Below are 576,716 nucleotides of genomic sequence, written 5' to 3'. Positions count from 1 at the left end.
AGGGAAAATATTTTCGTCTGTATTTATTAACCACTATACTTTTACATACATTGTAGACTGTCAAAACACAACCAGGATCAATGTTAAAACAAACTAACGCATAAGAGAGATAGCTTACCTGCCGGTATACTTTTTTGTCCTCTTATATTCTCAGGCTGTCGGCTTCTCTGGGTGTTGATGTTTGATTTCCCAATCAACAACCAGTTGCTGTGTTTGTGGGAGACAATTTAGAGTTTCTCTGGGCATTAGAGATTCAGATTCTGTCATAATACCCAGAGTAACTCCGAATTTCTCACAGCCTCTGTGGTTGGCAGGGTGGATAGCTGAACAGGATCACAGGCCGCATATGCCACCGAATGGACCACATTATAGACATATTCCTGGGCATGGGGCGCATTACAGACATATCCCTGGGCATGAACCACATTATAGACATATTCCTGGGCATGGACAAGATTACAAACATATTCCTGAGCATGCGCCAGACAATAGACATATTCCTCGGCATTGATCAGATTATAGTCATATTCCTGGGCACAGACCAGTTTACAGACATATTCCTTGGCACAGACCAGACTACAGACATATCCCTGGGCATGGACCAGAGTATAGGCACATTCCTGGGCATGAACCAGACTATAGGCACATTCCTGGGCATGGACCAGAGTATAGGCACATTCCTGGGCGTGGACCAAGGTATACGCACATTTCTGAACACGGACCAGACTATAGACATATTCCTGGACATGGGCCAGGCGACAGACATATCCCTGGGCATGGACCAGACTATACTCACATTCCTGGGCATGGACCAGACTATACTCACATTCCTGGGCATGCACCTGATAATAGACATATTCCTTGGCACGGACCAGACTACAGACATATCCCTGGGCATGGACCAGAGTATAGGCACATTCCTGGGCATGGACCAGACTATAGACATATTCCTGGGCGTGAACTACACCATAGGCACATTCCTGGGCATGGACCAGGCTATGGGCACGTTCCTGGGTATGGACCAGACTATGGGCACATTTCTGGACACGGACCAGACTATAGACATATTCCTGGACATAGGCCAGGCGACAGACATATTCCTGGACATGAACCAGACCATAGGCACATTCCTGGGCATGAACTACACCATAGGCACATTCCTGGGCATGGACCAGAGTATAGGCACATTCCTGGGCATGGACCAGAGTATAGGCACATTCCTGGGCATGGACGAGACTATAGGCACATTCCTGGGCATGAACTACACCATAGGCACATTCCTGGGCATGGACCAGGCTATGGGCACGTTCCTGGGTATGGACCAGACTATAGGCACATTTCTGGACACGGACCAGACTATAGACATATTCCTGGACATAGGCCAGGCGACAGACATATTCCTGGACATGAACCAGACCATAGGCACATTCCTGGGCATGGACCAGACTATAGGCACATTCCTGGGCATGAACTACACCATAGGCACATTCCTGGGCATGAACCAGAGTATAGGCACATTCCTGGGCATGGACCAGAGTATAGGCATATCCCTGGGCATGGACCAGAGTATAGACATATTCCTGGGCATGGACCAGAGTATAGGCACATTCCTGGGCATGGACGAGACTATGGGCACATTCCTGGGCATGAACTACACCATAGGCACATTCCTGGGCATGAACCAGAGTATAGGCACATTCCTGGGCATGGACCAGAGTATAGGCATATCCCTGGGCATGGACCAGAGTATAGGCACATTCCTGGGCATGGACCAGACTATACTCACATTCCTGGGCATGCACCAGACTATGGGCACATTTCTGGACACGGACCAGACTATAGACATATTCCTGGACATGGGCCAGGCGACAGACATATTCCAGGATATGGTCCAGGCCATAGACATATTAGATAGGGCGTAGATTAATCAAAAGGTATATTCCTGAGCATGCACCAGGGCCTGGACATGGGCCAGATTATAAACATATTCCTGGATATGGGCCAGGCGACACACATATTCCTGAACATGAGACAGGCTATAGACATATTAGATAGGGCGTAGATCAATGAAAAGGCATTTTCCTGGGTATAGGCGAGGCTATAGACATATTAGATAGGGCGTAGATCAATGAAAAGGCATCTCCCTGGGTATAGGCGAGGCTATAGAGATTAGATAGGGCGTAGATCAATCAAAAGGCATATTCCTGGGCATAGACCAGATCATACAGGCATGATACGGCTTAACCTGACCAGGTTATATATATACATGGTATATCGGCTAAATACTTATACGTGAACATCATATATCTTTTATAACTACCAGTGCAGTGTGCGGTCCATGCCTAAAAACTTCCTGTGAACATGGTATAGAAAATATAGACCCATGAGGATATGGTTCAGATTATATACCCACCGTGACATGGTTTGGTTTATATACTCATCGCTCCATAGTTTAACTTATATGCTCACCATTGCATGGTTTAATCTACACACCCACCACAGCATGGTTTAGCTTATATACCCACTACAGCATGGTTTACCTTATACACCCACCAGTGCATGTTTTGGCTAATATACCCATTGCGGTATGATTTAAGCTATATACTCACCACGGCGTGGTTTAGCTTATATACTCATCGCGGCATGGTTTGGCTTATATAAGGGTGCCCACCGCGGGCACAGTTTAGCCTAAACACCCACCACTGTATGTTTTAGTTTATATACCCACCACAGCATGGTTTAACCTACATACCCTTCACGGCATGGTTTAGCTTATACACCCACCACGGCATGGTTTAGCTTATATACCAATCGTGTCATGGACTGGCTTATATACCGTTACCCACCGCGGCACAGTTCAGCTTATACACCCACCACTGTATCTTTTAGCACATATATAGTTTGGCTTATATACTCACAAAGGCATGGTTTAGCTTATATACCCATCATAGCACGGATTAGATTATATATCCACCACAGCATGATTTAGCTTATATACTCATCACATCATGGTTTAGCTTTTATACTCATTACGGCATGGTTTAGCTTAGCTAATATTTGTCCCATCACGGGACATATACCCTTCATCACATACCAGACACACCTGACAAAGATACAGCCAAACGGTGGATAACTGGATGTGAGTCTTGGAGTGGACATAGACTTCATCCAGAAAAACGCATTTGTTTAATGAGCCAGCGAGGGCCCATGCAGTTGTTCAAAAGTGTACTAGCAGTGAAATCCGCTATTAATTTCAGTCCTGACAATGATTCAGTTGGTTTTGTATTAGAACAAGGCTGGTGTTAAGAGTTAAGCCTGGCTTAACTTTTAATAGCCTACACTTTTGAACTTCTGGCCCCAGATTCTTGTTACGTTCTTGGCGACGGGCCGGGACTTTCCCCATTTTCGTCGTGAAGAAGTGAAAAGTCAATTGATGTAGACCTGTCATATGTATAGTGCATTTATAGATCTGTAGAAGAGTACAGAACAGAACCTGAGCCACAGACCGCTATGTACCATCTGATCATGGATGATATAGCTGGTAGACCTAACGGCTGATGTCTATATATACCTCATCATGGTATATCTGATGGTATAGTTACATATTAGGTCTCCGAACAGATGATACACTTACCGGGATATGGGACAGCTATCTAGGAATGGTACAGCTGATAAATCTACCTAGATGTGGTACAACTGGTAGACACTAGATGTGGTACAACTGGTAGATACATACCTAGGTACCAATTTACGGTTGGTATCATCCTACTTTGACTTGAACGTTGGCCCTAGGACAAACCGTCAGCTGGGGGAACTACCTGCGTTTTTCTCCCATGGTGATCATCAGACAGCGTCTTTGTTACTTACCTTCGTCCCCGGTACTTGATGCTGCCATGCTAAGGTCGGGTGTGCCATCGTCCATTTAAGCTTAACCCTCAGGAACATGACTGTTGCCTTCCCAGACTGAACCTGCCTTATATCAGCTCGCACGCCGCTGGTCTCTATTTCCCCGAACTGGTCGTGTTGTACTTCCAGGAAGCTAGCCTCACCGGTTGCCGGTAGATTAGGCTGACACAATGTTGTAGAGATCACATATCATTCTTGTCCTACACCGTTACGGAAGTTTGATCTAGTTTCAGTTCTCTCTCTCTCTGAGGATTTCAGCTATTAAGGGGCATTATATACATATTAACTAGTTTGTTGTTCCAAAATGACAAATATATTATACAACGAAGCACTGTACCTACTACATATGAGAAGCGTGTACTCGGCATTTCATCATTTAACATTTTAACATATTTGAAATGTTCACTGCTTTCCAATTCTCTTTCTTCATTTCTTTTCCTTAACGTTGCCATGTCTTTGTAGTTGTTTAACTGTTGAGTGCAATCCCTTCTCCACCCCCCCCCCCCCCACCCCCCAAGTGAAAATACATCGCTAACCCATATAATGTCTTGAATACAACTGCATGTAAAGTGAAAGCATTTGCACACGCAGCTTTTGACCCGGAAACTATGTAGTCCTACATCGATCGTATACATGCAGTCGCTATTCAAGTTCACTGAGAGCGTCGGTTGTACCTGTGTCACATAGAAAATGCTATAATGTTATATGAGACTATCTATTGTTACACGTGGAAATAGAGTTATGCAAGTCGAGACACATTCGCGCAGAAACAAACCCCTGCCTTCAACTGACGAACATCCCCCGTTTTAAGGCCTACATGTGCACAGTACACCAGGATAAAACGTGTCTAACTTTCCAGTCTTGCTTATATGCATTCAAGCAGATTTAAGCATAGTTACTGTCCAGGTATTTGTCTGTTTTGAATTGAATGTGGCGCAAAGCACTTTTTCCATTCTGATACAACAGTGTCCTCAGTCAGCAGAACGGTACTAACAAAATCAGATTACAATAATGTGAAGAATCATATCAAAGAAAACATATATGACACCAAACACAACATTGCGCACCTGCTCTTCCCCTTCAGCGTGGAGTGGCTTATTGCCTTGTTTTAGCGGAGGCTCTGACCCTTGAATACACTTGGTTCAGTTCAGAATATCTAATGCATGATCGAGTATAGAAGTAATGCAGTTCATACTTACATATATTTATAATGTAGCATAAAACAATGTCATTTGACGACGAGGGGTTTTTAGATGTGTGCACGTATACTGTGTCTTCTTGTGGCAGGGCAAGTCCATGCCACTAAAGTGCTGCCACCACTGAAGTATTTCGTTGAAGACACCAGACATGACACTCCACCCAGTCATATTATACTGACACCAGGTCAACCAGCCCCGTTTGCCTGTTCTATCCCCTTAGTGCCGAGCCCCAAGCGAGACAGCAACAAGTACCATTTTTAAAGTCTTTGGTATCACCCGACTCTAGTTTAATCCTAGGGTCTCCCGACTTCGAAGCGGACGCTCTAGCCATTAGGCCACCGAAACGGTCAGGAAGCCCTAGAGTAATACACTTGTGAGTAATACACTTGTGAGTAATAGACTTGTGAGTAATACACTTGTGAGTAATACACTTGTGAGTAATAGACTTGTGAGTAATACACTTGTGAGTAACACACTTGTGAGTAATACACTAGTTGGTGTGAAACAAGCAGAAATATGTGTTGTGCAATACTGTGCCGGTGCTGGTGAATATAAGACAAACAGAAACATGTGTTGTAAAATACTATGCCGGTACTGGTGAATGTAAGACAAGCAGAAACATGTGTTGTGCAATACTGTGTAGGTACTGGTGAGTGTAAAACAAACAGAAGTATATGCTTTGCAGTACACTATACTGGTCAGCTGAAATCAAGCACAAGCATGAAGTGCCAAGTCCTGTACTGGTGATTGTAAAACAAACAGAAGTATATGCTGTGCAGTACTCTGTACTGGTCAGCTGAAATCAAACAGAAGCATAAAGTGCCAAGTCCTGTACTGGTGAGTGTAAAACAAACAGAAGTATATGCTTTGCAGTACACTATACTGGTCAGCTGAAATCAAGCAGAAGCATGAAGTGCCAAGTCCTGTACTGGTGAGTGTAAAACAAACAGAAGTATATGCTGTGCAGTACTCTGTACTGGTCAGCTGAAATCAAACAGAAGCATGAAGTGCCAAGTCGTGTACTGGTGAGGGTAAAACAAACAGAAGTATGTGCTGTGCAGTAAACTATACAGGTCAAGCAGAAGCATAAAGTGCCAAGTCCTGTACTGGTGAGGGTAAAACAAATAGAAGTATGTGCTTTGCAGTACACTATACTGGTCAGCTGAAATCAAACAGAAGCATAATGTGCCAAGTCCTGTACTGGTGAATGTAAAACAAGCAAAAGCATATATGCTGTACAATGTTGTACTTGTGAGTTTGAAGCAAATCGAATCGTGTGCTGTACCATACTGGCAGGGTAAGACATAAATTGTATATTGCACAATACTGGTGAATGTAAATACACATTCTTGTATACTTCTCAGTACTGGTGAATGCAAACACATATAATTGTATATTGCACAGTACTGATGAAAGTAAACACACAAAAATTGTATATTGCACAGCTCTGGATAATGTAAACACGCGTAAATTGTATATTGCGCACTACTGGTGAATGTAAATACACATAGATTGTATACTGCGCAATACTGGTGAATGTAAGCACACAAAAATTATATGGTGCACAGTACTGGTTAATGCAAACACATATAATTGTATATTGCACAGTAATGGTTAATGTAACCACGCACAAATTGTATATTGCGCAAAACTGATGATCTAAACACACATAAATTTAATATTGCACGACACTGGTTAATGTAAACACACGTAAATTGTACACTCTTCACTGCAGGTCATTGTAACAATGCAAAAGTGTAAACAGTGGACAGACGTGTATAGTTAATGCAAAGTGTATGATCATAGTGTATGATGTACAATAGTGGTGAATGTGTACCAGAAGTAGTGTATGATGTACAACAGTGGTGAATGTGAACCACAAGTAGTGTATGATGTACAATAGTGGTGAATGTGTACCAGAAGTAGTGTATGATGTACAACAGTGGTGATTGTGAACCAAAAGTAGTGTATGATGTACAACAGTGGTGATTGTGAACCAAAAGTAGTGTATGATGTACAACAGTGGTGAATGTGAACCACAAGTAGTGTATGATGTACAACAGTGGTGATTGTGAACCACAAGTAGTGTATGATGTACAATAGTGGTGAATGTGTACCAGAAGTAGTGTATGATGTACAACAGTGGTGAATGTGTACCAGAAGTAGTGGATGATGTACAATAGTGGTGAATGTGTACCAGAAGTAGTGTATGATGTACAATAGTGGTGAATGTGTACCAGAAGTAGTGTATGATGTACAACAGTGGTGATTGTGAACCAGAAGTAGTGTATGATGTACAATAGTGGTGAATGTGTACCAGAAGTAGTGTATGATGTACAATAGTGGTGAATGTGTACCAGAAGTAGTGTATGATGTACAGTTGTGGTGAATGTAGACACTGTTTAAAACTGTGTTGATGATTGTAATGCCGAAATACGCTGAGTATATATGGTACAGTATTCATGACTGCAAAAAGGTATAGAACTGTATACTCTAAAATTGTCATGGTTGTGACTAGGCAGGAGTATATACTGTACAGTACCCACGGTGAAATGTGAATAGGTATAGGAGTGTATACTGTTACATAGTCATGACTGTGACTGTGACTAGGCAGGAGAATAAACTGCACAGGTGAAATGTGAATAGGTTTAGGAGGTATAATGTTACATAGCCATAACTGTGGCTGTGACTAGGCAGGAGAACAAACTACACAGGTGAACTGTTATATAGGTATAGGAGTGTATACTGTTAAATAGCCATGACTGTGACTAGGCAGAAAAATAAACTGTACAAATGAACTGTGAATAGGTATAGGAGAGCACACTGTTGAGTAGCCGTGACTGTGACTAGGCAGGAGAGTAATCTGTAAAAATGGTGAAAATGTCAATAGGAGTGTGATACAAAGAAGTAATTGGCATGCGCAGTCAGCAGACGCCTGCTTGGAATTATCGGCTTTGGTGATCTAAATGGCTTTATATGGCTTTTACATACATTTTGGTTGCAAGTGTGGATTTGTCTATTTATGTGAAAATTAAGGTTTTAAGTTATGATTTTTTCTGTTCTCTTTGAGGGCCTGTAAAAGTGTATTTGTATGAAGAAAGGTTTTGAATAGAAGGGTATTTTTTTATTTTTCGGATTGGTATGTTTTTTTCCTGTGTTTTTCTGTTTGCTGTGTCAAATGTTTCTTCCTTGTAAAACTTGTCTAATATCTATGTATCAGGGCAAACGTGAATGATAAAAAATGCCAAATTTTTTGGTAATAAACTAATAACATGGAATTATGGAACAGCTTGTAATTGGCATTAAAATTTCCCGGAAATGCTAGGGGCTATAACCGTAAATATACATGCCCTTAATTAAGGGGTTCAGATAATCATTTCATTTGCTTCCTTATTCTGTACTAAACGATTGTAAATGGATAATCAAGCATCGAAACTAATAAACTGTTTCCACGTTTACCGGAAGACAACACGTGCGTATATGTATAATTCAGGTAACATAACAGTTTCAACGTTTGCATAGCAAAAATAAAGGTTGACGTCATTCGTAAATTTACAAGTTTTGACGCTAACTGCACGTCCATGTCATGTTTTCTTATATAACGTTTTCACTATTTGCAGGAAAAAACATTCTCAGTTAGGAGAAATCGCTATGCTTTTTCCAGGTTCAGTATATGAGGTGCAATAAATTAAAGCATTCAAACATCGCAATTGTGGAAAATTACCAAAGCTTATACAATCGAATCCATACAAGATCTGAAAAACTACACGGTATTTTCTCCGAGTATGATACAATGCATATTAATAAATTGCGTTTTTTTTCTTTTAAGTGATTCTAATTCCATACATGTATATTGATCAATAGTTGTCGAAACAATTTGAGACGCATAAAAACAAATGTATGTATGTGAACTGTTTTAACTATAGTCTATTTCTTTTAGAGACTCGCCTATATTCAGCTGCCTGTAAAATCAGTCACACCCGCTGCCAAAATTGCCTTTAGTCAGTGTCACGTAACACATTGGTACGTTGGACGTCCATATATAGCAAAGAAATTGCAGTTGGAACACTTTTTCTAATTCATAATATTGCCTCGCGTGACGTCATAATTATCCAAAAACCGATTGAATGCTGGATATTGGGCGGAGTTCAACGTGTTTTGAAGGAGGGTAACACCAGTTATCTGAAATACTGTTGACTTCACTGTAAAGCCTGATTCTGACACTGCCATGTTTGAAACTGTTTACATGTTTTAGTATAATATAACCTTAATGAGTGAATTTTACTTTATCTCGTGTAGTATATGATCTCACGGCAATATGGTTTTAGAGACAGATATTAGGAAATTAAAGCGATCTAGTTATTCGCAGGGACAGTAGTGTAGGCTTTTTATTGCAAGGAGTTTGTTTTAACCGCTTGTTGGTGCAGCCATTGTAAAACAAATCATCATCCACGCCCATTGTCCAGCATACAACTTGTTTGGTTTCTTGGTATTGAAACTAAGCTTATGGTTGGCCGGTGTCAGTATAATGTGACTGGGTGAGGTGTCATGTCTGGTGTCTTTGGCATGATACTTCAGTAGCGACAGCAATTTGGCGCGGCATGGACCCGTCCTGCCACAAGAAGACACAGTTTATGTAAGGACATGAAAAATAACGACGTAAAACCTCTAGCATACATACTATTACATACACACAAATGTAAGATCTGAAGGCATCAGCCATCTGTTTCGTGTTTCGTACGACTTAAAGGCTTATGTAACAATACTTAACTTATGGTGAAGTGTCATGGGAGCATGGGACTGAAACGGATAAACGCTAGACTGATTTTTGGGTTTATGGATGTATACAGTGGGTCAAAAGTTTTTGTTCGGTAAACCAGTGTTTAGGGTAATTATGGTGGAGATGCCGTCAATGCATGGCTTTGTCTGGCCGCGTTTATTACATGGTTTGCCAAACCTCCACGCTGGTATACGCTAATTGCTCAAGATCAAATTTGGCTGCAAGGAAGCAGTGGTTTCGTCGGGATAACCGAAACGTGCACAAAAAAAGCGCTTGGCGGGTGCCCATTTACTGACTGAAATGTCTGAATAAATGATTACTTTCATCACAGCCCTTCACCAGGACAAAATTCCAGACTTAAGTAGCAGCCGAAGCAGAGACAGGTGTACATTATGACCTCGTTAGTTAATGGTCCGACATTTGCAGGCAGCCAGCGTTTCAGCCGTCTGAGCCAGCGAGGGACTCGAATATTATGCTAAATATATGCTATATTATATCACACATTTCTAAATATATCGTCTAAATATACATTATATATTTCTTTATTGTAATATACACGATGTTCATACACGATGCTAGCTTTTAAATACTTCTCTATGCATGATGAATCTTGAAATTCTTACAGTATCGGTGTAATGTTGATTTCAGATAGTTGGGTCATTAATTATAGTATTTTCACTGCTTTTCAAAGCCCCCGCATGACTGTATTTGAACCGAGTATCAAACCTTGGAAAGTTCCTTAATTCAACCCTTATTGCCTCCCTCATGTTGCCTCCAGTCAATCTCACAGCTTGGGTTTAATTTCAGTTATAGGGAAAATATACATGACCTCCATGAGGTATTTGCATAACCGCACCCGGAAGTTTGGTGACCATTATCTGAAGCAGGGTAGTATAATTAGGGAAGTTTGTAATTTGAGATTCCACACAGCAAATACTATGCCCAATATAAAACTAAAATGATGTTGTTTATTCCAGCAAGAGCTTTTTTTTTTGTTCTTTTTTTTTTCAGCGAAATACATCGTATTTGGATTTGTTTATATCAGCCAGTCTGTGATATAGAGGATTAGACGGCTTAGTATTAGCCAATCGGTGAAACAGCTGATATATTATATTTTGAAAATATCCAACTAGTAATATGACTATATTAGTGCATTTGTAAATCACAATTTATTTACAGTGAAAAAAGCAACCCTGCTCAAAGAAAAATTCTAAAAGTCTGGCATCGTCAACAGAACTGCTATAACATCACAATCAACATCATTAACATACATAGGTATAAAGGACTATATTTCACCGACCATGCCAAATCTTTTGACTCATCGCTTGAACAGTTAATGAATGCTGATCCAGATTTCTAACTTGCATTCCCTACCACATTAAGGTGTGCAAATACTATAGTATGTCAGCTTAATACATTGCCTTAACAACGGCCGATTTCCACCAAAGTGCACGGAAACGGCACTACATAAGTAACGCTATATTTTCTCAACGTTGTAGTTTGCAGTTGTGGTAGTAGCGTCTAGAGGAAATGGGCTTTAAAATACTTTGGTAAGTTGATTATTGATTGTTCTCTGCTTCGGGAGCGGTAGATCCAGGGTCAACCCTGGATCGAGTCACACCTAAGACCTTAAAAGATGAAGTTTTAACTTCCTCGCTTGGCGTTCAACATAAAGGAGATTGTGCAACAACTGGTTCAGTTGTATCAGTATAACGACTCCAAGGGTTCCTTCGTCGCCATGTGACTGAAAAATTGTTAATAACGACGTTTAATACCAAGCATTATCCCCTTCATGCTGAAGGCCAAGCGAGAAAGTTACAATTTCCTCTTTTAAAGTCTTAGGTGTGACTCGACCCAGGATTGACCCTGAATCCACCGCCTCCCGAAGCTGGGTCGGGATTGAAGCTGCACCGCGTGAAGTTTGGGGCTTGGTATACTCTACCACGTCCATGATGTAATTACTACACGCTTTCAGATAAAAATGTACTATCTTCAAAAAACACTCTGATTTATCTTTACATACTTTTTTCACTGCTTCGTTTTTTTACAACATAAGCATAATATGCATTATACAGCCAGCATAAGCTGGACTTGAACTCACAGCGACCGCATTGCTGAGAGGCTCCTAGGTCGTTGCGCCGCGCTGGTGTACTAAGCATCTCTGCCTCACTTCGGGCTATATAATTTGATATATAAATATGAAGGTAATTGGTCCGACCTGCTACAAGAAGACACAGTGGGGATATCATTGAAATATTGTTGAAAGTGACGTTAAAGCTCAGGCGAACAAACATATATATTGTTATATTTAAAAGTGAATTAGTAAAAGTGTACAGAGGGATTTTCACAGGATATTTAGCATTAGGAGTTTGAATCTATCTGTGACTGAGATGGACAGTTAAATCAGAAAGTTTGGTATAGATAATAAATATAAAAGTTAAATAGGCTTACATGAGGTTATTTTGCGATAATTTGCGGTTATTTGTTTTTACGCTGCGTGTTATTCCTTTTCTGCTGCACCCGTGCACAAACAAGGAGTCAGAAACAAATGTTGTTCGAATCAGGGCCCGTAAACATTTGTCAAATAATCTGCGTTAATAAGCGATGTATTCCTCATGAGATAAGTTTTTAGCCTTTCGTTCTTTTGATGCCGCACCAATGCACAAGCAAGGTGTCAATAACGGAAGTAGTTCGATTTGTAAACATTTGTCTTCGTAATTGTATGAAAATGGTGTAAGGACCTCTTACACGTTGTCTTTTTCCCCAGTATTGGCAAATACATCGGCAAATGCAAGAGCAAGAGTTGAATGGTTACAAGAATGCGGCGTGGAATGACTACATGCACGCATACATGGGAGATAACCGCTCTGAATTGAAAACGTCACCAATATGAAATGAGTTGAGCGCCCTTAAAAACTGTGGCGACATGTCCAAACCTAAAAATTAAATAGGAATGGAAACATGTGCTTGGGAACAAAAATTGTGTTTTTCCATTCCAACACGTATATCGGGTGATCTAGACGTCATTTAATGTTAACGACCTTCTGTGTAACAGACATTATTACAAAGGTCATAATTCAGCTGATGGTATATAGAGGATATGTAATGGGTGACCCGAAGAATCAAATTTAGTAAACGAGAATAGTAATTTTCATTTGTTCCTCGCCGGAGGCTCGGAACAAATGAAAGCTACTACTCGAGTTTAATACATTTGATATCGAGGGTCACGAATTACATATCCTATTTATTCTATAAATCTGGCGTGTCCTTTTTTGTCAATTTTTGCAATATCTCCTGGTCGAAAGTCGCCCATGTGGACATCTGCAGACAACAAAATGTTGTAAAAAAAAAAGTAGTCTCTGTACAGCCGAGTTGTAACATTTGATTGGTCGAGTTGATGAATGAAAAGATACACGGAACAATCAAAATGTTGTAATTTATATCACACGTGGGGCATATCAAAACGGTATGTCATGCCTTTATTACCCGGAAAAATGAACATTTATGGGATAAACTTGTGTATGCAGAAGACCATACGTGTATACATTTAGGCTACACATACACAACCGACCTGCTTCCAATAAACAGCTAATATTCATGTAGATTCCCCTACTCTTGGCTCTTCGCGGGACCTTATAGTGATAATGATGTTCACGACTCTTGCGTGGTTATTTGCGCACTTGTTCGTTGAAGCCCATTTCTCTTCCACCATTATGGAGGGCATGTCCTTATACGTGGGAATGTTCGTCATTTGCTTGCCAGGTGGCGTATCACGGACATTCCAGTTTCCTTCACTTGTCACATTGACTGCCATCGTACGTAAAGGTTCATCCGGGCTCTGTCCAGTTTTCCCTACAATAACGATCGTCGTCGTCGAACAAGTGAAATATTCTTGAATACGGCGTGCAACACCACTATGGCTTTAAAATAAGTATCAAATAAATAAATAAGTAAATAAATAAAGAGGTATAAAATGACAGTCAGGGATTCTCACCGCCAAATGAATGCTATACCCAAGATCCTCACGTGCATGCAATACTTTTGGGTGTGATCTACATACTTATTCAGTTTTGCGCCGCAATCAAGAGAATTTTAATTGTGAGAGCGGTTATAAGTTTAAAATACCTGACAAAGCAATGGCAGGTCCTCCGGACTGAAAGCCAAAGGCCACCAAGGGAAAGCAGGAATCGAACCGGTGACCTAATACTGTCTAGTACACTAAAGCTCATTATATACCGTTCAGCCTTATGGGTCAATCCGCAAAGCCAGTTTTAACTTCAACGCTTATTTTAAATGACTGAAGATAAATTAGGAAAATTAACAGTCATTATTTTGAGACAAATCTGCATGGGGATAAAACCTGTGTATTATTGAGGTGTTACATTTTTACATAAGGTTCTAAAAATGACTATATAGAATCTGTTCATGGTGTTCAAGTATGAAGGGTGAACTAAGTTAACCGCATACTTCAGTAACGTGTACATTTGCATGGATGCAACCTGACAGAGCCTAAAACCGCACTTCGCCGTAGACACTGACAAACTTCCCTACACAAAGCCGCAGCTATATATCTGTTATAATGGAAACTGGAATCTAATAGATTAACTCCATTATGCTATCAGTAAATAATCGCATAACTGCGCTGCATTTCGGCTAATGTGAACCATGTACAAATATAAGACTTGAATTCTTACCACGCTGATGCGTTGTAAAAAGGTCAGAGACCTTTTACATGGGAAGAACGAGACAAAAAAGTACGACATGGCCCACTTCATTTGAAAACACAGATGGGTATGGGATTTCAGTTTCAAACTGGCAATTAAGCTTCGCTTTTGCTTTTGTCTTGGGAAGTTTTGGATCCGCCTTTGCTGTTTCCAACTTTCGATTTCGAAGAAAGATTATACCGTCGAAGAATTGACAAAACCTATTTTCCCCACTGTCTAAAAATGGGACATATATATATAATTTAAGATATCCAAAGATTCAACCTTATTTAAATCGTACAGCACAAGATAAAACCGTGACGATGTATAAAGTTTTCCTTTGGACTTCAAAATGTAATTGCTCTGCACCTCATGCACTCAAATGTCGTAAACGAATGGGTTGAATTCTATTGAGACCAAAGAACACAAAGTCACTCAAGGATTTCCGGATGATATTTGACCATGACAGACTCGCTGACAGTACAATGCATAATTATCACTTTCAGTTTGTTCTCATGATACCCGGACATATCTGTTTTTGAAATTGTAAGCTAATTATAGGTGTTATCGTTGCAGTTTCGTGAAGAGAAATCAAGGAAAGTTCGATACATAACGTATTCTATTAATACCATGTCATGATTTAATGCCGGACTTGGGCGTGTATATATAACTAGAACCATTCATTCAGTCAGTCATCCTTTCATTCATATGGACGTGAGAGCACAGTTTTGCTTTACACTTTTCATTCACTTTGTCTTAGTACATACGAACTGTTGTCATTTCGTGATTCGCAAAAGCGACAATAGCAGAATAAATAAATGAATGAACGAGTGGTGGAATTTGGTTTCCATAAATTAGTGGCCCTCAGAAATCATGGGTGTATAAAAAGATTTATCCACGCAAACAAGCTAATTGAGCAGAACTGTATTTATATGTACACTACATCTTCAATTATCAATCACTGCAATATATGAAATGTAATCATGCCATCTGAATGACATGCTTATTTTATACAGAGGTATATATATATTCATGTAAATAGATGTTATTTCTGTCTGTGTTGGTATTTGACACGTTTGATTGGCCCGTTGCCTTGGCCACGTACGGGTTCAGATCGCGGCCAGCCATTCTGGTCAAAAACGATGACGTCATTAGAAAGGGAAAAACTGCTTATGTCATGTTCTAATCCTGTCCCTCCTGTTGAACTCTGGGAGCGTGAAGCGGATAAACCTATGGGAAACTGAATGCAGTTTGGCAAGGCGTACGGCAATAGGCGTGCAGAACATCTGTTTGATCCAATCACATCTCTTGATGGAGAAGGTATGCCATCTTGAGCTGCGCCGGCCGTGAGCAAATTTCCCACTGACGTCATTCTATGCAGCATGTGCGTGAAAGAGAGGCCACCGCTGACTGAGAAATCGGGCCTAAAGCGAGTTTGTAGATAAGTCAGAAGCCTCGTAAATCGACTGTCGTTAGCATTGACACCCTCCACATCAGTCATAAAGCGAGCCACTTCTCTCATACACTCACTATATCCGCACTGATAATGCTGCATGAAGTCGCTCCAAATATCAGGGCTGTACCAGTCACCTGTTGCAACAAATGATTCCAATTAATACACACGTATATCACAGGTTATCCTGGAAAGCTCATGTAACACCTCAGTGAGTATATACTTTCCCCACCATTCCTCGGTCACAGAACTTACAGGTATATCATTAGTATAATTTGTATATTATGGCAATTGCATCAGGCAGCATGACAGTAATTTTAATGCAGTAGGCATATATGAACAACCATCGAGCTGTCTTCCGTCTGTGCTTTTGCAGCTGGAAGGCAATGCATGGTGTCGCTATGTATCATATATGTTGTAAGTGCAAGAACCGGTCTTCCCGAAATTTTATCCGCAACGTCCGTTCAACGCAAAACCAACGTAAGTGAGCCTGTTTAAATCAGCTAATTTAAATCGGCAGGTAAAAGTAGCTTTCTAATGAGCAACCAAAGAGGAGAGACAATGTCCTTATGGGGACATATGACTACCTATCAACCTTAGCAGAACAAAACTAGTAAATTTAGATGATATAAGGTCGACATCCAATTTCTGGATAGAGCGATGCTAGCGTTGGGGTACACTGGAATGCGCTTTTATCATTTATGATGAAAATGTAAACCATGACGCTAAATGGAAATTAACTTAATGTATCCAGGAGGCATTTTCTGTAATTTCCACAATATTTGATACAGCATGGTTATTGCAGTCTTCATTTCTTCAACTTCTACCTGACAAGGCCTGGCAGTTTAAGTCGTATAATAGAATATAATTAAGATGCACAACATAGAAAGAAAAACCAGAGCTGCGGCGACAGAGTGATAGTTGGTAAATGGTCACACACTCACCTTTGTCAAAACGAAGCCCTACTTCAGTTGTTTGAATAGTTCGTAGATAATTCACAGTCATTTCCAGAATTTCTGCTTTTTCCAGTTTGCTCGTATTCTGTACAACACAAAAAGAACTTCGTCTATTATGCATATCCCCAGCTCTTGTGAGGAGATGGTTTATTATTTATTTCTTTATTATGTTTAGTATTTATTTATTTATTACGTTTAGTATTTATTTATTTATGGTGTTTTTGGTGTTTTACGCCGCACTCAAGTATATTTCATTCCCACGACGGCGGCCAGCATAATGACGAGAGGAAAATCGGCAAAATTTCGGATGAAACCTACGACTGTAGGACTGTCCCACGTAAGATCCGAGAGGACGCCAGGATGAGCTGGAGACTCTCTGATCACGCCATTGACTTAAATCAGCACGGGTTCTGAGACTGACTGGTTGTAGCTGATGATATAGTAACTGGTTGTAGCTGGTGATACATCGATTTGCCGTGACTGCACAGCTGGTAGTACCACCGTGACTGCCTAACGCCGATGATACAATCATTGACTGTAGGCGATGATACAGTGACTGGCTGCGGCTGATGATACATTGACTGAATCTTGCCTATGATACAAAATAATTAATGACGCACAGCATAGAGACGACTGACTGGTTGCCTGGTTGTATCCGGTGATACAGTGATTGGTTGTATCCGGTGAAATAGTGACTGGTTGTATTCAGTGATACAATGACTGGTTGTAGCTGGTTATTAACCATGATACAGTGGTTGGGTGGTGCCTTTGTTGCATTTTTTGTAAGGTATATGATATGGCACACAGTATGATCAGGACACACAGTTGGTAGTACATTGACTGACTGTAGCTGATGATAAAGTGACTGTAAGTGATGATACCGTGATTGCAACTGATGGCAATGTAATCGATGATATAATTCCTGTAACTGATAAAACATAGACAGGCTGAGCCTGATTATGTAGTGAGTAATTCTAGCGAATGACATGATGACTGGCACTAGCTGCCGATGATATAACAAAATTAGCCTACCTGTTTAGCGAATGCCAAGGGAACTGTCTGACTTAACTCTAACAGACAATTGTTGATCCGATCTCGTCGTCGTTTCTCTATGACCTTGTGGGATGCGTGCTCCTTCATGCAACAGAACACAAATCTAATTACAGTTTGTTATATATGAATTATGCAGAATGTCAGTGCAATGATTTATTTCAATTAATATATGATTATTGAAAAAAAGTACTGTGACAATCTTATGGCTTATTAATTATTATAGTTATTACTATTTAGGTCTGCCCTAAAAGTGGGAATTGCGGAAAAGTTGAACAAACTTAATGCAACCTCAGGAGGCTGATATTAAATAGGCTTAACACAGGTAGTGACTTGAATATAAGCTTTAACCATTCTATGGAACGAAGTTAAACTATACATACAGTTAAGGTGCGCATCATTTTGTCCTTTCTGTGGTCGTTTGAAGAAAACATGTTTCACAGGCAAACAGAAGAACTTTTGTTGAAATTAGAAGTGGTCTGTTGAAGTCACCAATCCGGCTGTGATCGAGGCCTACCGATGATCTGTCGCCCTTATGAAATACTGCTCTGCAGCCAGCATCGCTGTGACTCGACATCGGGTCTCTTCCACCAGACTACAAACTATTAGTCTCGTGACTTGACACTCCAGAAAGAATACATAGTCACGTGCTCAACGATTTTTCCTCGAGCCAGTGGTTGCAGACGATTAAGTTACTTTCGTGTGCTGCCACTCTTCATTTTCAGGCACGTGACTGCAGGTGCGCTGGTTGCTTTGCCTGGCGTTGCACACGTGACCCAGCGTTGACGATCGCGTGGGATACCAGAATCAGCGTGTAATCATCACCGAAAGTGAATTTCCACCAAGCTGACGTTCGTTCCAGACTTGTCCGCTTTTGGAGTAAGACGGGCGCTTTGAAGAATTATTTTTTACCAGCTGTCAATACAACGAAGCAAAATGCTAACTTATGCTCTGGGTAGACCTATACACATGCGGGCTAACTTAAAAGCTTCGAACGTGGAATCGCATCGGCAACAGGACTGACACAAGTTTTTGAATCACAGGTGCATTTTGGGAAACTTTTTCACTTCGTCCCTAAGCCTCACAGACTTCTAAACAAGATAGAAACCATATACACTGTCTATTATGAACCCAACCACGAAAAGTTTGTCGATGTGACAGTTTAAATTTGTAAATGAGATTTCACTGGTATATAGGTCTGGCTATATATTAAGTCAATATTATGCATCAAGACATGACACCGTATACTTAACACCATCTTTACAACAGCCACTAGGCCAAGTTTCGTAAGGGGTAGGAAAAACACAACCGTCATCAATTATGATTTAAGCTGTGTACGTAAGGTTTAATCAAACCGATATTATATACTGAATATATAGTCAGGGGCCAGTTTCACGGAGCGCACTTAATTAAGTACGTTCTTAACTTTCATGACAAAGTATGTTATAGAGATATAAAATGCACTTAGCTTAGATAAGTACGCTTCAAGAGAGAGAGAGAGAGAGAAATACTAATCTCAACCAAACAGCAAAAACAAGTGTTATATTGATTTACATCTACCGAGAAAGGCTTGCATGCACTAAACACCCACAAACATTCATTCAACAGATGACGCTACAATCGATACCCGCTCACGCACTGGACATTTGTCAACTGCGAGCATACACTTCTCACAGAATGGATATCGCTTTCACACTTCGTATTGTATGGTCATATACTCAGTGGAATTTGAATCGATTTGCAAAACAGTGCAATCAACCGTCAGCGCTAACATTAAAATACGGCAACAGGTTTGTCAAATACATTATATCTGAACAAAAAATGATAACTGCCACACGCATGTGTTACATATCACTTCATGCTGCATCGCTAGCCATGTACACTAGCATATAGTTCACACTTTGAAGCTACTGTAGATATCACAATTATACACAGAACAACCAACTACAATGTCAGTCTAAGAATTATTATTTTCAGTCTCCTCTTTAAGGAAATTAACTGCATAAATACATAATTCGTCGTGTATTCACTCTTTTGGTTCTGAAATGTTTTGGCATCATTGGACCCTAACAAAAAATAAAACTACCATGTATTTATTTATTTGTTTGATTGGTGTTTTAACGCCGTACTCAAAAATGTTTCACTTATACGACGGCGGCCAGCATTATGGTGAGAGGAAACCGGGCAGAGCCTGGGGGAAACCCACGATCATCCGCAGGCTGCAGGCTGACCTTCCCACATCAGCCGGAGAGGTAGCCAGCATGAGAAACTACCATGTATAACCCATAAATCCCACACTGTATAGAATGTAAACCTTGGCCTACAGTTGAGTCCTACTGCTCGAAGACAATTTCAACATTACCAAATAAGTTGTATCCTGCTGGCCGTTGGTATTTGATTTCCATGCTGACAAGGCCATTTTTCTTTCATTCTGATGTACATGTAGCCCTAATTGCAAAACTGAATAAAACATGTATAATTATTGTCCTTATTGACAGCAAATATATATTTTTCTTCAGGTGGGTGTCTATATAGTATTATGTGAACATTTCAGGGAGTAATTTCTATGGTCAATGCAGTTTCTAAAACAAACAACATATATAGAATATACATATTTCGCCATGTAGTATTTGCTATATACATCCTGTGTAAAATGTGAAAATCACGCTCATAAGGTATTGATTAAAAAAACTAGTTGTGTCAGACTTATTCTATCAAACGCTTTCACTCTTAAGTTTTTTTTTTAAACTCAACAATATGTATAACATTTTCAATGGCAAATATTTCAGGTCCTCTGGCAATCTGTTTCACAGTGTCATAGCTGTATCAAGTTTCTCTTTATGATATGATGTATAAGCATCCATGTTTAATACATAACTGACATTTTGTGTCAGATTATTCATATAAGACTACGCAAATGACACGCCTAAAATATCGTGCGCACCCCCTGCATCACTGGAAAGTCATGACCGCTTCTCTTTTACATCTTACCGGCTTTATTTATTATTTATAATAATTATGTCTCTCATAATCCTACAGATTTTTAGGTTGTTTTGGAAGGGAATCTTGCAATTATCGGCTGAGGAAGCGCTTTTAGGCTTTACGAGTTACATACTTCAAGCTTATCTTCGGAGCACTGTTTCAGGAGTTTGTTGAACGACTCTGAGAACATAACCATGTGCTATGTATACTCATACGGCTGATGTGCACCGACATGCGGCAATTAATCAACATTTTGTTCCATGCATTGCACGTTGTCTGTAAAGATCCAAGTGGGCGTGGCCATTGCACGTGCCAGTATGGGGACGGGTGCTATGCGACAGGCCGTGCACGTGAGCTAGCACACAACCATGGCTGTCCTTAACCAGTTGTAGGAATGGCTCTTGCATTTCACCCGAGAACAAAGGCATGCCTTACTGCACATACTGCTTCCAGGCTCCACTTTAAATTTGCTGTTGGCAGGAAAACTGTTTGAATCTTGTCCTTCATAGCTTTAGGGGTTCAATATGCACGGTGAAAATCGGTCTCTGCTTGTTTACTCCAGGGTCTTACTGTTCATGTAAATGCTTAAGGAGCAACGTATACGTTACCTAGCACCATGACTTAAGTAGAACAGACCTCCATATACGTAAAATGAAACTGGGCCCTTCATAATAAAATGGCTTATGACAAAGGAGTCTTTCATTATTCGTGTAAGCTTACAGCCCTCAAGTCGGTACAACCATATAAATTTACACCTTTACAGCATACACTTATATTTGCGTCTTTGTAGCAATATGCCCGATGCAACTATATAATAGTTTAGAGCCAGATATAGCTTCTGCATGTAACACGAAGTTATCTATTCTACAAGCTAAGGCCATTCGACACGCAATCAGAACATCAGAAACGCACGGTGTACACGTGCCGGTCGTCTGGCAATCACGTGTCTGTTTCTGCTGGAGTTCGCGCGTTTTGCCGAGGCGCCCGCAGATGTTAGATTAAATCAGGTTCAGCTCTTGTCATGCGGTGATCATTCCTCACGCAGCGGCCTACATATATTAGGAGACATGCATCATGCATTTCTGACCCTTATGTCCAACTTCGCGCCAAATCGTCGAATCGTGAGGACTGTACCGTTTTGGTGGCCATCTTACGTTCTTTGTAAGGGCTCCCAAACCCTTCAAACCGCAAAACTAGTCACGTTTTTTTATATTTGTCGGCCACAGTCATAAAAACTTTATTTGAGTTTTCTAACGAGAGAATGAAAACATAGGGCATTGGGTAATTAAGCTGTCTGTTGGGGTCCGGAGCTGACCAATCAAATGAGGGATCAATGCGATTCTGATGTGAAATCATTGTATATGTGACTTACACCGGAATTCCTTAGAACGGGAAAGATTTATTTGGTAAGTGTTTTACGCCGTAATCAAGAATATTTCACTTATTACGATGGAGGCCAGCACATTATGGCGAGAGAAAATCAAGCAGAGCCCGCAACCATCCGCAGGTTGCTGGCAGACCTTCCAACATAAGAGCGGAGAGAAAGCCAGCATGAGCTGCATCGGGATGAAGGGGAAAAGTAGATGACCATGTTACCTGTTAAGGAGTTTGCAGCGACGGAGGCTGTATTGGGCCGATTCCAATTTACCATGATCATATACACGAATTGTTAGACCATCCAGGTCAAATGGAGAAGGACATACTTAGAGATGATTAAACTACTACAGCTTTGAAGAATTACAAATATTTATGTAGGGATATACTGAGTGTCTGCATGATAGGCGATTGTCAATGTATCATTTGTATGTCAACGTACGAACACTGCTGTATACTTCCCTGGGTCCTCAACAGTACACTGGGCAGGTGCGATGTACATATAGAACTCGCAAGCAGTGTGGACACCATTAAACTAAAATTAAATTTAAGAAATAGAACTCTAAATGCTCCCTACACATGCGCGTAATGGCATACCTAAACCTGGCCGCCATCATGTAGACCTGCAGTTATATAAGGAAAACATGGAAAAACCAACGCCACTCAAATATATGACGTTTATAACATCATGTTCTTGGATTCATGGCGGTTTTATGGTACATGGAGAAAACCGGAGTTCCATGGGTAAAGCGCTAGCCTTTCGCAGGTCGTTTTCGGGCTTTATATACATATATGCACGCTATATTGGATGAAGACAATCTAAAATAACGAACGTTAGACCATATGCAATACGTTTTACAATCTGTCTACTACTATCGTCATTTCCGTTTGTACTCTCCACGCTAGTCTTTCATGCACACCTACAGAAAAGTTCATTCTTTATATTTATTTATTTGATTGGTGTCCTACGTCGAACTCTGGAATATTTCACTTATAAGACGGCGGTCAGCATTATGGGGGTGGTGATGGTGGGAGGTGGGGACCGGTTGCTGGGAGGCCTTCCGAATTACTGCCGGCCAAGCCAGCAGGAGCTGGACTTGAACTCACACCGACCGCATTGTACGTCGTGAACTGTATGATAGTCGGCTTTCACGGTTCAGCCAATGTTGAATTAACTGTTGCATTTCATAAATGGACATGCAAATGAGCCCTACAACTCGTTTTGGGAGCACGGATGGCTTTTCTCAGCAAAATCGAAAAAATAAAGATGTTGAACCGCAACACTACTCAGGCCCGACACTTCATGCGCGGCTTTTGACGGGTGGATGAATGAATGATGGCTTAGCGCAGCTGGAGATGATCATCTCGGCTAAGCCTCATGAATTTTCTGTCCAGGGATAACCATGTGGGTCACAACACTTACGCAAATTAAGCTAAATTTCCCAGGCCAGGAGATAACCGGTTGTGTATGAAAGTTCACACATGCATGTATCCTTGGGGTTTTACGTCGTCCTAAAGGGGTTGTGCAAAATTAAGTTAATTAACATGAAAATTAATATATTTAAGAGTATAGATTTCAGAAGACCAAAGGTCTCATCTCAGCATAGCTCCACAATAGGTTCAGTTATAGATAGCGGTGACAAAAATGCTGGTGGTTATGCAAATGACGCCGGTCAATATGCAAATTAATGCAAGAACAGACTTGTAGAGGACAAAAAGTCATGTTTGTCCCAGTGATGATGTTATTTTGGGCAAAATATTGATAACCTTCTGTGAATTGCGATCGCGAAGACGGGGAATGAGTTATGCACATTAAGTTTACTATGTAAATTAATACACGCATAAACCTATAAATATGAAACCCATTAGGTATATGCATTTGCGAGTCCCAATTATGATCCATGTGAGAGTCTCAATAATCATAATGGAAATAGTTCAGGAATTTTTTGTGAACAGTTGAAACCACCACTGGCTTTTCTCGGCAAGATCGGCAGCATGTATGTAATAACTTTCTTCTGACAGCGAAAAAGTTGGTGAATAGACTGCAACATTACATCATTAAAAATGCAGAAACATACATGTAGTATGTAGGAAAACATTCGTCGAATAGAACTGGAAACGACATATTACAAGCAAAAAATGTGACGCCACTGACTTGTTTACAACACACTATCGCAGAATCTGATGTTTTAAAACCACTTTACTTGGTTGGAAAATTCTAAATTTTTTCCAGGACAGATTTTAAATGGTCTTTGTTTAGACATACTTCATTTTAGTGCATTCTTTGCCTTCGTACAGTATATATTGGCAAAATATTGATAATCTGGATACCAGTACAACAGCCGAAATAGAGAAATGAGTGTTGACGCCCAACACTGTAATCACCAATTCGGTTGCCCTCCGGGCATGGGAGACACCCAAAAACGTAACTTCATCTCAGTACTATTGTACTGAAGTCGTGAATTTTGTAATTCATGGGAATTCATATGCACAATGAGCATCAGTGATGGAACCTCTCTCTCAGGTCATTGTGTTCTACATGCATGTAAACCTTCAGCTACATACATGATGTACTAAGGTGATTTATTTCGCTATTTACGGTTGTTAGTGACACGCACACTGCAAATAAACGATGGAACATACCCCTAGTCTTTGCATGCTTCAGATGAAAACCCTCCGCTGAGCTGCGTCCAGTACTGGAGATACCACCTTTAACATTGAACTTTACGTTGCTTCTACAGACCCAAATCCTGAAGGTGTGTATGTACGTACGCTTGGGGCATTGTTTTAATTAATTTCTCAGACATGACTCCGAGTCAGTACGTGTGCGTACACACACACATTCATCAACTACAAAACATCCCCTGTTCTTACCGTAATCTACACGTATGTGAAACTGAAACAATACATGCATATACTACACCTTAACAGTAATATCTTAGCATTGCTTTCCCGGTTATTGAATGCCCAACGCTCGAGGTACGACGCAACAGTTGCAATGTGATGAGAAATCACCTTATTTATACAGACAACCGACGCTCTAGGCCACTTGGCAAATATGCTACCAAGATGAAGCACTATTTCAGTGAATTAATTTATATTTGTTTTTTAATAACTCTTTGAAAGTTCTTTTGAATCTGAACATTCACCAATAACCATTGCTTTACGAATTTAACGGACTGCTGTTTAATGCCATACGCTGAAATACTTAAACCCACGACTTTCTCCACGTTGCTGGAAAAAGGGAAATATACCACCTGACCTGACCTCACCTGACTTGCAAAATCACAAGCTGTACTAGAGTAACTTCGGAATTACGTAGCATAGTAGTTAGTGGATTTCTGGCGCCAGATACATGTATATTAATAACAGCGCATAGTGACAGTTAATAGTTTATGCATTACTTTGCGTAAAAATAACAGATTTAAATACAAAAAATTTATTTATCCTTAACAGTTAATTACACAATAGCTGCATTCAACACAATCTTGTTGGAGTTCTCCAAAATTTGCTTAACTGGTGTAGGTACAAGTTTCTTGTGACAAATGAGGATTTTATAGGGGTGATATTGTAGACTGAATGTATAAACAGATGGGAGCATTTCATGTACCTAACCTAAAGCACTTGCATGGACAGGGAAGTTCTTATTACTATGCTACTTTATACATGATGGAATATGTTCAGATGATCTGAGTTCATGAATTGTCCTTTAAAGGACAGCTTGCAGGCATAAAATGTCCAGAATGTTCAATCCTCGGCATTAATTTGTCTGCTCATCATCCTCTATCTTGGGTGCGAGGTAATAACGAATATGCCCCAGATCTCCAATCTTGTACTCACACACTGAAAATAAAACAAAACCCATTAAATGGAATAATCAATGGAGAAACAAATTCACACCTAAAATGCTTTACAGGTCTGCAGGCTAAGTGAAATATAACTATCATGACAGCACTAGTTTAGCCGATGAAGCCATGGTAGTCAGCTTAGTTGCCATTACCTTTGTACAATGAACCTTTCAAGGGAAGTAACTCACTGAAATGAACTACAACAGCCAACGCCTTACAATGCCTTGCATTAAGCAAAATGTGGAGAACAAACTTTCTTCATGAGAAACTGCAATACCTTACATCACTTTACCAGCTGCACTGAAAGCTTCACAGAATTATTTCATAAAGCTGTCGGATCTTCAACCATGCACAAATTTCCTACTTTGAAAATCTTTTCCCAGGACACTGTATTTGTGCAACTTTTATCAAGTTACTTGACACAGCCAGAAGACACAAAAGTATGTAAAACAAAATCTCACCTAATGGCATATCTTCTGACAAACTAAGAGTAACTTGAGGGGAGAGGGGAGTAGCCTTTGCAAAATGGTTGAGGTACTGAAGAGCAAATGTCAATGAGCAGGCCTGGTTGAGTTCCACTGTCACATTGTCTTCTTCCTTGTCAGCACTTGAAGTCTGGGCCAACTTGACATTACCTAAACCACCAATGAAAGTTTTCATCAAAAATAGTTTCTTTCATCAGATTAGTATTCCAGATCACCCGTTATCCTTGCCGAGTGTATGACAGGCTAAATGACTTCAAGGTTTAACTAGTAACTTACCTATGTTTACCTTATATAGCACATGAAAATGAACATAAAAACGATTACTGTAACTGGAATGGGCAGTAAATCTGCTTCTGAAGAATAAGTCTTAAGTCTTCACCTGAGCCGATATCTCCTGAAGCACTAAACCTTACTGCACCTTCCTTCGTGCATGTAATGACCACAGAATCCCCTAGTTGACTCATGTCTCTGCAGATTCGCTGCAACTCTCCACTTGGCATTTTTATCACACAGTTGTATTCATGATCCTGAAAAAAGGATAGAAGTGTACATGTAAGTAAAAGTACAGTTATCTGTTTTGTGTAACTGGTGCATACAAGATTCTGAAGCTAGCAGACTGCAACTGTTCCAAACGTAAGCCCGCCAACCGTTTGTACATACTTGTGAATACTGAAAATGCCTTTTTATTCACAGGCATAAACTTCTGCGGACTTGGTATGAAGACACATTCGCGGGAATCAACTCACGTGGATCTTAACAGAATTTTTTGGACAACAGATAAACGAAAATCAAACTTCAATACAGAAACGACAAGTAATAAAACAACTTCAGCATTCAATGTTATCATTTAAACTTGTTTGTACCTGTAAGATGTGACAAATTCTTTACAGTACAGTAACCTGATCAGACAAAGGAAGTTAATCCTTCGAAGCTTTTCATCTTTTGAAGACTTAATCCTTTTAAGACGAGGCCCTTACCTGCTGTGTGCACAAATATTTGTCACTGTTTATTTATGTGTGAGTGAACTGTGGACAGATCTGCGTAAACTTCTCAGAAATCATACTTATGAAAAGGGAGTTTGAAATGCAGAAACCCCCGAGTGATGTAGCGGGCATGTCTGAAAAATGACTTGACTGGAAGGTAAGTACAGCCTTTCTCATCGTATCTATACTGTATAACATACACACGCCCACTACAAATTATACATTTGTATGTCCCTAACCGCAGCAATAAACCAACAATAACGTTGCAATATGGCGTGACTCAGACGGAGTTAAGCCTCCTTAAATGAAAGCAAGATTAACTGACAATCAATTCAGCTGGATTTGAGAAAGCCAGAATATATTCTAATTAGATATGTCTAATTAACATGTTTGAAAAAGTATTAGAACTGTAGAGCTTGTTAATGAATTTATAACTGCAACGCATGCTACATTAATAAATGTATGGGTTTTATATTTGATGGCATTTATATTTGAGGAAATGTGTTTGCCGCGAAATCTGCAAATGTTAGTACCGCACGAATATAAAGGCATTCACAGTATCATGTGTTTGCAATACTTCCCTACATTTTACCCCTATTTTTGTTCATAAATTAAAACAAAAAAACAGGTTTTTTCACAAATACATAGACCAGTTGTTTTCTAAATGTTTTTACCTAATGCATATACACACATGAATATCCTGCTAACATTTTCATACAATATGCACAAGAAAGAAATGGTAAATGTAAATAATACCAAAAATGTTTTGCTATCTAAATTTCGTATTCATACCAAATTACTGAAACCTAATAAAATGTAATTGAACTGGACATTTCATACATTTTGGTCATGCTCATCCAGCTAAAGTGTAGCATAAATGATACATACATGTATCTAGGTCACGCAAAGGGAGACAACTGCTGCTCTTCCACAAATTTAAGAAGCACTTACAGGAATTCCCAAGGTCTCTGCATCTATATCCATTAATTTCACTTCATAGTCTGAAACTTTGTCACCATCTGCAAAAGAAGTCAAATAACAGGAATATTCACAATCTGATTCTCTAGAATTAGCATATTCAAAAGATCTGGGCACATGTGGCAATACTCTCACCAACGCACTTCAAAATTTATGTAAACACGACAGTGAAATGTCGAGTAAACGGACCTCTTTCAATCCAAACCCAGTTTCCGCGATTTCCCAACATGCGCTGGGCAGATTCCCAACTAACATACGCCGGGCAGATTGCTTTATTGTTTAATAAATTACAATTTCCAATTAATATCAGCTGTAGGTCTCGGAACATCGTCTAAAGTTGTTTATTTTCCATTCCATCTTTCACCTCGTCTGCTTGCCACTTTATCGTGAAAGTCAAGTGCCTAGATGGACGCAGTTTCCAATAGAATTTATGAAAACGAGTTATGTGAATCCAGGGAAAAACAGAGGGCAGAGTCTTAAGAAGAGGAAAACAAACCACATAATCTCTTCTGGACCCTGATGTCCATTCACTGTGAATGGCAGTAACTTTCACTGCAGAATTCAGGTATTTCCTCCTTTGTTACAATAGGAGACAATGATCATACAGGAAGTCCCGAAATACTTACTCTGAGATTCAAAAACAAAGGTAATCGTGTCGGATTCATCTGCTTTCTTCAGTGTTACAAAATCATCATTTCCTGCACATCTCATTATTTTAGACATACTGCAAGGAGAAACATGGAAATATTTAGAGCGAACTATGAAAATTATGACGGGCGCACAAAGGAAGCCAACAGATTTTTCAGACTTTTGTAAACAAGATTACTAGGTCAAAATGATGCTTTTAAATAGGCATTCAATTAGTTACTTTGAATATCACAACATCTGATGGTAATAATTTAGTTGTACCTCTGCTATCATAACTTTCACATTGCAGGGCAAGCCATGGCAAAATGACTGCTTGAACAACGGTTTCCTTTGTTAGCAGCTATACGATTTCAGACTTCAGTGTATTTTCTAAGTTTAAATCACTTCTCTACCAAACTGGGAAATTAGGGCCATATCTGTTTCCCTTCTTAATTTACTATTGTTCTTCGTAGATCACCGACTTCATCCAAAACAAAATTAGAACAAGTGAAGGTCACTCAAATCTAAATGTAAGAAATTGTTCACCAGACTTACAGTTAAACTTAAATGAACTTTAGAAATTGATTGGTTCAATATGTACTGAACTGGTGTAGGTAGCACCATGCAAAAAAATAAATTAATACTACTTACAATTAAAACGTAGGCTATCTATAGCGAAAGTGAATGAATGAATAGAATGGCGATCTGCATGTACCAACCTGTTTATGTTGATTCCCATCGTCAAATTTCTGTCACATCGGAAAGTCTCGAAGCCATCACTATTGAGCTGCACGGACACTAAACTAACGTGAGATTTGTCCATGGCTTGCAACATAAGACCACTTCCACTGGCATCCCAATTGCCAGAATCAACCAAGTCTTTGATCGCATCGATCAATTTCTTCAATAAATTTCCCTGGACGAGTTTCGCTTCAAACATGATGGAATTTCTTTCCTTTTCGCTTAAAATAGAAACGCCAACGTAAAGTAAGTCACAGCGAATACCAACACGACAGCGTTAAGCGCAGAAAGTGACTTGGGTGAAGCCGATGGTCTAGATTGTCCTGTCCCCTTCCTCTTTGATTCCCTCTCTCGCCTCAAAATGTCTCTTTCCCGCCACTTACCTTGAAATGGCGGCAAATCCTTGAACAATAATCTGACATTTCATTGGATGATTTTGCCGGGAACTAGTTACCTCGGATTGCAGTTCAGTGATGAAAACTTCCGGTTATCAACACCCTCTGGCGAGTAATGTGAACCTGTATGAAGCTGTCGATAATGATATGAAAACTGTGCAGCTTTGGATGCATACATCTGACTTTATGGTTTTCCAATTACGCTGATTGATGCATTAAGGGTTGGTGCTTACGCAGTATATGATGGAGGTTTTATTTGTATCCCCAATTTGTTAAAAAGAAGTGGTTAATAGCTTTAGTTTTGACAGAATAAGGCGAGACAACTCTTGCCGTTGATGTTGCTTGCAGTGAGAGCTGACGTTCTGTATAACATTTTATTCTCCATACATCTATAGATTCTGTTATATCACGCGAAATAGGACAACCGATATTTACCTTGTAATTTCTGGGACACAAAATGTGTATCATGTAATTACTATTTCAATTTAGTCATGTTTCCAAATCAGACTTGCACTGCCTTGAAGTTGAGCACAATGTGGCAGTCAGAATACCTCACGCCCAGGATAACGTATATTTTGTTTTGGCCAATGACAGCCCCAACACGAAATATAAGTTGTCCTTGGCGTGAGGTATTCAGACTAAATCTGATGCTCTCGCCCTATGAAATTTCAATGGATCATAGAATGGAGATTTAGCCAATATTGTGGTATTGCACCTGCTTTCATTTTTGTTGATTTATAAGTCATACCCCTTTGACATATTATGATCCCAACCCATTCTGTACTCTGCTGTCCTCCGAGATTGCACTGACTTTAGTTCAATTAAATGAAACATTGAGGTCTATTTTCAACAATTTCTGATATTTACCTGCCTCAATGTTTAATCGTTGAATTCAAAAAAACGATGGATCCATTCTGCAAGGCAATTTGTGGAACAAAGTTGGCTGTTAAATGCACTCCAAGATGACGGCACATGCCAATTTCTGGTGTACATGAAATTGTATAAGACCTTCAGTATCACACTTGGAAACTTCTCGCTCGTCAAAATAACTTTGTGCTGTCATGGCAAGTCGGGTGTACTAAAATCTCAGAACCACATGCTTAAAGTTATGGAAATCAACCTAACAAGACAAGACCATGCAACCAGTCTTATATGGCAGCTTTAGTGATGATTTCATCAGTCATAATGGATGTAGAATAGAAAAAACAATCTGCCTGGCCAGTTGATTAAGCAAAACTAGTTAGAAAAGTTCCAGTCAAGGCTTGCGGCTATCAATCGCCCATCTGCATCTTTATCCTAGTCTTCTGCTCATGGCCTCAGATACAATCCGGATTTTGGTTGCACCCAATGCGTTGTGCAGTGCACACTGCGATTTTGAAGAGAGAAAAGCCAACACTTTATCTGATTTTCTGCATTTAACTAGTCTGAAATGGATTTAAACATGTATGAGTCACTGAAGGCATCATTTCCTCTTCAGTCTTCAACAGAAATTGGCATGGTGCTGCTCATTGGATTTTTGGGCCCACTTTGTTCCACAAAGTGCCTTACAGAATGAACCTACCGCATTTTTTTATTCAGTGATTAAATATTGAGGAAGGTAAAGATCAGAAAATGTTGAACATAGATCTCAACGTTTTAATTTAATTGAACTACACTGGGTATATTGCGTTCACCAAGAAAGACTTATTTTGCTCCCTTGATCACTGTTTGCCTTACATTGCAGAAAAGGCTAGAACTGCAACTATGTTCGGCCTGGCCGGAGTAAGAAGGCCCTGGCAGCCTGTTATGAGACGCCTGTTTAAGTCTTGCTTCTGCGGCCACAGAGGGTGTGTGCATGTTACCAGCAAGAGGGCACTTGTCACCAAGTTCAGATCACCTCTCCTGACTACTTCTTCAACTTATAGAGTTCCACATGGTAGATTGCAGCTTGCTCGCAGATTATGGGTACCTTCTCAGAGCTTTCTGCTTCCCAGCTCCTCCACTTGGAATCAGACAGGACTGACAGCTACTGGCATCTATGGCAATACGAATAGGTTAACTGTGTGCAGGAATGCCAGTCAAGACCAGTATTCTAAGTTTGGACATGGAAGACAACAGAAAGTGACTAAATGGGCTTGTGCATACTACGTCTTTTTGGTTGGAGGGATTATATTGTGTTTTGGATTTGATTGGTGAGTGATTTTACTACTACTCATGCAGAAGATATTCTCGAATTGTCATGATATTAGAGTCATATGCACTAATTTTCATATAGACCTCTGTATGATTTGAAGTAATGTGGTAGTAATAATTAGGTAAAATCAATGGTATTGGAATGTTTTGTACCCTGAAAATCATTTAAAAAGTAGAAAACTGATTACTCTTTTCTGAAGTTTAATTTGTATATATTTTGGCTTTTTGAGCAAACTTAAATCTTAACTACTTTAATTCTTTAACCTTTTTACATCTTTACAAGGTGTTTATTCAAGCATATTCTGAAGGCACTATTCTGGTTAGACTGATAAAATTATACTTTTTGAAAGTGGCTCAATCCAGCTTATGTAATTTTGTCTCCCAAATCTAATTGCAAATGTACATGAATTGCTCTGAAAGTTGCTCTTTCATATGAAAAATCATTGAGGAAATAAGGTAGGTCGGTAAACGGTGTCTGTAGAGATTTGATGTTAATGCATTGAACTGGTCTTTATGCCGACAAAAGACATTATTGGTACATGTATTACAGCCCACAGAGATTCCCTTGTATGTTGTAGTTATAGCCAAGGATCTCGGCTGTGATCTTTTAATATAGGGTTAGGCAGAGATCACAGCCAAGGAGTCTTCCACATTAAAATAGTGTTATTTGAAAACAACTTAGCGCGTAGAAATTCCGAGCCACAAAAATCTGTGCAAAATGAACCAATGCACGCATTTACTGGGCAAAACCCCAATAAGTTATGTTCACCAAGACATTCTCTGTTCCTCTGCCAATTTTTGCCACATTCTGCAGCCTTTAAGGTTGGTAAATCCAAGGTAATTCACAGTTGTGACTTACATGCCATGTCGATATCGTGACCGAATAAATCGGGCTGTTGCTCGACATTCACCACGTCACTGTGTTTTGATCAGCTGGCTGTCAGTTTTGACGGACAGAAAACCATGTTACTGCGGCGGCGTGAATTAGCAATTGCTTGAAGGCTATGGAGCAGAATGACAGACCCCACAATTTGTGTGACATGTCAAATTAAGTTTGCAGTAAAGAAAGTGGGGTTGTCTTCGGCAACTGTTCCATTCTAAATTTCACGGAAAGGTCAACTGCTGCTGCACATGCACACCTGACTGACCCAGATTTTAAAAACATGACAATGCGATGCGACGGGCTAAATGCGAGCCTACTTCGACTCCGGTTAAGATTTACAGGAGAATGGTGATGTAAAGGCAAGTAGCAATTGTGACAAAATATGCGTAAATACTTTAGCTTTCAGAATTGCGGTGCTGTATGTGAATTCAGGACTAATCTAATGCGCATGCATTGAAGTTGAACAAGGGGATAGCTCTGTGTAAGCATTCGGGTCTAGGTAACTCTTGGGCTAAGGGTGGCCAGCGGTCCCCACGTTTCAGTATATATAAGCCACCCTTAGACCGAGGTCTCAGGCTAGTTGTTGTGATCAAGGCTCATTTAATAGAGGAGTAGTGCTGAAATGCATTTCAGGTGTACTGTACATGGAATCTTTTGTTTTTTATGTATTCATTTTATTTTATTTGCTTGCAGGTCCGATGCAATTATGAAATGGGCAAAGTTAGATGCAGCCGCCCCTGAAGTACAGAATGAGAGACAGTTATCAGAGGTCGAGTCTGGGGATGAGGAAGAGGATGAGAGTGGGAAGAAGAAGAAACGTAAAGTTGGTTTTCGAGATAAGAGGGTGAGTGTTGTGCTTGATGTTAGTTTATCTTGCTGAAGCTGCCAAATAGTGTTTTAAAGATTTATGTTATTCATTCGATCAGTGTTTTACAATAGCAACAACTATGCCTGAATCAAAAATATATATGCATAAAACAATGATAATGTTTACAATCTCAAAAAGGGCAAGATAAAGGCTATCAAATCCCCCCTCTTGGAAAGTTGTGTGACCAGCAGCTGTGCCAGTGGGTTGGTTATGAAGGGCTTTAATGATCCAGGTAAATCAAATAGGTGTGGCCCAGATAATGAAATGGAGGAAGCATTGTTCAGAAGAAAATTCAGACAATGTGAATGACCAAAAATAGACATCAACTAAGGCATGGCATGCAATGTATCTCATACAGCTCTCTTTTATACATTAGGCATTTCATTTGAAAAGATGATTGTAACTTCGTCAGTGATCAAATAAAGACACTGTTTACAATGAACAACAAAGTACATGTACACATTTTAAATAATACGTAGAAATCCTCGAGTTGTTTCTTCCTTGAAACATGTAATGTTAGCCAGTACCTGCTATGCACATCTCCCAGTCAAACTGTGAAACAAGAATCAGAGATCTGGTGAATAACTAGTTCTTTAACATCAGATCATATATCATCCAGATAGCATCATTTTCACCTTGTTTGCATGAATGATTAGGTAGTTGTGACTGAATGGTTAAAATAGTGACTGTATTTATTTTATGAGCATTGTGGGGTTTGTTTTATCTGTATGCTTTTGTCACCTCGACACTGTGAAGTATCATATAACTGTGTCTGTTACAGATAATTGAGTATGAGAATCGTATCAGAGCATACTCAACCCCTGACAAGATCTTCCGCTACTTTGCCACGCTGGTGGTGAAGAAAGAGAGCGGAGATCAGGAGGTGCTTATGACACCTGAGGATTTCGTACGCTCACTAACACCGGGGATAAAGCAACCAGAAGGTAAGAATTAATGACATATAGCAATTGTTTATGTGCAGAACATGTAAACACAATGTTGTAAACACGACTATTTGTTTTAACCATTGCAGTAAACACCACTTATAAAAGGGGAAATAACTCTTATGGGAATAATGCCAACCCATTCAAGAAGCTTTTGTTAGAATTGAAAACTTCCCAAAAGTGTCCCACAATATAAATATCACCATTCAATAGTTAATTTTAGGAAAAATGAGATCAGGTTACCTAGTGGCATTTGTCTGTAAATGCTGAGAACATTGGTGTTCAGACAGGACCCCTCTCTTCTGCGTCTGTGTTTCATTTCAGTTTTACAAAGACGTCATTTTTCCTCTTCACCAATAAGGTTTTTTGAATCCAGCCTTCGTTGGTTAAGGGCCTGCAAAGCAAGAGGTTTGTCAGATAATGGCAAGAGATTTGTCAGATAGTGGCAAGAGGTTTGTCAGATAATGGCAAGAGATTTGTCAGATAATGGCAAGATATTGGTCAGGTAATGGCAAGAGGGTTGTCAGATAATTGCAAGAGATTAATCAGATAGTGGCAAGAGGTTTGTCAGATAAAAGCAAGAGGTTTGTCAGATAATGGCAAGAGATTTGTTAGATAATGGCCAGAGATTTGTCAGGTAATGGCAAGATGTTGGTCGGGTAATGGCAACGGGCAATGGTTTATTGCAAGCATTCAGGTTTCCTCTGTCCATAAACTTGACCAAGGGCATGTCATGGATGAAGAATGCGTCAGCATGGTATTAATCCTCAATTAAATATATAAGTAAGGAAATTGATACATTAATCTGTGTTCCACAAATGCTTTATTTGTACAGGCTTGGGATTGGATCAGTTTAAGAAGTTTGACCCCAAGGTAGGAGGATGTTGTGTGTGGTGGAGATGGAAGTAATTCTGTTCTTGTTTGTTTTTTGTTTTTTGTTTTTTTTTTTCATGTTCCCTGCACTAGTTTCACAGGATTGGGCCATGTTGCTCATGGTCTGGGTGTGAAGAGAATTTTGAGAAAATTAAATTTATCTTTACATGTGTACGTATTTGATTGACAATATACTGTATTTCTTCTAAAATTTGGGACAAGTGGTCTGCTCATTTTAGCTAATATATATGTAATTCTGGCAGGAATATGGAGTTTCTTTTTTCTCACATGGTTAAACCATTTAATGAACAACATACCCATATCTTTACTTTTCCAGAAGGCTGGTAAAGAAATGTAATATTCTGCTTTCAACACAACTAATATTTATCCCAAATTTTAGGAAAAATAGTTTATGTATATTTATATCGGAATTCTGACATACAGTACATTTACGTGAAAGTACAGATTTTATGCAAGGACATCTTAAGGTTGTGTGCCCTTTGCATTTTGCATCTGCATAGATATTATCATAATCAGTGCTTGACAAGCCCGATTGATTGGTTCAATTTAGGTCTTGTTGTTTAGCAAATTAGCATGGCACTGTGACCAGTGGTGCTGGAGGTTCTAATCCTTCTCAGGCTGGTTTTTAGTGTGGCTTTAAGGCAAAGTTTGTCAGGTACCTGGCAATTGGGTGGCTGTTTCCACAGGAAATCTATCCATTTATAAACTGCCATTTTACATGTAATTCTTGATTATGGCATTGAACATCAAATAAGTAAATAATACACCAATTCTACCTACAATTTTAGCCGCTAAGCTCTATACGCAAAACGCTAAATATTAGCTTTATATGAGAGAGAGGGTATTTGTTTTGGATCATCATTAATTTTCTGCAATATTTTATAATTAGAAAAACAAAAATGCACACGATTTTGCACATGTGTTTTTGGTTTTATTTTTATATCTGCATGTGAGAGTTGCATTGCTTGATAAAGTTTATTCATTATTATTTGGTAATACTTTGTTCATAATACATAATTTCCTATACCTATTTAACGTGTATTATTGCATGCCAAATGTACATCAGGTGCTTATTTTCATGTATTGTTATGTTTTTTTTTTCTAATAATTAATCACTCCTGAACCTAGACAAGTCTGTCAGGTGTTTGTCCAGGTAGCCATCTCATGGGTCATGTACAGGGTACAGGAAAACCATCGTTAGCACTACTCTTACCTGACATCACTGTATTTATGATGTGCCAACTCATGGTAGTTACTGCATTTGAAGGTAGACAGTTTCGTTTGTGGTCACTGCTTTAATAGCACCTAATAAACTGCTGTATGATTTGTTATGTTTTGTGCCATTAGAAGGACACCTTGTCGGTGAGTGTTGGTACCAAATTCACTTTATATGTGTCTGTTCTCGTCTTGGGCTTTTCTAGCTTTTGACTTTTTGTAGTGTGTATAGTGTGTGTTGCCTCATCTATAGTGAGCGTGATGCTTTGATGGTCCCTTATTTTGCTGTGTCTAAGCTTACATTCTTGACTGTGTAAAATCTGTGATTTCCACGCACAGATTGTTGAGTTCTAATTCTTCTAATGGAAAGCGTTAAAAAAAAGTTCGCCAAAAGTAGATTATTGAACTGACACATATATTTTCACTTTGTCTAAAGTGCGCGCTCATATTTTATATTTTGTATTATCTTTACTCATCAAACCTCGTAAATAATTCATGCAGAAAAAATTCCCTTTGTGTAGATTTTGATTAGTATCATTGTTGGCTAAAGGCCCTCAACATTAGGAGAATTAGATCATGTAGACTGTTGGTTGTACTGTGAACCTTTCCTTTGTCTCAAACGTTATTCTTCTGTGTTTCTATTACTCTTTCTGATTGACTGTGTGTAGCATTCATGTTTTTCATTCAGCCTTTGTCCTTCAACTCTTTACCTTTATTACCATTGTTGGTTACATTTTATTTAATAGTTTAAGTTGCATTGTGTTGACATTGTGAGATTTGTTGTATTGATCCAAGTGGGGGTAGTGAATTTAAAATAGGATAACTCTTCTTTTTTCATTTGTGTATACCCTTCGTCAAAAATCTATTGACATTTCACAAGTTTTGTTTAATTCTGCAGGTTGGTAAAACAGATCGCAACAGGTCATGCTTTTATAAACCATGTCCATGTATAAGGATTGATGTTGATGGGAACTATAGATCACACCATTTGTGTTGACATCGGTTTTGAGATATGTTGACAGTGCCAAGAATGCAGTGTTATTTTCAACTGGATTTGTCCAGACAAGGACGTCATCTCCTAACCACACCATGTACATCTTAACCTGTATACTGAACTGAGAGTAATTTGTTTTTCACTTACAATCTATTCCTGTCATTGTGCACTTGTGATTAATTATTACAGTACACTCCAGGTTGTATGTATATTGATTACACAGGTAATTTTCATTAAGTATTGGACCTGTTACCTGTGCAAATGGATCCTCCCACAAGTATGTGGAAGACAGGCAGTTTTAACTATCTTATTGCAGTTGGGTCAGCAATGTTTTCTTGTCGAAATTCATTGAAGACAAAGCACAAAAAACATCCATTTCCTTTCTGCACTACACATTATTCTCACTGTGTCATTTGGTGTGGGGATGAACCAATAATTTAGATGTTTACTTATACAATATGTGTTGTGTTTTATTCTGTTCACACTCTGTCAGATGTAGCTGTAAGATACTATTTGTTTTCCAGTTTGTAGACAGCATATTAAATGCTTTCTCCTATTATTTCTGTTTTAGCACAGCTTTATTCTGTAGAGCTGTTTGATTCACAATTCCAGCAGATTCACAAATCACATTTTGCTTTGGATTATATAGTAACATGATATATATAGTAACATCCTTTACACAGTGAGGATCGCACATTTCATTTTATCCCATACCATGGTTCGGATCTAGGGGGATGTAGCATGAAATATGTATTGTTACGAAATGTTCAAGTTATTACATGTACATATTTCAACGTTTTTTGAGGTTTCGATCCTGATTTTCTGCATAACAGAACATAACGTCATAAAAATGACATCAGATATCTCAAAATTAAATTGCCAAGCCCAAAGGGAAGCTCATTGAACTTTACAATAAGAATTCAGTATAAAAGTACCAGTCTGTGACTATGTACAAGTATTATTAATTGACTCAGTGGGTAACAGCAACATTAGGGTTTGTTGAATGCTGCATGTATGATTGTATGAGCTGGAACTCATATCTTTTTGAAATGAAACTGAAAACATCTTTGTATTCAAGATTAATAGAACTTTCAGAATGAGGCAGAAATGAACAATGAACTTTTTCGAGTGAATGAGTGGTGAGTGCTTGGGGTTTAACGGTGTACTTAACATTTTTTCAGTCATATGACAACAAAGGAGTCCTCAGAGTGCATGTAATGTGCCTCCTTGTTGCAGGATGCATTTCCGCCATTCTTTTATCTAGTGCTGCTTTACTGAGATGCCTTGCTGAAGGCAAGTAAGCCACCCTGCCAGAGCCATTATACTGATACGAGTCAACCAGTTGTTGCACTATCCCCTTCATTGTGAACGTTAAGCGAGAAAGATACAACTTCCGCTTTTAAAATCATAGTTGGGACTGGACCCAAGATTGACCCTGGGTTTAATGCTTGCAAAGCGGACGCTGTACCAACTGTGGTATTGGGGTTGATGAACTTTTTCGAAGTTTTGGGTCAAACACATTGTGTCTGACTTTTTTTACACGTCAGATTGTGTATCATTATCAAGTTTTCTGATGAAGCTCAGTAGTTTGATGACTTCCACCACAATATACTTTTTACTTACTTGATTTGAACATTTAAAGATTATTGCTCAAACTTTTGGGAGATTCTGTTGAATTCTGCTTTGTTGCACAAGCATGATGCAACTGATGTATCCAATTATTATAACTCACTATATACTTAATATCTCAGTTTTCATTGCATGCTGTTTGCTAGTTTAAATTCTAGAGGAGTACAATGTTTGTGTAGCTTGTGTCTGACGCTAAATTGTGGGATGTTATGGGTGATGGAGTTACATCTACATAAATTATATTGATCTGAAATGTGCATGATATAATCACAGTATAACTTTGAGGTGACAGGCAGTCTTGAATAAACAAAGGTCTGATTATCAGTGTGCAGTTTGTGTCTCCTCATACATATGTTATTGTTGTTCTATTCTTATTACAGAAAAGTTCCCTAAAGTTCATGAACCTTGAGCCAGACAGCATCTTTGCCAAACTTGGACAGTCTGGGCTGATCTCATTTTCTGATTACCTATTTCTGCTGACTGTACTCTCTAGTGAGTAGACATTGATGAACATTACTTACTTCTTGAACTTCTGTAAGTGTTATTTTTGTCTAGTAAAAAATCATTGCATTTATTTCAGTGTTTTTACACGTGTCTATTCCTGTATATGGGGCCTCCGTGGTCCAGGGCTTTAGCGAGCCAGCGCGACGTAATTACTCAAGAGCCTCCCACCAATGTGAGTGCTGTGAGTTCAAGTCCAGCTCATGGTGGCTTCCTCTCCAGCTGTACGTGGGAAGGTCTGCCACCAACCTGCAGGTGGCTCTGCCTGGTTTCTTAGCACCATAATGCTGGCCGCCGTGATATAAGTGAAATATTCTTGAGTACGGTGTAAAACACCAATCAAATAAGTAAATTCCTGAATATGAATGCATGTAAATGTTGGCTTAACCCCCAGACTTGATTCCCAAGCAACTTTTCATCTATAGGGACCACAAGTTTAAACCCTTGTGGCTGTTGATTTGTTTTAAATCAGGACTATGTTGACAAGGGTGAAAATGTTGTTGAAAAATCAGTTGTTTTTTCCAGTTTCCAAGTTTGAAGCAGATTTGTCCAGTATATGTACCATGATTGATGTTTTACCATACACTTCAGGAGCTGACAGTAGATGTCAGGTTTAGGTGATTGCCTTTTAGTTGCTAGGACACATGAAATGCTTGTTCAAATGCTGTCTTTGACTGGGGAAAATTGTGGGTTCCCCCATGATCACAGTTGATGAGGCCTTCATGACAATAAGTGGTTGGTGGTGTTTGTGTGGCCATTTGCACAGTTGTTAAAGATTAGTTGTCTTCTACTAAAATGGTCTGCTATGTCACATGTGGGAAAGTTTCTCAGTAATTTACCAAAGCTTGGTGGTTTACCACAGGCCCTTTGGTTTGCTCCGCTCAAAAAACTGACTGGCATTGTATGTGTATCAATGAGTATTTTTGAGTATGACATTAAAAATACCCTTCAGATATAATACTAGTACATCTTTGTCAGTAATTGCTCCTTCTATCTCTGTACACAGCTCCACCCAGAAACTTTGAGATTGCTTTCCGAATGTTTGATTATAATGGAGATGGTGATTTGGAATCAACGGAGTTTGGAATGGTAAATTGTGTTTTTTCTGTTATGGGTCATTCTAATTTTGATTTTTGATGCTGATATGTTGCCGTATCTTTTAAAATTGAAGCACAATCTTTCAGTCATTAAACGTAAGCATGCAAACTTCTGTGCTGGTTGATATGAATAGGACCTAAGCATGATATTTATTACATGTTTATTGCATGTATGTGTCAAAAGATTATGAGTTTTACTGTTCGGGGAGATCTCTTATATCTGTAAGCAATGGTAGGGGCCTTGATGACATTAAGCTGCAGACGCTTGCCTGGCCATGTCTGCACTGGATGTGATCAAAAATAAAAATATGCAATGGCATTAAACAACAATTCCATAAATTAATCAAATGGTGTAAATATGTCTGTGTTAACAGGTGGATGACTTCAAATGGTATATATAGGGGCCTCCGTGGCTCAGTTGGTTAGCGCGCTAGCGCAGCGTAATGATCCAGGGGCCTCTCACCAATGCGGTCGCTGTGAGTTCAAGTCCAGCTCATGCTGGCTTCCTCTCCGGCCGTAAGTGAGATGGTCTTCCAGCAACCTGCGAATGGTCCTGGGTTTCCCCCGGGCTGTGCCCAGTTTCCACCCACCAAAATGCTGGCCGCCATCGTATAAGTGAAATATTCTTGAATACGGCGTAAAACACCAATCAAATAAATAAATAAATAAATCAAATGGTATAAATATGTCTGTGTTAAGAGGTGGATGACTTCAGATGGTATAAATATGTCTGTGTTAACAGGTGGATGACTTACTGAGGAAGCAAACAAGTGTAGGGATGAGACATCGGGATCACTCCACCACTGGCAGCGTAGACAAAGGCATGGACTCCGGCCTATTTACCTACTTCTTTGGTGAAGATGGAAATCAAAAACTGACTGTAAAAGATTTCTTAGACTTTCAGAGGGGACTTCAGAGTGAAATTCTTAAAATAGAGGTACAGTGCCACACATGTTCTGATGGCGACAAAAAAAATCAGCTGTTGAAGAATGAGAAAGTCTAAAAGAGAAGTTAAATAAATTAGGACTGGATGTGGCCATGTTCTTTCAATCGTGCTCCTAAGTATTTAAGTAGTTCCTGTTGTGATTTGGGCTGAGCCACTCAAGTATCCGTATTAATTGCTGTAGCTTATAGCACTGTAGCTTATCATCGTAGCTATTATCGTAAAATTAGACTTGTTATGAAAAAAAAAAAAACATTATGTGAGTCAAAACATTATGTTTTATCTCTTCAATGATTAACAGTACATAGAAAATGGTAAGTGTGTATGCACCTGATTAGTGTAAATGAGGAGTTCACCCTTCTGTTGTCATCGTACAGTTTGAGCGCCATGAACCAGTGGATGGGAAGATCACAGAGAGAGATTTTGCTGGCATTCTGGTGGCCTATGCTGGATTCCCTGACAGCAAGAGGTTAAGGATGTTAAAGAGGGTGAAGAAGGCATATAAGGAAGAGCCACAGGTGGGTACAGTGAGATGTGGTGCATGCACAATGGGTGGGTATTCGCTGGCTCAGGCAGCTAAAGTGCTGACTCGCTTTGACTGATAGGGTCATATGTTTTAATCCACCTTTCGCTTTTTCTACTGTAGTTCTAGATCAGGGGTTGGGTACCTGCCTAAGGCTAATGGTTTACTTAGAACACTGCAGTTTTCACTACTACAAATTTATAGAAACCTGTGCGTCTACCAGAGTAACCTGTGAAAACTATGTCTATGTAAGGCAGTATGTTCTGTATGCCGCAAACATGATAAACAATATATTTTATAGATCATTGCCCAATGGAGTCAAGCGATTTAAGTCAGAAGGTTTGTTAGGTGGGTGACAGCTTCTCCAGGCAGGACCTGGTTTTCTGCACTATTTGAAGCTGACTGCCATCTTATAACTAATACATCTTTTGAATATGGTTTTAAACCCAAATCAAATCAGGTAAATTACCTCAAATTTCACCCCCAAAAAGTGCATTTTTATAGCCATATAAATGTCCAAAAATATTATTTTTGTAGAAATTTACATCTTTTCAGTAGGATATCATCCTATATAACAGACCTCAAATCACCTATCTAAGGTCTATAAAACTCCCAGAAGCAAGCAAAATGTGCAGCTTCGTCATGGGTGCACTTTTTGAGGTGAAATTAAGTCATTCACCATATTTATCCACTAACTTGTAGAAACTTGACTGTATATTTCTTTTAGGGAATAACTTTTGAGGAGTTCATCAACTTCATGACGTTTTTGAAGTGTATCAATGACGTGGACACAGCTTTGAGTTTTTATCATCTAGCAGGCGCTTCAATTGACCAGGGTAAGATCTGATCTCAGTGTCAGCAGTGATCATTTAGCTATAACTCAGGATAAGCAATTTTCCAGATTCCTTTGATATGGCATACACATTGAGCCTGCTGTGTGAATGGAATCTGTGGGTCACATGTCGGAGAGTTTGTCAGTAACTTGCCATAGGTTGATGGTTTACTCCAGTCACTACTGTTTCCTTGACCCATAAACTTGGCTGCCATTGAGTAAGTGAAAACACTTGACTGTTATGTTAAAGAACATTCAGATAGCTATTCAGTTAAGTGACCTAAACTAACATGCCTGTTACACATACAAATATGTACTTGTGAATGAGTGCCTGACAACAAAAAATTGGGCTATTCTTTTGTGCTCTTCTCTGCTGGTCAGAATAAAATAAAGTCCAGTGCATACATGTGTAAGATCTCAAACAAAACTGATACTTCAAACGTGGTTAAATCTGATTATCATGAAATTATAAAAAAAATTATCCTCTGATATACAACAGGAGTCAATGACTATAAGTAGCAGATTGATTTCAGCATGAGTACCAGTGATGGGGCTCTATTTCCATCATGATTGTTCATGTTAGTGTTTTTTTTTTATTTATTTCTAGAAGTTATCACCACAATGTCTATTTTCCATGTACACGTACTTACAGCCACCTGTGTTCGTATTCAAAAACTCCCCTCTTGCTTTGTTTCAGTGACCCTGAAGCATGTGGCTAAGACAGTTGCCCATGTGAACCTGTCAGACCATGTAGTGGGTGTGGTCTTCACACTTTTTGATGAAAACAGTAAGTCTATTTCTTACGAGGCTAAACTTGACAGCAACTTATCTGCTTCTCTTCTACATATAATCAGGTACTGGTAGTGTTAGATCGTGACATGGTCCACAGTCCATATTTGCTTCCATTTGAGAATTGAAAATTGTACACTGAGTAACAATAAATTTTCAGACTGCTATGAATTATGGTTCCCCTTATGGCCACCTTCTGACATTTGTGTAGGAAGGCTGTGCCTGGAGATGAGGATTTTTTTGGTAATATCATGGTTTTTGAAAACGATGGAAAAGTATTATATGTAGGGAACTTTTCGTAATTAATTAAGAATAACCTTTGCAGCAAAGGCTTCAGTGGTCAAGCTGCATGTTGTGAATGATAAGCAGCTGTTGACCTGCTAGGTCTTTCTCTCCAATGCCGCTATATTTCATGACATTTTGTTGTATGCCTGTTTACCTCCATCCATAAACCTAATTTTTATTCATATATAAATACTGTATTTCACCCTATGTTTAGTGTCTAAAAATAGACTTTCAGAATCTCACAAAAGCCTTAAAATACTACTTTTGATGCCATCACTAAAGTTTTTCTGACAAGAGATTAATCAGGCTTCACCATAACCTCTTGATTGTCCCAATAAAATGGATGAATTGATCAGAATCAGGCAAATTGTGTCTCTTGGCAAGTGCTGAACTTTAGGTGAAATACAGTGGCTGTATTTATAACAGCTGTTTGAATTTGTAAATAACACAAAGTGCGGTTATTTTCCAGATGACGGTCACTTGAGTAACAAAGAGTTTGTATCTGTGATGAAGCAGCGACTTATGCGAGGCCTGCAGAAGCCTAAAGACACCGGACTTGTCAAACTCATTGATGCCGTGTGGGCATGTGCCAAGAAGTCTCAGAGCCAAACAACTTTGGAATGACTCATCTCTTCTTATATCTGAACATAAAAGTTGGTTTCTGCGAATGACTTGTATATGGATTTTACTGAATGTTTGAATGCATGTTTCAAAATCTGGGAATGTTATTTGTTGTACATAAATCTGTCCATGTATATTTATATATTCCTGTGGGTAGAGATGAAGTTTTCGTATTGGCAGGGCACAAATTGTTCATATTCAAGTACCTTTGTCTTCACTCTTTTTTACGTCTCAAAGCAATTGATTTTTTTGAAGGGACTTATTTTTGGAATGATGTATTTTGTCATAGTGATACAGAATGGTATGTACAAAGCATTCTTTCAAATTTCGGCATATTCTGATCCAGTGTTTTTATTTCCTTTTTCGTTTATATGTAGGTCTGTTTATGGAAAGAATATTGTTTTGTTATGTATAAAAGGTACCTGTCACCTTGCAGGTTATTTGTGAGCCAGTGAGTCGATAATTTGTTTTTATATGGAGCTTATGTATAAATCTGCATGTCTTGTAGGACATACATGTAGTCATGGGATGTGTCATGTAAAATGTACATGCTTTACTTGTGATTACCCTAGATTAACAATCCGCACAACAGCAGGTACGTTATACCACTCCCCTCACAAGCCAGGACATTTTTGGTCAATGAAAAATTACACAAACACATTACCATTTGTACTGCCTTATTGTTCCTTTGGTGTTGAATAAAACAGAAGGAACTTCAAACACTGGCTTTGTGTTCAGTACATCATTGGCTATTCTTAATATGTTTAAAACTCTGCACGACTGGCTTTTAAGAATGAATATAATACAGGTACTTTCTCCGGCCGTAAGTGGGAAGGTCTGCCAACAACCTGCGGATGGTCGTGGGTTTCCCCCGGGCTGTGCCCGGTTTCCACCCACCATAATGCTGGCTGCCGTCGTATAAGTGAAATATTCTTGAGTACGGGGTAAAACACCAATCAAATAAATAAAATAAAATAAATAAATAAATAATACAGGTACTTAAGTTTACAAGCAGTGTTGCTTGAACTATTTCTGGTCATTGTGGTCCATTATTGACGGTAATTAGTCTGTATTGAGTGTTCCATTTATTCCCTGTTAACTAACTGGAGAAACTTGAGACCACTGACTAATTATTCCATTGACCATCAGTGAGACCGACATCAGTGAAGCATATGTTAGAGCCCCGTGTTTGTGCAACTTTCATAACATTGGGCGTAAAGTTCCCCAACATATCCAAAGAAACTTCCTCCTGTGAAGGTCATATTCCCATATGAGACACACACAAGGTAAGGTCACTTGAGAATCTCTGAAGTATTCATGTGTGTGAATTGAAACCTTTGCAAGTTAGGCCTACCGGACAAATCTCCAGACTTAATGTGGCAAGGGCTTAATCCAAACACACCTCATTGTTCAGGGCATGTTTGTTACAGTGAGCCACCATTTCAACCATCTAATCCATCAAGGCTCCTGTTCAGGTAGAACAGATAACCTCTAAAATGAAATCTGCTTGTACGTTGCAAACCAAATACTTGGTACTTTATTGTACTTATTTCACTCCACATACTAAATTTTTGTTTGAAAAACTTAAACATTCTTTAACCCCGTCTGCAGATGCAGATCTACATCAGGTCACTGCTTGATGATTTGTGCAGTTGGTAACCAAGCAATTATGATAAATGACATGATGAAAATAGAAACAAATCAAACCATTCAACCACCATTATGCTCTGGATTCGCTTGTTTTTAGTGGTGTAAATGTAGCTTTGCAATGACTAAATCACTACAAAAATTAGATATCCTCAGGAACACTAGATACTGTACATATTTCCCCCCATCTCATTCATTACTTGGAATGTCTGCAGCTTTTCAATCTAAATATGTAGCTCTCGGAACATCAACTGCCATCACTGTATCTAATGGGACACCAGATTAACAGTTGTGCACATGTTGCTAACACTAGCGATTAGAATGGTTGGCAACAGTAGGCTGTATAAGCTTAGCCGATCATTGTCTAATGCCATATCCTAAAGAATTTGGCCCTTCTACAATGGTGGTCAATTTTAATGGTAGACCATCTGATTTTGACAATTATGAACTTTCCAATGTGTAATGTGCAGATACAACATTTTGATGAAAGACAAATGGGTCGTTTTGTTTCCTTTGTTACCAATGACCTATGAAGAGTGAGAATGGAGGCCGGGTGTGACCCAGTACTTTGTGTCCTGGTTGAAAGGAAAGCACCTTAACCACTACACCACCGGCCTGCTTTGCCAAGTAAACTTAAGCGCAAGATAATATCATTGCTATAACCTTAAATTCCCAGAGTCACTAGTTACTAGTATTTACATGAGAAGAAACAACCGGTTGGACAACTCCAGCCTGTGCACTCTGGTTTTTGTTTTTTAAAAGTAACTTCAAAGTTAAAGACTGGTCATAAAAATGAGTGATAATAAGGCGTGCTACTATTACAGAGGACAGTAAACAGCTATACTCTGAATAAATCAATAACATACCTACAAATGAACTTTCATATCGATGTCTTTTCGTGAGAACAGATACCATATATTAGTTCTTTACAGTCTTGCATTGCAATGGTTGCGTTCAAATCAGGCCAGCTGACCCCAACACGCCATGGAGATGAGCAACGTTAAACCCAAAGCAAACATACTGTATGTCTTCAACCTTTTCAATGACTAAAGCACTTTTTTCAGTAAAATTTATAGGATCAATTATGAAAATGAAGCTAAAACTAATCTGTTTGTGTCATTAGGATGCAATCTTCATAAAACTGTGCAAATTATTTCTTTGCATCCTACAGTTCTCTCGGAAAGTTTCAAAATATTGGTTTCTGAGGCAGTTGAAAAGGTTTAAGAGTTAGGGTATAAACATGGAGATGAGACTGACTAGTCCAAGATCTGGCTGCTACATGTTCATCCTGTTCTCAAAGCCGTCATAGACCTGGCTTGAAGTTTATGAGTATTACACAGGATTTCATTGTTTCCAGTCAGAATCTTTTGGAAAATTTGTGTTGGAACTATTTTTATTTTTCACTAACATTATTTTATCATATTGTCGCTACTCTGACAATTCCAGGAACAGGAAAGAAATAATGAGTTTAGTTGTGGGGTGTGAAATAATGTACAGGCAGGTCACTGAAAAAAAGAAATCAAGTGTGATTTGTCTTAGCTATGGCCTTATCCATAGTGAAGATCACAGTAAACAGATCAGGAATAATGTTCTGTGCCTCTTTGAAAAATCAACACCTTAATACTTCACAGTTCCACTTTTGTAAATTCTTAACCATCACAGACACTGTATCATTCACTGAACCACATGTACATGTAGTATGATCTACAAACACTAGACATACATTATCCACAATTGAGAAGACACAATATCTTGGATATAAACTCACACTTATGATGTCAGTCAAAATGATATTTATTTGTAAAATGGATGGAAATGAAATTCATACATGTAATACTTTATACACAACATGTCACAAGTCAAGAGCAGTTTTCGACTGGTAAACTTTACACAAATCTGGAACTGCCACTTTAGCAGATCGGAAAAATAAAATTAACAGGCATGATGGTCAACAGATCTTCATATCGAGGGCCACGGTAAAAACTTAGGACATGGTTCCATAAAACATGTAAAAGGTCTCTAAAGTCAATAGTTAATTATTAGAAGGCTGTGTAGTTGGGATTTCCCATAAGGTTGTTGTTCATTCCCTGACCTCCCATGTTGCCCATGTTGCCCATATTTCCCATGTTGCCCATATTGTTGCCAAATCCACCTCCTCCTCCCATGTAGTTGTTCATATTCCCTGAAAAATAAACCATAAGAGAGGAACATACAAAACAAGTTACATGAAAATCTAGCCCTTATCTGGCTAAATGACAGATCAAGAACATGTACCATATTAGTGTCTCTTTCTCAATAATAGTACAGCCATGTCTGCACAGTTGTTTTATTAGTTCTCCCATATCAGCACAGTTGTTTTATTAGTTCTCCTATATCAGCACAGTTGTTTTATTAGTTCTCCCATATCAGCACAGTTGTTTTATTAGTTCTCCTATATCAGCACAGCTGTTTTATTAGTTCTCCCATATCAGCACAGTCGTTTTATCAGTTCTCCCGTATCAGCACAGTTGTTTTACTGTAGCATGGTTCCATAAGCCAGAGGGCTATTTTGGGTGTTGATTAGGTACGTATGCACAGAAAGGGTCCCACATGGAATAAACAAGAGCACAAGGCCATACATTCATTCGCCACAATTTAGGAAACTTTAGTGACAGCCCAGGATAAAGCTCAGTTATAACATTTTATGTGTATAGTTTTGAAGTTTTGACTTCTACTCAAGTGCACATAAAGAAAAAGACTTGAATAAAGTGCATGAAATTTGCTAAATTGTGACTGCCAAGGTGACTATCATGTCTACTTGGACTAGCAATCTTGCTTATTTCCATTACATTTATATTATTGCCTCTCAGAGCCAACATTTTGTAAAACTGGTTTACCTCCACCGCCTCCCATGTTGCCTCCGAAGTTTCCACCACTGTTGTATCCACCTCCTCCCATATTCCCACCTCCCATGTTGCCGCCTCCACTATTGTTGTAGCCTCCGCCTCCCATGTTGCCGCCTCCCATGTTACCACCCATTCCTCCGCCACCCATATTGCCGCCAAATCCTCCGCCAGAGTTACCTCCCCCTCCAGACCCCATGTCTCCACCAAATCCACCACTGTTGCCTCCTAGTCCTCCAGGTGTTGAGTTACAGAAAAGCTCTATATACCGATGTTCTGCAACATATGACAATACCACTGACACACACATTATGAATTTTACAAGTGAAATGCCACATGAACGTGCTAAACCTCTAAAGGAAGTAATTACTAGCTTGACAAATCGTTTTGTTAAAAAACACATTTCAAAAACACTACCTCTAGTTGAGTAAGGGTGACGCATCCTGGGCAGAATTAGGAGTCATATCACATAACTCACATATGTACAAACCATCTCAAAATTTCACGTAAGTTATGAACTGTCAACAAATTTGGTTACTACACTGGCCTACCACATCTTGGTATAAATGGTATTTTCAGCGAAGGATGGATATTTTCTACATGTTCACACGTTGTTTTGAATCAGACTACAAAGCCCTAATGTAACAAAAACAGGTACATACGCATATTTGTCTTGTGTTTTTTCATTGCTTCTAGAGCATCTGGATGTGTAGCAAAGTCAACATTAGCTTCTCCTGTTGGTCGACCGTTAGCATAGAGCTCGAATTCTATTCTGACAGGCTTCAGTGGGGCAAAAAACTGAAAGAAAGAAATATTAATAAGCTATTTTCCAATACCAGCTCTCATAGAGATAGGATGAATAAGTCAAACGGCCCTGGATAAATTTAATATATTGATCAGTCCGACTGTGTGAGTGATTAGAATCAGCTGAGATTTTTGGATGTACTTTAGGTTTGCACATCTATGACAGCTGTGAGCTTTATGGGGGCTATGAATCTGAGCATAACGCAGCACCCTTTGTCACGTACTTGACAACTCAGGTGACTATAGGACGCGCTAAACTAGCGAGAGCTGGACATGTACTTATGGACTCAGGGAAAATATATTTGTTCCAATTCTTCATATATAACGCCAAAATTAAAATATTATTTGTTGAATGCTACAAGCCCTTTATAACATAAGAGGGTAGGTAGGTGTTTTTTTTCTTTGGCAAAAGGGAAGAACAATCGTAGAATCCTGTTCAAATGATTGATCACAAAATTCCTCAACAATGATCAGAACAGTACTAAATTATATCACTCAATATTTGGCAATTCTCAAAATAAATATTCTTTGATCTTTGCAATAAAACTACGAGGTAAACATTTGTTAAACATTTTTATAAGTGCTATGGAAAAATTTAACTCTACAGTTTGTGCTAGCATTTTCAGGTCCTGTACAGAGGGGGAGAACATGTGAAAATATAACCAAAATCTCGTCCAGCTTATACTTTTGACAGAGTGAAGCAGAACCTCATGACATAGTAAAATAAAATCTATCATGAGAAATCTGTTGCCATTTTCCTAAATTTACTAACTTTAATTAAACTTTGTAAGATTCTTCCTTCATGTGAAGGATCAAATATTTCAAATACCTCATTTCATGTACATACTTGTCTAAGAGTACAAGGAGTTTAAGCACCCAAGTGAGCGTCAGCTCAGATTACCAGCTCTGATCTAATTTACAGTCCAAAACATTTATACAGGAGGAAGAGGAGAGCAAAGATCAGAGTGTTCACGAAGATTAAAGGATGGAACATATCAGCTTTGTCTTTGTACGTGAGCTTCCCTGTACCCATTTATAAGTTCAACTGCCCTTTCTAGTGTCACTTCCTATGGAAATACAAGGACACTAGTCCTTGTATTTGGACTAGTTCAGTAAAGTGTACATTGCCCCAAAAATATGGCAACACTATTTTATGGGTAGACCTATCCAGTTGGATACGGATGAAAACACTTCACAGGTATTTCGATCTACGCGTATCAGATACGTCACCCCATAAAAGCGCTATACGGCCAGCAAGAGAGGAAACTGTTAGCCAGAATATCAGCTGTGAACTTTTAATATTCGGTAAGGTCTAGTTCACAGCAGAGAAGCAATTCATGTTAAATATATATTTTGGACAGAGAATTCCACCAACTTTCCCAGCAAACTGAAAATACAAGAAAACACTTGCATGTCATCTGCAAAAGTCAAGAGAATTACATTCGCCAACAACTTCGTGGTCTTCTGGACAATTTTTATCTCATTCCATGGCGTATACAAGTGGTAATTCTGTAGTGCTTTCTGAGCTTTCTACGCTCACAAAAATGCAGTTATTTTTTTCGCGCACGGCTCAGGCGCACGTGGTTGACATTTAGATGGTACCAGTCACAGCATACATTTCATTTTAAAGCATCTGCCCTTCCATACTTCTACTTCACTCAACAATCAGCTTTCAAAACATCATTGTCCACCTTTGCATGGTGAGCTGTTCTTCCGGTTGGAATACTTAAATAACGTTGTGCTGTATTTTTACATGATGTCAGATTCTCAACAAACATCAGCGACATTAACGTACCCATTTAGGTCAATTAAGAAGACGGTATCACATGGTGAGTATTTCAAAGCAGATCTTATTTTCGAATTCAACTGAGAAATTCAGATGAAATATCAAATAAAGGTCAGTGTCAATGGTTGCAAAAGGTGCATAAATGTCTTAGCTTGTGGACAGACCATGCATTAAGCAGATCTGGATATTGGCCTATAGGGTAGCTGTATACAATGTCATTATAATCTGGTGCACACGTCGTCCGGGCTAAGGATGGCAGCAGTCTCGGCACATCAGTAAATATAAGCCAGCCTTTGACCCAATTTTCAAAAACTGTATAACTTGAAGGTGACATTTCATGCAAACGATTGGCAAAAAATGAAATAATATTTAATGAAATAAACAATTTGTTATCTGTAAAAACACAAAAAAAGAATTTCTGTCAGGGCTTTTTGAAGGGTCAGTTGTGTAACATCAAAGATATAATACTTTAATTTTGGCTTAAGACAGGATATGGGGTTCATGACAGCTGTGTCCATACTCGAGATAACTTACCTCACAAATGTCTGCATCAATAGCCTGGAATGGCAGCCCCCTCATGTGCACTGAGTGACCTGTGACACTGGAATGTGTGCTGCCTGGCATCAGGCCACGCGGGCCGCTGCATCATGCTCTGCTGCTGCTGCTGCTGAAATCGTCCACGTTGTGGCGAGTTCATCTTACCACGACGATTACCACCAAATCCTCCAGCATATCCACCACCAAAGTCCTCGTAGTCATCGTCATAGTAACCTGCTAACAATAAATACAACAGTAATAATAACATCTCTCTGCAAAATGTTCTTCCTGTAGGGCAAGTCAACTTTATTTACTTCACCAAGAGCATTGTAAGACATAAACAAATGTAATGCTCAATAATGACTTACAGAATACATGTTTCCCGTTCCCTTTATTTATAATTATGGGGGGGACTGGAATGGTGGCAAGTGCTCCGACATTACCTTTGACATTTCTGCCTCGCCCACGGCCATAGTTGCCCATGCCTCCCATCCCACCAGGACCACCTCCTCCAGCGTTTCCTCCGCCTCCCATCATACCGCCTCCTCCCATGCCTCCGCCGCCTCCCATGTTGCCCATACCCATGCCTCCGAACCTCTCATTACGATCATACGGCCCTGGCCGATTCATTCCTCCCATATTATTTCGGAATCTTGGTTGGCCAACTGCTACATAAGCCTCCTGAGGACTGCTCTTGAAGATCTCTATGTATCTACAAATAAGGTTTATCAGAGATCAGCAAACAATACCTTCATGGATTTGTTCAACAGTTCAAGCTTAAACAGCATGAAAAACTAGGTGACTGAGTTAAGGACTTTTAGATAGGGTGGGATATCTCCGTTAAACTAAATGTGTTCTCTCACTTAATGGTACGTACCTGGCACAGGAACAGATTACACCAAGTACACTTTAAAAAGTGTTTCCGCAATGAACTTGAGACAACAAAACCACAATTTCTTCAGACCTTAGACAAGTCATCCGTACACTATCAGTTTTACCACCACCCACACATACGGTACAGGTTTCTAACACAGCACTTTTTACTCAGTACTAGACTTAACAGTTTATAGTTTGATGGGGTTTTTTATTGAGTTGGCCACCCCTGTAATACTGTGTGTACTGTTGTGTTCCCACCTGATTCACCCGTTCTACCCACCGTTAACCATACAGTAATAAACAATACATGTAGTACTGCAGATAATCCAGCCCCATCAGGCCCAGCCTCCCACCTGTGCCCTATTCTTTCCATGTGCTTATTCAAAGCCTTTTCTGCTATGTCTTGTGATGCAAACTGCACATAGGCCTCCCCCGTGCTCCTCCCCTGTCGGTCCTCTGGTAGCATAATCCCATTCGGAACAATCTCCAATCCTATACACCCAGCCCAACAGAAATAGAGTGATACACTACAAAAACCACATCACATGTTAGGCAAATTGTCATATGCTGGGTAGCGGTTAGCTCAATCAGTCATTTATCTACAAGATCTTCATAGGTCCCTAACTAGGGGCTCAATTCCAAAAACAGGCCTTCATTTTGGAGAAATTTGAGATAAATGATGTGAAAATAATGCTATAATTATAAATGTCCAGGATTATGGTGCCTCTTTATTTCTTTTTCTTAGTTATTTTTTTTTTTGTCTCTATGATGAAGACTGATATTCATCATTTTTCAAACATAGTTTGTAAAAATTAACTATCAGGACCCTTTCCTCAGACAGTACATAAACACTTTTTACACTGTTTTCCACAAATCCATCCAGACTTCCCTTTCTTCTTTACATTGTACAATAGCACCATTTAAGTTTTTTTTTTTTTTTTTCGAAAGGACAATTCCAGTTCATCAGTTTATAAAATCAACCTGGCACACAATGCAAATTACCATTTAAGACAGATTCCATGGAGTACCAAAAATAAGGACAAACATAATACAAAGCTGACCTTCATAAAATTGATTTAAATTATGGTAACATTGAATGCATAGAACTTTTTTTGTCTTTACATAAGCATAGAACTTTTTTGTCTTTAAACAAGCTTGAATAAGAACCACTATGGATCTCAATTTAGCCATTCTTATTTTTGTCAAGAGTAGGACGTGATCAAAGTCGACAGTTACTGAGCAGTGAGCAGTTCTTCATAAGGGTATACACTGCCAAGGAAGCATCATACTTGTTTCATGACTTCTGCCATACGGAATAAGTAGTTCATATTGGAGACTGCACTGATTACCAGGCAACAGTTAATATTGTTATCGAAATGGGTTGAAGCTATGTTGCAACCTTTTAAAGGTGAACTGCAAAGATTTCTGATTGGAAACGGAAAGTTATCATGGTAAATAAATGGTGAGCATTCTGTTACATTTCTCCATTTTAATATTTTGTATAAAAGTATTTATTTTGCAGCATATGTGTGGCCAGAAAAAAATAATACAAATGTGACCAGCTTATAATTTGCTCAAAACACCATGGCTTATTCCCCTTGGATTTTGGAACGTTGTTACTTGAAAGTGGCCTTGGTTCATTCATCTGACAAAGACGTCAAAATAAAAAAAAAATGAATGACAGGAACCACCAATAACATCACAAAGTCCTAAAATTAAAGATAAGTGATGTCCACTTTCCACACAAATTTATATTTGACAATTATAAACAGGAGAAGACTGTTGACAACATTTTTTGCAAAATTTGAAAGCATTGCAAGTGACCATTAAATAGGTCACAAAAAGCCAATCATTCTTCATATCAACTTTTAGGAACATTTATCTCCATGGCGATGTGAGATTGAGTAGTTTTGGTTACTATATTTTATTGAACGTATACCTTTGAATGCAATATCCCATTAAAATCTACTTTTTACCACACCCCCCACAAACCAAGCACACTCTTCAGAGATTTAAAGATCTGACTCCATGGTCAAATTCCAGTTTCCAGCAACGGGTATTTACTAGATTTCATACTGTCAGATACTCATTCAGCACACAACACTCTATAATCCACATAGTCAGACAAATTCACCAGAAAACTGAGAAATGGTGAACACAGTCCACCGCAATAACTCCTTAGTTGGTTGCCATTACGCACCTGTGAAAAACTGAGCTATTTCCTCTTTTGAGCAGCCAAATGGCAGCCCACGCAGCCGCAGTACAGCCTCTGTAGAGTTCTGTGTGTGGGTTGTTCCTGAACGTTTAATTACCCAGTCCATCTCACTTTTCTTGGACTTGAACACTGGAATAATCAGTAAGAAGATTAGTGAGGTTTGGCTCATGATTGGATCTTGTTCCATGATGTACTCACATAAAGCTTTTAATGACATGGACACATGGATTTTAATCAAAAATATTCCAATTCAGATTCCAAAAATTGGGAAATAAGTGGGCAAAGATAGTATACACCACCAGAGTTTTTGGTTTTAGGACTGAATGTAATGAATGTATTGATTTTTTTTTTTTTTTTTTTTTTGATTGGTGTTTTACGCCGTACTCAGGAATATTTCACTTATACGACAGCGGCCAGCATTATGGTGGGTGGAAACCGGGCAGAGCCCGGTGGAAACCCACGACCATCCGCAGGTTGCTGGCAGACCTTCCCACGTTCGGCCGGAGAGGAAGCCAGCATGAGCTGGTCTTGAACTCACAGCGACCGCATTGGTGAGAGGCTTCTGGGTCACTACGCTGCGCTAGCGCGCTAACCGACTGAGCCACGGAGGCCCCTGAATGTATTGAAGATGCCTGATTACAGAACTTCCTTTCTCAGTGAATACAAATGTGATGACAAGTCATCACATCACAGAACAAATGGACCAGTGAATGGGATATACGGCTGCAACAGTATTGGTTAAGTATGGGTTCTTTAGTAACACTTACAGATGTGCAATTTTCACAATAGCTGAGACCTTTTTAAGTAAATGGCATATGCTATAAGGTACCAACCAAGTTACACTGAAAGGTACAGCTGCTATTAGCAACTATAAAGATTTATAAATATTAGGCAATTGAGTCCAAGTACTATATGATATTTATCTGAGGACTGGTTAGGATTCAGTATGTTTATGCAAAGTCTTGGAACAAAAAATGACTTATGAATTTCGTACATCCCATACCTTCAACATATCTTTGTCCCATATGTTCATTGTGTCTTTTTACAGCCATCTGTACATCTGCTTCACTGTTAAACTCCACAAAACCTTCCCCACTGGGTCTTCCTTCTCGGGAAAATAAAAACTTCACTCCACTTTCCCCACCAACAATTTCCAAACCTACAATCAAACAAACGGTCGAGATCTATTTGAAAGCAATGACTGATACAGTACTTCCTCCATAATGAACAGATTAATAAACAGATTAAGAATCAAATTACTCCTAAATATCCACTGTTACCATAAAATCAGTTTTTATACCACACTATTATTTAAACTGTAAATTATGCCTTGTGTCCTACATGTATTTTGTGAGTAAAATTAATACCTTTGAAGAAGGACACAACATCTTCTGCTGTAGCTGTCCATGGAAGTCCTCTCAGTCTCACCACGAACCCTTCATCTTCAGGTGCTGGCCCCGACATCTTGGGTGCTCACCAATGCTCAGGGTTTGAATACTGTGTGCATCAAAGTTCTACAGAAATCCTGAAGAAACAAAATCAAGTTTATTAATAGTACTAATTATTACTGAAATTACTTTGCTTTACTTTCGGAATGGAAGACAAACCACAAACTAAGAAAGTATTGATAAACATAAATATCACAAGATTGGTAATGAGGGATAATGTAATTTTTTTCTACACTCTGAAGTTCTCTCAGAATGTTTCACAATATTGGTCCGAATGATGGCTGAAAAGGTGGAAGAATTAGGGTAATGCAAAGATTTAGCCTGATTAACATCAAATGAACAGGATGACAACACTGTTAAGCACTGACTTTATTGGTACTCTCACAGAAGTTTTCGGACGTTAACTGCTGCAAATGTAGTAGGCCTCAAAATGTACATACTTTGCATAACCTCGAAACGAGTTCAACAAATTTCATCCTGCGTAACATAACAGTTCAGGTGAACCAACATGGATTACACAAATTGATAAATGCAGTTAGGTTTTGGTGGATAGGTTATAGCTTTTGGTTCATTTAGATGTCACTGTGTGGATTTCACCAGCTAGAGGTACAATTTGCTTATTCATAGCTTTCAGCATCCAGGTGCCTTGCAAGGACCAGCGGGTGATAAAAAAACATGCCATTAAATGAGCGAAATGCTGATTTTTACTCATTTCTAAAGTTTAAAGAACTATAGAACAATGAAACAATTGTATTTGAGGGTTAGGCACATTCTGCTTACTTTTCCAGAAAAATGTCCTACCTAAAAGCTATATTTTTCATTCTTCATGCTAAAATCTTATTCAAGGGCTGTATTACCTGGGTTAAATTCTGTTTTGTTTTTACCTCCGAGTCCCCCTCAAGTCACGTGACTAAACAGTGTGCTGATGATTGGCTCAGAGGAGCTGCGCTATGATACCAAATAAGAAAATATTTCTCAAAGTACTAGTACGCGAACAAATATTTGAATTGTTCACAGTCCACTGATGTCATAGAAGCTCTAAGCCTAATCATCAGCAAACTCTTTTTACGTGTGACTCAAGTAGTGGTGGTGAAAACAAAGCAAATTTAACCCAGGTGAGATAGGCATGAAATAAGAATTTACCAGAAACATGGAAAAATATACCTTTTAGGTAACAAATTCTTTCTGCAAACATAATCAGAATATGTTAAGCTTTCACTTATGACAGTTTCTTGGGCCACTTTCAGAACACTCTGAAAGTCAAATTTCTCTTAACTTTTTTGTAAAAGACGTCTAGGTTATTTTGTAAGACGAGTCAAACGTTGGAGGTCACGTGACCACCCTTTCGTTTCTAAAACAAAATGGCCACCCAATGTTCAAGCATCGAGGAAAAGGTCACTTTATGCCTCTTCGCTAGGGACCAGGAAGGCCTATTTGTAGAAAATAACATCACAAAAGCTCTGTAGAAATACTCAGATTATCTGGAAAGCTGAAAATTATACAAATCCAACGAATGCAAGATCGCTGACAGCGATTCAAAAATAGGCATTTTCCTATGCAATAACGTTGCGAGCACCGTTTTCTTCCCCCATGCTGTCTGTTACTAACAAGATCACGTAGTCTCTAGCTTTCGATCGGTCTTAGAGAACAGAGCCCAGAGCCCAAATTCTGGAAACTGTGAACAGTGTGTGTTGACAGTGGAGGTCCTGTGCAGGCCGTGTTATGAGGCTAGCCACAGGTGGCTACTTCAACTCCTCTCTTTGTATCTGGCTGGCAGAGTATCGTTGCCACAGAAGGAACCAATGGTAAACCATACACTGATTCACGCCATGCCCAGTAAGTCATTTCTAAACAATGGCTGCAGTCCAAAAGTGGTGTCAACTTTGGCTCTTACCTCTCAGCTCACCCGCACACGCAACATCCCAGGTATTTTCCATTAGGTAATGGCATACCAGCCCTGTATTAATGACATGGCAGACCATTTCTATACAAGGTGGCCATTAGGCTCTTCTTTTCAAGTTTAGGTTGTATGCGCCATCTTGGAACAACATCTTGGATCCATAACTGTGGCGAAGGCAAAATGGCTGCTACTTTAGCGATGATTGTGTGAGGAATTTGGGTTTCGTGTGACCTTACCAAGCAGAATATATGCGAGATGTTGCATGTGCGGGTCAGCTGAGAGGTGGGAGCCAAAGTTAACTCTACTTTTGGACTGTAGCCATTGTTCAGAAAGCACTTATTGAACAAGGCGTGAATTGGTGTACAGTTTATCACTGGTTCCCCATGTGGCTCTATATAGAGAGGAGATGAAGTTGCCACCTGGGGATATTATCTGACTAAAAAAAAATGGTAACGCTTAGAAGGGAGTTAGGAACAAGATGCATTCCACACATTAGTCTCAACTAAGTCTCAATTATTAACCACAATTCAGGTTTGGCGATTTTGTCAACTGTATACCACACTTTTCTTTATCAATCTGAGATAAACTGCAACACTGATCCGACTGGCATGTTCAGGGCATTAGTTTACGTTACAACAACAACCTATCAACAACAGTATTTGACTTCTTCTGCTAATCTACACGATAATGTAACACATGATATTTACAGGTATATAAAGCATTTCGCAAAAACTCGCCGTACACATAGAAGATGAGGCAAGTTGGGCGATAAAATGTAGCAAATAACGCGAATAATGTCTTAACCTCACCTTTCCTTTCTCACCCTCGACCAAAATGGCGACGAATAACGAAGAGAATGGCCGGAAACATGCGATAATTTTCAGTTAGGTGATCCGCAGAAGTAATATTTAATCAGTCTTTGATATGTTGATAGAATGAGATAAATAAATCGACTATGGGCAATCACTCGGGTACGAAAAACTGCTTATTTTCCGGAATGAATTGATTTCCGGGTAAACAAAATATGACAGACAAGACCGCCATTTTGGGAAGTGACACAGATTTCCCGTTACAAATTTTCAATCTGGTGTCATCCTACGAAACCGAGTGATATAAAGTGTACAGGAGCGGTATCAGCCTCATTATATATACTCTGGACATTAACTACTTGGTATATTACAAAGGTAGAAGAGTGTTTACAACCGAGGATGAGTTTTCTGTTGTAAGTATACGTATATACTATATGGTGGTATTGCACTGTTCTCATTTTTGTAAACAAAAGCGGTTCATTGACATTTAGCGAATTGGTGAGTGTTTAAATTAAGTTGACCCCTTTGTCTGATTGAATACGAGGGAGCATTGAATACCACTGGTTACGGAGTTTGTATAGTGAACCACAAATAGGCATAAATTTGACGCACAGTACAGTGATTCCTAATTCCTATCACTGTCACAAATTTTAGGCATACATCAGTACTTGTACATGTACCGTGCGTTGAATACTGAAGAAGAATTACCAAGCCAGCTCGCTCTGTCATCATACCCGGTGACAGTATTTAAGGCTGTACAGCCTCAGTGATACAATATTATGAGGAACACTAAATAACTGATTGAGACTGTCAGTGTCATGTTTCAAATGATGGTGACATTGTTGAATTTGTTGAACAGAGAGTGCCTGATATGTAAATCAGAGGCTTTTTTTGCAGCAGTGGTAAGTGCTCATTTAATGGCATAGTTTTGAAGTGGGGTATCTATTAATCAAGACAACTAATTGATCGAAAGAGATGGGAGAGGAACAAACACAAATCTCTTGAAGTTGCAGTTAAAAAAATGTACCGCTCACTGGTCACATGCGCATAAAAACTTTCTTATTATTAATTATGGTCAGAGAAATGTTCGTCCAAATTAACTATCTTGTTCTTAGGCAGGACCAATTGACCCTGTTGCAGCTGCCATCTGGATAGGTCGTGATCGATGTGGGCAATGAAAAGCTCATTCAAGGGAGACAGCGAAGCCCCTTGACTCTTTGCTAAATATCTGCATGTATTTACATTTTCCACAGGCTGACAAAGGTTTTGACCTCAAGGTTATTGTCATTTTAACAGTGTAATGGTGACAAGCTCATGAACTTCCTCTTGTAGTTTCAAAAGATGTGATTTTTTTTACATGAACTGGTGTTATTGCCGTGACGTTTTTCATCCGAGGAGATAACCCAAGGTTTGTGCTATAGGGCATCACTCCTTGAACGTGACTTTATGCCAGAGAAGTTTTAATGCATGTGTGAACAGCGGTAAAAGTAAACCTGACACATTTGTGGCCCTTGCTCCCTGTACCATGACTAGTGTGAATGGCACTGTTACATGTTCTACTCTCCACACATCCCATACATAGGAGTGTATCCAGAGATAGGCCCAGCTGACAGTTTCAGAGTAGCTTTTGTTTATCAAAACATTGTAGAGATATGGAAACATGATGACAGAAGACTGGATTGAGGCTAAAGTCAGACCTGGAGCCTGAGAACTGGTTGAAATTAACTGTTGAGTTTTAATAGTACAATCAATAATCCAATCACACTGTTGGTGTGGAAATATGGGTCGCCCAATTAGATGGCATTATAGCCATTGCCACAGGTTATAGTTTGACAGATTTAAAGTACAGCACCAGCCTGCTGCTTTATCGTATTAGTATTTTAATGCATTTTAAAACCACCCCTGTCACAGTGGGTGTGTGAGACATACTTTGTAGATGCTTAGTAGAGCCATGTAATTGCCAACATTTTTTTTTGGCTTATGTGTTGTACATGCTATTTTCGGTTACATTTTCCATACTAAATGATGGGATGTAGACTGGTCAAGACAGTATATAGCTTTTAATGTACATTTGGTACAGAAAGTTTTACTCTAGATTTATAAACCCTCACCAGTTCCAACGCTAAAAAAAAAATGAATTGACAGTTTTTTTATGAATAAAATTCAACAAGCCAGTTCAATATGGTATATTGAATTGTAGTTGCAAAATACTTAGAGATATACAGTACTATTCACTCATCTGTTGTGTATCTCAAAGGTAGGACTACACTTTTCTACAATCACACCCTGATCATTACACATCTAGAGATACAAGAGTTTCATGTGTACAAGCTGTGAACAAATGCATGTGTATGAGTCCTTTTCATACTGTGTGTATGCCAGTGGATAGCCTGCACAAGACACAATTTATAGGTGAGAATTTGTTATTTATTGACGAAGACTTGAATAGGCTTTGTTGATGTCTGCCAGGTTCTATTCAGTCTTGATCTATAATAAACCTGCAATATGAGTCACCTTCTTCATGGGCAAGGTACCAAATGTGAGCAAGGCTTGATTCTCAAGTCAGTTGACTGAACCTCTTTCTCATACTGGTACAGCCTGCTTATGTTAGTGATATATGCTTGTATTGTGTTTGTCCTGATAAAACCATGGATTGGTTCAGGGAATAAGGACTATTGAGATATCAGTGATGTAAAGTTTTACGTGGTTTCTTTTCCCCTTACTAATTATGTACATGTATGTAGTTCCACATGTAAGCTGCACAATACGATTCCTTTGGCAGTGGGCTCATGTGGGCAAATCATGTTCATTTTTTGAAAATGAATTATTTATATTATGTTTGATTACATTTATTCGGATTTGTAGGCCTTGTTTTATTGTCTGCAATGGTGTGGCTTGTGATAATGATATTTACTTGTATGACACATAAATACCAAATGTCCATTTGACTGCATGACTGTATTGATCCAACTGTGTTCACTTCGCTGAAAATAAATATTTTTGTCAGTCAGCTATGAGTATACATACATAAATGAAAGGAATCTGTAAAGGTTTTAGGCAAGAGGTTAATTTTATACAGGGTGCTAGACATAGAAGCCTATGCATTTACATACACATAAATTGCTGTAGCCTACTTTATTACTTGCAATTGAAAGAGTCTCAAAAGTAAAGTTCTTCCACACATTTTCATTATATTTACTTGCATGATCACATATGTATTAAATATTCATAGCTTGATTAGGAAATAAACCTATATGATAAATTACTGGCATAATTATTGCCCCACTTGCTATTTAATATCCTATTTTAAGAAAAAAAAAGTGAAATGTAAACTCAGGCGCAGTTGTATGGAATTGTGGTTTTGAATAGTTTGTATTCTTGCAGTAAGAGGCCTTTGCTTGCCCTCCTGAACTACAAGAATACCACCTGACTAATGAGCTTGTAGTCTAAAATCTAGCTCTTGCTTGTTTGGATTTGGCATTTAGGTCAGTTATAGTAGGTTTAAACTTTGCGAAGCGGGGATTTTGTTTATTGCTAATACCTAATTTTTGCATATGCCATGATCAATTCTTCAAATCCAAAGTCATGGATGCATTGCTGTACCTGATAGCTAAGCTGTTTTATTGTTGATGTATGAATTTTTTTCTTCTTTTGTCTTTCAGTGGGAGTCGAAGCAATAAGACATTCAAACCTAAAAAGAATATTCCAGAAGGAACCCACCAGTATGACTTGATGAAACATGCTGCAGTGACTTTGGGTAGTGGGAACCTACGTTTGGCAGTTATGTTACCAGAGGGAGAGGACCTCAATGAATGGGTTGCAGTTAACAGTATGTCTTCTGTATCTGTAGTGACAGTAGTTAAAGTGCTACTTCAGTGCCAAGAGAAACCAGGCGGAAATGTTAAAATGATGTGACGGTTACCCTATGAAATATAGCTAGGACCACAATTCAAAAAAAAAATTTATGATGAATAACATTATTTAACCTCCATAAGTGAAGAGTCCTCAAAAACAAAATTCTCAGCAGTTTCCATATAATTGGCCTGATGTGATGATATATAAAACGATAGTATTCCTTACGAGACGATGAATCAGACGCTGGAATGAGGTCATGCGTATTTGAAAGTAGGACGTCATTTGTAGCTCTAAATCAGTGATGAGTGGTGTTGAGTGCTCCTTCGTGGCATTACAACAGGCAAATTGGTTTCCAAACTGAAAAGTCCTTGAGCACATTGGTAAACAACAAGTAAATAATTTCTCACACCGTGTGTTGTTGTGTAACATCCAGTTTAGAGTTTCCTGTTTTAATTTACAAATGTTGTGTAGAGCACTTGTTCCGTACAGTTTTGTGTTTTAGCCCTAATTCCATTAAGGATCACAGTTGCAGAAGTCAGTCCATCCATTAAGGTTTTATTAGCCTTAAAAGCCTGGTAGACCTTATCCGTAATTGTGAAATGGTGTGTATGTTTTGATGAGTCTGTTGTGAAGGTGAGACCGATGGGTTAATGGTTGATCATTCATCATCTCGACCCGTTTCATTCTGGTTTGTTTCAGCGGTGGACTTTTTCAACCAGATAAACATGTTGTATGGGACAATAACAGAGTTCTGTACGGAGGAGAGTTGTCCAGTTATGTCTGCTGGTCCCAAGTATGAGTACCACTGGGCAGATGGCCAGACGGTCAAGAAACCCATTAAGTGCTCAGCCCCCAAGTACATAGATTACCTCATGACCTGGGTGCAGGACCAGTTGGATGATGAAACATTATTTCCTTCCAAGATAGGTTAGATGCTTTGATTGCAAAGAAAAAAATGCACATCTATGCCTTAACACATACATGTAGTTTCCAGTGATTAAAGATCTTTTCCTTTATACAACAGAAAAACCGTCTGAGCTAATGCTTTTAAGTAAGCATACTGAGTCAGTGCATATTATATACACATGTTTTGTGATTTTTGAGACTGGAGAACTGGTATGTTGTTGGAATAATAGCAAGCGCAATGTGGATTTGCACAGATATTTTGTACCAATAATTGTCTTGATGTTGTAAAGGAAAAGTAGCTTTGGAAGACCGTCTAGACTTTTGCAAAATTTATCATGTATTGCTACTACTGTAATTATTTTCTTCCAGGTGTCCCTTTTCCAAAGAACTTCCAGTCCATTGCCAAAACTATCCTGAAGCGACTGTTCCGAGTGTATGCACATATTTATCATCAGCATTTTCGAGAAGTGGTGCAGTTGAGTGAAGAGGCCCATCTCAATACATCTTTCAAACATTTCATATTTTTCGTGCAGGAATTTAATCTCATTGACCGACGAGAGTTGGCCCCACTGCAGGAACTCATAGATAAACTGACTAGCAAAGATCGATAGATTCAGTCAGTGTTTTTAATAAGTGACAGGACACAAGGGACCAAGTCCCTGTTGATTTGCTATATTGAAACTGCTGGAGGCAGGTGGGGGCTGAACTATACAGACATCATGTGTCCAGGAAACCATCTGACCAGCCGCCGGGACCAGCAAGGACCCCCGGCTCATTTACATCTCACCTCCCTCTGAAGTTTAGAGTGATTTACTGTGTCATTTGTTGTGTAATCAGATCACAGAGGTATAAACATATTGTGAAATAATTAGTCGTCAAACCCATTTGCTGTGATCATATCAGTGTTATTAGATGTAGACCAGAGAGAAGCTACTTTGCTTTGTTAAACAGAGCAATGTGTGTAGGAATGTTGTTAGGACAACGTGATCCATAGGTCTTAGCTGAGAAAGTTGGGCTAACCAGCATGCCACATGCTCACTGTCACACTCGTCAAGGTAATGTTGGAAGCTTTCTCTGGTTTTCCTAAGTACAGGTTGTATTTTATACTGCATCAAATTCTCCACAATTCTATAACTTGAGAATTTCTAGTCTAAAGAATTGCATTAGAATTTATTTTTACAACAGACATAATTGTTGGTCATCAAATTGTTATTTAAGTTTTTCTGCCCACAATTCACAAGGAACTAAAACATTTTGTTTTGAAACAATTATAATTTCCACATGCAGTTCTGTGTTATGTGTTGGATCTGTGTGTATCAGTTGTCATGGGTACTGGTGTACATGTAGTTAAAGCAGATCAACAGTCAAGATCATGGCTTTGACAAGGAAGCTCACCGCACCCCAACTTTTGTACTCTAATTTGAAAGAAGTCTCGTGCAGTTTTGGTGGTAGGTTCACCCGTTATGTTACTGTCGCACATGCACACAAACTTATAATCTTCATTTTAGTACGTAATTTATTTCTCAGATCTCTCAACCATATATGACACATAACAAAACAAACTTTTGATTTGCACATACCAAAGTTCTTTAAGTTGTCAGAACACACAAGTGTTATGGTATAATATTGTTGATCTTCTACCTCTTTTCTTAGTTTATTATGATATAAAATAAGTTATTGGTATTAACACTGCAGGACTAGTGTTCTTGTAGATCATAATAAGTACAGCCAAACTTTGTTCTGGCAACAGTAAAGCTCACACACTCGACCTGTTGGGGTAATATTAACCACCCGTGATCTCTTTATCTTCAAATGCTCCCATATACACACATTTAGAATATAAATTTATGAACAGTTTTCTTTTACCCAATCTACTGCAGGTTTTCTAAATATGTGTCATTTGTGAAATTGATTTATGTTCTGGTAAATCCCTTTTTTGTATTTTTTCTTGAGGTTTTGAAGTCGCTTCTGGCAGAGCAAGTTAAATTAGAATTTTAGAAGCCATGTTAATTCATGCAGGATTTGTGCAGTCCAGCATGTCTTAATGTGGACTGCTGGAGACGAACATTTTCTCACGACTACATGAACCGCTGTACTTAGTGCTATTTTTGTTGCCTTTTATATATTCATATAGAGTCCAGAGGTTTAAAAGGACTGTAGTATTACAAATGAAACTCAAATACTGAGTGGGAGCCTCCGTGGCTCAGTTGGTTAGCGCGCCAGCCCAGCGTAATGACCTAGGAGCCTCTCATCAATGCGGTCGCTGTGAGTTCAAGTCCAGCTCATGCTGGGGTCCTGTCTGGCTGTACGTGGGTAGGTCTGTCAGCAACCTGGGGATGGTCACGGGTTTCCCCCGGGCTCTGCCCGGTTTCCACCCACCCAAATGTTGGCCGCCGTTGTATAAGTGAAATATTCTTGAGTATGGCGTAAAACACCAATCAAATAAATAAATAAACAAATACTGAGTGATCTGCTTGTCTTTCCAAATCCCAAGGAAATGTCATCATCAGTTTTCCATGTTGTGAAACCTGTATACTTAAGTAATAAACATGCAATTCATATTCCAGTTTTTAAAAAAAATTGCAGGACTATCCATATACTAGTCTGTTAAAACATTTGTATCAAAATTTGATATAATTTGAACTCTGCTTCTTGGTAACTTGCCTGCTACAGTTTTAAGGGCAGATTTTCCAACCAAGTCCCAAATTACCATGCAGTGATTTAGTACATCCTGACTGGATTATTAAAGCCTGGTATAGATTGGATAATCTGTGACTTGTATTGATGAACTAGTCCAGATGTATTTATATACTAAGCTTTTGTATAAGCCATATACATTTATGTGGCCAATAACTCTTGTGCATTTGATAGAGCTTTAATTTTGATATTGTAAAGAAATGTTAGTGTAGAATGATATATTTATGTGCTTTACAACAACTTTCAGAATTTCTACTGCAGTAGAAAGATATTTCAAAGGTTTCCTGGTGAATAAGTGTAATTATTCACTTGTGATAAATATACATGATAATAGATATGTATGACAACATGACGCCTGATATGCTACATCGAATTTATTCCCACATGCTGTGCTAATGTACAGGATTACTGCTGTGATCCTTTCAAACTACTCGATAGAGTTTCATATGTAGTTCATCTAACAGTAATATTACCATCAGTATAAAGCTATGTTTGTTTTTCTTGTGTGTAGATTGTTTTGGTTTTATGATCTGTAATATAGTTTGTACAACTAAGTGATTAATGATGTCTGTGAGTTACTAGTCTAAAACTTTGTCATATTGTTAGGTGTATTTCTGTGGATTCCTTTTTTTTAGTTGCACATCGCTTGTGTAAATGTACTTTAAGTAATATTTTAACATTTCTAATGAATCTATTTTTTTTAATACATGTAAGCAGTGTTAATCAGAAGTACTTTTCTGGTGTACATACGTTTCTGAGAGATTTAAGTGACATAACCTTTTAATTTTCAGATGTCCTTTACTCACTAGGAAGGATGGAGCCGATTTGCTATGTAAAGATGAGCCTACGCATTTCACCCACTCGCACTATGCACACTTGGTCCAAGTTTTCTCCCATCTGGGATGGTATTCACAACTGCTGTAAATAGCTAATGACGTAGTTATGAGTTAGATGTGTGTACTTGAATGAAAATCCTGATTACCATTACTTTATCACTACTGTATTTAGAGGGACAGCTTACTCAGCATGTTGAGGAGGTTATTCCGTATGACCATGTCAAGGCTGCAGTGTGCTGCTCATAAGTGATGCATAGTGTAGTATATCTCTGCTGGAACAGAGGGATAACAGACTCCCGACCATTTCCTCTCTCACCACCCACATATGTAATTCATTGTGAAAACAGCTTGAGAAGCTTTGCCAAGTCATGTACATATATAATAGTCATATGTAGTCATATTTGCTTGATATCTCCATTATCACAAATGGACATCTGTAATATATTAAAAACATCAAAGATTTCATATACCAGGATTATTGTGTGGAAGTTTATATATGGGTGGCTACATTATACTGTTGACAGTGAGAGTATTTTCAGTATTATTGACATAATGTTGCATGCTTGCAATGCTGACGTTTAAAATGTGAGTTGTAATGGCTCTGCTGGCTGGCCTGTCTCTTATTATACCATGTGGATGCTAATTTTAAGTCACAATGCTGGTCAGGTCCTTGTCTGTGATTTACAGGCACTCCAGATCCATCCATCTGCAAACCCGACTGCCCTCCTATATACATAAATGAATGCTTGGGGTTTAACGTCGTTCTAAAGAAATTTTTCACTCATATGAGTCATCATTAGGTATGTGCACATATATTGTCTTGTTGAGGCAGGGCGAATCCATGCCGCCAAAGTGCTTCCGCCACTAAAGCATCATGCCGAAGACACCGGACATGACACCACATCCAGTCACATTATTCTGACACTGGGCCAAACAATCACGTTTCCTTGTTTCAAACTGACAGGACTGGGCAGTTCCAAGTTTTTTTGCCCAGCTGCTAGTGCAGAGAAAAGGAAGGTAGTGCATGGGAATACCTATGTTGGATTGACATCCACAAGCATTTTCCGTAATGACTGGGCCTGGCGTGGTATCAATTACGCAGTCGTCATTAGCATGACCTGTATAGGTCCGCCCTGTCCTAGCTATAAGTGATAACCGTGGAGAAATTAATGTTAAACGCGGAAGTAAACAAACACCCAACCCATTATATCCTGAAGCACTCGTGCAAATATATACACTATATATAAATACACTAAATATGTACACTGTTTCGTAATTAACTTATACAGCAGGTGCGCTACCCTACTCCCGGCATATCCCTATTCAACCATGTGTTCATTATTAACAAAATAAATTCATTCCTCCGTGACCATATCATGCAGTTTTTTATTTGGGACATTCTTCATGACAGCTTTTGTAACGCTTGTACTTTACATAAATCATTTTTATCCGAGGCAGCCGTCTTCCTTAGCTTTTATAACGTTGGTCTTTACATGATGGTATATCATTTTTACTGTGCAGCTTTCTTCGTTATATTATATTTTTTGTAACTCTGGTCCTTACATATGATAGGCCTGTATCATTTTTTTATCTGGAGCATTCTTCTTCATTACAGCCTTTGTAACGCTGGCCTTCACATATATGGTATATTGTTTTAATCTGTGGCAGCCTTCTTCCTGATAACTTTTGTGTAGATCAATACATATGCTTATCTGGAGCAGCGTTTTAGCTTTTGTAACGCTGGTTTTTACACATAATATAGGTCTACGTCATTTTTTATCTGAGACAACCTTCTTCCCTAGCTTTTAAATGATAGTCTTAACATATGATGACCCTATATAATTTTTGTCTTGGGCAGCCTTCTGCCTTAGCCTTTGTAACGCTGATCTTTTTACACACGATAGGTCTGTATCATTTTTATCCCAGGCAGCCTTCTTCCTTGGCTTTTGTAACGCTGGTCTTTTTACATATGATAGGTCTGTGTCATTTTTATCTGGGACTGCCTTCCATAGCGTTAAAGTGGTGAACCATGCGCTCAGAGTCGATGTTGCATGCGTCCGCCAAACGCTGTATAAGTATTTATAAATATACATTTGACAAGCTTATACATGTACATACGGTATACCTTTAGTAACTTTGACGAGTTTGATATCTGGCGCACTGGGCGAACTTCCACATGCAGTTATATACGCACGTGATTCTGGCAAGCTACACATGTAAGCTTATCTGTTAGGATATCCGTGTCCACATCCTGCACGCATGCAGAAACACAACGTCAGTCAACGGCTTTTCTAGCAACCACATTTCACGAAATAGGGGAATAATTAACATAGATAGGAGAGGTGTACATGTAGACATGAAAGCAGAATTTTGGAAAGTCAAAGCCAAAGTTAATAAGAAACGCACTTTATTATCATTCAATAGTGAGTCAAAGTCTTGTCAGTTAACCGTTTAAAACGATCAGCTGCCGATAATCTCGGTTTTCTATGCATTATCCTGTATTACATGCTTGTCAAAGTATATGGTTGCCGAGGGCGATGAATACACACTGTTATATATGGTTCTGAATTAAACCTTAAATGAAATAGCCAGTAAGATCAACAGAGCCATCTTAAATTTGGATTCTGCGTTATGTGATTACCACATTCCAACTGCCTTGTAACGCCGGTCTTTACACATGGTATATGATTTTTAGCTGGAGCAGCCTTCTTCCTTGTTCACAGCATCGTGGTCCTGGCGCATGGGACTTTCTGCATTGGAACTACATGTATCTTCAGAATTTTGGAAACACAAACCAAAGCTGTTAATAAACGGACTATTATCCAATCAGTAGTGAGTCAAAGTCTTGTCAGTGAACGGTTTAAAACGATCAGCTACCGATAATATGAAATAAATGGCCCTATGTTTTCCATGCATTCTCGATATGGCGTTAAGCCATAATCATTCATTCATTCCATGCATTCTCCTATATTACATGCTTGTCGAAGTATAAAAATTTCACCTATATATTCAGATGAGTTACATTGCAGCGGCAAAGATTGTAAGATAATAAGCACTAACTGCATGAGATATATTTGTATATACACACAAATCTCATGCAGCTGGTGCTTATAATCTTACAATCTTTGCCGCTGCAGTGTAACTCATCTGAATATTTAGGTGTATATGCTATCGGGTGACATGGAAATATTAATTAGGAGACCACGCTTGCAGAACGCCCGTAAATCTGTGCTTATATACACATCATATGTATGCTAGTAAAGCCGCGTTAAATTGTATCAGTGTAAAATATAGTGTATCAAAGTCAATGGGAGTAATAAACCCATTGGTCAGAGGGTCGATATTTCACTCATATGAATCATCATTAGGTATGTGCACATATATTGTCTTCTTGTGTCAGGGCGAATCCATGCCTCCAAAGTGCTTCCGCCACTGAAGCATCATGCCTAAGACACCGGACATGACACCCCATCCAGTCGCATTATTCTGACACTGGGCCAAACAGTCACGTTTCCTTGTTTTAACCTGACAGGGCTGAGCAGTTCCAAGTTTTTGCCCTGCACATAACATGTAGAATTCGTTGTGAAACATTTATAAAGTATCACTGACATTTGAATACACCTCTTTGTATAAACCTTATATAAGGTAACGCACACACGCATACAAGTCACATGGGGGTGTATTAAAATATTCATATTTATATGTACAAATTTTAAATAAATTGAGTAACCCCATGTACCACTGCTATATATTGTTCGTCTATCATATTATTGATACTACGTGTAAATCCGCCTGAGTCATGTAGGGTATGCTGTAAATGTCTTACAGTTCATCCTTTACTGTACATACCATCACCAGCTGATTTACTGTATTCCTTTAGTATATATATGAGCCGTCACCATTATTATACATGACGACCGCATGTGATTTATTGTATGCTTGTTATATACGGGTATGACCCGGATGTATCCTTAACACTGCAGACCACTCTTCTGCATGTCGCTAACAGCGACACTTCCCACTCCCTATTTTCCCCAGTACTGTAACAGGTGATGTCACATCGACCATTCTGTGGTGTCAGAGGTCGGTATATGATATTTGCATGTGTAAATATGGCCACTCTGTGACCATTCTGCCTTCCTTTGTCTGATATGTCACAGGGTGAGGACTTTGACTCCCTCGATAGCTGAGGATTCAGTATCCTTACTGTGTATGTATGTGACTATGGCCGTCTCTACCAGCCTTCCCGCCACGGCCTGTGTTCAGCTCCTGGGGATATTCATACTTCTGCCAGTAATTGTGGGTCACAGACTGTTCCATTGGGACGAAAAACCATGGGACCCAGAGGAAAACATGACTGCAGTATGTATCATGAAAAGCCTGCCTTTTGCTTATACACGTTAAGATAAAAACAGAGGCTCCGTTCAGCGGGGTGAAGGGTACTGCACAGATGAGTGAACTTGACCGCAAGCATATAGGCTGGGTTTGTGTATAGGGTACCGCATAGTTACACTGCTCGCCTAAGCTTGCACACGTCATTTAGCTGCGTTATACATCTTCAACATCAGTACTCTCAATCACTGTTATATGCTTGGTTGGACATAATTTATAACATAGAACATTTCAAATGACGCAGTGCTATCTATATATTAGATCTGAAAATATAATTTAAAAAAAAGCAACATTAAAACCATTTTCATTTACCAAAGATTTATTTATATATTAAGATTTTAGGCTCCTATATATACACGACTGAGGAAGATAGCGTGCATATAGACATGGAGAGAAGATACCTAATAAAAACTCGTAATGAAATAATTGAGCGGTAATTTGTTAACTTTTTGGCGTGTCATTTGAAAAATCGCCGTAAGCTGGGTTTCTCTTAGGCCGGCCTCACACCGTCAAGTTTACTAGAGCCAGAATGTTGCGCAAGAAATTTAGCGGACCGTCACACGTGAGGCAATTTTCTTGCCAAGATTATTGCAGAAAGACGTAGACGACTTTCTTGCAGACCTCTTGCGGAAGAAAATTGAAACCCCCCTCACACGACACTTGTTGCAATATTTGCTGCAAGATATCAGCAACTGAGTTGGGCTGTCATTGAATTGTGTTGTCACAGTGAAAGGAAATGGCTCGGTTCCAAACCGTTACAGGAATAAATCGGAAAAGAAGGGCTGCCGCGGTTATTGTTTTGTTGGAGCTGATGAAAAAAAGAAAACGCCGATGGTGGGTACGACCGTGGATCGCCAGACGGACATCACTAGGTGCATATAATGCTCTCATGGCAGAATTGATGATTGAGGACCCACAACAGCTGCGGGAATTTCTGAGGATGAGGCATGGGGACTTTCAAGTTATCCTTGATATGATTGAGGCAGAAATTACCCGCAAAGACACGGTCATGAGGAAAGCTATCCCAGCTAAGGAACGTCTTGCCCTCACACTCCGATTTTTAGCTACAGGTGAGTAATGACCATTGAACAAAACGATGTATTTATGTATTTATTTATTCAACATTCACTGTAGTTGTAAACATACTGGAGACAGTTGCTAAAGAGATGTTGACAAGGATTTATAGCGAAACCAAAAATAACAACTACTATAGTCACTACTTAATAATATTCGATTTTAGTATCGAGTAAGACTGTTCAAAGACAGTTTGGCGTACTTGTTTCGTATTCGTTCAAACACGATCTCTGTCGTTTGCAAAGCCATCTACAAGGCCCTGAAGGATGGCATCAAGGTAATGTATGCACTTGTTGCAGTAACACAATTTACAAAGAGGGATAGGCGTTGTATCCCGCACCAGCACAAGAGTTCGGAGCAATGCCAGAATAGGTGGCATATTGGTTTTGGTCAGTAACAATATTCTGCATGGTCGTGCTTGAGGCATGTGATTGGCTAAATGAAGGCGACGGCGTGTCAGCCCTCCAGGAAAGAGGTGACGAATTACCACTGTACTGCTGTTCATACCAGTTCCTGAGCTCTCAAAATTGTCATAGTAATATCTCGTTTGGCTCTGTTTCGAATATGTTCTCCACGAATAGCTCGAAGCTCCGTCGAAACGTACTGGACCGAAAATATCAAGAGCGTCCCGCTGGCGGCTCTTCAAGCACTTTTTACAGCCTGAGCCAACAGGTCCTTGTTGGGTTCACGCCGGGCTTTCTTTGTTGTCGGAGCGGTGCTGGCCATTTCGATGGTTTCGTCACTTCTGTCAGGGAGAGTTTCGGAAAATCCAATCTTGAAAAAAAAAAAAAAAATAAAACATTGCAAGGTTTTTTTCACCCATGCAGCTTTAAAGAGGACTATACCTCAGATTTGTGGTAAAAAATCGATCAGCGCTAATCACATTGGGGGCTCCCCTAGCTACAAGGCGCTGTTACATGGGGCTATCTACTAACCCTCTACGGCACTAGTTGTGGCACCGTTTTACTCTAAGAGCAATATTCAAAAAAAACAAAAATTAGATAATTCGGGTCGAATTATCTAATTTGGCAAACTCTATTAGCGTTTTTAAACGGGAAATCGTACAACAACAAACGTGGTATTTTCTGAAAGGTAAATGATTTGAGCTATCTTAGAATAGAGCGAAAGCCCGATTTGATTAGCGCTGATCGATTTTTTACCACAAATCTGAGTATAGTCTCTTTAAAAACAGCATAATATATATGAGATTATACAAACAACATCAAACTGTTCATTTAAGCTGGACGTACATATTAATATTAAATGACTGTATCAAACAACGGTGGCTCGATGTACCCCCATTCAAAGAGTATAATAAATTATTTCTGATAAACCCATGTGAGCTAGTCTAGTGAAGTAACAATCTGACAATGATTGACCACCATACGATAATAGAATTTACATCGTAATCTATTTTGTACTTTCAGTTTCCGCGTTCTGCAGTGGAGTGGGAAGTCGTTGCTGAAGCGTACAAAAAATTATGGCATTTCCCCCATTGCATCGGCGCACTTGATGGTAAACACGTGGTCCTGAAAGCTCCGGCCAAAAGCGGCAGTTATTTTTCAACTATAAGGGCACACATAGTATAGTTCTGCTCGCACTTGTTGATGCCAAATACAGATTCATGTTCGTGGATATAGGCTGTAATGGGCGAGTATCAGATGGTGGTGTTTTTTCGGCAACTCAACTTTTCACGGGTCTAAAAGAGAAGGCGCTGTCACTTCCTGATCCTTCACCACTTCCAGGTCGAACAAAACCTGTGCCTTACGTGGTTGTAGCTGACGATGCATTTGCACTTCAAGAAAATATAATGAAGCCTTATCCATTCCGAACAAGGGACATTGTCAGTCGGGTATTTAACTACAGGCTTAGTCGGGCACGACGGATGGTCGAAAGTACATTCGGTATACTGGCAACTCGATTCCGCGTTTTGCTGAAGCCCATCAATTTGAACCCAGACAAGGCTCAATTAGTTGTGCAAGCAGTCGTCGCCCTTCACAACTTCCTAATGAAGGAACCGAACGAAGCGTATACACCCCCTGGTACAATTGACCTTGAAGACCGAGACGGAAATATGATGCCTGGTTCCTGGCGCGCAGATTTCAACCCCCAAGGGACGCTTCTGGGACTTCGCCATCAAGGCAGTAACCACCATGCGACATCCGCGAGAGAGATTCAACGCGAGTTTGGAGAGTATTTCATGACTCCTATTGGTGAAGTGTCCTGGCAGTATCAACATGCGTAAAGTGGACCTACCTCTGAGGAAGATCCTTGCCGTTTTTTCATCCCCGCGCCGACAAACGACAACGCCTCCATGTACTGCCACTTACTCTTCTTTACAACACCCTCGGACCCGGACTTCCTTTTTTCTTCGGCCTTAACCTCAGCGGCATACTGAGTCCTCAGCGTGTGGAACTTCTTTTCCACCTGGAAAGAAAGACATGCATGTGTACAGTCAAGAGTGATTTTAAAGTCAGATTATTTGTTGGCGCTTAGTCTTCAGTGTCAGTGATAGTGTCAGTGACCAGGGATGAATTGCCAGGGAGTATTTTTTACAAAAACGCTGTACAGTTATGTTGATGTAGCATCTCATCCTTGACTACACAAATGTATGTTAATAAAAAAAAATTCAAATGTCTCACCTCGCATTGTTCCTTGTTTAAAGCTTCCGCCACTTGTTTCCACGAGTCAGATTTTTTCACCTGGTCTCTATATTCGTCTACCAATACATTCCACAGTGTCGGTCGTTCCTCCACCTCACAAATCAACTGCTTTATCTCCTCGGTTGACCACTGACCAGGCATAATTCACCTCTTTTATCTGGAATGAAATTGGGATCGACTGAACTTGACATATGCGAACATGTGTTTTTTCATGTACTATAAACTTGCTGGATAATAGGACCATGCTCTATTCCCAGCAACATTGCCTCAAGTCGTCGCAAGATCTCGAAAAGAGCCCTCACACGGCGCAAGAACGGGTAGTGTGCAATATTGCTACACATTGCTGGACATATTGAGCAAGTCTCTTGCGGGGGACATCACACGTACCAGAATATTGCTGCAATAGTTTCATCAATATTCTTGCTCAAGTAAACTTGATCGTGTGAGGCCGGCCTTACACAGTATCCATGCCAAATTGATCTTACACGTCCTCTTTGAGTTATCCCCCTTAGCACTTCAATCTACGTGTAGACGATTTTCCCGCCAGACTTCCTACATATTCCGACACTCAGGAAGACAGTAACGTATAAAGATGTGATTTTCTTAAAGAAAGGACAAAGCACATGCAAAGCAGTCGATTGCGTATATATGAACTGGCATGGTATTTCCAGCATCGCAAACAGCATTCAACTGATTAAAGACTAAATCTTTAATTGTATTCTGTATACGTGTATAGTAAACATGATAGTTTGCGCTTGTTCAAATTTGTAAATCAACAGTTTTTTTAACAAGCTGATGTACATGTTTATGTATTTACCTGTGTCATAATGTTCAGGGAGAACTAATCACCAGTAAAGGCTACCCTTGTGAAGAGCATTACGTGACGACCGATGACGGCTTCATTCTGAACCTACAGAGGATTCCTCATGGACGCCATCAAGGTACCTGTACAAACAACTGCACGCTCAAGATTTGTTTTTTAAAGTTACATTGCACATTAAAGACAAGTAAATATACAGGCCTGTATTTTTTCCAGTTGGTGTTGTAAAACTTTAGGTGCGGGTACATTAATTTTGAGTCTTTGTTATTATCGTAATGATCGACATGGACCAGTTTTGACTGTTTTTGCATTTGCATGTTTCTTGCATGTGCTTTAATACAAATCTCATGTATTTATTCACTGTCTTGACTTAACTGCCATATACATTCAAGAGAACGGATATGACATAAGCTATATACAGGGATGCAGAACGAAAGCACGACAAGACAAAAACTCCACGTACAACAGCCCCATGGACAAAACCCAGTGTGGACAAATACGGTGAATGACATAGGCTGATAGCGTATAGCGGTATACCTTTCGATGACAAACTTAAAGATGGCAAAGGAAATCACACTATAAAAGTTCCAGGCAACAAATATTCAACATTATGTTGTTAGACTATCGGTAATTAAGACGAAGGAGCTTTTGTCCACAGGGCTTTTGTCCGCAGGACTCTTGTCTTGGATTCATATACAGGACACGCTAGAAACCATGACCTATTACCATGTATTTGACAAATATATGACATTACAGCCGAGAACGATCGATCTTTTGGAAACTGCAATGACTGCGCAACAAGATTGTTAAAAGGAACTAAATTATTAGAGCATTAGTGCCTTTTCTGTTTACAGATACGACAGGTCCCGTAATCCTTCTGCAACATGGACTTTTGGGCAGTTCAACGAACTTCCTGACAAATCTGGCCAATGAAAGTTTAGCTTACATCCTTGCTGATCACGGATTGGATGTCTGGTTGTCTAACAGTCGTGGGAACACCTATTCTAGAAATCATACCCACCTCAAACCATGGCAGAGGGAGTTCTGGGAATGGACGTAAGACAGAATCGTACATACATATATACCGCTTCGGTTGCCTAATGGCTAGAGCGTCCGCCTCGAAGTCGGGAGACCACGGGATCAAACCCGTGTCAGGTCACACCAAAGACCTTAAAAATCGCTTGGCGCTCAGTACTGACATGACTGGTTGACCTGGTGTCAGTATAATGTGAGTGCGTGGGGTGTCATGTCTGGTGTCTTCGATACTTTAGTGGCGGCAGCACTCTGGCGGTATGGACTCCCCCTGCCATAAGAAGACATAACATATGTACACACGCCTAATTTCTCCTCGTTGTCATGTGACTGAAAAAATTTTAAGTATCACGTTAAATCCCAATCATACATAAATAGCCTTAAACGGGTTGTTTCAGTCACCACATAAACTATAAACCTGGTCATGTGCACGATCAGTAAAGGACATCCACAAACATAGGAATTTCCATGGTGACAAAATGTCATTTATTTGTTCATTTGATTGGAGTTTTACCCACTATGGCACAACGATATTCATGCATGGGTATGTAAATTAAGGGAAGCCTACATTTTAGTGTGTATATATATATATTCATGACAAATGGATATAACCAAGCGGATGTTCTAACATAGGCTTGGAAACAAACCTAGTAACAAACCTGAATGGACATTTCACCATCTGCACGACCACTTGCATACTTGCATGGAGATTGTCGATAGTGTTGCGCTGAGCTAAACCACACGGATGTTCTGGTCACAGCAGAGCCATCATATAAGACAACAAACCTGCATGTGTTTCCGGCAACCACATCGCAACCCAACCTGTTTTGTACACAGATATGTAGGGTAGGATTTGAACGTGTCCAATCGCAGTTCAACGACAAGCCACCATGTATGTTCCGTTCAAGGTACAAAGATGGGCATCTGTATCTATGACCACATTGTGAACCACGTACCATGGATCCTACAGTGAAGGAAAAACCACATCGTGATCTAAACGATATACGCCATGATTTATTTGAATTATTTATTTAACTGGTATGTTACGTCGTACTCAAGAATATTCCACTCATGCGACGACGGCCAGCATTATGTTTGGGGGAAACCGTGAACATCCACGCATGCAGGTTGCTGGGAGACCTTCCCATGTACGATCGGGGAGAAAGTAAGCATGAACTTTACTTAAACTCTCAGCGTCATCATTGTGCTGCACTAGTACGCTAACCACGAGGCCACAGAGGTCTATACCTCAGCAGACATAGCCACAAAACCGACTGTTCCAGTAAACTGTTATCTCGTGAGATGCAACGGTTACTGAAAGTAGCCGAATAAAGCGATTGTCGTGTCATTATTCCATTCCATTCCGTTCTGTAGGTTTGCATGACGATGTTGATAGTACGCATTGATCCATCTAGCCAACGCTTCATATCAACCCATCACTTCAAGCTGGCGATTGTCCCATCGCTTCGCACCATTGTATTTGATTTACTACGATGAAACAAGGGTACGATGACGGCTTTAACCCCCCCCCCCCCCCCCAATCCCCATAGCTACTAGATAAAATGTTAAACTGCATGTTTGACATGGGGAGGGGGTCCGGTCATCGGTTTATGTTGATCTACAGGGACTTTCAAGAAATCGACCATCGATTGGCCTGATTTCGACATTAATATTGATTGATGGTAAACCGATTTTCTAAATGATACAGTTTTGGTGACAAACCTATAGTAATTGGTTAGCCTTTTAGAGAATCTTATTGCAAATGAAGCATTGCAAATCATTCTCATCGAAAAATGGGAGAACACTTTGATTTCTGGCTAATTATGTAACTTATTTATATCCATCAAGATGTAAGGATAATGTAGGAGTGAATGTATATACTCTCACCAGTTTTACCATTGTTCTTCAGTTCAGCATAGGTTAAGATACTTGTTTTCAAACGCTCGATCGAACATGGTTGTTTCTATCCCAGCCTAGGTCAGATTTTATTTTTTGAGATTTCAGGTTGAAATGCCTGACAGTTTAGATGGTGTTACATTAAGTTTGTTGCAGATCACTTGCCCTCTTGTCCGCTAACATAGCATACAATGTGCTCATTCTGTGCGAAACAATACCAAAGGCAGGTGGTTACCCCGAAAGGCATTAGTTTTTCTACATCCATGAAATTGACAGCTGTCGTAAAAATGAAATCTTTTGTTGTTTAACACCAACTGACCAATCGATTAATCAATCAATCAGTTCAGCGTAAACCATCTTTCTACATTCCAGCTGGGACGAGATGGCCCGCTATGACTTGCCAGCTGTATTGGATCACATCCTGAAGATAACGGGACAGTCTCAGCTGTATTACGTGGGTCATTCCCAGGGGACGACCATCGCCTTCGCGGAGATGAGTCAGAATCTACAGATGCAGAAGAAGATTAAATTATTCTTCGCTCTGGCGCCTGTGGGCAGGGTCGGTCACGTGATCAGTCCGCTTCGATTGCTGGCTCCCTTTGTCCATAAGTTAGAGGTAAACACCTTGATATTTTATAGTGCCAAAAACGATGTAAGCACCTTTTGCTCATAGAAATGTAGTTTCTAACGGACTGACTGTACTTCTTTCTCTTTATTCACAGGTTTTACTGGGACTCTTTGGAGATTATGAATTTCTACCAAACAATAAATTCTTCTTGGAACTGGCTAACGGAACGTGCCGGGAAGACCCAGTCATCTGTCAGAGTGCACTCTTTCTGATGGCCGGATTTGACTTCAAAAATACCAATATGGTAATACATGTATTATACACTTATGTTTACTTGGGCATGTAAAATATAATATGGAAGAAATTTAACTGTACTAAACGTTTGGATAAACCTGTAGATTATAGCGTAGTCTTTACGCTTACACCTCGATTGATGATATATAGAGGATCTCCAACGAGTTATATCCGTCATCTAGTATATAATATATATTATACCACTGTAAAACACATTGGCTTGGTTCCAGCCTCCGATTGGACTGAAAATATGATTTTCACTGGATTGAATTATCTCAATAACTCAATATTGACACTGTCACCATGCATAGTTGTGAAGTGGTTGAGGTTATCTGTTTTGTATATTGTTGAATAATCTACACATGTATGACGATAGATCTGATATCTATTTCGTTCTTCAAAGATAAGCTTTCAGAAATACAGTGTTGAAGCTAATCTGCATGGGAACATCGGAGCAAAGGTGGCGTGTACGACCACTGACTTACATATATGAGAACCTTTTGTAATATATGTAGCTATAAATTGCAAATAAGAAGTTTCTTGCTCTGTTTGGAACAGTTTCAGCAAATTTCCAGTTGTGATAAATCACATAATATAAAACTTCCTTTCCTGTATACCGAGTCAACGCTGTGTGTACATTCAAGGAATTAGTCTGTTAATTTTAACAGAAAGTCTGTCGTCTGAGTGATGCTAGAATGTATTCTGTTATTATAACATAATATTTTGTCATACTCAACTTAATATCATGTTAGTCTAATAGAATTTTTATGTTGAATTAATAGAATATGTGTGTTACATTTAACAGAATAATCTGTTGCAATAGCAGAAAACATTCTATTATCACAACAGACTTTCGAATATTATTACGAACGTATTTTTGTTTTCAGTCAAGAGTTCCTGTTTACTTTGCTCAGAGTTTCTGTGGAACGTCTACATTTAATATGCTCCATTTTGCCCAGGTATGTTCTTTCGTGTTTCGAATATATGTACAACTAATTATTGGCCAGTCAATGTCCTTTCTTGGATTGAGTGATTGATTAACTGGTTAAGGTATATGCTCACTCGTTCCTGAAGTTCTATGCAGATCTTGCATGTCGTGTATTAAATTCTTGTTAATGTAGTATAAATAGTACAGGTACGAATCTGATATTTTATAAAAGGCAATATTTTGAGCTATTTATGACAATTTAATTTGATCAGGGAATATGAATTTTTGGCCGAAAATCACCGGTAATAACCTCTTTAACAGTACATGGCATGGTGATTTTTGCTTGTATACAGTGATTTCGCTTATATAATCAACACGTATACTATGTGTTCACAGGAGATTCACAGTGGAAAATTCCAGAAATTCGACTACGGGAATCCTGCGGCGAACGTGAAGCATTATAACCAGGTCAATATTTTCATCACGTTTATGGTTAATTAAAACTATAAAAAGTAATCATTCAATATTCTGTTCTGGAAACGTGATATGAATATGAAGTTCTCCTTTAATCTAACTGTATAGTACGTTATATGTTTTATGCAGTATCTCCATTTAAAGCACTGAGAATGGCCGAAATGTTTCACGACTAACACCAGTTACGGTTTTATGCATATATTTATATGCATATACTTACTTATAAATATTTTGTTGGCTTTGGATTTCAGGCACTACCTGTACTTCTATATAACTTGTAAACCATACATTGCATCTATAGTTTTCGGCCATGCAGCGGTTGCTCACTTATAGATGGACTGGTGCGCTACTGTTTCGACTGCTTCTTTAAGTCAGGGGGCTTGTCAGCTACAGGTCTGTCGAAGCACGGCGATTCATTTCGGGCAATTTTTTTTCCATCCTATGAACCTGACCGCTTTCATATATTGGTCAACATTTCTTATTAAATTCAGAGTGGCATTAAAACATCAATGAGATCAAAAGTACTTCTCAGGTGTAGATAGAGGTATTAATTTTGGTATAAATGTATAGCCCCATTGTTACACTGTGCAGAATATTGATCAATCTTGTAATCGAACAAACAATCATTGCATTTCAGCGCACCCCACCGGAGTATTACCCGGGAAACGTTAGCCTCCCTGTGGCCATATTCTCCGCGGATCGGGACTGGCTAGCCGACCCTAAGGATGTTGATTGGTTAACACAACTTTTACCAAACGTCGTTCTGAACAAACAACTGAAGGGCTGGAATCACCTGGACTTTGTGACTGGCATGAACGCCCCGAAACTCTGCTACACCGATATTCTACGGTTAATTAAACAACACGAAGTTATGATCTGACAGCAGAATATATACTTTCTACGTGTATATATATGTCAAATAACAAATAACAGGGCTCCTACGGAAAAAGGGCGTGCTTTGTAAAGACGGCTTGTCTCTAACTGGAGAGACACAAACTGATGATCTGACACCGAAAGATACTCTCAAGGAACAGGCCTCCAAGAATTGGACTGGATAAAAATGTTCTCAAATTGCAGGGTTCGCCTTAAAATAGCTGTTTCTTGTATGCATGTACGGGTCGCTTCATAATGTCAGATTTTATTTAACATGTATGAAGCGTGCTTAACCATATATAATATAGGACATGCATAATGTTTGTGATCCAGAAGCTGCGTGTTTTAAATATATCTGCAATCATTGTAACTGTGTTTAGGTGGAAATCCACGTGCCTTTCTTTCCCCTGTGCCTATGATGTATTACAGTCTATCAACATCGCTCTCAATATCCAGGTTTTCAATTGGTTAAGTGTCCAATATACGAGTCATGACTTTCAACACGACTTGCACAGTATAAGATATATTGGTTGATATGCCGTTATTTCATGTTCAAACAAGTCGATCGTATCCTCGAATGGCTTTCCATTAATTGTTAAGCTCTGCAGATATGTGATGTATGGTCACGTACATTTTGTTGTCCAGTTATGATTGGATGGTCTGTTGTAAGGAAACACTAAAGTTTATAGCGAGGCTCTACCAGATGCTAACCTCAGCATGGTGTGTACAATATTTTAATCTGTCTACAATGGCTTCCCGTACTGACGAGACAGCAAGTCGTGGTTGTCCTGTAGAGATTTACGGAACTCACGACAAAGGATACTTGTTCAAAAGTCATGGGGGGTGGGGTGGGGGGGGGGGTGGAGGTTTCACTCGCCTTGCTTAAAAGAAAGCATACCAGTTAACGTGTTTGTTGCTTGTTTTTTTTTTTCGTAGGCGTCACTGCGCAAAAAACAGAGACCTATTATTGATGTAAATTATTGATATAGCTTTAGGGTTGAGTTGCTGTTGACTTTGTTTCGCGGGCATATTGGAAAACTTACTACAATAGCAAATATATTTATGATTGGTTCTGGTATTCATATAGACGTTTCTCCCGAAATAGGCGAAAGACTGAATTGAGTTCAGTCGCCTGAAGCGCCCATTTTTATACATTACAGACGACAGGCCATTGACAAATAAGTTGCGTGTTTGAATCCTCTCGGTGGTGGGACATTGGTTAAACGTTCCACAGATATAAGGCGTTTGTTTGGGCTGCAACGACTCTAGTTTCTCTTGTTCATTAACCTGACCTCCGCCATATAAGAATTTATTAAATTTTCGTCAGTATAGGCATATAAATCCCCAAACTAAAAAGAATGACAATAACCTGCGAAAATCTTTCATATACAAGTGTCATTTGCTATGCTGTGAAAATAAGCTTACAAAACCAAATTATGCGTTTAAGGGATAAGAGTGGTCTCTTGACGGGTAAGTCTATATAGGGAGGCACTTTTCTGTGTACTCCTTACCCTTGCAAAAACAAACATGGAAATTGAGGCTGGCAGACTGCAGATATATATGCCCCTATAATATGCGCCAAGCGTACACGAGTAGTTTAAATTTGTTAACATTTCTAAATTCAACAATATAATATAATAATAATGATATAAAAAAAAGATGAAAATGTTATTGCTGTTTCCCCTTAATACTTTCTATATAGAAAAAAAGACATTTAAAGGTAAGGATACTTATGGTGATGAACTTTCTTTTATAAACAAGCTTTCCCGTATTCATGTAACTGCAAAAAGTGCAAGTCAGCAGGGCATTAGAAATGTTTGAAAATACTGAACAGTAGAGTAAAATTCACATATTTGCTTGAATACTAGTGTAACCTGTTAACACTACATATTAAGATATAGACCTGTGCACAATTAAAAATGTTGTTGTATATGTGCAAAATAAATATATCCAGCCACAAAGTCTGTCAAATGATATTTTGGGAGAGAAAAAAATGGTACAGATGATTATTCAATTATTAAGTCAGTGGACATTAATGGTGATATTTTGTAAAGCCATCCTCGATATTGAAAGGCCTATGTCAACACTGTCTTGGAACTGTCATCTGATGGACAACCGAGATAGTTGTTCTAGACGTAAACAGTTCTAATCACTACCCTGTGTTGTTTTAATTTACTTTAAAGACACTGGTCAGTATTCGTTCGGAGAACTTCACGAAATTGACGGATCTGGTACTGGCTACGCTGTTGTCATTGTTTGTGGGTTCGTTCGGCGAGTTTTTAGCCGCCCGTTTTGCAATTGGTACACATACTTTATTTTTCCGCTGAATTGTACGTTAACAGCGGAGTGAGCCATCGTCTTGTTTATGGTTTCTTTTTCTCGCTGAATTGTTCTACCGGAGAAAGCTACGTCCGGTTGTGTACTTGACAGGAGAACGAGGCACGCTAAGGGAGGTAACTATTCGAATAAACGCACCCGATCGTTGCCCATTGCTCGAAATCCCTGAAATTTGTGAGCGTTAAGTTGCTTTAGCTCATGACCCTTGAACGTTATGTTTTGCGGAATACCAGTATCTCTGTACTGACAAATGGAAACCATATTGATGAAAGACAAGTGGTCTTCAACGAGCGTTAAAACTGCAAAAAAGGTCACAAGCAGTGAAATGCACTACAATTTAACTGTCCAAGGCCGAGTTTGAACTCGCACCTTGTGCCCTGGTGATTGATAGACAAGTTCCTCCAACCACTTCAACACCGTCTGCTTCCCATGCAACAGTTGACGGTTCCAAACTTGGAACAAGAACAAAATCTGCACATCCAATACACTTTTTGTAACAATGAATCTGTTTAGTTGTTAAGTACATTGCATATATCAGGGTATAATAAAACGGCACAGACTTGCACAGGTTGAATATTTTCTTGAAATATCCTTGCCATTTTTAACCTATTTTTCAAGGAACACCGAACTGACGCCAAATGGCTGACAGCGGAGACAGGGTTAAACTGTGCACCCTTGATCAGGCTTGAATTTATCTCCCATACCCAACATTCAGCTTTAGCATATCAAAAACGATTCTGACCCCCTTCAACCTAGGGATTTCTAGTATGGACTATCGAAATGCACTATGCCATTTCTGTTGCAGGTTGGATATGTTACAAACTTTAAAGAATAGAAGATCACATCTGTTTTTCATCAACTAGTGGCAAGACACGGCCATTACTTCAAATCATGGTAAGTCAAAGTAGAAATACAAACAGCCAATTCATACAATGTTACATAAAGGTTCGGTTTATTTGTTACAGTGATGTAATCAACCTGGTATTAAAACTACTTTACCAATGTACATACAATGGAATCAAAAGTTAAAAACAGGCTGTAGTTCACTAGTGCAGGTGGCCTACCACTGATGAAATCTGCACAGCCATCAGACAGATGCACAAGACAAACAAAATGAAATAGAATGGTTAATGTAAGGTGAATGATCAGTCTACTCTTCAAGCAAATGTACAGCAATTATGAGGTCTTCTGTGAACCCTTCTTTCCAATAAGGGATTTGTGGATGTGAGGGATGACACCTGAAAAGAGAAAAAAGACAACACAAATAAGTCATCAGAATATATACGTATGTGATTGGTGTTTTACGCCGTACTCAAGAATATTTCACGTTATCAGAATAAAAAGTATATTTATACTTCTACTGAGCACCCACTTTGTAGAAACTTTCTTGGTGATATTTTTTTCACCCTTGAAAGTACCAACATGAACAAGTTGCGCGTTTGCTAAGTTATAACAGGGGCCATTCAAAAGGGAAAATTCATCATACTAAATTGTCAGCTATTAGGGCTTTTTGGTAAAAATAAGATTTACATCAGGATTTTGTGTCCAAGCATGCTTTGATATCTGCTTCTAGTTTACAGAAATATACATGGCGTGACATTACTTTCCATTCTATTCTCTGTGAAAGAAATGCTTGAACATATTTAACCCATGTGTGGAGCATTCAGTGAATCTACTTCCAATACCAATTTATAATCTGTTGTATCTGTTTTCTAATTAAATTCAGCTTCAAATACACATTCAGGCCCACAAAACTGCTCAAATGATAGACATTCTATGTATAGTCTCCAAAAGGTTGTCTTGCACCAATTGGAAACAATCAAATGTAACAGTTGAATAAACCAATATGGCATGATTGGTAGGAAATTCAGGCAGATAGCATGGACAAAAATATAAAGTGATAATCTCATTAAGAGCTTAGAACAAAAATGATCTAAAACTGAGAGCAGTTATTGCAATGATCACTTCCTATCAAATAAATATTTTTTATTTTAGAAGCATGCCTATGTGCTGTACTTTACCAGCTTTTACAATACCATAATTCATATTTCGTGTATTTAAATCATACGTATGATGTAAGCTTTTGTCAAGATCATCACTCTGAAGGTTTTGAAATACTAAGCATTATGATCCTTTCAGTCTTAGTTTTTTTAAAATTTGAACATCTGCTAATTCCTACAAGCCTATTGTCTACTATTTCTTACAAGTAAGTCAAATACTGGCTAAAAGAGATGTATACTTTCATCCATATCTCAAGTTTTACAACAAAATGTGAAGGCCCTGTTTTGGAAACTAATTTTAGACTGTGCATTTCACAATTTTCTTTTTCAGACAACAGGTAATAAAGAAGATATGAAATGTATTGTTTCTGGCACTCCTTAATTTATGGCCTTTTCATATAAGCATACAAGTGAATTTCCCAGTCTTTGCAAGATGACTGTTTCGTGTTAAGGTTTTATCAGCTCTACAGTTAAAGTTAATAAGCTATACCAGTCAATGTCAGTATGTAGTTAAGCCTGTCAAAACCACCACTAGAAGAACAGTATAGTAGAGTAGGGACTAAGTATGTGCTCTGTATATAGAAAAAAAAAATCAGGTCAGTCGCTTTTATAAATTTTACAGTAACAGAAGATATGGCCCCAAAAACATAATTCTTTTTAAAATATTAGTTCAAGTACTGAAGCTTCTTCATGAATTCGTTTAACACAGTAGGACATGTAAATGAAGTGGCATGTCCACTTGACAGTTGCACTATTGGTGCACTAAACATCCTGTAATAATACTAATTATCTTCGGCAAGACATTTTAGAGGACACTTAGATCTACTTTATGCTCCGTAAAAGAAACATTTAACCAATTAGCAAACATTTAAGGTAGCCAGTGCTACCAGCAAAGCCTTAAAGGTTGGACTACAAACAGGAGATTATGAAATTGTGGAATTAACGTTGTGAGCTTTTTTAGATGTGAATACTGTAACTGGGTGTCCATGGAGACATACAGATGATCTTGTTGAATAGATTGTAATCTTGTTGAATAGAATGTAGTATTACAATGTTCAGATTCTTTTCTGCAGATTTTACTCCTAATCTGTTAGATACACTAGGTAGCAGCATCTGCTTTGAATGCCCAACAGCAACATCACAAAGATACATACCACCACCAGCTATTGTGGCTTTGATCAATGAATCCAATTCTTCATCTCCTCGGATAGCCAACTGTAAATGACGGGGTGTGATACGCTTGACTTTCAAATCTTTACTGGCATTTCCAGCCAACTCCAACACCTGATGGAAGAAATTCAGACATAACACACATTGCTTCTCTGGATGTAACTATGCCAGGAAATTAGCCTCGATCACTTTAAAATGATTAAGAGATATTCTATCCAAATCTGATCAGGCAAGAAAGTACCAAATTCAGATACAATTTATTTTGTATCGCCCAAAGTGTCCCCTTCTTCTGTTAACAAGCTGGCTATTAGGCCATTCCAGATTGCTCTTTAATAGCCCAAGCTTTATTGTTGTACTTTCAAAAATACCCAAACAACTGATCCAATGCAGTCGGTTTTATGGTTAATTTGAATAGAGTATCTGTGAAAAAGCAGATCGGCTAATACCAATATTGCATTATTTCATACTAGCATTACAGGGTACAGTAAAGTCAATGTTTAGGACAGATGCCTTCATTGGGGCAGATCCTTGTCCTCCAGGAGAGCAGGCTTTTTTCAAATTTCAAAACTGAATTTTAGTGCATTAACCATTATAATTTTTTTAACTTATAAAGATTCAGAACTTTGTTTATACTACACGTTAACACAAGAGTAACACTCACTCCACTTTGCTTACATGTAGTATCACTGAGCTGAAGACTGCCGCATAAATCTATCATGTTACCCAGAGATCAATACACACAATGAGAGCAGCTAAATTATGTTAATTAGTCTCAGCATTAACATAAAATATGACGAATACTTCCGTGCTTTTCAAACAATTTCAATAAGAATTCCAACATAAATCCGTTGAATTATTATCAAAATAGCAATAATTCAGTTTATTCAAAAAAACGTCACCACCTGAACTTTTTAAAAACATTTCAACACTTAGAAAAATCGTACCATACGATAAAAATAAGAATCTATAAATCTTTGTCTACCCTAATCAAATTCTTTTCAAACAATGCTTGTCAAATAAACTTGCATTATAGTTCAATCCACGAAAGTATCTACAGTGATGCTATCAATCCTCTTTGTTATTGTCCGCCTACACAAAGATGGCCGCCGACTCTCCCGCCATATTTCTCCAGCAAGCCCGCGAATTTCAACGCGCTAATTAAAGAATTACATTTCTCACACAGAGTTATGAACAAATTAAACATTATGTAAACGAGAGTACAGCCACACAACAATTCAATATATAAAGGCATCAGTTGGAAAGGTCAAAAGCGTTCAGAGTAAGCGATCCAACCAAGACAAATAGTGTTTAGTCAACGGCATCTGCAGACCACTGGCAAATCAAATTACTAGAGCATTCTCAAAAAAAACAAGGTCAAAATCGTGAAGTACAAGAAATAGCATAAACCTGGGATACATTTTACTTACTTCGGCAGTTAAATATTCCAAAATAGCTGCGCTGTAAACTGCTGCGGTAGCTCCCACTCGACCATGACTTGTGGTTCTGTTTTTGAGATGTCTGTGTATACGTCCGACAGGGAACTGGAATAGTTGATACAGATCCATTCATTGTTGATGCTGATATATTGGAAATGCAGAGTCGTACATCCTTATTACATCTATGTGAACAATTCGAAAAAAAAAAATGGAATAACGTACCTGTAATCCGGCCCGAGCTGACCTAGACACTGCCTTCGCCTTTGATTTCCCAGAGTCTTTACCGGCTTTGCCTCCAGCCTGAAAGAGGACATAGAATTATGCAGATAAAACGATTGCAACATACATATTAAAGCAATTCTTACTTTCAAACAAAGTGTAAGACTGATACAATACATGGTTAACCTCCGATGGTGCAATATATTATAGATATTTTGAGATAACGTACCATGATGAACGTTCTCACTCAAATGCTTACAACCGACGCTATGTTCGACCGCCAAACTCGTACATGTTATGGGCAAGCTGTGTGTTTGTATCCAATGAAAACATGGGTACTAAATGTACTTGGCCAATCAGAGCGCCGGTTGCAGACACAGTAGGGCGCCTGCCATCTATCCATGTTAAATAGAGCTGCGGAAATCCAGGAACAAAGGCTGGTTGAGCTCTTTCCAGCGCATCATAGATAAAACAAAACACCACACCGTACATCTATCTGCCAAAAATTTCCACGCGAGCGGAATACGGTGTGAAAGCCTACATCACAATCTACAGAACTGGTACAAACCGCAGTTCTGTGTGTTCTAAGGGACACAACTCGGTGCGTGCGGGGACGGATTTCGTATTACGGATGGCCAAAGCCCCGAATTGCTTGTTATAAACAGACAGGCATCATAGGTTGCATTTTTTCCGGGAGTTGGTTTGGTCATAGCACTGAAATCACCTCCTGCTATCTTCAACATCCTGTAATCGTGAAAGCTAAATAATCTTTTGTGATATTCATTTTATAAATATTTTAGTCCCACATATATTGTCTACATCAGATAGGCCTTCATTGTGCATTTGGCAGAGAACTTGTCCCTGGCATCTGTGACATCACATAACGCGCCCAGCTGCCCCTCAACCCCTGTCCCCACCTAACCAAGGGAGGCCCATGTAGGCCCCTCCCACTCAGCGGGTTGCATTTTATTTAGTTTTACAGGTACAGTGATCGAATGGAGGTGGTAAAACCGGTTTTTTGTGTCTTCAACTTGGTGGCGAAACTACGGTTACATTACATAAGAATTCATGAACAGATTACCGATTACAGGTATCATGACACAGCAAAACACTTTTCTTGGTCGAATCTATCTTTTATTGGTCAGTGTTTAGGTCTATGTATAGGCCTTATAGTACATACCAACTGCATATATGATGCAGCAAGGATGGAATTTTGATTTTGTCTACCATGACCAATATCAATACAAATGACCTTACAGGTAGAACCGACCGACAGTCGAATACACAACGTATTCGTCAACCGAAAAAAGGACAATGTTGGGAATCGACATCCATATCCATTAGTCATTTCCGTTTGCGACAGTATGCATACTTGTAATAAGTATATATTCTCTTCCATATACACAAAGAACAAAACCACAAAATAAGGCTTGTTACTAGCGGAGCGGAAACAGCTACGAGTTTCCAATGCTGTGTATGACTATGGAAGAATGTATAGTTCTGTTGTACCTTCATGGTACGATGTACTTGTCTGCATTGTGCCCTTAATTGTATGATTCTGCTATTTAACGGCACACATTGCTAATACGCTGGTTTGTTCGTTACGTTCCTTTTACAAACGTTAACTTAATTGGTTTAATTATACCTATGGACCTATGAGTAATACAGAGTTATGCGTGCTGAATTTTTGTCCCTTGCCGTCATTTAATTTACTGCTAAGTAATCAACTATATAGATACTATTTTCTTTTGCTGTAAGTGAATTTACTTTTAGTCTAACATCGTTCACTAGAATGGAACCGCAATCGAAACAAATCAGTATATTGGTCTTGATCCCCAATGACGTCGGACTGAAAATATCAAATGTCGCCATATGTATGTACGTAAATTACTTTGTGTCTACGTCATATTTTTGGACATTTTCGTATACTGACAGGAAAATTTACAAATGCTAAACCTTAAAGTCGTCGTCGCATAGCTAATTGTGCTTAATGCGACAACGGGGCACTTCCGATGTAGATATTGTATAACAATAAAATGGTTTAGGCCCATGTTACAACGTACATGGCCTTGCCTAAATGTATTGATTTGTTTAAATGCTGTGTTTCAACGCTGTGTAGTTGATATAATGGCGCGCAAGCTGAGATTGTGTAATTGCTGAGTTGTGTATTCATGACCATGACTATTAATGAGTCTTCATACGAAACATATTTATGATATCAGGTTCGGTGGAAAGCGAAGGTTTTTTGAAAGCGGCCTTACATGTTCAAGTATTGCTGCGGATGTGTATATTGTTGTCACGTGCCATTGTGGAGATTGTGTATTAACCCAACCAATTCTTGAAAATAAATACATTATTATTATTATTATTTATATAGTGCACGTATCTTGTGGGTATATATATATAAAATATATAATGGGCCGGAGTATTTGTTGTATATACAGCGCATGTGTTACCTTTCTGTATTAATTACATTTATGTGATATTAATGGAAATGCAAAAATATTTATTATATACATATTTACGACAGAGCCCAGAACTCTGGTGACAAAAAGTGAACAGTAACAAATTACAATGTGTGAAAGCGAATGTATACTATTTCACTATAAAATTACTGATCACCTTGCACGATTAGACCAACAGTTTGTTCCCTGCACCTGTGACCATCAGTGAAACACTCTTTGAACAACAGCCGACATGTATACATAATGATGTAACTCAACAGTATATTTAATGAATTGACCATTTCTCTGTCAATGTCGAAAGTGGTCTTTTCCTCCGACAACTTGGATATATTTATTAGATTCGCGTTTTACGCCCTATTCAATAATATCTTACATATAACACAGCGGCCAGCATTATTGTTTAAGGAAACTGGACAGAGCCCGTCGGAAACCCACGATCATCCGCAAGTAGTTGCCAGGGTTTTCCACGTACGACCTGAGAGAAAGCCAGCATGATGATTTTGTTGTGTTAGCTCGTTCATCACTATGTCATGGGGTCCCGTGTCCACAGCTCGGAAGAGGAAGTTGCGCAATGTATGTGGTGACCTGAAAAAATGGACTGAAAGAAATTCAGCGAAGGGAAACACCATATTTGGTGAAATCTTTAATTATATAAATGACCTCATGCAAACCTTCCACCATTTGTGCAAGTTGAATCACGCGTAATCTTAGTCCGCAAGTGACTGTCAGTTACCACGCGCGAATAAGGACATTGTTATAATTATACATAGCTAAGCTTATATAGTTGTGTCTGCATTCGCAGAAAAGGCTCAGCGAGATGAAATGCACATTAAATGTTTGTTTGCTTAATAAAAGTGTTTGTTTGATAACCCTTTTAAACTGGCTCTAGCAGAGTTTAAACTTTCAGTGATGGTTGAATGCGATGAAATAGTGTAACGTTTGACAAATTCACAATTGTACATACTCTTTATTGCGAATTGAAATGCATCTTGTGCAGGTGAAAAGGGTGACGGGTTTATATAGTGACCAAAAGGAATAACTCTACAACCCAGTCGGTCTATCCGTTAATCATTAGATTTTATGACTGTTCATCCATATAACTGTTCACCCTTTCTCTTTCATCTGCACATATGTCCATCCGCTCATTTGCATGTTTGTCTATCCATTCCTCGGCATGTCTGTTCATCCGTATGCTTGTCCATTCGTTCATCTACATATCTGTCCATCCTTTCATATATCTGTCTATCCTTTCATCTGCAGGTGTGTCCATCCGGTTCTTCTGTCTTTTCACGCTTCGCCTGTTTATCTATGTGCATGTTCACGTGTGACAACCCGCGACGTATATTGGATGTACACAGTGTAACTTTCCTATGAAATCATTTCTTTCTGACGACATTTATAAATGATATAGATCTGTTAAAAGAATTTAAAATTTGCTGGATTATATTACAATATTTAAAATTCCAAAAAAGGTTTAATTTGGGACCTGTCACGAAATATTCTTACAAATATCGTCTTAAACTAATTTGTATAACACTGTCCAGTGCAAAATTCTTCCAACAATGGTTCCCCGGTGACAATAAGCAAGTTACGTCGTATAAGAGGGAAAATTCATTAGTAACTTACTATGGAGATGTCAATCGTTTATCTCCACAGGCACTCCATAGGCCTATATCTTGGCCCATAAAATTCACCAGCTGCATCTTGCATGAGCATGGCGAGCAAAGCACCAATCCAAGATTCTCAGTTTTCAGTGTTGTGTGAGTGACCTGGCTTTGGATTGAATCGGATCAATTTATAAACGACTGAATGATTGTTGTTATATTATAACAAACCCCAGGTATGACATACGGTCGTATACCATGGCGACCGGCCCCGCTAGTACAGTTGGTAGAGTGTATGGTTCGGAAGCGGTAGATCCAGGGTCAATCCTGGGTCGAGTCACACCTAAGAAGAGGAAGCTACAGCTTGGCGTTCAGCATGAAGGGGATAGTGCAACTACAGGTTATCCCGTATCAGTATAATGGTTCGGGCGGGACGGCTTACTTGCCTTCGGCAAGGTGTCTCAGTGAAGCAGCACAAGATAAAAGAGCGGTGGAAATCCGCCCTGCAACAAGGAGGCACATTAAATGCATTCTAACGATTCCTTCGTCGCCATATCACTGAAAAATTGTTAAGTACGACGTTAAACCCCAAGCACTCACTCTCTCACTCCATATTAGCGGTAGGCAGGTGGCCGTCAACGACCGCAACGCTTTGCTGAAAAGAGATAAAACTCGTAATGACTTGTGCACTTTACTCAGTTAGCTACATGCCGCTCGGTCATCAAGCTAAATAATATACTCATGACTATATATACGTGTGTATTAAATACAATCGTGTGTATTAAATATAATCCCAGAATATACGAAACAGAAGGCCGAACCTCCCAACCACCGCAGTGAGGTTTGCTATATAGCCATTGTGAGAAGGATTTTCCGAATGGTAGTTGTAGGAATTAAGAACAGTTTTCGCAAAAAATACCGGTTATTCCTTCGTACTGGGCCTATGACACATGACCTGTAACTGACATACAATAATATATACCGGTACCGGATGTTGTCAAGTGACAGGTGAGAAATGGAGGAGGGGTATGTTATAAGTACAAAGTATACTCTTATATTGTGCATGACTGACCATCCAGGACCGGCACACGGTGTGTGCAAATGTAAACACGCCTGCGCGCGTGGATGGGTCAGCTGACCGGGAAAATAACGTTATCGTATTTGGGTGACCTAATTTCAGATATATATCACAGACACATCAACATGTTATTGAGGAAGTGTTGCACACACCTGGTATCTGTTCTTACCTGTGACAGGAGATTGCTTACATTGCTCTCATTACAGAATGTGTTCCACCAAATAACCTCTTATTTAGTTCAAGTGCACTTAATAACATTTCGCCAGGACGATAACCGTAGGTGCAAATGAATCTCAAGATATATTTCAATCACATATGGCGGTTCCCTGGTTTTTGTCTGGAGGAAACCGGTGACAGTCCAGAAGGAAACCACCTGGATTTAAACCAGGTATCTGATAAACAATTAGATGTATATCTTTAAATAGATGGAAATAGATACGAACGCATAAGGGCAATTTCGATCATCAAGGCCGATTCTGTAGTTTAAAACTCCATTTTCACAGGCTAGAAAGGACAACGTACACTCGAGAACACTGAGACATTTATGGTGAGCAAAAATTCCATTCTGCGTCCCAAAATTCATAATGGACGTTCTGGACTTCCACTGGACAATGTACGGGGCATATTGGCTACTGTTGATGGACTGCTGGGCTATTTGTGTGTTGTGATATTCCCCTCAAATTCTGCTCGCCTTATCTTATATTTTGCAAAAAAATTAATTTTTTGGAGAAAATCGGGCAGCAAAAAAAAAAAACAAAAACAAAAACTGAAAATCATGGATATTTTTTCGTTACCATATGTGAGGCCAACCCCATGTTGTCCAAGACCTAAGACTGGTGTATTATATACTAAAGTGTCCTTCAAGTGATGAACCAGTATCGTAATAAACCAATTTTCAACCCTACAACAAAGGTACATGTCAGTCCATGAATGTTCAAATCAATACATTATTAACACATCAACAACAGACTAATAACAAAGAAAACAAAGACCAAATTCATGTTTGAAACCGTCAGCTTTACTCCACCTTAAAATGCAACTGTAAAAGATTCAAGATACATATCCCTAACAAAACTAACAACAAAACACATTTCGACATTAAATGCGAACCAAAGTCAGAAAACATTTTAAAAGAAGAAATATCTATTAAAATCAGGATTATGTACTTATAGTTCTTAACATGATGTTCTGGTACAAAGACAAGTGGAATACAGGTGGTTATCTCCCATACAACAAGCAAGACATGGAGACCAGACACCTTTTGTTTTGCAAAAATATATAAGTATATATACACATAAAAACTGTATCACAGATTATTTTCCATTAAATCTCATACATGTGTTTATTTACAGTTACATGGTATAAAACAGTAACTCCTACAAAAATAGTAAAATGACTGTTCAAAATTCATTCAAAACCCGTTCAACTCTTCACATTCGCGGACTACAGTTCATTTACACAAACACGCAATACTGACTAGGCAGCTATGTAACAATTATATGCAAAATAGGTGATAACATGTTAATACTGCTGTATATATACAACCCAGCTGCAGAGGTCCACAGATCAATGAAACAGCCAGTGTTCTGATATGGGAAAACAAGCACTGCAGAACAGTCCACATAAGTTGATGCACAGTGAAAACTATCAGTTTGGGCGGTGCAGTTTTCTTTTGGTCAGCTGATATTCTGGATGTAGCACCTTTGTTGAGTTTGAATTACCATGAACAAGACGGCCTTGTAATGAGATCAGCATACTCTTCACTATTGCTGATGGCCTTCTGTCTACTTTCACAGTCAAATACAGTTCAAATGTGGCCACTGTTGATGGATCACAATCTATCACACCCATCTTCCGGCACGTGGATTTGTCTTGGAGGGTGATAAACAGTTCACATCCCCGAATTCCACACGGCTCATTCTGTGACACACGGAGGACGTCTTGGGCAATTCTAGACGAGAGGTCAGAGGGCACCAACAGATGACTATCAAGATTGTTCTTCCCGTGAGATGTAAAAAGATACTCCAACTGCTCTGTAATAACAGTACACAGCTGATTTTCTGACTGGTCGTTAAAGGAATCATAGTTGTTCAGGTCTGATATTCGATGTTCTGAAGCAGGAGAAAAAGAATAAAATATTTTAAATTTGATACTGAAACTTCCACAGTGCATTATGGTTGCTCAAATGTAATTGCAGACATGGAATATATTAACAGGTTAGTATACCTTCTGAGAAGACAAACACTATCAAAAGATTTCATTTGTATGTATAGGCCTACGTGTATTTGAAATGTTAGCTACCGATAATCAAGCTAATATTAAGTTGTTCTGAACAACCAAAAGTGTTACTGATAATTACTGTAAACTGCCCAATGCTTTACTAGACCTACTACCAGCTTAGTACATGTGTACTGGGGTCATACAAGTACATCATCCAGATCCAAAATTCATATATGGTTATAGCTAAAGCGTCACCTGTGACAATTTTTTCAATACATAATTTAGATTTTCATATTAAATACGCTTTACAGACAGCACTACCTAAACCTGAATGCCCTACAAAAATCCAACGAACACCTGACATTTTGGTCACATAACCTAAATTGACGGCCTTTGTTTATAAAATACCGATAACTGTTTTCAAGAGCCACAGAGAATGTACACGTGATTACTGGTAAATAGGTAAATTATATAGATGTACATTATTTGATAGGTGGGGTTGGAGGATGCTTAGGGCTTTGCTTACCAGCTTGTCTTGGGACGCTGTCCACCTGTTCGCCACCATCAGTTTCATTTTCAATGCCAGTACCAGCACTGGCAGAAGATCGCGCAACGACTTTATCTAACAGTTTCCTAAAACTGTACACGAGCTTTTGCCTCGGCTTTCCCTCGACATGGCGATTGGAGGTAGACCGGCAAGTCTCGTTGATAGTCGGCTTTCCTTTGCCCAGCATCTGACTCATTGCCTCGTAAAAGTAAATAAAGTAGCGGAAGAATATTCTAAAATGATGTGCAAGTTGACAAACACTTAGTTGCGCTGCTACAATGTCCACCGCTATCTTGACCTGCATACCATGCGTCAGCTGATCCTTTTATATACCTGTGGACGATTCCATTCGTTGGTTCACACTGACTGGACTTTTCCATTGCAGCCAATGGGAACGAAGGCAGGTGGTGGGCGGGCGGCTGACATCAGACGTCTTAACTCGGTCATGCGGTCAAGTCATTCCTGTGTTTTAAACATCTTTTGTTGTTCTAAAAGAACCAGTACAAACGTGTCTAGTGACGTGGACAATTAGGTGATGATATCCACAAAGTAGGTGCAGACGAAGCTTTTATCTTACTGACATCTTCAGTATAGCATGACATGGTTCGATCATTTTGCTGTCACAGCAAAGTTTACTGGAACTAGCCATGGATTAGATTCATTTGCCTTAATGCGTTTTTAACGCACGTCATATGTATGTGGTATAATCATACACACACTGTTCGTGATAAATATTAAACATGTTGTCGTCTCAACACCTGAATGAATGATTATGGTTTAACGCCACATCGGCAGTATTTCAGCCATATCGTGGCGATCTCAACACCTGAACATTGACAGCCATACAGGTGTGATAAATTTGGTACAACTGTTTTATTTGTCATGTTATTCTTTCTTTGAAGGTGGGTAGATAAAAGGCAGGTATAATTCAAACCGCTTTATTCAATGCCCATGAATATACAGTCTGGAATATTAATGGACCTGATGATTATTCACAAAACTGTAAACGTTCTGGACATTGATTGATGTTTTTATACAATTTCCAACATTTTTTGTCAGCAAATATATAAATGACATATATACATGATGAAAACATGTGAATGCGATGATGTATAGGGCGCGTGAAGAAAATGAACACCCATGCATGTAGGCCTGCTTAAGGTGATTGACTAAGGGGGGGGGGGAGGGGGGGGGGGGGGGCTGGCAACATATACTAGTATATACTCGACCCTTTCGATTCTGACCTACAATGTAGGTACTTAACATACATAAGCTAGTAAGAGGTTTTCTGTCACAAAACAATGAAAAACCAAAAAAGAAAAAAAAAAACATTTCATTTCCCACTTTGAGGTCTAACTGCATCGACATTTCCGTGAATGTTGCTCTTTAATCGCTGGCTTACATGCATAGTGACGTGGTTGACTTTCGCAATAGAATCTGACCACATACATTGTATATTCAAGCAGTGAATGGTTTGCTAAAAAAACCTGTAAGGCAACTACTTATACCTCCTTACCTTCCTTATTTCAATCGATGACAAAAGATGTAAAGTATATATTATAATTAAACAATGAAATCTTGTGTGGAATTAACTCCGCCCCTCCTATACTCTCCATCTGTACTAGTTTATAAACATACACAATTTCCAAGTGCATACATTCACATTCCATGGGAAATGCCATGCATGTATTGAGGTTAATTTATTGAATAGACATAAACATTACTATTTGTCTTTTTACCCACCCAGCATACCCGTCCGAACACCTTCGGATCTGTTAAATTAAATTATGATGGCCATTTTCTGTTAATGAGCCACAGCTGCTTTGTGCCTATCCCTGGCCGTTCTTTCTTTGATGAGCATCTGTCAACACCTTATATTTCATGATTTCTAAGTGTTTATGAGCAGATCTGATCAAATGGGAAACAAAACTTGTTGATCAACTAAACATTTGTATTTATGACTTGGGTAACACATCGTAATTCTATTGGTGGACAGACTGAGAGTATAAGAAAAACGATATCCTTTCGTTAAAAGCAATAAAGCGCGAACTCGTCTAATATATACACAGAAAATCTCCTTCTGAAAGTTACCCGTTGCCTTGTTGGTGTATATTTTCAGTTGTCAGTTTGGAAGTTGATTGATGGGCGGAGTTTCCGGTATGACTTAAACCTTTATGTCTATCTGTGTATATTAAGGTCATCTATACTATGTATGATGACATGATGTTAGCCATTGTGTACGTAAATAATGAAATTTTAATGTATCAATTGTAACACTGTTTGAACAGGTGCTATTTCTCGTTCATCGTGGCTGGTTAGATACCGACCTGCACTGAACATGCGTTAACTCGTCATGCAGGAGAATAAAAAAAATATGGATCGAATTTGACACGTGTTTTTCTTTTCGAGGATATACTCTTCGTGGATTTATTTGAGATTTGTACACAACTTGCCGATACAAATACAGAGAAATGCCTTTGCATGCTCATGTCAACGGTTTTGCGCGTACGTGCATCAGAAAGAATAAAAAAAGACCCTTAGAAGCTACTTTGTATATAGACAATAGCATCAAGAAGTTTTCGTGAAGTTTGAGGGTCCACTGCGGTAACTTTCAAAATCTATATGTGCTCAAGTAGTATGTCCTTGGAACAAAGCCTGCAAAGTATATGGTATATCAAAGACATTAAGAACCCTTTCAAAGAACGTGCCTAACATGCGCCTCCCCTATATTATTTTCTACTCTACCTCCCACTAAGCACTTACAACACTCACCCTCACCCACCGCCAACCACCCGCTATAAAAAGGCTCAGCTGTCTAAGGCCGGCACCACATTCGAACAGGTGGTCGGCAAAGTGCACATATACGCCCCTTGTTATTTCTTAACCGACCAGCACCTCGGTTCTTTCCAATCAATATTTACCACACTAGAACTTTAGTTTTAGAGATTTTCTTGTTTACTCGTTTTTTACGATTGGACCGAGATGGTTGCACTTGGAGAAGGAACCCAACCCTCAAATGAGAGCAGATCCAACACCAGTACCTTATCAAATGACGGCAAGACAATCCAGAAAGCCGTCAGCAAACTAAGAAGTATCTTGGGCAAGGTGGTAAATGCAGACAAAGTGACTCCCCGACCTGCAGTTATAGAGAAGGATTACAAGAAATGGAGCTGTTCAAATAAAAAAGGTAAGAAAAGAAAAGAAATTAAAAATGTTTAAAAAATACTGAGCTTTATATCTAGCACCACCACAGAAACTAAGACTAATTCTAGAGAGCTCCTAAACAAAATTTTCTGGCGAACATTTTTTACAAGTAAAATAACGTTGTCCACGTTATAACGCATATGATGACATTACCAGAAAAAATGAGTTAAGGCGTTTCGAATAATTGGGTATAAGATTTACATACATATAAAATACTACGACACGAGAGTAAAACTACAGCAGCGGCGACAGTGTGATAGTTAGCAAGTGGTCACAGGTAACCGGTGTCAGATCAGATCTTTGTCACTTTGACGTCAGTCAGGGTTTTATTGTAACTACTCATGTAAATACTTACTAATCATAAACTGAAATTATTTCCAATCATACTCAGAACGTATGCCAAAGGCCTCGCTTGATAGAATTCAGTGCTCATTAAGTCAACATTGTGTGGCATGCTTTTTTACGTAGATCAATACTTTCAGTGTAACAGTTTTCGCGCAGGCCTGGCGAAAAGATGTTTAACCCCTGTCCAATGAGACCACGTGACCGATCTGAGATGTCTCCGCCAGCATAAAGCCGACAGCCGTAAAAATAAAATAATGATCCACGAATTCTAATTTCTTCGTCTATAATTTCTTCCAGAGTACCAGATTCCCTGCCTGAGGCACAGTGATTTGTTTGACCTCTTCGAATACAGATTCTGTGTGAAAATAGGAGAACAACTGGAGCGACTCTTCACAATTCATGAGAAAAAAAGACAGAACTGTGATTTTATGGTACCCTCTGACCTCTCGTCTAGAATTGCCCAAGACGTCCTCCGTATGTCACAGAATGAGCCGTGTGGAATTCGGGGATGTGAACTGTTTATCACCCTCCAAGACAAATCCACGTGCCGGAAGATGGGTGTGATAGATTGTGATCCATCGACAGTGGCCACATTTGAACTGTATTTGACTGTGAAAGTAGACAGGCGACCATCGGCAATAATGAAGAGTATGCTGATATCTATAAAAGACCGCGTTGTTCATGGTAACTCGAACACAACAAAGGTGCTTCGTCCGGACTATCAGCTGACCAAAAGAAAACTTCACCGTCCAAACTAAGTCAAGTTTTGTGTTTTGAACAGCTGTTAAGTTTACAATCAACAGTGCTGTTTTTACCATATGTACACATGGACCCTTTCCCTTCACGGTACTTCGGTCGTGAGTCCAGATGAAGTGCTTCTCCGTACGCATCCATGTGCGTCATATACGCTATTGTTTTAAAATTTGGATTCCGGAGTGGATAGATTTACTGTTTTCAGTTTTGTGAAAAAACGTTATATTTTCATACATACTCTTTAAAAATTATAAAAACTCATCTGTGATAGAAAGTATTCATATGGTTCCTACTTTTATAGTTTTGTTCCCACTTTGCACAGACAACGCACATTCCCTTTTGAACGTGGTTTTCTCACATGTACTGTATATGGTATAAGGGCTTCGTTAAGATGTTCCCAGTTTTATGTCAGTGAAATTGTTTTATAGTTTCTATACGACTGTTTGTAAATATTACAGCCCAGAATTTTTTCTGAGACAGCTTTAATGATGTCATGCGGATCCGTGTCCATGCTTAACCGTTATTACAGCCCAGTAAAGCTGACGTCAACTTAAGTTTGACCTTGTCCTGTTTTCATTTGTATAGTAACTAGTAGGCATTTGTCCTCAGCACTTCAAAGAGAAAGTACTATGCTGGGCATTATAATTTATCTATTTATTTATTTATTTATTTGATTGGAGTTATACGCCGTTACTCGAGAATATTTCACTCATACGACGGCGACCAGCATTAGGCAACCCTTGACCATCAGCAGGTTGCTGGCAGAGCAACCCCATGTACGACGGGAGAGGTGAGCTTGTCTTGAACTCACAGCAGTTGCATGGATGAGAGGCTCCTGGGTTGTTGTGTCGCGCTACAACGTGGAGAATCATTAAACAAATTTCTGGATTCGGATCCAAATCACCACCAAAATGTAAAGGCTTGTTGCTTGGACTGGAATTTTGTCCAAATCTGTGCATAACTTTTGCGAACAAAGAAAGGCCTGTAAAAACTTTCTTGACGAGTTGAGAACAGCACGATAGGACATTAGCCAAAGTCCTTCTGTGATATATGCCTGTGAACCAATTCTCATAGTGACGTCATTTGTAGAAATTTTGTGAACACACGCGGAAAATTCTGGAATTAGGAAGAAGCACCAATGAAACCAATTTGAGATACAAAACTGATATAGAATGTGAAATAACATTATTATCCATGGCCTTCTTGTATATGGAATCATTTGATTTTTTAAATTGTACGATAAAATAACAAAAGAAAATCAAATTACAGCTGCCTACCAATAATAAAAATAAGAAGAAGAAGAATTTTTCCCGTTCAAGTAATGTCTCAACGTGTTTACAGTGAACAAAGACTTCGCCGATCACGAACTGTTATTTAAACATCAACTGAGTCTCCCATCGAATATGAGTGATCTTAGTATATATAGTATATGTGCACCTTATACTGCATGCTTTGATCGCATTGTTGGTGTACTAGGGAGCGGCTGGACAGTTGGTGTTTGATCTTAGGTAACGATTATATATACATATGCCATATGTAAAGTGGATAGATCGTATCACATAGCAAATGCTAAGTCGTGAAAGATCATTACGGTAGTGTTATGAGTAGGCTCCTTATATACAGCTTTATTTGGAAACAATATTAAAATGTAGCTTAAGGGTTAAGCTCCTTTATATATACCTATATCGGTATGTAACAGTTTTCGTGTCTCCTTCTCGGTCAGTGTTTAAAGCCCTCATTCATAGAGGATCTCAAATGAGTGTTCATTTCATATGAAAGCTATGAAACGAGTTGAAAAAATTTTGAATATGTTGTGAGCTTTAGTTATACTTTTATATGTCATAACTTTCTGTCACCACATAATATTGCAGTTATGTAATGAAAGACTTTATTGTCTTGTATCCATTAAAATGCTGTTATTCAGTAAGGCAGTTTGATCATTATACCGTCCCATTGGTTCTTGCTAAGCCAAAGTGTTGTAAGGTGCGTTGAGTGATGTTGTTTCCATGTCGGCAAGACATTTGGCCTACTGAGGTACTGACCATTTCTTAATCCATACCGTGTAAGGATTTGGTAGCTTTGGTAAACATGTATGATTAATATATAGTTCCCAATGCATACCACATTCATTTTTATTAATTTATTGTTTGATTATTTTTTGATTTAGCGGTGTAGTTAGTTTTATTTGACCTAAATCAGCAACGAGAGCTTTTTATGTATTGTACCATTGTTAAAGAATGGAATATGCCCATACTTTGTCATGGTGAGGGCACTGCATATATAATGTGTATATAACTCGTAAAACTGTGATCTTCAAATCCCACACCAAGTCACTTTATGAGTCAGACGCGTGCGTGAGAGATAAGTACATGAATACAGGTGACGCGTCTTCCCAATATGCATGGCCATTTGAACTGGCAAATCCTCCCCTGCGCATGACAATATGGACGTGGCATAACCTATAATGCCATCGGCTTGACTAGCACACGTGACCCGCTTAACGCTTATGTATCAGACGTAGCTCGGCTTGTGTGGGTTCACGTGCTATATTTAGGTACAGACAAAGTGAAGGAATGAATGATTCATAATGGTTTATCGCCACTTCAGTACAGTTGCACACATATCGTGTCAAGAACATGTTTAAACTAGGTGTCAAAGAGTGATAATCCAGACAAAATAAATAAGCTGGCCTCAACTTTTTTGGATCATCTACATGTACTTGTTGTGGTAAATTTAGCTGTCTTGTACTGTTTTCATGAAAATGTCTTTTACGATTGACATTTCAGGTGATAACAAGAGTTTCTCAATCAATCAATAACACTTACCTCAAGTCTTACGACGCTTTGTTATCATCCAGCTAATAAAATCCAGAGAACATAATGATTTTAGCGCCCATTGGGGTAGAGATTCCATACACAGAGAATACCGATTCTACGTTTCATCGCTGTAGTGATTCACACCTACAGATTCTTTGATGCATGAGTGTATTGACTGATAAACGGCACATTCTGACTATGATCCATTGGTGTTGTGATTCATACAGAGAACATACTGATTCCATGGCCCGTTGTTGTAGTGATTCATACAGAGAACGTACTGATACCCATGAGCCATTGTTGTAGTGATTCACACAGAAAACATACTGATTCTATGGCCCGTTGTTGTAGTGATTCATACAGAGAACGTACTGATACCCATGAGCCATTGTTGTAGTGATTCACACAGAAAACATACTGATTCTATGGCCCGTTGGTGTAGTGATTCATACAGAGAACGTACTGATACCCATGAGCCATTGTTGTAGTGATCCACACAGAGAGCATACAGAGAACATATCGATTCTATCATGCTGTTGTGATTCATACCGACAAATTACCGATTCTTCGGCCCATTGGTATATCGATTCACACACAGAACACACTTAGACTATATAACAAATGCACCATTAAGGAAACTACGATCAAGTCGCACATCAAGCTGGGTGACCCACTCTGACCTTGGTGTGTGTAAATGTCATGACTCGATATCTACTTCACCCACACCCCACCTAATCACTCGCCTTGTCTGTATTGCGTTATACATCAATACCTATGTCACAAAAACAGTCTTGTGGTATTTTTGTATGAATAATGAACAGAAGAAAGCAACACCCCCGAGCATCTCAGCAATGTTTGACCCCTCGATGTCAGCTTAGTAGGTGTTAATGTCTTTCTGAAGTTTTGTTATTTACAAACTTTACGCGTCATGTTTAATACATGAACAAGCTAATATTGTCGAAACTAAACGCTTTAAAGTTGACCAAAGAAAACAATTACCCAAGTATTTTGTGATGTAGTTACATTCCAGAAAATCCCTACAAGGTATTACCTACTGAATGAATGAATGAATGAATGAATGATACTGAAGCCGTTTCGTGGCGATCCTGCCGAATGTCTGTCGCGTGGACGCATAATACTAGACTGGAGGGTGATAAACACAGCCCCAATATAGAAGTTAGTACGTTTACTTATAGCTTGCCAGTATTATGCAAAGGAGCTTCTATACTGTTATTCAAGTCCAAATTCATATTAGCGTAACTTAGAGTATATAGCATGAACGAGTGTTAAGTCCGAATCTAAGAGTCAGGTCCGGTAATAATGTTATAGTAGCCTAATTATTCATACACATTCTCTAGACACAATGGTGAGAAAATTCAAAATATATAGAGGCTTATAAGTTTTATATTTCTGATTTACTTCTGTAAAGAAATTAACACTTTGGGAAATACATATCGCAATCTATTTATTGGGTGGGGGCGTCAGTCATACATGCATGGCCTATGGTTTGCACATATGACTCATATTAGGCGATGTAGCTGTCCTGTATCTTCCTGGAGCTAAGTTGTTTTTTGTTGTTTTTTTTTGGTCATGCATAATAATGTTCGTCCTTAGCAAGATTCAATTCAGTTTTTTCACTCCTAATCCTACTTACCCAGAGGACATCTGCACTGCGCTCTGGAGAAGAATGAAAACAATTTATTCTATTGGCATGCCTGTGGTTAATAGTTACAGTTTTAAACAAACTGTGTGACTTACGCCCAGCTGTTGGTGCTTCACGTTCAGTGTTGAAACACGCACTGGCCTCTCGAGTCACATTGTGTTTCTTCATTTAACGAACTTATGCTACCTTTGATCATTCAAACAATATGTACATAAATGTTAATCATTTAGTAGCTTTTTATGTGCTTATAGAATTGGAGTCAAACAGGTGCTTATGCAGTTGAACTTATTATTGGATATCAATCTTGCAGAAAACACCACTGATTACCAAACACCAGCTCGTGACAAAATGACCTATTTTCATTTGTATTAAGAAATGACAGGCCTAAATGTGGTGGTGGTGGTGGTGTAACGCTAACAGAGTTTCTTCCCTTGTGAGAAAAAAAAATTTTTTTGGAACAAAATTATAAATAACAATGCCATTGAATACTTTTACTTTTCATATCCTGATGAACTATTTGGGCGTATTCAAGTGATCCGGATTGCTAATGGGTTGGGCTGGGAGACATAGCGGCTGACTGCACCGTACTACACCGGAAACGGAGTACAGATGCACCATTCGTTTGTTTTTGTATATGGTTTTCCATCATTTGTAGTTCAACCTAAACGGACAGTTATGCCGAAGCAAGCCATCTACTTGAAGGTTTGGTAAGCTGCTCCTAACATGGAAAGCTAATATGGAAAGTCCCGCGTGCGTAAAGAATACATGCAGGGTGCGTGCCCAGCTTTCACAGGGAACCCATGCAGCGTGCGTGTCCAGCTAGGGAACCCAAGCAGTGTGGTGGAAAATCCCCCTTGCCTGGAGAGACCAGAGTGGGTTTAAAATCCAGCGTGCACTGAGAGTCCAGTAATACTTTCTGTCAAATAGCTGATTGTTTTCTCATTGTGTTTTCAGTGAAAGTACAACACCATATACGACGGAGTTTTACTTCATAGTATGGTCACCACGAAATATAACAACTGGTATTTGTAAATGAGTCCCACGTCACTACCGGACGGTATAGTAACTGGTCGAAAGTGGTCTCTGAGACAAACCACGCTGTTTCTCAGAAAAACTGTTACGGAATTCATGGGATGTTTTGATGTTCAACGAGTTTTGAATTTCTCTTCAATAACATTTATGTGAAATTCGGGGGAACCATATATCAACAGTATATAGGTGTTCCGATGGGTACAAATTGTGTCCCTTATTTGGCTAACCCATATCTGTTCTCGCATGAATACGACTATATGCAGAAACTGTTGAGGAGTGGTCCTCGCCGGGCCTGATCTTTCTCATTCACTGAACGGTATATTGATGATCTGCTGGCTTAGATAATCCATACATAGCAAAGGCTGTGAAAGATATTTACCCACCTCCGCTGGATTTAAAGGAAACAACACACTCTCCATATGATATATCTTTTCTGAACCTATATTGTACATAGCCCAAAACTCTTTGCTTTCTTACAGAATTTACGACAAGAGGGGTAGTTTCAATTTTGAGATTGTAAATCATTCTTACTTGGACAGCAACATACCTAAGCTTCCTGCATAGAGCGCGTACACATCTCTCCTAATTGTTGTATTTGTTAGATCCCGTATGTTGTGTGAAGATTTCAATCAACGTCAAGTTATTACTGCAAAAATGAGCGTGTCAAGATTATTCCATCAAACACCTTCACTCCAAGCTTCTTAAGTTTTACAATGAGTTTAATTCTCTCATATGTAAATATAGACAGAGCGTCCAGTATCTCTGATCTTCTGTATCTAACATCTTAACCCGGGAATAGGGGCTGTATATCCATCGTATTGAACTAGATTTCCACATTGGATATATGAACAGTTGAAACCAAAGCGCAATGTACTATTTTCGACGCATTATATACCAGCATGGTACACGGTTTGAATACTGATTTCAAGATTTCGCCCTATTTTCGTACTTCATATACTGTCTTATTTCTTTGAGAGTTCGTTTTAATTTTAAACGTGCATTTTACAACTGACCTTGCCATTACTGACCTTGAACGTCCATAGTGGTTGACGGCTGGTATATGAATGTCTGTTTTGACGCTTAGATTAGCACTCTTTGTTGGAATTGTGCATGTTTTTTCTGTCTTTCTCATCGGACAAAATCCCGACAATTAAAGAGAAACAAATTTCTACATGACAATTTCATTCTTTGGTCATATAAAAGAGGATCTAAATCAACAAGTGTATGCACCAAATATCAACAATCAAAGAAAGCCTTGTTCAGGTTTGTGTATATACAAATTTACTAGAAAGACGTACGTGCATTGCACCAGGGGGCGGGGCTGGACGTGTGGACTTCGGTAATTTCTGTGACATCTGGACAAAGACATATTCAATCAAATTGTTTAAATCATACTGCAGAATGGTTTAAGAGCTTTTGTGTTGGGATTAAGAGTCAGAAAAAAAGACTTTTGTTGTTCAGTGAATGACGGAATTATCTTTTAATAATCCTCACAAGAATAGTACACTGAGAACACAATACGAACACAAAAAACAAGCTGGTGTATGCTTATGGTTGTCTGCTGTATATGTGGTGACAACGCAATGAACGCAAATGAGCGTACATACCCAACACTGATTTAAGTGAGAGACAAGCATGTTTGCAGTTCATTTTGACTGAAGCACAGTTCATTTTGACTTAGGCACAAGTTAAACAGACATGAGCCCAAAGGAATATGCCCAGTTCACAAAAGCGCACAAATGAATGTATACAGCAATCACACATGAACTCAGACTGTTATAGGCCTGTGCCAGATATCATAAAGCATACTTCTCCAGTTCGTTGCTGTGCAACTGCCAATGGCATCAAGGTATCAGAATTGTGCGTTTCACCTGGAACAGATATTGGGCAAAAATACATGTATGTCCTCCACAAAAACGACATGATGAACACAAGAACCAAAAAGCACCGTCATGACGTCATAACTGTCCATGTTTCCATCTTATCGACTTGCAATATATGTCCATGGTGCAAGAAGTTTAAAGAAATGATTATTTTTACAAAGTTTATATACACATAATGTTGCCGTTGCAACATGATTGAAACATTTCGATTATCAGTAACTTGCTAAATGTCGGTGATTTACCTCCACCCCCGACACTCAGATTTTCTCCATCCATAAAACTCACAGAAATCGTATCCAAAGTTCATGAATCTTGCGTTTAACAGGTATTTAAAATACAAGCATATACCAAACATACGTGATATGTACAAATGTGTCTTAATATAACAAACATCATTCTAAACCTTCAAACGCGTACTAGGGCGGGTCTACTACAGTACGTTTATGTTTGCGTTATTCAAGAAACTTTTGTCAGCCGTTTTTAAGTATACAAGGTCACAAACATATGCCAGCAGCTACTTTGTGGCCAGCGCTTTTTGTGAGCCTTAGCTTGCCACTGCGACAACTTTCTGTAGTAGGGTACTATATCCATGGTGGTGGAGGAGAAGTATACAAGTTCAGAAAGCCACAAAAGACACTACTTATAAACTCTTTCATTGAATGAAAGACATAACATGGCCTGGATGGTTTATTTTCTGTAGTTATGGATAATACCAGTATGACATATTTTTGATATGCCATCTCATATATATTACATAATGAAAACCAAAAAAAGTGAAAGAACATAACAAAAAACACACACACATAAGCCACAAAAAGCCAGGTGACTCGGGCTGTCCTCCCCACTTCGCTGTCTGAAGGGGAAACTCCACCCCATCCAGTCCGTGTTACTAAACGCCCATGTCCTTCAATCATGTCAGAATTTTTATGTAAATTAGATGGGTCTTCTGGCATTTTTGAGGACCAGACAACTGATGGTCTAACAGTTTAAAGGTGGTTGCCAATGGAAGTCTCTGTCACAATGTGGTAAATAGAGACAATGTCAAGTCCATGTTTACAGCTGATGAACCCAATAAAAGTATTGGCAGACTATATTTCAGCATTTTTCTACTGTTTCACATAACGTTAACATACATCATTAACTTCTATTTCCATTCTTAACCTTGAACTTAATCTCAGAAAAAATGTTGAATTTACCTTGCTATTGTATGGTGCAATTATAATTCTTCTCTATTTGCATGCGTTAATTTCGTCTCTCTTGACTTTTCAGGAAAACCTCCAGTCCAACATAGCGACTATAATTCCTTGGATTTGTTTTAATACAAACAATGTGTAAGAATTACAGTGGAATTGGTACGCCTTTTCGCCTGTCGTGAATGGTCTGAAATGTAATCTTATGGTGCCCTCTGACCTCTCGTCTCCGTATGTCACAGAATGAGCCATGTGGAATTCGGGGAGGTGAACTGTTTACCACCCTCCAAGACAAATGCACGTGCCGGAAGATGGGTGTCATAGACTGTGATCCATTTGCAGTGATCACATTTGAACTGTATTTGACTGTGAAAGTAGACAAAAAGCCATTAGCAATAGCAGAATATGTCCATATTCATAAAAGGCGGTGTTGTTCATGGCAATATATATATATTCTTCAGTTGGCAACGCAGTCCAGCAACCCGATATAGCCACGCACTGTTTTAGTAGTATAATCTAGTCATCAGCGTCAGTCGTTATGTAGGTTGCTTTATTCTCTGCTTGTGAATTAGACGGCTCAGTCAGCCATTTTATACACTGTTACATCGTGAGAATCATTATCCTATCTTTACACATGCAATTAAACCCAAAAGATCATTTGTCATTAACACGTGTAAAATTTTACGTTTTGTTATTGTCATATGTCATACTTGCATACATATTTGATAAAATGTGGTTACCATAAATAAAACCATTGCAATAACACAGTCTACAAAATATCTGGATTTGTTCTTCCTTTTTGAACCGTATTGTCGTGGTGGTATTTAGTCATAATATCAGTTGACAGATGACATTAACGTGGCTGAGGCGCATGTACCAGCATCTCGGGAGAGGAATACAAAGAAATAAACATCCAAGGGACTGTTACATGTTAAACAAAGATTAAACTTGGATTAATCCAAGGTTAGTAAAAAGGTGATAAATAAACAATTATGTACACAAAGTGTCAAGTGTATGAAATGAATAGGTTTGCAAATACACACAGTGGCTTTATCCGAGTGTGTTTACCGCTCAACAACGGACTCGGGGTGTCTTGTGGCTTTTTAATGAATTATGTGACAGTTGGGTAAAGAAACATTTTAATCATAGTTCAGAATGTTTTCTTTACTATTTTTGTGTTTAGATTAGGAATGAGGAAATATGATTCATCATCCATCTTATGACACAATAATCTATTAATAATCCTTCCCAAGAAAGGTCAACCGAGAACATGCTGGGAATACAAAAAGGCCTGCGGAATCTTCAGTTTATTCACAACACAATATCTCTTCCTCATTTACTTGACGCGAATTAACAAATGCGTCAGTGTTGATTACAACAAACTATATTTATGCAGTTAATTTGGATTCATACAGTAATTACCCACCCTGCTCCCAGTGATCAGAATTATACCTGCATGATGTTGTTGATGAACAATTTATTAACGTCAACCAGATAGAAGATATACAAAATTTAGATCATAAATCAATCCGAGTGGTTCAAAGGCTTGCCTTTCAGTCGTTATGACTGGCTGAGTGTGGTTTAACACCAACCCGCTCTCGTTTATCCTGTGACCGTCGTGACAATAAGCGGTCACTGAAAACCATTTACCTCCCAGAAATCAGAAGTCTTTTATTCGCCATAACATCATCCACGTAGGTGTTTGTCATCTTGTCCGCTTGGTGTATAAATATATATGATATGCGAGTAATGTAAAGAAATGATTATGTTTAATTCATACAGATTTATTAATCTAATATGAACTTTCAAATGGGTGCAGGTCTGGGTCCATTAACGTAGCATTGTGTATGTTTTTTATCAACATTTTTCCTGAAGTATAGTACGGCACAAAACCGATGTCAGCAGCTACTTTGTGACCAGAGTTTTTCATGAACCTTAGCTTGCCATTGGGGTGACTTTCTGTAGTAGCCTACTATATACATGCAAGCGTGGGGTGAAGTTGACATTTTTAGTCACATTAGATATTAAGTATATACTCTTTTATATCGAATGAAAGAACTGGTGTGAACCACGTGATTTTTTTTCAGTTAAAGACAATATGATTGTGGTTACTTGAGTATCCTATATGTTTTTCATGTTGTGTATTGTGAAAAATTATGAAAATTCTATGGCATTCATACAGAAAATTTAGCTATTTAAAATCCTTTCAATCGCTTGTACATAACACCACCAAAACACAACATAGAAACCACGTGAGCCAAAAAGGCCCGGACTGTCCTCCCCAGTTCGATGTCCCTCTAGGGGAATCCCCACCCCATCGAATACGTACTACTTAACGTCCAAGCCCTTGGAAACTGTCAGGGTGTTATGTACATTATGTCTGTTGGTGTATATAAAGACCAACCCACTGTTGGTTTGTATGACAGAGGAATATTTCAGTCTTGCTCAACACAGAACCCCAGGTTATACCACAATCATAATATATTTAAAAGATAATAGGCTGTTCTTTGACTGTGGAAGTTTGAAGATGGTTGGCCAAGGAACACGGACACATCTGTCGAGAGGCATTCGTGGCGATGACGACGACAAGAGAATACAGAAAGTCGTCCATAAACTGAAAAACCTCTTCCACAACGTGATAAATGGAGATATTTCGATAACATTTGCTGAATCCGATAAAAATGACTGCAACCAAATTGGTAAGCAATAATATGGAAAGCCTAATGTGTATATAAAGGCCATTTGTTTCTGCGTTCCCCGACTATATTCATAAGGCGTATATCTAAATAATGAATTTAAATACTGTTCGTCGTTCGTAAAAATTGAACTTAATCTCAAAAGATTTCTAATTTACCATACCGTATCGCATCCCTTGACCTTTCAGAACACCTCCAGACCAACATAAGCGACTACGATTACTTGGATTTGTTTGAATACAGACAATGTGTAAGAATTACAGAGGAATTGGTACGCCTTTTCTCCCGTCGTGCACAAAATGGATGGAACTGTGTTCTTTTGGTGCCCTCTGACCTCTCCTCTAGAATTGCCCAAGACGTCTTCCGTATGTCACAGAATGAGCCGTGTGGAATTCGGGGCTGTGAACTGTTTATTAACCTCCAAGACAAATCCACCTTCCGGAAGATGGGTGTAATAGACTGTAGTCCATGTACAGTGGCCACATTTGAACTGTATTTGACTGTGAAAGTAGACAGGCGACCATCAGCAATAGTGAAGAGTATGTTGGTATCTATAAAACGTCGAGTTGTTGATGGTTACTTGAACTCAACAAAGGTGCTACGTCCGGACTATCAGCTGACCAAAAGAAAACTCCACCGTCCAAACTGAATGGTTCTGTTTGGAATGATGTCATCACTAGTGCTACGCATTTAGCATTTTGACCATTTTAGATCAATAGTCCGTCATCTGTTATGTAAAGAAGACAGTCCATCTAGAAATTCATAGCAATATTATTAAGCTGGCAATTCAACTGAGATGTTACAACCCTACTTAGCCATGCACTGTTTTAGAAGTAGTCTAGTCGTTAGTGCTAACGGTTAGGTAGGCTTTAATATCTGGATTTAAGCTTTCTGTTGTATTAGACGGGTCAGTTTCATTCATGTTATGCTCTGCTGTCAACGAAGAAACATTACAGTATTTTTGCACATGAAAATAAAACATGAGTGATTATTTTCACTTTTAGAACATGCAATCTTCTATTTTCTTTGCATTTCTGTTTTGAGGGAAACCATACTTCATTTGTGTCGTTACCATGAATAAAACCGCTGCGACATTTGAGTCTACTTAAACTTAACTGGAATCCGCTTGACTATACTCTTCTTTATTCGTCTTACCTTGAGTTGATAGTCTTATAACTTCTTTTATATATTGGCTCAGTCTCAGTCTCATTAGTCTCAGGTGATTGAAGTGCATGTTAGATTCATGTACCAAAGAGATGATTAAATTAAATTTAGTCATGCACGTACTGATGTTTGGAATATCTCACTCTACCTTAATCATCTGAAAATGAAAAACGCACAGATGGGAAATACCGTCTGATTTCAAACAAATGATAAAAACCTTCTTGTCACAAATATTTAAAATATTCTATTTCATTTTTTATATTAGCTTAAGCGGTAAGGTCGCATGGTCTATGCATGGGCATGCTGCTCATACGGCACACTTTGCGCTCTCCGATCTCATGAGATGACAGTCTTGTATTAAACTAAAATATACAGTTTACTCGTTGATACCTGGCATCCTAACGTAAAACTCCTTATTCACAGATTTCTTATGCATGTAAGAATACAATTACCGTGCACTGAATCATGACTTGAGGTTTCAAGGAGAAATAAAAAATCTGTCACATTCTAGTGATATTTTAAAAAAAAAAGTCTTCATCTTCCGAATGGAAGTCCTATCTAGTGTGCGTGGAGATTTCAGCGTGCGTATAATAGGAGTCCAATGTGCGTGGATAGTCCAAACAATGTTTCCTGTGAAGTAGCTACTTCTTGTGTTTTATGTAAAAATACAACTCCCTACATATGAGTTCTACAAACATGCAGCTTGTTGACTCACCACAGTGTATTAGTAAAATTACTGTGTACTGAAACATTGACGTGAGAGCCGAAATATGAATCTGGCGTTTTCATTAAGGAAAATGGAAAATTTGCGTGTATGACTTCAATGAGTGTGGCTAGTCCAAGCAACGCTTTCTGTGAAGTAGCTACAGATTGTCTTATTGCGTTTTATGTACGAATACAACGCCCTTCGTATGAGATCCACTTGAAGTACACGCATCCTGTTACTACACCACAATATTGTCACCTCGAAATGCATTTAACACGCAAGTATATGAGCCTGACGCCATTATACACGACGACGTCAGAAATGATTCGAAGCCATGCTAGTTATTCCATTAGGAAAACAATCAAACTTAAGAATATCTTGCCACTTCTTGTTTCATTTATGTATGTCTTTTAGCTTTGCCACTCGGAAAATTCGAAACAGAATACAAAGAATACCTAGATAACTTAAATTCATAGAAAGGTGCTAAATAAACAATTAAGTACACAAAGTGTCCAAGATGAGCAAGTTTGTAATTACATACAGTGGCTTGATATCCTGAGTTAACCCCTTAACCACTGCATGTGGTGTCGTGTGGCTTTTGCGTCAGTTATTGTCACAGTTGGGTAAAGAAACATTTTAATCATAGTTCAAAATGGTTTCTTTAGAACATTTGTTGTAAGATTAAAAATGAGAAGAAAGATTCATCACCCAGCTTAGGAGATAATAATCTTTTTAATCCCTCCCAAAACAAAGTCCGCTGGGAACATGCTGGGAATATAGACAAAGGGTTTCGGAATCTTCAATTTATCCACAACACGTGATCCTACTTCAGTCTAATATTCAGCAAAAACACTCAGCAAACATATCGGTTTGAATTATGCGAAAATTGTGTTTTTGTAGTTAAGTTTGATTCACACAGCATCTTACCCATCCTGCTCCAGTGTTCAAAAAAAAAACAAAAAAAAAACATAATGATGTCTATGATGTGACATCTAGCGATTTGAAGAAATCCTTATTTTCAAAATCCCTACGTGTATAAGATAACCCTTTCCACTGGAGTGTTCAAAACCTATTAAAACCATTTAAAACATTATACAGTCTTGAGAGATGCAAACATGTTTCATATACATATATTTATACAGCACACAGGCTGTCATTCAATTAAACGTATGCAAGTGTGGGCCTATTAAAAACGTCAATTGTGTATGTTTTATTCAAGAAACTTTTGTCAGCCCTTTTCTTGAAGTATAAAAGAACATAAAACCTTTATGCTCGCAGCTACTTTGTGGGGCATGCACGTCGTCACTCTGTGAGCGTTAGCTTCCTAGACGGGAACAATGGAAAGAGCGCACAAAAAATATAAAAAATTTCTTCCCTCTGATATGAATTTAAAAACAAAGGAATAGGAACTTTCAAAAGCATACGGATGTGGGTCCACTCAAGTAGCTTTGTATTTTATTTAAGAAACGTTTATCAATTCTTTTCTCGAAGTATAACAGAGCACAAAACCTAAATACTTCCATTTCCACCGATAAACTTAATAAAGTAGTATACTGAACCATGCATCGCCTCGCATCTTTTGTTGGAGTTACCACAATACTCTACACAAAACCTGTGTCAGCAGCTACTTTGTGGCCAGGAATTTTCAAAACATTTTCAGTCACAAAAGAGTATAAGTATATACTCTTGAATACACCATGAAAAAATAGCATCACTCGCATGAATCTTTTCAGTTATATACCTATTATGAATATTCTATATGTCTTTCGTTTTTCGTATTATGAAGAATTATTAATGTTCTGTATCCTTCACAAAAAAAAACTTTAATTATAAAAGGTGCCTTCAATCACTTGAAATACTCCCTAAACACAACACAAAAACAAACCTGTCACAAAGGCTCGTGTGACCAGGAATGATCCCTACTGTGCTGCCCCTGTTGGAGAATACTCATCCCACCTACTCCATACTGCTTAACTCCAATGACCTTTAAACCTGTCAGGGTTTATGTAAATTACACCCATCTTCTGGACAGTATATAAGGGTCAGTCCACCGTTGATTCTGTACGACAGACGCATGTTCCAGCCTTGCACAAACCACCGGACTCCAGGATATACCACAATCACAAGTTATTTCCAGACTCCTATTGTGACTGTGCACTCACAATTTAAAGATGGTTGGCCACGGAATAGGGACAGAAATGTCGAGCAGCAGACGTGGAGATGACGACGACAAGGGTATACAGAAAATCGTCCATAAACTAAAAAGCCCCCTCCACAATTGGTCACACACATGTCAATACCGTGTTTTTGTATTTAAGTTTGATTCATACAGTATTGTACCCATTCTGCCCCAGTGTTCAAAATTACATACGAAATAATGACGTGAGCGATTTGAAGAAATCCTTATTTTCAAATTTCCTGCATGTATAAGATAACCCTTTCCACCGGAGTGTTCAAAGCCTATTAAAACCCTTTAAAACATTAAATAGTTTTGAGAAAATGCAACCCTGTTTCGTATATAGGTTCCTTCATACATTGCGACGCATGCAAGTGTTGGGCCTATTATAAACTTCCATTGTGTATGTTTTCGTCCAAAAACTTTTGTCAGCCCTTTTCTTGAAGCATAAAAGAACATAAAACGTATATGCTAGCAGCTACTTAGTGGGCATGCACGTCGTGGCCTTGTTAGCTTCCCAGCCCGATAACTTCCTGTAACACTGGAAATAGAGCATATGACATTTTCTGTCACAACATTTATTAAGCATGTACTATGTCACGGAATCAAATAAATATCCACCGTTCAAGGATTTTTTTTCGGCATTTAGTTTAAGCCAAATGGTATCTTTTTAAATAAAACCGAAATACTGAACCATGCATCGCCTCGTATCTTTTGTTAGATTTATGGAAATACTCTGCACAAAACCTGTGTCAGCAGCTACTTTGTGTCCAGGAATTTTCATTATATTTTCAGTCACAGAATATGGTATATGCTCTTGCATACAACATGAAAAAAAACTAGCATCACCCACATGATTTTTTTCAGTTATATACATATTATATATATTATGAATATTCTATAATATGTCTTCCATGTTTCGTATTATGAAGAATTATTAATCATCTCTATCGTTCACAAAAAATTTAGCTATAAAAAGGGCTTTCAATCACTTTAAATAACTGTTTCTTTCTTTCTTTCTTTTTTTTTTGGGGGGGGGGGGGGGCATTTAGTTTAAGCCAAATTGTATCTTTGCATTGTATATTTAGTCACACACATGTCAACCAGACACAAAATCTAAAAATTTCTTCACTCTTATATCAGTGAATTTAAAAACAAAGAATTTTCTACAAAATGATCTATGTTAATACTCCTTCATACTTTTCATCACTTGTCCCTCGCCATATAAATCTAAACGTGGGATATAACCTCCGGAATGCTGACAATATTGCAGCCCCTCATGCAAGAACCACTTTATATATGCACTCTTTTTTCGGCGTTTGTAACTGGCATGTGGAACGCATTAGATCAACATGTTCGTGAGGCTCCTTCGTAAGCAACATTTTGTAGATTTCTCGTTAGTACTATTCTTACAGTTGCTACGTTTTACTTCTATGACACAGATAGAAAATCCCATATTATTCATTCGCAAATGTGCCTTCAGTGTTGCAATTGAAACGGTCACAAGTTTCTAAGACACATTGCTGATAACCCTATACGTGAATATGGACACCCCTAAGAAAATACGGACCATTTTCTCCTTAACTTTGTATGTCGATATTCGGAATCAGTTATTTTATCGTTTATTCCCATTAGATTTATGTACTCTGTTACACGGTGGCTTAGCTCTTCTCTTACACAAATTTCATGTTTTTTTTTCATGTAGTACAGGAATTTATTGCTTATTTCAAAAGGTTCGAATGATATATGTTCGCATGATGTTAAGCTCTTTTCATTTGCCTGTATTTGCTAGTACATGTATATGCGAAAGCATCAATGCAATTTAGACAACTTAGGTAGAAAATTACTGCCATGAGTTGGCTTACTAACATGACACTGCAACACAGATGGATGTATTTATACTCAAGCCCAGCTCATGCTGGCTTCCTATCCGGCCGTACGTGGGAAGGTCCGGCAACCTGTGGATGGTCGTGGGTCTCCTCCGAGCTCTGTCCGGCCGTACGTGGGAAGGTCCGGCAACCTGTGGATGGTCGTGGGTCTCCTCCGAGCTCTGTCCGGTTTCCTGCCACCATAATTCTGGGCGCCATCCTATAAGCAAAATATTCTTGAGTACGGCGAATAGCACCAATCAAATAAATAAAATAAATAGATATTTATGTCTTTATATGCTTGGAGTATCGAGTATTATGACTACATTGCTACAACTTATTACATCTATTACGCCATGTCTGTTGTCAATATATGCACTGTATGAACGAAGAGGTGTTCACCAATCCATTTTCGTTGGTTCGAAATAAATATTGTTTAAATCCAAAAATAGGAGAACGAAATTTCAAACACGTACAGGTCTTGGTCCACTAAAGTGTAACTTTGTGCTTATTTTATTTAAAACTTTTACCAGCTGTTTTCTTAAAATATAACACAGCACACAACCCAAGTAAGCAGCTACTTTGTAACCAGGGTTTTTCACGAAATTTATCCTCCACGTGCGGCAGTAGCCTGCTATACTTACATTCGTGGGGAGAATTTCAGTCACAATAGATGGTAAGTATATACTCTTCTGTACAACGTATTATGAAGAAATATTTAAGTTTTGTGGCCATAAGTAAAAATTTTAGCCATAATGATGTCTTCAGTCATGTTTAGAAAATACCCCCAAAATACAACAGGAAATCACACGAGCCATGAAGATCCATGTAACCAGGACTGCCCTCCTTCCCCACACCACTGCGCTGCACACGTAGGGAAATTCCTACCCCATCCACACGGTACTACTTAATTCCAAGGCCCTTTGAACCTGTCAGTGTTTTTATAAAAAAAAAATACAAGGATCTCCTGGTACTTAGGGTCCAGCTCAGATTGCGTGACAGACGGAGATCCCAGCCTTATATACACCACCGGACTCCAGGACGCACCACGATCGTAATCTACTTAGCAGGCAGTTCTTGTGACTGTCCATTCACAGTTAAAAGATGGGTGGCCAAGGAAGAGGGACACATCTGTCGAACTGCAGGCGTGGAGATGGCTACGACAAGGGCATGCAGAAAGCCAACCATAAACCGAAAAACCTCTTAGACAATGTGATAATTAGAGACAAAGTCACTTCGACAACACATGCTGAATCCGATAAAATGACACCAACAGAACTGGTGAGCAATAATATGAGAACCGTAAAGTGGAAAGGCTAAATCGTTTCTGTGTTTCCGACTATCTTCACATGGCGTGTACGTAAATGATGAATTTAAATGCTGTTCCCCTGTCGTAAGCTAGAAGGATATCGAATTTACCTTGCTACTGTATTTATACATAAGTATAATTATAACCCTATATCGCCACGCACTGTTAGAAGTAATCTAGTTATGAGTGACAATGGTTATAACAACTGCAGTGCGGTACTTGTATGTGCTGTGTACAGGGTATAGGTGAATTACCTATTGGGATACGTAGTTCAAGACTGAAATTGTCTCACCGGAGTTCTTGTATGACATACATGTATACGCAATGTAATGTTTTCACTTTTTATGTCATTCCATACCTCTTTTACTTTATGTGAATGTCCACTCATAGTTATTTGTCAATATATTAAATGTAGTATCTTCTCTATCAATAACAGAATACAGACTATACTGGATTTTACGAGTTGTTTTCTCGCCTGGTAGTATATGGTCTATTTACACTTATTTGACAAAGTTCATACACCGAATACCCAAGAGTATTCCACTTGATATGACAGCGGCTGTCCTTTGCGCAGAAGAGAGGGTATATAATCCGAGTGAACTAGACTGTGCCATGTCAGATTCCTGACGAAAGGCCGCAGCTTAGCTAAGTAGCGAGAACATACATTAAGGGCTGTCTACTTATAGTTTTTGCATACAACCACTGCAAAATGCAAAGCATTGAAATACCCGATGGACCTCTCATCAAAATAATAGTGAATTAGACGCATTGCAAAAGGAGTTAAAGCATGATAAAATGCATATTAAATAGATTTAATACAGTTTTATTTTAGTATATCCGAGTAAAATTTTCTTGGTTGTCTGTTCCTTCAAGTATTTCGTGAAGACAAACATCATGTTTACATTTGTCCGGACTATGCTTCCGAAGACGTCTGAACAGGCAGCTTTTGGTGCTATATATGTTCGCCTACTGTTTGAGTGATAACGTTAGTTAACACAACATGGCTTAAGCGTGTGTTTTAACATTTAACTATAGGTATCCAGCTTGATGAACTATTATATGAACAATGGGTGGTTTAGATTTTATTTGAGACCGGTTTCTTCAGATTACAATTCACCAACCAGTATGTTGTGTGAATTGATCTGTCAATAGTTTCTTAGATCCTCCAGACTACAACGAGCTCGGCAGGTGAACTTTGTTTATTTAAAATAACAATTAACAGTTGTACCTACTGTGTTGTACTAAACAAAGACAGCGGTTTGTGAACAGAAGTCACATACAAACGTACAAAAGAAAGGAATTTAGCTCAATAAGCATGAAATGACAAATGTCTCATCAGACAAAATACTACATCTCAAAAAACCCATGAAGAAAGGCAATGAAGAAATCAATATCAAGGGATCCAAGGACTCGGGTGACTAATGATCTACCATACAGCTCAAACTAGAGACTACAACCACAGGGCGTTTAATGGATGAAGCCTGCCATCCTCTCCCCTCTGACATACTTGTCGCACTTCTTACAGGCACAGGTTTCCAGTTCGGTGTAAGTAACACAAGCACTCGGCCATCACGCCACCTGAGGAGGAACCATTACCTATCTATGAACACTTTTGTTTCTGTACACACTTCTCTACATTCTTCTTCATCTCAGTTGCTATTCACAAATGTCATACGGCAATTAAGTTCTAGAATGCATTCCAATAATTTAAGTACATATCATTGTAAAAAAAAAAACGCAATGTAAACTGAAAATTTTGCATTGTGGAACAAACAAAAAAAAAACAAACCCAGAAACAATTACCAATGTAAATGGTTTAATAAGAGCGCTGATTTTGACGGGCCACGATATCCGAAAGGGACGTAGCTGCAAGACCAGTTTTCAACAACAACATTAAGCATGATCACTACGCGCCGAATGACACTAGTCGATGAGGCAAGCCGGGATCACTGTCATGCACTGTGACAAAACGGTTTGGTATCACATCCCATTTTATTTCATCAATAACACTTATACATGCATCTCATGAAAGAAATGAAATATAAAAATGCAAAAATATAAATGCAAAATAAAATTACAAAGACATGGTTACTAAACCAGAATATGTAATCAGGGCAGCCAATAGTTTTTTTTTTTAACAATGTTCTGGAAAGGCCATAAAGAATAGTTACTACTTAGTGTACTGCTAAATATAATGAATACACCATAGATATGGACAAACGGACTGTATTTGGATACTCTGCATTAAAAACCCATGAAATAAAGAAACAGTTCGAGTTCGAGACAAGGAATGACTACATCACCTACAGGTCTATGTTGTATGCTTTGAACGGTATACATATTTGTAATTTAAGTATGACATTCAAAGTCATACTTAAATTAATGAATTCAGACACTATCTGATTTAATTTATCCACATACAGACACAGAGGAGAAAATTTTTTTTTTGAAAATTTGTGTTTTGATGAAGTATTTGAATGTGGGGCAAAGACGAGTGAGGAATGTTATCTGCCATGCAGTTGTAATCTGTGCCTGCTACATTCGTATATTCGGTTTCGGACAGCGCATAAGTTACATATATCTTCCCAGTTTCGTGTGGGCTTGGTTGACTATATCTGCTGTTGATAAGTCAGCTGTACGAAAATAAAATAAAAAATGTTTTAAACTTGACGTGTTTTCATTGTGTTACGATAATACTGAATACTATATACTCCTAAATACTATTTATTTGATTGTTGTTGAACGCGGTGTCTCCACTAACTCCACTGTTGTGCCATGGTGGTCAATCTTATGTGTGAGGGAAACTTCAGTACCCGCACGGCGTTAATCAATTAGGGCAGCTTTAGAAAGTTAATGGCAAACTTCAAACTACTGTAAAATACGATCATTCGTGGTATCTTGGACCGGAATGGAATATGTTGAAGTTTAAGCGTATTGATCAGGGGGGACTACTCGTGCAAAGTCAAACATTCTCTCAGGATCAGCAGAACGCATAGGCTACCGTTATTTGCCCTAGAGTTGCTCCTCTTTTACCAGGAAGCCATACACAAAACTTCACAACAATTTTTGCATATCTACTGGTAATGCTCCAAGGTCTCATTTTTTAAGTGTTGTTTGAAGTGTCAATAAACTTGCTGATGAATGTATTTTTGAACGTTGCTGAGATGCCTTATATGGCCGCACATTTCATGCACTGCGCAAATGTTAATCAGTTCCCGCTTTAAATGTCATACAGATGATTTATTTCTGAACAAGTGACGTTTGTGCATCGCCAGCGAAGCATTGATGTTTACAAGTAACATTCTGTAATATAAGTGGACACATCTTATCGAAAGCTGCGATATATATGGTACTAAGTTAGATAAAGGCCGTGTGGATTTCTATAGGTGATAGTGGTAATCCACAACAGCCAGCTGGGGCCAAGCTAAGCGGATGGTAAAGCAAGTAAAAAAAATTAATAGCATATGTGAAACCGTCAAGACGAGTATATCTGTCGTAACAGAAGTCTAAGATTTGAAGAAAGGGTTGTTAAGAACTAAAACAGTAAGAGCATAATGTAAGCAAAGCAATGCCATCAAGATTAAGCACGGAGTAAAATTCTTTATATATACGAGGCAAATACGCAAACGAGATACCCGGCTCCCCTATCGGCAAGGAATGGTTAAATTAAACCAGGACATAGATACTTTAAGTACTGCCATTATTTCTATAATATGTGGACACAAGGGCTCGCAAATTCGGAGTTGTACCACACAATGATATACTTACCCCACCCCTCCCCCATCACAGTCAGGAACAATGACAGGCAGCCCATTTGCATGTGATCGTGTTTCAGACTGCCTCCTAACAAAGACTGAATGGTATGATAAGACAAAGCGACAACTACTCAAACGACATATAACATTCGGTATATACTGGGTAAAAATAATGCCAGTTAATTGATGAATCCCAAAACATAAATTAATCCACAGTGTTGCCCGGATGCTCGTGATGGATATGTACACTTTATATCAAGTTCTGACATTTTATTTTGTAAACCTTGAAAATGTTACTTTGATATTACAGGTGTAACTGCGATTCTGTGTAATCATTCATGGCATGTAGTTATGCAGCAAAGCATATATACCAAGTCACGAGGTATGGAAACTGATAGCCTCTTTTTCGCCTGAAACAGTTTAGGGATTTTAACCGACTTTTATTGCGCCTATACAACAATAATATTTCACAGTGATGTTACAGTGATAAGAGGAGGGGCGGGGAGGCGAAGGATTGGGGGGGGGGGGGTATTTTGTCATTTGTCTTCTGAGGATATGCATGACAAAACCGCAGTTGAGCCAGCGCTTTTCATACAGCTGGATTTGAACACGTGGCTTTAGTAATCAGAGGGAGGGCTATGTGTCATCCACTAGGCTATATACACAATCCATGCCTTTAATCGCTGAGCTAACGAGGGGGTCTAAAGGCCAGGTATTCGCTCTGAATTTTTTTAATTAAATCGATTTTACGTACGACCCATTATACATAGCAGCGCAATATAAGTGCTATATGTATCTGCCTGGATATGTACAAAATATACCCACATTTCTATTCATATTCTTTGGTGAGATAGGCCTTTGCATGTAAAGGTGAACACAAATTGCGTACTGAATATAAGATCGGTATTATTAATATATGCATATGAAATATACCAATTTCTTAAGGAAAGAATAAGAAACCCGGCATCTCAATGTCAAGTTTTGGACAGATGACGCAGTGAGCAAGCGAGAGCTGGATTTCAACACCTGATTGCAGTTAAATACACGCATAAACCATAGCGCTGTCTTCATGCTAAACTGATGATGAGCTGATGATGGGCTTTTATTATTGTAATCCTATGTGCCATACAGTGAGACTTACAGCTACATATCACAGTGACCGAAATTGATCGAAATGACCTTGCCATGTTTACATGCCTAAAAAGTTTCTACATTTTTAATGCATGCGTGGATATGTAAATATGTTGAATAGAACGGATAGAGTCAACAGATACACCAACTGTATTACAGACCTGCAGCTTAATGATTACATCCGATTATGACATGTTTGTAATAAAATGAAAACAATGTGTTTTTTTACATGAAATCCCAATATGTTCTTCAACGTCATGCATTAAACCTACGGAGCACGAATTATCTGTGCTGCATATATTAACTGGAAAACGGCATTATCCAAAAGAAAAAAGTGTTTTTTACTCCACAGTTCGGAGAATCTGGCAAAAAAGCGGTTGGTGATAAATAGCCCTGATAACACATATACTTTGCCAAGAGCAGTCAACATCCTGCAGAACTGGGTCACCGAGTTTTTCTGTCGGTCAGCACTTCTTAAGGCGCTGTTAATATTGTTTCTGAGCTAACTCGACCTTAAGGCAATATTCGCTCTATCCCCGTTCCCTGCACGGCGGCTAATCCATCAGTGTACCCAGCCAGAACAAGTAAGTGTCACAACATGGAAGTTGGGCAACATGTCATTTGACACCACCTTATAACAGCCTGGGGAACCTTAGATAATCAGCCGCCGGTAATGTCTGCGGCCTGAGGTGTTTACCAGCCGGCGAGATATCACCTGCACCCACTAAAGCAGGACATAGACTGTGTCCGTGTCCACTGTGGCTGACATGACAGTACTCATAGTCACGTCATTCAAGGACGGTCTCGTTTCGCTAGTACCTTCTACCACACATATCGCCGTACACGTGCACTTAAGACCTGCACTTCCTCACGTTAATATCCGGGCTACGTAATCGGACATAACTAGACTGCATCTGTAGTTAACTAGTTAACTATCCGTACTTTAATAAACTAACAGATATACACATGATTGCAGACGTTGATAAGGTCACTGATATTCATAATGTGAATTTAAAATTTTGATACGAATGCATACGTTTGGCGCAGTACTAGGAAATTCGGACCATGTTAATCGAGGACATTAAACTCTATTATTTATGCATCTACTGATTAAAATGACAGAGATACAATCGTGAAGTTTTTGTACTTGTATATCAGTTTCAGTATTATCTGCCCATAGTATCTTGTAGAGCAGAAGTCTCAAATTCATTAAATACTGAAACACTTTGAAAACAAACCGCCAACCATCCGGTTTAAATGAGAGGTGTTTATCATTAAAGGAAAATAGCTTCATCATCCGACAAACCACAGAAAATTGCTCTCGCAAAAACATGTCTTTACCACTCACAAATGGCTAGTTTATGGTTAGTTATCTATAGTTGACAGACTATATGAACATTTCACCAAGTTCTATTCGTTTATAAGGTGTGTATATACTGTGCCGCCCAACTGTACGAACTTATTAAAGGGAGATGTGCTCCAAGGGATCTGCTTTCTTGCCTTGGAAAATACATTCGTGAATAGTAAATTGTGGCAGGAAATTCATGTATGGCAAAACCCTGCTTTACGAGAGTTGTAGGTTGCGAGATAGGAAAGACATGTAAATGAGTCTACCAGTCTCAACACTTTCACTGTTAAGAAGCAGTTCATGTATCCCATGCAAAATTGCCTTCTCTTTAAAGTCACACCCCAGGTAAAAAGAAAATCTAGAGGAACATTCATTTGTGGACACCGACAGCTTCAGGTTCAGAATGCATACCAATCAATCTCAAATGGGTGGATAAGGTTCTTAACCTTCAGCTATTACTTTAACTGGTATTTTTACAGAATATGCTCAAGAATATTTCTGTATTTCGGCCAGTGATTATCATGGATCCAATGGAGGAAAAAACAGCCACAGCCTTGAAGAAAACAAACTCCTGATGTAAAGCTCAAACAAAACTGGATTCAAACCATTGATTATTTATAACCCATTAAACAACTTGACAAATGAGCTTTAAAAACAAATAACAAACACAAATTATTGATTTGTGATCACTTTACTGGACAGTTGTCAGAAACAATGAACTGACCGGAGGACATACAATATCCTTATAGATTTTACAGAACAGTGAACTAAACTTCCTAAAAAATGATACTCATAATTTCATAGAAATTTAAATATTTTGGAGCATTAACATTATAGCCTCCAAAACCAATGCTATGCTAAAAGTATTCAAAATCTGATGGCAGATTCTTTGCAGTTTATCACATGTGAAGGACAACAAACCAGGATGACTTCAACAAATTTCTTATGGAATTTGACAGCTCATATAGAACAAAATGCATCCCTTAGAGCGAAAAGCTTTTAGTACAGTTGAAAACTGGTGTATCATACAAAACCCTAGTACAAACTCGTAACCTTTTGAAAAGGAATGTGCGTTATTACTTGTGGAAAAATATACCAAAGTACAAACTATTGAAACTACACGTATTTCTATCACAGATGACTTTATACTTTCAGTGTACACATTTACACTTCCAACTGAGAACAGGTATGAAAATAATGACTTTTTTCTACAAAAAAACAGTGAAATGGTTAATGCTGAATGACTTAATCCATTCAAATCTTGCATTCACAGACAGCAATACAACCTGTAAAAGCATATACACTTCTGACTAGGTCACTTATAAAAACAATGCATGGTAAACAATTGATAATGTCTAAATATTGCCTCAGTGTCAATGATGAACTGTCCAATGTATGGCACCCAACTCAAAGCACAGTCTCCAGTCTTTAAAGGGTTGTCCAATACTGATAGAATCTTTGCGCATAACCCTGCATCACTATATACAAGACAAGTCTATATCACAAGGAGACAAACCATTAAGATATTGTCACAGCAGCACTAGTGATGATATATATGTACCACATCGTCATCACAGCAGTTCTTGAGAGGGTGAAACTGGAAACAGTTGCAATGAAAGCCTTCAGTTTGGACGATACAGTTTTCTTTTGGCCAACTGGTAGCCAGGACAAAGCACTTTTGTTGAGTTGGAGCTACCATTCATTCGGCCTCTAACAGAGGCCAACACGTTCTTCGCTATCACCCAGGGCCTTGTGTCTTCCCTCAATGTTAAATAAAGTTCAAAGGTAGCGACCGTAGAGGGATCACATTCAATTCTACCAATCTTTCTGCATACAGATTTCTCTTGCATGTTGATGAACAGCACACAGCCTCGAATTCCACATGGCTCATTCTGTGACATACGAAGGACATCTTGGGCAATTCTAGATGAGAAGTCAGAGGGCACTAAAAGCTGACAGTTGAGATCATTATTTCCATGAGCCACCAAAAGCCTCTCCAGTTGTTCAGTAATACTGTTACAAAGTCTGTCCTCAAAGAGATCATCAAAGGAACCGAAGTTGTTCATGTTTGGTACGAGATGCTCTGAAAAAAGAATAATCATAAGACTCAATTTATGCCAATACAGGCTAAAACTATATATCACAACACATCATGACACTAGTAAAGTATCTGTAGGTCTGATTTATTTGTGAAGTGAAAAATTTTTTTCAAAACAGAAATGAACCATGCAATGCGACAACCTCCCAAAACCATTTCCCTGTTGTTGTTAACAGGTACTCCTATCTATGACCGAGTCGTACCTTCGAGAGCCTCAACCAATGGTGCGGGATACCGTCTCTAACAAAAGACCTGCAATTATCTGCTTGAATACGAGCCAGTTGTTTTGACAAGTAGAACTGGCGACCACAAACTGACAACACATTTCACACGTAGTAAGCTAAGTTATATCATTAATCTCCTTTAGTTCCCACAGTCTAAAAATGAACACAGGCTTAAATCATCTTTCAAGACCACAGATAACACACCACCCTCCTAAAATCGACTCTTCGGATGACTTAATGGAGAACATTTTCTACAGAATCCGACCGACTACCTCACTTACCAGTTTTGTCCGAGCCGCTGCTTTGTTCGTAATCAGTCTCTATAATTGCAGATCTGGGAGTGACTTTATCTCCAATTATCACATTGTCGAACAGTCTTCTCAATTTGTGGACGACTTTCTGAATCGTCTTGTCGTCATCAGCACAGCGATTGGAGTTGGAACTGCTCTGATTCGGCAGACGAACCTTTCCTTGGTCAACAATCTCGGTCATTTCCATCTTAAAAAACGAGTAAATATTATTTTCCTAAAACGAAGCTTCCACACTAGAGGATTTTCACTTGAGATGAGCCAAGAGCTTGATTAGGTGCGATTTAACAGGTCTTTCCTCGAACCTTACACCTCGCCGACGACCAACTCCTCCTGTCGTAACGGCAAGCAGTCAGCTGATCGTTTTATACCGGCGGGCCGCCTCATTTACATAAACCCTGGCGGGAATGTTCCATTACTGACCGGAGGGGTGGGGAGAAGTGCAGTGTCCGCGGCTCACATCAAGCACTTGTTTACTTTAGGCCCACTTTCTTTGTTTGAAAATGGGCTGACTTCGAAATACACCGAGTACCATAACATCAGCCGCTAAATCTTTAGTAAATGCATAATTCGGTAAACTGATGTGACGATATGCCACGAGATGCCGGATGAAGACCAAAATTTGTTATCAAGGTTTATAAGCGCATTCAGCCTGCGTAATTACAAGTTCCTCCAGACACGTAGCCTGGAGTTAGCGCCATATGCGCTCATAACGTTTGGTGTGGTTGTAAAGAATCTGCTAAAGCGCGACTGAAAAACGTATTTCTTGACAAAGATTTCCAGCACGAGGTCTTTTTGTCACTTAAATATAATAGGCCTACAGCAATATTGGCACTTTTGTTTCAATATAAACGAAACTTTCTGTCAGACTTAAATGGCCATTTGATTAGTTACGTTTGGGGAAGTGAGGAAAAAGTTTTAATTTCAAAAAGTCAGTGTTTTAATCTTCCCCTGTAGAGAACATTGCAAAGTGTGTGTGTGGAAAAGAATAAGACACGTTTACAAAAATAGATCTGACGTATAGTTGTGCAATGACACATGGATCATCAGCTGGGGAGCTCAGCGTGCACGGACATGTTGACGGTCGCGTCAGTAAAACTGCAGGCAGGCTTCTGAAGATGGCTATTACTATTATCAGCTCTTCTCAGCTATAATTTAAGACAACGCTGTTCGACTAAAGCAGCTTTTCTTTGCATTGCTCCAGAACAAAATATCTTTATAGGTATGGTATATCATAAATGTATGTGTGTGTTATGAGTTAAACTGTAGGTTGTCTCTATACACCAACCCCGTGTGATAATAATCATGGGTACAGCCCTGGATCAGTCGACACACACGCCGGCCAGAGCGCTGTGTGTGCTGTCAACAACATAGCAGCTGATCAAGATGTTTTGGTAATCTTGTGACACTGCACAAATAACTTCGAAACAAGAACACGTAAACAGGCGCACTGCTAATTATCGTGCCACATGCACAGTTATACCACCCCGAGCATAGTCGCCTCGTGCTACATGCAATTATTACAGGTGGATCTGTGCGATATAGACTTTTGTGTCAAATGATACGTTGAAAACTTTACTATAAACTGTAAGAGAAAATTGTGTGAAGACATGTCCCTATCTTGGTATTACGTGGCAGAACAACACATAATATTCGGCTGTTACATAATATACGAATAATTCAGCTTGAGCAATTAACTGTTTATCAACATCAGCCAATCGCAGTGGACACGATTTCCAGTGTTTGTCTGACTGATTTTGAATCCGTGCAATATGCCATCCACACACTTGACCCAGCAACATCATGGAATATCAGCATAAATATGCACTTCGTTTTCGTTAAAAACATTCTAACCGTTTCAGGCAGGCGTGCTCGGGGACAAATTTTGTGTAGTTCGCATAAAAGTCGATCATATAAAGTTGAGAGCATATTTATTTATTTATGTGTTGTTTGACGTCATCATCAGTGGCCTTCAACGAACTTTAGCGTGTGCAAACGACCACTCGAACGTTGTAGACCACTTGTATTTTCACCCAGGCCCAAACGAACAGCAGGAGCAGTGGGATCTATTAAACTCCCTGTCTTAGACCAGGTTTGAACCAACACCTCGTGAGACCTATAGCGACTGGCGAAAGGCAAGCAGATCGAGTGCGCATATACCACCATGCAGATGAACGTGCCGACATAAATCCCTCCTGTATACCCCTACATGCAGTGTTAGCTCACTACTATGTAGGCCACAGAATTAAGACTGGTTACTCGGCTATATATCTTCGTATAAGCTCAGATGATTAACTATGCAAGGAAGTGTACCTTTTCCTTAGTACACGCAAGACGGAAATAATGGTCCAGCATTTACGATTGTATGCGCATTAGATCAGCATTATATATATATATATATATACTTTCTTTATTGACCTGTTGAATATTTATTCTTCAGTTTCTGGCGCCTTCAGTTCTCCACCACACAGAGGCAATACTCTTCATTTAAAATTCTGAGGAACCTGTGCTGCGCATCTCCGCTGTGTAAGTTTCTACATGCTATATATACACAGACATGTATATGCATTTCTTCATTGTTTTTGAAGGTATAAGTATTTACCGTCAACAGTAATTTCTATAACCAGGCATGAATTAAGTTTCAAATTCTATAGCTTATTGTGCGATCTTGTGTGGTGTTTTCAAATTGTCTGCACCAAAAATACATATAAAAGATATGGGAACAGTTAATCTCAAGGACACTGCCATGTTGCATCCTTTGTTTTCGATCGAGACCTAATGACTCCTCGTCGTCATTTGACTGAAAAAATGTTATGTACGATCTTAAACCCCAAGCATACAGTACATATTGCTTTGTGACGGTGTTGTGCATGTACAGAATGCATAATTACGATAACGCATGCACTGTTGTGCAGAAAGTATGGCGGTGACAGCGTGCGAGCACCCTGGCACGTATACTATATATATATATATATATATATATATATATATATATATATATATATATATATATATATATGTATCCCCTTTCTCTACTTAACATTGGTTTATTTCAGCGTGGTCTCAGACTATTATATATATAGACACAAACTATAGCCCACACTTCATACTTTTGAGGTTTTAATCGACCCGTAACGACATCGACGACATATCGATTAATGATATAGTCATAATTGGCTGCTCTAAATCTGACCCACTGACAAGAACCTATATAAAGTACTAAGTAGCCGGTTTACCTATGGTTGCAGGGGTCACCACCTTGTGTACTATTTTTAACCACAAAAGGCGGAGCTATGAGGCCAGCAGTGCATGGTCAGATTTGTACACTGACCATTCGCTCGCCAATAGGTTGCTGGGATAAGCCATCCTTGACCGCCTGACATGGTTCACTGTGGCGACCTCCGTCTAATTGTCGCTATGACGACTAGTACTCTTTATACGGTAGAAGAGGCCAAAATCACTGACCATTTGACCAGGTCACTCTTTCGCTGTTAAACCCTCAAAGTACAGAACCTGAAAATTTGCACGTATATTGCATATGCTATTTTCCATGAATGCAGAATCATTAACACTAGGACAAAAAATGTTTTGCATGTGCAAAACTTCGAATATTGCATGCATACGTACAGTTATATACCTGAGATATGCAGTGTATAGGATAAAGGATTGCAACGGTATATGTCGACCGCGTGCAACACTTTAACCACATCCATGCAGTTAAGAAGCGCTTTTATCTGACACTTTCTTTAAAGGCGATTATTATTAATATGCATGGGACTGTCTGCCTGTTTGTCTACCAGTGCGACAACTCCTCTAAATATTGTCTTATTTTGATAAAATTTAGTGTGCAGGTTCACATTGTTGAACCTTACTTCTTTAGTGTGCAGGTTCACATAGCTTACCTTATGTTTCTTTAGTATAAAGGCTCACATTGTTGAACCTTACTTCAAATTTGAAAATCCGTCCTGCCATGTCTAAGGTTTACATATATATTTCATCTCCTTCGACATTGGTTCCCGTGCAGTAATTTCTCTAAGTTTTGTCCATTTTTTTTTCCTTGTTCATTTTGTGTCCCCTAGAACAAAGTTAAAAATCCAGGTGGATCCAGGCACTAATAATAACTCATATTCTTTGAATTACCGTGATAAAATGCTTTTTTGGGACAGCAGATTTACACCACGCTGCGCGGTTAGCTTAATTTGTGTATATATATATATATATACTCCCGTGAAAACAAAAGGGGTCATTTTGCTCAGTTTATCAGGACTTAAATATAATTTTTAAGATGTATGTATATATCTAACACGCATGAGGTGTGGGCCATTAATGCACACCCTCATTAAATAATTTACGACAGTATTACATCTATGTGTCAGCAAGAAAAATGCATGTGACCACCTTTGTAGCCAGATATCATTCAGTAACGAATATATATACTTATGATATACGGAAATGTTGGAGGCTACATGTGTTCTGTGTAGCACATGTGATTTAGTTGTCAAGAAATGTATAATATAGGCGTATGTGTATATATACATGTATAATATAAATGCATACAGCAAAGCGATCTGCATATAACCTGGGTTGGTTCTTTTACATCTGCACAATTAAGAATGTGTTATAAATAGTATATCTTGTATCGATGTTAAATTTGATACAAGACATTCTGCTAAATTAAGTATACTAAAAAGTGAAGGCAAGGGTACAAACGCGTCTACGTTCGTATTTTTTTGGACTGAACATATGTACGTATTTTAATGTGTACATAAAACAACGTATACACAGGATCTATGAAGTCATCACGTCCTGTAGTCAAGCAGATCACTGAGGCAAAAATCAAGTTCACATCTTACTAGCCGTTCTGTATATATTTGGCTAAATTTTAAAATAAATCTTAAAAAAAAAAAAACAATATCTGTTGGCCTCTTCCAGATCACATTTTCTGTCAAACACCAGGAGGTTGTATATAAATGGCAATGCGGACATGTACATGAGGTTTAGCTTCCTTCGAAACGTTCCGGCGAACCGAAATCTCTCGTGGTCAAGCAGTGCAGTCTTCATGGACGTCAATTATATGAAGTCCATATCCTGGTGGAAATACACACACACACACATATATATATATATACTACATACTGTGTGTCACCAGTGAGAGCGCATTGCATGTGGTACGAGACTACGCGATTGACAATCCGATGCTGGCAAGTTTATGTTGCTTTTTTGCCGGCATGTGGTTGTAATGTTTTAAAATGAGGAACACCATTCATGTGTTAGCGTGGTAACAATGGTATGAACACAGCTGATAAGCACATTTCTTATGAACACGCAGTCTTCAAGGTCAAAGTGTTTCTAAAAAAGTCTTTTATGTTATAAAATTCTTGCAATACAGTGTACGTATATGTTGGGAGCACTTCATAACCCAGCTAATGTATAGCTGCAACTTTTTTGTCCCGTCGATAAGTCTAAGAATAATTATTGTGTCATCTGGTACATATGCCGTATCGCCTGTCAAATGGTTCAGAGCACATGTAATTATTTTAATATGTACATATCCCGCAATTAAAGGACGCTTATATTACATCATGTCGATAGACCGGAAAGTATTCCCATAGCTTCTTCCCATGCAGTTCCAGACAACTGAACATTTCCTGCGAGATATATAGGATGCAAACGCGAGAACTTCGAGGAAAATGTCTTCATCCGGATGGGATAAATTAGATGTTCCTCAAAAAGTCTTCCCGCAGGCCACTCCTGGCATAAATATATATATACAGGTAGATCCTGACAGTGTGAACTGCCATGCGGTGTGTGATGAGACAGCTGTGGTTCTGGTCTATGTGATCCGACTCACATACGCATTACGGATCGTCCCCCGCCGGGCACGTATACCACAATTTATAAATATATCTACCTCAGCCACTGCTCCATCAACAAACGGCGGAAGACACTGATAAAGTCAACTCAGCAACAATAGACGCTGACTTACGTTTCTGATTTCATTTGAACGCATACCGTATACTTATGTTATCAATGATATAGGTTTCTCATTTTGTCCTGAGTTCTTTTGAATCCTAGAGAGGTGATTGAAAGTTTATTTACTAATTTATGTGCTAAAATACCCTACAGGTTTCGGCATTTGAAAGGAATATTTTATGACATTTATTTGCCACTGAAATGCCCCTGTATGGATGAAATTTAAGGCCATTTATAGTGTAGTTTTAGCTAAACACTACCGAGGCCGATTCTATTTCGAGCTGTTTTCAAGCTGTGAGCAATTTTGAATAAATTCTACACTACATAAGGTATTGTGGCATTGTGGAAACCAAACAGTCTGTAGGAAACACCTGAATCGCCATGACGTCCAGGCGTTTTATATCCATGTATATACATGACTAACATTTGGAGCCAAGTGGCAAAGCGAAAAACCTGCTATATACATGATAAAGGGTTGCTGATCAGAAGAGCTTTTGTCCAAACAGCTCTGTCCAATTTGACCTTGAAAACGGCAATGGATTTTCCAAGTACAGCACTGCAGGCATAACAACCCGTGTGTTCCATTTTCATCACCGTTTTACAGAAAACTACTCCAGTCACACATTTAATTAGCATGGATCGAAGAATTATACTCTTTGAACGGTACTCATGCAGATGTATAGGGAGACGCATATGACAGTTGGCCACATAAGACAGGTTGTGAAGACCAAGCCAAATCACAACTGAATTAAGTTTCAGGAAATCTACACATGTAAATAATAAACTTATAAATAATTGCCGTACGTGGGAAGGTAATCCAGCAACCTGCGGGTGGTCGTGGGTTTCCCCCGGGTTCTGCCCGGTTTCCACCCACCATAATGCTGGACGCCGTCATATAAGTGAAATATTCTTGAGTACGGCGTAAAACACCAATCAAATAAATAAAAATAATTGTTAAAACACTAATCTGTTCTGCTACATACATTTCATAGAAATATAACAACTGTAGTGAAATAATAACTCAATAATTTCAAGTTTTGTCGGTTAGACCTATGGACCTCACGCATTCCACAGGCGCTTACAGAAAGGGTCTCAGGTCAGGGCACGCATGACAGGAGAACTTTCTTCCCATCATTGTCAAACTCTTGAAAGCCATGTGCCAGTTTGGCCTACGCAGGTATAAATGACTATTCTAACAAATTTTTGGACCGTAAATGGTAGACCGCAGAGATGTTTGAAAATAATGTCGATCACATTCGCCATTACCGGTGAAACAACAACAACAAAATGTACGAGTGAAGGAAGGTCAATTTCTCCATGTGTTCGGTACAGGCAATATTTTGGCAACGCCAAATGAATACACAACACCATTTCGCTGCAAAGATGATGGTCAGGCACGCCAGATAATTTGTCAACGAAACCATTCATGGCAAAAACCACAGGAGGTCAGATTATATCTGAGTTTGCCCGCTATTTAGGGCATTCATAGCTCGGACCTCAGCATGGAGCTAATCCACTGCAGCAGTGGATTTCCAGCATGTTCGGACTATAGCCAGCTGGGCCTCATTAAAGAACAATTGACTTCCCCGCCATTCACGAATAATGATCACACTTCACCTGTCATCACAAAGTGGGAGGTTGTAACTTTTAATCACTACAAAAACTTCCGAAGCCTGTGGTCGCCATTTTGCAATTTTTGAATGTCCAACGCGGCAATCATCGTTACTATTGAAAGTCTCGGCCGCTCAGGACAGGTTGATATAAAATTTGGTCACAAAATATATTGGCCGCTGGACGCGTTGGACAGGTGCCCGGATGTTACAGGTCGTTTAACATGGAAAATTGTTTGGTCGCGGCCGTTTACGTCAGGTGGCCGCTGTATACAGGTGGCCGTAGGTACAGGTTTGACTGCATATACATATAAGCTCTATACGAGTGTCCAAATATTGGCCTACATAACACACGCCTATATACATGCATGCACCATATGGATCAGCGGGGCTTATTAGCCGACAAAAAAAACAATCTTCTTTCAGATGACGACAGGCATAAACGTTCGTATAGTTCATAAAGTTCATAAGTTCGGGTCAGATTATGACAAATAACAAAACATGTGATCAAGTGAAAACAAGAACACGGCAATGAAAAAGAAAGTTAGGACAATTTATTTACATAACACAAGATAAAAATATGATGATGAACCAAATACAGAATTATCCTGATCAGATGGTGTTTTCATGTAGTCTAGTTTACCGAACTAAGGTCAAATTCAGTGGGTGGACTGGTCATCATTAAGGCTTTTCTTTCTTGCATAGGCATATACGTACACCTGTCCTGCGCCCAGATCGAGGTTTTAGACAAGATCGAGGGTGTTAATACCTGAAACCCAAGCCTTCTTCCAGTAACGTCATTAGCGACCTCTGATATAGGTTGGGTTCACGGTTGTATTTGTCCACTTTATATGTAATCCACTTTATTCAGCTCAAGATGTTTAAGAAGCATACAGAGTTCGTGCTGAACCCCTAGCCCTGCGGTAAGCCAGGACGATGTCAGCCCGACCTGCGCCCCTGTTCCGTTCGGAACCCGACCAGCCTACATGTGGCACCATCTGCCAAGAAAAGAAACTTAGGTCCACAGGAAAGAAGTGACGGGGGAAAAAAGTGTTCTACATTCTATTTATTCTTCGAGTAACTATAGGGCCTGCACAAAATTCTTTTCTCCAGAACTGTCGTCAGCATGTCGGCCTCTTACAGCCACCGGCGCCAATATTGGACAAAAAGTACGCAAATACAGAATATATTTCTTTTTCACTTGTTGCAAAATCTTTTAGGTTGGATATCTTGCATTTATTCCCAAAACTAGGACAGTGGCATGCACATCACAAAGATAGATACATGTGCAACTGCATGGCGATAAAAGTACGGGCCAACAACCTGACTTGTATGCACGTGTGAAACGTACAGCCTGTCAATCAGGCCCGCTGTCACGACACGGCCATCTTTTACTGAGCGATGATCACGTGTCTCAGCTCCAGCGCGGGCCAGCGATAGGAGGTCGAGCGGCGGAGCTCCATAGACACGTGTATTCCCTGTACGTGGGGGAGTGAGGCTCACTTAGATGCCCTACTAACTAACAATGGCGGGCCAGGACAAAAGTACACAGACATGTTGGCCAGGTCACATGGAGAAATCTATCAACAAAGAAATTATAGCTACAAATTAAAACAACTGCCCAGACATTATTTGATTGTTAAATAGAGTAACAATAGACGATTGAAAGATAGGTATGACATTTAGTAAAAGATATGGATACGTCTATACATAGAACATACGATGTAGGGTTTTTGGGTGACATAGTCTCCCCGCCCACCCACCCCACCACGCACATTTCTGGGACTTGGGTTATAGGTTACCTTACAACAACAACAAAGACAAATCTCAGTATGAACAACACATATATACTCACAAAAATGATATGTACAATCTATATCAGCTACTGTTCCATATTGTATACAAATGAGTCTTCAAACTAAATGCTACCATAGAAAATAAATCGAGGTCAAATTGATAATGTTACTCGTTACCTTTGTATTGTATCAAACTAGGCCATTTAGATGACATGAAACTTTTAACAATAGTGACGACCACAAGAAACATTAATATAATATGATTCTAACAAACAAACCTCATATCAGAATGTTTACTCCACATTCTCATTCTCCTTGGAAGACATGATTACTGGACTAAATTTTCAAATCCAATAAATCTGAAATCTATCCTATAACATATTTTAAAGGAACAGTTTGTTGCATTGTGCATCACCAATGTAGTACACTGTTACCTATAAATTTAAGAGCCATCACAAATTTGTTATGATGTATAAATGACATTGTTATCCAAACGAAATTTGCGTGTAAACTTATATGTTTTCTGTTTTTAAAGTTTTTACTCAACCGTAAATTTTGACGCCTCCTCTTAATAAATACTGGGTTGAAATGAAAAGAAAATTTTAGCTGAACACATCAAAACTACTTTACAATTCATGTAGAAACCTCATTAAACTAACAGAGCACTTGGTGTATGTTCCTCTGAAGACAATTAAAATGATTTAGCATATGTACAAATTCTTCAGGCCAAAAAAAAAAGCCTGGAAGGGTTGTGTATGCAACTCTGGACAATTGGTTATGGGTAAAGCACTGCAGAACATTTGGGTATATCTAGGCTGAGTATATATCACCAGACATCACCACTGATTTATCACTTCATCTTGTATTTTATCAGCTGCACAAGTTCACATAATGGGCTGCATCCGCTCACTTGAGGCTCTGAACCCTCTGAAGTGATGTGAACCATGAGGCTCCACAGGATGGGGTGACAATTTAGAACAGCCTCAGGCTTGGACTGAAAGCACAGTAATTAATTATATGCATGCCCTGAGACGAAAAAAAAATTAATGTGGTGTTCCAATATTTTCAGACAATACTCATAAATTCTCATGTTTCCGAAGACAATGAAGCCTAAATCCCCATTTCATTACCAAAGCATATGGTGCACAAAAACAGTTATTTTCACATGTCAGTCTCCCTGTAAAAGAGCCAGCAGAAGGCATCCTGATATTCGTGGTACAGTCTGGTGGCCTGGCCTCTCACATAGTATCGGCTCCCCTGAATTTTCACAGCCCTCAATTAAGAAGGGAACAGACTCTTCACAATTGTCAAGTACTGCATGGGTACAATAAAACTGGGCAACCTTTGCCTCCTTTTTCTAACAGCTGAGTGTCTTGTACAGCTGAGCCAAAAACCAGTTAACTGTTAAAGTAACAGACATCACAACCTAGCGGCCCATTTTTCACAGGGCTATAATACAGTTAGAGTTCAGCTCTTAGCCTTTAAATCTCCCCCTTTCCCCCTACCCCTCAAATATACCCTGTCCCCTTCCCTAAGGTAGGGCTGGTTTGTGCTGCTGGCATCCTTCTTACGTCCTCCTTGAATATTTGAACATGGCTGAACTATGTACACCTTGTTTATTCACATATTGTTAGATCGGGATCACGGGTCACTGAAATCACAAAATGGAAAAAAACATTTAATGAATCACGATCTTATTAACAGTTGACACCTGTTAATACCTGTTGAAACTGGCCTACAAACACAAAAACAGGCAGGTAGATAGATGAACTGCAGTTATAATAAAATGTATTCACTTGAAACAAATGGCAACACCAAAAGCATTCATAGTTTGCATTAACACTCTCAAAACAACCTGCCTAGATAATACAGAGCTAGTCAGGTCATGACCATGCAATGTCAGCAGTCCTTAATAACATGTAATTAAGCTGGGTAAGTTTAATATAGTTTGTCCCCAAGCTCATTAACCTGTGATGTATAAGTAGTATATTTACCTCTCATTATTAATACTCACCTGGATATACCTGTTTGATATATAAATTGACTGAATGTAATCAAGCCAGAAAAAAGCTAAGTTCATGCATACATTGACATATAAACACGTGTATGTCAGGTTATAGCATTTATTTACACAAAGAAATGTTTAAGTTTGTGACTCTTGCAACTATGCACAGCTCTGTAAACTTAGTGCATGCAGAGATAAACGAATACATGCTGTTTATAATCAACAGTTCACATCAGGTACCTAACTCATGCGGTGTGACCTGACCTACACTGTAATACTGGTATTATAGACTGACATGCAGAAAAGATGTGTTTTACAGCCATGAACTTTCCGACTTTCCACTGACCTGAACAGACGGACCTGTACATGTATATACTATACAGATGATGCTCATTTTAATACACTTAGATCGTTGTTAAAATAACTGTCAACAGTCAGTCATATCCTAAGAAAAATACTGCGGGTAAAACATAAAGAAATAACATTTACTAAGTCTATTATTGCATATTTCAATAAAGTTGTACATGTATATATAAATTATATAATGTGCTTTTACTAGAATTGGGCTGAGCACCACATACAAGTATACTGGATGACTTGAATGATGCGTAACTCAGCATTTCACCCTATATTAGTACATGTATAATAATTAGGAAATTGATTAAGAATACCATCTGTATGGTTTGCCTTCAGAAGTAATCTCTATTAAACATAACCTTTCCTTACTGTGAGAACCGAGAACCTGAACCTATCACATTTTCTGATTACCTTGACGGATAATATCCAACATGAGCCTTTACCAACCATGAGTACTGGGAGCCATGGCATATCACATTTTCTGATTACCCTGTCTGGTAAGCTCCAATGTGAGCCTTTACTAACCATTAGTACTAGGAATCTGGGTCTATCACATTTTCTGATTACCTTGACGGATTATATCCAACATGAGCCTTTACCAACCATGAGTACTGGGAGCCATGATTTCTGATTACCCTGACTGGTAATCTCCAATGTGAGCCTTTACTAACCATTAGTACTAGGAACCTGGGTCTATCACATTTTCTGATTATTTTGACTTGTAATCTCCAATATGAGCCTTTACTTGCCATGAGAACTGGGAACCTGGGCCTATCACATTTTCTGATTGCCTTGACTGGTAATCTCCAATATGAGCCTTTACTAACCATGTTTATTGGGAACCTGGGCCTATCACATTTTCTAATCACCCTGACTGGTAATCTCCAATACGAGCCTTTACTAACCATTAGTACTGGGAACCTGGGCCGATCACATTTTCTAATCACCTTGGCTGGTAATCTTCAGCCTTTGTATACCTTTGCAGGTGTGTCTGGTGTCAATGTACTGACTAGTTTCATATGTAATATTCCTCCTACCTCAACAAAGGTGTGTACAAATATTGACTGGTACCTGATATTTCAGCCACCAATGCTTGAACACATGCAACATTTTGCTAGAAAGTGAACATGTAACACATGCCACATGGTACTTATCAATATTAATATGCTTTTCCAAACCTTTTCCTCTGTTTGTACAGAAAACAGTTTTGATTTTGTGCTCTGTATTGCTGTGCTCATCCACATTACCTAATGCACTCAGTCAGTCCTGTCACCATGAGTACCCTATTTCTTCTAATTTTTGGGACACCTGGTCTGCTCTTTTTAGCCAATATACATGTAACTACAGCAGGAATATTTAGCTTCTTTTTCCTCACATGGTGAGACCATCTAATGAACAACATACTCATATTTTTACTTTTCCAAAAAAGCTGGTGAAGGAATGTAACATTCTGCTTTCAGCACGGCTAATATCTGTATCAAAAATTAGAAGAATTGGGTCCAGTTACATCATTGCACTACCTTGAACACTTGCATAGGGCACACATAAAGCACTTTATTGTTTTTCCTGTCATGTCTGAGAAATTAAAAAATACATACCTGGATTTAAAAAAAGCAAAATTTTTATTTCCCAAAAAGTTTTATCAAACTTAAATTTATGACAATTTACTTAAAAAGATTTTAAAGGCCTGTTGCATAAGTATAGGTATTACATCATATTTAAGTTAAGGAAAACTGCTAACTTGAGTCACAGATATCAGTCTCATCTCATTATGGCTACTCTTGACATCTTTTTTTCAGTTCTAAACTGTAATTTACACTGAATTACGGTAAATACTTTCTCAATTGATGTATCATTTGAAATTACAAGTATGCTGACTAATACATGTAGGGTAAAATTCTGCATTTATTAACAGCTTATTAATAACAAGACTACAGATGGAAAATAGAATAGATATTTTATGATACCATGTTTTCAAAAGTTATATGTCCAAATGTTGTCTTTTCTCATTATGCTGAATTGCTACATGCTAATATATGGCTGAAATATATAAGTGAAATGTCATGTCTGTAAGTTTTTGTTCTTTTATTTATTTATTTGGTAGGTGTTTAAAGCCAGTTTTGTACTAAGGTCTTTGAGTCAACAAACAAATATCATTCAGTAATAGACATTCAATTAGACAATGAACTCACAATTTTCCTCCAAAAGTTATATATTTCCAAGTATATGTATACAGTTAGAATAGGCATTTTTACATTAGCCCAAACCTGTTTTTCATCTGTATCAAACAAAGGTTGCACAAATTTGCATATAAACTGGAGTTATCCGGTCTCGCCATATGTAGCAATTACCTTTTGGCTCACATGAGCGCACCACTATATAGTCAATTGTTATGCTTCATTAACTGCACACAATATATTTCCTGCTTCAAAAGAAATTTACATCAAGTACTCCAGAGGTTATAAATGAGAACCATTCTTTATGCAAATCGTCAGCTGATTTTGGTCTACTTTCTTGGGATAACAGTCAGATAAAATTGTATCTTATTGCATGAAGTTTTTGTCCAAGGACAATTGCAACAAATATCCATACATTTGCATGGACCAGTAATGAAGTTAGAGAATATTCAGAGTTATCATGTGTTAAAAAAATTAATTATCAATTATGCAAATAAGCCGCCCATATGCCATGAGTGGTTGATCTGTTTGTGGACAGACTATAAGTCTCAAGGCTGTATCTGTATATATGTAGACCTATCGTACTTATCAAACAACACCCAGGATATACCCAGGTAGGCTAACCACCACTACCACACAGTGTTATCATACAGTGATAGAGTCAGTATCTAGTACTCAGTCTAGACATACAAGTCTGAATGTTCAGTTGATCCAATAGGCAAGCTGCTCTCTGCACATGAAAAATATATGGAATAGAATATATACTCACATTGAAATCATATCACAATACGGCTCACATTTGTGACTTTCCAGAGATAATGGACTTTTAATTTTACCCCTTTATGGATTCAAACAATGGATGAACATAATCTAATATTTTTTTCCAAATAAGTCTCACATGTAAGAAGTGAGTTCACATTTGTGACTTTCACAAGATAATAAACTTCTTATCTTACTCCTTCATGGATTCAAACAAAAGAAGAATTTTTCTAAAACGTTTCACATGTAACAAGAATTTTTATTTATTGCACTGTTTCCCTTCACTCTTTTCATGACAGACAAATCTCCAGCATGAAACATACAGCACATGTAATTTATTTTCTTCACTGATACCACACGTGTGTGGTTAGTGGGTAAAATCGCTAAGATCAGGTATAGGTGACTATTAACCACTGAGGGACACAATGACAGGTCCTGAGTGTTACTCCCACAGAGCTGTGGTTAACCACACAAGCAACCTCAAGTGTTAGCAGATATGGTACCACAGACATGAGTCTACACACATGGGTAAAGGACCCTGACCCAGTAAGGGGGCAGGGACGGCTGAATGACAAGTGTAAATACAACCCACAGCTGGAAGGGCTTAAATGTACACAAGGAATTATGGGTGGAGTGATAAAAGTACTAAGGCTGGTTTACTGAAAAAGACATGCAATAGCTTTATCAAAATGGCCATGCAAGGGTAAAATCCAGCTGGATATGAAGGCAGATATAGACTGTGAGGTAGTATGTGCACAGGTTGTCAAGATGGATCTGAAGGGGGCAGTGATTAAATGGCTAGATGATAACCCTATAAGTGTCAGGGGGTGTCTGAGGCCTGATCAATGAGTGGCAAAGGCCTGCAACACTGAGTGGTCATGCTACATCTATACATACAGGTAGAGGGCTGTCAAGATTTGACGAGCCAATTAATGCCAAATGTGTGCATTTGTCATCAAACTTTAGTGCAAAGTCCCAGTAAAAAAAAAAATATTTTTTTTTCAAGTTGTTTATTTTCTTTTACTAGAGCATCTATATGTGAGAATTAAACTTGATACATTTTAGAATAACTTGTCAGAAGATTTCCCTCAAAAGTGAGTATCTTGCCTTAATTGGAAGGAAAACTTAAAAATAAGCATCAAGGGTGGACAACTGGAAGCCGTATCTGAAAATCTCTTTACTTTCTTTTATAGATTTTTTCTTTTCTGAATTAAATGCAGTCTAATGTTTGACTATAAGGCAGGCATTCTGGGAAATATTCATTTATTTATTTATTTGAATGGTGTTTTATGCCATACTCAAGAGTATTTCATGCATATGACCGCTGCCAGCATTACAGTGGGAGAAAACCAGGCTCTGGGGAGCCCCTAACCATCCACAGGTTGCAGGCCTTCTGACCTAAAGGCTGGAAAGATAAGATATATTAACAATCTATGCCATCAATGACATCACACAGAGTTTTCTCTGTCTCTGTTGCAAGTTTTTCATTTCAGATTTGCGTTTTTGTGCATAGGCACCAATAACATGACTGAACTTCACAAGAATTTAACTGACATCTGAACATAAAGGCTTCTCCTTGGAGATGTGTTAGCCACTGGCAAACAAAGATTCAGTTGAAACTTAAGCTGCTTCAGCCATTATCTCTGTAAGGACAAAAGTAAAATGACACCCAGTCCAAACTTCCTTCTCCAGATAGCTCCTGGGTTCCCACAGCAGGGGTAGCACATAAAGGCTTTCATATTATGTCATTCTGGATACCTTAAGTAGTACCAGACTTAAATGTTATTCATGTAAATTTAGATGAAAACTTAGAAAACAAGTTAGATATGACCTAGAATTTGTTAGGCCTACTGTCCTAAACTCTTGAGCTTGTTACATTTGTCAGCGAATTAACCTGCAACAAAGCATACATGTATAGAAGCAATCAGGAGTCTTTAAATATACATGTCCCAACATCACATATTCTACATTTGCCTTGTCTTTTACTTCCTAAAGCCTATCTAAGAAATCAATTTTTCTACTGTACTAATAAAGCCACATCATTCCTTATCATTTCTGACAGTCTTGTGGTCAATGTACATTGATAAATTTACTAATGTCATCAACTCCTGAAGTTGGTAGAAAAAATCAAATTCTGATAAAACTGAAAAAAAAACAGTTCCTTTGTAAATGAAAAGATTCCATTATGTGTTCTAATTTGATATAGTGCATGTACAAGTGAAAACCCATCTAAAAGGACCTGGTTGTAAATGGGGCCCCTTTGGGAAAAATTTCCCATTGGATCCTCGTAAAATTGCATATTGCACAATGGAAAGTTTTCAAAGATAAACACAGAAATTAGCCAAGCCTAAAGATAAAAACTAAAGTGCACTGATGGAAAAAAACAAAAACATTCTAAATTTGGAGAACCTGCTTGGCAGGTTGGTTTTGCATAAGAGAGCAAAGTATTAGATCACTCATGGAAGTTGGCTTGTTTACATGCTCGTTAAGGCCACAAAAAAATAAACATACATGTAACTGTGTAGTTTGCAGTAAACTAAAGTCACGGAATTGTTTGCTGATTGTTGCATGTCAATGTGTTGGTTTCCCTGCCAAACAGAGCTGACAGGTTTTAAAATTTCAACATCACTTTGTTAACTTTCAACTTGAGATTGTTAGCATTGCATTGAATCAGTGTACATGAAAAGAATGCCTGGAAAAACTTTAACCAGTGCAGAAGAGTTAATTCCATACACACTAAAAACAAAAGCTGCACTGTTCACCATAGCTACTTTCAGGTCTAATTTCTGACATTATGTCTCTTTGGACCCAGATGCCATGATAAGAGATCACTTATCATGCTAAATGATCACTTATCACCTCCAAATGTCATGTCTGAGATGCATAGTGTTGGTGTGTGTGTCAGTATAGGGGAACAGGGATTGGTTGTCTGACACCTCTAAGATGCGACAATTTGCTATTTATTAAGACAGTCTGTTGCTAATGAACATAAATACCTGTAGCTTGGGGCATCAGACCTTTCCTGGCCTCAGCTCTATTTTTACCCCTTCAGGAAAATGGCAACGAGCTCAATTGCATTACATTGTCTCCTTATCTCTAATGTTTCACTGATAAAAATTTGGTCAATTTGCTTTCCACTGCACATCTGTGAAAAACTCTGATATAAATTCTGATAGATGTCACTGAGCCCAGGGCTTGACCCCTTTAAGATTTATTACTGGAGAGGAGATAGGTTAAGTTTACAGTTAAAATAAGGAGAGTCTGCTGCCAAAACAAAGCTAATTAGGAGAACCCCAGCAACTAATTCATCTTATTTGTAATTGTCTAAAAATGAATAAACCTCCTGTAAAAGAACACTTTTTTCACAAATGCATCAGTCACCAGGCTTAAGACAGAAAACATACTCATACAAGAGGCCATTGTTCATCATGCAAAATGACCAAAAAAATGGGTTAATGAAAGAAAAAAAAAACACAAGTCAAAACACACAAGTTTGGGAAAAAATAATTCATGTTAACTCTAGTCTGTTCCAAAAGTTACTGTCAACTTTTAAAACTTGCCTGAAATACAAACTACTTTAATGTTACCAGTGGGAGCACAGTAAATACAGTACTTGCAAAAACATTTGATTGTCAATTTACATATGTCAATGCACACACACACAAAGCTAGGAATCACATTAGTGCAGTACCATTACAAATTAAACACCATTTAAATACATTCAACCATTACACATTAAAAACAAGTTACTTAGATGTTTACAGAATAGTGTGTCTGAAACATATTTACACAAATGTGCCTCTTAGATATTTACAGAATAGTGTGTCTGAAACATATTTACACAAATGTGCCTCATGTGAAGGCTATATATGTAGCCCTATCATTTCACATAGCAACAGCTCAGGACTGGTCTAAAAGCAGCTCTGCATAAAGGTTTGAGCAGCCATGCATGCATGCACATCGGCTGCTCCCCTCTCCTTGATAGTAGGCCAGTCCACCCCACACCACCTGGCCTTGTTCACCCAGCCAATCAAACTCGCTCCTGCTAGGTCTTTATTTACTCTCAGCTTAATTGCCAAACAAAGATCAGCTGAGACTAACAGCTTAGTTTAAGTCACACTGTGGCCCATAAAACAAGAATTAGCAAAACGTTTGTTTAGTTGTGCACTTCTGATCGTGGATAATAAAACCCAGGTGTAAAGCCGCATTAATTTAATCTGCATGTCACCGGAGAAAGGGGTCGTGGCATATGATTGATACCCTCAAGAAAAGGACAAAAGCTTTAGTACTTCCATTGATAAAACTGTCTATATGTTGGTGTTCTCTGCGCGAATCGAGTCATTATAGGTATGAATTGTCAATTTATTACAGCCTTGCACCTGGAGAACTAAAATTATAATTAGGCAGAGATAATTCTCTTAAAAGTCTTTAATATTTTTAATCTTCCTGGCTTGATCAGTGAGAATACAGTCATTCCATATGGCATGAATTTCCTGCGTCTTCATGAGGTATCAAGTAAAATTACGTGTTACTGTGATTTCACTTTTCACATGCGCCTGGAAAAGGATTCAAATAAATGACGCCAAAATTGAAGTGTGTTCTGCATAAAATTTACATATTGCAAGATGTTATATATATACTTCCTCTCCATGCAGAGGTCACAGCTTTAAAGGATCTGAGTACAATATAAATTTTAGAACACTTCAAGAAAAATGATTAGGATTTTGGGGCAAATACGGGTCAGTCTAGTACAAAAAGCAGGAACAACGGACACTATTTTTAGGTAACAATCTCTAATTTTTATTATAATTATGCAATATTTCATTACATACAATCTGACAGTTATGACAGTAATTGGCAGAAGAGTCATAGCGAGGAATTCTATACTCATCAGATGCCTGACTTTAGTTGTATGGAATGTTGCCAAATTTCTGGAGATGTGATGAAAATTAGACAACCATATTGCTACCTACATGCAGGAGATAGGTCATCTTAACCTCATTGCCCTCATTTTCTGCACTCACTGTTTTTATATGAGACAAGCAGAGAGGAAATATCAGGCTAATGGGAATATAACTCCCCTCATCTCCTGTGCTTGTGAGCAGCAAGGAGGTTCCTACATGTACTGCAATATAATCTGAAATATCATAATACCTCCTGCTCAGTCAGGTATGGTGCAGGTCCAGGTGCAGGTCCAGGTGCAGGTCCAGGTGCAGGACCTGGTGGGGGTTCAGTCCCAGTCTTGGAAGGGAATGTCCAGATTTATCCGCTCTCATTCTTTTCAGGTTCTTGGTAACTTGCTTTCCTTAAGACCACTTGCCTTCAAGCAAGATTTTGAGCAAGTCACACCCAGAAAGGCTTGTCTGTAATTTGCCAAAGGTTGTGACTCCCCAAAAAATGACCACTATCATAAAAGTGAAAAATTCTGGCCTTAAACACCAGTACAATAAATCAACAAATATACATACTCTGTGTGTCAGAACCAGGTTTTTTGTTACATATATACTAACTTTGAACTACTAAGAACTACATATTAGTCATTTTTCAAGCTAGTGTTACTTGTACATCTCTCATCAAAATATGGACATAAAGGGGTATAGGTAGTATTAAACATATGGTACTGAATTAGCAAATGCAGTGGAAATGGAATTCGGTGGAGCAATATGATGATGTGTGGGTGAGTGGGAAGTGCATAGTTGTGCAGAAATGTAGATGGGCTTTTCATGGTCAGAAATCCAAGGCAATGTGTAAACTCTGCCAGGAGAGAATATTGCCAAAGTTTTTTTTTTTGTTTTTTTTTTTTTGTTTTGAAGCCTTGAAATAGTAAACACTGGTTATTCCCAACCTATGTATCTTTGCAGATGTACCTGCCACGGACTAGCAGTTTAGCGGCACTGTGTGACTGTTTAATTTGCACTGTTTCATTACTGCCCGCATGCACAAGTGGGTGCCACAGGTTTGAGCAGGTCCACCATAGCACCTGTCATTAAGTGCTGTTATACAAGACCACATTGCCTTGGATATGATCAGCTAGGTCACTAGTAGGGTAATCTTCAGGATAAAACAGGGGATACTGTTGACCTGAATGCCATAGCTTTGATTAATATCACTGTTCTTCTGCTAAGATGATAAATCATGGCGTAACACTTCTTTGGTGGACAAGAGAAATTTACCACTTCTTGACAAAAAGCCCTGCCCTAGGGTTAATGCCTGGTATTTGATTCAGGTTAAGGGTACAAATCAGCTGGGCTATCACTGACAAAGGCCAAATTTACCTGGAGGCTAAATGATTACAGGTAACTGGCTTTATCAAGACAACTATGACTGGTATTCACTTAGCTTCCTCTTTACAAATTTCTGTCATGGAAACATTCACTTCACCACCACTATGGCCAGGTGGGTTGGTAAAGTTTTTTTTTGTCACTTTAGAATCATGAGTGTAAACAGGTGAGATACAATGAGGCTCTGTGGAGATATGGTTGACTGGAGCAGTAATGAAGTCCTTAACAGGTAGACAGGAACATGCTGGTTGTTTATAACTTTGTACTATCCAGGCCTGCTCTCCGGTTCGCCAAAAACTAGGCCCCATTCAGCATGCACAATTAACCACATTGAGAAAAACTGGGTTCATTTATACCTAGCCAGATCTGAACAATAGCCTATCAACTAGTAGATGAAATTATATTCTGCGAGATCAGTTGATATACTACACCATCACTATCCAATGAGATTTATCATTAAAAAAAATTGTTATCTTGAACATATTAATGTATTCAGATCTGAACTTTTTCTTACTTGCACACATGTTTCTCCGATAATATGTAATAAATGCTGTTGGTTATTAACTGGTAATAAAAACTTAACAAAGTTAACTATTCGTTCATCATAGAGCTGCTGAGTTCCTCTGTTTGTTTCTATTGCGTCTTTGATACCTCGCAAAAACTGACATCCTTGCTGCATGTATCAAGTACCCTATTCATTACCATACCATATACCGGATATAAAATCTCCCCACCACCAAGGTATGGCCAAGCCTGAACTTGCATATACACTACATCAACTCAAGCCAGCTCACAAGTGACCACTGCAGGGCAGCATAACGGATCCAATCCATTGGTATCCATATATGTGCATATATAAGTATTTTAAACTATTTTATCCAGTGAGTCCACTGCCAACAAGCAAACTCACTGACAAAATAGCCCTGCACGCTGTTAGAAACCACAGTTTTCAGTCATTAAAAACGGTAATTCTTATGATTTTCAGGACACTACACTTAAGCATTTTGAATAATTTTATGTGCACGAGATTTACACGAATGATTTGCTTCTGTCATTGATGTAAATATTAAACAAAATATGAACATTTTTTACTTCTTTCAAAAATTTTAAGAACAATTTGCATTAAAAAATGAGAAAGCCCACTATGTGAGAGGTGCAGGAGTTTTGACCCTTACCGTCTGGTCCTGCCTCTCCTGACAAACATGCTGCCACAGCCAGGTAAGGGGAGACCATCCTCCCCTATTGGGCACGGGGCATCAAGGCCGGGCAAACCCTGTAATACACAGATAATAACATGCACATGCACATGCTGAGACATGGAGAGGTTTTACCTTGACAGGCAGGGGCTTCCACCCACACCCTGGTAACGGTAACCCATCGGGTCCAATAGGGCACGGGGCATCTAAGCCTGGGATCCCCTGGACGTGTGGGGGTTAGTGAGAAAAACCAACAGTGTAAGCCACACAGTGATGAAAGTACCAATATACAGGTGTGGTCAGAAAGCTGTACTGATAACCAGCATGTGTTCATGTTATACATAGTGCATTTGTGAAGGTGGAAACAGGTGCCACAGTCACACATTAGCTGTGATCAAAATTAAATATCATGTGAGACAAGTCAAGATTTAACAAGAAATGGTGCAGTTTAATTTTATGGCCAAAATTAAGAGCTTTAATAAATCAGCTGAGTTATCCACATGTTACATCCAATCAGCATTTAGCCTTTAGTAAGAACCATACAAGCTAGAGACATACAACATCCCACATGGTGCAGGGCATGTTCTCATAGGAGAATAAGTGGTTTCCATGGTTACCAATGGCACATCAGGTACCAAAAACCAAAATATTGGCGATAAATATTCAGTATTTATCTTTAAATGAAATTAACAAAAACAAAAAACACTCAACCAAATAAACAATATATTCTATAAAGAGAAACTGGGAATACATATTTATTAACATGGACTATATATGTATATGTACTTCAAACATGCAAGTAGTCTTCCCAGATTACTTATTATTTTAGCTTCATCCATTAGGTTCTATGTTATGGTCATCTTATAGCTGTAGGCACTCCAAAAAATATTACGAATCTTGGGATATTATTTTTAACTTCTGCGCAGAAATGTTAATCATGGTTAACAGACAGAAATGTGAAGATCTTGATGTGTTAAAATACAAAAATTGGACAAGGTAACAATATAACCAGACAGGAAAGTTCAGAGAGACTCCACACTGATGACAGATAACTAATACAGGTATCAACAATAGCTATATTTTGAAAGCCAGGATTACACTGGCTGAGAAAGTAGTTGTACTTCACCCAAAAAAATTATGAAATCACTAAAATTTCTGATTTTAGTGATCAACACGACAACCAACTTCACAACAAGCTATATGTACATGTATGGTAACATTTACAAAAACCTGCACCGCATGCTGAGTAAGGGAGGTAACTTTGTCAGAACTCACCTGATCTCCCCTCTCCCCTTTATCACCTTTCTTTCCTCGCCTTCCTCTCCTTCCCTACAAGAAATGTAAAAGTCATCACATGTATAGTGCCATCAGTGCGCTGCTTACTATGTTCCTTGCAGCACTGCTTGCTGAACTCACCACAGTAAGCATTATTTACACAAGATATCATACTGCTTAATTTTCTCACAAAAAGCAAACATGAAAAATTTCTATGTCAACAGGTAGTAAAATAGCTTTTTAAATTTCCCTCCCTTTACTAACATTTTTTATTAATTCTATGCATGAAGCACAAGCGGTCAGGAGCTTAAAGGAAAAGACCTCTAACAATAGAAGTAGGCATCACTTCATAGAATTATAGAATTATGTACTTAGAATTATGTATAAATATACGTTCATTTATTTTTTTAGAGTTTTGTGAAAAGAGATAAAGGCAATCAAACATTTGAATTCTACGGTGGGCTTTATGAACCATGCTATCAGAGTTTAGGAACTCTGATGTCACAGGAAGATTTTTTAACTCTAATCTCGACTCTAAACTCTATTTACCCATGACTCAAAGATTACTGAAATAATGTTCACAAAAATTCCTTTCTACTGGTGAACATCAGGAAAAAAAGGTGATGTGACGTCAGAGTTCCTAGATACTGTCAGTATTGTTCATAAAGCCCATCATAGAGTTCAAATATTTGAATGCCTTTCAACACTCTTCAAAAAATCTAAAAAAAATTAATGAAAGTATTTTTAAGCATAGTTTTCAGTTGTCTGTATGATGAGCCTTACTTCATATTTTAGCTTTCTTTTACTATAAAAGTCTAGTACAATCTCTCCTGGCAGGATAAAGTGACTAACAAACCAGAGTATATCACCCAATGTAATCTGGCTAATAAGCATGTCAAGAGAATATGCTTTGACAGTCCACTCTTTTTTTTTCTTTTATACTATATATCTCCAGGCCACCTACATTTCCAGCCTACCCTTCAACACTGTATATGCACTCATTAAGAAAGTGGAGGCCATGCTGAGGAAACAGCTGCTAAAAGCTAAAATTTCTACATTGCAAGTTACTCAGTAAAAGGCAATGGTTTTCAACACAACAGTGCAGATTGGTTTACTGTACTGACTCAAATGGACCTTGCCTAACTGACTCCCAGTCTAGGTGAAATGAGCTAAGAACATCATGCCCTCAAGCCTCCTCCGTCTATACAGAGCAAATGTAACACTGGCAGACGAACAGTACATCACACCCGCTGAAAAGGAGTTGTACATCTTCTACTGTCTAAGTACGTGAACCGTTATTTATTGAAATGGTTTCAAACCAAAGACAAGAAGTGAAACAAAAGTGTTCTAAAGTGCATTAACTAGCAGTAAAGCCAAGTATCAACTTTTCCATGGACTAAATTGCCATTAGTATTGTATTCAGCAAAGACAGATTTAAAATTTTGAAATTCGGCTTTTTAATACATTTTTTTAACAAAACCAGCCCCTGAACACTAAATGTAGTATGTAGCTATTTATGACTTCTTGATGAAGTCGCTAATCGTGAAACAAGGTCTATAGGACCTATCATACACTTGGAGAATTAGAAATTATCAGGATGCTATCCGGATGAACTTGTACTTGTATCCTTGTCATGAAAATTTAATGAACAGGTAGGCTGCAATGACAGATCCAAAAACTGACATGAGGTACTACTTCACTACTGACATCACATGAGGGAAAAATTCTTCTCAATTACAGCATTCATCAACAATTATACAACTAAGTATACCATCAAAGGTATGGATTGGGTTAAAAGACTCTTTTCTTTTGAAAATAATTTTTCAATCAACAGGTCAATAAATCAACAATGCAATGCAGAGGAGCAAGCACCCTGTCTGTACTTACTGTATCTCCTACATCTCCCTTATCACCCTTTTCACAGCTGCAGGTGCCATCACCACCCATGGTGGCAAACGAGCCCCCTAAGCGTCCAGGTGGTCCAGGTGGTCCCTGGGTAAAACGACACACAGAAGACAGGTGAGAGAGAGACAGTCACAGATCTTACCGGACACACCTGACAGACAGAGCACAGTTTAGCACAACATTTCACATGTATACACTGCATAATAACCAGCAGCTTTCCAACTTATATTAAACTGTCATTCATAAGTATAAGGGGTGTCATATAAGTTCATTGTTGGGCGTGTACATCTTACTTATGCTCTGACATTGGGTCGAAATGTTCAGCCCAGCTTCTACATTAATCGCTAGTATCGCAACATTCACTAACCTGGAACTCCGTCATCCCACCCACAATGCACCCGAAAAAGGTTTCCAGTAATCTTGAAGTCATTTTAATTTCATTTCATTTTATTACCCTTAAACAGTAAACACCATAATGTCATGAACAGGAATGTTACTGATGGATCCAGTCAGAGCATCAAAAGTTCACAAACCGTCATTTTCAAATAATGCGACTCCATTGTTAGGACTCGCTTGGACTCGGCTTCTCTTCCCCCCAAAAAATCATATTCTTTTTCTAGTTGCTGTAAGTTGCTTCTCTGTACTAAACAATAATTCAAGTTAAGACTCTCAAACACTTGTGATGCTAGTAATCATCATTTCAATCCTTGGTATTGATCCAGGCGTACACATCTACGAGTATCTTTTCCGGGCGATGCCAAGTGTTGCTGACTCTAATCGAAAATGACAGTTACGTTCTGCTGTTCGAGGTTAGTGAATGGAAGAGATCTGTATTTCTGAGAGCTAGGCTGGGAAGAGTGAAACAGAACTCAGATCTAGGCCTACTGCAACCAGTGGATCATGAATTACGAGATATATGTATGTGGAAAAAATGGGTAGAATATATATGTTGTCTAGTATAAGAGATTGTGAGACTTTTTTCTAGCTGTATCTACAATTATGAAACAGAACACCTTTATCTTCAATAAGAACAATACATTTCTCCATAAACTGACAAATGCATAGGGGTACACAGTTTGCATTTTACGCCAATGCAAACTTGTTGAATCCTTCACAGGCAAGTGTGATGTTTTTCACCCTAAAACATTTTCAGGGAGTTTAAAGTCACCAAAGAAGAACACATTTTCAAACAGTGATATTTTAAGTTTCATTTGAAAAAAACTTTGTTGTTGAGATGATTCCCTGAAATAATGATATAATACCAACATGCTGTCAACAAAAAATAACAAAGTAATACAAAGTTGCAAAAAATAATCACATCATCTCTAGCCATGTATGAAATGGATTTCTTCTAGAAGTATTTAATTATAAAAGATAAATGAGTAATCGTTATTTAAATGTTAATGTTATAAGCTCTTGGGTATAATAGCTTGATTAAAATATTAATCACCCTACATAAGGAGGCAAATAAAACAAACAAAAAAAAGAACATAAGCCATACATTCAAATAAACAAACACAAAATAAAAAGAAATACACTGAGACAGAACATATATCATTGAAAATAATGCACGAAAAGCAAAGCTAAAAACAAATCATAATAGTAATGGTCATCAAAAGTGAAACACAGGTTATGGTGGATGTTGCAGGGATGAAATGGTAAACGAGTAACTTACCACAGGGCCTTGGAATCCGGGGGGTCCAGGCTTACCCATTGGCCCAGGGGTGCCCTATACACACATAACAATGTCAGTGCAGTGCATCAGCTAGGCCGTAACAACTGTCACATCCCACGAATAATAAAAGGCTACACGAACAGCTCAACACTATGCACTTTTGCCTTTTTTTTTCACAAAAATTACAAGACAAAAAATTGTCAACACAAGTGTTACGGGTAATTTTGGGGGAATTAAAGAATATTGATGGGAACTGAAGAATAGTGTTGGGAATTGAAGAATATGCTACTAATCCTTAAAAGCTTGACCATGATTCCAGTACAGGTGAGGATGTTTTTGTTTATGAAAAAAATATGTTTGAATTCAATGCTTTAAAATATTAAAGAACATGTTTAGGTTACAGTAATGAAAATGTCTCTCTACATTCAGGCAATAAAGGATTTACATATACATCTATATATGGCCAATGTACCATCACCATAGAATTTTTACTTTAATCAACAGTACACAGTGTTCGATGTTTCATATCCTTGGATAAATAAACACCGATATTACAAATGATTTTTCAAATTTTGAATTCCCACTGGTACAATGGGTTTACAATAAGATATGTTCATTTTCTCCACATTAACCACCTAGGTGTAGCATGCCTGTCAGTTATAAAAATTGACATTACATGTATATGCATGCATGTGTTTTTTGTCAATGTTCATATAAATGTATTAGAAGTTTTTCATGCAAACCAAACCCATCCGTGTCCCAATGTGAATATGACCTTATGTAAGGGAGGTAACTGTGTCATGCCTTGACAGAAACCCTATAAATAACTATAGGTTCAGCATTAAGTCATGCTCATCCTTAAACTGTTTAAATGCAGACTTTTTCCAAATTTAGTGAATGTTGATATTTCCCAAATTCTCTTCAAACTGTTTAAGTTTAATATAAATTGCTGCCTAAAGAGAGAGATTAACGAGTTAGGTGGGATGTGACAGGTGTGCCTGGTTTAGTGCAGTGCTTACTGTGTGCGGCAGGACAAGCCAGTAGTGCAGGTGTGGTACATAAGTGAGCTAGCGCCACAGAGTTAAACAGTCACACACCATCCTTGGTCAAACTTCCCAGGTAACCTGTCTGTCCATACTGAACTTGTAGCTACATACAGTCCGACACGCATGTGATGACCCTAATGTGTATTTTTTACAATCATCAAGCTGGTCTGTTCATCTGAACTTTTGGGTTACAAAAATTTGGTCACGTATCTTTCAAACCTGGTAACATCTGAACACAATATTGTACATAATCAAACATGTCCAAGATCCCTCCATGTTAAAATGATGAAATTTGTATTTGTCAAGTTCTACCTAGTTTTTTCAATCAAATTTCACAGATATAACAAGTATGAGCTAGTCTACTAACAGACCTTTGTGGCTGTGTGTGAGATACTGTAACAAGTGTTTCTTATACAAATTAACCTACTGAAAGACTTGTCAACTTGTGTGATGTGTACTGTGACAATGTACGTGAGGGTGTGTGCGTGACATATTGTAACAGCATATGAGTGTGTGTGTGTGACAAACTGTGACAGCATCAGTTGTGATAACTGAAGCTCAGGAGAAGTCTACTTACAGGAAGTCCCATTGGTCCTGCATCCCCTTTTTGCCCATGACTGCCCTATACAGATGGCATAAGTATATTGGGTTAGAGAGAGAGAGAGGTACAGAGGCCATACACAGCTAGCAACCTCACAACATACATGTAATATTGTCCACAGCCCATGGAGTATCTCTAGGTAATAACTTATTCCTTACAGAACAATTGGCTCATTTCACTGAATCTCTTGCTGATTCAGAAACTGGTCAAAAGTGAGTGATGCCACATCCAACTGATTCTGTGACTGACTCACTAACACTTGAACAGTCATAGGCAGAATACAGAGAAAGCTTGTTGTCTGGTTTGCTTTATATTTTCTTCATCCAGTGACCAAATCAACAGCAATTTGATTAATTTACTTCTTGATTCCTGAATTACTTGATATAAGTTTATCAATTTATCCTTAACCAATAGTTTTTTTTCAGTGGAACGCTGAGTAACTAACATAAGAGATTTAACTGTGGTCACTATTACTATTCCATATACAAGTACAGTGAGGCTGCCATATACTCCGTAGTCCTACAAGCAAATACATGTTGATATTCATAAGAAATTCTACAGATTTCTATCACCAGTAGGCAGAAAGACAGCTTGGTGGAGATTTTCAGGAAAGCTAGAATATGCTTAAATTGTTAACGTACAAGACAGAACTAAGATGTCCTAAAAATCCCCACCTCAACTGTTAAAGAAAAACCACAGTGAATATATTCACTAGTAATATACTGATGGATACTTTCAACACATAGAAGCAGTGACAACAAAGGGACATTTTCTCCCAGTTTCACAAATACATTTCCAATAAACAAATAATTCAGGTAAGATTTTGCAGGAAAGTTTGTTTCTATGGAGAAAATATCCCTTTCTTGGAGAAAGAGAACAAAGATAAACAGTCAACATATTTAGAAAAAGTCAGAGGTTGGGCTTCTCACTGTCCCTCATGCAAAGCGAAATTAATTCTCTCAATGATTATTTTTCACCACAAATATACATGTACTGAAGCAGTACACAGGGCTCTGCTGTTAAGAGAGACGGATAGTTGTTGCCCTTCCTTAGCAGCCTAAATCAACCATTTCATCAGTCTGTGCAAGGTATTGTACCCTGAATTAAGCCTCGCATGTAAAAACACAGCTGTCAGGACACAGCACAAAAGAAAACAGCAGGATTTCAAGTCCTCCATCACTCACTATGTCATCTCTTTTTGCCTTTTCTGAGACATTCCTCCAGTGTAAAGGGAGACTTGCACTGATATTTTTCATATTAGTGCAAAGAAAAGCAAGTTAAGACATTTTACTGGTCAGAATTAACTGTTCTATACATATAACTACAACCTGACTAATGAATAATATCCCTTAAATGTATACACTGATGCAGTACTGTTACTAAATATATGTCACAGAGAAGCAAGATCAGGTTTGGCTCGCCTCGAGCTGACCACTACAAGACTGTAGTCAAACTGAATAAGCAGCCACCCGCAAACCCCTTAAATCTCCACAGTCTTGAACCCCCCAAATCTCACAATCCAGTCTGACAGATGGCCACATAACAGACATGCCTAGATGTAACATTACCTACCAATTCTCCTTTCAATCCTTCATGACCCTTTTCTCCCTGCACAAGGTCAATGTGAATAGAAGAGATACAAGGTAGTGAAACAAGCACTGACATAAATATGCAAAGGTGAGAGATACACCAAAGTAATAATAGTCAGATCAGATTAAACACCACAGAGGCTCACACTTGTCAGTGAAATGCCTAAAACTATAAAAGATTATTAAATAAGAGAGAATAGAACAAAAAATATCTCAACAATAGCCATTTAATAGAGATTTATTATCTTGTCACCTTTTTCTTATAAAAGACTTGTCCTTGAAGGAGGCCATCATTTGATAAGCATAAAGAGCATAGCTTTGAAAGATTTATAAATATTAATGACACAACTTCTTCATAAATAGTTTTATTTTACCAATCAATGATTAAACAGGTGTGCTAACAAAGCCCTGTATTTTTTCCCATGAAAAAGTTTTTACCCTGACTGTCTGCTCACTAAACCAAAGACATGCCAAAATCAGTATGACAGTAAGTACCTTAATGCCAGGTGGCCCCTGTAAACCCATTCCTCCCTGGGTAAAGGAAAGAGTTGTAGCATTAGAAGCAGTTCAACACAAATTACACACATCTACAGGTTTTCATTAAAACGCGCTACACCATCACCAAAAGCCACACATCATTGTGTATTAGTAACATGATTGATTTATAATCTGAAACAAATATCAACCTGGTCAACAATAATACATGTAGTTCAATATCATGAGCATAATCTGCAAGAAAAAAAGATCAGTAACATTTTGAAGGTTCTTTTGGAGAAGACTGATTTATTTCCTTCCACACGATCTCCATAGTTTTTCGAACATCGTAGCTGTACTGCAAACCACTTAAACATACCTGAGCTGATCACAAACAAAGCATTATTATATGAACTTACCTGAGCACTTACACAAAATTACCGTGTGATACCTACAATAAAAATGGTGGATTAGTATCTTACCATTGGACCAGGTGGACCAGGTGGGCCAGGAATCTGAAAAAATAAATACATAAATTACAGGTATATTTTCTTTTTCGGTACTGTACTCACTATGATCAACTGATCAAGACTTGGCATTCATTTACTTTGAATTCTATACATAAATATCCACATAAGTACTATTAATACAGCAATGCAAGTGTACATAAATTAATTGTACATGTACACAATTCAAATGCTTTAATAACAGCACTTCACAAATTTGCTGGCATATTAACATGAACTGATTATTTAAACTTACACCTTCTCCACTTCCACCTTCCACCACCCCAGGCTCTCCCTAGTGACAGAGAGAAAACAAACATAATAAGTACAAGCTGGAACTAGAATACATTACAGAGTATATACCCACTGTTACAGAAATTTTAATCTGGAGAAAAATAAAAATGCTGGTGAAAACTATTGCTGAAATGAAATTCAAAAAACTGTAACATATGACAAATATTCACATAAAATGCTAAAGTAACATTGTGACAAAAGGAATGGGAAGAAAAAAAACTCATATACCACATGTATGTTATACACTCTCAAAAAAACCCTAATCATACATCTATTACAATGCACAATCTGTAAATAAAGTCAAGGCTAGGTTTTTCTAAAACATATAAAACCGGAAACATCCATTATAACAAGACAAATACAGTAATAATTTTGTATTCAGCTGGTCCTCTTCAGCCACCCATTTTCCTGTGTTGAGTTATCTCCACTTGAGTGTGACTTTAAACATCGAGTTGTCTCCCCCTGGATTAACAGGTCATGGATGCAAATCCAAACTGCGGACTCTGTAGTAAAGTTTTGACCATGGATTTACTAATCTTAGACACTTTGTTAACTGATTCATTAGTAGTTACAAGGCTGTTAATTTACAGGTATGTCACCACTTGAAAGTTTACTTATTACTTGGTCAGATAAAATAATTTACTTACAGGTGGTCCCGGTGGGCCAGGTAAACCAGGTGGGCCAATAAGGCCATCGTGACCAGGTATGCCTCCCTCACCTGCATCCCCTTTCTGGCCTGGGGGACCCTGGTTAGTCAGACAGACAATAGCTTATAACTACGCCTACTACAGTATACATATAGAAGGTAGAGGTGATAAGCAGAGTATGAAAGATGTTTACAAATGCAGCATAGCTTTTGGCTGGTTTACTGTCATAATCGCACCATCATTTGGCAAATAGTGTATTCTTAACATTTCATGCAGCTAGATGTCATATCTTCCAGAAGAAAAAGATCAATAGGTCCCAAGGGGAATATCTTTCACACTCTCCTCATAAATATTTGTCAATCAGCTTTCAAATCCTTCAAGTTTATCTTGTGATGATGTGTTAAAACCAGCCATAATACTGTGCTTGCAAATCTTTTGCGTATCGACATTTCATGTATTGGTGTGTTAAAGCCACTATTTCTAGACGGATCAATCATTACTCATTTAACCAGTCAGCACCACATCTAAACAGACAAAATATCATGTTTTTCCGACTAATTATGAACTAAAGCATTAATTATTGGAATTATTAAAGCATTTTGCTGACAGAAAGAAGCTACAATTAAAGATTATCAGCACACTTTGCACCGGAGATTATCGGCATCACTTTGCACTGGTCTGTTCCAATCAAAACATCATCCCTGCTAACATCAACAGGACCATCAGGACACCTGATCACAATCAACACCAGATACAGTGAATCCTGATTTTATGTAATACCTGTACGCTCCATATATAAGGATGTTTCATGGACCAGAGATTAGTACTATATATCAAACATAAAATGGGTTAATGGGTACATGTGTCACAAACGGCCCATAACCACTGATAACTGAAGGTCATGACAGGTTGCTTATGTTAACAGAAAAAGGCACTAGTCAGCCATTCCATCATAGCAGGAAGGTATACAGCATATTCCTACGTGCATGCTAGGAAAGTCCATCAGGAAACTAGCATCATAACATACTATTCTCATAACAGCTAAAAAAGGTAAAGCTAAAGTAAGTTAAAGATTAATTTATGAAACCATTTTACAGCACCACTTTTTTTCTTACCGAACCTGAAATTACAGACACTTGCAAAGTTTTACATTTAATTTTTGTCATTTAAATAAGAACTGGAGATGAAATCTGTATGCTGATGTCGACATTATGCAGGAATGTGAGTGAAGGAAAGTTCTTGTGCTTCCATGCCAATAGAAGTCATCCAATCAACTCTTTTTGAAAAAGAGTCTGAGATAAAGCAGTTGACAGAAGGTGCTGAGTTTTATTACAGAAAAGTGGAAATATTTACTGAAGAAAGTGAGAGACATTCAAAGCTGGGCTGTGGTGTATACAGAGGTTGGTGCCAAAGATGGAGGAGAAGAAAACAATTGTACAATTTCAGAAACCTCAATTTAGCAAACCAAATCAAAAGTTGACAACTCAGGTGGAAATCAGTCTAAGAAAAAGGAAAGAGACAAAAACTCAAAATAAAATCAAACTAAAACTTGGTGATCACTCAATGTGCTTTCAATATAATCAGTAAAATCCTGCACTCACTGCTGGACCCGGCGGGCCAGGGATACCGTCACTTCCTGTCTCACCAGCCAATCCCGGTTCTCCTTTCTCACCCTTATCTCCCTATAAAAGTGCCCAATCACAGAGCACGTAACAACAGCTGTTACAATCTGTCACACACCATTTCACTCCAGAACAGTCATTTACCAAATTCCAAACCATGTTACTTTTCCCGATCATCACAGGTTTCAACACATATTTTAGCACCTGATTAATTAATGATTACCAACATTGACATCCAATCAACATTACCCATGCTTGTCCAGTTAGGGTACATAATTTCAAAGTATTAAATCAAAATATTATTACAATCAGAGTCAAATACATGTTATTTAGTCCATCAAAACATAACTGCCCATATCCTTTGTTTAACAAAATGACTAAATTTTTAAATGTCCTTGATGATTTTCACCACCATCCAGGTTATTTTACGTTCAGGGAAGTGCTATGTTCTAAGGTCAAATAGGAAATGAAAAACTTTTAGTTTTATTCTTCTCTATTTTTTTTTTTTTTTTGGGTTCAAGGAATTAAAAGCAGTTAAATTCTTGAGTTTTTGGTGTCAATGATATCACAACCATTTCTTTTTATCTCCAAAACAGTATTTAATATCCATTAAACTAGCTGTTTTATGTGTGTGGATAAACATTACATTGGCAAACATTTCAAACCAACAATAGAGTTTCAGCATTTGATAACATTTGAATGCATTTAATTGTCCAAATATTGTATTTATAATCATTTTATCTTACTCACACCTACGACGTATTTTAAGTGACCCATTTACATCGGCTGATTATCTCTTTCTTTTTTCAGGAAGCCTTTTATACATCTGAAGTGGGAGGGGGGAGGCAATCTTTCATTCTGTTGCCTGAATACATCATCAAAGACTGATTAAGAGAATTGTAACTTTGAAAAAGAATGTTCACTTCACTTATTGGAGTCAAATTATTAAGTATCTAAAACTGTGCTAAGCCAAAGTTCTCAGCATAGATCTATAAGTGGTGGAGCCATGCTTCTGGTACTGTGCTGCAGTTCAGACGTACACGTAGATATACAGACAGACGAACCAAAGCAAGAGCATACACATTCGCTTGTCTGATAGCCAGAGTCTAGTGGACTATACACTGTTATAACCAATATTGCCTAGACCAGCCAGCTAGGTGGGTGACTGTAATAGACAGGTGAACTGACAACACTGGAGCGGGATGGTATACCGACAAAGAGAATGGTACAGGAGCAACAACAACCAAACAAGGCAGGATATTACTGAACTCTCACCTGAACTTGACAGTAAACAATGTATGAATGTTAGCAACTTTTTGCTGTTCATTATTTTTTATGCAACCTTATATACTCCCATACAGTTTCACCTTTACCATATGACCAGTCATTCCTTACAGGTAAATATGTTCATCCAATAACGAGTTTTAACATGCTGACACATAGAGGTGTTCCTACCTGGGGGCCAGGTAAACCTAATGCCCCTTTATCCCCCTTTGGCCCCTGTTGACCAATAGGCCCAGGGAATCCCTCCAGGCCATCTTTTCCCGGCCGACCCCTTCTTCCCTAAACAAACCGGTCACAAGTTATATCATTGGTTATCCATACTTCAAATTATCATAAACATCCATCGATAAAGATAAATCTGAAAATGTTAATGAACCATCATATATATACCTGTATATACATGTATATATACTTTTAACATGGTTTGCTTGATAATTATAGTCCTCTGTTGTTCCAAGAACACACTTCAAAAAGTCAGTCGAACTTTTCACTAATAATTCACTGTCATAATGGAGCAAAATAAAAATACACCACATTTCTCATGTTCTGTTGTACAAATATTTAACAATAAAATTAAGGATTTTGTCTGAAGCTGATAGTAATGTAAATTTTATAATCTTATAAAATACATTAAGAATATAACAACATATTTGTATCAAGAAGAATACTAGTACATGTGGAACAAACACATAAAGTTTACATATACATAGGGTTAGGGTGTACATATATGGGGCTGTTTCATACAAAACAGAGACACATAAGTGTACAAGAAACATGAATGTAATAGACTATATATATATATAGAGGAAACAGATATAATACATGCGACTATGTGGGATAGTCACGACAATGTGCCATCCAAATATACTAGATCACAGGGAATGTCAAAACACACTTAAAACATCAATATACAGATAGAACCATAGATCACTGATGATCAAAATATTAAATAAGTGTGCCCACTTTTGCAACAATGTATGCATTTTATAGGAAGTCACAAGTACAGAATAACATGAATCACAGAATTACACAATTGGTACTGTTATATGTTCATATTACAAACAACTGTGCAAATTTAGCTGTTTTTTGTAAATATACACATTGATGTGTGTCAAACAAAGATAGGGAATATAGACATACATGCACATGTTGACATGCAAAACAAAAGTGGTACATGGGCATGCAAAACTGATGAGTAGGTGAAGAGACAAGTGCAAAAACAGTACCATTACAGCATTCAAAAATTAATAATTTTTTGCATTTACCAAAATTCTTCTACATTCTCAGTGTTGACATGTACATTCAGTCATATTTTGACAGCAATTTAAAGAAAAATAGTTTTTCTGAAGCCCTAAATGTAGATTATGGCACATGTAGTATTGCATCCAAAAGCAAAATTCACTGGAGGTGAATAAAGGGCATCTGACAATGTCTTTCCAACAGAGATGAAGAGTTCCACAGTAAAAGATTTATCATATGTCAAGACCTGACAAACGTATACAGGTACAAATCATCTGAGAATTTCATGGATTTCAATACATTTCATGCATGCTACACTTTTTTCAAGGCCCAACGAACCTTTAAAACCATGACTGGATGAATTACACTTCTGACATTATCTCCAGATCAAGCCACTCATGCTGTTATAAACACTGAATAAGGTATATCGACTAGTGCATCTGAAACTGATAAAAACATTCACACAAACATGCGACAACGACTGGTGCAGTTGTGACATGCAATACTGAACATGCGGCTGCTTTACCCGCTTGCCTCTCTTGCCCCTTTGCCCAGGGTCGCCCTTGAGCCCTGGAACACCATCTAACCCACGTTCACCCTGAAGGCGTAAGCATTATTTTCTTATTATATATAACATGAGAGACTTTTACTAATGAACAATAAATTTTGCTCCAAATAGTGCATTTTGAGAGGTAGATAAATGTCATGAAGTATACTTGTGGTGCTGAAACACTTTTCTATTTGTATGTACCCTAATTCTTTTAAAATTTGGGACAGATATTAGCAGTGTTGAAAGTAGAGTATCACATTTCTTTACCAGCCTTTTGGAAAAGTAAAGATATGATCATGTTGTTCAATGGATGGTCTAACCATGTGAGAAAAGAAACTCAATATTCCTGCTAGAATTACATATATATTTGTTAAATGAGCAGACCAGGTGACCCACAAATTAGAAGAAATAGGGTATGATCCTACCTTCTAGGGTCGGATTTACATTTTTAAGAGCAAAAGGGCTCTAAGAATTAGGCAAAAAGAATAAATTTGCCAAATTTATGTAATTTAAGTAATTTTAGGTCATTTACAGTAATGCCATTCACAAATTCCATATAGTAAACTACGTAATACATTCAACTGATCTGCAAACCATATCAAGCAGATAAAGCCAAAAGGTAAAGTATAGTGTCCTGTTTGAGGCATGGAAGAGATCTTTCACCTGGTCTCAAAACTCAACGGGCCTTCCATTTAATTCTGGACGCTGAGTTTCAAAAGTAAAATGATAGGGGTTAAGACATTGTGGAAGAAACTTTCTGAGGCTTTTAATATCAAGTAGGAACCTCAACAATCTCATTTAGGAGGCACATCAAATATAAATGCATGTACCATAATTTTATAAAACATATTATGGGTATGACATTACACAATCTTTCATGATATGTAATAAAACAAATCTCATACATCAGCAATATGTTTCACCAGCACTTTCTTTATATCTCCAAGCTTTAGATTTGGAACAAAATTTATATTTAAATCATTGTACCTGAAAAACAGATGCATTTACACAATGTTCACAAGAGTAAAATAAACAGTAGCCAAACATGGAAATAAAAGTATCATGAAGATATACCTTGGTGAGAATGAAAACTTGTATCTTCAAACATATTGTTGCTTCTTTTTGATTAAAAACTGACTGAAAACAATGTAGCCTATCTCCTGCAGCAGGTTATCCTAAACTACTGGTATGTTACCCTCAACAGTCAAGGGAAGTTAGCAGAGACTAAGATTGAGAGACTAAGACATGTTTACTGTCTTCACCCAATGAAAGCTATTTTAATGATGAAAGTGTGTTACAAATACATAACAGAGTTATTACATAATACACATCTGAAGTTATTCTGTAATGAATTTAATTGTACAAAAGTTTGTTTGTAGTCTTCACATATTAGTGTGTTATTGAAGAGTGTAGATAATTGTTGTAACTAAAAATATTGGGAATATTAGGACTACAAAAAACAACATTTCAGAGGTGAGTAGGTTTAAAATACATGTACCTCTACAGGTCATCTCCTTAATATGGAAGTGTAAGTGTAAAATCCTTCACTGTGAAAGTTTTAAGTAGAAAGCAAAGAAGTTTAATTAAGTGGCTTTGTGTGGTTAATCAGGCAGCTACATCAACCTTCCCACCTGTAAGATAACAATCAATTCTTGTTATTTCATTGTTTATAAAAGTCCTGCTAACCAAATATTACATGTTATAGTTCTGTGCTGATTACCAATGTTACATCAAAACCTTGCCACAAAAACCGGAGTAGCCTCAAGACAGAAGATTTGTCAGGTGCAAGGCAGAGGTTGGTAGTTTACTCCATTCACTTCAGTTTGCTGTACTCATGATCATGTCCCTGTCAGGCAAATGACTAATTCTTTAACACGACATTAAACACCATTCCAACAAATAAAATCAAATACTGGAGCTAAGAGGTTCGCCTCAAGACTGAACTATGTTTTCATCACCCCAGTGTGGGAAGGTGTGTAGCTTTCCTGAAGCCGAGAGTAAGGTCATGTGACTGCAGCAACCCTCAACCAATCAGAGGAAAGAGGTGTAGAGAAATGTCTACCTCATAATCATAGTATTGGATGAGAACGCTGCGCTTTGTGCGCTCAACCGCAGCTGCGGCCCCTTTCCCTTTGCCCTTAGCTTCCGCCTTCAGCTCTCTTTCTTTCTCCAATAACTTTAGTCTTTCCTTTTCTTTTTTTCTCTGCTTCCGCAGTCTTCTCTCAGTTTTTTTGTCCAAAACTTGGATCTTACAGATTTTGGTTTTCTTCTCCATGGAAATAATACAAGGAAGTTTATCAGACAAGCTGTGTAATAGTTTGCTAAGTACAGTATTTGTAGTGAAAGTCTAAAGAGAGGCGTAAAAGAGAAACTTAAGAGCAAAACCTGTCACGCTTTATCGCAGTTCCATGTGTGACGAATTAAGAGAGAAATCCGCGGGAGTTTGGTAGGCCAAGAGTTTGCTGCAGTCACACCTTGTACAGTTTCTGGGCAGCTTTTCATCTCTAGTAGCTTCCATTAGCCTTAACTGCATATGGCTACAAAGCCAATAATGTCTGACAGAGCAGCAGAAACTTCACACAGTAAATTACACATACAGTCTAGACTGTGGTTTGACAGGGACTGTATGTAAAAGGAGTGTGCGGACACTCCAGTTTTACATTTCAAATCACAGGGAAGGCTACAGAATATGTTTTGTGGAAGTGACCATTTTCGTTGGCTGGTCATACTGAGTTTCGTCCAATCTTGTTTTGGTGGTTGTCAAAGGTGGAGTATTCTATATTCCTTAGCAACTGCCAGAATATTTCATTCCAGGAATTCTAGAGAGTGGACAGTAATAATTTACCCAATGTAAACAATAAAAAACAAAAAGGATGATAAAGTTGATAAAGAGCTCAAAGTGTTGTATTACTTTGATGTTTTTATAAAGAGTGAATATTTCACAGACAAGTTAGCTGTTCATGTCTCACCCATGTAAATGTGCAGAACTTGTGCAAACTTGGATGTCATGAAAATTATCTCTGCAATAGCAGACCAAGGTTACATGCCTTCAATACTGAGATGGTGGGCAAAAACCAGGAGCCAAATGAAACGAGTTAGATGAGCAAATGTCACATTTTGATATGAAATGATTCAATGACACGCAGTATGATCTGAGATATGATGTATGATGTTAGGGTTGGTTTTAGCTGTGCTCTACAATCAATGTACGTCTTTAGATCAGACAACATGACCATTTCGCATGTCAACTTATAACGGTGTGTTGGAGTCTGCACTGCGACATGCACGCATGTCAGTCCACTGTGCTGCAGAGGCGAGTGAGGTGAGCCTGTATAAGCTCATCCCTGACCGGTTCTGAACTTTAACCTGCAATTACGGCTCTCTTGGTAAGTGAAACTGAGTGATGGGAGATTCTTGATGGTATCATTAATATAAAATTAATCTTGAAGTCCTAGAGGATTTGTGTAGTGATGTAGTTCATGATTGCTCTAGACTACAGGTGTTACAAACAGCTGACTCACCTTTTTGCCTTGTGGTCCTGCTGGTCCTGGTGGTCCTGGAGGTCCTTGGATAAAGCCAGTGGGGAAGTCATCCCCATCCACAGATGTGCCCACACCTGTGTCACCTTTGTCACCCTTCTGACCCTAAAGGTAAATTCACAGGTACAAGTCTTAGCAATATGCAGGGTACACTGACCAGCTACTCTGTCACTATTAAACTTACCTATCAAATTATGTCACAAGATCATATATTTACCTTAAAACACATTTTCACAACATACAAAACTTAATCACACTCATAGTAGAGCTATTAAGATGTGTGCTTCTTTTCTGTAAAATTTTACCAATTGCTTGCCAGAAACTATTAAAGATTAAAGCTTTAATGTACAAAGTTTTTTTCTATTACTGTGCCTTTAAATTCCTTTCCTCTCAGATAAACCAATCAACCACATATGGATCTCCCCTAGGACAAGCAGAAACCTATCAATGAACAACAAGGTACATGTGGTGTGTACTGCTCAACTTTGGCACAATGCAGAAAGCAGCAGACTCCTGACAGCTATAATCCACAACATCTCATACTGATTTGTCCTATATAATCATGTTTTACGCTTGGCACTGTTATCTAACAGATATGTTCTAGCACTGAGCTACACAGACTTCCTCCAAACTACCTGATAACTGTGGAGAAGCTGTCACTCAGCATCAGGAGTTACCAGATTCATTATAGAAGCAGAGTATCAGGTGCTAGTCAACTGTGCAGGTAACTGCCTAATACACGCCTCAAGGTCATACTTCCTCTAGGTCGCCAGAAGAAAAGGGAGCACACACCAAAGGCATGGTAAACAATTACTACCAATGTACCTGTAGTATCCTGTTTTGCTTGCTAAGATTCAAGTTACACTTGGAGACATTTTATGCAACTAATCTGACATCTTGAATGATTTCATATTAGATCTTTGCTCCACATTCTTTTTTTTAATTTCATAAAGTTACAAAATCGTCTAGACTTTTTCTTGAAATATTAAGGGACTGAATCATGGTGTTTTTCTTGCTGAAAAGCCTGACAACATTTGGAAAGCTTTTATTCTATCTACAAAATATCACATTCTAACTTCTGTGAAAATTGGTGATATATATACATGCTATACTCCAGCTTTAATGAACTTTATTTCACTCTTAGCAAAGTCCTACAAATCATGCCATCTTTAGAGTGTGGAGATAAGAATGAAGATTCTGGAACAGAAAACATTTTATATCCAACCCATACAAGCTAACACACATCTGTACAGAAGGCAGATGTAATAATTCATGTACACCGTGGTAAGGTACAAGACCTCTAGCCATCCTCACAGCGTATGACCCGTTCTCCTTGTCGGGTCTAACTGACAACAATGGTAATCCTCATGGCAAGAACATCAATCTTGCTGCAACAATCTATTGCTGACAAGCCAAAGTTTTTTCTGTTCCTTCCACAAATATCTTTCAAAACAGTCCTGCTCAATACTCCCTGACATGGTTATGCCACCTCTGTTATTATCAGGATCTCAATGCGTTAACGACCATGCTAATTTTAACTGCTTACAGCAGATTACAGCGGAGAATGGACCTGACAATGACATACCTTAAACATTCTAAAAAATGTACAATCACTAACTGATATCACAAACAGTAATCAGAAAGAATTTGAACTCATTTCGAGAGTTAACCCATTCAGCAACAATCACTTTCATGTCAAGTTTCATTAAAAAGTGCACAAAAGTTAAATCTGCCATGTACATGAAAAGGAATTACTTTGCAAGAATTACCAAATAAAATATTAATCCAAAAAGTTGAAATCATGAGACAGTGAACATACTGATCATTGTCCGCAAGAATATTAACCATCCTGGAAACTAACCCTGCTTATAATACTTACAACAAAATACTCCCTGAGTTAAAAAAAAAGGAACCATAGCTGTTAAAACAGCACACACAAAAGAAAGAAAGAAAGAAAAAAGAAAGAAATGAAATAAACAAAAGGAAAATGAAATCTTGAAGTAAAAATTCAACCACGCCAAAAAACTGTCTACAAAGTAAAATTTCATCAAACACATCTGGATCACTCTGAAGGTATAAGTAAAAGACAAAAAACATCAGAAGGGTTTGTCTGGTAATCAGTGACTTTTGGAGGTAGGAGTTGAAGATATATGAGGAACATCACATGTCTACTACGTTGTAAGCTATGTGAAAGGCACAACAAACAATGGTCCATTGATTGAAATTTAAGGTAGGTGATGATGGATACATCATGATGACATCATAACCTTTGATGACATAAACTTTGTCCTTCAACAATACCTTGCGAAGAGAACAATGTTCAGTTTGTTACAATGATTGATTAGCAGTATTACATGCATTAAAGACTGGGTTTAATTTGTTCAACAGAGCTGACATATTAGCACTTGTCTTTCAAATGACAATAACTGGTGTAAAGACAAAAAAACTTGAACAATGAAATATGTTGGAATTTGAGTTGCTTAGCTTTTCTAACCTTGCTGGAAGAGGGCATGAGGGTATTCCTTTAGAATGCAATATAAAGGCAATACAAGGTGAAGTTAAAAGAAAGCAATGAGTTTTAGAAGAAAAAAAGATACCCCAGAAAATAGGTTGCAACAAAGGATCTAAACAGGAAACAGGATCCTTGTATTTTCATCAAACAAGATCTCAAAATTCTGAGATTCTGTTGATAAAGGAGCATGTGAAAAAGATATCTGTGGATGAAAGCAATGTGGGAAAATGAAATGCATATGCATAATTCAGTTCTTCTGTTCTTTCATGCCCTTTGCACCAAATATAAATCATATTTCTAACATCTAAATCACGACTACCGAGCACGTGACCTGGCTCCCCCAAGCTAAAGCAGTGATCACCCAATAACAAATAACAAGCCCATCTGGAAAGAATAGAAAAAGATAGAAGACAAAAGTTTGTCCTATAAATCATATTTCTAATATCTGAATCATGACTACAGAGCATGTGACATGGCTCTAAAGCTAAAACAGTAGTCACCTAATAACAAATAACAAGAGACAAGTCCATCTGGAAAGAACAGAAAAAGATAGAAGACAAAAGTCTGTCTTTTGGCTGTCTCATGACACAAAAAGAAATATGACATAAATCCCACTCTAAAAGATAAACCAAACATAATGATATGATGTGAAAGACAAAATGGCAGGACACTAAACCCAACTGTGAATTCAGAGAGGATATGAGAAGATTCCTTTAAAGTGCACTGTAGATATATATATACAAGGTCAATTTAAAAGAAAGCCATGGGTTCCAAAGAAATAAAAAAACTTCAGAAAATAAGTCACAAAAAAGGATCATTCATCAAGAAAGATTGGTACCTCCTTGAACAGGAAAACAGAAAAGGAATAAATAAACAAAAGAGGGTACAACTCATCAATAACCCCAAATAAAACCACCAGAAAAGAAAAATTTATTGGAATCAGGACTGGGACAGTAGAGTTGACTGAGCCAATATGGCTGTCATGCATCAGGGCAACATGCAGTGAACTCACTTTGGCTGCTGGCTGTCCATCAAGGCCAGGGATGCCCGGCTGACCAGGTGTTCCTGGAAGCCCTGGGGGGCCTGGGGGACCCTGAATTACCTTGGGTCCCTGTGGGCCGTCAAGGTCAGACCAATTACCAAGAGGCCCAGGGGTATCAATGTAACCAGGTGGGCCTCTATCCCCTTTGGTCCCTTTAGGACCAGGGAGACCAATTTTACCTGGCATACCTGGGAAACCAACAGGGCCACGGACACCTCTAAAGCCTGTCATACCTGTTTTACCTGTGAGACCCTGTGAGGGGGCAAGATGAATGTGGGTGCAGATAAATAAGTGTAATAAACCTTGATACATGGCCACTCGTATACAGCTTTCTACCGTATCATTAGATGTTTTGTAGAAAAAAAAATGTCCCACAATAATAAAAAGGATCATCTTTGAAATTAAGTGAAAAGCAGTTATTTTTATCCGTTGTCCAATTAATCGCATCCTAGCGTATTACATACAACACTGTCCATTCCATATGAATGTTGTAATTTACAAAACAGGGGTGCTTGTTTTCTTTAAACTGCTCAGGTATAATGCTGTGAAGACTTACAGGCATTCCAGGGGATCCGTCTCTTCCAGGGGGACCCTGACAAAGAAAATTAAAACCATCATACCTCATAGCAGTAGGATACAGCTGCTCTGGTTTACACTTATTTATTTGATTGGTGTTTTATGCCATACTCAAGAATATTTCACTAATACAATGGCGGCCAGAATGATGTTGGGACAAACACAATAGAGTCCTGGGGATGTTTGGTAAACGACAGGCATTAGTGAACACAGAAGACAAATTTGGATGATCCCTAAAAAGGTGTCAAAAACTGGCAATCCTCAGCAGATTCAATGTAGTCCCAGCACTATTGATTACTGTATATCTTTTGTATTTTTTCTTTGGTTTGGTGAGAGAGGAGGGGGGGGGGGGTGCGTATCTGTGCTCAAGAAGATTTCACATCTTTGATAGCAATCCGTATTCTTCTTAGAGAAACTGATGGAAGAGATAGAGATGGAAGTAAACCACCACCCTTCACCTGACACCTGACAATTAGCGATCACTGTGTTCTTATCAATGTATAGGTAAAGATAAGAGGAATACGTGCACACACATTAAGGATTTCATCCCCATTTGATACCATATAGGGTCTGAAACCCATATATCTGTCAAACTTATGTCCACAAGTACTTCCTGAATTTCTTGATGTGTGTAATTTCAAAAACTGCCCAGTTCAACTATTTTAGGCTGAATACAATCCCACAAAAATCATTAAATTGTGAATCATATACTGACAGGAAATGCAATAGTTATAACATGTATACAAGCCATTAGTAGTGCAGGGTGTCACTCACTGGAGGTCCTGAGGGGCCAATGGGTCCCTGTAACATAAACAGACAAGAGTCATCTCAGCACAGTTATCTATCGCACAATGTAGTGGTTATATATGTATCTCCTCCAAGTATCACTGCAATAACTGTGTTATTGTTTTTTTCATACAGTACAAAATGGCATCTTCAACATCTTTTTTGTCCACGCTTCTGTTTACAGTCCTGAAAATATTGACTTTCTTTAATTATTGTACAGGTTATCAACCCTCAATCAAGATCAGTCTTGTTTGACCTGCACCTTACAATGCAGCTATTGTCTCTGACATCTGGGCCTCTCTGATTTGGCATTAAATCAAATAAAGCAGGCTTTCCTGTATTTATTCTCTGATGCATTCTGTTCTAGTCATGACCAACAAAAAAAAATTGCAACTACTTCTGTGTAAAATGTTATTTTAATTATTCTGACCATTTCTGGTCTTATTAGACAGTGTTAATCTGTCCCCTGACAACACCTGACATGAACTGCCATGAGTTGACAGGCTGGACAGGTCACTCAGGCAACATGCCTACCTCCTTCCCTGGTGGTCCCGGCAGTCCGTCAAAGCCAGGCAGTCCAGGTGTGCCCTTAGGCCCCTGAGGTCCTGGAGGTCCTATTCGGCCAGGTTCTCCAGGTTCACCCTATACAGTATACACAGGTAACAATGATCATACAAGACAAAATAACAGCGTTCAGATTTAAATTCTGTAGTTAGATTTATTCTAACCTCTATACTAAACACAGGATTCCTTGAGTAAATACAAGCACTCAGATTTATAAAGCTCTCACATTTAACCACAGTATTCAGGTTCACAGAATGTGCAGATTTAAATACAGGCCTTAAATTTATACAGGCTTCAGATCTAAATACATGATTTATTTTTTTATACATCGTTCAGATATTTAATCAATGGAATTAAATGTAGTGATAGGAACTTCTTCTTTACTCTTAGATAATTGCATAATATTCCCAACAGATAAAAGAATCAATATGCAGTCACAATATAGAACATTAAATTCTTATGTATTACACGTTATTTTACTCAGATAGCCCTATCCACATGTATATAACATCAAGTCACCCATACAACACAGAAAAGCCTCATCATTAATCAAATGCTTAGATTTATCCATTTTACAGAAACAAATCATTCACTAAAACAAGTTATATACACTGTACATACAGTACAATTCCCCCAAAACAAATGAGCACTGTACAGTTCAATCGGACATTTGTGCTTAAACACAGAGTCTATTAAAACCAGGCTAGGACATTTCCATCCAATGGTCTAGTTTCTTGAATAGAGGAAAAAGTATGACATATTTTCACATATTTGGAGTTATTTCTTTTTAAATGTAAAGCACTTCATCACTATGATTACTTCATGACCAGGATTATCTTAGGTGTGCATAACAGAGATACCTTGAGGGTTAGAACAGTGATGTTGGAATTCGGACCAATGTTCCCAGGTAGTCCAGGTGGGCCACGGTCACCCTACAGACAAGCACATGCAAACAGAATAAGCCATACATGCACATGCATATAGCCACAGTGGCAGGAATGGAGCATGCAAATACATGTACCATTACTGTACAAAACTGAAACATACATTAGCAAATGAACATAGCCATTTTCATATGAGACACAATTAAAGAATCAAATATTTTAACACCTGCAAAACAGACTTTTCCTACAGCCATTTGTTAGTTTTGAGAGAGGTAACTATTAAAATCTCATGACAAGGTGTGGCAACAAATCATCTGAAGAACAGTCATTAGTGATACAAAGATAAATCCTAGAAGAGAGTGAGTAACATAGCACTGGGTAAGAATATCATGGATAAATGAGGATTAAATAGTAGGTTGGGAACTACGTAAAATGTTCAGTCCATTTCCTTCAAATAAAAACACAAATGTGGATGCAACCTGATGCAGGCAACTTGAGCATGCACTTTTGTCAAACATGCCAGAAGTGGATTACTCACAAACCTTTATTGTTATAACTTCATACTGTGCACCCTGGGAGACAAACATAGCACAACATTTTACTATTAGCCTTAATGTATTAACAAATAAAAACTTCAGGCACATTTCTTTTAGAAAATGAACATAGAGTAGATGACCCCCAATTTTGTTTTTTATTTATATGATTGGGGTTTAATGCCATAATCAAAAATATACATTATACAACTGCAGTCAGCATTATGAGAGGAGGATATCTTAAAATCACACAAATTTAAACTTCTGCTCTTTGAAATAACTTGTTATAGTTTCATCACTTTATTTAATCAGCTGACTGAACTAATTTATATGTAGCAGTTAGTAAGTACTACCTTTAAGGTTATTATTCTAGTATAGCCAAGTGAGCCGTCTGTCAGTTTTATAGACCTTGGTTTGATGTTGTCCTGGAGATGAAAAGAGATCTTATTATATAATAATAGGGCATCTTATCTAATATATATAGGGATCAGTCATAGAATTAGACAAAACAGAAGATGGGTATCAACAGCAAGGGTAAGTAATGCAGAGGTCAGACAGAGTTTAAACAGTACCAGAACAACAGTAGTTTTCTTGAACAAACACAATGGAGTACAAGAAGGGGAAACATTCCCTTCCCATGTGTTTACCCCCAAATCTACTTCAGACAGGTAAATAGGAAGCATGGGGTCAGAGGTACAAGTGATACACTCTGCTGATGAGAGTTTGATGTGAGGAGATCTGGACCCGATTGTTTGTCTGCTCCTTCATCTGTCACAGGTGTGGGGTCAGATATTACTCACACCCACCTGGTCCACCAGGCCCTGCTCCTTACAGCTTCCTTACTCTATATGACCTTTGTACAAGAAACACCACTACAAGACGAACATATTGTTTCAAGGTATGTTAATGACAGATGGCAGCAATCAGAGCACATTGTCTTAATCCTGTAGCGGAACCCATCACCTGAGAGTCAGCTGTCGGGTAATGGTAAAAACTGCAGAGATAAGCCTGAAACAGGCAATAAAGCTGCTCATCACTTCAGCCCCTCAAACACATCAAAGGTTGTAGGCAAAACATAAATGTTGGTTCTCTATATCAAAAACTTAACCATCTTTCTTTTATTCCATAAGAAAGGTGATTTGACCCATAAAACATTTACCAGAAAAGGCAAATTCAAAGCTGTTTTACTTTACACATTTATATCAAATAACGGCTTCTAATTTGACTTCAGTATAAAAGCATACAAATTAAAAAGGTAATTCACCAGTATTAAAAATGATGTAAAATTCTGCCAACCAAAGTGCATTTCTAGAGACAAATAAATGTCATAAAACACTATTTTTGGGGCTGAAAATTAAATTTTTCCAGTGAGATATTACCATAACTTCCAAAGAAACATCAAAACACCTTTCTAAGATACATAGAACTCCCAGAATTGGAAAAAATGATGAACTTAGTCATGGATAAGGTCATGGGCATTGTCAATTATTACAATACTGTTACCTTTGCTCCCTGAAGTCCATCATAGCCTGGTAATCCTGGCTGACCCTTTTGACCCTTGTCTCCTGGATCACCCTACCAACAATGATCATATTCAGCAATGTATCCCAAATATAATGATACTTGAAATAATTTCCTCATTATTATCATAACAACAAACCTTAGTTTATTACTACTTTATCTGCTCTTCATTTATATCCCCCAAATTTTTTACTGATATAATGGTAGCCAGTTTTATGAGCGGAGGAAAGCAAGGAGCCTGGGATAAACCACCAACCTTTTGGTATGTTATCAACAAACTTTCTCGTGTAACATTATCATCATATTGGTGAAGTCAAATGGGCTAATGTGAACTTCATGTATCATAATAACACTTCTTGCCATCTAGATCCTAAGAACAAAGGATCTCTGGGGATCTTGAAATTCCCTGCCTGAGATGAAACCTTAACATTGAATTGTGAATAGTTCTCTGATTTCTGCTTAAAAAAAGATACATGCGGACTAGTGGAAAAGTTGGACAATTCATACGGAGTAGCCGTAAAAGAACCATAAAAGTATCAGCGACAGAGAGTTGTCTTTCTTTCAACTGAAGACAAGTGATACAGAGTAGTCTTTCTGTTATGAAGATAAGTGATACAGAGTAGTCTTTCTGTTATGAACACAAGTGATACAGAGTAGTCTTTCTCTTATAAAGGTAAGTGATACAGAGTAGTCTTTCTGTTATGAACACAAGTGATACACAGTAGTCTTTCTGTTATGAACACAAGTGATACAGAGTAGTCTTTCTGTGATACAGAGTAGTCTTTCTGTTATGAAGATAAGTGATACAGAGTAGTCTTTCTGTTATGAAGACAAGTGATACAGAGTAGTCTTTCTGTGATACAGAGTAGTCTTTCTGTTATGAAGACAAGTGATACAGAGTAGTCTTTCTGTTATGAAGATAAGTGATACAAGTGATACAGATTAGACTTTCCTTACAGTCTTTCACTAGTGAAAGGACAAGTGATACAGAGTAGACTTTCTTATGTGAAAGTAAACAACACAGGGCAGACATCCATTACTGGGAGAACAAGTGATGTGGAGCAGTCTTTCACTACTGAAATGACATATGAGACAGAGTAGTCTTTCTGTTATGAAAAAAAGTGATACAGAGTATATATTCACAATTGGGAGAACAAGTGGTACAGAGTAGTCTTTCTGTTATGCAGATAAGGGATACAGATTAGACTTTGTAGTAGTCTTTCAATAGTGAAAAGCCAAGTGACACATAGTAGTCTATCCAAGACAAATGATACAGTACAGTGTTTCTGTTGTGAAGGTAAGTGATACAGAATAGGTTTTCCGTACTGGCAGAGCAAGTAATACTGAACGGAGTCTTTCACTAGTGAAAAGACAAGCGACATAGAGTAGTTTTTCTGTTGTGAAGATACTAGTATGTAATACTGGGAAGACTTTCCCTACTGGCAGAGCAAGTCTTTACCTTCATTCCTTTCTCTCCTGTTGGACCTGGCTCTCCCTATAGTGTAAGAACACAAAATAATTACATCTGCATGTGGGTGTTTTACTCACTGTAACAAGTGAGGATTGGAAATTAACCAACTAGAAATAATTATATATTAACACTCTATTATAGTGTTACAAGAGGCTGTATCTACCCCAGAAATGTCATGTGCATATATCTGTATTCAAGCTTTATTCACACATACAAAGTATTATGAATAATAATTAAAATTGGACAAAATACATGTAACCTAATATCATAAAGAGCTAAGAACTTACTGTGTCTCCTTTAGGGCCCTGGAAACCTATTGGTCCCTGTTAACAATAGGAAATCACAAGTGTTGTTTACCAATGTTGTAATAAAACAATTACAACTGTGTACTTTATCAAGTCATAATTAAGTAAACCCAAAGGACTTCTTTTCATTGGTTACTTTTGTACATGCATAAGGCTAAAGATCAAAACTTTGTTTTATTTTTAAATTTATTCTTCATATGTATAAAGTTTATCTCTTATTCCAGTCATATATTAAAAGTATAATATAATTTACTTGTCATACTTACAAAGCCTTATAGCAGCATTCAAAGAAATAAAATGGTTTATGTGAGCCAGGTGTTGTTTGTTAGTACGGTTTGTGAGGTTAGTGTTTGGGTTAAAAACTGCCAGGCCATGCTGTTAGACAAATATGGGTATCGCCAGTAAAATAGCACGCACTTAAACCAAGATTGGTACATTTACAACTTTTTACTCTGTATCGCTTCATAATCCATGAATTTTAAAAATACATGTAAAAATAATAATACAAACAAATTGCATCCCTCACAGATGCCATTAAATATCAAACCGTCTTTGGAGAAATCACGAGTTACATATAAATATTCAACACCAGGTAATATGGGTAATATGAGTACAAATATTTCACCAGGTAGGCCAAAAACACCTATGGTAAGGCTCAAGACTGGGACAGAATACGGCCCACAGGTGTAAACTAATTAAATGTAGATAGAATGACAAGGAACACCTGAATCACCTCCATTAAACAATTATTCTAGTGTTGAGCTTCTCCTTTATTACTGTTTAAATTACTTTTATTAATGTAAAATGACCAAAAAACAAAACAATAATATGTTTTGTGCATAATTTCCTCACAAGAGTTCCTAGTATCTACCTAAATGAAAACTTAAAATTACATTTTATATGTAAATGAAGTCTACAGCTAAAACATACAGGTAACCATAACAAAAATTATATCACTTCCTACTATTTATTGCCAGAAAAAAATTCAGTCATGTTAAAACGTGACACTTAAACTCTGAAGTCAACTACTAGTATTTCCATACATCTTTTACCTCATAACAGCATATAAAAAGGAATACATGTATTGTCTAAGGTAGGTAGAGGCCACCCAGGCCACTGTGGTTCTGTTTCTCATCATGTCTGTCCCTAACAACAGCAGCCCTACCCCACAAGCCTTGCACAGTGCATATGACGCACATGTTACACATGCCTCCAGTATTAACCCCTCGCCACTATCCCTGTCTGTATAATGTAAGGTATGAATATACACTGTAAACCAACTTTTAGTTTGCAGCTTTTACTGAGATTTCATTGAACTTGAAGTGTGTGTAAACCTATCTAGGAATCCCAGGGTCCATCAGTGCTGAGGGGTTGGTGCAAAGCTGAACTCTTGAGCCTCTATAGCCTACATTTGCATACTCAAGTGTATCAAATGATAATATAAGTAGGTTCTTTAATCAATATATCTTATACTAAAATACCACTTCAAAATTGAAGTTAATGCCACCAGTTTGATCTATCTGCACTCCTCGGCCCCATTCAGATATTCTGTAGCCAGTTAAACCCCTGACTTCTCTTGCACCAGACTCCTAATCATTGCCCTTGGGGGTGTGTCAACAGTGATGTTATAATGTGGTATTTATTCCTGTGTATCCTCTCCCGATTCATTCTTCCTGTACAGCAGGCATCCCCACAGAGTAATCACTGTGTCCCAGACACACCTCTGTATCCCCTGACCAGTTGAAATAACTTTGGAGGTCAGAAGGAATCTCGTGATCAGAAAACTACCACACATTTGGTCACACCAAAATAAAAAGTGTGGAATGAAGACAGCTTTATCGTCCCTCTGACACCATCACAAGATCTGGTGTCAGATAAGTAGCCTGTGATTCCACCCAAAGGTGTTGGCAATCAAGGTTAAAAGCTTCCTTGCAAGGTCACAGCATCATCCATGACAGGATTCATGGTTGCCTTCCTGACAGAAGTTGCAATGTGAATGATGCAGTTATCAATGGGTGGATACTTCCAAAGCACACAGCAGAAAGCCTGCCATAAATTCAAGACTCTCTCAAAACTCCAAGGTTAGAGACAGGACCACTGCCATTCATAGTCCACAATATTCTCCACAGTACCGCAACAGGGTTAATTAGTGCACGATATAGCCTAAAGGCAGCAGAATTGTACTCAAAACGTCTGTTACAGAAACGTCCCACCAAACCACCTCAAAAAGAATTCCAAACCTGTGGGCAACTCGCCTAATTACCAAGAGAAAGACCTTATGTCTCTCCTAACGGAACAGCAGGATGTCTGCAAACACACCTCTGTCATTCTCACAATATAAATCCTGTTCAAGTCCCTTCTATCCCTAAGGCTGCTTTCTTAAGTGAGCCTATTAAGTAATTTGGTGAAGGGAAGTGGATTTAACCTTTGGAGGTCACATATGCAACACAAGTACAATATCCTAAGGGTAGCATGTGCTTCAAACCTCAATCCTTGAAGACTTAACTGCTTTGCCATGTGATAATCTGCATACAAGCAAACATTTTAACTTCAAACGTGCAAAATTACACCCACCAACCTAACAATAATAATGTTACTATGAAACAAAATTGCTCCTTTCCAAAAAGGACTGTTCAGGTTTAAGATTTACAATTTATAATCTTTCATTCGCTAGCTGACAGAAAACGTCCAACTACCAAAATGATTTACCGGTGGTCATTTCCTTTTTTGCCAACTACAATAAAGAAACACTCTATCACTACTGTCCCTGAGAAATGATAAATGAGAAAACATTCCTGGATGCCAGATGATAAACTACAGATTAATTGACCATTCCAAATAGATGCTGGTTAATGAAGAAGAAAAATGTGGGATCAAATACTTGTCCTATTCAGGGAATACAGGTTTACAGGTATCAAAATAAAAAAAAAACATCTGTGTATTTTCAGGAAGAGTACTATAAGTGGCAGTTGTAACATAGGCTCAGGTAGAGACAGGCACCATAAAGCTGTCAGACGGCTGGTGAATCTACCTGTACTCATAAACCACCTAGCAGAGCTCATCAACAATGTGGGTCATTATGGCAGGTAACGAGCAGAAACAGACAGCTGCCTCCAACAGGTATGAATAATCAGCTGACTGCTTTTATTATAACTCTAACAAATGTGGTCCTGCATAGTCCCTGAGTTAAAAAGAAAAAAAAACAAGCCCTAAACCTCTTATCTACATCAGTGTTTGACATGAACTGAGATCTGACTTCAAAGGCTTAGTCATGTGCTGGTATGTTCTTCTTATTTTAAACAAACCTATCTACTAATAACTTATAATGACATCAACACGACAAATAGGTTTCATTATTCTAGGGGAAAACTGAAGGCATCAAAAACAGAATCCTGTAGTTTACATAAAAATAAAACATTTAAAGAGGGATGAAGCTAACATGTTAAAAGGGGATTATCTTGGAATTTTCATCTCAAATGTGATGCCTTATATGATACACATGTATAATAACACATGACATAAGTCTGTGTATTTGTATACAGTCACCTGAGTTCACAACCACACAGTCACCTGTCAATTAAATCTTCTGCCCAGGTAAGATAACAGATACACAAAGGAGGAAAAGCTTACTATAACATGCTGGAGATCAGGTAATTTCCAGGTAGGGCATCAACCCTGTGAATACATGTATTCACACCTGAAAACAAAACCTATATTTAAACTGGAACACAACTTTGACCTGCAAATGACATGCAGCTAGTGGGTAAATTAGGGGGAAACAGGAAAATCCAGAAAAACATGCATGTATCTACCTACTTCACAATAAAAGTATATTACATGCCTTGACAAGCATATTTTGTGTGATCTCGTATTTTAACAATACATGCCAATTCAATGCCAGTTAACTATCTGTTACAAATATAATGTTCAAAGTGCTTCCAATAGTCAGTTACAATACCAGATGCATATATACTGATACTAATGTATACTTTTTAATGTGTATCTCATAGTTATAGCAAAGCATTCTCATCGTACTGCCTTTATGAATCCAATACCTCTATTTCTCTCCCATTCATTTTTACAAGAGTATATCTTTTGTTAAATATAATGAATAATGGTGACAACCAAACTATAATGAGCAAACAGTGGGTCATTCACAAACCGGGAAACCAGGGAATCCTCTGTCTCCTTTAGGCCCCTGAAAATATCAAGCAAATGCTTTCATTTACTATACACAACAATGGTAATGTTAAGTAACATTAATGGGACAAAATGAAAAATAATGCACCAATAAAGAATTCATAAAATTACATGACTAGTGCCGAGGACCTGGGTTCGTTTGTGGAATATGCATTGGCCTAATTTCGTATTGTTCCACCCCTACCCTCTGTTCTTAACATGGTTTCAAGTGCTCTCCCTGCTGAGGGATTACTAAGTAGGCCTACATGTTAAGTAATATCAGTAAAATATTTTTGGGGAATATGCCATATGCACATAAATTATTCTTTACAAAATAAACAGTCTAACATAACCATTTTCTTCATATTAAATGTTAACGCGCACTAGGTACACCTTGACACAATATGTAGGTCCAAACATGTCACGGTGTTCCTAAAGTGTATTGAATTAGCCTAAGTGCATATAGCTCTTAGCTGGAGAGTTTTTCAGGAATTAATTAGACGATACATTAAACTTTCGTCCTTACACCACGGGTTAATCAGTCCTACTAATGGCCAAACAGCAGTGAAATAACAACTGACAACAATGTAAGATACACATACAGATGCTTTCAGTTTGCAGAGGTAGATGTCAAATTGATCTGCACTTATTTTTCCCACTAAGGTGCTGTGTAAGAATGGCATGGCACTGAGAAGGTGAGAAAACAGACAATGGAGTAATATATCAGGAGATGTGAGGGATGAGCCAAGGAAGCTCACTTTCCCCTCTACTGTTTATTGGTTTAACCCCAGAAGAGCACCTAGTCCTGCTCCCTGCTGTCTTCTTGCCAGATGTACTGATACTGCTATTTTGTAATGGTTGCCTTAAGAACAAGAAGTTATTATAGGGGCTGTGGGGGAGCAGATGTGTGACAGGTCTTTCTAAGATGGCTTTTGATTAAGGGACAGGAAATGAAAACCCCACACGTGCAATGTCAACAACTCTCAATAAGGAAACGATTTCATCCTCCAAAAATGATACCATAGTATGAAATGTATCGGAAAAACATAGGCTTACTTCTATTAAAACTGTTACCCTTATTTTTCACTAAAAAAGGGAGCAAACAATGAAACTTCAACAAAAAAAAGATAAATTCTTGATTTGTATCATGTTTTGAGATAAGATTGAGATGTAACAAAAAGAAAAATCGGCAGTCTCATTTGTCAGCATTAGTGACAGACAGACTGAGAAAACCTTGGCCTCCTCCCATGATATGGTTCAAAGAATTCAGACCAAATAAACTGATTGACTCTGACACAACATCAATCTGTTGGCTTGTTCTGGCATGGCCAGACTGTCTGTCAAAGTAACATGGTGAAAACATGACCGATAAGACAATCTGCCACCTCCTTTAGACCGCTTCAGTATAAATATGCCATAAAGCCATAACTGCCAGGAGGGAGAAGCTATGTTCTAGGAGAGGTAGCTATAGTATGTTCTATGAGATATATACCTTGACAGCCTGCCACTGAACAACCTCCTCATATACACATGAGCCATGCACTGCTGCAACTTTGCCGGCAGGGAACAACAATAAATTACTGCAGAATTCAAGCGAACAAGAATAGAGTGGAATACCTCACAGATAATTTCCTAAGATAACAATTCTCCTAATGCTATTTGTAACCCTGCAAGAAAACTTTTTAGTGTTATAACGAAAACTTCAGTATGTAGGCATATGTGTGTAGCTCAGGTAGCAAATCAACACACAATGGTCCTAGTGACACTATTATTCAACTGTTCTCTCATATTGTCCAGCTTACTCACTATTCCCTACATCAGAATTTCTTGAGATGTGATCAGATCATTTTTTCTCTAAATCAAAAATAAAAAAATAATACAATGATCTTCTATATCAACATACTTAAACATCAAACAAAATTCTACATTTCAGTGTTTGGATAAGATAGTGCTGTAATTTTATACATTCTATTAGTTATCTTTATTTTTGAATGACAAAAAAGTTTTTAAAAAAAGGTACAATGATATACAGTGTAATACATGTACATATATCTCTCTTTACTTATAAATGTACCATAACTAGCCCAGTTTATGTCTGCTTTCCTTTTATGTTGGTCTATTACATCACCCTGGTCTGTGAACACCTGGCGGAGTATGATGTAAGCCAGACAGCATGATTAACTAATCATCACTCTGAATGGTCAAGAGATATGTAAAAGTCAATCACAACACAATTAGCCCTACTTCCTCCCAGCCCTTAGAAATTCCAGCATGCCAGGGAAGTTAAGTGTGCATTTAGAACATACAGGCATGAACACTAATATTAACATGCAGACACCAACAGTAACAAATACCAGACAATTTAACTAAACCCATTTTTAACTCATCAAACATCTGCAAGTTTTACAGTACAAATTATTGGAAATCCGAACCGACACCTTAGCATCTGATGGAAGAGGGTAATGTGATGCTAATGTCTTGTAATTTGTGTCATGGCCAACAAAATGTATTCTTTATGACCTATCTTCCTCTCTTTTTCTTCTTCTGTCGCCATGGGAACAATATATCTTAACAGAAAACGTTCTTAACATTTTACCAGAATTCTGATATGTAACACTGCTCTGGAATTAACGTAAAAACACTTGATGGAATCTCACCTCTACTATACCTGTATGTAATGAATAGTGCTTTTTTTTTACCAACACTGAAGACTGGATGAACCACACAAAAAATTGCACATAAACAAACTTAGTGTAATTTAGACAAGTAGACATCCTGGCTTGAGAGTACAGATCACTCTTCTTTAGTAATTGGAACGTGATGCTTTGTTTTTTAGGATGGCGCTAACTTTTGACAAGTTAATGGTACCAGAAAAAGTAGACTTGAATAAGATCCTGATGTATACATTTTGAGATTTTATTCATAAGTTAATCCTGATGTACATATATATATTTAGTAAATAACAAATATCGTATTATGTTCATACAGGTCTGTTTTTCTTAAGTTTGTATACAGCAAATGTTCTTGCCATAGACAGCTTCATCTTACATAAGATTAGCCATTCCCCAATTACTGTCCACTTTTTCCACTTCAAGGTTCGTGTTCAAGAATGACAGTATGGAAGTTTAAGGTCACCACAGAAAACCCACAAAATACAAAAATAAAAAAATTCCAGCTTTTATCCAACAGCGTTGCCGGGGTCCATGCCACTAATCGTTTACCACTTCTGGTAGCCTGGTGTTTGTATAATAGGGGAAAAACACACAAAAAATGGAAAGGAATGTACTGGATTTGAACCCTTGACTGCTGGATGACATTTACAATTGACCAAGTACTAAAGACTAGCACAGAGATTAAGCGGCTCTGATCTTCTGCCCATAGCCAAGGACAAAAGACAGAAAGAATACATTGTTGCAGAGCTGATGTCCATTCTCACAGTGAACTGCAGTCAATGGTTTCATGTAGTCTAGCACAAAGCTCCCATGTTATTTACATAGGACGATTTTGTCAAATTTTTTTGTTTGTTTTTTTGGTCATAACATGAAAACAACACAAAGTACAAAAACAATTTTTGCAAATTTGTAATTGTGACATAAAGGGGCACCAGACAGACTGTTTGTCTATTAATTTAAAGCAGTTTAAACAATTGGCCTACTTTTGAGCCAAGTTCATCGGTCAGTTTTGACCTTATTTGCATACCAACTTATATGTTTTTTACAATGTGGGTAGGGCAATCCACCTAAAAACTGTAAACGAAAGATTATCTCAATAGGTTTAGCCGTTTTGAAGAAGCAAATTTTTTGAGCCCATCAATAAGATTCAACATGGCTGTTAAATCACAGGACTGGTGCAACAGTACAAAACGTCAAAAGTTGCTTCCTATATTCCTCGTTAAGACTCTGAAGTTTGGTTTTTCTACCTTTACCAGTTTTCGAGATATTGCAATTTCACGAATTGACTAAGAATAATAATAATCTGAACGATTTCAAGAGGTTTGCCGCTATGATACTAGCCTGGATCCCAAATGAATCAAAAATGTATTCGTATAACCATTCAGTCTTTTTTTATCCAAAAATTGCAAATTTACCACAAGGGGTGCTACCAAAATTTTGGATGAATTATATTTGAGCTTTTTCATTGGAATGTTTGTTGTTTCTTTCACTGGTGTTTTGCACCTTACACAAGGTTATTTCACTGATATATTAACACCAGGTATAACAGTTGGTATACTAGAGTGAGGAAAATCACCTGACCTCAAAAAGTAATCAATCAACCTCAAAAAATGACATGTTCCTAATCAAACCTGGCTCAGCCAGAGAAGGTCTTTTATGTACATGTGGGTTTCTTGAGTTATGTAACCGTTACTTACAGTAGGGCCTGGTGGTCCCCGAATCTGGTGAGGCAACAAGTTGTTAACATCCCCTGAACTACCCTGTAAGATTAAGATACAGGTAACTCTATTAATAACATCATCAGGAATGAGAGAAGACAAATCTTGATTTATGACAGGTGTCCAAAGATTAATATGGATATTATAAAACAATTAACACCTGTCTAACACCAGAAGGGTTTTTATCCTTACTCCCACTGTTTACATGTCTCCTGTTGGTCTCATTTATAAACACTCACAACCTGGAGAACAAGTTTGTGCCTAAATTTTTCAGCAAAAATATGGAAGTGTGGAAAAATACCTTTTCTCCTTTCAATCCTCGCAATCCCTGAAAAAAAACACAAGAAAAGAAGTTACCAAAATAATCCAAGTTCATAAAATCAGCAATCAGAGTGAAATGCTGAAGTGATAGGTGCATAAAAGAAAACTAACGCAGTGCAAAAACATGTCAAACAAATTCTAACAAAATGAACATAAATGTGAAAAAAAACATGCACAGCAAGAAGGTGAAATCAGAAAAATGACAGGTACAAAAACAGATTTGCACATCCTATGTCACTTTTATTTCTTATACAACAAGTCATCAGGCAGAGCTGAATTTTGAGATAAATTTCTTCTAAATTAAACATGAGCAACTTTACAACACTTCTGTCCTCTACAATTCTCCACACCCTCTGGAACATCTATTTCTTGTTTTCTCTGCCTTAGCCATTCTTTAATTGTAAGTTTAGATTTAAAATACAAGAGACAATTTTCTTCCTGTCTCTGCCACTGACCATTACCAATGAACCATTCGTTTTCACGGTACATCTGCATGAGGCTATATTAACAAGAGACTTTCAGTTCAGCCAAAGGCCATGTAATACTTGCAAGGATGGATGTTTACAGAGCATCTGATGACGGCTATGTAATGATATCCTGCTAGTTCTGGAGTGGCTGAGCTAACAAAACCCTCCAGAAGCTGTATCAGCCCAGTGTTCTCTAAGTGTTATCACCAGACCCAGCAGGTAGCCAGCAGGTGCCCTATCATCACCTCTGGGCCACAAGACTTCCCCTGGTGTGGATCCCCATCTCTATCATACCCCAATCAGTTCAAGGCCTTTAGCAGTAGAGCTGATATACCTCTTCAGGTACCATACTATCTTCGCAGGCCAATTAGTCCAGCAAGCCTCATCCATGGGCTCTTAATTCATTCCAGCACCCTCCCACTACCACCCCCTTCAAAGAAGGTCCTCCCTAGGCCAGAGATGATACACTGATACTCATCTACACAGTAACACACTCCTGTAAGCGCTTATGACATAAAAGAGCTGTGTAATTGCTTGTTTCCTTTTAGACTAAACAAGTATGGTCTTCAAGGAAATGTTGAATTTTCTTTAAAAACAAGACTCAAGTGACCTTTTTCAAACAACAGGCTGAGAAATTATAACTAATTTATATTTTGGGGCATTTACACACACAGTTTTATTGTACTAAAATCTATATCAATGAAGCAATACACATATTTGTGGCAGTACCCAGATAAAACTTCAGAAATGGTGTGTGATTCCTACACAGCCAAGATATTAGACAACTTCAACTATCCAGGAGCCATAACCAGGTGCATAAAACACACACAGGTAGTGACAGTAGAATACCACATACACAATAAAACACTGAAAATATCAACAAATGTCAAGTGAGCCACATTTTATCTTTTCCTAAAGGTTGACTTCTACTAATCCATTCTGTAATGTATCAGGTAACAAACTGTTTATAGACAGTATATGTTGGTATTGCAAGTGTTGGCAAATTCTAGAATGTCTTTAGCCCATAACTAAAATGAATCAGCGAAGCAACGTCAACCCAAAAAAAAATTAAGTCAGCAACTTTCTAAAACTATAAGAACTACTTTACATGCAACAAACTGAAACGTGTCCAAAACAATAGTTCACTCTGGCCAATAGATTCCATTCATAACACAAATGTATGTGTACACACTTTCATATAGGTAAATATGATGTTTTCATGTGACTGACAGTTTGTTTAGACTGGTCTCAGCTCTACTTTTCCTCTCAGTATCTCATGGATGTGATCTATGAACAACATCAGTTGCTAGCAAACTTCCTCATGTGATATTATCAATCTCTCATACAAAAATTGTTGTAGATATTTCCAAACAGAATACACACTTTGAAAAAGATAAAATCCAGGTGTTGCCGAGAATCACCAAGCACCCAAAGATAGATTTACAATCACTATAAAGACTACAGGATGCTCATTTCTTGATGACCTCAACATTCTTGGACTGAGCAAGTCACAAACCCTAAACCCTAACCCTAACACAAAAACACATGTACTTTTCTAATTCAACTGTCAGCAGCTTTCTCCTGACAAGTACTTTTAGCATTGATCTGTAACAACTGTGAAACATGAAGCAGAGCAATTAAAGCAAATAGCAAACCAATCTAGAAAATGACAAAAAATGAATACAAATTTTTTTCTTTTGGCAACACAGTTATTATTAATACACTCGAATAAAAATACTGAAAATTATGCTCCACACCAGACCTCAATCATCAATGTAAACCTTTGGCTATCCCAATGTACAAGTCACTGGCCCTCATTCCTTGTCAGAAAGTTCATCAGTTACATCAGGTGATGGATGATAGGAGGCCAGAGGTCAGGGTAAGTTATGATAGAGTGCACTTCCTGTCATATAACCTCCTACGTGTGCACTGACTTTATCAGATTAATGGTGCCTAGACCCTAACCACTGTCTCTTGCCATTTTAGAACCATGCTCATTCCCTTCAGCCAGGGTCATTTATAACAGCAAAAGGAAGAAATCTGACAGCAATTTTTCCTCTTTTTTCCAGTACTTGAATTGCTTCAGGAACATATATCCAGAACACACAAATACATGTGCTCTAGGCAAGGAATAAAAATCAGTAATATTATCAAATCAGAGGTCATTTTCATCAACCCTCTTAAAATTATTATATATAGGTTTATATAAAAAATAAGAATTGAAAAGTAAAGGTGAATAACCAGTATGGTGAATATTTCAGCAAACAAGGAGAAATGATTGGCTTCATGCCGCATGCTTTCCTTTCAAACAGGCATTCATACACAAAGTATACCCCTAAATGACCATGAATTTTGTCCATGACTAACTTGCCAATTTTTCGTGACTATGAGAGTTCTACTGACTTCAGAAAGGTGTTCTGAGGTCTGCTTGGAACATGGGATGACTGTAAGTTTCAGCACCAAAAGTAGTCTTTTGTGACATTTATTTGTCTCTAAAACTGCATGTTTTGGACAAAATTTTAGGTCATTAGGGTAGGTCTACAAAGGTAACAGCAAGAAGCAAGGGGTAACAGAAAAACTTGTAAGACAAAAGAAAAGACTACATCTAACAATAAGAAAGAAAACAGTGGATTGGAAAGTAAAACATGGGAAAAGAATTCAAAAGATAGGACTGGAAAAAAAATTGTTTATTGACTAGATCCCCTAATTCACAAATAAATAAATGTGACAAAAAGTAGGCATCAATCTGTCCCAAAATTATAAGGAAAAAACATCAAAGTAAAAAACACCAAAGAAAACCATCTCTTCTACTCTAATTTATAAAACTTCAAAAATGACATACACGCGACTTGTTGATTAAGGAAGAACCTAGTGTGAACTTATAAAGATGAATAACTAGTTAGCACAAATTATAAAGACAAGGTGAAGGTAAACAATTCAGGAAAATTTGAGGTTAAAAATGTCAAATAAACTTACCGGTTTACCAGGCCATCCTGGGGGACCAATATCACCCTAGAGATCAAATATGTACAGAAATGCAAACAATTTGGCACATACATGTACTTTTATTTATTATACATATACCCCACTGATACATGGAAGCACTTTAAACAATTTGAAGCTTAACTTGCCATCAAAGCAATAGATGCAACCATGCATTTTAAAATGCGACTAATCTTATTGCAGTGAAACATAACCGGACATGAATGATTTTGAAGGTTATGAATATTAATATGAGCTGGTATCCCTATAAGTGCGCACACGACAAACACCTAGTGTTTTTTGCTACTGCACATTGGGTTACTTAAGTTGATGTTTAATTGTGATGTAAGTAAGTTAGAGAGGCACAATTCTAGCTAAATTTATGCCAGTGACTGCCTAACACAGTGTAACATATGGACAATAAGTATCAGGATTGCCAAAATCAGTATGAGGCATGGACAAGCAATGGCAGTGATTGCAAATGGGAGTATAGCATGTAGAGAAGCAATGCCAGTGACTGCTATAAAAACAATGACATACGAACAAGCAATTTAAGTCATTGCCAAATGAATAATATGATAAGTAAAGATATCAGCAATGTTCATGACTGACAACAACAACAAAAAACCTAGATACAGCTATGAGCTGCACACAGTTGTAGAGGGCACTGACAATTTATTAATGATACATAATACTTAATGAATACAAGTCAAACCCATTGCCTGACAATGAACAGAACTTTATGACATTGTTGAAGGTCAAAAGACTTGTGAACCTTGATGTTTACAAATGATATGTACTACTTTCTGTAATGGATCCTGGCATGTAACTGCTTTCAATTAAATGAATTACAAACTCAATTCAATTCCCCTAAAACTATGTCCGTGACCTTGTGCAAAGAAATTTACGAATAAAGCAAATGTCCAGTTCTAAGACTAATAATGAAAATACTGGACAAGGTTGTTGCTAACCAATAAATGAGTAAAGATTAGTGAATAATGACAATACTAAAGTGAGTACAGTGTCAAACAGTGGCAAACCACTCATGAGCACAGTGTCTATGTACTAGGCGTTACAAGTGTAGGAAGTTATTGGGAGAAGTGTTAAAGTGACAGTGAGAGGTGAAGTACCGGAAATCCTGCTAGTCCACTGGGGCCCTGAAAAGATACACAAAATAATGCGATCTGGAGACGTGACAGAAAAGAGATGAGTTGGATGACCTTGACACCCTGGTCAATGTCAATGCATCATGTTGTGGGCAGCAGTGTCATCTTGTGTTAATATATTAAACCTACCGTAACTGGTTTGTTACTACCCTAATTCCTCAACATTTTCGCATATGCAACAACAAGTTTTAGTGCAATTTATGCACATTTTTAATTCGACTTTGAAGACAAATTACATTGGTTGGATTGACCAATTTCAGGGCTTTAGGTATATTTTCATCAGTCTCCTCAAAATAATAGCTTTAGAATATGCTTGAAAAAAACACCTTGCAAACATGTCAATAGAATGAAGAATTACATTAATCAAGTTCTTCAGGATTTAAGTTAGGCATGTTTATTGATCGAATACTTACATACACTAATTATTTTAGGCTGTATTCTATTCAAAAACACTAAGACTTTCTTTGAAGTGTAAGTGTAATTTATATGACTCCTTTCAAACTGGTGTTTGCAACATCTTGAAATGGCTGACCTTTTTTTTTTTTCATTCAGAAGCTATTCACCGATGGTCAGATTTTTCTTTTGGAGATATTTCTTTGAGATGAGTTTTCAACAATTTTCAAGTGTATTACCTAGAATTACCTATTACTAGAATCAAAAGATTTCAATGTTTGTAGTGACTGCTACAATCTAGAAAAATTTGCACCTTTGCTCATCATCTCTTTGAAGTAGATTAATTTATGTACAAACTCCTTTTGCTACTAATCACTTCTTCCAGAGAATGAACTACTCTAGACTGATTGAAGATACAGGCACTTATACTAAGCAAAGGTAAATGGAAAAGTTGTGACATAACATGTTTGTCTTCATCTGGTCAACAATATATTAAGTGTATGAATCTTAGAGAAGAGCACAGTAATCCACTGACAACTAACCTAGGCATTACGTTGGGCGTTTCCATACCAACAGTCAACTATAATGTATGTTCCTGGTCAGTAAATGCTTCTGATTTATTTAATTATTTGACAGGAGTTTTCAAATATTTCACACTCAAGAATATTTCACTTCATATACAACGGTGGCTAGCATTAAGGTTAAATGTATTGTAATAAAATATTTATGTACATAATATGTACATAAATATTTACAAATAATGTTTGGAATCCACCTACACCTTAATAAAGGAATGTTTCATTCAGTCATTTTGATAAGTGTAAACGTCAAATGTGATGAGCTGAGCAAGCATGCAATGAGAAATACACAAATGTGCTTCAACAATCAGATTTTCATAGAATGAATAGAAGAGGCATATGGTAGCATGGTGTATAGGGCAGAAGTAATTTGGTTGCATATATATTTTTATGTGTGAACTATATCAAGATGCATACAGGTTGAGTGCAAAGGGTTTTTTCAATGCAGCAGCACATTAGACATGGACCAGAAGGTCCTGAAACACTTTTTATCAACATTTCTGTATGCCTAATTATATCTAATTAAGTTCAGTGTAACAAGCACTTTGCTGACATATTTTCCTGTCTGAAATGCTGAAATGTAGCCCACCACACCTACATGTACAAGTGCAAGCCCCTTAGGTAAAGAATTCGGACAGGTTTAAGGGAAATGGAGCAGCTCAGGGTTGGAAGGGGACTTGGGTGGGCACGTGAATAAAATCTTGATAGGTCTGGTCAGATCTATCAAAAATGTCCAAATGTAACAGAGGGAGCAAGCTCCGACACTAAACACATTGCTGCTACACCAATTCCCATCCATAAACTGCCTTTCAATAGAATCCCAACAAGTCAGAGTGAATTTACTTCTTTCTGATTATTGTGAACTTGTTTCCACTTGATTGGTTAGATGGAGTGGTGCCAGCGCCACAGAGCCTGTAGACATTCTATATACAAACCCTGTACAGGATTCAAGTAGTCGGAAATTACATCTCGTTCTAGATAGCCAGGCATGTGGTTCTTCAACCAATAGTATTCAGTGCAACAGTTCAACAATAAAACATCATATAATAAACACTAACCAAATACAACTGGAAATAAACTATGGGTTTTATCATAAGAAGACTTATGAAGAACAATCTTATATGCTTAATTCTCATATCTTCCAAGCAAGTCCTTTGCAGTGTTAACTGGTTTCAAAGCTCAATGACATCAAGGCAAAGTTCTCAGGCCCTGGTAACTCTTACTGTTAATCCCCTCATCCCACAACTGTTTGTTGACTGTGTTGGTTTATTTGCGTAAATGTGTGGCCCATCAAAAGGTTGTACATGTATAGATAAACACAGATGCCTTCAAAAATCAAAACCTTAATACATGTATGTGGGGTGCTTATTCCACTGAGATTAAATATTCTATGATTACACATTCACTTGTACATTAACACATCTTGCACAATGAAATGAAGTAATCTGTTACATATACACACTGTGATTATGTCAAGTGTAAAATTACATTTATGAGTCCCATAACTCTTTCAACACAAATGCTTTTCACCAATGATTCAACAATTTAATTAATTTAAGTACAAGCAAAGTCTGCTAAATCTTCCACACTCTGACTTGCAAAACCATTGTTATCCCTTCTATTCATTTTCAGCACTTCTTTCCCTGTTCTTGTCTTTCATCTGGTACAGAGTCTTGGTCACATATGGCTCACATATGAGCTATCATCAGCCCACTGTTTATGGACTGGACATGTAGACTTCCTGTGTAGCCTAGGTTTTCACAACTCATCACTTTGATACTTAACTTGGGAGACAGAAATGTGATACAGCCTGTTCAGGAGGTATTGTATTAGCAGAATTTCTTTAATTACTCTTTATGTTCACATGCCAAATGAGGTCTACATTCAGGCATCTTTCCCTAATTTGTACAACAATATTAGCCCTTTCAATTACACAGAAAACTGAATGAAATGTGCACTTCCTTTAACTGTTTACAAGGATATCCAATACAGTTTCAAAACCATGCTTCAGATTTATTATGTATTACACGGATATGTGCTGATTTTCTTTCTTCAAGTTTTCAAGTTCATTCTGTTTTATATTTTAGTCATTTGAATTCTGAATAAATTATGAAAAAGTAATTTTTATGACTATTATTATAGCATTTTACTTGAACTGAATCAGGATCAGGATATACCATTTAGCTTAACAGGACAAATATTTACCATGTTATCATCATAACACCCATAGAATCTTTCACAGAGGAACAACACTGCCTAATTATATATCAGGCAAGATGGCTGTGATATTAAAATAAACCCTCTGAGCTTGCAAATAAAACAAATGCTTGAGCACATGAGAAAATGAAGCACAAAAATGTATGATTGCTTTGCAGAATGAATAATGACATGATTTTGTACAGTGAATAATACAAATGAGAGCACATTTTACAATCCTCTGAGATTGGGAGTAGCTTCCAAAGACTTGGATGTTTAATGAAACTACTGTAATGAAGTGTAGCTGCTGTGTTATGTGATGACACAGTGATCAAACAGCAGCATGACAACAAACACTGGATTAGTGCCGTGTCCATGGAGACTTACCATTGGGCCTCGGTCACCTTTTTTTCCTGGGGTCCCATCAGTTCCTGGTGGACCTGGCAAGATAAGACCACAATCATTAAAGTCGAGCAACATATAAAATGGCAAAGACAACACTGCTAACAACCAAAAATGGAGAAACTATTCCAATAACATAATTATTGTAGAGAACCAGTCATAAGAATTATATAATCCCCCATCATGGACATTTAATACTGTGAGAAAATTTATAAATTTATCAAATACAACCTGTTTTAATCAAGAATTTATGTCCTAGAAAGACAAAATACACGTCAACAGTGTCAGTACAGACAACCAAGAAAATTACTCTTATTATAAGGGTTGTACCAACTGCAAGCCAATTCAACAAATTAAATACCTAGGTTCCACAGTCAAGCCAAAAGATTTTGTTAAGAGGACTTATTCTTGGAGAGAGTGAAACATGACATGTTTATCCAGGTGAGCTGGAATCAAATCTGGTAGGTAAAAATAGATCTGTCCACCCTTGTAACATATGTTCATTATTACAGTACACCACCAACAACAACACAGCATGCAATAATCTGCTAAGTTTATTCTAAAGATAACACTGAAAGAAAAATGGAAAGATATATGTCTTAACATGTTATAAATGTAACAAACAAAACTCTCTTATCTACCATTCACATGCTGCTTCGAAAATTATTGTCATGTTGGTACCGAGAATCTCATTTCATAGAAAAATTTTTCTTGCAGATGCTTTATGCCTGGATATTAAGTCTTTACGCTGTGGTGTAAGCACTGCTGTGAAGCTGTTCATCACCCACGACTTCAACGGCTACAACGCTGTCAAGGTACATCATGTTTATCATGTTGGGGGCACACGACAGATCAGTATAACATGAGGTAAAGGTACCAGATGAAAAACATACCATGGGGGTTAGATATAATGTTGTCAAGCTGTGTTTTCAGAGCTCTCCCAGTCCAAACCATATGTATGATTTTGTAGTCTCAAGAGGTCTGCTGAAGGAAAGGCTGGATTCCATAACTACAGCCCCTGTCCCATGGGTACGGGCTACTTGAGAGAGACCCAAGAAATGCTAACATGTGCTTGCTAACATGTGGAGATTTGTCAACAAGTTATGATAGCCCATACTTTCCTTACAATCCCAGTCAAATCTTGAGGGAATCGCTTTAATGGACGCTACATACAACTCCTTTCAACCTTTCTTCGTTTTTTGGCCAGATTACTGCACTCACCCCTTTTCTCCTGAGGGATCTGTTTTGTTACATGTCCCAGGAGAGGGAGAGACTTTTTAGTGCCAGTACTAGTTTTACAACACCTTACAAAATCTGGCAAAATCTGTCAGTCACTTGTCAAGGTTTCTCGTCTTCTTCAACAGCAGCTAGTAACTCCGTCAAGAAGTCCATTCATACAACTCACCAGACAGAATGTCAACTATACATGAATTGTGGAAAAACATTAGAACAGTTCTGAGAAGCATTCCAAAGATCTATCCTGATCAGAACAGATGTGTGATACTTACTGCATGCCATACATACATAAAAGCATGAACAACATAATTGTCATCTTCCATCAAATAACATTACAGACACTGGGCAGGAAACTGTGAATGGCTAGAAGTTGGCAGCAGCAACTGAACGATGAGAAATCAATGATACTTTCAACAGCCTGGTAATGTCCCAGTGTGGTTTATACAGGTCGAGGTATAGTGGACTTATTCAGTTTCTACTAAATCAACCAGCTTGATCATTAAAAAGGCCAGCTTTTAAAGATTAGAGTCGGTAAAAAATATGAGTCCACAAATGAAGTGATATGGGCTGTTCCAAATCTAGTGTCACCAAGACAGAGGATGTTGTAAGTCAACTCTCCACTGTCTAATAGTTCCATTTCTTTCAAGGAGCTGTAATTGTTTTCTTTGCAGACAAGTGGAAAAACAGCTGTGTTTTCCACACGCATGAAACACCCTGTTCTCTTGGCACCAACATTTCTCCAAGTGATATACACTCAAGCACTGTAAGCAGGCCAGTGGACCTAATATATAGTCAACTTATTTCTTCATAGTAAAGATATCCTCAGTGTACTTTGAGTTCAATGCCAAGAAACACACGAATCTGCCAAAATAATCACTAACAAAGACAAAATAAAAGAGCATTGCCAGCTTCTTTAACAACTGAAACTACCCACATTAACATGAACCAATTAAGGTGTACAGGCCTGCTACCTATTGGTACCAAATGTGTTTGATGTGAAAACACGCATTAATTGTGTTCCTGCACAGGAAAGTCTACTGAACATGTGTTATCATAAGGCTACCTTTGAAATCTCAGTCAAAAACTTTTCATGGGCAACAATCCAAACTGCTGAAAAATCTTTTTCCATTCATCTTCACATTGCTGACACATCTATTTTTATGGCACCAAATAATTACTTGCTTTTCATGAATTTTGATAAATAACAATTAACAGATTCTAAATGAAAGCTATTGACAACATATATCTCACACTGAAGTCAACAACTAAAGCAAAATAAAAAGTCAATAGTTGATCAGAACAGTGTCAAATGATGTTAAAAGCCTTTTTAAAAAAAAAAATAGGAAATTGAGAAAGGCTGAACTGAAGACCACTTTCAAGGAGTTAAAATGTCACGTTAAACATTAACATTTTCTCCTGATTTGAAAAGCAGCCAGATAGATTGCTTGATCAAGACACGGTAGAGCAAGAACTCAGCTATCCTAGTGACAGTACAAACATCTATCAGCGCTGTGTTTGAAGGGATGCCAAAGATCTGGTATCAGGTCAAGTCCATTAGGTGCAATGGCATCCCTACATATAAATCCATACTGATCCAGCCTCGCACACTAACAAGCACCAATTAGATCTATGCATGTCAATGGGGGCCTCATACCAACATTCACTTGTGAGCGTGTTTGTAGAACTCCAACTTACATCTGAATCTCTGTGACAGAGGTTAAAGTAAAGGCAGTTTAAGCCAAATCTTCCTAAATTTCAGTGTCAGCTACAAGGACATTTGAATACTTCCACTTTGCTGTATTTTGAAAATTTGGTATCAAATAAAGTGTATATCAGTGATTCCTGCATTAAAATATAATATTTCAACCTATGTACACTTCCAAGTTAAATCTGTTTGGCAAATAGCTGAGAAGGGGGATGCACATATCTGGGTTGTATTTGTTGTCTGTGATTTTTCTAGATGACTCTCGATGGACTATAGAGCAACAGATAGGAGGTTTGGAGAAGATGTCCAACATCTTCCCCATGAACTGGAGTAACAGTTTCCCAGCTGCATCAGGAGTTAACCAGGAAGTACTGAGGTACTATGCTAGGAGTCCCCACACAGCTGGGTAATCAAGGCCTGTCCCCTCACTGGAATGTCTGGGGCCAGGGGGAGCGAGGGCACATGTGTAACCCCTCCACCCCTCACATGTGCCCTTCTTAACCTAACCGTTTCATCTCCCACACAATACCTCTGTCTGCACTGGACAGACACTTCACCACCACATTCTACCCATGATCTGTCCATCTGTGCCACGTGGTCAACAAAACCGATGGTTCAATAAGCCTTCTGATGACTGCCATGTCTGTATCACTATGCTACAGACACATCAATGGTGCTAAAGATGTCTATATCAAGAAGTCAGAGATGTCTGTATCATGAGATCAGGGATGTCGAGATATCTACATCAATAAAGTCAGAAATGTCTACATCAATGAGATCAGATGTCTATACCACTTTGCCAGAAATGTATACATTAATGATGTCATAGATGTCTATATCATAATCATGAGGTCAGAGATGTCCCTATCATGTGGTTAGAGATGTGTACATCATACAGCCAAAGATGAGTAAATGGGGTCAGAAATGTCTAGTGAATGAGGTTGGAGATGCCTGCATCACGATGTCAGAGATGTCTGTATCATGAGGTCAGACATGTCCACATAATGAGCATATTGATGTTGTATCTTGATGTCAGAGATAGTTGTGTCATGAGGTTAGAGATGGCTGTATTATGAGGTCAGAGACCTGTTTATCATGAGATCTGTATATCTTGAGGTCAGAGAATTCTAGATTATGAGGTTGGACTCGTCTACAAGTACATCATGAAGCTTGTCGTGTCTATACTATGAGGACAAATATGTCTACATCAGGCTAGAGATGTCTGTATCATGATGTCAGAGATCTCAACACCATGCAGTCATACAAGATCAGAATTGTCTAACATAAGACCATTGATACCTGCCTCAGAAAATAGGCAATGATTAAAATACCATTCTGCCAGATAAACATTTACAATATAGGTACACAGACGGAGAACACAGATTCTTAAAGATCATAGCCAGGTATCATCAACTGATAAATAATTATTTTTAATTATTCTACATCATAAAAGTACATAAATATCTCATGATCTCTTCTCAACCACAATATATTTCAATCATCTTTAGTCATTAAGGTTCAATTATGGAGTATGACATTCAAATTCTAACACTGCAATTTAATACCAAACAATTATAAACAACACGAGACACTATATTCACTTTGCTATTCCACAAGTAGACGAACTGTATCTTACAAAACCACTCACAAGAGTGAGAAGTCATAAAAAGAATTTGTTAATTTTAGAAACTTGGCAAAGTCTTGAATCTATTTTCAGTTTATTGCTTTTCAAACCTGACAGCCCACCAACTGCCAGGATTCCGAGATGTGAGTTTATGTGTGGGGTACTAAATGAAAAGGGTGTCCCTAGTGCAACTGTTTCTGTCAAAAATGTCAGCCAATGACAGTGCATGGCAAAGGCCATGATGTATAGCTCCCCCAAAAGCTTCTCAAGCTAGCTAAGATTTTTTATAAGACTAAGTTCAACTTTCCAAGCGACAAGGTACATTTGACAGGTTTGAATGAGGTATATGTTTCCCACCAGTACGGAGAGGGACTGACTAACCAAGAAAATCAACAACTGGAAAGAAATAAAGCGCAAGGTTACGCTTAACTTCAAACAATGGTCACTAAGGTTCACAATTTTTTTCCCAAACCTTAAAGTGAACATAAAGTATGCCACTATATATGCGAACATCACCCTGATCAAGCTCTTAAGTAAAAGAAACATCGGCCCTTTGAACACGAAACACAGCTGATACTCTTTTGTTGGGTATCAGGCGTTTTGTTTGTATTTTCTCATTGTCACATTGTTAATACTGATGGTATGGGGGTACTCCTAGGTTCTGTGATGTCACTCTAGATAGCTATAACATGGCAAAATGGCATCACCAAATGAGTGGCAAGGTATTGACGATTGTTTGCTATTTACTTTGTGGATTAGCAGTGCAGGATTTTTAAAATATTTTTAGAACATTTCTGGAATACTACTTTATTAATTGATTCAGCTTTAGTGGCTGACTTTATGTTCATTTTAATAAATTTTACAAGCATACACACCTGTATATCCATGAAACTTTTACACAAACCAGTAAAATACTTAAGAAACGGTATCATAAAAGAAATTCTAGACTTCTAGTGAGTTCCTACAAGTGCCTATACTAAGCTTTCCATCAGACCAGTAAACACTGCCAATGCACTATATAGGTATAAGTCTCTGGAAAGCCTGGCAGAGAATTATAAATACTGCCAAAGAAGGAAGTGTGAACCTATCAATCATCCATGTGAAAAAGACAAATGACAAGAGGTATTTAGCACTGGGCTGATAGAGATCTGAGGCCAGGTCTGTGGAGGTCAGAGGTCAGCCTGGGACCGCATCATTCAGTATGTACACACCAGTACTCCAGCTTCTGCAGTATATCATCTCTTCTGACTTAACAATAGATTGGCCTCAGGGATGGACTTACTTACCACTGCTACCCCTGACAAGCAAATTATCTCATTTATAGGCTAGTATGTGTGATTAATTTAGGCCAGCTGTGTTGGTGTCAGTGTTGGCAGCAGGATGAGTCCAGCTGTAGTCTAAGTCTGTATCATAAAGCTTACCTAATACCTATACTGTTTGCAGCCTCCACCCAGAGACTGCCATCCCCACAACAATTACTGGATGTTTGAGCTGTAGCCAGGCCTGTTACTTTCAATCAACCCACTAACATTAACGACTTCCATCTAAACCCACAGTTGTATTAAATAGATACTCAGTGTAGAAGAACAGACATGTGTTAAGCTCATTTCCTCTGATAAAAATGCCATTGGTTTCAAACTACAAGCATAATTAGTCATTTGAGGCTTTTTTCTGGGCCAAAAAAATTGTGCCAATCTTTTATGCCACAATTTGGCGGGGATATTCTTTCACTGCCTGTTTGCAAAATATTACAATGTTTATGGTAACAAAAGAAAATGAAGAGCCACATTTAAACTATTTCACAATAAGATAAACACATACTTGTAAGGAGTAAGTTACTTTCTGGCATTTGTCAATGGCATATGCTGGCAAACATTTATACAAAGTCTTATTTTTTTCTCATTTTCTTATTTATTCACTTTTTTTCGCTGGCTTATAGCAATCAAGCGCATGGGCGCGAGTTGTACATCAGCTGTCGAGGGCCAACAAATCATGATGTTCCACTCTGAAACATGCAATAATTGTTTTAGTTTACTGGATAACCCATCACTCAAGACTTATTTACTTTTCCATAAGTGAATGAGTTAGGGTAGAAAAGTAGCGACTGTCAAACAGCGATTCTCAAAGCAGATGGCAGATGTGACGTAATACAACACAAAGGGTAGACTACCTAAGACACGACCAAAAATAAATGCGATGTAGGACGTTTAGCGTGCTACATGGAATTCAATGAGATTTAACCTGTAAGAAATATACATTTAAAGTCTAAAAAAATATGGGATTTATGAATTTCTTGTTTTAAGTATTGAAATTCAACAAATGCTTAGTTTGGAAGGAACCTACAAATGACAGAAAAAATAAGAATTTGGACGAACATTTTTATGTGGGAATTTGAGTTCATTATCAGAACATCAAGAAAAGACCACTGGTAAACACTGAGGTAGCTGACCACATGCCAGAGAGTGGTGAAGGTCTGTCAAGCTTCCCATGGAGGGGATTGAGTGGGTCATTACCACAGACAGTCAGGCCACAAGGTTATCATGGGGAGACCAAACAAGTGATTAGTTTGATACTTGAGAGTCTGATTAAGTGGCTCTCTGGTCAGTCTGATGATAGCTGACATTAAATAGACTCAGTCCATGCTGCAGATCACTGGAGACTACACTGAAGGAAAGGGGAGCCCAGTACATGTACATGAATGTTAGTAGCAGGCTGGTAAATGATACAGGGCACAAACCACTTATCAACACTGAGCAAGTAACTTGGCTTGATCATTTTGAAGAAATTTCTTAAAACTGAATGACTGACATCCATCAGGGCTTTCAAAGCTTTCATACCATACTGCTTGTTATTTAACCAAATTTTCAAGAAATATGACAAGAAAGTTTAGAGAGAATCTATACACTGTTTAGAATAATTAAATCTTTTAAAGCCAAATGTGTGCATGTTCTTCATGTTCTAGTTAAGTTTTCTTATACTGCCAAAAAAAGTAAATTATTAAAAAACTTCCAATTTGTTCAGGTTTCAATTTTTAGAGGATTCTCAACAAATTTTACACTTATTGTAATTTCTCATATCCTGCTCACTTAAACTGCTCTGATCAATGTGCTTATCCATACAATTATTCATGAAAAATCATTCTGGACGGCTAGAATAGAACTTGTTGGCAACATGCATGGGAAACTACTTAATAAACAGACCATATCTATTTATACCAGTGACCTATTTATACAATTAAGATCCGAACAAATTACAATCCTCTGAACAAAATATCGTAGACTCAATAAAACTTTAATTTCAATGTTCATATCAGACGATTTTTTTTTAAGTGACAGTTCTCTGGAAAATAGCATCCATGGACAGCCAGTCTGTCTCATGTTGGACAGCACGAAAAGAGATTCTGGGTTAGCTCACTGCTCTACAAGGTGAAGTACAAGGGAAACAGTATCTGGGTAATAAACAGATATTTAATTTCTAGATGAAATGACATGTCTGAGTGTGATGGTGCAGGAGCCAGGCTAATCTAAAACAGATGTCCAATGCCTGGACAATCATCAGGTCATCGCAGACATCTGATATACACAGCAAGGATTTATAGGACAGGTGTGGTGATCCCATGTGACAGTCTTCAAGAGAGTTGCAAAATTTCTTTGATTCAAAATCTTAGGAATTAGCAGTTGTCCCTCTCCAGGAAAAGCCTTTGATGTAAATGACAAGAATGATTAGAGCAAAAAACCAACTACCCTCCAGAAAAGCCATGGCGACAGCTAGCAGACTATACCCCTGAGTTTACCATTGCCGACAACAAACAAGCCGTCTCCATCTTAATGAAACGATAGGCTCAAAAATGATGGCTCCACTCCAGATGGCATCTTCTAAATGCCTTTCTTCACACAGGAGGCTGTGTTAACCATGCTAAACACAATTCCTGTCTCCCCTAAATCATGTACAAACATGTCTAATAAATTAATAATGCATACTTTCAAAACATTATTAAATTATACAATTTATATTCGGTAATGCACACAAAAAAATGTAAGCTTTTTAGTGTTTCTTTGAAACTAGACATCAACAGGTTGCTCGTGATATAAATCATAAAAGATCCACAGATTTAGAAACTTCAGCAGAAGTACAAGTCCTTAATTTCATGCAGCATAGGCAATGCTAAGCTGTGCTTTGGTATCTACCTATACAACATGATAAGGTCTGAATATAAATTCATCATTATTTGCAAAAAGAACTGGAAGATACATGTTCAAGCTTCTGTTAAATGAGCCCTGAAAAAAAAATTTGCAACATACATGTACTAGGGCTACTGTAAAGTGGTAAATTGCAACATACATGTACTAGGGCTACTGTAAAGTGGTAAATTGCAACATACATGTACTAGGGCTACTGTAAAGTGGTAATTTGCAACATACATGTACTAGGGCTACTGTAAAGTGGTAATTTGCAACATACATGTACTAGGGCTACTGTAAAGTGGTAAATTGCAACATACATGTACTAGGGCTACTGTAAAGTGGTAAATTTTCATGTGTACAAACACATGTGCCCATTGTATAGTAGTTGCAAGTTGTGTCCTACTTCATATTTGCACATCAAACCAGCCAACATAAACTACGGAGTCACAGACAACACTTCCAACATACATTTAGATGAATGGAGTTAGTATCAGCTTAGTTCATGCAAGTTGGTTTTTTTTCCATGACTGAATATGGTTTTATGCCACATCAACAACAGTACAGCCATATGCTGACCAGAACATTGTAGCACCAGTAAACATAACATTGTTTTCAACACCAAACTGACAACACTCAAATCTTTTGATGAAGGTTACAACATACATATTAGTGCACATTATGTACTTCGCACAATACCTTGCAGGACTAAATTTAAACATACGTAAGTGGGAAGGTCTGTTAACAACCTGCGGATGGTCGTGGGTTCCTCCCACCATAGTCATATAAGTAAAATATTCTTGAGTACTCCAATCAAATAAATAAACAAATAAATGCATATATACTGTATATATTCATGTATAAAGCAAACTGCCCTGAATGAATCTGGCACAGGTGTACCCCTGCACTGGGTGGTTTGTATTCTACAGAATGTCTAAACCATATTTACATGTACACATGAAGTGAGCCAGATTCCCATGAATGGCCAATACAAAGCCTGGGGAAATCTGAGGAAGCCCAAATTCCAGCCACCACCAACCTTCATGAGGGCAAACCGTTCCACTCCATTGCCATTTACCATGGCAAGCTTCATTCATCTTTTTGCATATTTTTACAGTTTCATGTTTTCCGCATGCCTCAGATTTGATCAAAATCTGTACGTGACAAGCTACAGTCAAGACTTAGTTGTTAAAACATATGTTTAATGTCAGCTTCCCTGTTGCGTTTATTACATGTGGCATATTAAATCCTTTTCTCTCTGATGAAAACCAAGCTGTTCAACATATAAGTTCAAGAGACCAAGTCCTTTCAACAACTGCTTCCTAGTATCTGGTATGTCATCAAGTCCAGTTTGCCCTATCATAGTTTTCTTCTTACAAGACCCCATTCTGTAGACGGCACACTGCTGGGTGGCGATAAAACCAAGGCAATACAATATCACCACCCAGCACAGCAACCCTGGATAATGCTGTGTTACATTATCAACTTCAGTCTGTAAAAGCTTAGCTCTCTAACAACCCAAGATAACATTATTCTGTGACACTGGAATCTACAACTGGTGGCCATTGAGAAATGCACATTTGAAGACAAATAAACAATTGGCATTTGTCCGTCCTGCTCAGCCCACCCTGGTATAGTAAGAATTTTGGTCTACACATATTTACATCAGTACATACACTGGAAATGTTTGTCTTGTGTAAGAAGCTCAGAGATGCTTCTACATTCACAACTACATAAGTAAGCAACAAGTTTGACATCAGCATTCTTACAGTACACACCTGCAAAAATGGCACATACCAGAGGTCACAAAGGTCACAATATTACAAAGCTATAATTGTAAATGTGTTTATCTGAGGCATTCATAGCTATGAGATTATCTTAATCTCTTTGACAACATGAGCCATCTTGGCAGATAAGAAGACATTAGGTCAGTAATATTCTTTCTGAAACTTCTGACAAGGTCCAATGGTTGGATTTTATTTGGACAATTGATTCATTTCTAACGAGCTTATAACATCTCTGATCAAAACTGCAGCATGGCTTAAATCATGTTACACCAGCAACTGTAACTACCGAGTCCTGTCACCTTTTGAACCAGAGTATTACAGGACTGATATTTGGTGCCAAAAAATGTCAAAATAAAAAATTCTTCTGTTAGAATCTACAGAGATAAAAGGCTACAGCTCATGTTGTTATAAATAGATAGAACAAAAATCTTGAGTATATCCCACTGTAGGAGAGAACTGTCTAATAAACAACTAATTACAAGCTCTCCCGTTACCAGCTTCCTCCTGGCCAATACAGCTATCCATAATGATGGTAAGATGTTGGGTGTTTGGCTCTGGAGCAATAAGCCATACACTTGTTGAGCTAGCAGGGAGAACTGTTAAAAAAGGTGCAGGCAATAATTACCATCACCTGGACATGAACAACTGTTAGCTGAGGCTATCCAAGCAGAAATCTACACACTCATTCCATAACGAGCATATTTAGATGAAACTAGACACAAGTCACTACTTTATAGAACATAACCACCTTTAGACCTTCACCACAGCTAATCTAGGCAACATATGGAGAGCACATGGAAAGAAACACAAAAAAAGCATAGCCAGACACCAACAGTGGTGAAAAAAGTCTACTACACAACCAGGTCGCAAGCTAACTTGATCATCTAATTCAATAATTCCGATCTTTGTACACATAAATCTGCATTATACCCAGTAACATTTTTTTTATCTGAGACAGCATCCTGTATATATGGTGGTAAGTCGGGAGTGAGGTTTGCCTGGGATGGTTTAGTCACACTGTAGACTGGGGAAAATTAACAGTTAATGAGATCTACAGGCCTCCCTGGACAGCTGTGAACTGAGTTTGTGTTCCTTAACTGTAATATTATATACACACTGGCACCCTGATCCAGCTTTAATATGAATGGCCCAAGTAGAAATACAAGTATGGGTGACAAAAATACCAGTGCCTATACTAAGGTTCAAGATGAAGACAGTGGAAATAACAAAGTGCCTCCTGTTTCTGTGTTTACCAATTCTAAACACCCAATAAATCTTTGCGTAAGTATGCCAGGAATATCTGACTTATCAGAGAGCAATAGTTTCAGGATCAATCATTTGAACGTTGATTATTTGTTTGGTACATTGATCTCTACAGCATCTCATCATCAAGTGCTGCTCTGATCTGATAAGGACAGATATACCACTCTAATGGCCTTGTCACCTTCATTTACAGCAAATCTATTTACTATGATAACCAACCAATCTTTGCATGGAATGTAAAACCTTTTCACTGACATCAATGGTACAAATCTAAACATCAAGAGCACAAAAAGACATACATCATCAGACAAAATCAGTACAGGCATACGCATGAATGTGATATTACAGTTCTACTTGATCACGGCTATTTTTCATTCCTTTCCATCACATTTACCATTGTTAATGAAATCTACAAGAAGGACATGGGATAAAACCGTCATAACCTCCATTGCTGCACAACTTGTATACATGCCGATGAACCCTGTAGTACTTACTTCAGCATTAAGTTTGATCATATATGCAACTTAGGTCATGTGTATTATTTCTCGCTAAAATTGCAATATCAAATTTGTATATGACAAAAAACATAGCTGAACTGTACAAAGTCCAGTTAGAGCCTCATTCTTAGTAGCCCACTACAAACTTCAGTTTTCTCTCAGCCCCTGATTCGTAATGTTTGAAACAAGATACAGATCATTTGCTAGTGATTTGTCACCAAGGATTTTGCGATTCTTTCCAAAGACAGACATGGGTGTAAACAAACACAAGTTACTAAGTGGAGGAACAAGTTTCAGTTGACAAAGGCAATTCCCCACTGGAGTTGGTGACAGCCTCAAACTACGCCCATCGTAAAACTTTCCACAAACTCTCTCCATCGAACCAGACACAGCGAAGGCAAAAATATTTACATTAAGGTTATAATTCCTACAAAGGAGTATAAAATGCACAGAATAACCTGATTGGCCAGACATCACATATACATGCTTGATGATGCTGAGCTCTGAAATTTAATAATTTGGGCTTCACTTTAATTAGCCTAGTGTCACAAACAATCCTACAATTTGATTTGGGATCAAAACTTAACGGAGAGTTATGTGACCACTTTAGTGCAAAAGTTTACCAGCCACTTTGCTGAAGTGTACTGGTAACCAAAACTTGGGAGTAGCGTTCCAAAAAAGGACATCCTTTTTTGTGATGTGAGATCATGATTTAAGAGAGAAGTGAAGCCATAAGAATAAAAACACTATACATAATCATTTAGAAAGTCTTGTTGACAAAATTTCTTTCCGTTTAGTCTTTATGACATCTAAAGCCACATACAGAAGTATTTCAAGATTATTTCTCTCACCAAATAAGCATTAAAATTTTAGCATATCTGTTAAATAGTATGAGCAATCAAGATGAGAGGAAGGAATGTCAGGTCCAATGTCTTGGGCTTGTAACTTGAGAATCTGCATAGCAAAACTGAAAAAAACCAAGGCTACTGGCTGAAGTTTAAACCTTTCTATGTTTAATTCCAGCAGACGAAAAGAACACCACAAAAAAGGAAATAATGCAAAATTTTTTAGCATCTCCCACCTGTAGATATGCAAGTCCCAAACTGCTACAATGTGATACAAGTATCTGGTTTGTTTTTTGTTTTATTTTTTTGGGGGGGGAGGTTGGTTTTGTTTTTCTTTTTGCATTGAAAGAATTTGTTACAAACTACAACAATCCAATCGGTCACATGAGGGAATTTGGTCCAGTCCTTAGGAAAAATGTTCCAGTCACATCAGACAACTGATACCGTGAAGAAGGAAAACTGATACCAATGGGACTGGTATGAACAGAAAATCAAAATGTTCTGGTAACTATTTTCAGAAGTCAATGACTCTTCATGCAGTGTAGTTTTTATCCATGCTTGGACAAGCAATTACCTCAGTAGTAAGTAACTTTGGCAGAGTTAACATTATGTAGACATTAGGTGATATTTTTTGACACTCTGCCAAAGTGAATAATCAAGAAAACAAACATGGTAATACATTAGTATGGTACGGATAATGTTATCACCATTCCTGTCTCAGTAATCACATGAGCGATGATTACTGCTGACACAATCACCACAGATTGCCTCCAATGTTCATCTGTGTTAACAAACTGACCTCACTCTTCAAGGACTATCAGCCAGAAGCAATCTTTTGTCACCACAATTCAACTTTTCACCACATCTTGATATCGGAGAATGTTCGCAAAGATCAACTGTGTAAGAAAGACTTTGGTTTTTAACTTTCCACAACAAAACAAATTTAAGGTTTGCAACCCCTTCTGTCTGTTATAATACATTCATTTGTCAGCACAGCATAATTCATAACACCCGTCGAAGATATGAGGTTAATTCAATGAGCGCCAATGTTCAAAAGACAGTGCTGCTGTGTATGACCACATGGGATGCCCATACATCATTTCTGGTAGCATGAAATGTGATACTCATCAAAACCTCAACGAACAAAGGATACTTGTACTACAAAAAACAATAACAAATACTTCCAAATCTAATAAATGGAAGATAAAAGTGAAAACATAATTAGCTATCCTGTTGCTAATACGAAATGTCAGACATTTTCAAGTGCTGTTGCATTGTGTACTCAACTAAACATTATTAATCAATTTTCCATGTCATCTGCAGTAGAGCTGTGATAGAGGTTGCCGACACATCATCTGTTATTGTTTTTGTTCTGCAGTTTCCTATGGAATATTGGGCCAGCTCGCACATTATACTTCCTACACATAATTTCTATACAGCCATTATGAAACAGTGAATCAACAATTAGTACAAAAACATGAAGAACACCTCTTTTTTCTTAATCAAATCAGGTTTTCATAGCTTTCTTGGCAAAGAAACACATTCACACAAGCACAAACTTCCTGTTTTGGATACGATTTGTAGTTTTGATGATGTTTCTGACAGCTAATAATTTAAAGGCCACACCTATTAGTGAAAGGTTAAAAGCTTTATTTCAGATACTGCAAGTGAACATTACACTGTAATCTGCATAATTTACCCATAGGGTCATTTATTTGAGCTCAGAGTTATTTCTCAAGAAGGTTCACATAGCTATTAACCTTGAACAAAACAAAATCAGTATTTTTTAAGAAAATGTTAAACTCAGACACAAAATAAAATTTGTACGGAGTAACTTCATGAAGGGTGTTCAATTGCATATATATTACACAAATATTTTTACCAAAAAAAATGAAAATTATCCACTTAGCAGAAAAAGAGATGTAATTATTACTCATCAATAACAAAAACTTGCAACCATGTGTGAAGTTTTTAATCCTCTTAATTCGTAACTGGAAGTGTTGTTTATACTATACATGCGTAACAGTGAAGCTAAATACCCACATGGACATGAGCATGTATAAGTCTTATAATTCCACCATTCCACTTTTGATTCCCTGTTTACTGCTATGACTGTTATTACGAAGGGAATGCTCAATAACAAAAGACATGCAATTGGTGTTAAGCTGAATGACAGGAAGTGTGCCACAAAAAAGTGAAAGCTTTTTCCCCCAGCTTAACGGCTCCAGGTGAGGACGGATTGGTAAACATAACACCTATGTATATGTAACATTCCCGGGAGCTTTCAAACTACCCCCTTCAAACCACTCGCCACTATTTATTATTTTAGCTGGGAAACAAAATGAGAGCAAAAAAATAACACATGCTGTAGTCTGTCTGCTGGAATCCCGAGTCAAATAATATATGGTACAAGCTTATGTCATATCGCCTCTCAGTTTTTCTGGATTTCACCCGAGGCTTGAAGTGGCTGTGAGCGCGTGGCCTTTGATAGGGGCAGCTCTTGTAGCCAGAGTATTCTCTCCTCAACTTTCTCTCACCTCTGACCATATGGAAGAGATTCCAAGGCCTTGTGGTGCATCCAAACATTCGGCACACTCTAAACAATATGTAATACATAAAACATTACCTCACCCTAGGGAAGGAGTGTGTGTGTGTGTGTGGGGGGGGGAGGGTATTAGCTGATGTTGGCCTACAGCAGAGTCCTGCACTGCACCCCTCACTTACACCAAATCATCCAGCCTACTAACAAGTGTCTTAGACAGGCCTTAATTTACCACAGGATGTTGTCTTTGTTCAATCACGACCACCCACAGGATTTTAAGACATTTACTTCAAAACTAACATAAGACATTAAGGTCCACTACCAACAGGACATTTCCTTTGTAAGTTTATCACATTGAGCACTTGTTACTTGAATCATCAGTAACAAATAATTTAATAAAATTTGTGTTCAAATTAATTTATCACATACTGATTATGGGGGAAAGTGGCTAAGGTAAATCTAAGTTTCTTTGAAGGAGGAAAGGGAGGCTGGGCTAGTTACAATGTATAATTTGCCTTTTTGACAAATTAATTCAGTCCTGCAGATAAATATTCTAACTTCTGGCAATATTTTGTGTAATTTCTTCAATTCCAAACATGTATCTGGTCTTGTACCTAACAGAATGAATGGATGATTAGGTCTCAATGTCACCACTGCAACAGAGCAGCCGTATATCATGCCACAGTATCAGGCAGACAATGGTGATCTGTGGCATTCCCAGAATTTCGCGACTGGCATGCCAAAGTATGTGCAAGTTGTAATTAATACCTTTTACAACTTGTTCCACTTGTCCCTTCCATGATGACCTAGTATTACACTGTCTTCAGGTGTTTCTGTATTTACGAAAAACACTCGCTCAAATTTTTACCTTTCAGTACATATCAGATTCATACCTGTTACCTATACTACTTATATTGTTAAAATGAGTCTTAAGTTTGAAAAAGTTATTATGTGACCCAGACTTTTGAGCGAAATTGATACTTACAACTTTAATTGATATCATTAATATTTAACCATTATTAATTAATGAACAGACAAGTGAATATTTATTTTACCTGTCACCAAGCCAGTATATGGTGTTTGTTTAAACTCTATAAATGACTGATCTGTTGCATTACTGCTGTAGAAAATAGATGCTTGTATGTCTTTGTATACTTAGTATGACAGGATGTTCTATTGGCCGGGGGAAAGGGGGGAGGGGTAATTTGTAAAAAAGGATGAACCCACAAGGGTAGACGATAGGCTATATATCCAAGTTTGGGTGGATATGGTAACAGAAAATACCTAGTGTCTGCCCTTGAACCTGATCCAGGCAGAGTCACTCTAAGAACCTGAGTATTGCCAGTTTTCACAGGCAGACTTATCAAACATGCTTCAAAGGAGAGAGATAGTATTGGAGCCTATGGAGGTTTTCTATGGGCATAATGCTGTTTGAGTATAGCAGTGTGAAAGGCTAGAGGACCTTAGAGTAGATAATGCACCAGTCAGTGTTAGTCTGGAATGTAGATGTATTGTTGGTTGATAGAGTTAGGGTGGTGTAATGAAAGGAATACTTTAGTTTATTTGGTAAATGATTGTTAGATATACATTCTGTTCTAAGTACACAGAATTGCAGTTAGTTTATGTAGACAGGTAGATTAGACTGTAATGGCCATTGTGACTGTGTTCTGACTTTTATCATGTACTAAGGAATTGACAAAGCTATTGTATTTTAAATGGACATCGATAATTTAGAAGGCATTAATGTAATTTGTAAACTAATTTAAACCACATATCTTATTGATGTGACACATGCACACATAGATGCCACAGTTAATTTTATCATCTTACTTTTTTTTTTGTTTTAAAGACCACAATTTAAATTCATCTTTTTTTAACTCTATTTTGTTAAGTATGATTTCAAATCCCAGGAAATATGTCAATATTTGTATTAAATGACTGCCACATGAAGCAACATTGTTCTCCCCATAAATAAACAAATAAACATCTGGCCTGGGTATAGGGCTGTATGTTTCTGCATGTATACATCTAATGTAACTTTGTTGAGTTGTAGGATAACATTGTTACACATATGTTAGAATGTCAGGACTGAAAGCTCCACATAGTATGCTGGAAAAGTTACATTGGGTTAATTGAGCCTACATTAAAGTCCATATGTGGATATGTTTTTAGGGGACAACAGAAAACAATATGAGCTGGCCTGGTTATGCTGTGAACAATTGTCCTCAATATAACACATTGTATGAAGAGAATGACCAGAAAGTCTGGGAGATGATAGTTACAAGAACAAACCAGATGCTTTGTGTGAAAAAGAGCATGTACTGTATTAATTTGAAACTTCAGAAAGCATTAATAAACAATTTGTTCCAACAGAGATTTGCTTAACAAAAAATGACATTATTTAGATTGTATTAAAATTTTTATTTATGAATTACCATTTTAAATTTAAAGAGTAGCATTTTTGGCCAAAAAATTATCTTAATTCCAATCAAACTGTGGCTGTTATTTTAGAATATCCCAAATAATTGCCTTTCACAAAATATCAGCTTCTTCTTTACAAGTATTACCATTCAAAATCAGGAAAAGTCAACAAATTCAATCCCATACAGAAAGAGATGGACAGCCAGCCAGTGTGCACATATCTGCATTAAAGCTTACTCAGCTAAGCACCAATCACTACTCAAATAAACAGAAAAATATAACCCTCAGATAATGTTTAATTTTAAGGATGAGATTCACATAAAATGTTTTCTTTATTTTCCAAAAGCAAACATATATTCTTGCTGTAGGTGATATATGTTGAGTATCCCAGTCTCTCAACACACAGTACAACAAGGACACAAGCAGCAATACTACTGGTACAGAATGATGGATGTGTTAGGCAAGGAACAATGTCTCTGTTACAATCATACTGTCTGACAACCCACTTCATACTACTGATGGACATTCTTACAAATAGCCTCACAGTCTATATGTCTCCCCAATCCCCTTGCTTTCCTCTCAGCATGTCAGCTTACCAACCATGCTTCTCCTCCACCTAGGGAGACGAGAAAACCCTCTAAACATGACCAGTGTTCTCAACTGAAGCATCTGTAACACTGCTCTCGACATGTAATTAATTTACCTGGCGGTGGGAATTACCTGTTTTCAAAACACCTGGTTTATTGGGCTAAAAAATGTGACCACAGCATGAGTGTGAGAAATCTGGCAGTTAGCCATATCATCCCTACCCATGAAATCTGCATGTTACACTGCAGGTTTTACATTTTGAACTTAACCTTTTCTACTTACCATAACACTACATGATACAAATCTACCATGAAGGAGGATTCATTCTTTTTACTTAACATTCCTACATTCTGTAATACAGTCTATTGCAAATCTGCTTTGAGAATAGTGATGTTGTGTCCCCGAATGTTACACAATGTAGAAGGATTCACTCATTTTACTAAACATTCCTACATTCTGTAATATTGTCTATTACAAATCTGCTATGAGAATAGTGATGTTGTGTTCCCGCATGTTACACCATGCAGGGGGATTCACTCTTTTTTCTTAACATTCCTACATTCTGTAATACAGTCTATTGCAAATCTGTTATGAGAATAGTGATGTTGTGTTCCCGAATGTTACACCATGTAAAAGGATTCACTCTTTTTACTAAACATTCCTACATTCTGTAATATAGTCTATTACAAATCTGCTATGGGAACAGGGATACTGTGTTCCCGCATGTTACACAATGCTGCATGTTTCACTCATTTTACTAAACATTCCTACATTCTGTAATATAGTCTATTACAAATCTGCTATGAGAATAGTGATGTTGTGTTCCCGCATGTTACACCATGCAGGGGGATTCACTCTTTTTACTAAACATTCCTACATTCTGTAATATAGTCTATTACAAATCTGCTATGGGAATAGTGATTCTGTGTCCCCGAATGTTACACCATGTAGAAGGATTCACTCATTTTACTAAACATTCCTACATTCTGTAATATAGTCTATTACAAATCTGCTTTGAGAATAGTGATACTGTGTTCCTGCATGTTACACCATGCTGCAGGTTTCACTCATGTTACTAAACATTCCTACATTCTGTAATATAGCCTATTACAAATCTGCTATGGGAATAGTGATACTGTGTTCCTGCATGTTACACCATGCTGCAGGTTTCACTCATTTTACTAAACATTCCTACATTCTGTAATATAGCCTATTACAAATCTGCTATGGGAATAGTGATACTGTGTTCCTGCATGTTACACCATGCTGCAGGTTTCACTCATGTTACTAAACATTCCTACATTCTGTAATATAGCCTATTACAAATCTGCTATGGGAATAGTGATACTGTGTTCCCGCATGTTACACCATGCTGCAGGTTTCACTCATTTTACTAAACATTCCAACATTCTGTAATATAGCCTATTACAAATCTGCTATGGGAACAGGGATACTGTGTCCCTGCATGTTACACCATGCTGCAGGTTTCACTCTTTTTACTAAACATTCCTACATTCTGTAATACAGCCTATTACAAGACTACTTTGGGAATACTCATGTAGCCAGTTTCACTCATAAATCTGTTGCAGTTTCTTTCATATGCAATAAAACATATTACCCTCACCATTGTCCACTCTTTTCACCTTTTCAGGTTGTTTTTTTTTCTGCTCTTTGCTTTTTTTTCTTCTGAATTTTTTTAAAGAACATGTAGTGCAAACCATTTAAGGCATGTATATACATGTGTAATTGACTGTTGTTCATAAAACTTTTTGTTAAAGATGTGTTTAATAACGCAGATGTGCATACAAATTCTGTGATAAGGTGGAAAAAACACATTAAGGTATTTTAAAAAAAGGAAAGGCCATGGTTATTTCACACCCTACCTTTTCAGACAAGACTGAATATATATGTATTACATACATAATGTATAAGTTAGTAAACTTCAGGGGCCAGGGGTTACCACACATGAAAAAGTGACAACCCGCAAACAAGTTATCCTCACCAAACAGGCTACCTTAATTCCAATCCTGCAAAGTGTTGGTACAGCCAAGTTGTTCTGTACATGGACTGTCTCTACCTTTGACAGTGAGACCATGCAGTCTGGTACAGACAATCCTCACTATCTTGTCTACTATGAGCTTGTCTAAAGAGACTTGTGTCTGGCCTGTGTTTATTTAGGTAGGCCTGTTACTGTAACAGCATGTTCCATTGGTTATCTGTTAGCTGGTACAACACAGAGGCCAGAAATCTTGCTGTGTACATACACAAGGAAAGATCCACTCAAACTACTGACAACAGTGCTAACAAAACTCTACAAATCTAACAGTTCACCTGACCTGAAGAAGGGCACAGGTTCGATGACAAGAAATTGAACTACCTCTGTACATGTATATTTCATTTTCCACATGAACAGTCATAATTTTGGCATTCTTCTATTTCTTTAATTACTGATCATGTTGAGAACCTTCAACACCTACTTGTATGTGGTTTGATAGATTCAGAACCTGAAATTAGACATATTAAGTTTGTTTTATACAAAACTTTGTAAGTACATGAAGATAATAATGTTGAAATTTTGTTTCAAAATTTGTGGGAATTACATGCTGACTTTATTTACATTAACTAAGGACTTCAGAATCAAATATATGCTTCACTACACTTTCACTTTTCCATACTTAAAAAATATTTTATACATGGTTTGCTAATTTCAGAACTTCACTAACAGATCAATTTTATCAGTTTAGTTCCCATAATGTTCTCAGAATATGCTTAAATTAACACTGTGTTAACAAATGAACGGGTCACAAATAACATTAATTATAATTTGATCTTATTCAATTAAACTAACATAATGACTTTGGCCCTTTACCATCAAAATGATAATTTCAAGTCTGTTTATTCAAACCAGTAGAGCACTGTACACATAGTTGTGTCTTTTTCTCTTGAGTTAGCAGTTCTTTAAAGTCCAATTGCCTCATTACGCTAACTTTTTCCCAGCCTTTGTCAGGCACGTGTCAATCTAGCCCTGTTTTAAGTCAGCCAATATCTGGGTGTTAGAATGCAAAAAAATTTTACCACCAACAGCACAAAGTCAGTGAGGACTCATTCAAGATACATGTATGCAGACCACCTTAGTGCCAACTACACTCATAAACAGGAACCGTACTGCAAAAACAAAACCCAGTACTTGAACAGACTACTGGTAGCTGATTACATCTCATTAATACCTGCATAGAGATCAAAAGATGTTAGAAGAGCTTGTGAAAAAAAGAGTCCATTCCAACCATGCCTTAATACCCATATATACAGGGTGGCACACAACAGTGGCTTCACACCAAGGAATACATATGTTTTCAAAGCTGTTCTAGCAACCCTTTTTTGTTTAATTTTACAGATTAAGTATTAAACAAAGTTACTTCCTTTTCCAAAATGCAACACATTCATTGAAACGCATGTCACATAATACATAACAATATAACTTTCACATTTCTTTTTCTTTTTTTCAAAATAAGTAAACTAAAATTCTAAATTGTTATTTTTCCAGAATGAAATAAATAAATAATGTTTTCATTTCAACCCTGATGATAATCCAAAATGTCGGCTTGTGCCAAAGACAAATGTCAAATCAGAGATTACACTTTCATGCAGGTAACCCAATTTCAATATTACAAGATGTCAAAAAGCTAAAGTAATACCACTTTTACAAAGATACAAATACATGCGAGAGGCATTACTGATACCTGGTATTTAGATTCTTATGCTGAAGTCTGCACATACTGGCAGCTGTTAACACATGGTCAGAATGACATAACACAGCAGAATCACATTCACGCACAAACATGTGGCCTGAACTACAAGAGCACCATCAGCTGCTGAGGGTATCATTCTTAAGTGATCTAACTGGTATACCCAAACTGTTAGAAACTGAATCTGTACCGAAGTAAGTGATGTCATATCAAGTACCATTCATATTAACCTTGCCTCTTTGTTCTGATCCAGATACATATGAAGGTATATAAGTTTTAGAACAAAATAATATGTGCTCTGACCCATGATGCATTTAACATTTTTTGCATGCTTATAATCAACCTACAGGTATAGTTAAACAAAATTTTAAAATTATTATAACCCTTTGCTACCAAAATATGTATTCATGTAAAGCAGAAAATTCTCCTTAAAACCCAAGCTCCAGGATCAAGAAAAAGTCTTAGACTTAAGTCAGTTTCACTGTGTTAAATTCAAATCAGTTTACTGCTCTAAAATTGTGACTCACTTTAAGAATTGTTATTTTTAATACTAAGAGTAGTCTTAAGGCCTTTGTGATAAACTTGAAAATCAGCATTTAAGTTCAAATCTAAGTTCATGCATAATACCAAGTTAAGACTAAGCCTGTCTTAAGTCTAAGACAGCTCCGTTGTTCTGGGGGCCTGAGCACTTTCTGGACAGGCTTGCATGAGAACACATGTTTTCCAGCTATTAACCTGAAACAGATCAGCACTAATCCACAAACTAACATTTGAGGAAGTTGGACAAACACTGATGTTTTACGTTTGCATCCACAGACTTTGTTTCAAAAGTGGCTGTTTTTGAAAACCTAACATGAAGTGTCAATGCTGTCTAGACGTTAACAAAGACACAACGAAAGTTAGGCAATATTATGTGAGCCTCAAACCATCAATGTAATCAATGATGTCAAATTGACATTGGGCCCAGCGTCAGAATAAGTGTGCAGCTAGTAAATGTTTGTCACATCAAACATTTTTGAATAATCATCTGTTACAAAACTTCCTATCTCCTCTGTACATTCCCTAGCCTTGCACTCAGCTGCCACAGGCCACATATTGCTTGTTTTCCCTGATGTATCAATGTATGATGGAAAGGCCACACTAAAATTTCTGGCCAGAGTATGATGAAGCGACCTTAGACTTTGGTTAAAAGTTCAAATCATTTTAAAATCATTATTTCTTAGTGCCATAGTCAAAATATTGATAGACAATATAAATTCTCGGTAAGTTATTGTAAAACAAATTTAGAATAATTAAAACAAAAATTAAAATTAAAATATTAAAAAAATAGAAAAGAAACTATCAAGTGTAATGATAACTAATGTCTAAGATCTCTGTGATCCTGGGGCTAGAAGTATTAAACTGCTGACAGATAAATTTCATCTCCCTACGTATCTGATTTTAGCATGATGCATAACCTCACTTCGAAACAAAACTAGTTATCTGTGAAAAAAAAAAACTACCAATACAATAATCCAAGTCAATGAATTTGTTTCAAAGAAAATTTCCTCACAGGAATTTTTAATGAAATGAAAAACTTATTTCCTGTTTACTGTATTTAAGAGTGGCACAATGCCTTATACCTTTTGGCTGAATCTGCAACAATGTTATTGTACACTTGATGTGCTAACACTGGCAATTTGACTGTTGAGAGAAGCTGACATAAGTCTGTAGAGAGAGATGCCTGGAGGAGGGCCGGCCGAACCTGGTATTTGGAAGCTCACCTAGAAGCTGTCACCTGAAGATAAGCTGAGGTATATCTGTCTGGCCTTTGATCCTGGGCGATGTCCATCAAGACCGAGTCATGCGGCCAAACGTCAGTCAGTTCACCCGGAACAATTATTATACGTAGGGAGAATACTTCGCTTAGACAGATACAAATCAACACCAGAGTCTAGAGTACCTCCTAACGGGAAGGCAAAACGACGTAGAAGCAAAATCAATTTTGCTGAGATGCAAACATCAAGGTAACTTGAGCAACAACAACGTGCTATAATGGAAAATATATTTGGCAGTTACCCCGACTGCCCGAAACAGGTGCACATAGCTACAATTGTTCACGAACGAGGAAAAAAATGTGACTGGTGGAGGGTGTGAGGGTACGGTGGCTAGAAGGCACGCTTCCAAGCGAGACTCTCAAGATTTATTTCGGCATTCCTGGTACCTTGATAAGAACAGCGATCTCCTGGCCTCAACCCCAACACACCTTTAGAGGTGAGCGCCTTCAGGAATCAAAAGAATACATACGGTGCAGGAGGAAGAATTTCAGTTTTATCACAATAAGCAGCATCTCTACTTGCATGGCAGTGCAGACTTCTCAGCCCCACAGGCCCTATATCTAACCCTAACAGGCACAGTAACACACAATCCTGCTCTACTTCTGTGTACAATATTATCTCAAGTCTAATGTCCTCACAGCAGGCGATCCTTCACCCAACAGAACACAAAATATATAAACTTATCTCTGTTTATTACATGATGTTTTCCCCAAAAAACAAGACAAATAATTCCACTTTGTCTCTTATACTTTTACACTCAAAGTCAGGTACAAATATGAATACACTGCTCACTAGTGCCACCATAATCAAATACTTTATTCAAGTTTTCTTACCTGTTTCTTACCTGTAAGTACCGTTATCTAATCTCTTTCAGTTCAACTTACAAAAAATCAACTGAAATGAGCACTGAAATCAACTGAAAAGTTTTTTGAATATAAATATATATAAATATATGTATTTCATATGATTGGCACTTTTAGCTATTGTCAGGTTTTACAAGATGTTGCAACCCTGTGTCAAGCACCTATTACCATGGTGATCTGTCTTCACTGTATACTCATGCATATTATTCCTGGATCAACTTATAACTGCTTTGTATACTCTAATTCTTCAACTTTTTTGCATGTTTGCAAAGTGTTTTTTCAAGCTTGCTCTGAAAGCATGTTTTTGTGTACACTGGTAAAATTACACTTTTTGTGAGGCAAGGAATGTAGTTTTTCATCAAAATCAACTTAAACTGTGTATAAATCACACTGAAAGTTACTGTTTAATATGCGAAAAAGTTGATGAATTGGGGTAGTATTATCATACTGAAAACAACACCTAAATGTGATGGTGGCCAGGTTAATGGCTGAAGGAAAATGAACTTACAGTATATCTTAGCAATTTAATACTCTTGAAGAGAATTGAGCACTGGTTTATATAAGTGCCTAAATCAAATGTTTTATACAAGTATACAAATCTGAATCTTGCTTTAAAAAAGGGTTACAAAAAAAAAAATAAGACCAAAAAATGTGGTAAAACCATGGATGCTTCATGTGATAGGGCAAATGTTTACAAGATCATTCCAGAAGCTGGATCATAGCAGACAAGTGAAGTGAACCTTTCCAAGAGGTCATATACACACCTCCTGATCATGATACGCACAGTCCCAGTGATGTTCTATACTTCTGGGGGAGAGGCAGCTAAGGGTAGGTCATCTAACTGAGAATCGGAGATGTTTGGGGTATCTCATTTCTTAGAGCAGTCACAAATAATACCACAGCTTGGTGTACCTCTATGTGCCTCAAAACAGTCTACAAATACACTCTATAAATCCTGTATGGTCCAGTAAGTCTCTATAGAGAACAAGATATTTTGACCGAAAACTTTAACAAGAGGACATTTTTTTTTTGCCACTCGCCCCAAATCCACCCGCATGGAAAATCGGGCAAAAACTATGCAAAACTTTTGTCCATCATTTTTTTTTTCTTTCTCTACATGTATTTAGTGCACGTAAATTTTGACTGAAAGCTCTCCAGCTAGTAAACAGCCAGCCTTGTTTTCTTTACCCTGGGCTTGCGTTTTGCACATCCCTGTTTAAAGGGGGCAAGGTAAAAGCCTGTCTGTGGGGCTTTGTTGTTATTTGGACCACTCTCTGGCTCCTTCTGTTCCTCAGCCACAATCTATAACTCTTCTACAATTCATAGCCAAGCTTTGCTATCTCCCTCTCTATGTTTCATTCACCACAATACTCTTGCTGTTTAGTGTGTAAAACGCTCTTCTTTGTAGGAGGGAGTTTTCCTCCAAAGCCTAGTTTAAACTATGTGACATCTAATAGCTCCCCAGAAAACCAATATCTGAGCACTTACAACACAGCTCATGTTTCTCTTCACTTGCTACAACAGATGAACAGATTAACCTAAAAACTAAACTCCTCTGTGATGAGAACACCACAGGTTACCTAAACAATTAAGACGCAATGACAGTTGCCAAAAATTCCATGGGAGGAACTCTAAACACCAAAGAGAATTTGGATTTATATATAGCTGTCTTCTTTTCAAATTTCAAAGTCCATTAAAAGTATTTTCAACTATTTTTCTTTACATTACATACATGTAATAAAATTAAAATATATTTTAAATTACATTCTGATTCAATTCCACTAGACATAATATTTCAAGTTTAATAGAAACATCATTTTTCATGTGTGAAACACACTTGTGCTTGTGAAAAATAAAGATGATGATTGAATTGGAAAGATTTATCTTTATACACTGTAATACCATACCCTTCAGGACAATAAGGGGAAAACATACTATGAACAAAATATCTCAAGCTAGGATATTTGAGCATGGTAATTTTGCCCTTAAGTTCTGTTGAGGTATTGAGTAACCCATATGGCAGGCTGACAGAATTAGCCCTCTGCCATTTGTGATGTTGTCCACCTTTCAGTATTGTCAGCCTTGAATGAACCCATGTTGCACATTAAAACCTCATTTAAGTTAGCGTAATGCCCTGTTTAGGCACTCCACAGCCGAGCTAGAGCCCTTCTTAAAGGGGTCTGTCTCTGCGTATATAAGAATACACACTGCTGTATGAAGCCCCCAGGCCATATGGATATACTTTCAGTTTTTACATTTTCCTCTCTTTGAAGTGTGCCTCAAGAAGTCCCACACCTGGAAGTAGTAAGAGAGGCACTCCTTTTTAATCCTAAACTTCTCAAAGTTTTTCAAGGGGTGACTGGAAATTCCCTAAACAATGACCTTGTAAACCATTGTCAAACTTCACATCTATATAGATACACGGGTCCTTATTCAGTGCTGCTTGGGTTGTTTGGGTTACAACCAATGAACAAGGTTTACAGAGTAAGAGTCTGTGCCTTTGAGGTAATTTTATTTGCATATTTTTGTGACATTTTTAACCCATACTACATAAACAAAAAAGAAAAGATAATGTGTACAAATGTAACCTGTTTTATAGCTTCTTTAAAATGCATTAAAAACAACATTCAGTAACATTCCATCACATTTCCCAAAGAGATTCCTTTCATTTATAATATTTGTAATTTACCCTGAATGTAAAAATTTTAAAAAATGTACATGACATGCTTTACTAGGGGGGGGGGGGGGAATTTGTTTTTAACAATACACATAAACTGAGAGAGAAATGAAATGTTTAACTGGTCATGTCATATGTAAGGATTTGCACATGTGAAGGGGGCAATTACTTAAAGGTAATGCTGACCCCTGGGACTTACATTACATAGCTGAAAGCCAGACCCTCCATTACTAGAGTTTTCACAGATAGTAAATGTAAATCTATTCCAGGAGTAATCTTTATAAACACACTAACTGCTCGCTCTAATCACAGGCTTATTTAGTGCCAAATCCCAGGAAAACCCCTCTCTTTTAACAGATGATAGGCACAGCGCTGCCATGAAACCACAGTAGCCGGCAAACACAGCACCAAATTTCTATACACTTCCAACCTTCACATAACTTATCAACATAATTGAAAGGCACAGGATAAATCCTTTGAACAGGACCTTAGTCTGGAGAAATCATGTTACAGCCACTTCGTATGAAAATGGTTCACTGGACTAATGTTAATCAGGTTACTTCATCTCCAGTATCCAAGCTTCTTAAAGGGGACCAGGCTACACACTTGATTTTCTTATTCAGTGTGATTAAAAAAGGAAATTTTATGCTCTTTTCATATAATGGCAAAAGATATAAAAATAAAAAAAGCGAAGTTAGCACAAAGAAAAACACATTAGAAAGATTAAGACATAATTTTTTTTCTTACAGTTTATACAAATAAATGTACCAAAGCTCTGCAAACATAATAAATTTAACTGTTAACAAGACTCAATACACACAGCATTATCTTCACAGCTGCTGGACAAAGAATAAAAAAAATATTAACATTTTTGAAGTATTCTATAAAGCAAATATTTTCCTGTCCCACATGATCTTTGAAAATTAAAATCCCATATAAGTGTCTGAATAACTATTCCTGGACCATTTTCTAGACTTCCAAGTTTCCAATGAAAAGGGACTCACTAAAATTTGATACTGTTTGAAGTCAGAATGCTATCAGGTAAATCAAGAGGGTGTTCATCACAGCTAGAAGGGTTTCTGAGGCAAGAAAGGTGCCTGAGCAAGGAAGACTCCCAGAAAAAGGGCACTATGCAGGTTTCAGGGGGAAAAAGGGCACAAACAGGCAAGTGAACCTTTTACCTTTGTGCACATGTCTGGGTCATGCTCTAGGGAGAAGATGCAGGCTCAAGCAGCAGTGATTGTGTTACAAAGACAAACATTTTTACAAGTAGCCTCTGATGAGTAAAGTTAAGTGGTCCCATTGTCACAACACTGACCATGTGAGCCAGCTGATTGACTCCTCTATGGGTCTACCCCCAGGATGTAAGCTATGCCATGAGGGTTGGAGAAGGTATTCCCCACCCCCATGAACCCTGACAGCCACACATCCCAGCCTCACCACCTGGCCCTGGTTACACTGCCACTGGCCAATCTCCATAAGATATATGGATGCCAAACTGCTTCCGGAGACCCCTTGCCATATTATAGTGATGACAGCCTCCAGCTCTCTTATTCTCTTGGCAAGATATCCTGTCTACCTACACACTTCCCTTCCTTACCACCAGACCCCTGACAGACCACTTGACCCTGCACAGCACTGGTCACAGAGACCAGAGAAGGAGCAGCACCAACAGAGCAGCACCAACGTGCCAATTGCACCCTATACTCAAACTCCAACATGCTGTAAACTCTCTATAGCTGTAATAAATCCAATGCACATTCCTCAGTCAAATGAAGCACAGGTGTTCTGCTATATGAGAAATCTGCCCCAATGAATACATCAGCAAACCAATATATCATCTGTCAATGCAGCTACATGTGCAACATATGCTAAACGTGATCATATCAAAAGTTTTGTGGGACTCATTTCCTTACATTGACATACAATTCAGCAACACTACTTCCTTCCACACTAACTCAAACAAGTCATTTCTACATATCCAAGGACAATATTTCTCAAGTTATCCTGTAATTACTTTAACAATTGCCAAATTTAAAAAAGAAAATCTATATTACTGATTAAATGTTTTACACGAGCATTTCTTGTATTAGTACATGCTTTCTATATTTATTATATCTCAGAGCAACACAGTTAAGCACATGTAGAGGTGAGCTAAAATAAAGATGTTTCTTGTTAGGGTTGACTTACCCTTAGTGTAGTGGGTGTTCCACCCATATTATGTTTATATGTTCTTCATTTTATGAACTCTGTATTCAAACTTATTGCATAATAAAACTGATAAGTTTTGTAAATACAGCTTGGATTCTAGTCTTGCCTTACTGAAGGTGTTGATAAGCCTGTCCCACTCCTACAAATTATAAAGGATGCAGCCTATCTCAAGTGAATATTCAATTAAGATCAGATAAAACTGAGTTGAAATTCTAAACAGAGCCTTGTTTATTGAGCTTGCCTGTTGTGGAGAGAAGGCGAAAGAGCTGATGTCTTCTACAAGAATTTGACCGCTTCAGCAGCAAATGCCAGGACCCTATCTGAGTCTTATCTCTCTCCGTATAGTACCCGCTGGGCCAATAACTATCAAATGGCCTCTGGAAGTTATGTCCCTGGCTACAGTGAGCAGCTAAAGGCACCACCTTACAATGGTGTTATCACTAAACACTTACCAGGGGGACACAGGCAATCAGCTGCCTGGCGAACTACTCGGCCTGTCCGCCTTTTGCTTGTTGGTTCTTCATGTCGGTTTCTCTGAAACTAACAGAGAACAAAACTTTTCATGCACGCTGTCTGATTTTCATTTTGACGACTAATACACATTTCCTTCAGTCTCAAACTTAACTACGTACAACTTAGCTCTAACCACTCGCAACTTTTCATTACCATGGATACCACGAGATGAGCGTGGCATCCCTCAGGATGACAATACACCGAGATTATAAATTACGTTTTACTTTCATGAATGAAAAATTCCTCTATTGTTATATTTACAATATATTAATCAAAAAGGGTCACGATCACTAAAAAGATAACTATTACTAATGTCATCTGTCAAATATATCTAGAAGCACGTGCGCGCGTGTTATAAATGTACCACTTTCCACTCTTACCTGTTGAAGTAAAACTTTGACGCGTTCGTCCACCCGCCTATCTATCAGTATATCAACTGTTGACCACTGCGTTTCCAAGTAGTCAAGTCGAGACTGTAAACTGACCACACTATCATGGTATGTTATCAGTGTCCAGGTGGTAAAAGCACATAACAAACTGAGTCCGGTAATCGCTACACAAGCGAACATCCATAGCACAAACTTCGTACAAGTGCTGAGTTTCGTAGTCCTGTCCGGCAAGGCGCCCGGCTTCTCCATACTGGAGCACGACTTTACCTTTACATTGACCCACTACACTGTATTAAATCAGGTAACAACTAATTACCGAATCACTTTGTCGTGGTCAATTATTGTCGTGTATATAGTATATGAATATATCGCGTCGTAGGCAACGGGTCACCTTCAGTAGCTGCCTGGCTGTCGGAAGGTCTCGTTCCAGCTCACTGTCTGCCACAGGCAGCTATCTGGGGTATTCCACTAGTGCAGTAGCGGGGGGCCTAAGAATCGAATGGATGGTAGACGGTACGTCTGAACGGCCCGAAAATAACAATAACTGTGAGCAACACACCGCGGTTTCACCTTACAAACTACTCGAGCTTTCTAACTTGTAATTGTAGCAAAACTGCCTGGACCGGAGACCTGGCCTACCGGGTTAAACAACAATAATTCATGCATGGCCGCTGAATTTGTGAAGATCTCCCGACTCCGTGACATAAACCGTGGAGTTATCTATCAGATAGTCCAGTGGCGGATGTTGGCCCAGGACTGCCGACATTCGGATGCTGTCCAATTTTAACTGACCCTTTAAATTATACCCACAGGAGTCACACAGTAGCTAATCTCTGACAAGATCCAGGCTGTGAGCCATCCGCTCCTCGGACCCTGTGCATCGTATATACGTATGACAGCTGATGGCGAATGTTAGAGCAAAGCGAGAAACTTTGTAAGGCATGTATGGTAACATTCGAAAACGATATGTATACATTATATACAGCCTTAAAGAGCCAAACTATGCTCACGAAGAACTGAGCCTGAAAAGGATTGGTATATTATTACGACACGATCAGATGCAGAACCCGTATAACATCATACCTGCAAAGGTTGGTAATTAACGATTGGGGTATGTTGTTTAACAACCCGGCAGACGGTTGATAACGCAATTGCAAGGGTTAGTTTCGTCAATTGGCTAATGCGTGTTCATTCAGCCAGGTTATATTACTACTCGAATTCCCACCGTAGGCTTTATAACCTTGACTGCATGAGATCGGGTTATATTAATACTCGAATACAATAGCCTCGAGTTTAGACTGACCACATCGTTGATTGACCCACTGACTGACTGACTTAGCAGCTATACAGTGCAGATGGTACACTGGCTTCGCGGATGCGATTAAGTTGACATGATAAAACAGTAAGATACTGGTGATTGTAACTGTTGGACGTGATAATATGGGTGAATTATTCTCCACATACCAAGGCACATGCATGGTTATTTTATTCGTTACGACAATGGTGAAAGGATTGGCTAGTTCACTAAACCGTGTATGTTAGATGAATAGAAGTAGTTGTCTTCATTTATTTATTCTTGTTTACGTCGCACTCAAGTATATTTGACTTACACGAAGGCGGCGAGCATTAAGGTGGGTAGAAACTGAAGAAGTTGCGTCTATACATCCTGCCATCGAATGGTCGTGAACCGCATATATTCTTCCCACCGTTCCTGAACCATAGCTACTAGCTCGCACAAAGGTATATAGCAATACTAAATATCAGCTCTACTAACCCGCACAAAGGTATATAGCAATACTAAATATCAGCTCTACTAACCCGCACAAAGGTATATAGCAATAGAAAAAAGCATAGGGAAACAATTGTGCCTCATTTTAGTTCACTATACAAGCGCTGTATGGCGCATATTATATACTGCATGGGTAATGTATAGAGCGAACTCAGTTCCGGAATATACCGGGGAAACTTGTAAAGTTGAATCAAGAAGAAGCCACTATATATAGGCTTACATATGCTACACTCTCGGGTGAACTTGTATATGGCCAACATGCCCACGAGCTATAATGGAGAACCATGCATGGAGGAATGAATATATAGTGTTTCGTGTTCGATCATGACCGCAAGAAATAGCCAGGCCAATCAATTGTGAAACGTCATTCTTTATGAAAGTAATCTTACCAAGCATGCGCACTATCAGAAAATGAAGCAAAGGGTGTATTGCTAGTCTTTTTTTTTTCAAGATGCGAATGGGCCAAGTCACGATTCGCGCCTTCATTCTATCACAACTTCGCATCGCAAGTTCCGATTATCTTGTCTTTGCATCACAGCTTCGCTACTTCGCATCGCAACTTCGCCCCGTCGATTAATATCAGAGTATGGAGACATACTGTGTGGCCCTTACCAGGCATCATGAGATGCTCACTGGGAAGTCGTGTGGATCTGTGTATGAGCTTACGTTCTTCTTTTTGCCCTAATCATGCATTGAGTCGCACAATTTGAATTCTTTGTTTGTTTGCTTTTTTTTGTTTTTTTGTTTTGTTTTTTTTTTTTGTACCTCTAGGTGTGTAGGCGTATATATCATTTCAAGATATCGTTTAGTATCGGAATTTAGCAATTTTATACCTTTGTGGAATAGACTGTGTACTTCACGGAAAAGATTCTTGAAAGACAGTGACCCACCCATACGCTACTATACAAAGTATGTGTACAAGGCGCAAGATCTCGATAATTCTGTTAAACTCGAAATTGGAAAGCATGGCCATTTTGCAGATTGTATCTTGCTATACCATGCGATACCATACCCCACGTAGCTATTGGATGTTATCTGACTGCAGTGTGAGGGCCTGACAAGTATAACGGTCAATGACTTCACAGGTTTGTCATAAAGGCCTTTGCCATCCAGGCGTTCGGATATATAGGCCTATACACTGTGCATGTTCTTGTGACACCACTGGCATCCATCTTCTCGTCTGTATTTTACAGTGTATCAAACAATGATTTCACCATTTCTTTGTCGTTGTTTCGCTACACTGACTGCTCACTAAACAAACGATTCAGTCCGAGATACATTATGCGTGTGTATATGCGCAGATGTCACACTGACAAACCACAATGGTTGACGGATGGTAAGATGGTCACAAAGGTCTGCATGGGGATGGCGAAGAAAGACGTTTGTCGTCAAAATAAATAACTAATGTGTATCTATGACAAAAGGGAAAGGCCAACCTTACAGGCAAAATATGAGGTTTTTAAGTTTGAAGATAAGGATCTCTAACACATCGTTAGAAGGCAAGAACAGGTATTTGACCGATATGCCAAAAGATTCTAGTCCAGTTTATTGTATGCAGAAGAGGATCTGGGGTAGAACAGGCCTACGCCTAGAACATTCAATCCAGGGCCCGCTGCACGAAGCAGTAGTATCTTGCGCTAAGCGCCAAGATAACTTCGATGACAATATGTATGTTAAAGGTCTTAGCAAAAGATCGCTTTTTGAAACGAGGCGCAGTGCCCAGAGTGGTCCATAAATCACTTGATTGTAAATAAATCACCATATTTTATAACATGACAATATATCAACTTAACCCAGGATTGCTTTGAAAAATATGGCCATTAACTTGAGCTCCGCAGGAATTTCTTACTAAATATTTGATAATCACGATGTTTAACTGAAGTGTACATTAAAGAACAAATTAATGCTGTAGGTCTATGTTATACATTATTGTTCCCTTGCTCAGATTTTCAAGAAAATTTCGATCAAAAATGAGGATGCTGCCTCTTTGGAACAAGAAAGGTCTCCCAGAAAACCGTCAGCCGTATACATTACGAAGTCTGATCAAAGTCGGCATCAATCTGAAGATACCGGGTACAATATCAGATGCGGAATATACTGCAAGATTTTGGAACTCCGCGCGGAAGCCACAAGAATCCCATTTTACGTCTCCTGCCAGCCAGGCCCCGGTCGGAGCTGATTCCGAATCTTTCCATACATGTGCACATACAAAGTGTGCATCACCACACCCTGGTTCATACACAAGCTATACACTCCAGAATGAGCACTGTCGAGAATTCTGTATTTGGAGTCAAAATTGCTTCACGATCTGAATAAAATTGACCATTGAGTTTATTTAATTTATTTATTTGCTCATATATTTGATTGGTGTTTTATGCTGTACTCGAGAATATATCGCTTATATAGGACGGCGGTCAGCATTAATTTGATCATAATTGGAAGAAAAGAAGCAAATGCATTGACTGTATTTGCAGTTCATTCTATGCATGAGCACACCTAGTGTCTAAGGTGTGACTGCGTGGTTATTTCGTGTGATGTGTTTGTAGGTCTAAATACACCGCAAGTAATATACTTCTAACTCGAATATTGACCGTGTTTATATATATATATATATATATATATATATATATATATATATATATATATATATATATATATATATACACATATATATATATAGTGTACAGGTGTAAGTCTGCACAGTCCTGGTTTTTTGGAGTACAGTTTATTTGCCCTTTTGAGTTAGCACATATATTTGAAATAAGGAACTATGTGTAAAAATTATATAAAAAATATTTTCATGTAATTTTTCTAAGGCGGTGAAAAGAGGTTTCGCATTATAATGACAACTCGGCGATACGTCGGACACGGACGGCATCTACTTTACTGGATGGCAGAAAGTATTTTGGAAAGTAGATAAAAAGAAGTACGATTCTGTATCGCCAAGCAGCATGAACTAGCACGGAATTATCGCTATATTGGAATGTCCTTTTTGAGTATAGATTTGAATAGTAATAAAAAGGCATACATGATAAGATGAGACGGATAATTATCAGCCTTTAATGTCATTCGCAGTATAGGCCTATAGACACGTCATGTAGTACTTGACAGCGTTATATAGTGTTTGGTCACAGTTCTATACTAATGTGAAGAATTTAACGAAATGAATTCAGTTCTATATATCAAATAGAAAACATTGCCCGTACCATGCGAAGTTAGGAGTTAGTTGTTTGTATGGTTGGGAGTCTAGCAGATAATAGTATGCAGGAAAACATTTTTGTTCAACAGGTATCGGATACTAACCATATTTTCGTCCTGTTACTGATATCAAAGACAACCGCATATCGTTTGGCCAATCGTCAAGGAAAAGCCAATTTTACAAGAGTTAGGTCATAGCCTGATGTTGTTACAGGCGATTTGCGTCTGACCCTTCACCCCTGCTGTGTTAAATAGGGGTATGATAGCCTCGTCAACACGTTTGGTGACGCCAACGGACGTTTTATCTGCATGTCCTCTCAAAAAACTATGTCCAAAAGTTCAACTATCCTCAATTACCCAGTTTAGATGAGTTATCCCTCCCTTTGACATTTACCATCAAACAAGCACCCAGTTTAGCCACAATGACGAGAGGATTGGTGTAAAGTGGTGAAACATTAGACAAACAAGACTTATTGCAAGTGTTATCCTATCAATGTGAGGTTTCATACATACTGCTCCTGTAAACAGCATGCTCCTTCCAAGTTTTCAAGACGCTACCACATGTCTCTGGTGTTTTTCAAAATGCGCAAAGGGGAATAAAAGAAACAGAAGACTCGTTCGTTTGTCTGATAAATCTTACCATCCATTTTTATTTATATGTATATGCATGTACATCATGTCAGAAATCTTGATTTACAATCCTTCCCCAAAGAAGGTCATTATTTCTTTCACGTGTTCTGAGAGATTATTTTAGGTATAACAACCCTTCACCCACAGAGTTACTGGTTCCACAGATACTGTCATAGTACTATTCTCTTCCATGATAATACAATCAGCATCTATGCCACAGAAGCATTTACACCTGGCCATCACCTTGAAAGACGACCTCATGGCGTGTGGCAAGAAAGGAACTTAGAACAACAATATTGATTACACTAAACATAATTTAATTAAAACCTATGCTAATAAAAACTTAATAAAGATGAGGGATGATGGTTGTTGAAGTTATTGTATATCTGTATGCAGTGTGTACAAAATGGTAACAGAGAAACATTCATACCTTTGTCAACATCAAACAACTGTTTCCTAAAATTTAAACAAAAAGGTAGATATTTGATCAAAACTACTTTTAAGAGCTCTACCCTAGTTTCACATCAGGGGTCATCAAATCTTAACCCGAATCGTTCCTTGCAGTATACACAGCACACCTGTTATTGTATTTCAGTGTTTTCTTTATAATGTTTATATGTACTTATGTTTCTCAGCAATTCCAGTAAAATTTTTCATATAATTTCACAGGATTTCAAAAAAATTTATCCAGTTGACCTCAGTGCTTAAAATACTTGAAAGAGTAGCTTCCCCTGGTATGAAAAAAAATTGCCAACGAATTGTGTTTATTGCCTAACCAGCATGGCCACGCCATGGTGCTCAAGTCAGGAACCTTGTGAAGGCCAGTAAAATTAATATGCACATAAAAATTATGTAAAAACAACAAACGCAAGGACTGCCAACCTTCATTTCAACAAGTGTACATCAATTTTAAAAATCAGCCAGATGCAAGTAGAGTAACAAAGAGCTTAGTCATCAGATAGTAGCAGCTCTACTATAAGAAGACCTAAGTAAGTAAATCATATCCAGCTACTGAATACACTTGAAATTCATAACAAAATGGCCTGATTAGTATATAGGCCTTGTAATGTTTCCCTTCTTTACCAAAAGCTGGTAACTAGCACTAGAAACAGAAGGATACACAAAACCAGTTAAGGAAGCTAGTTTCAATTCCAAAACCTTGTTATGGAATTGTTAAAACCAAACAGTGGCCACAAATAGCAAACAACCACCACCTTGCAAACACGTTAAACAGGAGAAAGCTACCAACATTCCTCTCATACAGTTGGTTTGATTTTAATGTCCTGTTAAGAGGTCATGGAGAAATTTACGGTAAAACTGCTTTGGATAAGGTTTTCTAAGACATGATATACAGGAATATCAAAGTGAGTAAAACACCAGATGACAAAGAGAGTAGCAAACAGAAGTACAGCCTCACTTCCAGATCTTGGCATTTGAAAAAAAAAAAAAAAAAAAAAAAAAAAAAAGATACACTAGGTTATCATTACCTACAAATGGTTGGTTGTTTGATTTCAAATTTTTTCAATAGTATCAACAACAGTAGTACCTTCAATTATCCATCTGACATAGAAAAATAACTACAGACTAAAGGAATATCAATATACAGTAGACTTAACTCATTTTTATCAACATACATATACGTAAGTGACAGAAACATCAATTTATTTTTTGTAAGATGTGAGATGTAAGAAAAGCATGTAATGAGACATAATGCACCTTTTATTAACAAGACCTGATTCATATGATGCCACAAAATAATGCAGCGAAAGATGGTAATTATTTAGGAAGCTTGAAACTGCAACACTCAAGACCTTGAAGAATTGAATACAATATTATTACATCTTCAACAGTCTGGACGAGAGGGTTCAAATTCAGTCCTCAAATATTGCCACCATGATGCAAATGACTTTACTTTTTCCCTCCCCATAACCAGCCTTTAACCATCCCAGTTATTCCCCTTGACGTGGTCTGCTCCATCTTTTCTTTAACAGAGGGCATCTCTATATGGTTTAAGGCAAGGTCAAAGAACAATGGCCGACATGGGATGGGCTCAAAATTAGGTGGAAATGGAACCAGATTGGGTTTCTTTGTTACCAAGGTCGTGTCCTCCAAATATTGGTCCAGGCGCTCAGAAAGAGGCTGCAACACCAACAGCAAATTGTTAAAACAACACCTTGGGTATTAACAGATCCCATTCTGTGGTGTGGTGCTTCAGAAAAGACAGTCAAATGAACAAAATTAAAAGTAAATCCAGATAAGCACAATTTACATGTACATCAATGACTTATGAAAAATGTTTACCTATCTTTATCTGAATGTCCATTTTTAGCCATATTGTAACTATAAGACCCTGTCCAAGAAAATGTGACGACAAAACAATATTTAACATTTCAATTGGCCACTTTATTGGCCCACAGGAGGCCTTCTTTACCCGCTTATCTTTAATGGCCAGGTCCCCAAACTGTTCCACGACTTCATCAGCATCCAGAATGGTGGAAGCGTGACAGGAATACTTGAGGCTGTTGGCTTGCTTAATCAACTCTTCCAGACTAGAGCTCTCCTCCTGCAGCCCAAAAGAGAACAGTCCACATAAAATAACTGGAACTAATCACTGTTTACAACTTCAGTACTCAGGAATATTCCATTATTGAAGGTGGAAGGAAACAACCTTAGAAGCTGGATCTGAAGCAAGTCATCTTGTTGCTCAACCCCGTGGTACACAGTTAGAAATGAGTGAGTTAGTGCTTGGGGTTTAATGTAGTACGTAACAATTTTTCAGTCATATGACGATGAAAGAGACCTTAGAGTTCATGTAATGTGCCTCCTTGTTGCAGGGTGGATTTCCACCTCTCTTTTTATCTAGTGCTGCTTCAGTGAGATGACTTACTAAAGGCAAGTAAGCCGCCCCGCCCGAGCTATTATACTGATATGTGTCAACCAGTCGTTGCACTATCCCCTTCATGCTGATCGCCAAGCGTTAAGGTCTTAGGTGTGACCCGATCCAGGATTGACCCTGGATCTACCGCTTCCTGAAGCTAATGCTCAGTCAACTGTGCTTTTGGGGCTGGTATATAGACATTTAGAATGCATTCGACAGAAAATATATGAAGCAAAAGCGGATTGGACATTTAAAATTTGAAATCTTTTTCCCTCCCCAAAATCGTTAATTGTTTTCAGGATACTGAAACACAAGCCCTTCTTACAAAGCACATGGTAAGCTCCTGCAAGAGTCTGGTCAAGTCTTCAGGAACAATTTACCCTTTCATAAGGTTCGCACAGGAGATAAGAAAATAAATTTCAGCACTTAAAATACTAAATTCAAGCATCTTCCAGAATCCAAAATTGAAGCGATATATGTTGCATGTCACACTCACACACAGGCCCCTAACCCCACATGGACAAGTTGTAAGCCGTATCCATAGCGATGGGTGTGAATGATATTCGCCATTTTTGAAAGCCCAACTACCATTCCTGCACTTCAAAACTCAGTTTGTGTACAACAGTTAGCAATGGGGCTGTTGTTAACCTTCATCTCCTAACATCGCCGCAACGAAAAATCACCTACCCTCCCGCCATTCTGGCCCTGATGACTTGGGTTGTTTGTCAAGAGTTACCTATGCCACACTTTGACCGGTCTTTAAGTCGCAAAACTTACATTTCCCTGGCATTTTTTTTTCATGTATTAAGAATGGCCCTATTAAGAATGGTCAAAATAATCCTGTGTCATACGCAGCCGAGTCACTATGGCAACACGTGCAGCTATACTATAAGTATCCATGATCCTGGGCAGCAAACTTGAGTTATGTATGCAACCCTGGAACAGTAACTGCAAAATAAGAGTCAACAAAGTCGCAGTCTGGAGCAGACACTGAAGATGGCTTGGAATGTAAACAAGGCACAACTATGATAAAACGTGATAGATTTTACTCTTTCACATCTAAGACGTTTACTCATTGAGCCTCCTGAAATTCGAGCACTTTCAAGGACTTTTAGTAAAAAACAGTCAATTTCAAGCACTTTCAAAGCCTGGAATCTCTAAAAAAAAAAACATAGTACTTTCCAGGTTTTTAAGGACCTGTGCGAACCCTGCTTTCAGTCTATCGATCAAACCACAGGAGATACCTATATTTTACTCTGTGTAATGTAGCCAGTGTTTTTCTTACCTTAGCTTTTGCAGAGTCACGAACATGTTTTTTGTACCCTTGCAATGCCTGCTGGGAATATTCTAAAACCTTCTCACACAAAGCAATAGCTTCAGGCCATTTCTTAGCAAACGCATAACTTTGAGCAATATAAAATGTTCTGCAAGAAAAGGAAAAATATGAAAATTGTTAACTTAGAAGGAGTATTCATTTTCTATTTTAAAACAGCTAAACTGTTCATTATTATCATACATGTGTACAATTTTTCAATACATTATGTAAATATTTTTTATCAGTTAGGCAAATTAATTCTTCTGTATCAGTTGCATTGACTGATTGTTGGTTTCACACCACATTAAAAAAATATTTCACTTGTATGACAATAAGAGACAATAAATTAAACAGCAATATCAAGCTAAATTGCAGTGAATTGGATGATAAAGTTTGTCGGCTGCAAAATTAATAAGAGTTACCTAAATGCTTTGTATCCCTGTATCTGTGTCGAGATCTCCTTCTGTAGGGCCTCATCATCCTCCAGTCCACTCAGATTGGGAATTTCCCCAAGGTTCTGTTGACAGATAAATGTCAGGCTATTATCAAGTATCCTAAATTCACAGAAATTGAAGATTTGTTCTTCAAATTAGAGATTTGTTCGTCAATAATTTATTTGCCTGGTGATTGATGCCACACTTAAACAAATTTCACTTATATGGCAAAGGTCTGCTTTTTGGCTGGAGGAACCAGGACTGCCCTGAGCAAATCAGCCATCATTGCCTGGCACTTGACAAATCTCCCAACTTAATGCCACTCTCAAACCGGAAGGAAATGGACTGGGGCACATGACCTCATTGGTCAGCCCCATAGTTGCAGTGAGTGCTCAGGTTATATGTATTCTCCAAGCGAAACTGTTATCAAACCAACAAATGCTTGCTAGTTGACTATTTTAAACCTTCCTCATACTTTTGGTAAGATTTGCTCTGGCATTGACACATGGAAACATAACAGGTTTTCCTTTGAAATATGCATCTGTTCAATTCTGCTTACCTGCATGATGATATCGTAGAGTCTGACCAGGTCCTGAGGTTTGGTTATTTTTTTACCTGGCGCTACCTGCTGGCCAGGTAAGTTTTCCTTCAGGTTCTCAATTAGCAGAAGGTTACGCTCTACCGTCTTAGTCAATCTCAGGTAGGTCAGGTAAGTGTGGAGATAATGAAGGTTTGATATTTTACCGTCAACTTGCTGTCCTCTCTGTATAGCTCTAAATGTCTGTAAATGTACAAAAAGAACCATTAAAATCATCACAAGATTGGAAAATGTATCTTTCTACTTAATTACAGTCATAGGTTTTAATGCCTTGTCTGCAGACAATGAAGCTGAAAGTCAACCTAAAAAACAGGGTGTCATAACAAAGAGCTAGGTTTTACTTGCCTCGTTCAGGGCCTTCACTATATCATTTAATACTGACATTCAACACCCACATGACCAAGTGAAATTTGAAACATCTCCATGTGCAGCAACAACCTACAAGATGCTCTCTGGTGACTAAGGCCTCAGTTCAAAACTGTTCATCTCAAATTGACTAACAATTTCGGACATGAAACCATCAACTTCAAAAAATCAGTCGCACTTTCAAAGGATCCCTTTGGAATTAATTATCCTCTGACCAGCCAAAAGAAGTCGTCTGTTGAATCAATCAGGTTCCATGTCACAGTGTGGAGTGTTGGAAATGGCAAATTGCAAAAGCCAGCTAAGTATATTGATACTAATATTTTCACTCGGGACATCCCCATGGAAAAAATGAGCCAGAACCTGAGAGAACTGCTGAACTTCACAAGCTACCTAACACACCTCAGGTAAAGGCGCAGCTCACCCAATGAGAGCATCCTTATTGATCTTCTTGTGGTATTTTAGCTAAAAACTTATTGCACAAGTGAAGTAACCCAAACAATGGATCATAATGGATTTGAAGAACAGAAAAAAAAATGTTTAATTTATTGCATTCAGTATACTAGTGATTCAGTTATTAAAATAATACTAAACAACAAAGTAACTTTCCAACAAGATAAATCGTATGTAGAGGCCTGCATTCATTCACTGAATATTCCGTCAGTTGTGTACATGCCTGATCTTCCTGCAGGGAGTCCCGGAGTATCTGTAAGGCGTCTATACACTCTTTGATTAAGCTCTCGTAGACAGACACTTTATTATCAATGCCCTGGGCCGCCTCTATCTCCCTCTCGCTCTCCTGGATGTTGAGGAGGAAGGAGCGCACATGCTCGTTCTTTACGGCCATGGTCCGACCCCTCCAGCTGACCTCTGAGAGCGTCACTGCTTGCTTCTCCCTCGTCTGAGACAAGAGTTCCTATCACGAAACCACACAAAGACAGCTACATGAAATTCTTCATAGGAAGGAGAACAGGGACGAGGGGAGATAATCCCCTCATTATGCCCCTGATAATTTGTGCATTTCATGTATACAAGCTTGGTTCACTGCTGTAGTAAACTCCCACGAGCACCTAGCAACTTCACTGGCACACAGCTGCACACAAAACAACATAGGTGGATATGAGCACAGGATCAAGGCTTACTGGTCTGTGAAAACAATGGATTTAAGAACCAGCGAAAGGCAGTCTATTGTATTCCACCATCCTTTAGAAAGGCGACTGGTGACTGTGCCTAGCTGGTTCTCTTATACATTCACGTCTCTATCTCTACATATATAGTGTTTTGTAGTATAGAGAAATGCTATTAACTCTTACATCTAGTGTAGAGGATATGCTATCCTGTCCTGCCTTCCACCTCATCTCCTTTAGGTCCTGGATAGCTGACTGGTCCCCTATGTTGTATGCACAGTACCTCAGGCTGGGTGAAACCTCATCCACCTTCTGCAGGTAGAGGGCCTGTGTTTCATCAGTGAAGGCTGAAGCCAGCCGCTCATATATCGTCCTGGAAAACAAATCGTAATATAACCAGGCTGGCTTCAAACTAAGTACTAGGAAAGGGTTCGTACAGGTATATGAAAATGAAATTCAAGGAGTTTCCAAAAAGTTTTCCAGGAGTTTTTTGTCATTTTCAAGGCTAGTTTAAATATACCATGGTGCAAATTATAGACTATATTTTAAGTCTGAATCATAGAGGCTTTAATTTGCATGCATGTATATTGAATAGTACGCTTGCTTTTGCAAGAAATATCTGCCCTTCACCTCTGTAATGCGACCCCTTTCTCGACCCGGCCTTGGCTCAGTAAAAAAATGAACGCCACATATCATTATGCAGGTCTATGCATCATTATGATTATGATATTTATGTAACTGCACATATTCTGAAACATTTAATTTACTTCGGGAGCCTCCGTGGCTCAGTTGGTTAGCGCGCTAGCACAGCGTTGTGACCCAGGAGTCTCTCACCAATGCAGTCACCGTGAGTTCAAGTCCAGCTCATGCTGGCTTCCTCTCCAGCCGTACAAGGGAAGGTATGTCCGCAAACTGCGGATGGTCGTGGCTTCCCCCACGGGCTGTGCCCAGTTTCCATCCACCATAATGCTGACTGCCGTCGTGTAAGTGAAATATTCTTGAGTATGGCATAAAACACTGATCAAATAATTAAATCAAATAAATAAATTTACTTCAGATCTGAAAAAAAATACTTTATTAACTGGAAAAGTTTAAATTTTTTCATGGAACGTAGCTTCATTTACAGGTCTAACTCTACCATGATTTATTTCCCTTGATATTTTTTTTTTTTTTTTTGGCAATGAAAGGCATTCCCCAAAATGCCATGATTCTCATTCATTATTTAACAAAAATGATTTCAAGCGTTATTTAATGTAAGTCAACTTGCAACAAAGGTGAACCCCCTTTGTAGATTTCTGTCAGGTAATCGCCATACAACTGTGTTGTTGTTGTTTCGCCGAGATGAGGCCATTTCAAATGAAAATAAGTGGATTATTTTCATAAGAAAAATTTCAAAAATCTGCTACAAACCCCAGAAAACTCTCATGGTAGATTTTATGCAACGCTTGTAATTTTTCTTAAGTAAATAAATTTGTCGCCAAAAACATTAACATTTTATCAAATTTTATCACCATTTCAAAAAAAGGTTCTAAATTTGGAACAATGGTGAGTGCCAGCGGAACGACTTTCAAGTACTTGAAAATGAAATTGTATTTTTTCAAGCACTTTCAAGAAGTTTCAAGGACTGTGCGCACCCTGTAGGAAAACTTATTATGCTAAAATGAACCCAAGAAGCTGATTATTTCTTAAAATAATTTCTTCTTCATAATCTATTGCATCACATGACATTGTTCGTCATCGATTACAAAATCTATCGCTTGGGTCGACATAAATCAAAGAAATATGGCTGCATTAACACGTCCAAGAATGGCAATATTTAGAATTCCTCTGGCCATTGTTGTGACAAGAGACTGGCCTATACAACAGCACTTACTTAGCATTACTCAGCAGTTCAATCGCACTCTTCCAGTTCTCAGATTCAAACTGAAGACTCCCTTTCATCCAGGAATTGTAAGCCTACAAGAAAGATAACATTCACGAATATTTCACGGTTGAAATATCTGACCCAGTCATCACTGATTTAATATCAAGTGTGTGCATATGAACTTCTGTTTGTGAACAGAAAAATGTTAGTTTTAAAATGCTGATCCAGTCCACTTTAAAAATTTTTTTCTCGTATCATCCCTAAAATTGCTAAAATGCATTTGTTGGCTAAAGGCCAAGCTCAGCCTTATCACTTCTTTATCCGTTATCAGAATTAAAAAACAGTGGACTTGACGCAATAAACAAAAGGGCTAAGCCTTACCTGTGCCTCTAGTTTTGTCCTGGCATCACACTTAGGGCTATCACATAGCTTCAGTAACTCCTCTGTATACTGCACTGCTTTTTTCAGGCGGGCACTCATATGGAATTTTTTCCTATGTTCGGTGTTTGCCTCATCCTTGAGCTGCATAGCGTAACCCCAAGCCCTCTCAGCACAGAAAAGAGGTAAGTGTAGGTACCTGGTATACAAATATAATCTCATGAACAGTTTGTATTACGTTGTCTGAGTGTCCCTTGAAAATTCACTTTACAGCAATCACTTGTTTTAGCTATGATAGTGATAGGAGAGTGATTAAAGAGGTCACTAAATTCTTCCTGTTTTCAAAACAAGAACTATCTGTTCCTACCTGACATCCTTAAGTAACTCCTGAGTGATCACCTTAGGCTGTACACGTCTTCTGTCACCTTGGGGAAAATGCAAGGATTTCCTAATACGGCGAATTCTTCGAGAACAATAACTCCTATAAAAGTAAAATATCACATTTTGAAAGAGAAACAAAACATCTACTTATGAATTAATAGCACATTCACTGTAATAAAAAATTGAAAAGGGAAGTTACGCATCTGTGATGGTAGGTTATCAAGTTACTGAAAACAAGCACAGGAAGTGTTACTGTTAAGGACACACTTTTGATAAAAAGCACAAAAAACAGTGTGATTCAACTACCTATATCTTTGGTAATCCCCATGCCTAAGACCATGCTGTTGTTGGGCCTCTTTCACAATCTGCAAAACTAAAATAGAATTCAGATGAATACCAGCCTGAGAAATATCAGTACTTAATTCACTGGACATCTTAAATAACCCAAAATACTGCTTTCCATTTGCTTTCAGATCCACAGGCTAAGGTATTATGGTGAATGATCACTAACGTCAGGGCCATGTGGTAGCAGTTCTATAAATACTGAAATGAAATCAGATGTAATATGCTGTATTTAGTGATTAGCCATGTTATATCAGTAATATTTCCACTTTTCCACACTGGACATGTCATACTGGTAGAAGAGCACAACCTTCAAAAGCTTACTGCAACCAAGCCTACCAACCCTGCAGATCAACTGAAGCAGCAGAATCATTCCTCATCCAAGAATTCCATGTTATACTAGCTTTGGTAATTTAACGAAGTTCTATGGATGTAAAATTTGAACCAAAGTTTTTAGAAGGTTTTATAAAAAATACACATGGAAGCAGTCAGAGCATAATGTTTATGGAGCGATCTCACCTTCCTCCAAGTTGAAGCATAGCGAAGTGGTAGGGCTAGACTGTGAAGGTGAGTATTAGAATTGTGCTACAGATTAGTGTTTCAGCATAAAATAAGCTGCAGTTGTAAAGACTAGGTTTGTCATTTTGTTCATCAATGAGACTTGTCTTAGATTCTCATTGAGAAAAGCTGGTTCTTCAATGAATTGACGTCACTTTAGCAACTTCAACTTTCAAATTTCCAAATAAGCCTCCATGCATCCAGGTGTAATCTGTTTAACTTTGTGAGAACCTGTCTTGGCTAAAGTAGGACATATGTTAGTTTTCTACAGACAAACATCACGTGTTCCTTCAACTGGCAAAATAATTTAAAAAAAAAATAAAAATAAAAAAATATAAAATTTTTTAAAAAAATGTCGTCAGTTCAATAAAGTTCAATTCGGACAGTTTCACACACTGTGGTAACCGTTTCTAACGGAAGACAGAGGAGCCAGATGGACTAGCCTAGTCACTATCACATCAGGCAACAACAACAACACCAAATATTGAAGTGACAAACATGAGTTGCGTATAAGAATGTACATGTCTGAGAGTTTCACTGAAAGTATTTGATCACCAGGTCCTCTTACCCTCTACTGTAAACAGCTCAGCTTGTGGTTGTTCTTCTTTTCCATCTTCCACGTCTTCACTTTCGGAAGTCATGCTTCTGTCCACCATCGACGTGCTACACTGAACCCACAGCGACACCTGTCGCGTTAAAGCTTTGGCGCACCAACAGTTACTTCCCTTTAAACATACACCTCCGGAGTGGGGTCAAGTTCTGATTTACATGTATATAATTATGGTTTAACGTCACATGGGCAATATTTCAGACAGATCGTGGCGCCTGTTATGTATAATGAAGCGTAATCAACACAGTTTTGTTAAATCTCTAATTCTGGAGACAAAAGTGGACATATTTTCTGTACTAGTAACAGCCCGGAAGGGTACGGTAATGATCAGACTGACCTACAGTCTATATAAACACAAAATGGACAACAGACTGATTTAAACTTTGTGTCCGTGTGCGTATGCCAGCTATCATGGATCCACTACGGCTTTCAGGATTGTGAGGTACCTTACGAAGGCTATCTGTCAAAGGCCTGTGGATTACTCTACCCGTAAACCCGCTTATGGTCACGTGAGAAATCCTTCGTAAACACCAATATGTATTTCACTGGTGTTTCCCACCATACTTGTACCGGTACTCCTACAAAATTTCACTCAGTTTAAAAATAGTCTGGATAATAGATGGGAGAAACCACTGCAGCCTGGCAGGTGTCACAGAGACCTCACCACCTCAATGAATAAGAGTTACAATGTCAGAAATGACGCAGGCTGGAGACAGCTTGTTTAATGAATCCATTTATTAGCCGTTACATGCGATGCTCAAGAATTTTTCACTTATACCAAGTTGGTCGGTTATATGGGAGGCAAGAACTGGAAAGCCTAGGGTATTCCACAGGCCGTTGGCAAGTTACTGACAAATTTTCCCAATTAAGACGAATGAGCGTCATCAAACGCGTAACGTCACCAAGGGCTCACAAGCACAGAGAATGGAAGTGTCCATAGACTGCCCAGTCTGTTTCCTTCAGCTCAGGAAATAGCACTGCACAGGCCTACTGATGTAACGCTATTTATCAGCAACCAACAATAAACTGATGACAAAAACTCAACACAATATAATATTACAATAGTTTATTTTATGTGATAATCTTGGTTAGTTTCCAGTATAGCAGTGAGTTACATGTTGAAGAAAACTGACAACTGTTGCATTTGCCAGGTGGCATACAATTAACGAAGTCTATCATTAACAGAGTAGTTGTACAGGTGTGCATGGGATCACATTTAACATACCCACACAGTATTCACTGCAGATATATATACACAAACCCCCACTGACACATATACACCTTTGTACAAGACAATTAATGCACCACAGGGAAAGATACCAAGAGCACACAGTTCAATCATGGCATGCAGGACATCTGATTCCGAATACTGCTCATTAGGCCATCTCTGAACAGCTTGCACTGGCTAATCAACATTTCTGTGACAGTGAAGCATCTTTTAACAACCACTGTGTGCCTGTGCTGCACATTTACACCATGATACATTGGGTGGACAAGCACAAGTTTCATTTAGCTACATGTAAGAGTGGATGAAACATACACTGTTTTTAGACAGGCAAATTGCAGATTATTGGTTAAATAAGGCAAAATACCAGACAGAATGAAATCAGAATACTGAATCAAATAGTACAATGACATTCCCCCAATCTGGAAAATGCATTTAATTCAATACTTGCACCAAAACACATATTTTTTACTTTAAAAAAACCTACAAAAGTGATGCTACATGAGCTATTTGTGACCCAAAATGTGCAGTAAACAAATATGGACACTAATTTAATGTATACCAAATTTTAATTTTGAAAAGAAATTACTGGGAAAAATGACTTCCGCACATTTCATGGCAAATGGCTCTTTGCACGAAATGAAAAACTTACAATGAAATCCATCCCTAACTTTTTGTTACAGATACCTATCAAGTGTATTGATTTCGGTATATTGCCTCACTAGCAATGTTTCAGCCATATTGTGGCGACAGATATATTAGAAGGCCTATGCATACAATATGTCATATACATGTAAATACTATATACAACTGAATAAAGTAAGTACCAGAACAAGAAACACAGCTGCAACATCACAAAAAATTGAGAACAGACACAAAAGATAGGCTTTTATGACATAACTTATACAGGCTAGATGTCTACTTGCAGATAAAACCATATGTACAAAAAGAACAAGAATAAAAAAGACAAAAAAAAAAAATAGATTACTTTCAACTGATGAATAAATCCTTACCTGAATTTCCTTTCCTTCATCTTTTAACCTTGTCATGTACAAAATTTCCACAACAGCTTAATTTTAGACATAAAACGTCTTTGTTGATGAAAGAACAGGTACTTGATTGATGTTTTCACTGCACTCACTAAATCTAAACTGCAATCATAACTGAAATAATTTCTAGTGTTGCCCATACCAAGGTATAGCCAGCCTGCATTAAATCTTCAATGAAAATGACTACAGCTTACACTCAATTAACATGCTAAGATTTAACAAAGAGATATTCTTAGTTGTCAGATCGCAAGATCCAGACTTCCAACAATTGTGATTTATGTCGTTATATGACATCAGAGTTTAGTTCCAGCTGACCAGAACAATAACACACCAAGAAAGTGGTATGTAAAGAATTTTATCATATTAGTACACGTCATTAAAACATCTATTAAACTTTATTTGAATTAAATACCAATGTAAAGTTAATCTTTGATATAATCCAACAATATAGCTAGCACTCTTTGCTCTTAGAAGGTCACAGATTATTCATTGAAATAAATTTTAGACTAGGAGACCTTTATGCTTCTTTTATGGTAACCGTAACAAAACCAGATGTACATACTTCCAGTTTTATGCATAATGCCCAATTTTACAGATTAAGAAACCTAAGCTAGCAATGCCTCCTAATTTATATATACCCATACTTCGGATATAAAATACATCAAGAAACTGTACAAAAAATGTGACTTCAAAGAAATTTTTGACTCTTCAATTAAACCAATGGAAGTGTTGATGACAAGAAGTAATCATACAGTATCCACTACAGAGGAATAAAATAAATTCTAATTTCTGCTGGAGAATTTTAAAACTACATTTAATTCTCTTGTTAAAACTTTGTATTCTTTTGCCATAAACCTTGTTATCAACTTCATGCACCACAGTTTTGAGGTTATCTAAGATCATTATACTCATCACCCAATGATCCATATTGTAGTGTTTCAGAAACAGATAAAAAAAATTACAAAACATCAAAAAGGCTTGCATTGCAAACAAGAAAGATAAGAATCACAAACAGCTATATACTCATTTATCTGAAATAATACAGATACGTTCATATACACACAATTGTCATTTCAAACATTTTTTCCATGATTTACCTTGACAACAAGCAATGCGTAGGCCATATGTAAGTCATGTGATTATGATGAATACAAACAGAAATTATACAACCATAAGTGATCTAGCCCGCTAGCGTTGTGTATGTGCAAATTCATTTAAACGGTTTGTCAACTATTATACAACCATTGCTTTCTGTCACGTAGATTTAGGTAAACACCTTAAAGTTCTGCATACGGTGGAGATAAATTATACTGGTGTTTGTATTGATACTACAACAATACAGCTTGACGTCAACATGAAGAAAAGATTCGTTCACACAACTCCCTCCCACTCAATCATCATTATCATCAACACAATAAACATCTCATAAGGCAAACAAGGTATTCTCTTCTTCTTCTTTCTGCAACTGTCTTGTGGGTCGGTTACCTCCCCTTTGTGGCAGTTGTGTCCCTGTAGCAGCAGGAATGTCAGGCAGCTGATCAACTGCTGCGGCACGAGAAGCCAGGAAACGGTCGAATTCTAGAAACAAAAAACATACAAATCACAATATTTATTTTGTGAAATGAAAAAAACGGCATCCACAATGTATATGGAGAGAAGTCAGAGATGGCATACAGTAAATCTCCAACCTTCTCAACCATCAAATCACTGTTTTCAGTGGAATTTATGCACGCAATTATTATGAAAATCATGCTAAAAATGATTTGTTTGTGTCCTTAAAGATACAAACTTCACAATACTGTGCAAATTATTGCTCAACACTCCATAGTACTATCAAAACATTGGTTACATAGGTCGTTAAACTTGGGGCACATTTCACAAAAATTTGTTATCAAATTTCTCACAACTTTTTTTCGCAAATGACGTCTAGTTTGTAGTGGCATTAAGCAATAAGATTCACAAGGAAAATTATGAACAACTGATTTACAAAGGTTTATGAAAGAAGCCACTCTCAAAATTGAGGAAATCTGTTCATGGAATTCCTATAATGATTTCAGGCTCCAGTTCAAACTTTATCCTCAGCATTCAAAATTATCATAAAAATCCATTTTACGGTGAACAAAAAAAAGACAAACATAAATTTACTTTGATGTAACAGAAGTGCACAACAAATGAAAATCCACAACAGCACATCTTCTTGTACAAACATTGCATTTAACCAATTATAACAGAGTTTCTATATGAACACCTGAGCATTTGCATTTGAATGACTTTATAGCAGTCCAATTGCTCCACTGCTGCCATGGAGAGAGGTAGCACAGATATACTCTTGTTGTACATGTGATTGTTAACTTCCAAAGAAGTGATCTCCGGCAAGAAAAGACAATAGTGAGACAAAATTATTACAAAGCACTGAGTTCACAGTTTTACCTGAACTTGTTATCGATTCACCTCCCTCCTTGTCTGTCTCCTTCTGCAGATAAACAAACACTGTTCTTTCAAAATGTGTCATGCATGACATGAGAATTCATCAACAAATCAACACCAAATTTATTTTCACAACATCCCATGCTTTACAAAAAAAGAAAAATCCATGGCAAGACAATGCACAACATCAGCATCATGCCCGAATTCATGCTTATGACTTGAACAGATGTTCAATGACATTTTACAAAAGTCACAGAGGGGCCTGGTCAATTAGTATATACAGCTAAAGTCATAGTCACAGTCACAGTTTAACACTTGATTCCACTGTGCATGTAATCAAAGTAAACCTAACATTTTATGACACTCCATTTTGTGCACTTTTGTATTAACCATTGTATGGTCAGGGCAAAGAAGTGTACACTTTTGTTTGCAGGTATACAGGTAACGGCATAAAAGTGTACACTTTAGTTGGTAGCTAAGATCCAGTCGTACAAGTGTACTCACATTTTCATTAGTGGCCAGCCAACTTTCCATCTCATCATAGTCACTGGCCTTGTCAACTACCTGGAAACACAGACCACCAGCTTTTCTTACGATATCTTACATCTGTGTTTTATTTCTTTGAAATGATTTACTTTTCATTATTTTTATTTACTATTTTGTCTCTGAAAATTAAGGTGTACCATAATAAAACAATTATCACCTAGGTGATTATAATGACATTATTACAAGACAACAGGGTATGTCCTCTAGTCAAATGTGTAGGTTCTAACTTTCCTTAATTTGTGATATAGCTATTCCATATCTTCAAGTGCAAGGTGCCATCAAGTAGCCTTTGTGGTAAGTTGTTCACTGCATGCATATAAATGCATACTGGCCAATAAGATGAGTTGGCATTGAAGACGTCTTCTGAATCCATGAATTCACGCAGGTTTGGTACAGACAAGGTGCGAGGTTTCAAGGCAGCTGCTAGACTCAATATACACCTTGCACAGTCACGCCTGGTGGCTCAACAGAGCTCTTAACGGCTCCCATCTTTTAGCCTCATTAGCTTAGAAGAACCCCGACCTTGTCTTATCCAAACTTGTGTGAACTGCTCAAGAGTTCTGAAATGCCGACTCGGCTTATTGTGAGTGTAACTTATACATAAGTAAACCAATCTGTGATACAGCGGGTCCACACAAAGACAGTAGATAAAGCCTTTATTTAAACATTTTCTCTTTCCGGAGTCAGCACGCTCATATTTACTAAATGTCAAACTTAATTTCTGGCCCTTTACCACATGAACATTATCAAAGTATCAGAAGCTTACTACAGGATTTTCCTACCCGCCTCTACCCACAAATTACCATGGTAAAAGATGTATAATAAAAGTTTTCAGAAAATATGCATTCACCTTCATCAGCATGGAGTTAATCATATTTAATAGGGTTTTTTTTTTTTTTTACATTTTTTAAAAATTAGTCTGTCTGAAAGCATGCCAACTTTCTATCAAATTACAATCAGTCTGTCATAATAAAGTCTCAAGATGTACATGTATGTTATCTTCTGATTTATTTAGTGCATCAAACACCACTCTGATCATAAATCCCTAAAGTTTATCTTTAAGAAAAGCAGTTGCAAGTGCAAGCAGTGTACCATCTAAAGCATACACTAAAAGTTGGATGTGGCTGTGGTCTTATCTTGCATTCAGTGTATAGTTAATACAATCTGAGGTGATACCTCCAGTTCTTAAATCTGCACATCATAAAGAAACAGATGGCAAGAAACTGGACTAAACTTATGCTTGTGTGTATAACTGGAGAAGTGATGATGGTGAACATTTGGCTGAACACAGTAGGGCATCTTGAGCGGCATGGTATTTAACAGCATGGACAATTGTTAATGTGGCCTTCATCCCACATGCACATACATGGCATCTGAGGGGAGGTGTGGGAAATATTTCATGTCTGCCTAACCATACATCAGAAACCTGGGGTATTTCACATGCCAAGGTAGTTTGCACAGGACGTGTACAGCTTTAACCACAAAGGACACCTTAAGTAAATCAGTGGAACATACGTATGGTTATTTACAAAACATACAAACATCCACTGGTTGTGCACATATATAAAATTCAGATGCTAAGGGTAAATTGACATATGAAAATGGTATGATGAAGCAGTGTTAACAACATCCATGTTCCCAATGCCCAGATAAATAAACCTGTAATAAACACAATGTTACCTGTAACTCCGGATTAGAGGACAACTGGAATTTTACATCAAAAACAACATTTACAAATAAACTTTCAACAACAAAACATCAAATAATAGCCACATAACTAGCACAGCCCAACACAAAACAGATCACAAAACATTTCAAGTTCAAGCCTAAATTTCATATTATGACACAGTTTTATTTAATACTTTTGTATGCCTGTTTTTATGATTCACTGCATTTAGTAGCAAAGAGTTGCCAACTTCATTTACAAGTAAATATGGAATTTGTCTGAAGGAATGGCATTATCCGAATACCTCGTACCTAAGCCCAACAAAACTGTTACCTTATTCGTCTTGGCTGTGACCGCTTTGCTTAATCCTCCCTGATAATGATCAGCTTGTTGTTCTTTATAACCTTCTCCACTGGGAAACAAACAAGACACTTACTGTAACATTTATTTATTGATTTATTTGGTGGGAAGAAACCAGGCAGAGCCCCGAGGGAAACCCATGACGATCCACAGGTTGCTAGCAGATCTTCCTATGTACAGCTGTACTACAACTACAACATGAACTTTCCTTCACACAGTTGCTTTCCTCAGAATTACTGAATATTTACACATCTATGACATTAATATTTAATAGGCTGTTAGTATAATAAACCATCATCACATGAAGGTGAGTACAAAATCCGGAACGTTTTTTATCTATTAAAACATGAAGTATGTGATCAGGGCAAAGGCACAAAGAGAAGATGTGGATGTCTTATAAATAAAGACAGACTGTTTCCTGATATTCATTTACCTTAATGTTTGCCTGCTATGGTCAAAGGACTGCCTGGACTGTGCAAACATATCAAAATCTGCTTCCTCTGCCCTATTTCCTGGGTTGGCATTGCTGTTATTCTGAATGCCTTCACAAATTACAAGAAGGTACATGTATGTCATTCATTCTATAGACATGTAAACTATATGTACATCTCGTACAGAAACACAAAACTTTAAAATTAAATTTACATAAAATTCGCCTAACAGGTAGCTTTGAACAATTTTGACTCATTCATGTAAATCATAGGACACTGTGAAAATGGACTTATACTTCCCTTTATACCACTATGTATTAAATATATGTGGACAAAGCAGAGTTGAGCTTACTCATCTTAGCCATTCCAACCTGGACATCATTAGTGCTGACAGGTGCTTGAGCAGGACCAGTCTGCTCAGGTCCTAGGTCTATCAAATTCCCAACATTTGGGTTGGCCGCTTCCTGTAGCTGTGGACAAGTAACATTTTCCATACAGATTACACCAAGGTAAAGCAATTAATCTTAGAACTGTACAGATTTATTTGTTGGTGAGGAGTGCTGTGATCAAGAATTTTTCAACTGAGTGGTGGTTGTCAGAATTCTGGCTAGGGGAAAATGGGCAGAGCTTGTTTCCAACACACTTTGTTAGACACCTGACAAACCTGCTGATGTAAACAGGGTTCACACCCCTGACAGCCAAAAAAACAAAAGGACTTTTCAAGTACTTTTAAGTACTTAAAATACAAATTCAAGTACCTCAAGCGACTTGAGGTATCGCCACTTGCGCATACTTTTGCAACACATGCAGCTTGAATGCTTTTTTAGGTCATTTCGTAAGCATGGTACAGCCATGCCGTGGCATTTGACTGGTATGCAGTCTTGTGTTGGTGTCATAACCTTCAGTCGGTGCAGACATCACTGATAATCAGACAACCCATCATTTATTCTTATAAATTTTCCACTGTCCATCAGAATAAAAAGCGCAGCTTAAAATATTTCCGCACAATGCACGTGTTTGTAAACAGCGCCACTGTCACTCACTCACAAGTAGTCCAGGGCGGATTTGCTCATACTGGAGACATCTATACTTCGGAGACACTGCTGGCATTGCGCAAAAGCCAGCCCTTGAAACCTGGGAACTGCAGCCATTCGTCTCTAAAACGACAGTTGCCTGGCATCTCTAAGGCTTTTTTTTCACTCACCAAATCACTCTCAATGACTACAGCCTAAGTTCTTACCACCAAACCAAGAAATGGTGATCTTAGCACCCTCTGGCGGAAAAAAGGATGTTTGCAGTGGTGTAAAACTTAGACTGCGTATATACCACTGTCAGCTAAATTCGGACGCATGCCCATTGCCAGTTGCCTGTTGATTCACACCAACTAATAACTTTTTTCACGTAACACAAACAAAATCAAGTACTTTCAAGGTCCTCCACATAAAAATGGTCAAATTCAAGCAATTTCCAGTCCTTGAATTACCAAGTACTTTCAAGGTTTTCAAGGACACGTGCGAACCCTGTGTAAATCTAGTGTTACATCGATAAAATCTAGTTTCAAACATACAAAATCATTAGTCAAGAGCTAAGGAACTGCCTGGATTAAACCATTAGTCAAAAGAGCTTACCTGATCATAGGAATGTGGACATAGGGGTAAGGCTGTGGGTATCACGAGTACAGGGAATTTAAATTTACCTGGTCATAGGAAGGTGGGGGTGGGTGTAAGGCCGTGGATGTAGCATCTTCTTCAGATACCTGGTCTCCAGGGGTAGTCCCTGACTGACCAGTCCGCCTTCGATCAAACCTCTCATACCGCAGGAAAATATTGTTCATGTCATCATTTATACGCAATAGTTCCACTGAAAGCAAACAGTGTAAGAAATCCTTAAAATATACAAACGTTACTTTGTTTATCAGCAGTAATGTTAATTGCAAAGTTGACAAGCAGCACTTGGGGCATGGGGCATAGTTTACATGAGTATTGCAGATTTCGTGTCCGAAAAGGGATATAAAATGTCAGGTCTGGCATACTCCTTTCAGACATATCTTGCTATGGATTAAAACAGGCACACAGTTAACACAAAGTCTTATTAGTAGGACAAAAGTCATATTCATACTAAATTCATATTTTCTATCACTTCTCCCTGAATTGAAATCCTCGACAAATATTTTCATTTAAGTTGTCAGGGCCTGAATTTCAATGCAAACCTGTGAATCACTTTGCACCATTCTCTATGAGAATCTTAACTTGCTTCTCACATGTCGTATTAAAAATATTGTAAATTCCCAACTTAAAATACTGTTGAAAGGCTCAACACCTGTTGTCGGCTTTGACCCGGGCACTGATTTGTTACAATGCTAAGCTTCCAACCAACTGTAGCTCACCTTTCTATTAAGTTGGCGGGCATGAGGTATGTCACCCTGACAACCGATCAGAAAAATTTAAAAATGGTTACTGAACATAAGCGCATGGACACGGTTGCAACTCCATCAATGACTAAAAAATTTAAAGGGAAGACAAGTCGGACAAAAAATACACCATTTGAAATATGCATTTCCCCACACTTTTTTTCCCTGGATTTCCACCACTCAATCTGATGAAAATCCATATCGATTCTCCTAACAACTTGTGAAATTCAGTTCCTGGTTGTCATCACTGGTCCAAAAACACACCTGTGACTTCTTCATTTGACACAGACTCCAGTAGTTCCACTATCCTCTGCTGCATGTGTCGGCAAGTTCTATGTAAATCCTGTGAACGAATTGGAGTTACCAATAAAAACAGAGTACCTTTAACGACCAACAAAAATAAGGCAATGTTTTCTTGACTTTCATGTGCTATAATGAATCACAAAATAAAACATCACAAGAATTCAGGACGGGATGCAGAGCTTAAAAAAGAATCAGCTGCAAATCTTCTTAACTAAAAGAACCCTTTTGATATATCTTCCAATACTGTTAAAAAAGCGCTCTATTTCATGGCAGATGAGCTCTTGGTGTCTGTCAATACAGAGTACTTTCTGAAGTTAAAATATACTTAAAGGATACGTGAAAGGGATATCTAAAACAAAGATTATATTTCTAAGCCAAATGAAGAAAATTGTGCCAAATATTTTTTTCTTTTTGGGGGTATTTTTTTTACACTTCTTAATTACCCCTCTATTTTATGCACATTTGTCAACAATGGTTGAATTTTTCCAGAAATTACAATATCTTTGATCTTGCTCGGAGATTGGCAAATCCACCTGAAGTGCCCCGAGCCCAGTTAACCTTGGTCGCTATAGTGGCAAACCCGAGAGATGTCAGTGCCATTTTGATTTTCTTTATTTTAAGTAAACAATGCATTCATTCATAAATATTTCTGTACCTTCAGGTATGGTTTTGTTGTGCCAGTTATAGTTTTTCCAAAAAGAGTGGGATGATTTTCAGGCTTCAGCTTCTTCAAATTTCCATGTGATGTGATATTTCAACAAGAATGGCCAAGGAAATCCCAGAGATCCAACTTTTCTGGAGAATTCTTGAGCTTTTTTTTTACCCCCAAAACAAGGTACTGTTACACTGTCACATTACACAGCCTAAAATGCACATTACACAGCCTAAAATGCACATTAAGAAATAAAACTAAAGTGTTTTGTGTATCTTTTAAGCACACACCTCAAGCAATTCCAAATTGGACTGATCCACATCAGTGGGAGACAACTCTGTCAACATCTCTGCCAAAACCCTGTAGTTGCCCTGAACAACATCAAGCTCTCTTCGCAATTTGGACATCTGCTCTGGTGATGGTGCTACAGGCCCCATCCCTTGTGCCCTGTTCATTCTGGGCTGAGGGGGGACCACACCCATTGGGGGAACCCCTGGGGCAGCCTGGGATTGAGGCTATAGTAAAACAGACAAAAAGTGGAATAAATAGCACATTTATCTCAAATCTACAGATACAGCTTCAACCTGTTTTACTTCACAAACACACTTAAAAGTCCAACAAAACCCATACATGATGGACTGTAGACAGTAGATAAAGTTAATCAATTCACATGAATTGTATGTGAATAAAATTCATTACACCAAAAATCTAAAAATTGCCATCATTAAAAGAAATATGTTCAAAATTTGTAAACACTAATCTTTTAAAATCAATCACATTTAATACCTGATTGTGAAAATTACAAATATATGAGTGTTATGTGTTACCATGGGCATGCATGTAGGTTTAACAATACATACTGCATAAGGTGGTATTTGGGCTGGGGCATGATCCGAAGCAGTCTGTTTAAATAAACAAAAAGGATCAGAGAATCAGACTTTTTAACCCAATTTATATCTGCATGGCATGGGATTTAATCAGAGAAACTGTAATCCAGATGATTATGATGGCCACACTGTTACGCATAGTATAAAAACATGATCTACAGGTGTATTTATGCACAGTGTGGAGTGATCACCAATCCTACACCTCACAGCATGTGGCCATATGCTCCACAACCATGGTGCCCTTACCTGATGTCTCCTACGTGTAGCAATAACAGAAGAAGGTTATCTTCTTACATTCTGTAGCCCACAACAAAAGGCAGACCTGAAGTGTCTATAGTGTTTTAGTAAACATGACAGCTACAAATGAAATGAAGTGGGCCAAAACAACGCCCAAAATTCAACTTCGGCTTCTTGTTGCTTTTATATGGAATGGCCCAAACATTCAATGAAAAAAGAAAAAAAACTTTGTCAATATTTCCCAAGATCTTGGAATTAGAATACAGCCTGATCAATCTTACCCTAGCTGGCGTGTGTATTGGAGCCATATTATCCAGGTCAGTCATTGGGAACTCTATACCCTTGGCTTTAAGATCCTGGTACACTTTTTCAACCTCTTTAAGATCAGGTGAGCCCCTAAAAGCATCTGCCCAAGTCTAAAATTAACAAAACATAAGCCAGAGAATACAAGGGTTGTTATTATACCAACATTATCTCCCCAGGTGAAGACAGGTATGGTAAGATAAATAAACTGTTTCATCATTTTACATGTATCTACTTTAAATAGTTTTTAAGTCTGAAGAATAACATACATTTACATATTGTAACATATACAACAAACAGGAGTTCCCAAGGTACATGTAAGTACATTATTTTGTATTCCTACCATAATTTACAATTGCTTGTGGTAACATGCTGTAAATGACCTAAAATTCATCTCATAAAGTTCTACATTGTATACAAATTTCAAAAACCAACAATTTATGAACAAAATGTTAGATTAACTACAGTGGTTTAATCTACATGTATACATCTACACATTTATCAATATAAGTACTTAAGAAAAATCTTAAAAGACTTGAGACATCCCCCACTCTTACCCCATTCTCATAGGTTTTGTTTTTATTTAACTATACATAGAAGATGTAAAAGTTCCAACAGAGGGAAACCTTGAAACATGTTAATAAAAAACACATGTTATATATACATTTGGCAGCATATTCAACCCCTAACATGCACTACAATATTAAATACCTGTAGATGTGGCTTAGCTAAGCTGCTAATCATCTTATGAATCTGGCTAAGACAGTGTCCTACCTGAATTAAACTGAGCACTTTCTCCTGTACAATCTGTGGGGGGTCGTTCTTGGGGCCTATTATCTTAATGAGGTCATGCAGGAAGTCTTTATTCGCCACCTGAATGTGAAACCTCTTCCCACAGTTCTTAACACACGTCTCTAAAATCTGTCACAGAAGAGGAAGGTAAAACAGCTTTAGGGTAATATACAGATGATATCACCACGATGTCAGCATCATACTATAAGCAAAGACTGTGGAGGGATAAAGTGAAGTGCCTGGGAAGTGGGGATAAAGTAACAGATGTTGTGAATAGGTATATGAATACAAGCCATCATATCCTTAAAATTTTACATCTGTTGCATATATATGTGTCATATACTTAATGTTACCACTAATGGGAAATAGCTTGCATAGTACTATATGAAACACTCAGCTCTCAGCCATAGCACAACAAGGTGTAAACTAAAAACTATCAGTGAATACTGGCAAATGTTAGAAACATCTAACTCAGTCACAATGGGTGGGTTTTCTTCACACACTGACAATATACCCCTGTCATCTTTCAGCTGTGACCTAAATAAACCCATGGGATCAGCTTGTAATCACTGACCTGTTGTGCTCACATTTAACGGTGGACGGTTTCAGTTACGTATCCATCTAGACTTTCTATTTTCACAGCCCATCATCGAATCAAGCTGTGATAACACTATTCTACCTTGGTATGAGCCAGGTATGAGATACATTATATATATATATATATGGAAGACATTCCCAAGAGTTACATCAGCAAATGTGTCATTTTACAGCTTTATGCATGACTCACTATGCCATCTAGGCTTAATTAAAAAAATGGGCACAATCATCCCAATAACTTACAGTGAGTGTGTACATAACTGAATTATAGTTTTTGCCCACAAATTGCTGTAGTCGTTTCTTCATCGCTCTGACAGCATCTTTAGGTCTGAAAAAGAGTAGTTAATTCATACAAACTCAACGCCATGACTATCAAGCTATATACTGTTTATACTGCAATAAGAGTAAAAACAGCATATGCAAATCCCACACAATAATGATGGATACTTGGACTACAGTTGTAAAAATTCTGATCACGAAGTTTGATTTTAGTACTTTGCATATGTCATGTAACAGCTGAGAGTGAGAGATGTGCGGCATATAAAATGAGGACGAAAATTGCAGGAAATAACACAGCAATCCAGTATTTACCCATCATCTGTTTCATTGATGACATCACATATTTCCATATTAAGACTCCAATTCTCTGAAGCTAGGTTGGGATCTGTGGCCTGCTCTGTAAACATTTTTAAGTTGTGATATCAAATTATCATCATTTAAAAGTAAAACAAACCTAATTAATTACTTCACAGACATTGTCATTCATATAAAGGTGTTACTAAGGACAATGTAATAACATGTTTATAACACACTTTACCTCACTGCAGCATGACAGCAGAAAAAAATCTCCCCCAAACAGTATCTCGAAAGGTAACCTCACTGTTTTCCACTACACAGAGTTATTTACTTCAGACCCCTAGTTAGCAGTTTATCATGTGGCGCAATGCCATGCCTATCTGGAGGTCCGCCATGCCTCTGTGAAGTCTCTGTGAGATTGTCATATTCAGCAAACCACGCATATATAATGCGCAACCGTTGATAGACAAGCTTGCACAAACAGTTTGCAAAACAATTAAACTTGAACATTTGATTCTTACCAACAGCATTCCCAGTTCAGGTTGGCTGGAGAGGAAACGTCTAACAGCACAGAACAAGTCTATTCGATCTTTTTTTATGAACTGGACAAACGCAACTATTAAAGCAACAACAATGAAAACGTGCGGTCCATCTCATCCTATAAGAGTCAATCTTATAGGATAAGAAAATTAGCATACAAAGTTCCCTCCAGCAGACCAGTCAAAACCATTCAAGAAAATGAATTTTACTTTTTTGTCATTATAAATATCATTTGAAAATATCATTTGATTCTAATGGTATGAATTTTACAAGTAACTTAATTGACTGAGTTAAGTGACGTAAGTCACAGGACCTCATTTGGTTTCAAATGCCTTTAATACCCAATACTATTAGTCACAATTCCTGAACAAATAACATTCATGTTCATGGTGCTATATGTTTGATGTAGTGGAAATCACAAACATAATATAAATCAAAAAGATATATGAAATAAACATATAAATATTTATTTATTTATTTGATTGGTGTTTTACGCTGTGCTCAAGGATATAAACATACATAAAACAATACCTTATTGTTTACATCTTAAGTTAATAGACTGTCTTCTAAGGAGTACTTTAAAAAAGTTCTTTCTGTTTAAGAAATAAATTTAATGCAGGACTTATGCGGTATCTGCAGGCAAGGCTTACATATATGTGAAAATATCCATTTTTTATTATCAGTGGAGGAGCTTCATGCGTGACATGGTATTAATATTGACATATATTTAAACTATGACTTAAACTAGATCTAAACTGGTCTTGAATCGCAACACAGTCAGCATTATCGTGGTAGGAACCGGGCACAACCCTCCGCAAGTTGCTGACAGACCTTCCCACATTTGGCTTGAAAGGAAGCCAGCATGAGCTGGACTTGAACTCACAGCGACTGCATTGGTGAGAGGCTCCTGGGTCATTACACTGCGCTAGCATGCTAACCAAATGAGCCACAGGGACCCCTCCAGTACACAAATGTTAAACAACCAGTTTCATTTCACTTAAAAGTATACAAGAAAAAAGAAACATTTGCAAATAACAGCAATAAACATATTTAAAGAACTACAAACAAGAATATTTTTCAACAATAAATGAAACATTTGTGGTTGGCATATACCTGTTTCATAAAATTAATCTATGTTAAATTATGCTTTGGTGCAGTAGTAAAAAGTTAAACAACACCTTTTTATCTTGAACTAACATCAGCATATTAATGCAATTCATAATGAAATCAATGTCAACTGATTTTGGGAATATCACGCCCATGCAGCCTAGGAAATAACTCATCAACATTGTACTTGCGATAAATTCACAGACGAAAGAGTAAGGAACATACCCTAATTCCTAAACCTTTTCACATATGAAAGAGACACTTCCAATACAATTGTTGCACCTTTCTAATTTCATTTTGTACACAAAGTTATATTGGTTGGGATGGCCAATTACAGGGCTTCATCAAAAGTCTAAGTGTGCGCTCTGATGTTTGCTTGGTGAATGACAAAATTTTTTTCAAAGCTAATGTCAGAACAATTTCAGACTTGCGAGCGGTAGGGGTAGAGACATTCTGAATGTGGAACTTGGGAAGGAGTAACGTTCGAACACTAAAAACAAGGGTCCCCGGGGCTGTTTAGCTAGGCCCTGGAAGCTCATTAACCCCACGTCATGGCAGCCATTTCTGGGGGAGTAAACTGAGAAATTAGAACATTTCAAATCAATACATGTATATCTGCATATTTTACAAAACCCAAACTATACTGCATATGGCTGTCTCTATTTCATGTGCTACAGTGTTTTCAAAGATACCTTTGCCCTTCTCCCACATTATAAGTACTTGTACTTGTATTACTGAATAGTAAGAAATATCTTAATATTAGCTTCAGTATTTCAGTATTTAAAACCGGCATTATGACTTGTTCTGAGCTACAAGATAGTTCTCTATTTCAATGGATATGATCTTTTTTTTTTCTATACCAGACCAGCTCAGTGGAACTCACTTGCTGCTACATTGTTGAGAGCGAAGCAGAAGGGCAAACCTTTCCATGCTTTTTTCTTTTTTTCTGAGATTTCTTGGTGATGCTTCAAGCAAACGGCTGCACTGACAGCCTCAACATATTTGACAAGGGCAGGTAACTGCAACAGGTTTTCATCCACAGAAATTACTAGGTAATCATTCCATTTCTTTCATTCCCATAAATAAAATAGTGTCACTTTATAGCCAGTGATTTTCTGTGATCTCCTGCATTGCGTGCGTTACATAAGGCATGTGTTGTCTTCGTCAAGACAGATTGATTTTTGATCACTGTCAATGATCACCTATCTTCAATCGACTGGTCTGCCAAGTAACTTAGTAAGCTCAAGGAGTCGAAAGGTGTGTCACAAAACTAACAACTAAAACCACAACTTGACACAGTCATGAGCACGAGTATGATTGTCATGAGTTGTGAAGCATATAACTACTGATGATTTCATAATTCAAGGCCACAACTTTAAATTGATCAAATTTTTTTCTGTTCACAATTAATCTGCCAAAATCTTACCTATGAGCTGACCAACTTGCGAAGCAAGTGGATTGCCATGTCCGAAGAACGACATCTTGGATTGATGCGGAACCGACGGTCTGTCACTGACGTCATGACATGTCGGAGACATCCTCTTAAAGGTTTATTAGAATTATTTTGTGTATTTCTACAATCAAAAATGCTCAAATTTATTTGTTTTCAAAAAGAAATATTTTAGATAATTTTCCGCAGAAAATCTTATGATGCTGAAAACCGGAAACGAAATCACCATAGCGACCGGACGCGGAAAGCGCGAATTCAGTCGCGAAAATAACACGAATTTATGTGAAACAGGCCAACGTGGTAAGAGTATGGAGAAGACATTTGTCAGCAAGTAACCTTGAATGTGTAAAATATGTTTGTAGCAGATGGGACGTGATTTATTTTGTGTTATCAATGCTTTTTGGGATACGCATTACAAACCCAACAACAACAACATCATTACAGACCAGTCAATCTTCACAGCGGAAATTAATCTCGTTCGCTGAATATACACTGAAAAGGTGCCTGGGATTAAACATTGGCTATGGCAGTTCTAGGGAGATGATGATGATGTCTTTACATGTTCCCAACCTTCTCATATCAAACTATAGGCCTAAAGAATATAATAGTATCTAGGCCCAAGCTGCTTGCAGTTGCTCTATTATTCTTTATCTTTTGAAATTTCTCATATACACTTGATCTCCGTATCACTAATAAGTGTCCTCACTCCTATTTACATATTTTTTTGCAGATCTGTTGTGGTGCCAAGTTTAGTTTCTTCAAACAAAATAGTGGGCCAAGATGAGCCGTCTGTATGATACAGTGGAGCCCTCTGTCATTGATGAGGATATGCTCCAGACAGCAGTAGAAGAGCAAGGGCCAGCAGATGAGGCAGGCCGGATTGCAAAACAGGAAGGCATAGATTTTGGTGATGTGGAATCTTTGCGACTTGACTTCAAAAGTAAGCAACAAAATGCTGTATTTGCCATTTATCAGTGCCGATCTTAGGTAGACCTATGACTGCCGTAAGATACAGCCCTCTTAATATGTAAATAACAGTTTTCCAAGAAGTTCAAAGACATGACAGCCCTTATAATGTGTGTTATGTGGTTTTATAATTTTTTTTTCATAGATATTCTGAAAATTGACAACCTGTGGAGTTTCACAAGTCTTGTTAAGCTTCAACTAGATAACAACATCATTGAAAAGATAGAAGGTTTGCATGTACTGGTCAACCTTGTCTGGTTAGGTAAGTTGTAATGTGGAAAATCAGTAATAATAGCTGTTTTGTCTCAAACGAATGCCCATTTTTAAGTTAAAGATATAAAGCTGCTGGGTATTATTTCTAGCTCTGGTGGTCTTCTGTGATGTACTTGGGTGGTAAAAACCAGTTTCTGAATCATCGACTTGGTACTGAATGCATAGTGTTTTGTATTTAAGATCTGAGCTCTACTGCCAGCTGGAGGACCACATTTATAATAGACTGATAAAGATGAATACTTTCCCATTTTTTGTTTCTATCAAAATGCTTTGAGAATTTTCAACTGGTTTGGAAGTGTTGGATTTATTTTGCCTGATTTTGTTTTACAGATTTATCTTTTAACAACATAGAGGTGATTGAAGGCCTTGACAAACTGACACAGCTTGAGGATTTGACTCTCTACAACAACAGAATTTCCAGAATAGAAAACATGGATAATCTGTCCAAGTTACATGTGTTTTCTATAGGCAACAACAATCTTCATGAGTTAGACAATGTAAGGGTACAGTTTTTCCCTCTCATTAAACAGCCACATTTAAGCCTGATCTGAAATTGTTAAATTGTTTGATTCTGTGGTAAAAACTTCCAAGGATCTCAATTATGTTTTTGCTGGTGGAATGCAGTCATAATTTTTTTTTCTTCTATTCTTTTTTTTTTCCTGCTCATTAACATAACCATTTTCTCTCTCGTTTTCAGCTGATTTACCTCCGACGCTTCCATGGACTTAAGACTCTGAACCTTGGAGGAAACCCATTTTGTGAAAAAGACAATTACAAGGCTTTTGTTGTGGCTCATCTGTCCTCTCTTGAATTCCTGGATTATAGGCTTGTTGATGAACAGTCGGTGTGTTATAAACATTATAATTATAATTCGAACTGGTTATTTTCACTAGCTCGTACATAATTTTTACCAAGTATCAGAAAAAATCTTTAATAGTAATGTTGAAACATACCATGGTGAATTTTGTTTTGTATTTTATTTGATTTTTGTTTTTAGAAAGCTGCTGCAGTCGAGAAGTATCAGATTTCCATAGAAGAAATTCTGGATGATGAAAAGAAAGCCTCCATGAAGATTGAAGAGACGGAAAGAAAACAAAAGGAATTTGAAATCCACAAGGTGAGTTTTTATCTGGCTGGGTTTGTGTGGCTGAGTTGTTAACGTGCTGACGCAGCACAATGATATGGGAACCTCTCACCAATGTGGGCCGCTGTGAGTTCAAGTCCAGGTCATGCTTGCTTCCTGTCCATTCGTACTTGGGAAGGTCTTGCAGCAGTCTGTGGATGGTCATGGGTTTCCTGAGCCTGGCTTCCTCCCGCCATAATATGCAGGATATGTGATTGAATTCTCACTCTGGGATTTGCAGTGCAAGAATCATTAAAGTGATGTATTAAAGTACATGTACTGTACCCTTTTGCTTATTATACATCTGTTATTGACACCCATATTTTTCAGTAACTCGGCGTGGCTTAGACCTCAAACTACAGGGTCTTCGTTACACTTAGTACTTCTTGAATACTTTGGAATTACTGCAGTACACCTTTAAAGAGAGCTATTTAGCAAACTTTGATAATGTATGTGATTGGCCAAAATGGGTTGTCTTTATTTTATTCCTTGTTTCTTTAATGTAAGTACCTGAACATTTTCAAATGATTGTACACATGAGCAAATATCTGAACATTTTTCAATGATTGTACACGAGCCTCACGTGATATGATTGTGTTCACCTGTTGTTTCAGAAAGCTTATGTGGAACTTTTGGATTCCCCAGCTCTGTTTGAAAGTATGTACACAGAGGATGCAGAAGGACAAAAGTTGAATGGCATGCCTGACGTTGACTCACTGCTCGTCAGATATCCTTTGGACATTACTTATTAACAGTTGACATTCATGGACAAATGTTAGATTTTTGCACAACTAACTAAATTGCTGTTTTCTAGTTGAGGCCACATCATTTTAATTGTTGTTTTAAGGGCAGAATAAATCTATTTTCAATGTCAAAGGAAGGAACAGACATAAAACTTGAAAGTCATTTAATTTGTGGAAAACGTATCTTGGCAATTTGTCCTGCTGAAGACATATTTACATGATTGGAAAGCCCTAAAAAACGGGAAAATCCTAATATCAAGATCAGACAATTTTGTTGCGTTTTTTTATTTTTTGGTGTTGGCTCACCTGTAAGTCACAAAATGAAATTAGTGTCGCCTAAACCAAGTCTGAAAAGTTGATAAGAGATAAGTATTTGTCATGTGTTAAAAATCATTCGACTTATCTTAACTATAAATACAAAGTTTCTAGTTACAGAATTGACATCTACTTATTCTGTGTGCATGGTTTTGAGCCTTAACAGGGGTTAATTATAAGGAGAAGCTGGGTGCCATATGCATGCAGCTGTTTGAGTTTGGTCTTCAAGAGAGCACGAGGAGGGAGGATGAGGTAAACCAATTCTGGGAATGTGTACACGAGGCTAAGAACGAAAACAAGCAGACAGCAATGGACTCTATCAAAGACTTTATGGTCTACAAGAAAAAGGTGAGTCACTGTGTTTGCTACTTCTATGCATCTTGAGCATCTTTACAGGTGTTAAATATTTAAATATTATTTCCTGAAAATCATGACTCTGATCAGGCACAGTATTAAAGCATGTCCTTGATCTGCATTACAGATGATGTCAGTTGAAACCCCTCAGGTTAAGCCGTCATCAGCAATCCCAGCATACCTGCATGCATGTTAGTCAAATTCTTATCAGTTGTAATGTCATTAGTTCAATGTTCCTGCCCACAGGTATTCCAGGAAGTTGGTCAGATCGGCGATCAGAAGTTATTGGAGGCTAGGATAGCAGACTATAACAAGGAGGTGTCAGATCTTTGGGATAAATTAATGGGGCTGGAACTTCAGCTTGTTGACCAGCTAGAGGTTTGATTTATTTTTTATTTGTTGTACCAAACATCTAGTTGCTGTCCTGTTAATAAAGATTCTTAGCATCAATAATTTACATATGACTTAAAACAACTTCCGAAGATTTGTGGTCAGGATTTTCAAAAAAGGTTTAAACTTGTACGAAAATTGTTTGCCCATAAATATTACAACCATTTTCATAGATAATTAGCCAAATCTACAAGATGTTGATCCAGACACTCCAATTTCCTGGCATGTGGACTGTGTCGTCTAATAATCTGTGGTCAATTTGAATCTCGAGTTCCGTCTGCATGAACTGTTACACAAGTACTGTAACCTTAAACAAATTTCAGCTACAATATTTAGCAAAACTTCATTATAGAATGTGTTCAATATTAAGAAATTTTAAAAATTGGACAAGTCCTCAACTGCCAAAAATATGGGGAGTTTCAAGATCGAATTCCTTTATTGCTTCACAAGAAGTTATTTGGAGTAGACGAATGATGGAAAAAAATTGAGAAGCTGTACTTTAGTGAGCTCCTGATGGAAAGGAGTGTCATTTGTGCCTCCGGGACAGGGTGGGGTAGGTGATCACTAAATTAATGTCAACAAAAGTTGTGTAACGTTTTTTGACTATTCACATCGCACAGTAGGACTTTTAGACCTTTAGCAACAAAAGAGTTCTATCTCAAAAAGCTTCTAAATATATTCAGTGTCCAACTCAATAATCTGTTTCAGGAAGTCATCAAGGATTTCGAAAGAAACATGCAAGACATGGTGGCAACATTTATAGAAAGTGTTCAGGCATACCTGTCTCAGATTCGTGACTTGGAAAACCTTCACCATGAGAAAATGATGGAGATAGCCATTGTTACCCTGGAAAAGGTCATCAAGAATGAACTGGATCCCGAAATATCAGAGGATCTCAGAATGGTAAGGTTAACCAAAGTGTACAACTTCTTGTTGTAAACATGATGGATTCAGAAATGTGAGAATATCTTGGACTAGTGAGCTTGAGCTTGTACAAATTGTCTCATTTATTATAAGTACAGAAATATCAAAGCACCTCTTAACTGCAAATCTTATCATTTTATGAAGCTTTCTATATTTTACATTGTATATTAATGGCTCCATAAATATCAGAGAATTCCAGAATGATTTTGGTATAAAGCTATTGTAAAAGACCTTTGAAAATGTTTGAAACAATCTCTGAGATAAATTATATCTACATTGAATTATGAAGTATTCACAGAGAGATCTGAGGTGTGAGAGAAGTCTCTGATAAGAACTCTGTTACAGCAGAAACCAGGTTTCTGGGCAAACCACAGAGTCTCACTCTTAACAACTGACAGCTCATTATCATGTTTTCTATGTGTTTGCAGCTGTTTGTTGACAAAGACACAGTCATTAATGCTGTCTCTTCATCTCATGATGTTCATCTGCTGAAGATAGACAACAAAGAGGATGACATTGTGACACGCATCAACAACTGGCTTAAACAGATGATCGCTTCCATCCACCAAGAGGAAGAAGTGACTAGAAACAGAATGAGGGTCTCAGAAATCAACCATTTAATAGACCAAATGAGAGATGAAATGGACAACCTTGAAATGTTACAATCTGGAAACTACTGACATTTTGTTTACAGCTGAAAAGTTGGGATTATTCAGGAATATGCCAGAAGTGAATAGTGTCCATCAGTCCATGACTTATCTGTGTATAACAATGGATCTGATTGTTTTTAGGTCAGCGGGCTCTGAACTTTTATGTCATTTTGTATTTTAAATTATCATCATAGAACACAGTGTAAATGTGATGTCATTGTGTATCCGTTGAATTTTGTATATAACCAGGTAAGACCAAGCAATCTGTGATAGTTTAAAACTTTGATATGTGAATGCTTGAACATATCATGTTTCAAAATCTCTCTCTGTATGTACATGGCTGCACTATGTCCTAATCTGGTAAATTAAAAGCCGACCATCACAATTATGCTTTTGTCCAAGTTGTGAAACTCAAAGAGGGCGTTTTGTGTTTCATAGAAATTCAAGGTAAGTCTCACATATTTTGATCACGTCTGATGAAGGCAAATATCTGTGAAACATAATTTATTAAATAACAATGAAGCCATTTTCACCTTGTGTAACACCTTCATTCACTCACTGATAGTACAAGTTTACAAACACCTCCAAATAATTATTGACATGCATGTTCTTGTGTGAATTTAAACATAACAATCAAATTGAGAATCTCCTTGATTTGGGATGAAAAACAATCCTATAATCCTCATGAAGTGGACTGAACATAGTTTTCAGTTCTTAGTCACTTGCTAGGAACCTAAGACTAGCTTCCTACTTAAACATCTGCTTTACACTGTGATGACCAACCGTGCTGTCATTGGTTGATATAGTGAAGGAAGATTTCCCTCAGGTGATAAACCGGTGATAATCAAAATCTCATAAGTAAAATTCAGTTCTAGGATGCTACTGATTTGGAGGAGTCTTTCAGTTTCTGTAAGGATGAGTTGCCTTCACTGCACCAATGGACAAACAAAGCCGCTGCTGAGAGACGGGCCTTCATTTCCTCCCTGTCCAGGTCATGGGCCCACTCTACATTACCCCACTGGTCAATCTACAAAAAGAAAGCAGGAGGCAGTGCAGACAATGTGTATTACAGTAACCAAATACAACTTGTCTGTGTGTTGGTGTACTTTCTTTAGGAGGAGGTAAATGGCTGTAGCATGATGAATACTTATTACAGCAAGTCCAGTGAAGCAAAAGTTTGATCTTGTTGCATAAGAAGTGATTTGAAATTTTGACTTCAGTCGAGGATCGCTTTGTGATCCCAGAGCCTGATGACCTTGCACAATATGTATAAATATCCTCTTATGGAATGACTGACTGCCTTTTAAAATGATCATCATTTAACACTATCAAATTATAAGCACTTTCCAACATCTAAGTAAGACGACTATATAGAAACATGTATAAGTGTACTACTCCAGTCTCCCTCATTATAATGTCAATTTTATGATTGACACTGAACTAGCAGTAGTGCGAATTTTATTGCTGTACATTACCACTGCTACTTTAAGACGTACTGAAAATCGCACAATTAGCTAAATGAGTCATTTCTTTAACTTTTTCACACCTTGCTCTGGCTATCTGATTAGGCAGAGTTCTGATGATTTTTGGACTTTACCGGGTATTTGGGCACAGACTGGCGTAGTTTGGCAATTAAGCCCAATGACCCTATGATATGATTCATGGCCCTTGTTGCTGGTGGCATAAGAAGAGGAACAGCTAATGTTTCAACACATTTTGTCCAGATAAAGGAACTAGTGGATGACATAAGTTGGAGATCAAATATGATTGTGTTATATCACGGGCAAAATGAGTGACGACTATGAAATTAGATGAATACAATAAATGTACATTCCAATGAAAGCTGTACCTGAAATTCCTGCTCCAGACGTGCCAATTTGACAGCATTCTCTACTGATATCTCCTTGTCAACCAGTGCCAACATGATGATCAGAGATTTCAATGTTTCTACACCTGACTGGAAACCTGCAAACATTCAAGGTGAACATTATTCAGTGGTCTGTTAGAACAATTTCACATTCCAGAATTTTTTCACACTCTTCTAGACATTTTATGTTTTTTCCATTACTTAATGATGTCATACATCAGTTTCTTTTTTGATCAAAGCTACACAGGTACAACATATGGAAATACAGAATCTGTGAACAATGAGATAAAAATTGAGAGAATGATTTTTAAGCAAAAACCTTGATCATCAAACATTACAGTACAAATGAGCCCCAGACAACTGGTACAAACATGGAGCTTGAGAAAAAAAAAAAAGATGTTATGTCTTTGTGTACAAACCATGCACTGCCCAGTCTCCAAATGACAAGAGATATTTCCTCAGTGCTGCCACGGTCTCTGCTGACACTTGTGGAGGTGAAAAGCCAGTTGTTGTTGTGATGTGGACGTCATGTCTGGGAGATAAACAGGCAAATAACTGCCACATTAGATCAATGTAGAATCTCGCCCCAGAATCACGAAGCGATCTTTGACTTAAGTCAAAATTTTAATCATTAAATTTGGTATGTTTCTTTCTGTTATTTTAGCTGAAATTTGCTGTGCAATAACTTACACAGAATTTACCTTGTCAAGCAATATTTTGTCCTTGTTACATCAGAAATAAAAATTTTAAAAGGATTTGAAATTTTGAAGTAAGTCTAAAATCGCTTTGTGATCTCAGGGCCTGCTCTTCAATGATGTAAAACTAGGCATTTTGGATCAAGAATTAAAACTGCCATTAATGACAATAATGATGTCTACTTTAAATGGTTTCCTGAGATATAATGCCAGTGTTACCACTGATGATTAATGAATCCAACTCCGGCTACTTCAGTTGTGGCTTTCTGTGAGAAGGACTGTCAAGGGCAGAGGTTTGTATAGGTTTCCTCTGCCCAGCTGCTTTATCTGCTGTATGAGAATGGCATTAAACACCAATTAGATGAAAAATAAATTATCTCTGATTAAATCGCACACAACTGAGTTATTGAGATACACTTAACTTGTACCTATGAGCAAACCAATTAATGAGTGGATCCCACAGTCTGCTCTGTAGATTTGCCAGCTCCACTGGCAGTTCAACACGATAGCTATGGAGAAAGAAAACACAAATCAGTCCTGATGTCAACAGTTTACTGGAAAATGTGCTATCTCAACTTCTATGTATGTATTTATGCTTGGGGTTTTATGTCATACTTAACTGATCAGTCGTAAGACGATAAAGAATCCTTAGTTGTATGTACATATACTGTATCTTCTTGTGGCAGGCCGAGTCCATGTCGCCAAAGTCCTGCCACCACTGAAGTATCATGCTAAAGACACGAGACATGAAACCTCACCCAGTCACATTATACTGACACCAAGCCAACCAATCCTGTTTCCTTGCTCTAATCTCTCAGTGCTGGGCACCAAGCAAGGCAGCAACAAGTACCATTTGAATAATAACGTAGTTGTGTAGATATAAACAGCTTGATATATATATATATATATATATATATATATATATGTGGAAAATAATGACCAGGTCACATGCATGATTTCACCGCTAGCAGATGAACATATCACACCACACATAACAATTAAACCACTGTATGTCAGGAATTCCGGATGTCGTGTATTACTGTGGTAGAGCTGCACAAAGCTGTAAAAATACTCACCACACTGTGTCTGTTTCTAAGAAATGGATTATACCACCGACAGTATCTTCCTGGCTTCTTCGAGATGGGTTGTCTATGGCTGTGTTACATAACGCTGTCTGCAAAAATAAAACGGTCAATATCTAACACTGTAATGTATACTCAGATGAAATGGCACTGAAAAGAAGTATAAATGAATGGAACTGGATAAGAATTTTATAGCAGTAAAGGACATGTGTTGAGTCAAAGAATGGTGCTTACCAGATACATTGTATGCCTTTTTATGATACTTTCTTGCATGTTCCATTCTGTAGCTACTGCCAAGGCTAAAGCTTCACTTGGGACTTGGAATAATGTGCCTGCTGGGGTCTTTAATTTTCTCTTGTCCAAGTTAATCTCGTATAAACCTTCAAGTAAGAGGACATGGAAATTAATCAACTTTTACTGCTCTGGACAAACTTCCATAAGGTCATGTGACCTATTGACACTGCAAAGTCTACATGCACTTCAATATACAGTCTATCAAATGTACTGGCACCATTACCTGTCTTGACATTTAATTCTGCTAGCCAATTAAATGTACATTGGCCTATGGGTTTATGTTATACGCTGACAATATGTTTCAAGTCACAGAAGGTCTACCTTGAATTGATTGCATTTGCAGAAAAGTACACTGCATCTATACTACATACATGTAAATGTAAATCTCTGTTATCAAACTTACCACCATTAGCTTGAGATATAGTTGCAAGTTTGTAAAATTTCTTCAGTTCTACAAGAAAACAAGAGATACCTTTCATTTATATGTTTTGTATTTTAAAACATAAAAAATTGGCTCTGGCTCATTCAGTTATAAGTTGATAATCACCTCATCCAATGAACTCTTGACCAATGATATTGCATCAACTCCAGCTTCAACTGTTGTCTAGTTTGCCAGGATTTATTTATTTGATTGGTGTTTTATGCCGTACTCAAGAATATTTTACTTATATGATGGCGGCCAGCATTATGATGGGTGGAAACCGGGCAGACCCTGGGGGAAACACACAACCATCCATGGCAGACCTTCCCACGTACGGCCAGAGAGGAAACCAGCATGAGCTGGACTTGATCTCACAGCGACCAATTGATGAGAGACTCCTGGGTCATTACGCTGTGCTAGTGCACTAACCAACTGAGCCACGGAGGCCCCTAGTTTGCCAGGATAGCTTTGTTGATTGATATTTTATGCCATATACATGTATGCACAGTATACAGTACTACCAAAAGAAATATATATCCTAACATATTTACCTAGCCAGACATTTCCCACACCCTCAAAATATCTTCCAAAAAAAAAAGCAATTAATCTTGAGAAACCATCCAGAATATAATTTTTTTTGACACAATTAAAGAAGCTAATGAAAATGCAATAAAATATTAAGGGTGCACGCATTTCTGTAAAACATGTATGTGTATTTATTAATTCACATATAATGGCTAGATTTTAATAATTACCATTTAAGGCATTATATATATTAATTCTCGCTGAGACTAAAATGTACTTGTATGCTTCATTTGCTTCAATTCAGAAAATTTATAAGTGCATGTGTGTGTATATCGAGAGGTGAGGCGGGGACTGAATGTATGTATGTATGCTTAGGGTTTAACGTCAAATAGCAATGAGAAGTAATTAAGTGCATGTTCACATATCATGACTCTTGTAGCAAGGCATGTCCCTGCCACCAAAGTCCTGCCACCGAAGTGTCACGCCAGACTTAACGAGTGAGTGAGTGCTTGGGGTTTAACATCATACCTAAAAAATTTTCAGTCATATGACGACGAAGGAATCCTTAGAGTGCATGTATTGAGCCTCCTTGTTGTAGGACGAATTTCATTTAGTGCTGCCTCACTGCGAAGACTAACCGAAGGCAAGTAAGCTGCCCCGCCGGAGCCATTATACTGATCTGGGTCAACCAGTCATTGCACTATCGCCTTAAAGCTGAACGTCTAGCGAGGAAGATACAAGTTCTATCTTTTTTAGGGTCTTAGGCATGACCCGGCCCAGGATTGATCCTGGACCTAACGCCCCCGAAGCTGACACTCTACCAGCTGTGGTATTGGGGCCGGACAGCAGACTTAACACCCCCACCGACTTACATTATACCAACACCAGGCCAACCAATCCTATTTCCTTGCATTAGGCGACTGAAGCAGTGGGAAATGAAGACCTAGATTCCTACTTGAATCCGTATGTTAAAAGGTTTTACAACAAATATTTTTCCGTCTGTTCATGATTAATGTGGAAGCTATAAGCTGGGAACATTGCCAACCAATCTCAGAGCTAGGCACAGCGTGACCATTAGTGAAGAAAGCCTGCATCAGGTACAATTGGCCTAGGCTATGTGTAGATGCTTTATTCCAACATTTGTGCTGTATCAAATACATCTGGACAGTTTCAGTCCACTCACATTATCTACCTCTGACTGAAAATCGTTTGGCAGATACACAAAAACTTCGGTTGTGCAGACAATTTGACAGGTACACAGCGGAAGCTTGCCGGCACACCTTAACCAAGGGCGCTGCCATCTTCTTTCTCTCGTGATTGTTACAGTTGTCATGATTGGTTGAACCCATGGAATCACTACCGGGAACCAATAGACAGGCGTGTTACATGTAGCGCTAGAGTACATGCTATGGTGGTGGAACGTACGGGATCATTGTCATGCCTGTCAAAGTTGCAGTGGATCCACCGCCGCCTGAGCACTCTCGGCAACCTGGTGTGACTACGTCCCTCCTCTACAATGGTTCAAGATTCCAAGGATCCCAAAAAAGCAAAGGCAACTGCTATGAAGTTGAAGTTATATTGCAGGTTTGTCAACGCCTTCTATAAGTCACGCATTAAACGTATTGAACTGTAGTGTGAGCTGTTACAAAGTTTACTTTGGATTATCGTAACCATCTTCCTGTTGGAAGTTAGTCCCTTTTCCACTGTACAAGTATGGACAAAAGTAAGTTATAAGAACCATTGCGTAACACACTTCATAAATGAATCCACATTACCTCCAAAACTTTCTCCCCAAGGACCTCACATGGAAAGTGAACGAAAGTGCACCCATGTGAGAACTTTCCTCAGATCATTGACTGAGGTTAATATCAAAATCCCGCTTAAACTGAAAAACTTATCAGACTGGTTGAATTGGCAAGTCAGACGTTTATATGGGCAGTCACCTGGATCCATACACATCATGATTCATGCAAATGTCAGCTTGGAAAACGCTACATTAATTAACTACTGAAGAAAGATATTAAATAGGCCCCTTAAAATTAAAATTCCATGTAAGTAAACATCAATTGGGGTTGACGATCTGAATATCATTGCAACTGATGTATAATTTTATGGAAATAATTCTGTTTTTTATGATATGTTACCCTACTTACAGTGCTAATTCATATGAAGTTTTTTTGTTAATAGTTCCCAAGGCTCGAGGTCTGGATGTGCATTAGTGAAATAAATAGAAAAATAAATGGTCTTTATGTGCAGAGTGAAAATTAAACCTATTACTGTTTTTGTACATCAGCTACGTTTTAGTGATAACCATTAATGGACATTAATGAATAAATAATAAGTGTTTAATTTCTTTTCAGTATGTGGACATGGAAAATGCCTATTTATGTGGTTACTTAAAGATTAGAGGCTTGACAGAAGAATATCCTACATTAACAACATTTTTTGATGGTGAAATCATCAGTAGTAGACACCCTTTCTTAACAAGAAAATGGGAAGCAGATGAGGATGTAGACAGAAAACACTGGGTAAGAAATCACGGGCTGTATATCAGATAATAGACAATCAGACTGTGCATACTGCTACTGGACTTCATTTGACAGAGTGGGCTTAGCCAGCAGTGTAAAAGAGATTGTCCAAACAGTCCTTTTTTAGGCCATTTTGTTTGAGTAGGGTGTTCGGACATTGTTCTTTTCAATCTCTCATTGAAAATGCAGCACTAAAATTGCCCTAATTTTCTATTTGGAGTACCCGCATGGTTAAGCCTGTGCTGGTCATTATCCTTCTGCACTGTAGGGGCCTCTGTGGCTCAGTTGGTTAGCGCGCTAGCGCAGCGTTGTGACCTAGGAGTCTCTCACCAATGCGGTCGCTGTGAGTTCAAGTCCATCACATGCTGGCTTCCTCTCCGGCCGTGGGAAGGTCAGCAGCAACCTGCGGATGGTCGTGGGTTTCCCCCTGGCTGTCCCTGGTTTCCACTCACGATAATGCTGGCCGCCGTCTTCTAACTGAAATATTCTTGAGTACGGCGTAAAACACCAATCAAATAAATAAATAAATAAATATCTGCACTGAAAAACAGAGACTGCATATCATACTAAATGCTGAAGTACTTAACTTACGACATTGTCACATATATCTGATTGTTCACTGAGTTTCAGTAAGATAAATGTATGGCCAATCGCTTGATTGTGTTCTTATTACTGTGTAGTATAAAAAACAGGGCATTTATTATTTTAAAATATTGAGTCGAAAGGAAGCTTTAATTTTTCATAGTTACACTATTTGTGTCTCATTATCATTTTTGAGTGGAAAGTCAGCAACCAGACTGATAATTAAATGCAGTGAAACAGGAGCTTTGGTCAAAGCAGGGTTCTACCTCTTCAGCTTTATACACAAATAACAGGCTGCAGGTAGCTGATAAGTTGTAATCTAATGAACACCCTGAAAAGACCTTCTTATGTATGGCTTTAATGAAATCGTTGACAAGTAGCTACAGACACAAATGGTGAAGTGTCAATATCCAAACTGGCTGAAAGGTATTTTCTGCTGCAAGCAGAACTATGCCACATTTTATGACAGGTTAGCATGTACACTGGTGTGAGAGTCATGCCTACCTTTATTGATACAAGCAGACTGGCACTGTAATACAAAATGAACAAGACATTTTCAGCAAGATGATTGGCTCTCAGTAATGTCAATATAATCATGGATTTGATGACTGTGAATTGTTATTATTCTGATATGCATTTATACCTTTGTTTCATTGCAGGGCAAGTTTGTGTCATTCTACAAATTTGCAAAAACGTTCAATGCAGATAATTTCGATTATGAGGAGTTAAAACATACAGATTATGTCTTCATGAGGTGGAAGGTAAGCATTTAGATTGCATAACAAATGATTGAAAACAGTTATAGAGAATATCTGTTCTTCTAACATTTTTATGTCAGATACTGCCTTTATGTACTGCATTGAACTGATATTTTGTCCATGACTAAGTTGATCATTGTGCATGAGTCTGAGTTTCATTGATCTTGCTAAGGTGATATCCCATCAGAAAATAAAAGTGATATGTTCTGACCTTTATTTGAATAAAAAAATGTACTTTTTTATGTTTAGTCAGTAGTTGACCAAATGTTTCCAGATAATTCTTTATTTTATACTTGAAGGTATTTAAATTTGTATTTTTGATATTTAATATTTAATTTTATTGACTTGCTTACTTGATCTGCAGGAACATTTTCTGGTACCCAATCACAGGATAAAGGATATAAATGGGGCATCCTTTGCTGGTTTTTACTACATTTGTTTTCAAAAGCAAAAGCAGTCAATAGAAGGATATTACTATCACCGAAGTTCAGAATGGTATGTTGTGATCAGTTACAATATAATTACTGTTCTGTGTTGCGGTAGATGATTGTTGACAGAGTGATAATTTAAAGTACTTTTCTGAGGAACACCAGTTTTTCTGACAACTGAAGATGTATCTTTAAATCCAACTCTTCTTGGCTTTGCTGCAAGGTTATATCCTGAAGATAGTGAAGTGCTTGACAATGTATAGAGGCTCTGATTGAGTAAAATTGTTAAAGTGAAATAAGTTCTAGTACTGTGTGTATAGAAAATTGTCAATAAGATGTATATATAAATTATGTTGAAATAAATGCTGAACACTTATCAGCAGTTTTTCTTTAATAACCTCCAAATAAATCAATTAATTAAAGTTTTGTAAAATGCAGACTCAAATAGTTTAATGCAGACTCAGCTTTTAGGCCAAAGATAAACGCCACTTGAAATGTTTAATCCTCGATGCAGCTGTCGCTTCATCCTTACATATAAATTTGTCAACTTTGTACGTGTACAGAGTAGTTAATTTTGCACTAAACCTTGATTTCCTTCTGACGTTTTTCAGGTATCAATCACTGAGCTTAAAGCATGTCCCTGACCGCAGCATATCAGTGTTTGAGTTCAGATAAAACTGCGTCTTGACTTGAGCATGGCTGAAGTGCTGAGATTCTGCCCGGGTGGTCTGAAGAGAATATCCTGAAGGACTTTCATAGCTCGATGAATGACAGAATGCTGGGTCTGTTTATCTATGATGGATTCATACGCCCTCAAAACTCTCCAATAGATAGTAACACCATTGAAGAGTGGATAGGACAAGATGTAACAAAGACCTGGATATGTCATATGTGTTCTTGCAGTGTACATGTGCAGCCGTATAAACTGCTGTTGTATCAAACCAATATCAGTTTACGTGATATGTAAATGACCCTATTGTAGCTCATGCTAATTGCGCCCTTTCTGAAGCGCTGATAAGGCCCTGTTGCAGTGCTTTCAGTTGGTTGGGTGGTGACTGGGGGCCACAGAGAGTGGTGTATGCCTTGGGGCATGAGAGAAAGTACTCAACCAGAGACCATAAGGATGTATCCCCTTGTGAATGTATATATATGAGGCTGAAGAAAAAACAACATTTTATGTATTCTACTTGTAATTGAAGTGTATGATTTTCTTGGGAGGTCTTTGCTGGAAGACATTCAGTTAGTCCTGCTAACCCCAAAGCTCCATGTAAAACATAGATGTTCATTCTTTAAGAACTAATTACCAGTAGGAAACTACCTGTTGATAGGACATTATCTATTCTCAGGATATTGTTAGTTAAAGTTCAGTGATATTACATGCAGCATTGTCTGGTTTGTCCAATAAATTCATGTGTTTATAATAGACCTTTAGGTTAAAAACTTGTTTAGGAATACATCACTACCTGTGTTATTCATGTCTGGTCTCAAGGACTTCTGATAGTCATTGTTATTTTCTAAGGTTTTATTGTTCTGTAGTAAAGGCCCCTGAAGGCCACTGGAGTTAACATTATAAGTTAGCTGATATAGGTAAATATAGGGGAGTTTGGATACATCAGACTGTATTTCATCTGAAGTTTAGCTTTTTCCCAGTAACTTTTTTGCCTTGGTTTTGATGGATTCATACGCCTTATAGGACCACTTAAGAGTTTGTTGTGATGTTTGATTAATTTCTTATGAGGAAAATGTGAGTGTTTGGCTGAAAAGTATCATTTCAAGGCCTTCACATGCTTCTGACAGGTCATTTTTTCATGTCGAACTTGAGGTGAAATACAGTGGACCATTCGCTCTGCATATATTGAAACTGCTTCCAGAAAGTTGCTTCAAATCAAAATTCTTCCCAGAACGTTTGCAGAGGAAACAACTACAAGAAGTAGCACTTTCCTGAACCCTTCCATAGCCTTTTGTTTTCCACGTGAAGATGTAGGTTGTAGCTAGCATTGTGATCAACTGTCCAACTGTGTCTTTATTATGTGTATGCTATGTATATAGATGTACTCTTCTGAAGAAATGATTTAAATTGCTGGGTTTTTTTTTTGAAGGCAAGAGTGTAAAAGAGGTAACCACACCATAATCTTCTACTGTGGTTTTTGTTTACCATCTTTCATTTTGTTAAGTTTAGTTGTATCTGACTATTCATTATATTATCTGATTTATTTATTTATGTCTTCTTTTTTTTAACATACCAGTGATGTCCCGGATCTGTGGACAGATGCAATTCCAGGTGTATATTTCCTATTGGTTACTCTTCTGTTAATACACAAGCTCCTTTTTATAAAGCACTTCTGTTTTGTGTTTCTCGTTTAACAATCTACAAAACCTGGTGCATTATTAGGTAAGAAAACAACAGTAAAAGGAAGGTATTGCCTCTTTCATAAAGAGCAAAATCAACATTGTGTGTGTTTTTGCCTTGAAAGTTATGTATATGTAATGCTACATCACCATCGGGCATAAACTCAGAAGTTAAATTGCAACTGTAAGACACACTGTGGTGCTTGTTTATTTGATTTTTTGTTCAGGGCTGAACTCTCCTGTCTTTGAGGTGCAGTGATGCAGAATCCACACTGATTGGCCTACAGTTGCATAGCATTACCTCAAATTCAGCTTAGACTGTCTAGCCTAGACATGCTTCTGTCTCACGCCAGCCAATCAGAAATGATTCTGTTACCTTAACCAAGCCACAGTCAAACCAGTGAAAGCTAGCCTGTATGTGTTACCCCCTTTGTCAGTTACTGATTGGTGGATATGTTAACCACTCAACTGGAAGGTGGACCTCTATATGGTTGTAGTACCTAAGCTGAGTTAAAGGTGGAGAAAACATAGAAATGACCTAAAGTTCAGATGAAAGAGTGCGAAAAGTTATTCCTAAATATGGTCTTCAATATTTTTTCAGATTTTTCCTTGAGAAAAAGACACTTGAAAATATTTTTTGTGTGGTGGGTATTTAGGACCACCTTTTGACATTTATAGTCTTTGTTTAATAATGTCATAAATGAGTGATTTAGTGCTTAGGGTTTAACGTTGCACTGAAAAATTTTTCAGTCATATGGCAACAAAGGAATCCTTACAGTGCATGTAATGTGCCTCCTTGTTGCAGGACGGATTTTCACCGCTCTTTTATCTAGTGCTGTTTCACCGAGGCGGCTTACCAAAGGCAAGTAAGGCGCCCCGCCCGAGCCATTATACTCATATGGGTCAACCAGTCGTTGCACTATCGCCTTCATGCTGAATACCAACAACTTCCTCTTTTAAGGCCTTAGGTGTGACTCAACCCAGGATTGACCCTGGATCTACCTCTCCCGAAGCGCACGCTCTACTCACTGTGCTATCAGGGCCGGTCTTTCATAAATGAGGATGTAACACAGGTTTAATAAATATTTTTGCACTAGAATTTGTTCTTTTCAGCTAACAAATGTACCAAACCTCAATGTGGATCATATTTATATTTTTAATACGTTCATAAATATTATCATAAGTTAAGTACATGTCTTTCAAAATTAACAACAAATTTACCTTGAAATATAAATACCAAAAGTTAGTTCCAAACACCCACCATACAAAAATATTTTCAAATACCATTTTCTCTTGAAAAAAAAATATTACAGATCATATTTGCAAATAAGTTTTGGTGCTCTTTCATCTGATTTTGGCATCATTTTTATATTTTCTTAACTACATTTATTTTATATGCCTGATTTTTTTCATTAATTTTGTTTTATTTTATTTATTTATGTTTTGAACTATTGACCATTTTAGCATTTTTGTGTCTTGCCAAATGAATAAGCCATGTTTTTTTTAGCTTTTACTTGAAAAGGGTTAGTGGTTGTCAAGGAGAGTTCAAGGTTTTTATGTTGATCAAAATTCCTTTGTAAGCAATGATGCAGGTCATCTGTGAGTGGCATTGGCACATGATTCAGTGTTAGAGTGCATGGCTACCAACTGCTGGTACACAAGCTACAGGGTTCAATTCTGACCTTGGAACAGGGAATTTCTATATTCCCCCTCTCTCATAATTCACATGGGGTCTAGGTGAGACTAAGTTGCTGATGGCGCTCGAGGGGCTGTTAAATTTACAGTCTTGCACTTTAGGACACGCCTCTTCCACCAGAATGAAGCCCAAACCTGTAGGTCACAGCTGCGAACTGCAACTGCTTGCCATCTCCGCGCAGGCTAAGTTGTTATATCAGGATTTGAGGTTGGGTCAGCTTTCCTCAAGAATCGTCCAGCCACGTATGAACTTTAAATCTTTCAAAGGATACCCTTGCTGGCTCTATTGTATACAGTGGCCCTGCTGGAAACCATTAATTCTTGACTGTTGTGATGGCCTGTTCGTTCACATTTGCAAAGAATTTGAAGTACGCACGATTTTGCTGTGGATAATCTTCGCAGTCTTTACGTTCTGTCTTCCACCAATATTTGAAGTGATTGATTTATTTGATTGGTGTTTTTACGCCGTACACAAGAATATTTTATTTATACGACGGCGGCCACCATTATGGTGGGAGGAAACCGGGAGGAGCCCGGAGGAAACCCACATCCAGTTCAATCTGGACTTGAACTCACAGCGACCGCATTGGTGGGAGGCTTCAGGCTGATTGCGCCGTGCTGGCGCGCTACCCCTCTTAGCCACGGAGGCCCCCTAGCTGGCAAGTCTGTACATCACACGCGGGAAAGTTCGTTATTAACGTTGTCAAAGATCGGTGGTTTACTTCAGGCACTCTGTCCTCGTCCACCCACAAAACTGACCACGCCATGGTATAAGGGAAAATACTTTAGCATGCCATTAAGCAGCAATCAAATAATGAAGTTCCTGTTAATAATTACAGTGATGCTTCAGTGGAACGTCATGCCAAAAATTAGATCGGACACACAACTTTCTACAGTATACAGTCCTCCTTATTTTTGTCCAACTAGTGCTTAATATGGTCTGTGTGAATCCCAATATAGAAAAAAGTGCCAATAGTGCAGATTTTTAAATATTAAGCACGAGCCTTGTTTGGGATTGAACCCATGCGACTTGCTTATGCAAGGCAGTCTTATGCTTAGGAAATTCGTGTTAATGTTGTAACGCGTGCTGTGCAGGGAATCCTATAACCATAGAAGGGTTTGCTAACAGTCGGGGTATTTGCGTGTGTGTAAGATAAGAGAAGGGGGACACAATTTGTCCTTGTCATTGTATGGGGTGAACCTGTCGCTGTACAAAACGTGTTTGTGAGCACCTGCTCCTTTCACTCCTCTGAGAACAACAGCCGTGGACATGTCGGCACTCCTGTATCTGACTGGTCTAGTGGCGCTGACTGGGGCTGTGGTCCCACCCGAACCTAAGGTGATATGCTGTGAGCCTGGCCAGTACTCCGGGCAGATCGGGGTCTACACGGTCACAGCCGCCCCGGGGCACGCCACTGCATCCAGCACCTCCATCGGAAAGTAGGCCCACTTTACAAAATTGTTTTCTCTTTTTTTTTTTTTCTTCTTTTTTTTTTGTCTTGATTGACTATCATCTAGATTTAAAATGTGGGCTTATAAACCTATATGTGAGTTTTTTACATAGCTATATTTTTTTGTTGCGTAAAATGTATATCAGTGCATCAAAGGGGCTTGATGGTGTTCATTTGGAAATGAAATTATGATGAAAATTTGACATCTTTGGTTCCATATTGTTTATGGCCTACATTAATTGTATGTTTCACTCGGTCACACAGTATTTAACCGAGAAAATATACTCATTCTGCACACGTTTTTGAATTTAAAACAAGCAAGATTTTACTTCCATTGTTAAATCTTTTCAGCTTTTCCATGGACTTTCAGAATGGAAGGACATATTCAAAGGAATACGTGTTTGATAACGAATTCATTGTTGTTCAAGATTTCAACAAGGTGAGTTGTGCTGCTTTAAATGGTATGCGATGATATGTAATCCTTTGGCACAACTCCTTTGTATTTATGGCCGCATACTTTCAGAGCCACATTTCTGGTCCCATTCCCAAAGTTTGAATCTTCACCAGACGTATCCTATATTGTAAGCCCATACTCATTTTGTATATCTGAGCAATGCATCCACAAAATGACAAATATGAGATCCTTTAATTTGAACGTGGTAACCACCCTGAAACCTAAAAATTCCTTACCTTCTTCACCAAGGGTTTAATTTTTGACCACATGTATGGTGTCCCCTGATTGGACCAATATATATAGGCTATATGCGTGTTTAGTCCCTAATTACATGTTTTGGGAAAATCGCACCTTAATTAGATGGTTTGAAAAATTCTCACCCTATAATGACATGTCTTGGGGAAAATGGCACCCTAATTACATGTTTTAGGAAAGTCTTACCCTAATTAGATGTTTTTGGAAAGTTTTACCCAGATTAATGTTTTGGGGAAGTCGCACGTTAATAACATGTTTTGAGAAAGTTGCACGTCAATATCTAGTTTTGGGAAAGTCCCCCCCCTAATTGCATGGTTTGGGAAACTCATACCCTAATTACCTGTCTTGGGAAAATGGCACTCAGATTACATGGTTTGGGAAAGCCGCACCCTAATTACATGTGTTGAGAAAGTAGGCACTCAATTTACATGGTTTGGGAAAGTCGTGCCATAATTACATGTATTGAGAAAGTAGGCACTCAATTTACATGCTTTGGGAAAGTCGTGCCCTAATTACATGTCTTAGGGAAAATGGCACCCACATTACATGGTTTGGGAAAGTCGCACTCTAATTATATATTTTGGGAAATTCGCACCCTTTGACCAATTCATGATATGTTGTATATGTGAATATCCGGCAAATTAGCACGAAGCCTTATCTTTAACAGTTCACATCAGGTGGTCATTTTCTCAGAATCTATACGATAAACGACCACAATTAAAGTAGACGCTATACTCACAGCTTTTCATAATCTAAAACATGCACACACGTATCTGTTTTGACCTGCATGGTTATATGAATGTCTTTTAAACGGCCTTTACTTTACTTTACTTTAAACAGTCACAAAAGTTTAATTTTGTTCAGGTCATACTAATTCTGACCTGATGACACGGGAACGAATTTAGGAACGGACTTTACGCTTCCTGCAAGGAGACCAAATTACCAAAACTGCTACTGAATCGTGTTCCATTTTGTGGGTCATTATTTCCGTGTTGTGAGCTATTAATGGTTCCATGTTGCGAACTATTAACAGCTCGCAACACTGAACTGTTAATAGATCCATGTTGCGAACAATTCATTGTTTCATGCTTTGAACTATTAATTGTCACCTGTTGTGAACTATTAGATATACCGTGTTGAGGATTCTACATATATAGTGAACGGTTATTCCATCTTATGGTGTAAGTTGTTCCATGCTGTGAGTATTTCTCACACGCATGTGAGACTTGTTTGTAGACGTTCTGTGCCTAATTTACTTTTCTGTCTTGTGAGTAATTCTTTTTGACAGAATAATAGAATTTCAAGTTGTATTTGTTAAACAATAAAGCTCGCGAAGATAAAATCAGCAGCGCAAAATAGCTTGAAATACCGTTTTAATTGTATGTACGTGGAAAGGTCTCCCATCATGCTGCGACTGGTCTTCGGTTTCCCCCGAGCTCTGCCCTTTTTCTCTGGCCGCCGTCGTATAAATGAAATATTCTTGAGTGTGGAGTAAAACATCAATCAAATAAATAAATAAATAAATAAATAAATAAATGTATGGACCGCCTTTCCATGATCTCCTAAATTTCTGTACAAATATTGACAAATTGACGAAATTTGGCAGGTTACCTCATGTCTTATTTCTCAGTGGTGCAATTTGTCCTGAACACGAACTGTTATTCCTTTCTCACGTGATTATTTATTTGATTGTGCAAAGGACGGTACGAGCGTCACCGACCGCTTATATATTGTCATTAAAAGCCCACGAAAAGTGAAAGCGGGAAATTCACAAATCCCCTGGCTTTGAACCGGATTTGAACCCAACCGGCAACCCAAAAGGCAAGCGGCTTCAAACTGTTCGGCCACGGCGCACTCCCTACATCTCTGGCGTTAATCAAATTTTATACAATTCATGTATGCCGACCTCTGACCATTGTGAAAACTCGAAAATTTCGAAGCGTCATCCATGAAAATAATTCGTGGTGGTTTTGAGTGCATATGTCCATTGATCGCGTTAACTCTCTTCATCCCAATATTCTGATCCCAACAATTTTCTTTGACTTCCACAATGTATGTTTATCAAGATATCCCTGTTAGTATATCCTTGTTACTTTTCCACAAATCCAAATAATATGTCAAAAGTCGGCGGTTTACCCCGGGAACTCCCCTGTTTTCTTAACCCATAACTCTGCCATTAACCAGTCAGTTAAAAAAAAAATGAATTTGTCTGTATAATGAGAAGTAAATATATAGTGTCACAGAATATGTACAGAAGAAAATTAATTAAAAGCAAAACGCTGTTGTCTCTTTCATTCTTGTTTTAATCTGCAGGGGCTGTACTGGACAGTAGTTAACGGAAACTGCACAACGTACAAGCTCCCAAACCAACATGCACAAAAGTGCTTCTTAGGTAAGAAGTTTGATTGACGGGCTGATTGGGATGGCAGTGATCGGCTAAGTTTGGGTTACATGAAGATGAACTCTCTGCTGCCCAGGCTCAACTTTAGGCATATTATTTGTGATAATTCCTGCACTCTTTGGCTTTACCATCGACTCGTCCATGAATAACGAGATCCCTTATTCGGATCCACACATTGCTTAGTCACCTGTGAGCTATACGTCTTTTAATACTTGGCAAAGCGGATTTTCTTCTTTCGCCAAACAGTTTGTTGCATTATTTTCCTTGGGGTGTTTGTTATTTACTTTTATATTGCATCATGGAAGTTTTGTCAGTTACACAGCCCATCTATCACTGTTGTTGCAGAAGACGAGTACATTCCCGTGCCGCTTACCCTGGCGGACAACATACCAGTGAACGTGTTCCGGGAGTTCAACCCACAGCGCCCTGACTTAGAGATCAGCTCAGTGGTTCGAGCCTCTGATTGCGTACCTCTCATCGAGACTACTAACTCCAGAACAGGTTAGAACACAGCATACGTCACTGAGACCACAAACTTCAGAACAGGTGAGAAAACTGCGCCCTCATTGAGACAACCAACACCAGAACAGGTGAGAAAACTGTACCCTCATTGAGATCACTAACTCCAGAACAGGCAAGAATACTGCGTCCCTCATTGAGACTACAAACTCCAGAACATGTGAAAACACTGCGTCCCTCACTGAGACCACAAACTCCAGAACATGTGAGAACACTGCGTCTGTCACTGAAACCACAAATTCCAGAACAGATGAGAACAATGCGTCTCTCATTAAGGCGACTAACTCCAGAACAGGTGAGAACACTGTGTCCATCATTGAGACCACAAACCCCAGAACAGTTGGGAACACAGTGTCTCTCACTGAAATCACAAACTTCAGAACAGGTGAGAACATAGTGTCCCTCACTGAGACCTCAAACTCCAGAACAGGTGAGAACACTCCCTCATTCAGACTACAAATTCCAGAACAGGTGAAAACACTGTGCCTCTCACGGAGACCACAAACCCCAGGACAGATGAGAGCACAATGCCCCTCATTGAGACCACCAACTCTGCGTCCCTCATTCAGGTCACTAACTCCAGAACAGGTGAGAACAATGCGTCCTTTATTCAGACTACAAATTTCATAACAGGTGAAAACACTTTACCTCTCGCGGAGACTACAAACTCCAGAACAGGTGAGAACACAGTGTCCCTTACGGAAACCAAAAACTCCAGAACACAGTCTCCCTAAACACAGTCTCCCTAAAGGAGGCCACAAACTCCGGAACAAGTGAGAACGCTGCGTCCCTCACTGAGACCACTAACTCCAGAACAGGTGAGAGCACAATGTCCCTCATTGAATCCACTAACTCCAGAAATGGTGAAAATACTGCGTCACTTATTCAGACCACTAACTCCAGAACAGGTGAGAGCAATGTGTCCGGCACTGAGACTGCTAACTCCAGAAAATATGAGAATACAAATGCCCCTCATTGAGATCACCAATTCCAGAAACGGCAAGAACACTGCCTCCCTCGTTGAGACCACTAACTCCAGAACAGGTGAGAACAAAGCGTCTTTTATTCAGACTACAAATTTCATAACAGGAAAGGCTAAAGGAGGCCACAAACTCCAGAACAAGTGAGAACAATGCGTTCCTCACTGAGACCACATACTCCAGAACAGGTGAGAGCACGGTGTCCCTCACTGAGATCACTAACTCCAGAACAGATGAGAACACAGTGTCCCTCACTGATACCACAAACTCTAGAACAGTCGAGAACACTACGTCCCTCATTGAGACCACATACTCCAGAACAGGTGAGAGCACGGTGTCCCTCACTGATACCACAAACTCCAGAACAGTCGAGAACAATGCGTCCCTCATTGAGACCACATACTCCAGAACAGGTGAGAGCAAGGTGTCCCTCACTGATACCACAAACTCCAGAAAGGGTGAGAATACTGCGTCACTCATTGAGACCCCTAACTCCAGAACAGGTGAGAGCAATGCGTCCCTCACTGATACCACAAACTCCAGAACAGGTGAGAACACTGAGTCCCTCATTGAGACCACTAACTCCAGAACAGGTGAGAGCACAATGTCCCTCACTGAGACCACTAACTCCAGAACGGGTGAGAATACTGCGTCACTTATTCAGACCACTAACTCCAGAACAGGTGAGAGCAATGCGTCCCTCATTCAGACTACAAATTCCAGAACAGGTGAAAATACTGTGCCTCTCCCGGAGACCCCAAACTCCACAACAGGTGAGAACACTGCGTCCGGCACTGAGACCGCTAACTCCAGAAAATATGAGAATACAAATGCCCCTCAATGAGATTACTAACTCCAGAAACGGCAAGAACACTGCCTCCCTCATTGACACCACTAACTCCAGAACAGATGAGAACAATGTGTCCGGCACTGAGACCGCTAACTCCAGTCATATTGTAATCATATGACGGAAAAATTGTTAAGCACTACCTAAAACCCCAAGCATACATAAAAACATACTTGTACAACCATTGTCGTTCATGTTCATCGCATGCTGATGGCAGAGTCATTCTATACGCTTGTGTAGTGTGTTGAAGATAATGTAGTTTACCGATGATTGCAGGTGAAACAACGATTGTGACGACAGTTCTATACCTGAACCTGACTATGAGCGTCACAGACACGTCCGTGTTTGCCGTTCCGGCAAACTGCCCCAGCGAAGCCATCGACGTGGGATCAGGAAACACTGGACACGTAAGCTAGCCTTTGTCTTTTGGCATCGTTGAAACATCCTAAATGGACACACTTGTCCTTTCTTCTTCCAGAACATATCTTCTTTCCACTCCATTTGAACTCTTCTGATCTTGACGCTCTTATAAACCTTCTGAAACTAAGGAGGAAAAGGACATCTGCCAGAATACCTTATTCCAATTCCATAAGTTTCAAATAGAGTCGGCATCCTGGCTCTCAGAGTTTGCTATTTAGTACACCCTGACCATGTTTTTTTTTTCTACTCTGTAGTTTGACAGAGTGCAATCCTTTTGAGTTTTTGACCTTCTGGAATTTCGGACCATCAAGTACCGAAGGGTTTAGAGAAACTACAGATCAGCTACATTCGAAAAAAAAACTATCGTCAGAACAATTCTGTCTGCAGACTGCAGAAATTTTACCCACTTTAAACACGTACCTTGAAGGTGATACTGTTCGTGTTAAAGCTTGGACATAGATTGAAGATATGTAGTCAATTTGTGAAATATACAGTTGACCTATTTGCATTGTATTATGGTGTGCAAATGTGTGTTCTTGAGCGAAAGGAATTTTACAATCTTCTGTTACCAAACACCATCTTGTCCAGATAAGGGGTAACATAAAGCGGTCATTCTGAGTGTCCATACATGAATGCGCGCTGTGTAGAGGTTGACATGCATACGTCGACGGAAGCGCTAAGACGACGAACTACAACCTAGCTATTTCTAATTGCCCTGGCGAACTATCCTAGCAATTTAGGCAAGAGGACAAGGATGACTTAAACTTAGAAAGGTGCGAAAACCTATTGGCTAGATTGCTGTGGATGAATTCTGGATCGTTTATGAACTCTGGGAGATGACGTTCATGGTTTCCATCGACTAGTGTTTGGATATTTTATGACGAATGTCTTTGGCTAGAGTTTTCTACTAAATCATTAGATGAAGCCAACTAAATTTGCCAATATACATCCTTTAGTTCGCTTTACAGGCATACTTCTAATGTCTTGTAAATTTAAATCTGTCAGTGACACGTATTTTGTTACCTATTTATTACTTAATCAGCCATATTGAGGTATGGGTTTAATTCCCAAAGACTGACTTCCTGTATGTGTTTGATAACTCATTGAATCGATCAAACTATGAATGTGATCATGATGGAAAACTCGAGGACGTGCTACACTGGTCCAGATGACAGTATTACGCACAGGTCTCTTATACTTCATTAGATCTGAGATCTGTTTCATTCTTCCCAGCTAAACTTTCAGAAATAATGTGGAAGCTAAGCTGGGAATATGGCTAACAGATCTCAGAGCTAATACTTCATAGATGTTTCATGCACACACATACACCGGTAATTGTGAACACCTTCTGAAAATTCCTTCCCGTCTGTATCGAGACGGCTCAAAGCTGTGAACTCCTTTGTTCTTTCCTTTATTACATCACAACAGTAGACTCGAAGACGAGCTACATAGATGTCCAAAGGACAGCAGAACGCATCGTTTTCTTCTGTTACATTGTAGTGCGTGTTTACTTCATATATATTATATGAGCTCACGTAAAACGATAATATATTTTATGAGCTCACGTACACCAATAATTGTGACGTAATAAAGGATAGAACAAGGGAGTTCACAGCGAAATTTAACCTATTGACGATACAACACTGGTTCCTGGTCATAGTTTGAGGTCGTCCTTTCGACTGGATTTGCTATAGTCCTGTCAGCGTCTTTGATATTGTGCGGCCATGAACGATTACGTCATATTTGTCGACGTGGCGCACACATGACGTCCACTATTAGCTGAAGTGTACACGCTTGACAAGACGGGGATCATCAGTCACACTGCCGACCACATGACGTCCCTGAGGTGTCTTGTCGATGTGCAATTATGATACTACGAATACAGTTCCATTTTAGTGACTTTCCGTATTTGAGAGACTGAAGAGCACCATAATATCCTTCACCACGTTTGAATCTTGAAACGTTAATGCTGTTAAAATCGCAACTAGGCTTATCTTGCTACTAACGTGGTCTTTTCATCTTTCCCAGGGCCACGGACACAGCACCATTATCGGCTAAGTCTTGGATCCTGAACCAGCCATTATACCATGTACGCTGTTAACATCTTCTGGTCGCGATTTTGTGAAATAAATAACTGTTCCCCGTTCTTACACTGTACGGAGTTTGCTCTGATGTTTGTTTTCAGTATTTTATTACCTATCACTCAAAAAAAAATTTCTTAACAGGCATTTCTTAACAGCAGCCGTGGTCATTTTTCGTCTTCCATCTCTGCGGTGGCTGATGAAATACTGTTAGCACGATTTTGATTCCAAGGAAATCCGTGGTCATTTCTCGTCTTCCGTCTCTGCGGTGGCTGATGAAATACTGTTAGCACGATTTTGATTCCAAGGAAATCCACGAGCAGGCTACCAGAAGACATTACTCGCTAATTAGCAAATCTGGGCGCATGGTGGCACAAGTCGGTCTAGACTCCAACGTCAATACAAATCTTTGCGATATACCAACTGATGTGCATTAGCAAATTGTTTGGCAAGCTAAAGGCCGAACTTTCTCTCCAAGCCCGGACATATTCCATTCCTTTGTTTTTCTTAAAATTCAACATGATTTGGAGGCGATGTCAACCTCTCAACGCCATGGTTCTGAACGTTAACAAAAACATAAAAGGCTTTGAGAAAGACGCGAAGTTGAGAAAGTATTGAAGGAGAGAAGTTCGTGTTGGTGATATAACTACATTTACTTTCTTTCACTCCCCATATACACTACACAAGATCTAGCACTATTCTCAGCTTTCAGAACTCGATTCACTTTCCATCTTTGTCAGGATAACGTAAACTTACTGGGGAGACTCCTTGGCCAAGTGGCTAGCATCCTTGCGCGGCACATTATCCCAGGATCCTCTCACTAAACAATGAGATTGCTGTGAGTTAAAGTCCGGCGCATGCTGGCTCCCTCTCCCTTCCTATAAGTGAAATATTACCGCGTAAAATACCAAAAAATGAAATAAATATAACCTGCTGGCTCCAGCGACAGGGACAAAAATGACTGACCTACAAATACACGTATGTGAAGTATGCATGTATTCTGTAGCAATCTGTCAATTCCCGCTTTTCCTCCCGAATAGAGAACAAGCTGACTTCTTGGTGGACTAAAAAATGTGTACACCATGACTGATAGATTTCCTCTGAAGAAAACTACTCTAATGTCCTGTTTCACAAAGTGTGTCATTATATGTTAAATGTAACCACTGCGTCCACGTCGATAACAAATGTGACGTAACCACATCAGATGGACAATATTTGTGTATGCCTTTGGTCGTACCTACCAACTAGAAGACCATTTCTAGCAGCTAACATAATTTTCTAGGAGCCACCTTGTTACAAGCTTGAAGTAAATTAGCATTAAGACTGAAATACCCGGGAGTCCTTACAAAAAATTCAAGGCCATTTGACTTCTTACGATGACCTCTTATTTGTTTATTTATTTGATTGGTGTTTTACGCCCTACTCAAGAATATTTCACTTATACGACGGCGGCCAGCATTATGGTGGGTGGTACGACCACTTATGATGACCGTTTTTTTAACACTGGCCTTAGATTAGATGCATGTACAGTTGGCATCTGTCTGAAACCAAGTTCAGTGTACTAGCCAATGGCACTAATGAACACAGATTAAAAAGATTTGTACACAGCCATTCTGATCTAATTAAGCACTCTGTACTTTATTAGTACACACGGTTAGAAATGTCAAACAGTACACAAATTCAGTTAGAGCTGCTGGCTAAAAAGAAATGATCTGAACAACGGTCTTCTTTCTGGATTCAATATGCTGGATGAAAAACCGGGAGCGCTAACCCATCCTGATCAACAATAATGACCTTTGTCTCTGCAATGGCAAACAAATGTGGCATATAGTCTAACAGCATCAAGCTTTGTACCTAATCAAGGCAAAATGTAAAAAAAAAAACAAAAAAAAACATAATTTAAAAAGTTAAAGCTAAGACATGAAGTAAGGTTCATCATACATATAAAACTATGCGTAAAAATACTTTCATTTATTTTCTTTTAAGAGTGTTGAAAGGCATTCAAATATCTGAATACTACTGCAGGCTTTATGTGCCATACTGACAGTATCTAGGAATTTGGAATCTAGGAATTTTAACATCACCTTTTTTTCCTGATGTTCACCAGAAGGGACGAATTTTTTTGAATATTATTTCAGTAATGGTTTACTTATAGGTTAAAAAAGGAACTCCAACATTCAGTGTCGTGACTAGAGTTGGATAGACTTCCTGTGACATGGGAGTTCCTAACCTCTGATAGTATGGTCCGTAAAGCCCACCTTAAAACTCAAATGTTTGAGTGCCTTTTTTCACAAAAAATCTAGAAAATAAATGAAAAAATATTTATGCATAGTTTTAGGCGGTCTACATGGTGAAGTCTGCTTTGATTTTTAGAGGCCTTTAAATGAATATAAATCAACAAGATCATAAAACCGTTAAAATAATTAAACCTATATATATTACTCAGTAAAGGCTACAATAGCTGCCAGAGGGTCAAAGTTGCAACAAACCATTATTATATAAAGGCTAATGCCATTTAAGCCATGACCTCATTGAGCTAAGAGGAAGAATCCGATATCCAAAATATTTGAAGTATTAGGTACCACATAGTACAATTTACTGATTTGATTGTCATTTATCCAGGTAACCTTTCACTAACACTATGGTGACTAGTTTTAGTGTCTGATGAAACCTTACAGGGAGAAGTCACAATAAACTGTCACTCATTGCTTTGTACTTGGCCAGTTTCTGTACATAAGATTATAGACCAAAACAGCAGAACACTACAAGATGAAGCCATTATGGACAAAATACATACCTATAACATACACTGGAAATAACATGGCACATGCAAGCATCAATCATAGACATCTTCTTTATCACATATATACTGGACAATATCCCTCGGTCGCATCAACTTGTCTGAGTCCACATCCGGAATCTCAAATCCTGGAGAAAAAAAAAATAATACAAGGCATTCAGAGAATACTTGTAGCTCGCCTGATTCAGCAATTATAATTTTCCAGTCATGTGATAAATTCAAATGTTGAACTCTAAACCGAAACGAAGTAGAATGATTGACACTACACAGATATTATCCTCTAACTATATGGTGCTATGATCTTGCAATGAAATCAACAAGAAAGGGCAAAATTATTACACTGTCACAACTATGACTGTTTAGCGCATGCATTTAGACTGCAGAGCAGAGACTTCACACGTTATGGAGTTGGAAATCACTGTGGTGTTAAAAGACACTGTGGTGAGTTAGTGCACAATTTTACTACAAAGGTCTATGATATGTAAATCATGAACTGCATTTGGCAGTCCATGTACTATGGGAGGCAAATTGCAACCCTGTCAATAGCTGAGTAAAATGTTGAGCTATGAGGTAAAAGACTTACTTGGTCTTTTATATGCAAATTACTACTGATGACTGGCTATCTGTGGACTAGGGCAGCCACTGCAACCCTACGAATGGCCAAAAACTTTCACCCAAAGCGACAGCATCTGATTCCCCTCTCACAATATCTCTCCTTACTTTGTAAGGTTCATGGAGATTGGACAGGAGTTCCGGGGAAATCATTGCATCTTCCACAGTCTATAACAAACCTTCTAGTGTAAATCTGTAGCCCAGTCAGCGGTCGCTTGATCCTAATACCCACACTTACAGGTGTGGAATTAATGACTTTCAGTAAGTGCAGCAATTTACACAATATGCCAGAGAGATTTCCAGAACCAGGGAGTGCAAGTTGTTACTGTTGTATCTAACTTTCATATTAAAAAAAAACACACACACAAGAAAAAAAACCCAACGAAAACATCCAATGGAAAGTTTTCAGTCGAAAATCAACAAAAATACATCATATCTACACTCTCCACTGAAAGCAAAACATCTGAAAAGCTTTCAACTCAATGCTGTAAAAGGTTATGAGTCATTTTTGGAATAAAACGCTCATTTCATAGTGAGTTTTTCACACAGCAGAAAGTGTATTCACCTACATGAACAGAAATGAAGTTCTCACATGTAACTCCAGAAATATGTTGCATAGTCCACGTCATTGCACAAATGTTGATAACTACATGTACAAAGACTCTTTTCGCCTTAAAAAATAAACTACACCTTATATGTATTTTCTCACTGATAAGGATGATTTTCTGACAATACTTCATCTTGTGCAACTCAAGCAGCATTTACAGCTGTAACTTAAGAACTGATTTCAAACCAATTATCATAAATACTTGACAACTGTGACCAGTAAAGTGTAACTTAAGATGCAATTTAAAAACATAATTCACAAAATTTTGAGGACAAATGCTTTTATCAGGTAGGGGAATATGACCTTCACATAAATTATATCAACCTGTCCAGATCAGATATCACTTCATTAATATGCCAAATCATGCAATGTCTGTAGTCAAATTTCTTGAAGACTTAGGGCTAATCATAATTTGTCTCTAATCACTCACCAAACTCATCTTCCATGGCCATAATAACTTCCACGTGATCTAGACTGTCCAGACCCAGGTCATTGATGAAATGGGAATCTAATGTAACCTGATAAAGGAAAATATTAACAATATAAAAAAGTGAGACGTATATATCGTTAAATGCAAATGTAAGAGGGAAAGCAACAGAGTTACACAAGTCACACATCTTTCAAGAACACTTTTATATTTTAGGTAAATTTGTGATTTGAGACTCTGAGTGACAATACATACGTTTTCATGATACTTTCACTCAAACATTTTCATTAATCCCAATTCTGAAATATCCTCTTAGCTTAGACACTAGTCATCCATCACGTGATAAATTAAGAACTTCACCGACAACAATTTCCAAAAGATTAACACATCCCTGCAAATATGTCGCAAAACTTTACAAACATTAGCAGGCCATGCTGGAAGATGGATGTCCAATGACATATATTTTAAAAAGTTCTTCCTTCTGAAGAACCATTAAAAGCTGTACGTTAAAACCAAATGCAGAACAGTACCTTTTCTGGGTCAATTTTGTCATAGAGCTTAAGCACCAGGAGGATTCTCTCCCCAATGTTTTGTATCGTGAGAGGGGGTTTTGAGCCATATTCACACACACCAACTGGGCCTGCTGCAGTCTGCAAATACCCACAAAACAAATCACAGAAAAAAAAAGGTTCAGTCAACGAGTACATGTACCTGTTCTGCATTGATTTTATCAAAGGCCTTGCACACAGCAAGAACTTTCTCCTGGATCTGTTCCTTTGAAACTGTACCAGTTATAGTACTAAAATGTTCTTCTTGGGTTCTAATACTCACAGCCTGGTATTGTAAAGAAAACAAATTCATGGTAGTTAAACATGTGAAGCCCTTTGAAAAAAAATAAATAAATATTTACTCCAGATTTTCTGCACACAAAAAAAATCATTACGATACACAATATCATAAAGACACAAAACCACAAGTAGTCCAAAATTACTAGCAAAAACCCTAGTCTTTACAATACCCAAAAAGACTCATTGCTTTCACACATTCATGTTTTACTCCGTCACAAGGAATATCTCACCCATACCACGGCAGTCACACTCATCGGTAGAGAAACACGTGGAGAAAATACCATGAAACTGAAAACTTGAAACTAAACATTAAAAAAACTCCAGCTAATGTTTAGGCATACCACACTTTTGATTAACAAGGCAGTTGTTCATGGATGACAATAATCCGGCAACAGTAACATATGCTATGAAAAAAAAATGCTGTCACATCCAGTTCTATAAATGCGGCCTTCAAATTAATGCACCCTCATCACATAGAATTGTCAAGATTGAAGAGTCCTTGTATAGTTGTTGTTGTTGCAATTGTGAGAACCATGACCTTACCCGTGACCTTTGAGTTAGAGCTGTGAAATGCTGAACCCGTGAATGAAATACATCGTTTAACCTCTGAACAGTTGTGGAAGCTACCGCTTTTGTTACAACTGGCAATACTCGTTTTCCAAGGGCATTTGCGACACATAAAACTCGCACGTTTCTCAGCAGGGCGGCCATGTTGTTTCGATCAAATGTCCTGGATAAAGGGAGACTACTTTTTCACGAAACACAAGCAATATACTGCAACAAACAAAAGCAGGGAAAGAAGGAGACAAGAAGGGGAAAGAGAATAGGTTATACTCATGTGAATGGTTAAAGAGATATTTGGCAGATAATTCAAAATGTCAAAACCAGATTTTCTCTGTTTACTGAGAATAGCTCAAATTATTTCCTTTCAGTGAATATCAGACTCTTACATGTGCTGTTTGCAGGTCTTTAACATGATGTTATTAAGTCACAAAATTGGACGGTAACACGTGTACAGGCGAGACTGATATTTTGTGAAAGTTAATTATTTGTGCTATTCTCAAGAATTTTTCAGGCTGGTACAGCTTTTCTTTAATCAGTAAATTTTCTACGTGCTGTTCCATCAATCAAAACCATTCTCTTCGAGGGCGAAAAAGGATAGTAGAGGGGTGCGTGTACCTGAGTAATTTATTTGTTTATTTGTATTTATTTATTTGATTGTTGTTTAATAGGTAACGCGAAAAGTTTTCATTTATACGATGGCGGAATGTTTAATGGTTGGAGGAAACTTGGAAAAAAACTCTGACCTTTGACTGACTAAGTGACTGACTGACGAACTTTCCCATGCGTGCCGTTCAGATATACACAGACGTTGGTGGAAGACGACTTTGAAATTCTAACCTTTTTTTGATGACTCGGATTTCATAAGGTTTAGTGGGATATGGCGCTAAGTTTAGTTTGACAAGAAGAAGTAAACGAGCCGTTGGGCCACTTATAGGCTTTGTTGTGTCGATGAACTAATGGAACCTTAATTCGCGTTACAATGTTTTTAAAGGATTGAAAATGATTTACTATAAGGAAAGTAACGAATAATTTTTGCATTCTTTCAAAATGATTTTTATCCGCTGAAAATGATTTTTTGAAGGTTTTAGTTTCATAGGATATGGTGCTAAATCTAGTTTGACCATTCGGAAGAAGATAGGGAGCCCACGGGCCATTAAAGTTATAAAATCATTTTTTAACATTTTGTTTGACATTTTGATTTTGTTTTACTATTGAAAAAAAACTTTTTCTAACCTTTGAAAACGATTATTTGATTTTTATTCTTCGAAAAGAAAAGGATTTCTTAAGGTTTAGGTTATGGTGCTAATTTGAGTTTGATCAGAAGAAGTAAACGAGCCGCTGGGCCATTTGCAGCAGTGCACTGGAAAGTGGTTTTTCAGCCTTTAATTGAAAAGGATTTTCTGAAGATTTTGATTTCTTAATGCATATATTCGAAAACAATTTGAGACCAACGTCAAAAATAGTTCGTATAGCGGCACCCCATATATCCATGTAAATGCATATACAGGTAGTAAAGGTGCGTGACAGGGACCTCGCAACACGCATATATACTATACCAAACACAAACAGTTTGTTATAAAGTTGCAGTCTACTTCTAGAAGCGCATGTGGCACTTGACGTAGACCTATATATGAAGGTTTACGGTTCTGATGAGATGGTCCCATCAAAAAATATTAACATGTTTTAACAGAAAACCTGATATCTGGGTCATGCTAGAATGCATTATTTTATTATAACACAATATTATGTCATATTCAACAAAATATTTTGTTAGTCTGATAGAATCTTTTTGTTACATTAACAGAATATATGACTGTGCTATAATTAACGGAATGATCTGCTTCAATAGCATAGTTCTAGTATGCTGGTGGGAGTACATAAATCTAGCATTACCCAGACCTCAACATTTCTGTTAAAATTAACAGATTTTATTTTTGAGAGTATCATTACTTTTTTTTTTTTGCAAGAAATGACAAAATATCATATAGCTTTACATTGCCAGATACTTTATGTTTTTTTTTTCATTTGCTGTAAGATTTATGTCTCCATATGTAAGAAAGGGTCACTAGCCAGTGGCGTACACCTCAGCCCTCAACAGTATATACTAAATCAAGCGCTTTTACGTTATGAGGATTTTAACCAATCACTGTTTTGAACTATGGCAGGCACACCGATTTATGTTGTATAAATTAAAAGCCGCGTGTTGGTACCATGAAATTACATTTCAGCATGATCAACAGACTGTTGTGACTCTGGTATACGTACTGGAGTGCAGGACCGGAGTGCACATTCAATGCAGGACTACTCTCACCAAAGTGCCTGTCTTTAAGCTGCATATATAGTCAACAATCTTTGTTCAACAAACAAAGGATCTTTGACTATTTTACAAAAAGGGTAAAGGGTCATTTACAAGAGTCCTAACACCATCACCGATCGAACTAGAAGTTGGACAATAATTCACGAAATATAATGAATACAGTGGTGTGTATAACAACTTTTCCATGTCCTAACTTCAGGAAACTTAAGGGCCCTTGTCCATAACCAAAAGATTCCTCTTCAAACAGCCTAACCTGGAAAATTTTTGACGAAATTCAAACAAAACGGCACACGTATACATATATTATTCCCGGCACATCTGTAAACCTTAATCCATTGGAAACATTGTCGGGAAACTCTCATTTCAAGCAAGGCCAAGTTTTATCTTCAAGCATGTCAAGGAGTAGAAGTAAAATACTTTAAAATCCGGTAAGAATTTTAACAGGAGTTGCGTTGATAAGGTCTCATTGCATCCAAGTACAAAGTCTTCCTTCATACGGGGATAGTTTGGAAAATAAGCATTCTGGAAACATTGGTTTCGCAATGTGATTTGATCTGATTTGATTTGTGTTTTACACCGTACTCAAGAATATTCCACTTACACAACGTAACAGCTATATAGGACAGGACAAAGTTTTGGCGCGCAATTCAGGAAAGGCCGACTCATGCTGTATGTTCACAAATCTATTATATATTGCTTAAATTACCTAATTATAGTAGGGTATGTAGTTTCCAATTGAATTGGGAGCGGTAATTAAGCTGTGTATCTTACTTTGGAATCGAGTAACTTGCTCCGTTTCTTTGTATCCCGGTATAATATTACAGCTGCATGACCTATTATGTGATTAGACACCACCATTATTATTATTTAATATGTAAATCGGCCTCATGAAAACGTTCTTGTAAAAATTGATTTTTTGATTAATATTTTACGCGGTTAAGAATATTTCGCTTATACGACGGCGGCCAGCATTATGGTGAGGAGAAACCGGGCAGAGTCGGAGGGAAACACATGACCATCCGCAGCAAGAGCTGGACTTGAACTCAAGCGCCCTCATTTGAGAGAGGCTCCGGAGTTACGAAAACCGCTCGCCCACAAGAAATAGGAACAAAATGATAACATCCTAAATGACCATAAATTTTGTTCATGACTAACTTGCCCATCTTTCCTGATTCTGAGAGACCTGTTGATTTTAGAAAGGCGTTTTGAAGCTTGCTTGGAACTTAGGATGATATAGCTTCAACACCAAAAATAATAATTTTGTGACATTTATTTGCCTCTGAATATGCACTTTTGTGAGCGAAATTTTAGATCATTTAGGGTAATTTCGTGGAAAATGAAAACCATAGCTCGAAACTCTAATTTCGCAGGAGGAAACCAGCAACACCCTAGGAAAAAAAAAAAACAAGAGAACGGGCGACATGCTGCATTGTTACTCGAGATTACGGGACCTCCGTGGCCGAGGTGATTAGCACGCCACCATGGCGCAACGACCCATGCATGCAGGAGCCTCCTACCAGTGCGGTCACTGCGAGTCTAGTCCAGCTCATAGTGGCTTCCCTCCGGCCGGACGTGGGAAGTTCCCAGCAGCCTGCGGATGGTCTTGGGTTTCCTCCCACTGTAATGCTGGCCGCGGTTTCATAAGTGAAATATTCTTGACTACGGCGTAAAACACCAATCAAATAAATAAAATCAATACTAGTACCCGAGATTACTGAACAGGAACCAGGGGGTTCAACATGTCGCCTTATTAGTGAACGGAAGCACTGAACCGTGCACATTTATCGCGAGAAAAGTAAACGTTTGTGGATATTAATGTTTCTGTGGATGGGTGATATACAAATTTACTTATTCCAAAAGGAAACTTTCCTTGTATCTTATATCTTAATTCAACGGCCACACATCGATGTCACATATCAAAGTTTATTTCCTTACAGCAAAGCTGAATCAAAATAACAGCTGATATGTAATATATATAAAGTATTTAACGTGCATGTCAACGTCGGTAAATATGGATTAACTAGAAAAAACCCATTTAGGAAAAGCCTTCAAGCAATAACAAATTCAAGTCTTATATTTCGGAACCTTATAACAATGGATGGATGAAAGTTTTAAAGTCATGAATTTTAGTTGAAGGCTATAATACTTGTACCTACAGACTTTTCTATACATAGTACTCTTACATGGTGAACCCTTTAAGGTGGAAATACCTTGATGTTGACAACCTGCAGGTTCTGCTGTGGCAAAGGTATGTCTGTCTAGTAACTGAAAGACCTGCGTTTCTAAACACAGTAGGTTGTGACCATATGACCTAATCACACAAATCAGCAAAACAGATTTATATATTTCAAAATTACGCAAAATATGCTATAAATAGTGACTTTCAATCCATTAGATAATACTGACTTCATTACTATTCATGTAGATAATAAAATGTAAATGAAATACTGAAGACCATGAAAAACGAATAAAGTGGTATCACAGCAGTTGGAAATGTATAAATGGAATAAATTTAATGTATATACAATTTGCAGGGTGTATCATTATCACAATTAATGTCCTTGGTGTGAGATGTTATCAACCATGTTTGATTTCAATAGTTAATTGCCAAATGGCTGCCTACACTTGGAGAAGAAGAGCAACTCCACCAAGTACCCATTTACTTGGCTTCTCCTTGGATTTCAGGTTGAATGTCCAGACGAAAGTCGGACCTCGCATTTTGGTTTTGTAGACTGGACACTCATACACATTTCTGCTGTCCATTCTGTCAACTGGTATGGCTTTGAGGAAGATGACCGGCATGGTGGGTGCCAGCTCCTTCAACCTTGCCTCGGCTATCATACCCGTCTGGGTGTCCCATCGAGCACCTTCCATAAACAGGCCATGGATGTAAGCTCCTTCACGAGGTGGACCTGCCATGTCTTCACGTGTCCTCTTTGTGACGTCACACTGGAGCGTCATGCGATCCAGTGGCCATTCATTCTTACGTGCCATTTGCTGCATAATGGCAGTGAGGAAGGACTGAGGGTTGAAGAATCCACCAAGCCAGACAGCAGCTGGTAACTGGAAGTCAGACACCCAGGTCTCTAGCTCCTTAACTCTCTGCAGAAGGTCTGCATACCAGGCTCCCAATCTGAACAGGGATGGGTAGGCTCGCTTTGCCCATGTGCCTGGTACATTGTCCAGGAATAGAGCGTTGGACAGCTCTTCCATTTCGGAGGAGATTGTCAGCTCACCCTGAAATGTCACAAGGTAGGTAAACGTGAGAAAATGGCTGAGGGATGTCATATGAACTCCTGCTAATCAAAGTAAGCACAGTATGTGTCAATAATTGTAGATTATGCAGAGCAGAAGAATAGACTTTTTTTCTGTGCATGAAAGAGAAAGGTTTAATCTACTGACCTTCAAGCCGAGGTCAAGTTCCTTGAGTGAGCGCCTGATCTCTGAGGTTAGCATGTTCATCCTCTCACACTCCTGGAAGGCCACCACTACGTACGGGGTTCTCTCCTCCACAGGTACCTTGGCCATGATCTCTGCCATGTTGAACTCCTCAGGTAACTTCTCAGCAATCTCATCCAGGATCTGTTTTTGCTATTAACAGAAGAGGTTAAAGACACAATGACAAAAACTTCAACTGACTCCATTATAAAATTAAACTCATTAGACTGTTGTTTTTCCTCCCAAAGAACAAAGATTACAGGCAGATAAGAGGAACACTATGTAACCTAGATTTTAGATTATTGGGTTACCATTGACCCAAAGCAAAGGATGCATCTTCTAAATAAAATAAAAGAGAAGCATTATATGGACATGTGGTTTCAGTATTGTCAAGTCACACCCATACTGTATGACGTGCAAACTGAGGATCTGCACCTCATCAGGCAATCAGTATTCAGAAACTTACTCTCTCTTCCTTGGACACACCTCCACCTGCTCCAGCACCAGAGTCTCGAGGCTGCATCTCAAACACAGTTTTGAACAGATTCTCCGATGTGGAAGTTAAGAACTCAATCTCAGCATTAGGATGTAGACCATACAGGTAAGGTGTTTCTGGGGGCAGCGCCTCATCAATGTAAGCGTGGTAACCCTTGTAGTCAGAGTTGGGTGGGATAGGGAAACCAGGGGCCAGGTAGAGCTCTCCGTCAAGCTGGATATCACAGGCAAAAAAATGGTAAGTTCCAGTCACAAAGATGAGATCTTCTTACTAGCAGCTGATGGTGACAATGTGGTATATAACATTATCTATAGTTTACAGTTGTTATACAGATGTATAAAACGTCAGGGAATCAGCACTTTTTACACACATGTACAGGGTAACAGCAGTTATGTACCTTGTGATTGCACAAAAACCTCAAATAATAATTATCTCCCTACAGCAGTCTTATTTTTGTATTATTTCATTCATATGACCAGTATGAACAAAAACCTGAAAACTGACATCAGTGAGACATTGTACTCACCATCTCAGGGTGCATATACACCTCCAGGTAGGTCCTGCACAGCCTCCTGTCCCAGTCGTCTGTAATATGACCACCGTACATAATCTCTCCGAACAGATACCTCAGATCTTCCCAGGGTACCTTAGCGTTGGCTTCCAGGTAATTGTACAAGACGTTACAGCTGATGGTCAAATCACCTGTGTTAAAGGGGTAGGACCTGTTCCAACCTTGGGGTCCAAACTTACGCCTCTCACAAACAACAGCGTGGAAGTAACATAGGGCAAACAGGATGCTCTTGAACTCCACCTCACGAGCACACATTTCCATTGTGTCCTGGGAATTGAAATAAAATGAAATTATTAATGAAATAAACACTAATAAATTCTATGTGGCATTACTTGGTAAACTCAATACAACCCAGCAGGTTTTAATACAGTATTTACTATTGTCTCTTGTACTTTGCAGCAATATATGCATTTCCTGATCTAAACATGTAAGGTAAATTATATATCTATTTGCAATGGCTGAGAATGTTTTTTTCGTACCTGGTTGAAGTTGTCCAGAGCCTTGTGCAGATTGGCTTGCATTCCTGTTGGAGGCTCATGGTGATTTTGATATCAGACTCTAGGATACCCTGTGGGATAATGTGGGACTCCGGTGTTCCACTCGGCTCAGCACTGACAAACAAGCGATAGGCTTCATGACTGTCTAAGCTATACTGCTCATTTTCTTCTCCAGTGTAGGCAACCACTTAGCAACAAGATGAATATTCTGCAGAAAGAAAACCAATGGTATCATTAGGGTTCAACTGATGTTTAAAAAAAAACAACAAAAAACAGGGCACTCACTATAATTAACAACACCTGAAGTGTAAGCAATGTGAAGAACTTTTGTAAAAAAAAATCACCAGTTGTGTGTTAGGGAAGAATTCCCAGGTAATGCTTACATACCTGTAATGTAACCCAATGTCCCTCCCTAGCAGCCAATTCCATCGCTTGTTCTGCCACGATCTCCTGACCCTGACCCAGCGAGATGTTGTGGAAGTTGTTGTTGTCTTCCTTGAAGCCCAGTTTCTTGCCCAGTGCCTCCACATCCTTAAGGGGGTCGACACCAGGGGAGAGGATGAAGAAGACAGGGGTGGCTTGGTCAGACTCTTCATAAGACTTGGCAAATTCCACGCTACGACCTTCCACATACTTTGTTCCCATCTTCTCATCAATAAAGTTTCTGTAAAATCAGAACCTCAGTGTAAAATGTTTGTGAAAGAGGCACTTTGCTTCTTCGCATATACCTTGCTGTTATAGAGCCTTTTAGCTGTCTGTGCTTCTGTTTGACAATGGCAGGGCCTAATCAAGGTCATTTTTGAAGTGGTCAAAAGGGTTTGGGGATCCCAAATGAAAAATTTTCAAACTTTTGTGTTTTTTGCATATCTAAAGAATTGGTGAGACAATGGAGACAGCCTAATGAATCAATAGGGTACCCAAACTATTTGATTAAATCATCCTCTGAATTGCTGCAGAATTGCCTAATGAATCAAAAGGGTACCCAAACTATTTGATTAAATCATCCTCTGAATTGCTGCAGAATTGCCTAATGAATCAATAGGGTACCCAAACTATTTGATTAAATCATCCTCTGAATTGCTACAGAATAAAAATGATCAAGTTCAATGGGACAATTTCCTTCCCATCTACTTGAAAAGAATTACTTACGCCATGGCATAGGTCATACGATCTGGTCTCAGAGCTCTCATCATGCACAGTTTTTGCAGTGAACTCTTGTTTTTCCATTCTTGAGGGAACTTCTCTTTCTCAGGGCACTCACTCTCCACAAATTTCTTCCAGCGTTTGGCTGAGCCTTCAATGTCACGGTCCAAGTTACGGAACTCTTCCATGTTAGACATGGTCTGGAAAATCACAACATTGGCGAAGTTGAACATAGAGAGCAGATCAGGATCTACGGATTATTGCTCTTATTGTCCAACTTATATAAAAATGCCTCTTTTTTGGGAAATATTTTGAGAAGTTTTCAGTGACTGGGGCCACTTTCACAAACTTTGTAACACATTTTACTCGTAACATTCTCTGGATTATACTGCCATAAGGCAACGTCATTTACCAGAAAAGTTACACAAAACTGAGTTATAAAGTTTTGTGAAAGTGGCCTGAGAGTTATACAACAGTACTTTTCCATCAAGGCTCACAGACTTGATCAATTCAACAGAATTAAGATTTACAGTGAAGAAAAATGCATTTTTGGCAGAAATATTTCTCAACACACCTTGATTCCACCCCAGCTGTTGTTACTGAGGAAATCCACTGGGCTAGTCACATTGGGAGTTGTAGGGAAACGCAGTAGGAAGTCTAATTCAATGGGATTCACTTCCTTGTTGACCAGTAGGATCTGGAAAACAAAAAAACATTTTGAAAATAAGTAAATGCTAAAAGTGGTAATGTAAAATTCATTTAAGAATGTAATGCCACATTGCGTGCTAAGGCTAAATATTTATGAAGCATAATAAATAGCCTACTGGAATGAGCCTTTACCTGGAGTGCCATCTGAGTGGTGAAGATAAGTTTGTCCTTCTCAAAGAGACCTCTAGTTGTGTAAACAAAGACGGAGTAAGTGATACAGTCGATCAGGTTGGTCACACGCTGCTTCACTTCCTCAGCTGGCTCTGCACGTTCAATAGCCTTCTCAAACACAATGCTGAAAGCCTGGAAAAATGCATGGAAGGCATGTTTAAAGAGTTGTGCTTATCACAATGGCATTCTGCTGTGGTAACTTTCAATGAAAATTAGTCTTCTGATAACTCAGATTTAGATATCATTGATTCTATGACGAATATAAATAATAATTTGGTTTACATTATAAATCAATTGTATGATCTCACGCCAATGATGATTACCTTGAGTGAGAATTGGTACATAGGGTTGATTTTGTTAAGGTCATTCAAGATGAAGTAGAGCAGAGAAGCTCGGCCAGCAGCTGGTCTATAGATCTCCCTAGCAGTGTTGATTTCCTGCTCAGTTTTCTTGGCCTCTGTCACCTTGACCTCAATCTCAGCAGCTGTTCTCTTCGTTGTCTCCAGGTTCTCCACCAGGGCATAATCACCCAGGAAGTTACCTTCTGCAGCAGAGAGACGCGCTAACAGGGAATCTTCCAGCTCCTTCAGTTTGATCTTGAATTCATTCTGTTGACGAGTGAGGTCTGACTTGAGTTTCTCAAGATCTGGCCTCTCCTTGCTGACCACAGCAGCCAGTAGCTGATCTTCCAGGCCGTCACGGGTCACAGTGAAGTTGATCAGAGTTGTCTGAGCCTGCATTTCAGGTTTGTAGTGAGGGTTGGCCAGCTTGGTTTGCAAGATCAGACGGAAAGATGGGTTATACTCCACTTCTTTGTCACCCATCTTGATGGCACGTCCTTTCTTGATGGTGTTTCTCCCAAGCAGAGGGTCAAGTACAGGATCAATGGATTCTCCAATGTTTTCAATGAGGACAACATCTCCTGAAGAAACAGCTCTTTCAATGGCATCCAAGTATCCCTTCTGTCCCAGCCTGACAACCTTCAGGTTCTCTGCATACCTCATTTTGATCCACTTAACACCCTGAAGCTGGGGGTCAATCATCAGCGGCCAACGCTCACAGCTGGTCAGGATGGTGGCATTTTCAGTGGACATTCTGTCGCTGGGCAGCCCTTCATTATTCCAGGTGGCAATGTCAGCATCATCAATTAACATGGTCAGTGGATCTAAACCTTCTGAAACATTGATTGGAGTCTTCAGCTCTTTCAGGAAGGACAGCCAGTTGTTCTCCATTAGGTCCAGCCTGTACTGTTTGGTAAAGCAACCACTGTAGGAGATAAAGGCAGTCACCAGCAGTACATCTCCTGGCAAAGTCTTCTCCTGTTCCCTAAATGAACTGATAGAGTCTGCCCAACGCACATTTTCTGATGCCAGTCCACCCACTAGCCTGTTGGCAAGTTCAATGGTCTTGCCTGTTGTTTCTGCTTCCTGTTGGCACCGCAATTTCTCAGAGGTAGCCTTCTCAAACTCAGCTGTAAGTTTGCCTAGCTCATCTTCCAGAGACTGGATCTTGTTTTTGATCTGCTTCAACTTCTCCTGGGCTGCACTGAGTTCAGCATTAGCTTGAGCTAAGGCGTTACGTTTGGGTTCTACATCGCAAAAGATCTCATAGAACTTGACGATGTTAATGACCCAAGCACAGAGACCAGCAGCAGCAAGGGACTTGCTGCGAATGAAATCTGGGTTGAAATCTGGATCTGATAGGTAAGGCTGTACAGCCTTCAGACAGCTCTCATGGATGTTCTCCTTGTCATACTCAACGAGGTTCACCAGAAACTGGTCCACCTTGGCCATGATACCACTTTTAGCTGCCTTCCAACTCCTGTCCTTGGGCACCTTCCCACCAGGGGCCATCAGCACCATGACTGCAGAAATGACGTTAATAACTGCTGGTGGTGGTGAGCCAAATGACTTCAACTCTGTCAGGTTGCCCTGCAAAAAGAGGCATAGACACTGAGACAAACTATCAAGAATTAAACATGCATCAAACCCACAAACATCAGACGACTCTCATCTTAAGATTAATATATGCATGACTTGAATCTTTACCCATCACAGGAAATATAGTATGGTATTACCACCCACCTTATTCAGGGTATTCAGAGCCTCTTGTGCAGCAATAAGGGCGGGTTCGGCCTTGGCTAAATCTTGCTCGCAGTCCCTCTGCTTCTTGGAGACCTCCTCATTGATGACAGCCACTTTCTTCTCCTCTTCATCAGCCACCGCTTTCTCCTTGGACACTTTCTCAGTCTCTGCACCAACAACAGCGATCAGTTTGTTGGCTGCCTCATTCTTCACAGCCAGCTCCACCTCCTGGGAGGCGAGTTTGGACTTGAGGTCATCCACCTGTAACACACAACAGAGTCATACTTCACCTGTTGAGGATAGAAATATTATATATTTGATTCCTGGTAATGGCTGTGCCGAAGAATTTTCAGTTAGTATATCATGTGTCCTATACTTTACGTGTAAAACTGTTTTATTTGCCTTGAAACTTATCAGCATTTGGAACTGAGAGTAAGGTACAATATATGTGTACCAACCTGAGATGCAGTGCTTCGAAGTTTCTCCAAACCATTCTCCAAACGCACAATCTTGGCCTGTAATTCCTGGTTTTTCTTCTTCAGTAAGTTCTGATACAATACAATCATCTCCAAGAAACTCTTGGGTGTGGTGTAGTTGTACCGTCTTTCATTCAGCAGATATGAGGCACTCATTTCATTGACAGATTTGTGCGTGAATGCCATGAATTGAGAAATGGAGTCCCTTAGTTCAGGCTTAAAAAGAAAAAAAAAAAAAGAAATTAAAAAAAAAGTTAATTTCATTATTTTTTTTCTTAAATCTTACTTTTAGTATCACCACGAAAACATTGCACATCTTAAGCAAAAGTGGTTTATACCAAAAATGATAGCTTTCCAGCCATTAAAACAATTTTGAATATTATAATCTGAAACATTTATTTGCATAAAAACAGACCCACCGACAACAGATCCACGTCTTCGATAAATCTCCTGCTGACAGAGATTAGGGCATCTTCTGGCCACTCATGGAACCAATCAATGGAAGTACAATTGGTTATGGCCGGGAATTTCCTGCTCCTTACACGCAGAGTAGCACCCACGGGTGAGAAACACAATACAACCTGCAACAGTGACAATGCCATCAATGCGTGTTGAGACACAGAACATGGAAATGTAACAGTGAACAATGCCATCAACACTTATCACCTGTAAGAGTAAGAACAGACAATCATCAGAACATATTACATTTGTTCTTAAAAACTGATGTAATCCATCTGCCATTGCTAAATCTGGCAAAAAGTGTAGCCAAACTTGGAGATTTGTAGCCAAGTGCCTGACATCTATTATAAATTATGCAGCCACAAATATCTTCTGTTACAAACAATGCATTAACACCTTGCAGTTTTCCTACCTTGAGCTGTCTGCGAACCCTGTCGATGAAGAACCTCCAGCAGTTCTCTCTGCTATCCTCCAACCCAAGTCCTTTGACTTCATTCCTGACAGCACCGATAATGTTCTCCACTTCATCATCAGGGAAAAGATCTGGAATCTCACCAGATGCCAGTAGGTCGTTTATCAACACGAGGAATTTCTCGTCAGCCACTTGTCCATCTGTCATCAGGAACACTGTGCCCACGTTTTTAACTCCAGCCTTCATGTACAGAGCAGCCAGGTCCAACTTCAGATCAGGGATGCTGTAACCTTTACGCAGAGTTATCTGGAACACCTCCAAACTGCTGATAAAGGCAGCTAGACGGGACAAGCTCTGCTTTCCACTTCCGCCAACACCAATCAGTAGAGCGTTACCTCTGGGGGACTCCAGGATTCGGTTGATCCTGCATATGTGCATCATGGCATCTTCAAACAACACCAGGTTCATCACAGCATTCAGCTCATTGTACCCATCCAAGGCCTCTACCAGGATCTTGTTCAGCTCTGCCCAGCCCTCAGCAAACAAGTATTTAGGATCACCAATGCCTTGAGAAAAGTGGCAGTAGATGCAGGGTGTCTTGAAGACCACTTCTTCATCCATGTCCTGTAAATGACAAAGGGTTTGTGGGTAATGTTTTGTAATACATGTGTCGCATATAACAAACAGCTCACTCACAACTGCAATCATCAGGGAATACATCAATATAGATATTTAGACACTGAAATAACTACATGCATCTTGGGCCCAGTGAGAATACACCCAAAAGTCGTGTTTCACTAGAGACTGCATTTTCACAGGTCTTGAGATAGTGGTTTCAGTTTGACAAATTTATATGCATAGTTTCTTACTCATAATAGTAAATTGCCAGGTACCAGCATCTCTTTTCTATTGAGTCTATTACATAATAACAAGAGACAAAGCATACCTCAAAGTTCTTCTTGATGATTTCTTTCTGCAGTTTGTCATAGGTCTCTAAATCCGACATATCCACCAGCTTGTCACTGTAGACTCTCTGCGCCTCATGTTTCCACAACCTGACCAACTCTGGGACGGTCTTCGCACATTCGGCATTTGAAAACAGCATACCCTGCATCATAAAACATACAAATTACATGTAGTTTGTTTTACATGATCTGGATTAAACAATATGGGGAATGGTAAACAATGCACTGTGGAATATTTTTACTAATTTGTGGTATTTTACTTTTTGTTACAACAAGTGACAACAATGTCTAAAAGGACACTGGAGTGCAGCTTAAGCTTAAAGAGCTAATTGCGTATCATAACATCTTGAAAACAAGGTCAAAAGTTAAGGATTGAGATTGTCTAAAGTTCTCTGTAGTGGAATAAAACCGCTATTATAATTTTTGAAAGGTATTATGCGGAAACAAAACTTTTCCGATGTTTCCAATTTTGCCTGGTGTAAGGTTAACACATTTTGTCAGCCATTGCTGACACAGTCACAAATGACACTACTTTCAAAAGTTTCTGATGTCTTTCCAGTATAGCTGTCTTACTTAACGTCAAGCATGTCTGATTCAAGGTCACATAGGGAATATTTTCACTTCACACCTGGCAAATTTTACCATAAATGACAAAGATTATGCTTTTTAGGACTCTCCAGTTATTCAGTCAGTGTATTATTAAATCCTTTTGTGTTAGCTCTGCTCCATAGGATTTCCTTCACATCATTTAACATTTTCACCTCGTTTCTCTTTTCTATAAGATTGAATAATTATTTGTCACACGAAAATATACCTGGAAAATGTTGGACAAGTCTCTCAAATTGAAAATGTAGTGGAATTTGATGGCTGTAGGTAGGAAGGTTGTTGACATCTTGGCATGTAGGGCTAAAGCACCATTCACAAGATTGTGGGCAAATTTCTGAACTGGGGAGGCAAATCCATTCATGGCGAGATGCTGGGAGAGAATGCTGGAGTAGATTGTAATCAGAGCATCTTGTCCTGGGAAATTCATGGCGAACACACAGAAGTGACGCTGTGGGCAAAAAGAGTATTGGGTTACTCACAGAATATTAACATGTCAAAAAAAAAAAAAAAGGGGAACCGTGATTGATGCATTTAGAAAATATTTAAGTTTATGTTTAAGTCTTCATCTAATATGAAATATATGATATGCAAGATAGTGTGAAACAACAATCATGTAAACAAAATTCATATTGTACCTGTATGTTTACCTTGAATATTTGGTCTATTTTAAAATAAAGCTATTCACACCTGTAGCCTAGAATCGATGGTAAAGCTTCCAGCAGTGGGGTTCATGCAGGCCACATACTGTGTGTTGTGGATGTCCTTCTGGGTCAGCTTTGCTCGGTCATACCAATGGCTATGATCAATGTGTTGACGGATGAGAGTGTGGGGCTGCACAGTGAAGTACTGGTCAACCTGTAGAGGCAATATGATATGGTGAAACACTAGAAACAAAATGGAATATGTGTAAAAGTTATAGGAATTATTCTGAAGACACCATTCAAAATCGAAAGTATAAATTGAGCTTCACAGATGACTTTTCAGTATATCCTGTCCTTACTAAGCATTGTCACACTGTGCATTTCGACATGCTCTGGGAAATTTTGGAACTTTTGTCTAAACAAACATATATATGTTCGTAGAGTGCTGGTCAAAATGTCCATTTATTCTAAGATCCATGCAAACTTAATTATTGTGAAAAATTTTTTGTTAAATTGCCTATTTATGTGTGAAATGTATATTTCATTAAATTATTGGCTGTCTACCTCTGGCATGTTCATGTCATCAATGAAGTAGATGAGTCTCTTGGTGCCGGGTGGTCCAAAGTTTCGCCCGGCTTTCTTCTCTAATGGCTTCTCCAGCACACGCTGTAACATCTCTGAGGTGGTGTAGAAGTTGAAGGGCACATTAGCCACCATGTAACTGTCAGGCAGACTGTTCAGTTTGTCCTGGAGCAGTACAGTTTTACCTGTACCAGCATTACCCACCAACATCACAGGGCGCTTCTTCTCCACTAACATGTCCAGGAAATACTTCACACGAATTGTCTCTGAGGTTGGCACCAGTGCAGCCTGTTAATGCGGAAAAAAAACATCATTACCTAACTGAAGTACACAGCAGAAATTGACACAAATTGTCATGACTGTTCACAGAACTGGTATGAATAAGACAAATGTAAATGAGAGAGAGACACATTAAACTTACAAGAACTCTTGTATGTGGAATGATTGTTAAATTACAAAACTAGAACTTTGATGGAGTGACCCTATAGTCTTACCTGAAGAGGCAGATCAGGGTCCAGCTCATACTTGGGAACCTTTCTTGACCAAGGCTCAAATTTGTGTGTTTCTGCATCAATGAAGTAGTCAAATACTGTGCCTTGGCCTGGGAACTTGACAGTCTTAAATTCTGTCACCCACCACTTGGTGAATTCAACACGATAGTCCACAAGCTGGAAAATATTAAAAATTGCCAGATGTTAAAAACACAAGAAAAAAAACACACAGGGAAAACTTTATTTTGAGTATTCAAAAGTGGTTACCTTTGGGTTACTTCCACAAAAGGCAATATTATGCACATCACATAAAAAATAGGCTGATATTGGTGTGAACATACCTGGTCTTGAAAGGTAACGCCACCAAAGGCCCAGACACAGGCAAAGACAAAGTAGAGCTCATACAGCTCCTTGGGGCAGTCAGGTGGAGTGTTCTCGGGGGTGAGGAGGCATTCCAAAAGGTAACACAACATCTGGATCTGGCTGATCTCGGCCACAGGTGTAATCTTCTTGAAGCGAGTCCTCATGGTCTCCAGACACACCGGGCAGTACTTATCAAACAGGATCGTCAGGTTAGCCCTCTCTGACTGTACCTCACGGGTGTCGATCCAGCTCTGTACATATCTACAAACAAGATGGACATGGCACTAATAATAACAAAATTCTCTTCATTTATCACATTGTAGTTTATGCCATTTATTCTTTACATATTTTTCCCCCTCCAATCTAGTTGTGACTTTCAAGCTACTCTGCCTGTTTTATTGTTCAAAAAATAAATTAAGTAATATTCACTGAATATTTCCCACTGATGTTTATATTATACTTACGGATTCCAGCCAAGATCCTGAGGGTTGACATACAGAATGCCTGCTCTTGACACTGTAGCTGGTGTTGCTGTTTTCAGATGGCTGATCTCAAAGAGCAGCCTCATGGAAGGTGTGAGAGGGATTCGCTCGTTACTGGCCAGAGTCAACACCTTGTTGTCATCCATCACAGTGTTCAGGGATTCAATCCACATAGGATCAATATCACCGTCAAGAACAATCCACTTAGGACTCTCCCCAGGGGAGTTTGCTAGGTCTCTCATCACCACAGAGAACAGACCTGAAATCAGCAAGCAAAACATTTAGGTGCAATGTGTGACTCATTTTAAGTAATATCTCCATTGAAGGAAGCAAAAGTTTATGGAAATAAGCCAGACAGCTGTTTGATTTATCAGTACATATGTACAGAATGGGCCACATATGGGATAAACAAATGCACTTGGCCATTTACACCTATGCTATAACTGCACAAAATGTTCGCTGAATTTTGCTGAAAAGACTCACCATCCTTCCATTCTCTGGTAGAGGGGTTGATGATACCAAACAGCTCGTCATTTGTCACTGCTTTAGGATCCAAGTCAATAGCAACTGGTTTCTTGCCCAGATTCCTGTAGGTCCTGATAAGAGTTCCCCAGACCTTACTCTTTCCTGAGCCGGCATTTCCTAGCAAGAACACGGAATGACGCACCTCAAACAACTCTTGGAGTTGAACAATCTGAAAACAGAGCACACACTTTAGTTCCATATGTAATTTTTCACATTTTCTCTGAATCATTATGAAGGGGGGTTTTCACATTGTGAAGATTTACACTTAACTGACGCTGGAATACCACATGCAGACTGATAGATACCAGGAGACTGATAGAAAGATTGCAATGAATTTAGAACCGCAGCTTGATTGAAGGCTATGTTACCTTGAGAATGAAGTTATCCTCAGCCTGGAGCTTTTGGTCCAGAGTGGCTTGTCGGATGTGTTTTTCAAACTCCAAGTCTCTCTTTCTGGGTACATCTAAAGCTGGGAACAGATCCCCGATCAGGCCCATAAAGATGGGGGAGTCATCAGCCACAATCTTGGGCACGTTGAAATCTCTCAGGGCTCTCATCAACACCTATAAACACATCAAAGACCAAAACTGACATGAAATGTAATACATCCCGCACGAATTTATAAGACGGATCTAATTATCTGCGTAGAAAAAGAAAAGTTAATTCTGGCAATGTTGAGAAAGTGCCTTTAAAACATGCAAAAAGTGCTTTCACACATGTATATCAGATTTGGTGTATTGAAATAAAATGGCATGCGACACTGACCTGATCCTCTGGTCGACCTGGGTCACTTCTCTTCAGGGATCCAGCCACCACCAATACAGACTTGATGGCCCGCAAACCCCAATCGTAATGGTCCTGAAAAATAAATACAAGGCTGAGTGAAAAACATGTTCAGTCTACATGCAGTGTTAGTTAAATCATGTTTCACTGCAATTTTTTTGTATATTGCCCGAGTAGCTGGAGGCACAGAAGAGAAAAACGCATGAATGACACATAATCACAGATTGATGCCGATCAGGGAAGACAACTGTGTTTGAAAGGGAAATAAAAAAAAAAAAAGCTAGTGAGGGGAAAGTGGTATTTCTGGATTACCTGTTTTGACAGGAGCTCTTTACATAAGCTGTACAGAGTGATGAACTTCCTGGCAAGGAGACGTGCATCAAGGAAACCTTCAGCCACCAACATAATTTCACAAATCAGCTCAAAATCTGGCACGACCATAGCACAGGGCCTGCAATAAATCAAAGTATTTTATTTCATGCAAAGTTTGAAACATCAAAATGACATACACTGTAGAATTAAAAAAACAGGCCCTGTTGAAGGAGTTCTTAAAACTGTCACATGACTTTACACAGGAAATTCCAACAGATCTGAAATGTTTTCTTTTGAAACAACAGAAACAGAAGCCTATAGATATAATTTGTAAATGCGAAGGTCAAGTAAAAATATACAAGTTTACACTATGTAAGTAAGAGATAATACACCAACAAAAAAGAAATTTACCTGAAAAGGGCTTTCAGATTTTCTGGTAGCTCTGTACGTCCAGCATACCCTGGGTTCATGGTGATGAAGATACCCACAGTGGGGATTAGACTGATGACCTCACCCAGGAAGTTGAAAATCTTCTTGTTGTCTCGGATTGCGTCTTGAATACACTTGACTTGGACAGCCACCACAGACAACACTTCCACCGAGATACGATTGAACTCATCAAAGCATCCCCAGGCTCCTGACTGGGCCAAACCTTTGTAGATGTTCCCAATGGACTAAATGCACAGAAAGGAAAACAAAAATGTTAAACAAAACGGAAAATCGCTTTACTACAACTAACAACCAAAAATTGCAAAATTGTTTCTTGATGGTCATTATTTTTTGTTCACATTCTCCTAGAAAACAAAAAACTGAGCAGTTCAGCATGTTTCTTAAACTCTCAAGTTTTGTAGACCATTACAAATATTGGCACATGGATGTAGCCTGTACAAACCTTGTAGTCCATCTGTTCAGAGCAGTTGAACACATATACCATGATGCCCAAAGCTCTGCCCAAATCTTTGGTTGTTTCAGTTTTTCCTGTTCCAGCTGGTCCTGCTGGGGCACCGCTCATGGTCAAGTGGAGAGACTGGGTGAGTGTGATGTAACATCTACAACAAGTATTCAGATCAAATACATCATAGTGCTTAGTCAGCACAACATTACTACATGTATGTACAAAGACAGTTTCCAGTTGTTTATCTACGGGAAATATGAAATTCATTTCATTACTCATGAAGATATTTATTATTGATTTATTTATTTGATGGTGGTCAGCATAAGGCTGGGGGCAAAGAACCACTGAAGTGAAACTGAAATTGAGCTGTGAGTTTACCTGTCAGTGAGTGGGGTTATGACCAGACGAGGGGTGTTGCCTAAATACTCGTGAGAGTAACGGAACTGGGCGTCACAGATGTTGGCATAACAGTCTTTATCATTGTCGTCCCATCTATGTCTAAGCTGGGAGAGCCAGGTGAAGGCTTGGGAGCTGTCCACCTTGTTTGTGATCAGCTTCGTCACTACATCCCTGGCATGCACGTCAATGGTACAGATTGTCATGATCTTTTGTCTGTCCCCCTTTGTCAGTTCTCCAACCAACATGGTGATCAAGGCATTCAGCTGGTTCACCTGAACAAAATACCCTTCCATTAGGCATTCCGCATCTTGTAAAAAGTAAGCTTTCCTTTATACAACTGCTAAATAATTCAATGGCCAATACGCAAACATTTATTACAACTATCAAATACCAGTTACTTGAAACTAAATTTTGAATTCTATATTGAACATCTTAAATCTCCTTAAATATCAATTACTGATACTAATTTTTAATTCCATACTTAAAATCATAAATCACCATACCTATCTACGCACCTGCTTTTTGAAGTAATCCTTCAGAGCATTTTCATAGCCCTCCTCCAAACGGCCAAATGCGATGTTGACTTCTGTGGTCCACCAGATCTGTGTTCCACAAAGAGCCACCTGGGCTGGGTAATCAAACAACCACTGTTCTCTGGGCTTCTCCTCATATGACACAACGGCTTCTGTCATCTCATGTCGTACAGTGCTGCGCATCGAGTCCAGCAAGGTGTTTAACCAGACCTCAACCTGTTGATAGAGACATGAGGAGAGACATTTTTCATTTCATCGCATTACCAGACCAGCCTAACTTGACAAAGAATCATGAAATAAAATGTTTGCTTGCAATTATACATAAATTTAGAAGCTTGAGACCTGAATGATAACTTAAAAGCATAAAAGAATTCAACAAGCCTTGAAAAATGTTTGGAAGACGTGGTTATGTGTGAAGATTCAATGACAGACCTGTCCTGAGCAGTCACAGGGTTTGTCCATATCCACATATTCTCCATCCTTACTGTACATGGCTAGGGCAGTCTTGGTGTCATTGCCAGCATCGTCCTGTTTAAACTTCAGGTGAGCCAAACTGTCAAACAGCTTCGTCAGATGGCGGGCAACCTAAAATTATACATTGGAAGGCAATGAAAGGAATGTCCAGACAAGGTTTATAGATATTTGTTTTGTGAAATTCATTCAACAAATTTCTAAAGATTTCTTGATTTTTGGATGTGATAAATCCTGCAGAGATATATTAAAAGAGATGATCTTGTATTCTTACTCACCGCTGTTGGATTGTTTCCATTGGACAAGATATCCAGCAAGTCAGCAGAAGAGACAAAATAGAACCTGGGGAAAGCCAGTCGTTTGGTCTCCAGGTACTCAGCCAGTGCTTTCTCACATAGCACCAAATGCTCCTGTAATGCCTCCAATCTCTCGAACAACCGGGGCTGATTGGTCGCTTCCACTACATTGGTAGTCTTTTCCACTTCACCAACAAGTGCCTACAATACAGGCATAACTATAGTGAAGAACTGATTTATGTATTTATTTTATTGGTGTCTTATGCTTTACTCAAGAATAGTTCACTAATATAACAGCAGGCAGCATTATGATGGGAGGAAACTGGGCACAGCCTGGGGAAACCCAAAGCTCAATGTTATGTGCCTAGTTCATCAACATTGTACCAACATATCTGACTCTGGGAATATCAGCTAATCAGTATTTACCTTGAAGTCATTGTCAATTCCATCAAATCTTTCTGAGTCTTCAGGAAGCTGTTTCCTAATATCCTCTGAGCCGATAAAGATACTCTCCAGGTGAGACCAGGTTCTTTGTACTTCCATGTAGATAGAGATCACTTGATCCGCTGTGGACAGTTTCTTCTGCCAGGAAGACACCTCCGTTAGGAAGTGGGCAATGAACTTGGACGTCAGCATGTTCTGAAGTTGAACCTGGAAAGATACACGTTTAGAACAGAACTAAGGAGAGAAAGAACCAAGCAGTGAAACAGTTTCTGAAAATGATTGAAAGAAACTTTAGCCATCTATACCAAATACTATGACAGACTTGTTTTCCAAAGACCTAGAACAAAATGATACAAACGGGCTACTTTGGATCACATCGCTGTAGATTTACCTGGTTATCTTCCAGTGTTTCAATCAACTCCTCGCTGGTCTTGAGAATGGTGATTCCTGTGCGAGGATGTTTCTCATGCTCAAACTCCATGGTGGCCCACGTGACATCCAACTCCTTCAGCACTTTCTCCATGCTCATTTCCTTCACAGCCTTGTCCACAATGTTGCGCACTTCATCCTCAAAGTTGTGCAGGTTGAGTGACAGCAAGTCAGACAGGTTTGTGTTGTCATCCATAACAAAACGTACCTGGTCAGATCACAAACATAACACCATGAATATTAACACCAATCATTAACCAATACTTTGTAAAAGTTGGTTTTCTTTTCTTTTCGTACAGCTAAAGAGGAAGATTATGTTACCTTTGTGGCAGCCATGAGTTGTTGCCAATGGCGCTCCCTGATAGCTGGGTTCTGCAGTTCACCAACTGCCCTCAGGGAAGTCAGCATGTTCTTCACAGTGTTCTCCACACCACTGTATGCATCCCATGCTCTCATCTCCTTATCCAGGGCTCGAATATCTTTGGAGAACTTCTTACAGTCCATGTCCATCTGTTCCACGTTGATCTCCTTCCAAGGTGTGGTCTTCCAGTCATCAATACTGGACCTCACAATGAAGATGTAATCCCACAGGGTCTTCAGCAGGCGAAGCTCCTTCCTACACTGTTTCAGTTGTTTGAAGTCTGGAACGTTGACTTCAAACAGACCAGCTGATTCCAACAGAGCATTCATCTCTCTCTCCATAGACAAGATCTCTTCATTGTACTAGAGAATAAAAAAATGCTCACATCAACAATACACAGGAGACCTGTGGGTCACATGCCTTGTGTCTTGAATTCAAACTTACAACATACACATAAAGCAATAGTTTAAACTGATTGCTGGCAGTACTTTTATTTTCTGTCACTATAGATTACCTGCAAAGTCTTGACCTTCCTACAATCAGTATTTACAAGAAAGCTTGTGAAAAATCCCTTACAAAGTCTTCTGAAAATTGATGGTCACAGAGGTAATGAGCTAAGTCACAGAATTAAACATACCTTGTCAAGACTCCTGTATGGTTCATTACATTCATACAAGAAAGGTGGAATTTTCCTAAACAGTTCCCTGAACTTGTGCTGATTGACATCAAATGTCGCGCTCTTCTTTCGGATGTTGGCTACCTCATTGGCTTGCAGTGGTGCCACCTGCTGCTTAACTGTGATGGCTATCTTCTTTGTGTTGTTCCACTGCTCGGGTAACTCCTGTTAAAAATCACAAAAGGTTACAGTCATTTATGCATTTATAGGACACTTGGTTTATTCGGTGAAAAAACCACACAGAAAGCATTAATACTTGGATCAAGATGAATCAACTTGTCTATTATTCCCTAAATGACCAGCACATACCTGTAGCTGTAAGTGGACTTCCTCCGGCATCTCCTGGTCGTATGTTTTCAGCAGCTCAATGGTGTGTTTCAGAGGCTCAAACATCTCGTCTGTGTTTGCTTGTCTCTCCTTCACAGCAAACAGATTGCCCATGACAGCAACCAGACCTGCATAATCACCCTCCTCCACAGGCTTCGTCAGTCCATCATCTGCCTGCTTGATAAACTGTGCCAGCTCCTTCAAGCTGTAACACAAACAAACAGTGTCAGACACAGAAAGCATTATTTAAGATGCAGACAGTTTCAACAATTACTATAGGTATTTACTAAAATAATGGTAATGTTCTATAATTGCGGAATGAAATAGAGAAAAATAAGTTGCAAAACACAGCCACTTTGTCTCTTCACATAAGTTCACAATACTGACCTGTTGGTGACATGATCGATCAGATGCTGTTTGAACATGAAGCTCCACCTCTTTACAATGTTTAATAGGGCCTGTTTGAATGGCCGAGCATCCACTCTGAACCAGTACTCAAAGATGTTAGTGCCTTCCAAATGCTCAATCTCTTCGTACACTTTCTCATAAGTGTCAATCTGTAAAAGGAACGAGTGACTGTCAAACACCAAGAGAAAGCAGCAAGTCAATTTGCGTCAGACTTGTAATACCAAGAGCATTTCACTCTAAATTTGCTTAGAGACTTTTTTTTTTTAGACTTTTTGCACAAGCTTTTAAAATGGTGGTGAGGCAATGAGGATGGCAAATACATACCTGTTCCTTGAACTGTGCCAACGTTGGAGGACACTCAGGAACTCCCTCCTCAGCATTAGCTTCTATCTCCTCTGTAGTAAGCACATGATTGTACAGCAGGAACTGTCTCATGAACTCATTCCTGTCATCCACCCAGAGGTACGCGTAGTTGTCAAACGAGTTCCTGAACTCACAGGCCTTGTTCATAATGTTCTGTACCCTGTCCATCAGCTCCTGTCTCATCTCTGACAGCTCCTCCATGTCCTCCAGGTCAGGCTAAGGCAGTGGAAATCACAGTTATATACTACATCACCTTACACAATGAAGTATTGCAATGCAACCTCCTATAAACTATTGGCAGAGGAGATGACAAATATTTAATTCAGTGTCAACCAATATCACCTGAAGGAGTAAACAGACAAATAAGATCCATGAAAAGCAAGGCTCAAACAGGCTCCACCTGCAAAAATGTTAACTGACCTGGTAATGCTCTTGTCCACTGTGAGCAGCCAATCTGGGTACCAGGGACGATTGTTTGTAGATGTCTCCCACCAGACCATCCACCAGGTCATAGAAACCATCAGCCACGCCGTAGTCCAGTGATGGCATAAACACCATCTCCGGCACCTGTAACTCCAGGTGGGCCTCAAACAGTGGGAGAGGACTGTTTTTAGTTTCAGTGTTGTCCAGTAGAAAGTTCAGACTGCAGTTGATGGTGTTGAAGAAACCATCCACCACAAACTCATCCACATAGTCCACATAGGCTTTCCAGATTTCTGAGCTCTCATCTGCCTTGAAGAGATCCATGTTCTCCTGCAAACACAGATATATATGGTGGAATAACAATGATATTGCGATATTCTTCAATTTATTTTTATACTTATTTCAACACACTTGCACTAGGTATATCACAGCAAAAAACAGTGGAAATCAAGATATGGATGGACTGTTATGGTAGAAAACAGAAACAAACAGCATTATCATGTAAGGCAACCCATCAGAGATTACTGCCACAGAAAACTGTAAGAATACGATCCTCCGTAGCTGAAAGGCCTCACCTTGAGCAGTTTATGCAGCTGTTCTCCTGTTGTGCGGATTTCGGTGTAGCGTTTCTTCAGTCGTTCCTCCCTATCATCCAGATGTAGCAGTGAGTCGTGTTTGTCATCTTTCCGCTCAAACAGTGGCGTCTTGCTCCAGGTGGACATGAGTCTCTGGATCTCATCCACATTGTCCTTGGCCTTCTGAACTCTGATGTCAAGGTCATGCACCATATCTCGGGTGGCCTGGATGTATTCCCAAATACCTGCAACCGGAAAAAGAATAAGCTGATTATATGTTCATGAAAAGCATCTTAATTTACATATTATCACGACCACATACTAAAGTTGTATTGAAGAACAAGTTACCATGTACTTACCATCTGAATTCCAGTTTAGACTCTTCTCTGCTTTCTCCAACTGTGCATCAATTTCCTGCAGCTGGTTTTCAACCAGTGGGAACTCCACCTCCAAGACTGTGGTCCTCACCTTGTTGTACCATTTGACAGTCAGGTCAAGGTTAGCCACATACTGGAAGAATGTGTCATTTCGTGCAAAGATGGAGGAGGCGCTTGAGGGAATCTCCTGTGTTTCTTGTGTTTCCAGATACTTGACTTCTCTCAACACAGCCACAAGCTGAAAATACAAGCCTGAAACTTTAGCAAAGTAACTTTGTGAATTCTCCAAGAGACTTCTAAAACTGAACAAACTGTTACATTACCATATATGGTAACTGACCCGAAAGTTTCTTGAAAAAGTCCAACAAGGCAAAAGAATGTCATAAAATATTACTTTTGATCCTGAAATGCTCCAAACAAACTCTCTGTATCAGGTAAAATGTGTGACCCAGTCATGTGCAAAATTTTAGATTGTATACTCTTTTAGGTATCAGAATCTATGTCAAGTACAAGTCATTTATGATTCAGAATGAAACGTACCTGAGGGTCAAAGTTGACAGCAATGAGTTTCGTCTCCTCATTGCGGGTAAGGAGAGGCAATGACAAGTTAAATCCACAGGCCTCATCCACACCTTCAGTCCATTCTTTGTAGATATTCTGTTCATAACTGAAAATTAACATTAACCATAGGATTATAAACTTGCAAAATCGTATTCATGTCATATGCATATCTTCAAGCTGAAATAGATCCGCACCCATGGCATTCTTACAAGATGATTCCAATCACATGACAGGTTCATTCAAACTGGGACTAACATTACAGTTATATTAGTCCCAGATTCAAATTAATTTTAATAGAATATTTTGCTTTATTTGCTTACCCATTCAGAAGCTCCATCATCTCTTCATATTTTGTGAACACAAGCTTTGCTTCTTCTGTTTCCATACATCTGAAGTAGAAATATCAATTTTATATAGCCAAATTACAAAAAATCAAAAAGTTACTGTCCTATTAACGCACATAAAGAGTCAATGTAAGGTTTATAATTCTGTGAATGTATGAAGAACTGTGATTTTATGCCAACAGCTTTCATCTTTGAACACATTTAGTGATCGAAGCAGCTGTATATTTACTATTCAGATCTTCTTTCTTTAAAGACTTAAACAAAAGCATACATTGTAAAAAAGGAGGCGAGAGGAAATGACCAAGTACTTACGGGTTTTCAATATGTTTGAAGTTGTGTAATGGCTGTGTGATACGCTCCCTCAGCTCATGGGACCACCTGAGGCCTCCTGCTACTAGTGGCATGTTCTTGTGGACAGGGGCCCTACCTCTCTCAGCCTTCACGCTCATCTGTTTGTCATAGATCTCCTTGGCAGTGTCCAGTTCATCATGCATCATCCTGATCACCACTGGGTATTTGTCATTGAAGTCTGCCTTGATCAGTGCTCTATCCAATAAGCTTCCCATGATGTCCAGCAGCTGAAATTAATAACATGGATTACCTTGAAATTGATGGCTATTTTGCAAGAATGCTAAACACATCACAAACCCTACAGCAAAGGAATTAACTACGCTAATTCAATGCACGAAAGAGTTTTTGTCCATAATTTTGAAATCCTAATTCAATGTTAGATGACGGTTTGATGGAGTATCAGATACAGCATCTGTCACACCGGTAAATTAACAGAATGCCATCAATGACAGCAAGATCAAATTACTACTTCTGCTTTACCTTGTAGACAGCTTCCAAGCCACTGCAATCATCAAAGGCCTGACAAATGATGGTGGCCAATCGTCTGTCCAGGTCAGCTACCTTGTTGTTAAAGTTAGTGTAGTCAGTGATAAACTCAGTCTGAGTTGGGTCCATACAGTCATATGAGCGTTCAGTGAAAACTTTGAACAGCTCATTGAACTCCTCAAACACTTGCACAACTTGCTGACTCAGACTTTTGCCTTTTATGCCACCAATTTCTATCTTCTCCAGCTTCATGAATTCAATGGCTGTCTCCATTAGTTCCTATATAAGCAAATCAAAACTGGGTATAAGATAAATGTATATGCAATGATTGTATATATCTATGTATTTAACTATTACTGTCAAACTTTTATAGTTGTCATTACTTATTCAAATGTAAATTACTTATGACCTGGAAATAAAAATGAACAATATCATTGATAATTTCCAGGACTGATTCAGTAAAGTGATACAAAATATAATTAACAAATCATTTTCAACCTCCACGAGTTAAAGCAACATACCAGTACAATTTCAACTCGCTCAACAAATTTGTCATAGCGAGCAAAGACTAGATCTGGGGCAAACTCCCACTCTTTGGTCTCTTTGTCCTTGAAGTAGTCCTTCATTTTGCCTTTGTACTCATCATATGTTTTCTTGAAGCACCTCAAGACATCTAAAGACTCCTGTACTTTGTCAATCGTCTCTTCAACTTCACCTTTGAAAATCTCAGTGGGATCAAGGAATGCCTTGGCCTAATGTTCAAAAAAGAAAAAAAAATAATTCCAAGTCAAAAGATTTGTCCTAATTGCTTTATTACAGAACTTGGCTTATACATGTTAGTATACCAGAGGTCTTTATTCTCAATCTCATGCACAGTCTGACTGAGTTATTAGGCTTAAAGGATTGTTTGCAAAGTGCCCTCTCAACAAATAAAATGCCATGTCACTTGATATCTTGTTATTAATGAAAAATATGCTTACATCACAGTTAATGGCCAATAGCCAAAACATGCAGTGGATAATATGTACACATTAGTGCTCTACAAACTAACCTGTTGTATAAGCAAGTTACAGGTCTCCTGTAGTAAGACTATAATCCTGGCAGGTGTGTTATAATACTGGGAGTTTGCCCACAGAAGGCAGACTGTATGCATGAGTGGCTCCACCAATTTCTTTGTGTCTCCAAACTCAGCTCCTTCAATGTCTTCAAAGTGGGTTCTTAATGGTTTCAGGTACATGTTGATATCCTGCGCCTCAGACAATGCTGAAATTGCAAATGCAAAGAAGTTTTCATAATTTTGATACTTGATGTTAAATGAACATATGTGCAGTGGAATGATAAGAATACCTTTAGCTTCATTTTTCAGAAAAAAATTAATGTCTTACCCGATACAACATCTCTGAAGATGTTTTTGAATGAAGGAAAGTAACTGCTATTTGTCTTCTCCAGCAGTTCTGCCATCTTTCTAACTTTGGGATCCCTGAGCTGCAAAGTTAAGGTAAAAAGTTAATTCATGATTTGAATTAAGCTCTCCAAACACCAAATCAACAAACGTTATTTAACTGGATAGGCTATCAATGAACTTTTTTTTCCGTAAAAAAAAAAAATCAAGTTCATACCTGATCATATATACATTCCAGATTTTGAGCCTTATTTTGCCAAAATTTCAATTCAACAAATGGTGTTGGATTCTGGCCTTCCAGAAGAAGCTGGGCTGAGTCTCGTTTTAGCACTTCTCTTATCTGATGTGTCCATTCAATGATAACTGACTCAATGGCATGCACCAGATTCCTGTCATATATATCAAGCCTGCAAGCAGAAAAAAATATATAAAATATACAAAACCTTATAGAAATATGTACATGCATTAAAAAAAACGCTACATGCATATTCTTTTAGGTCATACAGGTAATTGAATTTACAGATACATATTTTATGAGTAGTTTGCAAAAACTCCACTTGTCACACTCAACAGTGCTCACTTTTCATCATCTTCTTGAATCTGTTCAATTCTCTCTGTTCCCACTGGAAGGGGCAGCAAAGTCTTCCCTTTAACCTGTCCAGCCACAACATATACATTACTTTTCAGGTTGTGTACATGTCTCTGAACATCCCCAGACACAACATGAGGCCACTGGTCATGATTTCTGTCATTTGCCAGGAGGGGCACCAGAACCTGTAAAAATTTATGTGCAAAAATGATCAAATAAACTGCCAGAATTCTATACTTATTAAAACAAACATATTCCAAAGCATTCCACTTCACTAACCAATCACTAACAGTCAATCGGTTTAATAACGTTCAGTAAGTATCATACACTTTTTCTATGAGAAACATTTTTCCACAGTTTTTATGAATGTAGAGAATAACATACTGAATAAACTATTACTCTACAACAGTTTATGATAATTATTGTAGTCATGCACTAATTTGATGTAACAGCACTTAGCAATTACTGGAGTTATTTAAGTAGAGTATATTTTTGGAGAATAGACACTGATAGAGACATATTAAAATCATTTATTACTAAGATATGTCATTTAATTATGGTTATTAGCATTATTTTACGTGAATTGTATGTACAATTTATTATTAATAAAAAAAAACACAATTTACCTCATCGACAAATGCTGACAGCTGGTCCATTGGGGAATATGACAGATCTCCATATATCAGTGCATTTTTCAAGTTTGAGTCTTTCTGAATAGTTTCCTTCCCTCGTTTCACAAAATAACATGCTTTCCCTTTGGGATTGTTGGGCCATTCATGCTGCACGACCAGTCCGCCTGCAGGCTGTAGTGCCACGACGAGTGTATTGTGATCACCCTTTTCGAAATAGTCAATAAACATCTGTTTGTTTTCATCGACATTGTATAGTTTCATCCACTTGTCTGGCTTGATTTTCATAGTCTTGAGGACATAGTCCGCGACAAATTCCACACGGACATCGTTCAGTTCTAGTTCCGCAGCCATCTTTGATTCCAAAATAGCACAACTTACACAAACATCCACAAAGTGACGCCTGCTGGGCGACAAAAAATAAGTTACACACTACCCCTTTGATACTTGGCTAACACCTATTTCTTCTGTGTGTTTACACAATTAACAGTCCAACATTTTCGCCAAAATGTTGGATTTGCAGTCAACCCAAGACTGCGTGCACGGTTTTGTACCCGCAGTTTGGTGGTATCTATAACAGCGTTGTTAGCGGTTGCTAGGGAATGGTGCACGTGCCCAGGCGCCTCGTTTTCGAATGTTAATAACTTCCGGTGGCATGGCGAGCACTCCACTCAGATCTCACAAATTAATTGGTTTTGGGATTGTAAATTATGTCTATCGAAGGTAATGCCTTGCTTACTTATTGCCATTTCATTGCTAACAAGTATGCTATTGATCTGACAATTCTAATGTTCAAACATTTTACACCGATGTCATTCAAGCAAAGAACGGGGAAGAAAAATAAGTGCGGAAGAGATGAAACTGAATCCATCAGTAAATGAAAATAAAGCAGAGCAGGAGATAGGCAATTTTTTGTAGGATGTAATCACATATGGATAAGGTACCAGTCTGATTTACTCCGCCAGCTCTGTGTGTTATCAGGAAGGGGTTGTCATATGGCCAATCGTGTAGGGGTCATATTTATAAACAGAATATCAAACAACTGATCCGAAGAAAGATGATGAAAACGATGATAAGAACAATTAATGTGGCTTGTATGCAACAGTACATGTGTAAATGTTTGAAGTCTTTGATTTGCAATATAATTTGGATCATTTATCTTCGGTCGCCATGAAACACCATGATTAGAAACATGACATCTGTCTTGCATGGTTATGATGTCAACGCTTGGGGCATGATCACAGGCCTTATATCTAATCAGTAGATTTCCTGCATATGTTTTTAGCATGCTGCTCCTATACACAAGGCTTTATGAAGATGAAAGGTTGGAAATGCCAGCCCATCTAATCCTACTCCAACTATGCCGAATGGACTCAAAGTATTCTGCCACAAATTATAAGACACGTCTCCTCTACTGATGCTATCCAGCACATTTTGTCATTTGTACACCCAGCCTATGGGTATTTTTACCATAAAAGACACATTTCGGCCGTAGATGGGGATAAAAAAAACACTTCTCTTGAAAAGTGGAGCCATTAACCAAATCTTAATTTGTTATGTTTCTTTTCTTTTTTGATAAGGTATGTAACTGTTTTATCATTGAATGAAGACCGCAAGTCTATTACATGTATACCAAAAGACAACATACATGTAACAAAGCATGAAGATATGAAGTGCTGTCGTCCACACGCCTGGCTGGCTGATGTTAGCCCTTGTTTTGCTGTTGATGGAAGTCAAATAACTATTCTTCAGGAACCATCACAGTTTTTCTCCACTTTAAAGGTAGTATTGCTACAAACATCTAACACCCATTTTTGTAATTATAATACTGTAAAGTCATGTGAAAAAGTAATGATTTCGAAAATTTAATGAAAGATGGTATTGTGTTCTGTCCTGTACTAACATTAGGATTCATCCTGGCTCAGTGTGTAGCCTTCTCAATTCAGAAATTTGCTGTAGCAGAAAGATTGCCTCGTAAAAAATCAGTCTATCTGCTTTTTTCTTTCAGGCAAGAACTTGATTTAACATCTCTTTATTCACAATACATAGCCACCACCACCTTAATCTCAAAACATAACAGAAATAAAACTACTTGTATGCAATCAAAAAATGCATGTTAATTGGTGGTGAAAATTTTTTTATTTAATATTCCTGGAATTTTGAGAGGTGATATCATTGGTTCAGTGGGGAACAGGACATGGCTTTGTGGTGTGAGGCATGATCCAACCATGCGTAATAGGAGGTGTATGTTTAGATCCTGACTATGAAGAGAGAATCTGTGGGTGTTGTTTGTTTGGCCATTGTGTCAAAAGGAAGTGAATGGTGCTCTTACATTTGCTGAGGTTTGTCATACGGTTGTCAGCAAATTGTCAGAGGTGGGTGGTTTATCCAGGAAACATAGGACTGATCCAGAGGACTGACATCCATCATATAAGTGAAAAATTCTGAGTATTGCAATAAACAACAATCAAATAAATAAATCAACTGTTCATATTGATCATTCAGTACTACAAGACCTGTATTTTCTGTTGTTTAGGAGAAAACAGACTCTGTCAAGAAACGTATTGTTTTGGCTTCATTGTACTTGGGTACAGGAGAACTGGAACAGGAACTTGTGAGTACCATTATACTGTGGGTGACCCATATACTTTCTAAAGTATCATATTCTCTATTTTTGATTTAGCTCTAATATAACTATAATTTTCATATGGTTTCTTCAATACTTAAACTGTTTCCAATTTTAGAATTATGTAGTCTGTGGCCAGGTTGTTAAGAAAAATCTGGTCTATGGATTTGTGAAGATTGGATGGTGTAAACATTTCAGATTGATGCATGTTGTAGTAATGGTCACTATTTGGCCATAAATATCAAATTAACTGTTTTTTTGACTGAGAAACTGTGATGCTGGTACTGTCATATGTTTTGTAAACTCTTGCTGGCATTCTGTATATCTACTGGGATCATATCTTAATCTGTCTGTCTACTTAAAAAACGTTCGTTGTTTAATGTTTGGGAGGATTGTTCAATTCAGAAGAAGAATCTAAAGCTTGCCAACAATACATGATGATGTACAATCATTACATGTAATACCAGCAAGTACAAATTTAAAACATCTATTACATCTTGCAAAATTCATTATCAGGCCCCTTCTTCAGTGAATAGTCCTTGCTGAGAGATAGGATGTCATGTAAATACTTAGCTCAGCACCTTTATTTTACATCTTCCTATCAGCAGGATGGATACTACACTAGAGGCTCCATAATCACGCTTGCTTTACTGTATGCCTAAAAGTCTTCAGAAACCTTCTCTTGACAGACTGTGCCATTGTGGCCTGCATATTTCCTCCAGAGCCTTTTCAACCAATCATTGATCACTCTCATAAGTGTGTTTTGAAGTTTTGTCAGTGTCAATAACTAAGGTGTCTGGTGACCTTTGTGAAGTGGGACCTGATTAGGCTATGAATTATGCATATTTATGAAGGAAAGTTCAGGGCTTTGAACAGTTAAAGGTTCAGTAAATCAAGTTAGATGACATCAGAATTCACTAGCTTGATTAAATGAAGGTGATATTTTGTGGCCATGAATGTTGGATTGTTTCAGGTGGATTGCCTGGAGAAGTCATGTACTCGAGTCAGGAAGGAAGAAGATCGGGAATTAGAAGTGACTGTTCTTTTAGACTTTACACGAGGTTCCAGAGGACAAGTTAACTCTAGGACTCTTTTATTACCATTATTACAAAAGTTTGAAAAGTCTGTGAGTGTTTCATTGTACCACACGCCTGATCTGCGAGGATTCTTGAAGTATGTGTTACCTGAGAGATACAATGAAACAATAGGACTAACACATCTAAAGGTTTATCTCTTTGATGATTCTGTGATAATTAGTGGGTGAGTATTTTCATCTTGTTTCCAGCATTCATTAGATGTCTGCGATCTTATCTGATTGTGATTTGTCTGCCCATCTGTTAACCAATTAGCGACTACTGACATGGGTGTATGTGTCATGTGAAACAAGTTTTAGAACTACTTTCAAGTTTTGATTGGTACCCGGGAAGGTCTGTCAGCAGCCTGTGGATGGTTCTGGGATTCAAGCCCAGTATTTGTGAGATGATGTCTCACAACCCATATGCTAATGTTGTCACTTTTATTGGTGGCCAGCTAAAGCAAAGGTTGATGTCATGTCTGTTTAGTAAGTTGAGCTTTGATGAAGAGTTCATAAACTGTTCATATAAATAATAAATAAATAGATTATTGCACAGTGAAGTTTGGATTCGTTTAATATCTGATTGATAGCAGAAAATAAAGCCTTGACTGTGTTATTACTAGTATTTTTGCTTGAGCTTTGAGAATTATTTATGGTATTCAATCTTTACTTTGCAGTAGGCCTTTCCAACCTCCCTTATTGAGAAACCTGTTTCTCAATAACACAATTTTTCACTTATCATAAACAAGACTGTTGCTGATTGGTCAACTGGCTGTTTCATACACAAATACATATGTTCACACTTCCTGTAATGCCATGGCAGCAGTCACATTAGGGGAGTTTTGAATTAAAACTCTTTTGTGGTTAAAGGTAAAAACAGCTCTACTGTATCATGTGACTTGTGAAACATTTGGGCAACCTTTGTTGATATTTGATAATTTACAGATCACCTGTCTCACCATGGTGACATGGTACAGTAGGACTTTTTTTCGAACTTGAAACTCCCTATTGCTTTCACCAAGATTAGAATGATCAATGTAAGAGAAAAGCTGTTGTGACATTGTTGTTTGGGATTCGTCCATGTACATACACTTGGTCTCTTGTCTTTTCAGATCTAACTTGAGCCATGATTACTTCACAAACAGACAGGACCGCTACATCCTTATAGAAAACTGTGCGCCTTTGGCAGACTTTTTTACATCGCTTGTGAAAACAGTGGCGTCATTTTCTTTTCAGTTGCAAACAGATAACACAGTCACTGTTGACGAATCATTTGGAATCCATCCATTCCAAGGCATGTGCTTATTTGAAATATCAGGTTATATAAGTCGTGGTTATCATGGCAGACAAAGGGTTAAATCAGCAGCAAATTTCTGTAATTTTTTCATTGTCAGCGTGTCAAAATAAAAACACACATCAGCTCAAATAGATATACATGAAAATATGGGTATGTACATGTATAAATTCTGGAAATATGTGAACATGTACTTTCAATTTATTGATTTTAATATCTGTGGTAAATAGGACATGTTTTAAGCAGTAAATAATGTATTTTACGTGTGGGCAGTGTGGCTGTTGTGTCTGCCCTCTGGTCTCGACTTCTTTGATTACTTTGCCAGTGGTTACATTTCCCCTTGAGAGTGCAAAAGCTGGGAATATATCAGTTTGATCATAGATTCATTTTCAGTTGTTGTTTCTGTATACAGATGACCAGACAACGTTTAAATGGGCAGCCCGTGACCGGGTTGAGAAGCTACTGGCCTGTGAAAGTTGGAGGGGTGGGACAGGTACTGAAGGGAGAGATTCTCAGAATCAGGGGCATCACTGTGACAAAGACACTTGGCTCTACCCCTTGGTACAGATGGGGCCCCTGGGCATCACACAGGATGAAGACACTATGAGGCGGCTACTGCGGTCAGCAGACTCAGGCCACAGGATCCGCCTGGCATCCGGCTACTTCAATCTCACTGACCAGTACATGGACATCTTGCTGAACCAGTCTCTGGCCCAGTATGAGATCCTCATGGCCTCTCCTCAGGTTAGTAGCAGTGATGTTCATGACTTGGGACTTAAAAGTTGAAACATAGATTTTGTACCTGTAAAGCAGACTTGATTTATGTCTTCCTAACAGTATTAAATTTTTGATATTACTGATTGTTTGGAAATGAGTATGATATTTATGTACTTGAAATTTCCTTGTTAGGTCCATGTCTGGTTCATATACAGATGTACCCTCTATGCTTATAGTTATTCTTTGTTTCTTGCTTTTCATAAGAATTCCTCAACACTAACAGGTGTCAGTGCTCTGAATGAATAAATGATTATGGTTTAACACAACATCAGCAATTTTCCAGTCATATTGTGGCGAGTGAGTGCTCTGCATTCACATTGTAGAGATGGGGTCAGATTTCATGGGCTGTCACTGATGGCTTATCCATTGAGCTGTCACATTGTCTAGATGGCATGTTGGAGAAAAACATAGCAGTTCAGAGCTGTTCTTATGCATTTTATTGAATTTAGCTTACTTGATTAAATCAAATTCACTTCATGGTAATAGGAAAAACAATTGTGTAAAAGAAGTGAGTTGCAAATGTATGTGAAAGCTTAATAAGGGTGAAGCTGTACAAGTGTAAATTTAACTTGAATGTGAACATGTGAAAGTGCAAATGTAGCAATATGCGAAGATATGCAAGTGTAAATATTGCTTGGATGTGAAGTACTTTGGCGCTGAACACTCATTTGTTTTGATCAAATAACTCAGTTCTTCTGAACTGGAGTTACAGTTTGATGTGAAAATATGGACAGCTATGTAAATCAAAGCTTTTCACACCTGCCACTGTGTAATCATCACTACCAACAAACAGTAGCTTCCTGTAAGGCTTCATTACATGGTTGTCACCTGTCTGACATTGCAGGTGAATGGGTTTTATGGTGCTCGTGGGATGACTGGTGGAATTGTCCCAGCCTACATCTACATCTCGAAGCTGTTTTTCCAGACTCTCAGTGCCTTAAATCAGCAAAACAGGATCAAACTGTATGAGTATTACAGGAACAAATGGACATTTCACGTTAAAGGACTATGGTATTACCCCTGTGGGAAAACTCTGCCAGACATGACCCTTATAGGCTCCACAAACTTTGGTAAGATCTGATTCTGGAACAGGTTGGTATTTACTGTTCAGCTTTTGCTCATTGTAAATCTTAACAAGGATAGAGAGGAAATGTAAAAGTAAGACATGGGGCCCACTTCGTAAGTCATATTTTTCTTATCTCTTTGCATAAAAGGCATTTTCTGTGTTATAGCTCCATAAGATGTGAGTTCTGAGAAAAGTTGCGAAAAAGCCATTTACAAAGTTTTGTGAAAATGGCGCCAAAATAGTTTTAAAGGGATAATTAATGCTAATAAAATAACAGTGATAAAATGTACAGTGTCTAAAATTGCTCTAACCTGTTACATCATCTTGAAAAGAGAGCAATATATGCAATCTGTTAGGAATGTATCCAGTAATATATGAGTGTTGTCTAATGTTATGGTAACAAAGTGATAATATTTGTCTTAAAAATACATATCATTCCTCATAATTTTTACTTCATGTTATAACCATGTCAGCATGATATGTGCAGAACTTACTGGCCTATAATCAATAAATTTGTTTTGAAGATTAATGACATAGGCCTTTTAAAATATATCAGCTGTTGGGTTTGTTTGCCTTGTTGTTCATCGTTCCACAATTTTGGATCTGTATGAGGCAATAACCTTTTCTATGCACAATGAGGTGAATGCAGCCTAATTAAAATTAAAGCCTAATGGCCACTGTTCAACCCTTGCACATGTGTAGAGCACATTAGCATGAGGGGGATATTCCATCGTTGTTGCTGTATTATGTGTGTACATATTAAGTACCATAAATTACAGAATTCCTGACACAGTATGTTGTGTATTGAAATCAAGGTTAAACAAAATGTTAGGGGTGTTATCTCAGAAAGTACTTTTATTGAGCTCAGGGTTTGCGCACTTGTAGAGCACAATAAAACAAGAGGGATAGTCCGTCATTGATGCTGTGTGTGCATATTAAATAGCGTAAATTACCAAATTCCAGACTTTGTGTATCACAATCAAAGTTAAATAAAATGTTAGGGATAGTATCTCAAAAAATGCACACCTGGAATTTTACATGCATATAAAGCAAAATAACACTATGCTCTATGTGCATATTAATGACCAGAAATTACCAAGTTCACAGTTTCAGTACTTCGTTGATCTAAAGTTTTTCATTCATGTGTCTCCTACAGGCAAGCGCTTTGATAGCCATTTCTGAGTTCTGTTCAATGGCATTTGAATGTGGTAGTTAATAATCTTGCCCATGTGATATCTTCAGAACTGCTAGGTAGTCTTTAACTCAATTTGGCTGGAAGCCTAAAGACAGGAAAATAACTAATCAGCTTGTGCAGTATGCCTGTCATCTGTTGTTGGTACAGTTTTGACATTTCAGCAGCCCCTTGTAGTGTAGACATGGAGAAATATTCAGTGAAATTCAAATGTCAGACATAGCACTATGTTGTAATTATGGGCCATGCAGATTGTTGCAAATTGCGAACACTTGATAATACATTGTTGATAGAAAAGAAGATTGTATTTGGTTTAGTAGACTTGTAATTCCCTTTGAAGTGTTATATTGTTTACATGTGTGATCCAAGAGTTGTATTCATGCATTTGGAGGAGTGCTGTCTTATTTGCCTTTTATTTGATCGGGCTGAGAATTTACACTAGCGACGGATTTTGCCAAGTAATTCTCTTAATGGACATTTTTCGAAAAATATAAGCTTAGAGTGTTCCGTATGGAGTCCAACGCAACTCGTTTTTGTAGCTGGACCAACTGAAAAAATCTGAATTTCTTTTTATAATGTGTCTCTTTAATTTCAAGTAGATTGTTACACCACAGATGTGAAAGTACACAAAACTAGGATTTTAACATTTCATGGGAATGGTATTGACTCCAATCAGTGACATAATTTGTCTGTTGGAAAGTTACATTTGCAAGAACATAAGTCTCGAGAGAAAGAAATGCTGAACACAAGTAAACAAGTAAAAAGTGAGCTCTACATGTGTCACAAATCCTTTAAACTTGTTTTCGATTTGCTTTTCAATGACAGGTTATAGATCTGTACACAGAGACCTGGAAGCACAGTTAGCCATCGTCACAACAAACCACTCGCTACGGACAGAGTTACATAAGGTACTTGTAGTTGCAGTCACTGGTTAGGCCAGTGTAAAAAAAAAAAATTTCTTGTTGGGTGCTAAACAACCCTAATCCACAAAAGTGGGGTTGGTCGGTAGGGAATTTTTTATTTATTCTGCCTAATGAAAGAGATAAGGATTTAATAGAACTGAAAATACAATTCTATGAAAAACCCAATGAAAATGAAAACTTAAAGAGTAAGGTCCTTATTTGGAGAGTCAGTGGGATTCACGTGATTAATGTGATTTATTTTACCCGTTTCAGGAGAATGAACGCCTGTATGAGTTGTCTAGTCAGGTGACAGAGGAAACATACGAGCGACCAGACAGACACATTCCGCTGTGGGTCATGTGGGTGACAAGTGTAATCAAACATTTCTTCTGACTGCGATACTTGTGTGTGCACACAGTAATGGCCATCAGTAAATATTAGATCATTGTAGATTTAAATTATTAACATAATAGTTTACATTCATTGTACATAATACTGATTAAATATATTTTATATTTGTATATGTATTACATGCTGTGTTTTTTTTGCTTTCAACCTGATGATGTCACACAAGTTTGTCTACACCTTTATGGTCAGGTTATTAAAGTTCACAAGAACTGTAACAACTCATGTAATGTGTGCCTTTCCACAGAAAAGCAGATCTGACATTAAATGTGGCAAGAAAAAATATGTGTGACGTCATTGGCAACATATTAGTTATATTATCAATAGGTTCACCTTACAATCCACACATGTGGCTGTATTCACTTCAGTGGATAAATAAGCTAAAGAAAGGGTGTTTAGAGTATGCCAGTCTAGCTGGACACTACCATAAGGTAGCACCTATCCTGGGTCTTGCCTAAATCCACTATGACAATTTCACTACAAATAGCAGTTGGAAATTGTCTTTCTAATTTGTCCTTACTGATTCCCTGAGTCATTGGAAGTGCAGGTAATTCAAAGCCAGCATCAAACTATTGACCACTTTTTAACAGTAATCCAGCCGTTTTAACTTCAAAGACATTGGTTGGCCAATGTTTTGAATTCAAACTTCCACTAATTGCTGACAAATGTACAGATAAGCTGGCTTGTTCCCAAATTTCTTCCATGATTAGTTGACTGTTATGAAGTAAGTCAAGGTATTGTGAGTGTGGGGGAAAAGTGGTGGTGGTGTAAGTGTTGGTGTCCGAGTAAGGTTTTATGTTTGGGTCAGTTGAGTAAGGTTTTATGTTTGGGTCAGTTGAGTAAGGTTTTTTGTTTGGGGTCAGTTGAGTAAGGTTTTATGTTTGGGTCAGTTGAGTAAGGTTTTATGTTTGGATCAGTTGAGTAAGGTTTTATGTTTGGGTCAGTTGAGTAAGGTTTTATGTTTGGGTCAGTTGAGTAAGGTTTTATGTTTGGGTCAGTTGAGTAAGGTTTTATGTTTGGGTCAGTTGAGTAAGGTTTTATGTTTGGGTGTGCTAGTCTCACAGTCTTTACGTCACCTGTATGAAAGTTGGTGGGAATGATGAATATGATTTGGACACCTGTATGAAACTTGGTGGGAATGATGAACATGATTTGGACACCTGTATGAAACTTGGTGGGAATGATGAACATGATTTGGACATTTGTGTGAAACTTGGTGGGAAAGATTAACTCATTTTGATTATAAATTAGGGATGTTTTGCATTTTTATTCAAATTATCAGGATTTCGACTTTGCCATTTTGTCTTAGCCAGTACTATTCAGTTTTGTTGGACAGGGTAAGGTTTTATGTTTGGGTCAAATATTCCAAGGTTTCACATCATCTCTATGAAACTGGGTGGTTATGGTGAACAGGATTTGGGCATTTACTTATTTTGAATAATTAGCGATATTTGAGTTTATATTTGGGTCAGCTTTTTTATTTGGATCACGTGCTGTCAAAGTTTTCATGTTATGTTTATGACATTATACCTTTCTATTTCGTTAAAAAATACCATCTTTTGGTCTTCTTCACAGATGTATATATAGCCTCAGAGTAAGGTTTTATGTTTGGGTCAGCTGTTATCAGTTTTCAACATATCTTCATGAGAATGCCTTGATGATATACACATATGAATTTTGATATTATATTGGATGTGTTTTATCCAAATTACAATGTTTTTTTTTAGCTTCTGTATAATGGCAAGCATACTTGGATCTCCAACACACAACGATAGAGAGTTGTGTTTTGTCATTTTTTTTTCTATATCTGTTATAGCCTGTGTATGTTTACTGTACAAAGGGCCTACTGATGGAAGGTTTAACTGTTTTAATGGTTTTAGTTTTATAGGCTTTGTGAATGTTTTTTAATGATTTTAATTGATGGACGGTCGCTGTGAGCTCAAGTCCAGCTCATGCAGGCTTTCTCTCCGACTGTACGTGGAAAGGTCTGCCTGAAACCTACAAATGATCATGGGTTTTCCTCGGACTCTGCACGGTTTCCTCCCACCATAATGCTGGTCACCATCATATAAGTGAAATATTCCGGAGTACAACACAAAACACCAAACAAATAAATATATAAATAATTGATAGTAATTTTCAAAAATTTACCTGTTATACAAACTACAGCTTGTTTTCTGTAGTAAACAAGAAATTAAGCCTCCTTGCAGGACAACAGTTTCTTGTATACAGGCTTACTGTGACTTTATTGCTTAGGAAATTTATGGACTTCACGAGATTTGCCATTTTTGTAATCAAGAAAAGTTTCATGTAGGCTACAATTTTTATGCACATATGCCTACCTACATGAAGGAGAACAAGAAGGGTATTGGGTGCCTCTGGTGATTTTACCATTTTCTTGTTTTATGGACACACATTCAGATTGGCTTCATTCTGTTCTCCTGTAAACACAGATTTCTACCAGCCTTTCTTGTAGGGCTAGATTTTCTTATGCAATCACTTATCTAGATAAGCTTAATGTCTCTAGCTCTTTTCCCCAATTTGTAGAGTGTAAGAATTTCACGGATTGCCGCATGCGCAATTTTCATATCAAAGACCACTGCCTCAATTTTGTGTATGAACTCCCCACAATGACATCTTTACCACCACAACACTTTTATCTATTCTGATTTCATTGTCTACTTGACGGCTATAGCAGGCGACCTGGTGGGATTTTTTGAATGCCTTGTTATTTATTTGTTTGTGCATGTGTTTTTTTATTGCCTTCGAATATAAGGGTACAACAGACATTGAATTTCGTTGTCAGCAGTTTATCTTTCGAACAGCCGTCGTGTACCTTATCAAAAAGTAAGTGGAAGTTGACTTTGGACATCGTTCGGTTGATTAAAAGAAGATGTATTATAAGCCTTTTTTTATATTAAAGTAAAAGAAAGCTAAAATACGAAGTAAGATTCAACATACGGATAACTGAAAAATATGCGTAAAAATACTTCCATTTATTTTTTCAGATTTTTTGAATGTACGGTGGGCTTTAAGAGCCATACTGATGGTATTATCAACTCGTATCACATCACCCTTTTCTCCTGAGGTTCACCAGAAATAAGGACTTTTTGGGAACGTTAGTTCATTAATCTTTTACTCGTGCATAAAAAGACTTATTACAACATTCAGTGCCTTGATGAGAGTTGGATAAACTTCCTGTGACGTCAGAGTTCCAAATCAACACAACAGTGTGGCAAGTCCTGCTTTAGCGCTTAATATGGCTATAGGAGCCTATATATATATTTTTTTATTTTGTATATTTTTTATTTTGTATTAATCAACATGCATGTGCTATATATCGTCTTCTTACGATGTGATTCGAAGCTACTGGTTTTGATTATTGTATAATATCTGGATTTCTCTTCTGGGAGATGTGATTGAATCTTGATAAATCAAAAGATACGTTGTAAACTTTCGTGGAAGACAGTCCAATTAAAGCTAAGATTTTACATATTTATATGTCCTCTGCTTCATTTTTTTCTAGGCAATGTGTCCTCTGCTTCATTCTTTTCATGGCAATTTATTTGGTACCAGGGATATAGAATCCATACTTGCCGTCTGTGCATGCCTCGTTAACCTGTTTATATTTTATATAATATTATGATCAAACTTTGTGTACATTCAACACATATAACATGATCGAAGGAGTGAAGCATTGCAAATTTAATTAAAATTATGTAAATGGCATTTTACTTCGATCTAGTGGCGGAATTAATCTCAGCCTTTGTGCAAACAGCATCAAACATGTAAAGTTGGAGAACGAGGGTGTTGCAAATTAGCAATAAGCGTCGGCGCAACAATGAAGCATACAAAACCAGTGTTTCTTCATGATAAAGACTGGAGGGAGTTTCACAAGTTCCCCATTGTGATGTTATTTAAGACGTCATCTACATGAAGTTGAGACTTCCAGATGTCTACTGACAGTTTTATCCGGGGGTTCCCCTTGACCGTCAACTCAAAGTCGCTGTACTTAGAAAGTCTGATTTTTTTAGTCAGTTACCTCCCCTTGTTGTCTAGACCACTCGAGGATCTTCGGTGAACTTCAAATGTCAGACATGGCACTGTATTGTAATTATGCGGTCTATGGGTACTTTACAAAACATTATCAATAGAAAGGAAGATCGTATTTGGTTCACTAGATGTCTAATTTTCTTACAATCTATTGTATTGTTTACATGTGCGATCCACGAGCGAAGGTTGCATTTTGGGAATCTTTGCGTTGCCTCATTTGCATGTTATCTCGTCAGGCGGACAGTTTAGATCAGGGACGGATTTCCCTTTACAATTCTCTTAATTGACAATTTGCGGAAAATATAGAGCCAGAAGGTTTATTTAGGAGTCAAATGAAGGTCATTTTGTTTTTAGCTGAACCAAATCAAAAATTCTGAATTTCTTTCAGGTATGTGCTTTTAAGAAATTTTTAAGAAATGTTCAGATCACCCAGATGATGCACCTCAGACGGGAGTTGCCCACTGTCTGAGAACGAGAAACAGTCAACATATTTCATGATGAGTGGAACATTGAAAATTCAACATACATGGCAAATATAGATTTATTACCTGATAACGAGAATTTCACTTAAAATTATGTTAATTGCATTTTACTTCGATCTAGAGCATGGTGGAAGTAATTCCAGACTTTGTTTAAACACCATTAAACATTTGAATTTGAAAAACGGGGATGTTGCAAATTGACAAGCGTCAGTGTAACAGTGAAGTATACAGGCCAGTATTTTCTCATGACATAATTTAACTGATGTCGATACGATTTAAATTTAACAGGATCGTCATTATTTTACCTATTGAAATTGTGAATGGGAAACTCGTAAACTCCTTCCCGCCTGTATCAAGACGGTCCAAAGTCGAACTCATTTGTTTTTTCCTTTATTACGTCATAATTATCGGTGTACGTGTGGGCATAAAACATAAATGAAGTACCCAAGCGCCACAACGTCACAGAAGAAAACCTTGCGTTCTGCTGTCATTCGGGCCTTCTGTGAAGCTCGTCCTCGAGTCTCCCATTGTATGCAATCATATAGGTTATGTGTCGGTAAGGTAATCAAAATAGATATTTGTTGTGCTTTTCAACCTGTACGAGTCATTACTGCTGTAGGAGAGTTGGACTAGTAGTAAGTGTCACTCAAAAAACGTTTCAGCCTCTGCCCATCTCTTATGTGTAAAGTTGGTGAGGAAAACCCCGCAACATTGTAGCTGTTCTCATGTGCAGTGAAGATTCAGAGAAGCTGGGCGGTGGCGTCACAATGACGGCGTCATACATGTAGAAGTACCGGTTGCTGTGTGGATTCGTTGAGTGTATCCGGGTTTGTGTGATACCTCTAAAATATGATTTTCATTTTTGTTGACAACTATTTAGGACAAATGCCTCTCCATGCCTACACTTCATACACCTCTTTTCTGGAAGGTGAGCTTTGTCTTGATTTATAGCTTTGGGATTTAAAATTAAAGTTATACTCGGCACATCTGTGTAGAAGTGCGATCGATTGGTCTCAGCTACCATGCGTCCTGCGTGTTTCCTTTTTAGGTAGAAGTTTTATCTCTTTGAAAGTTTTGTATTAATCTTTATATATGCCTTTTGCAAGGTCATCCTATAATTGTACTGCTTGTTATTGTTCATTGACTTCTAATTACGGGAATAGTGTATGGGTGTAAGATTTTTAGTGCGCTAAGCGTCATTTTGCCATCTTTAGTGATCCTTTTTTAAAAATATATATTATTTAGATTATTGATTAGTTTAGTGTTTACTTGATTTCTTTTGCATACTAATCAAACAGACACCCAGCATCCGTTTGTCGAGAAGTACGATTCATGGATTGGCGTGAATCCAACAATGTAGCGAATTTTGCTTTCGTGCATAAGATAGTTCTATATTTTGTTTTGTTTCGGATGGTTTCTTTTTTATTTAAGCAGGTTTTGTATTAATAAACTTACCAGTACTGCAGTCCTACCGAGGTGATGCGAGGATTATAACCCAGCGCACACGGACATCATTTGTTGTCGAAAACGAGATGTCTTGATCCAGGCAATAAAAAAAAATCCTCGAAATTTACTGATGAGCAGGTAACCACAACAGGAATTTCTGAATCTGGAACACTTGATCCAAAGTGTGAGATCTTGTGAGATCGTTGTCGTAAACATCAACCAGTCATGCAACGTCTATGGAAATGTCATGTGGCCTCGAAGTTATCATGTGACTGTCTTTCGCCGCTGGAATCTTCAAAAATGGACAGCAAATGTTGTTTGTAAGTGGGTACCCGATATTCCGGTTCATTTGACACCGGTATCTGAACATCCGGTTTTCGACAACAAATGTTGTCTGTGTGCTTCAGCTTTTGATAAATCGCGTGGCTGAAAGCATGCGTACATGTTTTACTGTCGTAATACTTCCAGAAATGATCTTAATTGCTCTTTCGCGATTTGTATCAATCGGTGTTACCAATTACCAATTTTCATACTGTCGTCGCTGCTCTAGTTTGCATGAAGCAATCTAGTGGGTTATTTGGGGCACACCGTGGTTTCCTCTACTCACAGAAATGACATCGCGTGAAAAATTGTCACCATCAGCCCATTGATCCCTTCACAATTTTGACGCCCGATCACGCGCTCCACCACTTTAATTTCTCACTGTATACCCTATGTCAGAGAATGTCTGTGTTGGGTTGTCAAACACCCATTTGTCATCATGGAGTCACATGTTTAAAAATCAGGACATAGTGAGGAAATAGCGTATCAGCCTCTTCTTGCGAATGCCTCCTTCTAAATTGTAGCCTTTGATGATCTATTTACCGCATCTTGTTTTCACAGAATGATCTTAATCACGTTCAAAACACCCTTGACCCTCATTGTAGATGAGCACCATGCATGTAGTCAGTGCGGTTGATAAACGCCTCTTGTAGGTCAGACATGCAGCTTTATATGGTCAAAACTTAGGTGAAATCTATGCGTGGAAGCAGACATTGGTATTCCAGCCGTCAAACAAAAGGGACATTCCAGGTCAGTAATCGCGATGACCATTTCCCAAAACGTCGTTTTGGGAAAAGAAAATAAATAAAGTTCGAAAGTAGGACCGAATCATGCAAAGAGAGGCTGCCAACAGTTTGCAATGATGTTGGAAAGACCCGAAAAGATGAATGAGCGGAATCAGATCGCGTATTCAAATCGCGTACCATACTAGTATATAAATTGTCGATAATAAAATATGTATCTCGGTTGCGATTTGATTACAACTGTTCATATATCCAACGTGGCGACCTGATTAAACGCCATGAATACACGACCCGTAGCCCCAGGATAGGCGAGATTAACGCGGCATGAAACAGTGTCGGAGATTCTTGAGGCTTCGTCAGTATTAACTTACAAGAGAAAAAATTGTTGTACTCATAGTAAAACTTGTGAAACTTAGAGTGAAGGCGTTTCATGGAATAACCTTGACACACAGGGTTTTGCAGTAATAACTTGTGACGTTAACTGAAATCATCACACAACACATAGGATCAAACAAATGCTACAAGGCGAGATATGGCGCGCCATATCCTGGACCATTCGGTATATTGCTATCCAAGGATGATTTACAATTAAAAACATACCTCTTGTCGTAAAGTCGATACCAGAAATTGTTTTGGTTTCTGTATAATTGCAGGTCCAGATAAGATGCACCCCCTGGAGAGTCTGTAGTTGTGGTTTCCTGTAAATCCAGCAAAGGTGGATAAATATCTTTCACAGCTTTTGCTATATATAGATTGTTTATAGCTAGTAGATTATCAGTATACAGTTCCGTGAATGAAATAGATAGGACCTGGTGAAGACTTAGCAGCACTATATCGATAACAGGGGCACATTTTAGTGAATGAATCTTCACTGATCCTTCAGTGACATGCACTGGACTGCCCTTGCCTATAGGGACAAAAGGAGAGCCATCAACAGCACACAAGAAGGACACTTGGCACCGGCATCCCATATGTTTACCAGTTATCTTCTATGGCTGTAGATTTGGCGTCAGGTCAGGTCGGCTCCCCTGGATGATGAGAACTCTGCAAAGCAGTTGACGTTCCTCAAGCAACTGAACAACCTTGTCATGGACTTTAGTTTTCTTCAGTCTTTGGCCTTAGTCTCTTCACTGATCTAAGAAACCCAGAGTTTTGATTTGTTCAGCACTTCTGTCTGTTTTCGGCAAAGCGCGGAAGGTAGTTAGTTCTTCCCAATTTCTGGTACCATACAAGACTTCTCTGCAAATGGATTACCCGATGAAGGCAACTCTTTGAAGGGGTCAGCGGTTGCCTTTGACCTCACACCATCTGCGGAGAGCTGGTAGTGTTCCAAGTCGCTCACAATCTATACGTTGAAGACATTCGTATACCAGCCGTCAACTAGGCCGGAATCATGCAAAGAAAAGTTGTCAACAGTTTTCAAAGATGTCTGAAAACGTAAGGCGAATTAGTGAAATCAGCATCGAAACCATGTACCATGCTAGCGTAGAAGTTGTCGATAATAAAATATGTATCTCATTTGAGCTTTGATTGCAACTGTTCGTACATTCAAAGTGGCGATCTAATTCAACACGATGAATAGACAGCCCCTAGTCCCGGGTTAAGCGGAATATAGACACAATAATGAAGCAGAGTGCCGGATGTAACGGTTGGTAATAAAGAACACGTAAATGCACGTAGTTCCATTTCTTGGCATTTACTGACATATTTTTGGGCTACATTCTGTCCGTCAATGCTCTACGTTTAGTACGTGATACGGTCAGTATGTGATACTTTCAGTACGTGATTGACTGTAAACAAAATAAACGACAACATTTTACGTGTCAGCTTTACATCACACATTCTCCGTTATGATTAACAAGAAACAGTACAATTTGTGCTAGTACATGTATGTTAATCAAATACATGCTCAGTTACATAAATGAGAACAAAACAGATAGTAACAAGTAAATAAAAACGATGAAAGAATAGCTCGAAAACATTCGCATTTCACTGCGTACGTTTAACGTTATTTTTATCACATTCATATGTACCTGAGATAAAGGGGAACAACTCGGGGTTAAACCATGCCAACAAGGCTAAAACACATCTCATTTTCACGAACACAAAAGGCATTTTGGCCACTACACCGGAGGTTATTGACGCTCTTTCTAAGCTTAGAGTGAAGTGTTTGCAGTAATATCTTGTGACGTTGATTGAAATAGTCACGCAACACACAGGATCTAACAAATGCTACAATGCGAGATATGTACACGCCACATGCAGGACCCTTCAGTATATTGCTGTCCAAGTCTCTTGGAAGACTTGGAGACTAAAAGTCTGGTCGGTGAACATTGAGTGAGTGACGGTAACCTCTGGTTTCGCTTCGACACAGCAACCTGCGGATGGTCGTGGGTTGCCACCGGGCTCTGCCCGGTTTCCTCTCACCATAATGCTTGCTACCGTCGTATAAGTGAAATATTCTTGAGTACGGCATAAAACACCAATTAAAAAAAAATGCAAATTGTCGCACTGTTCTCACTTCTCCCATTTTCCTCTTTGTTGTAACTCTTTTCGTATGATATTTATCAACGTGCAAGTTTTCGTCACGGTGGAATTATAAACAGCACGATTTTAATAATATAAACATGTATATATATATATATATATATATATATATATATATATACATTTATTTCAAATTAATTACGTATGAAATGTTCGCATAAGCTTCATAACACATTTTCACTTTATCGAGATCGTATTCTCGATAAACGGTAGTGTATTATAATGCAACCAGGATTAGTCATATGCACGCCTACATCTACTATCATTGTTGATCAAACGTTGCCCCATATACGTGTACAATGTACGTGTGAGAACTGACAAAATAGAAAGATAACCTATGCTGATGAGATCATGGCCATGTATATTTTTAATGCTTCCGAAGTCCACCCGTAGCCAGCGACTGCTTTGTTCAAAACCTTTTACCACAACATTTATTAATGTAAAAAAAAATGTTTATAATCCGTAATTTTTTATGGCTGCATGGAAAAAAAACAGGAGTAACCGGCCTAAACCACCAACCTTTGAGAAGTAAATGGCAAATTTTCCCACGTGTGACGCACATATAGGCCTACTCACACCATAGTGGTGGAAAGCAATAGGCAGAGGTGGTCTCGAAAGAACGTTAGGCTGCGTTTCCACCAAGTTTCACATGACACGTGACATGTCACGTGTCACGTGACAAGAAATAGGAACATATGATTTTGGTCGGAACCGTTTCCACCAATGTCACGTGTCGCCTGTCTCATGTCTCGCGTGAAATGACACGTTTTCGAAGAATGAACATGTTCATTCTTTTTCTTGTCTCGTGTCACGTTTTGCTTTCTGATAGGGGGTTCCCCTGGGTTTTCCCCAGCTTTTAGTTTCGTTTTCACGCCATGTGTTGCAACTTCTAAACATGAATGACTACAAACATAACCTGATATCCCTCGTCCAGAAAACCCCACTTTTGTGGGATCCCAGACATAGGGATTATAAGAATAAAGATCAGCGGAAACAAGTATGGGAAAAAATAGAAGAAATGCTCCAACCACCAGAAACAGGTATTTGAAATTTCTAAACTTTATTCATCAAAAAGTACAAATAAACACTAATTTATGAACAGTGTTTTGACTTTCTAGTCCTCGAGAAGAAGGACATTTCGGAACATATTCTGATCTTGCCACATGACACTGCCGCGAGGATCGTTGAAAAATGCAGCAATCAGATCACGTATTTCTGTGGCCTCATCTGAGTTTCTGCCACCCTGCTGAGGGCGCAGATTCATCAATCCTTGTTCATTGTTAGGCCTGATTTCATAGTTAATTTCTGATGTCCGATCTATCATATGTCCATCTCTTCTACGGATGAAATTGTGCAGAACAGTACATGCATTAGTAACTGTAATTGCTCTGTCTGGTTGTAGGCGCATTGGGCGTTGAAAAATCTCAAACTTCTTTGCCAATATGCCAAAAGTGCACTCAACTGGACGTCTAGCTCTACAGTGCCGATAATTGTAAATCCGCTTAATTCTGTCAAGCGTTCTGGCTGCATATGGCTTCATGAGGTTTTTTTTTCAATGGAAAGGCTTCATCTCCAACAACCTGAAACGGTATCCGTTTCTCTGTGGTACTGACCATGAAAGACTCATCCGGTATGTTCAACCTCTCCTGGTCAAGAAGCTGGCTTATTCTTGAGGCCTGGAATACACCTGCATCACTCACTCGTCCGTACTGTCCACAGTCTACTAATGTAAAACACGAATCAGCATCACTGAGTGCCAAAAGCACAATACTGGGATACCCTTTGTAATTGTAGAAAAGTGATTCGCTGTTCATCGGGTTAACCAATGCCACGTGTTTACCATCAAGACTGCCTATAGCAAATGGATAATCCCACAAATCTCCAAATCTTTTCGCCAAACTTTTCCACTTGTCCTCATTTGGAATGGGCATTTCGATAGGCTGAAGTACTTTCCATAGGACCTCACAGGTTGCTAGTACATGCCGAGCTATCGAAGTCTTGAACATATGGAAGGGTACAGTCATCGAGGCAAATGATGAACCAGTTGCGAGACATCTGGAAAAAAAGAAAAGCATAGTATTATTATACTTAATATACAGCTGTCATTATGATTGTAATAAGAATGATATAAATCAGGGTTCACACCAAAATCCTTGACTAAGCTCACACCATATTTGATTTATGAAAACTATCGGCTAATGCAATATTATTTGTTACAGGTGTTACTGCAAAGGATACATGGACATCACTTACAAGAAGTTATAACAACGCACTACAACGCATGAAAAATAAATCTGGTGATGGAGCTGGAAGTTCGAAGCCGTGGGTGTTCATGGAAAGTATGAGATTCCTTAAAATCATCAAGGACAAAAGGTCCACCACATGAAATCTCAGTACCAACAATGATGATGTCGAAGAGCTGAACGAGTCTGGTTGCAGTGTTGACGACAACGTCAGTATACTGGAGCAGGCGGTAAAAGGTTCGGGGATTCTTGATGAGAGCAGTATCACCTCTCATGCAGATGATGAAGATAATTTGACTGACCCACCATCACAAGCTCGAGCATCAACACCATCAGTCCTCAAGCCGACTTTAACTGAAAGCGTCGTCAAACAGAAATGCAGTTCCAAACGTCGTGCCGAAGAATCAGAAACTGCCTTATTCCAATCATTAAAAAGAAGGGTGGATGAGAAATCTGTTGCTCGGGAATGTCCAAGAATGGGATTCTTCAAATCCTTAATGCCAAAAGTACAGTCCCTAACTGATGACCAGTTTATTGAGTTCCAGCTGAAGGTTTTGAGAGATCTGAAAGAAGTTTCAAAGCCCGTGCCCCAACCAATCTACTTCACACAAGAAGTAATGCCACCAAACATGAATAACCCCGGAACTTCCAGTGACGTCTCCACCAGCTCTGGGACAGTTTACAGCCAAGAATCATTTTTGGAGTTGTTAAATAATCCAAATTGAAACTGATCAATGATCGAACTTGATGTTGATTGTTCTGCTGTAAATTGGTCAAATATTACCAAATATCATATCGTTACCTTGATGTGCCAAAGAATCACAATTTATGTTCTGCATGAGATATGCAATGTTTTGTTTTTGTTTATAATTTTTAAAAAATATGACTGCAGTGTTTCCATTTGATGTTGATATTTTACTTTCATGGTTTTGATTGAATAAAACATTATCAAATGTTAACTTTTCGCTGCTTACCTGAGTGTAAGGATGAGCTTCTGCTCTCCAGATATAGCTTCTCTGTAGTTGGTTCCAACTGGTTGCAGGTGAGGTAAGACTAGTTGTTTCAATTCTGCATAGGTTTCGTACGACATTCGTGTGTAATTGAAGAATAATTCTCTGTCTGGATTGTCCATGAGATGGCGAAACGTTCTTGTAAATTCGCCCCTTTCTGGACGCAATAAATAATGGTCCCTGCACCATATTGAGCGCCTGCTCCGGTTTCTCTTCCTTGCTCGACGGTACAACAGACATAGAGCAAGAATTTCCTCATCAGATGAACCTGAACTGTCACCCATGGCGAACAAAGGTAGAATGACATGCATATGTGACATGTACGATGTGAAATCCGGTGGAAACCGCTAATGTCATGTGTCATGTGTCATGCATGACACATGACACGAGACACAAGACACGTGAAACTTGGTGGAAACGCAGCCTTAGAGTATACAAATAGTCTTACGAGTGTCGTCGACCGCTTAGTGTCATGCTTGCTCCCGCGAACAGTGACAGTGGAAGAATGTACATGGGTACAAAGTCGAGACTGAACTCGTACTGCGTGTGTCCGTACGACTGCAAGACAAGCACTTTTAACCATCTAACTACATTACATCTGAATTACATTGTCCAATGGTTGCAAGCTACAAAATATATGCAGTTCAGATGGATAGTATATTGTCAAATCATTGGTTGAGATAAACAAATTTCCAATCTTTTAATGTCATATGAAAGTAGTAGGTAAATCTATAATTAACTGTTAAAAACATATGTGAACGGATTGTAACATTTATGTGTGTATCATTCAACGCTATATGCCTTTATAGGTTTGTTTCTTGGAAACAGTCACGCCTAATTGCCCGATTCTTACATAATCATTACTTCTTTGTTATGCAATGGATTAGAAAGCTTTCAACCTTAACTGTAATAACATGTTGAGCAGAACCTCGCATATAGAGATTGACTATGTAGTATTAACAGATTCATAGCAGGTAGCAGGCATTCAGTATATAAATGTAGACATAACAATAGCTAAGATATTTATATCCATCGTGAACATTTGCATGATCGGTTTCTATTATATGTGAGCGCGACACACGGCGCATGTCCGTGCCACATACCCTGCCATGACTACGAACACATCAGGCAAACGAGTGTGATAACCTCGCAAATTCGAGCTGGTTATAAAAGCTACAGTCTGGCAAAAGCACTTAAACAGAACACAGGTTCCTCTCAGCCACCATGGATCTCAGTCAACTCGGCTCAACTCTGAAAGGTCAAAGCGGCGACGTGTCCGTAGACAGCCTCAAGGATCTGGACTACATAGGTACGTCGTCACTCCATTCTGTTCTTTTATATGTATATACTGTATTAACCACTGTTGTAGTAAACAGAGTGACGCGCAGACGAGTATAAAGTATATACTCGCACTGAGTAATGTTGATGATATGAGTCATGGGAGGAATGTATTTTATTGTATTCATTCACTATTCCGTGTATATACTTTTTAAAGACAACAGTTTACGAATATCGGGCAACGCAATATCACGTACAGTCACCCATCAACAAAATATTTTGATTAAACTGTTCATATGAAGATGAGGATGTGTATACATATATAGGCCTACACGCGTGACTAAGCTATAATTATACAGCCGCGCTTGATGAAGGTTCTGATGCGGCAGATGATTGCAACCTAACCATTCAGGAGAGGCAATATTGGTTCTGTATATCAAAGCTTTGTAAGGTGCAATAGAGTAAAATACTCCCACAAATCAATACAGTTTTCGCCAGTACAGAAATCAATACTGGTCGGTCTCTTACAGGACACTGACCTCTAGCTGATCTTACACAGCCGTGCATTTGAAGTTGGAGAGACCTCGCGTCAATATTTTGTTCACACCTAGGCCTACATCTGGGCAAAAATAATAATTTTATAAGCCGACACCACGCATGCATGGATGACACTGCAAATACATGTATCAGAGTTACAACTTTGCATGATTATAATTAATTTAGAGACAGTTCTGTATACAATATTTTGAAATCTTGTTACAATGAGTGCTAGTCTCTATGGAAGCCGATAGAGGACATCTGTACCTTTCTTATACAGGGCGAGGCAGCCAGGTAACGAGGTAGCGAAGCGAGTTAACGAGGTATCGAAGCGAGGTAACGAAGTAGAGGTAGCGATTTAAATTTTAATAAAGAATAAATCAAAATTCATATTCCTAACCAGTATTGAAATATGGCATCGTCAAGATTAATGGGATGGAAGGAAAAGGGTCATTACGTATACCCCAACAAAAATCCTGTCCCAGCGACACCCCCACTCCACCCCACTCCATCTCCCTCCATGCAGCCTGTAGACCTGCGACGAATCGTAGCGTGATTATATGCGCTAGGCTGAAGGTCATCGAACTCGTTCTCGTGATGTATAGTCCCAGTATTAAGCTATAACATACAGGCGATTAAGTTTATATTATATGTAGGACATGCTCTACAGCAATTCTTGAGTACGGCGTAAAACACCAATTAGATAAATAAATAAATAAATAAAAAATTAATCTGTTAATTTTAACAGTAAGTCTGTTGTCTGAGTGATGCTAGAATGTGTTCTGTTATCATATCACAATATTCTGTCATATTCAACATAGTATCTTGTTAGTCTTATAGAGTCTTTATGTTGAATTAATAGAATATGTTTGTTACATTTAACACGCAGAGTTCTAGCATCACCCAGACTTTCCGTTAGAATTAACAGATTAATTTTTTGAGTACATACATGGTTATTCTCAATGCGTGTAGCAAGTTAGACAATGCATGGAGGCGTAAGTTTACAAAATTATTTTATTCATTTTTTAAATTCAATTTACCTCGCCGTGGCCTGACTGATGAAAGGCCTAGGTTGTATAGTTTGTAGACTGCTCAGTGTTGAGCATTCATGGCACTCTACAGCAGGGCGATCCCGGCCGTGTTCAGTTTCATTACATATACACGTGGCCAAATAGTAGGCCCCTAACAGGTTATCAGTTTCAAAAATATGCAGTGGAAATGAACACGACTTGGGTGTACTCGTACGCAGCACATTACAGCTTACGCCAATATGACATTCCTCTCACATTACCCGACAGATACTTCCTATTTCCGTAATGATGTCTGTACAGACACTAGTGCCGTTAAATTTCGCCGTCTCGCCTCTCCACATCCTGGGGCCGTTCTGTGATGTAGAAGTCCGTACAGTGTAAGCTCACTTACAGATTGGCGTAGGCCTACATTCTCTTTATCAGACCTTCGATAACAACTCATATGGGCCTGTTTATTTCATTGTTTTTTTAACGCCCAGTTCAATACAGTATCAATTTAACTTCGATGATGCACTTCTATAATACTCTATAATCTTCTATAATCCACACCATCCCTTTTTGGGACAAATACATAGGCTGTGTAAATTCGCTGCACAGGTAATAAATATATATATATATATGTATATATATATTATTCTTTTAAAGGTAATCTCTGGGGGAATGTGTTTATTAAGCTAAGTGACTGACAGTCACGAGTGTGGATGAAGACTGGATGGATGGATGAAGGGCGCTCGACCAGCAACATTTACAAACGCTCAATCACTGCTGAATATTGAATTCCTTCAGTAACACGGGTGCTCAATTTATGTCTGCAGGGTTTTACTTCTCCGCCCATTGGTGCCCGCCATGCCGGCAGTTCACGCCTGTCCTGGCAAAGTTCTACAACGAGCTGAAGGCAACCGACAAGGGCAAGTCCATGGAGATCATCTTCGTGACATGTGACAGAGATGCAGATAAGTTTCAGGCTTATTTCAAAGAGATGCCCTGGCTCGCCGTACCTTTCGAGGCTGAGGACATCAGGGTGAGTGATTGGTTGGCCCCTGTAATTGAAACCGTAATGAAATACAGTCACGCATAACTTCCGTAATCAACTCAGACTTGTACGTCGCTATGTTTCTCTTTGTGAATACGAATGGTCTCATTAAAATTTAGCATAATACTGAAGTAAAAACTTACATCCAGTCAAAGTTGTCACTGTTCAAGAAGTTCATAATTTTGTATTAGAAAGCTTTCTGCAATTGAGCTATAATAACTGCTAAGATCCAAAACCAAAACAAACTCTCCCTCTCGGCAAACTGTTAGGCAATTTGTTTTTGTTTTTATAATCGGCTTCTAAATGAACTTATATGAAAAGGGTTACATACATAAGGAATGGCCCCGATCCTTGGATCGGACTATTTTCCAATACCGGTTTCCTTGCTGTTTTACAGAGCACATTGTCAAAGAAGCACAACGTATCTGGGATTCCCTATTTTGTTCTGGTGAATGCAAAGACGGGTGAAGTGATCACAACCGAGGGCAGGTCGAAAGTTACCCAAGAGCCAGCCAATTTCCCATGGGCATGATGCTGTGTCTACTACTGTTGCTCAATGGACTCTCGTGAACTATGCCTGACAAAGCTTGGAATTGGGATACCTCTCATATTGGGCCGTTTTCGTAAACTTAATTCAGGACTCGTTACAGGATACAGAATTTTCTTCACATCTATTACATACAAAATAAATGTCATATTCCATATGCTAAAGTAGTACATGAGTTACTTTTTTCTGTCAAACCTTTACCCATTCTGTTCTTGTGAGCTCTGTTGTTCCTTGAAGACCACTGGTTGTCCAGTAATACAGCGTGCGCATCCGAATGTCACATGAAGGTAAATTTGTAAGTACCTTGACACAGTTTTGTGTTTTACCATTGGCATTCTGGTTTACTCCACTAATTAAACCCACCACCATCGTATAAGTATGGCTTTAAACAATTCAGAAATAAATTCTTTCAAACCAACTTGAGAACTCCATTGTAATACACCCTATGCCATGCTATTCCAGAATAATACAATCTATGCCAGGCTATTTCAGAATACCCACCCTGTACCATGTTATTCCAGAAAATTCACTCTATGCCATAGTAATACACTCTATACCAGGCTATTCCAGAATATTTACCCTAGCCAGTAACAGACTCCAATGAAACTTATTTCAAGGCATCAATCACAAAACCTATAGAATCTGTGATTACCTATCGCAGCTTAAATAGTTCACTACCTGAGGACATAACTGTGTTCAAATCAAAAACATTCACTAAAAATACACAACAACCTACACCAAAACAAAAAGCTACACACTTTTTTTAACATTCATTTATTTATCAATGACGATTCACATCCTACATCAATTTCTGAGCACCTCAATAATGCAAATGTAAAGTCTGATGTAGTAAACAAAACTTGGATATATTTATATGTACAATGTCTCATCTTAATTAAACATCATCAACAAAATGGAATTCACAATAAATGAATTAAAATGTGATTTTAACGCGGTATCCTTTAACTTTGACTCAAGCTACCTACTGAAATGTTAGCAGGAAACCACCAATACGTGTAGATTTTTTAAACTCAAAACATTTATTGCCACAGGATGCTGGATGTGAGTTTATTCTTAAGGTTAAGTAAACTTGAACACAGACAGAAAAACAAACCTTATTATGAATAATTACCTGCCTTCCAATCCCCCCTACTGATAACTTCACACATATATATACTTGGTGGTGATAAATATACTAAGAATAAGAATAAAAACCCGATCTCTGGGTAAATTTGAAAACCATTTTGATAAGTATAAGGTCAATGAGATGCTAATCATCAGGTACTGGAAGTGTCCATGTATACAGCTTTGATTAAATGGTACATAAATCATTGCCACAAATCAACTAAAACATACATAACGTATTATCCGCTAAAATCAGCAGCTACTATTCCATTTGTACTTGAAGTGGAAGTGTACAGCTGTCAATCCAAGATAAGAATATTCTGACAGTTAAAACCTTGACAAGATGATGGTCAGGGTAATATGTAAGTCCTTCTGAAGATAGCCCTACAACTCTATGATAAAACACCACCCCATCTGGTTGACGCGTGGCAGTAGTTTCAGCTGGGCGGGGGAGGGGGTGGTGCTATCAGCATTGGGTTTATCCCACCAACCATTTGGCCCATGTCGAAGTTAGCAGGTGGTGGTGGTGGGGGTGGAGCTATGGGGCTGTACCCATGTTGATTAGGGGGTGGTGGAGGAGGAGCCACTGGATTGGGCATACATGACTGCTGATGATTAGGAGGTGGGGGAACTTGCTGTTGCCATGGAGGAATGTTGGAAGGTGGTGGAGGTGGTACACCAGACATCTGTTGCCATGGTGCCATGGCTGTGGATGATGGAGGTGGTGGCATCGCAGACTGAGCTGAAAAGAGAATACAAAACTCATCAGGATATGGGAAAAAGATGATAACTGCTGTTGACATTCTAAACCAACTCTTGAACGACTTTTTAAAAGTTGAAGAAAGGCATTCAATTCCTTTTGTTTGGCAAATGTGCCTACCTTGGGATGCCTGTAACCATGGTAGACTAGAAGTAGGTGTCATCCCCTGACTGTTGGGAGGGGGTGGGGGTGGGGCAGTCAGCAGCTGTGGGGGTTGAACACCTGAAATAGGTCAGAACAAGCACTTTTATGTTAAAGGATATCTAGTTTTAAGTTAACGGGTGCATATCATTTTAAAACATGAGACCTCTTTCAATTACACAATGAATGAGAGGATATTTCCATAACTACCGGTACACTCTAATGTGAGACACACATTTATTTTCACAAAACCATCTTGAATAACATTAAGCAAAACCCTTTTTTTTATAATAAGCATTATACAAGATGACAACACATAAGCATGCACCTTGAACACAAAATGATGGGAGGAGCTTACCCATTGCCGGTGAGCTGGAGACTGGTTGTGTGGGTGTAGAGTTGAGTCCCTGCTGCCAGGGTGGAATGCTGGCTGGGGTTGATGTGAACATGGGCTGATGATTGTTACCCTGCATGGGAGAGGCCATGTTGTTAGGGGGTGGCTGCTGGAAGGTGTTAGGAGGCCCACCCATCATGGTAGGTAACCGTGGACTGTTCTGGGCCCAGGGGGGCGTTAAACCCTGTGAACAAACAAACAATGTCACACTTACTTTATATGAAAAAATTTCATTTGATATCTTTGCTCTAGTCTGCTTTGCTCTAGTTAACAATAAACTAAAGTCTCATGTAAGAAGATATGCTCACACCGCCACCCATTAATGTATTATTAAAATTGTTTTTACTTCCAATAGAAAAAGAAAACGAAGGACCTCTATAAAGACTCCAATATAGGTATGTTTATTAGAGAAAGAGAAATCAAATATGAAAAGCCAAGATGTTGCAAATTTCTGGGTGTAACGTTGACCCTGTGAAATACCTACCATAGGAGGCTGCTGTTGTTGTCCAAAGGAAGGCCTGTTGAACTGGTGCTGCTGTGGTGTGTGGTGTGAGTGGTTGTGATTCTGATGAGAAGCCGGAGACTCGTTCTTCTGTGAGGGTGGGGGACCCTCCCCTAACTCAGCCATCAGGGACATGTACTAAAATATGCACAGGCAGTAACATTATTATGATGAAAACCTAGAAACATGGCCCCTGCCTTATGATTAGGCAACACAACAGAAGTCTTGGAATCGATGGCACTAAGCAGACAGTTGTTCAAAGAACACCAAAATTTAACAATTACCATCAATGAGGCTCAAACAAACATAAATCTAGCCATTTCTGACCAATAATTTCTTCTTTCTATAGCTCTGATGTAGCCTTTTCTTAAAATAAAAGGCAAGGAATGTGAATGATCAGTCAACAAACAAAAATGACCCAACACTTCTCAAGCTAACAATAGTTCTCACCTCACTATCCATCTTGGCTTTGTCAGCAGCAGTCTGTACCTGCTGTAACCTGAATGAGTCACCTGGTCTGAAGGACAAAAGTCATGCATCAAACAGTATTACAACACATTATGGAATTAAATAAACTTTGAACAGATGAGAAAACACTGCATCAACAATGTAAATGAAAAGGCAGCTTTCTCTGACAGTGTGACTGAATAATGTTAATTCATGGTGCATTCCAAATACATCTCCATGGGGTAAAACTACAGTTACGGTAAGGAAATTTGGGGAAAAGTCCACAACAGATGCAGGTATCCCAGCAGGAATTACACAAGTCACATAGCTTTAATCATTACACCAACCTTACTTGGTGAAATTTAATAGGGAGATGTAGCCAAATTTGATGGGACATATTCCTACAAGTCTCCTATTAATATCGTAACGAGCTTTTCAAGCAACAGCTCAAACCCATAATAGGCATGGTTTTACACCCATAGAAGCCAAAACACTGTGCAAGTACCTCTTCTGTTTACAATCCTGAGCCAAATGACCTGTTCCTCCACACACTGAGCACACTATAGTGTTGGTGATAATCGTCTGTGCAGTTTGCAGTTGCTTTAATTTCCTGCAAAAAGAAGAATGGAATAGATACACTTGAAGCAGTTACATATTTAGGAAAGTTCACCTACCCATCTTGAATAAGTACCCATTGAATTTCATTTGCAAGAAAATGACAGAATCTGCATTTGCTACATTTTAAAAACAATCTTTACAAACATAATTTGACCACTCTGGAAATTTACAACTTTAAATCTTCTTTATTTTATTATTATATTAACATTCGCTTAAATTCTTTGTGCCTACAGCATGTGTCAGAATTTTAGCTTAGATCATCTTAATTCACTCTAGAATCAATCTTTGGTACCCACAAGGCTTCGAAAATGTAGTTACTGATAACTTACGCCAGGCCATCATTTTCCCTCAATGTGCCATTTAGCAAAGCCAGCTCTCTAAGCTGCTGTCTCCGCAAGTCATTTTGACCTTCAGGAACTTCTATACCCTGTTTAATGATCTCCTTGATCTGAAAAAAAAAGAAAGAGCATGAATAAAACAATAATCTTCTTGTCTAGTTCATGTCAGCACATCATGACATAGCCACAGTTCCAGTAAATTCTTCTAATTCTCATTCCAAGACCTAAATGGTTTAATAAGCATTTAGGTTTTAGAAAATACAGTGTAACACTGAGACAAGATATGACACTGAATGTAATGTTGGTATACAATTTAATTCTTTGATTATTCTTCGGGCACAAACACCTGACATACCTTTTCCACCGCTTTCTTGACATTTTCTGGGTTGTTGGCTGTAACATAGGCATGGAGGGGCTCATCCTCCCCTGGCAGGGGCTGGCCATCCTTACGCCCAATCTTCCCTTCCTTCACAGAGCCCTTACCACGGATGATGATCTTGGCACCAGTCTATAAGTAAATAGGACAGATTATGAGCCATGATAGTCACACAAATGATGAATTATGCATCCAAACCTAAAATTTATCCTGGACTCCATGACTCCATGAAGTTACTCGTTTTGTCTGATTCTGCGAGGGTTATTTGGAATGTAGGATGATATCCTAGGGGAAAAATTGAAGTTTCAGTATGTAAGCAAATACAAAATTTACCTATATATGCTGTTTTACACTTAACTATAATTTTCTGCTGCACAACACAATTCAGCAGTACTTTCATCTCATTGTATGACACAGCCCTTAGCAGATTATTACCAATGATTACACTGGAATAGCATTATAGGGAATCTGTTTTAATAACAAGTGAATAAACAATTTTATCTGGTTTGAAGTAGCTAGACTATTACATTATAACAGGGAGCAGATTTTTTTAACAGTAAACATCATGGTCAAACAATCACACATATAATACATGTAGGTCAAACAATCCCACATATAATAGGTCAAACAATCACAAATGTAGTAGGTCAAACAATCAAACATATAATAGGTCAAACAATCACACATAATACATGTAGGTCAAACAATCACACAAATAATAGGTCAAACAATCACATATAATAGGTCAAACAATCACACATATAATAGGTCAAACAATCACACATATAATAGGTCAAACAATCACACATATCATGGGTCAAACAATCACATATATAACAGGTCAAACAATTACACATATAACAGGTCAAACAATCACACATAACAGGTCAACCAGTCACACATATAATAGGTCAAACAATCACATATATAACAGGTCAAACAATCACACACATAATAGGTCAACCAATCACACATATAATAGGTCAAACAATCACACATATAACAGGTCAAACAATCACATATAATAGGTCAAACAATCACACATATAACAGGTCAAACAATCACACATATCATGGGTCAAACAATCACATATAACAGGTCAAACAATCACACATATAATAGGTCAAACAATCACACATATAACAGGTCAAACAATCAAACATATAATAGGTCAAACAATCACACATATAACAGGTCAAACAATCACACATATCATGGATCAAACAATCACATTTATAACAGGTCAACCCTTCCAACCAATCAGTGATTTAGTACACGGCACAGCTACTTCAGAATTCTCCACTGATTCACTTTTCCACAAAAATTTATTCTGATGCCAAGAGCAGATCATGGAGTTGTTACCTCTTTCTCCAGGTTCTTCAGTGTGTTTCCCCTAGGTCCTATCAACAGCCCCACAAAATTAATGTCTGGGTGTTCCTCCTGTGGAATCATCACTTTGTCATTCACACGGATTATTGGCGGCCTGAAGGCAAAAAAAATGTTTACTGTACACACAAGACCAAAAGATTGACTGACTGATTACAAGGCCTGACCTACCTCATTAAGCTTTTCAATACAAAAGCCATACAATTAAATGATCCAACCACCAGTCAAGATGGGACAGCAAAGATCTGACGAGGGAATACAGCATCCTTAAATTCATCCTCCTTTCCTTGGTGTCCTATTTATTTATATATTTGATTGGTGTTTTACGCCGTACTCAAGAATATTTCACTTATACGACGGCGGCTAGCACTATGGTGGGTGGGAAACCCACAACTGTCCGCAGGTTGCTGGCAAACCGTCCCACTTACGGCCGGAGAGGAAGCCAGCATGAGCTGGACTTGAACTCACAGCGACTGCATTGGTGCCTTGGTGTTCTACGCCATAATCCAGATCCTTAAATTGCAAATTCAATCACTTCATAATACATGTATATCAAATGTCCATAAATTTCCTGATTTTTAGTAACTCTCTTTTGCAGATAACCAATAATGAAAGGATTAAAGGATCTCACTTGTAATCAGCTGGAGGTTTGTACTCTGTGTTTAGGTTGGAGGCTTCAGTGACAAGCCTGTGACGCTCCTCCTCCAGGCGTTTGCGAGTACGGTACTCCCGAGTGTTGAGTCGCTTCCCTTCATTGTTATAGATGGGTTCTGGTGAGGGAGATCTGGAGACAGGACGATGACTTGTTCTCATATCACAGCAAACATATCCACACACCAAACCATACATTTCACCTTGCATGCTACATTTCTCCACATACAGTGTTTTGATTGTTGTTTGATGTCATACTAAAAAATTTTCATGACATCACAATTACTGATACACTGTAAACTTATTTCCACACAGAAAGTGCTTTTCTTCTCCTACAATATCTAGCATAATATCAGGACAATTTGTTATTCTGCTACATATGTTGATGTCTATCAAAGTAATTTTGCTTAATATGAAAGGCATCCAATACGGAATAATGAAATATTATACTAGTATATACGTAGAAAACTTTCTTATTCCATTTATTCTTCTTCTACAGAAGTGTTTTTAATGCACACACATATCCTTAATGCAAACAAAAGTGAAAATTATGTAATTTTATTCAATACATGTGAACGTTCATACAAACCAAACTACATTAATAAATATACTTGTGGAGATGATGTTACATACAGGTGCCAAGCTGGTTGTGGGGTGGTTTTGTGGACAATGGTTATAGTAGTAAAGTTTACTATACTTTATGCACAAATAATGCTTAGAAAATGGGAAGAGTAAAACCCTAATATTATGTTGTTACACTATCATTATTATTTAATCTTTTTCACTCACTGATCAAAGATTGGCCAACTAATGAACACATCTGCATAAATATTTGAAGCTTTACCAAATTGAAAACATAATAGTCAAATTGAAACCTAACATAAGGCAGACTATTGGCACTATTTGAAAAAATATCATGTCACAAATCGTTTGAATTGCTAAAGGATTGTAAAATTAAAGAAATCACAAGACAGCCAATCCTTCAGACAAAAGCTAGTTTGTTGACTTCTGAAAAAAGAATTTGAGTGTTAGCCTTAATCCATGCAAGACAGGCCAGCACAATAAGCAGACAAAAATAGTATGAAGGTGAAATGGAAAAAATTGTAAATTAATATACCATCACAAAATTAATGCTACATCTATCTGCCCACCCCCCAAATGCCAATCATCATTATTAGAGGGAAGAAATATATGATTAGATCTTGAGGCACGTCCCTTTTCTGGTCACTGCAATAAGGTGGAATGATTATCACTGCTGTAATATCACATTAGATTAGCTCAGCTCAACAAACAGCAACAAGGATCAAATATTTAAAACCAATGAGTGCAAAAACAATCGTTTTCTGAAAACACCTGTGTTTAGAAAGATAACATTTGATTCTGAATGTATATATGCAACTAGTGTCGTCAATGTTGTATACATTTTCGCCACAGGTTTCAATGATGAAAGCAGAAGGCACAGGCTTCTTTGGGTGCTAGACTTACATACTAAACCCATTAAAGTTGTCAAAACCTAGTCTACAATCCTTTGTTTCTGATGATTTAATTACAAATAGAAATCAACCTTTCGACTGTGTGAAGGCATCCCATTTGTTCCCTTTCTATGGACCAATACAAGTCAGCATACTCTAGACATCACTAACCAGATTCTTCCCATGAAAATTACACAACATAACCCGAACTACATTATTCAATCCACAGACATTTTACTGTCATGTTGGGGATTTATAGATAAAACAACTTCACATATTTTTCATTGACCATGATGAAGTCAAACAAGAACCATCTATATATAAGTCAACTGATGAGAGTTAACAAATTTCACCACTTTGAGACATCCCATGTTTACCTACTGCCAGATAACTACAGATTGACATTTTTTTCATCATTTTCTTTGTCACACCTATAACCAACATATCTTAATGACCAAGCAAGATAACTGTTACTAGTTCTTAATATATAAGTGAATGATGTAAACTAAATTGTGTTTTCAAACATAATGTTAGAGTGGCATGCATGCGAGCAATTTAATTAGATATGAGGCTGTTGGTGAAAGTAATGGTTAGCTACACATATAACCCATCTTCTGTCTTTGTCGTGTTTAATGTAGGAGTTCATAAACAATAATTTAGTCTTCCATTGTAGAAATACATGCACATGTAACACTAAAGTGTGATAACTGCAAGTTGCTACCAATGTAGTAGAGTGACGAGTTCCAGTTTTAGATGCGGACAGAATGTAGAAGATGGCCTTAAACATTCTTCAAGGTAGGTCAAGTAGGGTTTTTTTCATGGTGAAAAAAAATGAAAAAAGATGAAAAAAATTAAAATAAATAAAACAATAACAAAAGAAATACGTTCGCCTGCAAAATTTTTATAAGTTTGTTATTAAAAGTTTCTCTGAAAAATGGTGAATGGTTAGGTCAGTGTGTAAAGAAATGTGATGGCATGACTATGAATTTGCAATGCTGTGAGGGTAAATCTTGGCCCGCTGTCAGGGAGGAGAGAGATACAATTACTGCTGTCACGGATGGATTTCGTCTCAAACCTGTCTTCAGGGTTAGGTGGTATCCCCAGATCTCCTGTTCTCAGTCTGCGACTTATCTCCTCAATTTGAAGGTGAACTGTAATGCAAGTGGTCAGAATAGCAGCATTGTTTACAAAATAAAACATCAATACAGGTATGTAAATTATGATAGCATTTAGCAGCATTCAAGCTCTGCTTACCTTCATTGGAAATGAATTTTCTCCAAAAACTGCTTATATGGTACATGTAGTTGGTAAACAAGAATCAATCATTTGAAATTCTTTTAGCGCCCAAAAAACTTTTAGTCAACAAGCAAGGATAAATTAATCAGGTTAAGCGTTCCCTAATTTCACTGTTTAATACATACTTACTTGGTATTGGATTCAGCGAGAACCTACATATAATAAGGTTAACAAAGAGATTATTACCCATTGAAAGAGAATGCAATTTATTACTGGTTTTGTGAAAATCACATGTCTTGGGGCCAGCCTGGACCTGCAGATTTTGAAAATTTAGTGAAAACAAATTAAGAAAGGTTGAGATAAGTAATCAGTTTCTACCAGTCTACAGAGATGAAAACAGCATTAATTGTACTCACCCAAATACTGCCTCTCCTGCTCATTTGATAGATTTGCTGGGATTGTGGTCGGCATTCCAGGAATAACTGTTTTCTCAGCATCATCAACAGCAGCCCATCGGCTTTTTCGCTTTCTCTTCCTCTCCATAAACTTCCATTCATCTGATGTTAATACATAATCGCAGAACCCCAAAAAGTAATCAAAGAGTTAAAGTCAGACAATGCAGATATCAATCTCAAATATACATGTATGTCCTTTCATTAATCCTTAGCTGAAAAAAGTTTAATTATAATTTTTGTAAAAGTTGTAGTTTGCTTGTAAATACATGGAACTTCCAGGTTAACTTTCAGCGTACAATAGATTGTAATCTTGACATTTAGATCAAGATCTGACTGATATCAAATGAGGAAGATGGTCTTTTTTTGCAGTCCGCGTGTCTTAATTCATGACTGCAGAACGGGAGAACATCATGTCAATGAAGAATATACTTCTCACAAGGTCAATGAAAGTCTGAAAAGCTGGCCAATGATAAACAATACCACCAAACTAATCTTTACAATGTCCCCACCATACTGTGGCTTATAAATTGCATTCCTTTTCAACTGTTGTTTGTATGTCCACAAATGGATTACTCCCATAGGAGATACACTGAACAAAGGTGAGGGTGACATCCAGCGTGCATGCAATCATTGATGACAGATAGATAACTCTCTTGGGTGATGTTATGTACAAAACACATGATCCCCAGTATATTCTCTTCAACATGCTTACTGAAGACCTTCTGGAATGCCATTCGACTGGGCTGCAACATTGGATTTAGCTCAGCCATCCTCGTCAAAGTTTGTCATGCAATAGTTACAAGGGCAAGAGCTAACTGATGTAAAATATGAGAAGATCGAGGTGAGCTGCTCAATACTGCTAACAGGTAGGTTGCTTTTCGTCGAACAAGATGTCTTCCTGTTTAACATAACATACTAAGTGCATCTAGATGGATACTTTGAACCGTCACAGCTGAAATTTTTCGATAAATCTAATAAGCCATACTTGTGTGATCGTATGATTCTGTTAGACTATGTAAAACTTTGTCTGAAGTGTTCATTTCGCTGGTTTTAGAGGAGTACGAAATGGTACTATTGTACTATGTTGTTGTTGTACAGTTAGATGTACTTCCAGGTTTACTCTTCGCATTACGTTTGACTTCTGTCATATAACAAACGAAAAAAGCAACAATTTATTACCTTCATTCATATCCAAAGGTCTTTTGTTCATTTTGAACACGACACTGGAGCAAAACTGGACGATAAAATCTCACAAAAGTTGTTAAAATAAACGTTGCCACTTCGAATGTCCCATATACGATCGTAAAATATGGCGAGAGCCTTAATCTTGCATTGTCTCGTTTCTGTTTCTTAGTAATTGCTACATAGCTAAAACATCCATTGCTGTTTTCATGAAAACAAAGGTATTAATTTTGATTTTAATTTTCACAGATCCATTTTCAATCGTTTTTATGTACAGTTTCCTACGACTCAAAGAATAGCTTTTACAGGGATGTGAGGCTATCCGCCAGACGGCGCTGCTATTCATTCACACGTTTGATCCATGTGGGCACGCAGTGGACGGACCGGGCTAGGAACGATTTACATTTGTTTATGCATAACTTTTAATCTCATTTATCATTTGGCAAAATAAGCACAACATTCACAATGGTGAAAGAACTTTTTCGGGAAACAGATGTTGCCAAGAAAATGCAAGTTTAAGTTTGTTTTTCAGTTGTGTAGACATATGATGTAACTCGACGACACTCAGCACTCTCTCTGTTGCACTGACAGCTAGAGCCAAATTACTAAAGTTGGGAAATTATGTTTCTTGACTCTTATATCATATATCTCTTACACTATGTGTTATTTTTGCTAGCCAGGTGATAAAGTCTTACAATGAAATGTCAATCAGCTTTCAAAGTCATTCATCCCAAAAAATCATTTCGCAAGAAAATAAGGTATTAAAGGAAATTTTACGTTTCAGCATCAAGTTGTCCATGCTTTTCATTCTGAAATTGGAAATTTAGAATCCATTGATACACGAATTTGATTTTATTTCATTTCATATTTGAAATCTTCTGTTGTAATGCTGTCAGTGGAACATTCATTTTTCTTTTGCCTTTCAATTATTTTTTTTTTCAAAAGAATTAAATCAGGACAAAATTCTTGACATACCCTGACCTGCAGTGAGACAATACTTGTAAGTGCTGATTCAATCACAAATAAGTAAATTGATAATCTTTTCTTCTTCTGCAGAAGCCATGTAACTTTTGGCTTGATGTCAGCTGATCAGATGAAGCAAGCAGCTCATATTCATGTTGTCAGCAAAAACTTGTACAGTCAAGATGGTCGACGGAAACCCATACCCTTTGGTGTACTAGACCATCGTATGGTAAGTGTGTCTTTTCCAGCTGTTGGAGTGTGTTGCATGAGTGAATGATTATGGCTTTACATCACACCTGTATTATTACAGCTGTTTCGTGGTAACTAAGTGTACTGTGTGCATTGAGTTGCAAAGGCACTATTGGATGGTAAGACTTCTGTTACAGTTGTTTTCATTCAAAACTGGAAGTGCATTTGAATCCCATGATGTTGATGTTCTGGGAATTTATAAACATACATACATCAGTGAACTGCAATAATGGTGGCCGTCGTCATATAAATGAAATATTATTGAGCATGGTGTAAAACACCAATGAAATAAATAAACGTCAGTGAATTCAAACTGATCAGACTTATTTGTGCAGGACTAAAAGTATGTAATAAATTGTGGTATTAAGCTATATATATAGTCTCACAGTATTCTTCGTTCTGAACCTGTACTGCTGAAAAAATCATGCTGAAAATCATGAAAAGAAATCATTATTATGTGTTGTTTTGCAGGGCACAAGTGAGAAGGACAATAATTGTGAGACTTGTGGCAAGAACTTGGCCGAGTGTACAGGCCACTTTGGCTATATCGACCTGGAGTTACCAGTGTTCCATATCGGTTATTTCAGGATGACAATCACAATTCTCCAAGCTGTGTGCAAGGTAACTACCGGATTGGCGGCTTATTGGGAGTTTTCTCAAAGTGTTTTTGAAGACATGGGACAAAATCTTTGTTTTCTTTGGCATGCCTCGAGTGTATACATCTGTAATATCATTGCCCATGTTAGAACAGTAGATCAGTGCACTTCAGTCTAGCTTAAACAGCTTTGACCAATTCAAATCCTGCTTCCATTGGGTTGTCCATTATGTGATTCTTTCTGCTAAGAAAATGGAGGTTTTTGTGTAGTTTTAATAGTCTAATAAACAGTTAAACAGTTCTTGTTGGGAGGTTTTGAATTTAGGTAACACAATCCAGTGTTCATTGTGTTTTATTAACATTTGTTATCAATTCATGTCCTTATTCAATTAAGTAATGTGTTCATTCTTGAGTTCACAAAGTGGCTATCTTATCTTATCACAGACATGCAGTAAAGTTCTTCTGCCTGAGGAGGAGAGGAAGAACTTTCTGGAGACAATTAAGCGACCCAACATGACCTATTTACAGAGGAAAGCTGTCAAGAAAAAAGTGATGGAAAGAGCAAAGAAATTTAACATCTGTCCCCTATGTGGTGCTTTCAATGGTATGACATTGTACTATTACCAGCTGCTTGAAAGTTAATGCAAAAAATGACCAGTTTTCTCACATGAAAATGTAACTGACATGCTGGAATTCACTGATATAACTATCAATTTTCAAATCTACTTCCAGTTCTTGCAAATTCTGTTTTACATTGAGGAGAAAACATAAACTTGTACTGTGGTGTCATTACCCATATAATGCAAAATTCAGATTGTTCTTAATGCAGTGCATGTTGCATGTATTTTCAGTTCTGAATGTTGTATATTTTCAGGCCAAGTGAAGAAATGTGGCATGCTGAAAATCACGCACGATAGATATAAAAGTTCCCCTAAAAATGCGTCTCCAATAGTAATGGAGTTCTTGAACTCATTTGAGAATGCTATGGAACATAACAAAGAAATTGAGTCGATGGTTAACAAAACACAAGTAAGGGCACACAAATTTTCTGCAAAATGTTCATAATTTACATCACATACATTTCACTTTGCAATGGTTTCCAAACTGAACAAAGCAATTTCTTGTTTAAATTCTCATACATTATTGACTTGCACTTTAAAAGAGTTCATAATCTGTTTTGTACTGAATAAAAAAAAATGATCAGTTGTGTGACTTGAGGACAACAACATTAACAATCAGTAGGTGTATTTTATAATTGTAATTGTAAATTTTCTGACAATCACTGAAAATTTGTGTATGTTTATCTGTGTTAAAACATTGTATCATGTACTGTGTTTCACTTACATGTTAAATTCACATTCAGAAGCATCTAAAGGCCTGATACTTTTGATGGCAGCACTTCAGTTTCTAAGAAGAAATGAATCAAACTGCACGGAAAACTCTAAGTGGCTGAATCAATCAGAATCAAGCAAAATGTGTCAAAATGTGTAAAATGCTAAACTGAGGGTGAAATATGCAAAATTCCATTTGAACCATTTCTTTGTCTGCAATTGGTTGTATGACAAGCATTGTTTGTGGTTGTTTTCATAGGAGGTCCTGAATCCACTCATGGTGCTCAATCTATTCAAAAGAATACCGGAGGAGGTACTAGGATTTCTTAGTTTGACTTTACAGTTCTGTCTGGGTTTCTGCCCTACAAAATTAGTTTCAAACTATGTTAAAGGGATGTTAAAAATTTATACCTTTGTTCTATGTATTTCTTAGAATATACATTACTAAATTGAATTATGTAGTAATTTGCATGGAATGTATGAACACGGAACTGGTAGACTTTCTAGTAAATACATGTTGTAAAATGATATTTCTTTCCTTGGCTACATGCTGAAATTATTTGTTGGCCAATACTTGTTTTACCAGGATATCCCTTTGTTGCTGATGAACCCAGAAGTTAGCAGGCCAGAAGATTTGCTGCTTACGCGTATAGTGGTGCCCCCTATCTGCATTCGTCCGTCTGTTGTGTCAGACCTCAAGTCAGGAACGTATGTCATCACATCTCGTGTTTGTAACAAAATACTACATTTGTATTTTTTCCTTAGGAGAAAAAAAATAAGTGGAAAATTTGTGTAAAACCTGCATATTTCTGCCGTTTTCATTGTGACATTCTATCTTCTTGAAATATATATCTTTATATAGCTTTTTATTTTTCAAGCAGTATTGTCAGGTAAGTTTCTTGGCCGTTGGAATATAGATTGTGATAAACTCTGATTGGGTTACAGTGGACACTCAGTCTGTGGGTTGAGGTTTTTGTCATGGTCAGACTGATGTGGAACACTGATTGAAAGCCAATGAGCATTGTTTTTTTTTCTGAGAATCTTACTGAACAAAGTATGTTTGTATTAATGAGTTATCTCTGTTTCTCCATTCAGTAATGAGGATGATGTAACCATGAAGATGACAGAGATCATCTTTCTGAATGATGTCATACAAAAGCACAGGGCAACGGGGGCAAAGATGCAGATGATCATGGTGAGTTTCAAGTGTTAACTGAAGCATTGATTCTTTGATTTCTGGTGTTCTGGGATTTTTGGAAAAGTAGGATAAGTTTTTAAGGCATCCATGTTGATCTGGCAGATGAGTTAGCCTGTGCATTCCTTAGCATGTTCACTTCCAAGTTGTTATCGACTTCATTGCATTTTTCCATTGTCCCTGTTTCTGATTTTCACTTATACTTAACAAAAATTTTTTGTTTTTGCAATATTTCACAAGATAATGCTATGATTTTTGTCAATATTTTACCCGAGGGATGCCCAAGAGCAAAACCCTACACCAGAGTACATTCCAGTCTCCAAAACCAAAGCGTTGTCGATTTCAAGCCTATTCACCATTTGACCCGTCAGACAGGTGACCCTATCTGTAGTATTCAGTGATCTGTAAGGTCTTCCCTGGCACTCCTTCCTTTCTGGCATACAACAGGCCACCTGTCCAGTACAAGTTCTGTCAAAAGGCACGATGCCATAGATGCCACAAAAGCAAAACATTCTGCAAATCACAATTGGCCATCTCATTAGGTCTATGCATCGGTGATGTGTAGCAGAGCAGCAGGCAAGCAGCGGACATACTTGATACCAAAGTGTGAAATTTCCCAAACTGACACCAACCCTGTTTCCTGAATACCTGCCACAGCAGTACCATTGGTTGTCCATCTCCATCATTTATGAAAATGTATTGCTAAGAGTCCATTTTATGCACCCCCCCCCCCAAAAAAAAAACGGTATTGAAAGGAATTAGATAACACAGTTAATTTTATTAAAATATTGGGTGTTGTGTTTATATTTTCTACAGTTTATATCAGTTGTACATTAAAAGTTCCATGGCATATGTTCCATGGCACAGTATTCTTGAGGTGAGTTGATCTTGTGATGGTCCTGTTTTACATGATGACATTTTCAGGAAGACTGGGATTTCCTGCAACTTCAGGTAGCCTTGTTGTACAACAGCGAGACATCTGGGATTCCACATCACATGCAGGTACCTGTAACACTGAACTACATGTTCTTCTGTTGCTGTGGTCAGTCTTATCTTTACTCTCTGAAATAATGTTCTCACAAGCATTTCAGTATGTCCAGCACATGATAAAGATTTCATACAGCATGATAATATTCTCATATTCTGAAATCATTAACCTTTCAGGGATCATGCAGTTTATTAACCATGTTAAACTATTTTTACATGCCCTTGATTTTTATTTTTATTGTTTTTATCAGCCAAAGAAACCCTCAAGAGGTTTCGCTCAAAGATTGAAGGGGAAACAAGGACGTTTTCGTGGTAATTTGTCTGGCAAGAGAGTGGACTACAGTGGCCGCACAGTTATCTCCCCTGATCCCAATATGAGGATTGATCAGGTTAGTGTGATGATTTGAGCAAATCGTAATGGGAAAGCTATCACATTTTAAACACCAGAACTTGATGATTATGGAGTTGAGAATCTTTCATGTGTACTCTGAAGTGGTGTATTACTTCCATACAAGTTTAAGGTATTATGTATGTTTGTAGGTGGCTGTTCCTGTGCATGTGGCCAAAGTGTTGACATACCCAGAGAAGGTGACCAAAGCTAACATTAACCTGATGAAGCAGCTGGTGGCTAATGGCTGTGATGTCCATCCAGGGGCTAACTTTGTGGAGTCACGGGATACAAAAATCAAAAGGTATGGATAATCAGAATTTATTGTGTCGTCATTGAATAGAATTTCTGGAATTAGGCTGTTGGCCCTTTATGATGTTTGAGGGATTTAAATAACATGGGTTTGGAACTTGATATTGGATTGTTATCATGACCAAGAAGTGCAGAATATGCTTTCAGTTCCTGACTGAAGAGCAGTGCAGCACTTTTGTGCTGTAAAATATAATTTATTTATTTAGTTTTGGTTTATTTTATTCTTGTCTCATATTTAATGCAGGGGAATATAGATGTTATGATGTCCTTGTTCATCTGTGTTACTACATCATCTGTGTTACTACATGTAGACTGTGAGTTTGGTGGATGGTGTCTGACTGAGTTTTGATTACTGTATGTTCAGGTTTCTCAGATATGGTGACCGACAGAAGATAGCCAGCAAGCTGAAGTATGGGGACACAGTAGAGAGACATACCATAGATGGAGATATTGTCTTGTTCAATCGACAGCCATCCCTTCATAAACTCAGTATTCAAGCTTTTTTTGTAAGTAAAAGCAGTCTCTTGTATTTTCCTGTAAGGTTGAAATATATCAGGATATATTTACTATGTAAAAGTCTAATTGCCTGTGAAATTCCAGAAAGTTTTCTCCATTTTTTATATTTTGGTCATTTGTAGATTTTTATCAGTTCTCTGCTTTCATGTCTGAACTGTATGTCTGCTGTGCCTCACTGATTTGCATATGTGTTCTGGTAGAGTTTCCTCCGATGGATTTGATCCTAATGTTTTGCCAGGCTAAGGTGATGCCTCATCGGACATTCCGCTTCAACGAGTGCTGCTGCAATCCTTTCAATGCTGACTTTGACGGTGATGAAATGAACCTACATTTACCTCAAACAGAGGAGGCTAAGGCAGAGGCCATTGTTCTGATGGGGGTAAGTCAGGTAGAGAGGGGCTTTGAGGGTAATCAGTTGGAGAGGGTCTTCTAGACAGGTTCTTTTGGGGGTATGTCCAGTGTAAAATGTCTTATGGATATGTTATATAGAGGCGGTCTTGTGGGGGAGAAGTCTGCCTTTTGTACGTCATATGGAGGTAATTCAGCCAGATAAACACTTTCAGGGGAGGGAGATGTATAATGTCTTACTGGGATAAGGGAGGTAAAAACAGTCTTTATATGCGTAGCTTGGAACCATAAGAAACCATTAGTTTCTTTTTGGTGAAGATCTTATTCTCAGTGGGAAAGAAATCATATTAACAATATATCGCGTATAGATTTAAACAATAGGAAACTTGCATTCTTTTTATTTCAGTCCAAATCTAACATAATCACTCCGAGGAATGGAGAACCCCTGATTGCTGCCATTCAGGACTTTATCACAGGTAATATGGTTGTGGTCTTGTTACAGGAATACTTGACGACAAAATAGGCATAAATCCAACTTTAATGGATTTTTTAAATGTACTTTACAGACGAACATAGCATAAATATTGTGTCTGAAACATTTAGTATGAAAATTAAGTCGGCGGGGATCTCTTTTAAGTAATTAAGTCACCAGCTGAGAACCTGTAGCCATGGTGACATAAGAATTTTGTGCATTAAGAGAATGCATCTGTTCATATCATTTATATTTGTCTTCTGTAAGGCCCGCATTCACTCATATGGTAAAAGGGTTCTCGCAAAGTCCGCTGCTCTTAATCCATGAGGATAAATGATCAGATCTAGCTCTGACTTTTGTGTCTTTAGATTTAAAGCAGCAGGTTTGTAAAGTACTTGGGAATGTAAAATGTAAAAATGTTGTTCTTTTCCCAATTCTAGGTGCATATTTGCTCACCCTGAAGGACAAGTTTTTTGATCGAAGCAAAACTTGCCAGTTGTTGTCAGCCATTTTGGCCCAGAAAGATCAGAATGTGAGGATTGATCTCCCTCCTCCAGCCATCGTCAAGGTAACCAAACACTTAATATTATGTTCCTTAGAGTGAATAAGTTATCTTAACATAGAAGTCTTGGGTAATTTATTACTACTGTAGCTGTTGGTGTACCAATCTGCTTCACTCTAATACTCTGTTACACTCACTATTTCTAATATTTGACCTGTTGCATCAATTAGCCATAAGAAATCCAGAATTAAAAGACCAGTTGTGACATCTGAATACCTTACAGCAAAGGTTGCTACAAGAATTACAAGCTTGAAGATGATGTCTCTGCAAAATGTCATTAATGTATGTGAAACAGAAACTGAATGAGAACAAAAAAGAAGAGAATAAACAACACCCTTATCATAATATGACTGTGTTTCCTCAGCCTTGCAAACTGTGGACAGGGAAGCAGATCTTCAGCGTGATGTTACGACCTAACAAGGACTGTCCAGTGCTGGCTAATCTGAGGACCAAGGGGAAAAACTACTCCCAGGGGGAGGAACTCTGTGTCAATGATTCCTGTAAGGATCATGTCACTTGGGATACACTTTTGGTAGCTTCCATTGTTTATCAAGCCAGTCTGTCAGTGCTATAAAGCATCTTAACGGGGTAGGGGGTGGGGCTGTTTTTTTATGAAGAGCCCATTTTTCATTCCATTTTCATTTTCTGTGTTTTTGTGATCTCGCACCTATGTTTAGCTTGCATGGAAGTTTCATTGTCAATGGATTTCTTTTAATTCTTAACATAATTCTTCATTTTTGGACAAGTTTATGGACAAGCTGTTCACAGCAGATGTGGTTTAGTAGACATGATAATTTTAAAAAGTTTAATTTTACGCACAGTCTATTGTCACAACGAGCTCAATAAAGTTTAAATGTGCTTTTCCCTTTCAGTTGTTGTGATTCGAAACAGTGAGCTGCTGTGTGGTGCTATGGACAAAGCTACCCTAGGATCAGGCTCCAAGAACAACATATTTTATGTGATTCTGAGGGATTATGGTGAAGAAGCAGCCGCGGCAGCTCTGTCCAGATTGGCTCGTCTCTGCCCAGCCTTTCTCAGTGAGTACGAGTAGGGAACCCAACACTGTACTGTTTACAGTTAAAGGTTTGTTCAGAGGTTGGAACATATTTGTCAACAGTGTGACATGATCAGAGTCATAATGCACCAGTTAATCTGTTGCATTATGAATTGTGCAGGTAATAGTGAAATCTTCATGTAATGTTACCCAAACAGTAATCAAAGCAATTGTGCCCTTTATAACATACGGTATTTTGCACATCCTTGTGAAAATAACATTTATTAGTAGAAACAAATAATTCTGAAATCTGTTGACAGTGCTTACTAACATTACTTAACTGTAAGGCGCTGTTCAAGTTACACATGGGTGAATCAGAAGACAGGTTCAGGACTGTACATGTTCTGTTTTCATGGATTGTCTGCTTATTGCTTTAGGTAACCATGGTTTTTCTATTGGTATTGGGGATGTCACACCTGGCATAGGTCTCATTAAGGCCAAAAACAACCTGTTGGATGATGGGTAAGTTTGCTAAGTACCTGTGTCAGGAGTTCAGGGAGGGACAGAACATGTTCACTAAATTTGATAAACACAATATCTGTACAGTAGATATCCTATATTTGTAGTTATTTCTAGTCAATGTTTGGAATGTTTGGCTACAAGTTTATTGTTTACTCAGTTGGCACAGTCAGAAGAAAAAAAGTTGGTGTGTAATTACCATGACTGTTTCCAGTGTGTACTGCTTATGTGAATTGTTATTGTTTTTGTGGTAAAAGTGCTGGCTTTCTCCCACTGTCAGCCCGTTGATGGCGTCCAGTTTTTATGTAACAGCTCTAGCTGCTTTGGAAAGTTTGTCCGGTACCTGGTGAAGTACAGCGGTTTACTCGAAGCACTCCAGTTTCCTCGTTCCATAAACTGACCACCATCATGCATGTGAAAAGTTATGTACAGCAATGAAAAATGATGTGTTGTAGGTACAGGAAATGTGATAAGTTTATACAGGATCTGGAAGACGGCAAACTCCAGGCTCAGCCAGGCTGCACAGAGGAAGAAACCCTTGAGGTAATACACTCCTATAGTTATCTCCCCTTTGAGTAATGAATTTGTTAATTTGGAGGTTGATGAGCAAGATGGACTATCCCATTATCTAGTGGGTGGGTAGGTGCAAAGAGAGCACTAGGTCAACATGACATAAGAGATGTACTCTATACCATTTTCAGCTGAGACATTTTCAAGACTTCCTTGCTTCTATTGTTCTCAGGGCTTTGGTAGCAATTCTCTCACTTCTCTCACTCTCTGGAGACCAGTTGACCTCCCCCAATATTGTATATGTCACACGCCAAAAAATTTACCAGTTAAACTTGCTAAATGTCAATGATTTTTTGGGGCAATGGTTTCCTCCTTCAAAAAATGTATTGACCCCTGTCATATAACTAATTTCTTGACGTGCGGTCGCTGTGAGTTCAAATGCAGCTCATGCTGGCTATGTGGGAAGGACTGCAGCAACCTGCAGATGGTCATGGGTTTCCCCCGGGCTTTGCTCGGTTTCCTCCCACCATAATGCTGGCCGCCGTTGCATAAGTGAAGTATTCTTGAGTACGGCTAAAGCACCAATCAAATATATAAATAAATAAATTTCTTGACATGCCATTTAAGAATAGTCAGTAAAGAAAAAGTCATTATTTTGTTTCTGTTGTGTTTATAACTGCAGATGGTGGTCAAGTAGTTAAAGCATCTGGTGACCAAGTAGTTAAAGCGTCTGGTGGCCTAGTATTGAAAGCGCCTGGTGGCCTAGTAGTGAAAGTGTCTGGTGGCCTAGTGGTTAAAGCGTCTGATGGTCCAGTAGTGAAAGCGTCTGGTGGCCAAGTGGTTAAAGGGCCTGGTGGCCTAGTAGTGAAAGTGTCTGGTGGCCCAGTAGTTAAAGCATCTGGTGGCCCAGTAGTTAAAGCGTCTGGTGACCTAGTAGTTGAAGCACCTGGTGGCCAAGTAGGTAAAGTGAATGGTGGCCAAGTAGTTAAAACGTCTGCCTTGAAGATGGGAGACCTGAGAATCTAGAGTAAGGAAATTGAACGCACGGCTTGGCTTGGTGTCAGCATATTTTGACTGGGTGGGATGATGTTTGGTGTCTTCCGCATGATACTTCAGTTGCGGCAGCACTTTGCCTACTTGTACTTGACTAAACATACATACTTGTAAACATAGGTTGATAGTAACAAACTCCATGCAACAAACCAGTTCATCTGCAAATTCTTTCTTTGTAAATGTATTACACATGTCTGGTTGCTCCTGTCCCCCAGTCCCTTATCCTGAAGGAGCTGTCTGTGATCCGAGACCATGCTGGGAAAGCCTGTCTGCGGGAACTCCACAAGAGCAACAGCCCCCTCATCATGGCCATTTGTGGCTCTAAAGGTGAGGGTTGAACATTGCTGAATGTTGATGAATATTGTTGATACTTAAGAAACATTGCTGACAGTTGCTGTACATTATTGAATGTTACTGATGTTGGCTGAATATTGGTGACAGAAAATATTGCTGGCAGTTGCTGAACATTCGACATTTGGTGAGTATTGCAGAACATTGTTAAACATTCCGGAGACTTGTTGAGCATTGCTGAACAAAATTGTACATTACTGACAGCTGTAGAATATTGTTGTACTTTACCGAAAGTTGTAGAAAACTTTTGAGAGTCAGAGAACATAGTAGAGAGTTGAAACCATTTTCCAGATTATGTGCGATTTGTTTAGTGCTGTTGTATGTTTCAGGCTCCTTCATTAACATTTCCCAAATGATAGCCTGTGTGGGTCAGCAGGCTATAAGTGGCAAGAGAGTAGCCAATGGCTTTGAAGACAGAGGACTACCGCACTTTGAGAGACATGGTACAGTGGTTTATAACTATGTAATAAATAAAATTTCTTTTTGCTTAAGGCCTTTTTTTCTTTAAATCCTCTCTAAGACTATGGCACAGTTGAAAGCTGGCTAACTAAAACAGTCATGTCTGTACGGTGGTGTTTAGCCTGTTTCATTCAGCAGCTGTTTATTTGAAGTCTACAAAAAAATTCATTGTTTTTGATGTTTAGTTATACTCAGAGCTATTGACTGAGTATTTTTGTTCCATTTCCATGCTGTGTAACATCAAATGTTTCATATATACAGTTGATGTGTTCTTCCATGATAGATTATCACATTATGATGGTAATGTAGCATTACATATCAATCAATTCTATTGAGCCTCTGTGTGGTTGAGCATCCTAGATGCTCTACCTGGGTGCAGAAAACTAACTGTTGCATATGTTGGATGAAGATGTAACAGATGTAATGCTGCTGCATTTTGACAGAACCATTATGTACTTCCTATGCTCCTCTGATCATATACCTCACCCCTGTAGTATAAGTGAAATATGTAAATTTAAAAGTGACGCCCAAAACACCAGTCTGATTAATAAGAAACCTGATCACTTATTGACAGAATCTCTCGTGCATATGATTATCGATTGTGATGTCCCCAGCTCTTATTTCACCAAATCTCGGATTGCAGCTAAGGACCCTAGTGCTAGAGGTTTTGTCCAGAACAGTTTTTACACTGGGCTCACCCCGACAGAGTTTTTCTTCCACACAATGGCGGGAAGGGAGGGGTTAGTTGACACGGCGGTGAAAACTGCAGAGACAGGCTACATGCAGCGGCGACTTGTAAAGGTGAGCTGGCTGCCCAGAACTCTTAGAATCCCACGTACTGTTACATGTAACCCCTTGGAGATTTATCTTCCACACATGCGGACTGATAACCTAAATCCTCAACCTCAGACATGGTGCATGTTTTGACATTAGATGCATGTCAAGTTCATATGTGCCACTACTTGATCAATACAGTTTAATCTTAACAACCACATGAATTATCTTGTAAAACTGGATCTACTGTAATTCTTTAAACATTTCGCATTTTTGCAAGGTGTTTATTCTATCATATTTTAAGGGAATTAGTGTGTGTTGACTGATAAAATTATACTTTTTATGAAGCCCTGAAACGGGCCAGTCCAACCAATGTAGTTTTGTCTCCAGACTTAAACCAAAATATCAGTAAATTGCACTGAAAGTTGCTCTTTCATATGCAAAATTGTTGAGGAGTTAGGGTAATGTTTAATATACTTCACTAATTGAGAATTTGGGGTAATGGGGAACATTTCCTACCTAAACAAGTCGGTTCCAAACTGTGTAAAAACTCATCATTATCTGCTGTTGCACTGCCGTGCTTGTGAACTAATTGTGCCTTTTGCTGTACAAGTACAAGACAGGGATGTACTAACAGTTCCTCGTTCACTGATCAGATCTCTCGTGGTAAAATGAATTTGTGTGAAACAAGCATGCTACATGTATATATCAGCAGTGATAGTTCAAACACACCATAAAAGTTTTCCAGGTCGGGTCATACCAAAGACTTCAAAAATGGTACTTGTTGCTGGCTCATTTGGTGACCAGCACTGAGAGGTTAGAGCAAGGAAGCATTACTGGTTGGGCCAGTGTCAGTATATTGTAACTGGGTGGGGTGTCATGTCTGGTGTCTTGGGCATGATACTTCAGTGGCTTCAGCACTTTGGCAGCATGGACTCGCCCTGCCATAAGAAGACACAGTATATGTACACAAACTTGTTGTTGTCATATGACTGTTAAGTAGGATGTTAAACCCTTTTTTTATTCATTCTTTCATTTATTCATTCACGCATTTATTCCATAATAGTTTGTGGGGGCCTCTGTGGCCTAGCAGATAGCTTGCACAAGGTCACTGTCTGTTGAAATACAGCGCATGCTGGCTTCCTCTCCGTTCGTTTTAGAAGGTCTGCAAGCAGTGTACAGCTGGTAATGGGTTCCTGCTGGGTTGAAATATTCCGAAGTGTGGCGTAAAAACAACAATAGAATACTAGTTCATGATTGCTGTCATACATTGTCACAGTGCTAATTGTTTCCCTCGCCTAGTCCCTGGAGGACCTTTGCTCTCAGTATGACCTCACAGTGAGGACCTCCACAGGGGACATCGTACAGTTCATCTATGGAGCTGATGGCCTTGACCCTGCAGCCATGGAAGGGAAAGATCGCCCAGTTGACTGTAAACGCGTCCTGGATGGAATACGGGTCAGTCAGATAACTCCTGTGTTTCTTATTTACATTATGATGTAAGATGTTTTCCTAGTTATTATTTAACTGATTGATAAAACAGATACAGGATTTAAAGAGTGTTAAATTGTGTGTTTATGTTATCCCACATAAGGGGAAAGTACATATAAATCTATTTAAGTTTGTGGTGCTCTGCATAAATTACTCACTTCAGGTAACCTTGGTGCCCTAATCCAGTTTGTAGTCATGCCATATTACACAGAGGACTATGTATTTGTGGATGAACACTTGGTGTCATGTTACATGCAGGACTGTGTATTTTACAGGCCAACACAATGTGTGATGTACGAGAGGAGCCCTCCCTGTCTGGGTCAGACCTGGTCAGCCTGGTGGACAGGGAGTTACAGGGTGACAGGTTCCAGGAGTGTCGGCAGGACTTCATCACTGAACTCAAGTGAGCTCACATGACCATTGTGTCAGCTACCAAATATGTTCATACTGCCACAGTGTTGTTTGCCATTGAAATAAAAATACAACATGGAAGGCAATGTTCAAGAAACTTTTTTTTGTTGCCCTTGTCCTGTCTTCAAGTCTGCTAAGTATTTTTCGATTTTAATTGCAACCCCAATTTTAATAATTGGTAAAACAGTAAACTGATGAGATTATTTTGCTGAACAATGTCTGTGTTGTTTGCTGTAATCACGTTGTGGTGCTGCTTGTGTTTTAGGGACTTTGCTGTCTCTTATGGAGGGAGTATAGATAAGGCCTGGGCCAGGTTTGATCTCCTGGACAAGAATCTGTCACAGATGGCTCCTGGTAAGGATTATTGTACACATTGTGCACAGTGTTGTAGTTTTTTGTGCAAATTTAAGGATTTTGGACTTGTGACAACTTTTCACCTGGATAAATATTACATTCAGTATTTTAAATATATTACCTGCTTATTCTTGCCTAATTTCTATATGTATGCTGTAGTGTAGCAATGACTGATATAAAATGTGCATTTGAAATCTTACAAAAATAATGCATGTTTAAAATGGACCAACTGCTACATCTTCTATTGACTTCTCTGTGGCCAGTGTTTAAGGAATTGGAGCGGGTGACACCCTCACAGGTGGAACGCTTTCTGCAGTGTTGTCTGGACAAGTACATGAGGGCTAAGATTGAGCCAGGTAAATGGGTGGGGACAAGTAGATGAGGGCTAAGATTGAGCCAGGTAAGTGAGTGGGGACAAGTACATGAGGGCTAAGATTGAGCCAGGTAAGTGGGTGGGGACAAGTAGATGAGGGCTAAGATTGAGCCAGGTAAGTGAGTGGGGACAAGTAAATGAGGGCTAAGATTGAGCCAGGTAAGTGGGTGGGGACAAGTAGATGAGGGCTAAGACTGAGCCAGGTAAGTAGGTGTGGACAAGTAGATGAGGGCTAAGATTGAGCCAGGTAAGTGGGTGGGGACAAGTAGATGAGAGCTAAGATTGAGCCAGGTAAGTGGGTGGGGACAAGTAGATGAGGGCTAAGATTGAGCCAGGTAAGTGGGTGGGGACAAGTAGATGAGGGCTAAGATTGAGCCAGGTAAGTGGGTGGGGACAAGTAGATGAGGGCTAAGATTGAGCCAGGTAAGTGGGTAGGGACATGATTGCCAAGATTGAGCTAGGTAAGTAGGTGGGGACATGATTGCTAAGGTTGAGCCAGGTTAATTTGTGGGAAGAAGTACATGGGCCTACGGTTGAGCCAGGTTAGTTTGTGGGAAGAAGTACATGGGCCTAAGGTTGAGCCAGGTTAATTTGTGGGAAGAAGTACATGGGGGATAAGGTTGAGCCAGGTTAGTTTGTGGGAAGAATTAGATAGGGGCTAAGGTTGAGGCAGGTTAGTTTGTGGGAAGAAGTACATGAGAGTTAAGGTGGAGTCAGGTTAGTTTGTGGGAAGAAGTACTTGAGAGTTAAGGTTGAGCCAGGTTAGTTTGTGTGAAGAAGTACATGAGAGTTAAGGTTGAGCCAGGTTAGTTTGTGGGAAGAAGTACATGAGAGTTAAGGTTGAGTCAGTTTAGTTTGTGGGAAGAAGTACATGAGAGTTAAGGTTGAGCCAGGTTAGTTTGTGGGAAGAAGTACATGAGAGTTAAGGTTGAGCCAGGTTAGTTTGTGGGAAGAAGTTCATGGGGGCTAAGGTTGAGCCAGGTGAGTTTGTGGGAAGAAGTACATGGGGTGCTAAGGTTGAGCCAGGTTAATTTGTGTGAAGAAGTTCATAGGGGCTAAGGTTGAGCCAGGTTAGTTTGTGGGAAGAATTAGATGGGGGCTAAGGTTGAGCCAGGTTTGTTTGTGGGAAGAAGTAGATGAGGGCTAAGGTTGAGCCAGGTTAGTTTGTGGGAAGAAGTACATGAGAGTTAAGGTTGAGCCAGATTAGTTTATGGGAAGAATTAGATGGGGGCGAAGGTTGAGCCAGGTTAGTTTGTGGGAAGAAGTACATGGGGGCTAAGGTTGAGCCAGGTTAGTTTGTGGGAAGAAGTAGATGAGGGCTAAGGTTGAGCCAGGTTAGTTTGTGGGAAGAATTAGATGGGGGCTAAGGTTGAGCCAGGTTAGTTTGTGGGAAGAATTAGATGGAAGCTAAGGTTGAGCCAGTTCAGTTTATGGGAAGAAGTACATGAGAGTTAAGGTTGAGCCAGGTTAATTTGTGGGAAGAAGTACACGGGGGCTAAGGTGGAGCGAGGTTAGTTTGTGGGAAGAAGTAGATGAGTGCAAAGGTTGAGCCAGGTTAGTTTGTGGGAAGAAGTACATGGGGGCTAAGGTTGAGCCAGGTTAGTTTGTGGAAAGAAGTACATGAGGGCTAAGGTGGAGCCAGGTTAGTTTGTGGGAAGAAGTACTTGAGAGTTAAGGGAGCGTAGCCAAGAATCGCAAGTTTTTTAAGCGTGAAATTTCAAGATTGTGAACGATATGTTCTCGATTGCAACAGCAACTTTCATACCATTCCCAGTTAAATGTAATGATTGTAATTTTCACGACAAGTTCGAGATTGGTCTTGATTAGATGAAATCATGTTTCAAGTGAGACTTGAGTGCTGTCCTGTCGTGGAGGGACACAATGACCTGTCTGAGAACCGCCCAGCTCTGATATCAGTAGGCCTACATGCATGTATGGAACTATAATCCCAATGTATGACCGTGTCACGGTAACTTTTTGATCTGTACATGCACTATTCTACCTCCATGATCAGAATAAACTTAATAAATATCATATACCTTTGTTGACAGAGATCAAGTGATATAGCAAAGGTCTGTGACCCGAAGAAGTCAGAGACAAATCCAGGCTTTGATATGCCGGTTTGTGCACGATCAGTGAAAACTTACAGACTGCTGCTCCTGGAATAAATTGTACAGCTGTAACTGTAAATGTGCTAAACTAACTAAAATTACTGAAAATGTTTCTAGATTGAAGACCTAGTGGTAGTTTATTGTGAGGATACGTAAGTAAATGTGAAAGCATGTGTCGGTCAGCCATGGTTGATTCCATGGAAAAAGAGGGGTGACCATTCAAAATCAAGTCTGTACTGAGTGATGTTCTGAATTACTTAATGTCGGCTGAGCTGGGAGTCACACTTCATGAGCAGTTGTCTGTTACATGTTACATAATCAGAGACGTTACATTACGTCAGTTACATTTCAGAGAATTGCTTCATCACCTTTATTAATCTAAACTGAAGGTCTGAGGGACTTTATGACATATTCTTTATGATAAAATAAATCTGGGGCGTGCATGTACCATATTGCAGACGTCCAGTTCCTAATTGACCATATCTGTAATAGTTATTGTGTTTTAGCAACATTTTCTTGTATATGTGGTAGTTGCAGTAATGATTAAATTATAAATTAAGAGCATTTTAAAAATTTTGTGAAAAAGTATAGTTTTTTGTTGAATATGAAAATATATAAATAATCAGTGAGACTTTTGTGATGACCTTCTTATAAGACTATCACAAATATCACATGTACATATCACAAACAAGTACAGACTCAGTTGAAACCCCGTTTACACCAATCACAAACAGATCGCGAAGTGAGGAGGACCTCTTGATCTGCTTCAAAATTAATCAAACGTGAAATTCTCAATCGATATTTGGCTAAGCTCCCTAAGATTGAACCAGGTAAGTGGGTGGGGGAGGAAGGGCAGAGCAGGTGTTAAACATCATTGTCAAATAACAGGTTTAGTGTATCTGTTCTTTTTTTTTTGTTTGTTTGTTTTTATATGCTCCCGCCATTAGGCAGAGTGTATTATGTAATAGCAATTTTGTCTGTATGTCCGTCGATGTACGTGTCTGGTCTATATCGCCGGTTGCTTTCCACTGAGAGTTTTTTGGTGGATACATAGATACACAGATGACAGTGTGACGCAACTCACATTTCTTCTTTTCCACGGTTGTCATGGTAGCCACATGGCCATTTTCCATATATATATGATTTTGTGTCTGGGCTATAACTCCAACTGTTTTCCGCGTAGAGTTTTAATTTTTGGTGGATTTTTTTATACACACATAACGTTGTGTTGAAACTCACAGTTGTTCATTTCCGAGGTTGTCATGGTTACCATATTGCCAGTTTCCTTATATATACTACATAAATAGATATGATTTCGTGTCCGGGCTGTAACTCCAGCTATTTTCCACATAGCTGGATACATAGATACACAGAGGATATGTCGCGACTCACGTCTGTCCATTTGCGCAGTTGTCATGGTAACCAGATAGCCATTTTCCTGACATATATATATACTATATAAATAGATATGATTTCCGCATAGAGTTTTCATTTTTGGTGACAAAGTTGTCCATTTGCGTGGTTGTCATAGAAACGACACACCTATGATCAACGCCCATGAAGATTCATGCTGCTGGTATTCTTTAATACATTTCAAACTAATGCATTTGTTGGGGCGTACGTTGTGTTCACCTGAACTCTTGTGTTTTTTATACCGATACTGCTTGAAGAGATCTAGACGGCACCAACTGATATATTTATTCTCTGTTGGGAACTGTTGAAATGTTGATTTGATATATTTTAATAGACATATAGACTAAAAATCCTGTAAATATGAAGCCTGTGTCCTTCCATATGCTGTATGTGTCCTCCCATATGCTGTATGTGTCCTTCCATGTGCTGTACGTGTCCTTCCATATGCTGTATGTGTCCTTCCATATGCTGTATGTGTATATATTTCAGGGAGTGCAGTTGGAGCGATATGTGCCCAGAGCATCGGCGAACCTGGCACCCAGATGACTCTCAAAACTTTTCACTTTGCCGGAGTGGCTTCCATGAGTATCCTTGTATGGGAGTGGCTTGTGCCTTGTTGAGTGTTGTTTGACCTTTTCCTGAAAAATATACGTGTATGGTTTGCAGGCAGATTTCCTGTAGAAATGCTTGATGGGGTACTGGTATGGTTTTGGCATAGAAAGTAGGCCAGGTGGTTTGTGAATCTGCCAACAGAGAATTAAAATTTTGTAATAAAAATTATGATGTACTTATAAATGAAGCTGTTAACTAGTCCTTAACTGTGACCCGACATCACCCAGGGTGTTCCCCGGATCAAGGAGATCATAAATGCATCGCGTAACATCAGCACCCCAATCATCACTGCACAGCTGGACATTGACAATGACCCTGAGTTTGCCCGTGTGGTTAAAGGCAGGATAGAAAAGACCACGCTGGGAGAGGTGAGATGAGCAAAGATTTTGTACCAGTTATACCCAAACCTAACACAAAAAATGCTTCCTTAACTTTTGATATTTACTTTATAGCAGAACCAGAAAACTTTGAAACATATGGTTGTAATAACTGAATACTAAAATATGTGAAGTAATTCCGTATTTTAAGTCAAAGGTGAAAATGTAATTTTGAACATTTATACACTACTGGTATGGAAATTAGTCTAGTATGGATATTAGTCTGTATGAAGACAGGCTTTGTATTTTAGGATGAAGTGGCTTTTAATACCTTGATCCATCTCTGGCTGGATTGCTGTGGACTAATTTGTAACTTTTAACTAGTGTAACTTGTTGTGATTGGTGTTTGATACTCTTTGACAATAAATCGTTTTTTGTTGTTGTTTTGTGTGTCAGGTGACAGAATACCTGGAGGAGGTGTACGTCAGAGATGACTGTTTTATCCTCATCAAGCTGGACCTGGATAGAATACGACTGCTGAAGGTATATTACACCTGTCTGTCAGTCTAAAGTGCATGTACGTCCACATTGTACAATACAAGGCTTATGTATAATGACCATTTGCAGACTCCCATTCATCATTAGGACTCCAATCAAATTGTAGATCCCCATTCACCATTTAGGCCTTCATTCACAAACAGGTCACGAACACTATTTGAACATTGCAAACTTGGATACCAGCATGTTCACCGTAAAAAACAAAAATGAATGCAATAATTCATTGTAAATTCATGGTAACCATGATGAGAAATGGCGGGAAAAACCCAAGTGGTCAAACCGAACTAGGACAAATTCTGATAAAGCAAATGGGAAGTCATTCATAAGTAAAAATGGCTGTTATTGAAAAATCAGATTTGTAATCAAAGTCCTTGTGAAAACATGGAAATGTGTGCATTCTCTGTTGTGTGTTGGGTGTATTAGACATTTCTGTGTAGTCTGCTACTCTAAAGTGGTTTTAGACAAACTTCATTTAAAGGAAAACTGCCTGGTTCATTGTTCTCTCTCCTCTCTTCCACAGCTGGAAGTGTCTTCAGCCTCCATCAAAGATTCCATCTGCAGCTCAAAGCTGAGAATCAAACCCCAGGTGAGCAGTTTGTTAGTTCATCCAAAGTTTTTATTTCAGTGTTTGGTCTTTAATATGAGCCATTACAATTTAGCAGGAAGCTGGACTCTCTGGTAAAGGTGTTTGCTTTTTTATTGTTATGTCACTTGAGACGTTCTGTCACCTGAGGACTTTGTTCAGTCCTATTTTCAGACAGGAAAACAGCCATTGTTTCCTGGAACATGGTTAACAGTGGGTAAGAGCACTGTCTTGTTCATTCCATTTAAACACAAAGTTCTTTGAAGACCACATGTTGTCCACCAATAGTCAAGTTCTCCATTAACATACCAAAGGAACTGCAGTTTCCTCAACCCATGAAACATGGCCTCACACTGCTTGAGGTTTAATGTCGTACTTAATAATTTTTTTAGTCATATGACAACGAAGGAATCCTTAGAGTTCATGCTGAATGCCAAGCGCCTCACATAAATGAAAGATTCTTAAGTATGACATTAAACAACAATCAGAATCCATTCTGAGGCATTATGTACAATCTTTGTACTATCACGACTTGTATCTTCAGCCGGAACTAATGGAATACAAACTTGAGGCCTTTAGAAAACAACTGTTACTCTTTCTGGTTTGCTTCAAATAAAAGGATGTCTCATCTTGCGTCAAAGACTTCAGTCTTGCCACACTATTTGACCAATGCAACATCGAAAAGCCTTTTTGAAATAAAAAAACAAACAGTACTGATTTCATTAAATAAAAAGTTGATACAGTAATAAATAATAATCCGTTGAAACTCCCTGTTGGCATTCCCATTGTCTGAAGCATGTAAATCTATATCTCAATTACCAGTGTTCATGGGGTGACCTTGTGGTCATGAATTGACCTTGTGTTATATTTGTGTTTCAGCATGTGCAAGTGTACAGTGACTCCATCCTGACAGTCAACCCTTGTGAGACAAACAAAAGCTCCATGTACTATGTTGCTCAGCAGCTCAAGAAAGATCTGCCTAATGTCATGATAAAGGTCAGTTATAGAAAATATCGCCTAATGTCATGATAAAGGTCAGTTATAAGAAGGATCTGCCTTATGTCATGATAAAGGTCAGTTATAAGAAAGACCTGCCTATAGTCATGATAAAGGGCAAATGTAAGAAACACCTGCCTATTGTCATGGTAAAGGTCAGTTATAAGAAAGACCTGCCTAATGTCATGATAAAGATCAGTTATAAGAAACACCAATCAAATAAATAAATAAATGTTATGATAAAGGTCAGTTATAAGAAAGATCTGCTTAATGTCACAATAAAGGTCAGTTATAAGAAAGATCTGTTTAATGTCATGATAAAGGTCAGTTATAAGAAGGATCTGCCTAGTGTCATGATAAAGGTTAGTTATAAGAAAGACCTGCCTAATGTCATGATAAAGATCAGTTAAAAGAAAGACCTGCCTAATGTCATGATAGTGGCCTCTGTGGTTCAGTTGGTTAGCGCGCTAGCGCAGTGTAATGACACAGGAGCCTCTCATCAATGTGGTAGCTATGAGTTTAAGTCTCCAGCTCATGCTGGCTTCCTCTCCGGCTGTACGTGAGAAGGTCTGGCAACAACCAGCAGATGGTCATGGGTTTCCCCAGGGCTCTGCCCGGTTTCCACCCACCATAATACTGGCTGCCATTGTATAAGTGAAATGTACAGCGTAAAACACCAGTCAAATAAATAAATAAATAATGTCATGATAAAGGTCAGTTGTAAGAAAGACCTGCCTATAGTCATGATAAAGGTCAAATATAAGAAACACCTGCCTAATGTCATGATAAAGGTCAGTTATAAGAAAGATCTGCCTGATGTCATGATAAAGGTCAGTCATAAGAAATACCTGCTTAATCAAGATTGTGTATAGATACCGTGTAATGAATTCCACCTGGACTTTTTAAGTAGATTTGGTAAACACAGACACACAGAAGGGTTATTAATTACAGTATTGTTATGTGTGATTTTTAGTTTTAGCTGTATTTAAAACCACAATTCACCCTTAAAAAACTGAGCAAAAAAACAAGGATGTGTACATTTCACTTATTTATTTGATATTCTCAAGAATATTTCACTTGTTTGACGACGACCATCATTATGGTGGGAGGAAACTTGGGCAGAAGGAGGTGTAAACAGTAAGTGTTCAGATTTGTTTGGATATTGTATGACATTCTCTGTATAATTCTCTAATTCTGCTTTCTTGATGACTCTCAAAGTTATCTAAAGTCCCAAAACTGTGTCATGTGCAGGGCATCCCAAGTGTGACTAGAGCTGTGATTCATGCTGATGAGAAGAAAGGGGACAGCTACAAACTACTGGTAGAGGGAGATAACCTGCGTCAGGTCATGGCCACACAGGGTAAGCAGCTTTTTGGGTATAATCCTGACCTATGTAACAGGACGTCTGAAAAACGGATTATTTAAAATTGTATGCATGAATATTAAGTGACTCTTTCCAAACCAACATTGTAATCAAGGCTTATAAATATTACCTCAACTATATTTGTAGATTATTTTGGCTTAAATGATAGTTTCCAAAGTGACTGTAAATTGTAGCCATTCAGTGTTATAGTACAGGTATATGCTGCTGATTCAGGTGTGAAGGGAAGTCACTGTGTGTCTAACAACACGTTTGAGATGGAGAAGACCCTGGGCATAGAAGCAGCAAGGACAACTATCATGAACGAGATTGTGTACACGATGGTGAATCATGGAATGAGCATTGACAACCGTCATGTGATGCTGCTGGCTGACCTCATGACCTTCAAGGTACGCCAGTGTCATCACAGTACGATGACCTGATGACCTGACTGAGGACCATTGCCTGCAGTGGAAATCTTTCTGATGTTTGGATTAAGCTGTATATATTGTAAATAAATAAGTAATCAGGCTGTAGTCCCTTTTTTTTCTGATTCAACCAATGTTAAAATGTACTTTACTCTCTTTAAAAAATTTTATTCTTACCAAGTTTTTACTTTTTCTTTTCTTGGTGTATAACCTTATTTCAGTCTGTCCGTTAGTCTGTGTGTTTGTATGTTTATCATTCAGGGTGAAGTTCTGGGCATCACCAGGTTTGGATTGGCCAAGATGAAGGAGAGTGTGTTGATGTTAGCTTCAGTGAGTAGTTGTTGACTCTGCAACACGCATTATAGAACACTAAGTACGCCATAGAAAAACTGACAGAAACAGGTTTCAAATTTCATCTCTTTTCAAAATAACAAAGGCTTTGAACAACATTATTTTAAAAAGAATATATTAGTTCAGATAGATATTTTTTAGTGTTAGTATTTTTTGGGGGAATTGACTACCAGTAAGTCATATATAATTTCATGGAATTTTTCCTTGAGTAATCATGCTGTTGCGCTGTGAAGTTGGTGTAAACAGACCTGGAATTTTATAGGATTAACACTATGTCACATAGAAATAATCTGAGCTTTCACTAACTAATAACTCCCCTGTAGTTCATTTTGTAAAGCAAATGGTTTAGTAGTTAGCAGGATGTTAGTGAAATATTCCCTAGGGATGATGGATTATAGTTGATTTATTGAATACGTGTACATGTGTTAACGGAGTACAGTTTATTTCAAAACACTGCTTATTGTTGTGCAACATTTGTGAACAAATGTCTCAGAATTTAACATGCATGTGCAGGTTGTCTGTGTTAGAAAGGTGTATAGAAGAGTTGCTGGTTAGAGTGTGCCAAACCTTGCTGCACTTTGAGGGCATACCATTGATGTTAACTTAGGTATTATGATTAATTCATAATAAAGTGATTTAAATAGCTTAGATACCATTATCTGTACAGTAGGCGAGTATTAGGTGTCAAACTTCAATCTGAACCGATTGTTTTTTTGTGTTTTCTATAGTTTGAGAAGACATCAGATCATCTGTTTGAAGCTGCGTACCATGGACAGAGAGATGCTATTAATGGTAAAGATAACTTACCTGACATCTTGCTACACAACTCACCTTCAAATAATGATTTAACATAGATACTTGAAGCTTTGATAAGGTGCTGTTATCTGTAAGTCATGGATGTGAATATGTCACCGTTAGTGTAGTAAAACATAAACATTCCTGATAGCGAGGAACTGTTTGAGTGGAGTCTTTTCAGATGTCTTTGCTGACTGGCTCTGCCGGGTTCATGTTGGTACAGTGATTCTGATTGGTTGTCTTTCCACAGGTGTGAGTGAGTGCATCATCATGGGTATCCCAATGAGCATTGGTACAGGACTCTTCAGGCTCCTACATAAATATCCTTTTTGGCCGTGTTATTGCTTTCCTTTCTTTTGAGAAGTTTTAGTAAAATCATTTACTGAAGGCAGATTGAAGACGCTGATCCCTGAGGTGGATTACACCAGAGAGCATTCGAAAAACTGTGTGCATTTGGTGGCTGACTTTGAAATCATCCTTAGATAATCAAAACGTCTGTTGCTAAAGAGACAACCATCTTGTTTACCGCTTCCATCAGATGGCATGTATGACTCATTCTGAAATTCTTTGGGTTTTCTCTCCTTCCTAAACAAGTATGTCAAGTATGGTAGACCTGTTCAGCATACTTTAATTAGGATTCATTGGAGATTGTTATAATTTTGTGTGATCCTCACTGGCTGAGTGGACGAATATTATCTTCTTCCTGAATTTCCCTAGTCTTAGACCAGTGACGTCACACATTCAAATCGAGTTTGTCATGTACCTGTCAGTGTACAGTGGTTTCCAGTACCTATAACCCTGATGTTAGTCATGTAAATCAGTAGTTCTTGAGGACGTCTTCAAAACTCAAAACAAATAAATAAATAAATGAGTTCTTGTTTGCAAGCTTCCTTAACCCTGAGTACAGCAGACCGAGATCCTAACCCAGTCAAGAGACCAGTGGTCTTTGATGTCCCAGAATTCCATCTGCCTGGATATTCATCCTAGCTCTGGATACTGCAGGAATGGCAACACGCCATAAAACCAGTCTAAAACTAGGACAGCTGGCTTTATTAAACTTAATATTCATGTAGTGCTGGTTGTTCAAGGTGTGAAGGAAAGAAAAGGTGTGCACACTGGGATGGCAGATTTCCAGTGGATATAACTGACGAATATTATTTCAATAAAATATTACCTATTCTATTTTTGACAGCAATCAGGTAACATCTGGTGGAAATTGTGCCATGCAGTTTAATGGTAATGTTCTGTTCACTTTTCATCGCTGTGCCAGAGGTTGTCCTCTCTAGATAGAATACATGTATGTCTTAGGCCTGAATTATTGACTGATGTGTGAACTCACTGTGAAGTCAAGACTGTATTACAAATTGAACCAAAATTAGTCAAGCCATACATCTAGGTCTAACCGGCAAAACACTTAATGTGTTATTCTGCAAGTCAAAAATATCTATTTCCTTGTTGATTTCATTATTTATTTTGTTCTTTGTTGGATACTGTATTAAGTTCTTATGAATTTATAAGCACCTGCTTATACAGTTACCTGCATGTATGTACAGAGTACATATATAAAGTGCTGGACTGTCACTGTGCTCTCATGCTTTTGTTGTTTCTCTGTCATTTGTAATTAAGTCATGAGAATAGAAAGGTTGTTCATTGTCTCGGCTCTGACCACGACAGCACAGATTTCATTTAACCTAGGACCTTCATGCATCCCCCACTTGCTTATGTATCTAACAAAACTTCCACCAAGAATACAGTGAACTGCTTACATGTGGTAAAGTCATTCAGTCTGTCTGTCTGTGGTTTCCTCAGACCAATGAAACTGGCCAACATTGTATACACGCAAGTGAAAAATTCTAGAGTTTGGTGTTGTTACTGTCTGACCCAAGCCCTGATCGTCTTGATTCAATAAAAACTGAAAATGTAAGCCATTACCTGTGGTTTGACGTTGAGTCTGCTATCAGCTTCACGCTACAAAGAAAGGAGCCTTTACATTCACTCTGGGAAGGGCATATAAATGCACTACACTCTTCTCCAATTTGACAGTCCACTGCTTTAATAAATTTAGCACACAAATACTTATATTTAATGGTTTATTTGGAATTGCCACAGATTTCTCTGTTTCCTACACCTGTAAAGACATTCCATAGCAGGGTGAAGTTTGGCCCAAAACAAGGTACAAAATCTACAACAACAACAACATCCTGACATCTCACAGAAACCAGACAACACATCGTAAACAGAATGATCACAGAAATGGTTTGAACAAGTAGCAGCATATCAACTGGTTCTTTTGTAAATGTAAGCCTTACATCACAGCTTTGTATAAAATCTAACAAGCAGGAATTATCTCATTAGTTTACACAAGTACATGTATACTACACTAAAAGTTGCAACTTTAGTAATATGTACAAACTTAGTTATTAAGACTAAATACAGGTAGGCCTACATGACTGGCTAAATCCATCTCCGACTTGAATTTCCCCAAGCGTGGACATTATATTAATCCATTATATTACTCCAGCCTACTCTTACATTCCTGTTCCACAATTTGATCATTCAACAAAATCTAACAAGCCCTCTTAATGAAATGAACACACACACTCTATTCAACTGTTCCACTTCTACACAAAATTCCAAGCAAATTTCTTTCTTCATTTACCAATGATAACTTTTCATCAAACGTCAATGTAGCGAGTTAAACATGCATCATCACCTGATCCACTGCTTGCATTACAGTTTATGCTTAACCTTTGAGCCAATATTGTTTTTAATCTTGTGTGTCGCCACATCACATCATTTCAAAATATACATGTACTACACCACAAATGGAATGACTCTTGACACAGGTACAACTAAAGTACACACCTAATTTTTCTTCACAGCTTTCAAGATTTATAAATTGTACAATGTTTAAATTTTGATAAACTCACAATACATTGTAGAGTTGTTGAATGTCTATCTTCTTGTCCATCATGGATAATAACAGCTACATTCCATCAAAGAGTCAATTTTCTGCTCAAGTATTTTGTTGTGGTGGGCACATCAATTACCAAGTACACTGTATGCACTCCTCATTGTACAAAGACATCAACTAAATTCACCACATTGTTATTCATTCTCTCTAAGAATTTATTATGCGTTATTGTGGTTTTATGTTTTCTATCCTACCACTGAATCATAAACAAAAACAGGTAACAAATATTACAGGCTAAATGCTACATAAATCTCTTACATATGAACATTGGTATGTATGCTAAATGCATATGCATTTTTAGCACTGCTCGCAGAAAAAAAAAGAAGAGGTATGGGCAACGTACATTTATACTAAAATCAAACAAGCAATTAAAACCAAGCACTTTGATCAACCTAAACTGCTAGTGCTGTATGATGAGAGTGTCTGAACTAAAGAAAATCCTATCGTCACTGAGCACCATGCTGTGGTATCACGTTAGTAAACTTAATAAGGGATAGGCCTTATATGCACAATATCACAAGAACATGTCAAGACTGACCAGCCAGAATGTGCCTTTTATCAAATTTCACTTCCACGGAAATGATATTTACTGATGTTTTATTCTAAGCAAAGGAAATATTTTTGGAAGAACAAAAAGGCTCAAGTATTTAAGTTGTATGAAGCTTTCAAGAACAATTCTATCTAATATTTTGACATGAACAATGATCTGTGTAAATCTAAGGAATCTGAGTCAAGATGCATTATCCTGCACTTGTAGTTCAGCAATACCCAGAGGCTGCACCTACTAAAAAATTTTTGCACCCATTACATGCCAAAAAACACAAAATAAAGAGAAGGGAAAACAGGTGTAAACTTTCAATCTTTTACATGAATTAACAGATATAAGAAAGCCTTTAACATTGCACAAATGACTTGTATGCTTTGCCTCATATTCGCATTTAATGCAAAATTTAACTGTGGTGTCCCATTAAATATTTCCAATTCTACTTACATAAATAAATGTGACCAATCAACCAATCGCTTCATTTACATATGAGAATACACAACTTTTTTTAACATATTAAGCCTAGAAAATCTTTGCCACAGGCTACAGAAAAATTCACATCTCACATAGTAAATTTAGCTTTCCTAAAATCCTGAACAAGTATTATTCCACTCTGTTTAAACAGAGAAACAACAACATCACTCTTTTCTTTCAACCAGCCACAATACACACCTCAACATAAATGTACACACTGGAATTCTGAAACACTTCTCTGTTTACACTATGTATAGATAAATAAAAGGAATTCTGTGATGTTTACCCACCCTGTGCAGACAAGTCAATGGAAATAAAATACTGTTCATGTGCGTGTGGAACAAATTCATGCTACACAACAACAAAAGTCATACAATATTAAATATATATGCCACTTTGCTACAATACATTATAATGTACACTTTGCACAGAAGAATTTTACATAATAATAATAATAATAATAATGAGTACAATATACAGCTGTAAAGAAGCTTGTCAGGCAACCAAGCTTTACAATAATCTCAGTAAGTACAGAATACAGTTGGTCAAGCAGGCTACACAAAAGCCATACACATATGAGCCGGGAACTGTGAAACAAAACTTCACAAATTTGTATTTATATCAAAGACAACATCTTATCCAATGTCACCTGGATGACAACACATACAATGCTACAACAAGACAGATGAATGAAATTTTTAAGAAAGAGGCCCTGACTTGTATTTTCACGTAGCTGACTGTGGAGAATTACAAATTATCTACTGGCATCTGGGAGATAAGACAATTCAAACCAACCATAACACTTATAGTATGAAGCAGAAATCAAACAAATATGTACAATGTTAAAGTATGCGCTACAAGGGTTTAGTTTGGACATCATAAGGTTTTTCCAGATATAACATGAATTAATATCCTCCTTTTGTTTTGTTCATAATGCTATCTGTCACAGCAGGAGAGCTATGTATCCATCTGCAAATAGTATTGTCTATTAGGGGTCTATTTGACAAATCCTCAATCTTCTCACACACAAAAAGGTCAGAGAGCCCTTTACACTTTTAACTCCTGCAGACACAATGATGCTCAAATCTATTCCCAAACCTTATGTAAACACATGAAAAAGTTAACTGCAGTACGTACATGCACATGTACAATTTCAATTCATGAATATTCAATATCATCTTACACCCATAGTAGGTTAACACTATGACCATATTATAACCATATTCAAATCTTGATTTCAGTCAACCATTAAGCTTACAATTCCTTTTTCAAAGTTTAACATCCGGCCATTATGTTATTCTATAAATCTACTTAATGTTTGGAGTAAGATCTATTTCATTCAACTCTATGTGTATCACAATTTCATGAATTACCATGAATATTTCATCAAGGGTTTTATTATTCTTTAATAACTGTGGCTAACAAACCATCAAATGTAGCAACATGTACATCTGGGTCCTTCAAACTATCTATAAATATCAACACATGCTTGTCCTTCAAAATTCACACCTCTAAACAGTTAAAAGAAGTCAATTTTAAGCTTACAGCTTCACGCCGGATCCAGAGGAACAATGTACACATGCATTACATGTGTATCTACTGTATGACTGGCACCTTTCTACGAGTATACCTACTCAGTTATCATTTACAAGTCTTCCTCTGTTACAGCAATAGCCTCTGTACTGCATAGACATCCATGTCTATGTGTTATATACAATGTATAATAAGCTTGACATTGCTGTGCAATCTAATATGTACATTTACATAACTCATATATATACATAAAGCCAGCAGCTTTCATGCTGTTAACAATGACCTTGGTGTAACATGACACAAACTAAGTATTTCCGCTACAAACAGCTACTGGCACCGCATTAATCTAAAATTCTTGATCTTTAACTACACTTGAACTACATGTACAGTTTGTGGTAATCTTTGATTACTACGTGTACCTTAAACTAAGCTATAATCCATTAAATACTAATTTCATTCTACACATCATTTTTGACATATAAATATACATGACCGGCTTTTCATGGCCTACATACATGGATAGTATGTTGTATGTAACTTTGAAGGGAAGATTCCCAAATAATAATGCCTCAGTTTTCACAACCACAGGTATAAATTGCACAACAAAGGAATGTTTTTCAGCACAAACAAACCAAAAAACGAAGTATACTTAGGCTTTTATGTATATGAACAATCTGTCTTGCAGAGTTGATTTGTGAGCAAGAGCAAATCAGAGATTCAATAGCACAACATGCTGAGGTAAAGGAAATTATCAGACTTTATCAGATTCTTTCTGACATATGTTTTGATTAACAGGTGAATGGTGACTCAATGTCACATTTTCATAATTGTATACATTTTTGTAAGCTCATTACATGAGACAGTAGGATTAAAATTGTTCCTTGTGTCTGCAATGTTACTTGTCAACCAACTTTGTCACCCATTGTACAACTGCCCTGCTGAGGTGTGGATACAGGTACCGCTGGCACATGCTTGCAGGTTTTGCTCATGCATGGTTACAAGCTCTCCTCGCCCATGGTAACAGATCCTGCCCACCTGTGTTTACAGGTTCTACCCACCTATGGTTACACACTTTACTTTCTCGTGGTTACTGGTTCTACAGACTCAAATGTCAATAGTTCTGCTGAGGTGTGGTTACAAGTACTGCTGAATCTTGCTTGGAGGGTTTGATGACTCGTGGTTACAAGCTCTCCTCAACTATGCTTACAGGCTCTGCCTATCTATGATTACAGGCTCTGCCTATCTATGCTTACAGGCTCTGCCTATCTATGATTATAGGCTCTGCCCACCCACAGTTGCAAGTTCTGTTTACCCATAATAACAGGTTCGATTCTATGTCACAAGTTCTGCAGATCTTCCACACGGTGAAGACTTCACTTAACCCCTGCCTTTTTCATCCCTCACGTCCTATGGCAGGAGAGTTTGTTTTTAAAAGCTAAGCAAACATATCAGGAAATGTCATGCTGCAGAGTGGTCTACCAAACAATACATCAGTGGTAAAGGTAGCTAAGGTGTTGAGGGAGTCATGGGTCAGCTCTCTGGGTGTTAGAAGGACAGAGGTCCAGTTTATCAGCTGGCTTTACCCGAACACAGTCTATCAGAGGTCTGCTGGGCCTTGAGAACATTATAACATGACTGACACACACGTACTGGCTTCACGATCCTTAATCGCCGAATTTCTGTCTCAAATCTACTGCACCTAGGGAAAGAAAGATGTACACAAATCATCAGCTATGTTGCCTAAATCAACATTACACAAACTCAATGACATCAGTTAAAACCCAGTTACATGTAAGTATGACATTACAGGCTAAGCTACATGACCATTAATATCTTGATTTTGAGGTTCTTTTCAACGATTAAAACACACTGACATGTGAATTTTAACACTCAACTCATTGTAAACACACTAAAGATTATGTACTGTCAAGTTTGAATGATTCAGTAATTTTCATCATGCTCATTATTGGTTCATGTTACTTTTTAAATTACTAGAATATCTACTGCTAAATCTGCTCTTTAACCTGTCTACCTGTATACAGAGGTGTGTAATGCTTACTTTGAGCAAAAGAGCTGTCCACAGTTACGGCAGTGATGTCTCCTCTCTGTGAGGGAGAACTTCACTCCACATGAGAGACACCCATCCACTCCCTCGTCCTTCATCCAGTGGTCAGCCACCACCCGCCCTGGCTGGTCAGTCACTGTCCAGCTGAATATACGACCCTTTGCATCACCAACATACACAGTCTTGTGGTCTCTGTTGACAGTTAACAATAACATCAGTCATGATTAGTCATGTTATCAAATCAGACCTGGTAATAGTCCCAGATGAGGTTTATTGTCCTGGATGGAGTAGCTTTGAGGATGTATTTCTTTATATGACTTGTTTACACCAAAATAATGAATTTTTATCTACAATGTCAATGCTGGTCATTTTTATGTTTGGAGGGAACATGAGTGCCCGATGTCTTTATGTGTCCTACTTTATCTCAGGCCATTTCAGAACTGGATAGATTTATGCACGAGATGAGTGACTTCCACAACAACTTCAACATTATAAAAATGTAATACCCAACAAAAGCACATATACATTTCATCAACCTAGGAAATTAAAAATGAACTAGATACATGGGGTGTCCAGTGATATACACTCTGTCACAGGACACTCATCTCAGAGCTACATGCATTAACATTATGTATTTCTGTGAATTTTACTTTATAATATCAAATAAAGGAAAAAAAGTCTAGAGAACTATATTTTCGAGCGCATGTTAATGTTGGGTGATACGGCAGAGTTTAGTCCTCCGGCAAAGTACCAGCATGAAAGAAAAACGCTCTAGCCAGAAGAAGAATATTGTGTTACCAGAAGAGAAATATCACAATAATTATCGCTTTGATTTGGGTTTTAAGTTGAGCTGTACAGTAGTTTACCCTGTACTTATACTTACTTTGACACAGCAATGGCTGTCACTGCAGCAGGATCTTTGTTGTCCTTCCTCTCAAAGGCTGTGTGCATGGTCAGCTTACTGCGAAACATTAGCTGACGCTGCCATTTGAAACCTGCAGGAAAATGCCAACATATACCATCATAATCTGCACAATGATCAACAAATGAGTTATCTCCTAGCCTGGTTACATTTCTTCTCAATCCCTGACAATATCCCAGCAGAAAACACTGGGATGACCAGAAAGTTGTATTGCATCACAAGGTACAGTTTTTTTTCCGTAAATACACTCACTTCATGTTCGTGAACCACTGGGTTAATTGAAAATAATATCACATAGTAAAGCTTTACTGACCATGCCCTGGTTTTGGCCTCTCAAATTCAGGTAATTTCATGTATATACCTTCATACTAGAAGCATAACATCTGACCCTCTCATTAGATAACACATACATGTGTTTATGCATGTCTTTAACTATGGTTAAAGCACTACTGACCTTCTCTGAGACTGTTGCCTTTCTTCTTGTACTTCTTCAGCAGCTCCTCTGCTGTGGCTGTCTTCAGATCGTTGTCTGTGATGACCACATACTCTGATGATGGGGAAACTTTAGACTCAGCATTGGCGGAAGACTGGCTACCGCCATTGTCTGAGGCCCCGTCTGCCACGTCTTTGGTCGGCTGTGTCCCCGATGTCTCTTTCAGGCTCCCAGAGTCAGATGTGTTACTGTTGTTGTTGGCCAGTGTGCTGCTGTCTTCCAGCTCCATCAGAGCATCGACAGCAGCATCGATGGATATGTCAGCAGATTTTTGGCTACACGTGTCGGGTTTCCCCGGGACATCACCATCGGTGCTGGCACCATCATCACACCTGTACAGGTCGCTGGTGCTGCTTGTTGTGCTAACATTGCTCTCCAGTCTCTCTGCTAAATACCAGTGGTCAGAGAACTTGTCTTTCCCGCTCCTCACATGGCTGTCGCTCTCCGCCGACGATCCCAGAAGATCCGCCCTCTTTGTGGCCAGCAGATCAGGATCCTTGAAGTCCTTGAGTCTGTCAATGGCAGAGCGCCCAGGGCTGTCGTAGCTGTCACAAGAGGCGCGGCGAGGGATGTCTATAGGCTGGGTCTGGACAGTCTCCACCTCAGGGGGGATGGGCACACTGTCTACTTGGTCACCCTTGGCTTTGTTCCTCTTCTTCACCTCATCAGGCACTTGCACGTATTCCACGCTCCACATCTAGCAACACACAAGCAGATTTCATGGAAGTGGGTGGCACTTGACCCGGTGTTCAAATAATGAATAATATAAATAGGGAATGTAATGAAAGTAATAAAAAAAAAGTACTACTAATGTATTTCCGCAACCTTTTCGCGAGGAGCCAAGACCACTTCAGCTTGCTGCATAACGTCACAACTCTACAACACTGTCCCGACCTGTACAAACATAAAAGCCTGTGCCATGAGAGTAGGGGGACTAACTTGTCTTCATACCACTGATCACTCACCAGCGGATCGTGCGACGGGTAGAGTGGGTATGGACTATGCTCGCAGAGCTATATAGTTATGGCTTAGGGCCCTAACTCTACCTCGTGTCATGCTAAGCGTTGTGACTGAGCTTAAAACTGCACAGCTATCCAAGTAAATACACAATTTCATGAAATTCCCACTGTGATGTGCTGTAAATCAAGTGGTAGTTGAGTATGATAACTCACAATGTTGAGTGCCACAATAAGGGATTCCAAATCAGTAAAATCGAGGTCAAACTTTCTATGCCAAACCTTGTCTAACAGCGGTAAATTCGCTATGAAATCCACTAACTAACTTTATTTCTAGCTTCCTCTCACTACTGGATCTGAAAACGTGAAATCAACGGTTATGCTAAAAACCTATATTTTCATGTTTCAAGGTCATGTGTGTGCACCGAAGGTGAAGAGCATTTTACCATGTAATGCGGCTTATACCTATCTCCAACGAGCATAATTAAAATGGTCTAGTACAAATATATTGAATATATTGGTGGTATTTTACGCTGTACTCAAAAACATTTCAGTTATATGACGGCAGCCAGCATCAATTATGGTGGGAAGATCTCATGAAATGGCGATTATAAACTCAGTGTGCACGGGTTGAACATTTGTGTTCACATATGTGAAATTTGATGCTCATTAACAGCTTCATATTGCAACAATTTTAAACACTGTATTGGTGAAAGGCTATTGCCATTCCTCGTCACATTTTCTGGGAAGTCACAGGCATGAGTGCCAAACTGTCTTAGAGGTAACTGACAGATTACAGAATTCAACATTCAAGATTGATTGTGAAATCTCCTGCCAAAGCAAGACTAGATGACAGGAGTTCAACACTGTACACGTTGTCATGTACCTACTGACGAATATGACTTTTTTGGAGTTTGGCCTGGATACTAAACCATTTCAGTAAAACCATCATAAAGTCACGTACAGGTTGTAATATAATGATGTTCACAAAACTTCAGCATGGACAAAACAACAGGTGGTCGCATCGGTTCTCTTGCAATGATTGATGTGTACTTACCCTGACCACACCCTCGCTGCTGCCAGTTAAGATCACATTCCGGATGTCCCACTCCATCATCTATGAAAAATGTTCAGAACTGTTTTAAGAAACTTTAATAGAGCACATGTTAACTGTCATGTGTTACCACTTCCTTTTATAACTAGATAATTAACCAAGACATTTTCAGCATGTACATCAACAATTACCATTCATTTACATCTTTTTAATCAATGCTAAACCCCTTACTGAGTTTTTTAATCTCAACCACTGCTAAATGTCATGTTAACTGGTTATATAGTGGTGTATAATAAATGATAACGGTGGAACCCCCTTCTGTGTGTGTGACCTCTTACCTGTGACATTGCCACACACAGGATCTGCTGGTTACGGGAAGTTGCCGTATTCACAACAGCAATCTCTGTGCCATTAATATCCCAGACATGGAGGTAGGTCCCTGCACAGGTCGCTATGTCACCCTGAACAGCAAACACAACATGTAAATTTTAAATTATAGCAATAATTACAATAATTTCTATCATTATACAAAGGGCCAATGTTAAAATACATGTAATTATTTATTTATTTGGTGTTTTAGGCCATCCTCATGAATATTTCACTCTATACCACATCAACTGCCATTATGGTGGGAGGAAACAGATACATGTAAACAAGGTTTCTAAGGTGCTTTTCACATTAACAGCAACACAGATTGTTGAAAGATTTCAGAATGCAAAAATGTTCATGTAATAGTATACAGCATGGCCAAAGTTTTATTTTCAGCTTTATAGAACTTAATGATATCAAGTATACATTTTATCAGTAAAGCTTATGCCACAACTTCACATCAGATTTGGACTCACAGTGAGTTCATTGATACAGACAGCTGCCACAGGTGCCGTATGTCCCCTCAACTGACGTACATACAACAGCCGACTCATGTCCCAGATGATGCAGGTTCTGTCCCGAGACCCGCTGACGATCACGTTATAGGCAGGTGAGGCTGATAAACAGGTAACAGGCTCTGTGTGACCAAACAGTGGCTGTTTCAGGACGACTCGCTTGTCCTTCTGCTGGTACTCCCACACGCTCACAACCTACAGAATACACACACATGCCATAGAAGAATATATCAAACTACTTATACATGTAACAATGTTCTTGTAGATCTCATGACATAAAAACTAGCGCAAATATCCAATGGCTGCGTAATCTTTCAAAAAACAGATGTCAAAAATCTGACTGACTGATTGCTTGCTGCATTTAAAAAAAAAGTGTAGGCAGCTGCAAATAAATGAAAGATTTGGTGCCACTTAAATCTTAGCAATCTTGTTCTTTCAGAATGCTTGAGAAACTTACACAGCTTGTTCCACCTGTGATGAAGAGTTTAGAGTTGGGCGAGGCAGCACAAAGGATTTCTCCATTGTCTAGACACTCAAACACACAGCTGGCCTGAAACAGGGAGGACAGGGAGATAACCATAACAGACTGAGGGATGCGTGAAACATTCATACAGCTGTATGCAGTATGTATACAAGAATCAATGTGCAGACTGAGCGATGCGTGAAACATTCATACAGCTGTATGTAGTATATATACAAGAATCAATGTGGTAACCTTGAGAAAACAGCCTGAATGAATAATACAATAGAAATGTTCTGAAGTTATTCATTTACGAAAAATCACTTGATGACATGTTCTAAGACACACAAGTACATGAATAACTAGCCAATATCAAGTCTTCTGCTGTACTATTCAAAACAAAGACAAAATATGCAGTACATTCACAGATTTGTTTTGGCTGGCTGCTTGATTGATGAATTCATGTCACAGCCAGATTCAAGAACCAGTCCGCTGGCAACACTCACCTTGTCGGACTCATAGTTTCCAATACGGACAGAGAGATCGGAGAATCCCCAGGCCAGGTACTTGCTGAAAGTGGGCGGCACCAAGACCTTGTTCTGCTCCACGGCTAACACTGACCTCTCTGTAGAGATGATCTGACCCACGGCACTCTTCAGCTCTACACAACAACAACATGGTCTATCAAAGCGTGGTCATGTGAACACTCAACACTGAAGAAACTGTTAGAAGGCAATGTCATGGAATATCAAAACCAAACTAGAAAAGATTTTAGAAGGATGTTTATGCACAACACTGATGTGGTGAAGTAAATTCCTTCAGGTATTACATATAGTCCTTACCTTTGACAGGTTGTAGAGAGGGTTTCAGATTATCCACATGGTGAAAAAATAGTTTGTCGAGAGATGATGATGAGGAGGGTATGCTCATAGACATTGGGTCCAAGAGGCGGCTGTTCAACTTCTTGGGTGGGTGGGCCTTACGAAACAGCTGAAACATCCCAGATACAAACGCCTGAGTAACATCCCATTTAACAGACAGGTTAATCTGAATCCCGATAACAAACAATTATGAAATATTTATTTCAATACATATTAATCTGACAGCCCTGTAGTCCATTTTCACACTTTGCAAAGGCCATCAGGTGTATAGGTGAGAGAAACTGGCAGGCCTGGAATAACCACTCCCCTTCACCAATTGCATTACACAGGCAATGACTTAAGGCCACAGCCAAACAAGAACCGAGAAGAGCTGTATTCAACATGTGATTTTACTGATCAAGGGCCTATCAGCTTTGTGGGGACCTTAAGCTGAATCAGCCAAATTAAAATAAAATATTTGTAGACTTCGTAGCAGCCAGCGTTGCTCATATAGACAAATATGCAGAAAGTAATATTCCAATCAACTCAATATTGGATGGTAACATGGTTAAGCCATTATCTGAAAATTACACGTCAAGAACTTTCTTCATAACGTTAACACATAACTGTATGAGTACAAATATCAAGTATTCATAAGTTTTCATACCAGCAACAACTGTATCAGGGCTTTCCTCGAATATGAGTCTCATCATGACTTTGATAAACCAACTAGCCGCGAATCTGCTTGGATGCTCGGAAACAAGTCACACTCAAACTGACTATTACAACAGATTATGCATTGTTTCCCCTCATTGAAGATCTGTTCACTTTTACACATATTACCAGCTTTACTAGGACTAACTGTTTTGTGGTTCAAGATTTGAATAAGACACTGGTGGATTCTCATAAACTGAATCTAGAGGTGCCCTTTTAGATTCTGGTAAAGATGGTGAAAATAACGGCCCGTATATTTACATACCTGTTTGGGTATCTGTCCAAAATTGTTGATGAATCCTATGGTGGCATTTTTCTTCAGGGGATCATCTATGCTGTAGATGTCCACATTACCCTCATAGAAAAGGTGGTGGAAGACATTTACAGCTTCCACGGCCTGAGGGCCTCTCTGTTTACACCCAAAGATCAGGTCAATCCACTCGTGAAGGTGGGCACTCACATAGTCACACTCCAGGGCCTGCCACAATACATGACAACACATACACTTGACATGCTTGTCACAATCACCGTGTATATTTATTTATTTGCCAAAAGCTATTTCATTGGTATATAATGCCAGCAACTCAAGAAACTGAGTTTTTAAAAAATTGATACAGACATTCGGTGTATGATCATTATGTCTTGATTCTTATCACTTTTAGTGCTAAAATGCATTTTGCGTTTCATATCTAATACCACCAAATTACATGAAGAGAAGGGACTGTTCCTCAAACTGGTGATAACATAGACCAGCTCGTGTGACAACCAAGACAATGACAAGTTGTGACTCTAAAGGAATGATTGAAAACAGAATGCAAATACGTAGCCACATGAGTGAGACTTGAGTATCAGGGGAGATTAATAGAGATAGCTGCATTTGACTGACCTCTCTGTGAGCTCGGATGAACTCTTTAGGGTCACCCTTGGCCCAGTTTGGCAGAACAACATCTCCCAAGTACACCCCACTCTGCTTGCAGCCTGAATGGAAGGCATAAACACAATAAACCAGTGATACATGAAACTCTGCTTAAGTACAACAACTAAAACTCTCTTACCACAAATATGCAACATTAACATACATGTTATAGATGACAGACATTCTCTTTGCAAAATCATTTCACTTCACCCAATAATGCACAGGTAAAATACAGTGTTAAAACTATGATACGTCTATGTGAACTCATGAAGTTGAGACTGAAGTTTTTCATACAAGGACAAAGACACGCAAGTGAGAGGAGAGCAGGTCTATCTTTTCACTTAATGCGAAATGGAATGAACATAATAATATGGTGTGCTCTAAAACTGGTTGCAAAGAATAACAAAATAGAATAACAAAACTTGTTGCTGACTTATGCCTTTTTAGACAGCGGCAATGGAGAAATGAGACAGATCCTGCTGTATGACAACCAACAATAAGCACATACCCAAATCAAAGTTGTTAGAGTTGACAAGGAATTCTGGGAGGTAAAAGAACTCTGGAATTAGTTCCTTCACATCTGCCATGTTGTGCTTTGATGCTGACAGCCAATTTTCTTTCACACTGTGAAACATCCGATCAGCCAAGTCGAAATGACCTCCCTGAGATACAGATAAAATATCAACATCATATCAAATATGACACAAACACATATCAACAAATGCAATACAGCTTTTTTCTTTCCAGCAAAATCATATACTTCAAGGAACTGAATATGGGCATTCAATTTTAACAGATGTAAGTACAAGAGCAACCATTCCTTTATCTTAAAACTTATGAATGAAACTTACATGATTTTGTATTTATCCTTACACACTAATACTGTTGCCAGCTGGCATGACCTGCACCAGTTGTAGAATAAGTGCTACACCACAAGAACAGCAGGTGTTAGCTCTATGCTTACCTGTAACTTGAGGAAATGTTGTGTGAAAGGTTCCATCCTCAACAGATATGAGGCCACAATCATTGCTGATGAGTAGTGAGTGCCATAGTGATAGGGTGGAGTCTCACCTGTCAATCAGAAATAAACATTTACAACTTATATGATATTAGCAAACGATGACTCTGTTATACACTGAAACAGATGAAATTCTTCAACTAAAAGACAAAAGCAAAGACAAAAGAAATGGCAGAAAAAAGGTTTTGTACCCTGAGGATCATCCCAGTCACTGAAGCGTTTCTTAAACTGTTTTAATCTCTCTGGTGTCTGGGCTCCCATTGGTTTATTGAGGTCACGGAATGTTGCTGGGTTTGACAGATCCAACTCCTGAAACAGGCCAATAACACAACACCTGTGAATCTTTATGCATGTGACCACAGAGGACATTTATAACATCAAAAAACATAGGACATAAACAGTAGACTTTTAGTACAACTCCCTTGGTTCATGAATTGCAATAAAGAGCAGTTACACTGAAACATGTTGTGATTCTACTTCTCACAGGTGTGGTAGTCAAGCTTAAGATACAAGTATCGTGAAACAATCGACTCACGTCGGCTTCATAATCTGCAACAATCCATGGGAACACGGGGTACTGCATCAGATCGTTGTAGGAGCGCCCAGCCAGTGTGTTCAGGTGCATCAGGTACTGGAAGTTGTTGATCTCACCTCTCTGACAACAATTAAATGTGTCACTGACGCATTTCATTGAATTCAAGAATTCTTACCATAAATCACAAGCTGGACCTAATTCCCCATGGATTTATAGTTGGGTCAATCACAACATCATATCATGAGGTTAGTTTTTGCAAAAACTCAACACACCAAAAAATATTTTTTTAACTTTTGAAAACTGGTTGTGCACAACATGGGACATTTTTTATTTGTTACACGAATACAAGCAAAGTGTACCATTTGTCTATCATGCAAATGTATTACACTGTACACTCAATGAAGCACGCTCGACAGCAGGATCTATTGCTTGGTGTATAAGCTCACCTCCCATCTCTGTGTGACAGACTTCTCCCCAATCAGACTGCTGATGAGCCCAGTACCTGGCTCTACCTTAGCACTCTGTTTCTGACCTGACACAGACTGCTGGGCGTTGTCCGTTATACCTGTGGCCACAGTCAGGAATCTGCAGAATGAATTGAGAAGTGTCAACAGGAACAACAGTAGTGGGGTCTAAGGAATTCTGAAATGGCTGTCAATCATCAAAAGCCAAAATTGTCACAATTACTGCATCAATTAAGTTGTACACACACTGTGCACTATGTTAGTTCAGTATAGAAGTCACCCATTAACATTAAACAAGAGTACTAAAATGTGATAGATAGTTTACTAATTTGATTATTAAACAACAACTACTAGTATTAAATGCTTAATAAGGGACTTGAAAATGCACAGGAAGAACATGAAAATGAAAAACATCTGGGCGGATAATTTATGCTGTCAGAGAACAGAAATAATGTAGAATTGCCATACAAAAGAATGACAAGCATTGCATTCATTTTCATATCTGACCTGTTAGGAGTCTTTCTCCTTTCTGAAATATAATAGTGAACAATCTCCATGACACCCAGGAACTGAGAGAAAATAGCAATAGGATAAGACTCACTTGGCATACACCTTGTTCCGACATTTCGGGGGTAAGGCCAAGAGGTAGTTCCTGCCGTCAGCGGAGAACACCTCCACAGCTATTGGCTGGAGCAGGTATCGGCGTTTGTGAACCTCACGGATATCCTCATATGGAAACTTACTGCTCCTGGAATCATGTAAACATAACCTTACAATTAGTATTACTTAAGTTCATCCTTTATCCAGTACAATGAAACTTACTACCAAGTTCAAAATCTAAAATCAGAATCACTGAAATTTCACAGAATAACACTCACTAAACTTTTGTACAAGTTGAATCCAACACAAATCAAACATTTTATGTATTAGTGTTATAGACAAGTAGATGGACTCCAAGCTGATGCTCCCTTATTTACTGATACACCAAACACACTGCACTTAAAATTTTGCAGTGGATGATTTTTGCAGTTAAAATAGGGTATGAATTTTACTGAATATAGATCACTGAATTGTGGTATGTAATCTGTGTACTTACATGCGTTTCTGGGTGGTACTGCCACCCTTACTGGCTCGGGGAATAATTGGGTCGTGTAACCTGTGGGCAAATAAAATGTCATTTAAACATATTGTAGCTGTCAAATTTAGAACACCTGAATAGTAAGTTTAATGAAGAAAGGCAAAGCATAAAAACAGACAAACCTTCTGAATAAGAAAATATTTCATTGAGAACAAAATGTTGAGCCTCCAAACATTTGTCAAGAAAACATGGAGAAAGTACACGTACATGTAACAATCTTTCTTTTACACAATTGTTTGCCCTTCATGGTATAAAGGTAGGTTACGAACTACATGTGTTATCGCTTTACCAACTACATCGCTACATGAATCCTGGCATGAATGACAGACTGTTGTTTTTCCATGCTGGAGGTGACTTACTCCGGCCGAAGGCTGTCAATATCCTTTATCTCCTTGGAAGTGAGCAGTGTGAAGCCGTCTATCACATAGAAGTGCTCCTTCCCAAATAGCAGCAGCCCCTCCGCTGTGTCCAGGCCCTGGATACGGGCACACCGGAACATGTGACTTATCTGAGGAGGGGAAGGGAATACATGGCCATGAGGGACAGATAAAATAAACACCTCTGCAATCTAATACTTTGTGTCAACTTCACAACTATGTACACAGTACTATATACATGTACTACATTATGGCCGACAATCATTCACCAGTTATTTGATAACAGTATTAATAACATTATTTTATTTCTACATGTACTTTCTGTCAAGCCAAGATGTCCTTTTACTTGAAATACAGAATGCTGACGATATAAGATATACTGAATTTCACCTAAAGTTTAACCGTTTTCAAGGCTCTCATCAACAAGACTTACATCAAAAGTATCACTCTGAGGCTTTTGTGTGCCTCTGAAAGTGTATTTCTTACATACCAAACTTCAGACAAAATACAGTATACGTTTTTCACGTTATTACAGACTTACCAGCAAACTGAATGGTCTGACTTGGGAACGACAAACATAAACCTAGCTTAAGAATGAACTAGACTTTATTTCACCTTTTCCCCATCTCCCAGCAGCCTGAGAATTGCCTGGTTGTCTGTCTGTCCTCCTGTGTGTGTCTCTACCTGGCCGTCTGTCCGGTCACCCTCCTGGGCGCTGTCCAGCCCCAAGCTGTCATCTGCGTCATCGTCTGTTTCTGCCGTGGATAAGATGCTCTTGTGTCGACCCAGCAATTTTGGTATGTCAGCCGTGACTGTGGAACAAGATCAGTAGAGTGACACATGACAATGGGAAAAATAACAGCAGTGTCACTGATAAGCATACGTAAAGTAACAAATAATAGACCACAAAACGAGAAAACAGCTTTGTGGTCATCTTTAATACATCCATTATTGAACTAAAGCAGGTGTCTGACACACATCTTGAACTACATGTACATGTAACTGTCAAAGTAGGACTTTCTCGGCTTATTTACTTCCCTATTGAATGGAGAGATAACCAGACACTGAGTTACATATTAACATACTTTCTGCACTCTTATCCTCCATGTTATTGTCCGCATCCGAGAACACCTCCAGGTCACTTATCTCCCCAGTCTCCACAGGCAGGTCCTCCTCACACACAAAACTTTGGGAGCGGAATCTCTGGTAATACTTCTTACTGTCATTACTCACAGCCACTTTGTACTTCACCATCTGCAGAAAACAAAACGACAAAATAAAACCTGGAATCAATTTTCTCAGTCCCTGGCATGATCTTTACACTCAGAAGTACAAAAACATTAACATCTACCATATGTAAACTGATCTACGAAGAAAAGGCTTTTTAGCAAACAAGCAAAAAAATGTATACTTAGCAGGTGATTTCTTTACTTGTAGGCATCCATTCTACCTATTTGGAGACAGCAAGCTGAGAACTTACAAACTTTTCCATGTCTGGTCGATAAGGGTAGTGTTTGTAGAACAGGTCATTGCCTATCATCTTCTTCCTCATTCGGCATGGACCTACAAAAATAAAAAAGCGTGAAAACTTTACTTCATTAACCAGAACTCTACCGTTCAACATATTTCATGCATGGTAAGAGAAATTACCAACAATATATGTTAAGATAATAAGACACATAAATGACCTACCTTCTGTGGTGTCCAGCATCCATTTCAGCAATGAGGACCCTACTGGGGAGCCCCATAAGCCCCTCTCTCTTAACAATTCTGTCTCTGTTTGCTTCCATTCTTCCATCAAGTACTTTTGCAAGTGCTCATTTACCTGTGACACAAAACGGTTATCAGAAATACTCTTTATGGCTAAATAATCAAAATTGCACCATTGTCAGAAACATGAAGACATGCATATTTCTATATTTACAATGTTGCAACAGTGGAACCACAATAAGAAAGGCACAACTTCATGACAGGTACACGTGTACTTAAATGCACAAAGACTTGCACATTTAGCTTGCTTTAGTGTAAGTGTTTACCTGGAGATATTGCTTGAACTGGAGGTCCACAAGATCCTTCACTATAGACACATGGGTCATCATCCACAAGATATAATCCTAACAAAAAGACGAAGATTTACACGCATGCAATATATTATAACAAAGCAATAACACCTATCTCAATGCCACTAGAAACACAGCTTATTATTATCTGGTTCTCCTTTATTGCAAAGTATCAGAAAAGCACTTCTAGAGGATTTCTTTATATACTTCAAAAGAAAAAAACACTTGTGCTTTTTTTAAAACTATATTTCATTTCAGATGGTGAAGGAAGTTGTAAATTAAGCAGACCCTGACTTACGTGGCTGTGGACGTTTGATGCTGGGGAAGTTTTCAGGGGCAGGTCTTTCTTCACTTTTCTGGATGCCAATCTCAGGACACCACTACCAACCTTCTGAAGTTTCTAAAACAGCAAAGAGCACAAGCCTAGTTAATGGCTAATAATTACTTGAAAGTTCTCAGTGTAGAACTACTAGAATTAGTTTACTTTCTTCTTAAAAATATATACATGTACGAAGATGATTTATAAAGCATGTGACATTGTCGAGTAGAGCAAAGGGTAACTTGTAAAAACCTAGAAAAGGCTACAAGGCTTTAAAAAGGGTGCTTGTTAAATTATCATTAGATTGACAACTCCCCTATAAACAAATTTTGTGTTCAGAGCAAACTTACAGACTGAATCTGGGTGGGTAATTTCTCTGTGGGCATGAAGACAGCCTTCCTCTCCCCTTCAGCATAGTTCACCCAGATCCTGGAGGCAGCTTCCTGGATTATCAGTCTGAAACAAACAACTCATAAACTCATAATACATTCATAATGTATGTATTAAAATCTTGATGTCTTAAGAACTTACTATTTAGAAAAATCTGACATACTCTCTATTTACTCCCTAAATGGTCACAAATTTTGTCCATGACTGACTTACCCATTTTTCCCGATTCTGAAAGTTCATTTGACTTTAGAGAGGTGTTTCGAGGTTTGTATGGAACATGGGACAATATTCTACTTGAAAATTTTAAGTGTCAGCACCAAAACTAATATTTTGTGACATTTATTTGCCTCTAAAAATGCACTTCTGTTGGCAAAATCTTAGGTCATTTTGGGAATATGCATATTGAATGCGAATGTCTTGAAATCCAATAACTTACCTGACATCGTTTAACTCAGGTGTAGTAATTTTCGCCCCTGGAGATGTGTCAATGTTATTTAACGACACTCGAAATATGTCCTCAAGTTGCTGAAAAAATTAAAACAAAAACAAAAAACAAAACGTTTACACTGTACACACCGTAAATTGGTTTCTTTATAGGAATAATTAAAAGGAAATGATTAAAATTGCAGTCACACATCATACATTTACAGTCATCTAACACCAGATTACAGTAACATGTACATCATATCCAATGATGTTCACTTTCTTGCAAGATTACTGTCATCAAAGACTGACACTGTTTCTGATTCCCTCCAGATTTATACACTCACAGGTTTCTTGCAGGCATAGAGCTCATCCCAGACACGTCGGGCAGCAGTGGACACAAGCTGTATGCCTTTGTTCACCTCCTGTTCATCTTTGACAGGCTCCGCTGTCTGCTCGTGACCCACATGCCAGGTGGTGGAGCGGGGTTTCTGCTCACTCAGGTTAGCAGCACTGGAAAACAGTAAACTTATCCAATCTTTTCACATAAATATAGTGTATATTTTTGGCATATTTTGATGGAATTACTCAACTAGGACAATTCCCTTCTTGAAATTGTGAAGTTGATTGATTCATTCAAGATAGCCTGTCTTTATAGTCATTTAGATGACTATAAAGAAAGGACTACAGGGTCCACAATCACAATAATTTTTTGTATTTCTAGTTTTCCTGACTTTCCTGACAAATGATGCCTTATGATCCTATAACAAACTTGCCACCTTGTGAAACTCAAGACATATTTACCCACATGTCAAATTCAGCTTGTTTACGAAACATCTGAAAATCTAAAAATTGAAAATCTAATGCAGGGACAATGCCTCCTGCACCACTTATATGGCAGCTCTGTGCAGAACTTGCAGAACTTTTCTAACCAGCCCAGGCCTGGCAGAGTTACCTTTTCTTGGGATTTTCCGTCAACTGAAGCAGACAGTAGCATAAACAGCCAAGAAAGTCTGGGTCGTAATTTCCCGGGCCAAACACCAGGTTCCTGTTGGAGGTGAGTTTGTGGAGAGCGTCTAGGATATGCATTTGTGAAGCCACACTATCTACATTTCGTGACAGCTGGAACAGAATCGTTCTGTTCAAACACTTGTAGATAGGGTCCAGGGACACACCAGATGCTGTAACACAACACAAAAAGTGCAGGAGCATGTTGTTACTTTGATTATCAATCTTCTTCAAAGGCTTCAACCTTAACATGCAATTCACAAATTATGCCATTGGATTCTTGGCTTAATGCAGAGTGCCTGGAATAACAATTTCAAGGTTTAAGATGAATGTGCTTTCTTTAGTATAAGCACTATCTGACGTAGCACAAAGCTTTTATCAAAGCTTTTCTAATTTCTGGAAATCACAAAACATAAATATCAATGGTGGATTCATAATCTTTCCATTAAAACAAAAAAGTTGAGAACTTACATTTCCTTTTGGCTTGAACGATCAACTTGCTGATGAAGTCAAATAATTCCTTGGATTCTCTTGTGTAGGTTCCTGAAGAAAAAAAAAATATAAAAATAAAAGTTCAGATTTTCTATGTGACGGATATATGAAATGCGGTATTAAAGCTATATGTTCTTAAAAATTGGCAAATACTCAATATACATTGATTATCCTTATTGATAGATTCCAGTATCTTGATTAATGTCTTCATTTTGTCTCTTCATGAAAGCCAGAATATTAGTTCCCTAATAGTTCTGTGTCTTACCTTGCCACAGCTTGTCCACAATCCTGCTAGCCAGGTAGAACACACTGTTCACCATGTTAGAATAGCTTCCCCCTATGCTGAGTGGGACTGCTGCCTGGTCGCCTAGCAACACATCTGCAGCCAGTAGGTGGTCCATCAGACTTTTGAGGAACTCTGTCTGAAACTCTTTCCGCTGACTTCTGGTAGCTCCCTCTGGTGTGGTCTGCAGATAAAAGAGGACACTTACAACAAAAACAAAAAAAACATAGCTCAGGAATGCTGTGAACAGAATGCAAAAGTTCAAGGGCTTGGTGAGGAATCCATTGTAGGGGAAAACAAATCTTTAACTGAATTACTCTCAGGATTTTTGCACAACAAGGATATAATCTGAAGACAGTCAGTGTTGTAACCAGATGCAAATGAATCACAACAATCAAAAAGAGAGTGACTTACCTCTAGGATAAGGTCAATGGTGTGCAGACTTTTGTTGTTAGCAGAGAGACTGTCCATGACAATCATCCTGAGAAAGTCCATGACAAACTTGCGGGCAGGGTGGCTGGTTAGTACACCTGGTGATGGTAAGATCGGTGTTACAGGTAAACGACAGTCATACAACAGCGAAACTTCTGACTAATATATACATTATTATCGTTAATAGGGATCACACTTTCTGAATATAGCAGATTCTAGTGCTGAAATTTGGCTGAGACCACTGTGGGTTTCGAACCAGCGACCTCAGAGTCAGGCATCAAATCGGCAGCAATACATGTCAACAGTCAAGACCACGTGACCGACAGGCCTTCCCCAAAAACGGAAGTGGTCTCAGCCAAATTTCAGCACTAGAATCTGTGATATATTCAGAACGTGTAACCCCCTATTAACAATAATACTGTTACTTAATCCACTTTCTAAATGACGTCTATACCTGTCTAATATATACATGTACACATGAACTAAAAAAAAAAAAACAGCATGTACACATATAGCTCTATTATTGTAAACAAGATTATTATTACCAGCTTTACACATTGTGAAGACATTGATTTTACTTTCAAATGACCTAAAGTGGAGACCTACCTATCAAAAATCATGAAAATTGAATGACCTGGTAATGCACATATGGATTACGCACCTGAGGGGCTCCTCTCGATGGGCTTGATTATGACAGCTGGTTCTGCTTCCGGGAAAGGCTGATAATCACAATGGTTTCATTTATTTATTTATGTATTTTTGTAATGCACAAGGAATTTTTACAAGGAATAAGTGATACCTGGAGTAAACCTTGCCCATTTGTTGGAAACCGAATAAATCTTTTGACTTAAAAGTGCAACTGACAAGTGCAAGCTGGAATCAAACCTTCAACATTCATGACTTTCACGGACTAAGCCAAATCCCCAAACCACAATGAAAACATTTTATTTATTTATCTGAATGTGAGTGAGTGACTGCTTGGGGTTTAATGTCGTACTTAACAATTTTTTAGTCATATGACAATGGAGTCATTAGAGTGCATGTAATGTGCCTCTTTGTTGCAGGACGGATTTCCACCGCTCTTTTATCCTGGATCTACCACTCCTGAAGTGGATGCTCTACCAACTGTGCTATCGGGGCCGATTAATATGTATGTAGTTTTAAGCCGTACTCAATAATATTTAAATTTTACAATGACAGCCAGCATTATTGTGGAAAGAAAGCGAGCAGAGGGAAACCCATGACCATCCGCAGGTCACAGACAGACCCACCCAAGTAGCAGAACAAAAATATTAAGATAAATAATTAACACGTAATCTAAGCCTTCTTTGTACAAGAAGTAACCTTAAGAATAATACTGTTGCTGAACTGTTCTTACAACACTTAAGCATACTGTGCCAGTTTTAGTATCCACAATAAAATAAAACAGTATAAATTCTGATATGGTGACAGGCTCTGGACATACTCTAAAAATCAAGAAGAACTGTTGTTGGCAGAAGAGGCCAGGGTAAACAATTTTATTTCCTTCACCCAGACCCTTTCTGAGTGTGAGTGTTCTGTACTTACTTTGAACTCCTCACTGGGTGTAGTGACTAGACTGTCCACAGTGTCCTGTTTGAGGGGAAAGAGGGTTGCCACCAGACCCCCCAGGAAATCAGCACTAAGACAGATGGGGACGAAGTCTGTCTGATTGTGATAGAGGAAAAGCAGGAACTGCATCAGGGTGACCGGGTACTCTCTTAACCAGGATCCCTCCTCCTCTGTCTGCCACACCTGCACAGACAAACAATGCTATGGTATGAGATACACAGGAACAAACAGTGTAAATACACATAAGAAGATTATCCTACTAACAGCTATTTGAGATCGCGGACATCAGGACACTTCAGTTGTACAAGGCAGCGGCTAGAAGACGAGGTAAAATATAATATGGGACAGCATTAGGGAATAAATAGCACTGGACGATATTCTGAGAAGTATGACTGATAATAACCAAAACTATAGTATGTAAGACCACAGAACAATGTGCACAGCACATATAAACTGTGAACGTTAACAAAACCTGGTTTTACCTGGAAGTCCACAGACTCTAGACATTATGTTCTAGGCACCACAGTACCATTATTAGTACTGTAATTCTTCAATATTTTCACATGTTTGCAAGGTGCTTATTCAAGCATATTCTGAAGACAATATTGGGAGTAGACTGATAAAATTATAATTTTTGTGAAGCCCTAAAACTGGCAAAACCAACCAGTGTATTTTTGAATCCAAAATGTGCATAAATTGCACTGAAAGTTGCTCTTTTATATGTGAAAGGGTTGAGGTATCCATTATACTGAAGTAAAGTAGGCATTTTGTACAACTGATACAAAATACACAACTGCTGTACATTTACAAGTACATACATAAATGCTTAGTATGCAGGGCCATACATGCCTCGTAATGTGGTACATAAAATGCATGTCAAGATATTAACCTGATTCAACATAAATCTGATCATAGCAAGTAAAACAACAGCTGCATCTTGGCAGAAGTCATCTCTTGTTGCTATGGAGACCGGTTTACTGGCTGGTACTCCGAATATGACTGTCCACACAGCATCAAGGTTCAACTGAAATACAAATTGCACAAATTCAGTCAGCAATCAGTGAAAATACATGTTTTACATTTCTATCACATTCATGAAGATCTATGGCTGGCCCCATGAAATATACCCGACCTTCTGTTACAATGCAGTACGTGTATGAGGAATTTCTTAATTTCTTTAGGTTAGATGGGCTAACCGTGAACTGTTGAGCTTTGGAGATAATATATGGAACACCTTCAGCTCCGTACGTACCTCAACATCTTGGGGGAGATCGTGGACATGCTGCCCTAACATAATGGCCATGAGGATGAAGTAGAGCTCTGGGACATTTGCATGTTTCGGGAGGAGCCACTGTAGGGCGGTGAAGCCTGGTACATGACACACCTCTGTATTGATCTCACGGTTACTCGTGTGTCCAGCATTACCCAGGTTAAACCCTAAACATAAAGCATAACTCAACACTAATCTTTGGATTCCCACCGAAAACAGATTTCATGTATTAATGTATCAATTTCACTGGTGTTTACACTATACTCACGAAGTACAACTGTGCTTCCCTTACTTTATCACAAGGAACAGAGCTGTGCAGGAATCATTCAGTCCAGTCAAGTAACACATACATCATCAGAACATAAACCAAAAGGTGAGATAGGGAATCTGAATTATCTTATGTAATTCAGTTAGAAATATACCAATGTATCTATGGCTGACCCTGTATTTATTAGATTTTTTTTTTTTTTTTTTTTTTTTTGATTGGTGTTTTACGCCGTACTCAAGAATATTTCACTTATACGACGGCGGCCAGCATTATGATGGGTGGAAACCGGGCAGAGCCCGGGGGAAACCCACGACCATCCGCAGGTTGCTGGCAGACCTTCTCACGTACGGCCGCCAGCATGAGCTGGACTTGAGCTCAGAGCGACCGCATTGGTGAGAGACTCCTGGGTCATTACGCTGCGCTAGCGCTTTAACCGACTGAGCCACGGAGGCCCCCTATTTATTAGATGATTAATAAACACTGAAAGACAACTGATCTTGTTACCACCCATGCCAGATATATTCAATGCTTGACTTATGGATGGTATAGTCCAGCATGAACTTAGACTTTATCTCTTACTTGTGAATTGACAGTGGACAAACTAATCAGTATACTACAACAGTTTCTAGGGACAAAAGTGACCACTTACCTAAGAGAACACTGAGAACAGATTCTGTGTCATTTAGCCAGCCCCCACCCACACTACCCTCTCGGAAACGCTGCATGAACACTGGATTCCTCAGGAAAGCCGCTAAGATACGGAATGCCATTATCACTGTACTGGAATGTAGGTGGCTCTGCATAAACAGCAGCAGCCAATCAAATCCAAGGATCTTCTGGATATCCTCACAGGCTCTGAAATGTACAAATCACAGCCTTTAATACTCTATAACAAAGTTTATATGTAAGATATCTTTTACCCATTCTTTGCCAATTAGCATTTTCAAGTTCAGATGTACTACATACATATACATACATACGAATAAGGTGCCGATAACTGTTACAGCAAGTATAGTGAAAAGAGTGAAAAGGTCTCAGCTAGATCTGCATCTTACATGTAGACTGTCTGTAAAACTGTACACACATTGTCTTTCAATGTATGAAGTCCATGTTTTAAAGGTTCCCCCTAAGCTGTCAACTTACTGCTGGCTAACAGTTCCCGGACCGGTGGGGAAGATAAGCTTCAGGATGATCTCCAAACAGGTATTCCTCAGTTTGATGTTATGCACTGATGGGGCACGGTCCTCATCTTCATCTAAAACAGAATAACATGCATTTGTACAATACAGTTCTGGTGGAAGAGTTCCAGAGAAAATGACTCAGACATATAACACAAATGTTGAATTCTACTATCTGGCCTAAATAATCTACCTTTCTTGGCCTACATTCAATAATTTCTTTGAATTACACAAAAGTACATTTCTAAAGGAAGTGGACTGAAAAGCAATTTTATTCTTCTGATTTACATCATATTATTTTGAATTACAAAATGTTTACTGTATTATACAGATATATAGGTATATAGATAGACAGTATTACATGTGTAATACCTGGGGAGTTATCTATGCCTATCTTCACAAGGACTAGCTGTTCATCATTTTGCACACAGTTCATGTTGATGGACTTCTCACTGCAGGATGTCGAGCAGAGCAAGGTGGACACCAAGAACTGACCAAGTCTGTGAAAGACAATACAAATGATTTTAATTATTTATTTGATTGGTGTTTTACACTATATTCAACAATATTTCACTTATACGAAGACGTATTATGGTGGGAGGAATCTGAAACTGGACTATCTGGACCATTTTCAAATGTTATGGTTTAATCAAAATTTTATGCAAAACTGCAACATGACATTGTAACTTTTGTTTAAAGTTCTGCCAAACATACCTGAGCAGGGAATGCCCATCCAGGTTCCCTTGCAGCATGACAGTCAGTACGCTAGCTATAGTGTCTATTGTGGCCTGGGATAGGTTGGGGTCCTTCAGTATGTGTAGAAGTCGGGACACCAGGCCAATCTCATGCATCAGCATCAGGTTTGCCTTTTGGTCACTGTCAAGGCAAAATGTCTCAAACGTTAAAACACTATGGTTTGTGTGCAGACATGTTCTTCTCTGAAAGCATGTACGTCAGGTTAAAAACACATGTCTACAGTCAGCATTCATTTATCTCATGAAATATATGTTATAACAATCATACAGTAGTCCTATGGTAGGTTTTTTTTAATTTTTATCACAATAACTGATAAAAAATTTAAAAAAAATTACGTAATTCCAACTTTGACTACTGAACCACATTTTGAGTGCAAATAACTTAAGATACAAGTTAAACTGTCAGCTCTGGATGACTTATGGCAAAGAGAAACAGAAAAGCTTGAACATTTATTTCCTGAATATGGAAAAAGTAAAGAAAAAATTCTTGCACTGGGAAAACACTGGCTTTTAGCAGACGATAGAAAGTTCCGGGAAAATTGTTTTCAACACTTCAATCATCTCAAGGTGGAAGATTATATTGTAATTAAGTCTAGATATGCTCGTGCATATATTATGTCACCGGAAGTCACACACTGTTTGTTCATAAAAAAAATTTTTAAAAAATGTGTATCAAAACGTGTAATTCACCTGGAGTCTGTGAGTAGCTCATAGAAATGTTCATACAGAGACCTCTGCAAGTCTCCTGGAGCTTCATGCCAGATCTGTGGACAGAAACAGAAAAATGTCCTCAACTAATAATCATCTCAAAGTATCTTTGTCTTCAACAGTGTGATCTCTTGGTTAAGTGACTGAGTTTCCGAAGACTTTTAAGATGCAATATACAATGATGCAATAATATCTAGTCAAGCTACTTGTGGATATTTGGTTGGTTGATACGAGAAATTGTTGCGGGGCTCTATGGACAGAGTCATTCGATGCCAACGGAAAAACAACACACTTTAATATTGTTCAGCATTTACTTTGTTTGCATGCATGTCCTGTACTACAGCCGACCTACGTGAAGACAAGAGAATGTCCATGCAAGTATGAAATTTCCAATACAAACAACAGGTTAACAGAAATGTACACACACAGATAATTATGACCTTGAATTCTCACCTCTAGGTCACAAAGCAGATCTTTGAAGGCAGCCTTATTAGGAATAACAGAACTTTCCCGTCCACTGTCAACCGTGCCGACCAATGAGAATGTCAGGTGAAGGATGTGAGCATTTAACAGGTGACGCTTCTTCTTGTACAGCATGCCCAACGTCTGAAGTGAGGAAGACACAGAACGTAATTTACCAACAGAACTGATACAATGAACCTTTATCGACATGCAAATGCAGAAACTTTAGAGCTCAGTATAAGAATTAAAATGAGGAAGTTTCACGACAAACTGAAATTATTTTCTTTCTCTCACCGTAATGCTGGCCTTTGTCGGTATAACTGAAATATTCTTGAGCACGGCGTTAAACATCAATCAGATAAATAAATAAATATATTTCCAGCTACTGCTTTTTTGGGGCACAGAACAAATTCTGTATGAAAACAGTTCAAGTTACAAATTTAACGCTTGGAACTAAGATTCCTTCATGTTACTGATTATTTGAATTCGAAGCAGAAACATTCCGACAGCCATATTCAGCTCGTACCTGGTACCCCCGTATCCTGTCCATGTCCCTCATAGCAGACTTGCCACTGCGAACCACACAGACCAGAGCCTTCACTGCCGCATAAAGACCCTCCACGTCAGTCGCCATGGCAATCAGGCCCAATAATGCAGATGTCCCACCTACATTCTCCAGCATCTTTGCCACCGGTTTGGGACAAAATGTTCTCACACCTACAACACGTGAGTACAGGTTTATGTTTGTTTCTCCAATTATGGCACGAAAACAATTGGGAAAATGTTTGCCAGAGACTTGGGCAAAAACGTTCTCTTATTACTGTACACGGTCAGCATATATCAAATCATATGAAGGACATGTAACTATTTATGGACAGAGTAAAATGTCCATAACGGACTAAGTTTCCACTGCCAACATCACTCCAAAAACATTTCAAATGTGTTCCTCTCCAACAGGCGATCTATTTTAACCTTACCTATATAGCCCATGAGGATAGCTCCCAGACTGCGGGCTGGTCCACTCAGGTGACCTGCTGAGTTATGGAGGATACGGATTGGGGTAGCGTTGTCATGAGCAGACATGGCAAGCTGCAGGTAGAATCGCATCACATAAGGTAAAAAAAAACATACAACACTAAATTATTCCCATGTGGTTAAAATGAGCAATGATATCAATACTGAATGCAATACACTTCACAGAGGAGGACATTTTACCATGAATGAAAAACATATTTTACAGGTTTTACTGAGAACATCAAAAATAACTATGATGTCAACTGCTTTTTTGTTTGTTCCTGAATCAACCCCGTGATTACTGCACCATTATTTTCATCACTTTAATTTCAAAAATATGCCTTACCAAAACTTAAAACTACTGATGAAACCTTTCATACAGTGAGTTTTATTTCTGTGCACCTGAAATCTTTCAATGAGCGTACCTGCTTGGCAATTGATTTACTGTCCACTTTGTTGTAGACTTTCCTGATTTTGGCCACTGTCATCTGTGACACAGCATGAGCATGTGCTCCAAACACCACCTTCTCCTCAGCTACCACACAGTTCAGCACCTCCTTGTCTTCTGTAAAATAGCAATCAGCCAACATCAAAACTGAGACATACATGTACAGTACAAAAATTGTGAAACCATGAACTCTTAATTACCACACCAAGATCAACATGATCAATGTTCTAGACTTGCATGTTGTGCAGGGATAAAGAGAGTATGCAATTTTGTTCATTTCCCCCATTTCACTTCATGATGATGACTAAGATATGTGGACAAAAACATGTATATTAGAATCAAAACACAATTTTTATAACAATAGCTTCATACCTGAGAAAATTGTACGGGTAAGCTACAGAAACCTACCTGTTATGGGAGCCTGGAAACTACCAACATAGTTAGGTCCTAGCTGATAGATGGTCTGCACTGTGTGGGAGGAGACAATGTCCTCCACCAGGTGGCATGGCCCCTGTCGCCATACCAATCGTGATTGACAGCGCAGCTGAGGAGGGGTTCCAATGTAAGCAAACACAGAGGTGAAGGCTGTAGGGCTGGCAGATCCTCCACTGCCTAGGTTTGGAGAAATGTACTGTAACTGAAATTGAAAAAAAAAACATCATTCTGTACTAAGAAGAACAGGTGTGAAACACAGTTTGAAACTTGAAAAAGAAGTTGTCCCACAGATAAATCTAGTGTTGCAACCCCATTCTGCCATTATTATTTATTTATTTGATTGGTGTTTTACACCGTACTCAAGGATATTTCACTTATACGACGGCGGCCAGCATTATGGTGGGTGGAAACCGGGCACAGCCCGGGGGAAACCCACGGCCATCCGCAGGTTGCTGGCAGACCTTCCCACGTACAGCAGGAGAGGAAGCCAGCAGGAGCTGGACTTGAACTCACAGCGAACGCATTGGTGAGAGGCTTCTGGGTCGAGTCTACTATTATTACACCTATAAATTCTCTGAAAGCTCCATCTCTGAAAGCTCCATCTCTGAAAATCTCCTCTAAGAACCATATTAGGCAAGACATCTGACATACAGCTATATGACATACGGCTTTAATACAGCTATACTGACAATAGCTATCCTATGTTCCTGCAGCATTTTCAAATAATAAACCAACACTGTGCTTACCTTTTGAGTATTTACATGCACACCGTCCACAAAGAGGCTGACGTTGCTGTTCTTCATGATGCCTGCTCTGTGGAAGAGCAGTACAAGGTGATGCCACTGTCCCTCCTGTGTGAGATCAGGGCACCAGAACCTCACGGTGTTGTCCCCCAGATCTGGGTCCTGTTCCAACTCCTGACCACTCACTGGAAACAACAACGATGACACTGACTTATGGGAACGTGAAGTACTGATAAGACACAAGGATCATAAACACAATTTGAAACTTGAAATTGTTTGTATCAACAGTACTGTACTTTAAATTCAGTGAACAGTCATAAATAAAATACACTGTTAGATCAACCTGCAGATTTAGATATTAAAATGTATTAATATGTTTGCTGTAGTACACTATCAGAAGGTACCTGATGCTGGCATGGGAGTTTCCTGCGTGGATACAAATAGTGCCCTTTCTCTGGAGCTCAATACCACACTGAGGCAGATCAAATTCTCCTCCCTCCCTTGGAGATTTCTCACCAGTGTCAGTAAGCGGACTGGATGGGCATCATTTAGAGCAGAGCTAAACTTGTCCACACAGTACCATGTGGAGTAGGTCAAACCAGGCTGAGGAGGGAAGATTCTTTCTCCTGAGGGTACAAACACAAAATCAGAAAAAAACAAAACCTCAAAAAATCAAACTGATGTCAGATGTACACATATAAAGCAAAAGAAAACATGAAATCTATGTACCATATATTAAAGACAGACTAACCACGTGAAGTGGGAGGAGTTTTTTTAGGAAGAATTGCTGTTGAAAGATTGTTTTGAGATCAAAACAGAAATTGCTGAAAACTCATCTCCTTAAAACTATTATGTTTATACGTAGTTTAATTTTTCAGTATATCAGGTTTGCTAGTGCATCTTTTATAATTATATGGTTGAAAACAACTTGCTTTAGGGAAAGACTGAGCTTACCTGTCCCAATGCCACCTATAACAACTGGATCTGAACTGCTGACTACACCTGAGACAACAGATGGGGGTGGTGGACCCTGCGGGGCGATACTGGGTAGGTACAGACAACCAAAACCCTCTGAACTCATGTCAAACTCCACGAAAGCCGGGGTCACAGAAGCGCCGTGCATGCGGGCATCCCGAGGGGTAGTCATGGACACTAAACATTTTACTCTTGTCAAAGGTACAGGCCCTCCAGCAGTCTTCAATTTCTTCTCCAGCTCATAAGGTGTCCTGTTCTCTTCCATGCTGGCTGACCTACTGACTGGCCCTTGCTCCAGGCTATCCTGACCAACACTCAGCTTAGTTTCATGTAACTCATCCACACATCGGCAGTTCAGGGGAGAACCAAGACGAAGAAAATCTCTGCCAAACAAAATGCCATCATGTTACCAAATTTTAGCTTGAGATGTATATCTAACAATCTTGCATCCATACATTAAACGCACTGACACCAATTAGCCTTGTCTACTGTCCTGCTCCAAAGAAGTGATATTTTCAGAATGTGACATTTGCCATGGCCTAAATGATTCTTACTGTCTTACTTTCCCCATTCTTTAGTCCTAGAAGTTCAGGATGGTAGAGTATGTTTCAGAATTACACAACTCAAAGATTCGGCAGTGTTACACATCACAGAAAACTGTTAAGATTTATAACCACTGACCTCAGGTCTCTGGGGGTGAGGGACTGTGAAGCGAGACGTTCAAACATGTACTGTAGAGGAGGGTGGAGAGGGTGAGATTCATCTGCCAGAGCCACGTTGCCGTGGCTGAGTAACTCATGAGGGAAGCCAACGTCACACATCATCTGTTGGTTCCGTTCTGACCGTAACAACGACTTGAGAACCTCAGCTGTGTGTAGCTGGAGAGACAACACTACCTGCTGACAGCAGAGAATAACTACTTGACTATGTATTAGCCATAAGTAAGAGAAACGATAGAAGCTAACATGGTTCTGGAATGTATCTGCCATGTCATGAAGATTCAATACTGTAGGTGGTCAGTTCAAATGGTTGTCCTATAGTGCTGTATCAGTCAAACATCACTGCTGGGGTAATGCTAGGGAGACCAAAACATAGGCTCTTCCATATACCCTGTTCACATGGCCAAAATTGAATCTTTATCAAACCTAAACATGGTTAAAATTGAGGCCAACTTTGCATATGTGTGCATACACATCACCATGTTGGTTATAAGTCAATTTAGGAATTTGTCAGACATAAGCCAGTTGAGATTTCGGGGTACATCCGTTTGATCCAGTTAGTGTTCACACTGCATATATGTATTGTAAATCTTCAACTTTTTACACTGGAATTTATGCATATAATTATCATGAAAATGACGCTAAAAATGATTTGTTTGTGTCGTTAAAGATGCAAGTTTCATAACTGTTCAAATTATTTCTCTACACCACAAAGTTCTCTCTGAATGTTTCAAAATATTGATCGCACAGGTGGTTGAAAAGGTTGAAGAATTAGGGTAGATAAACTGGCTAATCTTAAATCTAGCAGTGAGAAGTTGTATAAGCCACAAGTAATGATTCTAAAATCTCAGATATGCCCTGCTAACAAATTAAGTGCACAAATTAACGAAAATAATCTAACATAAGAGAACACTGAGTGTTTAAGAAAGTTTCTGTTACCTGAGTGTTGGTGTCCATCTGTATGGCAGGTAGGAGGTGAAACATGGACATGACAGCTCCAGCATGGACAATAATGAGATCACCAGGACTTTGGTTGAGGCTGAGGGTAATGCTGCCTGTACTGGCCCGTTTGCTGATCTGGGGAGAGTGCTGGGGAGAGGAGGAGGAGGAGTTTGTCTCCCGTGGCGACGAGAAACGTTTGAGTGACGGGGAACTTGTACTCAGTGGAGGAGGGTTGATCTGCTGTCCAGCAGGGTGACCTCTGTTTAACAATATAGGCACATTATTTATATCACTGATTACACATCCTTATTCAAAACAGAAAAATACTGTGTAATAAAACAATTTAGCTCTTATAAATACATATGAATTTTTGTTCTTGCTTTCATGCTGGGAAGGAAAGAGGTTTCCATGAGGTTGTTGTTGGCAGCTTTTCATTAACATCCAAATCATAATGAGTAGTACATTATCACATCAGTGCGCATGAACATGGGAGAATACAATGGAAAAACAACTAAGGACAGAATAATGAAATACATGGAGGTCCCTAAACTTCCACAGAGGAAGAGAGAAAGAGAGCAGATCACCAACCTGTCAAAGGAATCCAGGGCCATGTCATAAAGGTAACGTATCATTAGACATGCAGATACCATGGTTACAGGAACATCTTTGTCTGGCCTGAAAAATAAATTCAATGCTATTATTAAATCCTTGAACTCTTTCAAACTGCTGAGCTTTAGTAAAGAGCAAAGAAAAAAAAAAAACTAGAATAAATAGAGTTAGAATCCCCTCTCCAAACATAGTCTAGAAAAATTACAAATGATTGGCAATCTTTTCAAATTCAGTGTCTCCATATTCAATAAAATCAAATAAGAAATGAGGCAACTGCAAACAACAAAAACAGAAAATGGCATTTCCTATTATATTGTACACATAATCTATTTTTGCGCCCAAAAAAAATTAAACTTATAATTTGGCATTTTTAAGGGCAAATAATAATTTCAGGAGAGTTCCTGAAAGTTACATAGGTTAACGACTTGATTGTTATTACTTATTTATTCGGTTGGTGTTTTATGCCGTACTCAAGAATATTTCACTTATGCGACTGGGGCCAGCATTATGAGGAAACTGGACAGAGCCTGGGTGAAACCCTTGACAATCCGCAGGTAGCTGACAGACCTTCCCACATACAGCCGGAGAGGAAGCCACCATGAGCTGACTTGAACTCACAACAACCGCATTGGTGAGAGGTTCCTGGGTCATTACGCTGTGCTAGCACCCTAACCAACTGAGCAACGTAGGCCCCCTGGATTGTTATTAGACCAGGCACTGCATCTACAAACAGTATAGCTTTATCAGCCGGGACTCACGTGTGGTTTTGAGGATCACAGAACACCTTTTCAAACACCTGTCCCTCCTCTTCCACAGTCTGCACCTCCTCCACACATGGCTGGATGTCCACTGTCTGGGAAAAGCAGCCTAGCAGCCGCACTGCCTCAGTCAGGCTATCATACCTCACCTACAACAATAATGTATATGCAAAATATATATGTATGATACAAGAATATTTCACTTGTATTATTTTTGTAATAGGATCTATGACAAAAACAGCAATGGTGAAGGATTTTGGCAACTTACAAGCGAGACAAAAAACTTTACTGATTAAAGAGTATTTGCTCTACTGAAAAATTGTTCTGATCATGACCCAAAATGCATTTCAGCATAAGAAGAAAATTATTTAAAGATCAACTGAGTTACAGGGATGTCCTCTACTGTAGGTACATGTATTGTAATAGGAGATGAAACTAACATACCTCTGTTGCAAAGAATTTAGCATTTGCTGGCTCATAACGCATGGCCACTGCTACAGTGCTGAACACAGTCTTCAACATAGCCAGGATATCTTTTCTAGGAACTATAAAATCAATGTTAAATTGTGTAAATAATAAGATTAGGCAGGCTAGTAATATGCAGCTATGGAGAAGTCGAAGACAAGCTCAATACATGTAACATCTGTAAAAAATGCTTCTGCAACCCATCTAAATTACATAAAGCTTCATTTATTCCAGATTTACTTTATCGTACAGATTTTACCTGAAAAAGGCAAACATTACTCTTAGGTCATTATTGCCAAATTCATCCTGAAACTGTTTTATAAACAGATATGTGAAACAGTACTGACTGTTATTCCATGGTGATTTGGGTGGGTCAGCCAGACAGCCTTCCATGGAGACCAGCACAGACATGACGTAGACAAACCCCTGCACCTTCCTGAACACAGTTCTTGTTCTGTGGCTCTCGCGTAACACATTTAGTAAAGACTACAACACACACAATAACATGTCTATCAATTGAAGAGGTTTTGTTGTACTACTGAAGGTTCTTTGACCATAATATCACATGAACAGCACACTTTGTCTTAAGATGTGCATCATCTCAATAAGCATAAAACTGAACAACAAAGATGAACAGCTATCTGATTCATTACAAAGTCCACTTGATAAGAAATTATCCTTACCTAATCAGAGGTAAAATATTCAAGTAAGTAAACAGTTACGTCCATTTTTTAATATATTCATCACAAAAAGTCAGATTTTATATCATGACTTGCTCACCTTGAGTATATGAGTTTTCAGTTCTAGTGCTTCCACAGGAGCTGTGTGCATTAGTCCCAGCAAGGTGCCCATGTCATCGTCACCTCCTGGAGAAAGCACTAACTGCTGCACTATGTTGAGTGCCTGCTGTCGGCACTCTGAGTAAGGTACCATATTGTGAGCACACCTGGCTCCACCACACTCTCTGAACACATCTGAAATACACAGTATAATAAAGACAAGAGGTCTTCTTGATTTCAGCTTCAGTGTTAAAATGTCAGTTATTTCAATTACATTAAAAGCAATGTCCACATGACTGAAAATTGAATAAAAAGCTTACACCCATTTCAACAGTGCCACTGATAAGAGGTGTGTTTTAGACATCACTAACCTATGCTTATGCCATGACATTAAGGTTCATATGGAGGGGAAACCAAGATTAGAAAAGCCATATTACATTGCTCAGTACCTCACAAAATTCTGAATATCAAGCTATAGCCCAGGTGGGTGATTTGTAAATTAAACATGCAACTTCATGGCCTCTATCAAATGTTGAAGGTCTTCATTTGCTTTCTACATGCAAACTCCAGTAACACAAATACAGGTATAAGAATTACAAGCATAGATGACTTACTAGCATTAGCACTATTGCCACTAAGCAGAATGGCCAGGCTGTCCATGACTAGGAATCCCATCTCTCTCTCCTCCTCTCCCATTGATGGTTTCTCTGTGTAAAACAGGGATGAACACGCGTCGTATGAAACAATGTGGATAGAGCAGATATAGCACATCATACATACATGTAGAAAAGAAGACACATAAATGGAGCCAAATTTTAACACAAACCAAACAATTCTCAACAATGTAAGATGTTTCATCAACAAAAGAATCATATCATATCCTCCCGATGGACAGATAATGATGAGCCGATACATACAGGCAAGTATAGAGGCAGCTTCAATACCAAAGCTGATCACTGGTGTTATAAAGGACACATTAAATTAAAAAGTTTTCCTTCTGAACCATACAGCATTCTTTAACCATGACTGCACATTAATGCTATATGCTTTGCAAGTCAAGGCATGACGGCTCAGTGCCAGTTACACATACAGCATATGTTCAGAGTTGTTCTTACCTTCACCATTCTGGGGCTCCTTGAGGAGGGCTGCATACCTGTGCAGACAGGTGACCATCACCTCCAGCATGCCCACTTCCCTGTACGCGTCCTTAAACGTGCTGTGATGACGCATAATCCTCATCAGACTCTTCATGCAGAGGATGCTGCACTGAATCTGACTGCAACATCACATTAGGGGAATTAAAAAATAGGTACAAATTAAAATTTCCCAGTCTATATATGTTAGCAATCATACGTTTCCAACAGCTTGCTTTCATCATCAAATGTATTCCTGGCTTTAAATTGTGTGCAAACATACAAGCTTTCAACAAAGTCTCTCTGTGTAAACTATGCACGGATAATTTTGAATCCACATCCAGCTAATGGTGGGAACTTCTTTACACTGACTGTGTCAACATAAGAGTTCTTCTCGGAAATGAATGAATTTAATGTAAAATTACAGGACACCGATGCAGTACTTTGTAAAATTAAGATATTTTTTTTTAGTATTACAATCATTTCACATATAAAAGCAGTTAGTTTCATTGTCACATTTAGACATTTATAAATGAAATAGAACTTACTGTTGAGACTTGATTAGGATGCTGAGACTGATGAGTTCTTTACAAGGCACAAAGTTCAGCTCAAATACCACAAACTCCAACAACTCAAAGAACTTTTGCTGTAAAAAAAGGAAGCAAAGAAATTTTTTAGACTTCAATTATATTACAGTTTTCTGTAAAGCAAATGATCCTCAGATGAAATATGAAGATATTATCATAATATGCATTATCATGTGCCAATATCCGTGATCAGACAAAATTATCACTACACATCCTCTTTGACAGACATGGGAAATTATGTTATATGTAGCTTTTCGCAACAAAATGTATCAATGCTTTTTTAAGCATTCAATCACACAATCTCGATATATGACAGACATGAGAATTGAATTTTCAGGAAAAATGTTAATGAATTCATTTTTAAAATATTCAGACAAAATCTAGCGAAACTAGACAAAGTCTGTTTCCCATTACCTGAACCTCTGCTGGTTTAAGGTGTATTTTTTCTGCAAATTGAGACAGAGTGTGCTGAGGCTCGAGGATGAAGTAGTTAGCCCTGTCCTGATGGTAAATGCTGTTTATCACGTCCAGGATTATACTGCACAAGTTTGTGGTCCCTGCCTACAAACAAAATCATAAAAGTTACAAAAGTTGGTCCATTTTTTTCTGATTGTTATGCTAATAATATGGACAAAGCCTAAAGGCTGAGCCATACACAATAGTGAACAACCTATATCTTAACATCATAAACAAAATTGATTTTGATGCTTAAGGTATTGAACAAATAAATTTCTAAGCATCCCCATAAAGAAGTCCATGAAATGCAGCTCATCAAGCTCCACTACGACGGCCCAATTACGGTTAAACTCCTCTATTGGGTACTTTGCATTATACTTGATCAAACTAACATACCTTCAGGAAAACTGACTGTAACACCTGAAATGCTTGGATATTTCTCACACTGACACCTGAAAGGGATAATATACACAACTACAAAGAAGCATATTACAAAAGATTACGAGTTTATAAGTCTATCTTCCACAATGTTTATATTATAAAACACACAGAATTTTTACCTCAGATTTTAGATTACCTATCTGTTCATCATTACCATTTATGACTTAGGGATCTCAGAATTTGAAATATATTTTGTCCTCGGTGTAAATACAGAAAAGAAGAAAATCCAACCAAACACAACCATCAATAGCCATCTGCTTTTACCAAAATGTAAGAAGCCCAACTAAGCCAAACACTTATATGCCAGTATACTACGTTCTTGGAGATTCATGTAGATGATCTTACATGTGCCTAGGGGATGACACCAAACACCTCTAATTATACACTAAAATACATTTGTAAACAGATCCCAATGACGTTCCCACATCAACATATGTTAATATGCTTTCAAATTTTGGTCCTACCAGCTCTAAGATAACAGTTGGATAGGGGTATGTACTAAAATGTTATCAAATTTAAACTTGGTGCGGACCACATCAGGAGACATAAGGCTCCTTAACACTTGTTTAAATGAAAAAAAAATCATTCAGTTTCAGATGGCCACCACAGAGATATTGGAGGTTCAAATAGTCCTTCAGTCTTGATTTTCATATTTCTCGACAAGGCTTAGTTGATCAGCTGAAGCTATCATCTTTTTTACACAAATGGTGCTGTGGTAAAATTTGTTTGTTTAAAACGGCTACCTTGGATTACACAAGAAAAAAAATTGGTATGAATATAAATTGGCAAATATATATATCCACAGCCATTCTGACACGCATACGTAATCGCAATCGTTGGTGTCAACAAAAAGGTCACTGAATAACAAAATAAGGCATCATCCATCAGAACAACTTGTCCAGACAAAAGCTTCACAATCCATACGGAACATTACATGGTGATTAACTACTGTGGCAATCTCACAGTCTATTATGTCTTGGAATTCTATCTGGAGTTTGTACAATGGTCAAACTTTAAAACCTTTAAAATCTAACCAAGCTGTTAGATGCTACATATACTTCAGACAGTAGAATAGGATACATGTACACTGCACACAGTCTGTTTATTATGTCAGTAAGCGCTATTCATCTCAACTTAAACAAGCAACATGGAGATTAGCTTTACAAGAGACAACCTCCACCAAAGCACCACTTCAGTTTCTACTCAGCAATCAATGTCCAGTACATGAATGCATCTGCAAATACTTTCTGTAGTCTTTCAACTAGAGAGTTTACATTTATCTCTTTTTCAACGAATTTGTGGAAGTAAATGGGAAATTGTGAACGGTGAGTCAACGCTGACATACTTATGTACTGTAATGAAATTGGATTTTTGCAGCACGCAATCATAAACTATGTAGGGAAGGAATAGTGGTGAAATGTATTTTACACATTTTTATACAATATTTTTATGTTTGGACCAGTGCTCTCAAAGTCATGGCTTCCTCTCATTTACCCCTGTAGGACAATTAGTAAAGTCTCAGAAAACAGCTGACTACTAGCCTCCCTGGCCTCTACAGTTGCTCCTTCACAATGCTTAGATTCCCTAGATCATGAGAATTCCAAGCTGCTGATCACCCAAAGATAAATATCCATCAAATTTATTAAATCTCAACTTCACTGCTCACTTGAATTTCACAAAAATTGCTGCCAATCACAAACACCACCCAGATTTCTAGGCCACAGGTTCCGTTGAGAGGAACACAAGGCAGGAAAGTGTATCCAGCATCCTAACAGACAGAAGCAAGCGGCCATTTTGGGAAACTAAAATCAGCAGAGAAGTTGAACTTGATGAAATATGGATGGATATTTAAATTTGTTATGATCAAGAGCTCAGGTTAGTAATCAACATTTTTTTGAAACTTTGGTAAACTTATAAATGTTGACTTTAGGATGGGAGGAGGTGGGGGGGGGGGGGGGGGGGGGAGAGAAAGGGATAGGGGAGATGTAAAGAGGTCATATCAGAGATGTCCTGATCTACACCACTCATAGACATGATTGAGGTAACAGGAAGTAACAGTCCAGGTAGATCAAGACAACAGGTGAAGGATTCACCTGCATAATAACAGAAAAACTCACCACATATCATGTATAAAAATATCTACTAATTCTTTTTAACAAACAAAAAATTATTTATTTTGAGTACTCTCTTTAATTCAAAAATTTTCAATTATCTTTATTTAAAAAGTAGTACACATAGTAGATAATAGCCAAATGGCTTTCTCTGACAAACAGGAGAAGGATGTACATGTACATGTAATATGCCAATCCAATCCAGAGAGTTTAGTGACAGATTCATAGTTTGTTAGTAAAGCAGTTATCCATTATAAAAAGCAAATATAGGCAAAGAAGGGGATGACTCAACCCTGCTGCTGGACGGTGACAACTCCTTCATAATCTCCTGTGAGAGGAAAAGACATTGTCACAATGTAACACGAGGTTGTCCAAAAACAAGGAAAGGAAACAAGGAAACAATGGAATGTTAGGGGCTGACAACTGGACGGGCAAAATGAAACAAGCTAAGAAACAAACAATATTATTAAATTACATTATCATTAGCTCACAAATGCCTTCTGTAACTGTTATACGTGCAGCATGATGTCCCCAGAAAGATCATTATAAGACCAAAGCACATTTGTTGGTCTTAAACACACAGTTAACAAATACACCTGGTAACTATTTGGTGGATAAATTCATGGATAACCGAATTAAAAGATTGCAACAAAGTGACCTCTCATGTTAAATATGTGAGTTTTGTTATATTAAATATCACCAATTTTTTACTTTTAAATGTATTCATTAAAACTGCTTAGTGTAGCACATTTTATTACTGAACGGAGCTTTTTTCTTCGTACTCATTAATCTTATTTATAGTGTATGGAAAGCAAGCAGATGTGTAATAAACAGGAAACGGATAAAGTTTATTTTACTACCAAATGGGTGTGAATAATAAAGAAAAGCAGCTTATAATAGGATTTAAGTGCATATATCCCAAAGGCTTACCATGTACAAACAGCTAATCTGTTTTTCTTATGAGAAGAATTTACTGGCCTCTGCTTAGAACAGAAACAACAGGATACAAATTGGGAACAGGTGTTAAAGGAATACACATATACAATCCCACAGTGTTTACCCTTTAACACAGGCTCTAGGATTTCCCTGAGGGAAAAGGTGAGGGTAATAAAACCTGGCTGATAGATACCTCCAATTAACCTGTTACACATGTGGCAATCTAGGCCCACTATTAATAGCCAAGGAAGTTCAGTGTAGTGGCAGGAGTTGTCTCACCTTTGCCTGTGGGTTGGGAGATTATGAAGCCGGGAATGTGGAACAGTGACCCAGTGCTGGCTTGACTGGGCTTCAGCTCTATGAAGCCACATGTGGTCAGACTGCCAGCAAACAACACCAGGTTCCTCAACGCCTGCTTGGCCTCTTCAGAATCATCCTGCTCCAGTCTACAATGTCCATGTACATACCAAATGTTTTCACACAGAAGAGATACCAGTGTATGGAAACCAGGAAAGGATAGCGCCTCAGATAACTTATAACAGGTATGAGAGCATCTATCATTATTAAGTAATTAGAGTTGAAGTCTATAAACTATTTTACTAGTATGACAACAATCCCATTCACAGCTAGAAGATACCAAGCTCCTAGTCAGGTAATTCATAACCCTGCAGAGGCAACTCAAAGTGAGAACCAATATAAAGGTAGAAATTCTAGAACGATTTATTTGTGCATTAAGGAAACAAGAACACGGAGAAGTGCCATAAATCTTGAATTTCATATCAACATCCAGTTGTATCTCTCTGAGAAAGAGCAAAAGAGGTGACAAGGAAAAGAAAGCAATCTTTACTGTGTTATTACAGTTTAAATCTTTGCTGCTAGTTTATTGCCACTTCAACATACATGTAATTCCAATCACATCACATGTGTGCCTTTTACTAGCAGGACAGTCCCGGAGCTTACATCTTTACACTGCTACTTCACTGAAACTCCATGTAAGAGACACTAGACATGATGTCTCATCCAGTAACAGCAAAAAGACACCAGGTTAACCAGTACTTGGTTGGTTACATTATGCTTACGTCACAAGAACAAGGAGAACAAGTACAAAAATGGAACTACATTTACTTACAGAAAATAAAATATGAGAAGTACATGTAGACTTGGCAATGTACCCAGTATCTTCTCTCCACATGCAATTTTTGAAGGTCTTTCCTCAGTACAAATATACATGTTATAGATTTTAATTCCTAGAAAAGTCAAATGAGAAAGAAACTCTTACTTTAGCAGGAACTCTGAGAGGAAGATATATCCTTGGCATGACCTGAAGTCATCAAGCAATGTCTGGGAAACCTCGCTGGAATCCTTCAGGAAACAGAACACTGTCACAAACATCTCCACCAACTCCAGGGGAGACAGCTCCTGAACTCTCTGCATGTTCTCGATACAGTGACGGACACAGCCTTTGTCTATAAAACAACGCAAAAGGCGATTAGACAAAGGCGTTGGTAGATGACACTACACTCTTCAGAAGGACAAGACAGATAAATTTTTTTTTTATTTCTTTTCTTATTTCATTAGGGTTTTTCAGTGTCCTCATATTGTTCTTACAAACCATGGAGTTGGGAGGAAACTGGGGTGATCAATTGGGAAACACCTCACCTGGTACCTGACAAACCTCCCGAACTGAGTCACAACGGAGTGAGACTTGAATTTGAGCTTTAATTGTCTAGAGCCTGCAGAAACCACCACCTTAGACGACAGAGCCAGATAGGGCACGAAAGGATGACTGTTACACAACCTGGGCACCGCTCACCACTCTCTATTTGCGCATCACTAAATCTTACAGGCTCACACAGAAATGTGTACAAATACACTAGTTCTCACACTGGTTGGCCATCTCCTATCTTAGCTTTTACATTAACCGCTCTGAATTATTACATTCTTAAACCTGGAACTTGGTTCTCCTGCCCGCGGTATCTTCAAACGTCAAAACCGCATTCAACCAAAACCAGTTTCCCGTGATCTTACAGTAATTCTGAATTTCCATTCAGTTCCATATGTGGAAATAATAAAGACCATTACATCGAATTTAACACAAAATATAAGAGATGTATCCACTTGTCTCTATTGTATTCTGGACTAGGCTGCTCTTTTGAAAATTAATATAATCACCTTTTTGACAATAGTTGACAAAACTAATGTTAAGTTTCTGAAACAAGTTGTCAGTTGCACGCTTTTAATGGTGTAATCTTCTTGTTTACAATCCCAATGTTTCTTGAGTTTGTCTTTTTTCTGACGCTGCCAAATGTGGCTGATTCTTATCAAAAATGCTGGTTTGCGAAGTTCAACATGCTTTCAATGAAACACGTACATTTGTCGTAATTGGGAAGTTATGGTCTTCTTTTTCCCCGAATAACAAGATGATATCAGGTCAGAATTACTGTAGGATTAAAGGAAATTTGTATTTGCAGTGTAGAGCTTTGACGTGTTTAGGACAATGCACTTGAAAAAACTAAGTTCCAGGTTAGTTAAGGGAAGAGTACAGATCTGTATTTCTGCAGGCTATATTAAAGCTGGGTAGACACACATGTACACACCTGGGGAAAGTGGTCTGGCAACTTGAACGATTCTAAAACTGAGGTTCTTTGGGGATCAGATGGTAATTATTAGCTTGTAACCCATATATATATAACATTACACTCTGAAGGTTATCAATCAATCTAAATCCACACACTCGATCTGTCACATTACTGTTCACAAACTCATACACTATAATGGCTTCATGGTGTGAGGAGCAAAATGATAACTTTTAACTTTAAGTGAAAAGAGAATGAATGAATGAATGATTATGGTTTAATGCCACATCAAACCGAAGAGAAACTGTAATATAAAGACATCTTTTCACATGTGGAAAGGTACAGCAACTATTTCTTGCTTCACAAGTATTATAACATATATGTAGGGTTTTACACTTTCTGTACTTATTCCACAGGAGCACAACAGGTGAACCACAATGACAGGTTAACGGTTAACTACCAACAGGCAAGTGGACTGCTGTTGGGTAACCTGGGAAAAACTGGGTTGCAATGTACTAATTAAATAAATGAAGAATAGTAGTCATTCCACAGGTGACTTTGGGATAGCTTCTGTTTCTGTGTATATACATGCATGTTGTTGGTTACAGGGGTAGTTTGCTCCCTGATATATTTACTCAACTGGTGTTGAATAAATATATGTCTGCAGTTTGCTTTTGATGTCTGCAATTTGCTTTTTGATGTTTGCAGTTTGCTTTTTCAGTCTCTAAATCTGACTGGTGTTTGATGGTTTTTGTAATCTGCTATTTTATATGTATCTTTGATTAAAGTTTAACAATGTATGTTAATGTCAACTTGTTATGAATGCTACACTAACCATGTATGTACTTCGTGACATTGGGGGTGAGACCGTGTCTGGACAGAGTGGCTAACACCTCTGCAGCGCTCTTCCTCCAGGGCGTGTTGTGCTGAGGACACCAGCTTGTGATGGCACTGAACAGGAGGCTTAGGTCATCCTTCCTGGCCAGCTCTTCAGCCGGAGAAGAATGGCTACACAGCCGCACCAACACCTTCAATAACAACAAAACATACAGCATATATCGTAAATCCCCTAAAATTCTGCCCATGACTTCAAAGTTACTCCTTTTTCTTGATTCTGTGAGTTCTACTGATCTTTATAGAAAGGTGTCTTGTGATTTGTTTGGAAGGTAGGATGATATCCTTTAAGTTTCAGCATCAAAAGTAATATTTTATGATGTTTACTGGCCTCTTAAAGTGCTCTTCGGCAGGGGGCAAAATATTTTTAGAATTTTACCTGTCATATCTGACGGGCATTGATTTTTGTTACCTTTTTTCACCTACACCAGTCAGAGTATAAGACGCCTCCATATCAGATATAACATGACCCAAATCTTGTCCCCTAAAAACATGAACTGTACTTTCATGTGAGAAGCTAAAACTGCGAATTAACAAAAATTTTCATCAAGAAATATAGGCCTATAACACGTAAGTAATGCAACATCATTCGCTTCATTTTCTACTGTTGGTTTTTCTATGAATAACGAAAGAGAGTGTAATTGGTTACACTTGATTGCAAGCAAGTTTGATTCCAAATGCACGTCATGTTGTTGTTGGTTTTGCAGCATTACTTCCACGTAAGTGTGGCTTTGTCAGTAATACGACCAGAGCAGATTTAATTTTGCTCACTGTGACAGGCAAACTTCATAAAGGGATTAATATTTGTACACATTCAGTAAATGCTGATAACTTTAATCAGATGAATTTCTATGATCGGCAGTGCATGTTAATCCTCTTGTCAGATGTATTGTGTTAAACTGAATTTCTTACCTGTACCTTGCAACAGGTAAGATTTTATTCAACCTGTCACAAGCAAATTTTTCCTGTCCTCAACAGATGGACACATGAACATTTTGCACCCTGTTCAGTTATATATAGGTACATTGTAGGGCAGTCGTAGCACAACAAGGCCGGTCTAGGCTGTCTCCAAGAAGCTACCACATCTATGCAGTAAAATGACCTTTAGAAGTAACAGCATGTGTTGCAACCACACCTGCATCATTGGTAGCCCTAGATGGGGCTTTATCGTGTTACAAAATTATACAGGACATTAGCATCCTGAGCCTGATATATGTCGACATACTTTCTCCTACAAACTGGACAACTGGCAATATATGTAACATATGTTAATATTATTTGCAAAGCTTTTTAACTGCAAAGCAATGGGAAGTTAAAACCAAGATTAAATATTCATACTCTATCATATTTTTGCACCACACAATTTTAAAACAAACCAATTCCCATATGTTCAAAATTCTGCTGTACATAAACAGATATTCTCTTTTTGCTTCGTTACCGTATTTGAGACTTTGCCAATAAAAATAAACGCACATTTGAAGTTATTTGTACTATTATTAATTTCTGGTTTATCAAGACAACATACATCATAACATATGTTATAACGCATGTCCACTTGGTTTCACCAAACCTTCCCTAGGATTACTGGAGACTGGCCCTTACACTAAATGACCAGCACCAGACTTAAGTCAATTAAAGCTGTGTCAGGCATATGACATAACACATTACTGTCTCACAGCATTTAAATATCAGCTTTGAATGGAATCAGTCTAGGCTCAATGGCAAGGACAACATTCCCACTTAAAAGATATTAATTATTCAGAAGGTTATGATTGCTGCAAATACAATCTGACTGAACCATCTGCATGTCCGATACAAAGAATGATAGCATTATAAAGGAGAAATGGTAATGAAGTTCAGCTTTGATAGAAATATGGACATGAAAGAACCTACAATAAAACAAGCTGTAACAACATTTCCAGTAAAATATTATAGCCACTGGCAGCTATGCAAGATCACAAAATGGAAAATGTTTGATAATCCAAGCCTGGTAAGGTATAGTGCTGATATTTGGCATGCTGAGCTCAACTTGCATAAATAATTGAGTTATTATTGTCATTACACCTTCCTGGCAAGGACAAACCATTTAGTGTACAACATCCAAAAGCTTGTATATCAAACTTTACACCTGATCACATCTAACCCTTTGCAAATCTACATTCGATATCATAAAAAAAGATTATAAGTAGATAACTGAAACTAATACATGTATCCTACCTGAACAAAGACTTTTTGAAGCAGAATACGCCTTTCCCTGGGTGTAAACTGGCATTCTGTTTCCAGGGAGTCCGGATTCTCCACATCTGGCAGGTCAAAGAAGAGGTAGAGGCATTTGACAAGAGTGGATGGGAGAGATGCAGCGGTCATACAGTCTATCAGGGCTGGGGTGCCAGTGGACAGCAGGTTGATGGCACTCAGCAACATCCAGCCATTACTGCTCTCCTCACACGACTCTATCTCCAGTAGCTTCACTATTGCACAGCTCGCCTCCACTGCAAATCAACAAATCATAGAATTCATGATAGGTTCATAAGACATGTACATGAACCATAATCCTCTCTTTCACACTGTAATATAGAGGAAGTACAAGCCAGAAAAAAAACTCAATATAAATTTGAGGTAAGAATACACTGTTTAAACAAATTCTGGACTGATCTTTCCACTATTAAAAAATTCCCCCATAACAAAATGTAAGAAGTGCATCTATTGTGACTACAGATGTCAAACCTGTCACACCAGTTGTAAATTTCTTTTAATTTTCTATTTGACATATATAAAAATTGTTATTGTGTTTTTAACATCATTTACTAGAGGCAGCAGGAATGCCTCTAAAACCAAACAAACAGCAATGCAATGCTGCATGCAGTCAACTTGTTTGAACACAATGTTTTTTGTTTAGTTAGTGACATGAGTGAGGGTCAGGGTTTTTATGAAATGTACATACAGCGACAGTGTAATATTTCACTAATAAACTGTTGCATAATAATGAGATTTCTTTGGCTGTTGATTTTAATCACTTTTATTCGCTCATGGTGCAAAGATATACTGGAATCATCTACTATCTAGATTTAATGGCTATACACTGTATAAAAGAAAAGATACATTTGTGTTTTATTTAATGTGAAAACTCCAGCTTTACTATGAAGTCACGGAATATGTGAAGGCTTTTGTATTTCATTATATTACAACAGTTGAAAAGAAAAAAGTCAAGCACTACAGAAATGAACAACATGCAATCATTGTAATATTGCAAGTAATAAATTCCTGAAGCAGGAAAACGAAACACACACAAAACAAATAGAACAAGACTAGTCAACTTCCTCCCCTCCCAAATCAGTGAACAAGCAGTAGTGTGCATGCCTAGACTTACCACATGTGACTAGGTGAGGGGTTTTACAGTCAACCTCTTCTGTAGGGAAATAACACAGCCCATATCAGCCCTACTACACGTCCATTCCCATCTCACTTACATGTGTTACCTCCAGTCTTATCAAGAATTTGGTTAAAACCAGTTTATACTATAGGTCAAATGACACAATGTGAGCTATTTCTTGATGCACACAGAAATATTACTTATGACCATTTCTTAAAATGTATGAACTTCTAACACTACAATATTTCAAGTTTGTGCAACCAAAACAACTTGTGTCTGAATCACACAAAACAACTGAAAAACTCCTATCTTAACTGGCAATGGCTTAGCCAGGGCTGAAAAAGTGCCAGTCCACTATCTCAGCCCACTGTGGCTGGTGTTCTGGGTTCTGAGATGGCCAGGAACACATTCTAAGCATTTTTTGGGATCTAATTTGTGAAATAACTCAACAATTTCATATGCTGTTATTCCTTTGTTTAACAAATAACTGGGGAAAATGTTCCTGATGACAAATATCACTTATGTTTGTTTTACATAAAAAAAGTTTAAAATCAATGATGACTCCTCTGAAATCCCACCAAGTTCAACCAACCCTTACATGTACTTATTACTGGGCTTGGTCCAGTGAGTAGTGAGTACATGTATATATTTTTCATGTATGTACAAAACACACACGAAATGTAATAGGCATCTTTTGAAACATTTTTGTTCAAGGAAGTGTTCCTGTTTGTGCTGTGAAAATGTCCCACACTTCAAGCAAGTAAAAGTTAATATGAAAGTATTCTCAACATCCAAATGTATCATCAGCAGATGCTATGCTCCTCCAAAATCATTTAAGCACCTAGCTAAGATGATATATAATGTGACAATACACTTCCTCAAGCAAGTGTTAAGATGAAAGTGTCTTAACATCCAGATGTATCATCAGGAAATGATATGCTCCTCCAAAATTATTTACACTCCACCTTAAGACAAATATGCCATGTAACTTCATCTCTCCTTCATTATTATGCGCTGTAGTGGGGACAAATCCACCGACCACGTTTATAAGTGGTGCGTTGTAATCTACGAGGTCAATGTGCATTGCCTTTAGGCACCGGTAGGCCCTATAGGCTCTACGAGCAATTCACAACTGGAAAAGACAGTTGCCAATGTTTATCATTCTTGTATTTTACACTATAAATGGAATCGTTTATAACAAATGAATTTATGATGTTTGCTATAACCTCACCAGTTACTCTGCTTACAGGTGGAAATCGAAATTAGGTTGAAGCTGTGCCGAACTTACAAAATTTCAAGATGGTGGACAACTTTCGTGTTTATAAAAATGACAAAAACGAAGTCCTAAACGTAATTAATACATTGAAAATATCACTCCTGTTTATTACACATACTGAAATATTTTACAATACATTTACGATTAAAAAGAGGAAAACAAAATCTCCAGTTAATTCTGCGTGAAAAAGTTCATATTTCTGTTCCGATTTACTGCCTGCCCCCTGTTATGCCTGTGGCAGGTGGCCGATCTATTAGCCCAAAGCTAAGGTGGACGTTCCTGCCCTAACACCCAGCTTTGCTCATATAGACTTCCAGGTGGATAAACAGGTTCACAACCTGCCTTATTTTGCTATCCACCGATTCCTAAAACGCCCAAATGTAATATGTCAAAGCCAGAATTGGTAAACCATCTTTCAACAGTAATCCAGCTGTTAAACTTTCAAATCCACCAACTCAAATCAACATCCTCTATCTATGGATTTTTTTTTCAATTTGGGGCAAGATGATGGGCCACGAAAATTTTATCCTACCCAACATTCTCGGAATTCTCAAAGCACATAATATAACATAGAAGAAATTATACAGGCGATAACAGTTTTATCATGTGAATGACTCCCCGCATGGCAATAAGCTATGCAGATTATCTCCCTTGGCTTTACTCTCCAGCTCTGAGCAGCAAATAAAGAAGGCAAGGCACCATGCAGTGTTCGTTTTTCTGCTGGACTGGATTATAAAACGCATCATGACATTATTGAAATGCTGGTATTAAAATGTAATGCATATGGTTTTATTTTAAGTAAGACGCGAGCATTTATTTATTTATTTGACTGGTGTTTTACGCCGTACTCAAGAATATTTCACTTATACGATGGCGGCCAGCAATATGGTGGGAGGAAACCAGGAAGAGCCCTGCGGAAACCCACGATCATCCGCAGGTTGTTGGCAGACCTTCCCACATACGACCGGAGAGGAATCCAGCATGAACTGGACTTGAACTTACTGCGACCACATTGGTGAGAGGCTACTGGACCATTATGCTGCACAACTGAGTCACGGAGGTTCCCCCGTAAGCATTTAGGAACTATTGCTAAGAGGAAAATTCCTAGTGATTTTTTTGACGCCCATCTTTCTGCTCTTCTTCAGAATTTTTTTCCCAATCTCCTCGTGGGAATTGCCCCTCCAAAGATGGGCAGTGGGGTCACTGGCTAAGCCCCTGATAGCCAGTAATGTTAGACAAAATGTCTGATACAGAAATGTGATCTTAAACTTTTTTTTTTTCAAATAATAGTAGCCCTATAATCAGAATAAAAACGACCATTTTATTTCTAAAATAACTTAAATAATAAGATTCAAATGGTTTGTTTTATCACAAAACCACAGTAGCTGTCAACTGTACCTATGGACATGTCTGCTGAGGACAAACATGTTCATATATACAGGCAGCGAGCCAAGCTAAAGACAACTCTATCTTTTAATCCACTCAGAGCTTCAACAGTATTTCTCGAAGCTTGCCTAAGGGGGAGGGTGACCGTTTCCACCTATGGGATCTACCCAATCATCACAGTAAACAAGCAATAATAAACACAACCATATATGATTAAATTGTAGGCAAAGAATTTACACCAAAAGACAAGGACACTTAAATAAAAAATGTTTACAATTAATATTTATATGCCAAAATATATTACAGTGAGTTTTTAGTGTAAGATGTCAAGTGTTATTATTTCCAATGATATATGGATTTATATGCAATGATAGTCAGTAAGACTGATAACGTCAGCCAATGAAAATGTATAAACTTAGCAGTGTGGACCGAACCACAGTAGTCCATTAGAACTAGCATGAATACAGTACCCTAAATGACCTAAAATTTTCATCAAAAAAGGTCATTTCAGATGTAAATAACTGTCATGAAACATTATTTTTGGTGCTGAAGCTTACACTTTTCCAGTGATATATTACTCTACATTTCAAACAGAACCACTTCTCTAAAAGCAACAGAACTTTCGGAATCTGGGAAAAAATAAGCAACTCAGCCACAGAACAATTTTAGGTCATTTACGGTAGATGTATACATGTATACTTCTTGTGTTTTGATGAACTGTCACAGATTTATTCACAATACAAAACAATGCAAATTGACCAGTGCCTATAAAATCCCTCATACCTTACTTTAATTCCTTGTATGGAAATTGTTTTAAACAAAACAAAAAATTGTCAAAATGCCTTGCTGTTGGATCTTTGCCCTAATATCACTGTATGAAATCCATCATGATGGAGGCAGTTGCAATTCCACTAAACAGTTCAACATTTTAGACAAAGTCACAATTCAAACATACTATGGTGTTTAGTGATGATGGTACAATCATGAAAAATATCCGAACAAACACGCTTTGCTGTCGTTTCTCAGAATTTGTGACTGGTCTAATATGAATGCATAATATTCTGATTTTCCAACATCAAAGCCCTCCCTTCTATGACCAAATATACACACACTACAACCAGAAGCTACATGTACATGTTAAGGGTACTAGCAGGTTGTTGTGGGATTTCCTCTAACACAGATCTAATCTACTCAACATGTTTGTTTCCATGGAGAAGTGATGTATTAATCTAGGTCAACAACTGCACATGCTGTTTAATATTTTAATCAGCATTTTCTAAGACATGTACACCAGCAGTTCTGTATGTTTCATAGGTGACATCATACAGCTTTACACAGCACGGACACACAGTCAGCTGCGGGCAAATGAAGTACACATTATATAGAGGACCATGTAAATTAAAGCCTGTACATGTGGCAGTAGTGTCCACATTTGTAACCACATATCCATGTACATAATAATAACAGGTACAATGTCAAGCCACGCAAAGCATTAGGAGATGCTGTATACATGGGTATGTACACCTTGCGGACAAGTTAGCACCATATGCTTCAGACACACACCTATTGTCCTTGAGACCTTCATACATGACATGTACATGTGACCTTCATACATGTACATGTACATGTATGTCTATCATCCAGTGACTAGGTACTACCAGACTCTAATACAGCTCCTAATGGTGGCCTCAATTAATGTGCACACCACATTGCAGTGGTGTGACTTAATTCTTTTTTATTGCCTGCCTATCAGGGGCAGCCTGCACCTGAAGTCAACTTGCCCTCACTGGAAAGGACCTGCCATCAGGGCAGTGTAACAGCTTTAATCTGCCTGCCCACCACCAATATTCTAAGAGAGCTAAATATTACCACACTGAGAATGGCTATGACGAAATGCTATGACATAATGAAGCAGCAAGCATAACATCTACACGTATTATATAAATTGATCATTCTCTGTCTTGGTCATACTAGTTCAATCAAATTAAACACTGAGGTCTATAATTTTCAACAATTTCTAATATTCATCTGCTCTCAACGTTTAATTGTTGAATTAAAAAGCCTGGTAGGTCCATTCTACAGGGCACTTTGCGAAACGAGGTGGGCATTTAAAGAGAACAGGACCTTTATTACCACTCATGTCAATATAAATCCATTTTCCGAGTGGAAATGTTGTTGAAATTCTCAGACATATTTCCTTCAAAATAACTTTGTGCTGTCATGTCAAGTCGGGTGTACTTAAATCTCAGAACCACGTGCCAAAAGATTCGGATATCAACCTAGCAAGACAAGACCACAAAGACAGTATTAAATAACAACCAGCTATGACTTCATTGGGTCAGTATGGATGTAGAATAGAAAGAATCATTCGCCGAGTTAGTCGATTCTAAAGGTTCCAATTAAGACTTGCGGATATCATGTGCACATTTGCTTCGTTATCCAATTTTTCTGCCTGTGGCTTCAGATACAATCCGGATTTTGGATGCATCCAATACATCGCGCCTGCACACCCGCGATATTGAAAAGAAAACAGTTAACACTTTATCAGGTTTTCTGCATATAACTAGTCTGAAATTGATTGAAACTTACAGGAGTGATCGGAAAAAACCCATCTCCTCTCAGCCCACACAAGAATTCTGTGTGTGCCACTGTTTTGGAGTGGATTTAACGGCCAACTTCAATCCACAAAGTGGCCAGAACTACATTACGAATTGAGTATCAGACATTGTTGAAAACAGAGCTCAACATTTAATTTAATTTAACTGTGGTCATACAACCTATTGCAATCAGATGATAGAGAACCCGTAGCTTTACCTTTGTTTGGATTTTTCGGAGCAATGTTCATTAGAAACGGCGCACGCCACAAAATTGCAGCTTCTAGTTTGCAACGGATTTGACAGTTAAAAATACAAACTCTCATGTGCCTGGATTCTTGCACTAGATGTATGCAAGGTGATTACCATACAGCAAGGAACCGAGCCACGGAGAACACAGAAAACTTCCTCACCCATTTGCAGAACTCTTGTGTGGCACAGACACATTTGTCGAGTTAACCACAACAACAGAAGAGTAAAAGGGTAACATTTTGGACATTACCAGTTGAATTTATTTGTAAATGAGAAAATGGGTATTGAGAAATCATGGCTTGCCCGATCGGTGCAGGCTACGTGAGCCTATAACATGCCTGCAGCCATTATTGCCTGCATTTGGCATGCGGGCAGGCATTAAGTTACACCACTGCATTGACCAGTAAGGTATATTTAGTTGTCTTGAGCAGTATATTACTGTACATGTATGTGTACAAGTAGAAATCATTCTTTCAAAGTAATCAGGTTTGATATCATGGGATTTAACTCACTTGCTGGACAAAACAAAACAATCCCTAAACAGTTATCTTCATTTACTATTGAACCTAATACAACCTGTAGCAAATGCATAGTACTATCTTAGTTACAACTGCTCAGTCAATATACATGTATGTCCAACACCAGAATTTTACAGAAATATATAAATGTCACTGGATTATTTATTTCAATTGTGTCGAACTCGACTGTCCTTCATCAGGAACCTGAAAAGCACCTCAGTGGTAGACGTTAGATCTGAGCCTATGACTTCATTAGCTGATCGGTTGTAGTAAGAGCTTCATTTACATTTACATTTAAGTAGAATGTCACATCAACGTCATAACATTATGTTAAAGAGTTTGTCACTTAAGTGTGCTGTATTTATTTGGTGCTATCAGATTCAGTGAGTGAGTGAGTGCTTGGGGTTTAACGTCATACTTTACAATTTTTCAGTCATATGACGACGGAGGAGTCCTCAGAGAGTGTGTAATGTGCCTCCTTGTTGCAAGACGGATTTCCACAGCCATTTCATCTAGTGCTGCTTCATAGAGACAACGTACTGAAGGCAAATAAGCCACCCCACTCGAGCCATTATACTGATAAAGGGTCAACGAGTCACTGCACTATCCTCTTCATGCTGAACACTATCAGATTCATGTAAAGATTGATGTATGGGGTTCATATGTACCCATGGTCATATTTATACTGTAACATTTATCACTGTAACCTGTGCCAGTTTTCAATATTATCAGTGAGAGCTCATTAACATGTAATGTAATCAAAGTTATACAACTTGAACATTTTAATGAATCTGGAAGAAACATCTGTGTCCTGTAAAGTCAGCGAAGTGAGTGAGTGCTTGGTGTTTAACATTAAACTTAACAATTTTTCATTCATATGATGACGAATGCGTTCTTAGAAAGTGCATATACATGTAATTTGCCTCCTTGTTGCAGGACAGATTTCCACTGCTCTTTTATCTAGTGCTGCTTCACTGAGACGACTTACCGAAGGCAAGTAAAGCCGTCCACCCGAGCCATTATACTGATAAAGTTGTCAACTCGCCAAGCGAGGAAATTACAACTTCCTCATTTAAGGTCTCAGGTGTGACCCTACCAAGGACTGACCCTACCAAGGATTGACCCTGGATATACTGCTCCCGAAGTGGACGCTCTATCTACTGAGCTATTGGGGCCAGTTGCCTACAAAATGAGTAGAAAGGATTCTCGTGCAGAATTGTAGTGCTGTGGATGCTCAGTAACACAAGAATATTTAAACGTTTGTTCATATCTTGAAAGTCCTTTGCAGCGGACAATCAAGTATTTGATACTGACAATTCCCACCTGAACAACTCACATGAACAAGTAGGTGTATTGACATCTGGCAATGTTCCACCTGAGCTAGGTCATTAATTCTGACTGACCCTATAAGGCAAACGCTAAGCAGAACTTACCTGTAGACTGATTGGTATGCTCGGCGTCTGATTTCAGTCACCATCAGTTTTTGACACATGACTACAGAACTGTAAAATATCCCCAAACTTCTCTGTCATGTCACTAGATGGGGCTCCTCAAAAACCTGAAATAAGTGGAGACAGTGAAATCTATGTGTGGCTTACCATAATAAACAAAACTATATACCAACAATGATTATATATATATATATATATATATATATATATATATGCCAACACTTTAATTTTTTGGGCATAAGAAAATCTGGGTATCAATCTTCAATCAGAATGAAGCAAAATGTCTAACTTGTCATCTGAGGTTAATTGGTATGTTGGTTGATCATTTTATTGCCAGTTAGACTGTTCTACACATACAGTGTATATGAGAATGGGTAGTTGTTTCATGATTTTACAACTAAGTAATAGTGTGTAAACTTGTTGCAAATGAACAAATGAACACATCAAGACATGAAGACATGTAGGCTGTAAACATAACACTGTTTACACTGCATGTCAATCATTTTCACTTCACATTTATGCATTAGAAAAATAAAGGTGACAAGCACAAATACACAAGTTAATAGTTTGTATGAAGCAGGGTAAAGAGGTCTTGAGTAACAGCTGGTCAATTCACACTTGTCATTTATTGGTTACTACAGCACTACAAACGGTCCTTTTCATTACATACCAGTGCTGATTTCATTGATTGAGTCACAAGTCAGAACAAAGTATCCTGTAAAATGTATTCCATAAACATGTTGCCCCCACATGGACTATCCTATGTCAATGTTGAGTCAATGATTATGAGATATTACTGAAAATTGACCTGGTTTCATGTAACAGTATATGTACATTCATCTACACATTTACTGATGGCTGAATGGTAATGAAAGATTACTGACTACTTATATCATATCAATTAGGAACCTATATGTACATGTACTACATTGTGAAATACACAGTATATGTAATCTGAAACAGGTTCTATTAATTTACAGACAGGCTATTTTATGTCCACCACAGGCCAGCAGAGATGAGGTCTGCTTTAACATCTAGATCTACATTTTAACATGGTTGTCATAAGATAAGGAACACTCTTCCAAGCCTCCAAAAAACAACGTTTGTGCCCTATATCTAACTAAGTCAGTATTATTTACTCTGGTTTAATGAACTGTTTTTCCCTCTTCTTTCTAACCTAATGTCAGAATTTCAAGAAAATTACATACCTTGCCTCATATCATGTAAGTTATGTATGCTATATGTATGCTTGGGGGTTAGCATCTTACTTAACAATTTATCAACTGATGACGAGGAATCATTAGGTGTATGTACATATAACATGGCAGGGTGAGTCCATGCCGCCACTTCATCATACCGAAGGCACCAGACATGACACGTACCCCACCCAGTCACATTATACTGACACCGAGTCAACCAGTCAGGTTTCCTTGCTCTAAATTCTCTGTGCTGAGTGCCAAGCCAGGCAGCATCAGGTACCATTTTTTGCAGGTTTGACCTGCCCTGGGTTTGATCCCAGGGTCTCCTGACTTTTACGCAGGACGCTCTGCCAATAGGCCCACCGAAAAGGTTTGTAAGTTATAAATGATGTTTATAATAGTATATGGTTTATAATAGTAACACCTGAAGATGAAGAATAAAATATATAGTAAGGATGTTGACCTGTCCACACATGTACAATGTACAACTTAGGGTTATGGTAATTTGTCTCTTCAAGAATTTCCTTATACCTTAAAACTGACAGCTCATCATCTCCTGCTCACACGAATCCAGTTAACAAGCCTATATCACTCTATTTCAAAACAATAATTGTTTCGGTACCTGCTCTCAGCTACAGACACCTAAAATCGGTGATCTGGGATTCAGAATTTACATGTCAACCCACACATGACTCTGGGACGACACATTGCTGAAATCAATCTTTGGAGACGGTGTGCTGATAAATTGATAAGAATATTAATTATCCGTGCGCCTGCAGCAATATCCATTGAGACTCAAAATAGTTCCCAAAGCTCACCTCTGGCCAGAAAAGGCCTGGATCTTGTAACCACGAAGCTTGGAAATGTGGGAACACCACAGTAGAATCTACCATTTTCTTGCTTCATGACATAACCGAGACTTTCACATTCTCTTGTCAAATGAATATCTTTCTCGGAAAATGGAGAACATTTTCCTTCTATATGTATTTCTTAATAAAATTGGTGGCAGAGAAAACAATGAATTTGCCATGTATTTCCACTCGCTATGATTTGTTGTTTGCTTTGGACATGAGCCAGATTTATATTTTATAATAAATATGTTATTACTTTCACATTATGATGAAAAAGGAACAATACACACATTTTTACACAGGTGCCTGGTAGCCACTGCATCATGAAATGAGGCACTATTATCCCTAATAAGTCTGATCACTCCCAGTTTTAATAATACAACAGTAAACTTTTCTCCAAGACAGTTCAGGGCACCCTTGCCACATAAGTTTATTTCACCTGCGAATTGCTTGCTACCCTGTGTGCACTTGACAGTTCATGCTCATATCATTTGTCCTCAATGCCCTGTATGATTGTATGTAGGTATCATATAAGCTACATGCAGCTTTTCTTTGACTTTTCACGCAACTACAAAGACACACAAGGAAAAGAGGAACACCAAGGAGCCAGCTATTGTCAATGACAGTCTGTCAGCTAAGAACCTGTGAAATAATCAATAGCCTGTCAATCAACCCATCTCTACGTTCAGGCCACCAGTGACCCTCGCCATAGGCACCTCACTCAGTGCCCAACATCACACGGCAACATTTACACCAGTGATTTATATCCTACCTACATAGTTAAAATAACATAATACTCCCAGCTGATGTTCCACTGATAGTAATTATAAATCACATTATTATTCACCTAAGCCCTAACCAAAATCCTTTATTACGCCAATTATTTTTCCATTATTTGTAAAGGAAAAGCAAGGATCAAATTGCATTATGTGCCATATAGAAAGTCTCTGTCAGCTACGAGATAACTCGTACTAAAACACATGGTGACGTTTTGGACCACTGATCGGCTGGCAATGGTTATAACACAACTGGGAAACTTCTGACAGTTTTAGTTTTTTAAACCTTCTTTCTTCCTTATCAGTTACAGGAATTACATGCTTTGATATCAGACTTTTTTTAACAAAAGAGATGACACATGTTCAGACTTCCTCAATGTAAAATTCCAAAACAGACTCTGTATGGAAACTAGGTGAATATTTCAGAATCCAGGTGCCTATTTCAGAAACCATATATGCAAGAGATGACCTTATCATGGTAATTAGATGTATGATGTGCCATTCATGAATTGGCTGATGAGCTTGTATTTCATACAAAAATTACTATACCTTATCCAACCAAATGTCCTTTACAGCAACTGTTTGTGTTTGGCAGGACAAACACCTGCAGGTCAGGCAAGACAGGCTGTACATTAATCGCACATTTCCGGACTTCCATATATTAAATTTGCTCCTATGCACATATTGTGAATATTAACGGCTTCAGTGGTCTGAGCTTTCCTCACTAACACACTCTTAACACCTGCTTACCTATTCAATCTAATTCTTATGTATTCATACCATATATACATTTAGATTTGACTTAAACTACATGTCTATGTATATACAGATTATGTAACATGTAGCATATATATGTACATGCACAAGCATGAATAAGAGATTCATCCATAATACATAATGCAGCATATTTAGCAACGTTGATTTGATCTTGCTAAACATATCATTATGCAAATATCATGGCTCGGACAAATCAATACTCCACCACTTTTACACTCACAAAGGGTTATATTAGTTACGTTTTATGATACAACAATAAATGTACATCCTATTTGAACATGTTGGACAACATACATGAAAAACATAAACATTTTAATGTGTAAAAAAAAATATATTATAATATTAAGTTCATTAAGCTGGACATGATGGGATAAATGCATTTACATGTGTCTTTCAATCTGATTGTTGTTTAATGCCACACTTAGTGATATTTCACTTATACAATGGTGGTGAATTTATACATGGTGGAAACAAGAGTACCTAGGATCAACCACTGACCTTTGGCAAACACAACATATGGGTGGAAGTGGTTACTGGTCTAAAACAAATTCTCTACACAAGGACAGGACTGAACCTGCATCTTGTGTCATAGTGAATGGTATTGTATTTTGAATGAATGCAATCAATCTACGATGTTAATAGTGAATTACATTGCTCAAAAAATGTAGTCCTCAGTTAATATATTTGTTTGATTGGTGTTTTACCCAACACTTACACAACGGCCTTATGGTGGGAGGAAACTTGGTAGAGCGCATGGGAAACCCATGACCATCCACAGGTTGCTGTCAGATCATCTGCAGATTGTTAACAGACCTTCCCACATACAACCAGAGGAAGCCAGCATGAGCTGGACTTGAACTCAATGCAACTGCATTCATAAAAGGCTCCTGGGTCATTATGCCGCAGTGTCACGCTAACCACCTCAGACACAGAGGCCCATTGTAGCAGTTTAAAATTTTTCACTACATGTATACCAGAACTGTACAAAACTGACTTAGGCAGGTACAGTGTTGGGTAAATGACACTTAAAAGTCACCTTTCAGTAGAGTGTATACAGGTTCATTTAATTGAAATCTGGATATTCAGTTCATTAATTTATCTGAATATCCAGCAAGGGCTGTACAGATCAGAAATAAGCCAACCAATCAGACCTATAAACATCAGTGCCAGTTTACATCTGTAACAAATTGTGTTTATTAACCATGTTCATAAGATATTCACTGGTACATGTACTGAGAAAATCATTAAAAAAAATATGGTAAAGCATTTCCAGTTTTCCTGCATACAAGACCATTGAATAAAATACTGGGAATGTTAAAAACTCAAAAAGGAAGTATGACACACACCCCCACTAATACTCATATATGGTTCATAGAGTTGGTTAGTGACGCATGTAATTTCATTCACATAAAACACTACATACATACATACATACTGATTACATACACATGTAGAAGTATATCAGCCATCACACAGATAGTTTTGCACCCCATGATAACACTGGGAAGTCCACTGTACAAGTAAGTCCAGTGAGATGATAATAAACAAGTTGACACCAGTGATAATCATATTAATGTAGTCCTTCATTTCCAGCATTAATTCATAGTCGAAGTGCATGTAATGTTCACTGCAAGTAACTAGCATGGCTGACAGCACTATACTTATTATATTCGATGAATAATATTCAGGTGACAATACTTCAAACTGTCTGTTCTGAAATTGCGTAATGAATACATCTGTCCTGCTATTAAGCACTCGATAACTCACTGAGAAATGACTTGTTAGTGACATTGTCACAGTTACATGTAGTATTATAACTGTACAGACAGGGACATACCAGTTGAATCTCTTGAACAGGCATATTTAGCAACTTTGTACAAATCTGCTTAGTGTGTTTGCACTGGTGGCGTATTTCAAAGGCAATCTTGTCTGCTCAGAGATTCACCTGTATAAATAATGTCTCATACTAGCAAAAAAAAAATATGCTGCCGATTTCACTCTGCCCAGTTAGTGTGTCTGCTGTAGTGAATTTCGGTGATCAAGATGACTGAAAATGGCCAATCAAACAGCACTAAATTGAGTTGATCAACATTTACTATAGGTCAACATTACATAACTTTTTCACCACAACAAACAGAAAAATATGTACTCGCCACTGTATTTCACTCTGGAAAATTTATTTGATAGGTGTTATATGCCGTACTGAAGAATATTTCACTATGATGAAAGTCAGCATTATGGTGAGAGAAATCCACGACCCATTTTACCCATAAAGCCTAAGGGACACACTACCAACAGCTAGGCCTGAACAGTGCTCGCTGTAAGAGTAGACACAAAAGAAATAAACTATGGAATACCTTGCAAAATAGAGGCAGCATGTTGTACAGTTTGTCCTCCTGGTCTTTTTGTGTGGCTCCCGATGAGGGGTGACGAAACTCGGCAAACAGTTTCCTCAAATGCATCAAACCAAGAGTGTTGTCTTGGTGTGAAGCCTGTGAGGGGTCTGTGGGCCGGTTCTGCCCCACTAGCTTCCGCATTATATTCATCTTCAAGTGTACAAGTCTGTAAAAAGTTAAAGTTGACATGCATCAAGGTTACGTCATATAAAAAGTCACAAAGTGTATCTATGAATAATGCTGCAGTGGCTAAAAATTTTGTCTATGACTATGCTGATTCTGCCTGATTCAGAGAGTTCTTGTTGTTTTGTCAGATGCTCTTGCAACACTATTTCCCAAACTTTCAGAGTGTATACATGAAACCTATATAATTTCTTAAACAGAAGACCATCAACATAAATTGATGATGCGCAAAAATATGGTAAAGCCTTCATACGTAGCTGCATGCAAGTCCAGTGCCACATACATGTAATAATATTATACACCTCACATATAAACTTAACCATTCCCTTTCCCGTTGTCATGTGTCTATGTCAGTTAGTATGCATGTCATTCGACCAAATATTGTATGCTTACCTAGGTATACTCATTCAGGCAAATTATTCCAAACCAATGTTTTAAGCGATGCTCATTACTTCTCTGTTCAGAGCAATCAGACCTACATAACGTAATGATTTGGTAACGAGTTCCTTGACGTTGCGCATTACTGCAAAATGAATATTGGTGATAGAAGAAGTAGACAGGGATATAAGATTTGACAGCTGTTTGGCTCAAAATATCTGTCTCTTTCTATTTTGCTACTGTCTGTGGTATGACTTAATCCCATCCAAGAAAAGCATTTCCGCTCTAACAGTCTGACAAACCACCCACTTCATCTCTCAGCCCGGTACGGTAGCACGCGGATAATATTGCAACATTATCAACGCATGCCACCACACTGTATGGTAAATAACTTACATCTCCTCCTCGATCTTCTTTCAATATTCACCTATTTTCGGTCACATTCTGGGGAATTTTAGATATGCCTAAAATCACAAATTTGTCTTGTCTCCACGACCGATTATAGATACATCTCGCGCATGGTGAACGACTTCTTCCGCTAAAACGCCAGGTGGCGCTTTTGGCTAAATGTCATTACTTTAAGCCAATATTTACCACATTTGAAGGTGGTTATGCTGTTATTTTCACTCTGGAGCACACAGAAATGCTTCTGTATTGCCCATGTTTCTTATTAGGAACATATTTCTTTTTTGATTCATTCTCGCCTAGCTGTTAAGTTAAGAGTAATTATCATTGCTGATGTCATAGGGGGGATAACTCTCAAGGTACCAAACAAGGTCCGGAAGACTGGAACACGTCAGTACGCTAAGATGGCAGCCGTTGAGGAACCACACGGTCCAGTTGTGGTCTCTGCAAAACATTCACGAAAAGTTTTTGGAAGTGGAAAAGGTCGTAAAGTCGCTCACCAAATACCAGATGAGATTTTGCTAAATCCCGAGATTCAGCTGGCAATGAAGCAGCTCCCAGATAATTATAACTTTGAAATTCCAAAAACTATATGGCGGATCAAAACACTTGGAGCCAAACGAGTTGCTTTACAATTCCCGGAAGGGCTGTTGCTATTCGCCTGCACTATTGCAGATATCATTGAAAAATTTACCGACGCCGACACTCTTATTATGGGTGACGTGACTTATGGGGCATGCTGTGTGGACGATTTCACAGCCAAGGCTTTGGGGGCTGAGCTAATGGTGCATTATGGTCACAGCTGTTTAGTGCCTATTGATAAAACTGAAGGAATACAAATGCTATATGTGTTCGTTGACATAAAGATAGACACGACACATTTCATTGAGACGATTAAGTTCAACTTTGAGTCAGGTTCCCATTTGGCTTTCGTCAGTACAATCCAGTTTGTAACAGCCTTACAATCTGCATTGGGGGAACTAAGGAAGGATTACATGGTGACTGTTCCACAGAGCAAGCCTTTGTCACCAGGGGAAATCCTGGGTTGTACCTCTCCAAGGTTACAAGGGGTCGACGCCATCATATACTTAGGGGATGGGAGGTTTCATTTGGAATCTATTATGATTGGAAACCCAGATATACCAGCTTACAGGTATGACCCCTACAACAAGGTGTTCTCTCGGGAGTTCTACGACCATGAACGCTTACACCAAGTCAGACGTTCCGCCATCAGCACTGCACGGAATGCCAAAACATTTGGTTTGGTGCTTGGAACATTAGGAAGACAGGGCTCACCAAAAGTTTTGGATAATTTGAAACAGAAATTGGAAAGCTGTGGGAAAGCACATGTGACTGTTTTGTTATCGGAAATATTCCCTGATAAACTCAAGCTTTTTGAAGATGTAGATGCTTGGGTACAGATTGCCTGTCCCAGACTCTCTATAGATTGGGGTGCAGCCTTTACCAAGCCGTTACTCTCGCCTTATGAGATATCAGTTGCCTTAGATGAGGTGAAGTGGCAGGAGGTCTACCCGATGGATTACTATGCCAACAATAGCCTGGGGTCATGGACAGTCAATCATGAATCCAACAGACCAGCTAGAACTCCACGCAAAAGACTAGGAGTGAAGAAAGATCAGAGTACCAAGACCCTGAATGAAAGTTGCAATGGAAATATTTCTGGTCATATAGAAGAAAGAGGCAACAGAAAAACCAGCCAAGGTTCAGAGGTGGATCATGGACAAGCTGACATTAATCATGATAGTCATGGCCATAAACATCATGATAAGCATGATCATGATCATGAGCATGGGAAAGTAAAGGATACAGAGCCATGCTCTAATGAATGTGCTGACTGCGAATGTCGTGCCCCAACTTACTGACAGAATATTGGTCAGTTGAGATGGACAAACAGGGAGCTGACATTACACCTGCCAGATCCAAGGAGTGAAAGTGTACTCTGGCAATCACCAGTGCAAGCCACTGCACATGGTCATGTGATTTGCCCATGATTAACTTTGTATTGCACAGAAAACGCTGTCAAGGAAGCAACTATAGTTTTGAGACCTTGTAATTATAAAATCATTTATCTGTGCATATACTGGTACTTGGTCAGATACACGTATTTTCCTCATGTGGTAAGGAAATTTCAGTAAATTTGCTTGATTCTAGCATAGATAAGAACTGCATTTACACAACACAGTTAATTTTGCTTGAATTATAACCAAAGTTGTAGTAGCTGCATTTTGAATATTTGCCTGTCTAACAGTGGACTCTAAGCTGTGTTTAAAGCTTTGTTGGGGTGTTCCGTTGCGTTTTCAAGGTACATATAGTTCAACATGACTTCATCTTTGCTTCAATATTTGGTAATCTCTTACAGTCCACTGTATAACCCATTTTCTACTACTTGTTCAACTACTGAGTTAGTATGTGTTTATAAGTGGTGAGTTGCTTGTGAGCACTCTGATTTCCTTCACAGCTGAACGCTATTCAAAGAAGGAAACAAGTGAATAAGTGCTGGCTCCATACATGGTATGTGTGTTCTTCATAGCATAATTGTACTCTAATAGAGATAATTAATTTATTTTGATTACAATTTTTTTCTCATAAAATTCATTCTTGTCACATAATTCCACAAATGGTTGTTACCAATTCCAGTATTCTATAGCTTTGACATACTTGGTGGCTTTGTGGTCCATTAAGCGTTCTCCAGTAAGGTGACTATTGAATACCTGTATCATTATGGCTTGTGTTTATGTGACATCTCATTTGTTATTCTGTCAATTATGCCTGAACTACTTCTGACAAGTGAGATGGAAAGCTGCGTTCACACTACCATTTGTTGTATCAACACATTAAATGCTACTACTCCAATGAAAATAGGACAAATTCTATTTCCTATGATTTGGGAGACTCTGTGGTTGAGGTGGTTGGCGTTCCGGTGGGACACAGTGTCCCATGTGACTCTTACCAATGCGGTCGCTGTGAGTTCAAGTCCAGCTCATGCTGGCTTCCTCTCCGAAAGCATGTGGGAAGATCTTCCAGCAACCTGGGGGGCCTCCGTGGCTCAGTCGGTTAGTGCGCTAGCGCAGCGTAATGACCCAGGAGCCTCTCACCAATGCGGTCGCTGTGAGTTCAAGTCCAGCTCATGCTGGTTTTCTCTCCGGCCGTAAGTGGGAAGGTCTGTCAGCAACCTGCGGATGGTCGTGGGTTTCCCCCGGGCTGTGCCCGGTTTCCACCCACCATAATGCTGGCCGCCGTCGTATAAGTGAAATATTCTTGAGTATTCTTGAGCGTAAAACACCAATCAAATAAATAAATAAATCCAGCAACCTGTGGATGGTCGTGGGTTTTCCTCGGGCTCTTCCCGGTTTCCTCCCACTGTGATGCTGGCTGCCATCATTTAGGTGAAATATTCTTGAGTATGGCGTAAAACATCAGTCAAATAAATGAACAATTTCCCCTGTTTTGCACCTTTGAACTACAGTCATCCAATACTTCACATTTTAAGCCAAATCACAGTGTCTATCAACTTTGTTCAAGACTAGTTTGTCACAGTTGTTATTAAAGACCTGCAGGGTCAGCTGTTGTATTTCCCTCCCTTTGTGGAATCTACAGCATGGATAAGCTAGATCAATTTAACATGAGTGCCGATGGAAGAAAGCTGATTTTTACAGATCTTGCAGGCTGTGAAAAATCGTGAATTAAATTATTTTTTGTTAGCCATCTGGCCCATGTTAATTGCTGCTGCTAGGGAGTTTAATGGAACAAACTCTGTGGACTGAAACTCAGACCTGGCTTAGTCTTGAGAAAAGACGTCAGGGAAAAGCCAGCGAAGGGAAAGCATCAAAAGGGCCTTGAAGTTGGTCATGGTGGAGTGGTTAAAATGCTTATTTTTAAGTTGCATGAATTGCAGGTTCAAACTTGGTCTTGGACATGGAATTTGTAAATTCCCCCACTCTCACTGTTTGCGCAGTGATGCATATGTGACAGTTTATGTGGTCATTTGCTGAAGGCTACTTGTCTTCCTCCTGTACGATGTGTGTATCGGTTTGGTACATACACTTGGGAAAGTTTTTTCATTGACTTCGTTATTTACCACCATTTCCTTCACTCGTAAAGCTGAACCCCCATAGTGGACTGTGGCATTAAACAACTCAAGATGAAACGTTCACCCTGTGCGAAAACCTTCTAAAAACTGTGCTAAGTTTATTGTAACTACCATGACAGTATGTGCCTTAAATATATATAGATCTGGCAGCTACAGTCAGCTTAAACAATTTGTTTGTGGAATAGGTACTGGACATCACAGTTAGAAGTGCCTGTTTATTCTGATAGCTTGTGTGGCCTTGTGATAAGTTGATGCGAGTGTTTTGGATGCAAGTACAGGACCATCCGTTCACAGCTGGGGGTGGAGCTCTCATGCCGCCTGAGACGACTCCCATCTTCTGGACTGTCTCCCCAGCCTTCCTTCCCTTCTGTTGTTTGTCAGTATGGAAAGGAGCGCTAGCTTCAGTTCAGACTAAACCAGGCAAACCCCAATTAAAGCAACCTCTTACAGAATATGAGCCAGGCACAGTCGGATTGGTTACAACTGTAAGCTGGAACTAAGGCAACAGTGCTGTGTGCCTCGTTTTTCATACACGTATCTTTGTAATGTTCCATCACAGATTTTCCCATGTGACCTGCACGTCACCTAACAGTCCCCTCTGTTTTACTCTAGCAGGTGACTTGAAGAGTGCCCACTAAGTGGTTGTAAACTGGTCTGACCAGCACTCAGCCTTGTTGCTCATTCCATCTGCAAATCGCCATGCACCACCCCCCTCTCACACACACACACAAAATGTGTCTGGATAGATATCAGTGTCTCATTTTCTTTTCTACATATTCCTAAGGGCTGTAATACAAAAGCCTTGGTGACAATTAGTTGTTAATGGTTCTTTCTCATGTAATCTTATATGAAGTTTGCTGGACACAGTCTGCCAGTTCAACTAGCAAAGGTCTGTAGTTTACACCAGGAATTCTGTGTTGTAGAAACAGCACAGACATGCCTCCACTTCCCTTCCCTGCGTAATTTATATAGAAGCTACCAATTCCAGTCAAAATAAAAACTGAGGTCCCTCTGTGGTAGCATTTCGTCCGTCCGTATTTGTGTCCAGTCTATATCTCCATTTGTATTCCATAGATAGTTCCACGGTTGTCACATTAACCAGATTGCCATTTTCCTTATATATACTATATATATATATACGATTTCACATCGCTACAGCTTCAAGTGTTTTTCACGTAGTTTTAATTTTTGGTGGATAGATACATACGTGATACTGTCGAGACTTGCATTTGTCCATGGTAACCAGATTGCTCTTCCCCTGATATCTACCATATAGTTATATAGGCATGAACTTTGTGCACAGACTACAAATCCAATTGTTTTCCATGTTCAGTTTTAATTCTTGGTGGATGCTTAGAAACAGACAGGACTATGTGGGGACTCAAATTTGTCCATTTTCACCACTGCCATGGTAACCAGCTTGGCATCATCCCTAAATATACTACACAAAGAGATATCCTGTTCAGGCTACAACTGCAATTGTTTTCACATGGAGTAATTTTTGCTGAATAGATGCAAATGTGAATGATGTGTTGCGACTCTCATTTTCTATTTCCACGGTTGCCATTGTAACCAGATTGCCCTTTCTCTGATATCTGCTATGTAGATTGACCTGAACTTTGTGTACAGGCTACTCTAATTGTTTTGTAGTTTTGATTTTTCATTGATGCATAGGTACAGATGTGATGTCACGCCTCACATTTGTCCATTTTTATACACTCTGCCTAATGGTATAGTGCTTTTGTCCATCTGTTCGCGATTGTGTCTGGGCTTTTTTTTTTTTTTTTATATACAGATGTGAGCTTTCATGTATACTTTTCAGGTTACTATTTGATACTAAAATCTATCATCAATACCCATGAAGTATTTTAGAGGTTGTCATACTTAGTTTTTCAGTCACATGATGAAGAGGTCATTATGTGTGTGCATATACTGTGTCTTCTTGTGGCAGGGGGAGTCCATGCTGCCAAAGTGCTGCTGCCACTGAAGTATCAGGGCTGAACACCAAGTACCATTTATAAAGTCTTGGAATGACCAGACTTAAGAGACAAGCTACACAGACAGTCCAAATGACAGCAGAGTGGATCGTTTTCTTCTGTTATGTTGCAGTGCGTGTGTACTTCATATATGTTTTATGAGTACATGTACACCAATAATTGTGAAGTAATAAACAAAGAACAAGCAAGTTCACAGCTTTGCACAGTCTTGATACAGGCAGGAAGGAGATTTAGAGTATTTCCACCATATATAATAATTTTAATAGAAAAATTACACCATAAATTACTGTATTTCGCCTAAGTTTGGTATGTAAAAATCCACTTTCAGAAGCACAAAGGCCCTGAACTGGTACTTTTCATGACACCACTAAGTTTTTCAGATAAATTAATCCAACTTCACCAAAAACTTAATTTATAAGGTGGATGAATCAATCAGAATCAAGGAAAACATGCTACTTTTTGGTTAAATACGGTCCATAATCAAAAACAAATCCCTGGAAACAAAAACAAAACACACCAGTCTTCTTATTTCAAGGGCGAGTAATTTTTCTTGGTTTATTTTGAACACTTAAATGTTGACAAGTATGAATACATGCATGATTTACAACAAATATGTCCTGACAAATAGACAAAATAATGAAAAAAGATCGAGTAAAATTTGAAAACATCGAAGGTAATAATGTTAATAAAATCTTCTATACAAGGCATTATTATACATACAAGGGGTAATTTCCCTAATAGTTTGTACAGTAAGCCTCAGTATTTGGTAGCATTGGAAAATAAGGGAGGAAGTCTTACCACAGACCACCTATAAATATATTAATATTTTAGCCATTTTTATTTACACTAGTAGGTCCTGTCAAGTTGAGCAGTGCAGGTCCCCAAGTCCAGTCTGTCACAGCCCACCCCAGAACATTATGCCAGCTGTGAAGTTTTTACATCACCTCAAGATGAGCCATGTTCAAAGGCTCAGGGTAAATCTCCAGGTCAAGTATGGTAGAAATATACACTGCCGAGTTATCAGCAGGAACAGTACATTAGGAAGCTATCCACGTACAATATAAGATACTAAGTCTTTAAAAAATTTTTTTTCCTTTTTTTTTTTTTTTTGGAACTTTTTCCCTCTTTTCTTCTGCAATGTAACAATGAAAATGCTTGAGACATGACTATACTATGACATGTACTTGCAACAACTACCACTAATAATTCATTAACTGTGTCACTTAGAATGAATTATTTTGTGCTGAATGGTGCTTTTTAGGTCAACAAACACTTATTGTGTGTATAATTAACTGTTTTAATTATATTGTGTGTACACTACAACATCTAAATTGTTTTTGAAGATAAAAACTGTAAATTGCAAAAGTGTAAAATGTCCAACAACTTGCTCACAACCACAGTACTTAACAGCAATTCAAATAGATAATAATAATAAATATTCAATATCTGGATTTATGATGTGGTTAGATTACACCATTCCACAAGCCATCAGGATTCATGGAGAAATAAAACACAGAACACTGTAATTTAACATTACGCTATTCACCTGATATGACCTACGAACACCATTTGCCACTGTACCATGTAGAACTGCAATAGCATTTTAACAGGCAACGCAATGGCTAATTCATGGCAAAATTGGCCATGGCAATGGCAAAAAGTCATGTAAGACCAAAAACAGGTGATTTGCCGACTAATTCATAAAAGCAAATATAAAATATTCGCATGCAATCTGAGTGTTCATTCTTCACCACTGAAAATTCATCTTGGAACCCACAACACAGAAATTTTCTAAGCTTTTTCCAAAACTGCCAACAAAGCACTACATCACAGTTTTCAATACAATCACACAGTTTAGTAGTCAAAAAAAAAAAAAAAGGTATACATCCTCTGTAGCATTAACTGTAATGCTACTGCTGAAAACTTGTTTTCGTAGAGAAAAAGAAAAGGAAACCAAATATAATTAGCACTGGTAAGGTTTCACATTATATAGAGGGTACAAACAAAAAATATCACACCTACACTTTAACTCGAGATAAAAAATGTACTAAAAGAAGAAAACAAATATGGCAGTGATGACAAAGTAACAATAGTAGCTTCCAGCATGTAACACTTGACTTCAAACAAATAAACACTCTTTAAAGTCAACAGGTAAATTCACACTTTACTAACACTTCTAATAATAGATGGCAAATTGGTTAACTACTTTGTATGAGGTTCCTCGTTGCCATGAAATGGAGAAGTATGGCCACCAGGTGTAGAGCACTCACAGTCGACACAGGACAGAGGTGGAACTGGCAAGAGCAGGATGAACACCACCAGAAAATGGCTACAAACATTCCCAGAATGTAGGCCGGCCTTTGACACATGCAATAGGTAACAACATAAACATACTGTGTCCAGTACGACAGTGGTTTGGGAAAGGTAAGATAACAGTTACACAATGCGATGAAATTCAACTGGTAACAGTTTGAATGTGAAGCTTTATGATAGTAAACGAGTCAGTTAACAGGAAAACTTCAGATTATTGTCAGCAAGAAGATAAACATTTAGACCAACCACATGGCTAACATAGTGTTACTTGTGTTGTCAGCTGTTGTTTTCTCTGTAGACATCCAAACACTTTCACCCTTTTCTTAACTGCTAAGTCACATGCAGTGTAACTGATAATAATCCATGTTATGTCATGAGTATATAGTTCAAACTCAAGTGATAATCTGTGAAACCATCCATGTCTACCTCGTCATGTTCGCTATCATCAATACACTTCAGCTTCTTGTTCAATAAATAACCGTCTCCAGTAGTCCGACCGCAAGACACAGGGTTATCTCCCCTTGACCAAGAAGACAGCTGGCCTCCGACTGGGATTCCATGCAGTCACTCCAACACAGAAGGCTGGAGAACTATGTACACAGTGAATGTGGGAGAATACACGGGAACCTGTCAAGTGCCCCAGGGAGGAACATCCCACAGTTTTATGTGGTAGTGGACATATAATAAACATAAGATGGATTTCAAAGCTGGTGTAATGGAATTGAGAAGAGATCTATAAAACTCGGAAAACACCAGTGGATAAGGGTAACTGTCACATGAAGTCTGTTTTCTGTCTGAAGTGACTGTAGAGCAGATCACTGTGCACCACACTGGGAGGCCTGTTCATTCGGTCTTCATCTATACTGATTTTTTTTTGTTTTGTTTTGTTTTTTTTACGCCTTGTCCTTGTTGTTAGCATTGTTTACTGAGTCTTTTCGAGGTGGCATCCGCTCATTCATCTTGTCCAGGCATTTTGCTTCTTCAAATCCACTGATCTTATGATTAGGTGAAAACCCGCTCAGAGCTGGAAAACAAATGTTTTTTTTTTATTAGTACTGGCAAATTTGAGGTTTGTTTTTCTTCTAAAATTTAATTGAAAGACAAAACCCAGCCTCCTGTTAACATACATGCTCTCTATTTGCTACTGCACAACAAAATAGTTACCTATGAACATATCAAATTTTTCATTGAGTAATGAAGTGAAACATAACCCCTCTAGTAAAATCTAGAGTCCTTCTCACAATGATTCCCACACCTTAGGTTGGCTTATACATTAATGCGTCATGGCTTACAAAGCCGTGGTCTCTCGCTGGCTCAAGACAGTTCTAGTCCTGGCTTGCTGGAACTGTCAGGCCTTTAACCAATGAGATCAATTGTTTGAATCCAGCCTCCTTGTTCCGCTGCAACGTTGTCAGCAAGTGTGAAAGGTACCTGGCAAGGGGCGATGGTTCACATCACCTTTAACCCTGACCACTTTCACACAAATGAAAAATTCTTAAGTATGGGGTTAAGCAGTAAATAAATGAAGTCATTTAAACTGGTGCTGTGCCCCAGTTAGAATTGGGTGACTTAACTGGGTGAACAGTGAAAGTGAAGTGAACAGTTTAAATCACAATATTTGCAAAACATGCCCTCTATTCCCAAAAACCATTATTCGAAAATCTGCCCAGTTTACAAAAAATGAAAAGTTGGCATTACTGTTAGCACAAAAAATTGGGCCATCTTGATATAGATGAACTAAATGACAGTTGTAACAATAATTATTCTTAAGAACAACTGTTACAACATCCTAAAGTATCACTTTTTCACATCCTTGGATTCAGGCTGCTTGCTCTGGTGAATGGAGTGATCTACTAAATAGGACACAAATTACAATTTAACACTGGGTCACGGGCAAAGCATTAAGCGTCACATGTACAAGGACCAATGTGGTACGCTTGTCACGACAGTTTCTCTACCCATCCACTGGACAACAACCATTTCACGAATTCTACACTAATATCACACTCAAAATCCTTGTCTCTGGCTCATTCCATAGTTAATGACCGATGACTTACATGTACCTACACGTACAACACAATTACACACAGGTTTTCAGCTATCAAGTCAAACCAGTAAAACATATTTCCATCAGATGATAGAGAAAATGAAATGACTGAATGAGATCCACTCAGTTTGACCGTCTATCTCAAAACTTGGCTGTATCATTAAGGTACTATTTATCCATTTAATTTTATAGACATACACATGTAAGATATTATACATTTCACTCCGTTGTCAATTTCTACCCTAGGACTCCTAGCATGCAATCTATACAACAATGTTCACAACTTCTTCCACATGCAATCTTTTTTTCCCTGATATTAGGCTTTTCCATTACAATGATACAGCAATGTATTGTACAGCTCTCACTTGGAGCAATCCGCCTGGCTAGATACTTGGTTATGAAATTGTTACGAGTTACAACATACACGTAGAACAATAACTTGAGTTACATTTATACTTTCAGTAATACAGTACTGGTTATAGTTGGTTAATCAGTGAATATAATGAAGGCATTTCAATACAAACTCATTACAAGAAACAAGGCCAGAGTTGCAATTAATCCTCATACAAATTTAATATTGACAACTTTTTCCAACTATCATATTCAGCTTTGATTCAACCATCTGTCTTGATATAAAAACAGGTCAGACGGTTTGGTTTTTATATAGTGAGGGAATTTCATTACGTTCACTAAAATGTCAATACAAAGTTACGAGTTATCACAAAAAAAATATATATATATATATAACAACAATAATAAAAATACACGCCTTTCTGCTGAAACCTCTAGTATTTCTGGATGTGATTGCTCGTAGGAGTGACACTAAACATAAACTTGTGACAATAACATGCATGGACACTGCACCACTTAATCTCTAACTGACTGGGATTATAGGGAGCTGCCTGGAGATCACCAGCTCCTTTGGCTGCTAATTAGCGGTCAGTAGTAACGGTAATGAAATAGCAATACACTTACTCTGGATACCTTGAGGACATGAAAGAAAGGACAAAAGACTTTCAGCTACATTTCATGTATGTAAACAGCTACAACTTCAAGGAGAATGCTCCTATAAAAGCTCACAAGACAAATCAACAATTTTGAATTTAATTGGGTTCATGGCTGTAAGTAGATCACCATAAACCCATTGTACTTGGAAGTTTGTCAGACACCAATAAAATAAATTTGGTGTTAGGCTTACCTTTACTTGACAGTGATAATGTGTCACAAACAAAACATTCAACATTCCACACCCTCAACACAAGATAAGAATGATGTAAAATTGCCGTTTTCGTTCTTGCCCGAATTATGTTTAAGGTTGAAAAAAAAAAAAAAGAAATAAAAAGATCTCCTAACCCATGCATCAAAGAAAAGAAAGAAAAAAGGTTGCCCTTACCACTCTGTAATGTGTGTTTTCCTCCGGAGAGTGCTCCCAATGGCAGCAGTCCATTTGGTGTCAGCCCTTTCAGCTGGAGAACACTTTCACTTTCCTCTCTGTGACCAGTAACAAAATCATTAACAACGACATTAAAGGTGAAGGACAGTACAGTGTAGACATTTCTTTAGAAGACAAAATCAAACTATTAGCTCTTTCACCTTTTTCAAATCCACTTCAGTTCGTAATTTTTGCTTTCTGGTATCTTATTTTCTCTTAAAGGATAAAATACAATTTTCAGCTTTGTTTTCTGCTTTTTTAAAAATCATCTGAAGACTCACAGAATTTTTGTCACTAGGACTAAAAACATTGAATTAATAACAAACCTTAATCACTTTTTTACTTAGTATGGCTCTTTTATTTACTTACTTATTTCAGTTAGCAGAATGAAAAAGGCACTAGACGTCATTTACCATACACAAATCTATGCGAGTCTGGTAGAAATAAATGAAACCTAGCACAACCATAGAGAAAGAAATTGTGCTTAAAATCCTCTGATCAAGGTGATTTTGATCCCTTATATCATTATGGTTTGATATATGTGACAGGGCATTTGAGCTCTATTTTACACCCACCTGTCCAGCTGATGCTGGCTTCCTCTCCAGCCGTATGAAGGAAGGTCTGCCAAAATCTGCGGATGGTCGGGAGTTTCCCCTGGGCTATGCACGGTTTCCTCTCACCGTAATGCTGGCCCCCGTCGTATGAGTGAAATAGTCTTCAGTATAGCATAAAACATCAATCAAATAAATAAATAAATAAATACACCCACCTGAGCACAGTGAACACTCTAGCCATCTTGCCAATTGCACGGATCTTGTTTCTGATCACTTCTTTTCTTGCTGCAACTGCAAGTTGTGATAATTTCAAGAGTTAAAATCCCCCAAGTAGCTAATACTGTCCATGGCCACAATACATGTTCAAATGCAACCACATAAAAGTAAAATTTCTTGACTTTGCTTTCTGATCATTTCCTACCTGACCTTGCTTTATTTTGTCTTATTTAATTATAGATATTTATCTAAATACACAAGTATGATTACTTGGGAATATTTCTTGATCCTTTCCTGACTGTGGTTTTGCTTTTTTGTTTTTCTTCTTTCTCACTTGTTACAAATATTAACACAGATACAATTGACTTATTGATAGGAATATTATTTTCAAATACTTGTATTGTTAGCTTCTCCCCTTCTCCTTAGCATTAAACTGTAAGGAAATTATTCCATAAAAATTTCTTGGAAGGACAAAACATGTAAAATACTCAATGTGGCAAGTCTTCAAGCTTGGGTTCCAAGACCTTGTGATGCCAAAGTGATGCAGATTACTACTGAACTTAGAGAGCCTTAAAACTGACAACAAGCATTAAGGTATGGCAACCGATAATCTAAGAGCTACCAGGCAAACAGTTTAAGGATAACAGACTAAGTATTAAACAAAGAAAAGAAAAAAAAATTTAATAATAATACCATATCCCAAGAACAGCTTTGTCCCTCAAACAAGCCATGCTTGAAGATTGTCCAGGTTAAGAATCTACTGGTGTGAAATGACCACTAGGTGAGCAGTGCATGTATGTAAATGATGTTAGGATTTTCTCTCTGATTACCCTTTTTATCAGTCAAGAATAATTCTACTTCTGCGGTTGGTACATCCAGATACAACCATCTGCTTGGTAACTGCAGCTTCCACAAAATGATTACTCAGCATATACGATGGCTATATATATATATATATATTATGTGCACACTTACTGATAATTAAATCCATATCAATACTTGGATGGAGACTGCTGAACAGAGATCTATACACTTGCTTCATCTATTGTACACTTATTGTACACTTGTTCACTAGGACTCTTTACTTGTGGTTTTGTAATCTTTATATTTACAACATACTTTGACATAACTAGGCCATTTGATATTTCTGAACAGATCTCTTTAGTTCATGGGTCATTATTCAATACGCTGCTTCTCGACACAAATGAAATCTTTATAGACAAACACAAGGGTACTCATTAAGAAAAAGGAAGAAATTATTTATATCAGTAAAGTCACATCTACAGGTTAGATCTGAGTATAGAGCTGTATTTAGAGACCTGCCACAGACCATTTAAGGTTTTGTTAGTGTGTAGAGAAGTGCACAAGGGTTTTGTTCACCACAACCCCCCCTTCCCCAATGGCTCATCAGAATTACGATGCATGGCATGCTTACTTCTACTACAACTACATTCATATAAAACAAATAACTTTGTCAAAAGATCTTTCATACAGTCAAAATGAAAACTACTGAACAAATCTTAACAAAAGTTCATTACAGCCAAAATTATTCAGCTGCAAACCAAATAACAATGAATTCAGCTCTCCACTTGGATTCATGCATATGTTTTAATAACCAGCCCATATTATAATGACTTATGAGCATGAACCTCTTTAGTTGCTTAGTGGGTTGGATGGCAGACAGGAAAGGTGTTAAACAGACCATGTGCCACATTCTTGGCAACCTGTAAACAGTGGACTACCATTAGAGGCAGAGACAAGTGCAGTGGGTTAAATCGAGAAGGAATGCAGTAGGTAAGCAGAGCATGTCACATGCTGTGTGAGGAAAAGGTAAAACTTACCATTGACATTGTGCTGCCCTGGTAGTTATGCATGCAAGGGGATGGCAAGGTGACCCACGACGAAAAAAGAGAATAACGGCAAATGACATTACCATCTCACGGTCATCATGGGGCCTAAGTCAAAAAGCTGGACTAACCAGTCAGTCGCTGGGAGGAGCCTGGCTGAATGCAGGTCTAATGAGAAGAGTCTCTACCTACAGTACACGTACATGCAGTTGTGGGACTGCATGTACTTTTCATGCAGATTTAAAATTAACTAATACGAAAGCTTGACCAGGTTTCTCTAAATTTTACTTCAGAATTGCAAGATCTGGCAAGAAGTACCACTCAAGACAACAGGTGTTAACAGTTCCACACTTCTTACAATAAAATGAGATCAAGGGATGTTGTGTTTCTGAAAGCTGCCAATAGCTTAAATTATCACACATGGTATAATATTTCAGATATACAAACAGGAAGGTATGGTTTCAAGTCATTCCTCATGCTTTGGATAGTTCATTTCACTGGTCCCATAAACAACAGCAGGATAGTGGTGGCGTGCAAGACAGAAAATGTGCGCAAGAAAGAAGGGAAAGTGACACTACTAAAATGAGGGAAAGCGAAGAAATGAGGTAGAGAAAGCTAGCAAACCAAGACAATACTGGAGAGTGCCTGTAAGTGTAACCAAGGGCCCAGAAACTCTGGGAAATTGAAGAGGATGCACGGAACACCAGTCCAGCTCCTCCAACCCACACTATGCATCCGATTATTATATTTCCTTTCGGGGGAGGGTGGGGGGGATCTGACATTCAAGCATTTCTTTTCCCACACAATATGGAGTACTACCAACACATGCAGAACTGCATATACTCTTAAGTATAAAGGACAAAACATAGGATACTAATCCTAGAAGTTAACTTATCCTTAAGAAAAACAAATGCATATCGCATTAGCAAGGAGAAAAGAAGTCTACCTTTATACTACACGAGTCATTAACGTCATATTCAACGCATACCTAAGTAAGTCTGGTAGAATGCACTTCCCTACCCCCCACCCCCCAAAAGAAAAATTGTTCACAAATATTACAAAAGAGGGAAAAATATTCATCGAGCCATTTACTGTACTGTGCTTAAAAAAGAATTAAGGTCTAACAAATACTATAATTGGGCATGCAACCCCGAGACTTGACCCTGGAGGTGTAGAGAACTTAACCCATGCCATGCGGAATTCACTGTCCAATTACAGCAGTTTTGGAGCACAAAACGTATCATACATGTACATGGGATAACCGTAGACATTCCAAACAGGAAGCCAACAGAAAGCCCTAGAAAGAAAGAAACCATGATGTGTTGATGCCATGAGCCTTGCAGCTGACAAGGAAGGGCATTCCAATCTCATGCTTGATTGCCCAATCCTTACCTTCGAAACTATCATCTCCTTCTGTCATTAACTCATCATCTGAGCAGATGTTGAGAACATTGACCAGCATTTCTGTCACTGTCAAAATAAACAGTTAAGAGTTCAAGTGTTTTACAACCCTCTTTCCCTTAAATATGGTGACAAATTCAGACAAAAAGGCCACATCACATTATGGGTATAACTTGACAGAACTCAATTTTTTGTTTCTTTTTTAAAGTTACCTGATACATTATTTTAAGCAAACCATGAGTGTGCCGTCATTTGTTGCAGACGGTTACAATAGTGACATTTCCAAAGCGAAATTCCCTACCATCTGTTTCCCTATATAGTTAGCTCAAGCATGTAGGTCCCAACTTTGACCAGAGAAAAGTTGTGGCTTTAGACATTAATGTCTCCTGAAAGCTGATTTCAGCTTCCACAAAAACATCCTGCCATTTGTTTATTCATTTGATTGTTGATCAATGCCATATCTGTTTTCACTATGCTGTCACATCGAGGAAACAGGAGAGCCTGGTGTGAACTATCACTCTTTGTTCGGTTTACTTCAAGCTGCACCTGAACCAGGAGAGCTGAATTAAGTATGTAATCTCCTTAGTCAAGAAATAATTGGCTGTGACAAGACAATGTTTTAGCGGACATCCAGTGAAACAATTTTCAGACTAGATATGGATTATACCATAAAATAGTAAATACAGTGTGTATTTACTAGATCTTAATGGGTTAGTAATGTCATCTGTGTGATCTTTAGACTATCAAGTTTATATTTACTTACCCTTTTCCCCAACAAATGGAAGAGACCATGTGAACACATCCATGAAGTTTGGTAACCAGTATGGATGTGGCGAACAGTTGAACTGCCGGATATTCATTACATTATTTTCATACTTTAGAATGGCAGCTGTAATGAAATGTAATAGAATAACTGCATACAAATGCGTTACTTCTGTTGACACCCACATGAGATCAGTTTTAACTTCAAAAATATAAATTTAACATCTTTATAGTTTACCCCTCATTCTAATGGTAAGATATTAGCACTCAAAAGCATTCAACAATAGGGATTTTTCCCCATAAAAATTACTCCAGCAAATTGAGACTGGTACGTAGTGGACACCTGCCCAGATTTACTAGGCACTAACAACTTTCCATATGATGTTTAAACATCAGGAAAACAGAAACTGCTTTTCTACTTACCTTTATTGTTGTACACATCCAAGTAATTTGGTGCTGAAAATATCGTGATAAGTGAGGGGAAACCTGTTGTTTGACTTTTCCTGTACATTCTGTATCTGTAAAGTAAAAAAGCAAAACATGTAAGCAAAATATCAATGAGTGTTATCTTTCAGCTAGGCATGCATACAGTGAAATAGGTTGCACAAGATACAAATTTATGAACTATACTATACATTCTGTTTGTCAATCTCTTCTCAACTTACCCAGCATCTTGTGCTTCATGTGCTCGAATGATTGACAATAGATTATTCTGTTGCAAGAAATCACAACATGCTGCATAGCTGAAATAAGAAAGAATGAAAAGAACTTTTATTTCATGTTCTACAATATCAATCACATCTGAATACATGGTTTGAAATCCATGTTTTGGATAAAAAAGAAGTATGCATGTAGTTTCACAGAGAAAGTTATGCTTCCTTTATATAGGCATGCAAAATTTAGTCAAGTGGACAGGCTTCTTCAACTTTCTATGTTTTTAATAATCATTATCTTCTCAAGACTGCAATACCTGACAGTTGAAGATACAAACAAAAAGCTGTCAGCCCATGAACTGGACAATTTGTGTACATGCATACCTTCAGATATATAATTTGTAGTTAACATGAAGATTAATTATCTGTAATATTGCATTATTAAATAGTAAGGACAATTTTTACGATCTCTTTCTATGTAACTCGTCACCATATTTCCTAAATCAGACCCACCTGTAGAAATATGAGCAACCCCTAACACTATTGTGAGTAAAATGTTCTGTTGTTTTCTCGTTGCCGAAGTCCTCCAATGGGTCTGACCACAACAAATCACACATCGGACCAAAAGCTGGTGGCTCTTTGAACCTATCCAACTGAAATTACACAAAATCCTATTAAACACAGCATTAGAGAGTGCCTATGTCATCTGCAGACTGCAAAATAAAACTGCAAAAGATTCATCTGGTTCTATATTTAACATGTAAGGTTCACAATATAATTTTTGCTTCATCACCTGAAGTGAAATAACAGCTTGATTACATAATCAATAAATAGCTTTCTGATGTTGCCATAAAGGTAGGGCCGCGTCACGCCATTTTGCCAATACTTTTGTTCTTTTCACCCTTACACACCTATTATGCATCAGCAACTACATGCAAGTGTACACAGCACTGCTTTTTAGTCCATCTTTGATCAATGTTATCAACTGAACATACCACATGGTTATAGATAGATAACAACCACGCTGAAATCTACAACAAAGAGAGGAACATAAAGCTAAATCAAAACAAACATTTTCAATTTGGCATTGGTATAAATGCATTAGAGCTTTCTCCTACATCACAATGTTGTCCCAAAAATGCCACTACTCGGAACTGTAAACACAAGCCTGTTTATCTGTAGCACGAAAGAGAAACAGGGCTATCATTTATATGCCAGGTAACTGCACCAGTGTGCTGACATCAATCTTGTCAAGTGCTGCTACACAGAGAAGACAAAAGGAAAGGCATTAACTACTGCTTTATCTGCTCCAGGCACCTGGCAATATACAGCGGGTGAGCACAGGTGGCACATGAGCTAGGGGAATCCCTGGCCAGGCCTCAGGGACCTTACTCCCTACACAGCTAGGCCTACCAACACAATTAATATAAGAACAGATGGGGCATCACAACCCTTACCTTGACTGTCCACAGGACGGATAAATACTATCTACTTCACAGAAGCCACAAGCACATTTCACTATCAATCATTAAGTAGCATTTATTCAAATAAAACTGGACAAAACCATCAAATAGTTACACTAGAACTTATCTTGGTCTCGCTGATTACTGCCATATAAACATTTCATCTGCTATATGTCTACAGACATTAACTAATGAACAGAAATACATCATTCAATTGTCTTCATTATGACTGGATACAGGTGACAGGTTATACTTTCAGAGAATGTGACTGACTGAAAACAAATAATTGTCACAGAGATTCTTTCTGTTAACAAACAGAGTGCAACTGTTTGGTTTGTATACTTTGAGACTATCTGGGAAGAAATAAAGCGCATGTTAGCATAGGCGATAATCACAAGTTATGTTAATGGACATTTGAAATTTGTGTCAGTATTTTAAGCCAACCACTAAGAGTCACATTGAGAGACATCTTCATCTTCCAACTACTCATATTAAGTGCATAACAATTACACATTCAAATCATTTATGATAGTGCCACTTTTTTTTTTTATATCGAAACACCTCTCAGAATGGCAGCAGCATATTCACTGGGCAGCAGCTAAAACGCTTTCAGCTATCACTGGAATTATTTGGTAACCAAGGCACGAGGCCACAGATCTCAAACAGCTAACAGTACAGTCAATACAAAAGATCTCTCAAACCATCCTTTTGCCAATTTCAAATTTTTTTTAGCTTTGATCGGTCAAATACAAAATAAACTGCTATTAATCTACACATTGACTGATATCAGACCTGATATGAAACATCCTTTAACACGATCTTCTTAGGATTATCACTCTCTCAGCCCCCCCTGACATTTATAGCGGCATAAGGCTGTCATTAAAATGCCATTGTTGGTGGCTACTCGACCTATTCTTCCAACAGCAACCCTTCTCTTGAAGTCTTTGGATGGAATTTCTTATTTTTATCTCGAAGTAGTTGCTTTAAAATTCATATCTTTTTGATTTGCCATAATTGAAAAGAAGTCTCCTACTGACGTGCCCTCTTTTTTCAAAGAATTTTTTAATTTTTGCAGATGTCGCAGACAATAATTCCAGCAAAAAATATCCAATATTGAATCATATACTACAGGTAGTAGTAATGATGAAGTGAAATCTTTGCCAGACGGGAGTTGCGCTAAGAAAGCTCAACGGGCCAGCTAAATTTTTTTTACAGCAGGAAAGTGAAATTATGGTTTAAATATACACAAACTCTGGTGCCAAGGCTTGGTGGGTATAAAACAAAGTGGGAGTTCATTCGTCTTTACTTTGATTAGTGTTCACTATGTCGGTGAAGTGAAAGGAAAGTAGATACCAGCACGTGCTTTTAATGAATATTGCCCTAATACACGCTATCCCATTGGCTGTCTCTCTCCTGTGGTTCAATGAGTGAGCTTCTAACAAACTGTGAAGTGTGTACAACACAATCGCCGTTTGACAGCTACAACATTTGCAGTTTCTGACCTGCTATGGAGGACGATTAAAGCTGTAAACAACGCAAAACTCACTGTGTTGCTTGATAAAGAATGAGTGACTGGCACCAATAATGGTGAATTCATATGTTTTGCACTGAACTGCTTGAAAGGTGTCAGGCCACTCTGCAGGTGTTTAAAAGTACTCATCAATGGTTCAAAAAGAAATGACACCTGTTTGAGTACTGATCACAGTAGGAGCAAAAGTAATCTTCTTACGTGGTGATAATCCATCATCCATTATTTTAATCTCTGATCCAGATCACAAGTATTAGAGTCACTGCAGGAAACAAAGGAGGATTAAAGCCACCCATGATGTTTCCTGTTTGACGTGCTTGAATAATTTCCGCCATATTATATCTTGGAAAATTTTAAGATCTTTTTTTTCAGTATTCTATTAAATACGCGAAAATTAATTCCCACAAACATATTCTTGGAGAAAATCTGGGAAAATAGATTCCAGTGAATAGTAAGTACTTTACAGTATCTGTTGTGTATCTTGTAACATGATCCTTGTCGGAACACAAAGGATCACCTGCCCACAAGATAAATTTCGCAACGCTTGTGACTGGGATATTATCCAAAATCCAAGCGAGGGTACAATGACGTAATTGAATATCAGTTATTGGGACGACAATCAGAATGTCAGTTCAATTGATTTACTTTATTCACTTTTCCATACTCCTGTTGAATTTGCGCAAGTGGGACAAATGATACCCCACTGGCTGAATCTTGATGCAAAGGACCGTCAGTGGTACTGGGTGCTCCAGGTTCCCCAGCAGCAACCTTTCATCTTGATTAAATTTTCCACTTTCCTGAGCAGTGTTATGGGGTGTTTGACAGTCAAAACGTCAAACTAGGTTGAATTATTTTATCGCCCTTCCTACTCGGCTGAAGGTAATTTGGGGTCATGGCCATCAATCAGATTGGACTGAGCCCAGCTCTATTTACTTGTTAGTCAGACACTTGAATCACTATATCATGGCAGCGTGATCAACTTCAAATGTTCTACTTGTCAAATGATGCATGGCAGTAAAGAATGGCAACGAACAAACATCACGAAAAGAGAGAAAGAGGCAGCAGAGCCAAATATGTATGTGCTCAAAAAGTCTTAATTTATGCAATAAAACCACTGAAAATGAATTAACACAAACAAACACATTCTAATATTGAAAGAATGTTGGTAAGCTTGAAACCAAACTGGTAAAAAGGTACAGATTTGGTTAAAATTTGTTGAATCATTCTGGAGATGATGAAAAAGACAGACAAGCAAGACTAAATCATCCATTAAAATTATCAGAAAGAAATAGACAGTTACATATCAATTAACATGTTGCACATTCCTGAACACTTGGTAAGTAAGTCTCATACCAAAATTTCCCTACTTTTATACAGAATTTCTGTGGACAGCATGTGAAACTATTACCAAAACAGAGACATTATCGGCGCCGCTCTCCGTGCTTGCAAGTTATTATTAATAAATGAAACCAGACAAATATATAGAAAATAGAGCAAAGGACTTGGGTGACATAGATTTCAATAAATACTGTATGAAAACAATAACATTCAAGTTTCAATCCATCAATATTCTGTCAAATCAAGTCATGGATACACAGAAGGAATGAAGAATGAATAAGTTGCATATCATCATACAGGCTCTGACAGCTAGTCCATATTAAATGTGCACTAAATTAAGACTCAAACTTAATTTCCTTAAGTTCAAGTTATTCTGGAGGTATCATGCACACCCAACACCAGACGAGTGAGAGAACGCACACAATACATCTCAATAACAGAGAGGAAGTAAGTATAAGTGACCTTATCTAACACTTACCTTTCTTATATCTTCTAACGTGTGGATTTCTGGTGAAAGCCCTCCATGAACACACAAGAACTGTTGATTCATTAAAGCTGCTAGGGGCAGACAGTCAAATGCGTCCATACAAGCATCATACACTCTTTCTGTGTATTTAATTTTACCTGCAAAACAAAATCCCACAAAAAGCTCTCTATCAATATGTTGCTCCTGGACATGTAACATCAATCACAGTCAAAACCCCTTTTGTGAATAGAATATGTTGTTAATTTCTAGCCACTGCTGGTAAAAGTAAGTAATGAGATACATAATGATAAATCTATTCACAACTTCAAATTGGTACACAATTTAAATTTCATACACAAGGATGAAAGGGCACGGAAATGGGAATAAGAAAAGAAAAAAGAGAAAAAAAAAACAACAAAACTTAAGAGCATAAGCCAACCTTCCACAGGATTACTTGGAATGTGGCCTGATTTGCTATTGGTAATTCTTGTCTTCTAAACTGCAAGACCAGAAAAAACCCTGCGTTTGTGTACACAAAACCCAGCTTTTCTCCTCAATCATGATACTCTATGAAACACTACATTCACAAGCCAGACATCCTTATACATGTATGTAACAAGTTTCTCAACATAATGAGCATATGCATGTATACATACATGTGCATAAAGTCAGTTGGAGGACAGGAAACCTGTTTTCTACATGTCATCTTATTTATGTCATATGAACCAGTCTGACATTAAAATGCCCTATCATAGATTTCTTTCAAACCCAGACGATTTAAAACACTTAACCAAGGAATTCTAGCAACTACTTCAAGTCATGTTTCCATAATTTTACATTTAATGAGAGTCACTTTATGTTGAAGAGGTTTTATACAATTCCAAAACTAATATTTTACAAATGAAACTTTTCTGTATGCACAGAACACATTGTTATTTTTTTCCACACTAGTGCAATTGTAAAAGCATTCATGTACATGTAAATCTTGTTCAGCTGGGTGAGCAAGTTTGTGCACATATTTCACCTCAGCCTCCTGAGCTGGCTGGCTGACATGACTTACGCGAGACAGTTACTGGCAGGCCACAAGCACCCTCTGATCAGGGCTCCACTGATCAGAATTTCAGTACAAGCCAACCTGGACCATGCACACGGTCCCCGTCTCATCCCACTGCAGCCTGACATAGGACATATATTGATTTTCTACTCATGATAATCCATTTTTCTCACTATGTACTTGTAATCAAAACTCTAGTCAATGGTCAATTATTCATGCATGTAGATGGCTTAGTTCCATGCATTTGTTCTACACTTGCTGTTATAAACGTGCCTTACTTAACAGATTCTCACTAACTTGTGCAGCGTTATCAGCTTCACACGTTGTTATAGGTTACAATCAACCAGCAAATGAACACTGCCATTTCCTTGCTTTAAACAAGAATGACTACTGCACACAGTTAACAAACATTGCTTTGTAGTTACACGTGCCTTCGAATGAATACCTGAACAGTGATGTAATTTCCCTAGGATAAGAGACAAATCTGAGAGAAACATATTTTCTTTCAATACAGAGGGGCCATAAGAGATGCTCTTTGGTGCGCCTAAAAGGCCTTAAAAGGCCTGAATAGTCATTCAGCATGACAATTCAGCATAACATCTGTGTACCAGAATATGCAATGCATTACAATATGGCACTTGCTTTTGTAGGGAAACTATATTTGAACAAACCCATGATTTTTTCAGACAATCTGGCCGGACAAATTATTATTGAAAATAATATCGTATATGTTACCGATCATGATCAAGATGATTTGTTATCTTTCAACACTGTATAGGTTGTACACGGATGTACTGTGTATATGCATGATATTCTTTGCTACTTGACCAGATTAAAGAGTTATTATACTCCAGTAATTTAATATTGCTGGCAGACCTTCCCATGTATGACAAGAGATGGTCTAGGATCGCCTATCGAAGACATCAGCGAGATGTATTGATCCAATGTGCTGTCCTAGCACTCTAACCACTTGACCACAGAGGTCATCAACACTGACTTTGCATCATATTAATCAAGCTACAGTATGTCAAACTAAATGCATCATAATTTGTATCACAACAACAAAGCTTCAGATGCTAACTTCAGTCAAAATAGGCAGAATTTAAATCGATGCACCACAAAATTTTTTTGAGTTATATGATGATTTACAGATGCCCTATTCTCATTCACAGGCGGTAATGCTATTTTGCATGACCTCTGTTTTATGTATCTATCGATGCCATGAACTGGCACTCAGCACCACATGAACCCAATTAAACTCAACACACTCTAAAACACTAGATCAATGAATATCACTGATTCGAGAAACCAAGTCACAAAGACATTTGCACATGGTTTTGGATTCTCTGTGTTAACTGGGTCTACTAAGATATTTTGGTCACCAAAATTATTCATATTTCACTACAGTACACAAGATTGCCCTGTTGAGGACACATTTAAAATCCTTACACGCAGATCCGAGAACAGTGCTTATTAATATTGCTGTACCTACAGGCAGCGTAACCTTGCTAATAGTCAAAATCATAATTGAGAGAAATTCGACCACAAAAGAACTATAGATAGCATCTCTCTTTTCATAAGCTGGTTCCACTGGATGGCTGAGGGTCTAAGAACCTTCACAACTGAGCCTGGGATGAGGGATGCGAGATACTGCGGACAGCAATGCCAACCAGCTCACAGCTTCTGCAAGGTGCTGGCTTGCTTTTCACTTCCAGCCGACGAAAAATCAATTTCCCATTCGCTTAACAGAATAGCCTGACAAGGCTGCTGCATGTACCTGGAGGCAACATGGCCAGGACTCTTATTACAGACCCAGGCCACAAACGCAAATTAAGTTGCTGTGGTAACAGAAGACTGCACTTATATAACATATAAAACATACAGAATCGCTACCAAGCACACTGTACTTCTGTCAAGAAACCAAATATCTCATCCTTCCTCAGAACAAGAAGTTACATGTGTGTCAGTGTCCCTTACCTTCTCCCTGATCATGGTCTACACGGTCTAGAGCAACTTCCAATGATAGGCGAGCTGCCGGAAACCAACATGAGTTAAAGGCATTGATCAGTTCTGCTTGATAAACCTGGGTAACCTTGACTTGAACCATACATGTAACAAGGCAGCAGACAACTGCTGATTGCTGTCTTGATGCATCAAAATCTTCCCATTTCAAAGTTTTTAAGTTTACAAATGACAACAAATTTCAAAGGCAGAGGAACTTCTTTCACTGTAAAAGATTAGGATATTAATCCTAATATCTTTAGGATTAGGATGTACCTTTAGCATATACTTACATTCTTGTTTAAATGTGAAATACTCTGTGAGATGCCTACATTCATGGTTGCCCCGCAACAGGAAAAATGTGTTGGGATAAAGGATTTTCAATGCCCATAAGTACAAAACACACTGCAATAAAAAAGAAACAAAGACTTATTACAAACAGCCCATTAATTAAATTCATATACATAGGGGTCAAAATGCTTGATATTTCCAGTTCTTCATCATGATGACCGTAACAATAACTCAGGTCATCCAAGGAGACTTTAAAGTGTGAAATGTATTGGAATTCATTTAGAAACATTGTGAAACATGGAAATGGATTTATTAGAGCAAAGTCATTCATGCGTCACCTTTGTGATGACTTGAGCTCAAACAATATTGCGCAATACTGAAGACTTATTTATTTTGTTATTTGTTTTGAGGTTTTATGGTGACGGCCCAATACTGAAAGGATGTGTCTAGCAATTCTTTCACAGAGCACCAAGAGCTTAGGCATAAGCATGGATCCATGGGTGAGTTAAATCGTCAAGTTGAAAGTCATTTACTGAACTGAAAGTTGTATGGCCGAGCTGACATGATGCTGCATTGGAGATGCAACGCAAGTAACATGCATGACATTAACCAATGAGATTTGTTGTGAAGGTAATATTTCACACCAGCCATTTATAGCAGTAGAATGGCGAATGTGGTGTACATGTTATTCATGCCAGGATTAACAGACCGAATACTTAAACTTAAGAACATAATGAATGCTGTTCAGTCGTATTTGAAGCCGGTTGCAGATGAGGACATTGTTATGGCACAAATGTAGTGATCAGTTAGTCATCAGATCACACAATAGTCATTATTCAATAGTCATAACAGTAGATGAAAATAGTATTAATCAAGGGTTTTCGAATCCCTCCTAGGGTCAATATGGTGACCCAAAGCCAATATCGTTTTCAATACGAAAACAATATCAAGCCAATACAAAAACACTTAATTTATGATGTATATGTAAGTGTACATGTGTGTGTGTGTATATATATATATATATACACATCATTGTATATATATATATATATATATATATATATATATATATATATATATATATATTGTTCTTGACATTGATCCGTAAAATACTCACTCCTCAGAACTACAGAAAAAAAACAAAACACAAAAACAAAAAAATGGATTCATATCTCTATTTCTTAAGATGTCTACATCCTCAAAATGCATTCACCAAACCCATTACATTTTATAAAGATGGAAGTCAAAAAGATTTGCGTGTAGGCCTAAGTTCCTGAAAGCTAGTGTACATGCAAGATATAAAGCAGACAGTTCTGTCAAAACCAAAAGTAAATCTCCGCAGCGAACCATGTTCATCACCTTCTCAGTCCAAATTATCCTTATATTGCTCCCAAATGTCTACTTTCAATTCCCCACAGACCATCAGTAAAGCCTAAAATGTTAAAGTATCATCGAGGGCCCAGTTCCTGACATATACATGTACATATGATTTCTTGAAGAGAGAAGGTAATGCAATGGAATAAAAAATATCATGAGAACACAAAGCAACATATGCACAGAAACACTTCAGATTTACACTATACACTGCTCATAATTAAAGCACAAAATAACCAATTCTTGTACATTAGGATTTAGCCTATATTAACAACATTTCAGTGGTTAACAAGTTTGTACGTGCCAAGAAATGTTTAGGCAAGCAAAACAAAAGTTTACCTGTCACATCAGGCAGGTCACGATAAAATAATACAACTCATGCTATCAAAGCACAATGAATGAAAAGTACGGTATAAAACAGTCAAGTTAGTCAGTTATTGAAACAAACCCCACACAGGTTAATGCAAAACAAATAAATGTATTAACTTTATTCCTCTTGTGGAATGTTAGAATCTTATTCTAGAATAAGACTAGACGTAAATTTTGGGCAATTTACATGTACATCTACTAGTATAATCCTATGTAACTCTGTATGCACATCTGCACATGTATGTCTTTTCTCCACCCCCTTTCACTAGATCAACTTTACTTTCCAGGTGTATTACTGGTGACCTAAAAATAAGTGTCGAGTAATTTAAAAAAAGACGTGTTCTGCGGTACCGTGCACACGGAAAGTCGAGAGTACCATATGTCCTTCTTAAGAGGTCTACATCTCCAAGGCATGTTCATCATTATCATTAAGATGTATTGAAATCTGTGAGACTACATGTACTCGATCTCAGCATAAAAACTTACCCTGGTATTACACACACAGAAAATGACTTAAAGTAAACCCTTTAATCTTTGAACACAAAAAAAAATCATATATAATCTCAGAATCATAAGATCTCTGAAGGTACAGAAAACTAAACATAACCATAAACTCTTACGCTCACGCTTGTCTTATGATCGTTAAGTGTGCGTTTGCTGATCAGGTCCCCATTTTTGTGCACATTTCCAATCTATAAGTGGCAACAAGAATGGCCAAGGACATTCAAGTGACAGTGGATGTGCTGACCAGTACATACCCTACTCTTACACAACAGGGCAGCAACAAACCATGACTCAGATGGATTCAGGAATAGCATTTTCAATTGAAGGTAGCAATTTTGCAAGCCCTAAATTTAACAAATAAATTGATTTTAAGACAGAATGCCTTAGCATGTAAAACTACTGTACTCCACATAAAATTTTATGCATAACAAAGTTACTCATATTGCACGATTCTGAGAGTTCAGTTGATCTCAGAAAGAGATTGTGAGGTTTGTTTGGATAAATGCAGGTTTCAGCACCAAAATTAACATTTCATGACATATACAGCCCCTAAAAAGGCACTTTTATGGTTGAATTTCAGGGGAAAATACAGTATTTGAGTAAAACAAACTGAGGAGAAAAAATATGAACAAAATATAAAGATAACAAATACAATAACCCACTTACCTCTATGCTAAAATATCCTCTGTCTACATAGTCTCCTAAAAAGAGGTAGCGTGTTGTGGCTGGGGGACCACCAACTTCAAATAACTTCATAAGATCATAAAACTGACCATGTATATCTCCACACACTGCAAGGAAGAAACGAATGAATGAATTAATGTCGTATGACGAGGAGGTGTCATAAGGTAGGTGTATATATACTGCCTCCTTGTGGCAGGGCTAGTGCTGTCACCGTCACTGACATGACTGAAGTATCATGCCATGACATGACACCCCACCCAGTCACATCATACATACACCAAACCAAATTTTGGTATGACCTAACCTGGGATTGATTCCACATCTCCCATCCTCTAGGTGAAAATTCTAACCATTAGTCCACCGAAGCGGCCAAAAGAAATAAAATATATTTAAGCATAATCTACAAAGCACTGAAGGTGATACACTTATCACAAGATATCAATGAGTTAAAAAAAAAAAAAAACATAAATAAACTTATTACACTGCAGGGCCTAATCCAGCCCTTCTCAGCAATAAACAGCCCGATTTCATTATAAGTCTCGGATTATCTTCTTAGTCGCTAGGCTTCCGCTAGCCATTGATTCACCACATTAGTTTTAGCGAATATAATTTCTGTGTGGCGAAATCAAATTGGCGTCCCTTCGCCACAATGGCGAAAGCAATGGATGCCTTTTAACTTCAGTTAATCAATTTTGTCATTTTGTCTTCAGCGAATGAAAAATCTTTCTCAGAAATTTGTCATCGTGTAACCTCCCTGTACCCTGAACGATTGTTTGCAACTTATTTCAAGCCCTGATATTATACATTTCCTTTTCAAAATATAAGCCCTTACTCTTTTCAAGAAAGAGCCATAAAAAACTAATTCCAGAGAACTTATACCCTATGTTAACCATGCAGAACTTTATATACGAACCAAGCTGGTTTTTGAACGTAGGAAAATCAGACAATAACTTTACCAGTTACTGCACATAAACCAACAATCAACCAAAATCAATTGTTACAACTTTATGCAGGGTTTCAGATGGTATTTGATGACATCATAACAACACAAAATGAACCTTCACACAATCTCACCAAAATAAGACAACATTTGAAGCAGTGATCACACGGAAATTAACCAGCAATGACTATCAAAAAAACCACTGAAAATTCAAGACCTATGCACAGATCTGTCTAGTTTTCGGACATGATCTGAGGGGCCAAAAATAAACTTACACTCAAAATATGATCAGACAATTAGACAATATTTGAAGCGTGTATTTCATAATAATCAACAACCCATCAGAATATTAAAAAAATCATTAAATATGCAAAGCTTATGGGTGGATCAGACTGGTTTTCAACCTTAACGTGAAGCCAGTACACAAGGTTTTAGAGAGGTTAGTGCACAGAAAGCAATGAAATTCAATGTATGCAAACCTTAAGTCCAGACTGAGATGTCTAACGGAATGACCAAATGTAACCTTCGAGTTCCAGGATTCTCTTATGGGTAGTTTTCCAAATATAAGCAAATCTAACCAACGGACACACGTTCCCATAGAATAAGCAATTCCTATTTACCACGATAAGACTAAAATACTAATCCTAAAACAATAAGGTCTCAGTATTATTCTTCTCTGTTTAACAGTTGGGCATAGAGAACAGATAGACACACTAATTTAACGCTTAACTTTAACAAGGAGTCAAACACAAAATTAAGATGGATTCATTTGAGATAATCAATATGCATGGGGAATGTCGATGTAATATTCCCCTCATGTTATTTTGCCTTAAATGTACCCCAACTTGAGTTCAATATATGAAGTACTTTTACAGACATTTACCTGAATATTTGATAGACCATGACATTTATAGACTTAAGGTTCAAATTTATTAAAATTAGCTACTGGATGAGAACAAAAGTTCATTCATTTTGCTGGTATGGCATACTGACTAACTGCTCAGGATTTATAAGGTAGTGAAAATTTTTTGAGACCAGCCAGTTATTTGCAGTCATGTTTATCATGGGCTAAAACCTTCATGCCTCACCTGTAACTGGTGCCTCTATGTCTATCATTGTCTTCTCCTGCCTCAGCAGAGCTGCACCCTCATTGATGAGGCGCAAAGCTACATCTTCAGTTACACGCCCCTCTAAGATGAAATGTTGCTTCAAAACGTCTGGTCTTGGTTTCCCTTTACCATCAAACACTTCACTCATAGTAAGCCTATGACTCGGCGGAAAGGGCACACCTGAAATCAGAAATATAAAATAAATATCACATGTATGCACATAGTAAGTCTTAACTCATTTACTACCACAACGTCATACAGCCTTCGCTACTGCAACCCTGATCACCGCTTGGTCTCCAGCAGGCCAAAGCAGAAATACAATTTGCACCAAAAAATTCGAAGTTTTTGTTTTATGATTTTTGGATAATTCTACCATCAGCTATTTGGTGGCAGTTTGGTATTTTTGCTCTGTGAAACGTGTAAACATAAAATTAATCACTTTATTAGAATAATGTATCACTCAATTTGAGTAAAATTGCATTTCCATAGTTCGCGTTGTTGTTGTTACCGGTACAGTTTCCGATAGTTCAGGTTCGCGTCTCTCGTTAATTCTGGAGTGCAGTTGACCTAAAGTTAATTCCTCTTTGTCAGAATACTCTTCTATGTCACTGCTAGCATCTGAAACCGAAATATCCGAATCGAAATCCTCTCAAATGTCTTTATTCATAAAGACCTCGAAATCGTCGGCAGTACTGGAGTCCGCCATCTCGGCAAACGCCTCAACGAAAGTCGTCGAATCTTCTCCACATTTTTTCGCGCTTTTTTATCGCTTGCAGCCAATGAAAATCTACAAACACGGTTCGTGTGCCATCCATAGGGTCTAATAAGGCAGTCTTTGATTGGTTTAGCTCCCAAAAAATCCCAATTTCCCTGCAAAAATAGACCAGTCAGAGACAGTGTTTTATGCAGCTCAAGCCGCTCGCGGGGAAGTGAAGTACCGTCAAATGTGCGGCTTGAGCCGCTCGCAAGGACCAAAGGGTATGGCTTGGCTGCGGCTGAAGCCGCTCCCGAGAGCGAATGAGTTAATATAATGTCTTACACCTTTCATCAGCTGAATAATTCCATTGCATGTACAATTTAAAAAACAAACGAAAACTACCCACCATTCACCTAAGATACTGGGTGCCTTGTTCATTACCCAAAAAGATTCTATTAATAGGATATACAAATATGAGCAATGTTGACTGGTTGACATGTTTAGAGATTGGAAGGACGGATGGACTGACTTACTGCCTCTCCACTGACCTAATTTGTTATGACAGTGAAGTAAAACAAAGCTGAAAGAAGTTTCGCTGTAAACAACCAAGTCAACATTTAACTTATAACCAAAATATCGCTCACAGAAGGACAAAGCCGGAGAATTTAAAACAGTTTTCTCCTTGTAAAGAAACTGCACTTAGTGTGTGCCATGGAGTATTTTTTCTCCAGATATTTTGAGGTTATTGTTATAATGAATTATGACAAATTTGAGCTCAGAGGCAGACAATATTTTGCAGTAAGAAACAAGAAGAAAGTTTTAGTAATCAGAATACAGGTCTCCTCTCTAGCAAAGTTTGCAGCTAAAGATAGAGTTAAATGTGGTAACAAGCTTTGTTCATCAGTCTTCACTTCTTTTGATCCAGGAAGTCCAAGCACCTGTATTCTAAAGCCAGCCCTAACCGAACTTGCAATCAGAAACATCGCCATAAAATTTGTCAAACAATACGTAACACTTCTTTTAAAAAAAAAAAAAAAAAAATCTGATAAACTCTTGCAATAATGAGCATATAGTGGTGTCTGATAAGATGCAACTTGCTTGCATTCATTGTGAGTACTGACATGTAGAAAGTGAAGTGGGGGTTTATTTGTTGTACTCAAGAATTTTTCAGCCACACGACGAGGAAGAGTTATTAAGTGTGTGTACATATATTGTGTCTTCTGGCAGGGCAAGTCCATGCCGCCATTGAAGCATCATGCCAAAGACAACAGACATGACACCCCACCCAGTCACATTATACTGGCACTGAGCCAACCAGTCCCATTTCCTGGCTCTAACCTCTCCGTGCTGAGCACCAAACAAAGCAGCAAAATGTACCACTTTAAAGTCTGATGTGACTTGGCCCGGTTTTGACCCTGGAACTTCCAAGTTTGCGGCGGGCACTCTCACCATTAGGCCACTGAAGCGATTGTTCAAAAAAAGACTACAAAAAAACAGGAGCTTGTGGTAAACAAATACAACAGGCCATGTTTTAGGACGGTGTTCATGTGAGGTTTCTTGGTTGGCAGACATGAAGTCATTTTATTCAAGTCGTAAACAGGCTGTCTTTTCTCGGAAGGCATATGCTTGAATAGTGGACTTTTCACATTTGCCAAAGGTAAAAAAAAACAACAGTTCTACCGTATCACGTGATTGTCAGCCTTTCCTTCAGAAACTTCATCCTTCATGCACATGTACTCCAAATAAATTTTTTTTGACGTAAAATATTTAACTATAACATGGGTTTCGGAAAAACGCTTCATAAAAAGTTATACGTAATTGAAAATAGTGGCCTAACATTTCTTTCACATCACATGGTACCATAGGTTTAACCAGGGAGGCGTCTCATCGTCTTTGAGACACCATCTGACAAAATTAACATGGGAGAAATAGCGGAAATAGGAGAAAATTGGAAATAAGATGGCCTGATTTTAAATTCTGGCTAAATCTATGCATGGTACAGAATTCCTTTTTTACCTTTTGTCATAAAAGAAAAGTATGACATTTTCACCGATGTCTGCTAGTAATGCTCTCATCAGTGATGTGACATAAAAACAGTTCTGGACATCATTTTGGATGCCAAAAGCTCAAACCAAGTTCCAGCAAGTTGGCATTCAGGACTATGCCACATTTCTTTTCGCAGCAATCAATGGATTCATTGTCATTTCTGAAGTTTATAATCAAAAGTCCCTCTAATATGGACTACTAAGATTCAATCTGTGCCTCTCGCCGACGTCCTTCTTGAATTATCATAATAATGCAATCTGCTGAGATGTCAACCTCCCTCGGTTACCATGGCTTGATTTTGACAGTTGTGTTGGGCATGAACATCTTTTTCAATTATTGGAATCGATTCATTAAACCATCTATGTGCAGTTTGGCACTCCCAGCACTGGGGATCTACTTAAAGCAAGAAGGAACATTTTGGTCTTGGTTAGCATACTATAGCAGTATGCTAGTAGTGCAACACTGAGCTTCATAAATCCAGTCCAAGCCGTCGTTTTCTATGTACACAAATGCTTCCCACAGCCTACGCCATACAAGTTCAAACAAGTTTATGTTTGCAGATATATTGCAGTGCACATGGTAGTCAGGTGATTTGAACTTCTTTGGTTCCTTACACGGAAAACAATTTTCCAAACCCAACAGGTCAACCAAAGCCTTTCTGCTCAAGCTCAGAAAGAATAAGGCAGCCAGCATGGACTTCAATGTCTGAGAAGCAATATTTGTCCAAATACTTAAGTGAAGCATTTAATTTGGATCAAAAATGTCCACTTTTTACTTGAGTTGGAACGACTATCATGAACAATATGGCTGTTTGCAGACAGGGTGTTGGTAAACAAACAAAAATCCACAGACCCGTTGTTCGGGTTAGGGATGATCCTGATGCTTAGGTGTACAGAAAGATAACGCGGCAGTTCCATGAATTGAAAGTAACTGTGTCTAGCTAAAGAGTTAAGGAATTGGACTACCAGGCTTTTTGTGGTTTAGATGCTAATGAATGACTGGGGGGAGAGGAGGGCTGATTGTCTGAAAAATTAAGGGATTTTCATATGGAAGAGTCTTTGCCTTCAATCAGACCAGCAAAACATCATGGTGTTGACAGTGCACTGTGTTTATTCACAATCCAGACTTATGCAAATGAACAAACATCGTCAGCGTTACCTTGGTTAAAACTTGGTTAAATAACTCCAGCCTTGAAAGAAAACAGTGTGTACTGTTTTCAATCAAATTTTGATTACTCCGTTCATAAATTTAGTGCAAATACAACACAAATGGATGAGATCCAAGACTACACACAGTTCAGACTGTCACTATCCATGTACTGTCAGGTCTGTGGAATTTCCCATGGACAACAGAGCCCCATCAGTCGGCAGGGGCTAAAACTGAAAGCTAAGGCGCCTTTAAGGTTGCCATCTAACATTGCTCAAACTAATAAAAGTGTGGAATACAAAATAAAAAAGAAAAAAAAAACACACGTTTCTCAAGATTAAGAGCCCAGAGAAAGGTAGCAAGCGATCAGCTCCACAGCAAGCGGTTACTTGCAAGCAGTTGCAGCCAACCATGCAGTCGGTGAGATGTCAACCTCCCGCCGTTACCACGGCTCGATTTTGACAGTTGTGTTGGGCATGTACATTTTTAATGCAAGCAGACACACAGGGAGGCTAAGGCTGATTATTTAGTCCAAAACTGGAAGACAATACAACATACTTGACACTAAGGTGCCTTAATATAAATGACTATGGGTGTAGGTACACTTATCAGCAAGTACAACTTAACAACTAATCTCATCGGCAATGCCGACAGGCAATATGGCGGAGCGAACTTCCCAGCATATCAGGCCGCTATAGTGTACTTACTTTTGACGACCCTTTCCGTAGTCGACAGCTTACCATCGGTATTAGCCATTTCAAGGCTTTCTTGTACAATATGGGTTGTCTGTTAGCCCTCGATGGTGTCCAGACGTTTAGATATTTCCCAGATAGGCTTCTATACAGACAACCGAATTCAAGATGGCGTAAACAACATCTTATTTGCATATGTCTGTATTCTCTGCGCAGTAATTTGCGCAACCTTGCCAACGCCCGGAGAGAAGTATCAGGCGAAACTAATCGATAAACATACTCTCGGCACCTTGCAGATACCACCGCAAACAAAATTTCGTCAGCTATTTGCCAAGATATTTAAATCCTGTTATAATGGCAAGCTGCAAGTTCAGACAATTTGACTCTTCCGACTGCAAAGATATTCACCTCCTCGATCGTAGGCCTACACCCAGTCGCGGCATTGCAGCCTCTAAGGGAGGTATCATGTTACCGGTACCCGATCCTGCAGATGTATTGCAGAAGTTCTACGCCGGGCCAAAACCACTAAAGCTTACGACTATAAAGCGAGTAGCAAAAAGCAAATGCACTGACCGTTGTCTGCTTATCAGGCCTACAGTATTAATTACGGCACAACTTACTTTAAGTCCGATGTGGTGATGCTGAAGTATATACATTTATTACTTATATAAAGGAAAATATACAGGTAATGTAGGCCTAATGATTTTTTCTCAAAAAGCGAGATAGGCCTAGGTCTAATATTTCTCACATGGATACCTCTAGACTTCAGTGGTCACCTTTAAGAACCCACTCGGCGCTTTGCGTCCCGTGGATTACCTTCGACCTCGCACTCGAACAATATTTATGATATTCAATCTTACCGTGTTTACTCTCTCGGTTTAGCCTACTCATCTCAGTGCATGAGTGCTTAAATAATATAGCTATAGGTCTATAGCAACATTCAAAATCCACTTTTCAAGTCCCGCTTGAAACATTTTTGTTAATATGCACCACGCGATGTTACCTATATTTGGCCTATATTTGCAAAAATATAAAGTATCTCAGGAAAGCGGAAGATTTTGTTGCTTAGTAGAGCATTTTGATAACAATACACCGCCGAACACAATTTTTTTTAATAAAAAATTGGACTACATTTAAAGCAGTTATTCCATGGAAACCAATAGCCAACGAGGATCACAAACGTCATCAAATAGGCAAAGTACTTATCGGGGAAACAATAAAATAAAATAATAATAATAATAATAATAATAATATATATATATATTCTGCCAGTGACAAGCTCTAAACGAGCTACTACAGTGTGCATGAAGACCTATATGTCCTAAATGCAAGGTTAAATGATAAGGATCGTCATAATTGCTTTCCTAAATTGTACAAAAAATTGCAATGTATTAAAATCATTGTTGTAAGTTTTGGAGAAAGACACGGAAACCTTTTGTGTCATTTCAAATTTTGCCTGATGTAACGTGATGTAAAAACACTTGGCATCACCCATCCTGACGTATGGCAACAAATGACGTCGTACTTTTAAACGCGTATGACGTCATTCCAGCACAACTGCCTAACTTGACGTCACATCTATTCGATTCATCGTCATATAAAGAATATTATCACGTCAGATCAGGAAAATTTTTCGGAAACTGCCGAAGATTTTGTTTTTGAGGGCTCTTCAGTTATTGAGGTAAATAGTGTTACTCATCGTAAATCTTTCTGAACGGTGGCGTTAGCTCTGTCACCTAGGGTATACTTCATATCATTTCACTGTTTTCACCTATCTTCACTTGGGACTGAAGTAGCACTTTAAGTTTTTAGCGGATTCTAATGCCTTATTCGATCTTTATGTAACTATATAGTACCTCTACATGCATGTACAATTTCAGGATTGGTTCTTGCATGAGAAGATGTTTAGAAGTTTTGCTCAAAATCCATACGATGGGTTCCAAGCTAAGTGCCCTAGAAGAACAAACTTCAATACACTTTAGCTTGCAGGCCTAATAAATATATAATTGATTGCAATTAGTATACTCGCGAAGTGGCGTTATGCCGTAAAATCATGCCTCTATCTAAAACGTATCCATGTAAAACGGATTAAAAATCTCGCGCCGTCTATTTGAAAAAGAAATATAATACCTTTGTCTGTTGGTTTTATTTTATAGGCATCCAAGCTGGAGGCAACCTGGAAGCCTGTTCCTTTTTGCTCGGACAATACAACAATTCGAAAACGTTTTGTTGAAAAACACAAATCGAAATTTTGCAGCAAAACGCTCCCGGATGTTATACTTTTACGTTTTTTGATGTTTATTCTTCCAAGTCACTTCGTTCCTCAAAATAAACATAAAAGCTCTTTAATAATGGAAATCCTTTTCGTCAGAAACAGAATAGTGTATATATTTTCAAGTTCTGCATGCTAAAATATGCCACATATTATGCATGCACATTTACAAGTGGCAAACAACTGGTGATAATATTTGTATCGTCTATTCCAGTGCCCTATTTATTCATTTAGTCGGAGTTTGAAGGAAAAGAGCCCTAAAATAGAAGTAGGGATCACGAAATAGATCACTTAAAACTATGCATTAAAATACTTACATTTATTTTAGTATTTTCGTTTTATTTAGATTTTTTGATGAGAGTTAAAAGCATTCAAACGTTTGAACTCGAAGGTGTTTTTTATGGACCATATACTACCACTGTTCAGGAACTCTGACGCGACAGGAAGTTTTCCAACTCGAAACACGACAATGAATGTTAATTAGAATAGCTATTTTTACCCATGAGTAAAAGATTGCTGAAATAACGTTCTCAAATATTTTTCCACTCGTGAGCATAAGGGGGGAAAAAGGTGATGTGACGTCAGAGCTCCTCGGCACCGTCAGTATATGGCCAATAAAACCTGCCATAGATTTCAAACATTTCAATGCCGTTAATAATTTTTGAAAATTTAAAAAATATAAATGAAAGTATTATTACGAATAGTTTTCAGTTGACGGTCTGATGCTTCATTTACTTCATATTTTAACTTCCTTTTACTTTAAAAGGGGACAGGCGTATGTACTCAGTAATATTTCCGGTACATTATACCTGACAAACCTCCTTCAAAGCAGCAACGGAGCCATCCAGAGACTGAACCAAGAATCCTCTTCATATTAGCCCGTCGAGGAGCAGGAAAACCTCTACAACTCTAGTGCGTCCTTATGTTTGGTATACTGAGGGAATCCACAAGTTATCTGAGTTTAAAAGCTGTCAAAACTCTCTTCTAACAATAATCCAGCCGTTGAAAATTTTGAACCCAGAAGACAAACTGACGTTCGCCATGTTTCATGCCCGAACCTCATGAAAAGCAGGCCTATATACATGCATGCTGGCTGCATGTTTTAGAGATTAACTGCTGAAAACGACTTCAGTGACTTGACTACAATTATTTTTTGAAAGAAACATAAGCAAAAAGCAACAATAAATTCCCATCAAGAAGTCCCGTTGGAATAAATTTTCGAGCATATATATCTTGCTCGAACTTGTGGGAAGTTCGAATTCGAAACAAGTTCCTTAGACTTGTTCGATTCAGAAGTTTGAACCGCGAGATGAAATCTCAAAGATGGTTTAGCGACGTAGACTTTGACATGTTTACACTTTTGGATGACTTAAGGAATGGGTGACCTAATATCAGGACGGGTTCGGCTTCTAAAGGATATTTTCCGGGTCATTTTTTTACGGATAAAGCAAGAGCTTTATAGCCGACAGACTGCATTGGCTATTATATAATAGCCCTATATCCAAAGCTAAGTAGGTTATTGTTCGAGTATATACCATATCTTATGTTTGGCGGATGTTCTTCATACCTGTACTGTCACCCCCGAATGTTTCACGCACGACCGAGAGCATTAGGGGCATAAAGGCCTACATGCAAACAGGGGTAGGCTATCTATCAGTTTATCTTCATGTGTATAGGTTTACTGTATTTCGGTATAGGGGACCTACACAGCGCGGACAGCCTATCCGCGACACCTACAGATGACATAAATTATTCGAAGTTCTGTTAAGCCCTTTGTTTGATGACTCTTTGGTGAATTGAAGGTAGCCACATCTTCGTGGATTCACCTGAACGCATCATAATTTAACCGGACGAACGTGCCCTCGCCAGGTTGTATGTCTGCTAAAGTATCGCATCAGTTATGACCGTGTTTATTTTTAGGGAGGGGATTTTGGGTGTTAGGTTACTGGCCTCAGTGTCTTACATAGGAACATGTTCTTCTCTTAGGCAATCCAGCCAGACTTAACCGTTTGATTGATGGATAGATTTCACAGCGCTGCAAAAGGGGTCACAGACTGAATAATAACAGACACATTTCTCTGCACTGGGCTGTGCCTACATTTTCGCCCACAACATGCAGCTTGTTGCCTGCCTACGGCAGCAGCGGTGGAGGATTTCCCGCAAGTACCAGGCGAAACTAATCCATAAATACATCGCCATGGCCACAGAATTAGCGGTTTTAGCAGCTGTGAGAATGACAAATCGACTAACTAGCTACTATACTTCTAGTCTGTTATTAGCGTTCTTTATTTGATTAATCACAAAGTTAATATAATTAGTTAATATAATTAGGCCTGTAGACCTAAATTAAGGTCTATGTATTTAATAGCCTATATAGTCTATACTGTAGGCCCTATATGTAGCCTAGGCCAGTGTTCATGTAGGTCTGCGAATCAAGTTCAGGCCTATTTGAAATCCTACTTTTCCAGAAACAAAGTAACATCAGTTGACTTACTCATTCCCTGGCTGTTTCAGTTATAGTCCCGAAAATCATGCAGCCATGCAGCCTTGGTGTTACTGGGATATAGACTATGTGTAGCCCTTGTAGATTCTTGGGTAATCGGATATAATGCTGTACACGAACCGCCTTTCAAATCCGGGTAACAGTAATCTTCTTAAAGATGCAGAGGCGCTCCGCTGGGAAGAAGAGAAAATCATTTCCTTATGAATTAAATATAAGCTGTTACATATACGGGTGACTTGATACTATAATGTGATTTTGTAATCATGTGATCATCTGTTAATGCAGCCACGTGTTCACACGTTCTCTTTTTGGACGTAAGCATGTTTTTGTAAGTATGTATTATATATGTTTTCAGGACATTACGCTTCCTTACAAACTCTTCATCTAAACGAAATACGTGTATATGTCCGCTATAGATTTCCCTATAGGTGCTTCACTTTAGGGGCCTACACCTGTATCCAAAATGAGTATATATACATGCACATAACACAGACCTACATATGTGTATGTATAACCGGGTTAGCGAAAAGGAGTGCACGAACACAATCATGCGCATGTACATGTATAACACGTTGGAATTTTGTGCCTTGGTGTCGTGACATCATTGTATTGAATAAGTCTGTGTAAACACCGTATGGCTAGAAAACGACATCGCCGTATTTAACGAAAGTATAGCCTATGGATGTATATAGGCGTATATATGTATGTCGTCCACATGTATAAGTCAGGTAGTGAAAAGAAAATTCCCGCACCTAATTGCCATTCCTCATTACTGACACTTGTAAATTCGGATTCAGGGGTTTTACTCAGTTGTTCTAGTCTGGGAGAAGCATTGTACAGGTGGAATGGAAGATCTATGTATACAGAGTTTTGTTTGATGCAAAGTTTCGCTTACTTAAGCTCTACCAATGGCCACCAAAGAATGTCCATGTAAGATAAAGGAAATAGCATATATCAAGCACCTTGTTTGATGTCGCAATCTGACAACACTGCCTGAAGTATTCAAGCTGATACAATTTAGACGTTATATATGTGGACTCAATTAGATATACATTAAAATAAAATGTATATACACGACAATGCAGGTATGCACTGGAGAGGATCCTCTAGGCCCATGCATCCTCTAGGCTATTCTGTGCATTGCATGTACTCACTGGCCTACTGGTATTCATTATTGCCACTGATGTACAATGAAAAAGATCCTCTTAAAGCCAACCGTGTTTTTGCACGACTGCATGCTTATAAAAGTTTCAGTTTGTCTGTATACTGTGAATCGCCTGTGTAGAGGCCCGTGTATATATTTATTGCAGCTTAATTTGTTGGGATATTATAAAACAAGTTAGGCAAATATTTGAAATTGAAGTTGTAGGTTAATGAAAAGACATCGTTCAGTATCAATACAGGGATATGTGCATATTAACTGCGGCTGCAAGGGAGATTGATATTATTGTTTTAAAATTTAACCTAAAATTTAAAGTGAAAAAGCACGAATGCTGTCTAAGGTCTTCAATTTGAGACAATAAAAAGAAATAACATTTACCGTCTGGTTTGGTCTTTAATTTTTTTATTTATTTTATATTTGTATAATATGCATGGAGGCCGGTGCGAACTTGGTAAGGACCACTTCACTCTTCCATGTGTGCTCTTTTGAAGCTTAGAAAAAAAAGCAAATTGGCAGAAAAAGAACGAATCAAAGACACGAAACAGCGAAAATTGTAAAACAGGAGGTAAAAAGTTGCAGCTCATACTGTTCTTGCACTATGTCACTCGCCTTTAGGTCTATCGCCTTTAGGTCTGCGCCTGTGGTGATATCCAGTCACAGTTTTGTGCTGGTAGCCGTTTTCCAGATTAAAAAATTTTAACCACATACACCATCGTTTAGTAATGATATAGTTCCTCGTTTCTTGTACTTTATAGAATACTTGAGTCATTTCCACAAGACATGTATGTATATTGGTGGAGCGTTCTATGTGTTGATCACGTGTATCCTGTATGCATATACTACTGTACATGTATAGTACCATTGTGGACAAAGGTGGTTTAGTCTGACTGGTGGAGGTATCCGGGTGACTGGGCATCACAATGCTATTAACTGCCGTGCTCATACAGCCTAGTGTACATCCCATACACCGCTACTGTTTTAGTGTCACTCCTCGGTTATTGGCGACGAATGCTGAGTTCTGCAAATTGTAATCGAAATTATGTTTGCTTTCTTCTGAGGTTCTTCATACTTGATCTGAGGTTGACCAGGTCAGGCGATGGTAATTCGAGGCGACCATATCAGCTGATTATCCGACCGAAATGACCTCCCATCCATGTTTGAGATGTATTATATACGCTCTGTGATACAGAGATTCCTGACAATTTAACCAACGATTTTTGTGCTAATTGACTTTCTGCAGCTTGAACTGAACCATATAGTGGTGGTCTCCCCACGGCCCAGGGGTAGTGTCACTACACCATACTTTCTTCATGCAACTGTACAAGGATTCAACGCTGTATTCATGATCGTGCAAATTGTGTTATGCCAACCCAATTTGGGTTTTATGATTGTTGTCTGTGTATTGCGGAGGGTCGGTTTACTATAGTGCTAACTATATAGCCACCAGATCTGCTGCACAGTGTTATGATTAATTTTCTCTGCTGATCACAAGGGAGCGTGTCAGTCCATACATCAACAGTTCTCTGTGTACGCCCGCTCCCTAATATCGTTTATTATCCTCACCGAAACAATATTGATCGCTTGTTGTCGCCTGTACACATGTTTCTGACCCAAGCTATGTTTTACTTAGACTTTTCGTTTGTATTCAACACCATAACACATAAAAATCGAATCTGGCCATAGGTTATTCTTCTGTCACTAATGAAAGGAAAACATCATATCGTGGAGAATAAATAATCTGGGTTTTATCTTTGTTTCACTTAAATGAGTACCTTCAGTTTCCACTCAATTTATCTAGAAACAGTACAGAGCTACCTATAGATAACATCCACGTCCACGGCGTCGTTTAAGTAGATACAGATTTATGAAGTGAAACTGACTCTATGCCTGTTGATTGGTTTCCCATTAATCATTTAAAAACATATGCGTGTCCTCGAGGAATCTTTCGCACTGACGTTCTCTCGTGACCAAAGTACATTTCCCAAGCAATTTCCGCCATTTTCTGAGGTAACTGTTTCCATGGCAGACATTAACGTCAGGCGTACTGGCAAAACAAAAATTACCGTCAACGGGGAAAATCCCGTTGTGCAACGGTCACGACATACTCTGCTTTACTGACTTTACAGATATAGGCCTAGTCTATATATGTAAGAAGAGTCGGGACACCGAAGTTGGCCTAAAAACACATGTCCATATTAAATATATCAAATGTGAAAGAAGGAAATTGTATTCATAAAAGCGTAGGAAGTTGCTGTAAACTGTTCCCTGCTGCGTGCCCACATGTGTAACACAGGGAAAATCTCCTGTAGGGAGTCAATGATCGACTTCAAGTGGCTGTGACATTGCCAGTGTGTTGTAAAGAAATGCTTAGAATAATTCATTCATTCTTCTGTGCCTCACCTGTTTCGTCTTTTAACGAATTTGCTGTGCGCTCAACGCGAAAAAAAAAATGAAAGTTCACGTAAGCCGATATATAGATGACTTTTCGCTACCCACACGACCTTACTAATACAGCTAGCGAGACAGCGAGATGTCGTCTCATTACCTCGCTGCCTGGCTACCTCATCTTGTATTACAAAGGTCGATGTAGCGAAAAGAGGTAGGGAGGTGAGTTGTCTCACTATCTCGCTACTTCTTCTTGTAGTACAGGGGTCGATGTAGAGAAGCGAAATAGCGAGGTGAGCCATCTCACTACATCCCTGCTTGGTCCTGTATTACAAAGGTCAATGTTGAGAAACGAAATAGCGAGGTGAGCCATCTGATTACATCGCTGCTTTGTCCTGTGTTACAAAGGTTGATGTTGTGAAGCGAAATAGCGAGGTGAGCCATCTCACTACATCCCTGCTTGGTCCTGTATTACAAAGGTCGATGTAGAGAAGCGAAATAGCGAGGTGAGCCATCTCACTACATCCCTGCTTGGTCCTGTAATACAAAGGTCGATGTTGAGAAGAGAAATAGTGAGGTGAGCCGTCTCATTACATCGCCGTTTGGTCCTGTGTTACAAAGGTCGATGTTGTGAAGCGAAATAGCGAGGTGAGCCATCTCACTACATCCCTGCTTGGTCCTGTATTACAAAGGTCGATGTAAGTGTCGATTTCAAGGGTTTCAAGGTTTCGTGCAGAAGGATGAGGATTTTCTTGTGTTGTCAAGGGGACGATTTACTGAGTAGTCTGATTAGTAATCAATGTAGTTATCAAATATTTCTTCTTGTCGAACTCAAGCAAACCACATCCAATCATCTTTCCAAGAAGGAGACCTCCGTATTTAATTAATCTTTCTTTGGGTAGACTGCGGAATAGTATTGCAAATTTCAACTGTTGCAGATGTTGTTTCGTTGATGGCTTGGCCATATAGGCTTAATACGCTTGCAAAGTAAGAAATGTAAAAAGTGAAGAAGATTGAGGATTTCTGGTCTCAAGTTCTTGGGAATAACATATCCAAGTCTATAGGAGCAGATAGTCTATAGTTGGAGCCGTTTAGTAGCTCCTCTTCAGATCCTTGTTGGTCGCTGACATATTGCCAATATGGCATTAGGTCATAACCATTCATTCATTCATTCAAAGCCACGTTGAAAGGCTTTTGGTTGATGCAAAACCGCAAATGTCCATCGGGCTAATTTTTTTACATGTTATACTTTCTTGGTTCTTTGGCGGTTGGTTCTTGTTTTTTTTTTTAATTGGCCTTGTTATTACTGAGCCGGAATTAACGTCCGTTATGGTTGACGGCTATAGTGCACCGATATCTGTTTTGACGCATAGATTTGATACCATTATATGTTGTAATGCCTTTTGGGGTAAGCTGATTTGTGTGTTGATTTAACTTTGTCGGTATATATAGTGTATAAGAGATACCTTTCCGCAAATTACAGTTATAATCGCAGTTACAAATTACAGTTACAACCATGGAGATGTCTTGTATACATCTCCATGGAAAACTTTGTAGGCAGACAGGGCATCGTTTAAGGAGCTGGTTTTGTCATGGTCTCCAGGTATTCCTTCGGTCTATTTGTCAACAACAAGTGTTCTTAGATTTAACCTTAAATAAACCTTACACCACTACCGTTTTCCATTCATAGGATTTGTGATGGAAACTCAGCATTATACAAACAGACTTTGTTCAAATGTTTCAGTTCTTTGTCGCACACGGGAACCGCATTCATGTGTCGCACCACAGTTCAGCTGGAAGACAAGCATTTATCCTTGTAACGGCATACGAGCAAGGATTCCATGCGGATAATTTGAGGCCTTATCCTTGGAGGAGTTTTATTTGGAATTCACAGTCATGTTTTTAACTTGGTGAGCAACACTCTCGTCAATGCATGTCTCCAGAGTAAACCTTGGATCCTGTAACAGTCGTTTCCAAGTTGCATTATCTCGGGAGCCCATTGACAAATCTGTTTCTTCAAAAGTTTCATGATTACAAGTCCCATTACACACAACTTAGGCGTCAAGACCATGGCAAAAATGCGCCTGTCCTGTATTTAGTGTCGTCTCCTAAAATTATATAGTTACAATGACGAGGACGTGAGAATGTGTGTTTGTATACTGTGTCTTTCTATGGCCAGACGAGTTCATGCTACGAAGTGCTGCGGCCATTGAAGTAATATTCCGAAGACATCAAACATGACCTTTTAGGTCCAGTTTTTGATCTGCTAGAAACATCTATACCAGCGAATAACTCGAACTTCCGATCAACCTGTAACATCCAATACTATATATCATAGAACATATGATAATCTCTTTATATCATAATTAAATATAATGGAGCTAGTCTACATTATGAATAGGAATCTCTCTTTGAACTGAAGTAACTAGTTCAAGGTCCTCTTATGTACACCTATAGAAAGCTGGGTTGCTTCCTGGAGTGGCTGATTGCATGTCCTGAGATTAGTTGAGTGGATTTCCCTGGAGCGTATCGGCTCCATCCGATACACTCAGGCATACGTACTTGGAGCGTATAGAGAAGTACGCTTCCATGTAATTAATTCATTGCTGGGAAAAGATGGTCAGAGTGGGCTATACAGGACGAGGGGTCAAAGTTTCTCATGTTTTAACCTGTTAGAGGTCACCCTTTCAGCAGCATATATATATATATACATGTATAGAGTACTTAGCATGCATGCAGAAGACCACCCTCTTAAAGACAAATTAGAGATTATATGTGAAAAAAAAAAAGAAAAAAAAACACAGTGAGTTTCTCGTTATTCCTGAAAGGAAAACAATGCATAGAAATGATGTCAAAATCAAATTTATTTGTAAATATGGTCTTTGTTACTTTTTTTATTTTTTTTTTCAGGCGAAAATTGTACATGTATTTGAAAATGTTTTTGTACGGTGGGTATTTGGGACCACATTTAGGTATTTATCGTCGTCGCATAACAATGTTCTAAATAATGTGTGTACTCAATTTATTTGAATGTAAATCTGAAATATAATATTTATGAATATATTAAAAACATAATTATAATGAAAATCCATGTTGAATGTATTTGTTAGCTGAAAAGACCCAATTCTAGTGCAAGTATATTTATTAAACATGTGTTACATCCACCTCTATAACATTATTACACAAAGACTATATATACCAAAAAGCCTCAAATATCCACCATACGAAAATGATTTTAAGTGTCTTTTTCACTTTCAAGAAAAATATGGAAGACCATATTTACGACTAACTTTTCGCACTCTTTCATCAACTTCACGTAATTTCTATGTTTTCTCCACCGTTAAGGCAAGCACTTAGGTAATAGACTCCACTAACTGGTATAAATGTGTGGTTAAGTCATAGTCACTAATTCATGAGTCCACGATGAAGTTTTGAATTGGACTTGATAAGTATATGAACCGTGTATGTAAAACAACGATACGTAATGCATTTGGTGAGTGTTAGCTGAACCTCTACACAGATATCAATATGCACATCAAGTCTTGTGTCATTATTATTCTAGCAAGAGTATCTGTTTGTGTTGTTTGGGCAGCAGCGAGCTAAAAGATGGTTCACACGATGGTTGAATACGTTTCAGGTTTGAATGCTGTTAGTATAAATGTTCTCAAGTTATTATGGGGACATTGTTTAATCACTGGGAAATATATAAGATTCTCCTACCAGTTTAACGCGAGAACAAATTAAATTAAGTGGAATGATTGCTGGCATTATCAGGAAACACTTTGGAAACATTTTCTATAGAAAAATGGTGAACTATTTATTAACAGACATCTTAAGGAAATTTTATGCGCCATACATACATGTAGTGTAACCCTGTTTAGGCAGTGCTGTCTTCTACGAGTTGTGTTTTTTTTTGTCTGAAGTCACAATCATTGCGCAGTAAAACAACCAACAACAACCTTGAATGTTGATATATGGAATGTCCACGAATGTCTGCGTGTTACTTGTATGGTCCTGTGTGACGACAGGACATACTGAAGCCTTTTCGTATGGCATTCTATTTGTGCCATGACCAACACCCACATACAGTGTTTGCATGCTAGAGGACCACTTGAAACTCAAACCTTTTTATGTAGTATATAGTATTACATATAGTATTTGTCTCGCGTCAAAGCAGAGATAAGCACATATTAGCTTCAGTATAGAAGCATATTGCATCAAGATACGAATTTATAAGCATACATCTTGAGTAATAAATTTCCCATGCAATTACATTTTAACAATAAAAGATTGTTTTATTTTTTTCCCGATCTTATCAAGTCTCTTGGTCTCACTGCATCGTGTGCTTGTGACAACGCTTCGTACCATCGTCGGGCCATATAGGATGCATAGGCAAGAAGAAGAAAAGTGACACGATGACGGCCTTAAACGGCTTTCGTAAGTAGCAGCTACAATCATGAAATAAAAGACTTCCATCACACGGAAAGCAGCTTGATACATAAAGAGAACTATGTATATAGGGCATAACAATATAAGCATATGACCGAACGTTAAAAACGACAAAGCACATGGCTACGATGAACTCTCATTATGCTGCTTTCACATTTAAATTCTCACAGCGAGCGGGAATGCGCGAGATTTCGCTCGGTTGTCAACTCCTATCTATGATTCGTCTTTCACATATAATGAATGTGCTTGTGCATGAGGTATATTCAACCTGGGTATAGTGGCAATGGAGAACGATCACGAATCAATACATGTAGCTAGCAGATAACAAAACGAGCGCCTGCGAACATGTGGATGCTGCGTCCTAGAGAAACAGGTCGAACTGTCATTGAATATGTCACCTAATATCCGACTGGTGATCAGTCCACGCACGCAGCGCAACTTCACTAAAGTCTTGCATTTCCGCTCGGCCCACGGACTTCCGGTATGTGAAAGGACAGGTTTTATGATCTATATAGGACTATATAACGTCATATTTCATTTTATGACGTTAAACTGTCAGTAGGAACTTGTGTATAAACAAACGCGACATCTATTCTCTTCCAAGGGCCGAGTTTTGCGTACAACCATTCCTCGATTTTGACAGGCAGTAAGGTCAAGCGAGATATCTCAACCGCACAGTGTAATCTATCTTTTTTACGCGGGTTGAAATCCAGTGATTCCTGGGAGGAGCTGGTGAAAAGAGACAGGTGCTTGGGTCGTTGACTATGTGGACAGCCCAGATTGACAGGAATGATAGAATAGGTGTCTCCTATTGGAACGACGAGTACCCGAGGGATTCATAACAATCCTTCTACAGTCCACAGCCGAATAGGAAATGATACATGCAGATTTCGTATTGTACAATGGCTTTTAACGCTCAGCATTTAGAAGCGTGCCCAGATTTAGGTTAAGCCAAAAGTTGAATATATACATAGGCCTACATATTATTCTGGAATCGACCAATCGTCTGTGTAGGTCTGGACTATACTCTTCCAGTAAGTAAAAGATGTGTCTTCATAGCCAATGCCGTGCAAATTGTTCAGAAACCGTAGGTTAACAATGAAAATCTTACTTTAGATGTGAATAGAAAATAATATCAGCCAATCGGTATTGATCTCTAGTCCTTAAAATCCTTGTAAGAAGCTAGATTCTAGTAGAACCGGATATCAGGCCATGAAGTGTAGGCGTCTTAGAAACCGTAAAAGCTGGGACAGGACGAAAGTTTGGTGTACAATTCACGAAGGCCGTCTCAAGCTGCATGTTCTCAAATCTCTTCTTATGCTCAGATTACCTAATTACATTAGGGGGCATAGTTTCTAATTGAAACCAGAGCGGTAAGCTCTATACCTGACTTTGGGATCTAGTCAACTTGCTCGACGAGCCGTTTCTTTGTATCCCGATATAATAAGATAGCTGCATGACCTATTATGTGATTAGATGCCACTATTATTATTAATGTAAATCTGCCTCATGAAAACGTCCTTGTCAAAAGACAAATTAGACGTGCAGTCAGAGGTTGTATCTGAGTAGACGTGGTGTACAAACAGTCACTCTACGAAGCCTGTGATATACAGACTCAAATATGATTCACTTGACTTCTCTTCTCAAGACTATATACTTGTCAAGGGAAATATGCTGTCTTTTAAAACTGCTACGATCTCTTTAAATCGTGAGGACAAACGAGATATGGATTCATCCCTGATGGTTTCCCCATGCATACTCCTTCACTGTTCATTGGAAAAGTTCGTCACTAACTTTCGAAAGATCCGTAACTTACCCCGAGCACAAGTCTTCTCCACGCATAATCTAACACTCGCTGTGTTAGCTACGAATTATTGAGAATATGGCTTCAAACAACCATCAAATAAATGTAAGCGGATTTAATTGACAATATGCACTCTTCAAATTCGCTACACAGTTGACAGAGCGTCGTGGGTCGGGTCACACCTAACACCTTAAAACAGAGGAAGTTGTAACTTCCTCGCTTGGCGTTCAGCATTAAGGGGATAGTACAACGACTGGTTTGACCCGTATCAGTATAAGGGACCGGGTGGGACGGCTTACTTGCCTTCGATAAGTCGTCTCAGTGAAGCAGCACTATATAAAAGAGCGGTGGAAATCCCTCCTGCGACAAATAGGCACATTACATGCACTCCAAATTCCAAATCACTTTCAAACTGAGCAACACTGAAAATTTCGAACAATTACATGTATGAGATGTGAGAAATACAGCTCATCACTGCGGTGGAAACATTGTAAGAGATGTGATGAAGACCCAAGCAAACTGTAGGACACATGCATGGTCTCAAGGATAGCAAGGACATACTAGTAAGTCGACATATTACATTACCCCTCAAGCCCAGCTATACTTGAATCTGGTTGTCTGTAATCTAAAAGGAAAGTAATGGCTGCGTATGAGTAGATAAGACGCGTCTGTCATTTAAGGGGATTTGGGTGGATTTCAAGGCATAAAAAAGTTTTATGCTTATTTGATATAATACAGATGCACTGTATTGCAACAAGCTATACATTCAGTATCGATGTTAAAAAAATTACCGCATGTGTCAGTTGATTAGAAAAAGGAACTATCAGAACATCTGTCACCTTTTTAAATTTATTCCCGAATATTTTAAATCGACTTATCTCGCTCGGCTGTATTGATTTTAGCCCGATATTTTAGGCAAATCCAGAAATGCCTCTTCAGCGGTATTCAATTTGAAATGCCGTTCACCCTGAAAAACTAGGGGACTGAGAGAATAGATCAAGCGATGGAAGGACTCATTGAAAACATCAGAGGAGCCAGAACTCCGATGGCATCGTATTCGATCAAATTTGTGTTTCTGATACGAGAATTAAGACTGCATCTTTCAGTCTTTGATGAATTTGATTTTGGGGAATTTATACTTTATATTAGATTATGGAAGGCGTCTGGAATTTTGGAAATTACGGAAAAACTATTCCAACGCATTGGCTGAGGCTCCCAATGTGCAGCACAATATACTTTGATTGAAATATTTGATATGTATATACATGGTCTATGCTTACAGACAAATCTGAGCGAATTACACTTATATATAGCCCAGAGTTCATACCTAAGAAGATTTACTATAACATAACAGATTTTATTCTGATAGCCTCTTGTACTGAAGCTAAAAAGCAAATGTTTACATACACACGTATATCCTAACCTCCGTTAACTCAGATATATGATACATATATTTAATTAAGTCTTAGCGTCAAGCCATACATTTGTATACCACTGGTAACCTATGCAAGAATGCACCAAGTAGATATCCGTAAAACCCGCTCCTAAACAACCTCACCAAAACACTCGGACCAAAACGTATATGTAAGAAATACATAGCAGTAAATAAAGCTGCTAACATGTCAGTTTTCAGTGATGCGGAGAAGACATTCGATTTTCTAAGCATGCATCCAATTCAAATTTCAAAGTTTATATATAAACTTAGATATCTCCATCGCGCATATCTCTGTTTGGATGCTATTTTCGGTGCAGATAATCCGCATACATGATTCTAGGATTCATGCACGTGAAGCTATATGAAACAGTGCGGAACCAACATAGCGTCTGTCCTCGAACAAAGAAACGCTGCGGCATTATCTGTCTGCATGCTGTTCACATATCTATTCTTCTCGCCGTCTGCTCAATGCCCTTCAACGGTTTATGAACTTTGCATGGCGAGTCACAAAGCTGTGAGCTGTAATCCAGTTCCCATTGACAAAGGAGCGGTTTTACACTGTGATGGATGTGTGGACATATGAAATAAGCGTGGTGCACAATCACACAAGGTGGAAAATGTCGAACGTCACGTTACATGCAGACAAACCTAAACCCAGAGTAGTTCAGACACTTGTTGAAGCAAAAACGTACCCTCCTCTCCCCCCTGAGAGTGCAGTCCATTCCTGTATATGTATATTTTTATTGACTTAGTGTGTACAGGGGCCAATGTCTCGCCTGTTCAGGCAATGTAACATGATCGTACATAACGCTCTTTATTCGGGAGGTTTTACATGAGCTGTTGTGTCAGCATGATACATACTGTTATGCACTCACCAGCTCACCCCAACCCCCCACCCCCCAAACCGCCCCATAACTGAAACATCAGCATTGCGGCCTGCTGGCGCTGAGTATTTTACCAAACCCACTAATCATTTGTGTCATTGAAACAGACGTAGAAAGGGCATTCAGTACACCCGACAGCCGAGCAATGACTGCGCCAGATGCGTATTCGTGTAAAATGGACGCGATAGCAACCTGTATGTAGCTCACGTGTATACCATGTTTGCTCCATGCATACAGACCTAACTAGTGTCATGTTTTTATCGCTCTAAAGTTACACTGCATAAACCCTGATATACAAGTGAACTATATCCACCTGAACTGTCAGAAACACAAGGCACACCAGCTATGAGCATTATTCAAAATGCCTGCAAAAACAAGTCATAGAAGACGATAATCAGTAAAGGTAGTAAGTAGCCTAATGGTTGAACAAGATTTTCCTTTCAAGGAAACATATACCCACCTGACTAAATAAGAATGAATGATTAGGGCTTAAAGCCATTTTGGGTTTACTAAGAAGGCAGATATATAGGCATATGGTCAACGTAAAATTAAAGGCAGCTATGCATATGCTTAAACTACACCATACGCACTTCAAGACAAATGTGGAAATCACGTATAGGCAACATTCATTTATAACTGATTGCGGGCCAAGGTCATATATATATATTATGTCTTTAAATCTGAGATTCTTATTTTAAGTCTTGAACAAATTCTCACTTAATTCTTTAGAATTTCGTGCTCTTGCAAACTTTAACTGGAATTTACAAAATGGCGCTGGTGGAGAACGACATTCAAACAGAGAAAGAATTATTTTTCCCCTCTTTGAATGGAAACTTGCACCAATCTACCAAGTGTAGAGGACGTAACACATACGCATACTTAAAGACAAGCCGATGCGACTGTGAGTAATTGTAAATAATGAAGAATCCTTGTTTTATTTTCCATCGATGATTTCAAGGTGTCACATTGCACTGCATGTATTAAACTGGCTACAGGTTTAATATGCTGCATGAGCTTTAATTTAGCCAGAAATAAATGGAAAAGTGAGCAAGTAATCTTTGAATAAGTTTTTCACCTTTATAGATCGATACATCGCTGCAATGTCGCATCTGTATTGAGATATTCACGACTATCTCAAGTTATTATGGAAGCCAGATGAGAACATCGCACACGAAGGGACGAGGACGCTGACCGTTCGCGCGATGTCCTCATCCAGCCTCCACCTGGCACAGCGCTGTTTGATGTTTTTCTGCCTTTGGTCGTCTGCACTGGCTCAGTAAAGAAGGCAATACAATCACGGACTTGCAGACCGAACCTTGTTTTCTTTTTCTATACATAAATCTTTTGTAAAGCATCGTTACGATCCTGGTGAAGCAAACAAAAACGCTAATCATACTTCATCCATCTGTATGATAGTTAAGTTCGTCTCTATCACATGAATAGGTATAAACCACGCACCATTTGGTCCATATTAGTTGCACAATCCCTCATGGTACCTGAAGAAGTTTTGCTGCATCGTATACATATCTTATCAGAGATTATTTTAACTCATTCTGTATTAACGATTTATTTCATTGATTTCTTAACATTTCTATTCAACAGATAGAGACGTCCACTAATAATTTATACGCATACGCCTTCCAGTGTCTGCTCCAACAAATCGTTATATTCATTTCTTTCTATCAAAATCAGCTAAATGATTGCATTGGGCTCTGTGCGAGACATGATCTCCATACATCTTCTGGTCTCGGTCTAACAGCGATGCAGGCAAAAAAACTTGTGCAATGTAAGATATAATCTTTCCAAGGAACCATTCAATTATCGGGAATGTGAAGAGTCGTCAATGTGGACGAGAAACTCAACCCTGTCGGTTTCCAGGCAGGGGTTTGGCCAAATGCAAGTATATAGTGTATGATATGATGTGATGTACCCGCTACAACCACAGAGGCTGGCACAGAATCCTTATCTATTTATCTTTCATTATTGGGCGGAACCAGGATTATTCAAGACAAGAACAAAAGGCCGTTTTGTCATTAGCTGGTTTTATTGTGACAACGGTCATAAAAGTCGATCATTAGGAAGGCCAATACGCGCGATACCTATACAACCTTCATACACATCTTATAATGGACGATGAATTGAAAACATGGATGCAAGGTCTAGTAGGCCTACATATATATCTGTATTCTTCAGGACTATACCACCACGTATTACACAATGTATGTATCATTGTAAAACAATCAATCTTATAGAATATATGCGATATAAAACATGCTTTTGAGAAACATTGAAATCTCACATGGATGAGTACTCGAATGTGTATGGAAACTCCCCTATATACTGCACATATACCTTCGGAGGGAAACGAAGTTCAAGTTTATCAGACACTTATATTAACAATATAGCTGAGAATTCATCGTCCTTTTTCAGCATTAATATCTTGAAATCTCAAGTTAATTACATAGCCTAGACATAACACATTAACGAAACATACAATTGTTTTAACATGTAAAGAACGTGGTATGGTAACGCCGAGAATCGGTCCCAGTTCAAGAAACTGTGGACCTCTAGCAGGGAAACTGACTATAGCTGTGAGTGACAGCTCCTGAGACACTCGTAGGACTTCTTCTTTTTTCACATATGTTTTACTCGTGCTATTTTGCTATTAAATGGCAAGCATACGACCTATAAAGCTCCAAACATGCACTGAAGCGACGTATAGGTCATAAAATCGAAAAACTGTAGCCGGCTCCATTGACACTGAAATATTTATTTGTTTTTTTTTGCATTAGACACTCTAGAGTTGTGGAAATCACTGCACTACAAATATAACTTTCTGTAGAGTTGTGGAAATCACTGCACTACAAACATAACTTTCTGTAGAGTTATGGAAATCACTGCACTACAAATATAACTTTCTGTAGTGATATGGAAATCACTGCACTACAAATATAACTTTCTGTAGAGATATGGAAATCACTGCACTACAAATATAACTTTCTGTAAGAGATATGGAAATCACTGCACTACAAATATAACTTTCTGTAGAGATATGGAAATCACTGCACTACAAACATAACTTTCTGTAGAGATATGGAAATCACTGCACTGCAAATATAACTTTCTGTAGAGATATGGAAATCACTGCACTACAAACATAACTTTATGCAGAGTTATGGAAATCACTGCACTACAAATATAACTTTCTGTAGAGATATGGAAATCACTGCACTACAAATATAACTTTCTGTAGAGATATGGAAATCACTGCACTACAAACATAACTTTCTGTAGAGATATGGAAATCACTGCACTACAAACATAACTTTCTGTAGAGATATGGAAATCACTGCACTACAAATATAACTTTCTGTAGAGATATGGAAATCACTGCACTACAAACATAACTTTATGCAGAGTTATGGAAATCACTGCACTACAAATATAACTTTCTGTAGAGATATGGGAATCACTGCACTACAAATATAACTTTCTGTAGAGTTATGGAAATCACTGCACTACAAATATAACTTTCTGAAAAATTCTTGAGCACGCTGTTATGCACCAATCAATTAAATAAATATATAACAAATGTAACTTTCAGCCCTATACTTTCTCTAGGCATGACATGTTAATGTTAATGACAGCTATTGGACCATATGTCACGTGCTCATCAATCACGAATGGTGTCGCTATAGTTGCCAAATGTTACGTAATACCATAGTTTATCCATTCTAATCCTAATTCAAGTGTCACAAAGATTCGAACTCTTCCCCGATATGCAAATCGGGGAATCTATAGACAATTGCAGAAATACAGATTTTAAGGTTGATAAATATGACAAAACTCATCGCATTATGAAGTTAATGTTTTACATATGAAGACAAGCGTTAACCAAAACTAAACGTTGACAGCACATAAGAATACACACATAAATGGTTTCAGTAAAGATAGTTTTGGGGTTAACGTTGATTTTCATACTGTAAATTAAAAACACTTCCTCGTTCGAACGAAAAATTAGTGTTTTTGATCGAGAGTGCATGTTTGAAGCGTTATTACTTAGCAACCATCTCTTTTATGTCATTACAATTTCCAATGTCTTCAACCAAGTTTTATACTTCTGATTCTGAAATGTACAGAATTGTATTGGGATTTTGGAATTTGCACTATCTTATCGCATCCCTCTGGGACCGATTCTCCGCCTTACCGTACCAGGTCCTTTCATATCACTGCACTAACCATAAGTAGCATGCATAGGCTTAGAACAGCTGGTGTTTGCAAAATTGTCGACCCAAAGTCAGATTCAATTAATGCAGAGGCAAAGATTTTTGGCCCAAAGTTCGCAAGTCTTAAATTATTTACCCACTTGTCGGTAGCTCTGCTCATATCATTGTTAACACATAGCAAATGACGAAATAGCACTGTCCGAACTTCTGCATAACAGTACTACTGTATAACCCGAACACGTGGTTGTTAGTTCGAACAGATCTTGTCACTTACAAGAGGAGGTTGTGAATTGCCCATTTCTTAGGTTGCCGACGTGATTTATCACGGCCATCCCATGGTATCATGCGTTACGGCTGGTGCTGGTGTCACCCCAGTAGGTCGTGGAGACTTGAGACACGCTAATCCACCTCCACACCAATCCAGATACCGGCCATGTATATGGGCTACCTCTTGGTGTTAAGCCGCCAGCTGAGACCACTCAGTTGACGAGGTAAACTAGAAGTCTTGCTGCTGATTGTCTATAGCTTCCTTGTAACGACGGAAAAGACCAGCAGCACGTTATTAATGCATTTATCTGCTGTGTGTCTTCAGCTATCATAAATTCGTAACTGAGGTAAACTGATAAGAGACTGCATTTCACCGGTTACGTGTAGCCATTTGTCACCTATTACATGTATACGCATACACTGTCGTCGTTGCTTTGGTTTTACTCTCCATGCTCTCTTTTATATTACATTTCTGATTAAACTGAGGTTCTGCTTGTGTAATAAGCCGCTCTGATGTACCCGAGGCCATATTTATCAAACGTCGTCAAGAAAAATTCGAACATAGCCACAAGTATAGAATGTTTTACCCCAGATTGTTTAAAAATTGACACAGACTCTTTATACTGTAGTACAATGTACCAACATGATTGGTGTTCTTTCCTCTTCTGCGTTTGGATTTTTAAGCACTTGTAATTTATGACTTTAAGTCTTAAGTTGCTTCATAAATATAAGGGCCAGGTTGGCATTATTTTCATGTAAATATTAATTAAACGTGATGACATTCTGAGTAATTTTAGACTAGTGACGTCTAATAAATTACAATTGACATCACATGATTCCCTTTCAATAGTGTTGTATAAGCCGTGATGCTAGGGAAGTATATTATTATACTATATACGCATTTACAAATTAACAGTGAGAATAAAAGCCTGACTGAGGTAAATTGACAAGAGGCAGGATTTCTCCGGGTATGTGTGACCATTTGCCATTTAACACTCTGTCGTCGCTGTTCGGGGTTTGCTCTCTTGCATGCTGAAGTCTTTTAAATTCATAACATTAAACTGGGATTCCGGGTTTAGTCTAGTGGTACTTATAGATTTAAGCCAGAACGGTTTTCTGACATACAGTTAACACATATGATACCAAGAAATGCTCATACGTCAACTCATTGGTGCTTCATTGTTCTCCGATATGATGGCATGTTGCTGACATTTGTGCTAAGCAAAAATCCCAAAAGTTTTCCTCGGATGGTTGGAAATTTTATATGTTTTTATATTCCCAGATATATATTTGTCCACTGATCCAGACTTGGTAGGCAAAACCTCTGTGTAAAATCTCTTTCTCAATAATAATTCCAATGCTATCTTTGTAACACATTAATCCAAAAGAAACTTGATCTCACTAAAGCCAGGCCTACCATGCACTGGGGCATTTAGGGATACATACATGGCTGAATGCAATATGACTATCTTCAGATTACATTTACTGTGTTCATTTAAGAAGCATACACTTGCAAGCACATAAACAACGACAAATCTATGTAGGCCATTCGAAGCATTTCAACTGCATGCGGGTAATGTTATTTTAGTTTAGCATTATGAATTATATATACGTACACACTACAGACGTGTGAAGTTCTGGAAAACAGCCAAAGATACATAATTCTATATAGCATATTAGTATTGTATAATTTATATATATGAAATGAAAATCTGTCACTTTAGTAGTCATATAAATACAGGGGAATTTCTGACATTTGAGCAGATTAGGTGCATTGCTGTGCAACATGAATTTATTGTATTTGATAAAGCCTCTCTTCGGTGATGTGTTTCGCGAAGCGTTATGTGTCTCGTATCACATTCACGACCGCGTGACATATATGTAGTTCACGTTTTTCGGAGATTGGCCCCAATGGGTAAATATTCATGCAGTATAGCAGTCCGTCTGCACATTTCTTCAAAAACAGTCTCTAGACATCTCACAGTGTTTGTCTGTTTTTAGCGTCTATACTAGATATTCCATATATAACCACAAATAAGTTATCGAAGCAAAGAAGAAAACTGTTTTTGAGTCAAAAGAGCACATCTCCAACTTTCTCAAACCACATGAATTATAGTTTAAAAAAGCGTTGCTGTTATTACCGACGCGATCGCATGATTTTAGGTTTTTCTGATTACCTTATGAAAACGTATAATTATATATAATATCTTCATTAAATGCATCACTCATGGTTTAACAGTAAAGGTGAGGTAAGTTGTTAAATGCAGTGACTGCATGCATAGGGTTAAGCAATATCGACCAAGAGCAAAATGACACACCAGTTATATGGTGTAGTCGTAACTGGTAACAGAATAAGGCAAACCAGTATGAACGACTCGCAGGAGCCTTGCTATATACACCCCCCCCCCCCCCCCCTCGAGCTGCCCTAGTGTGTCAAGGACCCCAATCCAGAATGGAAGCCTGACTAAAAAAACAGCAACGAGAAGAATGGCTCAGTTTATGCGAGAGCTAAGTCGAACGGGAACTGGCCGTGGAGCCGAGATTTTTTCATTTGGATAATCAATGAACTTGGTTATTTAGAAGTTTATAACATACTAAGGCATCGTTCTTGGAAGATCTCTGATTTGTGGCTGGCAATTTCCTGTTTACAGAGAGCCACCATCTGCTCAGGTTATGTCAGCTGGTAAAAATTTCCATGCAAATGATGCTATCCTGTGACAAGCCGCATGCGTCTGAGAGGACTAGTCGATGTCACGTGATACCACCTACGTGGTCCAGATCTATACGCCGTGATCTTCACACAGCACATGAGGAAATCCAGAGCTTTGCATTATTCATTACATATGTGTAATAGAGTGTGCCTAATGTACATATCAACATTCATCCCTGGAGATAGCAAAATCAATTACAGCTTGGACGTATTCAAATATTTTGAGGCGGGCATGCTCCTATGAGACGACGGACAAGTTCCAACTGCGCAGCGCACCGAAAGAGACCGGTAGTGCCAGCAGTGCTGGCCACGGACAATCGCATTATGAGCGACAATTTGGGCAAATATTGGAGATACATGAATAAATAATAACGCGCACGTGGAAACAGGGATGTTTTCACTGCTTCGATTCGCTCGTCTAGAGTGCATCTTGTAATCCGGCTATGTCCCAATGTATATGCTTGGGAGAGCCATGCACGCCTCGACCATGCGTGCATGTAGTATATACATTTTATATATCCATGCATGCATGCATGGTGCAGAATTTAAGATAGCTGTATGTATGTGTTACTGGCCATCATACAAGTGTATATAAAGGTTAAATGCTTAGCTGAGCTGACAGTATATATTGATACATATCGAGGAGATCAGAGCATTACTGGACAAGATGAAATTACGTCATCGTTTTCAGGCACCCCTAAAAACTGTATGTAAATCACCTTAAACGACTTCTTAAACATTTCTTGGAAGAATTAATGGCATTCAGTTGAGTGAATTCTTGGGCGCGCTTTACTGACAGCACATCCATGACGTCAGAGACTTTTCCTATTTATCCTTAAAGGATAAGTGTTCAGATTTAGTTATTGGTCCTAACTATATAGATTATAACCTGTTTATACAGTATGTTTACGGGTTTTGAGAAACATAAAAATGTCTTTAAATCCACCCAAAAACAATATATTTAATGCCCTAGCCGATCTCCAGCCGGCCGCCAGACACGGCTCATCAGGTGACGTCATAGATGGCCATCCCAAGTCTATCTGGTCTACCTGGAAATTCGTATCAAAGCGAAGTGATTTTCGAGATGGATTTTAACTACACAGAAGCAAATATACTGCCGTATCAATCTGAACTTAGTGGACGACGTTGAAGTTTCGATTTACGACACTGACATCTCTGGTCAGACTTCAGATTCACAGTTTTCAGACGCTGAATTTGATGTTTGTCTAGGTATTTCCATCTACATGCTGGTGGACTCACAATACGGATAGGGTAATCTGTGGCTTTACCCTGTGTTACAGTGTGCATTTCCTGCGTTTATTTTAAGATTTATTTACTATTCTTTCCCTCTGTCCGCTTTACAATAAATATCATTCTATTCCCCGAGGAATTCTAAATTCGTACCTATATACGATGACAACTAGCGGCACATGTTATTGTCGGCATTCCGAATAGACTTGTTTGAGTGGCATTTAGAAGTTGGAATGGAAGTACACTGATCAAGGCATGGATACACAATGGATATACAACTTCTTGGTTTATTAACACGGCGTTTCGATGTAGTTACTAACTACACTTGATAACGATGTTAGTAACAACATCGAAACGTCGTGTTAATAAACCAAGAAGTTGTATATCCATAAGAATGCTTTGTTCAGTGTAATTCCAAATAGAGTCCTGTGCAATATGAATGCATGTAAGATGTAGACGTCGGCGTTAGAGTGAACGGAGATTTACTATCTATTAGTTTTCAGTTCAATTAATAGTATTTTATAAGTATACTTTGTGCAGGTGCCATTATGTAAATTCAGCTGTATTCCTGTTACAGCTGTCAGCTGGAAAACGGCTTAGAGCAGATACGGCTGCTTTCGGTGTGTACAAAGTCCTTCCTTCTGGTGCTGTAAATCCACGCCTTCCTGGCCAAAACGCCTGGAAACTTGAAAAAAAACTAACTCCAGGGTTCTTCGAGGACCTGTTTTTACAAATGTATGCAGAACAGCAAACCCTTTCGTAGAGAAATTCGATATGCTTGTTGTTACTCTTGTAGAATTTATTAACTCTGAACTAAATGGTAAAGCTCTGACAGCTCGTGAAGACTGGACTTGTTTGATGTAATTCAGCGGAGACTGCCGAGTGTTGGCGGAAAAATGCATAAAATCAGCCTCATTATCTAGTGATTTTAAGTGTCACATCAATGTACCCTTTTTTTCCATGTCTTTTACACTCATTTTAACAATATATACAGGGGTAGCTTATTATGAATAAATAATGAATCTGGACACTAATCGTTTAACTGTTCATATGCTCTCTTATATGTATTACTATGCATTACATAAGGCACTTCACAAGGCTTGTGAAAATAGGTTAACCTAAAGGTAGAAGGGGCCTCCGTGTCTCAGTTGATTAGCGCGCTAACACAGCGTAATGACACAGGAGCCTCTCGCCAATGTGGCCGCTGTGAGTTCGAATCCAGCTCATGCTGGCTTCCTCTCCGGCTGTAGGTGGGAAGGTCTTGCAGCAACCTGCGGATGGTCGTGGGCTTCCCCATAATTCTGGTCGCCGTCGTACAAGTGAAATATTCTTGAGTAATGCGTAAAATACCAATCAAATAGATAATTAAAGGTAGAAAATGTTAGACACACCACGAAAGCCTCCCCCCCCTCCTCGCCCAACTAAATATGATCTTAAATTCAAAAACTTTGATGAATTTTCAATAATAAAGGCTTCACCGCGGTTTTACATGCAATTTCCAGTGATGATTTCTTCATTTTATGTTTTCTTTTCTCTTTAATTATGCATGAAACATGATATCTACATTCATTCTTTATGTTTTACAATTTGGCACTCAAAGAGATGTAAATATGGAGTAATTTCTTCAATGGGATCCCCTAGGGCGAGTGGTTAACTGAAGGTGCTGGCATTTGGAATTGCTGAATCATTCAATATATATATATGTATATAGGCTTATGACTATAATATGCACTTAACAACAATCATATGAAATCAATGAGATCCAGAATTCATTGGCGTGCACAGGAAGATTTTCCGTAGCAATTTATGTAGAATGTATGTTATAATAATCTGTCAATAATAATCGTGAACCCAAGCCAGAAAATATCCGTTATATGATTTCAGACAAAGTTTTTGTAAATATAAACGTATAAGTCTATATGCATGGCAAGAGTCCTGCCATGCATATAGGCTTATTCATTTATATCAACCGAGGATTAAACCGCTCTTCAGAACTGCATGCATTTTCCCAGTTTTACTTGAGTTTGCGTGTTAACTGTGAACCGTGTGCAACATATAAGTCATAGCACTTCAAAGGGAAAAGTGAAAATACAATAAGCCATGGATAAGTATACAGTTGATTAACGAGGGGGTTGCATGTGAGTTGTCATCCACCACCATCATGCAGATGTTGTATAAACATCACAGTTATAAACCATTGTCAGATGAAACTTCTTGGAATGGCGGTCTTGGTGTTTAATTGCCTGACGTTGGCCTTTCTGAGCGAAAGCAGCGCTTATTTCACCTCCAATTTTGCAGGCGGTAAACAAAAATCAGCATGCATGGCATATGGAATGTACAAGACTATAAACATTGGCAATAATTTATCTACGGGCAATTGGTACCTCTGTCACAGGAGGCAAAAGTTTTTATAGGCGTTTATTGCTTGTATATCTAATCTTCGGTCAACAGCATCATTGAAGAGTTATGGACGGATTTGGATGAAATTTTGTGCACCAGTCCATTCAATTTTAGATGTGATTTGGATCTAGAATCCGGATCTATTCAAGGATGTTTTAAACAAATCTTCACCATTACCAGATGGTTGTCAGAAACTTTATACGGAAAACGGTATGCACAGCTTGGACTTGGCACAAGTATCAATCCATTATACTTTGAGGGTGGATGCGGATCCACGATTTTTAAAGCGATTTTTCATTACTAGACGTCCATATATGTCACATAAGTTTACAGAAAAAGCTACGCACGCATTTTGATGGAATTTGGCCATGACGTTAGTGCAGCCTTACACGAAATTTACCGGAGACTCCTTGCCATCCACCACATCAATGAAATAAGTAACCTTCATGGGTAAAAGAGGATATAGGCCAACAAAAGTTATCATGTACAATTTACAAGTTCCTTGACATAAATCTCTCATCTGGGAAACGTAAAAGTGCATACCAATGCAAATAATTCTATCATTTGGTACTAAACCCACAATCATAAAATACTGACATGTATTCATTTCAATAAAACTTTGACACCACAAAGTTAAACAAAACTGTCCTTTTCCAGTCGTTATACATACAACAGCTATCTCTCTAACTCTTAAAATCACCCTACATTTCGTGATCATCGAACTCTTGAACAAACGTTTTAAAATGACGTTGCCATCCATTTAGGTTCCAATAAGCCATTATGGCTCTAAAATCGGTCAATTCAATGGCCCCCGCACGCTCCAAGAAGAAAGTAGCCTTGTCCTTTCACATATATTAGGTCACATCCTAAACTCCATGTTAACAAATAGAAAACCACTGGTCTCCTCCAATGGCCAAGGTACTGGCCCTCACCATTATACATATCATCTATGCGTCAAAATGCAATGTATAAGCATCAACTATATTATGACTACACACAACATCAAAAACTTATAAAACAAACTAAAACACTGCACTATATTTATAGATTTGATCATCGTTGTTCCAGCTAGGCGGCCAACATATTATTATTTACAAAGATCATGGTGGTCATGACCACCTGCAGTTATTCGCGGTGGGGGTGCCGGGGGGTGGAGGGATTAGCCTTTGGCAAGTTTGGCCAGCTGACCAATTCCCCTTGTGTCAAAAGTTGAATAAAATCAATGTATGACACCGAGGAGCTCTACTGACAGAAAAGAAAAAACAAAACTGAACAAATCTTACGGCGTTAAGTCACACTCTACACCAGCAGGAACTTTAGATTACACAAGACAGCGCAATACATACGGAAGTTCAAATCACTACAGACGGATCAACAAAAAACATATCCACCGTCTCGGCTTACTTTTTTTGGACGCGGAATTCGGTGTATTTCAATCTTTGATATTTAAAGTGACCATGCTTCCAATGCTAAGGTACAGTTCCAGCTTGCGATGTATGACCAATCTAATGCAAATTCTTACGCTAAAATAGTCAAACAAACTTTGGCGCTCAATTTATTGCATGGCAGACCTTTCCACGTACTGCCGAAGACGAAGCCAGCGTGAGCTGTACTTGAACTCACAGCGACCGTATTGGTGAGAGGTTTGGGGTCATTGCGCCGCACTGGCCGTCGCCGATTTATGGGTGTCCGATATATATATATTTCTCAGTGGGGCCAGCTCTTTGGCGGGATGGACTCACTGTGCCACTACAAGAAGACACTCCTCGTCGCCATGCATATGACTGAAAAATTGATAAGCACGACGTAAAACCCCCGATCGGCCAACGCGGTCTTTGTGAGTTCAAGTCCAGCTCATGCTGACTTCTTCTCCGGCCGTACATGGGAAGGTTTTCCAGCAAACTAAGGATAAATGTGGGTTTCTCAAATCCATAATGCTAGCCGCCGTCGAATAAGTCAAATATTCTTGAGTACGGCGTGAAACGATGATCAAATCCAAAAAGAGGTAAACCCCAATTATACATGTATATATACATATACATACATAAATACATACATACATACATACATATGTATCACTAGACATAAAAGTTATAACATTTCTGCTAAATTCACGTCATTTTCAAAGGAATTTTGATCGATTTGTTGGGCCACATGTATAAATATACGTTGGATCTTCAGTTACACGTCCATCCGTAAAACGGAGATTTGATGGGAGGCCAAAATAACTGTATATATTTAGACGTACATTCAGAATAAGACATTCAGAACATAAGCTCGATCATAAATATGTCATGCACGTTCACTGTTTCGGTTAAAGTCCCTAATGGACTAGTTTCAATTTAGTACTGGCAGACGGCGACGTACATGGGGTTAACCAAACCGACAGACGGTTGACATAAGTGTGATGGTTGCACGGCAACCATATAATATGGGACTGCTATACACAGTGTATATGAGGACTACAGTCTTTTCTTTCATTGCTCTTGTTAGTCCTATAATCCTTAACGCTAGGATCTTAATTTGGTGAGTATAAGCATGCTGTCGACGGCGAAGGCGAGACCATTACATGTAGTCTACAAAGGACATGCGTTCGCTGAAGTCCTTCACTGTATACATGTAGTCTGTACGTCGCATGTAAAGATTATCCAGATTGCCGTTACACAACAATCAAATAAAAAAAAATAAAGAATGATATAATTAAGCATATACTTTCAAGCAGCCACAGTTGGGGACCGATCAGTATATATACTTGGTTCCTAAAGAAATCAGTGAGTTAAGTTTCTGCAATATACTGGTTGGCGGAAAGAGAGCAGTAATTAAACCAATAACGGCCAGTATAGGCATACTGATCACCGACACGGTACATGCAAACCACAGCAGCATGGCAGCGGGATGCACCTGATATGTTGTCTAAATTCTGTTTAGTTTGGACCAGGTTGTCAACAACTCTTTTCCTCCTACACATACATAGGGTTCAAAACTATACTACAGTATACATTGTGGGTCCTCTGTGCTTTCGTAACTTAAGTGTAAGACCCGAGACATGAAGTAGGGGGGACTACATGTACGTCTAGAAAAATGTATACAGTGAAGGCTAGTTTAAGTAGGAGGCGACCGACTCAACTCGGGTGTAACCTTAACGTAGCTGCATGTTGTACAGTATGTATTCTAAACCCGGACAAGTCCACGTGAATACAGTGTACCACTCCTTTCCCTTCAGGACCACTTGAAGTGCACCTCCCACGTGCATCTTGGGCCACATGTACCGGCCTTCGCACGCATGCGCATTACAGTTGTATCAAAATGTCTACAGACGATATCGTGTACATTTTAGTTTTAGTCACATCCATTCCGTTGGGGTTGTATATTCGGCAAACGAAAGAGGCCAAAGTGAAGCAGAAGCTATGCTCAATAGTCGGCTTCGTTCTTGTCCTGCTAACATGTCGTTTGCACGCGCTTCATTCCCTGATAACAACAGTTGTCAACTGCATCATCGTCAAGTATTTTGACATAAGGTATTGAGTAAGGTTGAATTTTCGTCGTGTCAGTAGTCAGATGCACCGGCAGAACTATTTTTGTCGTCATTTAGGCTGTCAACTTTTCAGAGACATAGAAAAAAATGATCCCATCATACAACTGAACAATTTATTACTATATATATATATATGGTGATTCCTCACTGTCATCGAAATGTTAGAGTCCTGAAACTGTAAAAGCTAAGGTTTCAGTCCCAGGGCTTGTGCCTTGTGGGAAGGCAGTTGTTTTGGCATGAAATTCTTAGGTAAGGTGAAATCACGCTTTAGAGCCAGAGTTGATGTTGCTCACGCGTGAATGCTATCATTTTGAAGAAAATTCTTGCTGAGAAGCAGGATTTCGCATTGCATGAACTGTTTTCGTCACGCTCAACAGACCCAGGAACCTCTCACCAGTGCGGTCGTTGTGAGTTCAAGTTTTTGAATGAAATGGAATAAAATTTGGGCAATCCTAATGTCAGACTACCAATTTAGACTGATTCCTCCCTTTTGTACGTAATATCTGTTGATAAGGAAGCTTATGTTAATGTTTAACTTGTTGAACTATGTTTACAGGTACTGCCATTGGGTAAGTTTTGCTTGGTGCTTTGGTTATTTGCTAGGATTCAGGACAATTCACCTTCTGGGTATACCAAGTGCACCTCCACTGGCAAATGCAGTTCAGCTGCTGCTTACATTGAAGGTAAGATAGTTGTGAACAGCTCAGCAGCTGGTAATGCTGTCATAAGTGTATGTAAATGATCCCATTCCCACCATTTGTGAGGATTGTGGATGTATTCTTTGAGTACAGCGAGAATATAAGCTAACAAAACAGATGTTTATACCAAATTGCGAGATCCCTCCTGTAGCCTGAATGAAATGGGGATTTGCATAATAGTGTTGATATGTAATGGCAGTTGTTGAAATCACAGTGCATTTATTTCAGCATCAAAGTAAGGTATTAAGTTTCTTTGAATTCATGATCGATTTATTTTCGTAATTGTATCTATGAAGTACAACTATACCTTGCAGGGATATATTAAATGGGGTATGTTAAATGGGATGATCAAGTGAAATACGAAGGGATATGATCATATGCAGTTTGTATTAGCTAATTAAAAATAAGATTTTTTATTTCGTTTTAAAACCATTTCTGGCATTACCATTTTTGTTATGTTTCTGTATTACTGACCTGTAGTAACTTGTGATTTGATACTGCTTCATTGCACATACCAGCTGTTTGGTTTATGGTATCATCTTTGTTGTCAATGCAGATGGTTATGGTGGCATTTGAAGTCCATGAAAGCCAGTTCCCCCTGAAAGAGCGGAGATACGAGCACATGGATGGAGAACGGTTGAAATACTTACAAGAGAAATATGTGGCTGTGGCTCCTAGCTTTCAGGACATCTTCCTTTATGCATATTGTTACATTGGAATGTTCACAGGTGAGCGCCTGAGATTACTTCTTTGATCTTTATACCTGCCTTAAAGAGGTACCAGGCCAAAAAATATCTTTCTGTAAATCGTATAGGAGTTTTCAACCATAAACATGAAAGTGAAAAATTCTTGAGTATGGCATTAAACACCAATCAAATAAGTAAATAAATTGAATCACATATGGGTAATTGGTTTAAACTGATGACTGTAGGCTATTAATAATTTGAACATGCTGAATGTCCAAGAATACTGGAATTAAGTTTTCATTAGCTTGTAAATCATGAAAATTTGATGGAGTTCTGGATGTTGTTCAATGAGTTCAAATCCAACCCCTCTTGTATCTGCTGTCGTGAGGAGGTTGTTCAGGTAAATGACAAGGTTTAGTGATTTTCTCTACCAATAACACCAAGCACTGCTATACCTCTGAAATATTCTCGCTATTTGTAAACTATCAGATGGAAAAAAGTATCTTCTTTTACCTTGTGGAAATGTCTACGACAAGGGAGATGATTCATGTATACACTTACATATTCCATCCCTGGTTTTCTCCCTTTTTGTACAGGTCCATTTTACAGATACAGAACATATGTTGATATGCTGAATCAGGACTGCAATGTTATACCATGGAAAGAGCATGCATGGAACCGTCTGCGATACATACCGGTTCTAGTCACCATTCTGTTAGTGGTGTCCCATTATTTTAAGAAGGAGGTAAGTGTTTATGTTCTGTTTAAATATTATACATTACCTGGCTAATGAATTTTTGTTTTATGCACTGTAGGTGCAAGGTAGGCATTTCAAATTGCCATTGTTTGCTGGAACGTTATAGTAAAAGACTCCATTGTAAGCGCTTTTTTTCTTAACCAAGGTAACTTTTGATGAAGATTGTGTTGCATGACTGTCCAAGAATGGTTGTTGTCAACAGGATAGGTGTATGTACCCATATGTACCTCAGGGTATCTTGATCAATAGATGATGACCAACATTTATCTTCTGCAGTGCATGTAGTGTAGCACTTTACATGAGTCACCTTGCACAATCAGGACACTGAATATTATATCTGTTATCTTCCACAATTAGGTATGAAGCTGACACTGAAATATTTCGTGCTATCTTGAATCCACAATGAAGTGAAAAACTGACACCCAAATATTATTATTTGTCACCTTTTCCAATTGGGTCCAAAGCTGACACACATATTTCATGTGTCATCTTCCACAATTAGAACTAAAATTTACACTCAGATATTACATGTGTCACCCAAATATTACAGGTGTCACCTGTATTTTACAGGTGTCATCTTCCACATTTAGGGCTAAAACTGACACACAGATATTACATATGTCACCTATATATTACAGGTGTCATCTTCCACATTTAGGGCTAAAACTGACACACAAATATTACATGTGCCACCTATATATTACAGGTGTCATCTTCCACATTCAGGGCTAAAACTGACACACAAATATTACAGGTGTCCCCATCCAAGATCACTACTAAACCTGACCCCCAAGTGTATCACTGATGTATTTTCATTACAGTATACACAGACAGATGAATTTCTTGACGAACCATTTTGGTTCCGGGTGTTCTACATAGTGCCGATGTTCATGGTGTTTCGGACCAGGTTATACACTGCCTTCCTATTGTCAGAGTGTATGTGTATGACAGCAGGGCTGGGAGGTTACCCAGTGGTCAGTAAGCCTAAATGTGGCCAGGGACCAACGGACCTGCAGGCGCTGGATGATATGTGAGTGATGTTCATGTTCTGTGTATTTTGAACGAGACAAGCTATTGTGGTGGAGCCGCTACAGATGGATCGTCAGCCTCATGCACACTCCTTACAGTGCATCTGCCACTCCCTATGCTCACTTTACACTACTGCCACCAGTAGACAAACTTGACCTTTGGAGCCTTTGCAACGCATATGGGGTTGTTTGGGCTTAGCCTCCTCACTAAAGTCTTTCAGCTGAGGTATAGTTGTGTGTCCCGTATAAGCATGTAGTTTAGCTAAAGAAAATCCATGTATATCAAGTATGAACAGAGAAAATGGATGAGACAGTTACTTTGGCGTTGTTCAAGATTTCTCTACAAAATTTGTTAGTAGTTATGTAAAGCGAATGTACAGAGCGGCAATTGTGCTGTGAGCAGAATGCCTCACACATAGTTGTAAGTGAGAGCTGCTCAATACACAGGTGTGTCATGCACACACCAATAGCTTTTGTGGCTATGTATATAATGTATATGCATTTATGAAATTGCATGACCAGCATGCTTTCGCAAGCTTAAAGATCAGGAAATATTAGATGAAGAGAACATGCTGGAAAGCCTAACATTTTCTTGTCCCTGTTGGTAATTATTGTTGTTATGCAAATAATATGCAGCATTTGAAATTTTCTTTTCTGTACTTTCTTTGCTTTAAAAATTGTTAAATTTAAATTGCAGGTCACAACCTATATAGTAACATAAAGATATAACAAAACTGGATTCATTCTTTTTGAACACCTAGAATGTAAACCTAATAATCTGGTATTGTACTTGACTTCACTGTTATATTATAATACACGTACATTGCAGACTGAAGAAGAAGCCATCTGAGATAGAGTACAACTTTGACACTGTGTATAACCTGAATATATATGGTTGTGAGCTGGCACCAACTTCTAGAGAGGGCTTAAAAAGCTGGAACATGACTATCCAGAGCTGGCTGGCTCACTGCGTCTACAAACGATTCCCAATCCGGTCTCTAGGGTAAGCAGCAGATAAACATCCAGGAAACATCTCTCTTCAGCATTATATTTATATACTGTTTACTGTGTGATTGCTCTAGCTCTGAAACTGAAACCAGCAAAAAACTGCAAGGCTTGAGTTGAATGCAATTCAGAGCGCATGTAGATAAAATATTGGTTTGTTTCTGGTCATTTACCACTTGTAAAAGATTCAATAGTGGAATCTTATGGTCAAGACATGCTTTGCTTTTATGGTTTAATTATGGTAAGCAGTTAGGATATGCATGGTCTTGTATATTTATGATCATACCTGGGACCACTGGTTCAAACGTTTATGAGGACAAGTTTAAAGGCTCTGTATCAGGATGAGACTGGTGCTAAGTTTTCATTCTGGCTTAACTTTTAATACACTTTCAAACAACTGGCCCATGAACAAGACAGGCTGAGAGCTTAATACAGAATGAAAACCGAAAATAGAAGTCTTTTACCTGTTTGCGAAGCCATTTATTCTAAGGAGTTAGCTCTCAGAGCTCTAAGCAATCAGTTAACTTGGTCTTGTGTAACAGTAGTGTAATGTCACTAAACCTTACCTATGTGCTTTTCCAGGAGTACTGTGACGATGACAGTGAGTGCTTTTTGGCATGGTATTCACCCAGGCTACTACCTTAGCTTCCTGACGTGTGTCCCCATTCTCATAGCCGAAGACATCTGGATTGACCTCTATTACAAAAATGCCAGTCCAGGGCAACAGAAACTTTTTAACTGGGTCTGCTGGTTTTTCAAGATGAGATTCTTTGACTACATGTGTATGGGTTTCATCCTGCTGAGCTGGAAGGCCACCATGCACTACTGGAGCTCTATATATTTCCTCATACACTTTATCATAGCAGCATTTCTTGTCACTGGACTTATTCTCAAGTCATCACGGCACAAAAAGACTGCTTGATTTCTGATCAGATTACTTATTGTTTTATGGGTATTGTTTGTGGCTAAAAGTGGGGTCTTTTTTTATTGTGTTACTTTCATGTGATAAAATTACTTGATCTTGAACATGTATATGTTCATATACCCACATGCAATTAGTAATAGGTGTGTGATGCTACTTGTCATTGGTTCACATTCAAGTTACCTTAGTTTTAGACACATTTGAATACCACAATGAATAAGGCAGCTTATTTTTAACACTGCATTTTACATCATGGTCAGTTTACTGCATTTCATTTCTTGCATGTCAGAGATTTAATAATAATAATTTGTTCTACATATTGCATTACTTATACTTTCAAATGGCTTTATGATTTTTGAAAAGTGATAAAATATTCTTCAGACTGAATAAATCAACATGTTCAATGTATACTTATTTTGAGCTATTTTTGGTAAATACAGAAAACTTGATTTGATTAGTGAATATGGAATTTTTTCCAAAAATCTCTGGCCTCTTTAATGCCTCACAGTTGATATACAGGTTCTATACAGCTGGAAGAACACAGTGATTTTAATCACATCATCACCCTAGTGTGTGCTCCTTGGGATATTAAGGACATATGACCTTGATAACAAAACTGCAAGATCAGATAGCAAATCAGCTTAAGAAAACTACTGGACATGCACACAGTTGGTACTGTAATTTGTCAACCTTTTTACAAGTGTGCAAGGTATGTATTCAAGAGTATTCTAAAGGCATTATTCTGTGTAAACTGATAAAATTACAATTTTTGTGAAGCCCGAAAATTGGCCAATATACAACCAATGTAGCTTTGCCTCCAAATTGAACTTAAAAATTTTAAAAAGTTACACTGAAAGTTGCTCTTTTATTTGTGAAAAGGTTGAGGAATTATGGTAAGTGCTAATTGATGATCTTATAGTATCTAAAGTAGATTTACCTCCAACAGCCAATGCATACTAAATGCACTCTTTTTTTTTCCTGCTGTAAAAGTTCACAAATAAGGGTAGATCATTTACTTCAGTCTTGGTCCATTTACTAATTAATGAAGAGATTTCTTAATCTTAACCATAACAAGTCAAGACAAGTTCATACAGAGAAAGCAGTGTTGAATAAAATGTAGGGGTTGGTATGTTAAGAATATAAAATATTCATATCAATATCAAATGACCATATTGAGCTCACAGCCTCTGTACATGCCTGGCATAGCATTCAGCAAATAGAGGTATGTCAGGTACATACCACATGAATGCAAAACTTCAGCTGAATACATTAAGTACTGTGATCGTGAATTTGGTAATTTATTGTAATAAATATGCACCCAGAGCATCAGCGATGGAGCATCCCAATTGTGTGACATGTAACACTTCAGTTCAATACCTGCAGTTCTTGATTTTGCTGCCAAATCTAAATCTTATTCATGTATGTATGAAAATTGCTTATATCTGTACCAGTCTTTGACCAAGGACAGTTGTGTCTCGTAACTGAGATTTCTTGAATATTGTGCCTGAGCTAAAGGTTAAGTATAGTGTGACTTGCTAAGAATTACATTAAATGTTGACTCATCTTTTCAGATTCATTATGTTACGTATGAAGAAAACAGAAATGCATCATTTTACATAAAAAAAAATAAAGTTTTTCATTGTTTTATGTGGATTGTTTTTTCATGTGTAAACTGTAGATAGTTTAGGTAGAAAGGATTTACTATTTTATACTTGAATACTCGTTAAGTGTGCAAGTACCTTGAACTTGAAAACAACTTGTTTGGCTGTAATATGCATTAGAATAATAGCATGGGTAAATCAGAAGTTTCGTGAATTCATTTGTTGATGTACATAATCCCTTGTGATCTGTTTCTGTACATTCCTGGCATAAAATTCAGCAAAAAGGAATAATTCAGGTACGTACTATAAATTAGCCATACTGCTATGTATCTTAAATTTCGTGAAATTAAAGATGGATACATTATATATATTTCCAAATTGCCAATACAATTAAAACGTTTGTCACCAAGGTCATTCTCAAAGGTAGCACATTTTAACCCAACAAATTTTACGCCAAAAAAAAAAAAAAAGCGTAAATGAAAGTACAATACTTTTAAACTATATAGCGTAAAAAACTGAAATTTTGAACATAAGCCATAAATAAAGATAAAAAATAAAAAAGTGCATGTGATTTTTATTACAAGTTTTTTTTAGACCTGCGTTAAAAAACAACAATGTACAGATGTGCACAGTGTATTTGGACGTTTACAATTAATCTCGGTCAGTCGGAATTTCATTTCCCATGTATGTGTATTGAGATCGTCGCGGAGAACATACTGTCATGTTAACACAACTGCTTTCTTCCTAGACCACCATTCAGCGAGTGTACATATAACTTTGCAGGTTGAGAAACGATGATGATGACAAGAGATGGACAATAATTCATGCAGAGAATACAGAATTATCACAGACTGCACTTTTACACACTTCTGAAGATCGCGGCGGTGAGTGCTGTTCATAATGCAAGATGCTGGTGGTATTCATTGGTTTGCTTTGCTGCATCTTGTATGTAAACAGAGCTAAAACTTAAGCTAAATTGCCTCAATGTTGATAATAATTAAATAACAAGCTGCTGATATCTCGCATTGACCTGAACAATAGTTTTACGTGATGAAACGCTGTAGAAAATTCCTGTAAAATTCGATGAAGCACATTTCCTGCCTGGCAAGATTACAATTAGGCTACGCTTCAAGCACTCGTGGATACATGTACTTTTGTGCTGACAACAATTTTATGTATATCTACCTGGTGATTGTAGTTAAGGTTTTCATAAATGATACATGTACCTCTCGGACGTTTTACATGGGATTTCTTAATGCATGTTAGGCCTTGCATGTTTGTCGAACTAAAGTTGTGATGCTTTCATTAAACGCATGTTGTTGATCATAGGAGTTGGCTTCGTATTTTAAGTAGTGAGGCCTATAAGATATATGGGTGCATGCTGAGGCTAAGCTGGTGGAGAAAACACGGCGCCGTGCTCATAAAATACATGCATGTAAGCCTATGAGGATCATGGAAAAAAATAAGTAGTGATGTTCCACCCCTCAACGTATCGGCCTAAAAGGACAAAATAGTTAAGTGCAAAAATGAGCCACCATGAATAAATCACCATACGTTGAGTGGTACGGTTGTAGATGTAATGGTGAGGTGACATGGGAGATAACTCCAAGCATACACTTTGGTAAACACCAGGGCGGCGCTTCATTAGGACTGTCAATGGCGTCTCTATCAGCTGATTTGGGTTGACATCTATCAACTTTCATTTTAATCGTAACTTTTAAGTGCACCGTCCAATACATGTGGAACATGTTTTATTTGTAAACAAGTGTTTTCTCCTTATTTGTTTCCAATGCCAGTGATATGAGGTAAGTTAAAAGAGGTCACATTTACATCATTTCGTCCTTTCTCGGTAGCCTGTCAGTGTCGCATTCACAATGTCAGTCGACACGAACAGCTGACAAACGTATTGCAGGGCTACTGAATTTGTGGGATCGTAAACATCATCTTGCGATCACTTTGGGATTCGCAAGGTTGGGGCTGCTGTCGGACGTCAGTTCATTGAGGAAGCTGCTTTTCACAACGCAAATCTGAAAAGGGGCTCAACGACTAGCTCTACATATTGTACCTCTACCTTTGTTAGGAACAGTAGCTCTGTAGGGCTGTCACATATACTATCACATCTCTGTATTGTTGCATAAGCTTACTTTGAACACCGCTGTACTTCGCTTGCTGGCTTCAGTGTACTACTGCACTGGGCACCAAATAATTTGTCTGTCTGTAGTCAGAGTCTTCCCGGCTATCAATTCCAGGTAGGTGTTCCCATGTACCGTTCCTAGTAAATCCACAAAAGCATGAAACTAGTGGAAACTTGGATGAATTCCGACTCCAACTGCCATGTTTGAATGCATACTCCTCAGAGTGGGGGAAGTCATGTATACAGTTATCACTGCCACTACTACTAGACAAGATTGTCTATTTCACACATATGGGCTAACTGATTAGGATCAGTCTCACCAGTAATGACCTAGAGGGAACCCATAATCAACGTTGATCACTAAAAAGATTTCTCAAATAAATTAAACAAAATTGAAGAGAATATTAAACAAGTACAAAATATGCTAGAAGTGTCAGTAGTTATCTCCCTTGTAAGGACTGTGAGGAGTATGCATGCATATACTGGAATCCTGGGGAGTAGCTTTGCGCTACACAGCCTTCTTGTGGGTATTGGGGGAATGGAACGTGTTTTCAGTTAAAACAAAAATCCACACTCTATCTTTGCTTGTAACTTATTTGTTTTCTTTAAAGTCTTTTGTGACTCCTGTGGGCAGTAGTGTGCTAGTAGTTTATTTAGATGATGCTAAGCAGCACATGTCATAGCTGTAAGGCTATGTAATAACAGGCTATATGCTAACATAAGCCTACACACTCCGTGGGCACACATACCATAGGTTTTTATTAAACAAGGATTGGTCTTGCACAAAGTCAAAAGAAAAGGAATATATCACTTATTCATGTAAGGAATTTTTATGACATGTTAGCCTATATGAAATTCCTTTTTGATTTTGATATTTTTCATAGAAACAAATACAAATTTGTTAAAAATTAGAAATGGAAATTAAATAGCTTAAGCTAATCTGCAAAATTTGATCCAAGGATGGCTAATACATGTACATGGAGACCACTGTCATCAAGTTAAAAGGACAACGTGTGCACCCAAATATCACATTGACCAGTATTTACATGTAGCTACCCCATGGGCATGCCATGCCTGCCTGATTGATCAATTAATGCGTTAATCATGTTGAGAAAATGAAATCATCTAAAAATGTGTCACAACCTTTTTTAAGTATTCCAACAGTGGCATTAGAAGGACACATGGGCCGCCTAGCTAGGACCAAGAAGCTGCGTGACTCTTGATTGACGTAGATGAGATCTCATCCATTTTGGGGAATCGAGAGATGGGGTCTGAAGGGTATAGAACTGTAATATTTACATGTTAAAAATGAAAGAGTTTTAAAAACTTACTTCAGCATATTAGAGAGTCCATCCATGTGCTGCTCAGTTAGGCTGCAGAGGCTCCGTGATCTTAGCTTGCCATAAATGTATTCTTGAGAAGATGTTCAAAGACAACAGAGCTGCAAAAGCGATGTGGTTGAAAAAAATTTAATGATTATTTAAAGTAAGGCAGGGCTGGGTGGGTGGTGGCTGCAGTTTTGAAGTCAATCTGAGCACATTAGGTGAGGATTCGGGGGATATCAGGATTTCCTATCTGGCATACCTGAGGCCTAAACATCCCGCTTATAATTAAGGTACACTTATATTAGAAAACAAGACCCATATTTCAACTGGAATAGACTCAGACCTCAATTGGAGATTTGGAGATGCTTTTTTATTTTTACAGGCAGTCAGGTTTGAAATGTATATAGGATAGATTTGTGACCTTACAGTGAACCTGTATATGGTTGAATTGCATAATGCATAAACAGCTTTCAACCAATAATTCAGTGACAAAAACTGGTGTTCCACTGACTCTAGCCTTCAATTTATTAAAGTCAAGACACCTGAAATGCCGACACAACTAAATGACAGTAAAGCATTTTACTTTTCAAACAGCCTTAGTTTTGGGTAAATTTCTCCATTCACATGAAATCATTCCATTACCTGTTCTGTAGGCTCAAAAAGCCTAGAATCATCTAGTGAAAATTCTCAAATACAATATATTGTGGGCCTATTCTTGGCTTTTTACACGCAGTGAGAACTGCATATGAACAGGTATCATTGGTCAAGACTTGGCACTTGCAGCATTATAGTCATCTGAGCCAGCAAGGGCCCTTGTTCTCATATGTGTACATAAACAAATGTCTAATTCCTTAATCTTTCTGCATATGAAAGTAACTTTCAGTGTGACTTGCGCACATTTTTATACTTGATTTTGCAGACAAAATATATATATATTATTTATCAGTCTACACAGAATATACTTGAATAAACACCTTGCAGATCAAACGTGCGAAAAGGTGGAAGAATTACAGTATGCAAGTAGTGATAACTTTTGACTTGCAATGTATGACATGTGACCGCCTATCTGCCTAAGGTGATTCAGCAAGAGGCAAAACAGTTTATAGAAGAATTGTACATATGTGTGTACATGGTGCGAGTCTGGATTTATTCTTTTTTATCTGTGTATTTAAATATGTGACATCGTTTGTTTCTTTAACTTGCTTTAATTAGTGTTTTCATGCTGTTGTGTTTTGTAACATAGCTCTAGGTTACCAATTTTAGCAAGCATGCTTTAGGTTTAAGGAAAGTCTATTAAGTGTCTTTGTGTTCAGCAGCATTGCCCCCTCATTTAATTTATTTCCCCAACTTCAATGTTAATTAAGCTTCAATTAAATATTTCACAGGATTAAAACCTCTAATAAAGGGCTTGCTTCATTCCATTAATTGATGCAATTTTTGTATTATTTATATAATAAATAATACAAATAAGTAAATTTATATAAGAGATCAATAAAAAGAAGATTAGCATCACGAAAGTATATAAACATGTCAATATATATATAAACTTTCTGATCACAACAGCAAATCACTGCTGTCTACCCGTCTTTAATAATTAGCTAAGGATGACTCTTCAGCCACTATGCTTATCATTATGTTGCGTCTGTCAGCACCTTTTCCTTGTGTCATTTTGTTGACTTCAGATCTTCAGATTAAGAAATGACATTGTCAAGAAGAATTTCTATTTAGTGAAAGAACTATACTTGTCGAACTTACTTGGATTATGGTTTGGAAAAAAAGACATTGTTGTCCACATGTTTGTCATGATTGCATTTTGAGTAAAAGTAGTTACCCTTTGCACAGTTTTACCCATAGAGTTATCACTCATACTAGGCTTGCAAGTGATTAGGCCTATGTCAACACAAAATAATTCATTGTGTATGCATACTCTTAGAAACTAGTGAATGCGTATCTTAATTTTTTAAGGCATATTTGGTACGCTTTTTTAACTTCTGTGTGTATTATACATTTTCGGAGAGGTGAATTACACCAATACACAAGAAGGTCCAGTGGAAGTCACCTTGTGACCCTGCCATTTTACTTTATCTACTTTGGTGTGCAAACATCTTCAGACCTTTATTTTCTTCTATACAGTGGGCTACATTCTGTCCTCAACAGGTTTGCTGTGCTAGTTACACGTTACGAGTATGTGTGTCTTCAAGGCTGAGTCTCAATCTTTTGTGAAAACATACTCGCATATAGGTCTTAGCTTTAGATCATAGATGCTGTAGTCATAATTGTAGATCTTGCTTAAACATAAATTAACAAGAAATTACTCACTATAAACCATGCTTGTTCTGAAAATAATAAAAATGGGATGATAATTTTGTGCAAATTATGGGCCTTCATCAGTGTAACTAGATTGGTTGTATTTCTTTATCAACCAAGTGATATGTTTCTTACTGTTTGCATCAGGAAACTAACAGTTATGTAGCTAGTGACATGGTGGTTTTCACTAATCCCGTAACTTCCGTTTACTTGCCGGTCTAGCGGAGTGTGTCAGGTACTTGTCAAGTGAGAGAGAGAAAAGGTTCTAATTCAAAGTTTGATTAAGTATAAAAGGCCTTACCTTAACTTGATAAGGCAGATAGGAAATTACTTTCACATGAGCAGATTTGTGTACTCCTACATGGTAAATCCAGAGGGTGTTCTGCTTGGCATCAGGGAGGGCTATCTCATGTCATTAGTCAGTTGTATTGGTTGTTCCTTCTACTAATAAATTGTACATAGTTGTTGTTGAGTTACAACACTGTCTTCTGGTTTTATCTGTGTGATCAGTGAGCCACATCCTTGGTAGCTCCCCAAACAGTGATTTATTGATAGCGGCTTGGTGATAATCTGACTGAAAAATTGTTAAGTACAACGTTATGCCCTAAGCACTCACTCACTCTAATGAGTGGTGAAAACTGCTGTATTTATGTGAAATGTGTGAGTATCTATGAATTTGGGATAGTTCTTTTTGGACATAAATGTTTGGATTGAAATTGTTAAGTCGTTGAAGTATGGAAATTAACTTTTGTTTCCTATTTTTTCAGATTTTCCCCAAAGTGGAGAAGCCGTGTGGCGGCCTACTTTTGGGACTTCAGAAGCCTATCCCGTAACATTCTACATTTACACAGACCAATGACTAAACTTTATCTCTCCACCATATTTAGTATCTATACTGCCGAATTCTTTAGTAGCAACTCCTTGATATCATGGATGAACAGTGTGAGGACTCCTCTAATAAACGCTCACGTTGTGTTACAGAAAGTAGTACATCCAGTAGTAGCAGTTATGAGAGTAGTATTGAATCTAGTATGCCCTCTGCCCCTGATGGAGGCTGGGGCTGGGTGGTTGTGTTTGCTTCCTTCTTGTGTCATCTTTTGGCAGATGGATTTGCCTTTTCATTTGGAGTCCTTTATAAAGACTTTCTTTTGTATTTTGGAGAAAGCAAAAGTAAAACATCTTGGATTGGTTCCCTGTTCTTTGGTGTACCCATGATGTTTGGTCCATTTGCAAGTTTCCTGACCAGTCGGTATGGATGTAGGAAGGTGACCATAGTAGGAGGGTTAATTACAGCCGCCGGTTTTATCATCAGCTCCTTCATGGAATCTGTGGAGATGCTGTGCCTGACCTTTGGATGTGTCGCTGGATTTGGGCTGTCACTGATCTACATCCCAGCCATTGTTGTTGTAGCTTTCTACTTTGAGAGGAAGCGTGCATTTGCTACAGGATTAGCAGTTTGTGGATCTGGGATTGGAACCTTTGCAATTGCTCCATTGACAGAGTATATACTGGAGTGGTACACATGGAAGGGAGGGATGCTGATCTGGGCAGGCTTAGCACTCAACCTGGTCATTTGTGGCGCTCTCTTTAGACCTCTTAAGTTCACACAGGAAGAAAAGTTCCAGAGGGCATTGGATACGTTTGATAGGCTGTCAAGAGCAAAGTCGAATTCTAGATTCAGTCTTCAGGATGATGCTAGACATGAGAATGGAACTTCCAACTGTCATGGTTCTGTGGAAAAACTTCAGCATCTCCTGCAGCAACCGATCAGCCATTCAGTTATGCAGTTACCAACCTACTTGAAAGACAACACAGGACATTTTGATGCAATCAAGATTCTGAATGAGCTTCGTAACAATAATACCTCTATAAAGCAGCTTCTGAGTGAATTCATGAGTAGCCAGAGCATCGCTGAATGTTTTGATCCAGATAATAGCTTTGTGTTCTCCAGTGAGGACACTGACCAAGCTATAAGCAATCATCCGATGCAAAATCTAAATCCATCCAAGAAAGAAGTCATTTGGAGACGACAGCGTACTGCACATTTAAGAAAGAAGGCGAAATGCATTGCAGCCTTGTATGAACCAATGAGGAGAAAGGATATTTTTTACAGAGGAAATCTGTTAAAACGCGTTCCAGTAAGTTTTCGAGCTACGAGTTGTCCAGATCTTCATCTCAATGTTTTCCCGTCTGATTTGTCGGAGGACAATCGATACAGTTTAAGTCGTGTTTTCAGAAACATACAGAAGATGTTCAAAGAGATGGTGGACATGTCTGTGGTGAGAAACAGCCTGTTTCTTCTGTTCACTTTCTCAAACTTTGTCCTGTATTTTTGGTATGATGTACCCTATGTATTTCTGGTGGATAAGGCAATAGAAGATGGGATTGGTGAGAAACCAGCCTCCATGCTCATGTCTATCTCTGGCATTGTGAATACTGTGGGTCAGGTCGTCTATGGCTTCCTGGGGGACAGACCTGGAATTAACGCATACATCCTGTATGCTGTTTCAATCGTGCTATGTGGAGTTTCCATCACTGTGATACCTTTCTTTACCACGTATATCCCTCTTGCGATAATATCTGCTTGCTTTGGCCTATTTGTCAGTGCTAACTACTCCCTGTGTACAATTTTATTGGTTGACTTTGTTGGAATGAATAGGCTGACAAATGCCTATGGCCTTTTGATGATGAATTTGGGAATTGCCAATCTCATAGGCCCTCCTGTTGCTGGTAAGTGACAGTATCTTACATGCACAATTTTTATGGTACATTTTCTGTGTTTTAAATAACCAACTATCACAGAGTCCAGTTGGCCTTTTTAGGAATTGGAAAAGTTTTTAATGAGAAAGGTTAATTTAAAAAGGTAGATACATGAACAGTTTGTTTTAGAAAATGGTGGCACAGTACCAGTTTGCACTCATAAAGGTTAACCTGGTCTACTTCAATAGCAGCTGTGTGGTATATGACATAAAAACAAAAATGGACCCTTTGGCCTTCTAAAGCTTTAACAGTTTTCAGTTGTATTATGTAGTAGGCTGATCCCAATGCCGTCATGTAGATATACAGGTAGTGCTGTCTCAGCAGAACATCCTGCTCCAGACACCACACATGACAACCCACTCTGCAATCAGATACCAACTAGAGACCAGGCAGTACTATCTGCTTAGATGTACATCTAAGCTGAGCACCAAGCTAGGATTGGTGATTTTCAAGTTTTAGATACAGGTAGTCACTGGACCCATACATCACTGGGTTATATGATAAATGTACTGTGCTCTTATAGAATATTGAAACTTCAGATAACATATACATGCTGTTTCTTTTTTAATGAGGCATTTATGAGGTTTTCTGTTGCTTTTCAGGGTTGTTCTACGACATATATGGAATGTATGACTACAGTTTTTATTCAGCTGGCCTGAATATTGTATTCTCTGGAGGTTTAATCTTTTTGTGTCCATTGATTCTAAGATGTCGTCAGAAATCACAAGAGGACAGCTGTCAAAGCTCTCTGTGTACAACAGACACACCTGTAGGAGACATCAGACAGCCAACAGCAGAGAGATTGGTTGTTATAGAGAGGGAAACAGTGGTGTAACACTTTGTTCTGTGTATATTGCGGTTTGTGATATGTATTTTGAGCAAGCATGTACAGATTTATTGCTGTATATATCCTTTGTTGTTGCACTGATTGCAAAAGGTTATGACCAGATTGTGCTCAGACTATAAATTTTTCAGTTATATGGAAGTAGATTTAGAAGTGAAGTACAGGAGGCAAAGTAGCTGAAGTATGTTGTTTTCCACAAATGCAAGCTTGACATTTAAACCTGGTTTAAATGCCTATTTGTGGATCATTGGAATCGTTGGATTGGAATGTGAAGGCAGATATACATCATATTTTGGGTCCATGAACTATGTTGTGGATAGGTTTTAAATTTTGACATACAGTAAATTTTTGTTCATGACTAGTATGCTCATTTTGCCATATTCTGTGTTAGCAGTTTGTATTAACTCTCATGTTTCTTTTTTCAATTACATTGATGGGTTGAAGATGGGTTAATTAGGTGTTACAGCTGTTGTACAATGTTTTTACCGTATATGCCTAGAGGTACATGTATATGCTGGGTTCAGAAGAGAATTATTATTTTTTTGTATCACAATGGTTGGAGCACATGTTTTTTTTTGTTTTTTGTAAAGAATTTGTTAGTCTTTCAGAAATGCTTATTGTTTAGGTATTATTTTTACTGCAGACTTTTGTAACTTTCTGTTTTCGCATTCTTTTTATGTTTATTTTTTGTAAAGAATTTGTAGAGGTCTTTCAGAAATGCTTACTAAATGTAGTATTTAGGTATTATTTTTACTGAAAAGTTCGCATTTGTGACTTTTGGATTTTGAATTCTTGTTATGTCTGGATATAGTCATTGTAATAGGGTCACTTTACATAGGTGAACCTCAAACAGTAACATTTCCTGTCATTTCTTTGTTTTTGTTGAGATTAAGCTTCTTCATGAACTGTTAGATATTAAGAAATACCTTCAATTAACTTTTAATTAATGCTTATTTGTTCTGGCAATCATTTTTAGCTCGCCTGTAAGTTCAGGCGTCCATTAAGTGAGAAATCAATTTGAAACAAAATGTCAGGGGTGCTATCTTAAGTACTACTTTCATTGAGCTGGTTATGCACTCACGTGAAGCACAGTAAAATGATGGGCATGTTTCATCATTGATTCACTGTGCATATTAAATACTGTAAATCGCAAAATTCATGACTTAGTCTATTGTATATTATGTTCAGTGTTTAGTGAAAAAATATCAATAGTGGTGTCTTAAAAAGTACTTTGTGGTGAGCACAGGTTTTGCACACATATGGAGTAGAGGGGCATGCTCCATCGCTATGTTTTGTTTGCGTATTATTTACCATAAATGATCAAATTCATGACATTAGTACTTTATGTGTTGAGCTACAGTTTTGCATTATGTGCAAGCTTCTTGGTAGCCTAGTTATGATATGAATTCTTGAAAATCACAGTGAGCATTTTGTTAAAAGTTACGATTTAAGAATTAACAAAGCTGACATAATATTTATAGGCCTAGTTATATTAGAAATGTTTATTTGGAGTGGGTGATTTTATACAGGTGTCCTATATTACTGAATGACCATTGCTATACAAAGTCCTAAGGCTTTATTTTTGCAGCATAAAGAGGACACCTGTAGAAGATTTCCTCTGATATGCCTGTAGACCCAAACTTCCTGATGTATTTAAAGAATCAGTCTTGACATTCCAGTCATGTAAATGCGACAAAAAAGTGTTTTACCTGGTTGTAAATATCTTAATTTGTGCTGTAACTGTTTGTACTCACTGACTTGAAATCAAAAACTTTGTTTCTGGGATGATTGACTGACCGGTTGAATAAACTTTCTTTTAAGGAACTGAAAGCCTGTGTGGTATTGTGTATACACAATGTCTTGATGCTTTTTGTTGTTTTTTAGATCGGCTGTATGAACTACAGGTGTAGTTTGTGCCATACTCCGTTCACTGGCATCTAATAACAGTTAAAGCAAAGTACATGTACTGCATGTATTGAACTGGGGTTATGTGTACAAGTAAAGCATACTATAATGAGTGGGGTTTTGATTCTCTATGTGCATATTAATTACCATAAATTACAAAATTCACCGCTTAGCCTCTATTGGAATCTGTGTTAAGGTCCTGGTTCCGCCCACCATAAAGCTGGTTCTCATCTGGTAAGTTAAATATTCCTGAGTACGGCGTGAACACTAATCAAATAAATTAATCAGTGTTTTGATAATTGTTAGGTGTTGTATATCAAAAAGTACTACATATATTGAGCTCATATTTTGTATACATGTAAAGCACAACATGGTATGCGGGGAATTATTACTGATGCTCTGTGGGCAAATTAATAACTGAGCTTCTGCATCCGTGTAAAGCACAAAAACACCACGGCCAGATTGTGCAAATAAGAATTAACTTTAAGCCAAGCATTCAATTTTGTACCCAAAAGCAACTGGGTAACAATAAATTAAATATGAACAAACTCTGCTGCTGCAAGTTATACTCTGACTTTGGACTGCATTGAATGCTGAATTTGACTCGAATCTTAACAAAATATGACTTAATACTAGTATGAGCTAATGCCCTGTCAAACAACTAAGCCGAGGAGAATGTTCCATCATTAATGCCCTTTGTGCATATTAATGACCATAAATTATGAGCAATGAGAGTCCCGTCCTGTGTTTTGGGATTAAAGCTGAAGTAAATGTTGAGAGTGTCACTTCAAGTTGATCTCAGGCCCTGCATATGTGTTTATTACCAGAAAGTACAAAATTTCTGACATCCACATCCTTTTTGTGTGTTAGTAAATGTTATGTATTGACCTAAAGTTTTTCATTCATGTATGTGTGTCTTCAGCAGGCAATCTCTGATAGCCTTGCCACCAAATGTGTTACTTAAATTCATTCTCATTTAGGATGTTTTTATTGATTAACAGCGCCCAAAACTTCTATTCTCAAGCAGATGTTAGCTCTGATGAAGAAAGACAGTTAGCGACCTAACTCAGAAGCCAATCAGAATTAATTCAAATTAAATCGGTTGAGCAGTTCCATATTTTATAAAATTCAGAAGGCTGTGTGATATTGCTGAGAATATACATGTAAAGGCAGAAACTGTATCCTTAATGACTTAAAATTTTGCAGTAAAAAGTTTATTGTTGGGGGGAAATAAATATTATAAAACATTCTTTTACCTTCCAAACCTTTAAACAACTTTCTAAGATGAATTGAACTCTCAGAATCAGGCCAAATGGGCAAGATTACTGTATGGTCATTAACAATATTTGAAACCAAGCTGTATTCTGTTACATTGGCATCTGATCAGTTGGTAAGCGCGCTAGCGCAGCGTATTGACCCCGAAGCCTCTCACCAATGCGGTCGCTTCAAGACCAGCGCATGCTGGCTTCCTCTCCAGCTGTAAGTGGGAAAGTCTGGCAGCAACCTGCGGATGGTCGTGCGTTTCCCCCGGGCTGTGCCCGGTTTCCACCCACCATAATGCTGGCCACCATCGTATAAGTGAAATATTCTTGAGAACGGCGTAAAACACCAATCGAATAAATAAATAAATAAATACACTGGCATTTGGCCAAGATATTAGATTGCAGAGAAATAAAGACCAATAGCAATGAGTAGATCCTTGTACTGGGATATCTATTTTGCTGTGGCACTTTTACAGCAAAAAGAGAGAAACAATTTTAATTAGATTGAAAAATGGATTAAGTTTTTGTCTCCTCCTGATAGGGATTTAACTGGAATATTTGTGTATGCTTTGAGATATCATCACTCATTACTCTGAAGCTCTTGTCACTTAACTGGGGAGAATTCAAGCACATCAGTTTAATTTCTTTGTGAAACTATCCACAAAAACTGATGTAGATATGGACAGAAAAAATAAGGCTTGTTTCAGTGATTAATTCAACCTTTTCGCTTAAAAAGAGCAACTTTTAGTGCAATTTATGCATATTTTTAATTTGATTTTGGAGATAAAACTATATTGGTTGGTTTGGGCAATTTCAGGGCTTCACAAAAAATATAACTATCAGTCTACACGAAATAATGCCTTCAGAATATGCTTAAATAAACCCCTTGCAAACATGCGAAAAAGTTAAATTACAATAATTCAGAATGCCAGGCCAAAATTTAAAGTGGGAGTTGAAATGTGGACACTTTTCATCAGATAACATTGATGAGTTGGTAAAAATCCAACATCGCATTTCTAAAACTCACAGTCTGAAATGCATGGACAGCTTCGCAGAGTTGACTCCGGATAAGTATGGATATTAACACCTGACATGTATCCCATGGATGGGCCTTAGGGCCTACTCATGAACTGAAGGGAAAAAAAAAATTAATGAGCATCGATAGAGTGACGACTGAAAACTATATATATATATATATATATATTCAAAGCTACCTTTTCCTATTTGTTTATGTTCTTTACTGAATAAAAAGCTGTGATACACTTGTACTCATTGGTAGGTGGGGCCTCCCTATTTAGCATCCCAGTGTGGCGCAGTAACCCAGAAGACTCTCGCCAATGCAGTCTCTGTGAGTTTCAAGTCCTCTCTGGCCGTTGTGGGAAGATCTGCTAGCAACATGCAGATGGTTGTGGGTTTTCCTCGCACTCTGTTCGGTTACCTCTCACCGTAATGCTGGCCGCCGTCATATAAGTGAAATAATCTTGAGTACGGCATATAACACCAGTCAAGTAAATGAATAAATCATTGGTTGTTTTTTTTGGACGGTATTAAGAATGTTTACCATTGTTATGAGGTTTGTCAACGATGCAAACTTCGTTTTTTTAAGTTCATTTTTGTAAAAAAATTGTTTTAAGGTTTGTGTAACAGTGTAACTCAAGCACGTTATCACACATCAGTTTCTGGCATCATTCAGACAGCTAACGTAGTTCAAAAAGGCTCACCACTGGATTTAACTTAGAGGATATTGGATAATATTTAGTCAGAATGGCAAAATGAAATATTCATGTGGTGAATCCATGCATCGAAATAATACATTTGTACACCAGTTGTCAACCAATAAGGACGTTCCAGTCAATAACCTCAAGGACAATTCCCAAAAATGATGTAAAACACAAAACACCAAAGAACTAAGGAAGTCTACAAAGTCCGAAAATAGGAGGGAATCCTGGAAATAAATCACACGTTCAAAGCATTTTTATCATAGAAGTTAGGATAAACTTCCAGATGAGAAAATGTTGGCTATATAATACTTCAGTTAGTCATGACTTTAGCAGAACTTCAGGTAAACTACAGACCACTTCCCCTGATATTTCCATAGTTACAATAAGCATTGTATACCGAACAAAACCTGAAGGTTAGGTGAGCAAGGATTATTCAGGGTTTTGTTGATGGGGTATTGCATTGTCCACTTGCAATACACAATTACGAAATAATCGTCAGCAAATAGGCAGCAAGGAACAACGGGACTACACAGCTCTAGTCAGAAATACTTGAGCGAAGAAGGTTCGCTATTTATGTTACTCTGTAGTCATAATGAGGTCTTTTTATTGTGTTGCCTACTTGTATTGTACTTAACAACCAAATAATTATGATCACATTTCACTTGTATAAAGTTTCAATGATACCAGTAGAACAAAAAAAAGAATATTTATTGATAGGGTATAAATAGAGAATAAATAGAAAGCAGACAACTTCACAAATTTACCAGATTACAAACGAGCCCATCCTTCCATCCAAGGGCTACGAGTCTTGTGTTGCTACAGTACGTCGGTATCGATACCAAAAAGGTATACATGGATGCAAAATAAGTAGGACACTGTAGACTGACTTTATTAAACACAATTTTAATAGTTCATCACACAGTATATCAGAGAAGTGAGATTACAGTTGAAATGTACATGTATGGTTGGAGAATACTGTATGTAGAGAGTACAGGAAATGGGAATGATGCGACAGTTTTAGTTTTTTGTAACAATTTTCAATAATCTTAAACAATTTGCTGTTAAAAAGGATAGCAAAATGTGTTATGTTGTGAACAGATTGCCCTATCAATAGAAGTGACATGAAAACTTGTTACAATAAAACATGTGGCGTATGGTTCCATATCAAGAAAATCATACATAATCACATTACCAAATTGTTACATATCAAATTTTTGTAAAATACAATGAATAAATTTACCTTGATGTATTACATAATAAACTTATCCTTCAACAAGAACTTGAAAACAAGAAAAAACTAGGTATTTAATTTATCTAGATGCAGATCTAGTTGTGATCATGACAATTCAGTGGTGAAGTTTTGTTCAAAAGCGCCCAAAGAAAGATTGGATACACACTCTAGCTACCTGTGATACCAATGCTGAGTGCTTGACCCTGTTTGAATGGTTTGAGAATTCATCTTGTTCTTTATGAGCTCCAAGTCAGTAACATTGCAACTGGATTTGGATTCCACAGAGCTGCTTTTGACTAAGAAGAGTCAAAATATGAAATAGTGATTTGAACACTTCATTGGGACTGGAGGAGTTCAGGACAACTAAACAATATTCGTCTTCTGTGACCATAAAATAAGCAGTAGACTGAAACTCTAAAAATAGACAGCAATAAAACGTTAGTTTGTAAAATCTGGCATAGAGAAATTAGCATATATATGCATATAAAATATGCAATATACTAATTTATATTTTAAATGTGGACGATATGCAATAAAAAGTTGTTTTGTGAAATCTGGCCCATATTGTATTGTAACATTAGTAACTTAAGCCAGAAGCAAGTCACACTGAGGTAAGATCTGCATCAAACATCGTAAACAACATCAATATTACACCTCCCACGCTAGAACATTATGATTTGTTTATTTATTTGATTAGTGTATTACGCTGTACTGAAGAATATTTTACTAATATGACTGCGGCCAACATTATGGTGGGAGGAAACATGGCAAAGCTCAAGGGAAACCCACGACCATCCGCAGGTTTCTGACAGTCCTTTCCAAATACGGCTGGAGAGGAAGCCAGCATGAGCTGGACTTGACCTCACAGCAACCCCATTGGTAATATACTCCTGGGTTATTACGCTGCACTAATGCGCTAACCAACTGAGCCACGGAGGCCCCCAGAACATTATGAGCATTAACTGTAACAGAACAAAGTTAGATAACTACTGTATCATCTTTATTTTCTCGTCAAAAATTTATTTATCCTTGACTGTTTACGTTTTATTAATTTGAGTATTTCCATTCAGAGGACTATACGAGAGCTATTCCAGTCTTGGGTGAGTTGAAAATATGTCTTAAAGTATAAGAAAGCTAAAATATGAAGTATGGTTCATCAGACAGACAACTGAAAACTATGTGTAAAAATACTTTCATTTATTTTTTCAGATTTTTTAAAGAGTGTTGACAGGCAGTCAAATACTATGGTTGGCATTATGAGCCATACTGATGGAATCTAAGAACTGACATCACATCAGCTTTTTTCCTGATGTTCACCAGAAGAAAGGAATTCTTAGGAAATTTACTTCAATAATCTTTAACTCGTGGGCATGAAGAGTTATTCCAACATTCAGTGTCATGATTAGAGTTGGAAAAACTTCCTGTGACGTTGAGTTCCTAAACTCTGATAGTATGGTCCATAACGCCCACCTTAGAATCCAAATGTTTGAACGCCTTCTAAAAAAATAAGTGCAAGTGAGTGAGTGAGGGAGTGCTTAGGGTTTAAAGTCATACTTAACAATTTTTCAGTCATATGACGACGAAGGAATCCATAGAGCGCATGTAATGTGCCTCCTTGTTGCAGGACAGAGTGCTGCTTCACTGAGATGCCTTACCGAAGGCAAGCAAGCAGCCCTGCCCGAGCCATTATACTGATACGGATCAACCAGTGTTGCACTATCCCCTTTATGCAGAACGCCAAACGAGGAAGTTACAACTTCCTCTTTTAAGGTTTTAAGTGTGACTCGACCCAGGATTGACCCTGGACCTAGCGCTCCCGAAGCCGACGAATAAATGAAAGTATATTTATGCAAAGTTTAAAGTGGTCTATTTAATGATTCCTACTTCGAGTTTAGAGGTCTTTTCGTTTAAGTAACTGAATCAAGCAGATGAGACAGTAACGCAGGCAATTTTACTGGAACTCAGGCTTTGGCACTGGAGTAGCTCTCAATAAACGGATATACCATTTTAGATAGTTACTGATGAGGTACACGTATAATACATATACAAACAAGGCCACTGCTTTCACGTTATTGTTTGTCAGTCGGTTTCTGCAATGTTTACAGGTTTCTAACAGGTCAACTCAGACCATCTTTCAAAAGTAAAGAATTGATGTTGATTTTACATTTGTTGTTTGACGGTGTTTGTCTGAATATTTTGCACTGTGCCCATATCTTGTAGAACGGACACTCACTCAGGCAAGACACCTAAACCATTCACAGAATCAGCACCATTTTGTTACACTGGGATGGCTAGTCTTCATTTACAAAAATATTTTGGCTTGCACCAGTATCCGGTATTTAGTTTGCCCTGAACATATGAGATGCAGTAAAACAAGATCTGACTAAGCACTAGAACACGTCAGAGAAAACATTTTCTGCAGCCTATTCTGACTAGGTGAAGGCTATTCAGACTGAAGCTGGCGGCCACATATACATCTAATAAAAGACAGAATTGATAATTCCACTATTAATTTATTTGTACCTCCACTAAACAAAACTTTCACTTTTATCATTTACCCTTGGGCCAATACCTTGTTCTGAGAGCTGATGCATCATCGGCACAAGATACAGCAGAATAATTTACCCATTAATATTAAGGTCAACACATTGTGGGACACATTCAATGATCATTTGATATTTCCTACCCATAACAGTGGAAGGAGAAATGAGGAAATCTGTTCAGCATGCATTTAAATATAACCATTTAAGCTTTTTGAAGATGTCAATATTTAGATCTTTACCAATATATACATTTTGGGAAGGTAAAACTGCGCGAACTTTTTTCTTTTCTTTTTTTTCATGTAGCAAAATATACCAGTAGTGGAGTAGGTGGGTAAAACACCCTGCGTCATTCTCTGTGAATACAGGCCCTCCCAAGGTCAAAAATGTGGAGCAATCTTCACTCTAAAAAGAGGACCATTATTTGCACAGAGGTACACATGCTTATGAACACTGCAATATAAACAGAGTAGGAGCAAACACTACATACATGTATTTGTACAACCTAAGCTTACACAGGTGGATATGAAAAGCTGTAGAAGATTTGAATAGAAGAATGATGTACCAAATTAACATTCGTTTTGTAGAAGAGCAGACAGATGTATCCAATCTAAGAATGATGTAAAAGATGCAGAAACAATGAGGAAATCAACGTAAACGATACGCATGTATGAACATAAAAGCTGGCCTCTTCTCCGCATGTACATGTACGTGTGGTCTGTCGGCAACTTGTGGATGGTTGTGGGTTTTCCCCAGGCTCTGCCCAGTTTCCTCCCACCATAATGCTGGCCGCCGTCATATAAGTGAAATATTCCACGGCGTAAAACACCAATCAAATAAATAAATCAAATAAATGTATGAACATAAATTAAAACGGACAAGAATACATTGTAAACCTACACTTTTACATATCATGAACTAATAAGTGAAAAAGTTTACACACGCAAAAAGTCTGCTATGGTAGGTGTCTACAGAACACATATGCCCACCCACCTGGCTTTTTTGGTTATGATGAATATTGACAAACAGGCTCCTATATAGGCTACTATATGACCTGCTTACACTGGAACACAGGAGAATTGTCTGAATTTAATATCTGGTAAAAATGGAAAAAATAAGGCAATGTTTTTGAACACTACTCTGATTATGTAGTTGAGATATCTTGCTCAGAAGGTAGATCATGCCCAACATGTCTATACCACCACACCCACAAATACTAGTAGTTACAAATATTTATTTATTTATTTATTTTATTTCATTGGTGTTTTAAGCCGTACACAAAATTTTTTGACTTAATCCAAGGTGGCCAGCATTATGGTGGGAGGAAACCTGGGGGAAATCCACAACCATTCGCAGGTTGCTGACAGACCTTCCCACGAGAGGAAGCCAGCATGAGTTGGACTTAAATCACAGCAACCGCACTGGTGAAAGGTTCCTGGGTCATGCAGGTTCCTGGGCCATGTGCTGTACTGGCGTGCTAACGGGCACGGAGATTAGCAACGTTGCATTTGCAACGGGACATGAAATATATTGAACATGAACACACATATAAAATAAACAGCTGTGTAGGAAAACAGAATGCAAAATAGTTATAATGAATAATACATTTGTGATGGAATATCAGTTTGTGTATAACAGTCTTGGTGAAAAATGTTGAGCAGATTCACTGATCGGGACTGTTTCATGAGAAATATTTAAAGAACTGAATTAATGCATGAATGTACCACAATTTTAAAATTTTTAATTCAAGTTTACAATTTCATCAATCACAAAACATTTCTTCCAAATATTTCATACTGATAACTGTACATACATGTTCGTAGCAAAAAAAACAATCTGAAACAGCCTGTTTCAATAGAAAATAGTAAGATTCCCCTGTGTAAAGAATATCTAAAATGTTATTTTTCAAATATAAATTAAAAAAATACAGCAAATTTTTCTGAGGGAAGTTATATATCTGCTGGCACATAGAATTGTAAAACCCAACACGATTGGTTGTTGGTTATATGAAGACTTATAGGATACATTACAATCACAATGCTTCTCCATTCAGTCAAGTATGTAATGTTAATGCTTATAAAAGTGTCATGTTATTGATAGAAAGGAATGCAGCTGTTGCCAGCTCAAGGCCATTAGAACCAGAAACCATAATTAAAATCTGATATCACACATGCATATTATCCTAGATTTACAAAATGAAATTTGACAGAAATTAATAGCAACACACACAGAACACAAAAATCAGTCAGTCACTTCTTTAAGAAAACAGTTTTTGTACAGTAGTTATAAAGTCGTAGACTCTGACCTCCCATCATGAAACAAATCACAGTAATCAGGCGGGTCCACTTGTTGTCCACAGGGGTGTTTTAACAATTCCTCTTCTGTGGAAATTGGTGTATGCTGTGGAGTACAAAACCAATCAATCGGTTAGTATCACTCTTTTAATAATTTGTAAAAGTCAAGTCACTGAAAACTTTTTATGTGAACAGTTCTTGTATTTGAAAATTTCTCAATGTCTTCTTGTAGAAGTGTCGTCATGGGGATAGTGCAGCCATAGTGATTATCCAGTGAGGCAACAGTTCCACAGTGCTGCCTCACTAATTTATCAATTTATCTGATTGGTGTTCAAGGCCATGTTCAAGGATTTTTCACTTATATGATGGCAGCCATTTTTATGAGTGGAGGAAGCTGGAGGGATGGGGTCAATAAACCACCAGGCTTAAATATGACGCTTAAAGGAACTTTCCTACCTATGTGGTACAGATAAGCACATCACACTGGTAGAAAACATTTCCCTGGAATAAAATTTGTTATAATTACACAATTTACATGCACACAGGAAACTCTGAATACATATTTAAGTGAATCAAAATGAAACACACAAACCTCATACTATAGCTGAGTACCCCCACCGTTTATACAATACACGAAATGTGTGTATATCTGTAAAGTGTATATTTTGGAAAATCAGTTCCCAAATGGGACATTTGTGGCTGCAAATTGGGAAAGACAATTGGGAATGGGTCCAACCATGGACCTCGGGAGCATAGGTACGTTATCCCCTGGTATATACTTATAGTGTCCCCTTTAATTGCAATTTAGCAGCTAGTACTCACAGAATGATAGGTTATCATGTCGTTTAGAGTGGTATGTTCCAGTTGGTTGGAGCCAAAGAAGTGGTAGTTGTCATCTGACTTGTCAATAAGAAAGTGCTTGCAGCGGTCCTCGCTGCGGTAGGATATTGTGTAGCCCCAGATCCTCTCGCTGACACGAACCAGAAAAGTGCCGGCCTTCTTCTCCTTAAGTAAACCCTCAGCCTCCGCGCGACCAATCAAACCTGTACAACACCATGACCAACTCATCAACAACATCTATATCCTAACCTATCAACAAATACTGGTATTGTAGGTCTAAACTTAAAGCTACAAACTTTGGTTACTTATGACTAGAGAGTGTACAAGTAGGTCTGTATTTCTCTATCAACTTAATTGTCTTCTCACAAATGCAGAAAAGTGTTCACCATCTAATTACAACTGTCAAAAACTAAATTAGGGCCATCTTCATGCTGTACACTTTTAGGTTTTCCCATCATGTAAAGTGGGAAAAAGAAAAATGCAACAGTACAACATTTGACTGAGGGATGTAACAAGACCTGTTGAGGCTGTACTAAGAGCTGTGCTAAAACACATATATTCTCCCATCCATGATGTGAGCCCATCCCCACCCACACCACACACACTCCTCCCTATTTTTGTAAACATACAGAAAATATGAGGAATAGCACCCATACATACTGGGTAGTTCAAACTCTGACATTTGTAACACTTTGTAAATCTGGTAATTGTGAAAAATAAAGTGATATTCTTGTGAATTAACCCGATCATGTCATTAGCAGATTACCAAATTTGCCCACTCTTGCTTGATTAGTTTTATAAATAACTTGTTCACGCGATTATACACATGAGCACAACTGCAAACCTAATGGCCATATCACATTTGCAAAGGACCACAAATATCAAACCAAGAATTGGATTTAGACCTACCGTGGAACCACTGAGCTGGTTTTTTGGTTTGAGGATCTAACCCTGTGGCCTTGGGCACCTCATATTTCCTGAACCATTTGATGACAGAGTTTCGATTTCGAGGACGAGGGGGAAGAGGATGGTGCTCATTTTCTTCAGCACTTTTATCTTTAGGAGCTCTGAAAAATTTAAGCATTTATATGTACTAGTAAAATACCCACATGTACATGTATAAATACTTGAGGATTGTTGGTAATAAATATATGGGTTATGATTTCATTCTGAACACTGATAAGCCACATAATTTCCTGAATTTAAAATCTGCCTCAAAAGTCTTCAGGCTACGAAAGCAAATATCATTTTTCCACTGATCTCCCACTTGGATTTCCTCTTTACTAAAAAAAATGGAATCATGTGCCTTATATTGTGATATTTTCATCACGAGTCAAAATATAAGATTAACAAAATTGAAAACTCAACATGCAGGCTTCTGAGACTTAATCCATCGCATCTTTCTTGTGCCCAATCAAGATGACGACTGGCAGCTAGCACTAACAACTTTCAAGGCCTGAAAACAAAGTTTGTTGATTCCCCTATTCTCACTGATGCTCATGTGGCTGTTTGTGTGGTCTAAAGTTTGTTGAACAGCAACAATACAGTATTCATATCTGAACGTCACACATACAAGTTTGTCATTAACTTGCCAGAGGTCTGTGGTTTACTCTGGCCACTCCAGTTTCTTCCACTTCTAGAACTGCCTGCTATTGTATAAGTGAACAAGGCATTCAGAGAATACCGGTAGCTCACCTGAATGAGCAGTTTGTAAAGTTGCATAATCTTCAAATCATGATACATTCAAATATTGACCTCTAAACCAAAAAAAGTAGAACGAATGACACTGTCATATTATTTTCTAATTATATAGCCCTAAAGACCTTGTCATTAAATAAATCAGAAAGGCCAAAGTTATTATACTGTCATAACTACGACTGTTTATTGTATGATAAGGATTGCAGAGCAGTGACTTTGTTCGTTATTGAGTTGTAAATCATTGTGATAAAAAACACTGCTAGGGCAGAACTTTACCACAGAGGTCTTTGGTATGCAAATTGGGAACTGCATTTGGCAATCCATGTACTGTGGGAGGCAACTACAATTCTGTGAATAGTTGAGAAAAATGTTGAGCTATGAGGAAGAAGAGTTCCTTGGTCTTTGATATGCAATCGCTACCAACGATTCGCTATATGTGTACTATGGGTAGCCATTTCAACCCTATGATTGGCCAAAAACTTTTAACCAAACTGGCCACCGCCACAGACAGCATCTAATCCCCACTCTCACAATACCTCTCCTTACTTTGTAAAGCGAGCTAAAAATTCTTGAGTATTGTTAGCAATAAATAAATAAATCAGCAATTACTCACTTAGAAGGTCGGCCTTCTGGTATTGGTGGAGCAGGCCCTTTCTTATGAATATAAGACTTAAAGGCATTTGCTGCCCCTATAACCTTGACACTCCCGGACAACGACTTTCTATGTTCTTCGCGGGCCCTTCGAGCAATTTCTCGCATTTTTCTCTCGGTTTCTTTCACTCTCTTCTCTGAAAAAAAAAACAAAAACAATCAACAACAAAACTACTGGCACAAGTTTTGGGCACAAGCATGAGGAATCACTTAAAAAAATATGTCAGATATTGGAATTGTAGAAACCTTTTGAGATAAGAAGCTACAAATCTTTTTATGTGCATATCATACCTTGCTCCCGCCATTCCTCTTCCAATATCTGACTGGATTTCTCAGCGTCTTTCTGAAGCGTGTTTCGATTTTGTTTCCAATGAAAATAAATTTCACTGCTTCGCCTAGTTTTGATTTCATCAATTTTCTTTAAAGATTTCATCTTCTCATCTTCATGGTGTCGTTTCTATAAAAACAGGACAAGTTTGGTGAACTCAATGTACAACTAACAATCAGGGTTCAGTTGTTCAAACGTGTATTAGCTAATACTGATATTAAGTCATGTTTTATATTTAAAATTTTAGTCAAACTCAGCAGCCAATACAGTTCTCCAAAGTCAAAGTATAACAGCAGCAGTTTTAGTTCATATTTTATACACTGGTACACAATTTTTTTAGGCTAACCACAATAAATCACAAGTAAATGTCAATCAGAGGATTTTCTTGGAGGACTCTTCTATATTCTTTTTTTCTTCTTGGGCTTTTTGACAATTTTGTCTTCTTTCTTACTGTTAATTTGTATTCTTTGTGTTTACATATGTGTGACAACTGTTTTATATATTTTACTCTAACTAGTATGTATTTGACATGTTTGACTGCTGTTCATGTAAAAAATTATTTTTTCAGTGTTAACCTCAAGTCAGAGATAAGTTTGAAATGTGAGTGAGTGGATGGATATGTGAATGGGAGGGTCTCAGGGAGGATCAGCTGTTTGATGATTGATTATATGATCCCTGTGTTAATCAATCAATCAATCAACTAATAATACTAATAAAGGGAGAGCGGCATCTCTTGGTTGGCAAAAGGAAAAGAGGGATCAATTAGATCAAACAATTTGGCCCTTCTTTTGGCATGAGTATGACTACGTACCCAGAACACTATTACACCACCCTAGCTGTTATTTTACTATCGTTAGCAATGGAAAGATTTCAATCAAAAACCATTCTCAAAACAAGGCTGAAAACAACAATTCTCATCCAGTATCACTTAAAATTGCCCTTTATAAACAGAAAATGTGAATTCAAATGTCTTGCCTCAACTGCATGGCCCTACATTTATAAATATATCAGGTGTGTAACAAGTATCAAATACCTTTACGCTCTTTTTGTCCTTTTCCCTTTTCTGTACAGCTATGTGTGCTTCTTTCAGGGACTTGATCATTTCTGCTTCATCTTCTTTCCTCCTGTACAGTTGTGACAAATACTATACCATAACATTTTAACCTCTTAGTATAATGAACTAAATTAGCATTTTGAGAATGATCAATATCTATAAAACAGAACTGTGTCACTGAAAATCTACAAGATATCTTTTGTTTTTAGATACTCATAGAGGTACATACAGGAGGAAGAATGTTTTTAGACCCTCATAGAGGTACATGCAGGAGGAAGAATTTTTTCAGACCCTCATAGAGGCACATGCAGGAGGAAGGATGTTTTCGACATTCATAGAGGTACATGCAGGAAGAAGAATGTTTTTTGACACTCAGAGGTACATGCAGGAGGACACTCACAGAGGTACATGCAGGAAGAAGAATGTTTTTCGACACTCATAGAGGTAAATGCAGGAGGAAGAATGTTTTTCGACACTCATATAGGTAAATGCAGGAGGAAGAATGTTTATAGACTCTCATAGAGGTACATGCAGGAGGACACTCATAGAGGTACATGCAAGAGGAAGAATGTTTTTAGACCCTCATAGAGGTACATGCAGGAGAACACTCAAAGAGGTACATGCAGGAGGAAGAATGTTTTTCAGACACTCATAGAGGTAAATGCAGGAGGAAGAATGTTTTTCGACACTCATAGAGGTACATGCAGGAGGACACTCGTAGAGGTACATGCAGGTACAAGCTATGTGTGCTTCTTTCAGGAACTTGATTATTTCTGCTTCATCTTCTTTCCTCCTGTGCAGTTGTGAAAAATACTATACCATAAAATTTTATCCTCTCAGTATAATGAACTAAATTAGCATTTTTAGAATGATCAATGTCTATAAAACAGAACTGTGACACTGAAAATCTTCAAGATATCTTTTGGACACTCATAGAGGTACATGCAGGAGGACGCTCATAGAGGTACATGCAGGAGGAAGAATGTTTTCAGACGCTCATAGAGGTACATGCAGGAGGAAGAATGGTTTCAGACCCTCATAGAGGTACATGAAGGGGAAGAATGTTTTAGACACTCATAGAGGTACATGCAGGAGGAAGAATGTTTTTAGATCCTCATAGAGGTACATGCACTGTTTCTTTCAGAGGGTTAAGTCGTTTGGGCCTGATAGAGCTTTATTGCTCATGTGTTTTAATAATGACTTCAGCATCACTGCAGTGTCCTCAACCCTGTGACCTGACTTTTCATCAAACCAAAATTATAAACGGTAAAAGACAGGCTCCCAATCTTAAGAAACTTCCAACAAAGGCTTGGTTTACTACCATCATAAAAGAAACCAGTTACATGACTTTTAAGTGTGGAGACCCACGATGCAAATGTTGTGAACATTTAATAACAAGAAGTCACATTTTGTTTCATGTTACCAATTTTAACTTTTGTATTAACGAAAATCTACCAAAATCTACTGTATGTCTTAACCTGCTATAATTGTAACAAATTCTATGTGTGATTCATTAAGGAATTGATGTAGGGTACATATGAACAAATAAACACGCCAAGTTCACAGATTTTACCTGTTACCAAACATATAGCATCATGTACCCGCAACAGTGGGCCCTAGTTCCACATAATGCCCTTCTTTAACTTATCGGTGAATAAAGCTCAAGCCAGAGGAATGAAAGAACAGTACTTCAATCATAAATTTAAATCTGAACTTAACAGAGATAACAAAAATCTCTCTGAAAGGATAATCTCCTGGGCAAGTTCAAACTTTATTATATGTAACTTGTAACTAGTACTGATCACCATGGCTTATTCTACCTGCATGTATGTATAGCTGTTGCAAGATATGTTGAAATAAAAAAAACCTAGTAAGCTAAATTAACAAGTTGAGTTTGTCATGTTTCCTCTCTCTCTCTCTCTCTCTCTCTCTATATATATATATATAGATACACCAGCATAAAACAGGACACATCATCATAGACATCATATATGATGCCTTGTTTACTTCAAAACTTACTTGTTTTCTGCCTCCTTGTCCTTATTGTTTTCAGCTAGCTTTTCTTCCTCTTGTAATGCTTTCTTTAATTCCATTTCCTCTTTACGTCTACAACAACAATGAAAAGAGACACTTGTGGTACATTTGTAGTATGTGAGTATCTTGCCCACGCACAGCCTTTATCTCAACTCAGCCTTCTCCTCTGCCTGTTTGATGTCCCTCTCCTGAGCGTTGTCCTCCAGTATCTGTTCTATACTCTTGTCATCCTTATGTTACCCCATCACCCAAAACCAGTCCTTACCTTAACTCCTCAGCCTCCTTCTCTGCCTGTTTAATGGCCCTCTCCTGGGCCTCCTCCTCTAGTATCTGTTCTATACTCTTGTCATCCTTGTGTTCCCCCATTACCCAGACCCAGTCCTTACCTTAACTCCTCAGCCTCCTTCTCTGCCTGTTTGAAGTCCCTCTCCTGGGCCTCCTCCTCTAGTATCTGTTCTATACTCTTGTCATCCTTATGTTACCCCATCACCCACAACCAGTCCTTACCTTAACTCCTCAGCCTCCTTCTCCACCTGTATGATGTCCCTCTCCTGAGCCTCGTCCTCCAGTATCTGTTCTATACTCTTGTCATCCTTATGTTACCCCATCACCCACAACCAGTCCTTACCTTAACTCCTCAGCCTCCTTCTCTGCCTGTTTGATGGCCCTCTCCTGGGCCTCCTCCTCTAGTATATGTTCTATACTCTTGTCATCCTTATGTTACCCCATCACCCACAACCAGTCCTTACCTTAACTCCTCAGCCTCCTTCTCTGCCTGTTTGATGGCCCTCTCCTGAGCCTCGTCCTCCAGTATATGTTCTATACTCTTGTCATCCTTATGTTACCCCATCACCCACAACCAGTCCTTACCTTAACTCCTCAGCCTCCTTCTCTGCCTGTTTGATGGCCCTCTCCTGGGCCTTGTCCTCCTCCAGTATATGTTCTATACTCTTGTCATCCTTATGTTACCCCATCACCCACAACCAGTCCTTACCTTAACTCCTCAGCCTCCTTCTCTGCCTGTTTGATGGCCCTCTCCTGAGCCTCGTCCTCCTCCAGTATATGTTCTATACTCTTGTCATCCTTGTGTTCCCCCATCACCCACAACCAGTCCTTACCTTAACTCCTCAGCCTCCTTCTCTGCCTGTTTGATGTCCCTCTCCTGAGCCTCGTCCTCCAGTATCTCTTCTATACTCTTGTCATCCTTATGTTACCCCATCACCCACAACCAGTCCTTACCTTAACTCCTCAGCCTCCTTCTCTGCCTGTTTGATGGCCCTCTCCTGGGCCTCGTCCTCCAGTATATGTTCTATACTCTTGTCATCCTTACATTACCCCATCACCCACAACCAGTCCTTACCTTAACTCCTCAGCCTCCTTCTCTGCCTGTTTGATGGCCCTCTCCTGGGCCTCCTCCTCCTCTAGTATCTGTTCTATACTCTTGTCATCCCTGTGTTCCCCCATTATCCAGACCCAGTCTTTACCTTAACTCCTCAGTCTCCTTCTCTGCCTGTTTGATGGCCCTCTCCTGGGCCACCTCCTCTAGTATCTGTTCTATACTCTTGTCATCCTTATGTTACCCCATCACCCACAACCAGTCCTTACCTTAACTCCTCAGCCTCCTTCTCTGCCTGTTTGATGGCCCTCTCCTGGGCCTTGTCCTCCTCCAGTATATGTTCTATACTCTTGTCATCCTTATGTTACCCTATCACCCAAAACCAGTCCTTACCTTAACTGCTCAGCCTCCTTCTCTGCCTGTTTGATGGCCCTCTCCTGGGCCTCGTCCTCCTCCAGTATATGTTCTATACTCTTGTCATCCTTACATTACCCCATCACCCACAACCAGTCCTTACCTTAACTCCTCAGCCTCCTTCTCTGCCTGTTTGATGGCCCTCTCCTGGGCCTCCTCCTCCTCTAGTATCTGTTCTATACTCTTGTCATCCCTGTGTTCCCCCATTATCCAGACCCAGTCTTTACCTTAACTCCTCAGTCTCCTTCTCTGCCTGTTTGATGGCCCTCTCCTGGGCCACCTCCTCTAGTATCTGTTCTATACTCTTGTCATCCTTATGTTACCCCATCACCCACAACCAGTCCTTACCTTAACTCCTCAGCCTCCTTCTCTGCCTGTTTGATGGCCCTCTCCTGGGCCTCGTCCTCCTCCAGTATATGTTCTATACTCTTGTCATCCTTACATTACCCCATCACCCACAACCAGTCCTTACCTTAACTCCTCAGCCTCCTTCTCCACCTGTTTGATGGCCCTCTCCTGGGCCTCCTCCTCCTCTAGTATCTGTTCTATACTCTTGTCATCCCTGTGTTCCCCCATTATCCAGACCCAGTCTTTACCTTAACTCCTCAGTCTCCTTCTCTGCCTGTTTGATGGCCCTCTCCTGGGCCACCTCCTCTAGTATCTGTTCTATACTCTTGTCATCCTTATGTTACCCCATCACCCACAACCAGTCCTTACCTTAACTCCTCAGCCTCCTTCTCTGCCTGTTTGATGGCCCTCTCCTGGGCCTCGTCCTCCTCCAGTATATGTTCTATACTCTTGTCATCCTTACATTACCCCATCACCCACAACCAGTCCTTACCTTAACTCCTCAGCCTCCTTCTCTGCCTGTTTGATGGCCCTCTCCTGGGCCTCCTCCTCTAGTATCTGTTCTATACTCTTGTCATCCTTATGTTCCCCCATCACCCAGACCCAGTCCTTACCTTAACTGCTCAGCCTCCTTCTCTGCCTGTTTGATGGCCCTCTCCTGGGCCTCCTCCTCTAGTATCTGTTCTATACTCTTGTCATCCTTATGTTACCCCATCACCCACAACCAGTCCTTACCTTAACTGCTCAGCCTCCTTCTCTGCCTGTTTGATGGCCCTCTCCTGGGCCTCGTCCTCCTCCAGTATATGTTCTATACTCTTGTCATCCTTACATTACCCCATCACCCACAACCAGTCCTTGCCTTAACTCCTCAGCCTCCTTCTCTGCCTGTTTGATGGCCCTCTCCTGGGCCTCGTCCTCCTCCAGTATATGTTCTATACTCTTGTCATCCTTACATTACCCCATCACCCACAACCAGTCCTTACCTTAACTCCTCAGCCTCCTTCTCTGCCTGTTTGATGGCCCTCTCCTGGGCCTCCTCCTCCTCTAGTATCTGTTCTATACTCTTGTCATCCCTGTGTTCCCCCATTATCCAGACCCAGTCTTTACCTTAACTCCTCAGTCTCCTTCTCTGCCTGTTTGATGGCCCTCTCCTGGGCCACCTCCTCTAGTATCTGTTCTATACTCTTGTCATTCTTGTGTTCCCCCATCACCCACAACCAGTCCTTACCTTAACTCCTCAGCCTCCTTCTCCACCTGTATGATGTCCCTCTCCTGGGCCTCCTCCTCTAGTATCTGTTCTATACTCTTGTCATCCTTGTGTTCCTCCATTACCTAGACCCAGTCCTTACCTTAACTCCTCAGCCTCCTTCTCCACCTGTATGATGTCCCTCTCCTGAGCCTCGTCCTCCAGTATCTGTTCTATACTCTTGTCATCCTTATGTTACCCCATCACCCACAACCAGTCCTTACCTTAACTCCTCAGCCTCCTTCTCTGCCTGTTTGATGGCCCTCTCCTGGGCCTCCTCCTCTAGTTTATGTTCTATACTCTTGTCATCCTTGTGTTCCTCCATTACCTAGACCCAGTCCTTACCTTAACTCCTCAGCCTCCTTCTCTGCCTGTTTGATGGCCCTCTCCTGGGCCTCCTCCTCTAGTATCTGTTCTATACTCTTGTCATCCTTGTGTTCCCCCATTACCCAGACCCAGTCTTTACCATCAGAACCCTTTAGGAAACTCGTCTGCTTCTTATTGGAGCCTACAACAAAACAAACACATCCGAGCTACTAGATATCTGGGCAAGTTTTAAAGACAAAATCAATCAAGAAGGGGCTACATAAATCTACATAAATCATGAAATCAGCTAGTCTAAGTTGCAAATTTGACAGCAATTACGGAATTTAACCTGTCAAAGCAAACTTTGTCTGTGACAGATGGACAGGTGAACATTTCGTGTCCTTTCTTACATGGTAGTTCTCTGGATCATGTTCATCACCACAAATTAAGCACAGCTGATTAGTATATCTTATAATATTTTAGTGCATTATGAATGACATGGAACTGTAATTTTACAGTTGATATAGCATGATAAAACCAGAATTAAAGGAGAAGAAAATTTAAATATCAATCAAATACCATTGAAAAGAGTATGCATTTCCTCGCAGGTGCATGCCATAAAAAAATTCTAATATGTGCCTGAAGTTGTTAAAATATAAATAAAGTCAGCGCCAAAATCTGTTGTTGGTGACTCCATTTTGCCTAAGAACAAGTCTTGAAGTCTTCTGTGTTAGAAGGAGAATTGCTGTCGGAAACCGCCGAAGAGCAGTTTGTACATTTCTGGTAGAAGTCTTCTTCCCAGAAGGTAGCGAACAGTACAGTTCGTATTCCGTTTGACGATCGAGAAACCGGAATGTTGGACGTACGTTCCGAGTTTACACGAACAGGCCGGCAGTTTTAGCGACTTCCATTGGCTGAGACACAATACACCCCCAGCATAAATTACAGGGTGTTAAAGATTGAGGATGCAATGGACTCAGCGATTTACGCCACCTTTGCTGATTTCAGGCTTTACGTGTATGGCGAGGAAAATTGCAAATTATGTAACAGGCACCACCAGATATAAAAAAAAATGTGCTCTTTGTCATATTGTCATGTTTTTAAGTTTTCTTCTCCTTTAAAGACACATATCAACACCTTTATGCTACAACGCCTGCCACCTTTGCTAATTTCATGGCTGATTAATTCAAATTAGTTTTACATGGTGTTGATCAACGTTACACCGACTTGATCATTTATCACATTCACTCTATCCACCCTTCAGTAATCTGAATTAAAATACCAAAAAGTTAAAGACATGCTGATTTGCCTGTTACCACCAAAACTCAGCAATCATATTAAACAATTGAATACACATAACAATAAAGTATACACACCTGTAAAGTTTCCCAAACAGATATTTTCAATGACACATTCTTATCTTACAGAGTATAGCCATAAGAACAAATGTGGTAAAAGTGAACTCTAACTCCACAAATACATATGAATGGAGAATATGAGAACAGCTCTGCAATCACATACAAATGGCTGTATACTGAAATCTTTGTACACATGTCCCATACCCCATGTCCGTGTAGGTGACATTTGTCACTCAACACAGAGAAAACTGTCAAATTAAATTCAGTTTACATTCAGCAGAATCAGCATGTTTTTTAAAATAAAGAACACGCATAATTTTAAAATAGGAAATGGACTGCATGAAGTTGGTCAGTTTAATTGCACAAATGGGCCTTGAGCGTTGTCACTACAATTTGCTTGATAATTTTTTGGAAAGTTTACCTCAATAACATGCATGATTAATGGGTGCAAAGTCTGGTTATGAACCAGCTGGCTAATTATGGTTTATGGTGACCAGGCCAGGTCAATTGTGCTAATACTCCATGCAGTCGCTAAAGTGTGGGAGTCTGGCACACTGAGTTTACCAGGGTACATGTTCATAGGTATAGCTGGTAATTCCATGTATCCAGGGTACAGCTCTATAGGATAATCAATAAAAATATGTTTGCTTAGCACAACTCAAATGACCCTCTGAAATTATACTTACTCTAAGGTTAAATTGATCTTTTGATACAAAGTTTCTCTCCCTAAATGTTACTTTTAAAAAATTTGTACCAGTTCCATTAGCCAGAATAAAAATAATTAACAAACTGAGCTGTCCTATTTTATCGCACAGGGTCAGGGTACACCCAATAAAGAATTTCTGAAGGATGGCCTAGTCTCCAGCCCTCTCGCATATACACTTACATATGGCTGGAATGACAAACATGTTACCATCATCCAAATACATAGTATTCTTCTCTTCAGCCATAGCTACAATTAGCGGGGATCAAAATGTTGACTTTGTATTCATCATTACAATCCGTAGGGGAAATACAGCCCCTCCATCCAGTCCTAGGCTGGAATACAGCCTCTCCAACCAGTCCTAGGCCAGAATACAGCCTCTCCATCCAGTCCTAGGCTGGAATACAGCTTCTTCATCCAGTCCTAGGCTGGAATACAGCTTCTTCATCCAGTCCTAGGCTGGATACATAATAACAATACTTTATTTAATGAGACTGACACAATTAGTAGAGGACCAATATCACATCACGGGAATAGAGAAAACTGCAAGCGTTTAATCTATGTTGACTTAATTTACATAATATAATAATATATAATTTCAGTTCCAAGAAATAGGGGGAAATTTGTTAAGAAATTAATTGATTTTTCTTGCAATTTGCAGTCAGCTGTTTGTACACAAATCTATTAAATTATCCTATAAATCAGTAAGAACAATCTGCATAGTCAATGAACAAAACAGATGCAAAATTGCTTTTTAGTATGATTATACAAAAATAGTAACATTTGAATTCACATACTTGTACATACAGTATACTATTATGTCCTACTCAAAGGGACAAAACTCTTGGACTGAATCAAGCACAGTGTAAAATCCCGCAAACTCTATCATTGTGATACCTGCATGTTTAGGTATGTTTTCTGTCAGAACTAGGGAATTTCTAGAAGTGACAGCAATTAGGAACTGCTTGCTTGCACAATCGTACACAGTACTCTTTCCAATGATCCCTCTCATACCTGTTTTGACAATATTCACCATCTACATCATTGGTCCAGATCATTAATTGTAGTAATGACTGCTGAGCGTTAATGAAGCCTTAATTAGCTATAAATCTATTTTTAGATCTTAAAAAGATTACTGTGAAATTTATGTGTGCTCCTGCATGGTAGAGTATGCATATACTAAATAAATGGAGAATACACACAAAATATTACCCTTGCTACAGGATAAATTTGTAATTTTGAATATTTTCCTACAGACACAAAATGTATACACATTGTCATGATAAGTATGAAATCAGTGGTTTACAGTCAATTGTAAGGCCAACAAATAAGACCAGGTGACAAGTTCAGTAATTTGTGCTAGTATTAAGCTTTGATTGATTGATTGATAAATTTTTTTCTGCCACCAAAGCCTATTTTTGGAGACAATTAAATTCACAAAATATTATTTATCATCCCATATTCCAATCAAACCTTAAAAATGCCTTTCTAAAATGTAAAGAGCTTTCAGAATCAGGTAAAATGGGCAAGTTAGTCATGGATGAAATCTATTGTCATTCAGGGTAATTTGACAAATTCACTAAGTTATATTCAGTGAGCTTTTAAAAAATACTTTGCGTAGTTACATTAAACAAAAGTTTAATGAATTTCTGTTGACTGATTGAGTACCTGGAGTGAGATTGTAGAAAGGTCACATATGCTGTATTTACATGGACTTGTACTAAACTGTAGGAATGTTGACCCAGGAAGGTATTATATGTGGCTAGGGCATGCTACATGTGCACATAGTGACTATGTGTACATGTAGTACCTATAAATGACTCCGCACACTGTCCAGAGGACTGATACTATGGGGTTATGTTTATCAAGGTGCTCAGTTTTCAAGATGACCTAGTTTATATCAGTGTATCTGTAGGCCTATACATGTGGGGGTTTTTGTATCCTACACTGTCCCAGGGGACTCCATGGCTCAGTTGGTTAGCCCACTAGGCAGCCTTATGACCCAAGAGCCCCTCACCAAACACAGAGCTGATGCAGGGTCTCCACAGAGAGTGCTTTATAGAGCATCTGGGCCTGCAATGGCACTCACATATACAGCATGTAATTTGAATGAACAAAAATTTTGCACAAATAAAAACATTACAGAACACCATAAAATATTACTTTTTGTGCTGAATCTATTTCCCACCAGGATATTATCCTACTTTCCAAAAAGCCTAAACCACAGCTGTAGGTTTAACAACTCTGAGAATGAGCATTAAGATTAGGCATGAGGGTACGATGCATGCACATGCGCAAACAAAGCTGTAGTTTGTGGTAATTATAGATACATACTACCAAATCTGCAACAATATAACTTCTAATTATCATCCTACACACCTTTTCCATGTTTGAAAGATTTCTTTGTTTTTTCAGGTGGCTTGTTCTCTTCTTCCTCTTCTCTAACTTTCCAGCGCCGTACCTGTTCCTGAAAACACAAAATAATCCTCAAAATGAATTATCATGGAGATTAATGCATTCATCCTGTCTATATTATCTTCTGGTCATATATTACTGCTATATGTCAAAAACTGCTTTAATGACCAAATTCAATCAATTTCATGCATATGCCAAAATCCTTTCACCAACTTTCTTGGGTTTGGGCTCATATTTGATTCGTAATGCTCTATCTGCAAAACTCTTTCGCTCACTTCATTAAAAGTTCACACATGGAGTCACTTGTAGATCCTAAGCAATGCAATGTAATGTGGTCAGTTTACATAACATCTGACCTACTGTTACTCAAGGAAACATACTGCCAATGGCGACAAAAATGTGCTCTTATTGTAGGCGATTTACATATACATGGACAATATCATCTACATAGACTTCCACATCTACTGACATGTATCTGGCTTTACTGAACAATTAAGTGTTCAGTTTGATCCGGGGTTTCTGTTCTACCATCAACTCCCACAAGTCCCTGTTTTTATTTATTTTTTTTTAACGTAGTGGTATGACTTTTAATGAAAACCACTGTGCCACCGTCTTTGGTTTTTTTGTCGCAATATTTAGAGGACTGACTTTTTGGACTGGGTTACCTTCTCTTGTTGTCTACATAAAGGGAGATGTTAAGTAAACCTTGATTTATTTATTTACCTATTTGGTGTTTTATGCCATACTTAAGATTATTGAGACACAGTAATGTGTTTTAATTATGCGACCTACCCACCATGTAACTTCAGACCTGCAGTAAAGGTTGTTGGAAATTACAAATACTTTATAATATATTATAAATAATATTATCATTATATTATATTATTGATAGAAAAGAAGATGAAATTTAGTTTACTAGACTATGTTCGCTTATAATTAAATAAATAACTATAATTCGCTTTCAATCTATAATACTGTTCACATGTGCGATCCACCAGCGAACATTGCATTTTGAGAATCTTTGCGCTGTTGTTGGACGGACAGTTGTGACCAGTGACACATTTCAAACAGAATTCTCTAAACTGACATTTATAAAATAATCGTTTATTTTGATGAGCTGTGATGAAAAAAAGCTTTTAGTGCAGTTTCATGTGTAAAAGAAAATCCACAAGATCTTCAATGGATGCAAAATAAAATGTATTGCATAATTACTGTTTTCAGCCTTGAATACAGTGTGCATGTGTACAGTGTTATCAAGTCTCCAGGGACAAAATGATACAAATTGTTTGTACTCCACTACAATACATCTCTCAACATAGCAAATGGTAATATGGTGGACAATTTTTTTTAGTGCAGACTTGCCTGTAAAACATTGCACAAAATGCAACTGGAGTCATTTAGACTCCTGAGGTCTGATTATTATTACAATTAACATACAGCATCACTATGTTCATTTCTAGGATGTTAGAGGCCTATATGTCAGGCAGTCAGCTATAGTGGTTAAAAAATTAATATAACACATACTACTGAAATGCAGTAGGCAGGTTTGTCCCTCAACAACAGCATTGTAATGAGGGAAAGGTGTGCTGTGAATGAACAGGATATTTGTGTACCTTCCGGCAGTAGTGTGATGAAGACTCCAACTTGTGGGGGAGCTAAGCCTCCCTAAAACGATGCTTTTTGTCTATAGACCAAATGACATCGGCTGAGCGGTTTGAATAAAAATAAATACAGGACAACGTGCATTTTATCCCGAATTTATCACAATTTTTTTCAGCAGAAATGGCCTAAATTGCGGCTCCAGCAATATAACTGGCAAGAACTTCCGGGTTCTAGATGGCCCCTGGACCCTTCACGTAATGGGCTGGGACACTACTCTTGCTGCCTCAGCAACAAAACCCCCCTCCCCCACCCCAAATTTTATAATGTTATGCTGCTCCTGATGTGTACATGACATCTGCTTAAGATGCTCTCTCTATGTCCTGCTCTTATTACACTAGTGTAAACAAAACAAACTGATCATTACACGTACTTATATGGTTATTAAGAGATAATGTGATAAAACAATACTGATGCAACTGAATAAATCTTGAATAAATTACTGACACTAGAGATCAATTGTCTGCATGGTTTAACAGGTATTAATAATATTTAATATTCATGATCACCACTCCGGTGTAAATCTCCTTAGGGCTGAAACAACTAGAACAGAGTATGCCTGATGAAATATTATTAATTCCTTATTAACATGTCCACCTCTTAAATATGGCACGTATGGAATTTCACAACCATTGCTAAACATATACAGTACTTGTAAGCCCTGAGGTCTATACTCTAATGTATTTTATTTCATCTCCAAAATCAAAATTAAGACAAATGCATAGCTGAATACATGTATGGTACTATATACAGCTTATATGGCCATCAACAAATTTCAGTTTTTATGTTTATAAAAAAAACATTTTCTTTTATTTTCTTTTAGTTTCTGTTTTTTTGCAATAAAAGATATTGTACATATGTGCATCCTGCAGGCCATGATAGCCTACAAAGGTAGCTTACCTCTCTCATCTTACAGAATAAGATCTGCTTCTGGTCTTCTGAGAGCTCATCCAGTAAGTCTGGCTCAATGTACATTTCTCGTAGAATCTGTTGTAACATGGTGGGAGTCTGGGGAAGAAGAACATGACAGATTTACAGTCTGACAGGTGAGGTAACAAGGGCACCGGAAATTCAGGAATAATGATTATAATTGAATAATACTCATCTGATTTAAATGTATAAAATAAAAAAAACTCTTACAAGTAGTGAATCTACATGTGATGACACTGATCAACATTACCTGTATTGACACCTGTCAAGGATTGAACACAGATACAGGTGTGCAAACATAAAACACAGCCACAAGCTGCTGTATACAGACAGGTGTTGTGTGCCACGTTAGTCTACAGACATCCTACAGGTATACAGAGGGAATCTTCACATTTCACAATGACAGGTAAACACACACCTTGACATGTACACAAGCAGCCCCATGCACACTGCAGGCATGTCAAGTAGGAAGTGAAGTCGATATGAACAATCCCACCACACAGGCAGTGACTCCAGGGGCTCTTTCTGCTACATACATCTATGTGGTAAACACGTACACGTAAAACTGTTTATTTTGTACATAATGATGCTGCACAGCTATAGTTCAGAAGCAACACATACACGACTGCAAATAACCTCCTGTACAGGTATTTATACCCTGATCATGATTTTATCAGTCAGGCATGAAAGTACAGTGTTCATAGTCCATGGTGATATTAATTAGACTGACAAAGACATGGATTGGGAATATTAACCTTCAGTGTTTTGCACCAAGTAAATTACAGGCAAGTTCACCTTATATATTTATTCTGGTCTTAACCACAAACTAAATGATAATCCTATTTACACCTGCCATTATTGGACCCCCCACTGACTATGCTGATGTGTTGATTACAGTTGGGACCTTCATATACTCAACTGACCACTTTTGACTCCCACAGGTAATTCACTGTAATATGGCGACAACAGAACAACAAGGTAATAGTACCAAAAATAGTTTCAATTACACATCTTAAAAATGAGGGTGATGGTTACATATTTACAGAGCTTGTAAAAATATACCTCACGGCAGACATAAAAATGAATAAAAAAAACATGTCAATGAAAGGGTTGGAAACTTATTATAACCTCCTGATTACTTGTTATTGTGGTATATACGTGCCTAGTGGAGTACCAGTACCACAGCCTGTGTGTGTTAAAGTGTATTAACCATCCCCATACAACCATTAGATATCCTCACATCCAGAAGTCATTCAAACTACAGTAAATCATCTAAAAAATCAACCATAAAAATTTTGTGAATTTTCTGAAGCAAATAAATGTCATAAAATATTTCTTTTGGTGTATTAATTTGTATTATGATCTCATGTTTCCGGCAAACTGCAAAGCACCTAGTTGTATCTAATATCAACAGGAATGAGGACAAATGTGCGGCTTAGTCACAAACAGAAGTTTAGGTCGTTTTACATCAACACAGCCTTTATCAACATGTAAATAGGTCAGGTATTTCTACTGACATTTAAAATAATTTATTTTCTCACCTTTTTTACATATAAAATTGCAGCTTTTGCTGAAAATTATGCAACTGAATAATCATATTCTGAACATAAGAATTCATCATGTGCATGTACAACATTTATATACATTTGTACGTAGCATTAATTTTTAGGGGGGATATACATGTACAAAAAATTACCCCGCTTGACAACTTAAGAAAGGGTTGACAAAAAGCGGTCAGCAGAGGTAACTGGAGTGGAAAGTTGATCTGTCTTCTGTTATTTGATTGGCTGGTTATTAGAAAGTCAGTACATTAACATCTTGAAAATGATCCAAGAATCTAGTTCAAACCCAGATACATGTAAAAACATGTGCATGTGTATACAAAACCGTGATGATAAAGGTGCGAGTGATTTACTATCTATGAAAGAAGTATGCTTGGAATTCAAAGCTGACTTGGACTTAGATACATGTAGACAGAACTAAGAGGCCATTACCTGATACGGATTGAGAAAAAAAAAATCTTTTCATTGAATTACTTATTTATTTGATTGGTGTTTTACGCAATATGATGGCGTTTTATGCAATTTGGTGTTTTACGCAATACTCAAGAATATTGCCCTATTGCGGCCAGCATTATATGGCGGGAGGAAACCAGGAAAAGCCCACAGGAAACCCTCAACCATCTGCAGGTTTCTGCAGACCTACCCACGTAAGACATTACAGCAAGTCAGCATGAGCTGGACTTGAACTTACAAGGTGAGCATAATTTAAAGAAGCCAACTCACAGTAACTAATTATTAATTAAGGATGAAAGATAGAGATGAAACAACTTTTTGGGTCATAGCTAGGAAGCCCTATATGAAGGGTATTTGCACATTCTGTCATATAACAACATATCAGTTAACATCTTTCAATTTGCTCGCAGGCTATTTAAGCTTGCTAGACACACTTGCTTTTCTTATACTGAATGTCGCTTTAAAATGGGCATGTTTGTGAGGTAATCTCTGCATTATCCATATTATAACACTATCAGCAATTTGAACAAGAGATAATGTTCTCAATGTCACATGACATTAATGCACCATACCAGTGCTACATGGAATTCTCAACAGGCTATTAACTCCAAACAAAAACATTACCTGTGATCTACATGTACATATCTACACTTAGCAAGTCTAGCACATGTTACTTTTGCTGTACATATAACATTACTGATGATGGCGCATATAGCTTCTTCCACATCCACTATGAATGGTGAATAGCACTGCTTCTACATGGATAATTAACTGTTCATATCACTAACTTTACACATACAATGAACGTACATGCAGCACTACTCTGACTTGCACTATGTATGAGTAGGTCTACCACTACATGTAGGTCTACATGCACTAAAGATGATGTGTACCACTATCTTTACGTGCTCTATGCATTATGCGTATCCCTACATGCACTATGGAATATGTGTACAACCATCACTACATGCACTATAAGCAAGATGTGTATCACTATCACTACATGCACTATAAGGATGAGGTGTACCACTATCACCACATGCTCTATGCATGATGTGTACTACTGACCCTTCATGCACTACTGAAGATGTGTACCACCATCACTACATGCACTATAAGCAAGATGTGTATCACTATCACTACATGCACTTTAAGGATGATGTGTACCACTATCTCTACATCCTCTATGCATGATGTGTACCACTGTCCTTACGTTCACTATGGACGATGTGTACCATTGTCATGCAAGGTGTAAGGATGATGTGTACCACCATCACTATGTGCTCTATGGATATGTATACCACTTCACTGCTTGCACTATGGATGATGTGTACCACTATCACTGCTTGCATTATGGATGATGTGTACCATTGTTCTACAGGCTGTAAGGACGATGTGTACCACCATTACTACGTGCACTATGGATGATGTGTACCACTATCACTACTTGCATTATGGATGATGTGTACCACTACCAATGCTTGCATTATGGATGATGTGTACCACTATCACTGCTTGCATTATGGATGATGTGTACCACTATCACTTCTTGCATTATGCATGATGTGTACCATTGTTCTACAGGCTGTAAGGATGATGTGTACTACCATCACTAAGTGCACTATGGATGATGTGTACTGTTGTTCTACAGACTGTAAGGACGATGTGTACCACCATCACTACATCCACTATGGATGATGTGTACCACTATCACTACTTGCATTATGGATGATGTGTACCACTATCCCTACATATACTATGAATGATGCATACAGCTCTACCGATAACTCCACTGTATAATTAATAATGCACAGCTCTCCTATACATGCACTATATAAGGTGTATACAGTGCTCCTTCTACTGGCAATATGCATATTTTTTGTCGAACTACCTCTGCCTGCATTATGATTGGTATATAGCACCCCTTCTGCATGAATCTACTATGAATGGTGTATAGCGCCAAATGCACTAAATGCATGCTTGACTTATTTGTTCATTTATCTGCTTGGCGTTTTACGCCATACTCAAGCATACTAAGGGCCTATATGACACATACAGCCATCATTACAATGCAAGGACACCAAGAAGAGCTAACGAGAAGCCTATGACCATCTGCAGGTTGCTGGAAGACCTTTCAACATACAACCAGATAGGAAGCCAGCATAACTTAAGCTCACAGCCACTGTATTGAAGTACTAGAGCTGTGCACCCTTTAAATGCACCATGAATTGTGCATACCTTATAGCTCTAACTGTACGTGACACACATACAAATGATGCATGGCACTACCTCTCCATGCACTATGAATAGCACATAACACTTAACCTCTGCCAATGTGAACTGCACAGCACTGCCTGTATATGTACCATGAATAAATCATTAAACAGTGCATAGCACTACCTCTCCATGCACTATGAACAGTACATCACACTTAACCTCTGCCAATGTGAACTGCACAGCACTGCCTGTATATGTACCATGAATAAGTCATTAAACAGTGCATAGCACTACCTCTCCATGCACTATGAACAGTTCATCACACTTAACCTCTGCCAATGTGAACTGCACAGCACTGCCTGTATATGTACCATGAATAAGTCATTAAACAGTGCATAGCACTACCTCTCCATGCACTATGAATAGTTCATCACACTTAACCTATGCCAATGTGAACTGCACAGCACTGCCTGTATATGTACCATGAATAAGTCATTAAACAGTGCATAGCACTACCTCTCCATGCACTATGAATAGTTCATCACACTTAACCTCTGCCAATGTGAACTGCACAGCACTGCCTGTGTATGTACCATGAATTAAGCCATTCAACAGTGCATAGCACTACCTCACTAGATTGTCGGGAAATAAAACATTGTATATAACATTACTGCATGTAAATGATAGATCAAGTATAGTTAAAGCAGGTACGAAAGTTTCTTGTGACATCTGCGTTCTGCCAGGCTGAGGTAGTAAAGTCTAAACTTCTTATTTACATACTGCCCCAGGCCATTTGTGTGTGATATTGGATCTCTAGGGCTGATTAACATTCCAGATAACAATGGTGATTACAATATCAGTTGGTTATGAACCTATGCCCTATGGGTATAATGGTTGGCACTCACAATACTTGTATGTACAGCCAGTCCATGTATGCATTCATTTTCATGTCCTTTTATAAACATATGAACACAATGAGGCAGCAAATTCATTTAAAAGATGGAAGTAAACCATTACCTACATGTACATATGTCCATCATTTTGGACAACAAAGGCACTTCATAAGTTTGCTTCAGCAGATGTAATGTTCATGTTCAAATGAATCTTTACAGAAGGAACACTTTAATTTGTTATTTCCTGCTGATGTACACAAACTACCAGGACTTACACAGTATACATGTAGGCCTACATGAAGTTACTATCTAGTTGGTAACCATGCACCCAGTGCACTGCAGTGGTAGTGAAAAATGGCAACTTATACAGAGATTAACTGAGGCTGTCATTTGTGAAACCAGATATCATGACATTCTAAGTAGCTTCTGACAACAGATCTACATGCATGCAATTTCAGATCTTTAATTAGTAAACAATGGGAATGAAACGCCCAGCTGATTTTCCACCACTGAACAGGTTCTATATGCAGATACGATGTTTCTAGCTCTGCTGACAACTGCGTATGCCTACGTTTCTACCATAGGCGGCCTACAAATTACACTTGTATTACTGTTGTAGGTATAGGTACCTTTCATGAATATTCAAATACATCTATATACGGTAAATGTACATGGAAGACTTATGGAAAAAAAAATGAAACATACTTATACTGAAGTTCAATATTGATAGTGTAAATAACTGATGGCCATAAAGGCATGTATGGCCATCATTCAAATGTCTTTTCCAAAGGGTAAAATTGTGAAATTGTCAGTAATGTTTACTTTTTTTATTTCACACTGACACATAACATGTATGAAGAATAAAAAAATAATAATAATATCTTTATTTATCAAAGGTAGCTCAGTCAATTTACAAAGAAACTGTTCTTCACCAAGGCCTTCACAGACAAAACAATATATCGGAAACATGTACTTCAGAGTCCTATCAAAAAATATATCAATATATATAAAACAACATAAAACATCATCTAGTTCAAAAGGTGAACTTAAATACATGCATACACAACTTGAATACATTCACACACAAAAAAGTAACAACCCCAAAACAACCTATAACTCTGTCACGACAAATGTCCCAACCACCAGTTTATATTGTTCTCCCATATCTCTGGCACTGCTACACAGTGCATAGTTTTGCACTAAAGGTCAAGGATACTTTAAATTAAAATGCATAATTATTACAGTTAACTAATTGTTCTAAGCATTCTAAAGGTTTTTTTGGAACTATAATTAATGTTATTAAGTTATGACAAAGATCAGGACTAGAAATATCATAAGAGCATAAATTACATGTGTATTTCACATTATTCAGATACTTACATGTACAGTATGAAATAAAAATAATTAGTGATTACATGTTTTGTACAATAGAAACTAAAATATCTGGGTGATGACGAGGGTTTTAATGAAATAACCTATTTTCCTATAGCCTTCAGTAGGCCGACAATGAGCAAAACTTACCATGTACAGACAGTCTTCATAGAAATAAGCCATTATGAAGTTTTATGTTTTTGTCACTTTAAAAAGTGGTAACTGCCCAAAAATTATCCTGATCCAAGAAAATCCAGTACAATCCTTACAAGTGTGTAGATACTTGATGGTTAAAAATTCAACCCTGAATTACAAGTACACCATGTTCTACCTCTACCTTCACCTGACACATCACGTCTTTAACCAGGGCCACAGCAGAATAGCAAACCAGAACGCCCAGTGTCAAAATATGTCAAAATAAAACTTTCCCCTAGGTGCCTCAAAATTTAACTGGCATTATTAATTATAACCCAGGGTTGATAACTGTTGTTACAGCTGAGTGAGCCAGACAAAGACAAGGTGAAGTAGACACAAGACCTGAAGCAGTTAGGGCTCTAGGAAAGGGCTGGGCTGAAAGTAATCAGCCTTAAAGACAAAAGGCAAATCTGTCCACAAAGGTAATGACCCATTACTGCCTCTAGCTTCAAATTAAAATGATCTAAGAGACAGAAATAGCTTTTACACATGTTTGCTTTATGGGAGGAGGGGGGTTGACATGTGGACATACATGTATCAAAATGATTAGTCTGAATATCCTCACTAACATGTGAGCTTCACAAGTAAACCTCCGTACTTCCAACAAATAATACAGGTGTATTCAGTGTTTCAGCATCTTTACCATCTATACTGCAATACCTGGTGCCTAAAATGATCATCACTGATCAACCATCCAAGATGTGCATGTTTACAATCATTACTGATCAACCTCTATATTCCAGGTCACCAGCATACAGGTGAGAACATTATCTTACAACCTAAAATTCAACCCAAGACTAAAATGCATATTTTGCCTCATTCTGACTGTTCTATTGATCATTAAAAAGTGTTTTGAAGTTTGTTTAGAAGGTAGGATAATATCCTACAGGAAAGATGTTTCAACACTTAAAGCAGTATTTCCTCTCATTTGCTTACCTCTGAAAAAGAAATTTTTGGGAGACAAAATTTTAGGTTATTTACCTATTGATTCATCACGTAACATATTCTAGGTGATATCAATACCTTGAATAATTTATATATTAAATGTGTTTTTGTTTTCTGTACTTGTTTAGATGCACACAGTATGTAATGCAGGTGATCTTATTTTAATAATTTGTTAACATCCTGTATTTTTATTCATCTATACCATGTAGGTCTTTCAGTTTTTCCTATATTTTGAAAAATCACAACCTAAGTGTGATATCATCAGTATGCATGTGCAGAAGTTCCTTTAATTCCTCAACTGTTTGCATGCACAAGAACAACTTTCATAGCAATTTTTGCACATTTTTAATTTGATTTTGGGGCCAAAACTACGCTGGTCAGATTGGCCAATTTTAAGGCTTCAAAAACAGTATAATTTCACCAGTGTATACAAAATACTCCCTTCAGAATATGCTTGAATAAACAACTTTAATATCTGCAAGCACATGGAAATGTTGAAGAATTACAGTATCTGTATGTATGTTGATATCTCAGGCCTGACGACTTAAGGCTGGTGTGTTAGATGTAAACCAAATTTTTCAACAGTGACGATTATTTTGACCATTTTCCAATAGAGTCTTACATTTTAATACCTTTCTACAGGTCTAAAATTTGTCCAAAATCTCAAAATTAATTATCAGTTATCTTAACTTGTCAAAAAATATTACACCTGATAACTTGGCCAAAAAAAAAATCACAAATGATAACTTGACAAAAAAAAAATCACACCTGCTAACTTAACAAAAAAACATCACACCTGATAATTTGACAAAAAAAACACCACACCTGATAACTGGACAAACTAACATCATCACTGCTCTAAGAATGATACTGTCTTAGTTGTTATCTGATCCGCAAATCCTGTTCAAATTCCATTGCCTTGTAAGACCTGTTTCCGTGTCAAGATTATAATATTTGATTAATGCAGAGACATAAGTAAGGAATAAGTTAAGTTTGTTTTATCAAGTAAAACTGTCTCGGATACAACTGAAGGACTTCCTGTATCTAGCCTTTAAACCTCATAATTATATACTTTGCTTCAGATGATCATGGTCTTTATGATACTGCCTAAATTCTCATATGCTGCAGATATGATACTTCAGATCACATGCAATAGTAACAGTCAAAAACATGATAAAAGAACCATAAGTACTTGTATATGTACAAATATTTATTATCCAGGGGTGGTCTATACATAGTGATATAGTGTCAAGTTAAACCTTGTCGCAGACATAGAGACAGGGACTATAGGGAGCTGTTCTGTTATCCTCCCACTGGAGAATCTGAAGGGGTGAAAATCAAGGTATAAGAAAAATCATATCAAAAATATAAGAAAATCAGCTTTCCAGACTTCTCTCTGGTATCTGGTTTGTAAAAGTAATGATTTCAAAGAATGTGCTTGCTTAGTTTTGTTTTCTACTGATCATACAGTAGTAATGTGGTATACCTCAAGAGTTGTTGTTTCCACTCACACATGTCATACTTTTAATTGTTATGTCTTACACCCCAGTTTATTCCAATTTTAAACCTGATGAAAAATGTAATACTGTGTAATGCCTGGAACTAATTAGTCCCAGGTAACACTTCATGTACATGATAATGGGGACACTATAAATATTACCATTTCAGGTGAAAGGAATATCAACTCAATACCATGGGAAACAACCCTTGTCTTGAGACTTTAGGTATGATATAAATGAATTTGTTTGCCAACCACAGTAAATTCTATACACATTCTTGCCAATCCTATGAAAAGACATCCATTTATACATCTGAAATCAAAACACTCAGATTCCTTGCAATACATTACCTGGCCCGAGATCATGATACGATCTAAGACTTTAGTAAAAATTTGAATCATTAAATTCGGCATATTCCTTTCCTTTATTTCACCTAAAATTTCTTCTACAATAGCTTACCCAGAATTTACACTGTCACGCAATATTTCGACTGTGTTACTTCAGAAATGACAATTTTGAAGTGATTTGAAGTTTTGATTTCAGTCTAAGATCGTTTTGGGGATTCTGGGCCCAGGTATATTAAGAGGTAACTTCTCATACATGTACACAGATGAACATGAATTAATGGTTATATGTATTATCCAAGTCAGCTTAAACTGATCTGTTTGCTAACAAGATAAATTTACTGAAAATGCATAGTGTGTTTTCCAAATACTACATGCACATAATATATTTGATAGAGCAATTTAGTCTTGTTGGTTTCATCCCTGCCAAATGCAGACCTACATATTCCTTACACCAGTTAAGGTAAATGATCAACTTTAAACGTTAAAAAATTACAGATATTCTGACTGAAGAGAACTGATTAGTAATATCACATAATTCACATAATTTAGATTTTATCTGCATGGTCACAGTTAAAAAAAGAGAAAATTTACTGTATTTTACGGAATAAACATATTCTGGTATGTAACTTTATTAATACTTTTGCAATTTCATGTATGAGTAAATTTTCCAATTTTAGAATTTTTAACACTAAGTCTATGGTTTAGATATACAAATAATGAAAATTTAACATATACAAGTACATCATATAAATCTTATATACATACATATATACTTTGCATACGCACTGTAGGCCTATAAACAAGATCAAACACAAGGAAGTTATCATATCATATGACACTGTCAATTCCCACAAGGCCATGCAATCATTGTCTTCAATTACTATTGCCTAAAATATTACATTCCGGTTTTTTAATTTCTCTACCAGACATAGATGTGATAGCTGATACTCCAAAAGTGGGAGAAAAAAAAGAAAATTTATGTGCCACAAGTTTGGACTTCGAGGTAAAACATGTTAAAATATGAAATATATATATAAAGAATATAAAATCAGTGTAGACCTATTTGCAGTACCGCTAAGTTATAAATATTGCCTGTAGGCCTACAGTGCTGGTACGTTGGCTTACATTTGTATCAGATGTTAAACGCAGTAAGCGAAAACCTACCTAGTTTGCATAAAAAGAAACAGGTAAATGATTCAACTGAAAAGGAAAAGCCCATACTTTGATCAAATATTGCGAAACGTTACTTTGGGCTAGTTTAAAGTTTGACTCATTTGATGTAGGACGTGCCGTGACGTCTGACGCTGTCAGTGACGGGCAATAGAGTCATAGATACAAGGCGAAAACATTTATGTTCATTTCTCCATTAAGTTGTTGACATCTCCTACTACTTCTACAAACGGATAATTTTTACCTTACCCTTTTCTTCGTCGTAACAGGTGGGCAAAGTTATGAAGAGAAATGATGTTTTTTTTATCACAGGAACGGTGTGATATGTTCGCACTGATCGGTGCAGTCCACCATGTTGTTTACCGCTTGACGCGTCCGATGTACACCTAAGGGAGACTACTTTGTATGTAGGATGACCTTGCACCCCTACCCCCTGGTGAGACAAGTAATCACGCTCTGTACAAAATGTCATTAGTCACTCCCATGTATTGACCAATATGTTGTAGATCTTCTGATGGAATTTTATACACACTTCATTTTATGGCCACGGAATATCAAAGATACCCGTTTGGGCAGTTTAAAATTTAATTTATGAAGCGAGTTTTGAGTAAGCAAGATAATGCCATATCCCCCATAGAACGGACCATTGGGCGCTAATATATATGGCATGCATGTAGCCTATATGTATAATATATAAATTATATAGCCTATATACTTGGGCAAGTTAGTCAGTACCCTTAACTTATTTTTTGTTATGACGTTACTAAAAATGGTTAAAGGAAAAACAGTTGGTCAGTATATTACTTTATAAACAAACTAGGCCTATATTTTTCTTTG

The 576,716-nt window shown here is 38.3% G+C and overlaps 30 protein-coding genes across 38 annotated transcripts; 13 read left to right on the top strand and 17 right to left on the bottom strand.

Annotated features, from left to right (window-relative positions):
* Positions 1 to 15,241: 15,241 nt before the first annotated feature.
* Positions 15,242 to 18,571, bottom strand: LOC135461824 (hairy and enhancer of split-related protein HELT-like). The gene is made up of 4 exons (XM_064739069.1): positions 18,431 to 18,571; positions 18,030 to 18,131; positions 16,986 to 17,082; positions 15,242 to 16,178 (listed from the first exon to the last, which is right to left on the bottom strand). The coding sequence occupies exons 1-4, from the start codon at positions 18,479 to 18,481 to the stop codon at positions 15,634 to 15,636; spliced, it is 795 nt and encodes a 264-aa protein (XP_064595139.1). The 5' UTR covers positions 18,482 to 18,571; the 3' UTR covers positions 15,242 to 15,633.
* A 6,595-nt stretch (positions 18,572 to 25,166) lies between these two features.
* LOC135472185 (proliferating cell nuclear antigen-like) lies at positions 25,167 to 30,456 on the bottom strand. The gene is made up of 6 exons (XM_064751567.1): positions 30,044 to 30,456; positions 29,324 to 29,421; positions 28,671 to 28,738; positions 27,116 to 27,263; positions 26,713 to 26,886; positions 25,167 to 26,246 (listed from the first exon to the last, which is right to left on the bottom strand). Exons 1-6 carry the CDS (start codon positions 30,262 to 30,264, stop codon positions 26,164 to 26,166), a joined length of 792 nt encoding a protein of 263 aa, XP_064607637.1. The 5' UTR covers positions 30,265 to 30,456; the 3' UTR covers positions 25,167 to 26,163.
* Positions 30,457 to 30,542: 86 nt separating this feature from the next.
* LOC135482119 (calcium uptake protein 1, mitochondrial-like) lies at positions 30,543 to 46,829 on the top strand. Of its 2 annotated transcripts, XM_064761962.1 has the most exons (14): positions 30,543 to 30,681; positions 32,184 to 32,631; positions 34,209 to 34,359; positions 35,165 to 35,327; positions 36,163 to 36,200; positions 37,569 to 37,583; positions 40,440 to 40,551; positions 41,567 to 41,649; positions 42,400 to 42,594; positions 42,978 to 43,118; positions 43,851 to 43,959; positions 44,653 to 44,742; positions 45,499 to 46,458; positions 46,646 to 46,829. In XM_064761962.1, exons 2-13 carry the CDS (start codon positions 32,204 to 32,206, stop codon positions 45,651 to 45,653), a joined length of 1,680 nt encoding a protein of 559 aa, XP_064618032.1. In that variant the 5' UTR covers positions 30,543 to 30,681; positions 32,184 to 32,203; the 3' UTR covers positions 45,654 to 46,458; positions 46,646 to 46,829. The 2 variants fall into 2 exon arrangements, with proteins under 2 accessions (XP_064618032.1, XP_064618033.1); XM_064761963.1 differs by lacking the exon at positions 37,569 to 37,583.
* A 2,246-nt stretch (positions 46,830 to 49,075) lies between these two features.
* On the bottom strand, positions 49,076 to 60,584 carry LOC135482118 (heterogeneous nuclear ribonucleoprotein H3-like). The gene is given in 11 exon segments (XM_064761961.1): positions 49,076 to 49,479; positions 50,174 to 50,455; positions 50,842 to 50,977; positions 53,304 to 53,406; positions 53,408 to 53,540; positions 53,750 to 54,018; positions 54,536 to 54,674; positions 56,383 to 56,526; positions 57,401 to 57,556; positions 57,765 to 57,922; positions 60,555 to 60,584. Coding segments are annotated over 10 exon segments (1,602 nt in total). The 5' UTR covers positions 57,862 to 57,922; positions 60,555 to 60,584; the 3' UTR covers positions 49,076 to 49,336.
* A 184-nt stretch (positions 60,585 to 60,768) lies between these two features.
* On the top strand, positions 60,769 to 68,761 carry LOC135466409 (MOB kinase activator 1B). Its single transcript, XM_064743864.1, has 4 exons — positions 60,769 to 60,967; positions 64,217 to 64,383; positions 65,109 to 65,336; positions 65,685 to 68,761. Exons 1-4 carry the CDS (start codon positions 60,954 to 60,956, stop codon positions 65,924 to 65,926), a joined length of 651 nt encoding a protein of 216 aa, XP_064599934.1. The 5' UTR covers positions 60,769 to 60,953; the 3' UTR covers positions 65,927 to 68,761.
* A 4,135-nt stretch (positions 68,762 to 72,896) lies between these two features.
* LOC135481409 (gastric triacylglycerol lipase-like) lies at positions 72,897 to 84,697 on the top strand. Its single transcript, XM_064761238.1, has 8 exons — positions 72,897 to 73,210; positions 77,813 to 77,918; positions 78,652 to 78,853; positions 81,098 to 81,341; positions 81,448 to 81,597; positions 82,475 to 82,546; positions 82,912 to 82,983; positions 83,627 to 84,697. Exons 1-8 carry the CDS (start codon positions 73,061 to 73,063, stop codon positions 83,867 to 83,869), a joined length of 1,239 nt encoding a protein of 412 aa, XP_064617308.1. The 5' UTR covers positions 72,897 to 73,060; the 3' UTR covers positions 83,870 to 84,697.
* Positions 84,698 to 87,127: 2,430 nt separating this feature from the next.
* LOC135467785 (histone H2A.V) lies at positions 87,128 to 91,334 on the bottom strand. The gene is made up of 5 exons (XM_064745634.1): positions 91,254 to 91,334; positions 91,028 to 91,105; positions 90,797 to 90,910; positions 89,354 to 89,483; positions 87,128 to 87,437 (listed from the first exon to the last, which is right to left on the bottom strand). The coding sequence occupies exons 1-5, from the start codon at positions 91,254 to 91,256 to the stop codon at positions 87,376 to 87,378; spliced, it is 387 nt and encodes a 128-aa protein (XP_064601704.1). The 5' UTR covers positions 91,257 to 91,334; the 3' UTR covers positions 87,128 to 87,375.
* Positions 91,335 to 97,174: 5,840 nt separating this feature from the next.
* Positions 97,175 to 99,220, bottom strand: LOC135482410 (DNA damage-inducible transcript 4-like protein). Its single transcript, XM_064762378.1, has 2 exons — positions 98,918 to 99,220; positions 97,175 to 98,282 (listed from the first exon to the last, which is right to left on the bottom strand). The coding sequence occupies exons 1-2, from the start codon at positions 99,132 to 99,134 to the stop codon at positions 97,819 to 97,821; spliced, it is 681 nt and encodes a 226-aa protein (XP_064618448.1). The 5' UTR covers positions 99,135 to 99,220; the 3' UTR covers positions 97,175 to 97,818.
* A 2,700-nt stretch (positions 99,221 to 101,920) lies between these two features.
* On the top strand, positions 101,921 to 103,245 carry LOC135466504 (DNA damage-inducible transcript 4-like protein). Its single transcript, XM_064744062.1, has 2 exons — positions 101,921 to 102,125; positions 102,785 to 103,245. Exons 1-2 carry the CDS (start codon positions 101,921 to 101,923, stop codon positions 103,243 to 103,245), a joined length of 666 nt encoding a protein of 221 aa, XP_064600132.1.
* Positions 103,246 to 128,640: 25,395 nt separating this feature from the next.
* LOC135481938 (DNA damage-inducible transcript 4-like protein) lies at positions 128,641 to 130,940 on the bottom strand. Its single transcript, XM_064761723.1, has 2 exons — positions 130,581 to 130,940; positions 128,641 to 130,060 (listed from the first exon to the last, which is right to left on the bottom strand). Exons 1-2 carry the CDS (start codon positions 130,795 to 130,797, stop codon positions 129,600 to 129,602), a joined length of 678 nt encoding a protein of 225 aa, XP_064617793.1. The 5' UTR covers positions 130,798 to 130,940; the 3' UTR covers positions 128,641 to 129,599.
* A 7,782-nt stretch (positions 130,941 to 138,722) lies between these two features.
* On the bottom strand, positions 138,723 to 229,971 carry LOC135467007 (collagen alpha-1(V) chain-like). Of its 5 annotated transcripts, none has more exons than XM_064744771.1 (30): positions 229,172 to 229,971; positions 228,731 to 228,818; positions 198,261 to 198,313; positions 193,535 to 193,570; positions 190,072 to 190,098; positions 189,750 to 189,812; positions 185,364 to 185,399; positions 181,184 to 181,219; positions 180,885 to 180,920; positions 179,408 to 179,479; positions 178,258 to 178,329; positions 177,914 to 177,943; positions 176,458 to 176,565; positions 175,912 to 175,938; positions 175,118 to 175,153; positions 170,990 to 171,112; positions 167,445 to 167,516; positions 165,851 to 165,958; positions 164,375 to 164,455; positions 162,774 to 162,872; positions 162,089 to 162,127; positions 161,809 to 161,841; positions 161,348 to 161,383; positions 160,836 to 160,871; positions 159,240 to 159,284; positions 157,617 to 157,670; positions 155,924 to 156,028; positions 154,037 to 154,090; positions 152,741 to 152,838; positions 138,723 to 141,637 (listed from the first exon to the last, which is right to left on the bottom strand). In XM_064744771.1, exons 1-30 carry the CDS (start codon positions 229,427 to 229,429, stop codon positions 141,628 to 141,630), a joined length of 1,971 nt encoding a protein of 656 aa, XP_064600841.1. In that variant the 5' UTR covers positions 229,430 to 229,971; the 3' UTR covers positions 138,723 to 141,627. The 5 variants fall into 5 exon arrangements, with proteins under 5 accessions (XP_064600841.1, XP_064600833.1, XP_064600848.1 ...); XM_064744763.1 differs by lacking the exon at positions 177,914 to 177,943 and adding an exon at positions 177,348 to 177,419; XM_064744778.1 differs by lacking the exons at positions 177,914 to 177,943; positions 178,258 to 178,329 and adding an exon at positions 177,348 to 177,419.
* A 6,317-nt stretch (positions 229,972 to 236,288) lies between these two features.
* LOC135481949 (signal recognition particle subunit SRP68-like) lies at positions 236,289 to 245,692 on the bottom strand. The gene is made up of 12 exons (XM_064761737.1): positions 245,604 to 245,692; positions 244,442 to 244,508; positions 244,122 to 244,235; positions 243,758 to 243,953; positions 243,386 to 243,468; positions 241,699 to 241,885; positions 241,062 to 241,301; positions 239,984 to 240,205; positions 239,413 to 239,507; positions 238,961 to 239,099; positions 237,229 to 237,360; positions 236,289 to 236,936 (listed from the first exon to the last, which is right to left on the bottom strand). The coding sequence occupies exons 1-12, from the start codon at positions 245,689 to 245,691 to the stop codon at positions 236,706 to 236,708; spliced, it is 1,794 nt and encodes a 597-aa protein (XP_064617807.1). The 5' UTR covers position 245,692; the 3' UTR covers positions 236,289 to 236,705.
* Positions 245,693 to 246,696: 1,004 nt separating this feature from the next.
* LOC135461925 (target of Myb1 membrane trafficking protein-like) lies at positions 246,697 to 263,255 on the bottom strand. The gene is made up of 15 exons (XM_064739210.1): positions 263,180 to 263,255; positions 260,122 to 260,206; positions 259,774 to 259,858; positions 258,916 to 259,062; positions 258,120 to 258,254; positions 257,005 to 257,229; positions 256,024 to 256,102; positions 255,046 to 255,209; positions 253,702 to 253,819; positions 253,352 to 253,460; positions 252,892 to 252,970; positions 252,573 to 252,596; positions 250,851 to 250,910; positions 250,350 to 250,392; positions 246,697 to 249,497 (listed from the first exon to the last, which is right to left on the bottom strand). Exons 1-15 carry the CDS (start codon positions 263,232 to 263,234, stop codon positions 249,343 to 249,345), a joined length of 1,563 nt encoding a protein of 520 aa, XP_064595280.1. The 5' UTR covers positions 263,235 to 263,255; the 3' UTR covers positions 246,697 to 249,342.
* A 162-nt stretch (positions 263,256 to 263,417) lies between these two features.
* LOC135461922 (dynein regulatory complex subunit 3-like) lies at positions 263,418 to 268,971 on the top strand. The gene is made up of 11 exons (XM_064739208.1): positions 263,418 to 263,503; positions 263,934 to 264,143; positions 264,315 to 264,431; positions 264,773 to 264,939; positions 265,140 to 265,286; positions 265,440 to 265,559; positions 266,180 to 266,292; positions 266,797 to 266,971; positions 267,224 to 267,355; positions 268,076 to 268,270; positions 268,720 to 268,971. The coding sequence occupies exons 2-11, from the start codon at positions 263,984 to 263,986 to the stop codon at positions 268,969 to 268,971; spliced, it is 1,578 nt and encodes a 525-aa protein (XP_064595278.1). The 5' UTR covers positions 263,418 to 263,503; positions 263,934 to 263,983.
* Positions 268,972 to 269,797: 826 nt separating this feature from the next.
* On the bottom strand, positions 269,798 to 275,139 carry LOC135461923 (ATP synthase mitochondrial F1 complex assembly factor 2-like). The gene is made up of 8 exons (XM_064739209.1): positions 275,018 to 275,139; positions 273,283 to 273,330; positions 272,820 to 272,965; positions 272,580 to 272,677; positions 271,932 to 272,012; positions 271,228 to 271,340; positions 270,791 to 270,906; positions 269,798 to 269,968 (listed from the first exon to the last, which is right to left on the bottom strand). Exons 1-8 carry the CDS (start codon positions 275,124 to 275,126, stop codon positions 269,813 to 269,815), a joined length of 867 nt encoding a protein of 288 aa, XP_064595279.1. The 5' UTR covers positions 275,127 to 275,139; the 3' UTR covers positions 269,798 to 269,812.
* A 106-nt stretch (positions 275,140 to 275,245) lies between these two features.
* LOC135481767 (glucose-induced degradation protein 4 homolog) lies at positions 275,246 to 280,655 on the top strand. Its single transcript, XM_064761454.1, has 5 exons — positions 275,246 to 275,409; positions 276,186 to 276,353; positions 277,595 to 277,696; positions 278,058 to 278,188; positions 278,733 to 280,655. The coding sequence occupies exons 1-5, from the start codon at positions 275,263 to 275,265 to the stop codon at positions 278,794 to 278,796; spliced, it is 612 nt and encodes a 203-aa protein (XP_064617524.1). The 5' UTR covers positions 275,246 to 275,262; the 3' UTR covers positions 278,797 to 280,655.
* Positions 280,656 to 283,424: 2,769 nt separating this feature from the next.
* Positions 283,425 to 291,649, top strand: LOC135462007 (uncharacterized). Its single transcript, XM_064739335.1, has 6 exons — positions 283,425 to 283,605; positions 283,968 to 284,055; positions 286,639 to 286,717; positions 287,072 to 287,227; positions 289,349 to 289,479; positions 291,521 to 291,649. The coding sequence occupies exons 1-6, from the start codon at positions 283,436 to 283,438 to the stop codon at positions 291,548 to 291,550; spliced, it is 654 nt and encodes a 217-aa protein (XP_064595405.1). The 5' UTR covers positions 283,425 to 283,435; the 3' UTR covers positions 291,551 to 291,649.
* Positions 291,650 to 293,184: 1,535 nt separating this feature from the next.
* Positions 293,185 to 297,608, bottom strand: LOC135482083 (acyl carrier protein, mitochondrial-like). Of its 2 annotated transcripts, XM_064761919.1 has the most exons (6): positions 297,411 to 297,608; positions 296,731 to 296,853; positions 296,550 to 296,669; positions 296,023 to 296,110; positions 294,371 to 294,501; positions 293,185 to 293,375 (listed from the first exon to the last, which is right to left on the bottom strand). In XM_064761919.1, the coding sequence occupies exons 1-5, from the start codon at positions 297,576 to 297,578 to the stop codon at positions 294,410 to 294,412; spliced, it is 591 nt and encodes a 196-aa protein (XP_064617989.1). In that variant the 5' UTR covers positions 297,579 to 297,608; the 3' UTR covers positions 293,185 to 293,375; positions 294,371 to 294,409. The 2 variants fall into 2 exon arrangements, with proteins under 2 accessions (XP_064617989.1, XP_064617988.1); XM_064761918.1 differs by lacking the exon at positions 296,731 to 296,853 and having other exon boundaries at positions 297,411 to 297,607.
* Positions 297,609 to 301,664: 4,056 nt separating this feature from the next.
* Positions 301,665 to 327,858, bottom strand: LOC135461995 (dynein beta chain, ciliary-like). Its single transcript, XM_064739315.1, is given in 53 exon segments — positions 301,665 to 302,985; positions 303,151 to 303,339; positions 303,653 to 303,895; positions 304,209 to 304,520; positions 304,733 to 304,791; positions 304,794 to 304,898; positions 304,901 to 304,958; positions 305,138 to 305,414; positions 305,900 to 306,093; positions 306,468 to 306,590; positions 306,734 to 306,904; positions 307,096 to 308,703; positions 308,857 to 309,117; positions 309,315 to 309,548; positions 309,752 to 309,913; positions 310,204 to 310,827; positions 311,150 to 311,311; positions 311,983 to 312,222; positions 312,462 to 312,629; positions 312,980 to 313,285; positions 313,492 to 313,665; positions 313,830 to 314,112; positions 314,316 to 314,592; positions 314,817 to 315,027; positions 315,227 to 315,421; positions 315,624 to 315,716; positions 315,954 to 316,092; positions 316,365 to 316,627; positions 316,846 to 317,002; positions 317,227 to 317,519; positions 317,763 to 317,996; positions 318,213 to 318,365; positions 318,530 to 318,748; positions 318,974 to 319,198; positions 319,383 to 319,628; positions 319,742 to 320,143; positions 320,419 to 320,622; positions 320,767 to 320,989; positions 321,172 to 321,341; positions 321,517 to 321,771; positions 321,976 to 322,308; positions 322,554 to 322,798; positions 322,913 to 323,168; positions 323,471 to 323,597; positions 323,812 to 323,880; positions 324,148 to 324,413; positions 324,667 to 324,951; positions 325,194 to 325,424; positions 325,724 to 325,935; positions 326,058 to 326,157; positions 326,292 to 326,481; positions 326,655 to 326,848; positions 327,290 to 327,858. Coding segments are annotated over 53 exon segments (13,395 nt in total). The 5' UTR covers positions 327,647 to 327,858; the 3' UTR covers positions 301,665 to 302,367.
* Positions 327,859 to 327,954: 96 nt separating this feature from the next.
* Positions 327,955 to 336,745, top strand: LOC135471830 (CDP-diacylglycerol--glycerol-3-phosphate 3-phosphatidyltransferase, mitochondrial-like). The gene is made up of 9 exons (XM_064751214.1): positions 327,955 to 328,015; positions 328,873 to 329,074; positions 329,829 to 329,906; positions 330,892 to 331,178; positions 332,106 to 332,287; positions 332,700 to 333,031; positions 333,909 to 334,134; positions 336,148 to 336,230; positions 336,498 to 336,745. Exons 2-9 carry the CDS (start codon positions 328,961 to 328,963, stop codon positions 336,615 to 336,617), a joined length of 1,422 nt encoding a protein of 473 aa, XP_064607284.1. The 5' UTR covers positions 327,955 to 328,015; positions 328,873 to 328,960; the 3' UTR covers positions 336,618 to 336,745.
* Positions 336,746 to 347,732: 10,987 nt separating this feature from the next.
* LOC135466433 (uncharacterized) lies at positions 347,733 to 348,152 on the bottom strand. The gene has a single exon (XM_064743939.1). It carries the CDS (start codon positions 348,150 to 348,152, stop codon positions 347,733 to 347,735), a length of 420 nt encoding a protein of 139 aa, XP_064600009.1.
* A 2,441-nt stretch (positions 348,153 to 350,593) lies between these two features.
* LOC135461819 (tryparedoxin-like) lies at positions 350,594 to 354,061 on the top strand. Its single transcript, XM_064739065.1, has 3 exons — positions 350,594 to 350,783; positions 353,136 to 353,341; positions 353,751 to 354,061. The coding sequence occupies exons 1-3, from the start codon at positions 350,699 to 350,701 to the stop codon at positions 353,883 to 353,885; spliced, it is 426 nt and encodes a 141-aa protein (XP_064595135.1). The 5' UTR covers positions 350,594 to 350,698; the 3' UTR covers positions 353,886 to 354,061.
* A 592-nt stretch (positions 354,062 to 354,653) lies between these two features.
* On the bottom strand, positions 354,654 to 365,114 carry LOC135467042 (splicing factor 1-like). The gene is made up of 13 exons (XM_064744806.1): positions 364,981 to 365,114; positions 363,763 to 363,903; positions 363,186 to 363,261; positions 360,619 to 360,771; positions 359,964 to 360,084; positions 358,581 to 358,733; positions 358,217 to 358,335; positions 357,775 to 357,879; positions 357,273 to 357,339; positions 356,805 to 356,960; positions 356,285 to 356,504; positions 355,906 to 356,007; positions 354,654 to 355,767 (listed from the first exon to the last, which is right to left on the bottom strand). Exons 1-13 carry the CDS (start codon positions 365,009 to 365,011, stop codon positions 355,463 to 355,465), a joined length of 1,749 nt encoding a protein of 582 aa, XP_064600876.1. The 5' UTR covers positions 365,012 to 365,114; the 3' UTR covers positions 354,654 to 355,462.
* A 261-nt stretch (positions 365,115 to 365,375) lies between these two features.
* Positions 365,376 to 391,295, top strand: LOC135467917 (DNA-directed RNA polymerase III subunit RPC1-like). The gene is made up of 37 exons (XM_064745848.1): positions 365,376 to 365,492; positions 366,040 to 366,175; positions 366,667 to 366,816; positions 367,235 to 367,394; positions 367,665 to 367,819; positions 368,381 to 368,434; positions 368,708 to 368,829; positions 369,217 to 369,316; positions 370,241 to 370,318; positions 370,555 to 370,692; positions 370,844 to 370,995; positions 371,368 to 371,509; positions 371,758 to 371,898; positions 372,274 to 372,343; positions 372,780 to 372,907; positions 373,266 to 373,401; positions 373,774 to 373,938; positions 374,333 to 374,417; positions 374,870 to 374,957; positions 376,193 to 376,304; positions 376,658 to 376,771; positions 377,431 to 377,588; positions 378,864 to 379,019; positions 379,328 to 379,455; positions 379,729 to 379,817; positions 380,081 to 380,173; positions 384,204 to 384,299; positions 384,543 to 384,694; positions 385,100 to 385,186; positions 385,722 to 385,787; positions 386,664 to 386,780; positions 388,032 to 388,140; positions 388,378 to 388,550; positions 388,830 to 388,898; positions 389,648 to 389,711; positions 389,965 to 390,035; positions 390,621 to 391,295. Exons 1-37 carry the CDS (start codon positions 365,449 to 365,451, stop codon positions 390,699 to 390,701), a joined length of 4,179 nt encoding a protein of 1,392 aa, XP_064601918.1. The 5' UTR covers positions 365,376 to 365,448; the 3' UTR covers positions 390,702 to 391,295.
* A 495-nt stretch (positions 391,296 to 391,790) lies between these two features.
* Positions 391,791 to 447,709, bottom strand: LOC135461440 (WD repeat and FYVE domain-containing protein 3-like). Its single transcript, XM_064738545.1, has 68 exons — positions 447,587 to 447,709; positions 440,125 to 440,163; positions 438,972 to 439,246; positions 436,696 to 436,888; positions 434,564 to 434,750; positions 433,564 to 433,730; positions 430,193 to 430,248; positions 429,755 to 429,901; positions 429,302 to 429,399; positions 428,736 to 428,896; positions 428,235 to 428,327; positions 427,622 to 427,815; positions 427,189 to 427,327; positions 426,821 to 426,921; positions 426,377 to 426,525; positions 425,598 to 425,684; positions 425,007 to 425,268; positions 424,030 to 424,247; positions 423,328 to 423,731; positions 422,778 to 422,999; positions 422,377 to 422,558; positions 421,604 to 421,832; positions 421,173 to 421,312; positions 420,711 to 420,822; positions 420,260 to 420,450; positions 419,725 to 419,877; positions 419,254 to 419,327; positions 418,523 to 418,684; positions 418,181 to 418,308; positions 417,774 to 417,885; positions 417,280 to 417,485; positions 416,345 to 416,529; positions 415,982 to 416,116; positions 415,069 to 415,275; positions 414,164 to 414,221; positions 413,485 to 413,600; positions 413,053 to 413,254; positions 412,767 to 412,838; positions 412,243 to 412,468; positions 411,635 to 411,800; positions 411,301 to 411,389; positions 410,825 to 410,930; positions 410,454 to 410,555; positions 410,132 to 410,209; positions 409,788 to 409,920; positions 409,576 to 409,658; positions 409,181 to 409,349; positions 408,711 to 408,907; positions 408,078 to 408,226; positions 407,677 to 407,736; positions 407,182 to 407,328; positions 406,563 to 406,701; positions 406,117 to 406,236; positions 405,773 to 405,890; positions 405,528 to 405,634; positions 405,072 to 405,225; positions 404,534 to 404,625; positions 403,913 to 404,125; positions 402,916 to 403,063; positions 402,580 to 402,734; positions 402,071 to 402,163; positions 401,575 to 401,808; positions 401,068 to 401,190; positions 400,733 to 400,792; positions 398,681 to 399,416; positions 398,188 to 398,299; positions 397,299 to 397,496; positions 391,791 to 396,938 (listed from the first exon to the last, which is right to left on the bottom strand). Exons 3-68 carry the CDS (start codon positions 439,176 to 439,178, stop codon positions 396,809 to 396,811), a joined length of 10,386 nt encoding a protein of 3,461 aa, XP_064594615.1. The 5' UTR covers positions 439,179 to 439,246; positions 440,125 to 440,163; positions 447,587 to 447,709; the 3' UTR covers positions 391,791 to 396,808.
* A 7,265-nt stretch (positions 447,710 to 454,974) lies between these two features.
* LOC135481887 (2-(3-amino-3-carboxypropyl)histidine synthase subunit 1-like) lies at positions 454,975 to 457,449 on the top strand. Its single transcript, XM_064761650.1, has one exon. It carries the CDS (start codon positions 455,115 to 455,117, stop codon positions 456,450 to 456,452), a length of 1,338 nt encoding a protein of 445 aa, XP_064617720.1. The 5' UTR covers positions 454,975 to 455,114; the 3' UTR covers positions 456,453 to 457,449.
* Positions 457,450 to 461,207: 3,758 nt separating this feature from the next.
* LOC135481912 (protein phosphatase 3 catalytic subunit alpha-like) lies at positions 461,208 to 489,870 on the bottom strand. Of its 2 annotated transcripts, XM_064761690.1 has the most exons (14): positions 489,620 to 489,870; positions 485,003 to 485,203; positions 482,957 to 483,081; positions 480,046 to 480,157; positions 476,710 to 476,855; positions 472,416 to 472,555; positions 471,915 to 471,992; positions 471,673 to 471,767; positions 471,251 to 471,376; positions 470,479 to 470,556; positions 469,081 to 469,098; positions 467,239 to 467,314; positions 466,431 to 466,528; positions 461,208 to 464,014 (listed from the first exon to the last, which is right to left on the bottom strand). In XM_064761690.1, the coding sequence occupies exons 1-14, from the start codon at positions 489,666 to 489,668 to the stop codon at positions 463,884 to 463,886; spliced, it is 1,473 nt and encodes a 490-aa protein (XP_064617760.1). In that variant the 5' UTR covers positions 489,669 to 489,870; the 3' UTR covers positions 461,208 to 463,883. The 2 variants fall into 2 exon arrangements, with proteins under 2 accessions (XP_064617760.1, XP_064617761.1); XM_064761691.1 differs by lacking the exon at positions 469,081 to 469,098 and having other exon boundaries at positions 489,620 to 489,866.
* Positions 489,871 to 520,658: 30,788 nt separating this feature from the next.
* Positions 520,659 to 527,508, top strand: LOC135482062 (lysophospholipid acyltransferase 7-like). The gene is made up of 7 exons (XM_064761893.1): positions 520,659 to 520,870; positions 521,444 to 521,570; positions 522,142 to 522,313; positions 522,868 to 523,016; positions 523,850 to 524,058; positions 524,886 to 525,059; positions 525,644 to 527,508. Exons 1-7 carry the CDS (start codon positions 520,659 to 520,661, stop codon positions 525,981 to 525,983), a joined length of 1,383 nt encoding a protein of 460 aa, XP_064617963.1. The 3' UTR covers positions 525,984 to 527,508.
* A 371-nt stretch (positions 527,509 to 527,879) lies between these two features.
* Positions 527,880 to 538,773, top strand: LOC135470121 (monocarboxylate transporter 9-like). 2 transcript variants are annotated; one of them, XM_064748892.1, is made up of 3 exons: positions 527,880 to 528,468; positions 534,118 to 536,080; positions 536,713 to 538,773. In XM_064748892.1, exons 2-3 carry the CDS (start codon positions 534,280 to 534,282, stop codon positions 536,943 to 536,945), a joined length of 2,034 nt encoding a protein of 677 aa, XP_064604962.1. In that variant the 5' UTR covers positions 527,880 to 528,468; positions 534,118 to 534,279; the 3' UTR covers positions 536,946 to 538,773. The 2 variants fall into 2 exon arrangements, with proteins under 2 accessions (XP_064604962.1, XP_064604953.1); XM_064748883.1 differs by lacking the exon at positions 527,880 to 528,468 and adding an exon at positions 529,252 to 529,389.
* A 6,276-nt stretch (positions 538,774 to 545,049) lies between these two features.
* LOC135471980 (SH2 domain-containing protein 4B-like) lies at positions 545,050 to 576,264 on the bottom strand. The gene is made up of 11 exons (XM_064751451.1): positions 576,129 to 576,264; positions 565,198 to 565,305; positions 562,603 to 562,690; positions 558,202 to 558,364; positions 554,498 to 554,584; positions 552,458 to 552,548; positions 551,388 to 551,553; positions 551,059 to 551,233; positions 549,657 to 549,814; positions 548,730 to 548,950; positions 545,050 to 548,013 (listed from the first exon to the last, which is right to left on the bottom strand). The coding sequence occupies exons 2-11, from the start codon at positions 565,294 to 565,296 to the stop codon at positions 547,897 to 547,899; spliced, it is 1,365 nt and encodes a 454-aa protein (XP_064607521.1). The 5' UTR covers positions 565,297 to 565,305; positions 576,129 to 576,264; the 3' UTR covers positions 545,050 to 547,896.
* Between the last annotated feature and the right edge of the window lie 452 nt (positions 576,265 to 576,716).

The sequence above is a fragment of the Liolophura sinensis genome, chromosome 1 (genome assembly GCF_032854445.1).
Source record: "Liolophura sinensis isolate JHLJ2023 chromosome 1, CUHK_Ljap_v2, whole genome shotgun sequence".
Taxonomy (NCBI): domain Eukaryota; kingdom Metazoa; phylum Mollusca; class Polyplacophora; order Chitonida; family Chitonidae; genus Liolophura; species Liolophura sinensis.
Note: the sequence above shows the minus strand (reverse complement) of the source record. Positions and strands in the feature narration are given on the sequence as shown.

What these genes read in the sequence shown, in the direction of transcription:
- LOC135461824 (XM_064739069.1), bottom strand. Translation starts at nt 18,481, where the DNA reads ATGTTTTCTTCAAACGACCACAGAAAGGACAAAATGATGCGCACCTTA. An exon ending in CCTTGGCATTCGCTAAACAG is followed by an intron (nt 17,083 to 18,029) that starts GTAGGCTAATTT and finishes TGTGTTGTACAG; the next exon opens with AATACGAGCAAACTGGAAAA. An exon ending in AGGGCTTCGTTTTGACAAAG is followed by an intron (nt 16,179 to 16,985) that starts GTGAGTGTGTGA and finishes TTGTTGCAACAG; the next exon opens with GTGACTGGTACAGCCCTGAT.
- LOC135472185 (XM_064751567.1), bottom strand. Translation starts at nt 30,264, where the DNA reads ATGTTTGAAGCGAAACTCGTCCAGGGAAATTTATTGAAGAAATTGATC. An exon ending in CAGAGACCTTGGGAATTCCT is followed by an intron (nt 27,264 to 28,670) that starts GTAAGTGCTTCT and finishes TCCTTTTTTCAG; the next exon opens with GATCATGAATACAACTGTGT. An exon ending in GTCAGAAGATATGCCATTAG is followed by an intron (nt 26,247 to 26,712) that starts GTGAGATTTTGT and finishes TTTTATTTTCAG; the next exon opens with TGTGTGAGTACAAGATTGGA.
- LOC135482119 (XM_064761962.1), top strand. Translation starts at nt 32,204, where the DNA reads ATGTTCGGCCTGGCCGGAGTAAGAAGGCCCTGGCAGCCTGTTATGAGA. An exon ending in AGGCGCTTCAATTGACCAGG is followed by an intron (nt 43,960 to 44,652) that starts GTAAGATCTGAT and finishes GCTTTGTTTCAG; the next exon opens with TGACCCTGAAGCATGTGGCT. An exon ending in CACACTTTTTGATGAAAACA is followed by an intron (nt 44,743 to 45,498) that starts GTAAGTCTATTT and finishes GTTATTTTCCAG; the next exon opens with ATGACGGTCACTTGAGTAAC.
- LOC135466409 (XM_064743864.1), top strand. An exon ending in TGAATGGGTTGCAGTTAACA is followed by an intron (nt 64,384 to 65,108) that starts GTATGTCTTCTG and finishes GGTTTGTTTCAG; the next exon opens with CGGTGGACTTTTTCAACCAG. An exon ending in ATTATTTCCTTCCAAGATAG is followed by an intron (nt 65,337 to 65,684) that starts GTTAGATGCTTT and finishes ATTTTCTTCCAG; the next exon opens with GTGTCCCTTTTCCAAAGAAC.
- LOC135481409 (XM_064761238.1), top strand. Translation starts at nt 73,061, where the DNA reads ATGTATGTGACTATGGCCGTCTCTACCAGCCTTCCCGCCACGGCCTGT. An exon ending in ATATGCTCCATTTTGCCCAG is followed by an intron (nt 82,547 to 82,911) that starts GTATGTTCTTTC and finishes ATGTGTTCACAG; the next exon opens with GAGATTCACAGTGGAAAATT. An exon ending in ACGTGAAGCATTATAACCAG is followed by an intron (nt 82,984 to 83,626) that starts GTCAATATTTTC and finishes ATTGCATTTCAG; the next exon opens with CGCACCCCACCGGAGTATTA.
- LOC135467785 (XM_064745634.1), bottom strand. An exon ending in TGGAATATTTAACTGCCGAA is followed by an intron (nt 89,484 to 90,796) that starts GTAAGTAAAATG and finishes TTCTTCCATCAG; the next exon opens with GTGTTGGAGTTGGCTGGAAA. An exon ending in AGCCACAATAGCTGGTGGTG is followed by an intron (nt 87,438 to 89,353) that starts GTATGTATCTTT and finishes TTCTCTTTTCAG; the next exon opens with GTGTCATCCCTCACATCCAC.
- LOC135482410 (XM_064762378.1), bottom strand. Translation starts at nt 99,134, where the DNA reads ATGAGTCAGATGCTGGGCAAAGGAAAGCCGACTATCAACGAGACTTGC. An exon ending in CAGCGTCCCAAGACAAGCTG is followed by an intron (nt 98,283 to 98,917) that starts GTAAGCAAAGCC and finishes CTCCTGCTTCAG; the next exon opens with AACATCGAATATCAGACCTG.
- LOC135466504 (XM_064744062.1), top strand. Translation starts at nt 101,921, where the DNA reads ATGGTTGCACTTGGAGAAGGAACCCAACCCTCAAATGAGAGCAGATCC. An exon ending in GAGCTGTTCAAATAAAAAAG is followed by an intron (nt 102,126 to 102,784) that starts GTAAGAAAAGAA and finishes AATTTCTTCCAG; the next exon opens with AGTACCAGATTCCCTGCCTG.
- LOC135481938 (XM_064761723.1), bottom strand. Translation starts at nt 130,797, where the DNA reads ATGGAAATGACCGAGATTGTTGACCAAGGAAAGGTTCGTCTGCCGAAT. An exon ending in CAGCGGCTCGGACAAAACTG is followed by an intron (nt 130,061 to 130,580) that starts GTAAGTGAGGTA and finishes TTCTTTTTTCAG; the next exon opens with AGCATCTCGTACCAAACATG.
- LOC135467007 (XM_064744763.1), bottom strand. Translation starts at nt 229,429, where the DNA reads ATGGAGAAGCCGGGCGCCTTGCCGGACAGGACTACGAAACTCAGCACT. An exon ending in CGGGACCACCAGGGAAGGAG is followed by an intron (nt 175,939 to 176,457) that starts GTAGGCATGTTG and finishes TTTATGTTACAG; the next exon opens with GGACCCATTGGCCCCTCAGG. An exon ending in CTGGCCCACCGGGACCACCT is followed by an intron (nt 162,128 to 162,773) that starts GTAAGTAAATTA and finishes CTCTGTCACTAG; the next exon opens with GGAGAGCCTGGGGTGGTGGA.
- LOC135481949 (XM_064761737.1), bottom strand. Translation starts at nt 245,691, where the DNA reads ATGGTGGACAGAAGCATGACTTCCGAAAGTGAAGACGTGGAAGATGGA. An exon ending in GAGTTACTTAAGGATGTCAG is followed by an intron (nt 243,954 to 244,121) that starts GTAGGAACAGAT and finishes TTTGTATACCAG; the next exon opens with GTACCTACACTTACCTCTTT. An exon ending in GCATATCCTCTACACTAGAT is followed by an intron (nt 241,302 to 241,698) that starts GTAAGAGTTAAT and finishes GTTTCGTGATAG; the next exon opens with GAACTCTTGTCTCAGACGAG.
- LOC135461925 (XM_064739210.1), bottom strand. Translation starts at nt 263,234, where the DNA reads ATGTCGTTCTTCGGACATGGCAATCCACTTGCTTCGCAAGTTGGTCAG. An exon ending in CAATACACACGCCAGCTAGG is followed by an intron (nt 257,230 to 258,119) that starts GTAAGATTGATC and finishes GTTTTACTATAG; the next exon opens with CCTCAATCCCAGGCTGCCCC. An exon ending in CCAATTTGGAATTGCTTGAG is followed by an intron (nt 256,103 to 257,004) that starts GTGTGTGCTTAA and finishes ATTCGTTCACAG; the next exon opens with GATTTACATAGAACTTGCCG.
- LOC135461922 (XM_064739208.1), top strand. Translation starts at nt 263,984, where the DNA reads ATGAGCCGTCTGTATGATACAGTGGAGCCCTCTGTCATTGATGAGGAT. An exon ending in GGTCAACCTTGTCTGGTTAG is followed by an intron (nt 264,432 to 264,772) that starts GTAAGTTGTAAT and finishes TTTGTTTTACAG; the next exon opens with ATTTATCTTTTAACAACATA. An exon ending in ATCTTCATGAGTTAGACAAT is followed by an intron (nt 264,940 to 265,139) that starts GTAAGGGTACAG and finishes TCTCGTTTTCAG; the next exon opens with CTGATTTACCTCCGACGCTT.
- LOC135461923 (XM_064739209.1), bottom strand. Translation starts at nt 275,126, where the DNA reads ATGGCAGCGCCCTTGGTTAAGGTGTGCCGGCAAGCTTCCGCTGTGTAC. An exon ending in TTAGAAACAGACACAGTGTG is followed by an intron (nt 272,013 to 272,579) that starts GTGAGTATTTTT and finishes CTTTCTCCATAG; the next exon opens with CTATCGTGTTGAACTGCCAG. An exon ending in TGGAGACTGGGCAGTGCATG is followed by an intron (nt 270,907 to 271,227) that starts GTTTGTACACAA and finishes GAATGTTTGCAG; the next exon opens with GTTTCCAGTCAGGTGTAGAA.
- LOC135481767 (XM_064761454.1), top strand. Translation starts at nt 275,263, where the DNA reads ATGCCTGTCAAAGTTGCAGTGGATCCACCGCCGCCTGAGCACTCTCGG. An exon ending in AAGTTGAAGTTATATTGCAG is followed by an intron (nt 275,410 to 276,185) that starts GTTTGTCAACGC and finishes ATTTCTTTTCAG; the next exon opens with TATGTGGACATGGAAAATGC. An exon ending in ATGTCTTCATGAGGTGGAAG is followed by an intron (nt 277,697 to 278,057) that starts GTAAGCATTTAG and finishes CTTGATCTGCAG; the next exon opens with GAACATTTTCTGGTACCCAA.
- LOC135462007 (XM_064739335.1), top strand. Translation starts at nt 283,436, where the DNA reads ATGTCGGCACTCCTGTATCTGACTGGTCTAGTGGCGCTGACTGGGGCT. An exon ending in TGCACAAAAGTGCTTCTTAG is followed by an intron (nt 286,718 to 287,071) that starts GTAAGAAGTTTG and finishes CTGTTGTTGCAG; the next exon opens with AAGACGAGTACATTCCCGTG. An exon ending in GACTACTAACTCCAGAACAG is followed by an intron (nt 287,228 to 289,348) that starts GTTAGAACACAG and finishes CGATGATTGCAG; the next exon opens with GTGAAACAACGATTGTGACG.
- LOC135482083 (XM_064761919.1), bottom strand. Translation starts at nt 297,578, where the DNA reads ATGGCCGCCCTGCTGAGAAACGTGCGAGTTTTATGTGTCGCAAATGCC. An exon ending in ATAAAATCAATGCAGAACAG is followed by an intron (nt 296,670 to 296,730) that starts GTACATGTACTC and finishes GGGTATTTGCAG; the next exon opens with ACTGCAGCAGGCCCAGTTGG. An exon ending in GGCCATGGAAGATGAGTTTG is followed by an intron (nt 294,502 to 296,022) that starts GTGAGTGATTAG and finishes TTTTTTCTCCAG; the next exon opens with GATTTGAGATTCCGGATGTG.
- LOC135471830 (XM_064751214.1), top strand. Translation starts at nt 328,961, where the DNA reads ATGAAGTGCTGTCGTCCACACGCCTGGCTGGCTGATGTTAGCCCTTGT. An exon ending in GATTCTGTGATAATTAGTGG is followed by an intron (nt 331,179 to 332,105) that starts GTGAGTATTTTC and finishes TTGTCTTTTCAG; the next exon opens with ATCTAACTTGAGCCATGATT. An exon ending in TATAGGCTCCACAAACTTTG is followed by an intron (nt 334,135 to 336,147) that starts GTAAGATCTGAT and finishes TTTCAATGACAG; the next exon opens with GTTATAGATCTGTACACAGA.
- LOC135466433 (XM_064743939.1), bottom strand. Translation starts at nt 348,152, where the DNA reads ATGCCCATTCCAAATGAGGACAAGTGGAAAAGTTTGGCGAAAAGATTT.
- LOC135461819 (XM_064739065.1), top strand. Translation starts at nt 350,699, where the DNA reads ATGGATCTCAGTCAACTCGGCTCAACTCTGAAAGGTCAAAGCGGCGAC. An exon ending in CAAGGATCTGGACTACATAG is followed by an intron (nt 350,784 to 353,135) that starts GTACGTCGTCAC and finishes TTATGTCTGCAG; the next exon opens with GGTTTTACTTCTCCGCCCAT. An exon ending in TCGAGGCTGAGGACATCAGG is followed by an intron (nt 353,342 to 353,750) that starts GTGAGTGATTGG and finishes GCTGTTTTACAG; the next exon opens with AGCACATTGTCAAAGAAGCA.
- LOC135467042 (XM_064744806.1), bottom strand. Translation starts at nt 365,011, where the DNA reads ATGAACAAAAGACCTTTGGATATGAATGAAG. An exon ending in CAGGATTGTAAACAGAAGAG is followed by an intron (nt 357,340 to 357,774) that starts GTACTTGCACAG and finishes TTTGTCCTTCAG; the next exon opens with ACCAGGTGACTCATTCAGGT. An exon ending in CTCCAGCTCACCGGCAATGG is followed by an intron (nt 356,008 to 356,284) that starts GTAAGCTCCTCC and finishes GACCTATTTCAG; the next exon opens with GTGTTCAACCCCCACAGCTG.
- LOC135467917 (XM_064745848.1), top strand. Translation starts at nt 365,449, where the DNA reads ATGGTGAAAGAACTTTTTCGGGAAACAGATGTTGCCAAGAAAAT. An exon ending in CGATGGTTAACAAAACACAA is followed by an intron (nt 367,820 to 368,380) that starts GTAAGGGCACAC and finishes TTGTTTTCATAG; the next exon opens with GAGGTCCTGAATCCACTCAT. An exon ending in TGCCGGAGTGGCTTCCATGA is followed by an intron (nt 384,300 to 384,542) that starts GTATCCTTGTAT and finishes AACTGTGACCCG; the next exon opens with ACATCACCCAGGGTGTTCCC.
- LOC135461440 (XM_064738545.1), bottom strand. Translation starts at nt 439,178, where the DNA reads ATGTTGCTGAGTGCCATCAACCTGCTGTCCACTGGCACCCCAGCCCTG. An exon ending in TGCATGTAAATACTCAAAAG is followed by an intron (nt 421,833 to 422,376) that starts GTAAGCACAGTG and finishes TTTCAATTTCAG; the next exon opens with TTACAGTACATTTCTCCAAA. An exon ending in GAAACTATGAGTCCGACAAG is followed by an intron (nt 402,164 to 402,579) that starts GTGAGTGTTGCC and finishes TCCCTGTTTCAG; the next exon opens with GCCAGCTGTGTGTTTGAGTG.
- LOC135481887 (XM_064761650.1), top strand. Translation starts at nt 455,115, where the DNA reads ATGAAGCAGCTCCCAGATAATTATAACTTTGAAATTCCAAAAACTATA.
- LOC135481912 (XM_064761690.1), bottom strand. Translation starts at nt 489,668, where the DNA reads ATGGCTAATACCGATGGTAAGCTGTCGACTACGGAAAGGGTCGTCAAA. An exon ending in GAGGATATTTTAGCATAGAG is followed by an intron (nt 480,158 to 482,956) that starts GTAAGTGGGTTA and finishes TTTTTATTGCAG; the next exon opens with TGTGTTTTGTACTTATGGGC. An exon ending in GGTTGCTCATATTTCTACAG is followed by an intron (nt 471,993 to 472,415) that starts GTGGGTCTGATT and finishes TTCTTATTTCAG; the next exon opens with CTATGCAGCATGTTGTGATT.
- LOC135482062 (XM_064761893.1), top strand. Translation starts at nt 520,659, where the DNA reads ATGTCTACAGACGATATCGTGTACATTTTAGTTTTAGTCACATCCATT. An exon ending in GTCAAGTATTTTGACATAAG is followed by an intron (nt 520,871 to 521,443) that starts GTATTGAGTAAG and finishes CTATGTTTACAG; the next exon opens with GTACTGCCATTGGGTAAGTT. An exon ending in CTGCAGGCGCTGGATGATAT is followed by an intron (nt 524,059 to 524,885) that starts GTGAGTGATGTT and finishes CGTACATTGCAG; the next exon opens with ACTGAAGAAGAAGCCATCTG.
- LOC135470121 (XM_064748892.1), top strand. Translation starts at nt 534,280, where the DNA reads ATGGATGAACAGTGTGAGGACTCCTCTAATAAACGCTCACGTTGTGTT. An exon ending in CATAGGCCCTCCTGTTGCTG is followed by an intron (nt 536,081 to 536,712) that starts GTAAGTGACAGT and finishes GTTGCTTTTCAG; the next exon opens with GGTTGTTCTACGACATATAT.
- LOC135471980 (XM_064751451.1), bottom strand. Translation starts at nt 565,296, where the DNA reads ATGTTACAACAGATTCTACGAGAAATGTACATTGAGCCAGACTTACTG. An exon ending in TATTCTGTAAGATGAGAGAG is followed by an intron (nt 562,691 to 565,197) that starts GTAAGCTACCTT and finishes TTGTGTTTTCAG; the next exon opens with GAACAGGTACGGCGCTGGAA. An exon ending in GACAAGGAGGCAGAAAACAA is followed by an intron (nt 552,549 to 554,497) that starts GTAAGTTTTGAA and finishes ACAACTGTACAG; the next exon opens with GAGGAAAGAAGATGAAGCAG.